The sequence below is a fragment of the Adiantum capillus-veneris genome, chromosome 25 (genome assembly GCF_014529385.1).
Source record: "Adiantum capillus-veneris isolate H3 chromosome 25, ASM1452938v2, whole genome shotgun sequence".
Classification (NCBI taxonomy): Eukaryota; Viridiplantae; Streptophyta; class Polypodiopsida; order Polypodiales; family Pteridaceae; genus Adiantum; species Adiantum capillus-veneris.
Window position 1 is genome coordinate 130,100,259 of NC_140955.1, and position 514,213 is coordinate 130,614,471.

A 514,213-nucleotide genomic window follows, 5' to 3' on the forward strand; every position below is an offset into this window, starting at 1 on the left:
ATCATATTTTGCAATTAAAATCAAGTGGGGATACATACTCGCATGAATCCCCCATAGGAATTTATTATCTTATTTAACACTTATTTGTGTGACCACTTTTGAGACCAATGCTCCAAAAAAACCATTTTCTTAACCTTGTTTTTGAAGTTCACACTAATGGGAAGACTAGTATTTATCCCAATATCTAAGGTATTATCGAGGTTTGTAGCTAAAATGCCCAATTTTTAACCTTGGAAATTGAGGTCCTTTGAAATTACAACCAAATTTTTTTCATTTTCAACTAAGAGATTTACACTACAAGTCGAGATATGTGAGAACTACTTGAGATCATCAACGATATTTTTTCTTCATTAGGCTTTTTTCCCTCGTGCAGCTATCATTATAGAGAAAATTTGTCTTTGTGCTAACACACTCAATAATAAAGCTTCTATTGTTTGAGACATCAACCTAAACACATGGTTTGCTTGGATGACATCTCAACTGAATTTATCACTTGTGCAAGATAGCAAACACATGGATTATCCCTATTGATACGACAACTAGATGTCGTCGGCATGGTTACTTATTGAGAATGATGGCAAACTTATCTTGCTAGCTCACTCACTAGTAGTTTTACATTGACCATTGTACGTAGCTTTTGGTTGAAGATGTGGTTGTTGTGTGACAAACTCTATTTGCAAAGGAAAGTAAAAGTGAATTTTTTGCCCAAAAAAATCACTATATTATATCTACAGAGGGAATGCAAATGATGGAGCCTAAGAAAGTTGAAACTATTCTTAGGTGACCAACACCAAAATATCTCAAGCAATTGCTTTTTTTTTTGGCATGTTGAGGTTTGATGGACAATGTGTAAAGGTTTATATGAAGATCACAAGCTTGTTGATTGATCAATTAAGGTCAAAGTCAAAGAATATTAGTTGGGGAGGTCCCAACAACAATGGTTTCAAAAACTAAATCTGGAAATTGCTTCGATAACAGTTTGGATTATCATAGAACCAATGAGCCATTCCTCTTACAAACGGATGCTAAATGTATTAGGTTTTGTGGGCTATGTCTTTAGTCTTGTACCCACCTTGTACCCTCTTAGTGTGTACCACATCTGGTCTACTTAGATCGCAAGCAATATGGAGTCATGTGCTAGTTGTGTGCCTAGTCCTAGGTATCCTAGAGGACATGTGATGTGTATATGAGTCCAATTTAAAAAGAACAATTGTGCAGAAATGGGGGGAGAGAGAGAGAGAGAGACAAAGAAGAAGAAGAAGAATAACAGTACACAAAGATCTAGTGGAGCACAAGCACATCAACCATCCATGTCCTTATTCTCTATGATCAGCAGATTATAGGATAATGTGTCAGTATAAGTGTTAGTAAGGAGATGAGCGGTTGTCCATGTCCAAACACCCAACCATAGTGACCTTTATCTTGACAACCTCCCACTTAAAGGCCAATGTGGCCCTAAGTATTCAAAAACATGTAATATGTACAAAACCTATACGAGTATTAGGGGAAGTTTAAGATCTCTTTTTTGCCTTTAATGTTTAGAGAGAGAGTGCTCTAAACCATTGAGGGGAGGACTTTTGTTACAAAATCTCGTTTTTGGAAATTGCATTTGATTTTTTACAATGAATTTTCTTTGAGCCACAATCTGAGGTAACTTTCAAGTACATGTTACTTTTACCTCAAAAAGGTCTCTTTCACCGACCCAAAAGATTTTTTGAATCTTCTCACGGTCTTTTTTCCCTCCTTTTTCCACCCCTCTTCATCGCCCCTCCCCTTCCCTCCTCTTCCTGTTGTCCTCTCTTCACCCTCATCTTCTCTGCATCCTATTCTCCTTAAGCAATGGAGTCCACCCAATCCAAACGTCCACCAATATCTATAGCCAAGGCTAGTTGGATTATAATGCAACACAGCAGGAGAAGAAAAGCCTCATCCAAGAACCCATTCTTGTCATGCTGGAAAGAGAGAGTAAAAGACTTTTGACTTGTTGGAGCGAAGAAGACAGTGAAAGAGTTTTTGGTGCAGCATGTTTACATGTATAAGGAGCTTCACCTACAACCCAAAAGCTCAAATCTTCCTCTGCACAAAGCTAACTATAAGTGTTTTACACTTTTCTTCTTGTTTGTTGTTTAGATGTACACAGTAGATTATCTATTGTACTTGATTGTTAAAATTTTGGCTTGGGGTTCTCTACTATGTTTGGGGTTCTCTACATGATTGTTATACTTTTGGTTTGTGGTTCTCTACTATGCTTGTAACATTTAATGGCCTAAAAACTTGTGTGTAGCGGAAATTAGCATGAACATAGTGGGCATTTCATTAGAATAGGTTCCTAATGAGAATTACAAGAGCGCTTGGGTGGAGAGAGCAACAAAAAGCATAACACCTAGTTAGATAGCATGAACAATACTTTCAAAAGAGAGAGAAATTAAGCTATTGACAACATTTGGGGACCGGATTTTCATGGAGCCGGTCCCCCCTCCAAAAGGCTTTGTATTATGGTTTCTCCCATCAAGAGAGAGATTGTACAATACAATTCTTTGTATTCCTTCAAGACTAGCTAGTGCAATGAAGATGAAAGCTTCATGCACTAAGCAAAACACTTATCAAACCACAACATCAATTATCCCCGGTCTCAGACCCAAGACCTCACACACCTTCAAAGATGGTGAGAGCTAGCAGGGTATGAGAGTAGATTGAGAAGAAGAAGGAGTAGTCTTACGAGAAAGATGTACATCTCCTCACATAATCACTCATATTAGCATAGCTTAGCTTGGTAATTAGCATGGTAGAGGAGATGAGCATGCATTGAAGCTTGGCTCTTGGTTGGATTTGCATCACAAAGCCAAGAGTTGTTGGTGTAGGCCTCCCTTCTCACAAGCTTGGAGTAGGTGGTAAGCTTTCCATTAAAGCTTGAGAAGAAGAGAGAGTCTTCTTTCCTTCACACATGAGATTGTGTGAGTGTGTGTGTGATAATGCCTTGCAAAAACCAGCCCCCTCTCTCTCTTGGTCGACCCCTCTTGCTATTTGCTCATGCTCTCCTCTCATTGGACCTCCCCAGGCCTAGCCAATGGTAATTAAGCAGTATAAGTGATAGCCTTCTGACATGTGTCCCCCTTTCCCCTTTTGTGAGAGCTTTAGGTAATTTAATAATTCAACGAAACTCTCAGTGTACCCCTTCGCCTCCAGGCCAATAGGAATCAAGCAAGCCATTGGGCTGTTGAATGCTCATTGGACCCCTTGGGAGACTGTCCAATAGTCTTTTAGAGGACTTAATTCTCATTGGTTCTTTTATTAAGTGTTTTTTAATTAGTTAAACTAGATTTTCTCTAGCCTAATTCTCATTGGTCCACCTCCAAGGCCATCCAATAGGAATTGGGTATACCTTGTGGGCATCTGGGCTAGGGAGCTGACATGTGCCCCTCATTCCCTTTGTGTAAAGGGAGCTTGTGTGTGTGTGTGTGACTTTCTCTCTCATCCCCTACAAGCTAGGCTCGCCCCCTCCTATGTAGGGATTTGAAAAGACTTTTGGGACACACACAAAGCATCCAATTCCCCCCATGGTTGACCTTTGGACACAACCTTTGAATTTTGGAACCTTAGCATTATGGAAGTCTTAATGGGCTGAACCTTAGGGTCTTTTTGGCCCATTGTTGCACATGGCTCTTTTGCAGATGGCCCCCCCTTTGGATCCCTATTTTCCCTCCTTTGGATCCCTATTGTGGCCGGTCTGCTAGCTTAACCAATATTCTAGCTTTTTCTCCCCTGGCACTTCCCCATATTAAATGATCAGTTTAACATGAGAAAATCATTTAGGAGAATTAGATATTGATTATTATGAAATTACCTCTCTCTTGAAATCATAGTCGTCCTCGACTATGGTGTAGAGAAGATAAAGCATATTCATGAGTCCTTTTCTTAGCGGGTAGAGGATCCCTATGTTACCCTACGACATCATTCCACAATGGATGACTAGTCCATTTGGCGCTTGAGAGCCTGAGGCTGCCACAAGCATGTCTGCACATTAGTCCTATCAATCTTCCATAGTAGAGTGACAAGCTCTACTTGGTGTTTGGGAGACGTCGTCTACGTAAACTTGATATAAGCATGCATACTACTTCATTTTTGTGCACAATAAAGAAAAAGAGAGTCTTATAAGACAAAAACTTTGTTCATTTTTAACATTTTGTACATTTGCTTCTTGGGAAGCATTGTAAGCATTGACAAGGTTTAGGTTATCCTTTAATTGTATGCCTTGCATCCATCTAGCATCTTCAAAAGGATAATTCTTAAACTTAATAAGATATCGTCGGATAGTCTTACCGCCTCTTAGTACCTTGTCTTCATGTCGGAGAATGGACTCAGGCTGCAGCACCTCCTCTTGGTCCTCGATCTCCGGTGGGTCTTCAGTAGTTGGTTCTTGAGGTGGCTCTCCTTTGTAAGGCTTTAATAGGCTCACATGGAAAGCATTGTGTATGAGCCAATGATTGGGCAACTTGAGTTGATAGGCCATCTCATTGATTGGCCTAAGAATCTGGAAGGGACCATAGTACCTTTTTGCTAGTTTAGCATAGTACTTTTGGTGTCCTGTAGGATTCTTGCCCGTAGTGTGCCTTAATCGAGCCTTGGGGAATTTTAATAACACCCAATCATTTTCTTTAAAGGCTTGGGCTCTTCTGTGCTTGTCAGCCAGCAACCTTTTGCCTTTGTTGTGAGACAGAGATAGGATCCTTAATCTTTTGAAAAGATTCTTGTAGGTCTCGGCTATACTCATCTACAGCGAAGATCTTCCCATGTACCTTAAGTAGCAGGGGACTTTTTGATCTTCCCTCAATTACCTCGAAAAGTGCTTTTCCCGTGGAAGTATGTACAGTGTTATTGTAAGCATACTCCACTAAGGGTAAGTACTTCTCCCATTGGGATCTTTAATCTACTTCCGTTACATAGGCTTTTAGTAGATCGAGAATTGTTAGGTTAGCTATTTCACTTTGGCCATCCATTTGTGGATGATAGGCCGAAGAGAAGTTTAGCCTTGTCCCTAAATTCTCTAAGAGACCCTTGCAGAAATTACTGGTCATTCTAGGATCTCTATCCGACACTATGGACATTGGAAAGCCATGGTACTTGAAAATTTGTGAAATGAAGAGGGTTGCCATTTGATGGGCTTTGATAGTCTTTTTGATAGGTATAAAATGAGCTTGTTTACTGAACCTGTCTACTATCGTCCATATTCCCGTATTCCCATGGGTAGACTTAGGCAATCCAAAGTTAAAATCCATGGATATTCTCTCCCAGGGTGAAGTAGGGATTGGCAAGGGTTGAAGCAATCCAAGTTGCTTCCCTCTATCAAATTTTGTCTTTTGGCATACCACATATTTAGAAACATACTCTTGTATGTTCACTTTCATGGTAGGCCAATAGAAATATGTTTCAATTCCCTTTAAGATAGACTGAATCCCTCTATGTCCCGCATAAGGTGGAGCATGAGATTCATACATTACTTTCTCACGTAGTGAGTTATTAACACATAGTCTATTGTCGTAGAGAAGATAACCATCTTGTAAATTAAATGGTTCTTCTTTATTCCCTAATGCAAGGGCTGAAATCACATCTCTAAAATCGGGATCAATAGCATACTCATCTATCATTGAAGATAGATCATTGTGAGTTGCTATGGAAACCGCATTCACTCTCGGCCGTCTTGAGAGTGCATCACTTATGCTTGCCAGCAATGTGAGCAATATGAAAATGAAATTGCGAAAGGAAATTTGCCCACCTCATTTGTTGTCGGAGATCTTGGTCTGCGTCATGAAGTACTTAAGACTTTGGTGATCCATTCGTAGAATGAAAGGAGTCCCCAATAAATAGTGCTTCCGGAGTCTAAGGCATGTAGAACTGCAAGGAGTTCCTTTTCATATATGCCTAGTGTTAGGAATTTGGATCGTGCTAGCTATGGTGGATGAAAGAGAAACATGGTGCAAGTGTGTGAGTGTGTGTAAGCAAGGTTATCACTCAAGTGAATTAGGTTCCAAGATAGATTATCTTGGACTCATAAACACAATCTTGAGTATTGACTTAGCTTAGCACAAGCTCACCATAGACAAGCATGTAGTGCAAAATGAGTTGTTGTTTATTGATTCAAGAAATGAGCTTTAAGTAGCTCTACAGCCTTGCTCCACAGTATGTGGGATAAATCCACTCTCCTCTCCTTGACTCACACCTTAGGACAAAGCTCACACTTTACAATCCTCCCCTTGAGGTTTGGACTAAGACAAGATATTGAAGATGCACGATCCACACAGGCTAACAAAATCCACACAGGATGGTGATATCCACACAGGAAAGTAAAGTCCACAAAGGATGGTTATATCCACACAGGATGGTAAAAATCCACACAAGAACAATCCACAAAGGATGGTGATGTCCACACAGGATGATAATCTGGTATCCACACAGGAAAAAGTCCTCCCCTACAAGTAGAGAGTCTGCATCTTCAGGGTCTTCCCAAACGCTACCTTCATCTTCGTCCTTTTTGTCTTCTACTATGCGAGCTGATCCTCTGTCAGGTCTCTTGCCTTCGTTGCTTCTGTTGTTGCTTCTATTGCTGCTACTTTCTCCACTGCTACTGCCTACACTTGAGTAGCACCGAGAAGGAGGGTGTCCCTTCCTACCACATTTGTTGCAAGGTTTGTTTGTGTAGCAATCTTTCGCTGCGTGTCCCATTCTTCCACATTCATAACACTTTCGTCCGTTTATCGATGTTGATGGTGAATATCTTCCCCTTGAAGATGTTGGGAAAACTCCTCCTGATGGGGTAAGTGAACCTCTTTGCTTTCTTTCTTCTGCTTGGACTGAGTTGATGACATCTTGGAATGGTGGTGCTGGTTCTTTTTCTTCAAGAATTGTGACTAAGTGGTTATAAGAAGGTGGAAGTGCACTTAAAAGTATAGCCACTTTGTCATCTTCAGGTACTGCAACTTGGATGTAAGAGAGTTGCGTGACAATGCTCTTAAGCCTGTTCACTAGGCTAGCAATGTCCTCCCCTTGAAGCATAGTAACTTTGTAAAGCTGTCTTTTAAGACTAACTTTGCTTCTTTTGGCTCGAGCTCCAAAGTTACTTTCTAGGACATGCCAGGCTTCATGTGCATGCTTACATTCATCTATGAAATGCACATAGTTATCATGCAAAGAAGTGATGATAATTCCCAATGCTTGATCGTCTTTGGTCAAATTTTGTGCACTTGCTATGAGTGTAGATGCCCTAGTGTGCACTCCATAGGGTTCGGCGGCAGTGCTAATGACAGACCACAAACATTTTTTCATAAGGTAGCCTCTTAATTTTGTTTTCCAAGTGTGAAATCCTTCCCCATTGAATTACTCTATTCCCTTGTCCCCCATTTGTGCCAATAGAGGGGTCTTAGCTTAGGAGACTCTCCTAGCCAATGTCTGCCTCTTTACTCGGTGCACAATTGATGATAGAAAAATTTAATTTGCAAAATTGTGGTTGGTTGCAATAATTTAAGGGTTCATTGTAAGAGAGAGAGAGAGAGAGAGAGAGAGAGAGAGAGAGAGAGAGAGAGAGAGAGAGAGAGAGAGAGAGAGAGAGAGAAATCCCCCTTTTAGTGAAGCTCCTCTTCACCATCGGTGAAGCCCCTCTTCATAGATAGGGAAGATAACCTTTGTTTTTTTGCTTTTGATGCTTGAAAGAACTTCCTGTTTGAAGCTGTTGAATTGGGTGTTCAAGCTCTTTTGAGCACCTTGGAGAATCTTGATGAAGCCTTAATAGTTTGAATTCTTCGACTTTATGCCTGGACGAGCATTCGGTGCTGCAGTGAGAACAGACTCTAGTGGCCTTGGAGGCTTTTGAGGCCGGATGCCAGGCAGTGGGACCCGGTGCTTAGGATGGGGAGCACCCCTTTGTGGGAAGATGGGAGCCCTTGAGGCTTTGAGGCAAGACTACCCACTTGGAAGGTTAATGGGCTTGAAGCCTTTGAAGCAGCACCGTGCGAAGGGGGGCCCCGTAGGGGCGGACCCGAAACTTCTTCTAAGTGCGGTTGAGCGCGCGGGCAATTGCCTTTTTGTGGTCCGGGCAGCTCGGGCAATCGGGCAGCGACATCGGGCAGGCGGGGGCAGGCCGGGCTGCGGGCAGCGCTCTCGGGCAAGCGTGGGCAGCCGGGCAGGGGCGCCGGGCAACGGGCAGAACCAAAAAGGAGCGCGCTGCCATGGCCGTGGGAGTCCTCCCTAGCAGACCCGCCCGCTTAAAAAATTGGATTTGAAGCCTTTACAGATCCGCCCGCTCTCCCCAATTTGACCAAGGGCATTGACCCCACGACCTCAAGCCAATTTTAGCCTCCCCAAATTGGGCTAGCCAACAAGCCAAGGTGCTTCCTTGTGAAGGTCTCCAAAAGTTTAATAATTAAGCAAAGCTCAGCAGGCTTTCCACACACACACACCTAAATATAGGCAATCTTGAAGATGGAGTTTGAGATGATTTTGAGCTCGGATTGCATGGCTTGAAGGCTCTACGGAGAGCTTGCGTCGAGCACTTCAAAATGAGGTCAATGTTGTTAGGCGATTGCAAAGGTGGAGAGATTAATTGGAGGTGCAAATTACTAGAAAATTAACACAAGAATGACTTACAAATGCAAAAATTGAATGCTAATCTTCTCCCTAATCAAGCCTATTTAGCCATGGATGGTAGTGGCCTCTTGGGTGTGCCAAGGACATGCCCACACACAACAAGATTAAGGCCTAATTAGTGAGATGCAACTAGTCATGAAGAATGTTAATGGGCTGTGATAATGAAATGCTAATCCATCTAATGGAGATGCTAATGATTAACACACACTAATGCATAATGAAAATCCTAGCTAGCACACCATAGCTCTGATACCAAATGTTAGGAATTTGGATCGTGCTAGCTATGGTGGATGAAAGAGAAACATGGTGCAAGTGTGTGTAAGCAAAGTTATCACTCAAGTGAATTAGGTTCCAAGATAGATTAGCTTGGACTCATAAACACAATCTTGAGTATTGACTTAGCTTAGCGCAAGCTCACCATAGACAAGCATGTAGTGCAAAATGAGTTGTTGTTTATTGATTCAAGAAATGAGCTTTAAGTAGCTCTACAGCCTTGCTCCACAGTATGTGGGATAAATTCACTCTCCTCTCCTTGACTCACACCTTAGGACAAGCTCACACTTTACACCTAGAGCTTGCTCAACAGGGTCGAGCCTTCGACTTTCATAGCCTATGGCGTGCCCTTCTTGGAGCAAAACAGCTCCAAGGCAATCACCACAAGCATCACATTGGACCTCAAATGGTTTTGAGAGATCCGGTAGTGTAAGCACAGGTTGAGAGATAAGCTTTTCTTTAAGCTTTTCGAAAGCATTGTTCTCCTTAGCAGACCATGTATACCTAACGCTTTTCTTTGTTAGGTCATGTAATGGTCCCGCAATTTGTGAAAACTTTTCTATGAAGCGTCTATAGTATGCACACATACCTATAAAGCTTCTTAGTTCATGAAGATTCTTTGGTTTAGGCCATCCTTTTATTACCTCTAACTTTGATGGATCCATTTGGATGCCATATTGAGAGATAATGTGACCTAAATACTGAATCTCTTGCAAGAAAAATTCACTTTTCTTTCGATTAACATAAAATTTATTCTCTCTTAAAACTTGAAATATTACCTGGAGGTGTTGCTTGTGTTCGTCTAATGAATTAGAGTAGATGATAATATCATCAAAGAACACTCCAGTGAAGGTTCGATGAGGCTTGAACAACTTCTCCATCAAGCGGTTGAATGTGGCTGGTGCATTGGTCAAGCCAAAAGGCATGACAATATATTCGTAAAGACCAAATGTGGTACGAAATGCGGTCTTTACAATATCTTGATCAACTATCCTTATTTGGTGATAGCCACTTTTTAGGTCAATCCTACTAAAGTAGGTCGATCCTTGTAGCTTATCAAATAGGTCTTCTACCCGTGGAACGGGAAACCTATTCTTAATAGTGATCCTATTTAGTGCTCTATAGTCGACACACATACGATATGTGCCGTCTTTCTTTTGCACTAATAGCACCGGTGAGCAAAATGGAGATAAGCTAGGCCTAACCATGCCCTTCTCAACTAACTCATGCACTTGCCGCATAATCTCCTCTTGTTGAGCTTGAGAAACTCTATAAGGAGGTTTGTTAGGCAGTGAACTTCCTGGAAGAAGTTCAATTGCATGGTCATCATTACCTCGTTTAGGAGGTAACTCACAAGGGATGTTGTCAATAAAAACATCTTGAAACCCCTTGAGAAAATTGGATAACTCTAATTCCTTTTGGTTGCTTTTATTTTCTATTGCTAAAGCATTAGGTTCATTTTGAGAATCTTTAACAAAAATCATGTACACGGAAATAGAGCTCTTTATTGACTTGTTGAAAGCTGGTGTATGTACAATGGGGATAGTGTTACCCATTTCCTTAGCATCTATATACATGTCTTTTTCCCTAAACTTAAAGGAGATTCTCCTTTAAGGGAATTTAACATTGGCAGCCAGGCGATCAAACCATGGTGCCCCTAGGATTACATCCTCATGCTTGAGAGGAGAGATAAAGAAGTCCTCTTTGTCCACATAGCTTTGGACATGAAGCCTCAATTTCCCGATTAAGGGAGTGACTGAAGCTTCTTGCCCCTTGAAAGCATTGTCTGCGGGTAGGACATCTCCCATCTCGTAGGCTTGTATGCCTAGCTTGGTGGCCAACTCTATAGATATAAAATTGTGAGTAGAACTAGGGTCAAAGAGAATAAAAGCATCATGTTCTCTTACCTTTCCCCAAGCATGGCATAGAGGAGATCCTTTGTGGTGAGTTTGGTGAGTCTCCTCCTCTTGGATTTCAACCAAGGTAGCTCTAGGAGGATCTTGGTGGTTGTTCTTTTGGGGACAAGCGTGGTACGCATGCCCTTGTTTGCCTCACTTGAAACATCGGTTATCTTTGCGATAACGCTCAAGCTCTTCAGGAGAGAGTTTGTTTTTACCTTTGTAAACTCCCTTCTCTTTAGCTTTGTTGGAGTTGCCCTTATGAGACTTTTGGACATTGTCCTTTCCCTTAGGCTCGTTGGAACCCTTGTTTTCCATGGGCTTATTATTTCTTTTAGCCCCCGTTTGGAAATTGATTCGAGAGGCCACCATAGAGAGTTTGTTTTTACCTTTGTAAACTCCCTTCTCTTTAGCTTTGTTGGAGTTGCCCTTATGAGACTTTTGGACATTGTCCTTCCCCTTAGGCTCGTTGGAACCCTTGTTTTCCATGGGCTTATTATTTCTTTTAGCCCCCGTTTGGAAATTGATTCGAGAGGCCACCATAGTATGGTGTATTACCGCCGATATGGTAGATGGCCTTTGGGAGTTGACATACTCCGCCATTTCTTCGATTAAGCCCGCACAAAATTGTTGCTTTTGCTCTCCAAAATCCAACTTTTTGAAGATAGTGTCTTTGAGTTGTACGTCCCAAAACTTGTCTACATATTTGTGGATGGATTCATAGGGAGAGAGCTTTAAGCTTCGCCATTCGGTGAGTACTTTGTCTTTTGGCATCGGTGGCCAAAAACTGCTTCATAATGGAAGCTCTTAAAGCTTTTCATGTTCGCGGAGCTTTACCGTTGGCTCGTAGGCTAGACCACCATTGCTTGGCGGACTTTTGAAAGTGCATAGCTACATGGCGTAGCTTAGAGGACTCCGTGAAGCCCTCATCTCCAAATGCCGCATCAAATTGTTGGATAAAGGCCAAGACTTTGTCCGTAGCACCAAAGGTGCCATCATAGGTAAGGAAAGAGATGCTCTTCCCTCCCTCTTTGAACTTCTTCAGCTTGGACGACCTCTTCCATGTGGCATAGGATTTCCTATGGCCTCTTCTTTTTGATGGTTCAAAGGTTGCACCATCACTTTCTTCAGAAGGTGAAGAATTTGAAGAAGGTGGAGAAGAGGGTGACCTCTTTCTCGCCTTTTTCTTCTCTTGATCTTCGTCGTCTTCACCATCACTTTCATAAGAGGAAGAGGATGAAGAAGATGGAGAATAGGGTGTCCTCTTTCTCGCCTTTTTCTTCTCTTGCTTTTTATCATCCCTCTTTGAATTATGGTGTGGAGAAGGGTGCGATGGTCTTCTCCGCTTTGGTGGTGATGGAGAGCGTTTAGCCCGCCATCTTCATGGAGCCATCTCTGCCGTGGTGGCGGGAGACTCACTTCTTTCTCGTTCCTTCGATGGAGGCTCTTGAGTTCTCCTTTGGGAAGGAGATGCATCATCAAGAAGTAAATTCTTGAGCCCTTCGTATGGATTCTCTTCTTCTTCCCGAATCGGAGAGATACCTCTTCGGAAGTCTCACAAGGAGGCTTCCTAGGTGTTCTCTCGTCATGGTGGTGAGCTTGGAGAATCCCATGAGCACAGAGCTGCCGTTGCACTTCACTTTGGAGAGATGGATTGGCCATGGCTTGTTGAAGCCTAGAAACAAGATAGTTAACAAGCATCGGAGCATCATTACTAGCTTGCTCATTAGCAAAATCAAAGTTATCAACATTAATTTCACTCTCTTTACTATTGTCATCCATTATAACAACTTTAATGTATAAAATTTCTAGGTGTACTTTGGCACTTCAAGCCCTAGTTGCTACTCCTCTTTACCCCTTTAGAAAAAGCACTCAAGCTACTGTACCTGTGGCTCGAATACCATTAATTGCAAGGAATAGAAGAGAGGGTCGTTCAACACCAAAACAGCACCGGCTCCTATCAAGCTTCTAATAGCTCAATAGGTTAAGCCGTACGCAAGCCCCGTAGGACTCCACTATTAAGACCATAGCTCTCGACGGTGATGCCCCGTTAACTGCACAAAGGCAGGCGCACTGCAAGGCTGAAAAATCCCTATTCTACTTACTCACAGGCAATTAATAATACCAACCATTTATAGCTAGCTTGAGGACCTCCCTTCTTGAGCAAGAAAAGAGAAACCTTGTGCTCTGATACCAATGTAACATTTAATGGCCTAAAAACTTGTGTGTAGCGGAAATTAGCATGAACATAGTGGGCATTTCATTAGAATAGATTCCTAATGAGAATTACAAGAGTGCTTGGGTGGAGAGAGCAACAAAAATCATAACACCTAGTTAGATAGCATGAACAATACTTTCAAAAGAGAGAGAAATTAAGCTATTGACAACATTTGAGGACCGGATTTTCATGGAGCCGGTCCCGCCTCCAAAAGGCTTTGTATTATGGTTTCTCCCATCAAGAGAGAGATTGTACAATACAATTCTTTGTGTTCCTTCAAGACTAGCTAGTGCAATGAAGATGAAAGCTTCATGCACTAAGCAAAACACTTATCAACCACAACATCAATTATCCCCGGTCTCAGACCCAAGACTTCACACACCTTCGAAGATGGTGAGAGCTAGCATGGTATGAGAGTAGATTGGGAGGAAGAAGGAGTAGTCTTACGAGAAAGATGTACATCTCCTCACATAATCACTCATATTAGCATAGCTTAGCTTGGTAATTAGCATGGTAGAGGAGATGAGCATGCATTGAAGCTTGGCTCTTGGTTGGATTTGCATCACAAAGCCAAGAGTTGTTGGTGTAGGCCTCCCTTTTCAAAAGCTTGGAGTAGGTGGTAAGCTTTCCATTAAAGCTTGAGAAGGAGAGAGAGTCTTCTTTACTTCACACATGAGATTGTGTGAGTGTGTGTGTGATAATGCCTTGCAAAAATCAGCCCCCTCTCTCTCTCTTGGTCGACCCCTCTTGCTATTTGCTCATGCTCTCCTCTCATTGGACCTCCCCAGGCCTAGCCAATGGTAATTAACACTAGGTTGGTAACCTAATAGGACATAAAAGTGTCCTTTCAGGGTTTTGAAAAAACCTCCAAAACCATAGTAGATCCACTCATTTTGTAAAATCCTTTCATGAGGTTATAGTTCAAGGCCTACTACACATGGAAAAAATAAGAAACTTGTAAAATTTCTCATCTTTTGGTCACACCAAGCCTCCAAAGTTGATGGACCAGTACATTTTCATCAAAACAGTCATTTCTTACGTTTTGTTGCATAAAAATAAGATTAGGTATTTTTGTAGGACTTGAGATAAATTCCCTAGTTAACTTCAATGGGTTGGTGATCAGAACATATGATTGCTTCTCACTCACTATTTTCTGTTTTGCTAAAAGAAATAGGTACAAAAAAGTTGAATTTTTACCATTCTGCAAACCTATCACCAAAGTTTCTATAGCCACGCTCAATACAAAAAAAATATGCATGTTTTCTTAGTTCCCTCTTGTCCTTTAGGTTCATAAGGATCCATGGAGCATGTTAAAAGAATAATACATCTCTTACCAAGGGGAATCTTGGGGACAAAGATGAAGTGCTAAATACAGCAAACATGAAAAAACTGGGTTCAACATTATGAGTTGTAGAATCCCATAGAAATTATTCAATATCTAGCCAAATTTGATCCTTAAGACTAGATATGGTTACTACCTACAAAATGCATGTAGTTGTCACAAGAAACTAACAATATTGAAAAAGCTATACTTGATATACTAGAATGTTTCGTTTTCTTCTGTAATTGAAAAAATCAACCATCGTTGTCTACTATGCAAAATAGGGTATTAGGTGCCCCAAAACTCAAGGAATATTAGCTTTATGTTACAATATGCGACATAGAAAATCAAAACTGCATTTGGATATCTTGAAAGCCACCAAAAAAATCATAGAAGAGCTAAAATTGGCTAAAAAACAGGATTTGACAATTTTTGTAATTTGGTCATAACTTACAACTTTAACATTTATTTCTCCCTAGAAGCATCAGGACATGTTGAGGACTACTAAAGATAGTTCTCTAGCATTATAGACTTCACAAACATGAATTCTAGAGTGGTATAGTTGCAAAAAGTTGAAAAAAGCCAAAAACAGGACCCGTTTTTTCACACAGTTTAGGTTGTGAAATGTTGTGCAACGACAAGGTTAAAGATGGAATTGATATTCCAAAAAAATGTCGAGTTTTTTTCAGCTCATGAGACAACTTTCTAGACAGATAGCACCTCAAAATCCATTTTGCAACTCTTGACGTAATTCAAGGAAAATGGTCACTTAGCAGGACATAAAAGTGTCCCAGGACATAAAAGTGTCCCATTACCAACCTAGTGTTAAGCAGTATAAGTGATAGCCTTCTGACATGTGTCCCCCTTTCCCCTTTTGTGAGAGATTTAGGTAATTTAATAATTCAACTAAACTCTCATTGGACCCCTTTGCCTCCTGGCCAATAGGAATCAGGCAAGCCATTGGGCTGCTGAATGCTCATTGGACCCCTTCGGAGACTGTCCAATATTCTTTTAGAGGACTTAATTCTCATTGGTTCTTTTATTAAGTGTTCTTAATTAATTAAACTAGATTTACTCTAGCCTAATTATCATTGGTCCACCTCCAAGGCCATCCAATAGGAATTGGGTACACCTTGTGGGCATCTAGGCTAGGGAGCTGACATGTGTCCCTCATTCCCTTTGTGTAAAGGGTGCTTGTGTGTGTGTGTGTGTGACTTTCTCTCTCATCCCCTACAAGCTAGGCTCGCCCCCTCCTATGTAGGGATTTGAAAAGAGTTTTGGGACACACACAAAGCATCCAATTCCCCCCATGGTTGACCTTTGGACACAACCTTTGAATTTTGGAACCTTAGCATTTTGGAAGTCTTAATGGGCTGAACCTTAGGGTCTTTTTATCCCATTGTTGCACATGGATCTTTTGCAGATGGCCCCCCCTTTGGATCCCTATTTTCCCTCCTTTGGATCCCTACTGTGGCCGGTCTGCTAGCTTAACCAATATTCTAGCTTTTTCTCCTCTGGCACTTCCCCATATTAAATGATCAGTTTAACATGAGAAAATCATTTAGGAGAATTAGATATTGATTATTATGACGATGCTCATTACATACATGTAATCCTCAAGCATAGAGGAATGGCAACCAGTGGAGTGTGTCATAGATATTTTAGATGTCTGGCATGGATCCATTGGTGAAGAGCTTTACAAAAGGAGAACACATAGTTCTCTGGCAAAAAAGGGGATATTATTTTATGATTATTTTTATGTCCCACCAAAATCTATGAAGAATTGGGCAATGTCACCAAGGTTGCACTGCCTAGTTTCAGAAGTGGAGAGTGGCCATTGCCACGCTCAGTAACAAAAGTGAAAGCTATAGGTGCAAGATCTTTAAATTGATCTAGAAATGTCTAAAGGCCAACATTGCAAGCAAGCTAAGCAGAGTTTCAATGTTTATGTTCATCATTGTCTTTGTGGATTTATTTGCAAAGGTTGATGTGAAAGTCTCTATGATGGCGGTTAAGTGCTTAGATAGTGAAGATGTGTTAAATTTTGTGGATGAGGGTTGGAGTCAAAAAATAGTGAATGAGGTCCTTTGCAAAGTGCAATCTGGCTCCACTACTTGTAAATACATGATCCATATCCAAAACATCATCCTTTCATTTTCTTAATAGTCGATGGCATCATGGGGGGGGGACTTGGTTCCTTTAGATTTAAAAAATGGATGATTTCAATGAGAGCCATTCAAGAGATGGATGTATGGATGCACAGTGAACACTTGGAAACATTGAATATTAGAACCAAGTGCTCATTGTATCAAGTGAGGTAGGACTTACACAATGAAGAGATAGATTTACCTTCAACTTTTGCTTTTCAGATAGCTGGAAAGAAGGTATGTAGATAATAGTTTCCTTTTTTATGGATTAATTTTTCTGTAACGAATTCTTACTTTTTCTAGTTTTTAATATGGATTGCAGGTCTTGAGGAGAATCGAGAAAAAAAAATTATGCCAAGAAGTGTTAGAAGGGATAGTACATCTTCTTCCAGCTAAAGCCTATGCAAAATTTATCAAACTGGCATTTTGTACAAATACTGGTTTTCTCTTCTTGTAGCAGACTGACATTTTGTACATTTTCATATCAATGACAAATGACATTTTGGTTCAGATGTCTCCATTTTTATTTGATTTATTGTTCAAATGTCTTTTTGATGTCTTATTTGTTTTTTATTGTTTAGATGTCTTATCTTGTTTGATGTCAATGTCATCAATATTTTATGCCTTCGCAACACTATAAATAGACCTTTAGATTTGTTACCCTTTCTCCTCTTCCTGTTCCTGTGAACAATAGGTCAAGACATATGGGTAAGGATTCTGGCTCCTCTTCCTCATTTCTTGTGAGCAAGAAGGAGAAGAGAAACGGGAGAAAAGCCCATGAGCAGGAGAAGGAAGAGAAGGAAGAGGTGGAAGACCCTAAGCCCGTTTTCATTATCTCCACTTACCTGAAAGAACTTCCATCATGGTTAGTAGATTTCTTAGGCCCTTTGGCGGTAGGGTTAGAGGATGGCATGGATTATGGATTGGGCCTTGACATGTTGTTGTCAACACAATTGGACTATGAAAAATATGCAACAACAAATGCACAGATTACCACAATTACAGCAGGCATGGAAAGACTATATTGGGAGCTACACAAGAGATGGAGCCAGTGAAAGTTGGAAAATTTATATCTTACTCTCAAGGAGAAAATTTGTAATGTTTTCTCTTTACAAAATGCTCTCAAGTAGAGTATGTAATGTTCTCAAGTAGATAGTATGTAATGTTCTCAAGTAGAGAGTATGCCAAGTAGAATATGTGTTGCTTTTTTATTTACAAAATTCTGCTTCACAAAACACTCTTGGGGGTTCTTGGAGTCCAAGGACTCTTTCTTGTGCTAGCTTCCTCTGTTTTCCTTGGTGTTTTGGGCTCTTCTTCTTTCTTCTTGCCCTCCTTAGGCTTTGTCTCCTTGACTGTCTTTCTCTGTTTCTCTTCCTCCTTGGGCTTTGGTTCTTCAGATGTCTGCTTATTCTGCTCCTCTTTGGCATGCATTTGTGTTTTTTTAGGGCTCTTTTTATGGACAACAGGTTTCTTTGTCTTCTTTGAAACCTCCTTGGGCTTCTCTTCCTTCTTTGGCTTCTCTTCCTTTGGAAACTCCTTGGGCTTCTCTTCATCTACCTTTGCTCTTTTGTGTGGATCCTCCTTGACCTCTGTGGTGCATGGCCTCTTCCTTTGGCTTATTTGGCCCCTTGGCTGCTGTTGTGACTAGTGGTATCTAGACACTAGTGGTATCAACTTTTCCCTTACCCACCAAACATGGTTGTCGGTTTAGCAATTCTTATTGATCTAGCAAAGAAAGATTAGTGTGTTAGCTTACCCTAATAGAAATAGATTACCCTCTTTATATGGTCAACTGCTTACCATAATAGTCTTTTTTGGGTTGCAATATCAAATTGTTGAGTATCATGTTGCAATGTTTTCGTGCGAGCATTCATATCCCCAAATACAATGACATCACCTTCGCCTTTGAAATAAGCAGTGACCTCTTCTACATCAAAAAAATGTATGATCTCTATCCATGCAAGCATAAAAGGGGGAATCATGATAAGGAATGTAGCAACCTGCTACAAAAATGGGTGCTCTTTTGGTGTCATAATTTTCAGCCATACATAACGTTTGTACTTGTCATCTTTCACAATTGATACAAAATCTTACAATCCTATCTTAAGCATACATGCTATCCCTCCTTGCCCTCTTCATTACTTGAGATTCTTTGACCACATCAATGAATGTATGTTGTAATCCTCCAAGCCATTAATCCTTTGTGTATCATGCTCCCAAGTTTCAACAAGAAGTACAACATTGGCTCTACTTGTCAGTTTATCAATGGCAACCTCCACATTCCATGGGTATCCAGTGCAATTCCAAAAGCATATTTTCAATTGGAACTTGGCCTCATAGGTCGTGCATCCCTATTTTCTTGAGGGACTTGCCTCCTCCTTGGACACATTTTCTTTGTAGGAGATCTCCTTATTTTTCTTATTCTTTTCCTCATATGCCTTGCGACCCATATTTTGTTGCTTAATAGTGTGATCTTCACATACAAAACATTTTGTATCCCTCAAATAGATCCAACTATTATCAAGGATAATCTTTCATTTTGTCTCATCCAGCATGGTGCATACAATTGGCCGCTCTTTCGAGCGAGGAGCTTCTTGATTACTCACTCTATGTGCTCCATAGACCATAAGTCCGGACATGCCAAAGTGGGTTTTGAAGAATTCTTTGATAAAAATGGCAAGAGAAGGAGGCATCTCTAACTTCTCCTTGGGAATTTCATGAATAACAATGTTTTTGGAACGTCGCTCCCGTTCCTTCAACTCTTCCACATCCACATTTTCAAAATTCTTTGTTTGAGCCATAGCTTGCATGAGGGAGGAATTAGGAACCACATCTACCACATACATCAGCCCAAGACTTGTTTGTGCTGACATGCACAAGCGCAAAACGGACCCTAGCGGCCTCTATGCCAGGCTCGTACACGAAGAACTCATCACGGGGAGTGAACAAGGGGCACAACCTAGCTTTGAATGGCTAGGACACGGACAACAACAATTCAAATAACACTAACACAGCACACCGCGGAGGGGGGGAGAGAGAGAGAGAGAGAGAGAGAGAGAGAGAGAGAGAGAGAGAGAGAGAGAGAGAGAGAGAGAGAGAGAGAGATGGAGACGTAGACAGAGGAGATGAAAACCCTTCGGAATGTGAGGGAAAACTTGATTCAAGATGGTATTTACAAAACCCTTCGTTTCGGTAAGATGGAAACCGTGGAGAGAGAGAGAGAGATAGATAGATAGACTGTATTATCATCCACAGAGGTCAAATATAATGCATGGGACCGGGTGCAAAACATTACATCGGCATGCTTGAACGTAAAGACATGAGATACATATCAGTTAAGGATTGAGGGTCCATCAGAAGGGTAAAAAGAAAGGGAACAAAAAGAAAACCTAAAGGGGGGTAGTTGAGGGGAGAGTCCCTTTTGAAGTCCGAAACTCATGAATGATAGTTTTACCGTCTCGGTAGACTGCCCATTTACCTTGTTTGCGAGCTTCATACATCTTCTTGAGCTCGTCCTTCTTACTTTTGAGTTGATTTGTTGTCAACTCCTCATTAATCCAAAGCTTTGTTCTTTTGAGAAGATGGGATTGGCGTAGAAACTTCTACTGCTCGTCTTTGTCCTTGAAAGTAAGGACACAATGCTTGGGACGCACATGTCGATGTGTGTCATTGATCCAAGCGACGACCTTTGGCTTGATGTTGATTGGCTGAAGAATGTCGTTGAGCTTGGTAATTGCTTCTTCAAGGGTGTCCTCAATGGTGCACCACGGCAAGGGAAACCCACCGATGTGGACTTTGAGGGCATTCTCTTCTTCAAGTCTTCATTTGCAGAGCTCCTTTGTTAGACAAGTCTTCATTTGGGTGATGGTTTCTGAGTGAGCTTGGCTAACCTTTGCCTCTACCTCCTTTACCTTGTCGGTGGCGAGGTCAACCATGGAATTGAGGCGTTCTTCTAACTTGTTGAGGCAATTTTTGAGCTCAAAATTCTCTTCCGTGACTCAATCAAGTGCTGCTTGAAGCTGGGTAATGCAATCAAGTTTGTTAAGGGCTACTAGCACCGCTGCAAAACTTGGTTGTGTTCTTGCAAGTGTCTTTGGGGTATTCACCCCAATGCTTAGGATGGTATATAGATCCAAGAAGAGCTTAAGGGAAACCTTATGGGAACCATAGCCAGTTCTTCGTGAATCAAAGAAAAACAACAAAGCAAAACTTTCACATGCCTGTGTCAAGCAAGTCGTGCCAAGAAGAGTCGAGCCTACTAGACCACCTATGGAGCGACAGAAGCCCTAAACGCAGGCGCACACACACACACACACACACACACACACACACACACACACACACACACACACACACACACACACACAGAGAGAGAGAGAGAGAGAGAGAGAGAGAGAGAGAGAGAGAGAGAGAGAGAGTAGGTTACTAGGAATTTACAAAATGAAGAACCCACTTTTACCATTAAAACATAGTAGTAAGGAATGCTTAAAAATACTCTTATTGGAAGCCATTATAATGAAAAAATGCTTGTTTAAAAACAATGGAGAGAGAGAGAAAAGCTTAAACTTTGGTAGCTTGAGCTAGATTGCAACGTTTTAGCCAAAGGAAGACCCTGTTACCTGTCACCATCACCATCAAAACAAACATAAAAAATTTAGTAAAAAATGGTGGAAGGTAGGTGTCATAGGATAATCCTACATGTCTTAGATATCCAGCTAAAAAGGAACAATCAAAAGCAAGGGTAAGCTACAAACCTGAGAGGAAGATTCCATTTGAGCAGAGTGGTGAGAGGATGTGGTGAGATTTCTCTTTTTTGACACTTGTTTGTGAAAAAAATGTCACCTTAAAATGGACAACCAAACCTCTATATTTATAGGCTAGAGAGAAAGAAGGGTGCAACCTCAAAAACAAAGAGAGGGAAGCCCAAAGGGTGCACGGTTAGGGAGGGGTGTAGTGGGGGTAGTGGAGTCTTTTTTTATTAAAAAATTGGGGGGTGAGGTTGAAGTAAGAGATACTTCCATCCAAAATCTTGTAACCTTATAAGCCTCTTGGTCTAGGCTCTAAGGTGTGCACTATATTAGCCTTTAGAGGTGGTTTTGGTGCTAGTGAGAGAGACCCTCCTCCGCCCGCACTAGGAAGGATGAGGATTTGTCCCAAAGGGGGCACTAGGCCCCCCAAGGGGTCCTAGTGCCCTCCAAAATGTAGCAAGTCCAAGAGTATAGTTGGGTGGTATGAGAATTTTGAAGCTGAAAACTCTGAAAGGAATCTTCTCACAAGTCTCCAAAGTTTAGCTCTCTCAAAACCATTTTTACAAAAGAGTCCACAAGCATTTTAATGTCTTTAGAGGCTTCCGTAGCATTGGAGTTACAATAGAGTATTGGTTTGAGCTGTGAGATAATGACCTTATGTGCCCATTCAGATGGCCGGTTGTTGGATCTGGGTTTCTAGATCTTTTGAGGTATCTTATGGGTGTGCACAGGAGTTTATCTTCTTTTGGCGTAAGGCTTTTTGTGATATAGCCAAATTAGGTACACAGATGGAGGTTTAGAAATTTGGTAGAGTTACCAGAGGTGGTTTCAATGGGTAAGCAATTGGGTAGATTTTGTGTTGCTCTATGAAGAATGATGGGTTTGTAGAGTTTATGAGTAAGATATCATCGTAATATCTAAAGGGATGACCTAAAGTTGAGAAAATTTCTTTATCATTATGTGTGTTGAGAGTGTTAGAGAGAAACTCAAACTCTAGGGAGTGGAGGTAGAGATTGCACCATAGGGGGGAGCATGCTAGTCCCATTGGGATTCCGTTGGTTTGCCTATAAATTTTCCCTTGACATTGTAAAAACATGTTATTAATGAGAAAATCGTTTAGTTGGAGTACTTCCTTGAGATTAAATGAAAGGCTTGGTTTATATCTATAGGAAGACCAAGTGCCCTCTATGCAATTGGATGGATCATGGGAATCTTTTGAAAGAGATGAATGTTTTTAGAGATGCGGAGAAGGCATGGGTAATTAACAAGGTAAGATGATGGATTAGGCCTTGTACCCCTGCGTGTGGGATGTTCTCGAAGCATCTTTTTACATCCGCTGAGTAGAATTGTGTTGCATGAGAGGGGAGGTTGAGGATGCAATCACAAATCGAATCTACAATCCACCAAGATTGTAGATGAAGATGGTGACATAAAAGTGCTTTGTTGTTAAGTTTTTTGGCTCGTTCCTTGAGTAGTGGTATACAAGTTTTTAGCAAGCAAGCCATAAGTGTAGAGATTTCTGAGTAGCAACAAGTAGCCTCGCATGTAATCCATCTAAAAGAGGCCTTATGCAGTTTGTATATGCCGGTGAGATAGGGGAGGGAGTGGTGTTCTGGAAAGGTGTATTGAGAGAGAAAAGTTAGCACAAGGGAGGTAACTCCCTCAATCCCTAGAGGAGATGGTGTAAAATCATTGCCTTGTAAGCGTTTTTGGGCTTCAAAAAGAACAAAGGCTTTACAAATGATAATCATATTGTTCGGAGCCGATGCAAGTAAGAAAGAATTTGTCGATGCAAGTAAGAAAGAATTTGTTCCTTAGTTCTTTAATTTCTCTTGTGAGATCATTATGGATGTGGTGTTGGATTTTAGAAGGGAGGAATTTTCCACAATAAGCTGAGAACGCATTAGTTAATTCTCCGTGTGTTAGGTCAGAAGGTAGAGTGATGCAACCAAATTTTATGAGATATAAGAGTGCTTGATTTAGCTCCTCAAAAGCTTCTATGAAGTTAGGTGGCTTAGTTGGTATGTGACCAAGACCGTGGCCACAAAGGTGAGCGAGAGAGGTACTCATAAAATAACAAAAATTTGTGGAAATTACGTGTTGTGCGGTGATTTCCAAGTTACAAAACCACTCATAGGGTGTGAGAGAGGTGAAAACTTCCTTCGCATTAAAGAGTGTTACTTTTAAAGGGGGATCAAAAGCCCAACTGAAAATGCATTCATCCCATAGGGGAGTGGTGGAAATGCCAAGCCCGAAGAAAAACAAGCTAAAGAAAGAGGTGAGATTTTTGATATCAAGCAAGGGGTTGACAAAATGAAGGGGTACAAAGGTTCCCTTCGCCTTGCTCTTGGGGATAAACCGAAAGCGTCCATGCACATCTTTGGAAACCTGCATCAATCATAAAGGAGGGATTTAGCACTAGTTACGCATGCCTCGTGAAGGCGGTTTTGGTTTTTGGAGTTGGGATGGGGGGAGGGGCAGAAGCTTGTGCAAAGAATGGTGGGAAAGTGGGGGTGGGGTTTTAAGTGGTGCGGCTACTAGCGGTGGAGTTGGCCGGTGAGGCTGTCTTCCATCTTGGAGGTGTAGTAGAGGTATTTGAGCGTTGAGAGGGGAAGTTTCTTTCTCTTCCGAGTGCGGTTTGATTCCCTTCTCCGCACGCTTTTTTGGCCGAACAAGTATCATGGGATGCCTTCAAAATTGGAGCAACTGCCGCATTCACAAAACTATCCACTTCGGAGGATGAACTGCAAGAAGGTGCTTTGTGGCTAAACAAAATAAAATGAGTGATAGCATCTTTTAGCTTTTGCCTGTGCAAAACATGGAGGAGGAGAGCTTTAATCACTTTTTGGGCTTCTTCAGCGACCCAACTCATAAAGGCAATAGTAGACCGTTTAAGGTTTGAGCTTGGGAAGAAGCGAGGTAGTTGATTGAGAACCAACCATAAAGCATGATCGAACCACAAAACATTGTTGTCCCGGCAATGATCCCCTTGTCCAATATGCTCGCAACCGCACTTAAGAAAAGGTCGGTGCACATTCCATACTTGTGTAGTATAATTAGTATCTCGGTTTGTGGTAGAGATGACACCCTTAACCCCGACCACACAACCAAAAGTTGCATTACAACGGCGTGGTTCGAAACTGACATAGAGAAGGGGGTGGCAATTAGAGTGTTTTCAAAGAGGTTGGAGTTATTGCCCTCAAGAATCTGCATAAGACCTTGCTTGACCGCAGTCTTATCGTAATCATTAAGTAGAGTAAGGAGAAGATTCTCGGGGAGGGGAGCAAGTAAAGTAAAATTACCGAAGGACCAAGCTTCGTGGTGAGATTTACCCAAAAACATTTCCAAAAGCCGGCTCGGGATGAAGGGATCGGTGTAGGTTTCAAAGGGCTTTGTGGTGAGGCTTCGACTCGGTGTGGCAATGGTAAAGTCTTTGTTTGCAAGCATCTGATCCTCTTCGTCAAGATCCATAAGTAAGAGTGAGCTTCCGGTAGCGGTTGGAGGCGTTGTGATGGTCTCTGAAAAACCATTAAGTAAATGTCTCTTTCGCTGTCGGGTTAGTGGGTCGTTTTGCAACCGCTTTCCATTACTCTCCATGAATCGTCGCATTAAATTTGGTGCATGCTCGAGCTACTCTTTCCGCTCACGCTCATCTGCGTCAATAATTGCGGGTAGATTTGCCGTCAAATCACGTAGGCGGGTAATCGCACAGCAGGTGGGTTTTCCCGTGCCATGGCATACAAGCGAAACCATGCAGGAAGGTAGAGAGAGAGAGAGAGAGAGAGAGAGAGAGAGAGAGAGAGAGAGAGAGAGAGAGAGAGAGAGAGAGAGAGAGAGAGAGAGAGAGAGAGAGAGAGAGAGAGAGAGAGAGAGAGAGAGAGAGAGAGAGAGAGATTGGTGGCCAATAATGCATGAGGGAGAGGGTGGGGAAGAGAGGCAAGGGGCTGAGTGGTGGGAGTGTGAGCTTGCTCTGGCTATCGAACTCGTCCAAGGGAGGGAGAGAGAGAGAGAGAGAGAGAGAGAGAGGGTTGTGACCTTGTTGGACTGCCGAGAGAGAGAGAGAGAGAGAGAGAGAGAGAGAGAGAGAGAGAGAGAGAGAGAGAGAGAGAGAGAGAGAGAGAGAGAGAGAGAGAGAGAGAGAGAGAGAGAGAGAGAGAGAGAGAGGCCTAGGGTGGTGGCCCTTTTGCAAGCGCAATGAGGGGAAGGTGGTGGCCCTGCTTGTTGTTGTGGAAAAAAAAACATTTTTTTTTAAAATTTATCTTATAAAGCCTCCCCTTTGGGGCTAGTACCCATGGTCGAAGGTCGTGCAACCCTCCTCATCCATGGACAACTTCCCAATGTCGGGTGACCTTCAAACCGGGAACACGATTGAGCTCCTTGTGGTGGGTGCACGGTACTAGTATCCATGTATTGCCCCAAGGTGTGGCGATGGGATCAAAGGGGTAAACAAAGGTGTCTACTAGCCTAGCTATGTACAAGGGGCGGTTCCTTGGGGGTTGGATGAAAGCACGCATCATATAGCCCTCCCCCTCTGGCTAGAGGCATTCATACCTCGAACTCTGCTTCTGATTCTCTAGCAGCGGAGTTGGAGGGTTCTCCCTCCTCTGAAATATCTACCATGAACTCTGGATCAAACCTTAAGATGTACCTTTTGAGCCTCCATCCATTGACTCTGGTCTTGTGAATTCGACCATCTGCTTCCATCAATTTGTAGCTACATTGGCGTATCGCCTTTTGATAATGAATGACCCTTCCAATCAGGGCTGAAACTTCTTATCTTTCCTAATGTCGAATCTGATGTCGTATCTCAATACTAAGATATCTCTCTTCAAACCCTTTTCCTTAAGCCCTTGATTGAATGTGAGTCGGCGTCGTTCTACTTGCGTCGCACAATAGTTGATCGCATCGTCCCTATCTAGTTGAAGCCTTTCTAGATCCAAGGTATGGTTGCGAAGCTCGGCAATTGGGTGTTGTAATTGGTTAGCCATGACTCGCAAGCTGGCTATCTGCACCTGGATGGGTAGAATGGCCTCTTTTCCATATAGTAGATGGAAAGGTGTGAAACCTAGTGATGTTTCGAATGTCATGCGGTAGGCCCAAAGAGCGGCCATGAGATGCTTATCCCAATCACTTGTGTGGTTATTCACCTGCTTTGTGATGATTTTACAGATCATGCCGTTTACCTTTTCCACTAGACCATTGCAACGTGAATAGTACGGAGTTGAGTGTCGGCGTGTGATGCTTAGATTTTTCATTAGTTCTCCCACCAACTCGCCTCTGAAACTTGGTCCTCTATTAGATATTATCTCTAGAGGTGTGCCAAAGCGGCAACATATGTGCTCAAATATGAGCTTCGCCACTTCGTGTGGTGGCTGCTGCTTCCGCCCATCGGGGCATGTAGTCTACACCAACTAGAATGTATAGTTTACCCGACTGGGCCCTTGGTAAAGGACCAATTGTATCTATTCCCCACTTTTCAAATGGGCTGTTACCATATACATGTGGTAGTGATGTGCGTGAACACACTAGGACCGTCGGGGCATTTTTTCCCTCTTTAAAAGGTTTTTTCCCTCGTGCATTGTATATACGCCCATCACTCTAGGGCTATCTATATTTCCATTGCAGACTAAGTAATACACTTTCAATTGTGTGCCTTGAGTTTCCTTTGTCTTCTCCAAGCTATGTGCGTTTCTCTGCAACCCTAATTCCAACAACTGGTATCAGGGCAGACTGCATCCTCGTGAGCTTAGTTGCCAGCAGCTCTAGCACACGCCTGCTCACTTTCTCCAATTTTTGTGAGCTTTGGCGAGCGTTCGCAGGTCGACAAAAATTTTGGGCAAGCTCGTAGAGCTTAGTCTGCTCAGATTTCTGATTCGGGCTCATTTCGGCCTCTGTTTCCCCTACAGCCAGGTCTGTGCATGCAATTTTATCATTTTGTGCAAAATTTTTGTCAGTGCCAAATACTGCATAACAGGTCCCATACAATCTACTACGGGTTGTGCTATATAGCACGTGCTGGTCTCACTCAGTTTCTCCTCATTTTGGGCAGTTTTCACATCAAGTGCAGGCATATTCCATGTCTAACAACAACACATATGTGTTCAAGATGTTTTATTGGATGGGGATAATTACCCTATGTGGGGTCACATGATGCAACATGTTCTTGTGTCAAAGGGCATCTAGAATATTGTGCAGGGCATTGATGTATGTCCTCGTTCTGAGGATGTAGGCGATGTTGAGAATATTGCAGGTCTTGCTGCAAGGATTGCTGCTATTAGAGTTGTTTTGCCTATGGAAGAACAAGCTCGTTGGGATGTAAAGGATGCGTAGGCTCATGCATTGATTGCGTTGTCTGTGAAGTGCACCCTTACTCTCACATTCGTTCAGTGAAATCTGCAAAACAGGCTTGGGATATTCTAATAGGTCTTTATGCAAGCCGTAATGAGGCTAAAATTGCTTTGTTCCATAAAGAGCTGGAATCGAAGATTATGCATGAGGAAGATGATATGGACACTTTCCTTGCTGGTGTCAAGGATATCAATGAGAAACTTATTTTTGCAGGTGAAGTCATTTCAGACAGTTCCCTTGTGCAGACTGTTCTTGATGCCTCACCATATTCTTACCAGACTTTTGCTAGTACTTGGAGACTTATGACCCAAGGAAATCCTGAAGTTGTCAAGTTTGATGCATTATGCACATTGCTGTTACAAGAGTCACTTTCCAAAAAAAAAAGGACTAGGCAGCGTGCAGTTGAACATGCTTTTATTGCTTCTCAAAGAAAAGGTGGTAATAGCAATGCAGCCACTTCTTATGGTTGTGCTGCGAGTGGCAAAACTTATGTTCCTAATGCTTCTGCTGGCAACAATTTGTCTGGAATTCTGGTGATAAGGGCAAAAAGAAGAAGCGTTGCCATTATTGTAAAGCTAATGATCACTTGATCAAGCAGTGTCCTAAGTTGAAGGCCAAAGAGGCTAAGAAGAAAGAGGGTGGTTCCACTGCAAATACTGGTTCCACTACAAATGCAGCCATTGTTGAGTCTTCTGTGAAAGGAGATTGTGATGCTGATGTTGATGCAAAATGGGCTTTTAGTGCAGAGTGCACTTACAATCCTGTTGTCCATGATGCATGCATGTTAGTTGCTGCAGATTCACATGTGTGGTATTTTGACAGTGGTGCTACAAAGCACATTACCTCACATTGTGAATTGTTCACCTCTCACGAGTCTATCCTCATGGGAATTCAGTCACTTGTGCCAAAAATCCCTCTTAACCGGTTCAGGGAGTTGGAAAGATTGTGCTTACTGTTGTAAATGGCAGTTCTTTCACAGTTGTTGTTGCACTTTATATACCTGGGATCAAGAAGAATCTTTTGTCTATATCTACACTTTCTACACTTGGACTTGTAGTCAAATTTGTGAATGACAGATGTACAGTTCATGATCTCAGTTTTGGTGATAAAATTGTTGCATCTGGCCTTTTGTGCCGTGGGCTGTATAAGCTCACTTTGTATGACAAGTGTGGACAAAATTTTGCAAATGCAGTTGCTGATTCAAGGGCTCTTTCAGATGCAAAACTCTGGCATGCACATTTTGGGCATCTAAATTTTGCCAATTTGCTGCGTTTGCAAAAATCTGGTATGGTTGCTTCTTTGCCGCCTCTTGAAGCACCTATCAAACATGTTTGTGAAGGCTGTATCTTGGGTAAAATGCAGCGTTCTAAGTTTCCGAAGGATGGTTCAGTTAGAGCCACATGCAGGTTGCAGCTTGTGCATAGTGATGTTAGTGGGACCCATGCAAACTCCGTCCTTGGGCAATTACCTGTACTTCGTGACTTTCATTGATGATTACTCCACACATGCATGGGTATTTTCGCTTAAAGCCCAGTTTGAAGTTTTTATGTGCTTCAAACAATTTCTGGCTATGGATGAAAATGTATCGAAATGTACTATGGGCACCTTTCGTTCCGATCGAGGGGGGGAGTATATGTCTCATGAATTTAATGCACTTCTGTCTAGTCGTGGGATAAAACACCAATGTACAGCGCCTTATACACCTGAGCAAAATGGTATTGTTGAGAGGAAAACAGGTCACTTATGGAGATGGCACGATGTATGGTCAAAAGTCAAGCTTTGCCGCATTCTTTTTGGCTTGAGGCCATCATGTGTGCCACTTATGTACTTAACAAGTGTCCTACAAAAGCTTTGTAGTCTATTACTCCATATGAAGGATGGCATGAGCCTCCTATTGAGCACATGCGTGTTTTTGGTTGTTTGGCATATGCTTTGGTGTCACAAACACAACGCAAAAAATTGGATGATAAGGCTGTCAAATGTGTTTTTGTTGGTTATAGTGCTGAAAGCAAAGGTTACACGTTGTATCATCCGCAAACAAAGTGTATTTTGGTTTCATGGGATGTAGTGTTTATGGAAGATTCTGTTCAGCCCTTGCTGGCATGTACTAGAGACAGTAATGTAAGCTCACATGACATTTATGACACTTTGTTGCCTCTTTTTACTGGTGGAAGTTCGAATGTAAATTCCCATGAGGCAAATGTACAGCCTATGGGAGTTTTTCAAAAATGTTACAGATCATCCTATTATTGATGCAGATATACATGATGTACTTGATGAGGAAAGGGTTGAAAATGAGCAGGCTAGAGGTATGCCAAAATGGCTGGTGCATACATTGCGTGAAAATAAATTGGATGTACCTTTGTCTAGTCATACTCGTTCAGGCTCTGGCCATGCATCTTATGCATCAGATTGTTATGCTTTGGCTATGTCTAGCTTACATGATGTTGAGGAACCTCTGTCTTTTGATGAAGCACAAAATTGGATGGCTTCCATGCAATCACAATATGATGCACTTATAGAAAATGACACATGGACTTTATGTGATTTGCCTCCTGGCAAAAAGGCCATTGGTACGAAGTGGGTTTACAAGTTGAAACACAAGCTGGATGGTGAGATCGATCGCCATAAGGCTCGACTTTTTTGCAAAGGGTTATGCACAGCAAAAAGGCATAGATTATGAAGAGACTTTTGCTCCCACTTGTCGTATGACTACTGTGCGCTTTCTATGTGCATTGGTAGCTCATTTTTGTTGGGATGTACATCAATCAGACATTGTTACTACTTTCTTGAATGGTGACATATTTGAGGAAGTTTAGGTAACACAGCCTCATGGTTTTGTCATGAAAGGACAAGAGGACAAAGTGTGTAGATGTAAGAAGGCTTTGTATAGGTTGAAGCAATCTCCTTATGCTTGGTATGAGAAAGCTGACACTCATGTGTTCAAATGAGGCTTTCGTAAACAGTGCAACAAAAATCACATTGTATGTAAAGCGTGAGGGTGATGTACTTCTCATTGTTGTTCCTTATGTGGATGATTTTCTGATCATTGGTCCCAATGAGGCATGGCACTTCCCTTTACTCATGTGCCAGCTCTCGTTTACCGCATCACTCTAGGGGGGATTTGTTACCATATACATGTGGTAGTGATGTGTGTGAACACACTAGGAACGCTGGGGCATTTTTTCCCTCTTAGGAGGTTTTTCCCCCATGCATTGTATATACGCCCATCACTCTAGGGCTATCTATCTTTCCATTGCACACCAAGTAATACACTCTCAATTGTGTGCCTTGAGTTTCCTTCGTCTTCTCCAAGCTGTGTGCGTTTCTCTGCAACCCTAATCCCAACACAGGCCTTGTGAGATGATAGGAGTTTGTGGCTCATAGGTTAGTGTTTGATCACTGGATACTTGACAAACTCTACATGTATTACACTGATGATGCACGTCCCTGGTCAGACTATGCCAAGAGAATCCTGCCTGTAGAATCTTCCTACTAGTAATTTCTAAAGCAAAGTGGCCACCGCAAACACCATCATGGCAACTTGAGATTACCTTCATGATTTCACTGGAGATTGGCACTCGCCTAAGAATATGGTCTTTGCCCTTGCAGTACAAGGTGTTTTTTATAAGGCGGTATCTTGTTGCCTTTCGGAGAGGCCATTGTTTTTTGCCCTTGGTATACCCTTCAAGACATTCTCTTGCATCTAAGAAGCTGATGATATCAGGCATAGCATCGCTACCCTGAAAGAGGGGCAGCTTCAGTTTGATTGCTCCTATGGAAACATCTTGTATTCTTTCCTTGGCTAGAGCATATGTTTCTTGATTTTCTGCCCTAGGGACATGAAATAACTGCATCGCTTCAAACCTTCATTGGCCAAGAAAACATGTTTTTACAAACCCAAGTGCCATTTATTTGCTTTATTAAGAGCATGGCATTGCCAAACACATTTAGGCGCTAAACCCCTTCCCAAACACCTTGTTCTAATCCAAGAATTAGGGCCGCATACTCTGCTTCATTGTTGGAGTGAGAGTGTAGTAGCTGCCAATAGAGAAGACCTTTTCCCTTTGCTCGTTGGAAATGACAATGGCAGCTGTAGCCTGGTCCACTGTTCTTTTGTGCGCTCCATCAAAGAAAAGAGAGTGAGCTCCCGCTAGCTTAGGAAATTCCACCATTGGTGTCACTCCTTTGCCTTCTATGTTGACCTTTAGCTTCTTCTCATAGTGACGATGAGTAAGAATACCTGCTAGACTAGCTCTAGTAGAGCTCTCCACTTGCATAGTGTAATCAAAATCTTGTAATCTAGATGAGACATCCATGTGTAGCATTACATACGGAAAGCCTTCTTCCATTGTTAGAATTACAAAGGTTCTAGGCAATAGATAAGAGCGAAACTTTGTAGTGGCAAACATCAATGCAAGCACCATGTGCTCTACCGTGGTGAATCTTTTTTGTGATGGGGTCATGACATGACTAGAGAAGTAGATAGGATGCATGAAAGAGGTTTGGGGGTCCTTTTGTATTAGTACGGCCCCAAGTGTATCACTTCCTACACTAGGGTTAACATAACATGGTTCGTCTCATCTAGGGGGTGCAATGGTGGGAAGTGAAGCCAGGATCTGTTTCACTTCGCTAAACTGGTAGTCATTTTCTTCACTCCATAGGAATACATCTCTATGGGTGACTTGTTGTAAAGGGAGAACCACTAGAGAGAGCAAGTGAATGAACCTGCTCAAATACCTTACCTTCTGAAGGAAAGAGACCAATTGCTTAGCTATTGTGGGCGATGACAAAGATACTAAAGCTTGAACCTTTCTTGGGTCAGTCTCAATCCCTTTGGCTGAAATTACATGGCCGATAAGAGTGACCTTGCTTTCACCAATGTGACACTTATCTACGTTAAGCTGGCTACCCAAAGTTTGTAGCCTAGCCAAGCCATCATAGAACTTTTTCAAATGGAGGCAGCAAGAGCTGTACATGCATAAATCATCTATGAAAACCCATATTGACTTACCAAAGTATAGCTGGAAGACAAAAGTTACATAGCATTGAAATGTGGCCAGAGCGTTGGTGAGGCCAAAAGGCATCACTCTGTAAGCAAAACATCCCCATGGTGTTATGAAAGTTGTCTTTTTCTACAGTGCTAATCTAGAAGCAGCCTGAGTATCCATCACATACTGTGCTACCTCGTTGAGAATCTTGTCTTAGAATGGGAGGGAAAAATGATCCCTCTTTGTTGCTGCATTCAGAGGTTTGTAGTCTACACAAACCCTCCACTTACCGTTCTTCTTTGGCGTGACCACCACTGGAGAGACCCACTCTGAGTCTTCGACAGGGTAAATGAAACCTACCTGTAGCAAATTCCTTACCTCTTTAAGCAATGCCTCTTTTTGAATTACCCCAAGCCTTCTGAGATTTTCACTATAGGCTAACTTCGTTCCTTGAGTCTTATGTGGTGCTGCACCACTGTGATGCCTGTGATCTTGTGATAGCCATCAATGAAAAGTGTGGTGAAGTTACACAGCATAGAGATGTACTCTTCTCTCTCTTCACTAGCTAACTCGCTGGAGAGCATCCGATGTAACTTACTTGTATCCACCAACAAGTAACAGAGAGTGAAATATGGAGAGAGGGGAAGAATATAAAAAAGGAAAATTCTTAGAGAGAGAGAGGGGGGGTAAGGGAGAGATAAATAGAGGGAGAGAGAGATTGAGAGATAAGGAGAGATAAACGGGGGAGGGAGGAAAGGAAGAGATAAATAGAGGGAGGGTTTAGGGTATGTGTGTGTGTGGAGGAGAGGGAGAGAGAGAGAGAGAGAGAGAGTTTAGAGTAAGAGAGAGATATGGAGGGAGAAAAGGGGGAGAGAGAGAGAGAGAGAGAGAGAGAGAGAGAGAGAGAGAGAGAGTTCTATTATTGTCCTCGGAGGTCAAATATGACCTATGGGACCAAATGAACATGTCACGTGGTGTGAGTGGAGGTCATAAGTGACTCTCGATGCAGAGAGTCCACATCGTGGTTGGGAGAGGAAGGTATGTAGGAAGAGCTCATGGTTGAATATACGGGGAAGAGAGGACCTAATGTGGTCAAAAGCTGAGTACTCAAGTAGTGTGTGGTACTCACTCTCTCGCACTTGACGAGGGCATAAGGTGCAAAGTCGACTAGACTCCTCGCCAGTGCCCCAATGTCCTATCTCGCAGTGTAGAGAATGGGAGCTAAGACGAATGGAGGCAATGGTGCGGATCGCACTCAACGGGATGGACTCAAGGATGTAGGGATGGATTCGGTTACCTCGCTCGGAGAAGAAGAGAGATTTTTAGTTTGGGGCAATGTGTGTGGTGTAATGGCTGAAGCGAGAACCTCCGGATTTCTCCCAAGCCGTGATACATTGGCATTGTAAGAAGGCCTCATTAACTTGGGAGTTGATCGATGCATCCTTGACCAAGTGACATGCATCCCATCTTCCAAACCATTTCTTGATGTCAAGCATCCACCCCCAAACTTAGTATTTTTCTCTTGCATGTCTTTTGGACCTTTTGACTTGCTTCATATGCAATTCTAGGAAGTCGAAACAAAGGGCTATGTTGTGTCTTAAGCATGTTCTCCACAACCCTCTGCATGCCCAATACCTCAATAGGAAGCGATCCGGACTCAAGAAGTAAGAGCATGTAGGGTGTTTGTGTCTTGACTTGGAGAAAGTTGGTAAGAAAACGCTTTTGGACATTCTCAAACTCTTTCCAAGTAGACTTCCAAATGCTCTCACCCCACACCTCCACTCCATAAAGAAGCACCGGTGTCACCAATGTGTCAAAGAGGCACTTTTTGAGAGCCTAATACTTGATCCCTCCAGCATTGCACATGTTCTCAGATGCATAATAAGCCCTCTTTTCGGCTTCTAAGCGACGCATTGCGCAATCCTTCCATTTATGATTGGATGGAACCTCAAGGCCAAGGTACTTGAAGCTATCTACCACTTCAAGTTTCTCATTGTTGTATACAATGCATGGATGTTTGTCATTGAGGGTTTCTACGCCTAAGTCTCTTCTCACGCATAGAGTGCTGGGTGTTGTGTGTGTGTGTGTGTGTGTGTGTGTGTGTGTGTGTGTGTGTGTGAGAGAGAGAGAGAGAGAGAGAGAGAGAGAGAGAGAGAGAAAGTAAAAAGTTTAAGCTTTGTTTTTTTCAGTGTCTTTGTGTACCTATTTGTTTAGAGACTTAAGATCACCCCTGTTAAGAAATTTGATGTTGGAGCTTGAATTCATTTACAACGAAGAGACAACTGGTCGAGGGAAGATCGATAAACCTAGCACGCCTTCATGGCAACAGATTGCGATATGGTTGCTATTCCATAGCTGTGATAGAGGTGTATGATGGAAAGGATGCTCCACTCCCTCATGTCCCTTCGATGTCCCTGTGACAAACGAGGAAATCACTACCTTGAAAAAGGCAGTGAAAAATCTTATTGCATGGCCTAAATGTGATATGGTATTGTTTTCTGATGTCTCTAATGTTTTTAGATTAACTCGCCCTTGCGTATAAACTAATTAAGGTCCAATATTGTCTTGTTTGTTTATCAATGAGTTTCAAAGACAGCAAGGAAAGAAGCATAAGAAATGTCTCCATCTGCGAGTGTTTCCGTATCCAATAAACAAAGATGTCACAGTTCACCAAGATATGTTGTCAAAACATCTTAAAAACTTGAAGGTAAAAGAGAACGTTCTAGTGCAAAGGACCAATATTTGTTGCAAAGTATGGATTTTAACATGTTTTTCACCTTGGAGGAGGAGCACAAGACTCCATTACCTTGGGTTCCGATTTGTCAAATGACTAAGTTGGAGAAAGCAAGACAGGTTAGTTGGGACCCTAAACGATTGGAACCATTAGCCGACACATTCTTGCTAGAGGGGTATTATGAGCGAAAGGGTTGATTTATATGCTCACTAGCTGCACTGGGCCATCCTCTTGTTGATTTATATGCTCACTAGCTGCACTGGGCCATCCTCTTGTTGACGAGGATGATGACATCATGCAGACATGGGATCCCTTGTGGCAAGAAGTAAATTATGAGTTCAAGGCCGAAATCAGAGACACCTGCTGAGCTGACTTGTTGGAAATTGTTGTACACTTGGGATGGAAATCATAGGCTGGCTGCATGGATGGGAGTTCTAAAAGAGAGTAAATTTTTTTGTTAATAGAATAATCCCGAATACATATTTGATGCGCTTATGATGTGTTTGTCTCTTTGATTTTAGGTGCTACTTACAAGAGGGACATCAATCTGCACCCAAGAGTATGAGTTGAACTAGTGACAGTAGACTCTTTGAGCAAGGTAGATATGTTGAACATAGTCATGCACATAACTAAGTAAGCTCCTTTGGTAGTTGGTGCTTAAGCAGGTTTGAAAGCAAGTGGTCTCAATGTTTTTTTTCTTTGGATCCTGTGTAGATTAAATGACATAGGCTATGTGGTTACCTCTTATACAGAAATGTTCTAATGGCGCGTGCTATGGGACTTGCTTCAAAGGAGGCTGTCATGGCAAAGGTTTTGTGTGTTGTCTACAACTGGATGCAGACAGAGATTGACAATGTTCCTGTCACTCTAATGTTGTAGCTTTTTCATTTAGTAAGTTGCATCAATGTGTTACAATTTTATTCCGATCGATTATTTGAAATTGCATTGATAACTTGTGTGTAGGACAAGTATGTTGTTGCCCTTAAAGAGATTATGGTAGAGAAGGATAAAATGTTGCCCTTAGAGTTTTAGGCCCAATACAAACAAGCATTCTTTGAAATGGATGGGCCTTCTAGAAGAATGACAAAAGATGCATTGGCCATTGTCGATCTAGACTTGGAGATGATTGGTGGAGGTTAAGTAGCAGCTACTGAGTCCCTAGTATATGAGAACATGCATGGAGTATAGATATCGATACATATGGACATGCATGACATTGCACACAATTGAATGGACCATCCGTCCAAAGTGGATGCAAGAAGAACGATTGTACGGGTTGGCTTGTGCAGACCTCCCAACAAGGAAAAATATCCACTTCCTCTGGGCAATGGCTTCAAGTGATCCTGCTGATGTAAAGATTTTGACATTCCTCAGACTGATAACTTGACTATCTCATTGTCTTCCAGTTATTTAATTGGAATATGAACTTATTTGAAATAAATGATGAATAATTTGAGTAGGCGAATCGTCTATCTTTCGAGAGCGGTTGTTTCGGATTGAGGTATTGTGGTTGTCTATTGAAAGAGAGGCTGAAAATTTCCATAGCTCTGTCACGATTCTACATTTGAAAAAGATATCTGGTTTAGACCTTGCTTGTTCTTTGAGGAAGTCAAAGAGCAACATAGAGGTAAGATCTTTTCATATGAGGTAGGTCTAATGAAGAAAGGACCACAATCTGAGCTGAACAAGGCCTTGGAAAACGCTTGGAAAAGATGCATGTGCAAGTACGTACATTATATAGTTAGAGAATGAATGAATAATTTATTTTTAGTGCTCATAATGTACTCCATTGTGTTAGATGGTTACAAAAGTGCAACTTCAACGTTAAAAGTATCAGAAGTTTGCACAAATTGTGTCATAATAATCAATATCTAATTCTCCTAAATGATTTTCTCATGTTAAACTGATCATTTAATATGGGGAAGTGCCAGGGGAGAAAAAGCTAGAATATTGGTTAAGCTAGTAGACCGGCCACAGTAGGGATCCAAAGGGGGGACCATCTGCAAAAGAGCCATGTGCAACAATGGGCTGAAAAGACCCTAAGGTTCAGCCCATTAAGACTTCCAAAATGCTAAGGTTCCAAAATTCAAAGGTTGTGTCCAAAGGTCAACCATGGGGGAATTGGATGCTTTGTGTGTGTCAAAAAAGCATTTCAAATCCCTACATAGGAGGGGGCGAGCCTAGCTTGTAGGGGATGAGCGAGAAAGTCACACACACACACACACACACACAAGCTCCCTTTACACAAAGGGAATGAGGGACACATGTCAGCTCCCTAGGTCAGATGCCCACAAGGTGTACCCAATTCCTATTGGATCGCCTTGGAGGTGGACCAATGAGAATTAGGCTAGAGTAAATCTAGTTTAATTAATTTAAAAAACACTTAATAAAAGAACCAATGAGAATTAAGTCCTCGAGAAGACTATTGGACAGTCTCCCAAGGGGTCCAATGAGCATTCAACAGCCCAATGGCTTGCTTGATTCCTATTGGCTAGGAGGCAAAGGGGTACAATGAGAGTTTAGTTGAATTATTAAATTACCTAAAGCTCTCACAAAAGGGGAAAGGGGGACACATGTCAGAAGGCTATCACTTATGCTGCTTAATTGTCATTGGCTAGCCCTAGGGAGGTCCAATGAGAGGATAGCAAGAGCAAATAGCAAGAGGGGTTGCCCAAGAGAGAGAGGGGGCTGATTTTTGTAAGGAATTATCACACACACACTCACACAATCTCATGTGTGAAGTAAAGAAGACTTTCTCTCCTTCTCAAGCTTTAATGGAAAGCTTACCACCTACTCCAAGCTTGTGAGAAGGGAGGCCTACACCAACAACTCTTGGCTTTGTGATGCAAATCCAACCAAGAGCCAAGCTTCAATGCATGCTCATCTCCTCTACCATGCTAATTACTAAGCTAAGCTATGCTAATATGAGTGATTATGTGAGGAGATGTACATCTTTCTCGTAAGAATACTCCTTCTTCCTCTCAATCTACTCTCATATCCTGCTAGCTCTCACCATCTTTGAAGGTGTGTGAGGTCTTGGGTCTGAGACCGGGGATAATTGATGTTGTGTTTGCTAAGTGTTTTGCTTAGTGCATGAAGCTTTCATCTTCATAGCACTAGCTAGTCTTGAAGGAACACAAAGAATTGTATTGTACAATGTCTCTCTTGATGGGAGAAACCATAATACAAAGCCTTTTGGAGGGGGGACCGGCTCCATGCAAATCCGGTCCTCAAATGTTGTCAATAGCTTAATTTCTCTCTCTTTTGAAAGTATTGTTCATGCTATCTAACTAGGTGTTATGTTTTTGTTGCTCTCTCCACCCAAGCACTTTTGTAATTCTCATTAGGAATCTATTCTAATGAAATGCCCACTATGTTCATGCTAATTTCCGCTACACACAAGTTTTTAGGCCATTAAATGTTACAAATTGCTTGATGAGATAAGAGCAAACTACATTCTCAACCTAGTGCAGCTACAACGTAATTTCCAAAGCGCTATTTATAGGGATATGCCATAGTTTTTGGAGTATGGTGAGGGATACTTCCCTCCCAATGAAGAAAAGGCACACAATGATGTTATGAAGGATAGGGACGAAGGAGCGGGTAGAGGTGCACAGAGTGCATATCAGAAGACCCCCCAAAAGCCCATGGCCACGAAATCTAGCATGTAGGTGTCTCAAAGAGAAGAGGTTGCTAGTACATCTCAAGTCTATGATTGGAGGTTTCAAAAGAAAGTTTTTTCTCTATTTCATTGTACATATAATTTTTGATAGCGATTTTGATTCTATTACACAGATGGAGCATTCTGGGGAAGTTGCAGGCTCGTAAAGACCTATTCGTAACAAGGGAAAACATAAGTTGTGCTACCGTTCATAGAATAGCAAAGGAGAGTTCACTTTGTAATTGCCAACTTTAGGATGTTTAGGAAAAAGGATTGGAATGTTTGAGAAGGAAGTAATTGACTTGCAACAATTCTGGAAGCAGAACTAGTGTACATGTTGGACTTGCCATTAGTTACGTATTCATCATCTAGTACATGTCGTTCATGAAATGTGATTATTTAATTTTGTGTGGATTAGGATCTATCTTGATCTGTTGACATGGTGTGGTCTTGTTTGAGGATTGTTGCCGATAGTAATGGCGGTCGTATTTTGTGCATTTCGGTTTAGAGAAGACAAAGGAGGACATAAAAGAAGCTTTGCTTAGCATTGTGAAGCCACGCATTGTGGAGAAATGCCTTTGTCCTTTCTGTGAGGGGTCGGCCATTGAGTCTACAGCGAACTTCTATTTTATTTCTGTTATCCAATACTCCTGTGTATGGGCTTTCTCATACTGAGGTGCCTGATTGGAACAAAATGGAAGTATGCCAGTTTGGACAACTTGCTCGATTGACGTTTGCACAAGCAAAGATAGAGGAGTGTTTGTAGTTGTTTGTCTGTCTGATAAATATGGCATGGTTTGCAACATAGTGCTACTGCTGGATGGCGTGAAGACCACCCGAACATAGTTGTTTGCAAGACACGAATCTGCAAGAAAGAAAGAAGGATGTGTGCACATTGTTAGTGTCGATAATGAGGAGAGAGGACACTCCGCCAATGAAATCCATAAAGATGCCTGAGGAAAACACCTAGTTCGATACATTAGAGAAGGAGGATTGAGCAAAACAAGAATATGGCACACCATTACGAGGTACACTTTGGCATCTTTTATCTAGAGGTTTCACTACTTTAGTTGAATTACTTTGTTTTGCAGGAGGTATGGAATCTGGGTATTGCTTTGTTTGGAAATTTCTCTCACAATATACAAAGGAGCACAACGTTGTTATCCAATATGGAGGAGCTTGTGGGGCGTTGCCTTTGTTGGGGAACCAAATGGGTCGAATGGTGACATTATTTGAGAGCAACGAGCAATTCGCCACTAAACTGCGCCACATTTTGGATATGCAAGCCCTTCATCTTAGAGAGATGTAGGAATGTGGAAAGAGGGATGTTGAAGAGGTGGATTGAGCGATAGGGAAAGCATCTTTGGTGGGGTTGATGACAAAAATTGTGGAGTTAGATCCATTAGGCGCCCAATTCTTAGAGTAGACATTACAGGCTATACCTCATATTTTCCGCACTATGAACTACCATTAAACGGTCACTTGTTACATGCAATTCAATAGATATATGATTATTGTCAAGTGGTATGCTCTTGTAATTACATGGATTTATCCTTTTATTGTGACCCTTTTTTGTGACATTTGTTATAGAGACATAATGAGATTTGATGTGTGGCATCTATGGAGAGTTGCTTGCTATTACATTTAAACGGATTTTTTGTGGACTTTCGCACGTATCGAAGCAAGGGACTTGCCTAACACTGTGTGCGAGCCACAGATGGCTCCAAGCACGCAACTAGCCTAAACTAGTAAGCTCAAGATGACAATGGTGTGTCACTCACCGCTCTACGCTTGCTATCGTGGAGGATTCCTCGCCACAAAGAAGAGGGAGAAACCATTGCGCCGCGCTCAACCGCCTCGCCGCCGTTGTGCCACCGCAATGCTCTCTCTCTCTCTCTCTCTCTCTCTCTCTCTCTCTCTCTCTCTCTCTCTCTCTCTCTCTCTCTCTCTCTCAAAACGCAGCCGTTTTTTGACCTAGTAGACAGCAGTCCACTCTTTTGATCATAACTTCTTCATCGGAACTCCGATTTGGGTGATCTATAGCCTCAATCGAAGAGCACGAAGTCCTCTACGCATTGATGTAAAGACAGAAATTTTTAGAGTTATGGAAGGCGTTTCTGTAGCAACATTTCCGAAGTGAACAGGTTCAACAAAATTGATTCTCATCTTCTATTTTACATACAATGTCTTCCGGCAATCGCAAGGGTCCTTCTTCTTCAACAAGGTCCACAACCATTGTGGAAAATTTTCCAAATTCTCCTAAGTGTGGAGATAACAACACAACCACCCAACCAACGACATCGAAAACCATGATCATGACGTACTTGGTATCATTGCAAGAGACCGTAAACAAACAAGGCGAAGACTTACGAGCACTTGCAATGGAGAATGGCACACTAAGGGTACTTGTGGTTGAGAATGAGAATCTCAAGAGGACACTTGAGATGCAAACAACACGTTTGATGTAACTTGAAGAGGAAGTCAAGGAATGTAAACGCTCTCTTGTGGACTTGAATGCTTTGAAGGAGCGGATGAGCAAAGTAGAGCATGACCATGTATTGAAAGAGGAGAAATTTGACACTATGAGCCGGGATGTATGCGACATGAAAAATGTATGCACAAACAAGTCTTGGGCTGATGTATGTGGTAGCAATGTGGTTTCTAATTCCTCACTCATGCAAGCTATGGTTCAAACAAAGAATGTTGAGAATGTGGATGTGGAGGAGTTGAAGGAACGGGAGCGACGTTCCAAGAACATTGTTATTCGTGGAATTCTCGAAGAGAAGTTAGAGACACCTCCTTCTCTTGCCATTGTTATTGAAGATTTCTTCAAAACCCACTTTGGCATGTCCGGAGTTATGGTCTATGGAGCACATAGAGTGGGGAAGCAAGGAGCTTCTCGCTCGGGAGAACGGCCAATTGTATGCACCATGCCGGATGAGACCAAGCGAAAGATTATCCTTGATAATAGTTGGATCTATTTGAGGGATACAAAATGTTTTGTATGTGAAGATCGCACTATTAAGCAACAAAATATGCGTCGCAAGGCATATGAGGAAAAGAATAATAAAAACAAGGAGATCTCTCATGAAGAAAATGTGCCCAAGGAGGAGGCAAGTCTCTCAAGCAAATAGGGATGCGTGACCTATAAGACCGAGTTACAATTGAAAATATGCTTTTGGAATTGTAATGGATACCCATGGAATGCGGGGGTTGGCATTGATGAACTAACAAGCAAAGCCGATGTTGTACTCCTTGTTGAAACTTGGGAGCATGATACACAAAGGATTAACGGCTTGGAGGATTACAATGTACATTCATTGATGTGGTCAAAGAATCTCAAGAAACGAAGAGGACAAGGAGGGTTAGCATGTATGGTTAAGAAAGGATTGGAAGATTTTGTATCAATTGTGAAAGATGACAAGTACAAACGTTATGTATGACTGAAAATTATGACACCAAAAAGAGCACCCATTTTTGTAGCCGGTTGCTACATTCCTCATCATGATTCTCCCTTTTATGTTTGCATGGATAGAGATCAACCATTTTCTGATTTGGAAGAGGACATTGTTTATTTCAAAGGTAAAGGTGATGTTATTGTATTTGGGGATATGAATGCTCGCACAAAAACATTGCAACATGATACTCAACAATTTGATATGCCATACATTTCAAGGGAGTTGGAGGAAGTTCACTTGTATGATCGTACTTCAATGGATGAGAAAGAGCCGGATCACTATGGAAAGTTACTTTTACACATGTGTAATAGCACGGGTATGCTCATTGCCAATGGTGTATCTTTGTGGAGTGGAACCAATGGATTTACATGTAGGAGACATAATGGGGTTAGTGTGATTGACTATATGCTACTCTCTGAAGCCATTATGTATCGCATAAAAAGTTTTATGTTTGGTCAATGGACCCCGGAATCCGACCATCGCACCTTATGTATTGACCTTTCATGTGGAGAAGCAACTAAGCATGATAATCTCAGCCAAAGGAAAGAAAAGTTATCACTATGTATGGATTTCAAACGGGCACCAATGTACATTGAAATGGTTGAGCAAAAATTATGGATGACAAAGCTTCAATGTGATGCACCATTGGAAACTAAATGGGAAGATTTCAAGAAAGCTATTTGTTCATGTGCGGAAGAATGCTTTGCCATAAAGCATCTCCATGGTATCAACAAAGATAAATCACGCAAAAGGTGGTTTGATAAAGAATGTCAAGATGCTCGAAAGTCCTTGATAAAGCTTGATGCAACTATGGACAAAGACAACTATCAAAGTCATTTGCATACATACAAGGCATTGATTCAAAAGAAGAGAAGAAGATGGGAAGTAAAGCAACAAGAATTTCAAGTCCAAGAAAAGGCACATGCATGTGGAAGATTTTGGAGAAACTTGAGAGGCAAGCGGGTTGAGAATTTTGGTAACTTGAGTCTAGTGGATATGTACACACATTGTAGGCAATTATATGAGCAAGCAAATACTGAAAAAATGCCATTTTATGGTTCACTCCCATGTATGCCGTCTTTTTTTACTATTGAAGATGTATGCGGTGGGCTTGAAAAGTTGGCCACTCGCAAAGCGGGAGATCTTCAAGGTATCAAGCCGGAGATGATCAAATGGACGGGAGATTTTACCCATGAGTGGATGTGTGATATGTTCAACCTTGCACTTCAACATGGTATGACTTATGATTGGAGTACTAATTGGGTTAAGCCTTTGCATAAAGGAGGGGATGTAAAGAATGTAAGCAACTACCGGACTATAATGATTGGGTCTCTTATGGCAAAGTTGTTTGGGTGCATAATGGAGATGAAATTGAGTGATTGGGCTGAAGAGAATGACAAGCGTGCAAACGGACAAGCGGGTTTTCGTCGATGCCATAGCACCATGGATCATCTTGTCACTCTTCGTGTTCTCATGGAGGAAAGTCGGTTGAAAGGCAAGCGATTGTATTGTTGTTTTGTGGACTTTAAGAAAGCGTTTGATATGATTCCACGTAACAATTTGTGGAGAAGGATGGAAGAACTCCAAGTGCCAAGTGAGTTTATGCTTGCGGTTTCTCGAATCTATGAGAAGGTGATTTGTCAATTGCGCATGGGAAGAGAAATTTCAGAAATTTTTGTAAGCACTATTGGGGTTAAACAAGGATGTCCATTGTCACCAACTCTCTTTGGTCTATGCATCGATCAATTGGAACAAATGTTACTTGAATTTATGCAAGAAGAAGGCATTGAAGAGGTCACTATTTGCAATGCGGTAATCATGCTTTTGTTGTATGCGGATGATGTAGTGCTTCTAGCACACACTTTAGAAGATGCACAAAAGCTTATGGTTGTCCTTGAGAACTTTTGCTTGCATAGTGGGCTGATTGTAAATGAATCCAAAACAAAGGTTATGCTTGTGAAAACCAACCATAAGGAGAAGCCATGCATTGTGTACAACAACGAGACACTTGAAGTTGTTGAGAGCTCTAAGTACCTTGGCCTTGAGGTTCCATCCAATCACAAGTGGCATGAATGTGCTATGAGTCGTTTGGAAGCGGGAAAGAGAGCATATTATGCATTTGAGAACATGTGTAATGCGGGAAACATCAAGTGTTGGGTTCTCAAGAAGTATCTTTTTGATGCATTGGTGACACCGGTTCTTCTTTATGGAGTTGAAGTGTGGGGCGGGAGCATCTCAAAGTCTACTTGGAAAGAGTTTGAGAATGTCCAAAAGCGTTTTCTTACAAACTTTCTCCAAGTTAAGACACAAACACCATATATGCTCCTACTTCTTGAGTCGGGATCTCTTCCAATTGAGGTTATGGGCATGGAAAGGGTTGTGGAGTACATGATAAAGATGCGTCAAAACCCCTCACATCGACTTCCTACAATTGCATGGGAAGCAAGCAAAAAAGTTCAAAAGACGCATAAAAGCAAGATCTTGAGCACGGGATGGATGCAAGACATAAAGAAGTGGTTTGGGAGATGGGATGCATTACACTTGCTACATGATGCTTCAATTGACTCTCAAGTGAATGAAGCTTTTCTACAACGCCAATGTATTACGGCTTGGGAGAAATCCGATGGGTCACGCTTCATACATTACACCACCTATATTGCCCCCAACTACAAAACCATGTTCTTCGCTGAGAGAGGAAACCGTACTTACACTTACATGCTTGAGCCTATTCCCTTGTCCGCGATACGCACTATCGCAGCAATTCGGCTTAGCTCCCATTTCGTTCGATGCGAGATAGGGCGTTTGGGCAATGGAGAAGAGTCAAATGGATTGTGCACATTATGCTCACTACAAGTTCGAGAGTCTGAGTACAACATACTACTAGAGTGCTCAGCTTTTGATCACATCCGAACTTGCTTCTCTCACATTTTCAGCCATAACTTAGACCTACACACTTTCCTCTCCCAGCCAAAGTGTGGGCTCTCCATTGCGACTCTCATCACTACAATTTTGGAGCATCGAGAGTCACTCATCAGCCATACACATACTACATCACATGTAACTTTGGTCCCATAGGTCATATTTGACCTCCGAGGACGATAATAAAATCTATCTATCTATCTCTCTCTCTCTCTCAAGCACACACACACACACACACACACTAGTACACAAAGCAGACGGAAAAGAACATGGAGCAAGAGCACTCTTCTTGCATTGCACAAATGAGAGAATGACCTATTTTAAGTTTAGATTGCCCGTTTACATTTGAGCGCCCACACTTAGCCAATCTTACCCAAACATTATAAGTTCCAGGTTTAGAGTGCGCCTCTCATTGGCGATCACTCTTAACCATTCCTACCTGAGACCGACAAGCCCGGCCAATAACATAATATACTACCAGCAGGTTCGAGAAGCCCGGCCCATGGCTACATAAAAGGTGGTAGCTTGGTGGTAACATGCCCCCCTTCCTGATGTAGATTCCGTCCTCGAAAGCTAGTGAGAGAAAGGGACTTGCCTAACACTGTGTGTGAGCCATAGATAGCTCCAAGCACGCAACTAGCCTAAACCAGTAAGCTCAAAGATGACAATGGTGTGTCACTCACCGCTCTACGCTTGCTGTCGTGGAGGATTTCTCGCCACGAAGAAGAGGGAGCTGCCACTGCGTCGCGCTCAACCGCCTCGCCACCGTCGTGCCATCGCAATGCTCAATCACTCTCTCTCTCTCTCTCTCTCTCTCTCTCTCTCTCTCTCTCTCTCTCTTTCTCTCTCTCTCTCTCTCTCTCTCTCTCTCTCTCAAGCGCGCGCGCACACACACACACACTAGTACACAAAGGAGACGGAGAAGGAGGTGGAGCAAGAGCACTCTTCTTGCATTGCACAAATGAGAGAATGACTTATTTTAGGTTTAGATTGACTTTTATATGGGCTTGCCCGTTCACATTTGAGCGCCCACACTTAGCCAATCTTACCCAAACATTATAGGTTCGAGTTTTAGAGTGCGCCTCTCATTGGCGATCACTCTTAACCATTCCTACTTGACCAACAAGCCCAACCAATAACATAATACACTACTAGGGGGTTCGACAAGCCCAACCCATGGCTACATAAAAGGTGGTTGCTTGGTGGTAACATGCCTCCCTTCCTGATGTAGATTCCACCCTCGGAAGCTAGTGAGAGAAAGCTAATTTTTTCCATGTTGTAGAGCATCTGGATTTGAATCTGCAAGGCAAAGTCACTGTTTTATGCAAGCAAAATTATAGGGCAATAAATCATGAGAGGAATGTAAAGTACATGTGGAAATGAGTAAATGCAAGATTTATGAAATGCTAGACTGCCATTAAGGACAAATAAATTGCATTTTCATGAAATTAATTAATTAAGAGTTTGTTGGGGTATAAAGCCCAATGTGGTCGCCCAGGTAAGTGGGCGGGCCGCCAGGTATGTACACATATTCTTCTGTAAAAACCTAATAAGAACTCACTATGCTCTACTCATTACAGTAGAGCGAGTTCACCATATCTTCGTGCTCTTCTTCTCGCACTCTCTCTCGCGTCGCACTTCCGCTCGTACTCCTTCAACTGGTATCAGAGCTCAGATCGAGGCTCGGGGCAGCAGTGCAGGAGGCTAGAGTCACCAGCTCAGATTGGAGTGAAATTCGATAGGCAAAGACACGGCCCCAAATCTCGTGGGAGAGCTCGAAGGACTTGGTGTGCTCAGAATTTCATTTTGAGCTCATCTCGGTTACCGTTCGGCTCCGACAAAGGTCTGCGCAGGCCATTTTCGACTACGTGGTTTCAGCGGGTGCAGATCCGACTCTGCAAATTTGGGGTTTTCGGCCTACGACTGCAGGTGCTGAGGATATCGACACTCCCAGAGTGTTGATTTGTGGCTGTCTACACATCGAAGGACGGCTCACAGTTCTTGGAGGCGTGTCACATACGACACGGGCGCATCTACACACAGACTGTAGGCGACATCCACTAGTTCATCAGGTAGCTTGTGTTTGCTGCTTGATATTCCAGATTTCATCTTGACATTGCAGGTACTTCCACATGGGATGTATTGTCAGAGATGATGTATGTATGTTGAGGGTTTACTGACTGTGAGTCACGCAGCAAACAACCGCCGCAGCGATTACAGCATACAGTGGGAAATTTGTGGATGTATGACTTTGTGGGAAGTCTATGTACTGTCAGATTTACTGCAGCCTTTGTTGAGGGTTGAGTGAGGTTTTATTGAGCTGGGGGATTCTCGAATGTTGAGATCCTTTCAGTGATACAGGTCTTGGAGCGATCCCTCGAGCACCCTTAGATAGGCAGCTAGGATGTATTGACTGTGAGTTAGACACTTGGGATTGCATCTTTGCTTTACTGCCGTTGAGGCATTGTCGCAGTCTATGCTTACAGGACAGTGACAGGATAGTCAGAGACAGTACAGGTGCAGGACATGTTTACCCACAGCTTACAGTGTCAGAGAGACAGTGTTTTTGAGTTGTTTTTGGTCTGTTTTTTGAGTACACCAGAGCCATTTTACAAAGGAGACTCTGCCAAAATTTATGCAGAATCTAAAGCTTTCTTGGTTCATTTGACAGGTTGATATTGGTTCAGAGGTCAATTTACAGGGGAAACTCTGCCGAATTTTTCCCAGGAAAGTAAACTACTCTGAAGCGTAGCTATGGCTGGATCACAGGACACTGCTCTTTACAATATCAAGAAGCTGGATGGAACCAATTTCCCATTGTGGAAGAAGCAGATTTGGCACGTTTTGGTACAAAAGAAGCAGATAAAACCTATAAAGCTCAAGGGGATAAAACCAGAAGATATGGACGAAGATGAATGGAGCGAAATGGATGAATTGGCACTTTCTATCATTATGCTGACTTTGGCAGAAAGCGTTTACTTCAATGTAGCAGACGAGATGTCGGCTTATCAAGCATGGTTAAAGCTGAGTGATCTTTATGAGAAGCAGAGTGCAGCTTCACAGGTATACTGGCTTAAGAAGCTTGTTGACTTGAAGATGAAAGAAGGGACACCTATGTCCAATCATCTGAATGAATTCAACACAATCTATAGTCAGTTGTCAGCTCAAGGTGTCAAGTTTGATGAACCTGTTAGAGCTATGTTCCTGTTGATCACATTGCCGGAAAGTTGGGACACTTTTCGCACAGCTTTGAGTAATTCTGCACCTCCAGATGGTTTGAACATAGCAGGTGTAGAAGGAAGTCTGCTTACTGAAGAAACCAATAGAAAGACAATGGACAAAGGCAAAGGAACAGCCTTAGTTGTCAGGGGAAGGACCAAAGAAAAGTACAAAGGTGGAAAGAGGAATCAGTCTCGTAGCAAGTCCCGCAGTGCTAAAGGCAAGAGTGACATAGAACGCTACCATTGTGGCAAGAAGGGTCACATGAAAAGAGACTGCAGAGAATGGAAAGCAGAAAAAGGCAAAGAGAAAGCTGAAGACCATGGTGAGAAGAACAAGTCCTCATTGAAGATTCAAGAAATAAATGTGACAAACACTGTTGCAGAGGATGACAGTCTAGTGTCAGGAGACATCTACTTCTTGAAGAATACAATGGACTCAACTCTTCTTACATCATCTGATGGAAATGCACTGAGTGACTAGATTATAGACTCAGGGGCATCACTTCATGTGTCTCCAAACAAGGAGTGGTTTACCTCTTATGTGACCACTAAAGATCATGTTCGGCTAGGCAATGGGCAGACATGTGAGATCTTAGGTGTTGGAGATGTTCAATTGAAGTTTCAGAATGGCTCTTCTTTCACGTTGAAGAATGTGAGACATGTTCCCGCAATTACAAAGAGCTTGATCAGCACAGGTTTACGTGATGATGCTTGCTATGTCACCATTTTTGGACAGAACATGTGGAAGATATCCAAGGGTTCTATGACAGTAGCACATGGAGTAAAGTCTAAAGGACTTTACATGATTTATGTATCAAATGTCTCTAAAAATGTAATCAATGTAACCGAGCAGCCGAACATTTCTTTGTGGCATAGCCGGTTAGGACATATGTCCAAGAAGGGAATGGAAATCTTGTCTCGTTCTGGTTATTTGCCTGGCTTTTCATTTAATGATTTGAATTCTGTGAACATTGTCTGTATGGTAAGCAAACACAGCAGCCACATAAGCATAGAAGCAGTAGAAGAGATACACAGTTGGCACTTGTTCATAGTGATTTGTGTGGACCTATGCCTAACCTATCTCTAGGGGGAGCTTCTTACTTTATGACATTTATAGATGATTACTCGAGGAAAGTATGGGTTTACTTTCTCAAGCACAAGGATGAAGCGTTTAGTGTTTTCAAAACGTTTGTGACACTTGTGGAGAATCAGAGTGGCAAGAAGCTTAAATGCTTACGCACTGACAATGGTGGAGAGTATGTTTCAAAGGCCTTTAAGGACTTTTGTGAGTCAAAAGGTATAAAACGTGAACTTACTGCTCCTTACAATCCTCCTCAAAATGGTGTTGCTGAGAGGATGAATAGGACCATACAAGAGAAGGTCATAAGTATGTTGTCTAATGCACAGCTGCCAAATGGGTTTTGGGCTGAAGCTGTATCAACAGCTGTTCATCTTGTAAATAGATCTCCTAACAAGGTTTTGCAGAAGGATTCAGTGCCAGAGATGGTATGGTCAGGCAAGGTGCCCTCATACAAGCATCTCAGAGTCTTTGGCTGTGAGGCATATACTCACGTTCCAAAGGAATTTAGGAACAAACTTGAGCCAAAGAGTAGAAAGTGCATCTTTCTAGGCTATGGTAATTCTGGTGAGATGGGGTACAGACTTTGGGATCCCGAATCCAGAAAGGTTGTCCGCAGCAATGATGTTCACTTTAATGAATCCAAATATCATTCTAAACCAGAGAGGGTTGAGGAGATTAGAAGAGTTGTCTTCCAGGAAGATGGACCTGCACGTGCAAGACAAAATGTCAGGGCTCAAGAGGAGCAAGGACAAGATAGAGTGGAACCACAGGTTGTGGCTGAGCCTGAGCCACCTATTTTGCGTAGATCTGGACGTGTCAGGCGACCTCCTGATAGGTTTATTCCATCTATGAACTATGTCATGTTGACTGATTGTAATGAGCCTTCATGTTACAAGGAAGCAGTGCAAATGAAGGACTCCGGGAATTGGCAATTGGCCATGCAGTCAGAGATGACAGCTCTGCATAAAAGCAGGACATGGAAGCTAGTTAAATTACCACAGGGCAAAAAGGCTCTACCTTGTAAATGGGTTTACAGGTATAAGATCACCGCTCATGATAGTCAGCCAAAGTACAAAGCAAGGCTTGTTGCCAAGGGCTTTAAGCAAGAACAAGGCATTGACTTTGATGAAGTCTTCTCTCTAGTGGTCAAGATGACTACATTGAGATGCTTTCTTGCATTGGTTGCCATATTAGATTTGGTGTTGCACCAAATGGATGTCAAGACAGCGTTCTTGCATGGTTTAGATGTGGAAATTTACATGCAGTAGCCAGAAGGGTTTGTTGAGAAAGGCAAGGAAGATTGGGTATGACAGTTGTTAAAGAGTCTTTATGGCTTAAAACAATCACCGAGGGCATGGTACCATAAATTCCACAAGTTTATGCTTTCTCAAGGCTACAAACGTAGTGAGTTCGATCACTGTCTATATACAAAGAAGGGTAAGGATGGTAGTTGGCTGATCCTTATTTTGTATGTGGATGACATGTTGATTGCTGACAAGCACTTGGAAGAAATTTCAGCTTTGAAGTCAAAGATGGCAAAATCGTTTGACATGCAAGACATGGGTGAGGCAAGTCATATACTTGGTATTCACATTGAGAGAGACAGATCAAAGAAGTTGATTTGGTTATCTCAAACAGAGTATATTGACAAGGTTTTGCAATGTTTCAATATGGAGAAGGGAAAGGCACTGAGTGTTCCATTGCCACCATATGTGAAACTTAGCAAACAAGATTGTCTTGTGTCTGAGGAAGAACATGCTGAAATGGATAAGATTCCATATGCGTCTGCAGTGGGTAGTTTGATGTATGCAATGATTGCTACTCGCCCAGACATTGCATTTGCAGTGGGAGTAGTAAGTCGATACATGTCAAACCCAGGCAAGAAACATTGGGAGGCAGTGAAAGGAATATTGAGATACCTGAAAGCTACAAAGAGTATGCGTATATGCTATGGGAGTCAGGAGCTAAGTGTAAAGGGTTTTACAGACTCAGATTATGCAGGTGACTTAGACAACCGAAGATCTACGTCAGGGTATGTCTTTACATTGGCTGGTGGAGCAGTATCATGGCGTTCAAAATTACAAGATTGTGTTACTCAGTCTACTACAGAGGCTGAATATGTTGCAGCATCAGAGGCATGCAAAGAATCAATTTGGCTTAATCGACTAGTAACAGATTTGGGAATCAAAGAAGAGATTCTTGTGTTATATTGTGATAGTCAAAGTGCTATACAATTGGCTCGCAATCCAGTTTATCACTCAAAGACAAAGCATGTGGATGTGAAGTATCATTTCATCAGGGAAATGCTCGAGGATAAGCAACTTCAGCTTGTCAAAGTTCACACCACAGAAAATCCTGCTGATCTACTTACAAAAGGACTTCCCTCAGAGAGCTTTGCGCATTTTCGCAAGCAGTTAGGTGTAGGGTAGTACGTCACTTCTCTACATCTCTTGTATATTAGCTTGTATAGTAGCTTCTCTCACACTTAAAGTACCACATTGGACTTTAAGTGGGAGGTTGTTGGGGTATAAAGCCCAATGTGGTCGCCCAGGTAAGTGGGCGGGCCGCCAGGTATGTACACATATTCTTTTGTAAAAACCTAATAAGAACTCACTATGCTCTACACATTACAGTAGAGCGAGTTCACCATATCGTTGTGCTCTTCTTCTCGCACTCTCTCTCGCGTCGCACTTCCGCTCATACTCCTTCAGAGTTTTGGGCTTATGGGTGAGTTTATCAATTAGTTAGCTGTGACTAAGGTTAAAACAACTACTCTAGTACTAGCTAAGCTAAGAAGATTATCCTAAATGCAAGATTCCCTAATTGTGCTTTTCAGCTTTGATTAGCCAACTAGCTCTCACAACTCCAAACAAAAGCTTGAAATTTTAACTGGAAGATCGATGGAAGTCTTTTAAATGTCATTTTTTTCTTTTTTCTTTTACTTTGGTTCACAATCATTTGACATGTGTGTTTTTCTTGTATGTTCGAGGCTTTTTGCTTCTCAAGGAAAAGCGTCCACGCTAGGAACCTCTAGGGCTCTAGTACTATAGACAATACACGTGAGTGAAGTACCAAATCAAGCCAGGATTTCTCTTCCAACGTAAGATTTTCATTTGTGGCACATGTTTTTTGCTTCCATTTCCTTGGTATTCTCACTAGTGTCTTTTGTTGTTTAAGTGAGCAAGCTTCTCTATGCCTAAAACATTCCTAAGGTCTCAAACACTCAGATAATTTTATCAACTAGGACTAGTGGTCAAGTAAATGAGTTAACCTAAAGTCACAGTCTCCTAATGTCAAGGCTCATCTATAAGATTAAACTCTAGTTCAATCAACTTAAGCAAAGACAAATTTATACATCTATAATGGCAGATAACAAACATAACAATTGCACTCAAACAAACCACGAAAAACCACAATTAGCAATTGTACATATCCACCAGCATGAATCATGGAAAGTAGTACACCTGGAGGTATGGAGTTGCTCATTTCATCGAAGCAGATGTCCTCAACCATGTGGATGGAAATCCATATAAGTCCTACATAACGTATATCAAACAACAAGGCACTATACCTCTAGGAGGTATGTTAGTGTGAAAAAATTAAAACAAACTCAAAACACAATCCAGACCCCTAACCTACCTATCTGTCGTCCCTTTTAGAACCAAGGAAAGAGGATATTTTATAAACCGGGTGGCATCCCTAAGGCTAGGCCTCTATCCTCATCATTTAGATAAACGAAATCATTTTTTGTGAGGCCATAGTCTTCCTCAATCTCTATTATTTCTTCTTCGTCATCCTCTTGCGCAAGAGTATTAATCAAGAACCTCACTATGCGTGGATACTCATCTTGTGCAAAAGAATAAGCATGTGCCACTGGAGAAACATTCGGTAATGGGTAGGGATCACTAGTTATCCATAGACGTATCAACCATTCTAACTCCTCAAAATTTCTCTCACGCGCAAGTCTCTCCACTAAATCCCATTCGCAACAAGAAAGTACAGGGTAGCAGATGTGAAACGCTTGAGAAAAATAAAAAGGGTACCTTTCATTGAAAATAGAAGCGCATGCCTCCGGTGAACTAGCCATATGTGAGAATATAGATAAATCTGGTTAGGTCTTTAAAAAAATGGAGTTGTTTTTGTGTGCTGCTTGATGTGACATGGTGACTTTGGACTTATGTGTAGGATCTGATAGGGTGCTCTCTCATTGCTAATTGCTCTTGCTCTTTTACTATTTGTTTTTTTTTTGCTAGAACTAGTATAAGGCTATGTATATACAGTCCCTCAATTGCAGAGTTCAAATGTCAAGGAAGATGATTAAGAGGACGGGGATCCGAAACATTGATGTGAGTGAGGACTCCCACCTTCCTTGGGTATGTCATATTGTTTGAAATGTGCTCGTGACCCTTTGAAACCAATTGTTCCAGTTGGTAATAGGTGAGGATTTTTGCCAATAGTTTTCTATTACCTTAGGTGCCTCCACGAGTTTCAAGGGTGGTAAGGTACTCTCCCAGGATCGAACTTGAAGTGGTTCATCAGGTGATTGTTGAACACTGGGAGGTGTGGATTCCTTTGTAGCTTCATGGAGGTCCACTATTGTAGGTGGAGGCTCTATGGTTGCATTACATGAGGAGCTAGAAGCTTCATGGGACTCCCCCCTTCTTGAGCTAGGTGGAATAATTTGGTTTTGCCTTGGAACCCAAACTATCTCTAGAATAGGTGTGTAGCATTCGGTGATCTTTCCCTTTCCACGGTCTGCCGTTGGCTTTGGATTTACACTGATTGACTCACATGGTTTTGTACGTGATAAGGTAAGACACATTTTACGTTTAGGTACCCAAATTTGATCATTTCCATCATAGTAGCCTTGGGCTTCTAATAGTCATTTTGGAATCCATCGTGATTTGTTCTTGACTCGCCTAGAGCGCGCTCTTGGTTTTCCATGAGAAGTTTTTCTTGAAATGGATGGAAGGGTTGAGGCATCTGGAAGTAAGGCCTTGGGGACCCGTTGATATATACTCTTAGGTCGTGCATGCGCTATTTAGCTCAATAGGGTATAGTAGAGGTGTGTCAGAGTCCAATCAATCCTCGTCGATTTCAACGTGGAATGCATGTGTAACTCCAAGGTTAGCCTCTCGTTGGCGTCGTATGCGTTGTTGTCGCTCCGTAGCCTCAGCTTGAGCTTGTATCTTCTTCAATTCTGTTTGTGCCTTGGCTGTCTTTTTTTGATGGATGGCACGTAGTTCCTCTTGGCTTAAAGAATCATAGTATCTTTTAAATTTGCTCCCATTGAGGAATCCAATGGTTTTAACTCCATCAAGAGTCTCCACACGAATGGTCCCTTGTGGGGTGATTTCACATACTCTATATGGTCTTTTCCCCGCATATTTCAACTTTTTCTTTTTGTTATGCACTCCATACATAAGGACTTTATTACCAACATTGATATCCTTGTTCTTTAGATGACGGTCAAACCATTTCATCCTCCTATCTTTCTCCACAAGTGTGTTTTGCACAGTCAATTGCCTTTCTTCATCTAACCTTTCAAGGACATATAAGCGCTCAACTAAAGGGTTACCATCCCAACCTTCTTGTGAAGCTACACACGTAGACTAAGAATTACAAACTCCCATGGCATAACTTCTTCTTGACCATCTACCATTTTGAATGGTGTACAATTAATAGCCACTCTATAAGAAGTACGATAAGCCCATAGGGATGAAGTCAGCTTCAAATCCCAATTTGTGCGATGAGCTTCCATCGTTTTGGTCAAGATAGAGATTAAGGTCTTATTGGTGCTCTTAGCTTGGCCATTTGCTTGTGGATAATAAGATGTGGACTTATGGTGAGCTATCATGAAGTTGGTAGTGAGTTCTTTTATCACTCTATTTATAAAATGAGTACCATTGTCACTCACAATCTCAAAGGGACAACCAAATCTTGTAATAATATTCTCAAAGAGAAACTTGGCAGTTGACCTTGCATCAGCCTTACGTGTCGCCCTGGCTTCCGCCCACTTTGTCACATAGTCAGTGGCAACCATACTATTGAGTGCTACGAGCTACCGGACTAATTGGGCCTACAAAGTCCAACCCACATTTTTCAAATGGTTGAGTCACTTTAACAGAATGTAAGGGCATCTTATCCTTTCGTTGTGTGATCTTGTAACGTTCATTCATCACATCCTTTTGCAAAAAGTGATGCATCTCTGAATAAGATAGGCCACCAATAGCCTGATTGCAACACCTTTCTAGTTGTTAGTTCCCCTTAGAAATGTCCTCCGGCTATACCCATGTGGGCTTCTTGTAGTATGTATAAATACTCATCCTCAAGGGCACAACGTCTAAGAGTATCATCCTTCCCTATCCTGTAGAGAGTTCTTGCAATCAGAGAATAAGGTTCACATTATTTTAACAATTTTCGAGCTATGTTCTTACGAAACTCTTTGGGTGGAGAACCATTAACTAGAAAGTTCACAATCTTCTCACTCCATTCAGGTATGGTTTCGACCAGGAATAGAGAAGTATCGAGAAATTCATCATCGACTTGAGTAGGGGCTTCACCATTGGGTATGTGAGACAAATGATCCGCCATGACATGCCTTTTACCAGGTCTCACCACAACGGTAAAATCAAACTCAAGGAGAATTAACAACCATCGTGTAATTCTTACAAGGCTTGATGATCCACATAGAAAATAAACTTGTTGGCAAGAAGGTAGTAGTGAAATTTATTCACTGCATAAATCATAGCTAAACCTTCTTGCTCCGTAGTGGTGTACTTTCTCTCGGCATCATTCAATTGGGGTAGTCCAATTTATGTTCTCTTGGTTCAGCTAGAACACACCCAATAGCAAAGTTTGATGAATCAATATGCACATGGAAAATTATATTCCAATCGGGCACTCGTAAAATGGGAGCGCTTGTGAAGGTCTTTTTCAATGACTCATAAGCATGGTCACACTCCGTGGTCCAGTGGAACTCAATAAGAAGCTTGTACAAAGGACGAGCTATCTCGGTAAAGTTTAAAATAAACCGTCGGTAATAACCAACACGGCCCATGAACCTTTGAAGTCCTTTGTAGTTTGTAGGTGGTGGCAATTCAGCAATGGCTTTAATTTTGCTCTCATCTATGGAAATCCCATTTTTGGACTCTATATGCCCTAAAATGACTCCATGTTTATCCCAAAATTGGCATTTGAAAGGGTTTAAAGAGATACGATACAATCTACACTTCTCAAACACTTTTCATAAGCATGATAAATGTTCTTACCAAGAGGAATAAACACAAAGGTCATCTAAGGAAGCTTCGTGAAACTCCCTCAACTATTCTCTAAAGCAGTGTTTATTAATCTTTGAAAGGTAGCATGGGGCATTGGTTAAGCCAAAAGCCGTAACACAAAATGTGAACACACCAAATTCGGTTATAAAGGTTGTTTTAGCTTGGTCTTTCAACGCAATTGTGATTTAATTGTATCCAGAGTACCCATCTAAAAATTTATAAGCTTCCTTTCCTGCAACTCTTTCAAGCACATGTTCTGAATATGGAAAAGGGTAATGGTCCCTGCTAGTGGCGGCATTGACCTTCTTGAGATCCACGCACACTCTGAGTTTCCCATTCTTTTTCGGTACAATCACTATTGGAGACACCCATTCTGAGTGCTCAATAGGGTATATGAATCCGCATTTCACAAGCTTTTCAATCTCTTCTTGACGATCTTTGCATCTTTAGGATTCATTAGGTAGGGTTATTGCTGAACTGGTTTAGCCATGCTATTCATGGGAATTGTGTGCTGCACCATGGAAGGTGGAACACCTTTCATATCATGATATGTCCAAGCAAATATATCCCTAAATTCCCTGAGAAGTTCTTTAAGTACACACTCCTCAGTCTTTGTCAGATCTTGGGCAATGAAGACATGTTTGGACTCTTCTCCTGGGTCTGCTAACTCTATTTCCTTAACTATCGCGGGACTGTCATAAACTCCATTTTTTTCATCAATAGGTTTTCTTTGAGCCTTTGTATACACAACTTTATGTTCCTTTGTAGTGTAGGATTTGAAATGTTCAGGAGCAGGGTGTAAGTCTGTGGGGTTCTGTTGTTCTGTGGACTGTGATTTCACTTCCAATTCCTTTTTTTGTTGAGCTAACTCTCGATTTTGTCGTCTCCTTACAGTGCGGCTCAACTTTGGCTTCTCTATAGCCTCTACTTGTGCGATGTCAATGGGTTGTGGACTACACTACATAACGCTTTGAAGGTATTCACCCCAGTTATCTACCAACTTCCGATGAGCATCACATGCCCCCATATAATTAAGCCATTGTGCGGTATATTTCTTTTCCTTTATTCTAGCACACGCACATTTGATCGATATCATCACCTCTTATATTTCTTACTCTTCTTGTCTAATTTTTTATTACGGTCGATCTCTAGTGAAGAGTCATTAGATGAATCGCTACTTGTGTCTTCTGCTCCCTTGGATAGATTGTCATCTAGGGTACCACTGGGCCTTGAATGGATTGTCCCCTCATTTGCACTAAGATTTAACTCAGATTCTTTGTTCTCAGAGTCAATTTCAATTGATGATTCTGGCCCCAAATTGTGTGGGCTATAGTCTTTTGCTACTAGTTCTAATGCCAGTCAGCACACCTTCATCTTGTAGGTCGTCAGAAGCTATATTCATTGCTTCTAGCATATTTAAGGGTACAAGTGGTGGCATTTCATCCCCCTCAGGTATTACCCAGGTCATCCCCCTATTTTCCCAAGTGTCTATGGTTGCTGCTATGTGGACCCAATCCACATTGTCCGACTCAGTCATCCCAGGTAGTACAACCATATAAGGAGAATCTTCCCCAACATTAGTGTCCGCTTTACACGTGTAACAATATTGCAATGGGACCGAGTGAATTGTGGTGTCTTATCTATGATCAATTATAAACTTGTTTCCTAGAGGATGTGCTTAACTAGTTACCAGATCCACTCGAATGACAGAATCTTGGAACTGCAAGTAGACATAGGTTTTAGACCAGTCATGTACCATTTTTGCTTCCCTCATGAAAGGATGTCCTAAGATCATCTCAGATGCCATAGTCTTCTTGGATAAATCCATAACAATGAAGGTAATTCTTATTTTATGTTCAAAGACGTTGATCTTGAGATCTTCTAGCATCCCAAAAAGTTTAACAATAGACCATTGGCCATCTTTACTAGTATGGTTGTGGTTCCAAGGTGAGGTCTTCCCATAGTTTCCCAACAATTTTTAGTCACAATGCTAACCCCAATGCCACCATCAAGGATTCCCTTCACAGTTAATCCCTTGGTAGTGATTGGTATTGTTGCATTGGATTCATCTCCCTCAAAGTATCGTCCCAAATTTTTAACAGGTATTTCTACAATAGGGTTCTCATCTAGGTTGGGTTGTGGATCTAAGTGTTCCTCCTCTATTGGAATCTCCCTAACTCCACCCATCTGTGCAAATTGTGGTAGCCTGACCTTCAGTTCTCCATTGAGGAAAGCTCAAAGAGCTAAGAATAGCTCAGGGTCTCCATATAGTTTGAACATGATGGTGGTTCTCACCCTTGAAGCCATGAAATCCATCAATTTGGCAATATTTAACGGCACCTTTTGGGCTTCAATTCCTTGACATGGGAAAGATGAGATATTCGTTTCTTCAATAGGGTCAGGTAGTCCCTGTGTAAACATTCTTTCCAACAAGAAGTGAGTACACCCACTTTCCCATGACTTTAAGTCACTTTCTTCTTGGATGACACTAGGTATGGCTAAGGGTCTATGGACTTTCTGAGGTTGTTGTTGTGTAGGGAACATTGTGGCTGTAATCTAGATCTGCCTAGGTGATGGCTCTAGATCCCTTTGGGTATCCTCTACGAAACTCCTTAATTGCTTGACCCGCTCGATCTCCTCTGTAGGGTTTGGATAAGTTCTTATCTTCTTCTTGGATCCTGGCCATTGTGGCTCATGACGATCTTCCTTGCTGGTTTCTTTCTTAGTGGTTGTTTTGGTCTCCACAGTTTCACCTGAATCAGAATCCTCTTCAGCGTTGTTCATATATACGAGGTCATCACCAGTCCCTATGTTGGTCTTTGAAATTGCGTCTGACTTCGCTGCTTTTTGCGATCTCTTCCTTCGTGTTTTCTTCTTCTTCTGAGATTGGGTAATTGATGCCGTGTCTCTTTCCTCAAGAATATAGTTTTGTTTTTGGAGCATTGATAGTGTGAGTACGTTTACTAGTACCACATGCGTACTTTGTGCCCGGGGGATTCACCATGGAAAACTTATCGCACCACGTAAGTGCAAGAGAGGGGTGTTTTTTTACATGTTACATAAGCGTATAAGTTAGGGACAGACCCCCAATAACTTATCTCCCAAGCTTATAAATAAGGGAGGGGGTATCATATTTAGGGGGGAGTGGGGGATGCAAAAGTGAGAAAAGGAAAAAATGAGAGGAATTTTTGTGTTTCAAAATCATGGATTCCCAAACACGTCTGCCCTTGAACTTGTGAGTGAATAGCTACAAAGATACTTGCAAGAACTAACACTGCTTTGTATCAATTGGTTTTTCTATGATTATAGTTCATTTGTTGAGGGATGAAAGCTATAAAGAGTTTGTATAGATGAAAATTTACACGGAGAACCTAGCATTGCTTTATAACCATGTTTTATTAGTAATTTAGATGGTTCAAAATTGGAGGAGTAGCTAGAGTGCAGGTTAAACGAGCACATAGTTTGAAATTCAAACTAAGACACATTGAGGGTACATATAGTTATCAACATAAGTGGTTCCTTAGTACGTTGCCATCCACTATGCTTTACACGGTTTGACTAGTTTTACTCAGCTAGATCACGTGAGACCTAAATTTTATATGTAAGATAGGGGTATGATAGTTTTCTGCATTGATTGTTGTATAAGCGTAGAAAAGAGGGTCATATTCCCTAATATGAGTTTTATATAGGGGTACTATCAAAGTTGTCCGCTCACAGGTGGCGTCTCGTTTATAGAGTGAATCCCCCGGGACTTTGTGATGGCTCCTCGATAACTTCAATCAAGTTTAATGGCGCGATCTTCGATGCATTTGGATTATTTGGACATTGGGCAATCAAATGATCTATGCCACATCGATTATACATGAGTATCGGCATTGTCGATGTGCTCGCTTGATTGCTTTGCATTAGTGTGGCGTTATTTTGTAGCCTAATAGGACACTCGGCCACACGATGTGGACCTCTACACTCATAGCATTGAAGAGGTGGTTTCTTAGCAGTGTAATTGGTATTTTGGCCTCTTGCAGCAAGAGCAGCTACTTGATAGACAAGTTTGACTTGTCCCCAATAGTCCTCCATGTAGTATTGTGGACTTTCTTCAAGCGCATCCATCCCATAGGCAATATTAGGGTCTATATCTTCCTCACAGCCTTCCAAACAAGCAATAGATGACTCACATTCCACTTGATTCATAGAAGTGATTCTCGAGATGTGGTGGTTGTGGTCCTAGCACTGGAGGTGTTAAGGGTGTTGTTTGAACAAAATTTTGGGCTCTAGGGACCATGTGTTGTGATGTTTGTTCAAGAGGTGGAGCCAACATCAATGCAGGCACTCGAGGTGTGTCTGTCCATGCTAAGGTTGGTCTATTGGCCATTGCGTGCTTAAATACTATGCAATCCTTAGCTTGATGACCATACCTCCCGCATGCATTGCAATTCCCATTTAATTTTACTTTAAAAGTAGGGCATTCATTGATACTATGTGGACCATAGCATACTTAGCACCATTGTGGTTCCCTTCTTGGATACATATGATTTTTTTTGTGGAGCACAATTGTCTCGAAGACTCTCGTGAATGGCCTTGGTGAGATCTGTTAAAGTCATCTCAAATATCTTTGGCTCCTTAGAAATAGGCTTTCAGGTCATTGGTTGATGCCCCAATGCTTGCGAGCTAGTAGACGTAGGCTCACTAGACACTCTTTCTCCTTGAATCATTAAATTATCCTCCAATTGGATCGCATTGGTGGTGACTACTTCTCAAGTGGTGATACCTCTAATGACTAGGACATTGTAGATATCCTCATGTCATAATCCCCTAATGAATCTATCAAGCAATTGATTATTATTAAAGCCCTCATGTCCTCATGTCATACAACCCAACATTATGCCAGAGGATGAGATATATATGTGCTTTATGTAAGGGCTCAACAAAAAGAGGTAAGGAGAATTCAGATGCTTTAAGCGACTAATAAAGTCTCTCACCGACTCTCCTTCCTCTCGTTGGGGTTTTTGGAGCTGAGAGGCTACACCCCAAAGCATTCCTCTTGTATGTATTCTTTCAAGAACAGTCTTCTAAGAGTAGGGTAAATTGTTTTTTCTTCCACCCTTAGGGTTCTATACCAATCCCCTGCCTTCCCACTTAAGGTTAGGCTTAAAGCATTACTCTTATGCAGGTCATTGTGTTCTCCTAGAGAATCGTATATTTGTTCAAACACTTCAATATGCTTTCTCACATCCCCATCTCCACTAACTTTTTATGTGAGCTTGGCTATTTGTACTGCCTTACTTCTAGGTTCTCTATCAGGCATGTTACGCATATTCTCACAGCAATAGATCGACCGATAGCTTGAGCGAATGTTGCCAGGTCACCTAAGTGAGCAGGCACCGTGGGTGAAGGCGCTCCAGAGACTACATGTGGAGTAGGTATTGGCATTGGGCTTGGCACATAGGAAGTCCTTGGGTTCCACGTTTGGTACAATGTTGTGCCATGTGGTGGCACAAAGGAAGTCTTTGGGTTCCACGTTTGGTACAGTGTTGTGCCATGTGGTGGCCGAAAGTTCAAGTGTGTGGGCCTAAGCATAGCATGCGTCGAAAGTGACATGCTAATGCTAGCCGGTTTGGTCCCATAAAAATAAGAGCTTGGATGTTGTGGTTGTGGAGCATAAGTTGTTGAAACAATGGGAGGGGTAGGAGGTACATGAGCATGAGGACCCATAGATGCATACGATTGATGCACACTTGTAGGGTCTATTGTCGGCATTGAGCTACCATGTAGCTATGCTTTACTAACAAATGAGGTCCATGACATGTTTCTTGGCATGCCCATCATTGGGGTAGGCATGGTAGCCGTGGTGTCATCAAGGGAAAGATGAGCTAGACTTGGAAAAGTAAAGCTATCACTTGTGGGCTCAGATTGCACTGAGACCCCTGGGGAAACAACATATGGAGGATCCATCGGACTTACCGAGGGAGTCTCCATTTGCGATAAGGTTGGTTGTTTAGCCTTCTCTGTATCCAAGAATTTCATGAGACCCGTTGAAGACATGTGGATCCCCTTGTTCTGTCTCTCTAGCTCAATAACCCTATGGATGACTTCACAAACTCTTTGTGTTGATCCTCCACACTAGTAGCACCCGTTGGATTGTAGGATATCTGACCAACCCACGTGATAGGTGTGACCTATGTATAGGTCGGTTAGAGTTCCCGTTCGTAGTTCGTACTCCCAGTTCTCATTTAGGAACGCTCCATCTAGGATTGAGGTGCTAGGGGTGTCCTTTGAACTAGATGCAATGTGGCTGTCTATGGGTTGACCCTTAGTGGTCGCTAATTGAGGAGCACTCGATTGCTCTCCTAGCAATAATATTGACATAGGGGCTTTTGCTTTTAACTCTCTTCGTTGCTCCGCCTTGCGTAAGCTCTCGATTTCCTTTTCCCTAGCCGCAATGATATACCGCTCAACTTCTTGTACTTCAGCAAGGCTTCTATCATCAGGTAATATAACCTCAGAGGAAAATACCTCGAAAGAGTCAGGGGGTGTAGTAAATGGAGTATTCATGTGCCCACTCTCCAAGAGCATGGGATTTACGTTGGTTATGAATGGAGAATTTACTTTCCCACCCCCTCTTTTACATCATTAGCCCCATGTTCGAAGCGAGTGGCTCTACTAAAGGTTTCCTTTAAGAGGCTAAGCATGCTTGGCCCAGACGTGGACCTATGGCATGCATCCTTGGCTTGAGCTATCGAGATTAGGCATTAGGTAACCCTCCATGATGTCGTAGTTAGAGGAAGAATCACTAAACGCAATATGTGGGTCCTGAGTGGTACTACCTTGGGTTCCTGTTGAGGGCCTAGAGCCTAAGGTAGAGGAATAATGAGTGTCCATGTAAACAGAGGCACTCTAGATGTGCTCATCCTCTAGCACACGACCAGAGCGTAGGTGCATGTGACCTCGACACTATAAGGGTGTTGGTGACTGCCCGCGAAGGCCGCTCACCCAACCCAATTTTTTGTATTTCTGGTCCCTTTTTTGATCGAGCCACAGAATATGGTGTGCAATAGCTCAAAACAAGCATCTTGGCTAGAGGGAGATGCCGTGCTTTACAGCCCCCGATTCGGTTACGTACAGCCCTCGGAATCCTAAAACTAGTCTTTTCCTAGGTGGGGAGAGGATTAGAATTAGTAAGTCCAAAGGGTGAGTATGAAGGGGATGGTGGAGGACTTGAGGAACTTGTCCCACATGCCCTCCCTTCACTTAAGATCCTAGTCTTTATATATAAGGTAGCGTAGTATATCATAAGACTGAGAACTGAGGCATGGGCTTGAGCTTGGGCTTGAGGAATGATCCCGATCCCTTCCTTTTAGGATAATAATTTTTTTATTTTAATTCTCGAATTTATTTTTGGTCCCAAATATCCCGAGCGTTTTTAATTTATTTCTCTATTATAATTACTAATTTTAAAACAATATCGCGAGATGATTGCGTGCAGTTTCAGTGGCCTTTTTGGGCCACACATACACTAAACCTTTACCTACTCTCCTAACTAACCTAACCTTATCTCCTCTACAACTAACTACTATGCTAACTAAGCTTAACTACTCTGCTAACTACTTTGCTCACTACTCTGCTAACTGCTTACTCATTCACTAGCTAACACACAAACTGACTAACTGTGCAAATAAGTTTTTTTTGTGTAAAAGTAGACATTGGCAGAAAACAAGCTAATTGTTTTATCTACTTACTCATTCACTACTAATACACTAACTACTAACTGTGCAAAAGATTATGTGCAATCAGACATTGGTAGAAAACAGAGATTATGCACGAAATAAAAACTTGCAGAAAATAACTTCTTGTTCTTCCTCTTCCTTCCTAACACAAACACTCACAGAAGAAGCACAGAGTGCCTCTTGAGATTAGTGCAGGGTGATTCCCTGGCATCGGCGCCAAAATGTGGGCTTCTACCGCACGTATCGAAGCAAGGGACTTGCCTAACACAGTGTGCGAGCCACAGATGGCTCCAAGCACGCAACTAGCCTAAACTAGTAAGCTCAAAGATGAAAATGGTGTGTCACTCACCGCTCTACGCTTGTTTTCGTCGAGGATTCCTCGCCGCAAAGAAGAGGGAGCCGCCGTGCTCAACCGCCTCGCCGCCGTCGTGTCGCCGCAATGGGTGCCAAAATGTGGGCTTCTACCGCACGTATCGAAGCAAGGGACTTGCCTAACACTGTGTGCGAGCCACAGATGGCTCCAAGCACGCAACTAGCCTAAACTAGTAAGCTCAAAGATGAAAATAATGTGTCACTCACCGCTCTACGCTTGCTATCGTGGAGGATTCCTTGCCGCAAAGAAGAGGGAGCCGCTGTGCTCAACCGCCTCGCCGCCGCAATGCTCTCTCTCTCTCTCTCTCTCTCTCTCTCTCTCTCTCTCTCTCTCTCTCTCTCTCTCTCTCTCTCTCTCTCTCTCAAGCACACACACACACCAGTACACAAAGGAGACGAAGAAGGATATGGAGCAAGAGCACTCTTCTTGCATTGCACAAATGAGACAATGACCTATTTTAGGTTTATATTGACTTTTATATGGGCTTGCCTGTTCACATTTGGGCATCCACACTTAGACAATCTTACCCAAACATTATAGGTTCGAGTTTTAGAGTGCGCTGCTCATTGGTGATCACTCTTAACCATTCCTACCTGACTGACAAGCCCAACCAATAACATAATATACTACTAGCGGGTCCAACAAGCCCCGCCCATGGCTACATAAAAGGTGGTCGCTTGGTGGTAACAGTAAGCGTGCGAAAGGGAGAGGGAGAGAGGGGGGGGGGGGGGGGGGGGATGAAGAAATGGTACAGGGTGAGAAGGAGATAGAGATGCTTTCAAAGGGAGGGGGATAGAGAGAGAAAATCTAATAAGACAGAGATAGAGAGAATTTTGGATAGAGGAGTGAGATAGAGAGAATGATGCATGGAAACTCTTGATTGTAAGTAATGAGCTTTTTTAAGACGACTGAGGATCATAGGGCAGGCTAGAGCAAGATTTCTCAACGTATTCACCATCAGGTTCAATTTTTAGAAAAAAGCTCGCTCCATACCCCATCTCTGTCATCACCATCATCATGTACAGAGAGAAGTGACTTGTCAACCAAAAAAGAAAAAAGGAGCTATAAACAAAGAAGTTATGCGGCATGTAAGAGGTCACACAAGTGTAAACGGTTTAAAGAGGGAGGAAAGAACATCACTTTCCTTCCCTACAATGGAACCTTTGGAGCAATTGATAAAGTGATGGCTTTTGGCATCCTCAAAGCTACATAATGTCTCCATGTGCTTCTAGAATTAGCCTGTCAATGGTGGGCAAGCCTTTATTGTCAAGGTGAAGACATGGAAGGGTTTGAGGATTGCTATCATGAAGTAGCTCCTCTCAAGCAACGCCAAAGACAAAATCCTTATGGAATGGCAAAGCTTGAAGATGGCACACCATGAGTCTATTCAAAAGTATGTGGATAGTTTTGGGAGTTACATCTCAAAGCCACTATCTATAAGAAAATAGACTTTCTAGAACAAAAGCAACAATTTTCTACAAGCGTGTCAGAGGATATGAGTATGTCAACTCACAAAGGCCCAAAACTATCTCAGTAGTCATACATCACATGATGGTCATCTCAAGGATTCACTTCTAGCAAGGGAATAAGGAGGGCTCCAAGATTATGGAATCCAAGGAACAAATTGAGTAAAAGGGAATGAACAACACAATGCAAAATTCCTCTTAAGGATAATGGAAACAAAAACAAAGTAAATGTGAGGGGAAAAAGGCTAAAAATGCAAAAATAAATTCACATGAAGAGGTATAGTGCTATTGTAAAGATAACAAGTGATTCAAGTGTGGGGAGCAAGGACATGTTTCACATGTATGTCGTAAGAGAAATCAAGGTAATGACCCTCCTAGAGCTACCATGGTGGAAGCTCTAAAGGAGGAAGGCCATTGCAAAGGATCACCAATCTCTTACACTTGGGGAAAAGTAAGATATCATGATTCTTTCATACTTTTTAATCCTATCTCCACCCACAAATTTCATCTCTATCAAGCTAGCCACTAAGCTAGAAATTCATGAATTTGAGATGGGGATGTTGTGAAAGTAGATGGATGAAAGAGGCCTCACTCACTTCATTTATTGGGAAGCTAAGGCCCCGTGTGAAAAGCTATGTATATTACGAAGATTTCTTTATCTCCTTACTCAAACATGAAGATGTTATTCTAGGGGCACCATGGTTTGATCACATGGGTGTTGGGGGGGGGGTACACTTGATAATTGTGTGACTATCTTTATGCACCAAGCACCAAAGTCTTACATACTTTTTGAATCAAAATAAATTGAATGACAAGAAAATGAGGTAGAAAAACACTCTTTTATAGTTTAATTTTCATGTTGTTCACATAGTTGGGAAGCACAACCAAGTGATTGATGCTATTTCACATAGCCCAAAGGTGAATGTTGTGTATATAGCTACTCACAATGATCTATCTTCTATGATAGTTGAGTATGCTATGGATCCAAACTTCAAAGATGCAATGTCAACTATTATACTGCGAAAGAAAGAGGAACCATACAATGTGCAAGATGGTTATCTTGTCTATGGAAATAGGTTATGCATCACATAGTTTGCATGAAAACATAATGTATGAATAGCATGATTCCGTTTATGTGGGGCATAAAGGGATTCAAAATAATTTCGTTTATGTGGGGCATAAAGGGATTCAAGATACTCTCAAGGGAGTAAAAATGTACTTTTATTGGCCAATAGTGTTCAAGCAAACATACAAGACTATGCTGCCAAACGCATTATATGTCAAAAAATAGAGTATGATAGACAAAAGCAGGCTATCTTGCATCAACCATTACCTATAGAAAATTCCTTATGGGATAGTATATCCATGGATTTCATCTTTGGATTGCCAAGTTCTATTCGTGGGAATACAAGAATATCAATGATAGTAGACTAGTTTAGTAAACAAGCACATTTTACACCCATCAAAAAGTCCCTTAAAGCACACCATATGGAAACTCTCTTCATAATATCATAGATCTTTAAGTATCATGGCTTACTAGCATCTAAGTATCCAAGAATGATCAATAATTTTGGAACGGTCTCTTTGAGAATTTGGGTACTAAGTTGAATTTCTCTTTGAACTATCACTCATAAACTGATGGCCAAAGTCAAATAGAAAATTTGACCATTATTGATCTACTCAAAGCCTATGTTATAAGGGTTGATCAAATATATCAATGGAAAGATTATTTGCCCTTAGTGGAGTATGCATACGATAACATTGCTTGTACTTCGACAAGAAAAACATCCTTCAAAGCTATTAATGGAAGACCCAAGCTCCCATTAAAATCCAAGACACTTTGGAAGAACTTCTTTGGTCCATGAGTTTAGTAGAGACCCTAAAGAATCTTTTAACAAGATTAAGAAAACTATATCCATCACACATAAGAAACAAAGGCTATTGTTGATAAGCATAGAAGATCCTTGACCTTCAAAGAGAATGATTGGGTATTGTTTAAGTTTTCCAAACCATGTGTAAGTCATACAATAGAAAAAGCAAAACAAGGATGTCCAACGGATCATAAAAGTGCAGCTAAGGTTTTGGAATGGGGAGAAGCAACCAGATACTTTAAGAACTCCATTTTGCATTGGTCCCCTTGGCTCTCTAGAATATTGGGGCCACCGCAAAGCCCCTATTGGATAGAAATGGCCAGGAATGTTAATAATAAGGGGCTCGTTTGACTTGAGCAATTCTGGGATGGCAACAACAAGTGCTAGAAAACTACTGACTCTCTAGCCACCCAATTTCAGTTGAATGGCTTTGAGATCTTACTAGTCTTCAGGGTGATGAAAGAGCTTGATAAGGTGGTGATGCCAATTTGTGAATCCAACTTTGAATGGAACGCTTGGAGATGGCCCGGGAGTAGCCTCTTTTGGAAACCACATTCTAAAGGCATTTACCAGGCATTAATGCACGAGGCTAATTGGTGTATCCCCCTCAACAAACTAGTATTGTGGCCCATTTCAAATCCTTAATGTCAGGCCAAGGGCCAAACCAAGGGGTCAAGGACTCGGCCAAGGGCCGGCTGCCAGTGGGAAGGGGTCTGAAAGGGGCTAGGTGCCTATTAAAGGGAGGTTGGGCAGATGGACCAGGCATGGCAGTCCCTTGGTGTTTACACTGGTATCAGAGCTAAACATAGAACTGAGGCACGTTTTTGCTTTTGGGGCTGCATGTTGCATGCATAACCAATAGAGGGAGGAAGAGAGGAGGCCGAAGCCCGCGTGTGCAGCAACCCTTTGTCGGGGCCGAGGCTGTCTGACGACCTGCACCGAATCGGGTGTGGCTGGGCTCAGTAGGAGCGCAAGGTGAAGGGCTGCAAGTTTCGTCACTGGCCTGGCCTCAGCAGACCTCGCCATCACGAGGTATAGCTTCAAGAAGCATGGCGCAGGCGGCCATCGTCTGCAGCAGAGGTTCTTGACGTTTTTTTTTTACCAAACCCCTTAAGGGTAGGCCGTTCACACCCGGCAAACCCTAGTGGGTTTTGAACAAGGGGCATACCTCGACAATTCCATTGCTCCAAGGGTCTTGTCTCTGCATCGGTGGGCACACACAGCACACAAAGGCTATGGTACTGCATATTTTACAGCCCGCATCTGCTGCAACTCGGCTTTTCAAATTTCGACACGCCAAAGCTTGGTTGCACATTTCCCGGTTTTGTTTTTTTTTGCATACAATGCACGTCAACTTGGTGGTGAAGGTACCTTGCTTCGTGTTCTCGAGCTTATCATCGGCTGCACCAGTTGTCGAAAAATTTCAAGTTCCTCTAGCGTAGTGCATACGATGCAACCACGCTCGTTGGCAACTCCAACTTGATCAAGGCTTTCAAGAGCATCATCGGCTGTAGACTTGATCATTATTTTCAAGCTACTCTTCGTTTTGGATTGCTGTTCGCTTTCGAATTCAGTGTTTTTTCTCATCCAAGGCATAATTATACGGTTACTTATAGCAACCTGCTACGAGCTCGTTGGAATTCAAGGATTCTTTCTTTCTTTTCTCGCACAGTACGTCCACAGCATGGATTCGGATATAGATATGCATCATGCATTTGATTTCGAGCAGTCCGCACCCGTTTTGTCTGCCGATGCCACGCGGACGGTTCCTCTCACGGAGAGTAATCGTGTCCCAACGGCAACAGACGATGCGTATGAGTTGCTGGACATGCAAGATTTCCGTGCATTGCAAACACGCATGACTGTACTTGAAACGAATTTTGCACAATTAAATCAGAATGTCACAGCATTATCCGATTTGATTAAGTTGCATATGTGGCAGCAGGCCACGGGCCCTGCTAGTCAGCCAATTCAGGAGCACGGCTCCACACCAGGCCAAGGGCCGGCTGCTGGGCAAGGCCCTCCTTCGGGTCCGCTGCACTCTCTGACCCAAAAAGAGGTGGACGATTTGTTGAAAAATACAAAGCCACCAATTTTTCAGGGAGAAGAGCGTGAGCGAAACAAGGACACCGTGAATATTTTTCTCAGTAAGTGGGATGGTATTCATGACCTTAGACGTACCCTGGATGCAGCCAAGGCGCTGCAGACAAATCTGACTTTGGACGGCAAGGCCTACAAATGGTGGATGTCTCTCAAGGAGAAGGGCATGCTACCACAGACTTGGGCAGCTTTTGAGACTGTCTTTAGGAAGGAATTTCTACCTACCAATGAGAAGGATAGAAATTGGACCGCCTAGGACGAATGTTCTATGCACCAGCATAAAACATTATTGGAATATATTTCCCATTATCGGGATGTGATCCTCAAGCTGGAAGGGATGGATACCTTTTAGCAGGTGCGTGGGTTCATCCGTGGGTTAACTCCCGAGCTTAAAAAGCACGTTAAAACCCAGGATCCACAAACACTTGAGGATGCAATAGTGCAAGCTCACATCCATGATGATCCCAATGATCGGGCATTGCATAGTTCGCATGTGCATGGCACTACACCTGTTTTAACACGTCCACAGCATGTGCATCATAAAAGAAAAAATGTCTCTACTGCATCAGAGACCTCCAAAAAGCCCAAGGGGTCTAGAGGTCCTCTCTCAACAGAAGAGTTTGAGAAAGCCAAAAAAGAAAAGTTGTGCTTTAAATGTTTGGGAACTAGACATAGCAAAAAGGATTGTCCCAAGGGGAAATCTGCTGCTCAAGACAAGGGGAAGGAAAAAGCAGTACACATGGTGCAACTTTTACCTCTTGAGTCCTCTTCCCAGTTTGCTAATGTGGAAGTAACACACACCGAGGCGGTGCATGCGTGCTGTATCACGGCCTCCATGTGGCAGTAGACTTTCAGACCACATGAGTTGGTGCGTATGCATGGCTCTATCCAAGGGCACAGGGTGCGGATCTTGGTAGACGATGGTGCATCGCACATTTTCATCAATTATAAATTGGTGAAACAACTCAAATTGCCCCAAACCCCGAGTTCCCATCGCTACAAGGTAGCAATGATTAATGGCCATGATGCTGAGATATGGGAGACTCAAGTTAAAGATGTACCTCTGGAAATTCAAGGATACCGTACCTCTTTGGATTTCCAAGTCATGAATATGGAGCGGACGGATGTGGTTCTTAGTCGTGAATGGTTGCATAGTTTAGGATCATCCCTTAGACGTAGCTATGAGCATAATAGTCTAATGTTCGAATCCAATGGTGTGCACGTGCTGCTGTTGGGGGAGAAGGATGTACCTTCCTCACCACTTATTTGTATAGCTGAGCTTATGAAGCTCGCTTCTGATGATGCAATAGAAGAACTCTTTTTGTGTTACTCACTGTGCCATTTTATTTCCAATGTGGATTATGTTTTTAATGATGCTAAAGTTTTGAATAAAACTTCCTCAACGCCGCATTCTTCTCTCTCTCCTCTTCCAGCTATGTCTACTAATTCAAAACAAGCAAATGTTGCTAATGAATTGAAGGAACTTTTAAGGGAATTCAAGGATGTGTTCCCAGATGATTTGCCACCAGGGCTACCGCTGACACGTTCTGTGCAACATGGTATAGACGTGGTTGTAGGCAGTAAGCCAGTGAGTAAACCGCCTTACCGAATGAGTCATTCGGAGGCTGCTGAGGTGGAACGTCAGCTTGCTGACTATCTCAGTAGAGGGTTTATTCAACCAAGTTCTTCACCATGGGCCTCTCCCATTCTCTTGGTGAAGAAAAAGGACGGTAGTATGCGCACGTGCGTAGATTACCGTGGATTAAATGCGGTTACTGTTAAGAACAAGTACCCATTGCCACGAGTAGATGAGCTGTTTGATAAGCTCACTCACGCTCGTATATTTTCAAAGATTGATTTAAGATCTGGGTATCATCAAGTACGCATCATGCTTGCGGATATACCCAAAACAGCGTTCCGAACAAGGTTTGGACATTATGAGTTTTTGGTAATGCCCTTTGGGTTAACCAATGCTCCAGCTACGTTCATGACACTCATGGATAGTGTCTTGAGACCATACTTGGAAAAGTTTGTTATCGTTTTCCTCGATGACATTCTTGTATATAGTGCATCTGAGGAAGAGCACTTAGTACATTTGAAACAAGTGTTTCATTTGTTACGCCAAAATCAGTTATATGCCAAGGAATCCAAATGTGATTTCCTCAAGGAGGAAATTCATTACTTGGGGCATGTTATTTCGGCTGTAGGGTTACACATGGATAAATCCAAGGTGGATGCCATTCGGAGGTGGCCCTCTCCCAAAAATTTGGAAGAGCTCCAGATTTTTTTAGGCTTTGCAAGTTTTTATCGGCGATTCATTAAAAACTATGCCCATATTGTTGTTCCCATGACAGATCAGCTGAAAGCCAAGGGCAAGACTTTTCAGTGGGGATTAGAACAACAGCAAAGTTTTGACAAACTTAAGGACACATTAGCCACAGCTCCTGTTTTGGCTATTGTGGATCCCTTAAAGCCATTCGTTTTGGAAACGGATGCTAGTAATCGTGCGATTGGAGCAGCCCTTCTGCAGGAGGGAAGGCCAATTGCATTTGAAAGCAAGAAGCTGGATTCAGCACAACAGAATTACTCTGCTTACGAACGAGAGCTCTATGCACTAGTGTGTGCTTTAAAGACATGGCGACATTATTTGTATGGTGCACAGTTCGAGATTGTGTTTGACCATGAAAGCATCAAGTGGTTTACACAACAAAGTGATTTGAAGGGTCGCAAGGCGAGGTGGGCTGAGATTCTTCAGGAGTATGACGCCAAGCTATGCTATCGTAAAGGGCGGTACAATGTAGTGGTTGATGCTCTCAGCCGAATGCCAGAGATCAACTCTCTCCTTTTCACGGAATTACGGAGTGAGTTTTTGGAATCTCTCAAAGGTAAGTGCGAGCATGATACTGCATACTCCAAAGTGTGGAGCTATGTTAGAAAGAGAGATCCTTCTCACTCCAATGATGGTAGTGGTTTTGTTTCCTCCACACCCAGTTCTCCTCTTTCGAGTGATGAACTGCAGAGATGGAAGAATTTTTCCATAGATGATGGATACCTACTCCACAAGGGGAGAGTGTGTGTACCGACGGACGCGGACATTCGGCGCCAAATTCTTTATGAATGTCACGATAGTCCAAGTGCAGGGCACCCGGGAATTAAGAAAACTTATGCACTCGTAAGATGACAGTTTTACTGGCCAAGTTTGCATGGGTATGTTCAAGACTATGTCTTGCATTGCCAAAAATGTCAAGTTAATAAAGGAGAGTGCCTAAAAGCAGGAGGACTCTTACATCCTTTAGAGATTCCCAATGGTAAATGGGAAAGTATCTCCATGGATTTTATTGTGGGTTTACCAACCACTATTCGAGGACATGACTCGGTATGGGTGGTCGTAGACCGGTTGACTAAACTTTGTCGGTTTATTCCAACCAAGTCAACCATTAAGACTCCAGAATTAGCTAAGTTATTTGTGGACAATCTTTACCGGTTGTATGGATTGCCAAGTAACATTGTGAGTGATCGTGATCCCAAGTTTAACAGTCACTTTTGGAGGGCTGTTTTTAAACGATTGGGTACACAACTTAATTTAAGTACGGCTGATCACCCTGAAACAGATGGTCAGACGGAACGAGTCAACCAAGTGCTAGAGGATATGCTACGAGCATACGTTAGCAAGAAGCAATCAGATTGGGAAGATTATCTTCCTATTCTTGAGTTTGCATATAATAGTGCTAAGCATGTTACAACTGGTTTTAGTCCATTCATGCTTATGTATGGTTTTCAACCTCGATCACCAGTGACGGTGGGGTTGGCAACTGAGAAGCTCCAACAGGTCAAGGAGTTTCTCCAAGATCATATGAAAATGCTGAGACTTGCTCGTCAAAATGTTCGACAAGCACAGGATCGGTATAAGAAGTATGCTGATGAGAAACGTCAGCAAGTTACCTTCACGGAAGGTGAAGAGGTATTTTTGCGTGTGCCAGAGCATTCAGAAAGTCTGAAGACTAGACCTACACCCAAATTATCTCCACGTTATTGTGGGCCATTCAAAATACTCAAGCGAGTTGGTGATAGGGCCTACAAACTTGAGTTACCTGCGCCCTCGCGTGTCCATCCGGTATTCCATGTAAGTCGTTTACGTAAACGCTTGCATGGGGACGACAATGTTATCGGCCAGCAGATATTGGTTGATTTCACTGAACCTCCCACTCAACCGCATGAACCTGAACGCATTTTAGATTTTCATGAACTCCGTACTCGTCATCATGTACGTAGTCAAGCTTTAGTCAAGTGGAAAGATCGCCCTGAAGAGGGTGCCACTTGGGAAAACATTAGTGTTCTTAAGAATAAATTCCCCACTTTTGTTTTCGAGGACAAAAACGCTTCTCCAAGGGAGGAGTAATGTCAGGCCAAGGGCCAAACCAAGGGGTCAAGGACTCGGCCAAGGGCCGGCTGCCAGTGGGAAGGGGTCCGAAAGGGGCTAGGTGCCTATTAAAGGGAGGTTGGGCGGATGGACCAGGCATGGCAGTCCCTTGGTGTTTACACTTAAGCCAATTAATAAATCAGCTTATATTATATGTTGAAGTTACCTAGCACTTGGCTCATTCATAACTCCTTTCATGTGAGCCTTTTCAAACCTTATAAAGTCAATCCACCCAAAGACCCAATAATTAAAGATCCACCCAAATTTGAAGGTCAAGAAGAGACTCTGCCGCCTAAAAGTATTGCAAAACATGAAGACAAGTGGCAAGGCTATCCAATGATATCCGATTAAATTAAAGAATTATCCTTTTGAAGATGCAAGAAATCCAATTAAAGGATGATTAAAACATTGTAAATGTTTACAATGATGCACTTCAAAGGTAAGAACCACATATAGACAAACATGTTTCGTAAAAAAATTTGTCCTACTTGGATCTAGATTTCTTTTTAATTTTCATAAGTTTTTAAGTGATGACATGCTTATGATAGGTAAGTCTTCCAAGAACCAAGTGGAATTAGTCACCACTACGGAAGAATGTTGATGGGTAAAAAGGGATCCTCTACCCAAAGTAAAAAGGACTGACTATGATTTTATTCCCTCTCTCTCTCTCTCTCTCTCTCTCTCTCTCTCAAAGGAAAGCCCTCTTCTTTCAGAGTTAAATTTCGTTAAATCTAAAAGTAACTATTAGATTCTTTGACATTTAGGGAGGCAAAAAACCCTTGGAGCTACTCACATCATCATTCTAACACACTCACATTAAATGCCATGAGCTAAAAACAATAGTCTTTCAAACAGACAAACACTTCATAGAGATTCTCAATCAAATGTGCCTTGGCCCATATTAACAACAATCGCACAAGCAAGTCTCTAGATATGTTTACCAGATCCCATCTATTCTTCACAAACAACTTAAAGAAAAATCAAAATCGTCTTGTTTTCGAGGGGCTTGCTTGTCAAGCATACATCATGCATGCTTGAGATACCATCCACAAGACATGCTCCAAGAACCTTAGAATCCCAAAAAACCCCTAGACAACTGGATTTTTGGCATCTCAAGGGCATCTCTCCTTGAACTAAAGACGGGCATGACATTTGAGGTTTTTACAAGTAACATTGAAATTTTGGATGGGCTTGTGAATGTTGTGGATGGAATTCTGAGACATAAAGAAACAAAATCACATGCATGGGTTGATTTTTTTCACACTAAAATACATTAAAAACAATGAGCGATAAATGCAAGACTGTGCAAGGACGATATTGGTAAATCATGGACTCCAATCTTCCATACAATGAAATACTTCCAAGTTGGTATAAATATAGTGAGAACCATTTTAAGGACCCCCCAAGGATGCAACTACCAATTCAAGTTGCAAGTTGCGTGCACAATGACAGGTCAGAAGGCCTGACCATGGAGATAATAGCTTTTAAACCAAGTCGAGTTCTTTGTCACGTGTTATACTCCTTGTCTTGAGATACTGCAAGGCTTCTTTGCCTTCGATGAGTATTTGCATCTGGATTTTAATAATCAGATAAAGTCACCCAAGGCCCCTACGCTTTCTTTGATAGTGCACTTGGATATATTGACAGGAGCTACAAAATTACAACTTTGAGATTAGAGTAACATAATGAGCATCATCATTGACTTCAAGATTGACATTGACTAAACAATTGCAAACAACCATTATTGAACATTGCGCGCTATGTTGCACTGAAGACACTATAATCAAACTGTCCACAAAATGACAATAGTCTACAATTCAAAGCTACACCACATTTGGCTCAAGAACACCCAAGTAACTCCAAATGTGAAACAAGTTTTGGACTAATTACACTTCAACACGTGTATTCCTTTCAAATGATTTGATTACACTTCAACACATGTATTCCTTCCAAAAACAATGTCATAGCCTCCTCTTTGAAACCCATAACATCCCCCACCCCCACAATGCACTTTATTTTGCTTAGCTATCACATGTGAATTATGTATCACATCCCTTCAAGCACACTCCTTGTGCTGCCCATTGCATTGCATATTTCTTTGATATTGCACATTTCTTTCATATTTCAAATTAATCCAGTAAATATTCAAAACTTTGTATTCGTCCCTTCCAATTGTGCACTTGGACTTGTGGAAAGCGTCATGATTTTATTTCTTGTTTTTTGGTGCACTTTAGACACTTTAGGTTTATCCAATAAATTTGTGGAAAAAAATGCATTATATGCTTACACATTGTTTCCTAATATCTAGGATGAGATTAGTTCCTTTTCCTCTCGCTCACAAACATCATTGGTTAGCTTATAAACATCATCTATACTCTATAAGGGCAAAGGGATCCCCCCCCGCCCCCCCCTCTCTCCAAAACCTCCTTAGTCCGACACCTTCATGCAAGTGTTCAGTGTGTGTGTGTGTGTGTGTGTGTGTGTGTGTGTGTGTGTGTGTGTGTGTGTGTGTGTGTGTGTGTGTGTGTGTGTGTGTGTGTGTGTGTGAGAGAGAGAGAGAGAGAGGCGGTGCCTTCAGACTAGTAATTGTAAGATGAGACATACTTTTTCTAAACACTTGCTCCACCTGCTCTTTTCTGTAAGGAAGCCTATAAAGAAGAAACTTCAAAAGAACATTAATAAGAGAAATTTTAAGGCTGTAATAACAATCTCAAGAGACCCTCTTCTATATATTGGTCACGAGAAGGAGAGTACAAGGGATTCGAGGTGAAGAGATGCAAACAGAAATCTCAAGCTAGAAAAGGTGGGATAAAGATAAAACATTTAACCACAAACATTTAACCCCCTTGTACTCTCCTTCTCATGACCAATATATAGAAGAGGGTCTCTTGAGATTGTTATTACAGCCTTAAAATTTCCAAGCCACCTCAAAGTCTATCGACGAGTTTTGGTGGAGTAACACCAGGTTGTGGGACAATGGGCGAGACAGGGGGGACTGAAAAGGCCAAAAGGAGAGGAGTTGGCAATCGGGAGGTGTATGGAAGGCGCGGGTGGGCCGGAGGGCAGAGGGTGGCACGCACGCGCCGCCACCCGCTCACTTCCGACTCTCTTGCCAAGCGGCCACGCAGGCAAAAGAAGCTCCCTCGCTAGCCTATATTATCGATGCGCGGCTCCCATATCGGAAGGGCCGGTTTCGAGACCCGCACACATACCTCTCTCTCTCTCTCTCACACACACACACACACACACAGTCGCTTTCGCCCTTCATTCTCGCCTGCAATTCTGTAGCTGCTTGTATATGTCTTTTCACCGAGGTATCATGAAGCCGCCGACGTATACCCACTTACAGCAGCAGCGTGATGAGCGCTGCCTCTCCGTTGGCGGGGTGACGATTGCCCTAGGACGCACGCCCTTCGATGGCGACGATGATGATGACTCCCCGGATCTGGCCCCGGCTGCCTGCTTAGCGCTCTACTCTTCTGTAGCTCAAGCTTCGGCTCCTGCTGGAGCCCATCTAAAGCTCGCTTCGAGTCCGAGCTTCAGGTACTGCAGCGCCATTGTAGTTTGAGAGAGAGAGAGAGAGAGAGAGATAGTGTATAATGGCATCTCATTTGTGCAGGGGAGAAGAGTTGTAGCAGGTGATTGGCTAACTAGGTTTAGCGGAGCCTAACCCTATCCTTGAAATTTTTGGAGCCATTTTATGCAGTGGAGGTCAGCAGCCTGTGCTACACATGAATATTGGCAGCTGCCCCATTGAGACCATAACCCGTAACAGCGCTAACCAACAATATAGTTAACGTCCCTCTCCGGCCACATTTTGCAGAGCACATTTGCCCTCCCGCCAAGGCTCTGGAATGCGACATTATTATAAGCTCTCCATAATTGTTCCTTGCAGTTGCATCCAAAGCCCCACCTCATAAATATCATCCTCCCTTGACAACATCTCGCGGTCTTTGCTACCCCCAGTTTTGCACTTGCCTTAATGAGATTCTCCAATTCTAGCCTCTTGTTATCCCTCCCTATCTAGTTTTTAGTGCAACCATTGCTTCCTCTAGATGGAAGCCCGCATTTTTGAATTGAATATATATGATGCTTCTGTTCTCGTGATGCCTTCCTTCAAGTTTCCACAAACTCGTGCTCTCTGTATTAGGCTTCAGTGACATATCTCTCAATCAATCTTTCAATGCACAATCAGTGCTTTCGCAAGGTTGACAAACTTATAAACCATGTCAATAGTCATTCTGATGCTTTAAGTTTAATCAGTATCTCAACTGTAAGCACATTCTCAAGCACAAACAATTGTTGCATGAAGAACATTTTGGGAGTGTGTTGTGATTTAGACCAAAGGTTGTCGGACCTTTCGGCCAAAGTACAGTCCTTTTTGGGACGTTTACCTTTCCATCTACTACTGGTCGCTTAACGACGATGCTCACCCATTTCAAGGACTGACGAAGCTCATCCATTCCGAGGACTCATGAATTGAACACAACACCTTTGGGAGTGTTTGATTTAGATCAATCGCACTAAACCAAAGGGGTGAGCCCAGCGACGGAAGTTTAGTCCTTTTTGGAACACTTACCCTCTTGTCTAAGTACATTTGGCCGTTTTTACGACCCACCCATTTCAAGAATTCAATACGAATTGGACCTAGACCCTTGGGAGAGTGGTTGATTTAGTTTAATCCATAGACCTAAGGGTGTTCAATGCTCCAGCGTTGGGAGAATGTTTGATTTAATTCAATCCATAGACCTAAGGGTGTTGCATGCTCCAAAGAAAGGGCAATCGTTTTTGGGACATTTAACCTTACGTGTTAAGTACATTGGTCGCTTGTTTCATCCCTCACCCATATCGAGGATCAAATACGAATTGAACCCAATACCTTTGGGAGGGAGTGCGATTTAGTTCAATCGCCCTAGACCAAAGGATGTTGGATTTGCAGCAACGGAGGGGATTTTGATAATCCATCCAGCTTTTCCTGTTTCTTAAGGATTCAAAATTTGTTATGAGTTTCGGGATTTTGATAATCCATCCAGCTTTTCTGTTTCTTAAGGATTCAAAATTTGTTATGAGTTTCAAAATCCCATTCCTAAACTGATTAGCGTATTTGGTTAAGCATACCTAGTCAAAAACTTAGATTTTGCCATGTTTTTACAATGAATTGTTTCATTAATTCATTGCGTAGAATGTGAAAAAGCTATTCCATCTCCAATGGGAATATTGGCATATTCCCCATGCCTTTTTACTAATTTAATTTGTCCATTCGAATCATTCACTTGTATCATGTGCATTTGAAGAGTATTAATAAAAGGTATATTGAATGCTTTTTTTTTTCTTCAAAAATTTCACCACCCATAAAGTGTTCTTAAGAACACTCTAAAAGATAAGAAAATTCTACAAGGAAAAAGAAGTAAAAGAAACACATTAAACATGTATGAATGTGCATTGGACCATCTCTTCTTTACATGGACACTTGGAGTCTTGACTTTCCACTTTCATGGTCTTTTCATTTCTTAAACTCTCCTTTCACTTATGCACTTAAGATGTTTTGTACGATATGTGGAGAAAATCTCCTAGAAAGGACAATAACAAAGGCATTCGATGTTCGGATCAACTGTGGGATTATGGCAGTAATTGGTGGAAAAGCACATGACAAATAGTTCTCCAATACAATATGGATAGGATTGATAAGGTGTTGATCAACACAGCTCTAGAAGGGATGGACAGATGGTGCCTACCTAGTTGCGAATCTAAGTTGGAGTGGAAAGCATGGCAATGGCTTATAGATAGATACTTATGTAAGCCTCAAACCAAAGATATTTACCTCACGCTTATGGCTTCGATGGATTGGTTCTCTCCACTGAACAAATAGTGGGGCAAGAAGTAATCAGATGCAAGATGGGAGAAAGTTACCAAGAACATTTGGTTCCCATAGTGACCCCTAAATATGAAAGTATTTCTCTAGAAGGTATTGTGGGGAGCATTGCCGCCTGGGGAAAAGGCTTTGTCTAGGAAAATTGGCTCGGATAGATGCTCTCAATGCAGAATGGCTAGCGAAGAACTCTCAAGGAATGCCCTGTGATCAATGGCCTTGCCGGTAAGATATGAAAATGGGTGCAAAGGACATGGAAGATAGGCTTCTATAAGAACGATCTATTCTTGAGAGGGAAGGTTTTGAAAAGCCAAGAGCTGCTTATTGCAACACAAATTGTTAGATTATGCCACTTTAAATAGATTTGGAAGGCTAGGAATGATCACTTATTCGACAAAACCATGATAATAGCCAATTTCATAGAGATAATACAAGAAAGCAAAGGGACGGTCTTTGGAAAACGCGAGAACTGTGATGAATGGAGCAAGTTAATTGTCACCACTTTAACTGACTCTCATAGATAAGGACCTTACGTGTTCACGAGGTGGCTCCCTAATTAGCCGATGTATCAGTGACATCTAAGAGTTGTCATGGCTCGGCATGAGCATGGCACGAATGTAATTTTTTGTGGTTATCAATATAATTCACTCACCATTATGAGTTTTGCCACAAAAAAAAAGATGTTTTGTAAGGTTATTTATTTTTACTGGATTTGGGAGAGCTAATTGAGTTGACTTTTTTAAATTTTGTCCAAAAAAGACCCCTTACGTTGAGCTTACATGCTATATTTACATTTTGTGGTGATCCCCCAAGTGAAGAACCCATGATTATAAGGTTGGAAATCTTTTCTACGATGCTTATTATCAATCGAGTGCATGATATGGTTTAAAGAATTAATGGCATTCATTTTAGTGACATATATACAAGGTCCTTTATTTGAAGGAGACTAACACACGGATGGTCAAACTATCCACATTAATACATGAGACAAATTCCATATGTGGAGAGTGTGAGTTCTCGGGAGCATTCATATATCTGGTCATTCCTAAGGTGTTCAGAAGGCTAGAGCATCCACAAATGTATTTGAACTTAGCTCTTTCTGTGTTATATCAATCTTCATTGATGGAGGTTCATTCATATGTTTGGTTATAGACTCCTTTGTTATATGAAATCAAGGAGTCAAGTTTATTTGGTCCCTTAAATGTGAGGATGCATTTTAGCCTTTGAACTCAGCTATTAGCACTAAACCAATACTTTGCCAGTCAAATTGGCACATTATTTTATGTGGATGCTTCCAACATGTCAATGGATGCTATTTTAGCTCAACCAACATGGGAAAACTAATTTCCCTCTATACTTGCCAATCATAGGTTCAATAAGGTTGAGCAAGGCTATTCAACTACTGAAAGGGGGGCATTGGGCAAGGTGTTCAACGCCTCAAAGTTAAAACATTATTTGCTAGGAAATCTATTTCATTTTTACGTGGATCATCAAACTCTACTATATTCAATAAATAAGGTCGTTATCTAAAGTTCAGGTGGATGATGTTTCTCATAGAGTTCCACTTTGAGATTTTTCATAAGCCTAGTAAGACACATTGTGGTGCAATTTTTCTTTCAAGAAGCACCAAAGGCATTTTATCCACATTGGAAGGGGGAAAAGGGAAAACACACTCGACAATATACACATGCATCTCTATAGCCTAGATGGAATCATGACACCCCAATCCTCTCAAAAAAACACATTGAATACAAAAAATTCAATGTAAACACACACTCTAGCACACAATCACGCACAAAAGCACATCTTACTACATTCCAATTGGCTTTATTGCTTTCTAATTCTCAATCACACACATAGCACCTATCTCTCTCCTCTTTGCACACACACCAATTGGCTTGAGGGACTCACACATGCCTATACACACCGACATCGTTGCACAAGAGAAGAGAAAAGAAGAAGGGACGGGGGGTGATGACACCAAAGATGATGCAATCAAAGCTTGCTTCTTTTCCAAGTTATGGGCTATGGTGGGGCATACAAAAGCAAATACTCTCTTAGAGCTCTCTCTTAGTCTCTTTTCTACTCGTAGCCTCGAAAAAACAACATACCACTATGTCAAGTTAAATATCTCTCAACTGGTGTGGAATTAGCCTATGCGCATGAGACACAAAAACGTTCAAAACAACCTTTTTCTCATCTTCACGAACAGGCAGTTTCACTAGAAAACATGTTTTACAAAAAATTTATTGAATGGTGCTTTGTGGCCTTCTTCATGCAGTAGACTCAACTCTCTCATCCACTTTCCTTTCTATCATTAATCACAAGGCATCGACTACCCAACTTGCCTTGCATGTTCTAAGAGGCTTTTCACATGAAAACCTTTTTTTTCAAGCTTTGAATCCCTACCTTGGCCTACATAACTACATAAATTATACACATCTAAATACCTTTGCCTACATTAGGTCTTCATACCTGCTCTAACACTTTGAGATACACTTGTAAGCACCCTTGACCATGCTTTCCATGTTTTTTGGTATCGGTTCTTAGGGTATAATGAAACAATAAGGAGTGGTGAGTAATTCTCACTGACAGCTCTGCTATATTGTGTCTCTGTTGCACTATATTGCATTGTGCACTCACATATGCGTGCTCTCATAGGGCCTCACAAGTGGTATAAGAGCTATCGTGTCTTCTCGGTCCACTCTCACATGTCTGCACAGGCTTTGAGGTGAGCTAAGGTGCAAGCCTCATCATAGATTTTTCTTTTGAGAATTGTTTATAGCATACATAGCATTGGCAAGGCAAGACAATGAAAGAAACCAATGTTAGTGTGTGTGAGGCTTGAGAAGTCGTTGGAGTGCTATAGTAACACTACTAAGAACAGTAACGCTAAGTAAACAGATATAGTAGCATTGAAGAAAAGATTACAGTAGCGCTACAGACTAAGTATACATTAGCGTTAAATTTTTTCAAAGAAGTAGCGCTGGTGATTCCAGTCACAGTGCTAGCACTGGTGATTTTGGTTGCAATGTTGGCCAAACTTGGAACTATGTAGTGCTACAGAGAGCAATTGGAAGCATCAAAGGAGCGTGAGAGTGTATGTGAGCACACATACGCACACGCACATTCGACAAAGCTACAGAGAGAGAGAGAGAGAGAGAGAGAGAGAGAGAGAGAGAGAGAGAGAGAGAGAGTGAGCAAGGAGACTAGAGAGCAGGAGCTCTTGGGTGTATGCAATTGGCACAAGCAAGTGTGTGTGCAACGATACACATAATCTTGACAAGGAAGGAGAAGCAAGAGAAGAGAGAAGCAAGCTCTCAGCAAGCCTCTCTCTCGACATCAGCACCGTGCATAAGTGGGTGTGTGGATCAAGGTTCTACACGCGCATGCCTACACACACACACACACACACACACCAATTTTCAACCCTTCGATGCTTTTGGCATCGATTTTCATGGCATTGGATCTCTTTTTTTAGCACTCTCAATATCAGCATCACCATCGCCATCGCCATTGATATCAACGTCGGCATTGGCAAGCAGTGTTTTTTGACACACATAGTCGTGAGTGTTTCTTGATGTATGCTTATTGTGGTTCAGATATTGATATTTTTTTAGTTTTAGCATAGCTATATCGACTCACAGATATAGGTGGAGGTAGGTTCACAGGTGTTTATTTATAGGGGTATTGCACTATTCTCTGTGGTTTTCAAAGAGCTTGTTACTGCCATACTTTTTTTGGTGTATGTATGGCGTATGTGGTTACATGCATACCCTTGTTGGCTACGATTGACAAATACTTACTCTAGTTGGAGTTTTATGCATTGTTTCAAGTGTGATTAGCACGTTTGGTGATGTTGTGCTCTCTTGAGAGCGGTTTTCACTCCCACAAGGGAGAGGCATTAGTTAGACTGTTTGCACCATTTTGGTGCATGTTTGTGCACATATCTACACTAGTAGTGACTACCATTGCATGTACGTTGAGTTGCAGATACGGCCGATGTAGGACATTGTGGATGCATTTTTTGTCTTGTTCTTAGGAGTCTCATCCATTTGTGAGACTTAATCCAAAAGAGCCCTTTCTGAGACAATGGCTAGTCTTTGAGTCTACATAGCCTTTTGTGAGGGTCGTTATGTGAGGTTTTTTGAAGCCGAGCACTAGGGGCCAGGTTACCTAGTGTGTGGTGTATTAGGTTGCTAGAGATCCCTTTCGTGGCCTCGCCATAGTTTGTGTATAAACGAGTAAAGGTGCCTTTCTACTCCAAGTTGGCAGTTGACGGTTTATAAGAGCAATATATGCCAGTCTATGCCCAATGATTACTCTTTGTTGGTTTATGCGATATTTTTTGGCCCAGTTTCTCTTTATTTTGATCTTCAAAGAGAGGTGACTGTCAATTTTTTTTCATAAGACGTCCATACGCATTCTTGGCACACTTGATTGTTCACAGAATGGTTTTGTTGCATATTGTTTTGAGGTTTTTCTCCTATTATAGAGGAAACTGTGTAGAAATACTCCTAGAAATTTTGCCATAAGTTTATCTTGAACTATGGCTACTAGTAGTGCTTCGGAGAAGGATGAGTACTACATTAAGAAGTTTGATGGCACAAACTTTGCAATCGAGAAACATTGTATGTATGATGTGCTGATCAATAAGGGCTTGATAGCACTATTACGTGAACGAAAAGAGAATGCATACATTAATGATCAATGGGAAGATTTGAATGAGCGTGCTATGACGACCATTCACTTGCACCTTGGTGAATCCATTTACTTCACAATAATGGATAAGACCAATTCCAAAGATTTATGGGATGCCTTATGTGCAGCATGGGATGGTAAAAGTGCCTCAAACAAGGCTTTTCTCATGAAGAAAATTATGGGCATGAACATGAAAGAAGGCAGGAGCGTTAGCTCTCATTTGAATGATTTCAACAATGTTTTTTTGTAGCTTAACTCCAAAGGTCTTAACTTTGATGATGAGATGAGGGCCATCTTCTTGCTATGTTCACTACCATCATTTTGGGACACGTCAATACAGCAATAAGTAACTGAATACCTGGCGCCGACAAGCTAGAGTTTAGTGATGTTACTAGCACATTGCTCATTGAGGAGATAAAGATCAATCTCTAGATGTGAGTGGGCATGGTGATGTGTATATGGCTAGTGTCAACCATGACAAGACAACGTAGTGTGGTCATAGTCATCGATCGTTTTCAAGATCGCAAGAACATTCATAGCAAGAGTCATGGAAAAGACACAAAGAACGTTGAATGTTATCACTGCCATAAAAAGGGATACGCAAAGAAGGATTTTTGTGTATTACATTGTGAAAAATACAAAGAAAAAGTGAAGTCACCTAAGAGCACCATGAAGATAAATAAACTTATGTTGTTGAGTCTCCAAATGTTGAGACTATTCTTGATGTGACTAAGCCATTAGATGTGTTGATCTTCAACTCAAATTTGAGTCACGATGCATTGTTTTGATGAGTGTTATGCTGAGAATTGGATAGTGGACTCAGGTGCTAGCTTTCATGTGACTCCTCATAAGGAGTGGTTCTCCACATATACTGCTACACATGGTACGGTGAAACTCGGTAATTTTAATAAGCTCAAATATGTGATATTGCAGCCATAAGACTTTCTATGTGTAATGGCATCGAGTTTATGCTACATAATGTCAGAAATGTACCCAAATTGGCCAAGAGTTTGATGTATGTCGGGTAATTAGTCAATTTGGGCTACACTACTATTTTTGCACATGGTTCTTAGATAATCAAGAAAGGAAACTGGTCATTGCTTATAGGTCAGAAGTCTGGCTCATTGTATTCGCTCTATGTCTCTTCAATAAAAGAGAATTCTATTTGTGTTGCCGAGGGATGTATGCACGATAAGATGTATCCACTTTTATCATAATTACCAAAAAACAGTTTGTTTTTTCACACTATTATGTATATTTGAATTTCTTGCACATACTTTTTAGAGGCAAGATTTGGTGGCCACACAAAACACATAATATTAAACACCATGGAAAGTTTTTATTTTCAATTTTCCAAACCAAAATGGAAATTTTAGTGTGCAAGAACTACTCTGGTCTAGCTTGTCACGCCATGTCATAACAATGTGACCTTGATGAACAATTGTCTATCTCTTTGTATGGATTTCTTTGCTTAACTTGCTCTTTTGCACATAAATTATTCACTTGATAAACAATTTAACTTGATTTTTTGATACTTTTTTGGGTCTCTATGTAATTATTATTTATTTTTCTTCATCTCTACTTGGACACATATGTGTCAACAGGAGCATCTGTTAGCTATGAGCACCAGCACTCCATGATTACTAATGTGAAGCAAGGCTTTCCTTTTGACATTTGGCATAGTGGTTTCCAAAGTTTGGATCTTGCGAATAGCATACAAACTTAGAGAAACTTGCCGAGATGTCTGCAGGTTTTTAAATCACACAAGGGCATATACGATACATATGCTACCTCACTCGAGCATCAAATATGACTATGAGCCAGATTTAAGCGAGTTTTTATTTTGAAAACTCAAGACAACTCGCCACAGCACGAAAACCAGGCTAGACAATTTCAAGTTTTCTTGTCTTTCTACATTTTAACTTTTAAGTTGGCGATTCCCTATTGTACAAAGCAAAGTGCTTTGACAACATTTATGTGGCACATAATTCTAGGCATTCAGCAACGTGTGAATATAAGTTCACAATTTACATAAGACAACGGAAAATTGTGATGTATCCATGCCTGATTGTGAAGGCATTTTTGGTATCGGCTCAATCTGTAGAGGCCGTCAATGTCGCCATGGGATTACACCTCTGTGTGCATGGCATGCCATTGAGATTGACATAATTTCATCTAATTACTATTTGCGCTTCCTGTATAACACTAACTACTCTGTCAAGGACAAGGTAAGTGACTGATGTTTTGAAACATTTTTTTAATGTTTATTCACAGACAAAGTGCCATAACTAAGTCACTCTGGTATAGTCATGACCACATATACGCTACATGGGTCCAAATGTGAATAATAGTACATCTCTCTACAAGAGCGTTGTACAAGCACATTGTTGTACGCTTATAGGATAAGCTATGACATAGACATAATCTGCATTGGAGCATATGATAGGGGCACACAACACACTAGAATAATGGGTTTCCTCAGCCCAACATTCTCTCTTTCTCTCTCTCTTTCCAACTTATTTGCAGAAAGGTGAAACTAGACATGATTTCATAAAAATCTTTCTATGCCAATACAGTAAACAGGAAGGGCTAAGAGCCATCTATGGCCACCTATTTTGGAATGGCTAAGAGCCATATATTTTTAATCCATTAGTGATTTCTTTCAAGATCGAACAATTCTATACGGTGGAGTACCAATTTATTCTAACGGACAACCAAGCGTCCTACCATTAGCGATTTTTTGTGCATTATTGTAGCGCTACACGCCTTAAGTGTGAAGATCAAATGGAGTTTTTGAATGTTTTAAACTCGTAACTTATCTTTACCAAGGTGTATAGATGCAACCATCATTTTAGACACCACGATTGTTCACAAAAACCCAAGATTATTGATTTTTGGGTTTGGAAAAGACCCAATTGTGAATACAATTCCACCTTCAATGGATCTCCTATTTTATATATAGCACTAAGAGTGTCTATATGTGTGCAATTTTGGGGTAAGACCCGGCTCATGATTTCTAAATTGCTTATTAAGTATGCTGGTCAATTCTTGGAATCTTCACACTTGCACTTTCAAGGAAAGAAGTCCATAAGCTTCCAAGGGGTAGTGGATAATTTTAACTTCCAAAGTTGAATTCAGATACTGTTGGCTGCTAGTTGAGCAGTTTCCCTACAAAAGTCTAACCAAGGGGTTTGACAATGTTGATTTTAACGTACCGAGGGGTTTGGATTGCAAAGGCAACACCCAAGGTTACATGTGTAATACTACTTGCATTTCATTAAATTTCAATTAGTGCTCCCAAGCCTTCGCAGGCGGGAAATTTGGGCAAGTACCTTTCACTACGGATAAGTGAACACTATGTTCAACCTCCAGGTATGCATCTATATTTTGGTTTTGTTTTTTACTTTTTCATGTATGATGCATAAACTTCCACTTTTTCTCTTAAGCGAGATGACAAGGTCATGTAAGAGCCAAGAAATTTGGACTGTAGAGTTCAAAATAAGCTTCTCCATTACGCAGTTATAGACCCACTTGTAGGGTTTGATTTGGCACACGTCACATGGGATACAACATGGTCTAAGAACTCAAGGAGTTCAGTTTAGCCAGTGTGGAGTAAGGATAATGAGGGTCCCTCTCACTCCATGTTGCGGAGTGTTTGCAGTTACCTCCACACACAAGTACATCTCATACTTGAAGGATGTTCTTTTAACAGCCATCCTTACATTAGACATATTCCACATGTGGAGAATATAAGTCTCTAGGACTGACACTGGCGCCCATTATTTCAAATATGTGTCGCGACAAAGTCCCTAGGTGCTGGTTGAATTTGTTTTCTAGACCATTTTAAGCACAACGTATCAGGAACAATTAGACACACTAGGCACACTTGGTGCTAAGGGTCCTAGTGTTTAGTAAAGGCTAATTTGAACCGGCATGCATATTCATCACGTTAGTTGCTTATGAAGCATTTTGCACTCTATGTGCAGTATGTCTATGAGATTATTTTGGATCTACCAATCACCAATAGAGGTGATGGCTTGGTTTGGGAGCTTGTGGATATTTTAAGCTAACCAAGATTGTTATGCATGTCATTGTTGATTCCTCAGCAATATTGTACTACATTGTGATCCCCGTTTTCAGTCATTTAGAAGACTGTCTGTAGACCGTGGGGAATCCCACACACCTCACTACTGTTAGTATACAAGGGGATAGGCTACTGTCAGTATCCAAGGGGATAGGCAGATTAGGTAGATTACAAAGTGTAATCTTGTGCTAAAGGGTACGTGAAGTGTGTACGTTAGCACCAAGTAATCCAATAAGTAAGCATTTATTGCTCTAGGTTGAGTTTGCTTACTGTAAGTTAAAGCAAGTTTGCGATTAGATTTAGTTTCTTCATGTATAATTCAGGTTCTAAACCTTGAATACTATTTATGGTGGGTTTGTTGACTGATACGATAAGATAACAAGTCAAGGACTTAAACTCAGTTGATGAGTTACGTCAGCAAGTTACTTTCATGGAAAGTGAAAAGAGGTACTGTTTCGGGTACATCTTAGTTGTGATAACTCGTTTAGCATTCTCAAGTGAGTACTAAATGGAGTTTACATGGAGTTTAGCATTCTCAAGTGAGTACTAAATGGAGTTTACATGCTATGTTTTATATGAGACAGTTACACCAGGACGGTTGCAAAGGGACAACAATGTGAAAAATCGGGATGTTATTCATGATTTCATTGAACCGCCCGCAAAACCATGTTCCAGTCAAATTAATAGTTGGATCCATGAAGGATGCCACTGTTGAACACATTAGTGTATTACCGCTCTTATTTTCGAGGACAAAAATGCTTCTCCAAGGTGGGGGTAATGTCATGCCAAGGACATAAACCCCGGTGGTCAAGGAACAGGCCAAAGGGATCGGGTGCTATTGTGGATAGGGAATGAGGCCCAGGGGGCTATATAAAGGGAGGTTGGGAGGATCATTCCAAGGCAGTCCCACCAGGGGGCTTCACAATGTGCCACTTGTCCATGGTGCTTGCATGGCTTTCCGTGCCACTCGTCACTTCACAAGCCACTAAGCATGTCACATCACCAACTCTCCAACTGACCTACCTTTTTGCCAACTAAACATTCCATGTCACCATTTTGCCATGTCATATAATGACATGGCAGATGAGGAGGATCCCGTCCGCCATGTCACCTTGCCAGCTTTGCAATCCATGTCATCAATCATCCACATCACCTCACCACATAGACGACCATGTCATACATGCACGACCACCTCAACAATCCCGTCATTTATTTCTAGCTTTAATAAATTATTACAAATGACTAAAATATATAGATAATATAGCATAATTATTAAAGTGTCACTCAAAATAAATAATTTATTATTTATTATTTTATAGTATTATGATTATTATTATTAAATTTCTATTTATTTGAATTATTATTGGATGAGAATTTAGGCATTATGATTTTTTTCCAAAAAAAAATTCACTTAACATAAGTCATCTAACTCAAGAGATAAATAAAATTTTATATAATTAATGTTCTATAATTTGATTGGAGATTACATTAGGGAGAAAATGTATATAAGGCCTTTTTTTTTAGTTCACTTTATTTGAGACTTTGAGTGTCAGTGAGTTTTGGAGCCTTTATGCCTCTTTGATTCAATCACTAACTATTCTAACACTCAGTTTCCAAACTAAGCATGGGTTCACAATCATGAAGGTCTCAAAGCACAATACACATCACAAAGACCCCATCCAAGAAAGTTGAGATGCGGAGGTGATTTCTCTCGAGAAAGAAAATCAACAAAAAGCTTGAGATCGCAAGCAACACTCTAGAGAAAGATGACGTGCGGATGTGCACAAGAGCCCACTACTCTCCCTATGATCAAGGATTATCGGGATTCTCACATGCATGTATCACCATATGAGGGTGACGCTTCTTCTCTCCCTCTATCGCCTAGCTATTCGCCTTCTTCCCCTTCCTCAATCCCTGTACCATTTTCTTCAGCATCTACAATCCCACTAGGCGAGGTGTCACCTGCTTGCGAGCTCACACCCCCCACAGTGGGTCCTTTGGTGAGTCTCACATGGTATCGCCAGTTGTGGAGCATTTCAGTAGTCCATCGATGCAATGCAGTCAGCTCATTTCCTCAAGTGGATTTCCCTCCCTTGCTCTTGGATCACTCTTTGGAGTTGGCATGGAGGCATGTGTGAACCCTACGTTAGCTTCAACTACCGGTCCTTTGGCAATGGGATGCTCCATTAGCATATCTGGAGCCAGATATTGTGCAAGCATCATTGCGGAGATGTACTTCAGTGACATCAATCTTCCCTAATGTACTCAGGTACTTGAGCATTTATTGCGACACCCTTGTGTCATTGAGGCCCACACATCTATCGATATTTGTAATTTGAGGACCCATCAGGCTACGATGGCAATTTTAGATAGTGTCATATGCTCTTACGTTGCACGATCTTGACGAGGCTCTATGGATGCACTTGCAACTCATCGCACACTTATAGCAGCGATGGTAGCTACATCTGTCACAACTATTTCTCAGGCCACTGCTCTTGTGTTGTGTATTCATCGGCCCACCTTGCGTACCAGATGCCTCACAAGACAGCGACTTGATAGTGGACATAGTGAGGAGATTTGGGCAAGCAGAGCATGCTCCACTATGCTCACGCATTCTAGATGCATGCATGAGGAAGCTCATATGACAGTTTTGGAAGGAGAATTACCGCTCTTTGCCAGACTTCAAAAAGGCAATTTGACGTAGGATTGGGTGCAAGCAATACATAGAGCATGGTGCTATGATTCTAGAGATTACACAGAGTTAGCTCTTTCATGCATTCCACGATGCCCAACCCAAGAATAGCATTGGTCAGTACTTCTTTGAGCCCTGCAAGCCTTCGTATGTGTGATTCATGCGCGATAGAGACACATGTTGTTGGAGATACCATGTGCCATTTTAGATCATGTATGATCTGTTTTGCACTCTTTTGGGGCATGTTGGAGAGGTCCCAATGGGACCACATGAATTTATCCACTCTTTGTTGTGTGAGCATGTAGATGAGGCCTCCTGCCATCAAATGTTGTGTGGGGAGTGTGCCCAATGTGGCAATTTTGACGACTTACACGTGTCCCGGACGATGGTGATGTGGGTGCGACAGTTACATGGTAGATGTATGACTACCAGACATACACACGACTTCAAGGTGGCACATCTCGTAGGTTGCAGCTTACATCTCATAGTGCGCAACATCCCTTCTTCATGCAAGCCCTTAGATCCGTTGTGTATCCATATGTTTAGCATGCACATAGCGCAAAGTGGCAAGAATATCAATTTTGTGCTTACCTTGTTGCCTTTCCCATTGGCACTATGTTCTTTGTCGTGGATTTTGTAGAGAACTTTGCCCCACAGTAGTAGATCCAGTCTGAATATTACTTCTCTAAGCAGGTACAAATGTACATTCACTTTGCATTTTTAGCCACATGATGTAAATGCATTGTTTCATTTACTCTAACCTTTTTAAATTCTCTTAAAGGTGACGATCCTTGTTCATATATCTTATCGTCATGCAGAGGTGGCAGTTGATGGAGTAGAGAGCTCTGAGGACTCACGAGTGATCATATGAGAGTACCATTTCTACATTAGTGACGATCTCTCCCACAGTGCATAGTTTGTGCAACATTGTTTCAAGGAGTGTGATCTTTTACTTTTTGAGTGCCACAACTCATACTCATGTCGCTATATTTGGTCGGATGATTATGGTGTGCAATTCAAAAGCACATGTCGGTTCTTTTGGTTGTACAGATTGCACAATAGCAGTGACATACCTTGCATTTGGAGCTTCTTTGAGTCGGGGCAATGGGAAGGGAGTGCAAGACAGTGCAGGCGCTTGTGTAAAGCATGCTCTTCATCATAGATATCAGCTTTGGTGCGACAGTGATTGATTTAAAGATGCTAGATAGTTTGTGGAGTGGTTTTCATAGCACATGGCATGTGATTCATTTTCAGGTAGTGTATGCTCAGTAAGGAGGTTCTTTTGGTGTGTAGATAGTCAGGTTATTGATCTCACCAGTTAGGACTGTGACATTGTAGCAAGTACACAAAAGTTGCACAGCATGCACAGCATCGCAACCAGGAATCCCACCATCTTTACTAGGTGCCACTCATGCTTCTATGATGCTTGCGTACATGGTGAGAGGGTAGATTGCACCATGAGAGAGTGGGATAATATGTGGACACTACAACCTCTTTCACCATCACAAGGTATGATCACATCGAGTAGCTCCATTGAGAGAGATACCACATAATTCTCAAATGATGTTGATACTCTCACAGATTACTTGGCAGAGGGAGATGAGTTTGCAATTATTTCTGAGGAGGGAAATGTAGATGGAGTTGACTACTATATTCTTAGATGCACCAAGGCAAAGTTTTTACTTCAGGAATCCACTGTGGATGATTATGGTGAGGCATAAGATGCTTAGAGTATGGTTGTTTCAGGGCACTATTTCTAGCAAGCATATGGATGTGGACATTACATCCATTTTGTACAGTATGAGTGGTTGAAGGTGGCCATACACTACTCCCATCTTGTCCTTGTTGTGAAGCTAATGGTAGAGAGGATTGTCATCGAGAAGAAAGGGAGCACCCCTCGCTTGCGTTTGGGTCCAGATGAGCACTAGAGCATCATGGAGACAGTCCACAATAGAGAAAGATCTATAGACCTTGTGGATGACACTGGTGTTGTTTCAAGAGATAATAATTGTGATGATGACTGCTAGCAATGACCCCTTCATTCGTGCTATGTATCATTCCATCTTTTTTTTAATCTTTTGGTCATTTCTATTCTTGTATACTTTGGTTCATGGATCTTCTATATTATGGTGCTGTACTTTCTCTTGTTCATTTGTGGTTCATTTCTAAATTTACCATTCATATGTTGATATTTAGATTTAGCATTGATCTACTTTTATTGAAGGTTCATGGTCTTCCATTGCCATATTGACTGTCATTAGCGGGACGAACACTAATTTATTGTTGTTGAGCCTCCATGGACCATCGAGACGGATTGCGATGCCCATGAAACTTTTAAGGGGTTGAGATCAATGTGCTTCCACTACCCTTGCAAAGTTTCATGGCCATCCATTCCATTTCGTCGATCCAGGGTGGCATAATCGCCAATTTTTTGGCTTTAGGCCAACTGTCAAAATTTGGTGATTGTATCGCCTTGCATCTTCGAGACAAAATGCGATGCCCATGAAACTTTTCAAAGGCAAACATCAGTGTGCTTTCATCACCCTCACAAAGTTTCATGGCCATCCATTTCCATCTCTTCGGTCCAAGGTGGCACAATCACCAACTTCTTGGCCAAAATTTGGCGAGTGCCGCCTTCGACCATTGAGATGGATTGCAATGTCCATGAAAATTTGCAAGGGTGGGGATTACTATGCTTTTCCTACCCTTGTAAAGTTTCATGGCCATCCATTCTTGTCTCGTTGATCCAGGGCGACACAATTGCCAATTTTTTGGCTTCAAACTCACCAAGTACCCAACGACCAAAATTTGGTGATTGTGCCGCCTTGGACCGTCGAGACGGAATGTGATTCCCATGAAACATTGTAGGGGTAGGGATTAGTGTTCTTTGCTCACCTTGGTAAAGTTTCATGGCCATCCATTCCCGTACTGTAGGTCTAGGGCAGGACAATGGCCAACTTTTGGCTTTGGGCTCGCCAAGGGCCCAACGGCCAAAATTTGGCGATTATGCCATCTTGGACTATCGAGACGGATTGCGATGGCCATGAAATTATGCATGCATGGGATTATTGTGCTTCCCCCACCTCCAAAAACTTTCATGGCCATCTATTCCCGTCTTATTGGTCCAGGGTGGTACAATCATCAATTTTTTGGTTTTGGACTCGCTAAGGCCAAAATTTGGTGATTGTGCTGCCTTAGATCGTCGAGATAGATTGCGATGCCCATGAAACTTTGCGAGGGTAGGGTATCCATGTATCATCCCTAGAATATAAAGTTACCATAACTTTGTTGTTGAAGCTCTAAGCCTGAAAAACAACCCAACTTATGTATCTAAGAAACTATTTAGCATGTTACTTGACACAGCTATGGGTAGCAAGTGTCCCACTAGCCAAAGCACAACTTTGTATAAACAGTGCAGTGGCTTAGACAGCCAAGTTGAAGACCTAGCATCTTGTTAAAGCCTTGTATATCTGGAAATTTTCTACTGGATGACTTGCAACCAAATCATCCCACAATTTTGGCATTGAAGCCCAAGAAAATAAAAGACCGGACACTAGCTTTCATAGGACCACAAAGGAAATCAGAATAGCAAATTCTAGGCACAAAGAAACACATCCTAGGAACTCACAACACAAAGGTATCTAAAAATCCTACCAAGAAATAGAAACTACGAAAAGAGTATCCGGACCAGTTGAACACGAAGGCCAAGAAACCAAGTGGGCATATCTTTAGAGAAGAAGGAAAACAAGACAACTAAACTGGTAGGTAGAACATCATAGGGCAAAAGCTATAGTATAACTATTGGGTACTACTCTAGAAACCACTATCAATTTATAGAGAATTGCAATCCAAATAAGCCAAAGGCCAGAGACATCTAGATAGACAACAATCTAACACAACACAAGCAACTACAATTTCTACAACACTGGTTTATAATCAGGCTCCATGCTTTATAGAACAATGATTGGTGGGTGATCTACTCATCAATAGCATACATTCAATGCCCTTTACATACCTTGTATTGGTGCTCAGTGCTTAGATGTGAAACAAAGAGAACACACATGGACACTATTACAGATGGCTACATAGTAGACACAATCCAAATGGGGTGGATTACCTTTGTGAATGTCATTGCTCAGATGACCAAATCTCATGCTAGCAAGGATAGTTTTGAAATTGACCAACTAAAGCAATAAGTTGAACAACAAAAAATGGATGTAGACAAGTGGCAGTATTAAGTGTTGAAGCTCAAGAACAATCTGACCCCCAGGAACAAGAAGAAAATGAACACTATAGGAAAGCCATCAAATAAATGGAGCAGGTGGCCAAAAAATTGAAACTATTTAATTATAATTTGAATGTTGAAAAGTGGAATCTAGCTAAGGAGCTAAAGAAGAGCACAACCAAGTACCAGTCCACACTTTGTATAAAAAACAAGCTGTCATCGACAGTCTAAAGGTGACACATAATATAGTCAAGCAATCCAATATGGATAAGTATATATTTTTAATCACTGGTTGACATCATTGACTCAAAAGGAAACATATCTCTAAATCTAGAGGAGCTACAAGTGTTGGTCAAAAATATGAAAAGTGACCTGGAGGACAAGGCCACCCGATACACTAGTGCTTTGGCTAACCATGCACTCCTAAAGCACCTCTAGGCCAGTCAAGATGAAGAAGACGATGATGATGAAGGCAAGAATGAAGATGAGGATGAGGAAGATGACACAATAGAGGTCAATCCAAATTACACTTCAAAAAATGGATGATGATGGTGATGATGATGAGAATCCACATGCTCCAAATCAAATCAAAGTCTTTGGTCAAGCTTACTAGACACCTGATGCATCCCAACAAGTGCTTGACTAGACACCAAAGAATCAGCTAGACCAAACACCTGGCAACCAACCAAACTAGATCCATGACCAATAAACTGATCGTACTCAACTATTGAAAGGTGTTCACACCTATAAATTAGGGAAGAATTATTCACCTAGAGATTGATTAAGACACTAACTCCACATTTTCAAATCATGTCTAATTTTAAACAAAAAGCTAAGGAAAGAAAAAAAAGTTCCAGATTCAAAGGTATCTTGATGATGAAGACACCAATTTAAACCTCGGTCACCTTGAAACGTTGCTTCGCTGCAACAAAAAGCTAAGGAAAGAAAAAAAAAGTTCCAGATTCAAAGGTATTTTGATGATGAAGACACCAATTTAAACCTCGGGCACCTTGAAATGGTCACCAAGTGGAAGGCCCAAAAATATCATGATGGTGACAAATGTCAGCTCCATGCTCACCTAAATGCTATTAAAGTACTAGAACTGATTCCAATGTGTGCTTCCATAGGCAAATTCCAATGGTAGTCCCCTATTGAGGAAAACAACCATTATGAATGTCGAAAGTCTAAGAATCCAGTTGGAGATACAAGCAACATACCAGCTTATAAGTGTATGAAGGATGTCAAAACTGAGATCAAGGCGACACTGCAAAATATGAAAATTGGTCAAAATACTTGATCATAGGGTCCTAGCAAATATTGCATCAAGCAACAAAGGCAGTCCAAGAAACAAGAACAATCTCTAAAACACTTATTCCATCTTATTAGGATTGTTTAAAAATTGATGCATGCTAAAAATGAAATAGTCATGCATTATATTGAGGTTGTACAAGATTTCCTACATTGGATGTATGCATTACCCATGAAGGAAGATGAATTATCGAAGCTCTACACGGCAATGTATCCAATACATAATGAACGTGTAGGTAGAATAAAGTATGTTCAAATAGTCGAGCAGTTCCGTGTCTAGAGTGATCATTCAAATGCTCTATGGGTCACCTGGAAGTATGTACTTAATGATATTGAAAATAAAGATACATTGTGTGAACTAAAAGATGATCTTATTAACTTTAGAGTGCTGATGACACAATGCAAAGATCAAGTCAAGTAGCTAATCAAATTCATGAATGACTTATTCTAGCTATTTGTGGAGGCTTCCAAGATTCCATAGAAAGAACTCGCCAACAAAGCCAATTATAAACCACAATTAGGGAGATGTCTAAAATACTAATGAAGTGTTGGTCTCTGAGATTTTGTACATGATAAAATACAGGAAAGGTGAGAAGGATGTGGATGGTGGGACTAGTCTTTTGTAGGTTGAGGCTTTTCGCAATCGTAGCCACTTGCTAGATGACACGTGAAGGTGGTAGTTCCAAAAAGTTGAACTATGCCAACCAATCAAAAGCCAATACCGACACCTATAAATAGGACCTATTAATCTTATTTTAGGATCTTCTTGACTCGTGATGCTTAGCTCATGATACTCTTGTAACTTTTATATTTGGAAGCCTAGGAGCGGTTAGGAGCATTAAGTGTTGGTCTTTGTATGAATTGTGCTTTCCAGTTATTCATTTGAGAGTTCTGGATCTAAAGCAATTGTAATCTTAACTCTATTTTGAATACGAATGCATTCTCAATTGTCTAGTAATCCAAAGTCTATTTCATTTTAGGTCAATTGTTTATCTAAAGTTTGATGTCAAGGCATCTAAAGTTTAAATTAGTCATCTAGTCATTTGAAATTAAAATCTGCATCTACTCATCTAAAGTCTGGATTTGCCATGTGATCATCTGAATTCTGAAGTTCTCATCTGGACATCTGATCATCTAAACTTATTCAATTACTCTGAGTCTAGCTTTGAATTTTGAAGTTCTCATCTGGCCATCTGATCATCTAAACCTATTCAGTTACTCTGAGTCTAGAATGGCTATCAAGCTATCCAACTCATTTTAGTTGTGCATGGAAAAGAGACAAGAAAAGTCTCAAGACAACAAGAAGGTTAACAATGATGAAAAGGGCAAAGCTAGGATTGATGCTTGAGGATCACAATATGTTAGAGTCTCTAAAGACTCCAGATCTGTCTGAGGTCCTACCTTCCTTAGATAATCTAATCTTTACAATAGATCTTAGTCCAAGTGCTCTTGTTTGCTGAAGATGATAGCTTTGATACAAATTGGGACAAATTCTTGAGCCAATTTTCATGTGACACGTCATTGAGAATGGTTCTCTAATTATGCACATACACGTGGCATAGTGAAGCTCAATGATGCTTATGAGCTTCACATACATGGCATTGGAGACATCAAGCTAGTTCTACAAAATGGTACATACTTCATAATCAAGAATTTCAGACATGTCCCAAAGCTAGCAAAGAGCTTGATATCTATTGTCTCTACTGAGTTTTGGCATATCCGGCTAGGCCATATGAGCCAAAAGGGAATGAAAACATTTGCACAATTTGGTTACTTACCTGTGTTAATTTTTCCCAACTTGTCTATGTGTGAGCATTGCATTATGGCAAACAAACTAGCAATGCTTCATTGCCATTGAATAAGAAGTGTTTGTAGCCACTAGAACTTGTTCACAACGAGTTTTGTGCCCTATGAAGATCAAGTCTCCAGGGGGAGCTAGCTATTTTGTGACCTTTATAAATGATTCTACTCAGAAGGTGCGGGTTCATCCTTTGCATTATAAGGATCAAGTCTTCCCTATTTCTAAAAATTATTAACATTTGTAGAGAATTAGCATGGCAAGAAGCTCAAAAGCTTGGGAATGGCCAAGAATGCATCCCTAGGGAATTTGAGCATTTTTGTAGCAAGAGAGATATTAAAATGCAGCTTACTGCTCCTTACACACTTAATCAAAACTTTGGAGTTGCAAAATGGATGAATCAAACTACTTAGGAGCAAGGCACATCTATGTTTTTATGGCAAATCTGACTCAATTATTTTTTGGTAGAGGCATTATGAACAATAGTATATATCATTAATAGGTCACTTGTTACCATATATATATGGTAGTGATGTGTGTGAACACACTTAGGACCATCAGGGGCATTTCTCCCTCAATAGGAGTTTTTTTCCCGTGCATTGTATATACATCCATCACTCTAGGGATAAATTATCCTTTTGTTGTGCACTAAGCAATATACTCTCTGTTGTGTGTCTTGATCTTCTTCATCTTCTCCAAGTTGTGTGTGTTTTTGTGCGACCCTATTTCCAACAATTGGTATTAGAGCATGTTGCATTCTCCCGGGCATAGTCATCAACATTGCCAACACCCGACTGCTCATTTTCTCCAATTTGGGTGAGCTTTTGTGAGTGTCAACAGATAGACAAATACTTTGGGATAGCTCATAGAGATAGGTTTGCTCATCATTTTCATTCAGGCTAATTTTGGCATCCGTTTTCACTATAGGCAGTACTGCGCAAGAATTTTATCCTTTTATGTAGGATTTTTATCAGTGCAATTTCCTACATAACAGGTCCTTACAGTCTTCTTTGGGTTGTGCTACATAACATGTGTTGGTCCTACTTTGTTTTTCCTCTTTTTAGGTAGTTTTCACATTAGGTGCGATCACTCACCATGGCTGAGAACAACAGAGATGTTTTCAAGGGATTAGTTGTTGCTGAGGAGAAAATGGATGAGGATAATTACCCAATGTGGGCTTACATGATGCAACATGTTCTTGTGTCAAAGGGCATTTGGAATGTTGTGCAAGGCATTGATGTACATCCACCTTCTATGGATATAGGCTTTGTTGGGGATGTTGTAGGTTTTACTGGAAGGACTGTTGTTGTTAGAGCATTTTTGCCTACGGTTCGAGATGTGCATGCTCATGCATTAATTGCATTATCTATGAAGAGCACTATTACTCCTCACATTTGCTCGGCTAAATCAACAAAATAGGCTTGGGATATTATGGCTGATCTTTATGCAAGTCACAATGAGGCAAAAATTGCATTGCTGTGTAAAGAGCTAGAATCAATGATCATGCAAGAGGAAGATGACATGGACACTTTTCTTACTAGCATCAAGGATATTAATGAGAAACTCATTTCTGTAGGCGAAATCATTTTTTGACAGTTCACTTGTGCAAACTGTTCTTGATGCATTGCCTGATTTTACTAGACTTTTGCTAGAACTTGGAGACTTATGACCCAACGAAATCCTTATGTTTTTGAGTTTGATGCATTATGCACATTTCTATCGCAAGAGTCACTTTCAAGAAAGAATAGTGCTAAACAACATGCAACTAAATAGGCTTTTCTTGTTGCTTAAAGAAAAGGTGGTAACAACAAGTTAGGATATGGAGCGAGCTTGTTGGAGTACTCTTTTTTTGGGCGAGAAAAGGCCGCCAGTGCACCACCATTGTCGCCCTCCTTGGCCACCAAAGCCACCCACGCTTCTTCTCCACCCCCTCCTCCTCTTCTTCTCCTCTCCCACCCTCTCCTTCTCTACCACTTCTACCTATACCCTCTCATCCTCTGTATCCTTTGTCCTTCACTCTCCTACTCTATCTTCCTCTCTCCTCCTCCACCACCTCCACCTATCCCCTCTCAATCTCCCTATCCTCTGTCCTTCACTCTCCTACTCTCTCTTCCTCTCCTTGCCTCCACATCTCTCTCTCTCTCTCTCTCTCTCTCTCTCTCTCTCTCTCTCTCTCTCTCTCTCTCCATCCATCCATCCATCCATCCATACACTTGATCTCACTCACTCCCTCAATCTCAACGTAGTGCCTTTGCCCGTTTTGTACCTCCCCTGGCCTCCATGTGTCTTTTTAACTTACTTATTTCCTCTCTCAACCATTCTCTCTCTTCCCCTCCATCCCTCCCTCCCTTGCATAATCCTCAATTTATCTCTTCCTCTATGCGTGCGTGTGTGTGTGTGTGTGTGTGTGTGTGTGTGTGTGATCACATTTCCTAGCTGCATCCCTCTCCGACACCCTTCCTCATTGTTTCTCTCTCAATCCCTTTCTCTAAAAAGAGAGAGTATAGTAGAGGCAATTAGGTCGAACAAAACATTGTGCTTTTGTAAAACTAAATTTTGCAAAAGTATTTGACACAATAGAGTGGGACTTTATATCCAAAGTATTAGCTAAGATAGTCTTTGACTCTAAGATGAGCACATGTATCTTTATGTTGGGTCATGAAGATGCTTTAAAATCTATCAATGAAAAGCTTTCCAAGTGTATTCACATTGCTAGATGAGCTAGGTAAGAATGCCCATTGACCCCTCTCCCCCTCTACCGTGTTTGCTATAACTATACATCCGTTGTTCACATATCTACATAAATATGTGTGTGTGAGAGAGAGACAGAGAGTGTGTACATGCACATGTAGACACACACACATATTTGTACATGTATGTATATACATACACACACACAAACACACATATACATATACAAAGAGAATAAGGGTAGTGGGCAAGAGAGAGAGAGAGTAGTGGTCAAGGAGAGGGTAAATGTGTGTGTGTGTGTGTGTGTGTGTGTGTGTGTTAGAGAGAGAGAGAGAGAGAAGCTATTGAATGTGTGTATGCAAATTTTGACCAAAAATAAATAAAAATGAAGAAAAGTAAGGGTACGCATAAAATTCTCAAGCATTTGTAGATAATTACATACTAAAACTTGTGAAATTTTACCATTTTTCTACTAGGAAAGCTTGAAATCTACTTAAGATTTTGTAATTTTAACCGATTGAAAATATACCAAACCTTGGTTTTTTACATTGTCAGAGAAAGAGAGAGAGAGAGAGAGAGAGAGAGGTTTTAATAGCAAAGCCCACTTTCCTTTCAATATTAAAGAGGCCGAGGCTAAGCCAATTGGTTGTGATAGTGAGTATAGCTGACAAGGGGATATATTCAAGTAAATAAGGGTGAGTATGATTTTCTTTTCTAGCAAAGCTGGGGGGTAATATGGATGGTGTAATGTATGAAGCACGACCTATTAGATTCCTCCAAATCCAAAATTCTATGGTGTGTGTGTGTGTGTGTGTGTGTGTGTGAGAGGGAGAGAGAGAGAGTTTAAAAGCAAAGCCCACTTTCGACATTAAGGAGAGTTGTTCTATGGTGTGTGTGTGTGTGTGTGTGTGTGTGAGAGAGAGAGAGAGAGAGAGAGAGTTTGAAAGCAAAGCCCACTTTCCTTTCGACATTAAGGAGAGTCGTTCTAAGCCGATTGGTTGTGAGAATGGGTATAGTTGACAAGGTGATATGTTCAAGCAAATAACGGTGAGTACGATTTTCTTTTCTAGCAAGGCCGGTGGTAATATGTGTGGTGCAATGTATGAAGCACAACCTATAAAATTCTTCCAAAACCAAAATTTTATGATGTGTGTATGCGCGCACACATGTGTGTGTGTATGAGAGAGAGAGAGAGAGAGAGAGAGAGAGAGAGAGAGAGAGAATTCTATGGTATGTGTATGTGTGCACCTGTGTGTGTGTGTGTGTGAGTGAGAGAGAGAGAGAGATTTTAAAAGGAAATCTATTCAAGATAGTGTCTTACTTTTTAAACTAAGGGGAAACAAAAAATAAAATAAAGCAAATCTATGAGATAGCAAAAAAATTAAGCATTGAGATAGCACTAGCTAAAGCTAGTGCTATTCTCAAAACTTTACCTTTTTGTTCCCCCTTAGTTTCAAAAGTTTTAATTATTTTGACTAGCCCACTTTCCTTTAATGTTTAAAAGAAAGTGGGTTTTCTTTTTAAACTCTCATGCTGCCCCCCCCCCCCCCCCCCCTCTCTCTCTCTCTCTCAAGGAGACGAGCTGGGAGCATAGCAAAAGAGGAAGATGAATACGCGCACACACCACCATAGCCACACACAGGTTGGAGGGGGAGAGCCGACACACACTGTGTGTCCCCTTTCTTTCGTCTCTATCTTATGCACTTAGACACAATACACATTCTACTTTGTATTAGTGGCTCACACAAGTGTATAGTTGTACACTTAGGGTTAGTAGCAATTAGTGATGGACGGTCGGCCACATGGCCATTAAACTTAACATTCTTCCAGTTGATGGCCATTGTGGGAGACCATAAGAATGGAACAGAACATCGACTCACGACAATCCTAAAACTGATGGCTGGAGAGACTTTTAGTGAGTGCATCCTTTGTGTTCTCTGATGTAGGAATCTTCACTAAATCAAGGCTCTTGTATGCCAGGCATTCACGACCGAAGTGATAACACACATCAATGTGTTTCGTTCTGGAATGAAACACTGGATTGTTAGCCAAGGCAATAGCACTCTGACTGTCACAATGAAGAACTGGTCTGCACTGCTCCAATCCAAGATCTTTCACTAGGCGAGAAAGCCAAATAGCTTCTTTGCATGCCTCACTCAATGCAACATACTCCGTCTCTATGGTAGAAATGGATGTACAGTCTTGAAGGACGGATCTCCAAGAAATAGCAGAACCAGCAAATGTGTAAATCCAACTTGTTTTTTATTTATGACTATCAACACAGCCTGCATAATCACTATCTACAAATCCCTGAATGGATGACTCTCCACGACCATAGCATTGATGGGGGCTTTTCACAAGCCAAGCTCCCATACCCCTCTTCTCTCGTCCCCACCCCATGAAAACCCCCTCTTAGGCAGGGAGTGATAAAAGACATTGGAAAAAGTAAGAAAAAAATAAAGTATGATTATGTAAATATATGAGAAAGGTAAAATAGGCCACCTCATGCCTGCGGGGCAGCCCATCCCCACCTTGCCTCCTTTTTCTTCACTGTTGCCCCGCCGTGTGTCCCTTTTCCTCTCCTCCACTCAAAAGGTCAACCCCCTCTCTCTTCCCCTTGTCCTTTCTCCTTTCTCTCTCCCCTCAAGCTACCCCACCTCTCACCAATAATGCATTCTAACTCACCAATAATGCACCCTAACTCACATGCAACTTACCCTATCTTCCAAAATAGTATACCCCACCCCCCCTTTCTCTCTCCTATCATATCCCATGACCCAAATACCCCCCCCCCCTCTCTCTAAACGGCGCCATGTCTCTTGTCTTGTAGCTAAATAACCTCCCCCACACTCACACACACTCAGTTTCACTAAAAAGGTGCCCACAGACCCATCCCCACCCGGTGGTTACCTGATTTTTCTTGTGTTCACACACATCTGCACACAGATTCACCTCTGAACACACTCCCCTCTTGTAATTACTTTATTCTCCATGTCACCTCTCACTTTTTTCATCAACCCATCTCTCTCTCTTAGTCTCTCTCTCATGAGACTGCTGTTCTGGCACATATACACACAGCCAGACAAGTGGGGCCCACAGTCACATGGCCTATGTAGATAATGATTTCTTCATTTCTAAATTCTAGAATTTCTCCCCCCTCCTCCCCTATATAAAGAGGGGTCACCATCACACTAAGGACACAACATCACCAAAGAACACACTATGCACTGTGTGTGCCTAGTGCACACACACACACCCACACCATCACCATCACCATCACCGCAATCACCATGCTTGTTTTGAGCATGACCTCTACACCCTTGGCTATGGAAGATGAAGGGCAACTAAATGAAGGATGATGGCCATAATCCTCGTGCGATTCTTCGCCATCAACTCCCACCTATCCGCCATGTGCTCTACCACTCTCTCCCTTCTCATTCCCCTACCCTATGCTCCCCATTTCATCGCCTAATTCTCTAAATAAAGCTTGAGGTTTTGTGAGTATGTTTTCTTGCAATGTTTTGCCCATGTGAGGTGTGCGGAATCGCCACCTAGTTTTGTGTTTTGGAGTGAGCTTGTGTATGTGTGAAGGGTGTGCGGATTCGCCATCCTTTTGTGGTGCCTAAGTACTAAGCCGCTATACCCCCTCCCTCACTCTCTCTCACTCTCTCTCTCTCTCTCTCTCTCTCTCTCACTTGATCTCATTCCCTTTCCTCTTCATCATTACTCCCAAGCATCCATCTCTCTTGGATGAAAAATTTGTTATGGTGGTGTGTTGTTTGCGTCCTAGCCGTTGAAGCTAGGTGGTGCCCCCTGTTTGCTTTACCATAACAGACTCGAGGCGCGCCATTCGGTCCCCGGTGTTTTAGAGGCCGTCAGGGTTCGGGGTTCGCTTTGCTCCCGTCATTTGGTGCCCCCATTGAGGATCTTTTCATGAAACCCTTCAGTTTACAAGACTGAAACCCCTAAACTATTGTGAATGGATGAATGGCTAGCAGGATTTGCTAATTGGACGACAGAAGAAGAAGAGCTCCAAGCCAACTAGACGAACTCCGCATCTCCATCGAAGCTCGAGTGCCAGGCGTAACGGTAATCGATTTGCAGTGGGAGAGTCAACCAACACGCCAAACCCAGTGGATATACATAGGCCAAGTGCCAAGAAGAAGAAGGAGAAGGTCGAAACCATGTCCGCAACCTACAACCAACCCACAACAACAAAATGGAAGGAGCTCTACACAATAGAGGATCAACACTATTCTACTTTGAGAATCGGGTAACTCAAGTCACCGAGGTAATTATCACAGTCAGTTTTCAAGTCGCACTTGATACTGCAGCACAGATAACGGAATCATTGGCTCACACTCTCACTAGAGAAACTAGGGATCTACTGAGTTTGTTTCAGGAAAGAACACCACCCTCTCCCACAAGCTTGGACAGTGACTAAGGACCTCTAAGCTTCACATGAATCAGTACAACCTACCTCAAGACAGATCACACATACCAACACGTGTACGCTCAATCAAGGTAATACTGGATTTGAAGGCTCACTACCAGCACGTCATTGACACCATGCTGGGTGGGGAGCGATTTTTTGAGGTTCTGGCATCAGATCAACCATTTGTCTTACCTTTGGTACAAGGAAATGTACCGTTTGAAGTTTTAATCTATGTCCTAGTATAAAAGGGTATACACGCCTCCTTGTAAAGAAGAAATTTTTTTTTGCAAGTTAAGCAGTGTGTCTTTCTAGCTCTCTCTCAGTAATCATGGCAAGTGTAGCATTTCCAACATTTAAAGGAAAGAAGGAGGAGGATTTGGTAACAGACTTCCTAGATGACTTTGAAGTAGCATGTGTAGTGAGCAACAAAGATACGGATGAATCCCGGGTTAGAATCTTTAAGCATCTCATGAAGCTAGAAGCTAGATCATGGTACAATGCACTTCCACAAGCAACCAAGGATGACTGGGAACCCTTAAAAACCGCTTTTAAGAGGCGCTTTGGGGGAGGTACCACTTCAGAAAAGTTGTGGGACAAGTTGAGAGACTTGAAGCAGGAGGGTCTTTTAGAATATGCCACCTATGAGTCCAAATTTGTGGATTTGTGGGAACGGTGGGTTGAGTCACTAGCTAGGGGGGAAGCTGCACCCGATTTCCTAAAAAAAGATCGGTTCACGCATGGCTTATGGCCGCTTCTCAAGGAGAAGGTGAAAGGTAGATTCCCGGCTACGTACGAGTTAGCCGTTGAGATTGCTCGCCTTAAAGACAAGAAGCTGCGAATGAAAGCCAAAGAAACCGAGTCAACAGAATCAGGAACATCGCGTCGACCAGCAACTACGACAACCACCATTCCACCACCACCATCGGCTCTTGGGGTAAGAGATGACCAACAAGATATGTTGGCCCATATTGCTGACCAACTGCAGAATTTGTCTGACCACTTAATACAACAAGGGAGGAGTCAAGAAAGAGATCAAGACCCTGGAAGAGCACGACGACAAAATAGGGAGTATCATTGCTACAACTGCGGAGAAGACGGTCACGGTATGTACTACTGTCCCAAACCACGACAAAACTATAATAGAGGAGGTAGGAGGAACCAATTGTCACCCCCTAGAGAAAGAACACCCCCACCCCGAGCACCACCCCCACCAACACAAATTCTACGTCCACCCCAAACACCACTACAAGCATCCATCCCACCTCTTCCACCAGCCCCACCACCTGATCGCCCTGTAAACATCATAAGGCTAGAAGAGAAAGGAAAAGCCATAGTAGTGGATCCACCCAGAGCAAAGGAGAGGGACAAGGGTAAGGAGAAGGTAACCTTTTTAGAACCACTTGAAGCCATGACTGTGAAAAGAGCTAGGAGGGAGAAAGCTACACAATCAGATGATGAGAGAAGCATGAGAGGAGAAACTAGCAAGAGGCCATCCAGGCCACGACGGAAATTGGGCATCACCGACTTCCAGCTAGGGAAAAGTTCTAAGCCCTATGATCTAACATTGGATGTGGCAGAGCAAGGACCGAAGATTACATGGCCACAGCTGCTACATCTTGCACCAAAAGTAAGGCGACAATGGTCTAAAATGGTAAGTACAAGACGCTCCAAAACAAAGGTAGCCGGAGCAATTTCGGGATGCAACATGGATGACATCCTTCCAATTGTCGACGTAAACATAAAAGGAAAGAGGGTTAGAAACACCTACATTGATGGAGGTGCACAAATCTGTGTAATGAGCGAAGCTATGATGCTTCGATTAGGGCTCGAGGTTGACAGGCCTTCTCCATGCAAGGCAAAGATGGCAAACAACGCAAAAGTAAAGTGTGTGGGTGTGGTAAGTGCCGTGAAAATCAAAGCTTTCAACACTGAGATAGAGGTAGATGTTTTTGTAATGCCTACTAAGGGGGAGGGCTATCCACTAATTTTGGGAAGGCCATGGTTGATGGCCATGAAGGCAAAACAGGACTGGGGTACTGGCCTTCTACGCATGACCGGTAAGAAAGGGGAGACAATCTACTACGACATGAGGATTGGCAAGCAGAAGCAAATGAATCTGGAAACATCGGTAGATGAAACCACTAGCAAATCTTCCAGTTCTGAGGAGGAGACCGCATCCACCGACGAAAGTGACAGTTCCATTGAGGTGATGGGTATCATTATGAAGGATCCACAAAGGGTAAGCACAACTGGTGATCCATCACCAAAAGGGAAACCCAATGAAGAGGAGAGAAAATCACCTGGCCTAGGAGGAAGTAGGTTGAAGGGTATGTTGTCTATGGAATTAACACTTGAGGAGAAAGATAGTTTTTTGCAAATGTTGATGGGATTTCCTAACCTGTTCATTGACAACTATGAAAGAATCACAGGCATTATAGTGTGGAACATCATATTAAGCTGAAGGAAGGGGTAAAACCAGTTGTGCAAAAGCTACGACGATTGGGGGTCATACAAGAAAAGGCACTCTTGGCCGAGGTAAGGAAACTGTTGGAGGCGGGATTCATCTATCCTGTAGAAAACTCAGAATGGGTGTCACCCGTAGTGGTGACGCCTAAAAAGAATGGTAAGTGGAGGGTCTGTGTTGACTACAAACCACTAAATGCAACTACAAAGAGAGACCACTTTCCTCTCCCTTTCTTGGATGAAATTCTGAATGAAGTAGCGGGTTTTGAATGCTATACCGTCTGTGATGGTTATTCTGGATACTTTCAAATATGCATAGCCTTGGAAGATCAGCTAAAAACCACTTTTATCACGCCATGGGGTTGTTTTGCATACAGGGTTATGCCATTTGGTCTCACAAATGCACCTGCCACATTCCAAAGATATGTCACATATGTTTTTCAACCGTTCTTTGGAACATCCATAAGAGTGTTCATTGATGATTTTTGTATATATAGCTCCCGTATTTCACATTTAGAAAAGGTAACTGAAGGTTTGGCCAGGTTGCAGAGCCTAGGTGGGCAATTAAATGTGGATAAATGCCACATTGGGGAGAGTAAAGTCATTCTACTAGGCCATGAAATTTCAGCAAAAGGTATTAACGCCGACCCAGGTAAGGTGTCCGCACTCATAGCCCTACCTTCACCAACGACCACACGTCAATTGGTCTCTTTTCTACAGAAGGTGAGGTACTTAAGTGGATTCATACATCTACTATCACAACTTGTTCTACCACTGCAACAACTCACTCAAAGATCAACTTTCACTTGGGACGAGGAAAGCGAACATCACTACAACAAGGTAAAGGAGGTCTTAGCCACTCTGCCAACTATCTCACCACCTAAGTGGGATGAAAAATTCTATGTCACCTCAAGTGTTGGTGATGACTCATTGGGGGCTGTGCTACTCCAAAAGGATACGACGACATCTTTCATGAGGCCAATCTACTTCTCTAGTCGAATGATGACAGAAGGAGAGAAAGGTTTCACCCATGTGGAACACTTAGTCCTAGCTCTTAGATTTGCAACTACAAAGTTTAGGTCATATTTGCTGCCTAAGCAATTTGTGATTCTAACCACGGATGAAATATTTCCCTATGTTGTACAACACATGGATGTGTCTGCTAGAATTACTAAATGGCTAGTTCGTCTGCAAGAGTTTGACTACACGGTACAGGTAGAAAGCACGACAAGGGCAAGTTTGGGGGGACTCATGACCTACCAAGTCTTTGAAAGGAAAGAGAAGCAATCTAAGGAAGGAGAAGTCCGATTACCTCCAGTACCACCGATGGTAGAAGGAGCATACTCTCTCTACTTTGATGGAGCCTACAAGCGAGCGTCCGACAAAGCAGCTGCAGGCATAGTGGTCTTTGATGACAAAGGGACAAAGGTATTTTCGTTGGGCCAATTGTTAGATTCACATTCTAACAATGAAGCTGAGTATGTAGCACTAACCAAGGGTCTACAATGGTGCGTCTCGCAAGGTGTACAACGCCTTAATGTATTTGGGGATGCTCTACTTCTGGTAAGGCAAGTAAATGGAGCATGGACATGCAAGAATCCTAGTTTAAGGACTCACTTAAGTGGTGTAAAAACCTTGTTGGGTAAGTTTGAAGAAGTTCAAATACACCATATCCCAAGGGCTCAAAACCAAGAAGCAGATGCCCTAGCAAGTGAAAGACTACAGGAAGTGGTGGTTGGAGCAATAAAACTAAAGCTCCCTCTATTTCAAGGAAGTGATGCCTTGCCTGACATCATGCATTTTTTGGAAACAGGGGAATGCCCATCAGATTTAACAAAGGGACAGAAGCAATGGCTGACGCGGAAGGCCACAAGGTATCGACTCATCAATGACGGTTTGTACTGTAAGGGTAAGGACCAAATACTCAGGAAGGTCCTTCTCTCTCTGGAAATCACGGGAGTAATTGCTAGCTGTCACGACGGGGTTTGTGGTGGTCACTTTGCCCTAGACATAACAAGTAGGAAAATCTTGCAGGCAGGCTTCATATGGCCTAGCCTCAACCGTGATGTACACCACTGGTGCAAAACATGTAAGTTGTGTCAAAAGGCCGGCACTAGGTCACTTATGCCTGAACCACAGACACCTATTCTCTCATATGGCCCATTTGAAAAATGGGGTATCGATGCCATTGGGCCATTACCTAGGGCCAACTCAGGAAAATTCTACATTATCATGGGGGTCGACTACATGACTAGATGGGCAGAGGCTACAGCCACCACTAGAATCACAGCGGTAGAGGTAGCTAAATTTATCTACGAGCACATATGCTGTAGGTTTGGCACACCTTTAGAGATCATCTCTGATAGAGGGCCAGGTTTCAGAGCAGACTTGGTAGGAGAATTAATGCAGAAACTGGGCATTACAAGGAGGCACTCTTCACCATATTACCCTCAATGTAATGGCCTAGTTGAAAAGGTAAATGGAATGGTTTCTAAAATTATTACCAAGCAGGTAAACAATCATCCCGGAGACTAGGATAAGTATCTACTACCAGCTTTATGGGCCTACAGAACTTCATTTCGTACATCCTTGGGATTCACACCGTATCATCTAGTATTTGGTAAGGAAGAAATCTTGCCCATTGAAGTGCAACTACAAAGTCTCAGAGTAATGGCAAGCCAGCTTCAACAGCTCAAAATGCATTTGAGAGATCACATCATCAACTTGGAAAGACTGCAGCTGGACAGAGAAGAAGCAATAAATTATTATGCAGCACAAGCAGAGCATAGACGACTTAGCTTTAACGAGCATCTCCGGAAAAAAGAATTGAAGAAAGGAATGTTGGTGCTCCGCTACGACAATCGCTTCCCCACCCGGTGGTTACCTGATTTTTCTTGTGTTCACACACATCTGCACACAGATTCACCTCTGAACACACTCCCCTCTCTCCCCTCTTGTAATTACTTTATTCTCCATGTCACCTCTCACTTTTTTCATCAACCCATCTCTCTCTCTTAGTCTCTCTCTCATGAGACTGCTGTTCTGGCACATATACACACAGCCAGACAAGTGGGGCCCACAGTCACATGGCCTATGTAGATAATGATTTCTTCATTTCTAAATTCTAGAATTTCTCCCCCCTCCTCCCCTATATAAAGAGGGGTCACCATCACACAAAGGACACAACATCACCAAAGAACACACTATGCACTGTGTGTGCCTAGTGCACACACACACACCCACACCATCACCATCACCATCACCGCAATCACCATGCTTGTTTTGAGCATGACCTCTACACCCTTGGCTATGGAAGATGAAGGGCAACTAAATGAAGGATGATGGCCATAATCCTCGTGCGAGTCTTCGCCATCAACTCCCACCTATCCGCCATGTGCTCTACCACTCTCTCCCTTCTCATTCCCCTACCCTATGCTCCCCATTTCATCGCCTAATTCTCTAAATAAAGCTTGAGGTTTTGTGAGTATGTTTTCTTGCAATGTTTTGCCCATGTGAGGTGTGCGGAATCACCACCTAGTCTTGTGTTTTGGAGTGAGCTTGTGTATGTGTGAAGGGTGTGCGGATTCGCCATCCTTTTGTGGTGCCTAAGTACTAAGCCGCTATACCCCCTCCCTCACTCTCTCTCTCTCTCTCTCTCTCTCTCTCTCTCTCTCTCTCTCATTCCCTTTCCTCTTCATCATTACTCCCAAGCATCCATCTCTCTTGGATGAAAAATTTGTTATGGTGGTGTGTTGTTTGCGTCCTAGCCGTTGAAGCTAGGTGGTGCCCCCTGTTTGCTTTACCATGACAGGCTCAAGGCGCGCCATTCGGTCCCCGGTGTTTTAGAGGCCGTCGGGGTTCGGGGTTCGCTTTGCTCCCGTCAGCATAACTGTCTATCTGTAATGCCACTCAAGTATCTGAGAATCAACTGGACAACATCCCAATGCTTTTTACCAGGGTTAGACATAAATTTGCTGACAACTCCCACTGCATGTGCAATGCAAGGTCTTGTAGCCACCATGGCATACATGAGACTACCACAAGCTAAAGCATAAGGAACCTTAGCCATCGCAGCTTTTTCCTCCACAGATTTGGGACAGTCGTTCTTGCTAAGCTTCAAATATGACGGCAATGGAGTACTCAAAGCCTTCCCCTTCTGCATGTTGAAACGATCAAGAACCTTGTGCACATACTCTTTTTGAGAAAGGTACAACAACCTCTTCTTACGGTCACGAGTAATGTGCATACCCAAAATGTGATTGGCTTCACCCAGATCTTTAATGTCAAATTGACTTTTCAGCTTGGTTTTCAAGTCAGCAATGTCCTTCTTGGAATGAACAGCAATAAGCATGTCATCTACATAAAGGATAAGCATAATAAGTTGTCCATTGGGTTGTCTTCTCACGTAAAGACATGGATCCTTATCATTGCACTTATAGCCTAGGGAACACATAAATGCATCAAACTTTTAATACCATTGTCTGGATGATTGCTTCAAGCCATAGAGACTTTTCAGAAGCTTATAGGCCAAACGTTCCTAGCCCTTTAGCACAAGCCCTTCAGGTTGCTACATATAAATCTCTTCCTCGAGATCACCATGTAAGAAAGTTGTAACGACATCCATTTGATCAAGCTCCATATCTTCAGTGGCAACCAAAGCAAGCATCATTTTCAGTGTGGTCATCTTGACCATTGGAGAAAAGATTTCCTGGAAATCAACACCATATTCTTGCTTGAAACCTTTAGCTACTAAATGAGCTTTGTAATTGTCAACCTCCTTCTTGTAAACCCATTTACAAGGCAATGATTTCCTACCTTTTGGCAATGAAACAAGTTCCCATGTTTTGTTCTTTGCAATACTGGACAGCTCCCTTTTCATAGCATGTTCCTACTAAACCTTATCATTGGCTAGCATAACCTCTTTGTAACAAGACGGCTCACATAACTTCTTGAAGCAAGAAAAGGTCTCATCTTTAGACTTCATGGCGTAGACCCAAACATGCCGTGTTGCATTGTCAATGAATGTAATATAATAGGACGCACCACCATGGAATTTAGAAGGCATAGGCCCACATAAATCACCTTGCACAAAATCTAAGGGTTTTCTTTCTTTGTCAAAAGAATGTGTACGATGTGTTCGTGTTTGCTTTCCATATTGACAGTGCTCAAAATAAAAAAATGACGGTAAGTAGCCCAAACGAGAGAGTGTCTCCATTCCCTTCTTTCACATATGTCCTAACCGGCTATGCCACAAAGCAACGATTGCCAGCTCGGTTACAGACAGAACAATGCTTTTATCAGATACATAAAGAGGATAAAGTGAACCAACTTTAGAATCATGTGCTATAATAAGATGACCCTTCGCAACACGCCAAGACTGCTGATGAAAAGCGACTTTGTAACCCAAGTCATCAAGACGTCCAACCGAAATCAGATTACATGTCAAGGTTGGAACATGACGTACATTATGGATGATAAACTTCACCCCATTTGCCATAACCATGGCAATATCACCTACGCCAACAATGTCACAAGAGTAACTGTCACCAAGTGTAACAAAGCCAATGGTTTTGTTGTATGTAGTAAACCAATTCCTATGAGGTGTGACATGCAACGAAGCACCCGAATCAAGAATCCATGTATGGGATACTTCACCACTAACAAGGAGTACACACTCCCACTCTATGTGTGTATATGAGGCCACTCCAAAAGAGGCTACTCACTCCCAAATGAGCCGTGGGCTGTTGTACATGGAAGAGACTGCAAAAGTAGTACCTGTGATGGCTATGGAAGCTATGCACCAAAAACTACCAAAAGAGGAAGATGAAGATGAATACGCACACACACTCACACACACCACCATAGCCACACACACAGATTGGAGGGGGGGAGCTGACACACATTGTGTGTCCCCTTTCTTTCTTCTCTATCTTATGCACTTAGGCACAATACACACTTTACTTTGTGTTAGTGGCTCACACAAGTGTATAGTTGTACACTTAGGGTTAATAGCAGTTAGTGATGGGCGGTTGGCCACATGGCCATTTAACCTAACTCTCTCTCTCTCTCTCTCTCTCTCTCTCTCTCACACACACACACACACACACGCACACACACACATACACGTACGTAGACACAAACCTTTGGTCCCCTTTCACACACAAACACACACCTTTGACCCCCTCTCTCCCATATTCCTCTATCCTCTCCTCCCTTCCCCTCTCTCTCTCTCTCTCTCTCTCTCTCTCTCTCTCACACACACACACACACACACACACACACACACACACAATGTATTTTGGCTTTAGCTGAATCTAGTGGCTTGTGCTTAATACATTACACCATCCATATTAATCCAGACTACAAAACCACATTCGTTGCTAGAAAAGGAAATTGTACACAATATCTCAATACTTTGGCTTAGCTCCCACTCCCCTCCATGCGAGATGGGACAATAGGGCAATGTAAAAGAGTCACATCAACTATGCACATTATGCTCACTACAAGATTGAGAGTATAAGTACCACAAACTACTAGAGTGCTTAATGTTTTCTCATGTCTGAACTTACTTCCCTCACACTCTCATTCATGATTTAGAGCTACACACTTTCCTCTACCAGCCACAATGTGGGCTCTACATGGGAGCCTTGAGGATTGATTATCAACCCCATACAAAGTACATCATATGTATCTCTGGTTCCATATGCCATGTTTGACCTTCAAGGATGGTAGTAAAATCTATCTGTCTATCTTTTGCTCGAGCGTGCTCTCTCTCTCTCTCTCTCTCTCTCTCTCTCTCTCTCTCTCTCTCTCTCTCTCTCTCTCTCTCTCTCTCTCTCTCTCTCTCTCTCTCTCTCTCTCTCTCTCTCTCTCTCTCGCGCGCGCGCGCGCCTAGCTTCGCTTCGTTTTTGCATGTCCCCCCTGGGCGAGGGCAGCCCTGTGGGGGGCGTTAACACACAAGCTATGCCCCCTTGCCCAGCTTGACTATGTTGTAACCTTCGAGTGCTACTATGACTTTGTTGCGCACTCTGTTACATTTTTGCTACGACCTCCTGCTGCATTTTTTGATGCGACCTCTTGCTGCTTGGTCGTCAGCTCACCAAGGGCTGGGGTTCAAGGTTGCCAAAGCGCACGTGGTGCAAGCAGACGGATGAGAAATGCAACTGAAGCCCACCAATGTTGTCTGGTTTTGCTGAGACTACAGAAGCATCTTCTACGAGTAGACTCTCTCTCTCTCTCCCCATCTCTCTCAGCTCATCGACAAGATTCCTTCTCTGTTATCCCGCTTACAGAGAGCTTGGATTAAGCCTTCTATTTCAAAAATTAAACCCAAGTAAGCCCTCGATCTCACATAGTTTCAATAGAAATTAGGAAGCACGAATCACAGCCCTTGAGACTCATATTCAAGAACTCATCGAGGAGAATGAGAGACTCAAAGAACATTTACGGAAGCTTGAAGATGCGAAGGTAGTAGAGAGCCAAGCTCTTCTTGAAAAAACACACGCATTCGAAGCATCACTCACTGAAACTTTCATGGCAGTGCAGAAAGAATCACATGAAGCAACACATAAGAAGATTGACACCAAGATACAGGCAGCCCTACAAGAATCTCTTGGCCTCAAGGTCAAGATTGGGGGGCTACACTCACCGTGGTGTACCACAGAGGACACCCTTAAGGAAGCAATCACCAAGCTCACATTCTTCAACCTGTCTACACCAAGCCCGAAACTGCTGCTTGGATTAACAATACACGTAGACATGTGCCACCCAAGCATTGCATACTCACTTTCAAGGACAAAGATGAGTGTATGAAGCTGCTATGTCAATCTCGACTTCTCAAGGGAAAAAAGCTTTGGATTGCTGAAGAATTGACCATGAATCAACTCAAGAGTAAAGCGAGCGAGCTCAAGAAGATGCATGAAGCACATAAGCAAGGCAAATGGGCAGTCTACCGAGGTGGCAAAGCGATCATCCAGGAGTTTTGAAATCCCAAACCGGCTCTCCCCTCAGCATAACCTTCTTAGGTTTTTGTTCTCCATTTTCCCCTACTCTACCCACTTGATCGACCCTCGGTCCCTAACTGATATGTATCATCCCGGCTGGGAAGGAATTGTTGTAATGTTGTGCTTTTTGGTCCCATGGGTCATATATGACCTCCGTGGACGATAATTCAATCTCTCTCTCTCTCTCTCTCTCTCTCTCTCTCTCTCTCTCTCTCTCTCTCTCTCTCTCTCTCTGTGTGTGTGTGGACCAAACGGGATACTTCTTAGTTAATTATTACATTGAGATCGTACAAAAATATATCAAACATAATGCCATGTGTGATTCTTTAAGAAGAATGCCAAAGATAATTGCTATTAGTTTAGTTTAGAAAGCTATGAAAATTGATACATTGTGTCATGTGCTCATGTTCGTTCCATAGCCACCCCTCTTTAATGCACAAAGATGAGAGAGATAGTGTACATGAGAGAGAGACGTGTCATGCGCAAAGGTGTGTGTGTGTGTGTGTGTGTGTGTGTGTGAGAGAGAGAGAGAGAGAGAGAGAGAGAGAGAGAGAGAGAGAGAGAGAGAGAGAGAGAGAGAGAGAGAGAGGTGTAATGCACAAAGGTGTGTGTGTGTGTGTGTGTGTGTGTGTGTGTGTGTGTGTGAGAGAGAGAGAGAGAGATGTAATGTACAAAGGTGTGTGAGAGAGAGGGGGGTAGAGAGAGAGATGTTACTTAATAAAATTAGGGAGAGAGATGGAGATGGATAAATAGAGAGGACGCTATCTAAGATAAATATATTTAATGATAGAGAGGATGCAATCTAAGATAAATACATTTAAAGATAGACAGAGAGAGAGGGAGAGGGGGGGGGGGGGGGGGGGGGGGTGTTTGGGGGAAGGGGAGGCATAAGAAAAGGGGGTGAAAGAAGAGAAAAAGAGAAAGGAGAGAGAGTAAAGAGAAATCAAGAGAGATAGTGCGCACGAGAGAGAGAGAGAGAGAGAGAGAGAGAGAGAGAGAGGGAAAATAGGGAGGAAGGGACAGAGGGGGAGAGAGAGAGATTGACAGGGAGTGTATGGAGAGAGAGAGAGAGAGAGAGAGAGAGAGAGAGAGAGAGAGAGAGAGAGAGAGAGAGAGAGATTGAGGATTATGCAAGGGAGGGAGGGATGGAGGGGGAAGGGAGAGAATGGGTAAGAGAGGAAATAAGTAAGTTAAAAAGACACGTGGAGGCCAGGGGAGGGAGAGAGCAGGAGAGGTGCAGAACGAGCAAAGGACACTGCGCGATGACATCGAGAAGGTGCAATATGGAGGAACAAGAGAGGTTGTGGTGGAGGAGGCAATGGGTGGCATCTGATGGTAATGAGCGGCACGGGTGGAGGGAAAAAAAGCTCGCTTATTATCCTCCCCTGGCAACAACAATGTAGCCACTTATCACGGTTCTTCAATGACTAGCAAATCACTTGTTCCTAATGCTTCTTCTGGCAACACCTCGTCTAGGAATTCTGGTGAAAAGGGCAAAAAGGAGATGCATTTCCATTAATACAAATCTAATGATCACTTAATTAAGCAATGTCCTAAATTAAAGGCACAGGAGGCCAAGAAGAAAGAGGCTAGTTTCACTACAAATGCAACTATTGTAGAATCTTTTGTGAAAGGAGACCGTGATGCTGATGTAAATGCAAATTGGGAATTTAGTGGAGAGTGCACTTATAAGACATATTTAGGAATTTTGGGAAAAATGCATAATTTTGGGACAAATTTTCGTGAACCAAGTTCTTGAGTGGTGGTGGTTGCATTGTGCTAGGTTGCATTGTTGTCAACCATTGGTGTCAAGCTCTAGAGCAGAGTTTGCATTGTTAGTATGTTGCATTATTTTCAACCATTGGTGTCAACTTTGCTAGGTTGCATTGTTGTCAAGAGTTGGGTGTCAAGTTCTAGAGTAGAGTTTGCATTGTTAATAGGTTGCATTATTGTCAACTATTGGTGTCAACTTTGCTAGGTTGCATTGTTGTCAAGAGTTGGGTGTAGGTGTCTAATTCTACTAACTTGCAGAAAGTGCATTGTGCTAGGAATCTTGAATATACAGAGAACTTGGAAATTGTTGATGTTTAGATTGGGATCAAGAGTATACAAAGGAATGGGAAACATCGATTTTTGAATTGTATAGTGAACAACTTTGCCTTATTCTAGAAGCAAAAATAGAATTTGAAGAACCTTGGAGGGCCTTAGATGGTTAAAAGTGGGGGCTTGAGTTTTAGTAAAGCTGAAACGTTGAAATGTGAGTTAGCTAGAACAGTCATTACAAGAGCAAACAACCCAAAACCCAAAAGAAAGTTTCAAGCAAAAACTGACAAGTGGCAGCATATACTTGTATGTAGAAAGCTGTGTACTTTATCTCACATTTTCCCATATAATGATCAACATTAGGAGCTTCTAGGGAGAAGCCATATACTAGCAATGTGCATTGGAGATCAAGGGGACACTCGTCTTCCATCTGCTTCGAGTTTAGTTGTCCCAATAAAACCAAGTTAGGTATGTGGTTCCTCCGACACAAAAACTCATGGTATTGTGGTATGCCACAATATGGGAAATAATACGAGAATTTGTTAAGCTAAAAGGACTTTCCTAGCACTTTTTATGAAGATTATGCCAACAAGTGTCAATTGCATCTAGCTAGGTATAGGATGCCCCCACACAAAAGCTCATGATGTTGAGATAATATGCCACAAAATAGGAAGTAATATAAAACTTTGCTAAAATTTTCTTGTGAACATCAAGAGAAACTTACAAATTCTATCGCATCTTAAAATTGAACTAATCAAATGAAAGTTGATGTTCTGAAAACCTTTCCCAAGTAATTTTTGTGAAGATTATAGAAGCATGTCATGTTCAATCTAGTTTTATATCGAGGAGCCACCCATCACAAAACTTCCATTACAATTTGGTTTTAGAGTATGTGATCAAACAACCCAAAATTCCAAGATGGAGCTTCATGCACAAAGTTACAAGACATGTAGAAACGCAGTGAATTTTATCTCATCGTTTTTTGTATAGAGCATAACATCGGGAGATTTTTCTTGGGAAGCATATACCTAGCCATGTACAATTGGACGGAAAGGGTCAATAGTACAAAGCAAGACAAGTGATGCATCCATTGCAAAACACTGTGATGTTGTGGTAGTTCACACTGGGACGTATTTTGGGAATTTGCAAAACATCTTGTGAAAGTTTACTAGGAACTTGTAAATTCTCTCATACTAGAAACAAGAAGGATTAAGATGAATGTTTTGATCTGAAAACTTTTGTAGCATTTCTCTTGTACACTCTTCCAGCAAGGCTCAAACTAGAGTTTGAGGCTTCAAGAGTGACCTGCCATTCAAAGATTCCACGTGATACGTGATTTTTAGCTTAAAAATCCAAAATAGCACACAAGATTAAAGAAATCAAAACTAATAACAAGAAGAAATTTGCAAGAGATGTTATACGTTCTTGATGTAAGAAACTCATACTCATGAGCGTCTGCTTGGACCACGTGCCCCCCATCAACATGGTGATTCTTTGCCCCAACAACACCAAGCTAGGTATGTGGTGCCATGTTCACAAAATCTTATGAGATTGTTTTAGGTCATAGGCTAGGATCAATGATGAGAAATTGTATAAACAGGCTTATGATACATAACCAGGACTTGATATTTCTTTTACACAACCACATGCAGCATGTTTTTAAAGACAAAAAGGCTCAAGCTATAGTTCGAGGTAAAGACAACATGTTTTGAAGGCAACAAGGCTCGAGCTATAGTTTGAGCAAGCATGAGGAACCACGGAGAAACTGTGTACACTAACTAAGGGTGGCTTCACAAACGAGCACAAATATTCTCAAATGCATCCGTCTAATAGAAGGGCACAACTTCATCGGACATTCCTCAAATAGCTTCACAACCCAAGCGGATGGTCATTAGCTGGTAGCTGACTCTGCGAACACATTGTGGCAATGCTCGAATGACATCTCCCCCATCACCCATCCTGTGCAGCCTGTGGACATCCAAAAAGCATGCCAAGTGGAAGGCGTGGAGGACGTTTACGAAGCGACCCTAACTTCGTCAAAGTTGACATCAAGGTTAGATACAAATGTTAGTTTCAAAATTTGAAACTGACAATGGAGAAGTAGTGACGTGTTAGCCATGCCCTGTCGTGTAGCAGTGTCGTGAGCCCGCCATGAGCTCGCCATGCCCTGTCGCATAGCAGTGTCGTGAGCCTGCCATGAGCTCGCCATGCCCTGTCGCATTGCTATGTCATGAGCACGCCATGAACTGTGGCACTATATTCTATGCCTTGAGCCCTCCAAGCTCCATGTGGATTGTGTGTGTGTGTGTGTGTGTGTGTGTGTGTGTGTGTGTGTGTGTGTGAGAGAGAGAGAGAGAGAGAGAGAGAGAGAGAGAGAGAGAGAGAGTGAGAGAGAGAGAGAGAGAGAGAGAGACACAGCGAGAGAGAGAGAGAGAGAGAGAGAGAGAGAGAGAGAGAGAACCATCGCATCTCTCACAAACTCCTTCACTCTCTGTTCAGGCATGCTACTATCTAAAGTTGCATTTTCTGCACCTCACTACTGTTGTTGTGTCAAGATGAATGCCTCTGATCACTTCATGAGATTTGCTAATTTGTCTACCTCGAATCAATTCATGGGACGTGTGCAGATCATGGCATGCACTACATTTTCTACCTCTGATCACTTTACGGGACTTGTTGAATCTCCATGAGTTGCGTCATGATCTGAACATTGCCTTGAGGAGCCTCTTTCACAGACTTAACTTCATATGTGTAGATGTGTGTAGCATGAGTTAAATCGTCTACCTCTGATCATCACTTCACAACATCCGTTGAATCTTCTACCTCTCGCATGTTCACTTCACTTCTTTGCCTCTTTTATGCACTTCACATCCAAAAACCTCGCATGTTGATACCTGCACCGAAGTATCCTTGCTATTCTGTAGTTGTTGTGAACCTTGCCTTTGCATAGAGCCTTCTAGTGCCTCTTTTGTGAGCCTCTCCATAGTCGATGTCAGTTGCACCCCCATGTGTTGCTCAATGCAACTAGCAGCAGCAGAGAAAATGGAAACCATATGCGGTCGACCGCCTCTGATCTTTGAACCTAGCTTATCTTGTGTACACGTACGTAACCTAAAACAATGTGTGAAGATCGTGCAGCTGTCCAAAATTGATAAGTATGTGGTGTGCAAGAACAACACCTCTCTTGTAGATATCATCCGAGCTCACCGCATCCTACAAAGGCACGTGATACATCCACTTGCGCTCTCTTTGCCCAAGTGCTAGACACACTCTCTTTTGCTGTCCTTTTGTTACACCTACTCAAAGAGCCTAGCAAAGCTTAGCCAAGTGCCCTAAATGCTTTTCTACCTCTACAACAAATAGGCTTAACCCCATGAAAAACAAAGCCACTAGTACTAACTACCAATGCACTGTCACTCGATGGTTCTAGAGTCTCTAGCTCATGAGCCTCGAACTTAAGTTCGAGCCAGCTCGTGACCTAGAGACTCAATTTTCAAGCCTCCTAAGCTAAAGATTTTAGCAAGATTCTTTCTAGCGAGAAACCATTTGCAAAAGTCTCTAGCTCATGAGGCTTAAGCTTACGTTCACGAGCTTCTTGAGACAAAGACTCTTGCCAAAATTCTATCTAGTTGAGCATTCGCTCTATAGTTTGTGAGCTCAAGCTTGAGCGAGAGCCTCATGACTTGGATGCTCAATTTTCAAGCCTTATTTGATAACTCCAATATGACTCATTTTAGTGGAGCATTCAATCTCTAGCTCTAGGGCTCGAACTTAAGTTCGAGCCTCGTGACTAAGACACTCAATTTTTAAGCCTCATGAGCACTCTAGTGTAGCTCTTCTACCTAGAAACTTTTTAAAAGAGTTTGTATCTCACAAGGCTTGAATTGAGTCTTTACCTCATGTGATGTGAGCTTATGTTTGAGTCTCATGACCTAAAGGCTCAATTTTTTAAGCATCACAAACACGACTCTTCCAATCTAGAAGAAATCGACAAGAGTCATATCTCATGAGGCTCAAACTTAAGTTTGAGCCTTATGGATCAGAGAGTCTTCCACAACTCTTCCTAGTTGATCATCTTTCTCAATCTCTAGCTCATGAGGCTCGAACTTAAGTTTGAGCCTCATGACTTGGAGACTCACTTTTCAAGCCTTGTGAGCACTCTAGTGGGATTCTTGTGAGCCATGAATCATCTTCAAAGAGTGAGCCTCATGACCTAGGGACTCAATATTCAAGCTTCCTAAGGTACAGATTTTAACAAGATTCTTTCTAGCTAGAAACCACTTACAAAAGTCTCTAGCTCATGAGGCTCAAGTTTACGTTCACGAGCTTCTTGAGACAAAGACTCTTGTCAAAATTCTATCTAGTTGAGCATTCACTCTATAGTTCATGGGCTCAAACTTAAGTTGGAGCCTCATGACTTGGATGCTCAATTTTCAAGCCTCATGTGAGCACTCTAGTATGACTTGTTTTAGTGGAGCATTCAATCTTTAGCTCTGGGGCTCGAACTTAAGACATGAACACTCAATTTTCAAGCCTCATGAGCACTCTAGTAAAGCTCTTTCTACCTATAAAATTTTTAAAAGAGTGTAGCTCACAAGGCTTCAATTGTCGTATGGCCTAAACCTTTGTTTGAGTCTCATGTGGCCTAAACTTGTGTTTGAATCTCATGATCAAAAGGCTCAATTTGTTAGCATCACGAACACTCTAGTAGGACTCTTCCAAGCTAGAAGCAATCTACAAGAGTCCTACCTCATGAGGCTCAAACTTAAGTTTGAGCCTCATGCACTAGAGACTCTTCCACAACTCTTTCTTTGTGATCATCTTCCCGAGACTCTAGCTCATGAGGCTTGAATCTAAGTTTGAGCCTCATGACTTGGAGACTCACTTTTGAAGCCTGTGAGCACTCTAGTGGGACTATTTTGAGGTAGGAATCATCTTCAAGAGTGTCAATCATGCCCCAATCATGCTAATCTTGAGAGACTCATGACCTGTAGACTTCTATAAAGCTCTTTCAAGTTGAAATAAATTTTTAAAAGTCTCTAGCTCATGAGGTTCTTGACCCTCATGACCTAAAGACTCAATTATTAATCCTCATGAGAACTCTTGGAGGAATATTTCTTTCTAGAAACTGTCTACAAGACTATATGTTGCACTATCTCTAGCTCATGAGAACCTCATGATCTATACTCTTTAAGAAGTCTTTTTAATTGAAATCCATCTTTCAAAGTCTCTACCTTATGAGTCTCTTGAGCCTCATGACCTAGAGACTTAATATTCAAGCCTCATGAGCACTCTAGTAGGATTATTTCTAGCTAGAAACCTTTTGCCTAGTTATTCTTTAAACATTTGGATAGCTTAACTCAATATTTTGTATCTATTGAACACATTAAAGCCGATTGTGGGGGATTATCCCTTGCTCATCCTTAAAAAAACTTATGAGGTATAATGTTATTTGCATAAGAAGGATATGGATATGTGAAAACTCGTAGCTTCTATTATCCTAGTTCAATAATAAGACTAGAATATGTAGAATTGGTGTTTTATTTTGAGGCTATAGAGAGGGACTTCAATAATTCTAGTTGGTAAAATTTTATGAAAATGGATTTGAATGCTACTAGATCATGATGCTTTGGATTGTTCAATTACTAATGAAGTAGTGAATACAAACAAATAGTGACTGCCCCATGGAACTATCTCATGGAATTAGATCCCATAGTAGATACTACTCTCTCCCAAAATAAATCATGCTTGTGCTCATTATTAAGAGACAATTGATAATGATGCTTTTGTATTTTCTAGCTACTATTAAATTTATTGAAGATAAACAAAGGATGCCACCCCCATCAAATTATCTCATGGATACATCCTTCATATATGTGCTATTGAGTTGCAAAATGAGGGATGCTTGTGCCCTTCATGAGAGATAATTCCTACCTTTGGTCTCAAAGAGATGCCCTCCACAATCTAGCAGTTATATATGCATGTCTAGTGCTTGTGCGTGCTCTACACACTCTTGAGGCTCTACATCTGGTGTATCACTTCCCTCTCCTCTCTATTTTTGTCTTGTCTATGTTAGCCTTAGTGCTATATCTTCCTTAGGTACAATATGGTATCATAGTTTCTATGATGATCACTTCATCTACAAGGTTTCTCACGTGGATATGGAGTTCCCAACTCTTGTATGATAAGTTTACATTCATATTTTTACATTCCATTATTTGTTATGTCTCATCATTGTAGGCTTAGTCTCTTCATCAATCTATTTCTTAAATCAATTTCCATGGGGTGACTAAAAACTAAAGTAGAAAGATGCCTTTTGTAAGATTGAAAGAGAGTAAGGGAAGATCCCACGCTGCCCATATGTGCCTCTGTGTTTAGTGAAAGCATCATTAGCTACTTCTTTGTTCACAAGAGGGGCAAAGAAAGCTACAATTAGTGTGTCATGTTGCATTGTGTGTTCATATCAAGTTCATTGTGTGTTCATGGTGACAAGCCTCTCATCTGAATGCTAAAAACAAGTAAAAGCATGATTAACAACATATAGGAGGGGGTTTGAACTCTTGACACTGGTAGGCGAGTTTTGATATCCATGGGTTGCAATTGACTTACCATGTCTGAGGACTTGAATTGATGCATAATTTCTTGCATTGCTTCATACTATTGTCTAATGCAACATTTATTTACGATGTTTCATGTATCATGATGTGGCTTTATTTTCTCCAATTAGTTACGATGCATGATACCATGGTGGGGTTGTGTGTGTCATTAGTGATTACAAATCTTTATTCGTCATGCTCATATTGTAGCATCTCTAATGACATGATGAGCTCCATGATTTCATGGTATGTGAGACCATAGCATGCCGGTGTGTTACTACATATTATGTTAGAAGATCGCCAGGCAAGCTACCATAAGATGATTTCAAAAATACATCTATTTTCATAAGTGATGTACTGATTATCTTGATGATGCAGGGTGAGGTTACATGATACGTCTTCATTCTCCTCATCCATGGCCATCATTCCTAATAGTGCAAGTATTCATGTTTATTCTCTCCATCCATGGTTTTGGTTCTTGAAGCCATGAGTTTTATCACAGCCACTTTGGTACTCGTCACAAAAAAATTGTCTTCTATATCAGCATCTTATTTTGTATTTGACCTATGATGATCATCATCGATATTGTTGTCAATTTTAGCATCTCATTTTTGAATTTGAAACTTGACGATCAGATAAGATTTAAAGATAACATCTTTGATGCCATGGTACATGACAACATGACGATTATATGATTTGAATTTTTTTGGGCCTCATCATGTCTATTTTGTGCCGGCATTGTATACATGTGCACATGTGACTACATCAATATCATGTTTGTTTCTCTGCTGTCTCTAGAGCAGCATTGCAACTCTAAGACAATGTGACATTTTTATTTATAGCCTTCACATCTTCATCTGTTTCTTGAGTTACTATTGTTTACAGGAAAAAAATCACGTCAAGTAGCATGTATGGGGGCTCAAAGATATTGAGACTACTCTACAACTCAATTGTATATTTAGGATTATTGAATTTCCAGTAGCATATGTATATAGTATAGCTATGGATTTTTCCATTGACCCTCCAAACGTTTTTACATCTAGAGTCAGGGACCTTTGTTTGAGTGGGAATGTTGGAGCTATATATAATGTGTGCTATATATAGCTCCCTAACCCTAGGTCCTAAAGTGATATATACATGTCTAGTGTGTCTATTATACACACTCTTGGGTTCTACATCTAGTGTATTGTCTCCCTCTCCTCTTTACTTCTCTCTCATCTATGTTCGTCTCTTTGCTGTATATTCCTAAAGGTTCAGCCATACCCCAATCCTCTTTGATTTGCTAGATAGTAATGCATTTATATTTTTTTCTTAATATTTAAGATATACAATGCAATCAAAGGGTACTAGACCCATGAAAATAATTTCATGGAAATACCGTACATTTACATAATATTCAATTTAAATAGCAAGCATGATCATTCCCTCCATAAGAAAGAGTCCCCACATTTGTGATTTAAAAGATGCCATCCACCCCCACATGAGTGGAATATGCAATGAACATCCTTCATATTCTCAAAACTGTAGAAATGATCAGGTGAAGACCTCAAATTTTTTTTGAGGAGAACAATATTTGCATAGCTACTTAGGCTGATATAACACTCTAATAGATGGATCCATTGCGATAGAGAAACAAAATATGTACAAGAGGAAACACAAATTTAAAGGACACATATGTGTTTGGTTAGCCTCTTGATATTCCTACCAAGCTCATATTTATCTTGTTATAAATATTATTTTTTTACATAGCTACTTAGGTTGATATATGCAAATACGAGCGGGGTTATACTTCAACACTCTAGTAAATGAATCCATTGCAATAGAGAAAAAAATATGTACAAAAGGAAACACAATGTTAAAGGACACATATGTATTTGGTTAACCCTTTGATATTGCTACCAAGCTCACATTTATCTTGTTGTAAATATGAATTTCCTACATAACTAAGAGCACTTGTTAATATGTTCTTATTCTTCATTTGTTATCTTGGTGTTTCAAAATACCATCCTCATTTGAGATCCCCTTGGCATAAGAATTGCTTTAGTAAGGGCTTGTAAATAAGTCCATTTTTGTTGCTCATTTGTTATCCAAGTTACTAACATTGTACTCTTGGAAGATGATGCTTTTGACTCCATTGGCCTCTATTTAAAATGTCTTGAATTTGCAAAATATATTGTTTTGTGGTGCACTATTTGATGGAAGTGCTATTTATTAACAATTGCTCTTCCATATCAGCAATGTTAAAGTCATGTTTCCAATTTTGTCATTGTATATACACAAAAAAATATAGCTATGTGTTGAGGCTATGGTAATGTGTTAAGGCTAAATTTATGATACTAACCTCTAGTTACATAGAGTTTCCTTGAACTCCATTTGCGTCTCATGCCCGCTTTCTAGTTTAGGTGAGGCATATTAGGCTTGAACTTAGGTTGTAGCCCCTTGCCCATGCTCGAGCAGGGAATGAAGTTCTACTAGCTAAGCACCGTCGAACCAATAAGCTACATGCACGAGTCAATTGTGCATTCCCTTTTTTAAAACGAGCTCACGCGACCCGCCTTCGGTGCGTCTGGTTCGCTCTTACCAAGGGGTCATTTCTATACATTTTGTCAAGCTCACTCATATGATATGTGTGTACATACCCACATCTCCAATGTATTTTTCTTGCTTTTACCAGTAGGCCAATCCAATATAGTTTCTCAAGTCAGACATGTTAGTATGTGAGTACGTACCTACGTGTGTATATAAATATATTCGTGTGTGTGTGTGTGTGTGTGTGTATGTGTGTATCTATCACATTCTCCCTTGTTGGCATCCCTCACCACACCACCTACCTACCTCTGTGTGTGTGTGTGTGTGTGTGTGTGTGTGTGAGAGAGACACAGACACACACACATACACGTGCGCGCACACACACACACACACACAGACCATGGAAGACCAAAGTAATGAAAGCTCTTTGCTATCGTTTAGAGCGGTGGTGTGTATGAGTTACATTTGAGCCACCCCACAATCCTTCTCTCTCTCTCTCTCTCTCTCTCTCTCTCTCTCTCTCTCTCTCTCTCTCTCTCTCTCTCTCTCTATCTATCTATAACATGGACAGGGTAAAACAAGAGTATACCAAAGTTCACTTGCAAAAAATAGAACTCAACGAAGTCAAACTCTACAACATCTTGCACTATAATATCATCATCTATGTAACTGAACCATAATTAATATTTTTTTCTCAAACCATAACCAAAATCAAGGAAGGAGTAATTGAATCATAATTACTAGTTTTTCCTCAAACCATAATCAAAATCAAGCAAAAAGTAGTTGAACCATAATTAATATTTTTTCTCAAACCATAATCACAATCAAGCAAGGAGTTTGCCTATAGAGAGGTAAAGGGAGAGAGGAGTACATTCTAAGATGTGTGTCAAGCTACATAAATTCCAACGCTCAATGTATGCCAAGCTACACAAATGGCCATCACCATCAATAAAATAAGATGCTGGAAGCATCACTTGGTATGCACAGTATCCAAGGTCCATTGCAATTTACAGTTCGCCCAAGGCATTGAGGATGGCGACCCAACACATACATCTCTATCCTCCACCAAGAAAACTGTCACCATATGAATAACATATATTATGTGGGAGTTGGTCCCCAACCTCTTGTGTCATCGTCAATATTAACTTTAATGTGATAATATGCCTGCAAGCCATCAATATAATGGTAAACACCCAACAAAATATACCATTGATAATAATGGTTTCTGTTTACAAAACATATTCAATGTTAAATCATTAACAACATAACAATAAAAATTAAACCATTTTCAAATAGTTTCATTTTACTGTATCAAGAAACTTCATAGTATTCAATAATGCGAACAACATCATCAGCATGTAAAGGCCCCCTCCAAAACCGTGGATCTATAACACAAATGTGTAACTCGTGTGAATTTTTTTGTGAAATAGTTGATTATCATAGATAAAATAGTTAATTACCATAAAGAAACATGTCGATTGGAGTTACATTGACGTACCTCAACAGTTTCTAACTCCTTATTCTCCTTATCTCAACTATTGCAATTGAAGTTTTTTAACTTGCATGCATATGAGACATAGAGAATCTATACGGCCCTCTCTAGCAATCACTCTAAGGCACTCACCAATCTCTTCAATTGGGACACAAAGATTGCCAACAAAGGGCTCTCTATTTAAAAGGGGGCTCATATCTATCACTACTATTCATTCTCTATATATGGAGTCTACTCTCTCCCTCTCCCTCTCCCCACATAGAAAAAAATCACAATGAGAGAGAGAGTGAGAGAGAGAGAAAGAGACTTAAAATTGTGATTTTATTTATTTTAAGTACCTAGAGTTTACTTGGGCTTTGCTGGGGGAGGGAGAGGGAGAGAGAGAGAGAGAGAGAGAGAGAGAGAGAGAGAGAGAGAGAGAGAGAAAGATACAAATGAACTATTAACTATTTACTTTACCTACAATAATCTTTAATTCCATTAGAGATTTAGAGATACGAGCAAGACTAACTCTGCCTCCAGCGGAGTGGCCGCCGCAGAAAGAAATAATAGATAGGCTACACCTCAGAATACACATAGACTAATACAAAATGAAGCGTCTACATTGAGGTCCAACACTGCCATTGGTTCAAACAGGTTGAGTGTGAGCGTTAAGGGGGGGATGGATCAAGTGTCCTCTTCATTAATGACGACCCTCACATAACCAGCTTATTACAGCTGGATAACCTCTCTCCAATGCAACACACCACTGTTTGGGAGAGGCACTCGTGATGGACAAACGTCATGGCTCTCAATCTGCAATGTACAATCATGAGCAAAATGTGCCTCTCAATCTGAGAAAACCTCAATCACCAACATGTCATCTGTTGTCACCTTAGGTGGCTTGCCTATATGTTGCTCTGCCAATACACCGTGTGAACACAAGAATCAATTGCCATTGCTATTGCTGCTACGAATGATGCCCACCTTGAAGACTCAATTAGGACCCCCACTTACTAATTAGAAGTACATGTTTTTTATCTCATGCACCCTGAGAGACGATTGAGGCGAGCCACTTCGTGCAGCCGTGTTGGGGGTTACTTGTCCACGAGAGAGAGAGAGAGAGAGAGAGAGAGAGAGAGAGAGAGAGAGAGAGAGAGAGAGAGAGAGAGAGAGAGAGAGAGAGAGAGAGAGAGAGAGATTTCCTTGGGAATAGCTGGGGGATTTCCTTAGCAATAGCTAGTCAACATTGTCATCCGCAATTGCTCAGGCTGCTCACAAATGCTGAGGTCTCTCTCACTCAACTGCATTATGCCATAGCTTCAAAACCTTAGCACGCGCGCGCGCGCGTGTGTGTGTGTGTGTGTGTGTGTGTGTGTGTGTGAGAGAGAGAGAGAGAGAGAGAGAGAGAGAGAGAGAGAGAGAGAGAGAGAGAGAGAGAGAGAGAGAGAGAGAGATTTTATTATCGTCCTCGGAGGTCAAATATGACCTATGGGACCAAAGTTACATGTGATGTAGTATGTGTATGGCTGATGAGTGACTCTCGATGCTCCAAAAATTGTGGTGATGAGAGTCGCAATGGACAACCCACACTTTGGCTGGGAGAGCAAAGTGTGTAGGTCTAAGTTATGGCTGAAAATGTGAGAGAAGCAAGTTCGGATGTGCTAAGCACTCTAGTAGTGTGTGGTACTCAGACTCTCGAACTTGTAGTGAGCATAATATGCAGAGTGGATTTGACTCTTCTCCATTGCCCCAATGCCCTATCTGGCATCGAAGGAATTGGGAGCTAAGCCGAATGGCTGCGATAGTACGTATCGCCGACAAGGGGATAGGCTCAAGCATGTAAGTGTGAGTACGGTTTCCTCTTTCAGCAAAGAACATGGTTTTGTAGTCGGGGGCAATATGGGTGGTGTAATGTATGAAGCGTGACCCACCGGATTTCTCCCAAGCCGTAATACATTGCCGTTGTAGAAAAGCTTCATTCACTTGGGAGTCAATTGAAGCATCATGTAGCAAGTGTAATGCATCCCATCTCCCAAACCACTTCTTTATGTCTTGCATCCATCACGTGCTCAAGATCTTGCTTTTATGCGTCTTTTGAACTTTTTTGCTTGCCTCCCATGCAATTGTAGGAAGTCGGTGTGAGGGGTTTTGACGTATCTTTATCATGTACTCCACAACCCTTTCCATGCCCATAACCTCAATTGGAAGACATCCCGACTAAAGAAGTAGGAGCATATATGGTGTTTGTGTCTTCACTTAGAGAAAGTTTGTAAGAAAACAATTTTGGACATTCTCAAACTCTTTCCAAGTAGACTTTGAGATGCTCCCGCCCCACACTTCAACTCCATAAAGAAGAACCGGTGTCACCAATGCATCAAAAAGATACTTCTTGAGAACCCAACACTTGATGTTTCCCGCATTACACATGTTCACAAATTCATAATATGCTCTCTTTCTCGCTTCCAAACGACGCATAGCACATTCATGCCACTTGTGATTGGACGGAACCTCAAGGCCAAGGTATTTAAAGCTCTCAACAACTTCAAGTGTCTCCTTGTTGTACACAATGCATGGCTTCTCCTTATGGTTGGTTTTCACAAGCATAACCTTTGTTTTGGATTCATTCACAATCAGCCCACTATGCAAGCAGAAGTTCTCAAGGACAACCATAAGGTTTTGTGCATCTTCTAAAGTGTGTGCTAGAAGCACTACATCATCCGCATACAACAAAAGCATGCTTACCGCATTGCAAATAGTGACCTCTTCAAGGCCTTCTTCTTGCATAAAGTCAAGTACCATTTGTTCCAATTGATCGATGCATAGACCAAAGAGAGTTGGTGACAACGGACATCCTTGTTTAACCCCAATAGTGCTTACAATTTTTTTTGAAATTTCTCTTCCCATACGCAATTGACAAATCACCTTCTCATAGATTCGAGAAACCGCAAGCATAAACTCACTTGGCACTTGGAGTTCTTCCATCCTTCTCCACAAATTGGAATCATATCAAAGGCTTTTTTAAAGTCCACAAAACAACAATACAATTGCTTGTCTTTCAATCGAATTTCTTCCATGAGAACACGAAGAGTGACAAGATGATCAATGGTGCTATGGCATTGCCAAAAACCCACTTATCCCTTTGCACGCTTGTCATTATCTTCAGTCCAATCACTTAATTTCATCTCCATTATGCACCCAAACAACTTTGCCAGAAGAGACCCAATCATTATAGTCCGGTAGTTGTTTACATTCTTTACATCCCCTCCTTTATGCAAAGGCTTAACCCAATTAGTACTCCAATCATAAGGCATACCATGTTGAAGTGCAATCACACATCAACTCATGCATAAAATCTCCCGTCTATTTGATCATCTCCGGCTTGATACCTTGAAGATCTCCCGCTTTGCGAGTGGCCAACTTTTCAAGCCCACCGCATACATCCTCGATAGTAAAAAAAAGAGGGCATACATGGGAGTGAACCATAAAATGGCACTTTTTCAGCATTTGCTTGCTCATATAATTGCCTACAATGTGTGTACATATCCACAAGACTCAAGTTACCAAAATTCTCAACCGGCTTATCCCTCAAGTTTCTCCAAAATCTTCCACATGCATGTGCCTTTTCTTGGACTTGAAAAAGTTGTTGCTTTACTTCCCATCTTCTTCTCTTCTTTTGAATCAATTCCTATGTATGCAAATGACTTTGATAGTTGTCTTTGTCCATAGTTGGATCAAGCTTTATTAAGGACTTTTGAGCATCTTGACATTCTTTATCAAACCACCTTTTGCGTGATCTATCTCTTGTTGATACCATGGAGATGCTTTATAGCAAAGCTTTCTTCGGCACAAGAACAAATAACTTTCTTGAAAGCTTCCCATTTAGTTTCCAATGGTGCATCATATTGAAGCTTCTTCATCCATAATTTTTGCTCAACCATTTCAATGTACATTGGTGCCCGTTTGAAATCCATACATAGTGATAATTTCTCTTTCCTTTGGCTGAGATTATGATGCTTAGTTGCTTCCCCACATGAAAGGTCAATACATAACGTGCGATGGTCGGATTCCGGGGTCCATTGGCCAAACATAAAACTCTTTATATGATACATGATGGCTTCGGAGAGTAGTATATAGTCAATCACACTGTCCCCATTATGTCTCCTACATGTAAATCATTGGTTCCACTCCACAAAGAAACACCATTGGCAATGAGCATACCCATGCTATTACACATGTGTAAAATTAATTTTCCATAGTGATCCGGCTCTTTCTCATCCATTGAAGAATGATCATACAAGTGAACTTCCTCTAATTCCCTTGAAATGTGACATATTAAATTGATGAGTATCATGTTGCAATGTTTTTGTGCAAGCATTCATATCCCCAAATACAATAACATCACCTTTACCTTTGAAATAAGCAATGTCCTCTTCTAAATCAAAAAATGGCTAATCTCTATCCATACAAGCATAAAAGGGGGAGTCATGATGAGGAATGTAGCAATCGGCTACAAAAATGGGTGCTCTTTTTGGTGTCATGATTTTCAGCCATACATAACGTTTGTACCTGTCATCTTTCACAATTGATACAAAATCTTCCAATCCTTTCTTAACCATACATGCTACCCCTCCTTGTCCTCTTCGTTGCTTAAGATTCTTTGACCACATCAATGAATGTACATTGTAATTCTCCAAGCCATTAATACTTTATGTATCATGCTCCCAAGTTTCAACAAGAAGTACAACATAGGCTTTGCTTGTTAGTTCATCAATGCCAACCCCCACATTCCATGGGTATCCATTACAATTCCAAAACAATATTTTCAATTGTAACTCGGTCTCATAGGTCACACATCCCTATTTGCTCGATGGACTTGCCTCCTCCTTGGACACATTTTCTTCTTGAGAGATCTCCTTGTTTTGAGAGAGAGAGAGAGAGAGAGAGAGAGAGAGAGAGAGAGAGAGAGAGAGAGAGAGAGATAGTGGCAAGTGAATCCAAGGTAACCATGTAGGTGACTTGCAAGGTGAGGGAGACTCGGAGAAAGGGGCCCACCATCATCACTATGAAGCCAGATGACATGCCCAAAAGGCTGTGCAAACCTTCAAGAAGAAAAGGTGTGCATGTGGCCATGGGTTATATGGTTGGTAGCAGTCAGCAACCTACAACGCTAAGTATTCAGCTAGAATATTGTCGTCATTGCCGACGTATCCATTGTATCTACCTGTGTCATCATCATGCTCTCTATAAGTTCTTCAAGCACCATCCTTGTTGCTACAATTCCTTCTCTATTCATCCTCTTTGTCATTGTCTATTCGTGCAGCTAAGGGTGGAGCAGAGCTTGGCAATGGGAGAGATAAGGTGCACCTTCTGATACTTGTACGCTGACCGACCACCACACACACACACACACACACACACACACACACACAAAGGCAGATTATCTAGCAACTCTCGTCACAACTTGTTGACATCGCACCTGTAGTGCAAATGCAACTCATCCTAGATCACATGTAGAGATGTCTCGATTATTCTCTACATCTTGATTGTTGTTGCTTGGGCAAGGAGATCTCTCTCTCTCTCTCTCTCTCTCTCTCTCTCTCTCTCTCTCTCTCTCTCTCTCTCTCTCTCGCCGTTCGCATAACATTCCCATCTTTTTTGCCTCCCATGCCTTCCAAGATCCTAATAGAGTAGAATCCCAGGTTGCAATCCTTAGACTGCTTCCCGGTGAAAGGCGACTCTCACCACCCCGCTACCCGCTTGTAGCCATGTAGAGTGTCAGCGTTCAGCCTTCCAATACATATGCATTGCTTGTTCCAAGAACATTCCTTGCTCACTTGTCAAGCATTTATGAAGAAAAGAAACACCGTATACATGCAAAAGATGTGTGTTCGTCTATGTGCGTGCTCAACTATTAAATGTGCATGGATGCAGTTATGCTTACACATGCACACAATTGTTTGGAAACCTTACATGGGCCATTAGAAACATAATGAGGTATGCACCTCAATTTTTTGAGGGAGGAAGCAAGAAGCTCATTTGCATGGGTTAGAAGACAACCTTAACCTCTCCACAAAACAAAATAGTTGTTATTTGTGACTTGAGTGGTCAAAATGCATGCTTACAAAAACATTGGATCTAATGATATACACATGAGCTCCACTTGCATGTCACTTACAAAGACCCACAACACACAAATCAATGATTAAAATTTGCAACACAACGATAGGTCAATACAGAAAAGGAATTATTTTGTGTCATCTTTTGGGCATGATTTCACTTCCATATTCTTTGTATGTGCTTGTATCAAAGAAATCAACTCTTCCTTAACAATGTGTGAACCTCCCAATAGCTTACGTACCTGTCGCCAACACGACAAACCTCTCACACTTTAAATCCTTTAGACCATCTCCCTTTTTTTGAAGAATTTATAATGGTCAGGAGACTCCATCCTAAATTTTCAAAGTTGGAAGAGTGAGAGAGACTTAAGACTTAAATAGAATTGGAGGATAAGGAAAAGATTCAGGTCCACATAAACTATTGCAATTTTCCCCTTCAAAAAAATATACCTGAGTTTACCTACAGTATCTACAAAACTTGTGTGCTTAACAAAGTACCACTTTATTGCTTCTAAAAATTAACAGATGTTTGCAAAAGAGAGAGTAGAACTACCATGTGCCCATCATGAGCTTCTACTTCGCACAATAGTAATGCAGCAACCAAGTTTGACATGCCTTGGTGTCAACTCGATAGATTTCAAAACGTGGAAGAGAGAGGAGAGAGGGTCAATGGCAGCTTGTTGCTTTTTGCTCCCGTGCAATGACTCAGCTCAGCTCCTGTCAGTTAACACTCACTACCGCAACATTTGCAAGTGGTTCTCCTCGCTTCTTGGCAGCAACTGCTTTGCAAGCTCGTCAAAAAATCGAGAAGCGGTGGCTTTGTAACTAATTCATGCTGGTCCCCTTTACGTTGCTAAGGGGTAGTGCATTTTTTCCTCCCACTCGGATCAGGATCTTTAATGCACTCGTCCAAGATAGTGTCATCCTCTCTTTGGACCATGTGGCCTACTTGAATCCGTATCTACTCAATATAGTAGTATAGATTCTATGAAATGAGCGAGCTTGCTTGGCTGTAGATACTTTGTTGGCCTTCACATAAGCTACAATTGCATTTCTAAAGAGGGCAAGGTCAGCTGCTCCAGAAATAAGATGGTAACCACGCTTGCACATCTCTTGAGGAGGATCGTGCGGCATAGCAAAGCCCCCAAGGTAGGTGGTGACTGGAGCGAACAACACTACCTTTTTTGCCCTATGTATAACTTCAATGGCATTCTCATGCCTAGGATCGTGTAAATATCCAACTGTGAAAATCAAATTTGTGGGTCCCACCATGAGACAATCCACTCCATTAACTGCAGCAATATCAGAAATGTGGTCAACTGCCTCTGTGGATTCAATCTGAAAATTGTCAGAACCTCTTCATTGTCGCACATCTGGAGCTGATGTTAATGCCATACATGGATGTATGCACAACAGGATGTGAGGCCCCACGATTACCATGCGGAGGGTACAAACAAGAAGCAATTGCCTTCTCTGCATCTGAGGGTGTCTCAATCATGGGCACCATGAAACCCTATGGGCCGAAGTCCATGGCCTTCTTCATAAGTACATGATCGTTGGCTGCAATATGCAAAATGGCAAGAACACTTGCAGAGGCGAGAGCCTGCATGCATGGCAATGCTAGAAAAAGTGTTGCTCGGGCCGTGCTCCATGTCAATAACAACATAATCGTAACCTGCCAAGAATTTTTGCTAGAGTGGGAGAGAAGCTACAAAGGAAGGCACCGTAGAGGTGCTTGCCTGACACCAGCCGAGCTTTGAGAGGGTGTGGGTGTGCTGTCGCTTGCCAGAACAAGCCGAGCTTTGAGAGGGTGTGGGCATGCTACTACTATGAACGGGGTCACCATAGCTATGAAATGAGCCAGCTTACTTGGCTGCAGATATTTTGTTGGCCTTCACATCAACTACAACTGCATTTCTAAAGAGGGCAAGCTCCAAAAATGGGATGGTAACCATGCTTGCGCATCTCCTGATTAGGAGGATCGTGCGCCATAGAAAACAACCCAAGGTAGGTGGTAACTGGAGCCGGCAACGCTACCTTTTCTGTCATGTGCATCAACTTCATGACCTTCTCATGCCCAGGATCGTGTAATAGCCAACTGTGAAACTCAAATTTGTGGGTCTCACCATGAGACAATCCACTCCATCAACTGTAGCAACATCAAAGATGAGGCCAACTGTCTCTGTGGATTCAATTTGCAAAATTCTCAAAACCTCTTCCTTGTCATACATCTAGAGGTAGCTGGTATTAAAGCCATACATGGATTCATGCACAAAAGGATGTGCGGCCCCATGGTTACCAAGCGGCGGGTACCGGCAAGAAGCAATAGCCTTCTCTACATCTGAGGGTCTCTCAATCATGGGCTCCATGACACCCTACGGGCCCAAGCCCATGACCTTCTTCATAAGTACATGATCGTTGGCTGCAATGTGCAAAATGGCAAGAACACTTGCAGATGCGAGAGCTTGCATGCACAAGAATGCTAGAAAAGTGTCGCTCGGGCCATGCTCCATGTCAATAGCAACATAATGGTAACCTGCCCAGGGTTTGGGCATGTTGCTACTATGAATGGGGTTGCCATACCTCGAAAAGGTCGTGCTTTTGCCAATGTAACCTGCCCAGGTTTTGGGCATGTTGCTACTATGAATGGGGTTGCCATACCTCGAAAAGGTCGTGCTTTTGCCACGCGTGGGCAAGCAATATGAAAGGGGTTTGCAAGCTGGTTGCGAGCATAGATCTGTGTGTGTGTGTGGTGGGCGAGCAATAGGAAAGGGGTTTGCAAGCTGGTTGCGAGTGCAACTCTGTGTGTGTGCACGTGCTGCCTCTTTGATTGCTCGTTTAACTATAGTCCCTGCATGTTTGCCTTCCATCCCCTCTCGGCCATACGTCCAAGGCCCCTAACGCTGTCCTCGTTGAGCCAACTCTCTCTCTCTCTCTCTCTCTCTCTCTCTCTCTCTCTCTCTCTCTCTCTCTCTCTCTCTCTCTCTCTCTCTCTCTCTCTGAGTCAAGCTTTTCTCCCCCGGGCCCACCTTACTCCCCCCTCGTCATTTCCTCCCCACCCATGAGCGCTACCTCTGCCTCATGAATACAGACAACTAGGCCGCTCGACGAGAGGTAATATGCACTTGAATGGTAGATGATGCCAGATGTCATTGAGTGAGTTTATAAAGGCACGCCCCAAGGTCGTATGCAAAAAAGATGGTCCACACCTCATGTTTCCATAAAGTGGAGGGGCATACATTTGTTGCTTTGCCAATTATTCTACAAAATTTCCTCTTTGAATCTATCTTAAAGGGAACTTTGAATGTTTGTGAATTTTATTGACACTGCAACGAGATGTCATCGAGTGAGGCATACCCCAAGCATTACCCCTTTTTTATTTTATTTTCACTTGTATATTTTGTTAAGAATGAAGAACCTAACACGTGGAGAGAAGCTAAGTAAAAAGGTTGGATAAATAAGAATGAAGAACCCAACACGTGGAGAGAAGGTAAGGGAAAATTTTGGATTAGTAAAGTAAGTAAATGGCATATTTAGAATTTGTATATATGAGAGGACTAAAGATTCAGAAGATACTTTATATTATCACTATTTTCCCTCCCTGTGGCTGCACGCTCACCTACATCTTTGCATTCAACCCACTGCATTGTGCCTTGCATGCCCGAAGAGCACTGCATGCCATGGAGTATACTTCGTAGGGAGAGGAACAATAGCATCCTCAGCAGGGGAAGACATAAACATACATGCATTTCTTGTTGAGCAAGAGTGCTCTCTCTCTCTCTCTCTCTCTCTCTCTCTCTCTCTCTCTCTCTCTGTGGCATTTCAAGTAGTGATCAACGACAGGCGGACCTACTATTTGAATAGAGGGAATCCGAGTATTGAGTGTCCGTAGAGTGTACCTGACGTGTGTAATGCGGCTTCATGCGTCCGATGTGTTCCATCGTGAGCTTGCCATTTGAGAGAGGAGTGGATAGGGCAAAGCGTAAAAGTGACAGTCAGGGGAGTAAGAGATGAGAGTACCAGTCAATGGCATCTTGTTGCACTCTCGTTCTGTCGGCAGATGTGAATTGGATTTTTCCCTACTCATCATTTTCTATCATAAAATAACTTCTTGATACCTAGTTATTTTCAACTTCAACTCCTCAATATCTGCTGCCAATTGCTTCCTGCTTGACTTGAAGAGAAGGTACTGATAAACAAACCAACCGCTGTAATAGAGTTCCACAAAGTCCATCACTTTTGGCAGTAAAGGAATATTGTTGGCCGCCCCAATGATAATCAATGAGAACCATAGAGCTACCAAAGCTCCCTCTCCATAGATCCAGACTTGGGATTTGTTCTCCAATGCATCATATTTCATCTTCAGGTCATCGAATATCTCTTGAATCTGTCGAGAGGCATAAAAAATGCCGCTATCTTTTGAGGAGGCCGTTGCCCTCACACAAACCCTTGCACACCTAGCCTAGTTCTTATAGCTGAGAAGGAAGAGATATACATGTGAGGCAAGATGCGAAGGCATCATTTCAATGGAAGGAGAGAAGGTAGCGATGGTGATTATCGTTCAACAACAAGAGGAAGCAGGAAACACCCTCTCCATGGAAGTGACAGGAACGACAACGCAAATGATGGCCATGGCTACTTACCCGTGTCCCTCTCTCTCTCTCTCTCTCTCTCTCTCTCTCTCTCTCTCTCTCTCTCTCTCTCTCTCTCTCTCTCTCTCTCTCTTTCTCTCTCCCCGGATTCAATGTGGCCAGTTGGAAGACCAGTTGTTCAACTCCTGCATTGCCTAGCTGTTAATCATAGCCTATGCCACCTTGTCCATTGATCCCACATCCCTAAGATGCCGATGGTTGCTCACAAACAATGCAACCACCCTATTGCTCGCCACAACTTCAGCTCTATGCATTGCTTCGTGTTCCAGCCCTGTCTCGTCGGCAGCTATTACACACCATCATCCTTGACCCTCAACAACCTCTACACTTGTTGATGGCACCCTGCAAGTGCCTACTCCCCTGCCTGCAGACTGAGCGTCTTCAACCATGGCGGCCCTTTTTGTTGCTAGCAGCACGCCTTGCCAACCACAATTCTCTCTGTCTCTCTCTCTCTCTCTCTCTCTAGCGCGCTCTTGTCCCCACTGTCCTACTCAACTGGCTGTCCACCTTCCTCTCAACCTTTGCCCGGCACCCTTCGGACGTCCTGCAGGCTGCTCACCACCTCTCTCCCTAGCTACTGCCACGTGGAATGTCTGAAAAGGCTTCTCCATAATATGGTAACTAGTATAGCCGACGGCTTTGCCGCCTCTCTCTCTCTCTCTGCGTCACTGTGCTCCCGGATGCTGCAGGCCACACCTACCGGTTGAAGGAGGATCTGACGCATGGCAGAGGAGGGGAACCGGAATTCTCTCCCCCTTTATCTATTAGTATTAGTATAGATATAATAATATAGTATAGATATAATAATATAGATAGATATGACTTGTTTAGTGTGTGACACATGCCCGCCCGTCCCCAAAGGTGACGGACAGGCATAGCCTAGAGGCGGTGTGTATCCAGCCTTAACCCCGCGGAGTGGGAGTCCCGCAGTGGAAGACTGCCTCCATGGCTGCGTTTGCAGTGCCAGCTCACTGAAGCGCCCGAGGCGTGACTAAAGGCCCTTGATATCTATGATCTCTCCGCATGATTGCACGGTGTCCCTGAGCATCTCTCCATGGCTAGCAATGAGCAAGGTATGCTCTCTCTCTCTCTCTCTCTCTCTCTCTCACACACACACACACACACACACACACACACACACACACACACACACACACACACACACACACACATCTTTTGTCTCGTGCTTCAGCAGGAAGGCTTTCGAGAGAGGCCACTACTGTGGGCTTCAACCCTCCCATTCCCATCCTCCGTGTACCATTGCCTGCAAGCCAAGAGGACGATCCTTCCAAAGGACCATTTGTGCTTGCTTTTCAGGACGAACATTCTTGGCTCACTGCTTGGAACGAATGCGAGGTCAAAATTGCAGAACGATGCGTGGTAAATACCTCCAACTCTGCTATGGATGTAGAATGGTTTTTAAAAACCCATGTTTGGCCCGCCTAATAATAAAAAGGACTACCAGAGAACGTGAGTGATTCCACCTGAGTTCACTAAGATCCCTAGATATGTACATATCCACGCCACTTTTTTAGTCTGTCGAGCACCTTCAAAAAAGGACTACAAAGCTTGTAATGAGTGATACCTTTTTCCCAGTAAACCCCCTAAGAAACAAATGGCATGAGCTTGAAGAAACAGTGACACTCGGACTCTTTTTAAAAAACTAGAATACTCAGATTCATTCTAGAAAGATCGAGTAAGCAAAAGGACTTGATTTCTTTATTTTAGAAATGGCTTAAGCCAATACAAGAGGGGCTAAATCACCCTTTAACTTTACATCAATAACCACATCTTTTACCTTTTCTAGTCTTCAATTGAAGCTTCCTAGCCTTTGATACTAAGGCATCCCTAAAAACACATGACCCCCCTCAAGTGGCATGATATGTGTCCTATGTAACCTTGACAATGCAATCGAAGCTTGCCAATGAGAGGCGATGAATCGACTTCATGCCCTTGTGCCAGTAGCACTGCATTCATCTGTGGTGCCATGTCCCAGAGCTCGACTCCAAGATGAGCTGCTGGCTCGGTGGAGATATCTCATGACTCTAGCCAACGGTTCAAAGCCCTCTCTAAATAGGCAATGAAAGCAGCCTAGTATCTCATAGTGTACTGGACAATGAAAAATGTGATGTAACTCTTCGCTGGCTCTATATGAGATAATTAGCATATCCTGGCTTCTGCTGCTACTCTCCTAAGTCTGCCAACTGATGCGATGATGTGCGCATCTGACCAATAGCACATCGTATCCCATAGGATAAATGAGTGTCCATATAGGCCGGTTTGATCACATACCCATCCTCTGTTAGTTGGAGGGGATGCTCTCTATAGATGTACCTGCTGTATCCATGTGCTTCTGGTATCTAATTGAATCAAATTCCGACGTATAAGTCTAGTGGTCTCTGTCCATGTGAGAGAAAGGGAGGGTGCATCCAAGGAGTACTAGAATGGAGGTAGTCTATTAATGTTGAAGCCATTGTGACTGAAACCATGATGTCATCTGCCCATACCAACATGCTGTGTCTCCTTGTATCGCTAGCTTTTGGGATGACTCAAGTGCTAGGCCGAGCATATCTGTCTCTGGGAATGTCCCATAAATTATGCATGAAGGAAAATGATTTAGTAAGGGCCTCAGTACCAAAGGAGGGGCAGGTAGCTCTGCCCAAATAATCTCTTGTGGCACTGAGGCCTTAGCCCGAATCATCCGAGAGATCATAGAGACTAGAGGCCTCTCCTTGCATCTCCATCCATCAGTGCTACTAGATCTGCCCTGGTGGTCCACTGAGGGCCCCCAAATCTGAACCCCATAGAGCAGAGCTGAAGCCACTAGAGTGTAAAAACGCCACAGCTTTGTTCGAGGTTCCTGAATCTGAACCTGCGAACATATCTTCTCCAAACCTCCCAAGGTTGCATAAGCTCTCGTCAATCTAGTCTGTGCTGCTCTCCTCAATGAAAATGCCGGTCCACTAAAGACTACCCCAAGATAGGTGTATGCATGTTTATACTCCACTGTCTTTTGGCCATATGTAAAAGTAGGTGGTGACCTCCTGACCCACTGTGGAGTGGTGTTAAACACCATAACCTTGGTTTTCCCCAGGTTAACAGACAATCCATTGTCATGGGCAAATGTGTACAAAGCATCTAAATGACGCTGCATCCCCTTAGGGGAGTCAGAAATCAGCACAATATCATCAACATATAACAATAGTAGGATCCATGTCCTTGCCAACTGTGCTCCTCTTTCACCATCCTTCTCAATGTAGTCAACAACCTCATTTACATACATGCCAAACAGTGTAGGAGATAGCGGGCAACCCTGTTTCACCCAATAGTGGAGTGAACCAAATCAGAAATCCCCTCTGGAGTGCGTATATGCCCCATTACTGACTTGTATAGAGCCATGATCCCCCAATCAACTCTTTTGGAACCCCCATCTCTTGCAGTCCGCATCAATCTAGCTCTGGACACTGCATCGAAGGCTTTGAGGAAGTCCACAAAGCAACAATAGAGCCGTCTCGCACGTGCTCTCCTCTCCTCAATAATGGCTCTGTGTCAGGTGCAGCGAAAGAGAATAGGGATTTTGCTCGGGTCAAGTACTCTGCACACAAACACAAGGGACACTTTACTTCACTTCAAAGAATTGAACTGAAAGAAAGAGAGATGAGAGAGAGAGAAGTGACGAGATAGGGATGTCGGGTCTGTGAGAGTGAGCAGCGGAAAGAGTGTGAGCCACGCGTGTCGAAAACGCTGGAGGGGGAGAGAGAGAGAGAGAACGCAAGTGCTCTGCAAATGATGCACTCAATACACAATCTGTATGACTACAAGACCCTAAGCATTCTATTTATAGAATCTTAAGTTGAGGTAGGGCAAAAATGTGTAATTGGTGCAAAATACATAAAAGCCCAAAAATGGTTAAAAATATGTGCACCGAGCTAGGCTCAAAAAATGATTGGCCGGATACGTGCTAAAAATGTCCGCCCATGCAATCTACATGATGTGCGATGGGTGGCCAACCCGAGACAATCACTAGCCGTACAAAATGGCGAAGCAACGGTGGTGTAACTCTTAACACCCCCTCTAGCACCGAATGCTGAGACAACACAGAGGAGTCGAAGATGAGAAGCCAAAGTCTGTTGAGGTACAGCCTTCGTGAAGATGTCTGTTGCATTGTCCATTGTAGGAACATACTCCAAATGAAGATCTCCAGCCAATCCCGAACATAGTGGTACTGCTGCGTGCACCTCAATGTGCTTAGTTCTAGCGTGAAAGATAGGGTTCTTGGCAATAGCAATGCAACTCTGATTGTCGCACAAAAGACAAGTCGTAGCAGTTTGGGGAAAACACAACTTTTTCAGTGATCTTCGTAGCCATATGGCCTCAGAAGCAGCATAGCAAGCTGCTCTGTACTCCGCCTTTGTAGAAGATAGCGCAATGGTGGGTTGCCGCTTACTGCTCCATGAAATGGGTCCCGTCGAGTGTGAAAACTTCTCCTGTAGTAGAGTGTCGAGTATTTGGATTTCTTGCCCAATCTGAATGGCACCAATCAAGTAAGGTGCAACCCTTGGAGTGACCATAGAACACACCATGTCCAAGGTGCCGCTGATGTACTGCAAAGTACGCTGGGCACAGTGCCAATGTCGTTGACGAGGTCGGGTGTTGAAGGAATTGAGGATAGAAACTGTGTAACAGATGTCTGGTCGGGAATAAGTCAGCCATACGAGGCAACCAACAACATTCCTGTACTGCTCCAAGTCAATCCGTGGGGAAGGATCATGAAGCGATGCGTTCTCTTCGGGCTTAAGAGGAGTGCCAATCGGTTTGCAACCTGTCATTTGGAATCTCTCCAGGATAGCATTCACATACTTCCGCTGAGAAAAGAAGATGCTGTTTGGTGTCTGAAAAATATGGAATCCAAGAAAATAGTGAAGAAGCCCAAGATCAATCATCTCGAAACGCGTCTCCATAGCTTGCATGATCAACTTGATCCTGATGGTCCAAGAGCCTGCGAAAATGAGATCGTCCACTGTTAGGTGCAGCGGAATGAATGTTTGCGCTTTGCTCAAGATGAGTGCTCCGAATTGTGCTCAAGGTTCCTTTTGTTCTTATGGAAGGTAGAGCCTTCCGTTCTTAATGAGAGAATGCTATGATCACAAACAAAGTGAATGGACACTGTGCATGCAAGTGTATGAGACTGAGAGATAGAGAGAGAAGAGAGATACGACACCAGAGACGTTATAAAACCCTCCTCCGAAGGCCCCACTTTCGTCGGCGAGAGTGGTCTACTATTGATTGCACAATCTGGTACAAATGGTATGCATGAGACTGATGCAAGTCTACGCTATGTCGACGATGCCGACGGTGATGACGAAGTCGACCTAAGGGCTGAAATCTGCAATCTTTCTACTGCTGTCCAAAAACGCTATGGGCTGAAATCTGCAAATCTTCTATCTGCTGAATTCTGACTCTATGTCGATGACGATGCGACGACGACGCGTTGAAAACTGAAAACGCTAATGTTCCTTGACTTTCCGTCGCGGTAAAGGTGCAAAACGTCGGGGCTGATCTGCAACCAAAAACGCTAGCGCTGAATTTTGGTCCTTCTGTCGTCGCCGGGATTCTACAAATGCAAAAACGCTAGGCTCATCTGCTGTGTCTAACTGTTGCCGGGTTGATCTGCCATGCAAAACGCTGGGGCTGATCTGTAATGGAGAAAACGCCAGGCTGTCCTTGGCTGAAAACGCTAAGTCTCCTGCCCGGGGAGGGGGGGGTTTCTGTTGAGAAGTTGCTTGTTGAGCGTGGAGCTCCTGCTGTCTCTTCTGTCATTTAGTGCTAACTTGGGTTTGCTTATATATTTTCTTAGCAAAATTGCCCTACCTACTTTTGTTGGGAAGTCACTTAAATTAATAAGTGAAAAATGTCAAAAATAGGGAAAATAGGCTAAAATCACTGGAAAATTTCCCTGATTGATTGTGATGGATTCTGATGGGAATGCTTATGATCATGCTGTGTGCAACCAGAGGATATGCATCTATGCTAAGTGACTGGGCATGCATGGTCTACGAATAGACTCACAAAAGTGCCAGATCACTTCTAATCTAGACTTATTGGACTGACTGAACCTTGATCATGCTGTAGCTTGTCCACGGACACATAGGGTTGGATGTGTCACGTGACATCCAGATTCCACATAGACAATCACGATCGCAACCAAAGAGCCATCAGAGACAAGATAACAGCTGGAATCTGATGAGGTACACTGTAACCCAACTTCACGAGAAACTAGTCAAGTGTGAGGTACCACTATCGTCCAGCCTGCTTCAGTCCATACAATTCTTTCCACAACTGATAGACCCAATCCTCCTTGCCTGGTATACAAACCCAGGAGGTTGCTCCACATAAACTTCTTTATCCAAATCTCCATTCAGAAACGCACTTTTGACATCCATCTGGAAGATAGACCAACCAAAGTTGGCTGTGAGAGCAAACACTGTGCGTACGGTAGTCATGCGAGCGGTGGGAGCAAAGGTCTCGTCAAAGTTCACGCCTGGTCGAAGTGTGAAACCCCGAGCGACAAGTCTTGCGTTGTGTTTGTCGAGGAACCATTGGCCTTGTACTTTGTCTTGAAAATCCATTTCGTAGAAACCACCTTCCGCTTGTTGGGGAACCAGAGTCTAGGTTTTATTCCGCTCGATAGCGTCCATCTTTGTCTGCATGGCACGCTTCCAGCAATCATGCTCGAGTGCTTCCTCCATCGAGGAAGGCTCAACTGGTGAAAGCCTGAATCTGAGACATGAGTGCAAAGTTCACGAACTCTGCGCCATCATAAACTTGCCTGTCCTTGAGGCGTTGTAAGGTGTAGCGGAATGGATGTTGAACTTTGCTCAAGATGAGTGCTCCGAACTGTGCTCAAGGTTCCTTTTACTTACGGAAGGGAGAGCCTTCCGTTCCTTTAGTGAGAGAGTGCAATGGACACAAACAAGTGGTGAACACTGTGAATGAAGGTGCTAAGACTGAGAGATAGAGAGAGAAGAGAATACGACACCGGAAAGTTGTCAAACCCTCCCCCAAGGGCCCCATTCTCTATGGCGAGAGCGGTTTACTTATGATTGCACAAATCTTTACAATGCTTGGACTTGCCGACGATGTCAATGACGGTGAGGACGACGACGAGACGGGCTGAAATCTGAAATTGCTAAGGGCTGAAATCTGCAAATCTTTATCTGCTGAATTCGGACTCTATGTCGATGACGATGTCGATGGCCACGATGCGACGACGACCCGCTGAAAACACAGATGCTGAAATCTGCGTTTTCCGGGCTGAAATTGTAAACCTTGTGGAATCTGACGTGCGGCGAGGAACTGTTGCGGGAAGGTGAGATCTGCGAGGTTCGGGGGTCGTACTGCGGGTTCTAACTGCTGAAAACTGAAAACGCTGGTCCTAGGGCTGATTCTGTCACGATGATGTGCAAAAACACTGAGTTGTCCTGCAGATGCAAAAACGCTAGGGTTGTTTTCTGTCCTGCTGCAAAAACGATAGGGAATTTGCAGAGTCTAAGGTCGCCAGGTTGGTCTGCAACGCAAAACGCTGGGGCTGATCTGCAATGGAGAAAAACGCTGGCTGTTCTTGGCTAAAAACGCTAAGTCATCCGCCCGGAGGGGGGGGGGGGGGTCTTGCTGAGAAGGTGCACTGTGGATGTCAGGTCCCTTCTGCCAGCGCTAGATTTCTATTTATACAAACTTAGCAAAATTGCCCTACCTACTTTCCAACAAAAGTCACTTAAAAATAAAGCGAAAAATGTTAAAAATAGGAAAAATAGGTCTATGCACTGTAAAAATGCTACTGATGGGATTTGACTGGAATCTAATGGTCATGCTGTGTGCAACCAGAGGATATGCATCTAATCTAAATGTTTGGACATGCACGGTCTGCGAACAGACTCACAAAAGTGCCAAATCACTTCCTATTCTAGATTGACTTGACTGAACTGAACCCTGGTCATGCTGTAGCTTGTCCACGGACACATAGGGTTGGATGTGTCACGTGACAGGCGTGCAAAACGTCGAGGCTCTCCATGTCTGGCGGGTCTGGTAACTTTGTGACTCCAGTGGAAGAAACCGTAGAGTAGAGCCAACTAGGAACCAACTTCTCCTTGCGAGGTGGGACCGCCTCCACCGAAGGAGAACCATCATCCACACCAGAATCAGAAACTGACATGGCATGATCGGTCGAAAGTAAATGGCTGCGGTGTAGAGGGTACATGAACAGGAACAGGAACAAGGATAGGATCAGGTGTAGGAGGTGGACGAGGAGGAGGTAGGGAAGGTATAGGCTTGGATGCTGCCCCCTTTGCAGGTGTGCTGAAGAGCTCCATGAAAGTCACATCACGGCTAACTGTGGTGGTCTTGGCGTCAGATCATAAAGCCGGTATCCGTCAGACTCTCGTGAATAGCCCAAGAAAATGAGCCTCTTCGCCTTGAAGTCTAACTTTTGTCGCTTCTCGTGTGGCACATGGACAAAGGCCGGACACCCAAAAACTCAAAAGTGTGAGATTGAGAGCTTGCGCCCGTAGTAAGTTTGATAAGGAGTCATGTCTTGCAAAGCATGGGTAGGAGAACGATTCTGAATGTAAACCGTCGTGTTGCACGCCTCTGCCCAGTAAACCCGGGGCAAAGAAGCATGCGCAAGCATTGCACAAGCCATCTCCATGATAGTCCGATTCTTTCGGTCAACAACTCCGTTCTGGGAAGGAGTGTAAGGAGTAGTCAGTTGGTGTTGTATGCCCTCTGACTTGCACCACTGTGCAAAGTCCTTTGCGGTGAACTCACCCCCTTTGTCTGAGCGAATACATTTGACATGCAAGTCCTTCTTTTCAACCATCGTCTTCCAATTTCGAATGAAATTGAAAGCCTCCGACTTGAGCTTTAGGAACCAAGCCCAGGTGTACCTACTGAAATCATCTACAAGCACAAGCAAAAACTGTGAGCCAGAAAATGAAGGAGTGCTCATCGGGCCACATAGATCAATGTGAACCAGTGCAAGTGGTGCCGAAGCTCTGCTGGATGCCTGCTCCGGAAAGGCAACCCTGTGTTGCTCGCCTAGCTGGCAAGCCTCGCATACGCCTGATGAGGAGCGTATCGCTGGTAAACCCTCCACCATAGAGGTCCTAGCAGCCTGCTGGAGCTGTTGATAGTTTAGATGTCCAAATCGTGCATGCCATAGAGAAGAAGACTCCGTGGTCTTAGACAGAAGAGCAGTGAGGCGGTATAGGGAACCATCGCGCTCACTGCGTGCAAGGATAGTACCTGTTGTAGAATCAGAAATGGTGACTGTGCCACTCCCAAAGTGTATGTCAGCTCCTTGAGAGTCCAAACTCGACAGAGAAAGGAGGTTGAAGGCCATGTCCAGAACGTAAAGCGCCTTCACCGAACTGAACTTGGGGTTTGAGGTAGAACGAAAGAGTAATCTGGCCTGTGCCAGACATTAGAATCTCATGGTTGTCACCCATAGTGACGGTCTGCCCGTGAGTTTCCCTGAGAGAGCTAAACCATGACTGTTGAGGAGTCATGTGAGTGGTGGCTCCACTGTCAACAACCCAAGTACCTGACTGCGATGTAGCAAGAGCGTGGTCTGTCGTCGTGACAAGAGCGGTCCTTTCCGTCTCACGAGAGGCTACAAATGCAGTTGAGGCTGTCTGTTTCTCCCTGTTGGCCTCGTCTCGCTTCTTCTTTGTGCATTTTGATTCTATGTGCCCTTTCTTGTGGCAATGGTAACATTCGATGTCCTTCTTCTTCTTCTTCTTCTTACCTTTACCTTTCTTGTTACCTCCTTGAGCTATCAAAGCTCCTTCTGCATCAACAACACCTCCGGCTCTGAATGCAGAGTGCCCCTCAATTTGTTTGAGAGAAGGTATAATCTCGTCCCAAGTGGGAAAAGAGGTACGTCCAGATGTGAACAAACTTTGAAAATAGGATCAAAGCGTGGGGGAAGCTTAAATAGCAAGAGGCCAGCCATGCGTGCTGTCACAAGGCGGGCACCACATGCCAATAGAAAAGAACAGACTGAACAGACTTTTAGCACTTCAAATAACAACTGAACTGAGAGAGAGAGAGAGACGACACGCGACACGGAGTGGCGGAATTCCACCCAGAGAGTATTGGCCCCAAACCTTGGCGCCCCTTTCGGTATTTCTTTATATTGCATCATCAAAGTACAAGGCGGTACTCCAGACTCTGTACCTTCTCCAGGAAGCATGCCAGAGAATGAGCCCTAGCCTCACATTTAAAGGCCCTTGGCCTAAAAAGCAGTTTACATGAAAAGCTTTCGAACTCAAAAGCTTCTGGTCCAAAAGCAATGCCAAAAGCTGACAGCGTAAATCACGGAAATCCGTACAGCCTGCCACATCATCATCCAGCGCAATTTTTGGAAATCTGCCACGCTGTCCTTAGGGTTAGGGTTTTTGCAGTTTTAGGGTTAGGGTTTCCAAAATTAGGGTTTGTAGGTTTTAGGGTTAGGGTTTTCAGCAGTTAGGGTTTTTGGCAGTTAGTGTTTTTCTGCTCTCGGGCAACCACGTCATCACTTTGTGACACTTCTTCTGTTACTTGTTCTTCTTAGGGTTTAGGCCCCTCGACCGGCATTTGTAAGTTGGCTCCATTCTTTAGGCTTTCACACGTCAGCAGTTTGTTACATCTCCCCTTGTTGAAAGAGAGTAATCGTCTCTACAAAACAACTCAAGTTAGCTCAAAAATTTCCGAGGGTCATTACGAGGGACAATCAATTTGCTCTTTTTATTAAGGAGTTAGCTTCTCCTTTCGGCTGTTTTGATCAAGGAGTTAGCTTCTCCTTTCGGCTGTTTTGATCAAGGAGTTAGCTTCTCCTTTCTGCTCTTTTGATCAAGGAGTTAGCTTCTCCTATTAGCTGTTTTGATCAAGGAGTTAGCTTATCCTTTTGTCCAGATTGGAACTCTTGATATTCCGGCGTAGTAAAATTAGCCATCAACCCGAGATCGTACTGATTGTCCACGTGTGTCTTGTTGCACTAAAACTACATACCCAGGCAATCTCATCCAATTAGGAATATTCAGTAATTGGCACATCACAATGCAACACAAATGCTTACAGATGCATGTTACAAGACACAACAAACAGCGCCGTTGAGCACTCCCCCGAGACAAACGGTCTGCGGTATGAAGCTACTCAACGACTACCTCGTCACTCAACGACTACCTCGTCACTCCCCCCGCAAATAACCTAAAAAGGTCCGGGCCATGAGCTCAGAGGACTGTACAACCAAACGCTCCCCAGATCGCAATCTGCGTCGCTTGGAGGTTCAAGCATACAACCAAATGCTCCCCAGGCATCGGCCTGCGTCGTTCGGAGGTTTTCTAGCATACAATGTAACGCTCCCCAGGCATTTGCCTGCGTCGTTCCGAGGTTCAAACAATACCAAAACAATATTTCTCACTTCTCCACCTGGGAGTAAAATAACCAATCAATGAAACCAGTATGAAAACCAGAGTCAAACATTTCAAATCAGTACCAAAACAGATACCATCCATTTCAAACAGATTCCAAACAGGATCACCAAACAAGATCAAACAGAACTCAAACTTAAAAAGCAATCTCGACATCAGTCGAGCTTGAAAAGTCGATTGACTTTCCATCTTGAAACCTGCACCAAAAATTAGGGTTAGGTTTCTTTCCATAAGGTCATAGCCGAGCACAGCATGGTCCATCAGCTTTTGGACAAACAATGTTTCTTTGGCGGCGACGGTAGTCCCAAGAGATAGCAAACACACCGAACCTCCAAGGTTATCAACTCAAGAAGAGACATCAACTGAGAGATGTCGAGAAATTTCAAGAAATAATCTGCTAGGTTTCCATGGCAAGCATTCCAGGATACCCCACTCTGCCAGAAGTTGCACTCCGAAGGAAGATGCCAGAAACCATATAACTTCGGGCAAAATTTTTCTTGAAAGCTTGCCAAGTCCTTGGAAGTGTGCGGCTTGGTAGCTATAGACATCAATATCTGCATGGCACTGCCTCTGAGAAAAACAACAACTTGAAACAAATCTTGGATCCTTCTCTTGCATGCGATCTCTTATGGCTTATGCCGTTTAAGACATGAGCAGTAAAGACGGGAGCGCGCCCGATGTGCGATGAGGTAAGGGTGGGAGTGGCTAACAAGTCCGGGTTGGAGGGCGAACATACCTCGAATAAAATCTGTCTCCTCTTTTGTAGGACCGGTATGCTGGGCGAAGATACCTCAAATAAAATCTGTCTGCTCTTTTGTAGGACCGATATGCTTTTAGAAAAGCACACGCCTGATGCTCTGATACCACTGTCACAAGGCGGGCACCACGTGCGAATAGAAAAGAACAGACTGAACAGACTTTTAGCACTTCAAATAACAACTGAGAGAGAGAGAGAGAGAGAGAGAGAGAGAGAGAGAGAGAGAGAGAGAGAGAGAGAGAGAGAGAGAGAGAGAGAGAGAGAGACGACAAGCGACACGGAGTGGCGGAATTCCACCCCAGAGAGTATTGGCCTCAAACCTTGGTGCCCCTTTCGGTATTTCTTTATATTGCATCATCAAAGTACAAGCTGGTACTCCAGATTCTGCACCTTCTCCAGGAAGCATGCCAAAGAATGAGCCCTAGCCTCATATTTAAAGGCCCTTGGCCTAAAAAGCAGTTTACATGAAAAGCTTTCAAACTCAAAAGCTTCTGGTCCAAAAAGCAATGCCAAAAGTTGCCAGCGTAAATCACAGAAATCCGTACATCCTGCCACGTCATCAACTAGCGCAATTTTCGAAAATCTGCCACGTTGCCCTTAGGGTTGGGGTTTCTGCAGGTTTTAGGGTTAGGGTTTCTAGAATTAGGGTTTGCAGGTTTTAGGGTTAGGGTTTTAGAATTAGGGTTTTCAACAATTAGGTTTTTTGGCAGAAATTAGGGTTAGGGTTTCTCTGCACTCGGGCAACCACGTCATCACTGTGTGACACTTCTTCTGTTACTTGTTCTTCTTAGGGTTTAGGCCCCTCGACCGACATCTGTAAGTTGGCTCCATTCTTTAGGCTTTGACACGTCTGCAGTTTGTTACACGTGCCGAGGTGATGTCGCCTCCGGCAGAGACAAGGTCGTCCTAGAGTTTCCGCATGCGGCGGGTCAACCCATCAAGTGAGTTGAAACCCTTGAACTGGATGTTGTACAACTCCCGTTCTAGTGTGATTTGTCTGGCAAACGAGGTCTCCTCAAACTGGTCAAGAATCCGTCTCCACAATGGATGTGCATGCTCCTCTTTGGAAACTTCCTTCGTGATGCGGTCCGAGAGGTTCATCATAAGAAAGGTGAAGACTCGTATGTCTCAATCCACCCACTTGTCGATCTGGGCCTGAGTGGCGGTGGGAAGGGAAGGCTGAGTAGCCGAATGGGTGAAATCATTCAACCATTCCCAGAGTCGATGGTAGGCAATAATTGTGTGGACTCGTGTCCTCCACACATAATAGTTGTGTAATTCCAACTTCTCCTCCTCAGCAAACTGGGTGAGGGCATAATTGTTGGATGTAGCGTTGGCAGATGCCGACGTAGTCGCAAAAGGGAAGTGGCCGCAGTCGCAAAAGACGTAGTGGCCCCCTTCTGGGACTGTTGTTGTTGTCCCTTCTACTTCGAGTAGACATGTCGCGTGCTCATAGAGAAGTCCCAAAGGTAGATCGATAAGATCGTAAGTCGTCGACGAAGGTACCGTTCCCAAGGCTGTAGCAGTCCAAGATAACTGCACAGACAACCACCGGATGGTGTCCTGATGAGCAAGGGATGGTTCAAACGCACAAGAGGTAAAAATTCAGCGTGCTGTCCGTCCAAAAATGAAAATGCTGCTGTAATAGAGATTTTCAGCGTGCTTGTACGCCACTGGTCGGTGCGGGAGCATTGCAAAGTGTCAGAGGAGAGGGTTCTCGCACTTTCCAGCCTTCAAGGGACTGAAAACAAAGAAAAAAACATCAAGTAATAAGTATCGAAAATGGTGCCGATTGGGTGTAGATACCTGTCCAAGGTGTAGATCTGCAAGTTCCAGGCAGTGTAGAAGACTCCTGGGTGTTCCTTGGCCGCTCTAGTAGGTGCACAAGATCAGCGCTTTGTGAAAAACGCCACAAATCACCAATAACGCCAACAAAACATAGAAAAACGCAGCAAGATCTACAAAACGTAGATTTGTCAAAAACGCTAGGGTTTGCAAAAACGTCAGCAGATGTTGGTGTCGGTTTTAGTGCGGTTCTGCTGCAGGAGGGAAGCGCTACGGAGAAGGATGAAGATCAAGGCTACAGATGCAAAAATGTTGCTATTCTTGCAGAAAACGATAGGGCTAAAAAACGCTAGTCCGCGTTTTGGAGTTCCGTTGCGTTGGAAACCAGCAGAAGTGCTAGCGCTAGCCTTAAGAGGAGAGATCGATCAAGATTCTCCGTTGTTGGCGACTGATACCATGTGAGAGTAAGCAGGGGAAAGAGTGTGAGCCACGCGCGTCGAAAACGTTGGAGAGAGAGAGAGAGAGAGAGAGAGAGAGAGAGAGAGAGAGAGAGAGAGAGAGAGAGAGAGAGAGAGAGAGAACGCAAGTGCTTTGCAAATTGCTCTCAATACACAATCTGTATGACTACAAGACCCTAAGCATTCTATTTATGAATCTTAGGTTGAGGTAGGGCAAAAATGTGTAACTGGTGCAAAAAACATAAAAGCCCAAAAATGGCTAAAAATGACCGGCCGGACACGTGCTAAAAATGTCCACCCATGCAATCTACATGATGTGCGATGGGTGGCCAACCCGAGACAATCACTAGCCTGTCACTGCACATCTAACCCTATGTGCATATGGACAAGCTACTTTATGACTAGGGTTCAAGTCAGCTTAGGAAGTGTTCTGGCACCTTTGTGAGCCTGTGCTGTTAGGTGCAACGGAATGAATGTTGTATTTTCTCAAGATTAGTGATCTTTATTGCTCAAGGTTCCTTTTAGTTCTTTAGGGAAAGAGAGAGCTTTCCGTCTTATGGAGAGTGTGGTGATCACGAACAAAGTGAGTGGATCTTGTGCTCACAAGTGAATGAGACTGAGAGAAGGAGAGAGAAGAGATAGGACACCGAGAGGTTTGTAAAACCCTCCTCCGAAGGCCCCACTCTCGTTGGCGAGAGTGGTCTACTTTGATTGCACAAAGGTGTACAATGCGTATGCAATGGACTAATGCAACTTGGACTATGCCGATGACGACGTTGATGACGACGACGACTTGGTGGCTGAAATCTGTGGTCTTCTAATTGCTGATTTTCGGGACTGTTTCGGTGGCTGAAAATGACTGTTTTGGCTGCATTTTTTTATGGCTGAAAATGGGGGATCAATCTGCAACCTTCTTGGGGTGGTTCTGGTACTGTGTCCTAGCTGAAACTGTGTGGATCTGCTGTAGATAAAGGCTGAAAGCAAAAACGCTGGCTGGATGTGTCTTCTTACAAAAACGCTAGGCTGATTTATATCTGCTGCGAATCTGCCCCAAAACCGCTGAGGTATGCTGGTGATATAGCGTTAGTAAAGCGCTAATGCTGGGCTGTTTTGTCGTGAGGAAACCGCCAGGGAAGAGGTTCTCGGTGATGGTCTGCTGTGGGGGAGAAACGCCAAGGGAGGTTTGTGTCGATGGGGATGCTGATGCTTGGAAACGCCAAGGGATGGGGAAGTATGGCGCTAGGGGGTCATAGGGGGGGGTACTACTGAGAAGTTGCCTGTTGAGCGGGAAGCTCCTGCTGCCTCTTCTGCTGTGGAGTGCTAATTTGGGTTTGCTTATATATTAACTTACCCAATTTTCCCTACTGACTACCCAACAAAAGTCACTTAATAAATAAGTGAAAAATGTCAAAAATAGGGAAAATGGGATAAAGTCACTTGAAAAATTCCCAAACTGACTCTGATGGAATCTGATGGAAATGCTTATGCTTCTGCGGTGTGCAACCGGAGGATATGCATTTATGCTAAGTGACTGGGCATGCACGGTCTACGAATAGACTCACAAAAGTGCCAGATCACTGCTAATCTAACTTGACTGAACCCTGCTGTGGTGTAGCTTGTCCACGGACACATAGGGTTGGGATGTGTCACGTGACATCCCCTCCTTTTCAAAGTGAGGTACTGGTACCGAACTGTATGGCGTCGAGGGAGATCGCCAATAGCATCCGGAATCCTGAAAGGGACTCTTCGCCGGCCCACTCTGATGTGTGGGTCGTGCGGTACTTGAACTTCATAAAGGTCTGCAACGCTTGCTTCTTTGGGCCGCGCCGAAAGCGACACAAAGTCTTTTGAATCTCCTTCCTTGCTTCAACTTCATCTAGAGATCTGCTTCTTTCGTCTTCAAGAATCTCCATGGCTGAAAATTCCTGAAACAATCTCCAACACAAAACCATGAACATACCCATTCCATGTAAAGTGAAGGGAAAAAACCTTGTCTTCTCTGAAGACTGTGTATGCAATGTAGATGAACATATAGACGGAGTGACAACCCGTTCATCAAACACATGCAAACAATGCGGTCAAATCTTTTCTGTTTGATCGAAATCAATCAACTTTGGCAAATCACAATGGAAATGCCCATGCTTGGTGCTCATACAATCATGTGCTCTTTCGGAAACTGTGTCATGCCACGGAAGAAACATGGAATGTGACTTCCTGACATACAAACTTTTCAGCTTTTCATGAACAATCTGCATACATTCGTGCTCATCCATGAGAGAAACGTGCTCAACATACAATATGTCATGCCTAGGAAAAGGGAACACATAACGATGTTGACTAAAATACAGGAAACCTTCACGAATGAGACACTCGAACAATGCGTGCGTATCAATCATGCGAACACATAATACTTCATGTGATGGTTCTTGAGACCTAGGCACAAGAGCAAAGATCTGTGCTTCCTGAAGGGGTTCTTCTTGAGTTGGTTCTTTCTGAGGGGGTTTTGTTGACCTAGGCTCGAGAGCCAAGATCAATCCTTCGTGATCTATTGAATCTACAACGAGGTTAGCTTCGCTAGAAAAAGCATCCACTAACACATCATCCTTGTGAACAATCACATCATCTTCATGCAACTCATCATGCTCGTGAGAAATCACATCTTGATCATGCAAATCATCATGCTTGTCATTGGCATCCAAATCATCATGGTTATCATTGTCAATCAAATGATCATCATGCTTCACACAATCATGCAAATCCTGTGTGTCATGCTTGGGAGAAGAAGAGACTGAGAGAGTCTCCTTTTCCCTATCCTGTTGAATCTGTGCCTGTATTCGAGAAAAGAGTCGCAACATCTCTTGCCTTATTGCTTTGTTCTCGCGATCAAACTTGGCTTGCATTTCTCTGTTCTCTCGATCAAATTGTGCTTCTCTTGCTTTGGCTTCCAAGCGTGCTTGCTCGCTCTCAGGCGCTATGGCTGCCATTCTTTCTTGGTACTTACGCTCTATGGCTGCCATGTCTTTTTCGTAGGCTTTTCTTTCTGCTTCTCTTTCTTGGTCCAACTTCTCCATAGGAGTTAGTGCAATCTTTGTCGTAGATGGGGAAGGGTCGGAAAAACCTCCTGGTGGGAAAATTCTTCTTCGCCTCTCTCATGCTCATCACCTCCAAGCGAAGTATCCATTCCGCTTCGAGTGATGACCATTCTGTAGTCGTGGGTTCTTGTGGGTTCTTGGGGTCTTGGGTTCTTAAGTCCACAAGGAACTTGGGTTCTTAGGGGTCTTGGGTTCTGAAGTTCACGAGGAACTTGGGTTCTTGGGGGTCTTGGGGTTCTTGAGGTCCTTGACTCGTCAGAATCTTGGGTTCTTGAGGTTTTCTTTCGCTTGCAAATCGCGTTGGAGAAGGATCTTCTCTTCACCCGAGTTCTACTCTTTTCTGCGGGCGCACCCCTTGGCGGCCTTGCGCTCACACCAAGGTTGCTTTTTCCCACCTCACGTCGATTGGCCGGCCGCTAAGTGCACGGTCCGCTCTCAATGAGTGAAAAGAGACACAAGGGGAGGCTGGACAAGCCCTTCTTTCTTGGGATTCCTGTCACTCTTCAACAAAACACGATTAGGAATCGCCACGCCCAAGTAAACTTGGGTTCGTGCGATCGCAACAAGCAAAAAGAATTCTTGTGGTTCTTGTGGTTCTTCCCTTGAGTAATGCAGAACACTTCCAAAGCTCTGATGCCAATGTTAGGTGCAGCGGAATGAATGTTGTATTTTCTCAAGATTAGTGATCTTTATTGCTCAAGGTTCCTTTTAGTTCTTTAGGGAAAGAGAGAGCTTTCCGTCTTATGGAGAGTGTGGTGATCACGAACAAAGTGAGTGGATCTTGTGCGTGCAAGTGAATGAGACTGAGAGAAGGAGAGAGAAGAGATACGACACCGAGAGGTTTGTAAAACCCTCCTCCGAAGGCCCCACTCGTTGGCGAGAGTGGTCTACTTTGATTGCACAAAGGTGTACAATGCGTATGCAATGGACTGATGCAACTTGGACTATGCCGCCGCCGCCGACGACTTGGTGGTTGAAATCTGTGGTCTTCTAACTGCTGATTTTCGGGACTGTTTCGGTGGCTGAAAATGACTGTTTTGGCTGCGTTTTTTTATGGCTGAAAATGGGGGATCAATCTGCAACCTTCTTGGGGTGGTTCTGGTACTGTGTCCTAGCTGAAACTGTGTGGATCTGCTGTAGATAAAGGCTGAAAGCAAAAACGCTGGCTGGATGTGTCTTCTTACAAAAACGCTAGGCTGATTTATATCTGCTGCGAATCTGCCCCAAAAACGTTGAGGTATGCTGGTGGTATAGCGTTAGTAAAGCGCTAATGCTGGGCTGTTTTGTCGTGAGGAAATTGCCAGGAAAGAGGTTCTCGGCGATGGTCTGCTGTGGGGGAGAAACGCCAAGGGAGGTTTGTGTTGATGGCGATGCTGATGGTTGGAAACGCCAAGGGATGGGGAAGTATGGCGCTAGGGGGTCATAGGGGGGGGTACTGCTGAGAAGTTGCCTGTTGAGCGGGAAGCTCCTGCTGCCTCTTTTGCTGTGGAGTGCTAATTTGGGTTTGCTCATATATTAACTTACCCAATTTGCCCTACTGACTACCCAACAAAAGTCACTTAATAAATAAGTGAAAAATGTCAAAAATAGGGAAAATGGGATAAAGTCACTTGAAAAATTCCCAAACTGACTTTGATGGAATCTGATGGAAATGCTTATGCTTCTGCGGTGTGCAACCGGAGGATATGCATTTATGCTAAGTGACTGGGCATGCACGGTCTACGAATAGACTCACGAAAGTGCCATATCATTGCTAATCTAACTTGACTGAACCCTGCTGAGGTGTAGCTTGTCCACGGACACATAGGGTTGGGATGTGTCATGTGACATGTGCGCAGGCCGTGCATTTCGAGGCACTTAGAGTAGTTGCATATCCTCTGTTTGCACACACCATTATCATCAGCATTCCAGTCAGTAGCCATCATGAGCATTTTATAGTGCATAAAACCTATTTTCCCTATTTTAGCCAATTTTCACTTATTATTAATAAGTGACTTTGTTGGGAAATTGGGTAGGGCAACTTTGGCAAGTTAATATATAAGAAAGCTAGCGCTAGCACTTTCTGGCAGAAGAGGCAGCAGGAGTCCAACCACTCTCAGTGCACCTTCTCAGCAAGACCAGCGTTTTGGCTTAGGACCAGCCTAGCATTTTTCATCAGATCAGCCCTGGCGTTTTGCAGACAACAGATCAGCCCTTGCGTTTTTGCAGACCACAAATCAGCCTAGCGTCTTGCAATTGCAAACCTACATCAGCGTTTGGCCGATTCCCGGTGACAAAACCATCCCTAGCAGTAGCGTTTTCGGTTTTTAGCAGTTAGACTCCGTACTGTAGCCCCCAAACCTCGCAGATCTCACCTTCCCGCGGCAGATCCTTGCCGCACGGTCAGATCAGCCAGCGTTTGCAGATTCAGCCCGCTAATCGGATTTCAGCATCTGCGTTGTCAACGAATCGTTGTCATCGCCGTCGTCACCGACATAGAATCAAAATTCAGTAGATGAAAGATTTGCAGATTTCAGCCCCTAGCGTTTTCAGATTTCAGCCCGTCTCGTCGTCGTCATCGTCGTCGTTGACATCGTCGGCAAGTTCATTGCATTTAGACCATTGTAGGAGGATTGTGCAATCAATAGCATAGACCTCTCTCGCCATAGAGAGTGGGGCCCTTGGAGGAGGGTTTGACAGCATTTTGGTGTCGTATTCTTCTCTCTCTATCTCTCAGTCTAAGCACCTTCATTCACAGTGTCTTCCACTTTGTTTGCACTCTCTCATTAAAGAAACGGAAGGCTTTCCCTTCCATAAGTAAAAGGAACCCTTGAGCACAGTTCGGAGCATTCATCTTGAGCAAAGTTCAACATTCACTTCCGCTGCACCTTACATTGGTATCAGAGCTTTGGCAGTGTTCTGTATCACTCAAGGAAAGAACCACAATAATTTTTTTTTACTTGTTGCGGTCGCACGTAACCCAAGTCCTCTTGTGCGTGTCGATTCCTAATCGTGTTTTTGAAGAGTGACAAAAAACCCAAGAAGGGCTTGTCCGGCCTCCCCTTGTTTCTCTTTTCACTCATTGAGAGCGGACTGTGCACTTAGCGGCCGGCCAATCGACGTGAGGTGGAAAAAAGCAACCTTGGTGTGAGCGCAAGGCGCTAAGGGGTGCGCCCGCAGGGAAGAGTAGAGCTCAGGTAAACCGTAAGAGAAGATCCTTCTCTTACACATATTGCAAGCTAAAGAAGAACTCAAGAACCCAAGAACCACAAGAACCCAAGTTCCTCGTGAACTCAAGAACTCAAGACTTTAGTGTATGGTCATCACCCGAAGCGGAATGGATACTTCGCACGGAGGTGATGAGCATGGAGGTGGCAAAGAGTAGAGCTCGGGTAAGAGAAGATCCTTCTCTAACACATATTGCAAGCTAAAGAAGAACTCAAGAACCTCAAGAACCCAAGAACCACAAGAACCCAACTTTCTCGTGAACTCAAGAACTCAAGACTTCAGTGTATGGTCATCACCCGAAGCGGACTGGATACTTCGCAAGGAGGTGGTGAAGAAGAATTTTCCCCACCAGGAGGTTTTTTCGACCCCTCCCTCATCCCCATCTACGCCAAGGATTGCACCAAATCCTATGGAGGCTTTGGTCAAGACGATGATGGACATGATGATACAACAAGAAGCGTAACGGGCTGCTTTGGAGCACGAGCGTGAAGAAAGAAAGGCAAAATTGGATTGTGAACGCGAAGAAAGAACGGCAGCCTTAGAGCGTGAGTGCGAGCAAGCGCGCTTGGCGGCCGAAGAAAGAAAGACAGAATTGGATCGCGAGCGCAAAGAAAGAAAGACCGAATTGGATTGCGAGCGCGAAGAAAGACGGTTAGCCTTGGAGCGTGAGCGTGCTTGGCGGCCGAAGACATAAGGGTAGCCTTGGAGCGTGAGCGCGAGCTTGCTCGCATGCCTCTTTCCTTTAATTGGGCCGATTTCTAAGACAAGCTCAAGGCGCGGTTTATGCCACCTCAGTACCTAGTACGATTGAAGGATGATTGGCGTAGTCTCAAGCAAAATGGTTTGCATGTTATGTTTTTCTCTAATCGTGTTTTGCAGCTCGGCACCCGATTACGCAAATCGGATGATGAGCTCAAGGAGGCTTTTATTTTCGGGTTCGACGACTTATAAGGTTTGATGTCGAAGTCCTCGACCCCGTAGATCTCAACAAGGCGGTAGCGATTGCTCTCGCGTAGGAGATGAAGCACAATAAGGGAAAGGTGAAGGAGACCAAGACTTCTCAAAGTACCTCTCAAACTTCTCAGAACCCGCAGAACGGTAAGAATGGTAACTCTTCTAACCAATCTTCCTCTAGTCTCTCGGAAAAGAACTCACACAATGAATCTAAGGGTAAAGCTAACACAATTGCTAAACCTAAGCTCACTCCAGATGAAAACGCAGCAGAAGGAATTTTAGGAGGATACATCACGTCAGAAGAACAAGGCATTTATTCTAAGGAAGGTCGATGTTATCATTGTCACATCAAGGGTCACATAAAAAGAACACGTCCTAAGATTCAATATAGCGAATCTAAAGAGTCCACAAAACCCACATCCTTTGTTAATGCCATCAATGAGAACACGAGTGTGACCCAAGTTTCTCATGATCCTCTCATTGATGAGTCTCATTATAAGTGTTACTGTCTTGTGAAGGGTCAGCGTTTCGTCATATTGTTTGATCTAGGCAGTATGCATGATGTGCTAAGTGACTCTTATCGAAAGAGCCCGCTTGGAGGTTAGTAAGACATCTCCTTTTGAGGTGTCGGGCTTCGCTCCTGATATGGACTCTCTTATTACACGAGAGTGCCTTGATGTGTTATTCACAGTTCAACAAGTGTCCTTCCACAGAAAATTTGTAGTATCTCCTTTTTTAGGATATGATATGCTTTTAGGCATTCGATGGTTTCGTGAGCATAATCCTCTCATTGGTTAGGCAGCCAATACTTCCACTTTCAATGCCAAAAGTGACTCTCCCATTGTCATTCATGGGGAGGAAGTTGTTCATTCTTCATCTCTCATTTCTAATGTGCAAGCGAAGCTTGAAAAGAATCAGGAGATGGAGACTCTCTTAGTTTTGTCTTCTCCAAAGCACGACACACATGATTTGCATGATATAGATGTGATTATTGACAAGCATGATGATTTGCAGGATAAAGATGTGATTGTTCACAAGGATGATGGTTTAGTTGATGCTTTTTCTAGTGAAGCTAACCTCATTGCAGATTCGATCAATCACGAAGAACCGATCTTGGCTCTCGAATCAAGATCTAAGGAACCCCCACAAGAAGTATTGTGTATGCGCATGATTAGTGAGTATGCATTGTTTGATTGTTTCATTCTAGACGGTTTCCTGTATTTTAGTCACCGTCTTTATGTGTTCCCTTTTCATAGGCATGCCATATTATACGATGAACTCGATTCACTCATGAATGAGCACGGATGTATGCGGATTACTCATGAAAAAGATGAAATGTTTGCATTCAAAGAATTCACATTCCATGTCTCTTCCTTGGCATGACACAATATCCGAAACAGCACAAGAAGGATTGAGCATCAAGCATCGGTATTTCCATTGTGATTTGCCTCAGTTAATAGATTTAGATTAGAAAGTCAAGATTCGATCTTACGGTTTGCGTGTGTTTGATGAACGTTTTGACACTCCGTCACTTTGTTCATCTACATTGCATGCACAATTTTTTTGAAAAAATAGTCTTTTTCCAATCACTCTACATGGAATGGGTATGCTCATGTTTTTGTATTGGAAGTGGTTTCAGGAAATTTCCTCCTTGAAGATTCTTGATGAAGGTGGACTTAATGTCCATAGACGCAGTTGGACCATTGAAGCAGTCTTAGATGACTTTGTCGCTTTTGAAGCGTCCCAAAGAAGCAAGCGTTGTAGACCTTTATGAAGTTCAAGTATCGTACGACCCACGCATCAGAGTGGGTTGGCGAAGAGTCCTTCACAGGATTCCAAACACTGTTGGTGATCTCCCTCAATGCCATACAGTTCGGTACAAGTACCTCACTTTAAAAAGAAGGGGATGTCACGTGGACATCTAATCCTATGTGCATGTGGATAAGCTACTTCATGACTAGGGTTCAGGTCAGCTTAGGAAGTGTTCTGGCACCTTTGTGAGCCTGTGCGTAGGCCGTGCATGTCCAGCCACTTAGAGTAGGTGCATATCCTCTAGTTGCACATACCATGATCATCAACATTCCAGTCAGTAGCCATCATGAGCATTTTACAGTGCATAAAACCTATTTTTCCTATTTTATCCATTTTTCACTTATTATTAATAAGCGACTTTGTTGGGAAACTGGGTAGGGCAACTTTGGCAAGTTAATATATAAGAAAGCTAGCGCTAGCACTTTCTGGCAGAAGAGGCAGCAAGAGTCTAACCACTCATAGTGCACCTTCTCAGCAAGACCAGCGTTTTGGCTCAGGACCAACCTAGCGTTTTTTATCAGATCAGCCTTGGGGTTTTGCAGACAACAGATCAGCCCTTGCGTTTTTGCAGACCACAGATCAGCGTAGCGTTTTGCAATTGCAAACCCACATCAGCGTTTTGCAGATTCCCGGCGACAGAACCATCCCTAGCCATATCGTTTTTAGTTTTCAGCAATCAGTCTTCGTATTGCAGCCTCCAAACCTCGCAGATCTTACCTTCCCGCGGCAGATCCTTGCCGCACGGTCAGATCACCCAACGTTTGCAGATTCAGCCCGCTATTCACAGATTTCAGCATCTGCGTTTTCAGTGCATCGTTGTTGCGTCGTCGTCATCGACGTCGTCACCGACAGAGTCAAAATTCAGCAGATGAAAGATTTGCAGATTTCAGCCCCTAGTGTTTCCATATGTTATGTGACACATCCAACCCTATGTGTCCGTGGACAAGCTACAACATGACCAGGGTTCAATTCAGTCAAGTTAGTCTAGAATAGGAAGTGATCCGGCACTTTTGTGAGTCTGTTCGCAGACCGTGCATGACCAGTCACTTAGTTTAGATGCACATCCTCCGGTTGCACACAACATGATCATCAACAGTCCCATCAGAATCCATCAAGGGAATTTTTCAGAGCATTAAACCTATTTTCACTATTTTTTGACATTTTTCACTTATTTATTAAATGACTTTTGTTGGGAACTAGGTAGGGCAATTTTAAGATAATATATAAGCAAACAAGAGTTAGCACTCTCTGGCAGAGGAGGCAACAGGAGCATTGCTCAACAGGCCGATTCTCAAGCAAGAACAAGGACCCCCCTCAGCTTGGCGTTTTTCCACAAAGCAACCTGGCGTTTTTCCCAAGCCTACTTCAGCGTTTTCAGCCTTGCCTTTGGGCGATTTCAGCAGCATCTTCCACAAGAGAACCCCTGGACTTGGTGATTCCCACAACATTATTTGCATCGGCAATTACAGCATCAAGCTAGCGTTTTCAGTTCTTGAAGCCTGGCATTTTTCAGCCTGCTGCCACAGCGAAACCAGCCCCATGACCAGTGTTTTTGAATAATATGGACAACGTTTGAACCAGTAAAGATCAGCGTTTTGGGACAGCTTTAGGGCAGCGTTTTTGCACATGCAAGTCCAGCGTTTCCAAGCCATAAGAACAATGTTTTCAGCCATAGGAAGCAGAATGTTTTCAGCCATCAAGTTAGCAGATCATTCCCCGATTTGGTACCATAGTCATCGGTTGAAGCATTCAGTTTTTAGCGCGTCGTCGTTGCATCGTCGCCATCGACATCGTCAGAATTTAGTAGATAAAGATTTGCAGATTTCAGCCATTAGCGTTTTCAGATTTCAGCCCGCCTCGTCGTCGTCCTCATCATCGGCAAGTCCAGAGCATTGTAGAGATTTGTGCAATCAATAGTAGACCGCTCTCGCCATAAAGAGTGGGGCCTTCGGAGGAGGGTTTTGACAACATTCTGGTGTCGTATTCTTCTCTCTCTATCTTTCAGTTTCAACGCCTTCATTCACAGTGTTCACCACTTTGTTTGTCCCTTGCACTCTCTCATTAAAGGAACGGAAGGCTCTCCCTTCCGTAAGTAAAAGGAACCCTTTAGCACAGTTTGGAGCACTCATCTTGAGCAAAGTTCAACATCACTTCCGCTGCACCTAAATTGGTATCAGAGCTTTGGCGGTGTTCTGTATCACTCAAGGACCACAAGAACCACATAATTTTTTTTGCTTGTTGCGGTCGCACGTAACCCAAGACCTCTTGGGCGTGTCGATTCCTAATCGTGTTTCTGAAGAGTGACAGGAAACCCAAGAAAGGAGGGCTTGCCCAGCCTCCCCTTGTGCCTCTTTTCACTCATTGAGAGCGGACCGTGCACTTAGCGGCCGGCCAATCGACGTGAGATGGGAAAAAGCAACCTTGGTGTGAGTGCAAGGCCGCCAAGGGGTGCACCTGCGGAAAAGAGCAGAACTTGGGTGAAGAGAAGATCCTTCTCAAACACAGATTGCAAGCGAAAGAAGAACCTGAAGACCTGCAAGAACCTCAAGAACCAAGACCCCCAAGAACCCACAAGAACCCACGACATCAGTGGATGGTCATCACTCGAAGCGGAATGGATACTTCGCTTGGAGGTGATGAGCATGAGAGAGGCGAAGAATAATTTTCCCCACCAGGAGGTTTTTCTGACCGTCCCCCTTCCCCATCGACGCCAAGGATTGCACTAACTCCTATGGAGGAGTTGGAGTAGATGTTTATGGACAGCAAGTTAGAACTCGAGGAAATAATGGCAGCCATAGAGCGTAAATAAGAAGACAGAATGACAGCCATAGCACGTGAGCGCGAAGAAAGAGAAGCAAAATTTGATCGCGAAAACAAAGCAAGAATGCAAGAGATGTTGCAACTCTTTTCTCAAGTGCAGGCACAGATGCAAGAGATTCGGGAAAAGGAGACTTTCTCAGTCTCTTCTTCTCTAAAGCAAGACACACAGGAATTACATGATTTGCATAATGATTTGAATGATAATGACAAGCATGATAAATTGCATGATAATGATGAGCATGATGATTTGCCTAATCAAGATGTGATTTCTCACAAGCATGATGATTTGCATGAAGATGATGTGATTGTTCACAAGGATGATGTGTTAGTTGATACTTTCTCTAGTGAAGCTAACCTCATTGTAGATTCGATCAATCACGAAGAACCGATCTTGGCTCTCGAGTCGAGGTCCAAAGAACCCCCTTAGGAAGAACCGTCTTGGCTCTCGAGCTTAGGTCCAAAGAATCCCCTCAGGAAGAACTGACCTTGCCTCTTGAGCCTAGGTCCACAGAACCCCCACAGGAAGTAAAATATGTTCGAATGATTTGTCAGCACGCATTGTTCGAGTGCTTCATTCGTGATCGTTTCCAGTATTTTAGTCAGCGTCTTTATATGATCTTTTTTCCTAGGCATGACATATTGTACGTTGAGCACGATTCACTCATGAATGAGCACGGATGTATGCGGATTTCTCATGAAAAGCTGAAAAGTAAGCATTCAAGGAAGTCACATTCCATGTCTCTTCCTTGGCATGACACAGTATCAAAAAGAGCACAAGAAAGTTTGAGCATCAAGCATCGGCATTTTCATTGTGATTTGCCAAAATTGATTGATTTAGATAAGAAAGACAGGTTTCGACCTCATTGTTTGCGTGTGTTTGATGAACGATTTGGCACTCCGTCACTTTGTTCATTTGCATCGCATGCACAGTTTGTTTGAAGGAACAATATTTTTCGAGTCACTTTACATGGAATAGGTATGTTCATGTTTTTGTGTTGGAAGTGGTTTCAGGAATTTTCAGCCTCCGAGATTCTTGAAGAAGGTAAGACGCATGACTCTAGACGAAGTTGAAGCATCGAAGGAGCCACAAAAGACTTTGTCGCTTTCGGCGCGGCCCAAAGAAGCAAGCGTTGCAGACCTTTATGAAGTTCAAGTATCGCATGACCCACACCTCAGAGTGGGCCGACGAAGAGTCCTTTCGAGGATTCCAGACCGTGTTGGCAATCTCCCTCGACGCCATACAGTTCGGCACCAATACCTCACTTTAAAAAGGAGGGGATGTCATGTGACACATCCAACCCTATGTGTCCGTGGACAAGCTACAACATGACCAGGGTTCAGTTCAGTCAAGTCAGTCTAGAATAGGAAGTGATCTGGCACTTTTGTGAGTGTGTTCGCAGAGCGTGCATGACCAGTCACTTAGTTTAGATGCATATCCTCCGGTTGCACACAACATGATCATCAACATTCCCATCATAATCCATCAAGGGAATTTTCTAGAGCATTAAGCCTATTTTTCCTATTTTTTGACATTTTTCACGTATTTATTAAGTGACTTTTGTTGGGAACTAGGTAGGGCAATTTTGCTAAGATAATATATAAGCAAACCAAAGTTAGCACTTTCTGGCAAAGGAGGCAACAGGAGCATTGCTCAACAGGCCTATTCTCAAGCAAGAACAAGGACCCCCCTCAACCTGACGTTTTTCGACAAAGCAGCTTGGCGTTTTTCCCAAGCCTACTTCAGCGTTTTCAGCCCTGCTTTTGGGTGATTTCAGCAGCATCTTCCACAAGAGAACCCAACCCTGCACTTGGTGATTCCCACAACATTATTTGCATCGGCAATTACAGCATCAAGCTAGCGTTTTCAGTTCTGGAAGCTTGGCATTTTCAGCTTGCTGCCATAGCGAAACCAGCCACATGACCAGCGTTTTTGAACAGTATGGACAGCGTTTGAACCAGTAAAGATCAGCGTTTTGGGACAGCTTTATGGCAGCGTTTTTGCACATGCAAGTCCAGCGTTTCCAAGACATAAGAACAAAGTTTTCAGCCGTAGGAAGCAGAGTGTTTTCAGCCATCAAGTTAGCAGATCATTCCCCGATTTGGTACCACAGTTACCGGTTCGAAGCACTCAGTTTTCAGCGCGTCGTCGTTGCATCGTCGCCATCGACATCGTCATCAACATAGAGTCAGAATTCAGCAGATAAATATTTGTAGATTTCAGCCCTTGGTGTTTTCAGATTTCAGCCCGTCTCGTCGTCGTCCTCATTGTCGTCTACATTGTCGGCAAGTCCAGAGCATTGTAGAGATTTGTGCAATCAATAGTAGATCGCTCTCGCCATAGAGAGTGGGGCCTTCGGAGGAGGGATTTGACAACATTCTGGTGTCGTATTCTTCTCTCTCTATCTTTCAGTCTTAGCACCTTCATTCACAGTGTTCACCACTTTGTTTGTGTTTGTTGCACTCTCTTACTAAAGGAATGGAAGGCTCTCCCTTCTGTAAGTAAAAGGAACCCTTGAGCACAGTTCGGAGCACTCATCTTGAGCAAAGTTCAACATTCACTTCTGCTGCACCTAACACCAGATTTCAGCCCGTCTCGTCGTTGTCATCGTCGTCGTCAACATCGTCGGCAAGTCCATTGCATTTAGACCATTGTACGAGGATTGTGCAATCAATAGTATAGACCTCTCGCCATACAGAGTGGGGCCCTTGGAGGAGGGTTTGACAGCATTCTGGTGTCGTATTCTTCTCTCTCTATCTCTTAGTCTCAACACCTTCATTCATAGTGTCTTCCACTTTCTTTGTCATCATTTGCACTCTCTCATGAAAGGAATGGATGGAAGGCTCTCCCTTCCGTCAGTAAAAGGAACCCTTGAGCACAGTTCGGAGCACTCATCTTGACCAAAGTTCAACATTCACTTCCGTTGCACCTTACATAGCCGTACAAAATGGCGAAGCAATGGGTGGTGTAACTCTAACAGGGTCCCAACCCTCAAGGGCCCCCTTGCTCTGTCACCAGAGCAAGTACTTTCTTTATTCTTGCACAATGCTGATACAATGGCTAAATGCTGGGATGCTGATGCTTTGGTACTTGATAACGACTATGTCGACGACGATGATGAAGACTGCAACAACGACGACGACAATGTCGTCAAGTCCGGGATCTGCTACGATGGCGACGAAGGTGTCGTCGTCAAGATAGGGATCTGCGATGACGATGACGAAGGTGTCGTCATCAAGATAGGGACTGCGAGACAATGACCATGACGATGTAGATGATGGTGTTGACGACGACGGTGTCAATGCTGAAATGATTGTACTGTGCAAGAGAGGGTATGCAAGTGTGACCGGCCTTGGCATGCACGTCTTGCTAGAGGCTCACAAAGGTGCTAGAGTCAATCCTAAGCTAAGACTCATACTACACTATGGCAGAAGCGTGTCCATTGGCACAAGTGAAGTGCGCACGTGACATCCCCCTGTTAATTGTGAGTCACAGCTACCGAACTTCTATCTGTACTTCTGATGCTGACCGATGAATGCTTCTGATGCTGTGGATGCATCACCAATGAAAATACCTCCCAAACCAAAAACTGATGGTACTACGGGTGCTGTGGGTACTGCTAACGATGCAAACCTCATGTAAGGGTCACTGTCCAACCTTACTACGATTGCCGCATATCAGCCTCGGCTTTATACCAGATAGTGCTGCCTCTGCCTGCTGTAGCTAGAGCTGTTCCCGAACACTTATTGTGGTGAAAACATTACCGGTGCTGATGGACTGAGGTTTGGTTCCGGAGTCCTTTCCAAAGGTTCAATGACGAGGGAAATGGATGCACGCTATATGTGAATGCGAGAGGTTTGGCAATGTGGGATATGCATCATGCACTAAGGGCCTATGATGCCCCAAGGCCTCAACGTTAAAAAATTGCAGCCCGTTCGGCGCTCAAAAAGTTCAAACTTTCAAATGGTCAAAATTTTCCTGCAACGATTTTTCGAACGGGCGGGTCCCGTATCGTACGGAAGGTTCCGTACGACGCACGAAGACAACCCTGGTCAGCAGCAGTACCGTTTGCAGATGCTGGTTATGCGACTTGTGATAGAGCTCGATTTACTTTTAGCAGACAGCATTATACTTACGAACGTCTCTCGGGGGTAGCGGTTGGATGGTATACTAGCCAGGTACTATTCAACCTTAGAGTTCTGTAGCGGATATCCTCGTCCACAAAACCCTCTCTTTACAGTTGTAGATTGCTCACTCCAGCTTTTTGGACTCGTTTCCCGTTCGGGATCTAAGAGGAGGTGTTAGCGTTCATTTTCTTGACCGGTGGTCAGGAGCAAATTAGGGAGTGAGGGCTGTTTTGCGGCTGTGCCCGGCCAGCGTGAGGTAGGTCTCTCATGTTGGGTCGTGTCTCGCCATGTTTAGCTCGGATTTTGGTTCAGTTCCATGCAGGCTCCTTGTGCCCTAGGTATATACCCCCCCCCCCCCCCCCCCCCCCCCCCCCCCCCCCCCTGCCGTGCACTATGTTGCTCCCATGCCTATTTTCCCTATTTCCCATTTATGCCAGGTCTTGAGGGCTGGGATCTTGGGTCGGGCAGCCTCCTCGGAGAGCTATATAAGCAGGCAGGGGGGGTCACTTCATTCCTTTGCACATTAGCCCCAGTGGGGGGCGCGCCCTCCTTTGGGTGCCCTAGTGGGCAGTCCTCTTGTAGCCAGCAACCGTTGGACAGCAGGGTGGCAGCCCAGCGTTTTTGGGCAGCACCCTCACCAGAGTTTTTGGTGCAGCCGGCAGCCTACAAAGGAGTAGCTGCCCAGTGTTTTCCTTGGGCAGCAGGAGCGTTGCTCGGAATTAATCTCTACGGTGCAGTACCACCTTAGGGCAGCCCTTCAAAGTTCACAGGCTTTGTGCTCATGCAGTAGTCGGTTTCCTCGACCGAGATCTAGATCCACATCTAGATCTAGCCAAGAGGAGGTTCACCAGATCTATGCTCTCAGAGCATGTTGGAGGTGATGCACATGTCGAGGCCATGTCAGTGGTCTCGTGTGCAGGAGCAGTTGGCTATGTCAGTAGCACTCGCAGTTGTGTGTGCCTCGGGTCTATCCATTGGGCATGTCAGTTCTATGCCGGACCACCCTTGGTCACTTGTATGAGCAGATTGTTATCAGCATGGAGAGCCTTTCCCAGATCTCTCTCTCTCTCTCTCTCTTTCTCTCTCTCTCTCTCATTCTCAGATGTCCTGTCTCTTTCTACCTTAGTGATCTCTCTTCTCCACAGGTGTGCCTTGTTCATGTGTTTGGCATTGCAAGTGTTCTAGATCGGAGTCGAGGTACCCACCGGATCACGAGCCAGTTCTTGTCTTCATTGCATCGTCCGCTGCCACCTTTGACAAAGTAATCTTAGCTTGTCAAAGATGTACTGATAATGTATGTTATATCTTGAGGATGACAATAGAGTAAGGTGAGCCTCAGTTGTATATGGCCTTCTGATTGTATACTTTGTTAAAAATCCTTGGTTAATAGTTTTCTGGACACAAAAGCTAGACCCGAGTGCATTTTCGTTAATTGTTTGAATTATAGAAGCATGAAGGGTTTTTGTCATGTATATAAATTTTTTGTAAAATGCAGGCTGGTGCAAGAATGGGCTGCTCTATTAATGCTGCTAAGAAATGTAGGCCACCATGGTGGCACACCATTCTACCTTTCTTCAGGAATCAGGAGGAAAAGGAGGCATGTGAGGAACGGGAGATGCAGAATTGCCTGGCATCAGCCCAGAGTAAATGTGCCAGCTATGCAGAGGAAACATGCGAGGGAGGATTTACAGATCATGCAAGGATATTGGATTCTGAAACTCGGTTGGACTCACGAAAGTACAGACTTTTGAAGGGCTTCTCAAAAGCAGAGGTTGCCAGGTTGGTGCTTGATAGGGGAAAAAGTCCAATCGAGCAAAAACCATTTGATGAGCAAAGGTGACCTTCATAAGCATGTAAGATGAAAATACATTCTCTTCAGGTTAATTTGAAATCTTGATTCAGGAAAGATTATATCGACGATAATGCAGTGTTTGCTGGCAAAGAGTGATGTCTCAGGCTGGGGAAACTTGCTTTTGAACCTTCAAAAGCAAGTTTCCCTTGCTGAGTAAATTGTAAGATTGTGTTTGGTGACCCGTACGTGCCCCTTGATTGACAATTTGGTGCAAGGTAAAATTTGGATGGTTATTATAAGGCATTTAAGATGATCCTTGAATTCTTTCCTGACTCAATGGTGACAAAAGGCATTCAGGTAAACCGAAGTGCTCACATTCCCCCACCCACACACTCACACTTAGACACCCATACCCTACACCCTCTGTGCACAGGCTGCAGGCTATGGAGATGGTGCAGCCTGGAATTTCCAGTAATCGAGACAATTCCGGCTGGAAACGTGGACGATGTGCATGCAGCACAACAGATCGCAGAGCAGCAGCTTGGTCTCTGGCACCCTGCCTTCGCCAATGCGGCCACAACAGCGCAGATCATGCAGGGATAGAGAGCTCTGCCTTGCACTAGGAGGCTGCCTACATCTGCTACTTGCAAGCTTATTGCCCTCTGCCAGAACTGCCCACGCATTGTGGAAGACCATCACATGCATCCTATGCACAAGTCATGCTTTGCAGTGCCCCCCGAGCCTTCCGATCACTCCTAACACCGGCTTGTGTTTCCCACTGTCCACTTCTTTGCTGTGTTGTGCTCGGAGCTGGCAGAGAGCTGGAAACAGGTGAGTTATGGAGCTGGAAACTGCTGGGGCGGATGGCGAACAGCCTGGCTGAGCTGAGCAGAATCTGCAAATGCAGATACTCAGAGTGGCAAGGGTTGCTGAAGAATCCGATGCTGCACTTACATTGAACTGTTAGGCAGATGCATTTAACTGCTCAAGAAGACCCAGCACATCAGCAAGGAGAAAGAGCCTTAAACTCACATAAGGGAAGGAAGCTGGAGTAACTCTATTGAAAAGCCTGTCGATGATTTGATTTGCCATGTGGAACCCATTGAAGTATCAAAATTTAGTGTTATTGTTATGGTAGTAATCGTATTGATTCACTTTTTTAACATTTTTGTTGTAATAATAATAATCTTTAATGTTGTAAATTCTTCGTTCTGTTAATGTCCTCATCTCTCCCTCTCTCTCTTCTTTCTTTTTGTCAATCATTAGGCAAATTACCATCTAGAAGGAGCAAACTTAACCTTACAGCTAGTTGTAGACATCTAGAAGTGAAGGAACAAGTTATTAAGAAGCACTTCGATCTCGTGGGATTGCCCGCGTCCTGAAACCTCTTTCATTAAGCCATGAACATATGAAACTTGAGCTGATCGAGCTATCATGTGGAGAGACTGGGTTTATATTAAACACTTAGGTATCATGAGTTCTATAAAGTTTACATTGACATTAGTTCTACAAAGTTTACATTGACATTTGATCCTAGGATGGCGCTAGGAAGTTAAGTATAACTAGCATCTTGGAAATGAAAAGGCAGCTTCCATTGCATACAAGTCTTCATGCAGCAATGAGTATTTGCTTGAAGTTCAACAAATGGCAGAGCTGTCGAACACTTATGATTGATATATTGCTTTCGAGCTTCTTCTATGTTGTTAGAAACCCTTTGTGCATGGAACGGCTGAGAAAAGTGACAAGCATGGTTGGATGTGATATGCCACAAGCATTTCGGATGCTTTTGATGGAGTTGTGTAGTTGAGTCGGTGTGTAGGTTACTTGAAGTGCTCGAACATTGATTGCCCTTATTATAGTACATGACATTTGCATAATGAGACAAAATGGAAAATCAAGTTAAAGAAGCATTGTCCTATTGGTCTTGTAAGTGCATGGTATGGAAATATTGTTTGCAAGCACTACTCTCTAATGCATGAAATTGAAAGGGAACGTTTTGCAATGATTTACTACTATTTGCCACGATAGTGTATGGACACAACAAGATGTGCAATCCACTTGGGAAATCAAGAAAATTCCTATGAAGAGGGTGTAAATAGGGAGTGTGTGATAGATTGATGAGAAAATAACATCTTCAACATAATTAAATCTCTATACCACTCCTCAGCTATCGGAGACGAATGTCGCACAGGATGTCATAATGGAGATGTTCATGAGGAACAATAATCAACAAGCAAATGCAGAGATTGAAGTCCTAGGAGTTCACAAAGATGTTAGATTTTGTTACTCCCCATTTTTGATAAAAGAAGGATAAGTAGATGCTTGGACAACATAAAGAAGGATAAGAATATAACTTCAAAAGGGCCCTTGATTTGAAGAATCGTTGCAAGTATCCATACATTCATAACATCTTGTTTCCTTATCAACTAAGTAAAAAGTTTCAATTGCATGTTTTAAAATGTCAACAAAATGTTCTTACTTTGGACTTGATTTGGTTATTTGAATGTGACCACGCGGAAGCTTGCAAGACAACGATCATGCTCATTGAGTTCAAGGCTCACAACCATGCTTGCACATCTGTTCAACCAATTCATGCTTTATTTGTTGACAATCGCCACTTGTGAGTTCAATCTAGTGAATAAATTTACCCATATTGCGTTCTGGAGGTTGCTTAACTCAGTCATCCAGAACAAATGGGTATCAAAGCATGAGTTTTGAGGGTTTATGGATGATGAAGCTAATGCAAATTGGATTGTGGTTCGTATAATTTATTTTGGTGGTGTTAAAAGAAAATTGAAGATAAGGAAAGGAATTGTTCCTTCCATTGGGAGCAAAGCATGATGCGCCATACACACAAATGCATTTGTCCTTCATTTCAAGATAATCACAAGACTTTATGTAGAAAGTGGAGATATGCACTGTCGCAGTTAGTTGCAGAGAATTGCAAGAATGAGCTTAAAAAGTTTTGGTGCACGGGACATGCAATGCGAGGGGGGATTCTTGCGTTGCAAACATGGCTTTCTTGGTGGGATGTAAGGGCTTCGCATTGGGGATCTTGGTTTGTACTCAAGATGAGTTTGACTAATCTTTCAGAGACCCAGCATGCTAGTATACGAGCTAGTGAGGGTTGGAAGGCTCAAATTTCCCTCTACGAAGCTACTTGGGTAGACATGTCACTGGCCATATTTCCATGTGAGGTACAATGCATACTTTAAAGGTACGTGTGTAGGAAGTGAACCAAACATGCAAGACATGGTAGACAGATGTTGCAATCAATCAACAAGACGAGCCCTTGAGATGCAATGGTGCAAACCAAAGAGAGGAGTGCTTGAAAGAAACGTCCTTTGGATATCGATCCTAGGCAAATGCTTGAAGAGGATAGCCACATGCCGGAGTTTGTGACAATGACCATGATAAGGCAAGGTAGTGGTCGAAATGATGGAACACCTGAGAACAATAGAAAGTGTGTTGAAAGAGCGGTGAAGAACATATCCGGGTAAAAAAATGACTTTCTTTGGTCAACTACCAAGTGGATGCTGCGGTGCTCTAATAAATGAGGGGGTTGGAAATAAAAATGATGTATTATCCTTTTGGGGCCACAGAAAATACCGTAGAGGTGTTGTGAACGGGTTTCTTTGGATGTGCAATATAACACCAACGCATCCTTGGGAGGTTTATAATGATCAGGTTATTGTGTTGCAGGACCTCATTTAGTTTTTTTTTTTGGTTTTCTTGCGTTTCTTCATTTTGTATTTTTATGAGCGTTTTATCCCCTCTTATACTTCGTATGTTCGACTACTTTGACCTTATAAAGGTATATTTATTGTGGTCCAGGACCTCCTCTTGTTGTATGGCCAGTTGCTAAGGAAATCAATTTGCAAAGGCTTAAAACTAATATGCTTCAGAAGAATGAATTTGCTCTTGATTTTTTTTGTCCAAAGTTTAGAGGTAACAACATTCTCAAGTAGAGAACATGATTATCCAACAAGTGTCAAGAGAACATAGAAAAGGGTAGAGCTTTGAGTAGTGAGGTGGTTCGAAAAGCTATTATCATATGCAATGAGGCTCACACATTTTATGCCAATACAGAGGGATCTCGAGCACTCATTGTGAATTACTCTGTTTCAGTGGTTGAATTTCCTCGATGTACCTACGATGCTTTCAAAAAAGAGAGAGAAATTATTGGCGCTTGTTCCCTGCAAGCACTTATATTTTTTGTATTTGCAAGTACTTGACTTGGACTCAATAGGCATGCATTTATTTACCAAGCTACGCTAACAAAAGTTGAGTTGTTCGAAGCTCTTAGTGGTAGACGATTCCATGAAGCTACATGATGTGTCATTTTATCTATGGACATTTTGGTGATTTTCATGCTTTTGGCGGTTGTGCATCAAAACGTGTTTTGACATAGTGTTTGCGGTTTTTGCTAGCATTAGAATATGTAAAGATGTTGTTGGAAAATATGAATGTAGAAGCATCCTTTTTTGGATCACTAGAATTCCCTACTATGGCTTTTGGAAGCTAGATACTAATTTTTATGAAGCTAACATGTCAAAAGCCCGTTACTTTATCCATCGATGTTTATTAACAAAAGTTCAAATTTTTAAACTCTATGTGGTAGAGACTTTTATGCAATTATGTGATATGTCTAACTATGGAGATTTTCGTGGCTACAATTCAACAACGTGGGTTATCGCAACAATATGTGCGTTTGGTTGAATTTCTTCACTTTGACATTAAACCCTTTGTTGGCATGTGTGATTGTGAAATCAAGTTTATTTGGATTATCGAAACTCCATTGTGTACAAATTTTGGTTGTTGGGAGACTTTACTTGTTGTGGACATGCTACTTTTACACTGGTCAAAAGCATTTGTTCTCATGTAGCACATGTCCCATCAATAGTCACCACAAAACTCGTGCACCCCTCCTTTAAGGAGGGGTAGACACCAGGAAGGCTCTACCCTCACGCTTCAAGTGGCTCAGTGCACCCTCTAAGAGCTGTGTCCCGCCTAGTGCATGGGGAGGCTTGTTGCTCCAGAGCCACTCCGAAACGTGATCACGTAGTGTGGTTGTAGCACTTACAGGGGCAGAACCATTGCACTCTAAGCACTGCAAAGAGGTGTCTTTGAACGGGATTTTACAGTGCATGGAGCAAGAAACTGGCGATCGTGTGTATCCACTGTCCTAAAGATGCTGCGCATTGATTTTCATCTCTTAAAATGGCGATTTCAACTTAGAACACTACTTACTAATCGGGAAAACAGTTAAAAGCTCGAATTCATGTGACCAACACAAGGTTCTTGCAGTGCATGACAGGGAAGTCCCATCCAACCCCTGTAAGTGTTGGGCGGGACGGGGCTCTAAGCAAGAGCCATTGTCTTTGAGCATCATCAACGAGTCCTTTATAGCCTCCACCTATCCTTGCATATAAAAGCAGAGTCAACGACTGTTAGACACTACCACAATCTAATGCACTTTGCAATTACATTAAAATATTTACAAAGGGGGTAGCGTGAGATCATATACCAAAAACCATGTTCAAAAGAAGACCATATATCCATGGATGAACATAAATAGCTGGGCATTGTGACCATAACTTTCTCTCTCTTGAGTGATCTCAAATTTCTAAAGTGCTTATCGAGCACTTGAAGAACTTCAAGCTATTCTGAATAATTTAAAGCACTGCAAAGTACTGAAAAGCACTTTTATACACTTGAAAGCTTTTTTGAGGACTTTGAAAGCATTTTTCTACCCTTTGAAACAATTTTTTTTTCCGAGAAAAAGATCCTTCTATTAGTTAATGAAATTGCCCATAGGGCTACAACCACCTCTACAAGAGAGGGCTACAACAATCACGACGGGGAGACTCTCCCAATGGAAAAGACAACATATGTACAATGAGGCTAAATCAAGAGATGGGAGGAGGGAAAAGCCACACAGGTGGTTGGTAGTGCCATATGAGTACACCTTGGAACATGGTGAAGAAAGGCCCAGGGAGCAATAGTCGAAGGATAGCCTCTTTGCGCTCCCGCATACGGTCGGCGTTGCCATGGAGTCTCTCGAACTATCCTCTGAGAGTATGGATCAGCTCTAGCCAAAGATCCCAAACAGTCTCTGCTGGTGGTACATGGAGAGCCTCGAAGATGCGGAAGCAGCGGGCCCGCCAAATGAACCAGAGTGTCAGGCCGCAGATGAGCTCCCAACACTCCTCTCTCTCACAGCACCACTCCTGTGGCGTAAGCTCTGTAGAGCAGGCTGGAGTGTAGGTCGACCCCCCTGCATCACTATCATCCTGTTGGTGGAGGATAGCTCAAACTGAAGTGCTGAGCCCATGACAGTGGACCAAGCAGTTGTCCCCAAGTGTACTGCGGAGCGGTGGAAAGGGCTGGCATCAACCGAAGAACAGGAAGACAAACCTGTTGAGCCAAAGGACAGTCCCAAAGACAGTGACGTTGACTCTCCACTAGATGGTCAGAAGCTGCACATGCTGCTAAGAGACCACTATGTACAAGCCAACTCCCAACTGCTGTAGCTCGGTGTGCAACCAGCCATTGGAACAAAGTGACTCGCCTCGGCTGTTTGGAGTCCCACAATCTCTCCCAAAACGCTGCCAAGAACTCAGTTTGAGACCCTCCTCCTGCCAATGAGGTGCTGCAGCAGGACGAGCCTCTCTCTGCGCTGTCAGTATGTGTCGTCCCAGTCGAACAGTGTACTGAAAGAAAGGTACACCTGGATGGCCTACTAAGGAGAAAGGGTCCCTCCAAAACCACTCTCCAGGAGCCCACTGTACTCGTGCCAGTGGACAACTCTCCCAAGCCCACAGTCTCCAGTGGCCAGTCGCAAGAGCTGTTGGGTTAGGATCTATGACACAAGTCCTCCCGCAGATGCCCACCACTAGGATCCTCTGAAAACAGCACTCTGGCACCTATGGAGCCTCTATTGCAACTCGGTGTAAGCGTCCCCCACCCTATTGCTCGAAAAAATGGGTGGGTACAGTCTCTGAGCAAGCCCAAATTGAGATGAGAACCTCCAGTTGCGTGAAGGCACCCATCCATCTGGGTGCTCCTGATCGAGAGGTGTGAGCCACTCAGCTGGAATTGACTCCGAGATGTCCTGACACATGCTTTGCACCCCTCTCATGCCCTGCTGGATGCCCTGAAGCTCCTCTGACAAGACTGAAAACTGAAGCCAGTCACCTAGAGTGCGTGCTGGACCCTCTACCATGGAACCCCAAGAAACATGAGGCCTACTACCAACCAAGTGTCCTCTTTGAGGGCTAACCATGGGGTTCCAAACAAGGCTCTGTCTCAGGCGCTCCTCTGTGCAAGTAGGCTGACGCTGCTCCAGGCCTCTTTGCAGCAGCTGCTCCCATGATCGGAGCAAACTCATAGCGAAACGGTCCTCCAGTCTCCTGCTCAAGCCAACTTTGCGCATCTCTGTGAAAATCCATTTGGTCGAAGGTCGCTAGGGGCCTCCAGCTTGAGGCACTCTAGCACTAAGCCACTGAAGCAAGAACTCCTTCCAGGGCTCCTCTCCTGGAAGAAGTCCTTTGACGATGAACTTCCCTAGAAGGGCTCTACTCTGCTGTGCTGGGTTGATGATCCCCAAGCCTCCCTGAGAACAAGGAAGAATGATGACCTGCCATGCCACTTTGGCCCGGGCTATTTGAGTGTCACGCCTTGACCAAAGGAAGTTCCTGATCAGCCTCTCTACCTGGCTGATGCAAGAACTTGAAAAGATCCAACAAGAAGTGATGTACCACATAGTAGCCAACAACACCTGGTTGGCCACTACAACTCTGCCTACCAGAGAAAGTTGTGCGGAGCTCCAATGTAACAACTTCCTCCTGATGGATAGGAGGAGGGGAGCAATCTGCTGCTCGAGAGACAAGTCCAAGCCAACCTGACAGCCCAAGTACCGAATTGCAGTCCCTGGGGGAATCCTTCTAATCCAATCAGGCATAAGAGCACTACCAACCGAGAAATCCACTGTCTTTCTCCAGTTGATCAGTGCACCTGATGCACAACAAAAGGTCTTAAGAGCCTGCTCACACCTGTGAAGGTTGACCTCCTGGCCATCTAAGTACAAGGTTGAGTCGTCTGCAAACTCAGCATCAAGTAGCTCATCTCCCCGAATAGGGAGCGCTAAGCCACGTAAGCGAACCTACTATGAAACCAAAAAACTTGCTCATCGACTTAGCATAGAGTAGGAAGAGGAAGGGGGCAAGAGGGCAGCCCTGACCAAACGTGTAAGCATGAAACGATCACCTCTACCTCCTGACAAAAGAACCTGACCGTGTGCCCGTTTGTACAGAGCTGACACACCTCTGATCCAAGCATCTGAGAAGCCCATCCTGCGTAGAGTGCCCTCCAAAAAATCCCAGTCAACTCTATCGTAGGCCTTCTCAAAATCGAGCAGAAGTATCACCAAATCCTCACCACAGAGCCGCGCGAGGGCAGAGGCCTCCCAAAAAGTAAAGATGTTGTCAAGGATACTACGCTCCTTGACAAAACCTGTCTATGTCCAATGTATAATGCTCTCTAGAAGTGGCTAAATCCTCAAACTCAGAGCCTTGGCAATTATTTTGTAGGATGAGTTGAGGATGGTGATGGGTCGCCATTGTCGAATCTCATCCAAGGAGCCACCCTCCTTGGGAATAAGGTAAATCAGGCCCTCACTCATGCTGTCAGCTATCTCTCATGTGTTCAGGATGTACTAAAAAGTGCTGCAGAGACCTAAGCCAAGCAAGGCCCAGTACTCCAAGAAAAAGCTGGGAGTGAAACAATCCTCAGCAGGACAGCTACCATGGGGGAGTGCTCTAAGAGCAACGTGAAGCTCCTCTAGCTGAAGAGGGAGCTCAAGCCTCTAGTGCATCTCCTCAAGACAAGGCATCTGTGTCCACACTTGCTCTCTGCATGCATCCTGGCGCTCAGACCGAGGCTCTGTAGACAGTAGATCTCGGTAAAAGTCAGTAGCAGCTGCAAGCATATCCTCTGGCTCTAAAGCAACTAACCCATCAGGCCTCATCAATTGACTGACCTTGGCATGCGTATGCCAGGGTCCCACTACCTCAAAGAAAGCGCCTGTAACTCTGTCACCCACGTGGGTCCACTGAGATGCCTGTCGATGGAAAGCAAACTCATGGCACCTCTCCTCTGTGCTGACGAGCTCCTGGCGAGCCTGCTGCAACCGCTCCTCCAACCAAGGACTATCTGGATGCTGCTCCTACATCCTGTTAACCCTCACGGCTCATGGAAACCCCATCACCTACGACGGACGTGTATTATGTATTTGGTAGAGTCAGGTACCGGGCTTGTCGGACCAATAGGAAAAGGGTAAGAGTGATCGCTGATGAGAGGCGCACTCTAACTGAGACAGTCAAGGGATTAGTTGGCTAAGCATGGGCGCCCAAGTGTGAATGGGGTGAGCTCATATAAAAGCCAACTAAACCTAAAATTCACTCATTCTCTCATTTGTGCAATAGAAGAGTGCTCTTGCTCCATCTCCATCTCCATCTTCTTCTTCTTCACCTCCTTGTGTGTGTGTGTATGTGAGAGAGAAAGAGAGGGAGAGTGTGTGTGCGATCGAGCATTACGAAGGCACGACGACGGCGAAGCGGTTGAGCGCGGTACGACTGCAGCTTCTTCTTCATTGCGGCGAGGAATCCCCCACGAAGGCGAGCGTAGAGCGGTGAGTGACACACCCTTTGCTCTCTTGAGCTTGCTAGATTAGTCTTGTTGTGTGCTTGGAGCCATTTGTGGCTCGCACACGGTGTATCGGCAAGTCCCTTGCTTCGACAGTGCGGCAAGGAGCACACATTTTTGGCGCCGCTGCCGGGGAATCGCTCTGCACTAAGCCCAAGAGGCACTTTGTGCTTCTCCTATGAGTTGTTTGTAGTAGGAAAGAAGAGGAAGAGGAAGAGGAATGAGTTGTTTTTCTGTAAGTTGTTAATTTCTGTGTTGTCTGCAAGTTCTGTGATTTCTGCATAATGTTGTGTTTTCTGTTTGCACACAGTCTTTGCACAATTAGTAGTCGTTAGCTTGTTTGCAGTGAATGAATAAGTAGGTAGGCAGTTAGCAATTTCTGTTTGCACACAGTCTGTACACAGTTTTCTATCAAGGTTTGGCTGCACACAGTGTTTGCACAGCAAGGTAGTGAGAGAGGAAGTAGGTGGATAGTTAGCTCACTGTCAGTAAGCAGTTAACAGATTAGTCAGTGGTTAGCAGCACTGTTAGTAAGTAGATAAGGTAGTGAGCTGTTTGTGAGCTGTTGACTGGCAGGTTAGGTAGGTGACAGTGTGTGTGGCCAAGAAAGGGTCACCGAAACCGCGCGCGTTTATCACCTTTAAAAAAAAAAAAAAAATCCGAAAATATTTAAGCATGAGTGACTGGGGGGCTACACTAAAATTTTGATCGGGATCGGGATCATTTCCCGAAGCCCAAGTCCAAGCCCAAGCCCAGGCCTACGCCCAGGCCTCAGTCCTATGATATATACTAAACTCACTCTTATATATATACCCTACCCCCTCAAAAGGGAATGAGAGCATGTGGGGCAAGTCCTCCACTCTCCTCCCTTCTCTTCCCACTTGCACCCTTAACTTTCTAATTTGGGCCTAGTTCCCTACTAGAAATTGACAGTTTTAGGGATTCCGAGGGCATAAAGTGACCAAACGGAGGCCTGTAAAGCACGGCACGTCCCTCTGACCGAGACGCTCGTTTTGAGCTATCATACGTTCTATTCTATAGCTGGGTCAAAAAAAAAGGACCAAAAAATCAAAAAATAAATAAATAAGAAAAGACTTGGGTTGCAAAACACCCAAAATTACTAGGTGAGCAGCCTTCACGGGCCCTCACTGACACTTCTAGGGGATCCAAGTCATATGAACCTACGCTCTGGACGAGTGTTAGAGCACGAGCATATTGGTAGTGCCTCCATTTACGCGGGCACCCATTATTCCTCCACCCTAGGTTCTGGACCTTCAGCCGGGACTCAAGGTAGCGCGACCCAAGATCCTCATATCGCGTCTAGTGATTCTTCCTCTGACTACGAAGTCATGGAGGGGTATCCTACACCAAACCCTGATAGTTCAAGTCAAGACATGCATGCCATGGGCCCACGGCCCGGGTCCAGCGTGTTTAGCCGCTTAAAAGAGACCCTTAGTAGAGCTACTCGCTCCGAACATGCGGTTAATGAAATAAATGAAGGGAGTGGGGAAGTAAATTCGTCATTCATGCCTAAAATGGACCCTATGCTTCTTGAGAGTGTGCATGTGAATGTTCCATCTACTGCACCTTCTGATCCTTTAGGACTATCTCCCTCTGAGGTTTTACTACCCGATGGTAGGAGTCTTGCCGAAGTACAAGAGATCGAACGCTATATGCAAGCAACAAGGGAGAGGAAAATTGAGAACCTACGAAGGCTAGAACAAAGTCGAGCCCTGAAAGCAAAGGCTCCTATGACAACAATCATGCCAGCCGAGCAACCGAGTGCTCCCAAGGTAGCAGTCACAGAGGGGCAAGCTATGGGGAGCAATAATGCTTCCACTTCAAGGGAAACCTCCAACACGCCAGGCCTAGATGGGATATTCCTAAACGAAAATTGGGAGTATGACCTACAAGCAAAAGCTTTAACTGATCGGTACACAGGACACACCTATCATGTGGGTTGGTTAGATGTTCTACAATCCACATCGGGTGCTACTAGCATAAATGAGCAACAACAGAAAGTCTGTGATGTCCTCCATAGGATTGTCGAGTTAGAAAGACAGAACACAGGGATCAACATGCCTTCAACAGGCCTAATGAGATTCTTGGATACGGGAAAGGCCAACCAACCAACCCTGTCACAAATGGAGACTCCCTCAGTGAGCCCCATTGATCCTCCATATGTTGTTTTGCCAGAAGCCTCAGTACAATTTGAGCCCACAAGTGGCAGCTTTACCTTCCCAGATCTAGCTCATCTTTCTCTTAATGACACTATGGCTACCATACATATCCCAGTGGTGAGCATGACAAGAAGTACACCATGGAGTTCATTTGTTAACACTGCGCCGATGCCTAGTAGCACAGTGCCCCCAACTATACCTACATGTATGTATCAATCATGTGCACCTGTCGTACCTCAGCCTCATGTAGCTCCTACACCTCCGATTATTCCAAGAGCTTACAATCCACAATGGCATTATCCAAGCTCTTATACAAGTGGAGCCATGCCATTTAATAATAACATGCCATATCAGGCACCCCCTATGCCTAGGGCCACGCCTGTAAACTTTGGACCACCGTCTGGTACACCACCATACGAAATATGGGACCCAAGAGCCGCGCGTATGCCAAGGCCAAGGCCAACTCCCATCTCACATGTGGTTCCAGGAGCACATACACCCATTATACCTGCTCAAATAGGAGATTTGGCAGCATTTGCTCAAACTATCGGTCGCTCTATTGCGGAAAACATGTGTAGTGCACCTGATAGAGAGCCTAGGAGCAAGGCAGTTCAAGTAGCTAAGCTCACACAGAAATTCAGTGGAGACGGAGATGCTAGAAAGCATATGGAAGTCTTTGAACATGTGTGCGATTCATTGGAAGAGCACAATGAGCTACATAAGTGTAAGGCTTTGAGTTTGACCCTAAGCGGAAAGGCTGGAGATTGGTATAGAACCTTAAGAGTAGAAGAGAAAATGATCTACTCTACTCTTAGGAGACTGTTCTTAAAAGAATACATACGAGAGGGAGTACTTTGGGGTGTAGCCTCTCAGCTCCAGAAAGCCCAACGAGAAGAAGGTGAATCCGTGAGAGACTTCATTAGTCGCCTAAAGAATTTGAATTCTCGATGCAATCCAAACGAGCGATTCAACAACAACCAATTGCTCGATAGATTCATTAGGGGACTACGACATGAAAGTATCTATCATGGCCTAGTCATTAGAGGTATCACTACTTGGGAAGCAGTCACCATGAATGCAATCCAATTGGAGGATAATTTAATGATTGCAGGAGAAAGAGTGTCTGCCGAGCCGAAGTCTAGTAGCTCGCAAGCATCAGGGCATGAGCCAATGAAGATAAAGCCAATCGTGAAAGAGAAAACGATATCTGAGATGACTTTGGCAGATCTCACAAAGGCCATCCAAGAAAGCCTTAGGGGTAATCGTGCTCCACAAAACACTCATATGTATCCAAGAAGGGAGCAACAATGGTGCTCAATTTGCTTGGGCCCACATACTACGAGTGAATGCCCTACTTTCAGAGTAAAGTTTAACGGGACTTGTAACACGTGTGGTAGGTATGGCCATCAAGCGAAGGATTGCCTAATGCTTAAACGCATCATGGAAAATAGACCGCCTATAGCTTGGGCAGACTCACCTCGAGTTCCTGCATTGATGGCTACCCCACCCATGGAGCAACAGTTGCCATTACAACACATGGTCCCTAGAACCCAAAATGTGGTCCAAACCACACCGTTGTCACCTCCAGTGCTAGGACCGCAACCCCCTCATCCAAGAGTTACACCTATGAACCAAATAGGTTGCGAGTCATCTAGTACTTATGTAGATTGCGAAGAAGACATAGACTCTAGTATCACCTATGGAGTCGACGTGCTTGAGGAGTGTCCCATGTACTATATGGAAGACCATTGGGGACAAATCAAACCGGTATATCAAGCTACTGCGCTAGAAGAAAGAGGCCAAAACATTAATAGTTTTTCCAGGAGACCACCTCTTCAGTGCTACAAATGTGGTGGACCACATCGAGTAGCTGAGTGCCCCATTAGAATGCAAAAGAATGCTGCACTAATGCAAACGAGTCAAGGGAGTGCATTGGCAATGCCAATACTCACTTGTAATCGTTGTGGCATAGATCATTTGATCGCACAGTGTCCTAACAATCCAAACACACCGAAAATCACACCATTGAACATAATAGAGATTGTTGATGGGACACCACCAACTATAAACATAGCACCAATGAATGCACTCACACGGTCGATGCTCCAAAAGCAAAATTACATCCTCGAAGAGAGAGATGCTGCATCCATTGGCCGAGCGAGAAAGAAGAAAACACGAAGAAAGAAATCCCTTAATGCTTCTAGCTCAAAACCTAGTTCAAAGACTAACATAGGGACAGGAGAGGATCTCGTGTATATGAATGACCCTGAGGATGACTCAGATTCGATAGAGACCACGGAGACCAAAACTGTTACTACAAAGGAAAAAGCCAGTGAGGAGGATCACGAGAGGGAATTACGACGAACACCAAAAGAGTATTCAAAGTTAAACGACCCAGTTGCGAACCCCCAAGATAAGCCACGAGAGACAAAAAATGAGGATTGCAAGAGAAAGATTGGAACCTATCCAAACCCAACAGTGGAAATTGAACGAGTCCAACAACTGAGGGGTTTGGTGGAAGAAACTCAACGAACATTAGAACCTGAACCCAAACATATCCAGATGTCGGACACAGTGTTTCCTACACAAGTTCAACCTCACAAGAACTACAGGCCGTTAGCTATACCCAGTATCATTCGGGAAGAGAGTGAGGGTAGGACATCTGAAAGTGGACACACACCTTTCCTACTAGAGAGAATGTTTGGTGAGGGAATACCCGACCCCCTTGAGGAAGTAGAGATTCCATCTTCACCATTCTCTTGTCAGGGTCCTATGTCCCACAAGATGCCATTAAATGTTGCCAAATTGATGGATTTCATGTCTTCAGAAGTTAGAACCACCATCATGTCCAAACTATATAAAGACCCCGAGCTAGTCTCAGCTCTTCGAGCCTTCCTCAATGGAGAATTACAGGCCGGATTACCACAATTTGCACATATGAACAAACGAGACTCGGTAATGAATGATGAGGAACATTTAGCACCACCATCTGACCTAGCGGGACATGAATCTGTAATTGAAGTACCCGTTAACAAGTTGGGGCAATACTTTGAAGGTGATGAATCTAATGCTACTCTACCAATCACTACTAAAGGATTAACTGTAAAGGGGGTTCTTGACGGTGGTACGGGAGTCAGCATGGTGACAAAGAGTTGTTGGGAGTCTATGGGGCGACCTCACCTTGAAGCCACAAGCGTAGTGGTAAAAATGGCTAATGGATCTATTGTTACGCCTATTGGAATGCTAAAGGATCTCAGAATCAAGGTCTTGGGACACAAGGTAAGGAAAACTTTCATTGTTATGGATTTTTCCAAGCATCCTATGTCATTTGAGATGATCTTAGGGCATCCATTCATGAGGGAAGCAAAAATGGTGCATGACTGGTCCAAAAACCACGTCTACTTACAGTTCCAAGACTCTGTCATTCGAGTTGATCTTTTATGTGGTCGAACGCATCCTCTAGGAAATAAATTCATCATTGATAATCGATCAGACACAACAATTCACTCAGCTCCATTACAGTATTGTTACACGTGTAACGAAGACACGGATATTGGGGAGAACTCTCCTTATATGGATATCCTACCCGGAATGGCTGAGTCAGACCATGTCGATTGGGTACACCTAGCGGCAACTATAGATACATGGGGAGCTAGAGGAACAACCTGGGTAACACCAGATGGGGAAGAGATACCACACATTGCACCAGTAAACATGTTAGGTGTAGCGCATGTAACATCCTATGATAAGAAAGAGGCACACCTACTTGAGAGTGAAACCGATGATTCCTCAAAGGCTTCAGGCCAATACACATCAGAAACGGAATCTCAGGGAGAAATGGATTCAGAACCTAAGGAAACATCGAGTGAGCCAAGTATAGAAACTGAACACTCAAGGTCTAGTACGACCATCTATGGTAATTTATATGAGAGTGAAGAAGATACAAGCGAAGACCTATGAAGCGAGTCGAGTTCAAACATTTACCAAAATCAAAACCTTAACAAGAAACAAAGGTCATATAAGAGACGACGATATCGAGCAAATGTGAGAGCTAGGATAAACAAGGAAAGATCTACAGCAGAATGGCTTAGCTATCTAGGGGCATGTGATGCTCATCGAAAGCTAGTAGACAATTGGGGTGAACATCTCCAGAGTGTCATGTGGTGCAGCCCGCGACCCATTGACCTCGCTCAATTGGAGGTTACAGAGCCGAAATTGAGTCGAACTATAAGAAGACGTCAAAACCGAGAGTTAGCACAACAACAAAAGGAGGCATAACTAAAAGAAAGGTCTCCGTCAGGACAAGAGCCTGCTGACTTACATACGGCTCCTGAACATTTTAAATCTTATACCACGGGGGAGCAAAAGGTTGTGTATGCCAAGGCCCAACGAATACCTACCAATGAAAGCAGTGGAGTCTATGATGGTCCAGCGGTAGTTAAAGAGATAGAATTAGCAGAACCAGGTGAGGAGTCTAAACCAGTCTTTATTGCTCAAGACCTTACCGAAACTGAAGAGGCTGTACTTAAGGAGATCCTCAAGGAATACAAGGATATCTTTGCTTGGACATATCATGACATGAAGGGCGTTCCACCTTCTGTGGTGCAACATACAATTCCCATGATCAACACTGCTAAACCCGTCCAACAACGACCCTATCCAATGAATCCTAAGTACGCCAAAATTCTACAAGAGGAGATTGAAAAACTTCTCCAATGTGGATTCATATACCCTATTGAGCACTCAGAATGGGTTTCTCCAATAGTCATTGTGCCAAAAAATAATGGGAAACTAAGAGTGTGCGTGGACCTCAAGAAAGTTAATGCAGCCACTAGGAGAGATCATTATCCCTTGCCATATTCTGAACATGTGCTTGAAAGAGTTGCGAGCAAGGAAGCTTATAGCTTTTTAGATGGGTACTCTGGTTACAATCAAATCACAATTGCATTAGAGGACCAAGCTAAAACTGCTTTTATCACAGAGTTTGGAGTGTTTGCATTTCGTGTTATGGCTTTTGGCTTAACGAATGCCCGTGCTACATTCCAACGATTAATAAACACTGCGTTTAAAGAATTTCTAAGGGAGTTTTGTGAAGCTTTCCTAGACGACCTTTGTGTTTATTCTTCTTGGGAGAAGCATTTGTTATATCTACGAAAAATATTTGAAAGGTGCAGATTTTATCGCATCTCATTGAACCCTTTCAAATACCAATTTTGGGTTAAGCATGGAGTCATTCTAGGGCATATAGTATCCAAGAACGGGATATCCACAGATAAGAGTAAGATTAAAGCCATTGCCGATTTGCCACCACCTACTAACTTTAAAGGAGTTCAAAGATTTATGGGCCATGTTGGTTATTATCGAAGGTTTATTTTAAACTTTGCCGAGATAGCGCGTCCATTGTACAAGCTTCTTATCGAGTTTCACTGGACGGAAGAATGTCATCAATCTTATGAGTTATTAAAGAAGGCCCTAACAAGTGCTCCAATCCTGCGAACACCTGATTGGAATGTACCTTTTCATGTGCATATTGATGCATCAAATTTTGCTATTGGGTGTGTTCTAACTCAACCAGGAGAACATAAATTGGACTACCCTATTAGCTTTGCAAGTCTCCAATTAAATGATGCCGAGATGAACTACACTACTACAGAGCACGAAGGTCTAGCTATGATTTACGCAGTAAAGAAATTTCGCTATTACCTTCTTGCTACCAAGTTTGTGTTTTATGTTGATCATCAAGCATTGCTATATTTGGTAAATAAGCCGTGTTCCACAGGTCGAATTACACGATGGTTGTTAATTCTTCTTGAGTTTGACTTCACCGTTGTTGTGAGGCCTGGGAGGAAACATGTCATGACGGATCATTTAACTCGTATCCCTAATGGCGAAGCTCCTATGGGGGTTGATGATGAATTGCCGGATACTCCTTTGTTCATTGTTGAGACAATGCCTGAATGGAGTGAAAAGATTGTTAACTTCTTAGTTAATGGTTTTCCACCCAAAGAACTGCGAAAAGATATAGCTCGAAAATTAATCAAGGAATGCGAACCCTATTGCTTACTGGCTGGAACTCTCTATAAGAGAGGAAAAGATGATGTTCTTAGACGCTGTGCCCGCGAGGATGAGTATTTATATATTCTACAAGAGGCACACATGGGCGTAGCTGGTGGTCACTTTTCAGGAAACTTGACTGCCCGAAAGATCTTACAGTCAGGCTATTGGTGGCCCACTCTGTTTAAGGATGCATCACTTTTTGCAAAGGGATGTGATGAATGCCAACGCTTCAAGAAGCCACAAAGAAGTGATAGGATGCCTCTACATCCCATCAAGGTAACCCAACCATTTGAAAAGTGGGGCTTAGACTTTGTAGGACCGATTAGTCCGGCTGCACGTAACACGCAATCACGATATATCATTGTCGCTACCGACTATGTAACCAAATGGGCTGAAGCAAAAGCAACACGAAAGGCGGATGCAAAAACAACAGCTAAGTTCCTCTTTGAGAACATTATCACACGTTTTGGGTGCCCCTTTGAACTTGTGAGTGACAATGGAACTCATTTTATAAATGAAGTAATAAAAGAACTCATATCAAACTTCATGATATCTCACCACAAGTCTACACCCTATTATCCCCAAGAAAATGGCCAAGCTGAGAGTACCAACAAAACTCTCATCTCCATTTTGACAAAGACAGTCGAGGCTCATCGCACTGATTGGGACCTAAAGCTTACATCAACTTTATGGGCTTATCGTACTGCGTATAAAGTTGCTATTAATTGCACACCGTTTAAGATGGTGTATGGCCAAGAAGAAGGTATGTCATGGGAGTTTTTCATTCCTAGTCTTTGAGTAGCTTCTCAAGAAGGTTGGGATGGTAACCCCTTAGTGGAGCAATTATATATCCTAGAAAGGCTAGATGAAGAAAGGCAATTAGCTGTGCGAAATGCTCTAGTGGAGAAGGATAGGAGAAAGAAGTGGTTTGATAGCCATTTAAAGGATAAAGACATCAAGGTTGGTGATAAAGTTCTTATGTACGGGGTACATAATGAAAAGAAGAAATTGAAATATGCTGGTAAGGGACCATATCGAGTGTGTGAAATTACTCCGCAGGGTACCATTCGTGTGGAGACTCTAGATGGAGTTGAAACCATTGGATTTCTTAATGGGAGTAAATTCAAAAGATATTATGATCCTCTAAGCCAGGAAGAGTTGCAAGCCATCCATCAAAAGAAGGCTGCCAAGGAACAAGCAGAGCTTAAAAAAATCCAAGCAAGAGTTGAGGCTCGAGAACGACAACAACGTCTTAGATGCCAACGAGAGGCTAATCTGGGAATCACGCAAGCATTTTTCGAGGACACAGATGACGACTCATTAGAATCTGAGCCACCCCTACGATACCCAATTGAGCTAAATAGCCCCTATGGGAAAGTACTATACAATGCCTTATTAGATACGGGAGCTAAACACAATTTGTTATCCTATGGAGTTTGGTGTCAATTAGGGAAACCGACCCTATCCCCGAGTACGATGCAAGTCAAGGGCATTAATAAAAAGAAAACTGCTATTCTTGGAGTCCTTTAGACCCCTGTTGTCTATGACAATGGAAGCATAGTGCAGAGGTTTCTAGTCATGCCCGTAGGAGCTATGGAAGGCAACGTAAACCTGGGACGCACGTGGATGTTGGCCACCAAATGCACTATTGATTGGGATACTGGTAGTGTCACGACGCGACCACCGACTCTTACCCCTATCATTCAAGCAAAGTCACCTACGTTGCAAACTCTAGCAAAGTTGAAGGATAGCCAACATTCCCAAGCCAAGTTGGTTAACTCGTCTTTGTCGGCTACCCATGAATCTAGCACTTCAACACTTGTAGTTGCAGCAAGCAGTAATATTGCAAGTACTCAACCTGCACGACCTAAGAGTACATATCAATAGGTCCCCAAGGCCTTACTTCCAACTACCTCAACCCTCCCATCCATTCCAAGAAAAAATTTCCCGGGAAAACCAAGAGCGCGCCCTAGGAGAGTCAAGACCAAATCACGATGGATTCCAAAACAACTATTAGAAGCCCAAGGCTACTATGATGGAAATGAGAAAATTTGGGTACCTAAACGTAAAATGTGTCCTTCCCTATCGACAACAAACCCATATGAGTCAAACAGCGTAACGCTAAAGCCAATGGCAGACCGTGGGAAGGGAAAGATCACAGAATGCTACACACCTAGTCCAGAGCTAGTTTGGGCTCCAAGGCAAAACCAATTTATTCCACCTAGCTCAGGAAGGGGGGAGTTCCTTGAAGCTTCTAGCTCCTCATGTAATACATCCATAGAGGTAAAAGCTTCTACACAGCCTCCATCTATAGTAGTGGACCTCCATGAAGCTACAAAAGAATCCACACCTCCCAGTGTTCAAGAATCACCAGATGAACCACTTCAAGTTCGATCCTGGGAGAGTACCTTACCACCCTTGTAACTTGACGAGGCACCTAGGGTCATAGAAAACTACTGGCAAAAATCCTCACCTATTACCAACTGGAACAATTGGTTTCAAAGGGTGACGACATCATTTCAAACGGTATGATCTACCCAAGGAAGGGGGGAGTGTTTGTGGACATCCATCATTCACTTGCTTCCCTCTCAACCTTTCTCCCTGACCTCTTAATCTCCAATCTTAGGGAATGTATATATAAAGCCTTATACTCACAAAAACAAGATAAAAAAGTAAAAGAGCAAGAGCCATAACACAAATCATAAAAACAAATTATGCACAAGAACACGACCTTGTAATATTTGCACTCTAACCATCATCTATTTGCGTGTACAGATATGGCTAGTACGCTAGAGTCATCCACTCCTGCCTTGGGTGAGAGGTACCCTCGTTACTTTTCACAAATATTTCACATGGTCTTTCCAGTGCTTGCATGTGAATGGGATTTGATAGGTACGCTAGCATGTGAGAGGAATTTTGAGGAGTTAGAATGGCTGATACGTCTCTTGACCACGTCTGATCCATACTTAGTAGAGAGCGTTTCTCCCATTGCACAAGCCTACCCTTTTGACCAAGATGACTATAGGCGTCTAGTGACCTTCTTAGTAAACATGGGCACCTATGATGAAGAAGAAAATTTACACGACTACACGGATGGCACATATGGTCTCATGGATGATGACTTTGTAGAAAATTTACACGACTACACGGATGGCACATATGGTCTCATGGATGATGACTTTGTCTATCTCGACGACGAGGATAGGGGTTTAGCCTTACGGTTTCCCCCCAACCTCTACAATATCCTATTCCCTTGACTTTCTAGGGGGAGTGCAAATAATAAGGTTAGGGTTCCTTATGTTTTTTGTTGTGTTCAATAAGTGTTGGTACCTTTTTCCACTAATGTGCCTCCTGGAGGTATTCCTTTTGTTTCCTAGTGTGTACAGGAGCGTGTTGCTATTGGTAGGATTTGGACCTTCATGGAATCTTTATCTCGACTCACTCTTCAAATCAAGCGCGACCATCGACACAAACAGGTGTTTCTTGTCCATTAGCATTGCCCCTTATCTTTTTTGCATCTATGATTGTCAGCTTTAATTGTGATTGGTAGCCTAATATTCACCGCATTTGCTTAGTATCAAACATTTAATTCAATGTAATTTTTTGTCATAATCACTTGTCTAGGTTTAAAAATCAAGCAGTCCGACAAACTAGTTTGACCAAGTTAGGTGTTAGAAATCTTCTCTTAATACCATGGGGAATGCCTTCCTAATAATTAATGGTTACTTAGGTTCTTAATCCGATTTAGGCAGCATTGTGTGAAATGTACTAGGGCTTTCTAGTGGGCTTGACCCTATTGACCTTTAGCTTAAGTATTATAAAGGGAGTTTACTAGTGTGATGAGCCTGGGGAGGTGTATCAGTGTTATATGACCCCCCAAAGTTACAAAATTAAAATGCTGAAAATGAACAAACAAAAAATCAAAGTGCCACACTGTAAAATCTTAAGCTGGAAGAGAAATCTCAGCTTGATTTGGTACTTCACTCACATGTATTGCCTATGGTACTAGAGCCCTAGAGGTTCCCATATTGGGCGCTTTTACTTGAAAAGAAAAAAACCCAAGGCATACAAAATAAGCACACACATCAAAATTGAATCACTGTGAAAAGACTTTGGGGGGTCAAAGAAAAAGTAATCAGTCAGGCGATGATTTCATGAGAAATTCCTTTTATGGTAGCTTAACTACAAGGTCTTCTAGATATAGCCTCTAGTCAGCCCTCGAACATGAATACTTGGCTCTCGCGATTAAACAACTTAATTGACCACAGAAAATTAAGAAGCTTACCCATGGTATTAATATTCGATCTCTAGTGCCTTTCGACCGTCAAATTAGCGACCCCAGACTTGTTTAATTTTTTACCTTTACATATGTTTATGCATTTGATTACATTGCAATTTAATGTTCATTGCTGACAAATTGTTTGAAATTCTTTTACCAATCAATTTGTCTACCTAAAATTGCATATGCTTTTTAATCACTTATGAAAATGCAATTACTGTGCCAATGTTGTTTGATTTTGCAGTGACTGAAGAAGGCTAAGGACATTCATCTCAAATGCTCTTCCACCTCGACGAACGAGCTTCAAATCAATAGCTTCTGAGGACGGAATCTACATCAGGAAGGGGGGCATGTTAACCCTCACGGCTCACGGACACCCCATCACCTACGATGGACGTGTATTATGTATTTGGTAGAGTCAGGTACCGGGCTTGTCGGACCAATAGGAAAAGGGTAAGAGTGATCGCCGATGAGAGGCGCACTCTAACTGGGACATTCAAGGGATCAGTTGGCTAAGCATGGGCGCCCAAGTGTGAATGGGGTGAGCTGATATAAAAGCCAACTAAACCTAAAATTCACTCATTCTGTCATTTGTGCAATAGACGAGTGCTCTTGCTCCATCTCCATCTCCATCTTATTCTTCTTCACCTCCTTGTGTGTGTGTGTATGTGAGAGAGAAAGAGAGGGAGAGTGTGTGTGTGCGATCGAGCATTATGAAGGCACGACGGCGGCGAAGTGGTTGAGCGCGGCACGACTGCAGCTTCTTCTTCATCGCGGCGAGGAATCCCCCACGAAGGCGAGCGTAGAGCGGTGAGTGACACACCCTTTGCTCTCTTGAGCTTGCTAGATTAGTCTTGTTGTGTGCTTGGAGCCATTTGTGGCTCGCACACGGTGTATCGGCAAGTCCCTTGCTTCGACAGTGCGGCAAGGAGCGCACACATCCTTTGTTGGGAAGCAACGCCTCGTCGAAGATGCTGCTCCTCCTCTCTCGCTGCGGTCAGGCGAGCCAAAGACTCCTAAAGAAAGAGTCGACTAAGTTGAGCAAGTCCTGAGGCCACTCTGTCAGTAGGAGAATCCTGCATGTCTAAGCTCTTTGTCCAAAGAGCCTGCACTAGCTCTCTGAGCACAGAGTCCAACAAGACCCTCTCAAGTATGCACAGCATCGTGCTCCCCCTCCTCTGCCTATCAGTCACTGTGAGGATCACTAGCGCATGGTCCGAAAAGGAAGTCCCATCCAAAATGTCAACAGTCCCACGCAAGTCATAGAAGTGATCACTAGTGTAGAAGCGATCTATTCAAGATATATTCACTCCTCCCACTCTACAATCCGAATGAGAGAAGGCCAGGCTATCAGGAGGCCTCATAAAGCTAGAATGATGCCACACATATGAAACCCGCAGAGTCATACATAACCTCTCCCAATATGCCAACTCATCTCCATGCACAGTAGTATGGCTACCTCCAATCCTGTCAGTTGGGTCCTCCAACATGTTGAAGTCTCCCCCAATGCACCATTGCTCTGCCTACGGGAGAGACTCTACAATGTGAGCCCAAAACTCTGCACGTGCACTCGCCACATTGGGCGCGTAGATGTTCAAGAAGCCCATGAGGCAGCCCTGAACCTACATAGTAATCCATTGAGCTTTGCCTGGCACATTAATCCCCTGCCCACAATGGCATGCTGCAAAGAGTCTGCAATAGTCCGACATACCCCACCCTGGATGCCTCCAGGTCCAAAAGCAGTTGACCAAAACGTCTCATAGCAACCACGTAAAATTTGACCACATCGCCGAATGTGGCTCTCACAAAGATGATGCTCCTGTAGCATAAGAATGTCAATCTCACCATCCACAAGGCATCTTTGCATCTCCTGACGTAGTCAACCCCTCTAACACTGAAACTGGGGCCCTCCTAATTCCTGCACATTCCATGAGATGATCCTCATGGAGTCAGTGAGAGAAAACAGATGCTACCGTAGCAGCCAACCTCGCTATCTTTGAGGCCGGTTTGGATGCGGAGTAATCCGCATCCGAACGACCTCTAGACCAGTGTGCAAGAAGTGGCTGTCCCGCCCAGCAGGCCCAATCCGAGCGTGCCCGAAGGGCTATATCCTTTGTCCAAGAATCCTTATGCACAAATACATAACAAGGAGGGCACTGAGTGTCAGCAAACAAATGCACCACAATGTGCCTGCAACCCGCTACATCTGGAGGCGTCATGCTAAACTTGGCAAGATGCCAAAGTGTCTGCACCAGATGTGTCACCACTAGGTTCCCTGTGTGGTGTGAGAACTCAGTAGCTTGAATCTGGAGTTAGTCAAGGATTGTGCTAGGTCCACTCTGTGTGATCCCTACCACACAACGGAAAGGAGAAACCCACCCCTGTGTCCAGGGCCTCAATGCCTCTAGCTGCAAGAAAAAGAGGACGTGGACTCGAAAGCTGGCCTCCTCCAAGTCAGAAGAGTCACCCAAAAACCGAGTGAGGCTGTAGTCGAAGAAGTCCCAGCATCTACGAATGTCGAAGCTAGTCAGACCTCTAGGCATTGCTGCAAGGGAGAAGTGTGCACCAAAAAAGGCGGCGTCAGGTGGAGCTATCCCTCTCGAGCCATATGGCTCATAGTGAAAGCACTACCAAGAGAACGCCTTGCAGCAAAAGAGTGTCCAGTACCTTGCGTCTGAGAAGGAGTGGAAGAAGGCTCTGGAGATGAGACTGTGGGCCCCATCGGGGAGAGAGGAGGGGCGGGAGGCGAAGGTGGAGGGGGGAGGGAGGGGAGGAGGTAGGAGAGGTGGAGCGGCAACGTCCTGTTGTGAAGGAGTCTAGGGAGCCATGGTGGTGCAGAGCGTGTAGAGAAGGACGAGAGAGAGAGAGAGAGAGAGAGAGAGAGAGAGAGAGAGAGAGAGAGAGAGAGAGAGAGAGAGAGAGAGAGAGAGAGAGAGAAGAAGAAGAAGAAGAAGAAGAAGAAGAAGAAGAAGAAGAAGTCGACACAAGCCAAAGCAAAAATAACACGCTACTCCCTCTAATTTCATTAAAAAGAAGTCCTTACATAGTTTTTTGAAAGGTGATATCAACCACACCTTTTGCTCATGCAAACGCCACTAACTGATAGTCTATAGCTGCATGCCTTGAACCCAACAATCCCCCCCTCAAGCTCGAACTAGACAAGCAACTCATGATACCTCGAGTTTTTGTTGTACTCGTCAACCGTGAGTTTTAGGTTTTCTCACAACCAAGGATTTCTGGTGTATCCATAACCTGGTGCTAGATCAGTAACCCCCCCTTGAAGAGACAGGGTGTAGGTCAAAAAAAGTTAGCTACCAAAAATGGAGTTTTTGGTTCACTTCCAAACCTTGGGTTTAAGGTGTACCCAGTAACCTCATGAGAAGTAGGACAAAAGTAGGACTTGAGAACAAAAACTGATAAATTGGGAGGTCTTACCACTCATGGATGGCAGTGTCTATAGCCCGTACAATTTATTTTGACTAAACAACATGAAAAGAGTTGATCTAAAAAATTTCCTCGTTTCAATAGAATATATTGGAGATTCAATGTCTCCCTCAACCACATGAATTTGAGTTTTACCCTTTTGAAAGCACCTATTTGACGAATGATTTGTTTTACCATAGTGAACACAAAGATTCTTCTTGAAACAGTCTTTCGTCTGATGATTGTTGCACCCACAAATGGAACAAGATCTGGTTCCATTGAATGGTCGAGATGAAGCTGCTGTAGCAGCACATTTAGTGACTGCATATGCACTTGAAGTATCAGAAGAACTGGTGGGGGATACGGCATTCGAGACTGTATATGCAATGGGAAAAATAGTAGAATTGGTACTAGGTACCCTGCGTTCTTCTTCCTGCAATGAATTGATGATACCATCCAAGGAGGGTAGCGGATCTTTCTCTTTTAAAACAGTAACAATCTAATGAAAATTTTCAGTCAAACTTTTTAACAAAATGGCTATGAGATCTTCTTCTGGTACTAGAGCTTCGACATAAACAAGTTGAGTTTTAATACTCTTCAGTCTATTAGCTAAAGCTGCAATGTTTTCATCTTCACGCATGCGAATGGAATATAATTCCATTTTTAAACTCATTTTTGAATACTTAGCTTTGGCACCGAAAAGCTTCTCTAACTCTATCCAGGCAGCACTTGAAGAATCAACATCGTCCAAATAATGAATAAAATCGTCTTCTAAGGAGGTTAGAATGATACCAAAAGCTTGTTCGTCTTTCCTTTGTAGCTCAACAGATAATGCCCTTGTAACTGCAGCGGATGTGCCAGATTCGTCGGCTGCGAGAGGCTTGACCACGTTCCATAAGTTTTTGCGCATCAAATAGCCTTTAAATTTTATCTGCCAAGTGTGGAAGCCAGATCCATTAAACTTGTTGACTTTTGATGCCATATTCAATATGCAAAGGATAGCAGCGTTTTGATATGTCACAAACACGCCTTGCCAATTCACCACCTGCAATCTGGAAATTCATAAATGCTTGATCTGCTAATCGACTGTTCGATTATTGTGCTTGATTTGCTAATCGATTGTTCGATTATTAGCGTTGACGAGCACCGTGCTGCAGGGTCGAGGGTACCCAAGTGTGGGAATAGTGCCTTGCTTAAAATATTAATTGGGTGGCCACTTGAAATAAGTGTGAAAATCAACACACAAAATAAACCTTCTGTAACACAGCAATGGTGCAGGCAACAATCGAGCAACAGACGCGTTGTACAGGCCGAACTGGGAGCCGCCGATCAAGTAACGGATTTTGCTGCTTAGGCCAGGGCGACGCTGTTGATGCCATTTGTGTGCAATTTGATGCAAGTCGACATGTTGCTCATCCTTCCCTAAGCGATTGTACCCGCGTGTTGCTTGTCGAGCGCCGAGGCCCAGTAGGGCTCTGATACCAGATGTTGTGAAGGAGGCTAGGGAGCCATGGTGGTGCAGAGCATGCAGAGAAGGACGAGAGAGAGAGAGAGAGAGAGAGAGAGAGAGAGAGAGAGAGAGAGAGAGAGAGAGAGAGAGAGAGAGAGAGAGAGAGAGAGAGAGAGAGAGAGAGAGAGAGAGAGAGAGAGAGAGAGAGAGAGAAGAAGTCGACACAAGCCAAAGAAAAAATAACACGCTACTCCCTATAATTCCATTAAAAAGAAGTCCTTGCATAGTTTTTTGAAAGGTGATATCAACCACGCCTTTTGCTCATGTAAACTCCACTAACTGATGGTCTATAGCTGCATGCCTTGAGACTTGTTCTCACAGGCTGACCGGCAAGGGCTTGAACCCAACACGTCCGAGGGAGGAGGAGGTGGTGGTGGAGGAACTGAAGTAAACGGGGTTAGGAAGGTCTAGCTTAAGGGGGTCAAAACGGTTCCCATTCAGAACCCAGTGTTGCTGAGCTGCAGAAGGTTGGCCACCAGGGGGAGCAGTGGGGTGAGCCCTTCCCTGTCGGTGGCGGCCAGGCACCTGCTGCATCTGATCACTCGTCTCTGTCATAGTACAAACCTCTGCGTCCTACATATCTGGCTGCTTGGCTTGCTCAGCCTCTTGGGGCTGCGCAGGTGCTGTGGTTCGAGGTCTCCTGCGAGGATAGGTCTTTGCCAAATGGACTATCTGGACATCAGTGATCTTGCCCACATCGGAGAGAAGACGGGCCTGTAATCACGAACCTCGCCTCGACTAGGTTGAGTGCCAATGATCTTACTATTAACCGAAGTGGCTTGCAACCGCTCCACTTCGGCCATAAAGCTCACTTGCTCTTATGGCGAAAGAGAAAATCGAAGGTTCGGCTTTGCGGTGTCGGGCGAGGGGGCTTCAATGGGGTCCCTCTGAGGTGGAGCAGAAGCCGCCATTCTGTGTCTGTTGCTGAATCAACGAGGACGAAAGTGATGTGAAGCTCTCAGAAGGCTGCAAGGACATAATCTTGCGAGCTAAGAAAAAAAGGGGGGGGGGGGGGGGTAGGCTATTAGAAACCAAATTAACCAATTGGAAGAGGCAATGAAGGAAAAAAGAGCATTGGAACATCCAAATCTTACCCTTCAAATAATATTTTCTTTTTCTTTAGCAAAACTCACAATTGTGAGTGAATTATATTAATCAACCCAAATAATTACAAGGTCTTGTCATGCTCGTGTTGAGCCATGACATCATCCAGGGACCATAGTTACATCGGCTATCAGGGCAGCCATCCCAACCAACTCGCCCCCTTATCCTTGGTACATACAATCCATTATCATGTTCTTTTGAGATCTTTTAATTACCGATAGCCAAGATTTTCCCCCATCCTAGGCATAACCTCTGTTGACAACAAGGCACAAGTAGTCCTAGACGAATCCTCCGAGTGTTGCTTGCGCCCGAGCGTCCAAATTAGCACTTTGCTTTCTTGTATAATTTCTGCGAAGCTTGCCACCTCAAGACCTCCTTCAAACACACGGCGGTTCCTTGTCTGCCATACATTATGTAAGAAGAAGTACCCGACGATTAGAGTGCTGATGAGGATGGCAGGACCACCTGAATTCTTCCCTCCAAGGAATAGATCAGTCTTTTAAAAACCAATTTTCCATGTTCTTTGGACCCACTTGCATATTTTCCCTGCGAGGCCTTTGATAGTTGGGCAATCCATGAAGAGGTGGGCCACATCTTCACTAGAAAACCTGCACCCCAAGCATCGATCTGACTCAATCCCTCTTTCTTGAATCTTCACCCTCGTCGGTAGAGCACCCCAAATTACCTTCCATAAAAATACCTTCACGTGCTACAGAACCTTTGGCTTCCAGATGTTCTCCATTGCTTGATCCCACCTTTTCTCCGGCCATTGGTTTTTCCATATCTTGTTAAGGGGGCTAGACCAATTCTTCTTATGCATCATTGTATGGTAAATGTCTTTAGGATGGGGTTTCCATAAGAGACTGCTTTCGGGCCATTTCCAGGCGTTCCAGTCAAACTCCGAATCACAGATAGGCATCACTATATTGTCAAGCTCTTTCCTCACTTTGTGGACCAGGAAGAACTCCAAGCTATTGAGTTGGTACTGGGTAACCATAAGGTCAATGGTTTTCCAACTCTTGTTGTCACTGTCCTAGAAGTGCCCCTCGATTCAGACTCTTATTATTCAGCTTCCTGGCTGTCTATCCAATAGGGAATTTGTGGCGGATCTACAACTTTGGAAAGCCAGGGGGACCAATGCAAAATGGAGTTCTTGAAGTATCTGGGTTTTTCCCCCCACTTTAAGACTCCTCATGCTCTATTGCATTTTCTTACCAATTCTCCTGAGCTGCCCCCCAGTCTTACAGTAGTCCACGTCGGGGCTAATAGCTTGTCATGAACCTCCACCCCTCTTGACTTTCCACCTTTTGAGCCAAGTTTAGCTGCTTCTATCATATCTTTGATCATGACAGCCCAAACTTGATCCTGGTTAGCCAAGGAAACAACAAATTTGGCGCAGCAAGCTTCTGCATGGGCCACAAGGTTCAAAATTCCGAGGCCTCCGGACGAGCAACCGATTCCCAACGGGCCCTTTGACATGGCCTAGAGGATTTTGTGTTGTTTTTCCATAAAAACCTTTTCATTGGTTTTAAGAACTCTTTTTAGTGACACTTAGCCATCTTGAGAAGCGGGCTAGTGAAGGCAGTATAAGGAATCATAAAGGCATTTATCACTTTTATCCGACTTGGGAATGGGAGAAGAGCATACTCCCACCTACTCATTTTTGTTTTGATTTTTTCAAGCACCCACTCGAATCTTTGCTTGTGAGTTATGTCCACCCCCAAGGGGGCTCCCAGATGTCTGAAGATATTCCCTTTTGCGACAATCTCCCCCGACCAGTCAGAAGGGTCAAATGAGTCTTTTTCCGATGGGGAGATCAGCCTTGACTTCTTTATATTACTTTGGGACCCCGAAGCTATTGAGAATATTTGTACAATCTCCAAAGATTTCCTGATGACCTGGGGGCACACCTTCAAGAAGAGGAGAGAATCGTACACAAAAAGGTTTGCTAGGAGTTGGCTATTTCTTGGCAAAGCCAGGCCTTGCAACTCCCCTCGTTCTGCACTAGCTTTGAGCGTCGTGATTAAAGGATGAGATCCTATGGCAAAAAGCAGGGGGGACTAGAGGGCACCCCTGCTTAATAGACCATTTGACCTCAAAAGAGCCCACAATTCTATCATTGAATAGGAGCTCTCCAGTACACTTACCGGACGACATAGGTGCGGCCCAAAGCCCAAAGCTTCCATGACGACTTCTATATATGTCGATGTTATTCTGAGCCTTATCCAGGTCCAACTGTAACAATACACACTCTTGCTTTGTGACAGTTGCGTACTCGATGCCCACCATTGCTGCCAAGATGTTATCGTAAATAGACCTTCCTTTGATGAACCCATGCTGAGATAATCTTGGTTAGCCTTATCGTAAATGGACCTTCCTTTGATGAACCCATACTAGGATGATGCTAAGACTAACCCTTCAAATAATCTTATCACCTCTTTGAGGTTTGGAGGGACTTATAGGTGAGAAGCATTATCCTAGTCCAAGAAGGATAAACAAAAATATAGTAGAATTCAAAACGACTCCTTAAACATCATCTATGCAAACTGAAGTATACCTCTTTAGTGCAACTAGTGGAAGCAATGCAATACACTATGTCGTTGGCATTAAAAGAAAATTGGTGAGTCATTTGAAGCCATCTAATTGAGACCATGGACAATAGGAGAAATCACCATCTAGTGAAAAATATGAAAAACCAAAAAAGATGATTCATTTAAGGCTATGAATTAAACATCTAATAATGATTGATTGTAATATAACACAATCCAAAAAAGGGAAGCCACAATGTATACTTGTCGTCAAATATAGAGATGCCTACAATGTGCATCATTCTTCCATAAAGTGCCGCTTAGAAACTGTAAAATTCATCTCTTTTGGCCCCTCCAACACGATAGTAAGGTATTGGTGAATACTATGCCCCTGTCCTCCATAGGTGGAACTATGTTGTCTTGGCATCATCTTATCAACCTCTAACATGAGCATATCAAAGAACTCCATATCGATCATCTCTATTTGTGTCTCTAAGGAGCAGACCCATTGTACCTCTATTTGCACAAACTCTGGTGACACGTTCTATATCCCATTAGAGCAATTTCGCTCTTTCTTTGTCTCTACAGAGTCCACTAACATGTCGTGCATAGCTAAATTCTCTGTCCTCCTAAGCATAGTGAAGCTCAATTGCAAATGAGACATGTCTCATCTCTCAATCGTCACATGTCAATGTTGTAATCAAATGTCGTCTTGAATCTCATATACAAACATAGGATAGACCAAGCCACTCCTAGCTTCTCTCCTTATATATTTGGGAAAACCGCTCTCAAAGAGATACATGACAACCACTATCTGCTAGTTGTCGCACTTAGATCAAAATTTGTCTCAACTATGGAACATAATGCACATGTCATAGCATATATGATGCACCATTGGGCAATGACAAGCAAACATCTCCTACTCTTGCAATGAAAAACGCCGAACCATCACCCCAGCGTACTCAACCGAGATTCCCACTATAAAAAGTGTGAAACAACTCACAACATGGTGTGAGGTGGAAGAAGACCACATACTCATCTAGCAACCAATGGGAAGATATGTCACATGTGCAAGACATATAATTAAGAGGTACGCTAAAGGTAAATGTGATATGACTCACTGCCACACTCACCCACCTCTCTAGCATGTGTCAAAACCTTCTCTACATCTCACACACATTCTTGCCATTGCTCATATGTCGGAAGTAACGATGCCTAATTTTCCCTTTGTGACCACAATGCCAACATCACATATATCAGAAACTGAAAGACTATGGTCTCTCATGTGTAGACTCGGAAGTACCATCACACATAATGTCAAATGATGTCAAATCAAAAGAGCAAACTATGGTAAGAAATCATGGGAGAAATTCGATAGAGTCTCGCCTGTAAACTGAGAAAAATCTCAATCAAAATCACGACCATATATCGCATCAAAGATACCAAAGTGGGAGATCACCTTGACTACTACTACTGCACAATCATAACCATGATCAAAGTATCGATCCGATGCTTGTCTATGCAAAAGTTGTAGATCAATGTAGGTTTACCAAGAGATAATAGAAAACAGTGTCCAAACTCTTCCAAAGCTGGCAGAGAATGCAAGCACAAGCTACGATTGATAGAAAAAGCGATGCTCACTACGCATCGCAACAAAAATTCTTACAAATTGTACCTGTAAAACTGTAAAACTTGTACCTGTGACTACATGTAACCACCACGAGCATACACGAGCAACTTGAAAGCACTGATCAATGCTATGTGACTCACCTCCTCAATCATTACAAAATCAATGCAAATTGAAATCACTCGTTGCTCAATGCTATGTGACTCACTTCTTGATGAGGTCTTTTAAACCTTATGAATGGTAATTTATGAACTTGATTAAGCAACGTCCAGGGTCCAAGATAGCAACGAGGCTAGCCGGCATAGTGCAATGTTTAGCCAGGTGTTGGTGGGTTGTTTTACAAGAATCGAGACACTATGTGATGATCTATGCTTTCTCGTGGTCTCAACCCAGCCGTCACATGATGGCACGGTGAGCGTTGTTGCACAATGGCCCACCCTGCCGATGCCCTCACACAGTGGCAAGGTGCGTGCTATTGCACAACGGCCCACCCTGTTGATGCCTAGCCGCTCTGCACTTTAGCGAGTGTGCGTGTGGTTGTGTGCGATTGAGATGGCCCCTCAAGGGACATAATGATCTCATCTCTATGGTACATGCACATGCTACAAATTCAAACTTTATTGATATCATATCAACTTTACAAACTCAGCAGGGAGAAGCTTGGTCACCAAACGTACTTTGCTAAGGTTGCACATTGTTCTATGGACTTTTTAGATAGTACATAAGATAAGAAGGCTTACCATGTCGTCTGGTAAGTGTATTGCGAGTTGGAAGCCAGTTAGAGCTCCTATTCAACGATAGAATTGTGGGCTCTTTTGAGGTCAAAAGGTCTATCAAGCAGGGATGCCCTCTGGCCCCCCTGCTTTTTGCCATAGGATCACATCCTTTAATCACGAAGCTTGAAGCTAGTGCAGAACGAGGGGAGCTGCACAGCCTGGTTTTGCCAGGAAACAACCAACTCCTAACAAAACTTTTTGCAGACGATTCTCTCCTCTTTTTGAAGGAGTGCCCCCAGGTCATCAGGAAAGCTCTGGAGATTGTACAAATATTCTCAGTAGCTTCGGGGTCCCATTGTAATATAGAGAAGTCAAGGCTGATCTCCCTATCAGAAAATGATTCATTTGACCCTTTCTCCCATTCCCAAGTCGGGTAAAAGTGATAAACGCTTTTATGCTTCCTTATATTGCCTTCACTCGCCCGCTTCTCAAGATGGCTAAGTGTCACTGGAAAGAGTTCTTAAAACCAGGGAAAAGGTTTTTATGGAAAAACAACATGACATCCTCGAGGCCATGGCAATGGGCCCGTTGGGAATCTGTTGCTCAGTCGAGAAATCAAGGAGGCCTCGGAATCCTGAATCCTGTGGCCCATGCAGAAGCTTGCTGCACCAAATTTGTTGTGTCCTTGGCTAAACATGATTAAGTTTGGGTTGTCATGATCAAAGATATGATAGAAGCAGCTCAACTTGGCTCGAAGGGTGGAAAGTGGAGAGGGGTGGAGGTTCATGACAAGCTGTCAGCCCCGACGTGGACCACCCTAAGACTGGGGGTAGCTCAGGAGAATTGGTAAGAAAATGCAACATAGTAGCAGGAGTCTTAAAGTGGGGAGAAAAACCAGGTACTTTAAGAACTCCATTTTGCATTGGTCCCCTTGGCTCTCCAAAGTTGCAGATCCGCCACGAATTCCCTATTGGATAGAGACAGCCAGGAAGTTGAATAATAAGGGTCTGAATCGACTAGGGCACTTCTGGGACAGTGACAACAAGAGTTGGAAAACCATTGATCTTCTGTTTACCCAGTTCCAACTGAATAGCTTGGAGGTCTTGCTGGTCCACAAAGTGAGGAAAGAGCTTGACAATTTAGTGATGCCTATCTGTAAGTCGGAGTTCACTGGAACACCTGGAAATGGCCCGGAAGCAGTCTCTTAGGGACATCTACCATACGATGATGCAAAAGAAGAATTGGTCTAGCCCCCTTAACAAGACATGGAAAAAACAATTGCCGGAGGAAAGGTGGGAGCAAGTAACGGAGAACATCTGGATACCAAAGGTTCCGCAGTACGTGAAGGTATTTTTATGGAAGGTAATTTGGGGTGCTCTACCTACGGGGGTGAAGATTCAGGAAAGAGGGATTGGGTCAGATCGATGCTTAGGGCGCAGGTTGGCTAGTGAAGATCTGTCCCACCTCTTCATGGATTGCCCAACTATCAAAGGCCTCGCAGGGAAAATATGCAAGTGAATCCAAAGAGCATGGAGAATCGGTTTTTACAGGACTGACTTATTCCTTGGAGGGAAGAAGTTAGGGTCTCCTGCCATCCTCATCAGCACTCAATTTGTCAGGTACTTATTCTTGTATAATGTATGGCAGACAAGGAACCACCGTGTGTTTGAAGGAGGTCTTGAGGTGGCAAGCTTCGCAAAAATTATACAAGAAAGAAAAGTGCTAATTTGGACGCTCGGGCGCAAGCAACACTCAGAGGATTGGTCTAGGACTACTTGTGCCTTGTTGTGAGCAGAGGGCATGCCTAAGATGGGGGAAAATCTTGGCTATCGGTAATTAAAAGTTCAAGAACATGATAATGGACCTTATGTATCAAGGATAAGGAGGCGAGTTGGTTGGGATAGCTGCTTGATAGCCGATGTAATTATGGTCCCTAGATGATGTCATGGCTCAACACGAGCATGACAAGACATTGTAATTCTATGGGCTGCTTAATATAATTCACTCACAATTGTGAGTTTTGCAAAAAAAAAAAGAAAAAGAAAAAGATAAGAAGGCTTACAAGCTCAAGTTGCCTATTATACTAGCCCCTACTACTTGGTCCAAGTTTATTAACACGAATCTACTGAAGATTCGGTGCTACATTTTTGCGAAAGCAAAACTGGGCCTCCTGTGCGCCCTACACTTCGTATTTCGCCCTCCCCCCTTTGCAAAGCAAACTCCCTGCCCCTCCGCCCACTCGCCTTCGTCTGCTACTGCCAATGGTCGCACTCAGTCATGGTACCCTTACTAATAGCAAGGATCCATTAGCAACACAAAATGATGCCATCGTATGCACAGAGGAAAGGTCGCCATGGACGGTGACAGGCAATGAGCAGACTTGCAGAAGATGCAGAGCCTCACCATAGCGGGTAGGATCTGCACACTACCCTGAGGCACTCCAATGCCATGCTGCCCTCCCCTCGGTCATGCGCCGTGCCCTGAGGCCTGCATCATTTTCTCGTCTTCTTGTCTCCCCTGCTCCCATGCTCCTGTGTTATATGTATTCTAACAAGGAAGCCAGTCTACCAAGAAAAGAGAGGCTCTGCACTGCATAACACAAAGCCCGCCTCTACCTTGCGTCATTCTGCATGCGAGGCTCTTGTCGCCACTCCACACACACACACGCACGCACACACACACACACACACACACACACACACACACACACACACACACACACACACACACACACACACACACACACACACACACACACAGAGAGAGAGAGAGAGAGAGAGAGAGAGAGAGAGAGAGAGAGAGAGAGAGAGAGAGAGAGAGAGAGAGAGAGAGAGAGAAGTCCATGGTCTGCTCTGTGGCACTGCGCAAAGCACGCAAATAAAATAAAATCTCAGGGCCTCGATTTGCATCATATATTCTCTCTCTCTATCGTCCCTCCACGTGCCATCTGCATACAACGCTCCCTCTTTTGCCTTTCGTTTCCAAACTAGCTTTACTTTTTCCCAAAGTTGTAGTGGTATCTTGCTAGATTCTAGGTAACAAAAACGCGGTACCACCCTACTCGGTCTGCGTGCGCATTACTCGAAATCTATCCGATGCTCCTCCTAAAGTCCACCTATGCTGTCCAGCTCAGCACAGCGCCATGGATGCCTGCTCGTCCTACTCCGCGGCCCATCGGCTCCACCCCTCTGTACCCAACGTCCCCCCCCCCCCCCCCCCCCCCCCCCCGCACCCAACTTGCCCCCGCCTGCATTGGCTCTGCACGCATGGCGTCTCTTCCATCAACCTGCCCCGGCCTGCATTCGCTCTGCTCGCATGGCGTCTCTTCCATCGCCTCCGCACCCGACCTGCCCCCGCCTGCATCTCTTCGTTTTGCTCTAGCATCCCATGTCAACCTCTGTAGCTAACCTCCCCGCGCCTGCATCCGCTGTACCGACAGACAAAGACACGAAAGAGAGAAACGATATATGTGCTTATCCGCTTTTTCTCGCGCCTCCACGTATCTCCTGACCGCTTTTTCACCAAAAGGTTTTCGAAAAAATCTCCCAAGATTCCCCTTGATCGACGTGCTTTCAGAATGGGGCACGCCTACTAAGTAGAAAATCACAATGCTTTTCATGTAAGCAAGTGCTTTTCATGTAAGCTTGCTAAGAGTATTCCTCCTATGAACGGCCATTGAGAAGACCCTTGTGAGTTTAATGAACTTGAAGAAATCTTGCGCCTCAGTCCATCATCGAAACACAAGGATGAGTTCTTGTCCTTTTTCTTTCCTTTCAAAACTCACAATTGTGAGTGGTTGTTGTATTATAATGCCCCATTAAAATTACAAAGCAGCGTGAAACTCATGCCCAGCCTTGAGGGACAAAAGGTCACATCAGAACTTCATCAAAAATACCCGATAGATCACTATTACCAAACCTCGATCAGATGGTGAGAGTCGTCCTAATCCAACATCTGAGTTATACATTTTACTTACCACACATAGGGACGTAGAAGTAAAAGTACAGGGCCCTTTTTAAGACCTGGACCCCAAAAAATATCACCAAAATGCACCAGATTAGAGACAAGAGAGATTGAATCCTTTTGTGGTTAGCATAGCTTTTCAGAATCTTGGCCGATGGATCATGTGTTCAAGCCTTATTGGCAACTTTGTACCTAATTACCCCTTTGATGGGTTTGCAACTCACCCCCATTTTTGTTACACAAGAAATCGTATTTTGCATCGCGTTTGAGATAGCGAGGACCATTCGAGCTGCTGATTTTTGCTGCAGATGCGTGCGCTCATGGTGCATCTTTTACACCCTTCTTCGCTCAAAACGGCTAACCGAAGCTCTTGCTAGATGCATCGAAATTTCGGCATGTCAAAATCGGCTCCTCTACCCTATCTCCTTACTTTCTTGCACAATCTCTCATAACCTAGCCACTTTTATAGAGGATAAGCTCTTGTCTAATGATAAGAAAATTGTAAGTATTTAATTAAGCCAAATTATTATGCTTTTGATGATGCTAAATGGATGATTTCAGGTGAAATTAAAAGATTCCGTGCCTCTAGTTAGTGCTTGTAGTGTATGGCTTTTAAGATTGGATAATGACATTGATGTACGTATTTTGTCTAATGGGAGTTTCTCTTTTCATTTTTGTTTTAATATTTGATGGTTTATGTTTAAGTTCTTGCATGCATACATTGTACATGCTTGCGGCTCTTAAGCATTGCCTAGATTCGTAATGTGTGGTGGAATGGTTAGTGAATGATCTTACAGTGACCATTCTCTGTTTTAATCAAGGCGATTGGCGGAGGTCGAGAGCTTTGATTTAAACAGGGAATGGTCATTGTAAGACCATTCTCAGCCGTCAAATGTCCAAGGAGAGGGGGGTTAGCGACGTGCCATGGAATCTGTGCATCGAAAGCGATGTCTTGACGATTATACACAAAGACAGGGACATGTCCTTATTAGGTGTGTTGATGAGCTTGCGAATGGTTGGCTTGAGAGCTAATTATTATGCATGCTGGTCTATCGCTTATCGAACGATTGTAGTGTTGAATTTCGTAGCAGAATGCAGAGCAGATGAGCAACCCAGATTGGCCGCCTCTCTCCCTTAGACTTTGATGGTATAAGCTACATGATAATGACATGCTTATGGTAGATGGCCTCTCTCAAGCACCAGGTAGACTAGCCATTCACTATAAAACCAAAAGAAAAATGTTATCACCTTCTCTTAATTGCATAGTGGGGGGTGATTATGATTTAAGGGGTAGGGAATGGTCCGTCAGTGGCCATTCCTCGTAATCACTGCGATCGCATGGCGATCGACGGGGAGCTAGGAGCCATGGCGGGAGCAGTGATTACGAGGGAATGGTCACTGACGGACCATTCCCGGCCGTCAAGTGATGGGGGGAAGGGGGCCAAGAGTATAGAAGGGCCTTGCGTTGACAGTGATACACAGGCTAGACATGCAGTGGGACTGATTAGCGAAACTGGCGAGAGAGATGTGGGTGTCGAAGCCACCTGTCTGACGGTGGAAAACTGCGATGCCGTTGACGTTAGTGGCCTGTCTCGCTATGAAAAACTGGGATGGTGGTGATGTTAGCATGCTAATGTTGACATCGTTGCTATCGGGGGTGTCATCGAGTGTGAGGAAGATTGGGGAATGGGATGAGGTGTAATTGGGGAGACAGTAAGAGAAGCTAGTTAATCCTGGAACTCGGAGCAAAGACGCCCGCGGCCACACCAGAGAGAGTGCTGGACTATGAGGAGTGGTTACGGCCTACTAGCACAGACAGTGCCGTCGGCGTCATCTGACCCACGTTATAGTAGCAAGTGTCGTCTGACCAATATAATTGCTGTTGTACTGACTGTCCAAAGCTCAGCAACTGTCCTGTGCAGCAAATTCCGCATGCTGAGTTGTCGAGCTCTGTGCTCGTTTTGCCTGCTGAGACGTTTGACTCTGATTCGATGCAGGCCAACCATCTCCCGCCTGCTGATATGTCGCTCATCTAACGACTGTATGGCTTGATTCTGCTTAAGAATGGTGACTGCATAGAGGGCCCAGATTGCGAGCCCCCATGACCCCCGACCTTGACGGGGCGGGTAATGCCATCAACATAGATTTTATGATGATAAGAAAAGTCCTAAGACCTTTAGTAACCTTTTGTTTTTTTTTGCAAAACTCACAATTGTGAGTGAATTATATCTACCATCTCAAAAAATTACAAGGTCTTGCCATGCTCGTGTCGAGAGATGACATCATCCAGGGACCATAGTTATAACGGCAATATGGGCAGCCACCCTTAACGAACCGCCCCCCTATTCTTCTTAGATCTTCTATTTACCAATGGCCTAGGTTTTCCCACTTCATAGGCATTCCATTTGTTTCAACAAGGCACCAGTAATCCTAGACCAATCCTCCGAGTTTTGCTTGCACCCGAACGTCCATATTAGCACTTTGCTTTCATGTATAATTTCTGCGAAGCTTGCCACCTTAGAACCACCTTCAAACACACGGCAGTTCCTTGTCTGCCATACATTAGCACTTTGCTTTCATGTATAATTTTTGCGAAGCTTGCCACCTTAGAACCACCTTCAAACACACGGCGGTTCCTTGTCTGCCATACATTATGTAAGACAAGTACCTGATGACTTGAGTGCTGATGAGGAGGGCAGGACTACCTGAATTCTTGCCTCCAAGAATAGACTAGTCTTGGAAAAACCAATTCTCCATGTTCTTTGGACCCACTTGCATATTTTCTCTGCGAAGCCTTTGATAGTTGAGCATTCCATGAATAGGTGGGTCAGATCTTCACTAGCCAACCTGCATCCCAAGCATCAATCTGATCCAATCCCTCTCTCTTGAATCTTCACCCCCGTCGGTAGAGCCCCCCAAATTACCTTTCATAAGAAAACCTTCATGTGCTGTGGAACCTTTGGCTTCCAGATGTTCTCCATTGCTTGCTCCCACCTTTCCTCCGGCCATTGTTTTTTCCATATCTTGTTAAGGGGGCTAGACCAATTCTTCTTATGCATTAATGTATGATAAATGCCTTTAGAATGTGGATTCCATAAGAGACTGCTTCCGAGCCATTTCCAAGCATTCCAATCAAACTCCGAATCACAGATTGACATCACTATATTGTCAAGCTCTTTCATCACTTTGTTGACAAGCAAGACCTCCAGGCTATTGAGTTGGTACTGGGTAACCAGAAGGTCAATGGTTTTCCAACTCTTGTAGTCACTATCCCAAAAGTGCCCAAGTCGATTCAGACCCTTATTGTTTAGCTTCCTGGCTGTTTCTATCCAATAGGGATTTTGTGGCGGATCTATAACTTTGGAGAGCCAGGGAGACCAATGTAAAATCGAGTTCTTGAAGTATCTGGTTTCTTCCCCCCACTTAAAGACTCCTGTTGCTCTATTGCATTTTCTTACCACTTCTCTTGAGGTGCCCCCCAGTCTTAGAGTAGACCACGTCGTGGCTAATAGCTTGTCATGAACCTCTACCCCTCTCCACTTTCCACCTTTCGAGCCAAGTTTTAACTGCTTCTATCATATCTCTGATCATGATAGCCCAATCTTGATCCTGTTTAGCCAGGGAGACAACAAATTTGGCACAACAAGCTTCTGCATGGGCCACAGGGTTGAGAATTCCGAGGCCTCCTTGATTCATTAGCTGAGCATCTGATTCCCAACAGGCCCAGTGCCATGGCCTGGAGGATTTCGTGTTGTTTTTCCACAGAAACCTTTTTACTGGTTTTAAGAACTCTTTCCAGTGACACTTAGCCATCTTGAGAATCGGGTTAGTGAAGGCAATATAAGGGATAATAAAGGCATTAATCACTTTTATTCGACTTGGGAATGGGAGAAGAGCATACTCCCACCTACTCATTTTTGTTTTGATTTTCTCCAACATCCACTCAAATCTTTGCTTGTGAGTTAGGTCCACCCCCAAGGGGGATCCCAGATGTTTGAAGATATTCCCTTTTGTGACAATCCTTCCCGACCAGTCAGAAGGGTCAAATGAGTCATTTTCCGACAGGGAGATTAGCCTTGAATTCTCTATATTACATTGGGACCCCGAAGCTACTGAGAATATTTGTACAATCTCCAGAGCTTTCTTGATGACTTGGGGGCACGCCTTCAGAAAGAGGAGAGGATCGTTTGCAAATAGCTTTGCTAGTAGTTGGCTATTTCCTGGTAAAGCCAGGCCTTGCAACTCCCCTAGTTCCGCACTAGTTTTGAGCGTCGTGATTAAAGGATGTGATCCTATGGCGAAAAGCAGGGGGGCCAGAGGGCATCCTTGCTTAATAGACCTTTGACCTCAAAAGAGTCCACAATTCTATCGTTAAATAGGAGCTCTGACTGGCTTCCAACCCCCAGTACTCGTACCATACGACATAGGCAAGGCCAAAAGCCCAGAGCTTTCATGACGGCTTCTATATATGTCCATGTTATTCTGTCATAAGCCTTATCAAGGTCCAACTGTAGCAGAATGCACTCTTGCTTTGTGAAAGCTAGTTGCGTATTCGATGCCCACCATTGCTGCCAAGATGTTATCGTAAATGGACCTTCCTTTGATGAACCCATATTGATGGGGAGAGATGATCTTGGCTAGTAGGGGGGCTAGTCTGAGGGCTACTGCTTTAGCAATAATTTTGTAGGCCACCGACATCATTGTTATAGGGCGCCAATGTTTCAGTTGAGAACAAAAAATCTGTTTAGGGATGGGTTTAATAAGCCCTCTCTTAACACTTATCTCCAACGACCCTTCGACAATGAATTTAATGGCCAACCTTGTGATTGGGACCTTGAGATCATCCCAAAATTCTCTAAAGTATTCCACAGTCATTCCATCCCAACCAGGGGACTTTTCCTTGCCAAGGGCTTGCAATGCTAGTGAACATTCGTCTTCAGAAAATGCCCCTTCCAAGCTATTAGCTTTTGAGTGGGGAATCTTCTTCTTGACACTCTGAAGTAAGGTCCCTCTGGCTTCTTCCACTTCTTGGGACTAAATCTCTGGCCGTCCAATGATTTGACTAAGATAGCTCAACATTAGACCAGCTATCTCATCTTGATTATGAACTTCTATCCCTTTCTCATCATAGAGCGAGTGGACGTGGCCCCCGCTCTTCTTGATTTTTAAGGCCCTAAGTAACTGAGCTTGATTAGAGGCTTCAAGTTGTAGGAAATTCTCCCTGGAGAGAAGCCTTGCCTTTCTGATATCTTCTAGCTACTCATTTGCAAGGTTAGATTTGGCGTCGAGACATCATTTGTGCTCCTCCTCAGTAGCAAGCCCCTTGGCTTTTACGGAGGTAAGCAATTGTACCTCTGCTGTAAGATGCAAAAGGTGCATCTCCCTAGCTTTTTTGAGTCAGGGGCTCGAGGTTTTGATTGCTTTCTGGATGCTTCGAGCAAATAGGTCCCACGCATTGTGTTTGTTGAGGTCGACATCTTTTTTTTGAGCTTACCCAGTGCCTTCTTGGTTAGATTCCTGAAAAGAGGGTATTTGAATAGGTGTGCCCCTGTTACTAATAGTTTTTTTCCACCTCTTGGGGTCTGATCCTCCCCTTTATTCTTCTTAAAATGTACGTGCATATGTATGTGATCCAAAAGGCTTTTTGTTGGGACTACCTTCATCTCCATCAGCATCGGTATCAAGTCAGCTTGGTGTGAGCAATAACATCTGTTAGCTTGGAGGCACTACGGGCATACTGGAGACTTGTATAGGTGAAACCAGGCGTGCTGTTCCACGGGCCGACTTCCCATAAGTCGATCATTGCCCACTTTTCGCACAAACTTTTCCACTTAGACATTTTCGAGGTAGCCAACATACTGGAGGATCCTGTTTTATCCCTGCTCTTTTCTACCATATTGAAGTCACCAACCAACAACCACTCACCTTCAATAGGAGGGTGGTGTTTTAGACACATCCCAGCCTATACAAACCCTGTTTGAGGTTCTCCCAAACCCACTCTAGCTAATTATAAATAAGGGAGTGCCCGGTTGACTAGCAAGCATTTTGAGATTTTTCCACATCCAGCTAGGCAGTCCCACAGACTCAACCCAGACCGGATGAAACCCCTGTAGAGATTCAGCTGAGTCGAATACTGGCTCCCAAGGCACCACACAAATCGTAGTCCTATTAAAAACAAGGGGCCCTTTGTCAAGGATCTTTTCCACATCGGAGGCCTCTTTGAATCTCACTGAATAGACACCTTTAGCTAGGTAAAAAGTACTTTCAACTGCTCCTCCATGACCAAGAATTTGTGGGCCTTGAAGCCATTGAATCATCTCAAACATGTTTGGGATTCTTCCACTGAACCCAAATATAAGCGTTAGCTTAGCTTGCCTGGCTAACTGTTTTTTGATAAGTGTTGGTGGAATTGCTACAGTAATAGCCTCGACAACCTCCACCTGCTGTGGCAAAGACTTTTTTAAAGCGGCTCGACATTTCCGCATCATGCAACGGTCGCAAGACCGAGCCATCTCCTTCATCCATCAGCACGATGAACTCGTTTTGGGTATGTTTCGAGCCGCTAACATATCTGAGAATTTAATGATATCTTCACTTACGACCAGAGCGTCGAGTTCCATTACCCAATAACACAGACTTATAAAAGGGTCAAAAGGCTTCAAGAGATAATAATCGCAAGAAGATAACCCCTCTAGATAATAATTGCAAGCCAACACCAAACACGGAGATACTGCTGCAAGCAAGTGTGGAATTCAACACAAAATATAGCTCCTAATTGCAAACCTACCCTCCCTACCTACGTAGGCAACCACCTAAATAGGTGTAGTGAAGGCTAGCACTAATAACACAAACTATTATTTACTGGATACTAATCACGATTGCAACAAAGACAATAATTGCTTTCTGAAAACTGTAGTACGCGCAAGCAAGGGCTCTGCCGATGGTAGAGAGCGCACCTGATGAGGACTGGATGCGAAAGAAAAACAGGAGTGCAAAGGGGCCTACTTGCAATGGAGATCTGCTTAAAGGAGATATGCACAACAAAACTGAGCACATAACAAACACACAGATAGCTGAGCTGAGATTGTCCCGCCTTGTTGAGTTGAATTGAGGCCAAACCGCAAGAAGGCTAGAAGAACACCCACCCGCACACGAGCTGTCTCAGCAAGCTACCAAACCATCTTACCCTTGCTCGACATTGCTGATCACCATTCAACATTCAAACACAACTTTATCATAGCAAGATCTTTTTGGTTGAAAAGTCTCACGTTTAGTAACCATTTTAATCTCATTCCATGACAAACACGAGGTCAAAATTATGAAATAATAATTTCTCTATTGATTAGAGAGAGAAAATGCTAAAACTACCTCTGACTGATCTAGAAATAGTAATTATGGCCAAGCCATGACTTAGAAATGATAAAAAAAATTTGCAACGTCCAAAAGTTTCTTGATAGCTTTTTGGGTGTTTTGACAAGTTATTATCAAACGAAAATGACCTAGAAAAGGCCTTACAACGCAGCTTTGTAGTGGTGATTGATGGGCCAGAGGGTGAAGTAAAACCCAAAACGTTAGGAGAATCCATGGAGGATTAGGAAATTTCATCTAGCTTCCGACAAGAATTTTTGGGACCAAAACTATTAAAAATGACCCAAAACCTCTCTTTTCTCTCTCTAACCACACCCAAGAACATGGAAACAAGGGCCATGCACATTCTCTCTCTCTCTCTCTCTCTCTCTCTCTCTCTCTCTCTCCCCCCGCGTGCATTACAATTTACACCTAGGAAAGCATTCTCTCTCTCTCTCTCTCATGTACTCTCACTACACGTGGAAGTGTTGGAGGCCCATTAAATAGCCCATTTATTGGCACTACTTTATGATATAGGCTGGGGTGGCCTTCTAAACAGGGCATCTCTCTCTCTCTCTCTCTCTCTCTCTCTCTCTCTCTCTCTCTCTCTCGTTTTGTTTTAGGAGTCAGGTAGGGCACTCCTGGCCGCTCTCCTCATACACCAGAAAAGTGCACAAGAAGGACGAAGACTATGTACCCAGAATACTAAGGCAGACGCTTTTGTCACTAGTTTCCTCTAGACTACGAGAGGCCAGGATTATCTACACTCTTAGGGCCATGCCTATTCCCTTGAGGGACCCATTTTGCTAACTTGATATGGGCGTGACAGTGACCAAGTACCTCTCTCTCTCTCTCTCTCTCTCACACACACACACACACACACACACACACACACACACACACACACACACACACACACACACACACACACACACACACACTCAAAGGTGTTTTATGCTCTTGGCGATTGGTTGCCTAAGACCAAGTATGTTTGCTTTGATTTCTAAGCGTATCAAAAAGGGAATTGTATAATTAAGCTCACAATTGATTGCCTTGGCCAGTTCCACCACCTTCGCCTTTGCAACATCTAAGCACACGTACCTTAAAACCTTATTGTGCTTTATAACAATAGCCTGCAAAGGAGCAATTTTTAGCCTACATTTGTGCAATTGTTTGCACCTGGGCCTCAAGCTCTGAGACCCTGGCAATCAAAACTAGACAGCCCATGCATTCACTATTGGCAGCAAAAGGTGCATGACATGGTCTAGCAGCAGGTGGTGTGACAACGGATGATCGTGTCACTATCTCCTTCTCAACTTCGAGGAGTCCATCAAAAGATGTCTTCCAATTTTTCTCCTCTATGAGGTTATCGTCCCATAGCAAACCACAACACTTTATGTTGGGATCAAATCTGCATAACAAGTAGTATCCCGCTTCACACCATTCTCTTAGGGACATCCTCCCCACAGGCCCTGATGGCATCAATTGGAGCATTGCTTGAGAAACAGGAGTTGAAGGCCTTCTCAAGCAATGCTCCAATTGATGTCATTAGGGAAAGTGGGGAGGATGTCCCTAAGAGAATGCTGTGAAGTGAGATACTACTTGTTATGCAGATTTGATCCCAACATAAAGGGTTGTGGCTTGCTATGGAAAAAGAACCTCGCGGAGGAGAAAAATTGGAAGACATCTTTTGATGGACTCCTCAAAGCTGAGAAGGAGAGAGTGACACCATCATTAGCTGTCGCACCACCTGCTGCTACACCATGTCAGACACCTTCTGTTGTCGACGGTGAATGTAAGGATTGTCTAGTTTTGACTACCAGGGTCTCAGAGCTTGAGGCCCAGGTGCAAACAATTGCACAAATGCAAGCTCAGATTGCACCTTTGCAGGATGTTGTTATGAAGCATAATAAGGTTCTAAAGCGCATGTGCTTAGATGCTGCGAAGGCGAAGGTGGTGGAATTGGTGGATGTACAACAAGGTTATCAGCCACGGTGCTCATATCTTAAGAATCAGCCTCAAGAGTCCATATCTTTGATTGAGTCCTCACTTTCAAAAAAAGTGGGAGCACTTCCTTTCAATAGGGTAGCACATAATGCACCCTTGCACGAGATAGCTTCAAATCTTGGATGCTTCGGAGTGCAAGGCTGGTTGGCACGAGCTATTTGAGTTGAGATTCGACAAAACAGCTTGGGATGCCCTTGCATGGTAAGAAACTCATGATATCTAAATGCCCTTCATAGTTTACTAAGGTTTTATCAAACTTTACCATTTGATAGTGGCATACCAAATTTTAGTAAAACAAGAAGGATGTCTTTTGCTGAGTAGACAAGTTTTTATTTCCAATCAATCTGCAAACTTAGATTGCCATGTGATATCATCATGTTATTATGAATGGTTTGCTTACATGAAGTGATGCAAAAGGAAAGGTTATGTGCTTAAGACTTCTAGCAAATGTAAAGGTGTATGTTTTTGTGATAGTAGCAACTGGAGTATTCCCTTTACTCTGCTTTTGTGTCATGGATGACGTTTTTAGCTTGGAAGCATTTCTGTAAGAGGCATTCCTAAGATTTAGTGCAAAAGTTGAATTTCAATGTTGGTGTTGCAATATGTTTACAATGAATGTGATGTCTTCTTAAAAGAGTATGCAAGAACACCAATGTGTTCTGTGGATCTGGCATTGGCTATAGTTGAATGCTACCATATGTCTCCTCTAGCAGGTTAGTAGGCTATGGTAACCCTGCTTTCTTTCCTTTTGTGACATCGGGATGCCACTTGCTCAAGCTTGGAAAAAAACATCTCTTTAATAGAGTCGAGACCTTTTATAGTTTCATATTAATTCTTCAGAGTTGTTTGGTCGAAGATGATAAGTGCTTTCAAGCATTTAGACAAGCTTCCCTTTTATAAGCTTGTGGTTGACTTGTTTGGAAATGTAAAGACCCTTGCATTGTTCAAGGTAATCCAATAGTGGATTCGTCACACTAATCCTCCAAGGTTGGATTTTTAAAGAGAGAAACTAGAAGATACACATCCTTCAATCACTAACTTATTGTTGACCGGGGTAATTTGAAGATGGTATCCGTAGATGGCTTCTACCAAAACCATCTCCCACTCAGCAATAAGTTGCACTTTATAGAGAGAGATAAGTGAGAGCAAAAATATTCTTGAAAGCTTGCCAAGCATGAGGTCTTGCGGACAAAGAACTCCCCCGTCGCATAGCCTTATCTTTGAGGAAAGTGGTTCCACAAAAAATCTTGGATTTCTTTGAAGACGTTTTCAAACAGTTGTATCGGTTGAAGTGCTTTCTTTTTATTTTTACATGGATAATAGGGCACTGATTCGATGCTATCTGTCTCCACATTAATCCATGTTGCGGGCTTTTTTATTATTATTTATTCAATCTCTCTCTCTCTCTCTCTCTCCCTCTCTCTCTCTCTCTCTCGTTGCACCCTCGTGCTCTCTCTCTCTCTCTCTCTCTCTCTGTCTCTCTCTCTCTCTCTCTCTCTCTCTCTCTCTCTCTCTCTCTCTCTCTCTCTCTCTCTCTCTCTCTCTCTCTCTCTCTCTCTCTCTCTCTCTCTGATCTTGTGTCGGCTTGTAGGGCTGCTTTTTCAGTTGGTCCTTTGTTTCTTGGCACTGCCTTTCGGCAAAAGGGAGTGTAAATACTAGGGAACTTCAGCCCGTGTACAACGGAGCACGCTTCGAATTTTTGCAAGGTATATTCTATTTTTTTTCTTTAATCTACAATCTCTCTCCTTCTTCACTTCCTTCTCTCTAGCGTGTATCTGTGTGTGTGTGTGTGTGAAAGGTAGTGCCAACGTATGTCTCTAGATGCGTTGTTCATATAATCTCTGGTGCCGAGCACGGTAGGTGCTCATCTCTTGCTTTCTTGGAGTCCCTGAAGAGTGAAGACTTTTGGCAATTATGGCAGACTCCATCATTGTTGGTAGGGTATCATGGGGGTATAATTTCATGCTTTTGTGTAGGTTCGGCAACAAACAACATTCAAACTTCCTTTTCTTCTCATCGTCTCTGATCCGCATGAAGGGTATAACTTTGAGGAGAGTCGCCCAATATTTGCCGACATAAGTGGTCACTTTCTCATTCTCTTTCTAACATAGCCAATCCCACTCTTAATTGCCATCATCTTTGAAATTTGGTGGAAGAAATTGGCGCTAGAATATCTTCTTGAAGTGCTCCCAATTATAGGGTTTGCTCCTCACCTCTTATCAATACCTGGGTTTCTTCCTGAGCATAGTCATCCAAAACCTGTACTGATATTCTATCCCTCAGCCATTCCACTTGCACTACTGCACCAAGTGACTGTTGATAAATCTGGCATCATAGCATTTTAGGGTGCCATCTCTCTCTATGGGTGCATTCACAGCATGCCCGAGCTCACATATCATGCTTGGGCTCATCAAAAACCTCTCTTTGAGATCAATTTCTCTCTTAAATCTGTTGATACAGTACTTAGCAAGATAGTCTATTCTGACATGACTAAGAAGAGGGATTTATTAATTCCAAAAGCTTCTTCTTTGAATCACATAAGCATGATTCTATAATTATCTTCAAAATATGAGCTCTCTCCCTCTCCATAGGGCTACTTGATTTGTGTAGTTGGATGCGTTTGAGAGGAAGGCCAGTAGTACAAGTGCAAAACGGGCAAAACACAGCTACTATTTACCCAGTTTGTGAAGCTCTATGCCTTCAAAAAAAAATGGTGATTAACAAATACTTGTATTTTCTCCTTATAATGGAAAAGTCCTTTCGAGGGGGGTGGGCTTCAAAAAATCTAGACATACATTGTGATAATGTTTAATTTTCCTTCTATTGAATGTCTTTGTCATCAATTATCATGAATAGTTAATGCAATTGTTATAATATTTATCATTAGAAAATTACAATTTAGCTACATTGTAGCATTTAAAAGTTACAATCTAGTGACATTGGTTGCTTGTGTGTGTTTGTATCATTAGACTATGTATTCTGAGTAGAGAAGACTTGGAGTGCCAAGTGTAACATCCACTTACATTTTGGCTATGGAATTCCACACTCTGACAATGCCAAAGAGTTCACTTTTGCACCTTGCTGAGTTGTGCTTCTTGAAGAAAAATCTTTTTGCAAAATAAACCTTGAAGAATTTGATATTTTAGCTTTATTTATTTTGTGGTAACAAGTTGGCTAGCACCATGCTTTATGTTGATATCATGGACTTTATTTTCTATACGGATGGAGTTGGCTATGTTTTCAACCTTCTCCTTTGTATAGAAATACCGCTTAGGTACCCGTTGTTGGTTGGGTTTCGTATCTCGCAAGTGACATGTTGTGCTCATTGTTGTTAAAGAGGATTTTGGTCTACATACCATCTTTGTCCTTCTAGGTGCTTTGGCTTAGAGATCTCCTTGCATTTTCAAATGGGAGGGCTTTGGCTTGGAGTTTGGTGATAGAAAACGTTGCCCATTTCCTTGGTGGTATCACTGAACTTGAATCACTTTCTTTGTCATCCATCTTCAATGAGCCTTATGGTGTCTTGTGCTAGCTCTTTAAGGCTTTGAACTTGAATCACTTTCTTTGGCATCCATCTTCAATGAGCCTTATGGTGTCTTGTGCTAGCTCTTTAAGGCTTGGACCTTTCTATCAGGTTTAGTGCTATGCTTTGTAGTTTTTTATTTTGAAAATTGTTTTCCTAGGTTCTCTTTGTCATGATGAATTGCATTATTATTCTTTCCTTTGGTCCTAAATTTACAATGTTAAATGTAAGTAAGATGCTTCTATATTGAGGAATAGAATGACACCTTTACGGGTTGATTTGGAGCTACCCTCCTACAATCATTACCTTCTTGCACCTTACTCCTCAAGTGCATTCAAATGTTTAAAATACCATCAAAACTCTTTAAGACCATAAAACAAGAATACATTTTGCAGTAATGTTTCTATGTGAATTTGATCATTCTAGGGAGTTGTGAGTGCCTCCATTCATGTAGTAGAACTTTTTGAGCAAGCTAAAATCCGAACAAACCATGGCATTCTAATGTCCTTCCAGTTGAGTGTTCAATCGAGAACAAATCAAGTGTAGTTAGGAATTTTGGCCTAATAGTTGAATCTAGCCAATATCAAGCCATGAAAATTTCAAGCAAGAGCGAGCTAAAATCCAAACAAGCCACGTCATTATAATGTGAAAAAGCAACCCTAGAAGCGGACAAAAGATGAGAGAGAGAGAGAGAGAGAGAGAGAGAGAGAGAGAGAGAGAATGAATTATGGTACATATATATGAAGCCGATTATCGAATAAATAATATAAAAAAAACCCAAGGACGTGGATTAACGTGGAGACAAATAGCACCAAATCGATGCCTTGTTGTCCGTATAAAAATCAAAGGAAAGCACTTCAACCAGTACAACAGTTTGAAAACGTCTTTAAAGAAATACAAATTTTTTTGCGGAACCACCTTCCTCAAAGATAATGCTATGCAGTGGGGGAGTTCTTTGTTCGTGAAACCTCATGCTTGGCAAGCTTTCAAGAATATTTTTGCTTGGACTTATCTCTCTCTATAAAGTGCAACTTATTGCTGAGTGGGAGATGGTTTTGGTAGAAACCATCTACCGATGCCATCTTCAAATTACCCCACTCAAAAATAAGTTAGTGAGTGAAGGATGTGTATCTTCTAGTTTCTCTCTTTAAAAATCTAACCCTGGATTACCTTGAACAATGCAAGAGTCTTTACATTTCCAAACAAGTTACCATGCGGCAGTCAACTACAAGCTTATAAAAGGGAAGCTTGTCTAAATGCTTGAAAGCACTTATCATCTATAGTGAAGAATCAATATGAAACTATAAAAGGTATCTACTCTATTAAAGAGATGTTTTCTTCCAAGCTTGAGCATAAACCTCTCAAAGCCTTTAACTTGCAAGTGGCATCCGGATATCACAAAAGGAAAGAAAGGAGGGTTACCATAGCCTGCCAACCTGCCAGAGGAAACATATGGTAGCATTCAACTATAGTCCATAGAACATACTGGTGTTCTTGCATACACTTTTAAGAAAATATCACATTCATTGTTAACCTATTGCAACAACAACATCGAAATTCAACTCGATAAGATGGACAATTTTTGACTGAGGATAGTGCACAGAAGAACTTTTGTCCACTAAATCTTAGGAATGCCTTTGACAAAAATGCTTGCAAGATAAAAACGTGATCCGTGACACAAAAGCAAAGTAAAGGGAATAATCCAGTAGCACTATCACAAAAATATACACCTTTACACAATAAATCACAGACCGAGCAGTTGCTAGAAGTCTTAAGCACATACCTTTCCTTTTGCATCACTTTTGAACCACCATGTAAGCAAACTTTCCTCATGACACAAACCAGATATGAAGTGATAACATAACAGAGAATGTTGTGACATTGTATCAACTCGTAACATAACAGAGAATGTTGTGACATTGTATCAACTCGTAACATAGAAGAGAATATTGACATTTCCAATGTCACAACCCCTTAAAGCCCCCCTTACACTTGTAGTGTTTGCTATAAATCTCTCTTACAGATCAGTGCTTTAAAGACGTGCAGACATAAGAAATGCTAGTAAGCATGTGGAAACCTTACTATTCTTTACCTACACAATCTTGAGCATCCATAAAAGTGCAAGCAGGCTCAATTGAGCTCACTGTTCAACAAACAAGAAACCACAAAATCCAAATGCTTATAATGCACACTGCCATATTGACAACACCTCTGCAATTTTGTCAATTTAGTTGTAACATTGGAAAAACCATTTAGAATGACATGATGATATCACATGTCAATCTAAGTTTGCAGATTGATTGGAAATAAAAACTTGTTTACTCACCAAAAAACATCCTTCTTGTTTTACGAAAATTTGGTATGCCACTATCAAATGGTAAAGTTTGATAAAACCTTAGTAAACTATGAAGGGCATTTATATATCATGAGTTTCTTCCCATGCAAGGGAATCCCAAGCTATTTTGTCAAATACCATCTTAAATAGCTTGTGCCAACTAGCCTTGCACTCCGAAGCATCCAAGATTGTTGAAGCTATCTTGTGCAAGGGTGCATTATGTGCTACCCACTTGAGAGGTGGTGCTCACAAATCTAAGATATGCCACGCTTCTTTGAAAGTGAGGGCTGAATCAAAGATATGGACTCTTGTGGCGGATACTTAAGATATGAGCACCATGGCTGATAACCTGGTTGTACATCCACCAATTCCACCACCTTCGCCTTCGCAGCATCTAAGCACATGCGGTTTAGAGCCTTATTGTGCTTCATAACAACAGCTTGCAAAGGTGCAATCCGAGCTTGCATTTGTGCAATTGTTTGCACTTGGGCCTCAAGCTCTGAGACCCTGGTAGTCAAAACTAGATAGTCCTTGCACTCATTGTCGACAACAAAAGGTGCCTGACATGGTGTAGCAGCAGGTGGTGTGACAACTAATGATGGTGTCACTCTCTCCTTCTCAGCTTTGAGGAGTCCATCAAAAGATGTCTTCCAATTTTTCTCCTCTGCGAGGTTCTTTTCCCATAGAAAGCCACAACCCTTTATGTTGGGATCAAATCTGCATAACAAGTAGTATCCTGCTTCACACCATTCTCTTAGGGACATCCTCCCCACACGCCCTGATGGCATCAATTGGAGCATTGCAGGAAAGAAGAGAGGCAAAGGGAAAGCAGGGCGCCATAGCTCACAAGCTGACAATAGCACAACAAACTCTAGCACCACTGCAGTAGACAGTGGCACATGAGCAGACAATAGCACAACAAAGGCCAATAGCACAGTAGCAATCAATGACTCGCCTGTGATGCTATCTTCATCAGCCGAAGATTTTCTTATGTGCGGGTCAAGATATTTTATGTCGAGGAATCCTTGAAGCTCACAATCGATTGCCTTGGCCAGTTCCACCACCTTCGCCTTCGCAGCTTCTACGCACATGCGCCTTAAAACCTTAAAGGGCTTCATAACAACAGTTTGCAAAGGTGCAATCTGAGCTTGCATTTGTGCAATTGTTTGCACCTGGGCCTCAAGCTCTAAGACCTTGTTGGGGTATAAAGCCCAATGTGGTCACCCAGGTAAGTGGGCGGGTCGCCAGGTCTGTACACATATTCTTTTGTAAAAACCTAATAAGAACTCACTATGCTCTACACATTACAGTAGAGCGAGTTCACCATATCGTCGTGCTCTTCTTCTCGCACTCTCTCTCGCGTCGCAGTTCCACTTGTACTCCTTCAACTGGTATCAGAGCTCAGATCGAGGCTCGGGGCAGCACTGCAGGAGGCTAGAGTCACCAGCTCAGATTGGAGTGAAATTCGACAGGCGAAGACACGGCCCCAAATCCTGTGGGAGGGCTCGAAGGGCAAGGTGTTCTCAGAATTTCATTCTGAGGTCATCTCGGCCACCGTTCGGCTTCGACAAAGGTCTGCGCAGGCCATTTTCGACTACGTGGTCTTGGCGGGTGCAAATCCGACTCTGCAAATTTGGGGTTTTCGGCCTACAACTGTAGGTGTTGAGGATATCGACACTCCCAGAGTGTTGATTTGTGGCTGTCTACACATCGAAGGACGGCTCACAGTTCTTGGAGGCGTGTCACATACGACACGGGCGCATCTACACACAGACTGTAGGCGACATCCACTAGTTCATCAGGTAGCTTATGCTTGCTGCTTGATATTCCAAATTTCATCCTGACATTGCAGGTACTTCCACATGGGATGTATTGTTAGAGATGATGTATGTCTGTTGAGGGTTTGTTGGCTGTGAGTCACGCAGCAAACAACCGCCGCAGCGGTTACAACATACAGTGGGAAATTTGTGGATGTATGACTTTGTGGGAAGTCTATGTACTGTCAGATTTACTGCAGCCTTTGTTGAGGGTCGAGTGAGGTTTTATTGAGCTGGGGGATTCTCGAATGTTGAGATCCTTTCGGTGATACAGGTCTTGGAGCGATCCCTCGAGCACCCTTAGATAGGTAGCTAGGATGTATTGACTGTGAGTTAGACAGTTGGGATTGCATCTTTGCTTTACTGCCGTTGAGGCATTGTCGCAGTCTATGCTTATAGGACAGTGACAGGACAGTGAGAGACAGTACAGGTGCAGGACAGGTTTACCCGCTGCTTACAGTGTCAGAGACAGTGTTCTTTGAGCTATTTTTGGTCTGTTTTTTGAGTACACCAGAGCCATTTTACAAAGGAGACTCTGCCAAAATTTATGCAGAATCTGAAGCTTTCTTGGTTCATTTGACAGGTTGATATTGGTTCAGAGGTCAGTTTACAGGGGAAACTCTGCCGAATTTTTCCCAGGAAAGTAAACCACTGTGAAGCGTAGCTATGGCTGGATCACAGGACACTGCTCTTTACAATATCAAGAAGCTGGATGGAACCAATTTCCCATTGTGGAAGAAGCAGATTTGGCACGTGTTGGTACAAAAGAAGCAAATAAAACCTATAAAGCTCAAGGGGATAAAACCAGAAGATATGGACGAAGATGAATGGAGCGAAATGGATGAATTAGCACTTTCTACCATTATGCTGACTTTGGCCGAAAGCGTTTACTTCAATGTAGCAGACGAGATGTCGGCTTATCAAGCATGGTTAAAGCTGAGTGATCTTTATGAGAAGCAGAGTGCAGCTTCACAGGTATACTGGCTTAAGAAGCTTGTTGACTTGAAGATGAAAGAAGGGACACCTATGTCCAATCATCTGAATGAATTCAACACAATCTATAGTCAGTTGTCAGCTCAAGGTGTCAAGTTTGATGAACTTGTTAGAGCTATGTTCCTGTTGATTACATTGCCGGAAAGTTGGGACACTTTTCGCACAGCTTTGAGTAATTCTGCACCTCCAGATGGTTTGAACATAGCAGGTGTAGAAGGAAGTCTGCTTACTGAAGAAACCAATAGAAAGACAATGGACAAAGGCAAAGGAACAGCCTTAGTTGTCAGGGGAAGGACCAAAGAAAAGTACAAAGGTGGAAAGAGGAATCAGTCTCGTAGCAAGTCCCGCAGTGCTAAAGGCAAGAGTGACATAGAATGCTACCATTGTGGCAAGAAGGGTCACATGAAAAGAGACTGCAGAGAATGGAAAGCAGAAAAAGGCAAAGAGAAAGCTGAAGACCATGGTGAGAAGAACAAGTCCTCAGTGAAGATTTAAGAAATAAATGTGACAAACACTGTTGCAGAGGATGACAGTCTAGTGTCAGGAGACATCTACTTCTTGAAGAATACAATGGACTCAGCTCTTCTTACAACATCTGATGGAAATGCACTGAGTGACTGGATTATAGACTCAGGGGCATCACTTCATGTGTCTCCAAACAAGGAGTGGTTTACCTCTTATGTGACCACTAAAGATCATGTTCGGCCAGGCAATGGGCAGACATGTGAGATCTTAGGTGTTGGAGATGTTCAATTGAAGTTTCAGAATGGCTCTTCTTTCACGCTGAAGAATGTGAGACATGTTCCCGCAATTACAAAGAGCTTGATCAGCACAGGTTTACTTGATGATGCTGGCTACGTCACCACTTTTGGACAGAACATGTGGAAGATATCCAAGGGTTCTATGACAGTAGCACATGGAGTAAATTCTGGAGGACTTTACATGATTTATGTATCAAATGTCTCTAAAAATGTAATCAATGTAACCGAGCAGCCGAACGTTTCTTTGTGGCATAGCCGGTTAGGACATATGTCCAAGAAGGGAATGGAAATCTTCTCTCGTTCTGGTTATTTGCCTAGCTTTTCATTTAATGATTTTGAATTCTGTGAACATTGTCTGTATGGTAAGCAAACACAGCAGCCACATAAGCATAGAAGCAGTAGAAGAGATACACAGTTGGCACTTGTTCATAGTGATTTGTGTGGACCTATGCCTAACCTATCTCTAGGGGGAGCTTCTTACTTTATGACATTTATAGATGATTACTCGAGGAAAGTATGGGTTTACTTTCTCAAGCACAACGATGAAGCGTTTAGTGCTTTCAAAACGTTTGTGACACTTGTGGAGAATCAAAGTGGCAAGAAGCCTAAATGCTTACGCACTGACAATGGTGGAGAGTATGTTTCAAAGGCCTTTCAGGACTTTTGTGAGTCAAAAGGTATAAAACGTGAACTTACTGCTCCTTACAATCCTCCTCAAAATGGTGTTGCTGAGAGGATGAATAGGACCATACAAGAGAAGGTCAGAAGTATGTTGTCTAATGCACAGCTGCCAAATGGGTTTCGGGTTGAAGCTGTATCAACAACTGTTCATCTTGTAAATAGATCTCCTAGCAAGGTTTTGCAGAAGGATTCAGTGCCAGAGATGGTATGGTCAGGCAAAATGCCCTCATACAAGCATCTCAGAGTCTTTGGTTGTGAGGCATATACTCACGTTCCAAAGGAATTTAGGAACAAACTTGAGCCAAAGAGTAGAAAGTGCATCTTTCTAGGCTATGGTAATTCTGGTGAGATGGGGTACAGACTTTGGGATCCCGAATCCAGAAAGGTTGTCCGCAGCAATGATGTTCACTTATATGAATCCAAATATCATTCTAAACCAGAGAGGGTTGAGGAGATTAGAAGAGTTGTCTTCCAAGAAGATGGACCTGCACGTGCAAGACAAAATGTCAGAGCTCACAAGGAGCAAGGACAAGATAGAGTGGAACCATAGGTTGTGGCTGAGCCTGAGCCACCTATTGTGCGTAGATATGGACGTGTCACGCGACCTCCTGATAGGTTTGTTCCATCTATGAATTATGTCATGTTGACTGATTGCAATGAGCCTTCATGTTACAAGGAAGCAGTGCAAATGAAGGACTCCGGGAATTGGCAATTGGCCATGCAGTCAGAGAGGACAACTCTGCATAAAAACCAGACATGGAAGCTAGTTAAATTACCACGGGGCAAAAAGGCTCTACCCTGTAAATGGGTTTACAGGTATAAGATCACCGCTCATGATAGTCAACCAAAGTACAAAGCAAGGCTTGTTGCCAAGGGCTTTAAGCAAGAACAAGGCATTGACTTTGATGAAGTCTTCTCTCCGGTGGTCAAGATGACTACGTTGAGATGCTTTCTTGCATTGGTTGCCATATTAGATTTGGTGTTGCACCAAATGGATGTAAAGACAGCGTTCTTGCATGGTGTATTAGATGTGGAAATTTACATGCAGCAGCCAGAAGGGTTTGTTGAGAAAGGCAAGGAAGATTGGGTATGCCAGTTGTTAAAGAGTCTTTATGGCTTAAAACAATCACCGAGGGCATGGTACCATAAATTCCACAAGTTTATGCTTTCTCAAGGCTACAAACGTAGTGAGTTCGATCACTGTCTATATACAAAGAAGGCTAAGGATGGTAGTTGGATGATCCTTATTTTGTATGTGGATGACATGTTGATTGCTGGCAAGCACTTGGAAGAAATTTCAGCTTTGAAGTCAAAGATGGCAAAATCGTTTGACATGAAAGACATGGGTGAGGCAAGTCATATACTTGGTATGCGCATTGAGAGAGACAGATCAAAGAAGTTGATTTGGTTATCTCAAACAGAGTATATTGACAAGGTTTTACGACGTTTCAATATGGAGAAGGGAAAGGCACTGAGTGTTCCATTGCCACCATATGTGAAACTTAGCAAACAAGATTGTCCTGTGTCTGAGGAAGAACAGGCTGAAATGGATAAGATTCCATATGCGTCTGCAGTGGGTAGTTTGATGTATGCAATGATTGCTACTCGCCTAGACATTGCATTTGCAGTGGGAGTAGTAAGTCGATACATGTCAAACCCAGGCAAGAAACATTGGGAGGCAGTGAAAGGAATATTGAGATACCTGAAAGCTACAAAGAGTATGCGTATATGCTATGGGAGTCAGGAGCTAAGTGTAAAGGGTTTTACAGACTCAGATTATGCAGGTGACTTAGACAACCAAAGGTCTACGTCAGGGTATGTCTTTACATTGGCTGGTGGAGCAGTATCATGGCGTTCTAGATTACAAGATTGTGTCACTCAGTCTACTACAGAGGCTGAATATGTTGCAGCATCATAGGCATGCAAAGAATCAATTTGGCTTAATCGACTAGTAACAGATTTGGGAATCAAAGAAGAGATGCCTGTGTTATATTGTGATAGTCAAAGTGCTATACAATTGGCTCGCAATCCAGTTTATCACTCAAAGACAAAGCATGTGGATGTGAAGTATCATTTCATCAGGGAAATGCTCGAGGATAAGCAACTTCAGCTTGTCAAAGTTCACACCACAGAAAATCTTGCTGATCTACTTACAAAAGGACTTCCCTCAGAGAGCTTTGCGCATTTTCGCAAGCAGTTAGGTGTAGGGTAGTACATCACTTCTCTACATCTCTTGTATATTAGCTTCTCTCACACTTAAAGTACCACATTGGACTTTAAGTGGGAGGTTGTTGGGGTATAAAGCCCAATGTGGTCGCCCAGGTAAGTGGGCGGGCCGCCAGGTATGTACACATATTCTTTTGTAAAAACCTAATAAGAACTCACTATGCTCTACACATTACAGTAGAGCGAGTTCACCATATCGTCGTGCTCTTCTTCTCGCACTATCTCTCGCGTCGCACTTCCGCTCGTACTCCTTCAGACCCTGGCAATCAAAACGAGACAATCCCTCCATTTACTGTTGGCAGGAGAAGGTGCATGACATTGTCTGGCAGCACGTGGTGTGATAGCGAATGATGGTGTCACTATCTCCTTCTCAGCTTTGAGGAGTCCATCAAATGATGTCTTCCAATTTTTCTCCTCTACGAGGTTCTTTTCCCATAGCAAGCCACAACTCCTTATGTTGGGATCAAATTTGCATAACAAGTAGTATCCCGCTTCACACCATTCTCTTAAGGATATCCTCCCCACAGGTCCTAATGGCATCAATTGGAGCATTGCTTTTGAGAAATAGGAAATGAAGGCCTTCTCAAGCAATGCTCACTTCGATGCCATCAGGGCCTGTGAAGAGGATGTCCCTAAGAAAATGGTGTGAAGCGGGATACTACTTGTTATGTATATTTGATCCCAACATAAAGGGTTGTGGATTGCTGTGGAAAAAGAACCTCGTGGAGGAGAAAAATTGGAGGACATCTTTTGATGGACTCCTCAAAGCTGAGAAGGAGATAGTGACACCATCATTAGTTGTCGCACCACCTGCTGCTACACCATGTCATGCACCTTTTGTTGTTGACAATGAATGTAGGGACTATCTAGTTTTGACTGCCTGGGTCTCAAAGCTTGAGGCCCAAGTGCAAACAATTGCACAAATGTAGGCTCAAATTGCACCTTTGCAGGCTATTGTTATGAAGCACAAGGTTTTAAGGTGCACGTGCTTAGATGCTGCAAAGGCGAAGGTGGTGGAATTGGCCAAGGAAATCAATTGTGAGCTTCAAGGATTCCTCAACATAAAATATCTTGACCCGTACATAAGGAAAATCTTTGGCTGCGGAAGATAGCATCGCAGACGAGTCATTGGCTGCTACTATGCTGTTGGCCTTTCTTGTGCTACTGTCTGCTCCTGTGCCACTGTCTACTGCAATGCTGCTAGTTTTTGTTGTGCTATTTCCTGCTTGTGAGCTATGGCATCCTGGTTTCCCTTTGCCTCTCTTCTTTCACGCAATATCCCGTGACGTTTGATGTAGAAGATCTTGTGAGAGTGACGAACCCATTATAACGTATTAGACAAAGCTTTGACCCCAAGAAAATGGTTAAACCATTGTATACATAACATTGAAATTAAAAAAATTAATGTAAAATTTTAATACATAGATGTTTTGAATATGTTGCAAGAAAACTTGAGTGGTCAAGATTTTTCTACTTCTTGAAACGCCAATGCGAAGTCCCCTCCTCTGCTCTGCTTGGGCAGTACGAAGGATAGCTGCAACACTTGCATGCTGATTGAGAGGCCCTTAAGTGCATTGTCTGGAGGCTCTTTGGCCGTTTCATGTAGAGATCTATACGAGCTGTAGGTATAGAGGTCCCCAAGTAGGGGTTGTCTCGGTCTCGGGTTAGGGGAGATTTTGGAGTGGATCTTTTGACTGACCTGCCCGACTTGGTGGCGTGGGATGGGGCAGCTTGCGACTCTTTTTTGGCTATTAGACTTGACGGTTGCCCGCCCTCACTTCAAGGGCAAACCGCTCGCCTGGACTTGGTTCGATGGCTTTGCGATGTGCACGGTTGCGCTCGGATGTGGTTTGTTACAGGGTTGTGTGTTACTTTTGAAGGCATTTAGCTCCTGTTTCTCAAGCAATGCTCCAATTGATGCCATCACGGCCTATGGAGAGGATGTCCCTAAGAGAATGGTGTGAAGCGGGATACTACTTGTTATGCAGATTTGATCCCAACATAAAGGGTTGTGGCTTGCTATGGGAAAAGAACCTCATAGACGAGAAAAATTGGAAGACATCTTTTGATGGACTCCTCAAAGCTGAGAAGGAGATAGTGACACGATCATCCGCTGTCGCACCGCCTGCTGCTAGACCTGTCATGCACCTTTTGCTGCCAATAGTGAATGCATGGACTGTCTAGTTTTGATTGCCAGGGTCTCAGAGCTTGAGGCCCAGGTGCAAACAATTGCACAAATATAGGCTCAAATTGCACCTTTACAGGATGTTGTTATGAAGCACAATAAGGTTTTAAGGTGCATGTGCTTAGATGTTGCGAAGGCGAAGGTGGTGGAACTGGCCAAGGCAATCAATTGTGAGCTTCAAGGATTCCTTGACATAAAATATATTGACCTGCACATAAGGAAAATCTTCGGCTACTGAAGATAGCACCACACAAGAGTCGTTGGCTGCTATTGTGCTATTGGCTTTTGCTATGCTACTGTCTGCTCCTGTGCCATTGTCTGTTGCGGTGCTGCTAGCCTTTGTTGTGATATATTGTCTGCTTGGGAGCTTCGGCATCGTGCTTTCTCTTTGCCTCTCTTTTTTCCCCCCATATCCCGCGACGTTTGATGCAGAATATGTTGTGAGATGTAGAACCCGTTATAATGTATTAGACAAAGCTTTTCCCCCAAGAAAATGGTTAAACCATACACATAACATAACATGGAAAAGTAAAAAATTAATGTAAAATTTTATTACATAGGTGTTTTGAATATCCCTCCGGTGCAAGAAAACTTGAGGGGTCAAGATTTTTCTACTTCTCGAAACATCACTGCGAAGTCCCTTGCTCTGCTCTGCTCTGCTCTGCTCGGGTAGTACGAAGGATAGCTGCAACACTTCTATGTACATCGTCTGGAGGGTCTTTGGTCCTCTCATGTAGAGATCTATACGAGTTGTAGGTACAAAAGTCCCCAAGAAGGGGTTGTCTCGATCTCGGGTCAGGGGAGATTCTGCAGTAGATCTTCTGACTGACCTGCCCGACTTAGTGGCATGGGATGGGGCAGCTTGTGACTCTTTTTTGGCTATTGCCGTCACTTTGAGGGAAAACTGCTCGGGTCGTGCTCGGATTTGGTTTGTTACAAGGGTTGTGGGTGGGAGGGTCGTGTGTTACTTCTGATGGGCGGATTCAGACGCATGTGGTGGTACAAAGGGATGGAGCTTGTGGGGCTTGGTTCGAAGATGTCCTTTGCTACATGGTGGTCCGAGCCTTCCGATCTGGGAGTGCTGAGGAGCATCCTTGAGGTGGTTGTGTAGGGCATCTCTGTTGTGTTGGTGCTTGGCACGCCATAATTGCCTGCATGTTGGGTCTGATGGTTTGGGGTCGGTTCGTGGTTGACAGTGGTTGGATCTTTGGATGTGGTGTCTTTCTCCAACGTTGGTTCAGGTCTTTTGGAGTCCTGGCACGGGTCGTGGAGGTAGTTGGTGGTAGAGGCATCTTCGTGGTGGCAACCTGTTCAAGCTCTATTGGTGATGGGGACTTGGGCCCCACCCTTTTTGCTACCCGTGTATCCTTTTCCTCGGTGATGGATTCTTGCAAGGGCGAAGGTGTGATATGTGGCAATCATCACATTTTCGGTGGCACCCTTGAGGTCATCATGACATGTATTGTTCTAGACCAGTCCTCTGAGGCTTGTTTGCCTACGATCTTGTGGATCGTCACTCTACTCTCTTGTATGATTTCACAAAAGCTCAAATGTATGATTTCACAAAAGCTTGCCACAGCCAGATCCCCCTCAAACACGTGACGGTTCCTTGCTTGCCAAATATGGTGAAAGAAGTAGTACATGATTATTTGAGTGTTCTATGAGTGGGTTGTGATTTTTTTTTCGGGTTCGGATCTTGATGGTCTCTTCGGCACTCTGGCTGGGATTATGAGCAAAACATGTACTGTATTTTTTTGGTGGTTCTAATATAATTCGCAAAAAAAAGCCTTGAGCGGTCAAACACCCCTCCATCTACCTTATCCGGATTGTACGCCTCCATCAATCCCCCTTGGAGGAGACGTGGTGTGCATGAGCAGAGTGTGTGTCAAATAAATAACAAAAACATCCCAAAAAACATGCCTTTTTGATACGCTTAGAAATCAAAGCAAACATACTTGGTCTTAGGCAACCGATCGCCAAGAGCATAAAACACCTTTGAGTGTGTGTGTGTGTGTGTGTGTGTGTGTGAGAGAGAGAGAGAGAGAGAGAGAGAGAGAGAGAGACCCTGTTTAGAAGGCCACCTCAGCCTATATCATAAGGTAGTGCCAATAAATGGGCTATTAATGGGCCTCCAACACTTCCACGTGTAGTGAGAGTACATATGAGAGAGAGAGAGAGAGAATATATGTGCATGGCCGTTATTTCCCTTGAACCCACAACCTCCCTCTCACGAGCCCGGAGCTCTATCCACTTGCGCTGTTGCGTGATGATGCAAAGCATGCGCATTCGTGCAATCAAATACTACCCCCCCTGTTGCGTCGATTCGACGGTCCAGATCACACGCATTGTCGTTCGCTTGTCCCTACCGTCGATCCCTCGAGTTGGACCCCGTGTTATTTATAAACGAGGATGTTCTTGGGTGCGGTTAGAGAGATAAAAGAGACGTTTTGGGTCATTTTTAATAGTTTTGGTCCCAAAAATTCTTGTCGGAAGCTAGATGAAATTTCCTAGTCCTCCCTTGGATTCTCCAAGGGTTTTGGGTTTTTACTTCACCCTCTGGCCCATCAACCACCACTTCTAGCAGAGACAAAGTTGCGTTGTAAGGCCTTTTCTAAGTCATTTTGGTTTGATAATAACTTGTCAAAACACCCAAAAAACTATCAAGAAACCTTTGGACGTTGCAAAATCTTGTTATCATTTCGAAGTCATGGCTTGGCCATAATTACTACTAGTACGACTGGCCGCCCTCTCCCCCCCCCCCCCCCCCCCCCCCCCCCCCTCTCTCTTTATCGCCTGCAATTGGGCTTTTTTTTTTTTGGACTTTAGCCTTCCGGTCGCAGATTGTAACACGTGTAAAGCGGAGCCCTTCCGCCATATTATGTTAGTAGATGTCTAGATCAGTCAAAGGTAGTTTTAGCATTTTCTCTCTCTAATCAAGAGAGAATTATTATTTCATAATTTTGACCTCGTGTTTGAAATGGTTACTAAAGGTCTTAGGACTTTTTCTTATCATCATAAAATCTATGTTGATGGCATTACCCGCCCCTCTTCCCCTCGAAACTTGACGGCCGGGAATGGTCCGTCAGTGACCATTCCTTCGTAATCATTGCTCTCGCCATGGCTCCCAGCTCCCCGTCGATTGCCATGCGGTCGCAGTGATTACGGGGAATGGTCATTGACGGACCATTCCCTACCCCTTAATTCATAATCACCCCCCAGTATTGATGTATTAAGAGAAGGTGATAACATTTTGCTTTTGGTTTTATAGTGGATGGCTAGTCTACCTGGTGCTTGAGGGAGGCCATCTACCATAAGCATGCCATTATCATGTAGCTTATATCGTCAAAGTCCAAGGGAGCGGGGCAACCAATCTGGGCCGCTCATCTGCTTTGCATTTTGCTACAAAATTCAGCACTACAGCCGCTCGATAAGCGACAGATCAGCATGCATAATAATTAGCTCTCTAGACAACCATTCGCAAGCACATCAACGCGCGTAAGTAAGGACATGTCTCTGTCTTTGTGTATAATCGTCAAGACATCACTTTCAAATGAGCCCCTTATTATTCACATTCCTGGCCATTTCTATCCAATAGGGGCTTTGCAGAGGATCCAATATTTTAGAGAGCCAAGGGGACCAGTGTAATATGGAGTTCTTAAAGTATCCGGTTGCTTCCCCCCATTCCAAAACCTCAGCTGCTCTTTCGCACTTCCTCATCAGTTCCCCTGAGAGTCCACCAGATCTAAGATAAGACCACTTCGGGGCGAGAAGTTTGTCGTGCATCACAACCCCCTTCCACTTTCCCCCTTTCGATCCCAGTTTTACTGCGTCAATCATTTCCTTGGTCATGATAGCCCAAGCTTGGTCCTGTGTAGCCAATGAGACCATAAATTTGGCACAAATGGCCTCAGCATGGGATACAGGGTTAACAATGCCGAGCCCTCCTTGGTTTACCGGGCGAGCAACTATCTTCCATCTAACCCATTGCCATGGCCGGGAGGTTTTTGTGTTCTTCTTCCAAAGAAACCTTTTCACTGGCTTTAAGAATTCTTTCCAGTAATACTTAGCATCTTGAGCACGAGGCTGAGGAAAGCAATATACGGGATCATAAAAGCATTAATTACTCTAATCTGGCTTTGGAAGGGGAGGAGAACAAAATCCCACCTTCTCATTTTTGAGCTTATTTTTTCAAGGACCCATTGAAACCTTTGCCTGTGGGTTAAGTCCACCCTTACGGGGGCTCCCAGGTGTCTGAATACACTCCCTTTTGAGATAATCTCTCCTGTCCGTACTGCAGGGTCAAAAGAGTCGTTCTCCGACAGGGAGATAAGTCTTGACTTCTCTATATTGCACTTAGATCCCGAGGCCGTCTCCTGACAACTTGAGGGCACGCCTTCAAGAATAGGAGCGAATCATCTACGAACATTTTGGCCAATTGCTGGTCATTGCCCGGTAATGCTAGACCCTGAATGTCTCCCCGCGCAGCACTGGCTTCGAGCATCGTAATGAGAGGATGCGACCTGATGATGAAAAGCAAGGGGGCCAAGGAACATCCTTGCTTAATAGACCTTTTAACCTCAAAAGAGCCCACAATTCTGCCATTAAATAGGAGCTCTGATTGGCTGCCAACGCCTAGTGTGCGTATGAGGCGACAAAGGCGAGGCCCAAAGCCTAGAGCTCCCATGAATTCTTCTATATAGGACCATTCTATTCTATCATAGGCTTTGTCAAGGTCCAGCTGCAGGCAATATGCACTCTTGCTTGGAGAAGGATGCATACTCTATTCCTACCATTGCTGCCAAGGTACTGTCATATATAGATCTCCCTTTAATGAACCTGTGTTGATGGGGAGAAATGATCCGACTCAGAAGGGGGGCAAGTCTGAGAGTTATCGCCTTGGCAATAATTTTGTATGCTACTGACATCATCGTAATGGGACGCCAATGTTTTAAGTTGAGAGCAGCAGATTTGTTTGGGGATGGACTTGATAAGCCCTCTCTTAACACTTGCACTCAACGACTCTTCGGAAACAACTTGATTGGCCATCCATGTGACTGGACCCTTGAGATCATCCCAAAATTCCCTGAAGAATTCAGCCATTACTCCATCCCAACCGGGGGACTTTTCATTGCCAAGATCTTTTAATGCCGTTGAGCATTCCTCCTCAGAGAAGGCCATTTCCATGCAGTTGGCTTCCTCTTGGGGAGCCTTCTTTTCAAGACGCCCAAGTAAAGACGCTCAGGCTTCTTCCAATTCCTGAGATTGGGTCTCTAGCTGGCCGATAATCTGACTGAGATAATTGAGCATAAGTCCAACCATCTCATCTTGGTTTTGAATTGTATTCCCTTTCTCATCATCGAGCACTTGCACGCGGCCTCGACTCTTCCTCACTTTCAGAGCCCTAAAAAAATGTACTTGGTTTAAAGGCTCTGGTTGAAGGAAAGTTTCCCTAGAGAGCAATCTCGCCTTCTTGATTTCCTCCAGCTGTTTGTTGGCCAAGTGAGATTTAGCTTCAAGCCATCACTTGTGCTCATCCTCGGTAGCCAGTCCGGCAGCCTTCCCAGAGGCTAATTGCACTACCTCCTCTGTGAGATGTTTGATATGTGCCTCATTGGCTTTTTTAACCCAAGGACCCGAAGTTTTGATAGCTTTTTGTACACTCTGAAAAAATAGATTCCAAGCACTAGGTTTATTCATCCCCACATCTTTCTTGAGCTTTCCCAATGCTTTCTTGGTGATGCTTCTGAAAAGAGGGTCTTTGAATAGGTGTGTCCCTATAACCAGAAGCTTTTTCTCCCCTCTCGGGGATTGCCCCCCGCCCCCTTTTATCTTTCTTGAGTTGTGAGTGTAATGGCATGTGATCGGAGAGGCTTTTGAGATTACCTTCATTACTAATGTCGATGAGATCCAGTCAGCTTGATGAGAGCAGTAGCATTTGTCCAACCAGGAGGTAGTGTGGGCATACTGAAGGCTTGTGTAGGTGAATCCAGGTATGCTGTTCCATGGGCCCACTTCCCACAAGTCAATCATAGCCCACTTCTCACATAAGCTCAACCATTTAGACTTTTCTAAGCCATCCAGTATACTGGCGGAGCCTGTTTTGTCCTTGTTTTTCTCAACCATATTGAAATCTCCAACCATCGGCCACTCCCCTTCGATCGAAGTATCCCTGAGATGCATCCATAGTTTAGCTCTATCCTTTGCGTTGCAAGGGCTGTAAACATTTACTATGGTGATAGGTTGATCATCCCATCTGCTTCTAACACCAAGGACTCTTCCGAGGGGTGGTTTAGAACCATCTTTGGCTCCAAATCTCTGTCACAGAGATGAACAAGACACCGCTGAAATCGTCACTTCCTTCCCCATAAAAGATAAGTTTTTTCCTACAGCCTGTTTTTTCTTGCTACAAGCATCCAAATGGTGCTCTTGGATGGCCCAGGAATTGACAGTCTTCTCTTTCTTCACTTCTTCCCAGAAGAGGGTGCCCTTCTTTTGGGTTTTTAATCCCTTCACGTTCCAAGATTGAATAGAGAGAGTATCCATCATTGGGAAAGGGGGACAAATTCTTTTGCCTCTAGGAACTCTTCACCAGAGTTCCCATTTAGGTTTTCCTCTTCCATTGGCTCCTTTTCTGCTGGAACCTGCATGGTATCCAGCTTGGGAGTGAAGAGGTCCTCTTGATTCTTCTTTCCCAAAACTTCGAATAAGTTGTCATATAGGAAAGGAGGCTTTGGGAAATCCACTAGGAGACCTTTGAATTTTTGTCCCAAGGCCCTAGCCTGCGCTTTGAACCATTTACATGAAATATGAGATATTTGTTGCCAGCCCTCATCTTTTGACCTGAGAGTTGGAGACATCACGATCTTCTGCATTACTGCGGTGGCCGTTATTTGCAGAGCGATGGATGAAAAGCGGTAGCTTTGGGTGGACTTGCCCTTACCCCAGTTGTGTTGCCATGATCTTGTTTCTTCACATCTTTATCCGAGTTGACTTTATTTTGACCACCCTATGCCTTGCTTAGATTTTTAGTAGGCTTCTTTTTTGGATCTACTGCATTTGTGCCACCCTATGGGGTAGCCTGTACTTCTCTCCATCATCTGTTATGTAGGCTTTAGCACCTCAGCGGGACACGCCCTCGCATAATGCCCAAATATGTTGCATTTGAAGCAGGCCCCAAAGAAGGTGTTAAAGTTCAGAGGAATGATCTTTAGTCCTGTCCCAACATTCACCACCAAGTTCTTTGGCTGTGGCTTCCGCAGATCCCACCAGATACAGACTTTGTTTGCTTCTGCACCCGAGGCTCTGGCAGATGGGACAAAAAGTGGATCACCAAGCGAAGCTGCGAGGTCCTTCAAGTTCTTCCTAAGCCATACGGGGAGGTTGACAAACTCCACCCATACTGGTCAAAGATCCTCGAATGCCTCGTTAGATTCAAACAGAGGGTGCCAAGGGAGCACGCACATCAACACACGATTGAAGAATAGCGGCCTTTTTGCCAAAATCCTCTCAACCATTGCACTGGACTGAATTGACACGAATCCTTTTTGCTATATATTGGGTGAACATTACCGAGCCGTGCTGATTCTTCAGAGCTCAATTCTATTGAGAACTTTCTCCATAAACCCGAAGACCATAGTGGAATTTACAACCTCCGCAAGTATCGTTTTCAAAAAAAGCGAGTATTATCTCCGTTATAGCCACACCTTAAGTGGGTAATGAAGACTAACTCTAGAAAGCGAGCTTAAGGAAAAAAGGCTTTAAAGAGATAATAATCGCTCTCTCAAGCAAGTAATACAAGCTTTTCCTTCCTAGACAATAATCGCAAGTCCTCCTTAAACAATAATCGCGCTTAACATTAGACAATAATCGCAAGTCCTCCTTAGACAATAATCGTGCTTAAGCCTTGGAGCTTCACACAAAAAAAATAAAATTCAGCGCGCTTAAGATGGCTCAACGCGAGCATGACAAGACCTTGTAATTATTTTGGTTGATTAATATAATTCACGCACAATTGTGAGTTTTGCTTTTTTTAAAAAAAAAGATGACCTTGGAGCAAATACAATAAAATTCAGCGCGCCTAAGATGGGACGCAGGCCTCGCGCAAACCTCAGATAGAGCGAGCAAAGTTCCAAGCTAGGTCTCAGACCCAGGCGAGGAAGCCTCCAACTCCCACTGCACACGATGCAAGCCCTCCTCCCACACACCGGGCTTGCAAGTCTCGTATAGGAGCTCACAAATACCTACCCACCGTGCGGCCACGCCCTTCGTTGCTATTCTCAAAGAACCATTGCAGAAAGATCCTCAAGACAAACCCATAGCTCAGAGCAGGGCTCACCTTAGGAACCCATAGCTCAGAACTTGCGTGGTTCACCTGTCTAGACTCTAGAGAGAGTGCATCAGAGGGGCAACGCCTCATAAGCCTTCTTATCTTATGTACTATCTAAAAAGTCCATAGAACAATGTACAAGCTTAGCATAGTACGTTTGGTGACCAATCTTGTCCCTTTTGAGTTTGTAAAGTTGATATGATATCAATAAAGTTTGAATTTGTAGCATATGCATGTACCATAGAGATGAGATCATTATGTCCCTTGAGGGCCCATCTCAATCGCACACGCCCACTCGCTAAAGTGCAGAGCGGCTAGGCATCAACAGGGTGGGCCGTTGTGCAATAGCACACACCTTGCCACTGTGTGAGGGCATCAACAGGGTGGGCCATTGTGCAACAATGCTCACCGTGCCGTCATGTGACGGTTGGGTTGAGGCCACGACAAAGCATAGATCATCACATAGAGTCCCAATTCTTGTAAAACAACCCACCAACACTTGGCTAAACATTGCACTATGCCGGCTAGCCTCATTGCTATCTTGGACCATGGTAGTTGTCTAATCAAGTTCATAAATTACCGTTCATAAAGGTTTAAAAGACCTCATCAAGAGGTGAGTCACATAGCATGGAGCAACGAGTGTTTTCAATTTGCATTGATTTTGTAATGATTGAGGAGGTGAGTCACATAGCATTGAGCAGTGTTTTCAAGTTGCTCGTGTATGCTCGTGGTGGTTACATGTAGTCACAGGTACAAGTTTTACAATTTTACAGGTACAATTTGTAAGATTTGTTGTTGGGATGCGTAGTGAGCATTGTTTTTCTATCAATCGTAGCTTGTGCTTGCATTCTCTGCTGGCTTTGGAAGAGTTTGGACATTGTTTTCTATTATCTCTTGGTAAACCTACATTGATCTACAACTTTTACATATACGAGCATTGGATCGATACTTTGATCATGGTTATGATTGTGTAGTAGTAGTGAAGGTGATCTCCCACTTGGTGTCTTTGATGCGGTATATGGTCGTGATTTTGATTGAGATTTTACTCAGTTTACATGCGAGACTCTATCGAATTTCTCCCAGGATTTCTTGCCATAGTTTGATCTTGATTTGACATCATTTTACATTATGTGTGATGGTACTGCCGAGTCTACAACATGAGAGACCATAGTCTTTCAGTTTCTGATATATGTGATGTTGGCATTGTGGTCACAAAGGGAAAATTAGGCATCGTTGCTTCCGACATATGAGCAATGGAAAGAACGTGTGTGAGATGTAGAGAAGGTTTTGACACGTGCTAGAGAGGTGGGTGAGTGTGGCAGTGAGATATCACATTTGCCTTTAGCGCACCTCTTACTTATATGTCTTGTACATGTGACATATCTTCCCATTGGTTGCTAGATGAGGATGTAATTTTCTTCCACCTCACACCATGTTGTGAGTTGTTTCACACTTTTTATAGTGGGAATCTTGGTTGAGTACGCTTGAGTGATGGTTCGACGTTTTTCATTGCAGGAGTAGGAGATGTTTGCTTATCATTGCCCAATGGTGCATCATATATGCTATGAAATGTGCATTATGTTCCACAGTTGAGGCGAATTTTGATCTAAGTGCGACAACTAGCAGATAGTGGTTGTCATGTAACTCTTTGAGAGCGGTTTTTCCAAATGTATATGGAGAGAAGCCATGAGTGGCTTGGTCTATCCTATGTTTGTATATGAGATTCAAGACGACATTAGAGTACGACATTGACATGTGACGATTGAGAGATGAGACACGCCTCATTTGCAGTTGAGCTTCACTATGCTCAGGAGGACAGAGCATTTAGCTATGCAGGACATGTTAGTGGACTCTGTAGAGACAAAGAAAGAGCAGAAGTGCTCTAATGAGATATAGAAGGTGTCACCAGAGTTTGTGCAAATAGAGATAGAGTGGATCTGCTCCCTAGAGACACAGATAGAGATGAACGATATGGAGTTCTTTGATATGCTCATATTAGAGGTTGATGAGATGATGCCAAGACAACATAGTTCCACCTATGGAGGACATGGACATATTATTCACCAATAGCTTACTATCATTTAGAGGGGCTGAAAGAGATGGATTTTACAATTTCTAAGCGGCACTTTATGGAAGAATGATGCACGTTATAGGCATCTCTATATTTGATGACAAGTATACATTGTGGCTACCCTTTTTTGGATTGTGTTATATTACAATCAATCACTATTAGGTGTTTAATTCATAGCCTTAAATGAATCACTTTTTTTGGTTTTTCATACCTGCTAGATGGTGATTTCTCCTATTGTCCATGATCTCAATTAAATGGCTTCAAATGACTCACCAATTTTCTTTTAATGCCAACGACATAGTGTATTGCATTGCTTCCACTAGTTGCACTAAAGATGTATACGTCAATTTACATAGATGATGTTTAAGGAGTTGGTTTGAATTCTACTCAATTTTTGTTTATCCTTCTTATGGGACTAGGATAATGCTTCTCACCTATAAGTCCCTCCAAACCTCAAAGAGGTGATAAGATTATTTGAAGGGTAAGATGTTCCAATGCTCTTTTTTCCTTCATTGCTCTTCTAATTGGTTGATTTGGTTTCTAATAGCCTACCATTAGAGCTTGGCATGGGAGAACACTCCTTACCACCTAGAAGCTATGACCACCTACAAGCCCAAAGTAGGTGATTTAGATGTATCAATGCTCTTTTTTATTTCATTGTTTTTCCTAATTGGCTGTTTTGATTTCTTCTCGCTTTTTATCAGTGCTTGGCATGCTCGACTGGCGGAGGGGTCAGGGTCGGGGTCGGTCACTATATATAAAACATGTATATGTGTGCGTTCAAGGACTATTTATAAAACCCTGTAATTGTGAATTTTTCATCAATAAAAAATACCCTTTTTTTATTCCATCTGTAAATTTTTTCTTGAGATCATTATTTCAACCCCTTTCTGTATGTGAAAATGTGAAAAAATAAAAAATAAAAAAATCCATACTATTGAATTCATGTGATTGACATTTATTTATTGTAGTGATCCCCCATGTTGGCATGGGAGGACACTCCTCACCACCTACAAGTCAAAAGAGGTGATTTAGATGTCTCAATACTCTTTTTTTCTTCATTGTTTCTTCTAATTGCTTGTTGTAGTTTCTAATCACTTTGTAATAGTGCTTTTCATGGGAGGACACTCTTTACTACCTACAAGATCAGAAGAGGTGACCACCTAAAAGCTCAAAAGAGGTGATTTAGATGTTTTAATGCTCATTTTTCTTCTTTCTTTGATAGATAATTGGTTGTTTTCGTTTCTTGTCACTTTCTATCAGTGCTTTGTATAAGAGGAGCCCCTTACCACCTACAAGCTCAAAAGAGGTGATTTAGATGTTTCGATGCTCTTTTTTCTTCCATGTTTCTTCTAATTGGTTATTTTGGTTTCTTCTTGCTTGGCATGGGAGGACACTTCTTACCACCTACAAGCTCAAAAGAGGTGATTTAAATATGTCAATTTCTTTTTTTTTCATGGTTTTCTCTAATTGTGTGTTGTAATTTCTTATTACTTTGTATTAGTGCTTGGTATGGGAGGACAATCCATACCACCTACAAGCTTGAAAGAGGTGATAGCCTTTATGTTTAGGTAAGGACCATTTTGTAAAACCATGGATAATACTATAAAGCATTTAATGGTCATGTGGTTTTTTGCATGGATAATGATAAAGAAGGTTGTTTTGGTTTCTAATCTACTTTTATTAATGTGTCTCGTGGGAGGACAATCATTTCCAGTTACAAATGTTTTCAAAGCTCAAAAGTGATAATAGCTTTATTTGGTAAGTAAGATTTGGGTTTTCAATGCTCTTTATTTTCTAATTATCGTATATCTTTTTGCAATAACTCAAGGATTATGAGTCTTTTTACATAGATCAAAAGAGGTGATAGCATTCTTTGTTGGGTAAGATTTGGGGTTTTCAATGTTTTTTATGTTCTAATTATATTCCATCTTTTTGCAAAACCATGGATACTTACAGGAAGCTTTTTTCTTGGATATGCTCATTTCTAAAAGATCTCAAATAGGTGATTATATTTTATAATTGTTCTTTGCTTCGGATGCCAATGAACATTGCATTTGATGACTAATATTTCTCTTTTTGATAGAAGAACCATGATTTAATTATGAAGCTACATGCCACAATCCAAAAACTCTAACCTGTCAAGATCCTTTTGGACAGGGAGGTTTATTAGGCGGTGAGCTTCAGGGTAGAAGCTCTATCATATGCTCATCATCCCCTCCTTTTGGAGATAACAACACAGGGATGTCATCAATAAATACGTCTTGGAATTGATTTAGAAATTTAGACAAGTCTAATTCTTCTTGATGCCTACCACTTTGTTTTGTTAAAACATTAGCATCATTTAGAGACTCTTTGACAAAAATCATGTATGAGGAAACTGAGCTTTTTATTGACTTATCAAAAGCAAGTGAATTTACAAGTGGTATAGTACGATCGGGCTCATTAGCATCTACATACTTGCTCTTTTCCCTGCAGGTGAAGTAGATTCTCCTTTTAGGGAATTTCATGTTGGCAGCCATGTGGTTGAACCATGGTGCCCCTAGGATAACATCCTCATGTTGGAGAGGAGAGATGAAAAAGTCTTTTTTGTCGACATCTCCTTGGATATGAAGCCTCAACTTCCCAATCAAGGGAGTAACAGAGGCTTGTTGTCCCTTGAAATATCCATCGGTAGTTACAATATCTTCCATCTCAAAACCTTGAATGCCCAACTTAGTGGCCAACTCCATTGATATGAAGTTGTGAGTAGAGCCATGATCAAATAGGATGAGGGCATCATGCTCTCTCACCTTTCCCCAAGCATATGAAAGAGATGATCCTTTGCAATGAGCATCCTCTTTTTGAGCTTCAACCGTGGAAGCTCTAGGAGTCTCATTGTGGGCATTTCTTTTGGGGCAAGAACGATAGCTATGTCCTTGCTCCCCACAGTTAAAGCATTTGTGATCCTTGCAAAAAGCCTCTAGCTCTTCATGAGAGAGTTTTTTTTAACCTTTGTAAACTCGTTTCTCCTTGGTCTTGCTGTTGTTGGAATTGCTTGGGAAGAAATTTGAGCATTGTTCTTCCCCTTTCCATCATTTTGATCTTTGTTTTACATGGGCTTGGCCCCTTGTTAGAAATTGATACGAGATGCAACCATAGTGTGGTGGATGAATTCGGTGATAGAAACAAGCCATTGGGAGTTGACATACTCGGTCATTTCTTCAAGTAATCCCACACAAAATTGTTGTTTTTGCTCGGCAAAGTCTATTTTTTGAAAGACTGTAGCTTTGAGATGTAAATCCCAAAACTTGTCTACATATTTGTGGATAGACTCATTAGAGAGCAGCTTTAAACTCCTCCATTTGATGAGCACTTTATCCTTGACATCGCTCATTAGGAATTGAAACTTCATGATGGAAACTCGTAGAGTCTTCCATGTCTTTGGGACCTCGTCATTGCCACGAAGGCTAGCCCACCATTGACGAGCAAATTTTTGGAAGTGTATAGCTACATGGTGTAGCTTGGAGGACTCTGTGAGGCCCTCCTCTCCAAAGGCCGCATCAAATTTTTGGATAAAGTTTGTCAATAGCACAAAAGGTTCCATCATAGGTGAGAAAAGAGATACTCTTTACTCCCTCTTTGAACTTATATATTCTTTGGGATCTTTTCCAATCAGGGTAGGATTTGCAATGTCCTCTCCTCTTGTATTCTCTAGGAGAGTAACCGTTGCTTTCATTGGAAGAGGAGGAAGGTGAAGAAGAGGGAGAGGAGGGTGAACTCTTTCTTGCCTTTTGATTCCTATGTTTTCTCTCTTCCCTTTCAGAGTGACGAGGAGAAGGACTATAGGATGATCTCTTCCTCTTGGGAGGAGTTGGGGATTGTTGAGACCGCCGTCTTTGTAGAGCCACATCAAAATTCATCTAGAAGTTAGAGGTGTCTAAAACTGACAATTTGAGAGAATTGTGAGAAAACGATCACAGTTTTGGACATAGTTCTTGGGAGGAGTTGGGGATTGTCGAGACCACTGTCTTTGCAGAGCCACATAAAAATTCATCCAGAAGTTAGAGGTGTCTAAAACTGACAATTTGAGAGAATTGTGAGAAAACGATCACGGTTTTGGACATAGTTTTGACTTTTCCCTAACCAAAGCACTTGAACACATTGTAATAAGCCTTTTTACATCAAGCTAGATCTATTAAGTCCAGAGATCATGTTTTCTTTAGAGTCAAACTTAGCTTATACAAGCTTTAAAATCCCAGCGGGCGATAGAGGAGAATTCGTCCATAATGGATCTTCCAAACTTGCAGTTGTTGATAAAGACCAAGCTTGTTGAAAGAGTCCGGATAAAAGATCGTAAGAGTGAAGGACTATTTTGATATATTGATGACAATGAGGTCAACCTTTATAGGTGCTCAGAGCCATATCCAGGAGAGTTGTCAAATTACAAGCTCTCATATGTCTATGCATACGGAGTTGACCATCAATGAAAGTCTATAGTTCTTGACAAGTATGGACGAGAATACAAAGTTGTAGAAATCAAAAATCCATGGACTGCATTAGACATAGGTGGATATTTGGTCAATGAAGGACCACAGATACCTCCACCAAACACAAGAATTCTTACGAGAATTCCAAAGAGAGAGACACCTGGATTCCCTTCTAGAGCGATAACGAGAGATGGAGAGATCATAGAGATGGAAGACGTGCCTTCTCATGAACCAATCTCCAAGAGAACGACGAATCCCTTTAAAGAAGAACCTAGCCATAGTAGAAGGCCTAAAGCAAGAGCAATATTGGGAGTGTCTATGGTTAGACTTGTAGACATCGATGAGCTAGATCATCCCAGTTCCAAAAATGGGTAAACAAGAGATACGTTGGAGATAAAGATCTGAGAGATCACATAGCAGCTTTCAAAAGAGTAATTAGAGTAGAGGAAGTTTTTGATTTTGCAACACAGTTTGTGGGATTTGTACTAACTCCAGAAGATGACGCAGCTACATGATTTGACTCAGTGGAAAGATGTGATTTTGAGACTCTAGACAAGCTGTTTGAAGAATTCATTGAAGAATTCTCGCAGAAAGGCATATCTCACAATACGGTCTCGCAAATTCACAAATTCAAAAAAAAAGCGGGCGAATTAGTACGTAGAGCGGTATTACGGCTCAAGAGATATATCAAGTTCTGTCCAGGAGCAGAACTTCCTATGCAAGCACGGTTAATGTTAATCTTTATCCAAGGAATGAGACATGTGGGTCTTCAAAAGGATGTGCATATGATAAGGAGCATGACACTAAACGAATTGATCAAAGAATCTCTTTATCTGGTGGATAACTGTGAGGAATATAAAGAAAACGATTGTAAGAGTCAAGAGGATGACACATCCTCTCAGCACAGTGATTTCCAGATGAGTGAATCTATCAAAACACCAGTGGCACTTGTTGATCAAGATAATTTTATCACCAAAATGGTCAAGAGGTTAGCTCCTCTTGTAAATACTGATCGAATGGAGCCTAAGTGGTGCAAAATTGAGAGAAAATGGACAAACCATACGAGGGAAGAGTGTTACTATGGCATGGAACATGCATGCTAGGGACAAGTATGTACAACCTGTTCGAGTAGCACCTACTCCTCCTAGAAACTCTACGCATTAGGAAGAGGATGGGATGTAGGAGTGCCTCTTTATTTTCTATGAGCTTATGGAGGTGATTAACATTTTGATGAATAGGTGTACACCATGTGTGCAAGAATGGTGGGTGTGTAAGAGATGTGTAAGAGTGGTCAAAGGATGCACTTTCCCCCCCAAAAAGGAGGTGAAATTTTTTATGATTTTTGGCCTTCCATAATCCCCATATATGATCTCCGATTTGAGAGGAGATCATAGATCTACAATCTATGCATCAAGCTCTTTCCATAGATATGCTACATGATATGGTTTTACTCGCTTGATTTTAAATCCCATTTTGGGGGGAAACTTTGAATTCAAATAAACTTTTTATTGCCTGTTTGAATTCAAAAACTATCCTTTGATTACTTTCTTAATACTAAAGGTTTGAATTCCTTAAACTACCAAATAAAGAGGCCCGCCTAGACCCCATTCTCTTCTTAATGTGGGAATGCACTAGGTCCAATAGGAGTTGCAAGGCCACAGCCTGTCTTAGGGCATTAGCCTCTACTGCCAGGTGCTAGAATGCCTGTAGACATGAGATACATGCAGATGATGGAATAATTTAACAAACAAGCACTAATACCAGCTACAATGTATTGTAACAACCAAAGCGGGTACTGCCCTTCGAAGCGGCAGAAGATGAGAGAAACACATGGAATGGTGAGGCCGGTACAACCTCCACCTCCTATGTTCTCAAGAAAAAAGGTATGAGATGGACAAAAGGACATTGCAATTCATTGTTAGTAGAGGCTTAGCTAGGTCAGAACGTGTTTATAGCCAAGAGGAAATGCAAGAAGAAGCTCCTCAACCAGAGATAGATTGTCACAAAAGCTGTGGCAACCACTTGGTCAAACAATATCCTCAGATAGAATCACTCAAGTGAATGCCTATTGTCTTGATTGTGGTGTCATTATTCACTTGATCCACAACTATCCAAAAAACCCAAACCGAGTCAAAATGATCACAATGAATGTTTCAAGAATTGTTTAGCTACCCAGTAGCCTGGAAAATGAAAACGTCATACCAGTTTGGAATTGGAGCTGATCTCTTTAGATAGATGATTCCAGTGTTAGAAGTTTACAACTACTGGTGATGTGTTAGTTCAAATAGTAGGCTGGACAAGGAAATAGAAACTGAACTAGAATACATCTACTGGAATGAGAAACAGACTGAAGTACTTAGAATGATGTTCAGATTCAGATTCATATTAAGATTCAGACTCAGAGAGAATGAGTACAAAGTATGTATGACTGGAGTATACTGTATTGCTATATTTAGGATTACAGATGAAAGATTACAAATAAAGATGATGTAGCTCAAGAACATCTTAGGAGTTAAGGATTATGAATCAAAAGCTAAGCAGATGTACAGCGGAAAAATGTCACCCGATTAATGCCAACCCAATTACAATGTAATGGGTCCTATTTATATGCCTTGGGAATTACCGTGGTAACTATCGTGGTAATTACTGTCCACTGTTCGTCTCACAGGAGCCGGTTCCCACCCAGTGAGACTGACTTAGCCATCTGCATCCTTCCCTCCTTTCTTGAATTTTGGCAAGATTCCAAAATTTCTGAGAAACAATCCACCGTCTGATTCTGCTGGAATGTTGCTCGTCTAGTGCTTGACACCCTTGTAGTTGTAATTCCATGGGCATCTAGCCAAGTTGTACTGAAAACATCCACCGTCTGATTCTTCTGGAATTTTACTCAGACACCCCTATAGTTGTGATTCCATGGGCATCCAGCCAAGTCGGACTGAAAAAATCCACCGTCTGATTCTTCTGGAATTTTGCCCATTGAGTGCTTGACGCCCTTATAATTGTAATTCCAAGGGATGTCAGCCAAATGACACCAACCCCTGAGTGGAAAAATCTAGCGTCTGCTGCAAAAACTAGTGGAAAAATTCACTGTTTGATTCGAAGACCGGCGAAAAAATCCTTGACCGACTTCTGAGATGGAACTACCCAGTATCCTTCCACTGAACCTGCTTCCGTTTACCCTTTGATCTGAATGGCGTCTGAGAAGTCCCAGTGCCATCATTCTCCTTCTGAATGAGCCTGTAAATGGCCTCTTGCTCAAGCTGATCCTGCCTTTCTGTGGTCATCTCAATTCCATAAGGCGTGAGAGGATGATAAGTTTTGGTGTCGGGATCATAGAGCGTGCGTCTGCCTTTGGTGATCCGAGTTCTAGCCAATTTGTGACAATGCGAGGCTGTATGGATCCATCCTTCTAGGAGAGGCTGATTGGTTTTGATCCGAGCTTCAAAAAGAATCTCAGCCATCTCTCTGTACTGTGGTCCTAGGCCTGGTTTAGCCGTAATATCCTTTTCAGGCAGTTTAGAGGACTCAACAGTGAGTTGCATCAATTGGTTGGTAATCTTAGTGAGGCCTTTGATATGAATTTTCCATTGGCCCATACACAATTTGATCCTCTAAACCTCATCTTTCAGCTCCTGGAGATCATTCAGTTGGAGAGCGTCGTTGAACAGTGTTTGCCAAGTTTTTCATTCCACAGTCGATCGCTCATACCAATCCTGAAGATCATCAACAATCTTGAAATATGTGAGCCGATCGACTGGTTCTAGATGTTGAGGATAAAGTGCTGAAAAGAATCTTGGCAACTCTGCCTCTCTTGCTGGTAAAGCATACAAGAGAACTGTGGAATCATGCACAAATTCCAAGAAGTTAAGAACAGCTTGGTTCTCTTGATGCATCATTTTTCTGGTTACTCTAACCAGCTGAAACAGTCGTCGGAGAGCAGTTGCCTGTCCTCCCACTGACATTTGAGTTTGAGTTCCCTTGCTGGTGACAGTCTGGTCTTCAAGAATGGTCCACACCCTTTGATCCAGAACTCCCCTAGCAATTTGCATTTGCACTAAGACCTCTTTCAGTTGATTCCTCACATCCTTCATGCATTTATATGTCGGCTTGTTCCCCAGTAGAAGCTCTAATTCCATGGCCTGAGAGCGACAATCTGCAATAGACTGTCTCTGCCAATGGGGATTGGTTACTCTCTCTTCAGCAGTGAGTATCCATTTAGGCACCCTTTCTAACAGCTTTATTGTACTGGGATGTGCACGTAATTGGCAGGCCTCTTGATCATGGAAAGCAGCTGATTTCCAATGCTCAACCATTTCCCTGGCGCCGACATACAGTCGCTGAAAACGCTCCAAATCAGAGATAAGATCATCATCCTCCAGATACTGCCTAGTTATAGGAGCCTGCTGATGTCTCAGTCTCTTGTTCAGCGTGATGAGCTATAATGAATGTTGCTCATCACCTGCTGGTTCCTCAATCACAACTTTTCCTTTCCCTTTAGCATCCCTGCTGTGTTGTGACTGGTGTGCCGGTGGATCCCCAATGTTGCTGGGTTGTTGCTCTCCTAGCTGCTGATTACTAGATCACTGCCCTTCATGCTGGTCTGGCTGGTTTGCCTGTGAGACTGATTTCGTCCAGTTGGCCGTGTACCACTAGTACCAGGTCCTGTAGGTGGAGATGGAGGAGAGGCATCATCATTATGCCCTTTGTTTGGTTCATCTTCCTCCTTCTCTGCTTCTTCTTCCTCCTTATCCTCATCTTCGTCAATGGTAGTCTGTTGTTCAATGTAATCAAGGATAGCTTGATTTGTCAGAGCATTGTTATATTCAGTAACTTTATCCTGTAAATCACTCTGCATTGTCTCCTTGAGAGACTTCAAGTTATCCATGTTGAAAACAACATTGCCCGCTAGATTCAAGATCTCAGCCAGATTATTATAGATATACCTTTCTGTTAATGTGGCCTTCAGGGTATTGTGGTGGATCAGTAAAGAGTTGAACTCAACTCACTTCATTCTTAGCATGGTTTCGAACCTATCAGTAGCTCGTTGACCTTCAGCCTTTTCTTCCCGCATGGTCTGCATCTCAGACTCTACGTTGGCAAGCTTACTTTGTAACTGCTGAAGAGTCCTATCTGAGTGAGCCTCAAGGATAGTGTGGCGTAGTTTTTGGGCTGCTCTCCCTTGCTCCAGCTTTTCAATCTGCTCCTCAGCCTCCCTTAATTCAATCTTTACCTTAATTAGTTCATCTTCTGACCTTGCAACATCCAACATTTGTCCCATACAATTGACAATAGTATTCCATGATGACTGTATGAGTACTGAACAACCATCATTAACTATTGCTGGGGCAAAATCCGTTGGCTTGTAGACTATGACTGGAGCCATATGAGGTAATGCAGCATAATCAGGTTTCTGCAATAGGAGACGTCCCTTGAGTGGATGAGTCTGCAACTGTTGTAACCTATCTTTCTTTGTCAAGTGCATGGCTTCTTCACTGTATGGGATGGAGACTCGGCCAAGTGGATTTGGAGAAGCTGGGCCTTTGCCCTTATCAATCTGATCTGCTGACTGCTCAGGACTGGCCCTTTCTGACTGATCTTGTCCAGTACTGGTGGTTACTGGAATCTGGCCTGCTGAGTGGTTGATTCCACCAATGGTCTCGTCAGTCTGTTATTCAGTCTGGATAACTTGAATCCTTTCAGTAGTGTTGACACTATTTTGACTTGACTTTCCAGCTGCTTTAGGAGAGTAGTGCTCTTAGTCAGTGTCGTCCTTGGCTTCTTTGAACTGCCAGTTTCATCTTGTTTAGCCTTTCTTTTTAGTCCAGTGGAGATTGACTGAATTTCTGGCTCTTCTTCATCCGATGACAAGTCTATATTTTTGGATAGTGGAAACGGCTTCTGACTCCAAGCCATTCTCACATGATCATGGGTGTCTGGAGCAGCTGCCCAGTACAGAAACTGCCAAACATACCAAGCCTTAAATACACTTTGAGATTCCAGTCTTTTTGCTAAAAGCATGGCAAAAATTTTCTCTGGCACATATGTCAGGTTATTCTTCAGGCTCACATCTTTAGCTACAAATCGGTAGGTAGCGGGAGCTTCCAGTCCTACGATTGGAATCCCTTGCGCACTGACTTTCCTTTTCCGCTTAGCAGCATCATCCTCCTTCAAAGATGCACTGATCTGCTCTGTAGTTGCCACAGATGTCTTGGGCCCGTTTGGCATACGGAATGCAAAAGCAATACTTTCTGGTGTGACAGACACCTTCTGGCCATAAATCACAGCACTACCATCTTCAACATTGAAAGATTCCAGGACTTGCCTTATAATGGCTGTGTCAAACTCAATCCTCGTGGCTTGTAAAACCACATGCAAGTCCCACAGTTGGAGTAGAGCCTTAGCTTGCTCAGTAAGCACATAGCGCTGAATTTTGCAATAATAAGGGCTTTGGTTTCATCGATAGTGTCCTGCATATTTTTTGACAGTTTCCTCCTACCCATGCACCGTGAAGAGCAGGTGAAGAAGAAGATGACTTAATTGATTCTTCAAAACCGTATCTTGGTGTGGCTGGCAAAGTCAGACGACAATCCACGGTCTCCTCAGAGGATGAGGTTTGCGGCTCTGAAGAAACTTCAGAGCTCGGCGATGGCAAGTGGACAATAGGAGGTTTGTGTCGCGCAGGGAATTTGCAAGAAAAAACACCTACTCGCCTTATTGTTATACACGCTCGCACCATAAAAACTCCACCACTTACCGTTCCTAGACTTCTGTGCACCGCATCTGACGTGGCAGACATGCATTGGACAAGAATTTTGCCCGTCATTGAAATGATTAGCACTGATATTCCATTTGACCGTTGGTCCCCTAAAAACTCATAAATTTGTCCCCACTGTTCTGGTCCTGGTATAAGCCTGGCTTGGTCGTGCTGGTACTGGTCTGAAACTGGTTCTGGAACTGGAACTGGCTGCACATGAAAAAGTCCCAAGATAGTTGATTCTAGAATTTCTTGGTCTTCAACGCCCAGATCCTTAGTACCCTGTTCTTGGCAAGGCTCTCTAGCTTCTGAATAGTAGAGCTTGATTTTAGCTCCATTATACACCCCTGGAAGCAGTAATCGAGATGGGCCTTTCAATCTTACCGTACTGTTGGAGAAAACCCTGTCCACTTCGAATGGTTCTGCCCAAACTATATTTAGATTTGGCTTCTTAGGACCCAATCTGGACTGATATAGGAGTACCACATCCCCTTTCTGAAACTCCCGGACCTTAATCCTTCAGTCATGCCAGTGTTTCCTTCTTTGCTGAACAATCTCCCGTTCCAGCATAGCTAGTTGTCTCAGTTCATCTAACTGGGTAAGCTCCTCCAGTCGCTTCTTAAGATTGTGATTAAAATCTAACCCATATTCTACAACCATTCTGAGACTTGGAATAACAAACTCCATAGGGACAACAACTTCAGTGCCATATACCATTTTGAATGGTATTAATCACGTAGTGACCTTATAAGCTGTCTTGTATGCCCATAAAGCAATCTAAAGCTTCAAATCCCACTGGTCTGGATTTTTTTGCACAATCTTAGTGAGAATAGTCTTAATGGTCTTGTTACTGCTTTCGGCCTGTCCATTGCTTCTAGGATAATAAGGTGTGAATTTCTGATGCTTGACTGAAAGCATATCCATAAGGTTCTCCATAGTGTCATTGATGAAGTGTGTCCCTTGGTCCGACACAATCTTCACAAGACATCCATAGTGACATACAATATTCTCAAATAAAAATCTTGCAGTGGATTTGGCTGTGTTGTCAGGAAGAGCCTTAGCTTCTACCCACTTGGTTACATAGCAGGTAGCCATCACTATATACCTATTCTTCCTGGGAGTAACCTTCTTGAAAGGTCCCATAAAATCCAAACCCCATTTCATGAAAACACCCAGTGGTTGTACTGGTGTTAAGGGAGTCATGTCTACAGTTGTGGGTCTACCCATTCTTTGACATATGTCACAAGTTTTGCAAAAACTTATGACGTCGGATATCAATGTTTGCCACCATAAACCAACTTCCAGAATCTTCTTGTCAGTTACATCAGTAGAAAAGTGTCCACTAGATTCTCCATTATGCGCCTCTGAGATGACTTGCATTCTCCCCTCCATAGGCACACGTCGATGAAGAATACCATCGACACCCAATCTATAGAGTGAGCCCCCAATGATGGTAAAATTTAAGCTTTTGATAACTAGAGACTTGTTCTGGTTTTTCTTCCAGTCATCTGGAAAACTTCCCTGAGAAAGAAACTGATATACTTCGTATAATTTAGGATCGGCTGATTCTGTTGCTTCCAGATGAAATAATTCAGCATCCGCTAGTTCGTCTCTTAAAGATACATCATCCATCGTATTAGCTTGCCTTGAATAATGACTTTATTAATCAAGAATAATAGGGCCTGATGATCCACATAGAAATGAAACAATTTGCCTAGCAAATAATGCCTAAATTTTGTAGCACTGAAAACCATCCCTAGAGCTTCTCATTTAGTGGTTGTATAACCTTATTCAACCTGGCTGAATCTGCGAGCGACTGGCAAAGTAGACAGGATAGTCAGTCCTTCCATCTGGTTGGGCTAGTATTTCCTACATCGCCAGCCCCAAAGCATCCACATGTACATGGAAGATAACATCCCAATTTGGTTGCCGAAGGACTGGTTTACTGATAATGGCATTTTTTAAGTTCTGGAAACTTTCCTCACACTCAGTAGTCCAATTGAATGTGCTGATTTTCTTTGTGAGCTCATACAGTCGTAAAGCTTGGGAGGAAAATTTATACACAAATCTTCTGTAAAAGTTAATATATCCCAAGAAAGAACTTAACTCAGATGCATTCCTGGGCGCCTTGGCCTGCTAAACGCACTGGATCTTGTCATTGGCCATTTCTATTCCATTGAGGAATACTACATGTCCCAGTAGAGCTGGCCTTTCCAGACTAGGAAAACAGATTTGAATGGATTCAGACAAATCCGCTTCTCTTGACAACGCTTAAAAACCATTTCCAAGAATAGTAAATGCCGTTCCTCAGCTGAATATATGGTGAAATCATCCATGAATATGGCAAGGAAATGATGAAGAAACTCATTGAAGATCTCCATCATACACAGCTAAAAAGTGGCTGTTGCATTGCATAGTCCAAATGGCATTACCGGATACATAAATGCTCCCCACTTTGTAATGAAAGTGGTCTTCCCTTGATCCTCATGAGCAATTTGTAATTGGTTGTAGCCACTATATCCATCCATAAAACTGTACATCTCATACCCTGTAATCTCATCAAGCAACATATCTGTGAAGGGTAATGGAAATGGATCCTTGATGGTTTGCGCATTGAGTTTCCTATAATCCACACATACTCTCAACTTCCCATTCTTCTTGGGAACAACTACAATAGGAAACAACCAATCGCTACTGGCTACTTCAGTGATGAACCCAGCTTTGAGAAGGTTGTCAATCTCTTCCTTGACCTTCTTAGCATAATTGGGATTCATTCGGTACCACTGTAGTCTTACTGGCCTGGCATCTAGATTCAGTGGTATCCTGTGTTGGCAAACCTCTCGATCCACCCCTTTCAGATCAGTGTGTTACCAGGCAAAAACATCTTTGTAATGCCGGAACATTCTGCATGCTTTCTCCTTCATTGTAAGGTTGAGGTGTTTGTTAACTTTGATCATTCTAGGGTTGTCTTCAGAGCCTAGATTCCATTCCTCGATCTCTTGGTCATCTGGGAGTAACCAATTAAGCCTGCCGCCTTTTCTCTTGGTTGACTCTTTGGCATAATCCCAAGACGGCCCTTTGATTTCCAAATCACTGTTCTAATTTGTCGTGTCCTCCCCAGAATGTGCTGGCTCATCTGGAGTGCTGGATTCAATGGATCCTTTCGGCTTTCCAGTTAACTGAACTGAACGTTCTCCTGAATTGAGTTCAGTAAACTGGTATGGGAACTGCTTCTTCTGTTTGTCAGCCTGCTCCTTGTTCAGTAGAACTGCATTAAGATTAATTTCTATTAAGGGAAAAATATTTAGAGCTGCTAACATCCTTTCAATCTTCTTGATCTTATACTTATGGCATAGTTATTTAGGTCTCAACTCCTTTTTCCAGCTTCTAGTGTTGTTTGTTTGAATCTGGATTCTACCACTGGCCCCTTGTAGAGGCAGAGTTTGATTAGCATAGTCATGAACAACCCGTGCCGTTCGCAACCATGGGTGCCCGAGTAGCATTCCATATGATCCTTGCAGATTGAGAACTAGAAAATTGGTCTTGAACTTCTCCTTGCCCACTCGTATCAGCATACTTTTGATCATACCAGTAGCTTGCACTACTCTATGATCTACCATCCGCACTTTGAAAGGTGCTGGCTTCAAGTTTGTGATGCACTGTTGAAGATGTACACCCATGATGTTTACTCCTACTCCTCCATCCAAAATGACACTCAAAAGTGGTTCCCATTGTTTCGAAACTTTGTAATCTACTTGAATTAGCGGCACTTCATCATCTCTGACAACCATCAAGTCAACTGTCCTGGCCTCCGTCTTAGCCTTCCTTCGCTGTCTGATGAATTTCGCTGCTTCAGGCAAAGTTCTTCTAATGTCTTCCAACTCCACAATGAGTTTCTGGATTTTGTCATAGATTTTTACATGAATTTCGTCTTTCTCATGATCAGAGTTGTTGTCGGAGCTTGAAGAACTGGTAATATCTTCACAATGCCATTCCTTCATTTTAGTGCTGTCAGCTCCTCTATCAACTCCCAACTCTTCAATCATCCCTTGTTCTGTAGCCAACATGGTCTCAGGTATGCCGGGCTTTGACCGATCTGTCTCAGTAGATTGGGCTAGTATCTTTTGAATGACCCATGCTTCAGAAATCTCTGACTGCTCTGGCAGCTTCTTGGCTAAATCCTCTGTGATTTTTGCCGCTAGTTCTCTCTGCTCCTGCCATTCATCAACCACCTTTTATTTACCCTTCCATACCTCTCTCTGTTGAGCCCATTTGCTGCTTTCAGTAGTGGTTGGTTTTTCTAGAATCTCTGGGATTTCCTCAATCACTACTCCTTTGCTTCGTGTAATTGCTCGTACTGGAACTGGCTCTGGTACCTTCACCTTAGTAGCCGCAGTCCCAGGTGTGTCTGGACATTGAGCTGCGAAATGCCCATACTTTCCACAAGTATAGCAATTTAGACTTCGACTTTGGAAGTTACCACGCCCCCGGCCCTGGCCAATACCCTCTTGGTATCTGCCGGGCCATGGACCAGTACCACTGGTACTTGGTTTCTCCTCCTGAGAAGCATTGGCAGTTTCCACTCTTACTGGTTTGGCATTGGTAAATGCCACCACTGACAAGTCTTTGCCCTTTTTGAAATGATGAATCCTAATGCCACAGTTATTCCATAAATGGCCATAGGCTTTACAATAAGTACACTGTGGGCACTCATTGGAAACATGGTCCTTAGATTTACATTTTGAACACCAAGTCTCCATTCTTCTCACCAGTTGTTTGGTGTGGCTAATCTCAGCAATTTGCCGAGCCATCTCTTCAATCTTCCTAGCCCAAGACCCCTTTTTAGGCTTATCCTTGGTCTTCTCATCGGAGCTACTCTCAAAACTATTGGAAACTCTGCTTGAATCAGAGTCATCAATAGAAGAACTGCTACTACTGGACCTCCTCTTCTTATGACCTTTTTCCTTCTTAGCTTGTTGCTCCAGTTTCAGGGATCGCTGCACCAAATCATTGAATTTCTTCGTCGGTTCTGGCACCTCCTGCTCCCTAAGCTTCTTGCTACGAAAGCCATTCAAGAACCATGCTCGCAATTTCTTTTCTGATGGTGGCTCCTACAGCTGCCTTGTCGGCTCCTTGATTTTCTCAACATAGCTTCCGACTGACAATTTCCTCTACTTAATCTTATCCAGTTCACAAAGAATATCCTCATCACCTCTGTTGTCAGAATATTCCACTCAGAAGGCTTTAAGTAGTTTATTATAGGATTTGAGCTGGCAAGCCAAGTAATGGTAGTACCACTTCCTCGCTGCCTCCTTCAACGTGTGCCGAAAGTATTCACACTAGTCATCCTCATCAATAATTTTCAGCTCTGCATACTGCACAAAAGCTTGGATGTGAACATCTGGATCATCCTTTTAGCCCCCTTTGAACATAGGAAAAGAGATTTACAACGAGGATGTGTAATCATGTCGATCATTGTTGGTCCTTCCTCTTCTCATCTTGGAGTCTGGACACCTCTTTGGGGTTTTCTTACAATTGTCTATATTTGCATCCCAATTAATATCGGCCTCTGTCTCAGTTTTGTGTCCTCCCTGGCCTGCCTACTAGAAGTATGGTGACTTCCTTTACTGCCTTTGGCGCCCTCATCCCCCTGCATGGACCGATAACTTTTAGCCTTTTGTGCTTCCCTTTCTGCCCTTCTGCGTCTGGACTGACTAGAATGCTGTGAGTCCTGCGCCGCATCAGCCTAACTGTGCTCCTCCTGAGCCTCAGTGTCAGTCACCAGCTCATGCTTGGGGTCAGAGTCTCTTTCTGACTCCTCAGGAATAGGGTCAACACGGTAGGATGGTTTCCATCCACGACTGGTTTTGGGTGCCATTACTGCAGCTGAAAAACTTCAATCTGGGAGAGGAGTTTTCTAGTCAAGAGCAATAGCTCTAGCCATCATGATCACCAAAATGGAATTGGAGCTGATCTCTTTAGATAGCTGATTCCAGTGTTAGAAGTTTACAGCTCTACTGGTGATGTGATAGTTCAAACAGTAGACTGGACAAGGAAATAGAAACTGAACTGGAATACATCTACTGGAATGAAAAACAGACTGAAGTACTGAGAATGATGTTCAGATTCAGATTCAGATTCAGACTCAGAGAGAATGAGTACAAAGTATGTATGACTGGAGTATACTGAACTGCTGTATTTAGGATTACAAATGAAAGATTACAAATAAATATGATGTAGCTCAAGAACAGCTAAGGAGTTAAGGATTATGAATCAAAAGCTAAGCAGATGTACAACCGACAAATGCCACCCGATTAATGCCAACCCGATTACAATGTGATGGGTGCTATTTATATGCCTTGGGAATTACTGTGGTAATTATCGTGGTAATTACTGATTGATCCACTGTTCGTCTCACAGGAGCTGGTTCCCTCCCAGTGAGACTGTCTCAGCCATTTACACAGTTCAAGTAGTTACGCGAGTGCAAGCTCAAAAGGAAGCTGATGAGAATATAGTGACATAGAAAATAGAAATTGACGTGAGTGCAGTGACGGGTGAGCCAAAGACCGACGCACCTAGTTAGAAAACCAAGAGCAAACATAATAGTTGGAAATCTAGAAAGGCTAGAATGAAAGCACGTAGGAAACGAGAGCAGAAATCCCTAGCGGAGGAGCTTACCCAAGCAAAAGAGAAGATAAGACAACATGAGGACAATGTTTAACTTTCTCTTACAAAGGCGACTCAGCCTCTTAGAACCATCCACATATGAGAAATTGAGAAGTGCTAGTTCAAGAGGATCAGTTTGGTAGAAAAGTTTAATGAGCCATTAGATGCCCTCCTAAAAGCCTATGAAACACTACTAAAAAACAACCAAACACAAGAACAGAGATGGATGACATATCCGTATGCAAAACTAGAAAAGGACAGATTTAAAATGTTCTAGAAAATGATTCAAACAGCCCAAGCTTTACTAGAACCACCACTTGGAAAACCTGAGGGTGTGATCCTTGTCCCACCTACACCAGTAATCCCACCAAATCTAGGAACAAAAGGATCTAGATTTCAGACACGAGCACAAACAAAATCTCAAGAACCCCGCATCAGAAGCAAGGATAGTGTTGAATACCATGAATAACTTGAGGGATTTCACATAGCTATACCTGATAGCTGTAAAGAAATACATGGTCTTGATGAATTGTGGAAAAAAGTTAGAGAGGCCAATGCAGACGAGTAAACCAAACGAGTGATGGAAGAGGAGTATCTCTTCCACCAATTGAGGAATTTGAGGCTGGATCTCAAATGAATCTAGAAGTGGAATCATATTGGGGAGACTAAGGATCTCTACAGTCTATGGACAATCAAACCCATTCACTAAGAACACTACCATCCTATGCGGGAGAGTACGAGGCCAATTCTAATGTTAGTGCAGTGCCATCACAGAGACTGTCTCCCAACAAGGTCATCGATTCAAAAGGGCTGATAGACATTTTGTCGATCCAGTCACCTGTATGATAATGTTAGTCAAGTTGCTCAAAATACGACGAAACATGTGGGCTACTGTGGAAAAATGCCAAGAGAAATTTGGTGTTAAAAAACAATGACTCAAATTGAGAAAGGGATCAAAGAGCTGGAAATGCCTCAACTAAACACTAGGCTAGTGCCATTAAACAAGGTAGTTGAGTACTATGAGGGATAATATGGGAACACCACTCTTCCTGTGGAATTTCAAGGTGTAAAAACCATGGCAAACCTTGACATTGGAGCTGGCATTTCCGTCGAAACAAAAGAGGTCTGGAAAAAATGGGAAAAACTAGCAGTGAGGGCTACCAGGATGAAATTGCAACTTGCAAATGGACACATGGAAAGGCCCATAAGATTGCTAGAAAAAGAAGTTGTTACTTCTTGTGGAATTGAATATGAGCAAACCTTTGCTATTGTTGACTTTGGAAATAAGAACAACTGTGATATTGTTCTAGGAAGACCATTCATGCGACAAATGAAAATGGTCATATCTACCTGAGACATATGGAAACCACGACAAGGATAAACTTGAAAGACCATAGTTATAGGGATGTGACGAGAACACCTGTGGAGGAGTTTGATTTCACTATTGTAGCATGATAAGAACTTCCAACATGGTTGGGTAAGCCTAAAGAGCTATGGATGTGTGGAGCTTCGCAATGCCTAAGTTTAAAGCGAGAGGAGTATATTTTAGAAAGGGAAATTGAAGATAAGTATTATATCCCGGAACCCTTTCCTGAGGAAGCTTTAGATCCACTTGAATGGGAACACATCGTGGCTACGTCCGATGTGTGTGCTATTCAAGACGATCCAACAATGAAGTTTTGTGATGAAGATGACTATGATGTCGTTCCTTACTTTGCAATGAGTGTAATCCAAGAAAACAAAGATGAAGAACAAGATGATTTCTATAACTCCGCAGAACACTTGGAGCTTTAAGAAGATGCAAACAACGGAAATCTGGACGACCCAATAGGTGACAAGAACAAAATTCCAACAAATGCACGATTTTATGATTGTCCAGGAAACAATGTCATTGCTCCAAGAATAAAGTGCATCAAAAGTGGATTCCAAAATACTCGGTGGAAATGCAACTGCAACAAGCATCTTCATACGTGGCTCCTTTACATGAAGAAAAGACTCAACCAAGAAGAGCATAGCCATGTCAATGAGCTACCAACACTTTAATCAAGTGGATACCAAAGTCATCCCAGAAACAACAATCCAAGAGCAAACAAACAGTAACTTTCCATAACAAGTCAAACCACAAAGGGAAAGTGCTAGAATGCAACCTTGCTAAGGATAGTAGCGACAATGATGATTCTTTTGACATACCTTACCAAAAACTTAGGTCGTCACCCCATCACTAGAAACTTCCATAACAACTATAGAAGGTTGAAAGAAAAGAGCAAGTCAAAACCAAAAACTTCGACAAATCTGGATACCAAAGAGCCAGATTGGCCAAAAGAGGTAAGGAGTTCATGTGGATTCCAAAACGTTTAAATTGTCAACTCCCAAAGTATCAACTCCCAAAGTTTGAATCTCGTCCTCAACCAAGAGTACAAGAGCTGAAGCAAATACCACTAAATACTCACACAAAGACAAGGTGGATCCCAAAAAAGTCTCTTCAAACACAAACGAAGCCAGGGACAAGTATGGGTTCCCAAACAATTAGCATCAACAAAACAACCAGTAATTACAAAGAAGTGGGTTCCAAGGAAACCAATAAAACTACTGTTATTGCACTGCCACTTGAATTCTTCCAATTCCTTCTACAACTACAGTATAGTTAGAAGAGAACCCACATTGAGGAACAATGCAATTACAACAACCAACCACAAGGCTAAACTGGATTCCAGAGAACCCACATTGAGGAACAATGCAATTACAACAACCAACCACAAGGCTAAACTGGATTCCAGAGAAACATCAAATAGAAAAGTAAGCCTTCAAGAAAGCTCTACAACCTTCAATCAAGAAAAGGACATAGGAGCTTCAGAAAGCATCACATTGCTTAGAATAGGAAGCCTCGCTAGCAATAATCAATAAGCAAATTTGTTATACCCACATCTTACATAGCATAAATGTTTCCATGCATTGATTGTGTATGCATAATAGGGCTACATTACAAGGCCTACATAGGCACAATTTTGATTGCGCAAGCACAACACATACTCTTGGTGATACCCAAATTGCTAAGGAAAAATCTAAATAGAAGGGGGGAGGAATTCTAAATGTGGACCTAATATTATGAATATTAGACGGCAATATTTTGTGAGTTGTATTGAATTTGTGCGTTTGACTGTGATAATTTTTTGACAAAATTCAAAGTATATCATAATAGCATTACAAGAGGAGTACGGAGACAAAATCCATATATGAGCCCCTAGGGACTTGTGTACAATGTACATAGCGTTTAGAATTCTATTAGAATGATTTTGCTTTTTTGGTTGAGTTGATTTTTTGTTTTATTTTGTTATTTTTGCAATTTTCCAAAAAAAAAGACAAAAAGAAGAAAGAAAAAAAAAATCCATAATCCAGGTGACAAACAGATTGAAGAGATGCCGAGCAATACAAAGAGAAGAAGGTATAGAAAAATGACAACATTTCACGAGATATGCTTCAAAAGCCATATGCACAATGGATAATGTTAATGGTTTGAAAAGAATGCTGATCATTCTTCAACAACAACATGAGTGACTGAGAATGGTCATAAAAATCCAAGAGGGACTACAAGGACAAAGGAAGTTGGTAATGAAACTATACTAAAGCACTTGTCAAGTGTAGTTGTCATATACAGGAAGTAGATCTTTATATTGTAATCTTCTATCTTGTATGTGACTTAATGAAGCCTAACAAACAAAAGGGACTAACAATACTGACAAGAACAAAAGGGGCAAAAATGACAGTTTACTCATCTATCATGATAGATGCTTGCAATAGCAACCAGGGATCAAGCCCAATTTTGATAATCATTGGTTCTATATGTGTTTAGCAGCCAAAAGCCAGAGATGCCCATCAATCATTTTCCGTACTTAAATCCAAAAAAGTGCCAAATACAAGTTCAAATCAAGCCAAACTTTTTCAGGAGGCTATGAATAGAGAATACAAGCTAAGAGTTTACATTAAAAGAAAAGAAAAGATCAAGCCCTAGCCACAGATGCAATTTTTTCAATTTCAAAGCTATGATAGCCACCTACATACCTTGTACATCATGTATATGAATTTTGGGGACAAATGGACCATGTTATCTCATAAATAGTCATCTATTGCAAATGATGTCGGATAAAGCCCTTTTGAAGCAAGCTACTAACTTGGGGAATTAATTGGGCTTTGCCAGGCTTTAATTAAGTCACGTACCAAGTAGAAGCAGTATAATGATTTACACATCACACAAAAACTAATAGTGGCAAATGCGACTTTGATCACCTTGATGCAGGAAAAAAGGAGTCACCAACGAAGAAGAGCAGACACAAATGATAGACAAACCCACCTTTGCAGGGTTACATGTCTTGTCTTGATGAGGTGGATCAAATTATGGACATGGGTTTTGAACCTCTAATTTAAAAACTTATCTCCGAGATTCATCTTGATGGACAAAATTTGTATTGGAGTGCACCTTGGCCTAAAGAAGTTGAAGGTTTAGCCAAAAAAATTCTACAAAATCCTTACAAAATTCTTATTGGCTCACAAGATATGAAAGCCAATCACTCAATTCTACAGATTGTAGAAGTTGTTTTTGAAAATGAGAAATACACAAAATTGGCAGATGTTCATCATCAATTATGATTTTCCTGAATCATGTGAAGACTATTTAAATTGGAATTGACAAACAGGACAAGCTCATGCAAAGGCTACAGCCTGCACTTTCTTTATATCAACAAAATGACAACAAAGACCGGACCGACATTGACAACTAGGTGGTCGTAAGTATATCAAATAATGTTTGTTTTCTACTTGCAACTAGTCATTAGAATCGTGGTGACATAAGCTACGCATAGGTAATCATAGACTTTAGTTTTGAGCACTTCTAAAATCTGACTCTGTCTTTATATGCATTTCCCGAGATGGGTTTAGAGTGAGGATTTTGAGTGTAGAGGCTTAGGGACAGGTGTATCCTAGTGAGGGGATGGTGTTCCTTAAGTTTCGTATGATTTGGCATGGTTTAGTGAGTTTCTTTCCGTTTGTGTGTATGTGGGTTCGTGGTGTAGTTGAGAGCAGTGAGACCCTTGATTGTGGTTTAGTTAGCCTTCGAGAGTGTTGTATGCGTGGGATGGTCTCAGCCTCACAAGCTAAAGAGATTGCCTCCGTGCGCCTATTGTGTCATCTGTGTCCTTGATTGACATTATGTTGATCTAGGCTGTGTTCCATGCACTTTATGGGTGGTGTGATTCGCTCCTGCAACAAGTAGTTTGACACTAGTCCTATAAAAAAATGGCCACTTTTGTGGTTTTTAGAGACTTTCATAAGAACATCTTCAACACTATATAAGTTATCTCTCTCAGGGAACTATACCCAACACTCATTACGAGTTGATAAAATAATAGTAAAAAGCTAATGAAAGTCTGAAATTGTCTTTCCATGGCCATCTTCAACACCTAATTTGTGGAAATGGACAATAAATCAAATCATTGTAAAGTATGCCCAAAATTCTTCGGAAAATCCCTCAAAAGGTATGTGATAGATGTACCAAGTTTTTTTCCCTATAATCAAAGACTATTGGCATTTTCTACTCCTCCAAATTATGTAGTTGGTGCAATTTCACATATTATTTACTAATTTTAAATTTAAAGAAAAGATTTTTACTTTTTATCTTTCGTGTAGATTGTGTGTTTAAAAACTCACTTCATATCTTAACCCATACCTAAGCAGTTTCATGAGATTTTGATATCATATACAAAAGTTATGTTTCAATTACTAGAATCGTGATCTCATCAATTTTTATGGCTTCAACTACTTTTGTGGCTCATTACAAGTCTAGTGTTAACAAACACATTACATTAAGATTCATTAAAAAACATGATTAGACCAAACTAAGGCTTTTTGTGGAGAGGACCTCATGAATTTCAATTTCTTACACAAACACTCCCTTGCAAAGCAAAACACATTACATTCAAGAAATAATGTCTTGCTGAATCATGATTAAGCAGTCTGACTTTTGGAAAAACCATGATTAGGAAGCCGTCAATGTGACAATGTATGAGCATGCAAACACCAAATTTAGCATGCAATAAGGTAGGTAAAACTTAATTGACTACCGATGCATGCCAATAATTACTACCCATTTAAGGATGAAAATGATTAAGTAATAAAATTCCTTATTATCACTCTTTCTCTCTCTCTCTCTCTCTCTCTCTCTCTCTCTCTCTCTCTCTCTCTCTCTCTCTCTCTCTCTCTCTCTCTCTCTCTGTGCTACCATAACACGAAACCTTGAAGGATCTCTTGGTAAGACACAACTATTTTTTTTTACCTCCTAATAATTTTAGTGTATTGCAAAATTGGTGCACAACTTGAAAGATCTTTGTTTTATAAAGTTGGAGACCACAATAATTTTGGTAGGGCCCCTAGGAATTTGATACCAATTTAAGAACTTGGGTGCTCGTTAATGATTTCCTCTCATCCAACCCTCTTAAGTAGAGCCCCTTGGATCGCCTACTAGGACCCATTACCATTTTTGACGTACATGTGGCTCCTAGCCACCCACCCCTACCTGGCCTTGCCCTTATAGGAGCCCTGTTGTATACATGGACCTACAAATATGAGTCTGGTTAATTAGTGTAATGTAAATGGCCTAAGAACTTTGAGAATAGTGATTAAGAGAATTAGAGTGAGCATTTTCATGAGACTACATTGAGAACATAGAGGTGAACTTAATTAGTGGCGGCAACATAACCATATATTTAATTAACTTGGGATGAAAAGGACTTTTGCAAGAGAGAGAGTTAGAGAACTTGACAACAGTTGAGGACAGTATTTATGTGGAGCCGGTCCCGCCTCCAATAGGCTTTTGTATTATAGATTCTCCCATCAAGAGAGACTTGGTACAATACAATCTTTGTGTTCCTTGTGACCTAGGTGACGCAATGAATATGGAAAGCTTCATGCATCATGAGAATAACATAATCTTGTTAAAGCATTGACCATCCCTTGCCTCAGTCCCAAGGCCTCAAACACCTTCGAAGGTGGAGAGAGCTAGCGGGGAATGAGGAATAAGAAGTAACATATGAGAAAGAGGCAGTTCCTCACTTATCATCACTTCTCTTGCATACATAGCATCATGTCATAATAATGATGATGAAGAAGATGGCAAGATTAAGCATTGAAGCATGGATATTGGTTGGATTTTCATTCCATAGCCAAGAGTGTTGGTATAGGCTCTCAACTTCTCAACAAGCTTGGAGAAGGAGATGGAGCTCTTGCACTTTGCACCTCACACAATGAGAGAGAGAGAGAGAGAGAGAGAGAGAGAGAGGACAGTCTTTTTGGCTTTATTGAGAGATGGATATAGACTCCTTAATCTTTTGGAAAGATTCTTGTAGGTCACATCTATACTCATCGGCAGCGAAGATCTTCCCATGTACTTTAAGTAGCAAGGGACTTTTAGGTCTTCCCTCTATGATCTCCAAAGGTGCCTTTCCTGGGATAGTATGGCCAGTATTATTGTACGCATACTCTATAAGGGGTAAGTACCTTTTCCATTGTGAGCATTGATCTACTTCTGTAACATAAGTCTTTAGTAGATCGAGAATCATAAGGTTGGCTATCTTAGTTTGGCCATCCGTATGTGACTGATAGGCCAAAGAGAAATTCAATCTTGTACCTAGATTTTCAGAGAGACTTTTTCAAAAATTAATGGTCATTTTAGAATCTAAATTTGATACTATGGATGTTGGCAATCCATGGTGTTTGAAAATCTGAGATATGAAGAGGGTTGCCATTTGGTGTGCCTTTATAGTCTTTTTGATAGGAATAAAGTGTCTAAACCTATCAACTGTTGTCTATATTCTCATATTCCCATGAATAGACTTGGGTAATGCAAAGATAAAATCCATGGATATACTCTCCCATGGTGAATTAGGGAGTGGAAATGGCTGGAGTAATCCGGGCTGCTTCCCTCTATCATACTTGGTCTTTTGGCATACCACACATTTTGAAACATACTCTTGTATGTCTACTTTCATGGTAGGCCAATAGAAGTATATGTCTACTCCTCAAAGAGTAGGTTGAATGCCTCTATGGCCCGCATAGGGAGGAGCATGGGATTCATACATGACTTTCTCACGAAGAGACTGGGTAACACATAGCCTATTTCCATGAAGAATATAACCATCCTGCAAGGTGAATGGTTCTTCTTTCTTCCCCAATGCAAGGGCTAACATTATGTCTCTAAAGTCGGGGTTAGTATCATACTCACCTATCATAAAAGATAGATAATTGTGAGTTGCTATAGACACCGCGTTAACTCTTGGTCGTTGTGAAAGTTCATCGACCACTTGATTATGCCTATGAAAATAAAATTGCAAAAGAAAATCTACCCACCTCATTTGTTTGTCGGAAATCTTGCTTTGTGTCATGAAGTACTTGAGACTTTGGTGATCCGTTTGCAAAATAAATGGAGTCCTCAATAGATAGTGCTTCCATGTGTCTAGGGCATGTAGAACAACTAAAAGCCCTTTTTCGTATATGCCCAAGACTCGTTCATCTTCATTGAGCCTTTGGCTCTCATATGCTATGGCACGCCCTTCTTGAAGCAAAACTGCTCTAAGGCAATCACCACAAGCAGCACATTGGACCTCAAATGGCTTTGAGAGATCCGAAAGCATAAGAACTAGTTGGGAGTTAAGCTTCTCTTTAAGCTTGTCAAAAGCATTTTGCTCTTTAGTAGTCCACGAGTACTTAATGTTCTTCTTTGGTAAGTCGTGCAAAGGTCCCGCTATTTGAGAGAATTTGGCTACGAAGAGTCTATAGTATGCATACATACTAATAAGGCTTCTTAGCTCATGTAGATTCCTTGGATTAGGCCATGCTTTTATTACCTCCAACTTTGATGGATCCATACGGATACCATCTTGAGAGATATTTTGACCTAAGTATTGAATCTTTTGAAGGAAAATTCACTCTTCTTTTGATTGATAAAAAGCTTGTTCTCCCTCAAAGCTTGAAAAATCACATGGAGATATTGCTTGTGCCCCTCCAAAGACTTGGAGTAGATGATGATATTAGCAAAGAACACTCCAGTGAATTTGCGGTAGGGTCTAAATACTTTTTCCATTAAATGATTGAATGTGGCTGGTGCATTAGTCAAGCCAAAAGGCATGACTATATATATATTCATAAAGACCAAACATTGTACAAAACACGGTCTTTACAATATCTTCATTTACTATCCTTATTTGATGGTAGCCACTTTTAAGGTCAATCCTACCGAAGTAGGTCAAACCTTGTAGCTTATCAAACATATCTTCCAACCACAGTACATGAAATCTGTTTTTGATAGTGATATGGTTTAGCGCTTGATAGTCCACACACATGTGGTGTACCATGTTTTTTTTGCACAAAAAGGAATGGAGAACAAAAGGGAGAGGAGCTAGGCCTCACAATCCCTTTGTCTACCAATTCTTGTACTTGCCTCATGATCTCCTCGTGTTGAGCTTGGAAAACTAGATAAGGAGGCTTGCTAGGCGGTGAGATTCCTGGAAGGAGATCAATTTGATGGTCATCATCCCCTGATTTTGGAGGTAAGCTCAAAGGAATATCATCGATAAAAGAATCTTGGAATCCATTTAGAAAATTAGACAATTCTAACTCTTCTTGATTCCTACCATCTTCATTTGATAAAACATTAGGACTTTTTATAGATTGTTTGAAAAAAATCATGTATGCAGAAATTGAGCTTTTTATTGATTTGTCAAAAGCAGGATAATTTACAAGGGGTATGGTACGACTAGGATCTTTAGCATCTATGTACATGTTCTTTTCCCTATACTTGAAGTACAACCTTCTTTCAAGAACTTTACATTAATAGCCATACGGTCAAACCATGGTGCCCCTAAGATGACATCTTCATGCTTGAGAAGAGAGATGAAGAAATCTTCTTTGTCAACATAGTCTTGGACATGAAGCCTCAATTTCCCAATCAAGGGAGTAACTGCAGCTTCTTACCCCTTGAAGGCTCCATCGTCTACAACAATATCTCCCATCTCATGAGCTTGAATGCCTAATTTGGTGGCCAACTCCGTAGAATGAAATTGTGAGTAGAGCCATGGTCAAACAAGATAAAGGCATCATGCTCTCTTACCTTTCCCCAAGAATAGGAGAGAGGTGATCCTTTGCAATGAGCATCCTCTTTTGGAGCTTCGATCGTTGAAGCTCTAGGAGTCTCATTGCAGGCATTTCTTTGGGGGCAAGAACGGTAGCCATGTCCTCGCTCCCCACACTTGAAGCATTTGTGGTCCTTATAAAAAGCTTCCAGCTCTTCAAGGGAAAGTTTATGAAAAACATTGTTTTGGGAAAAAACACAACAATGCTATGGACATTATAAGTTTACTATTATGCATTTCAAACTCACAAATGCTTTAGCAACGTTTAATGGACTTGTGATTGACATATTCCACAAACACTTGGATTACTTTATTCTCGTATTCTTTAATGAAATCTTAGTGTACTCCAAGAATGAAGCAAAACATGAGGAGCATGTATGACTATTATTGCGTGAGCATAAAGTTTATGCTAAGAAGTCTAAATCCACCTTCTTTATCAATCGCATGGAATCTTTTCAAGATGCTTCAGCATCTCCAATTAGAATCTCCAATCAACTCATGATTTAAAACCATTACACACACCTTCCTTCTCTACCTTTCCTACATTTGAAATTGCACCAGAAAGCAGCATAGAGTGCTACTTGAGCTTAGTGTAAAGAATTTCCACGGCAACGATTCCAAAAATGTGCGCGTCTGTCGCACGTGTCAATGCAAGGGACTTGTCGTACACTGTGTGCAAGACACAAATGGCTGCGAGCACACAACCAGACTAATCTAGCAAGCTCAAGAGAGCAAGGGTGTGTCACTCACCGCCCTACGCTCGCCTTCGTGGAGGATTTTTCGTCGCGAAGAAGAAGGAGCTACCACCGTGCTGTGCTCAACCGCCTTGCCATCGTCGTGCCATCGTCACAATGCTTGATCTCTCTCTCTTTCTCTCTCTCTCTTTCACGCATACACACACACAAGCATCAGAAGAAAGTTGGACTCACTTTTGGGCCCTGTAAGAAGTGCCACGTCGGCTTAGAGAGAGAAAATGAAAATGTTAACTTGTGCATTTTATGTGATACTTTCTGCGCAACAAAAAGCCAAAATGACATTCTTTGGTAGGTAGCCGCCGTCTTATCATTCTTATCCTTCGTTCTCTTGTCAGGAATCCAACTAACCGTATGACTAATGATTTGAAATGCCAACTTACAAGCATTCCCTCCAGAAACATAAGCCACACGAACTCTATCAACTCTAAACTTGAGAATATGGCTTTCCCTCCGAAAACCTGAGATATTTCTCCGTCTTCTTCTTATCAACTCTAGGAATGGAGAACGCATCTTTTCCTGATGAAAACACTAATTTGAACTTACAATCCTCGGCCCCTTCATCTTTAACACTTACCCAAAGAAAGAACACACATCATCTTCATGTTGATGTATTGCAAGAGTACGCACCGTTGCAGAAACATAGGAGGGAGTTTTTCTTATCTCAACGGGACAAAGAACTTAGAAGGACAAACAAGGAACATCATTTGGATTTGTGGACCGATGGGTCTATTTATCCAAAGGATCCTATGAAAAATGCGCCACCTCCCTTTGCTAATATCACTAACCTCTTACATTTCACAGGCGATGGCAAGGATGGGCTATTGGGATACACCGAACATTTGAAAATGAGAGGATTGAATGCGGAAAGGCAAAGAAACTTCCTGGCAATGGAGAACAAGCAGTTGAAGAAACTTAATGAAGCATGCTGTCAAAAGATTTCATCAAACAAAGAGACAATCCAAGGCCTTGAGAAGAAGATCACAAGTTTGTGAGAGAAAGACACCGTGCTTGGTAGTCAGAAAAGAAAACGAGATCTGTGCAACCTTGAGAACATGAAGGTTGGTAGTGGTGGCCTGAAAAAACGAATACGAGCTTTAAGGTAACTCGAAGTTTGTTTCTTCAATGTGCTTCATTAAGAAGTGGATACACTTACTTTCCTATACATGATCATAACGCATTGTGCTTTTTTGGCAGGTCTTTACTGCATCCAAACTCGAACGGTGCAGGCTTCAATGCCGGAGTGCATTACAGCCGTCTAGTTCCAAAAGAAGTAGTTGAAGAGATGATAACTCAGAAAAAATTTCGTAAGTTGAAAGGGAGGCTACTTACCTCCTTCATGAACGAGAATGAGGTAGAACCAATGGAAGTGCAAGCAATACTTGATGAGAGTGGTATCTCGCAGATGGGATACATGGCACTCTTCAAAGCATTAGCTAAAAAATCTCAAAATAAACTACAGAGAGGATCATTGTTGCCAAAGCCATCACATGTAAAGGCTGTTCGCCGGCACGTAAACGATGAGGTGTTTGAGAAACTTGGGTCACCATCCCATATTGAAGCAACGTTCTTAGGCAAGGGCGGTAGAAAGGTACAATTTAACGAGCACAACAACCTCTTCGTTGATCTTGAAGCATTGCAAAGGTATGCAATTCAGTTCTTTGACATCAATCGAGATGAGTGCGGTGGGGTTCTCAAGTTTTTTTTGAAGCTCGACGAGTGCGAGGTCCTGAAGAACAAGAAGTTGGAGAGAGTCACCATTACCCTCATGAACAGAGCTCTGGATCCATCAATCACGAAAGAGGATCCACGATACTTCAGCGTGCAATCAGAAAACAACATTCTATCTCTAGGATCATTTCAGGTATACTTCGGTCTCTCTGATAACAAAAATATTGATTATTTGGTTGTTGATTTTGTGTTTTCATTTTTCATTGCAGGTTGATAAGGAAAATTTTGAAATCCTCGATTGGGTTTTTAGTCAAACCCAAATTCCTTCTATCATCAGTGAACAAAGAAACGGAGCCGTTCTTTCAGTGGAAGGATTTGGCGACTACACAGTGGAATGGCACATGGCAGGTGACTTAAAGACTCTTAAGTGTATGTACAACATAACACACGGAGCAGCTGTGGAAAATCCATGCTTATATTGCATGGCTGATGCACAATCACTTGAGAGTGTGCAATGGATTAGAGCTCCCAACAGACATCTTCAATATAAAACTTTTAAACCAGTGCTTGATATTCCTCTGAGTAGAGTTCACGTATGTACACTTCATGCACTCTGTCGAATAATTGAAAAGGTGGTTCATTTGTATATATGTTTTGCATGGACATTAAAGCCAGAGAGTGAGTCGAAAAGAGTGATCAAAGCATTAGAGGGAGTGCTCTTAGACATTGGTTTGCATGGAGGCAATGTAAAAATCGAAGAGGACCCTAAGATGTCTCAAAGTCGGTACAAGGTACCAAGGAAAGCATCGATAGGCGGAGTGAAGGCAAGAAGGTTTCTTGGGTTTAGCCTAAAAGATTCAGATAGAGAAGAAAGGAGAATCCTGTTCAACAAATGGAAACAGTTACATAAAGTGGTTAAAGACAATGCTGGTGGTGGGGCAATCCAGAATCACAAAGCGAACGTGTGGAAATCACTAGATAAAATTTTCCACTACCTTGAGAAACTTTCTTGGGACCAAAGTAAGCTCACATCATTTCAAGCAGCCTTGCTAGATTGGAAAAAGGCTTACCTTACAGGGTGGGGTGGGCAACATATCACACATTACATGGTAGGTTGGCATTCTACGTATACAAAACAAAATTTTAAATTGTACTCAACTGACCATTTTGTTTTATTTCAATGCAGCACATACTGTTCAACCATGGTCCATATTTTGCCAAGACATACGGCTCACTATCAATATGGTCCACACAAGGCATGGAAAAAACCCACTATATGTCAAGAACATGTTATTTTAAGCACACTCGGCATGGGGGAGGAAAAGAAAAGGCCAATAGCCTATTACAGTTATACCAATGGACTTATAGACGACTAATTCATAGAGCAAGGCAGAAGGAACTTCTTAAGAGTTCAGAAATTACACGGTCTTTACAACACATCTGCAAAGAGAAGAAACAGATGGCTTGGGGAGCTTCAAATGCGGCCGAGCGCCATGTGAGGTGGCGCCGGTCACGAGTCAGGAGCGGGAGAAGATGGACCTGAGGCCGTCGTTTTTATCCTCTTCGATGCACCTCCTTCCTCCTCACTTTGTACCTCTTTGATGTGCAAGCTCTGTAGACGAGCTCGTTCCTCTGTTGATGGCAGCATCCCCACGGGCATCATGCGTCTTCTTTCCCTCAGAAACAGCCGCTTATTGTATGGATCTAAGCTTTCCGGGTCTTCAACCCCTGCAGCCAGAGCCTGAGCTGTGTAGGACATGAAATATGGGGCTCTAAGTGCCTGGCACCCATACCTAATGCCAAATACACGTAGAGCAAACTGTTTTTCAATCAGAATTACTCTTTCTGCGTTTAGTGGGAGGGGGTGCCCACCACACAATCTTGTAATAGCTTTCATTGCAAACAGAGGGAACTTTACATTGTCATCGGAATATTCCTTGTGGTATATTATGATCTACATAATAATTGCAATCAATTTATTAGCCGTAAGTGAGATGAGTACAATTGTCAAGTACTTGAATTGTTTCTACAAACCTTTTTGTGGTTGAAACGCCCGATGTAGTGAGACAACGCTGCATCCTTGCCTTGGACTCTAGTGACAAGCCCTTGGCGTGAGCCTCCCGCTCTTCAAAGGAAACTATCGTCATACACTAGCACCTGGCAGCAAAAAAAATGTTCATGATATTTTATCACTCAGCCATCTCTAATACTATATGAATGCTCGACAAAAGTTACCATCTGATTCTCGTCCATTTCCAGCATCGACCTCCCTAATAAGTGAATAGACTGACTATTCATTACATGATCTTCTGGTGCCACGTGTCTATCCATGTTTTCCAAGCTGAGTTGTTTTGTTGTCAATTCAAACTGCTCATCTGTTGGCAAATCGGCCTCTCCGGACTTCGCCTCATTGAACGTATCTTTAATCAGTTGCGACCCTGAAGTGAACTGTGAGTCACGGACAGCTATGTCAGCAATAAGATAACTGTCCACTGCATCATCGTCCACAAACCCCATGTCTGTCTCACAAAAACTTGCAATTGCCGCTAGGCAGTAGTCCTCCCGTATATTGAGCTCATGCATGATATCTGTGAGCATAATATAGTGGGTGTCGCCCGCCATAGCAAAGCTGGGAGCACAATTGAGAGGCAAAGTCACTTCCATACTTGGGCTTTCTTGCCTGCACCCTATTGCTGCATCCGCAAGAGAAACAAGAGTTAAGCCCGCATCAAAGGTTTCCTTTAGTACCTCTTCCCGCTCTTCTTCTGGATTGAATTGCACCTCAACATCCTCTACCTCTTCCTCCGGCGCCAATGGACAACTACCGAAAGTTGTTGGCTGCGAAGTCTCTGACTGGCCATCCGTCTGCAAGTATAAGTAACAGACAAACCCATGGTAGAATTCCAATAAGCGACATTTTTTAAAGTGCTTCATACACCTGTCTTGTACAAGCAGCGCATTGGAGGGACACTTTTAAAGACAGCGATTTAGTCTCCTTGAAGCACTCTTGTCAGGGTCAAGGTCGGCAGGGTGCACATATCTCATGCCATCAACTATCATGGAATTGTCACAAGTGACTGCCTCATACTGTTGCAAATGGTTTTGTAGGTACTCAAAGGAGCAATCTATAATCCTCTGTATAGAAAACTCTGCATTGAACATTCCAGATAGTTCTGGTGCACGGTGATGAGCTCGGGCGTTATATAAGAATGTGAATAGTTTTTCTTCACATGTATCCTCGCTCACGTCTGTCTCCAGGACTATTTTCCCCATGACTGAAAGAAAAAGCAAGACAAAACTATTTGGTGTCATAACAAAGCGAATGTTGGGCCTCGAGTACCCCTCAATGTCCTATTTTGCTTGGTTCGACCCCGTGCGCTCATGTCATAAGAGGTGACATTAGTTGAGTCAGAACCAAGAGAGTAGGGTCCCCAAGAATTTCCGAAGGACCCTCTTCGCTTGGTTCTATCCCGTGTTCTAAAGTCATAAGAGTTGACGTTAGTTGAATCAGAACCAAGCGAGTAAGGCTCCCAAGAATTTCCGAAGAACTCTATTCGCTTGGTTATGTCCCGTGCGCTAATGTTATATCGACGGGTTATGTCCCGTGCGTTAATGTCATAAGTGGTGACGTTAGTTGAGTCAGAACCAAGCGATTAGGGATCCCAAGAATTTCCGAAGAGCTCTATTCGCTTGGTTATGTCCCGTGTGCTAATGTCATATCGACGGGTTATGTCCCGTGCGTTAATGTCATAAGTGGTGACGTTAGTTGAGTCAGTACCAAGCGAGTAGGGACCCCAAGAATCTCCGAAGGGTCCTATTCGCTTGGTTCTGTCCTGTGGCATCCGGAACAGGTGGATAAGAATAGAGCATATTATGTTTTTTTTTTACCATAAGCGCGAGTGAATAAATTAGAAGAGAAAAAAATAATTTACAAGAGGGGCAACTACACACGACTGCTGCATGACAATGATAGATTTATAGTTCACATAAGGAGTAATTATTCCAACCATGAATGCGATACGGTCACCACATAAGGAGTAATTATTCCAACCATGCATGCATTTTTACCCTAACACAGTGGCTTCGGTGCGCACACAGTTAACAACACATAGGAAGGGGAGAGGCAGGGAGAAAGAACCTGTCTCTATATCCAATGGCGCCGAGTTGGATGGTGATGTCGCATGCCACCGACAGGAAGAACCAGTAGGGGGGCGATGGCCATGGTGACGCGGCAGCAAAGGACTCGACCCAGTGGAGGTCACTCAACGCAGGATCAGGAGAGCTGGGCAAGGGGAAAGACGCAGAAAAGGCAAAGGCGATGGCGAATGCAAGGGCGATCGGCGTCTGACTCTAAATGCAGGATCACGAGAGCTGGCCAAGGGGAAGGGCGCAGAAAAGACAAAGGCCATGGCGAATGCAAGGGCGATCGGCGTCTGACTCTAAACGCAGGATAAAGGCAAAGGCACGAGAGCTGGCCAGGTAGAAGGTGCGAGATATTGGAGATGGAGATGGCGACTGCAAGGGCGATTGGCGTCTGTCTGACCCTTAACAGTCACTCAAAAAGGCACGTGGGCTGCGCTCTCAAGGACAACCAATATTAAATGGTCTCAGATTCCTATGCAGTACGATTTACCAACCGCAATCTCGCGCATAAGTGAAGTTGTCACCCTCCCCGAGGGAAGCATTCTAAGTTGAGGCATTACCCCGGCCAAACATCTCAAGTTTCAACTATTTTGCCTCTTTTCGCGTCCTCTACTGCGCATCATTCTAATTAACTCTACCCCCATCGACGCTACGCGGTAAGCAAACTCCATCACCTCTTACTCTCGCGCATCCTCTTTCTCTTACTCTTGTTCTGCAGTGCTTCAACGACGCGGAACTCTACACACAGTGAAGAGGTATGCCACTTACTACCCTTCTGCGCACTTTTATTTTGTGTAGTTGGTCAGTACCAAGCGAATAAGGTAAGGTCACTTAGTCCGAAGAGCCCTATTTGCTTGGTACTGACCAAAAGAAAAGTTAAGTGATGTCTGCTAGTACAGAGGTCAATACTAAGCAAATAAGGGGAAGGTAACCACTGCTTGTTCTGGATTTAGGGTTTTCCTTGCCAAATACGCCTTTTGATTTCGGTCCCGTGCGCTTTAATTTGCTGTAGTTGGTCAGTACCAAGCGAATAAGGTAAGGTCACTTAGTCCGAAGTGCCCTATTCGCTTGGTCCTGACCAAAAGAAAAGTTAAGTGATGTCTGCTAGTACAGAGGTCAATACTAAGCAAATAAGGAGAAGGTAACCCCTACTTGTTGCGGATTTAGGGTTTTCCTTGCCAAATACGTCTTTTGATTTAGGTCCCGTGGCCTTTAATTTGCTGTAGTTGGTCAGTACCAAGAGAATAAGGTAAGGTCACCTGGTCCGAAGTGCCCTATTCGCTTGGTACTGACCAAAAGAAAAGTTAAGTGATGTCTGCTAGTACAGAGGTCAATACTAAGCAAATAAGGGGAAGGTAACCCCTGCTTGTTGCGGATTTAGGGTTTTCCTTGGCAAATACGCCTTTTGATTTTATAAGAAAGAAACAAAATTACAACTGAACATCGGGTTTGAGTTAGAAAACACTTCAGACTTTACAAAGAGTGGCCTATTAATTTCCGGGGGGTTTAGGGGTTTAGGGTTCACAGCCAACTTATCTCTTCGCAAAGCATGTTTGCAAAGTTAATGGCCTCCTCATATTTACTGGCTAGCTCAAGCACTTCATCCTTCATTTCGTGAAGCCAATTAATGATTGCCTCCATAGAGCCATTCTCGGCGAGCAATCGCTACATGTCTTCAGGCCTTCTTGCTTCCAGAGAGTTTTTAAGGATTGAGACCCTTTGCCTGACGATCAGCATTTGCTGTAGCTTTAGGCTAGCATCCTGCACAGAGCATTTAGCAAGTAAGCTCTTCAAACTAGGAGCTTGGAAATTGGGAGCAGAAAGCAAAGAATTACCAGCAACTTACCTCGAGAATAGACTCCCGTGTTGACAACAACCACTCCCGAGCTGTGTCGGTCGAGAACACTAAAGGTAACATCAGGGGAGGGCCAAGGGGGGACCTCATGAGGAGGGACCAGATGCGGTGTTGCTGGCACTGCGGGAGTATACCTTGGAAAGGCATCGCCACTATCCTAAGCTTCTTTTAGTTGTTCTGCGAAACCCTGAGGGAGGTTTTGAAACAACTGCTTCTTAAATAGACTTTCAGACAAGCCTAAAAAGCAGAGCCTGGGCATGAGGTTTTATGAGAGGGTGGTACTGCCATGAGGTTTCATGAGAGGCGGACGTGGGAGAGAGAATCAATGGTATCATCCCCCCGATATTAGGGGAGGTGATTAGAGGGAACGACATGACAGTTAGAACCGCATCGATTTAAGATCTCCTTCACATTGCTATTTTGTATAAGCGGATGCAAACCTGTTCGCTTGCTTGTACACTTTTCTGAGGTCACCACCCAACGAATAAGGTATTTTTTTGCAGGGGCTGCAAACCTATTCGCTTGGTAGTGATCTCAAAAAATGTAAGTGATATCTGCTATTACTATTTTGAAGTCACTACCGAGCGAATAAGGCAAGGCAAACTCTTTCCTATGCACCTATTCGCTCGGTAGTGACCTCAGAACATATAAGTCATGTCTACCATTACTATTTTCTGAGGTCACTACAGAGCGAATAAGGCAAGGCAACTCTTTCCTATCCATCTTTTCACTTGGTAGTGACCTTTCCTTAAATCTGAAGTCCCTTGTGCCGACAAATGAATTGTCTTTTGGTGTTATTGTATTTGTAGAGATGCCTCGTGTTAAGGCCTGCGCTAGGAGGGCAACAGGTGAATCTTTGAATGCTCAAGCAAGAAGACGCCGATATGAGGCGCACAGAGGTGTACTGCAAGAGCTGCGCATGATAGAATGATACGTTCAACCTGCTATTCCACGTCTCCATTTCCAGCGAGTAGTGCGGGAGATTTGCGAGCAGTGGAGAGTCGGCATGCGATGGACCAACAGTGCACTCCTCTTCCTTCAAGAAATTGCTGAGGACTACCTTGTGGAATTCTTCAGCGATGGATATATCCTGGCTGCCAATGCACACCGGGTCACTATCATGCCGCAGGATTTTGATACTCTTCGTAGGCTTCGTTTCCGCTACGATGGGCCGCTTCAGCCAGTACCAATCCGGGATAGTAGAACCATGGATATTCTCAACATCCCCCCTCTCCATCCTCGTGCACGACAAAAAAAGCCGTGTAGTGCTGAAACAAACAGTAGAAGGACCTGATCACGGGTCGGGAGAAACGACACAGATGGGCAGGCTGAGATAGCCGCAGAGGGCCAAGAGCAAGCCAGAGTGGACCCCGAGGCAGTCATGGAAGAAACAGAGACAGTTATCGAGGATCCGCAGCCCACCGTGGATGATGAGGGACAAGAGCAGGTTAGGGTGGAGCCTGAGGCATCTATGGAGCAACCAATATTGAAGGAAAATGATCCGGAGCCTGAGGCAGGCCAGGGAGCCAGCTCAAGAAAGGGAAGCGCAAGGCTCTGCATCAGAAGGTCCATCCAACGTATCAGATGAGTCAATTATTTTAGAGAAAATCAACGAGGAGAATGAAGACGAGTTGAGAATTTTGTTGAGCTCAGCGCCTCTGCATGCGCACATACAGCTGCCTGCAAGGTCAGAGAAGGCCTGCATTACCAACCTCGATAGAGTAGACTTCATATGCATGCGCAATTTCATCGACTCGCTCGCAACAAATGAGGTCGTCAATGTTGCTTTGTGGTAATTCTGATTCTCTTTAATTCTTATGCTCATTAAATGGGTCTCTACCGAGACATGGGTCAATACCAAGCGGGACAATGGGTAATGAAATTGAATTTTGGTACTACTCGCTTGGTATTGACCCATGTCTCTGTGGCCGGTGCCAAGTTTTTCTTTATAATGGTTCATTACCTTAAAGACATGGGTCAATACCAAGCGGGTCAGTTGTTTATGGAATTGGAATTCGCCGCTGACTCGCTCGGTATTGAACCATGTCTTTAAGGTTGTCGTCAAGTTCTTCATTTCAGCCAAGACAATGGTCAATACCAAGCGAATCAGTGGTGTATGGAATTCGATAGCTGCCCCACTCACTCGGTATTGACTCACTTGGTGTTCAAGTCTAATTTTTGCCTTTTGTTCATGTTAGCCACGCTGTCTCGCTTCTGCCCCCTGAGGTTCAAGAGAAAGTATACGCAATAGATCCGCTGATATCGCCTTATCTGCAGAACAACTCAGTTTCCTTTTTGAGTCCGATGAACTCGTTTAGCAGAGTCAACTTTGATCTAGCGCGCTTTCTGGTCATTGCCTACAATCAATCGTGAGTATTTTCTTGCCTTGTAAAAAACATCTTGCATTGCGAATCTCTCCTCATCTTTGATGGTGTCTTTGTAGTGATCATTGGAGTCTGATGTTATTTGACATGGAAGCTAAGATTGTTTACTACGCAAACTCCGGGCAAAGCAGGGCGTTTCACGGTCGTGTAAAAACGTAAGGTCCATTTGGGTACATTTGGAAAGCAGTGTAGTGTCTCTTTGGAATGTGTTGCTGACTCAAGTGGTTATGTATGTAGTCCCGCGAAAAAACTTGTATGTTGTGTAGAGCATCTTTTGTTAGAACATGATCTAGGAAATGTAGTCAAGCACGAACGGGTAACCGTGCCCACGCAGACTGATGACTATATCTGTGGCTGGCGAACCTGTTTAAATGCCGTGTTGCTCATCAGTCAAATTATGGATATACCGAACGTAAGTAATCTGCTGTTTATTGTTTGCTGCAACGTATGTATGAAGCAACAAATGTTTGTATCACGCTTCTACAGGAACTTCGATTACATAACTACACCAACAACGATGTGCGACATTTTTCTGTAATGGCTATCCAGTATATTATAATCTCGATAAACAGACGCACAAGAGAGGAAGCGGCGAGAGTTGACGAGTTCGAAGAGGCTCACATTAACGAAATGACCCAACGCCACAATCAGACTCAAGGAGAAGTTCGAAATATGCAAGAAGCAATACACCAATATTATGCGGACGCCGCAGAAGTAGAGGAATGGGCTGCACATCGACGGCAAGAGTAAGAACAGCGGGAAGCTTCACAGGTGCAAGAAGCATGGGAAGCCATGGAAGAGACCCATGATTTCTAGCGATGCGAAAGGATGCCCGAGACCAGCGTCCCCAAAGGCAGAGGTAGCAGCAACCGGAGCAGAGGGCAAGAAACGAGTGGCACAAACCGGGGGAGAGGACAGTAGCTGGGAAAGGGAGCAAATTACTCTTGACAGATACAACACAATATGTAAAGTTTTGAAACATTGAAAATGTACATTTTTGAAACATTGTTTGACCGCCAAAAAATATCTCTGCATTAGGCATTTTGAAGAGTACATCATGGTTTGCATGGCATCAAAGCTCTTTGTGTGCACAAGGTATGTGACCTAGCTTCCGATGGAAGCAATTAAGTGAAGTGTATTTGTTATGGACTCCTTGCACAATGTTGTTTTCTCCTTGCGCCTTGGAATCTGAAAAGAAGAAAAAGTTAGATTCAGTCATAGTGTATTAAAGACAATCAAAATTTATCGATTTAGTAAGCACCTTTCTATTGTTGAGACTGAATGCATACAATTCCAGCAAAAGTGAAAGTTCTTCACATGTAAGATCTATCCTGAGCTGTGCCAGAGTTGTGCTTGACATTGTTTCCATCACAGTAAGTAGGCTGTCTCGAAAGTAGAGCTCCATTGATAAAGGTTTGTTCTCGAGGCTGTTCTCTGTATCTTGGTCGAGTGGAATAAGCTGCCCACTAAGAAGATGATATCTAATATAGTAAAACGATACTAAGAAATTTTGAGAGCTTATAATGAACTTGCAAATTACGGACTTCTTTTACAAAATACAGATTTTGTTCTGTGATTGTTTCCTATCCCATTTATCATCTAAAAAGTCCAAACAACTCTCAGATTTGCAAATGAACATTGTTGCGGTAGTTCTTATTTGCTCATCGAAGAAAAAATTTGCAAACACTTCAAGAGGCATAAATAGTGCGAGCCGAACTATTTTTGTGGCAATTGAATACTTGAGGGACTTTTGTATATCCTGAAACAACTTATTCCTGAAGCTTTCACTAGTTTGCGAAGTAGGCAGGGACCAATCCTTGCTGTCAAAGGATGGAAGTGACAAAGGAGCTACATGACCCCAACCAATGGAAGTTCTCGGTTCCACATATAATATATCATAAAAGAAAATTCCATTATTTGCAAGTTCCTTGTGTTGTCTTCCTCGATACATTGGCTCAGCAATAAATGCATGGAAAGCATCAAAAATCCCAACTATACTCTCAACTGGTTTCCAATCTGTCCTATTTGATGGATAAATATCTGAAACATACCAAAGATGATATCCACCACTTAATATTCGAATATAATCATGTACTAAGCGAGATGCTGAAATAACTTACAGTTGGGTCGATGCCTTGGAAAACTTGGAGGAGATGTTTGCAACCTTAAGTCTGCATGCAGGAAAGCATGTTGTATGAGGACCTCTTTCACCCGCTTGCTTTGTGCACACACTTTAAACTTTTTAACTTGATCCTTGAAAGCCTCCACGAAATCATTGCATTGCCTCCTCTTTCTCCTCCTAGTTTGCAGTAGAACCCAACTTTCGATAGTTACACGAGATGGAATTCATGCTTGATCGTCTGTAGTATAATTGTTAGAAATGCTAACAGAGTCAATGGTAGTGCTAGGCCTTCGAGAAGTAGACATGGTTTGCAGTAGAATGAATACACAGAAAGGTTAGAGCAAATATAAAAAAGGGAAGAAGTTTTGAGAGGGAAGTAGAGCTACTCAAAGTCATATTTGGGCAGGAACAAAGTACTAGATAGAGTCTTCAATGAAAGTTCTGAAATTCCTCGGTACATAGTTAGTACGACTTACGGCATTTATGCCTTGAAAGCGTGAAATTATGCAATTTGATGAACCAAAATAAAATTTTCTCTTTTTTTTTAAAAAGAGCTTGACTTCAAAATGTCGATTTTCAACGTAACGTTAGCCTGTTCCTCATTGGTCGAGCGCCACTCTCTCTATAGAACTGAAAGGCCCAAAAGTGAGTCCAACTTTCTCCTAATGGAGATGAAGAAGAAGAAGATGAAAATGGAGCAAGAGTACTCTTCAATTGCACAAATGAGAAAATGAGTGATTTTTAGGTTTACGTGACTTTTATATTAGCTCGTCCATTTACACTTGGGCGCCCATGCTTAGCCAACTAAGCTTTGAAGGTTCCAGTTAGAGTGCGCCTCTCGTCGACGATCACTCTTACCCTTGTCCTATTGGACCGACAAACCCGGTCCCTGACTCTACCAAATAAATAATACGGCTTCTGTCGTAGGTGATAGGGTGTCCGTGAGCCACAAGGGTTAACAACCCCCTCGAGGTTTGTTGTGCACAGAGGGATTGAGACAAGTTGTGTGTGTGGTGAAGGCAGTGAATCAGGTTGTACGAAATGGTTGGTCGTGTTTGTGATGTCGCAACGTGTACGTGCGTATATAGTTGTGTGCAAATGGCGGTTTGCCTATGAGATTGTCGCGTTTTGAAAGTGAACTCTGGTGGATTAGGGTGCATTGAATATCATGGGCTATAGAGAGGCATGTTGTGTGTGTACCAGTGGTGTTTCCCTTTTTCCCTTTCCAATGCGCATAAAGCACATGGAAGTTTAGAGCTACTCATAACCACGGAACCAATACATCAAGAGCTCTCACATCTTGTCTAGCACAAAGACATCTCAAGGAACCCTTCAAGTAAAGATTCCATGCCTTAACCAATCCAAAGACCTCTACGATGACCAAAAAACAAAAAAAATTAAATTCAATGCTCTCATAGAGCCAATCACATTAGCAAAGTGTGGGTCCATGAAATTATGATCATAGAAGAACAAGGCTATGTTGATGGAATTTCACAACTATGGATTCCCAAGGTAGAGAAGCATTGATAATCTACACCAACCAATGAGCCCGCTTATAGATGATCTTCCAAATCTAAGTATCGTTTTTAGCTAAAGCTTAAGGACATTAAATTAAATAAGAAAAGGAAAGCTCGAAGTTACCTCCTCCTATTAGTTAAGTGTACATTATCAATGCTGCTCTACCTTGGAAGTCCATAGTTCTGAGAAGCTTTCTTTCTAATAACCTTATGGACCCCTTAATTAGAAGGGATTTTGAAGAGAACGACAGTGTGCGGGCTTGAAAGAGATTGTGTTAGTTTCGAGGTCATAGAGAACATGATAGTTTTGTTGTTGAACATTGCCGAGGATGGCGAGGTCATCGGGAGACTCCATGAAAGCCAAGCAGAAGACCCCCTCGATAGAGATAATGTAGTTGGCGATGGGCAGGTGCATGGAGGCTCCGCCATAAAAGTGGAAGGATAGCGAGGGCACAGCAACAGGATAGGATTGGTAGCAAAGGCTGAGGTTGCGGGGATGCGCTGAGGCGAGGGGGGCGGAAAGCGCGTTGCTGAAAGCGCTGTAGAGCGCACTGAAAGCAGGGGTGGGCAAGTGGGTAAACGTTGTTCCGGAATCGAAAACGATGCCAGCTGTCGCATAATGACTCGCGCTCAAGCCAGTCAGATTCAGCCCAAGTGATGAGCTTGTGACATCGAGTTGCCTGTCGCCCACGCTGATGGCTTGAATTTCCACCACGTAGGCGTAATCGATGGCGTCGATGAATTGGATTGACTGAGTGCCAGCGGCCGCTGACCATCCCAGCCTGCGGGCTGCCGCGCCAAGGACCAGCGGGGTGCGCGACCTTGTATCGTGGATGCTGCCCAGGCAGTAAGCGAATGAGGTGACATTCAACTGCGAGGGCAGAGAGAGAGGGCCCCGCCCCAAACCCACAATGCCGCCTGCGCCCACAAAGTTGTAAGGCGCCTTGCTGGAGTGACTACACCCGAAGGCGAACTGAGGGATAGAGACAAGCTGCTTGTGCAGGGGATGAGAGAGACAGAAGAGAGAAAGCGTATCGTAGGACAAAACGCCTCGGGTGTATGCCAAGGGGGCAATGTAAACAATGTCGTAAGTGCAGCTGCCGTTGTCGGAGCTACACGAGCCAGGGTAGGACACGCAGGCGGGGTCAGAGCAGCTGGCTGTGGAATAGGAGCAAGACTGCGAGGGGTCGAATATGACTATAATCTCTGAGTTGTTGCAGTGCGTCGTCAGCTTATGCTGATGCGACCTCAGCTTCTTATTGTCATATTGCAGGGCGCACTGGTAGGGCGTGGGAAGAGGGGATTGGGGATAGCAGAGTTGGCAGGGGAGGCACTGACGCCACAGCAGGGTGCTGCCGGTGTCCAAAATGGCTGTGAAGGGAGAGGGAGGGGTGCCCAGTGCAAGAGTGGCCAGAAACTGGCCATCGCCAGCCACCACGTAGGCAAGGTAGCTGCGGTCTTCGCTTGCCGGGTGCTCGGTCTCGCCAGCCAAGTTACTGGCCGAGGCTGACCTGGCAATGGTGACTACTGCTAGCCAAAACAAGCGGGTTAACATGTTGAGCTTGGCTCTCTCTCTCTCTCTCTCTCGTATGCTCCTATATACTGAACACGGAGCATTATATTATGAAGCACGTCCCCTTGCACGCAGCAGTTCTCACGCACATTATTTGCGGCTGATAGTTTCTAGGCAACAGAACAAGGAAGGAGAGAGAAGGAAGGACGGGCGGGGGGGGGGGAGAGAGAGAGAGAGAGAGCGTTATGCAGACACGCACAAACATGCAAACTCTTATACGGCTACGCTTTCAATTTCGTAGCGCAGACGCTACCAATACCCAGTCTTTACAAAGCCCAGTAGAATTTCTCCTTGTCCAAATAGCGTCTTGTCAATCCAGTCCAGTATGAATAAAGCGACCTTTCTAAGGCAACCGATTAAAAATGAGAGCAGTGGAGCACTCAGCACTCTTCAATATTTGTTTATTGCACTACAAGTCCAATATCAAATTTCTCTCCTTCCTAATTCCTAAATTCTAATGCCTGTGTCATCTCCTTCAATTATGACCCCCAATCCTTGAGCGATCTCGTTGCATTTTTATATACTCCTAAAACTAAGCTTTTTGAGGCAATCATAGGATTATCATCATTGCCAAAACCACTTGTTACACTTCCCAATGCATAATATAACACTTCCAATGCATACTATATTATGCAACTGCCAGCAAGTACAAGCATAACCACCATGCTTTTAGGGTAGAGGAGCCAATAAGTGGCCGGCCCCCAATAAGAAGACACGCTACCCCCCAATAAGCACACAAACGTGAACGAGCTGTTCGTCTACGAGAGGTGGCGTGCTGCCTATTGATTCGTCAAATCGAGTGTTCAACCTTGGAGCACGTCCGACTCTATTTTGGTGATGTTGCGTCTCTAACCCTTAAGCGTCCTCAATTTGCCTCGAAAATTGTGCTAATCCGTCGTGCAAAGTGTGTGCAGGTCCGCTCGAGGAGTTTCCATTTTCGCAAAAAACCTCTTCTTGTCGGGCATCTTTTGTGCCCCTCAGAGCCCAAATCCATGCATAAACGGATGCACAGTGGCCTCCTCAATCTCATCGTCTCTATATGGGCTCCTCTACCCAAAATTCTAATTGATTATTTGATTGGTGCATTGGAAAGGTATTTACCAGTGTTAGAAACGAACCGGGGTGTAGTGTATTTCAACCGGATGAAATCTTAAAATCCCGGTTAGATTTTAAGCTTGCCTTGAAGAAAACCGGAATATTTTTGGCAAAACCTTCAAATTTTGACCTAAAAATCGGGAGAATTTCAAGTTTGCCCTTATTTTCTTTGATTAGGAAAAAAAGTACTTTTCTAACCGTGTACTATGTACTCTATTCCACGGAAGGCGGGAGGAGCGGGACAAACCGGCCGGTAGGTTTAAAACATCAATGACTAGTAAAAGAAGCAATGTGAAAACCATCTAATTATTTATATTCAAAAAATCTATTCAAACTTTAAAGGTTAGATGACATCTTCAACACTAGCTTGTAATTTCATAAAAGTCCTTTCAAGCCGGTTGGAAAAGTCCATAAGAGTCACTTTCTTCCTGCATCCATGTTGAGAAAAAAATTACAACAATATTGACTTCTTGTGGTGGCACCATTTCGCCCTAATTTTCTAGCTAGAACTTAGAAGCTCAAGAGTCAAAGACCCAAAGTAAAAGTCCTTTTTCAAGGGTATGGAACAAGTTATACTACATAGGATTACAATGGGACTCATTATTTTCTTATATATTTCTTTGATTTACTCGAACCTTATTCGATGACTTTAGTAATTGATGTAAATACATCATCCGTTGATGTAAACTTGATAGCTCAATTTAAAATGCATGTTTATGTGTGATTATATATAAGAACAATAATGACTTACATATATATAGAAAACAAGACATCCAGCTCGATTCTCTACTTACGAGACAAGACAAGAGATAGCCTCGATCAGGGACATACTAGAAGCATTAAACATACATGTTTTGGACATTGAATCTACAACTTCAGAATGTTTAGTATCATACTAGTGACCGATAGCCTAGCTACTCTATCCCACTCTACCACCTATGGCAACGGTTTGTAGACAGGAAGAGCAAGGCAAGGAGAGATGGAAAAAAAAGATGTTTGTGACCTTTGGGTATGCATGTAAGCGATCGCCTGAGCACACTCAAGTAGCATACATCCTCCTCTACAATATCACAGCATGCGCGCACACACACACATTGAAAGAGACAACAAGATTTCCAAATTTAGAAATATTAAGAAAATGGAGAGAGGGAGGGAGGGATTGTTGGGAATCTTGGTCAACCTAATCCATAAACCACACTCCCACCATGACATGATGTCAAATTCCCCTCAATGATGTCCTCACTCTTTGTGTGTGTGTGTGTGTGTGGTCACACACACACACACACACACACACACACACACACACACACACACACAGTGAGGAAACCATTGAGGGGATTTTGGCATCATGTCATGGAGAGAGTGTCACTTGTGTGTGTGTGTGTGTGTGTGTGTGTGTGTGGGGTCACACACACATATACACACACACAAAGAACTAATCTGTCATACATATAGGCTCTACATGTCAATAAGAGGTCTTATGTGAAATCATAAACCCACAAAATCGTCTAGTGTTGGCTATTTCTCCAAGTTTCGCTCCTAACTATAATACTAACAAAACTAATTGTCATAAATCTCATATCTAACCAACCCAAATGATTTTCTCATATTAAACTGATCGTTTAATGTGGGAAAATAAAGAGGAACAAGGGTTAGAATATAGACATGTGCTTATGGATCTATCTCAACACGGGGCCAAGGTTAAAGGGGTCCAAATGACAGATGGTATGGCAAAGAGCAAGGCTAGCTAATGGAGCTTAAAGACCTTAGGGTTAGCTTCATTAAATACCTCCAAAGGTTACTGTTAAAATTCCTTTGACCTTAGGCAAGCTAGGATTGTGCTTGAGGTGGGAACCCAGCCCAAGCTTGAGGTGCTTGTCGTGCTTGCTGACTAAGGTGCTTGAGTTGCTTGAGGTGCTTTAATGACTAAGGTGCTTGAGGGGCTCAAATTGTTTCAAAAGTCAACAAGTATCCCTACTCATGGGGGGGCGAGCCCTCATTGTAGGAGCCTAAGAGAGAACACACACACCCTAACACAAGTCAAGCCTTGCCTAAAGAAGAAACAGGGACACATGTCAAGTTCCTGTTCATGTTGCCCTCATAAGGTGCCTAAAGCCTATTACTTGGTCTCTCAAGGGGTCCAATGATAATTTAGCTAATTTAATTAATTTTATGCAGTTATCAAGTCCTCTCTCTCAAAGGGAAAAGGGGGACACTTGTCCCAAGGCTAGCATGGTTGCTTGATATGCACTCTAGGATTCTAGGGGTCCAATCAGCTTCCAGCATGAGCTACAAGGGGGTTCGACCAAGGAAGCTAGGGAGGTATACTCTCCCCCACACAAACACATACACACACACACACACTCTCATTGTGTGAGGTGAAAAGTACAAGATAGACTTTTTTGAGAAAAAACAACAATTTTTGTGCGAGATTACTTGAAGAAATTTCCAAATATGTCAACTCTTAATGGCCTGGTTCAATCACCGATGTAATTCACCACACAATGGTTGCTTCACGTGTCAATTTACAAGGGAGGCCAAGCCCATGCAAAGCAAAGACAAAAATGATGCAAAGGGGAAAAACAATGCCCAAAATTCTTCCCAAGGTAATTCCAACAACAACAACAATCGGTCCAAGGAGTGTCTAACAGTAGCTCTATTAGTTGTAAGTAGGTAGGTTAGATGTGTGTGTGTGCTCGTGCGCAGTGCGGCCGCGACGACCATATCCCAATTTTTTTTAAAAAAAAAAATAAAGATAGGACCGGGATTGAGAATATTCCCTAGGTCCAAGCCCAAGCACACGCTCAGGCTCAGGCCTCAGTCGCCCTTTAGAATTACTTATTTTAACCTCACGAATAAGTAAAAATTGACCTTTTTGAGAACCATCGAAGCTTCGGGTACACCACGACCCCTTGAGTGATACGCTCGTTTCGAGCTATCACATGCTGTAATCCAAAAACCGATCGTTAAAAAATATTAAAAAACATCAAAAACGAGTGAAAACGAGGTGCAAAACGCCCGAAAAATCAGGTGGTTAACACTAGTTTGGTACCAAAAAGGACACTTTAGTGTCTTTTTTTCGCGTATTTAAATAAAATGGTACATGAAATGTAGAACACATCTCAAGAAGTGCTTTTGCAAACTTATAAAATGTTATTCATAGTACTCATAGAAATTATAATCCTCACTTTTGATCATAATCTCAGTAGTAACTACACTCATAAAAAGAACCTATGCAAATCGACATTCAATGTTTCACTGAAACTCATACTCTAGCCTAATAAAATAATGAATAGAGTGCATGCAATAATCCGTGGTAACTACTTATATATGTATTTGATATTTTTGCAATTGTCATGTGAGAAAAAAATCCTTTGTGACTAGAATTAAATATAGAAAGTCCTATGGGTTAAATATGCAACATTCACAAATTCAATTAACGATCACAAAAAACATTTAGTTCATCTAAATTTACAATGTCTTATGATGCATACATACTAGATCTATGACTCCATTCAGGGATTTCATTAACGTAATCACGATCGAAAGATTACGTAAATAACTCTAGTATTTACACAAAAAATCACGTGATCACGTTAGTTGTTAACGTGACTTTGATGATGATCTGCAAAAACCTATAGAGCCGGTTAGCCCTCCGGGATTTAAAAATTTCCCTACGGGTCCCGTCGGGCATCTGCGTTACCCCGACGGGCCCGTCGGGAAAACTAAAAATCCCGGCGGGCTTAATTATATATAGTAAATAGTGTGCTAACCCCTGTCTTTTAGCTAGGCAAATCCTTGGGGAGTGTATCCGAGTGCCAGGTATTGTCATCTCCTTGTGATTTGACCTAAGGTTGCAGAGTCACAGGTCCTTTTTTGGGCCGGACGTGATTCTTAATTCGGTAACCACTTCTAAAAAATTTTAGTTCATTTATCGACATAAAGGTACGAAACCAAAACAACTGAGAACTTGGGGAATCATGCTCATTCTGAAGAAGCCATTGGTCCAAATGAGGGCTGTAATTGGTTTTGAAAGATGAGCATATGTAAATGTCTAGTCGATAGTCAAGGGTCGGATGTCCTCTACTAGTGTACCGGGCATATAAAGATCCTTGAAGTCTTATATTTGAGCTGATTTACAATATAAGCTATAATCCTTGATTGGGTTAAAATAGCTTTTATATATTGAATTGGTTGCATGGGTGGGCTACAATCCTTCACTGGGTACAAGTAGTCCCCAATTGGGTGAATATATTGAATATTTATTTGCGTTAGTTCATGCATTGGTTTATACAGAGATTGCATTATTTATATGATAGATTATTAGTGCATGAAATGACCAATTATATATTTTATTGCTTTTGTTTGTTTTTGTAGCAAATGAAATTAGATGTGTCTTATTGTTTGCAAATCAAAGTGGACATATAAATAATCATTATAATAATAATTGCATAGAGAGATTCATAGCATTGTTATGGTTCTTACGCCATGTATAGATTACATTGCAATGTGTATGGTTGCTCACAATATAGGTGATCTATATGTGGATTGACTAGCGTGCATTGAAAATATCATATTGTGCATCATGGTTACTTTCATATTGAATGGTTTTTAAATTATAATATATATTGAAAATAAAAAAATTGTTTTTAGTTTGTAACATCTTGTTCTTTTCTCTTCAGTTTTAATTTAAAAGCAATGGAGCAAAATGTGGGCACAAGTGGTACAAAGAAGCCAAAGAATAATAAAGCTCCTGGCAAAGAGTGGGATTATGCTCACAACATATGCGGCCGATATATGGAGTGGCAATGTAAATTTTGTCACACAACAAAATCTGGCGGTGCACCATATATTAGGGATCATTTTCTAGGTAGCGCTAAAAACAATTGTAGAAAATGTGCACATTCTCAGGCACCTGCAGTTGCAAAGCGTTTGAGAGAAGAGCTCGCCAAAAAGGGTGGCAAGAAATGACAGATATATAGCTCTGTGCCTTCGAATCAAGAGTTCCCAGAGCCAAATATTAACTCCGCAGATCCTGTAGTGACGCCAACTAACCTTGGAGAGCAGCCTGCGCAAGGAGAGGAAATTCCAGGCAGTATTCCTTTTAAACGTCACAATGAAGGTGGACTTTGTCAAATGCGTCAAAAATCATTACATCAAAGCTTTCGAGTGCAGTCTCTAGAAGAAGCACAAACAACACTTTCCAAGCAATATTCTTTACTGGAAGTGCTTTGGTCATGGTAGACAGCAATCATTGGAAGGCTGCTTGGAAGAAAACGGTGAGTTTGGTCCAGGATTTTCATCTCCTTCTTATCACACGATAAGAAATGTTTTCTTGGACAAATGTTACATCGAAGTCAAAGAGCGTATTGGCAAAATAATACTTGGGAATATTTCACTTTCAGGGTGTACGATTGTGAGTGATGGCTGGTCAAATGTTCAGAGAAGACCATTGATTAATGTAAAGCTAGTTTGTCCAAGGGGAGAAACGTTTATAAAGCCGATTGATAGTTCTGGTGTAATTAAAAGTGGCAAATACATTTTTGAGATCTTGATTGATGTAATTAAAAAAATTGGTGCTGAACATGTCGTTCAGGTTGTGATGGACAATGCAAAGAATTGTAAAAACGCCAATAAATTAATAAAGAAGTGCTTTCCACACATTTTTGCCAATGATTGTAATACGCACAGCTTGAACTTGGTGCTGAAAGATTGGTACACTAGCGAAGAAACCACATGGTTTGCCAAAATAATTGATACAGCACGTCAGGTTGTGAAATTTATCTTGAAACGACAGAGAGTGCTCGATTTGTATAGGATGTGCATGTCAGTGATGCTGAAACTTCCTGCTGAAACTCGGTTCTGCACACACTTTTATACCTTGGAATCACTTCTCCGTAATAATGTGCTGTGATTGACACATTCAGTTGCGCGTCCTTTGATGAATGGCAGCTTGAGCAGAAATAAACAGTGAAGGATAAAATTACATGTCTACGTGGCAATGTAAACAAGGTTGCTTGGTGGAGGAGTGTAATGGATGTATACCATGTAATGATGCCCGTTATGTTCGCGATCCGTAATCTTGATCAAAGGGCGCCAAACCTGGGCAAAGTGTGGATGACATGGTGGTCAGTCCAACAAAGTCTTGAAAATCCTGAAGAGCTGAAAGAGTCTGTAGTAGATAAGGAGTGGCGATTACCATTCTCTGGCAAACAGCGGAAAATTTTGGCTAACTATTTTCATGCAAGGTGGAAGAGCGCTCATAGTCCACTCCATAGCGTGGCTTACATGCTCGATCCAGAGTATTGGAATTTAGATCTGATGTCCAATACAGAGGTGGTAGGCGATTTCTATCACGTGGTCAACACGTTCTACTCCAACGTTCAGGACCGAATTGATTGCATCAAAGAAATGAGTGCATTTAGATTAAAAGAAGGTCCTTTTGCGAATGATTTTGTATAGGTAATGGAAAAATAGCAACCTGCATGGAAGTGGTGGATGATGAATGGTGGAGAGCATTACTCTACCTTACGTCCTCTTGCAATGAAAGTACTCGCAAAATGTGCAGCAAATTCAAGTTCAGAGAGAAACTGGAGTATGTACAAGTATGTTCACAACACTATTCGCAACAGACTATTAGCAGACAGAGCAGAGAAATTAGTGTATATGTATTGCAACAAAAAGATACTGAATCACATTGAAAGTGATGGCTACGAGGAGGAAATGCCAACCTAGTTGTATGATTGTCAAAACAAAAATGAAGAAGATTTCAATGTTGGTGTATCTCAATGCACTGCAGACGAAATAGAAGAGACTTTGATAATAGATGTGGAGGTTGAATTACAAGGAGAACCACAACACTCAGCCTTAGAACCAGATAACAACTCAACTGATTCAATATAGCTTAAGGGTAGAATGAGAAAATGTCAAAAACCATTGTAAAAGACCTTGTATTCAAATGTGTTTTGAGTAATTACAATGCTTCATATTCTCGATAGTACATAGTTTGTCGCGATATTACATAGTTTGTGGATCTCAATTGTGTTGCCCTGAAGCAGCATCTTGCTCATCAAACAGATTTCTAATTGTGCTAGGGGTATCTGGGCGTGCTTGCTTGAATTTATATTCGTTTGCCATGCCAAACATAATATACATTCCTTGTGGAATATCTTGTGAACACATTGCGCATTGACTATTGTTTTGCATCAAATGAATAAGACAAACTAAATGATAATAGTGACCACATGTCAATGTATAGTACGCACTCCATCCATCAAAATTCTTGTAGCAAACTAGACATTGGGAAGATGAGGATGCATCTGAAGTAGACAAGGGGACCAACTCCGGATGCAAGACAAGGTGGTTGAGGTGTGTACCTTGTACAGGTGTTGCATTCACTTGCTGTGTTAGGGTTTGAACGTCCTGACTTAAGTGGTGAATGCTTTTCTCCATCCGGACTTATGAGGGTTGTAGTGTCTGGGTGGCTATAGAAAGACGTGTTATTTCTGCATCTTTCTCTGTCAATTGAGTCGTGTAAATATCCTTCTCTTTCTTTAACTGTAGGTCGGCGCCTTCCACTATCAATGCTAGCTCATCTCGGGTGAAAGTGACACAAATCTCTCTTAAATCATGAGTGGCAACAATTGTCTCCTTTGACGAGAAGTCTACTGGTCGCTGTTGCACAAAGTGAACATATAACATTTTGGAAAAATATAGCGCACAATCTGTATTGTGCAGGGGATGGCCATAAACCTTCAAATAAATCCTCTCAGCGTTATCTTTGATACCATCATGCGTGTACTTTGAAACCTTCCACCTTCCTTTCTTGATCTCTGTATCCTCACATGGCCATATTGTCTTGATCATGTCCTTTGTCACTTCTTTATTGATCTCTTTCCATTGAATATGGTTTGGATTTGCCCACTTTGAGAGTCGGCGAGCAGTACGCGTCGCTTGTTGTGCTGACATGCCGTGTGCTAGAGACTTCATGCGCTGGAATGCATTAACAACCGCTTGTTGTTGATCATCAAGCAGTGATTGGGTGCCAATATATTGTTCTTGATCGGCCATTTTCTCTTAGAGCTACAGTCAACAGAGTGGAAAATATTCAATATCATTGGCAAATATATATTCTCACTCATTGGAACACTGCACGGAATCCACTAAAAACCACCACTTCAAATGCGACTATTTGAACCACAAGGCAAATTTGAAATATTGACACTTAAATGACAAATTTGAAATGATTAAAGATAATTGATTTAATTAGGTGAACCACTTCAAACCAGATAATACACTTCAATAAAATTTGAATACACTTGACAAGACATGTATATCATAAAAATGTTTAAATCGGATAAAATGATGGTGCAAGTTGAACAAGTGGACGTTGCACAGGATTAGGGTCTATCTTTAAATGTTGTTTGAAAAACATCAACACGTCAGAAGCATTTCTTGTTTGGTCCTGATCTTTTAACTTCATCCAACAATCTACTTTAATTCGAATAGCCCTCATAACATCTTTGTCCGGGTGGTGAAAAACATCATTTGGAAAATAAAATTTTCTGGCTGCACTCCAAAAATCTGCCAGCATGTCGAACAGGTAGCCCAATGCATAAATATCGCTGGCTTTTGAGTATGCCTCTGCGCACCGTGGATCGTATAGTTCGGGAGCAATCCACGGTCGCTTAGCCATCTCGGCGTTCTCTGCTCTTTGTGCATTCAAAACTGCTTCGTCCGACTGTGTGGTATGAGACAAATAATTATTTTCCATGCGCTTAGCAGGTGTTCTCAGCATCATACCCCAATCAATGATACCGATGTGGGAGTAAAGTCCAACATTACGTTGAACGGGTGCAGGTCACTATGCACTATACCGTCTTGGTGGGCAGCCACAACGCCGTCGATTAAGGCATGACAAATTGCCGGTATCTGCTTGACCACTGCTTTGATCTGCATCGTGTCTATCTCACTTGCAGGGTTGTTTGCTACAGGCAATGACCTCCAGCCGTGTTGTAGCCTGTGCATGTGTCGTCTGAACAATCCGTGAGCGAACGGTAAGCGGCACATCATGTCGCCCACGGTACCCCCATTGTAGTATGGGAATATCGTGATCCAAGGAGACTCTGTAGTAAACCCAATGCACCTTACAATGGAGGGGTGAAGCGTTTGCATTCCCTGCTCTGTTTGAAAGCTGTCAAATTTTGCCTCACTACCTCCCTTGTAACATTTTCCCACATATGTAATGTGGTATGGAAAAAATTAGATGCCTTTGACAGTGTACAATGTGCACACACTGAAGGAGCCAGCTCCAATCCTCATACCTTCTACCAAGGCTTCGTGAGGGATGCCGACAAGATGAGCGCACTTTGCATTCAAAGCAGTGCGCATGATTATGCCGGTGCCGCCGGCATCGGATCGACCTCCCAAAGCTGCTTGTGCATCTTGTGCCATCTTCAATCTCTTGGGTAAAGCTGCTTGGTCCTGCGCTTTCACACGCTTCATCTTCACCTTCTGTTCTTCACAGAATTTATTCCAGAGCTCTAACTTTGACATGTCGCAAGGAGGTGGGATATCTTCCTTTAAGTCTCTGCAACATACTTTCATATTGCCCAACACTGTCCTGACTTTATGGTGGGGGTCAAATTCTCGTATCCCAGCTGGACTCAACAACTCGTATTGGCCTTCAAGTCGCAACCTGCGCTCTGTGTTCACCCATATAGCGCTAGTGATGTCTTTGATGTAGACATTGCTTTCACTAATCTGCTGTATGCGGTCAGCTACACATGATGAGATTTCCAAAATACATTCTTTACAAATGACACGCATAATACATTTCTTCTGATCTGGCATCATATTTGCACTGAACAATACAAAAACAGGATATCAAATACAAATTCATGGTTGCGAATGACACTACCACTCTCACACTATCTCAGGTAAACTCTTAACCACCACTTGAAGACTTTAACAAATGTTATGGAAATATTGATAAAAATTGAATATAATCTTTACATAAAATTGCAATCTGTTACACGTGTAAAAAGCAGTTCAAACAAATGGTTTATAAGAATATAATTCAGATCAAACAATACATGTTAATGGTCTTTAACATTTCAACATATATTGAATTTTGTAACTTATATTTTTCTCCTTGCGCACATACTAATTCAAACAAAGCACACACTGACTTAAAATCTTCAAAACATTTAAAACATTGGAAGTATACAAATTGGACTAGCAAATTGTGTTCACACACTTTTTTACATAGCATTTATGTAAATGTAGCAATCAAAAAGCGATGATAATTGATGCTCTTTTAAAAGATATAAAAGAATATTTAACATGCAAATTGTATGTATTTAGATTTTTGCAAAGAATTTATGTAAATGAAGCATTAAAACTAGCGATAATGCTTGAGAGTCCTTTAAAAAGATTAAAAACGAATATTAAAAATGCAATTTGTGTGCAAATATTTTTTTACATGTAATTTATATAAATGGAACATTTAAAATAGCGATGATTGATAAATAAAGTATTCTATATATATGACACATTTAAAATAGCTATGATTGATGAATAAAGTATTCTATATAAATGGAGCATTTAAAATAGTGATGATTGATGAATAAAGTATTCTATATAAAAAGAACATTTAAAATAATGATGATTGATGAATAAAGTATTCTTTTGAATATGATTAGCTAGTATATAATTTCAAATGGACAGTTAAAAAAAACAAAATCAAACAATTCATACATTTTGTATATGAAATACTCTTCACAGCCGCGTTACCGACCAAGTATTTCATATACTTAATACTTAAAAAATTAACTGCACATGCACATACAAATTATATGACGTTCGTACGGCCGGGTTAATGACCTGAACGCCACATTTATGCAAAAACATATGCTTCTAACAAATGACACTCTATTAGCCGCGTTACCGACCGAGTGCCGCTTGAATCTAAGGAAAAACAAAGGCCTACATACGAACATCTCTTAGCCGCGTTACTGACCGATGTCCATATGCTTTTTGGGAAAGGGGGAGGGAAGCTGACTTACCATAAGGATACTAGATTCACCGCGTTATTGACGTGGTACCCAGATAGTAAGCCAATACTTACCACAAGGACACCATCTTTACCGCGTCACTGAAGTGATTCCCCCGTGATAAGCACTGTTCCGGAGAACAGCTTACACACACACACACACACTCCCATTGTGTGGTGAGGTACCTTATTACTGCCGCGCACTATGACAAAAGGCACGCTACCACACAACATGTATACACACACACAACACATACCCGGATCCTGTGGTCAGGTACTCTACTGCTGTCGTGCACTGCGATGCAGAGCACTCTCCCACATGACCCCCTCTCTCCCTCTCTCCTCTCTCCTCTTGACGTACCTGCAAAGGTGGAGCAAGCTCTCTCTCTCTCTCTCTCTCTCTCTCTCTCTCTCTCTCTCTCTCTCTCTCTCTCTCTCACAGAAGGAGAAAGCGATAATACACCCAGCGGGCCCGATCGGGCCCGCATATATATAACGCAAACAACCCGCCGGGCTTTTCTGATTCCCCGACGGGCCCGCAGGGAAATAAATAAAACCCGATGGGCCCGCCGGGGAAACATGAAAGGCCGGTGAGAGTTTTGTGGGTTTGCAAGTCACCCTAAACTGGTTTTTGTGTGATCATGTTTACTGTGATCATGTAAATGTGTCAATAAGACCTTGTGATCACACAAAATTTGATGTAATTACTTAAATATTAAATCCCTGACTCCATTACATAAGGTGATGATTTTCAACGGTTATGCAAGCCACATTTGGTGTTTTATGGCATATCCAAAAAACTACGCATGTTGTAATTATGATTTTTTATTTAATAAAGATAAGCCTTAAAATAAAGTTCAGTTTTGGATTGTTCCGTTCATCTCACTTATTTGTATGCAAATACCTCATATGGACACAATTGGGAGATTTATATACACACTTTCATTAGTTTTCATAGTAATGTTTTTTTTGCAAGAAATTATGCACTTTAATTTTTTTTAAATGAGCTTAAATTACAAGATGCCTATGAGTTTGAACCCTTGAAAAATGCTTAGTTGATGGGTGTTGACCTATAGATACATTATACACCTAAGCTTTTGTCCCATAACCTCATCATGTTAATGAAAGAGGCCTTGAAAGACCAAAATTTTCCTCTTTGTCAGCATTTTCAAGATTTGGGTCTTTTGATTATAGCAAAAATCTAGTCGTATAACTAAGTTATGAAGCTCAATTTCTTGCTATAATAAAATTTTTCCTATCCATACACTTTGAAATCTATGCAAAATCTTATTTTGATGAGAAGTTATATTCAATTTATGAAAGGTTTGTTAAAACTGTACTTAATTTCTATGATTTTTTCATCTTAAAACTTGTCATAACAATCTTAATTTGGTATTAATTTTGGCAAAAGTAAAATCTGGCTATGCTCTTCACCTCATAGTTGACATAAGATATGAACGTGACCTATGCAATTTTTTTTCTAGATTTACCAAATAATTATGATAAGTTGCTAGAAAAACAGGACACTTTAGTGTCTCAGGACATTTGAGTGTCTGATTACAGAACTAGTGTTAATTAACCTTCGAGGGTATTCGTCGATGCTTGTAGGGTGTCAAAGGCACATGCATCTGCGCTTTGGTTGTGTGATAGAGACCGAGCAACTAGCAAGCACTTCGACTTATGCGAGTTCTCAATACCCATCTACTTTAGGTTACGGGCCCTCGACGGGAACCCAAGGTAGTACCACTCATGACCCGTATATAGCGTCTAGTGAATCTTCCTCTAACTACGACATCATGGAGGGTTACCCAATGCCTAAGCCTGATAGCTCAAGCCAAGACATGCATGGGCCCACGGTCGGGATCGAGCGTGCTTAGCCGCTTGAAGGAAAACTTTAGTAGAGCCACTCGCTCCGAACATGGAGCTAACGATGTAAATGAGGGGGGTGCGGAAGTAAATTCGCCATTCATGACCAACGTAGACCTTATGCCCTTAGAGAGTGTGCACGTGAATACTCCATTCACTGCACCCCCTAACTCTTCAGAGCTATTCCCCTCCGAGGTTATATTACCTAATGGTAGAAGCCTTGCCGAAGTACAAGAAGTTGAGCGGTATATCATCGCCGCTAGAGAAAAGGAAATGGAGAGCTTACGCAAGGCGGAGCAACGAAGAGAGTTAAAAGCAAAATCTCTTATGTAAATATTCTTTCTAGGAGACCAATTGAGTGCTCCTAAATTAGCGATCACTAAGTGTCAGCCCATAGAGAGCCACATTGCATCTAGTTAAAAAGACACCCCTAGCACCTCAATCCTAGATGGAGTGTTCTGAAATGAGAACTGGGAGTACGAACTACAAACGGAAACTCTAACCGACCTATACACATGTCACACCTATCACGTGGGTTGGTTAGATGTCCTACAATCCACAATGGGTGCTACTAGTGTGGAGGATCAACAACAAAGAGTTGGTGAGGTCATTCATAAGGTCATTGAGCTAGAGAGACAGAACAAGGGGATCCACATGCCTTCAACAAGTCGCATTATATTCTTGGATACAGGGAAGGCTAAACAACCAACCTTATTGCAAATGGAGACTCCCTCGGTAAGTCTGATGTATCCTCCATATGTTGTTTCGCTAGGGGTCTCAGTGCAATCTGAGTCCACAAATGATAGCTTTATCTTTCCAAGTCAGCTCATCTTTCCCTTGATGACACCACGACTACCATGCCTACCCCAATGATGGGCATGCCAAGAAACATGCCATGACCTCATTTGTTAGTAAAGCACCGCTACATGGTAGCTCAATACCTGCAATAGTACCTACAAGTACTCATGTAGCCCCTCCCCCTCCCATTGTTCAACAACCTATGCTCCACAACCACAACACCCAAGTTCTTATTTCCATGACGAATTTATAGACCTTAATATTGCCTATGGGATTGATGCGCTTGAAGAAAGTCCACAATACTACATGGAGGACCATTGGGGACAAGCCAAACCCTGTCTATCAAGTAGCTACTCTTGCTGCAAGAGGCCAAAATATCAATTACACTTCCAAGAGACCACCTCTTCAATGCTATGAGTGTGGAGGTCCACATCGTGTGGCCGAGTGTCCTATTAAGCTACAAAAGAACGCCACACTAATGCAAACCAATTAAGCGAGCACGTCTACAATGCCGATACTCATGTGTAATCACTGTGGCATACATCATTTGATTGCCCAATGTCCGAATAATCCAAATGCACCAAAGATCACGCCATTAAACTTGATTGAGGTTATCGAGGAGCCATCACAAAGTACACATGTGGTACCAGTAAACGTACTCACACAATCGATGCTCCACAAACAAAATTATATTCTTGAGGAAAGAGACACGACACCAATTTCCCAATCTAAAAAAAAAGAAGAAAACACGAAGGAAGAGATCGCAAAAAGCAGCAAAGTCAGACCCCAGTTCAAAGACCAACATAGGGACTGGTGACGGCCCCGTATATATGAACGACACTGAAGAGGATTCTGATTCAGGTGAAACCATGGAGACTAAAACGACTACTAAGATAGAAACCAACAAGGAAGATCTTCATGAGACACAATGGCCAGTATTCAAGAAGAAGATAGGAACTTATCCAAACCCTATAGAGGAGATCGAGCGAGTCAAGCAATTAAGGACTTTGGTAGAAGATACCCAAAGGGATCTAGAACCAGCACCTAGGTAGATCCAAATTACACACACTGCTCCCTACGCAACAACAACCTCACGAAGTCCATAGACCCTATAGAGGAGATCGAGCGAGTCAAGCAATTAAGGACTTTGGTAGAAGAAGATAGGAACTTATCCAAACCCTATAGAGGAGATCGAGCGAGTCAAGTAATTAAGGACTTTGGTAGAAGATACCCAAAGGGATCTAGAACCAGCACCTAGGTAGATCCAAATTACACACACTGTTCCCTACGCAACAACAACCTCACGAAGTCCATAGACCCTTAGCCATACCTAGTGTCATCCAAGAAGAAAGTGACTTAAAGTCCCGGAGAGGTCACCTTATAAAAATGTAACCTATCACGTGAGTTCAATAGAAGGGTATCTAAAGTTCCTGAAACTTACAGAAATATATATATAGAAGGGCATTTTTTTTTCAAATTTGAAAAAAACTTACAGATTTTAAAATAAAAGGGTATATTATATTCCTAAAAAAATTCACAGACATGCCTTGAACGCACGTGATATGGTAGTTTTACACATACTGAACCCCCCGAGCTTCATGGGAAAGTGGACGTACTCACTTCTTGATGGAAAGAATGCTTATAGAGGGACTACCTGACCCTATCAAAGAAATGGAGATCCCATCTTCCCCAGGTCAAGAGACTGAAGCCCAAAAGGTGCCGTTAAACATTGCCAAATTGATGGATTTCATGTCTTCAAAAGTTAGAACCACCATAGTGTCCAAACTATATAAAGACCCCGAGCTAGTCTCAGCTCTTCGAGCTTTCCTCAATGGAGAACTGAAGGTTGGGATACCACAATTTTCACAGATGGATGGGGCTGGGGAGATGCCAATAGAGGAGGAACAGTTAGATCCACAACCCAACCTAGATCAGAACCTTGTTGTAGAAATACCTGTCAACAAGTTGGGACAATACTTTGAGGGCAATGAATCCAATGCAGCCATACCAATCAGTACCAAGGGATTAAGTGTGAAGGGAATCCTTGATGGTGGCGCTGGGGTTAGCATTGTGACTAAAAATTGATGGGAAACTATGGGAAGACCTCACATGGGAACCACAACCATAGTAGTAAAGATGGCCAATGGGTTTATTGTTAAACCTATTGGGATGCTAGAAGATCTCAAGATCAGAGTCTTTGGACATAAATAAGAATTACCTTCATTGTTATGGATTTCTCCAAGCACACTATGGCATCTAAGATGATCTTAGGACGTCCTTTCATGAGGGAAGCAAAAATGGTGCATGACTGGTCTAAAAACCATGTCTACTTGCAATTCCAAGATTCCATCATTCAAGTGGATCTTGTAACTGGTCAAGCACATCCTCTAGGAAACAAGTTTATAATTGATCATAGATCTAACACCATAGTTCACTCGGCCCCATTGCAGTATTGTTACACGTGTAAAGCAGACACTAATGTTGGGGAAGATTCTCCTTATATGGATGTACTACCTGGGATGACTGAGTCGGACAATGTGGATTGGGTCCACCTAGCAACAACCATAGACACTTGGCGAAATAGGGGGACAACCTGGGTAACACCTTAGGGGGATAAAAAGCCATCACTCTTACCCTTAAATATGTTACAAGCAATGCATATATCTTCTAACAAGACTCATCCTAATATAACAAAGAAAACATACAAGTGGGTCCCTAAATCTTCTTTAGCAACCATGGCTGATGCTAAAGAGAGAAGCCTTGTAAGAAACGTCCCACTCGCTCCAAGAAAAGTAAGGAAATATTACGATGGATTCCTAAAAAACTATTGGAAGCCCAAGGCTACTATGAAAGAAATGATCAAATCTGGGTGCCAAAACGTAAATTGTGTTCTTATCTCTCACCTGACCCATGTGAGCCCAATCCTGTAGCTTCAAAACAAATTGACGATTGCAGAAAAAAAAAAATCATAGAATGCTACACATCCGCTCCAGAGCTAGTTTGGGTACCGAAGAAAGAACGATTTGTTCCACCTACTCAGCAACAACAGGGAAGTCAAATGAAGCTTCTTGCTCTTCATATAGTTCCTATATGAAAATAGAAGCTTGGACACAACCACCACCTACCATTGTACATATCCATACAAACAAGCAATAATTTGCACCTCCCGTTCTAAGTTCACCACCTACAACAACGTTGCAAATAAAATCATGGGAGAGTACCTTACCACCCTTGCAACTAGATGAAATGCCTAGGGCAGACAAAAACTATTGGTCAAAGTCTTCACCCATAACAACTTGGAACAATTGGTTTCAAAAGGTGACGACATCATTCCAAAAGGTATGATCTACCCAAGGAAGGGGGGAGTGTTTGCTGAAATCCATCATTCACTTGCTTTCCTCTCAACCTTTCTCCTTGACCTCTCAATCTCCCAATCTTAGGGAATGTATATATAAAGCCTTATACTCACAAAAAACAAAAATAGTGAAGAGCAAGAGCAATTAGCAAACGAGTATGCACAATAAAAGTCAAAACATTGACCCAGACCTACACATTCACATCCGGTACACTGAAACAGAAACCTATGTCATCAAACATCTTTGATCCTCATCACTCGAGTGATGGAGGGTAGGTAGCATTAGTATGATAGGAGTGTTTCTGTTTTAGAGTTTAGTGGTTAGCAAAGTTTTTTCTTCCCACTAATGTGCCTCCTAGAGGTATTCTTTGTGTTTCCTAGTGTGTACAGGAATGTGTTGCTGTTGTTAGGATTGGGACCTTCATGGAATCTTTCTCTCGTCCACTTTTCAAATCAAGCGGATAATCAACATAAACAGGTGTTTCTTATCCATTAGCATTACCCTTTATCTTTTTTACATCCATGTTTGCCTGGTTTAATTGTAATTGGTAGTATGATATTCAATGCATTTGCTTAGTATCAAACATTAAATTCAATGTAATTTTTTGTCATAATCACTTGTCTAGGTTTAAAAATCAAGTAGTCCCGACTAAGCTAGTTTGACCAAGTTAGGCATTAGAGATCTTCTCTTAATACCATGGGAAATGCCTTCCTAATAATCAATGGTTACTTAGGTTCTTAATCCGATTTAGGCATCATTGCGTGCAATGTACTAGGGCTTTCTAGTGGGCTTAGTCCCTATTGACATAGTGATATTTGTGGGCCTATGCAAACTCCGTCCTTGGGAAATTACCTTTACTTCGTGACTTTTATTGATGATTACTCTAGGCATTCATGGGTATATCCGCTTAAAGCGAAGTCCAAAGTATTTTATGTGCTTCAAACAAATTTTGGCTATGGCTGAAAATGTGTCAAGATGTACTATGGGCACCCTTCATTCTGATTGAGGGGGGGAGTACACGTCTCATGAATTTAATGCATTTTTGGCTAGTTGTGGGATAAAACACCAATGCACAGTGTCTTATATGCCTTAGAAAAATGGTGTTGCTGAGAGGAAACATAGGTCACTTACAAAAATTGCACGATGTATGGTCAAAAGCAAGCTTAGCCGTATTCGTTTTTGGCTTGAGGCCATCATGTGTGCCACTTATGTACTTAACAGGTGTCCTATGAAAGCTTTGAAGTATATGACTCCATATGAAGCATGGCATGATAGAAAGACATCTATTGAGAACATGCCTATTTTTGTCTGTTTGGCATATTCTTTGGTGCCACAAACACAACACAAAAAATACGATGATAAGGCTGTCAAATGTATGTTGTTGGTTATAGTGCTGAAATCAAAGGCTACAGGTTGTATCATCCACAAAAAAAGCATATTTTGATTTCACGGGATGTTGTGTTTGTTGAAGATTATGTTAAGCCCTTGCTGTCATGTACTAGAGACAATAATGTAAGCTCACATGACATTTATGACGCTTTGTTGCCTCTTTTCAGTGGTGGAAGTTCGAATGTAAATTCCAATGAGGCAAATTCACAGCATATGGGGGTTTCTGAAAATGTTATAGATGAGCCTATTACTGATGCAGATGTACATGATGTACTTGATGAGGTAAGGGCTGAAAATGATCAGGCTAGAGGTATGCCAAAATGGATGGTGCATACATTGTGTGATAATAAATTGGATGCACCTTTGTCAAGTCGCACTCGTTCAGAATCTCACCATGCATCTATGCATCAGATTGTTATGCTTTGGCTGTGTCTAATCTACATGATGTTGAGGAACCTCTACCTTTTGATGAAGCATAGAATTCAAAAAATTGGATGGTTGCCATGCAATCATATTATGATGCACATATAGAAAATGACATATGGAATTTATGTGACTTTCCTCTTGGAAGAAAGGCCATTGGCTCCAAGTGATTTACAAGTTGAAATGCAAGCCGGATGGTGAGATTAATCGCTGGAAGGCTTGACTTTCTGTAAAGGGTTATGCACAACAAAAAGGCATAGATTATGAAGAAACTTTTGTTCACACTTGTGTATGACTACTGTGCATTTTCTATGTGCATTGGCAGCTCATTTTGGTTGGGATGTACATCAATCAGACATTGTAACTGCTTTCTTGAATGGTAACATATTTGAGGAAATTTATGTAACAATGCCTGACGGTTTTGTCAAGAAAGGACAAGAGGATAAGGTGTGCAAATGTAAAAAAGATTTGTATGGGTTAAAGAAATCTTCATGTGCTTGGTATGAGAAGGCTGTCACTCATTTGGTCAAATGAGGCTTTTGTAACAGTCCAACAAAAAGCACATTGTATGTAAAGTGTGAGGGTGATGTACTTCTCGTTGTGGTTCTTTATGTAGATGATTTGCTAATCACTGGACCAAATGAGAGATATATTGTTGAATATAAGGCTGATTTGAATGCTACTTTCAAGATGAAATATTTGGGGCTGTTGCATCATTATTTGAGCATATAGTTTAAGTAGTGTGATGGTGGTATTGCCTTGTGTCAAAAAAGTTACATAGAAACATTGCTATGGAAGTTTGGACTTGAGGATTGCAAACATATTGCCATTCCCATGGAAACAGGCTTGAAACTGAGTCTTCATGATGCTGTTGACCCTACAGATGTCACTCTTTACCAAACTAATGCCTCATTTATGTATGGACCATGAGGCCGGGTATTCAATTTGTAGTCTCACAGGTCAACAGATTTATGCATATCCTATGGTCTAAGCATTGATAGGATCTCAAGAGGATTTTTTGCTACTTGAGTGGCACTTTACATCTTGGATTGTTTTATCCCAAGGGGGGATCATTGCCTTCAGATTTACATGCTTTTTCGGACTCAGATTGGGGCTAGTTGTTTTGAAACATGAGTAGCCACAAGTGTCTTTTGTTTCATGCTTGGCAGCTCATGCATATCATGTTTGAGCAAGAAGTAGTCTATTGTGACCACTTCCAGTTGCGAGGCTTAGTACAGGGTAGTCTTCACAGCTATGGTTGAGTGTGTATGGCTCAAATGCCTTATGGATGATTTGGGTGTTGGACAGGACACTACCAGCACTATCTACACTGACAGTCAGAGCGCATTGGCAACTGCAAGGAACCCAATTTTTCATGCTCACACAAATCCCATTGAGGTGCACTACCACTATGTCAAGGAGAGGCTCTCAACAGGAGAGATCAAATTGGCTTATGTGCAAACATAGGACAATCTTGCCGATATTTTCACAAAGGCATTGTCATAGGAGAAGTTCAAAGCTTTCCGCAAAGCTTTGGGTTTACTCCCCTTTGTGGATTGATCATGTCCTTAGGGCATGGAACTTCCCTTTACTCTATGTGTCAGCTCTCATTCACCGCATCACTTCAGGGGGCATTTGTTACCATATACATGTGGTGGTGATGTGTGTAAACACAATCAGGACCTCCGGGGCATTTTTTCCCTCACTAGGAGGTTTTTCCCTTGTGGATTGTATATATGCCCATCACTCTAGGGCTAACTTATCTTTCCATTGCACACTAAGTAATACACTCTCTGTTGTGTGCCTTGAGCTTCCTTCATCTTCTCCAAGCTGTGTGTGTTTTCCTACACCTAATTTCAACAGCATTTTGAAGAGTATTTGTAAGTACAAATTTTGAAACAGTCATGGGATGAAATAAATTTTTTGAAGATAAGGGATCAAAATTTCCTCTAGATAAAAGTCATGCTCATGACCTTCAAATGAGGGTGGGGAAAGAGTGGTGCCGGTGGATTTAGCAAGCCCTTATGGGGTGTGTCATCTATCAACAAAGTGTTGTTATCATCATATGGGACATGGATTTGATAAAAAGGTTTATAGCATAGGAATACATTTGATTTGGCAGGGTGGTAGTGGCTGTCAAAATGACAGCATACTCCTTCTAGGAATATAAAAAATCAAATTACAAACGTTCGATTCCCGCTACATTGCAAACCATGGTTACAAGGGGATTGAGGTTTCTCTGCTACACAGAGAACCAAATCGCAACTTGAAACCTTGGAAGTAGAACCTGTATAAATTCCTAGATTCTTGGATGCACAATGGCTCTACGAGTGCCTATCTTTAAGCTGTGCAGGTTGAAAAGTTCTACGTTGGGATCATACGACTCCCAAAACAACAACAATCCATTGAAGTCCAAATTAGTTAGTCTTTGCAAACATTCTGTAAAAAAAATAAGTAGTTAGACAGTAGGTTGGCTTTCATATTCTTTTACATTGGTTATTATCAAAACAATCATATCAATGTCTATCAAATGTCTATACTGTGTTAACCTGCCGTGGAGGTTGTCTTGTCTAGTGTTGACATCCTAGAGCTTGTTCTCACCAGTCCCTTATTCTTCTCCTGTTTTAGACTCTTGTGTCTCCAGTGTTGAGAGCTCCATTGCACCTGGAATAGCTTCTTAATGTGCTATGATCTATTTGTGTGTTAGGAATAAATGACTCCTGACTTTCAAGCTCAATAGGTGGAATTGTGGGAGAGGTGTGCTCTACTTGAGGATTAGGGTGTTCTTTCTCAGCCCCTCCCGAGCTGCATAATCTTCTTCCTTTTGAAACCCTCCAAGCGCAAAGGGAGTTTCAACCTTAATTTCTTCCTGAACCTCTTCCTCAATATGTATGGTCTTGCTCCTTTGTGTCTTTCCCCTTATCCAAAATTTTCTCCTTGTCAAACTCTCCCTTTGCAACATTTCTCTTCTCAGAAGTTCCTCCCTCCTCTTGCTCATGTCCTTTATCAATTGGCCTTATGTCCCTCATCAGTCATCGTTCTCTACAATGTGGTCATCCAATAGGTTTTGTTCTGCATCCATGCTCACGGGATGTGAAATTGAGAGTAGATGCTTGATTAGGGTGGCATGATATCGATGCAAATACTGTAGTGTGTACTTCTCTAATGCACTTTGCAAAAGACAAAACAAAAACAAAAAGGAACTGAGCTACATTTTTGTCCAAACAATCACCATATTATAGTAATGTGGTGCAAAATGCCCACCTTTGACATGAATGGCTTTAGTGCAAAGAAGCTTTGCAGTATATACTTGGAATGAAGGAGGCACCTCCATCCACACGAGTTGGTATCCATCTGTCTAGGCACGGTGAATTCCTTAATTTTTTAGTTATACACTTGGGGGGGTCACTATGTATAAATTGTGTATATTGCATGCATTCAATTTGACTATTTACAAAACTCCTTATCTATGAATTTTTGAAAAATAAAATACACTCTTTTCCTATTCAATCTGTAATTTTTCTTCTAATTCCGATTTATGGTACCCTTCTCTAAGTGAAAATGTGATAAGAAATGAAATGTAATAATCCCTTCTACTACACTCACGTAATAGTCACATACTTATTAAGTGACCTCCCCGAGCTTGTGTAGCTCTAGATTTTTGCATAGCCTTCTATTGAGCCGAAGGACAACACAGCCACACTTTTGCAACTATTCATTGTAATAAATGTCTTGCCGACATTATTTTTCATTGAGCCAATCATTTGTAATTAGCGAGACTCGATTGAGTTTCCAGATTGTATTCCATTAAAGTAGGCAAGAAATTTGTGCCTGCATTTGTAAGTAGAGATGATTTCACACCTCCAAGGCCGAGGTATAAAAGCCAACTTTTGTAAACCTAAAGAAGACTTATCATTAATCAAAAGTTGAGTTTTTGAGCGCCGTGACTGTGTCTGAGAGAGAGTGAGAGAGAGAGAGTCTTATCCTCTTGCTACGCGAGCTACGGAGCCGCCATTGGAGAAGCAACACCGCCATTGTGTTAGCGACGGCGAGGGCTACGCACCAATACCAAGCGTGCGTGCATTCGGATTCTACGCGAGGTGAGCTCCCACGAGCTTCTTTGTGAGTTTTCTCTCGATCTGTGTGTCGGAATTCAGTGTGCTATATATCGATAGAACCACAACGAGTAGAACTACACATTAGAACCATTGAAGTTGAGATTCGGTGACCTGTAATTTTTGGCCTGTCTTCATACGCGATTACTGCACGGAGTGTTTGTAGGTTGAGATTAGAGTGTAAATTCATAGGGTACTGTCCTGACGTGGTGTATAGACTCCCCTTTGAGTTTGAGGCTGATTCAACAACTTTTGATCATGTTTCGGATAGCATTTGCTCGTAGGACGGATTTCAGTCATTTGCGTTTTTAGAACTTAGATTTGATTTCCTTGGTAGTGATTGTCTCTAGAAGGTCAAGTAGGTGATTGACACCCATCTATTTGTTTCCATGCGCCTGCGGGTCAAGCTTCGTCCTCGTCTGACATTCTTGTTTGTTGGTTGAGTTCTCGCTATTATAGCATCCGCTAGCGGCGTACCGCCCAACATTTGGCGTCGTTGCCGGGGAAGAGAGCCCTAAGTAGGTGACCTTAGACTAATCCTACGAGGTGATTTGTTTTGTTACTTTGTATATTTTAGTTAGAAAGGTCTAGGAGTGGTGGACTCCGAGGATCTTTGAGAGGTACTAGGAAACTCGTGGTATTCCTGGGTCTTTCGTGTTTGAAAGTTTTTTAGTTTAGATTAGATTGATTTTTGTTGGTGTTGAGTGGTTGTTGAGATTGAGGTATTTACTAGTCCATGCATGGCAGTGAATCTCTTTATACTCACAATTGAAAAAACCAATTTTATGATTAGAAGTAGCTTAGTTAGGACTTGATTTGATCTTGATCTAGAGCTATTAATCAGTGATTTATTTGCTTGATGTGTTTGTTTGCATGTTGGATCACTAAACCGTTGATTTGGTAGTGAAACTTGCATAAACAAAGTTTAGGGAAATTTTCTGTGAAACTGAGTGTTGTTGAGCACTTAGGAGAGCTCTTGGAAGAGTTCTGTGTTGAAAAACTAGAATTCTGCAACTTTAGACATCATACGCGTATGATGTCTTAGGGGCTAAACAGAGACCAAAACAAAAAATTTAACACTACAAGAGTGTTCGGAAGGGGGGTTTTACCCTAAGATCAACATAAAACAAGGGCTTTAACACTTCTAGAAACTCAAAATACCAAGTCAGAGTGCAAAAAACGCAAAGAATAGGGATGGTTCAGAGCTCATTATTGCATTCAGACTTGATAAAAACACTTGAAACTCAAGGTAAACACTGGAATAAGCTTAAAATTGAAAATTGGGCAAATCTGTGAGAAAAGACATCATACGGGTATAATGTCTTTTGGCACTTGCTGAAGTGATTTTTCAACTTTAACTTGACAAGGTTGTTACAAATACTGTGTAAAGCTCAAATATAAATTTTGGACTGAAATTGGGCAAAAAGACATCATACGGGTATGATGTCTTTAACCTAATTCTGGGCATATTTTGATATTTTGCTAACACAGATCCTTTGTACTAGTTGTCTAGAGCTTGTATTTCAAGTTTCATGTCATTTGGATCACATCTGACCTCAAGTAAGTAAAAAATCGGGAAATTGCCAAGAAAAGCCTAATTTGGCCATAACTTGCACAAACAGAGTTCAAATTGAGTTTTGTGAGTGGACAGAGTATAAGGGTGATACTGAGAGTAAGCAAAGCAAAAAGATCCAATTTCTGTGAAAAAAGACATCATACGCGTATGTTGTCTTGAGGGCTAAACAGAGACCCAAACTGAAAATTTGACATTACCAGAGTGTTCGGAAGGGGGGTTTTACCCTAAGTATGACTTGAGATAAGGGCTATAACACACCTTGAAACCTAAAAGACCAAGTCAGAGAGGAGAAAAAACGCTAAGAATATGCGTATGATGACCACTTGAGTATTTGTGAGCAAAATTTGACTTTTGACTTGCAAGCTGATACAACATACTGTTTCAATCACCCATAGCAAGATTGGAAGAGTTTGGACAATTAACTTGAGAAAAAACGAGTGATTTGAACCTAGGAGACTGAAAACCAAAAACCTGAGTTTTAAAGCAAAACAGAGTTTCAAATTTTGTTTTAACCACATATATTTGATACTCTAGACACTGTGAACACTTGACAGAAACAGATCTGAAATCTAGACCTGTAGACATCATACGCATACGATGTCTTTTTGCACTTCTGGAGGTGATTTTTAGTTTCTAAATTGACCAGTAGCTTGTAAACATAGTCCACATCTCAAATATCAAGTTTGGATCAAAATTGAGCACTAAGACATCATACGCATATGATGTCTTTTTGCAACTCTGGGGGTGATTTTCAAATTTTGACTTGACAAGTTTCTTGCAAACATAGTGCATAGCTTACATATCAACTTTTGACCAAAATTCGGCAAAGTGACATCATACGCGTATGCTATCTCAACCCTAAATTTGGGGTAAATTTTGAATTTTTTTCTAACACAGATCCTTTTGACTTGTTGTTTAGAGCCTGTGTTTCAAATTTCATATCAATTGGAGCACATTTGACCCCAAAAAAAGTCAAAAGTCGAAAATTGACAAGAAAAGCCTAATCTGACCGTAACTTGCACAAACAGTGGTCAAATTGATTTTTGTGAGTTGGTAGAGGGTTAGGGTGACACAGAGAATCAACAAAACAAAAATCTCCAAAATCTGTGAAAAAAGACATTATATGCATATATAGTCTTTTTCGGCAAATCTGGAACAGATTTCTCAGTGAAGTTGACAGAAGTCTTCCATCTGATCAAACAATCCCATTAATCAAGTGTCATTCAGTTTGGATCACGTTTGACCACAGAGAATTGGGATAAACAAACTGCCGAGACTGAAAAGTTAGACTCCTCGAGAAGGAGTAATGTATTCGAGATCTGGCAAATATCTCCAGAACAACCAACAAAGATTAAGGGAACACGTCTCGTTAGGAGATCGTATGGAGATAAATCCATTAACAACTCTTAGACAAGAAGCTACAAAAGGTCTTGGAGAAAAAATGCTACGCTTAGGAGACCACATACATGAGGTCGACTCTTTCTCTTAGTACAGTGACTCATCACAGACAACAGAGTCCATGACTAAGCCAACTACAGGATTTGATCTAGATAAAGAAAAGCTAATAGAGGAGTTGGTTCAAAGACTTGCTCCTATTGTTAAGCCAGAATTTAGGGAACCCATGTGGTATGAGAAAGATCAGAATTGGATCAATCACACAAGAGAGGAGTGCTACTACACACGGTCCGTGCGAGATAGACCCTATGAACGACCACTAGCACCAATACAAGCACCAAGGTATGCACACGGGAAATTGCCAGTACCCCCAGGTTTTGAGAGAGTAACACCAGTCGTCCGGGGACAACCACAACTTATGTCAGAGGTCAAACCTATAGGACTGAGAAACACAACAATGGTGGGCCAACCGAGGATGCAACCGCTAGTAATGACCCAATGTATTACAATGAGCCTAGGAGATACTGTCCTTTAGGAGCAGAAATGGGATATGGAGCACAGGGAATGGTAAGGCTAAAACAACCATTACCGCCTACGGCCCAACCAACAGAGGAAAGGTATAACATGGATGAAAAAACGTTGAGATTCATTGCAGAGAGAGGTATAGCATGGTGGCAACCTGCTTACAGCCACCAAGAAAAGCCACAAGCCCTACAAACAAGGTTAGGCTGTAATAAATGTGGTGGTAACCATTTGATAAACGATTGTCCACACACAGAAGTTGTGCCAATCAATGTTTATTGCCTCAGTTGTGCCACAGATCATTTCATTTGTGATTGTCCACAGAACCCAAATAGGGTAGCCAAGGATGCAAAAAATACTGAGCCTATCGTACAGTTACCAAGCAGCTCCGAACACGATAATGTTGTGCCTGTTAAAGCCATGACGAGATTAAAAACGCAAAAAGCTGCTGACACCCCGTCAAGTGAAGAGCCTAAAACGGATATTCCAAGCGCGACACAAAGACAACGTAATACATGGAAATCTAGGAAGGCAAGGATGAAAGTGAGAAAAGAACGTGAGGAAGCAATCCTAGAAGAAGAGTTAAGACAAACGAGAGAAAGACTAGAGAAATTAGAGAGTCAAAACAGAATTCAAGAAGATGACTCTGAAAAGGAGAAGACAAAAAACGGCAAGGAAACAACAAGTGTGAGCTCGGAAGGGTGGAGGTTAGTTGAAAAGGTACATGAACCATTGGACTCACTGATGAGAGCTTACGAAGCAAGAGTAAAGAACACTCAAACCCAGGAACAACGTTGGTTGACATATCCGAACGCAGAACTGGAAAAGCAGAGACTAGAGATGTGTTAGAAAATGATCGAGACGGCACAAGCTCTATTAGAACTGCCGAGAGAAAAACTAGAGCATGAGACCGGAAACCCAACTCAAACAAATGCTATCCCTTCACCACATGAACAGATAGCTGAAACCGCTAAAAGTGCACAAAAAACTGAGAAAATGAATAGGGATGAACACGTAGTGATGAACACAACTGATGAGGAGATGGAAAGTTTTCATCCTGTGATACAGAGGTCTTATAAAAAGATGAGGATTACAATGAGTTTTGGAAACAAGTGAGAGAGGCAAAATTTGCAAACGAGCTGAGTTGTCAAGCTAATCAGAGTAAGGACATCAGGAATCCTCCCATAAAGGAAATTGAGGCAGGATCTCAAGTGGACTTAGATCTGGATTCTTACTGGGGAGATGGAGGCTCTGTTAGAACAGTAGAGAGTAAACCTCATTTGCTGAAGACCTTACCTTCATACTTAGGAGAATACGAAGACAAATCTGAGATTAGAGCGCTTCCCTCACGAGGAATCTCTTCAGAAAAAGTTATGGACTCGCAAGGATTGATAGAGATTTTGTCAACACCAGTGACATGCACTATCACCCTAGCTGAGCTTCTAAGACTACGACCAAATATGTGGGCAACGGTAGGAAAATGCTTAGAAAAATTTGGTGTAAAAGACCCAACTTCAAAGCTGCAAGAAGGGATATGAGAGTTGAATAATTCACAAAAGAACGCAAAACTGGTACCTTTGAACAAGGTCGGAGAGTATTGTGAAAGAGAGGATGGGAATACAACTTTACCAGTTGAATTCCAGGGAGTAAAAACGATGGCAATACTTGACAGCGGAGCAGGGGTGGCCATTGCCACAAAAGAAATATGGAAGAAATGGGAAAAACTGGCAATCAGGAAAACAAGGTTGAAACTCCAACTAGCTGATGGACATATGGAGAAACCTTTGGGACTCTTAGAGAAATTCATAGTGACTTCTTGCGGGATTGAGTATGAGCATACATTTGCTATTGTTGATTTTGGCAAGGAGAGCAACTATGATCTCATACTGGGAAGACCACTCATGAGACAGTTGAAAATTGTCCAGGATTGGGGTTACGACCACATATACCTGAGACACAAGGAAACCATGACACGAGTAAACTTGAAAGACCATAGTTACAAGGACGTGAATCGAACACCTGTCGAGGATTTTGATTTAGCTACATTAGCAGGAACATAACTTCCAGCTTGGCTAGGTAAACCCAAAGAGCTATGGATGTGTGGAGCTTCAAATTGTGGAAGCCTGAAACGCGAGGAATGTGTCTTAGAAAGGGCGATTGAGGATGAAACTTACATTGGTGAACCCTTTCCAGAGGAAGTTTTTGAACCATTAGAATGGAAACACATTCTCGCTACACTAGATGTCTGTGCGATTCCAGATGGTCTCACAACAAGTTTTGTGACAAAGACGGATACGATGTAGTTCCGTATTTCATGATGGGAGTAGGGATTGATAAAGAATCAGATCAGAGTGATACACGAGCGAAAAAGGATGAACGAGAAAAGATAAATGAAGAGGATATGTCTCACAACATTTCGGATCGTCTAGATTGGGGAAATAACGCAGACAAGGAGTCTTCAGACAACTCTAGTGCACAAGAGGAAACAATCAAGGTGTCAGTGAACCGGAGCTATCGACAAAGTCAAGGACCAGCAAGAAGTTCAAGAAGTGATGCTTACACAAAGCTTTAGCAAGTGCGCAAAATTTGTTAAACCCAGTGAAATGGCAGAGAAGCTTAATTTACAAGAAGCTGACACAATATTCAAGGCACAAGAATCAAAGATTACTAAAGCATGCAAGGAGGACATGAAAGACCTGGTAGTGAACAAGAAGATCAAATTCTTGATAAGTACGCATAAAGGAGTCAAGCTAAATTTCAGAGCAGAGATTGATCACATTGCCATGACGAATGTTATGTCATACGGCATGTGGTTACTTTTAGGTAAACCAGAGCTTTATGAGATTCAAGTAAAGGTTTTTATCTCACCGGGAATAGAAGTCATAAATTTGGGGATTGCAGAGGCGACCCTTAACTATAGTCCAAAGAAGTAAAAGACAAATTCTTAGTGGTGGACTCTAAAAAAATGAGTACACACTTGATTTTGTTCAAGCAATGGGCGAAGATGTGTGAAGAAGCACCTGAATCTTCAACAGTGGTTAAGCCTACGACAACTCAAAGATCTTCGGCCACTATCAACAAAGGAAAAGCTAAAGCAAGTGAAACAGTGTTCTGCAACCAAAATCCTTCACTTCAGTCAAAGTATTTAGCCCAGCCAATTCACATACATGAAGAAGCATCTACATCAAAATCCAAACCCTCGACAACACAATGGAAACCAAAGTGCAAAGTCTATCAACCAAAGTTTCCATCGCAAAAAAGCCTCCACAAAAGAAAGAAACATGTCAACCAAGTGTTAGTATCCAAGGAGTACATCAAGGACAAAGATCCAATTTGGGTATCAGCATCAAAAGAACCACGACAAGCAAAAGTCACAGGTTGGATAGCATCAAACAGTTCAATCACTGCTCAAGGCTACTATGACGAGAACATCAAAGTATGGGTCAAAAAACCAAAGGTAACAGCTTGGACATACCCAGCATGTGGTATCTCTTCACAACAAGATCAGCAGGGCATCAAGCGCAGGTCTAACTGTTCATACAGGAGTAACAACAGGTACAGGAAGAAGAAGCAAAGACCTTCCAAGCAACAAACATTGAAGTAGTTGTGGGTACGAAAGTCAGAGCTCTGCAGTGAAAATACCCCACAAAGTCAAGCTAAGGTCACACAGCAAGCAGTGCAACAAATGATCCCAGTCAAGCTATTGGAAGCACAAGGATACTATACAGGTAACACTCAAATTTGGTTGCCAAAGATTAAAGCTTCCCCTGAGATCATGAAGAAAACTCATGTAGCACAATGTGCCCAACAACGACAACCCAACTATGCAACCATGAGTGCTACAACCCAACTACGCAACCATGAGTGCTACAACTCCAAGGTGGATCCCTCATCATTTACTATAGGAGCAAGTCTTTTACAAAGGTAATAAAAATATTTGGACACTGAAGCCAAAGGACCATCAAGTCTAACAAGCAACAAGGAAAGTGGAAAAACAGGTCACACAAGGACCAAGGACAACTTGGATTCCAAAACCTATAGATGGAACTCAACAACAGAGGCCCACAACTAGTCTACAGCCTCTTATCAACAAAGGTAAAGCAAGGATACAAGAAGAAGTCATAGTTTTAAAGAACACTGTTTGGAAGAAGACTTCATCAACCATTGCTTCAACCTCAAAACCTGTCTCACCAATCAACATCAGTGTGCTACCAAAGCATGAAGAGCAGGTATTTGTCAATGTATTTGACAAAATGGCATCACAAAACCAAACGAAAGAGAATGGCCTAAACCTCAATAACATATGGAATTGGATTTCAAGACGTGATCAGGTATGTCCAAGTCGCCATTAAAATTACATGGCATAAGAGTCTAGAGTCGGGCAGCTGAGCCACTAAATGAGAAAAGTGTCAGACCCAAGCTTCAAGTCTAATATTTTCTCTATGGTCTATGAGTCTAGCTAATAGATATAAGCTCAAGCTGGAGAGTTGAGCATACATAAAGTCATGTCGCTCATGCTGGAAGAGGTGAGCATAAGAGTCGAAGTCTATTATTTTGTACGGTTGAGAAAACGGAGTAGTCCAAAAACACTCACGCACTTGATGCAGTGAGGAAGAGTGGAGAAACCTCATCAACAAAAACCCCTCTTGTGCGGAGTGATAGGTTTTTCTACACTTGCTCTAAGAAGAACCCCTCAATACTCTTCTCTAGCACTGCATCTTGTTTAACATGCATAACTCTGTGCAAGCAGATAGATGTCCTCACATTGGACATATGCATCAGACACTCTTTGGTGTTCCACCCATGCACTTACACAAAAACAGGATGATGACTCGAAATGCAACGGAACTTCACAAGAAGTTTAACCTTATAGAGATCAAAGCAACCATGAAGTATCTCCGGGTTTGGACAACCAAAAGTGGGTCTAAACATCCGATTCGGCGGCAGACACACAAAGCGTCATTTTGGCATAACGGCCAAATTTGGCAACCATTCGCCACAAAACTTCGTGAAAAGCTTCGAATGACCATCAACGATAAATGTCTACAACCAAAATCCAAGGAGAATCCATTTCACTTACCAATGTGGAAAAAGACGCTTTCGGGCAACTAAATGGCAAAAACTGTCCGATTTTGACTCCCGGACAGGTCTATTTTCAGCTAGTAAAAGGTGGCGATTCAGGGCAATTCCCTCTAAACTTGACCGTTCTTGCGAGATCTACAACTTTGCTGAAGAAACTTTTTGCAAATTACTCACTGATTTTCTGATATTCAGCTCAGAAAATTTCAGGTTTTCCGCTTTGGCGCAGTATGCGAGTTTGATGCACTTTTGGAAGAAGAGAGGTGCTCAAAATTAAGTGCATAAATTATGAGCTGAAAATGTAATTTCAGCTTCTGCAGAGCTTGTGGTAGATTTGGACAAAGAATCACGGCGACATATACACACCAACAGTGGTCTCTTGAGAGACGTGGTTTTTCGAAACACACAGATACAACTTCTTTCAGAGGTTTCACAGACACTTTGGAAAAACGTGGTGTAAAAACAATCAAGGTCAACCTGAACCATATAGACGACTTCCCAACAACTCACACAAGCTCGGGATACAACTCTCGAGGACTAAGATCAAGAAAAGTCTACTTCGAAACCAAAAGACGGACTCGAAGATTGAAATGCCTACAAAGGGGGATTTTAGCTAAACTTGTGATTTTTAAAGTTGAAAACTAGCTACAAGGGCTTAGGGCACAAGCATAGCACAAGCCTTGCATGAAAAAAGCATTTTTGATAAATCAGACATCATATCCATATGATGTCTCACAACATTATGCACATAACACTCCACTTCTGAGTTCATATTCACTATATACATGCTAAGAGCATCCAAAATACAAAGTTACAGGAGATTTGGAGCTAGTTAATCGATTGCAAACCCAAAAAACGCAAAGAAGGTCATAAAATCGACATATGACCCTAGACTTGCAAAAATAGCTCCAAATCAAGTGAAACTTTGTAGGAGTGGTGTAAATAACATGCACATTTCATCTGGATATCAAAAGTACAATTTGGCCAAAAAAGACATGATACCCATATGATGTCTTTTCACTCATTTTGGGCCAGAAGTTAATGTTTTTCATCATATTCTCATTATACACATAGAATATAAGCCACACAACAAGTTTGGTACCATTTGGACAAGTATATGGCCACATTAGTCCACTTAGCGGAAAAATCCTGACCTAAAGCCTATTTTTATCCAAATTCAGCCATATTCAACTTCAAATGATGATTTGAGTACAAACAGTACTTTACCACCATGTAAGGAGCTCACAGAACCAAAATCATGCAAAAAATCCACAAAAGACATTATACCCATATGATGTCTCATGGAGCAATTTTGACCCAAATTCTTTTCAAATTCCATAAGATCATTGTAGAAGCCATTATAAAGCCAAATCCAAGCCAAAAAACCAAAATGAGCCAAATTAGACCATATGGACATCATATGGGTATGATGTCTCCAAGGCACTTTAGCACATTTCAGAGCTATTTTGACCATACAGAATTGTTCAACATGTGGTATGAGAGCCATCTACAAAGTTTTATCCCATTTGGATCCCAAAATCCAATCCTCACTCAATATCTCAACAAAAGCCTGATTAGGATTAAAGTGGCCATAACTTGACCAAATGAGATCCAATTGCCAAATCAGGCATATATCTATGATGTACATGCTATCAACTATATGCATATCAAATATCTAATGATTTTGAGCACCTCGACATCATACCCATATGATGTCTCTAGCATGAAAATGCACCCAAAATTCATATTTTTCCATACGCATTGCATCCTTAGGCCCTGAATAGCTTATGTTTCAATTTTGAAGTCATTTGGATAGTTAAAAGCTTAGTTTCAGCAATCAGTACGAAAAAGACGCTAACTTTTGAAATTGGAGTTACAGAAGCTATGGATACAGGAAAGTCGCCTACAAAGCGGGAAAGAACCACACTCAAGGAAAAAATAGCAGAAGCAGAACCCAACACTGAAGCCTACGAAGACATCGATGGAAGAGGCAATCCTTGAAGAGCAAGGAATCAAGGTTTATCAAGGGACATTCAGAGATCCTAACCATCGGCAACCAAAGAGCCATCGGGATTCCACTGAAGCAAAGCTCAAAGACGTCATGTCAGGGACAACATGAATGCGGAGGGGGGGAGTGTTGAGCTGAAGGACAACACAACCACACTTTTGCAACTATTCATTGTAATAAATGTCTTGCCGACATTATTTTTCATTGATCCAATCATTTGTAATTAGTGGGACTCGATTGAGTTTCCAGATTGTATTCCATTCAAGTAGGCAAGATAGTTGTGCCCGCATTTGTAAGTAGAGATGATTTCACACCTCCAAGGCTGAGGTATAAAAGCCAGCTTTTGTAAACCTAAAGAAGACTTATCATTAATCAAAAGTTGAGTTTTTGAGCACCGTGACTGTGTCTGAGAGAGAGTAAGAGAGAGAGAGAGTCTTATCCTCTTGCTATGCGAGCTACGGAGCCGCCATTGGAGAAGCGACACCGCCATTGTGTTAGCAACGGCGAGAGCTACGCACCAATACCAAGCGTGGGTGCATTCGGCTTCTACGCGAGGTGAGCTCCCACGAGCTTCTTTGTGAGTTTTCTCTCGATCTATGTGTCGGAATTCAGCGTGCTATATATCGATAGAACCGCAGCGAGTAGAACTACACATTAGAACCATCTAAGTCGAGATTCGGTGACCTGTAATTTTCGGCCTTTCTTCATACGCGATTATCGCACGGAGTGTTTGCAGGTTGAGATTAGAGTGTAAATTCATAGGGTACTGTCATTACGTGGTGTATAGACTCCCCTTTGAGTTTGAGGCTGATTCGATGACTTTTGATCATGTTTCGGATAGCGTTTGCTCATAGGACGGATTTCAGTCATTTGTGTTTTTAGAACTTAGATTTGATTTCCTTGGTAGTGATTGTTTCTAGAAGATTGAGTAGGTGATTGACACCGATCTATTTGTTTCCATGCGCTTGCGGGTCAAGCTCCATCCTCGTCTGACATTCTTGTTTGTTGGTTGAGTTCTTGCTATTACAGCATCCGCTAGCGGCGTAACTGCCCAACACCTTCCATATGTGTGCAACAGTCTTTTTAGAATAAACCCAGCACAATGACAGTCTCCATACCTTATTCAAAATAAAACCAATTTTTAATTCTCAATACTCACAGTCTTAATTATGGATGTGTTCCTCAAATTGAGTTGAGAGTCCAGACAGTTGACTGGTTGTTACTTGTAGCATTGGACAATGGGAAATCCACTTCTCAAATGTGCCGATAAGGGTGTTTTTAATTCTAAGAAAGACAAAAATCTAGGGATCCAAGATCTATATTTTTGCATGACTTTGTGCAGGTAGCTGGATCTTGATCAAACTACAAGACAATTACTAGTTGTTAGTCTCTAGCCTCAAGGCTGAATCAAAATATGATGAAGTTGGTGAAAGCATCTTACGTCAAGGAGATGTAGAAAATTGAATCTGTGATTTGAGCATGTGGATCTTGCAATATATTGATATCCATAGAATCTGTTATACCATCTTCTAGCTGTATATCTACTATTAATACTTCCTCCGTAGATGATAAAATTTTGTTATTGCTGACATTGATTTTGTGTGTAACAATGTGGTAGCTTTTAATCTCTTTTTCTATAGCATTTGCTACTTTTTCCTTCTCTTTCAGTTTATTCATCTCCTGTGCACGCCAGTTTTCTTGCTCAGCTCTGGCCCTGGTATTCACATCATGGGTGACTTCTACAATTTTCACCTCTACCTATGGGCTTGATGGAGGAATAAGCAAAATTTCCTTCATTTTATTGTCTATAAATTCATTGGGTTGGAGCAGTTTATCATATCTCCACCTTACTCTTTTCAAGGTTTCACTGCTCTTGTCTATAATCGGTATCCTATGTGTGCATGTGCTGCAATAATTGTTATATCATACAAATATTCTAGCAAAAAACCTTATGCTGCCTCTTGAAGTGCAAAAATCACAACAAGTTTCCACCTTTGGTGCCAAAGCATGCCTCCTCACATATTGACCTGACTAGTCTTTGGAATGAAAGCTTTGATACAAGAAGGTCAATACATTTCTTAAAGGGGATCGGGGAGCACCACATACGGAGAGTGAGAGAGAGAAGGAGACACACAACACAGATATGGGTGGGGAGACTGTGAAGTGGCAGCTCCCCCTATATAGTATACTCACTATAAGTATAGGGTAACAGTGGGCGGGCGCCCATGACCTGGGCGACCGATCAAGGCACATAGGCCTTAACCCCAACAACCTCCCACTTAAATGCCAATGTGCCTTTAAGCAAGATCTACTAGTGTACAACTAATAGAAGGTGAGAGATTCTCTCAACCTATGCCCACTGACTCTCGATGAGATAGTGCATCCGGCTCTACTGATAGACAAACATCTCGCTGCGGAAGCCACACAGAGCTAGCTCCAAGCTTTGCAAAGAGTCTACAAGAGCTCATGCACTCCTGCAAGTATCGGTCCAATACCTGCAAACCTCCCTATGCTCTATGCCAAGATCAGTCATCGAACAACTAATCAACCCTGCTGCAAATGCTCCCACTGCAGCTGCTATGTCTAGCCTCGAGATCAGCATCTCGTACATGAGGACACCGAACGTTGATGCAACCCTGGCAACCTCTGCCACCTCCAACTCATAACTCAACTCATGGTAATCCTGTCCCCTATCGTAGAGACCATGGCACTCTGACTCCGAGCTCTGGAGTGACTCCTCGTGCCCACCACATATCACATGTGTACCAAGAGTATCCATCTGTCCTGAATCTGCATCAAGCTCTAGCATAAGCATATCAAGAAATGACTCCACAATAGCCGACATCTCAGCATCCTTGTGAGTCATCTCTGTCATCACCTCTGATGACTCATCCTGCTCTGACTCACTAGAGCTATCCTGCTCCACCTGTGCATCCGTAGACGCAACCTGCACAACAAGGTCACTGCTCTGCACTCCATGCAAAGCATCCTGCAACCCACAAGCAAAAGAGAATCGCCTGCTCTCTCGCTCTCTACCTGGCTGCATGATCACAGAGAGAGCACCGTCTCTCGCGTGATCCACATGCAATGGGTAACATGTACCACTCCTGGCACCTCTCGCAATCACTAGCGAACACAAATGCATCACAAAATCTCGCTCTCGTAGCGAAATCTGACATCCACAATCTCTAAGCTGACCAATCGAGATCAAACTCACTGTCAAATCCGGTACATAGCGCACATGTCGTAACAAGTAAGATGCACCACTTGGTAATGACAGTCTCACATCTCCTGCACCTGCTATCGCATGCGCCGATCCATCGGTCAAACGTACACTGCCAAGCATCCCGCTAGAATAGCTACAAAACCATGCACGATGCGGCGTGACATGAAACATAGCATCTGCGTCTAGCAACCACTGCGAAGGGAGTGCACTATCCACATGTATAGCATCTCGTGCATAGATCGAGGTAAAAGTGACATCCCCGTCACTAGTATACTCCGACACTACATGTGCCTCAACTGTCAAAGCAACTGAGTCCATGGCATCACTACATACATCTCTGAGACTGCCATGTCTCCTACGATGTCGCATACAACGAAAACAACGCCGTCTAACGTGTCCAGAATGACCACAATACCAACATGTCACCTGTCGGCGTGCTCGTGAATGTACATGTCTCACACGAGTCCGTGATGACTCAGATCTATCATACATATCATGTAATCTGTGCCAAAGTGCTCTCGAAGTAGTCTCATACATAACAAGAGCATATACAGATTCCGCAAGGTGCAAAGAGAGCATAGATAGTGCCATCTCCTCTAGCTCCTGCCACTGATTGTCAGACATGTTTGAAGGTCTACCTGCATCACCACTCAATGGTCGATGCAACCCTCGTTGTGTCAATGCATCAAGCATACACTCTCTCCATGCGGCAAAGTCTGACCCATCAAACACGCGCATCTGTGAGAGGTCACAATCTGATCAATCACCTGTCTCTGCCATGAGCACAATGTAGCAAACTAGAAAGCAAAACCACCTCACCAACAACACCTGGAAACTGTCTACCAATATGGCCAGAAACACAATGTAAAACCTGTGAGACACACTCCAGAATAGAGCTCCCGCAATGTCAATACAAGCCTCGCATGCTCTAGTATCACACTGCAATCTGTGAGCTAATCATCAAGCCCACACTATGCGGTATCGATGCATACACATGCACAAATCTCCCACCTGCAGAGAACACCGCACACAAATGCTGAGTGCAACCCGCAATCTCTACCTAGATCGCATAAATGATACGCATAAAACTCCTGGGAAAATTTCGCCAGAGTTTCGACGCACAATGGCTATCAACACAAAATAACCATTGTCCTGTAAGCTCAATACAATGAGAAATCAATGCGCATCAAACTACACTCAACATACATGCATAAGCTCTGCAAAACTATGGCAAACAATGCTCGAGATCACAAGACTCTCCCACCCGAGAGCAAACCACTGTCTCAGGCAAAGAAAGATACACAACTCCTCACTCTTGTGAGAGTGGATACAAAAAACACAAAACTGTGTCCAAACTGACAAAACCTGTCAAAGTGAGAGTAAACACTCGATCACAAACTATGGCGAGAATCTGGGAAAAATCCGACAGAATTTTCCCTGAAAACTGAGCAAAAAACTCAAGTACAATCTCTACCATAAACCATAACACTACTCAATGCCAATGAGTAGAAATGCCAAAATGGCTCCACATTTTCACATACAATGGCAATCCGCACTCAACGTACATCAACGGAGTGACTGCGCATAAGAAAACGCCAAAATATTTGCAATCTGGAAACTTGATCAATGCGAAAACAATGCTCTCAAGAGAGCTTACCGGCACTTGAAAGTGCTCGCCAAAATGCATATATAATGGGCATCAACCATGTGCCATAACCATATGCAAACCATCCGCAAAGACCATGAATCCAAGCACAAAATCACTGCCAAAGTATCCTGTGAAAACCAGTGAAAGAAGCTCCACGTGTGTGCTCGAAAAAACTGCGTCTCTCAAGAGACCGCCTCGATGGTGTGTAAACGCCTCCGTACTTTGTTGCCCAAGTCTACCAAAAAACCCTCAAACCACAAGCTTAACACAAGCTGCAATTGCATCTTCAGCTCAGAATTTATGCACTCAACATCAAGCATCTCCCGTGCTTCCAAAAGTGCATCAAACTCGCACACAATGCGACAACAGAAAATCTGGAATTTCTGTATGTAGTCAGTCTGAGCTGAATATCAGCAAAACGGTGAGGAATTTGCAAAAAGTTTCTTCTGCAAAGTTGTAGACCACGTCGAAACGGATGGCCTTCCAGGATAAAATTCTCAGATCTGCATTCTACAAGGAGAAAAACGAATCTGAAAACTGTGCTGCTGCACACACAGTTTTAGGGCAGCACCTTCACTTACACACAATCTTCCACTAGAAAACGTGCTAAACCACTCACGATGCGACGTGACATGGAAAGTAGCATCTGAATCTAGTAACCAATGTGAAGACAATGTGCAATCCGATATGCAATCCATAGACATAAGATCGTCTGAAGACAAGCTAGATGTAAATGTGACATCACCGTCACAAGCATACTCAGTAACCAACGTACTGATCTCACTAGCATCTGTCATGCCCAAATCTGCATCACACATCTGTCGCCTCCGTTGTCTCAAACGCCTGAAACATCGACGCCTAATGTGCCCTCTATGTCCACAATGCCAACATGTCAAGTCTCTATGCCGTCGAGACTTGCGTGTGGGACCAATCTCTCCCATGGACATAGAAGTGGGACTATACTCCCCTGTAGACATGGATGTCGCATACATAGTATGTAAACTCTGCCATAAAGCATGAGTTGTAGTCTCCCTCGAGACTTGCCAGTAAACAGACTCAACCAGATGCAAACAAATCGTAGACATGGCTAACTCATCAAGATCCTGCCAATCATCATCACGCATAGAATTGGGCTTTGCCGATAAACCATGCAAGGGTTTATCCTGCCCCAAATCCGCCAATGCAACAAGCATATGTTCCTTCCAAGCAACAAAATCTACACCATCAAACTGTGTCAGACTATAACGTTGGAAGTCAAATGAAAAATCAGCCATAATGCTCGCAAAAGAGCAACCAACAATGAGTAGCAAATGTCAACCAAATCAACCCTAAACTGGCTCGAATCACATCAACAAAAGTCTGCAAATATGGTTGTAAAATATGGCTGCAAATCAGCCCCAAAACAGTCCCAAAATTCAGCTCTTAAACAGCTGCATAAACAAGTCACAAATGTGTCCCAAATCAGCCTACAACTGAGGCATACATAGACACCTGCAAAGAGGAAACAATGGCTGAAAATTCAGTGCCCAAATAAGCCCTCAAACCTGCCTATAAACTTGTAAACCTGTAGCTGAAACCTATTGAAAAACCTCAAGCCATTAGTGCTTGAATCCGGCTACCTAGCTCGTAGCCACACAAGCATACATCACAATACTCACTCCTGTGAGTGTGCCAAGATAACTGTACGCCTGTCAAACCCGTGAGCTAATCACCAAGCCCACACTGTGCGGTATCGATGCATACACACGCACAAATCCCCCACCTGTGAGGAAACTTGCAGCAAATATCACTCTCACATCTGAGAGCAAACCATGTGTGGAATCCTCGACACACAATAAACAACTGCTGCAGCAGAAAATTCAGCGTTCAGAATTTTAAAATTCTGATATGACGAGCGCGTCCGGAGCGTGCCAAAACCCCAAGGTAGACTCCTGGATCGCATGTATTCGAGTCAGGGTGTGAAAGCTATGCCAAAAACCTCCGTTTCGGCCCAAAAACGTAGCATAAACTGCCAAAAGAGGGCTGAAAAATGCAGCTCCTCAACCGTAGCTTGAATGAGGTTTCTGATGGCTCGAATGGCTTTGAAAGGGGGGTAAAACGTCGGGATACCTGGTGAAAACTCTCTCGGAAAGCTGAATTTGCCGATGCCGAAGTCGAAACCCTGTTTGCACTCTTCAAAGTGCGCGCGCGCACGAACGCGATTTTGGGAATGAAACTGGCTCTTCGCTGTCGTCGTGATTGTGCACACATGCGCTCCCTCCGCACCTATGCTCTGATACCAATTGAAGGGGATTGGGGAGCACCACAGACGGAGAGTGAGAGAGAGAAGGAGACACACAACACAGATATGGGTGGGGAGACTGTGAAGTGGCAGCTCCCCCTATACAGTATACTCACTATAAGTATAGGGTAACAGTGGGCGGGTGTGTAAAGAATGAGGATGCAAGAGAGCTACACAAGACAAGCACAAAGCACACAGAGATGGAAAGCTTCTTCTTCTTCTTCACAGAAAAGAGAGTACAAATGACGAAGTGCTAAAGCTGAAAAGTAGCACATATGTACATGCGGTCACTAAGTGTGAACTCGCTAGAAGCGTACTAGGCTGGCACTATAAGTGTAGTCCAGCTGTAGAATCACTGGCAGAGATCCTCCGTGTCGGTCACCTAACGCGCCAGTGAGTAAATGCCGTAAGCGGCCAAGACCCGTAGTGGATGCCAGCTCAAGGTGTAGAGCTCGACATCTCAACACTCCCCCTCGAGCTCTGCATGTCGTAGAGTCCAAGCATAGTCCGGAAACGTGGAAGCTTCTCAGCTCCGAGGGCCTTGGTAAAGATATCCACTATCTGCTCCTCTGTGCTGACGTAGACCAAGTCGATGTCGCCCGCCAACACTCGCTCTCGAACGTAGTGGTAATGGACCTCTATGTGTTTGGTCCTGACATGGAACACTGGGTTCCTAGCCAACTGCATGCTGCTGAGGTTGTCACAATGGATGAAAATCTGCTGGTCCACCTGCACTCCCAAGTCCTCAAGTAATGTGCGTAGCCAAGTTACCTCGCACGCCGCAGCTGCTGCACCTCTGTACTCGGCCTCTGTGCTCCATAAAGCAATCGTAGGCTGCTTTTTGCTGCTCCAAGTAACAGCAGCACTCCCAAAAGAGAACATGAAGCCACTCGTAGATCTCCTATCAACAATGCTACCTGCCCAATCTGCATCTGTATACCCATACAATGCTAATGGTGCATCTGCTGCATAGAACAATGCGTAGTCAAGAGTCCCTTGCACATACCTAAGTGTGCGTCGTACTCCATCCAAATGTGGCTTCCTCGGAAGATGCATGAACTGACTCTCCAAGCCTACTGTGTAGCTCAAGTCTGGCCTCGTGATAGTCAAGTAGATTAGACTACCCACAATCTTCCTGTACATGTTGACATCCTCAACAACATCACCCTTCTCTGCACTCAGCTTTGCATTCACATCCAAGGGAATAGAAATTGGCTTACAATCAGCCATACCATACTTTGACAACATGTCCAAAGCATACTGTCTCTATGATAGCCATACACCCTCTGGAGTCCTGATCACCTCAATGCCAAGAAAGTAGCGCAACTCGCCCAAATCTTTCATTTCAAACTCCTATTTGAGAAGACCCTTCACATGGTCAATCTCTATAGCATTGTCACCCACAATAATAAGGTCATCTACATATATGGTAATGAACACAATCCCAACATCACTCTCACATACATAGAGTGAATGATCTGCATGAGCTCTCCTAAACCCAATACTGACAAGATACTTGGCAATCCTGTCATACCATGCTCTAGAGCCCTGTTTCAAACCATACAAAGCTTTGAGAAGCCTGCATACATAATCTGGGTAACCTGGATCAACATAATCGGTGGCTGATCCATAGACACTTCCTCTTGCAACTCACCATTCAAGAAGGAATTCTTTACATCCATTTGATGCATAATCCATCCTCTAGATGCAGCCACTACTATGACAGCTCTCACAGTCGTCATCTTTGCCACTGGAGCAAAGGTCTCCTCATAGTCTATGCCATACGTTTGTGCATAACCCTTTGCGACCAGCCTTGCCTTGTGATGCTCAATGTTACCATCATCCTTATGCTTGGTTTTATACACCCATTTACAGCCAATAGCTTTCTTGCCACTTGGCAATGGCACCAACTCCCATGTGTCGTTTGCTTCCAATGCAGCCATCTCTTCATTCATTGCATCATCCCAATGCACATTTCCAACTGCATCCTCAAAACATGTGGGCTCCACATCCTGTATCGCCTTAGCCATGTAGGCTTGGTGATGCACTAGATACCCATCATAAGTCAATTTCTGAACTGGATTTTTGACTCTATTAGATCTACGCGGTCCTGGGTCACTCCTTTGCCCTCTAGCATCTTCTTGTACTTTCCTTACACCAGGTGTCCTGACAGCCGGAATTCCAAATTCCTCATCAAGACTTTGTTCAGAACCATCTGAATCCATGTTTACATGTGAAAAACCTGATGATGCATCAGCCATAAAGGGAGGTTCATCAACCTTTTCCTTTCCTTTTCGTGATACATTCCCTGTACCTGTTGGTGGATTAACCTGCGTACGTAGTCTACCGTTCCATGGTTTCTCAACAGAGCCACGAGAAGAGGACTCTTGTGGTCCACTCAAAACCTGTGACTGTGGCCTCACATTTTGTACAACCACATCATCTTTTACATCAGCCCCAATAGTGCCATGTGCATTACTGTACCAACTGCTCATCTCATCAAAGACTACATCTCTGCTCACTCGTAATTCTCGTGTAGTAGGATTGTAGCACCTGTACCCCTTTTGTTCAAGGGAATATCCCACAAAAATACATTTCTCTGCTTTAGGATCCAATTTTCTACGCAACTCATCTGGTACATGCACGCAAGCTATGCAGCCAAACACTTTCAAGTGTGCCAAATCAGGCTTTGTACCTGTAAACTTTTCCTCAGGTGTTATATCATGCACCGCAGCTGTAGGTGTCCTGTTCATAATGTACACAGCTGTATTTACGACTTCAGCCCAGAAATGATGAGGCATGTTCTTCTCATTCATCAATGCATATGCAACCTCTACAATGTGCCCGTTTTTCCTTTCTGCGACCCCATTCTGTTGTGGAGTATATCTGCATGTAAACTGCCTGCGTATACCATGCATTCACAGATAATCTGAAAAATCATTGGAGAAGTACTCTCCCCCTCCATCTGACCTCAATGTCTTGATTTGCATATCTGTCTCCTTCTCAATCATGACTTTGAAGTCTTGAAAGTGACAAAACACTTCACTTTTGTTACGCATGAAGTAGACCCATACTTTCCTTGTATGGTCATCAATGAAAGAGACATAATACCTGCAACCATGTATACTTGCAGTATCGGTTGGACCCCAAACATCTGTGTGCACCACCTCAAGTGGCTTTTTACATACATTGCGCTCATGTGAAAATGAGCCCTTTGACTGTTTTCCAAACTGGCATGCTGCACACACTTTATGCATACCATCCACCTTGAATTTGGGCAAACCTTTTACAATCTGTTTTGATTGCATGTTGCGCAATCTCTGCTCATTGACATGGCCAATGCGTTTGTGCCAAATGTCAACATCAGCCACAACACCTGTGCCCTGTGCAAATAATGCAGCTTTTACCTCAGGCATGTCTACATTCAGTGTAAACATTCTGCCCACACATTTGCCCTCTGTGATCAGCTTACAGCCATTCTGGAAATCTTCTACATAACAACCATTTGGATGGAAGCGAACCTGCAAACCCTGCTTAACCATTTGTCCAACACAAGCAAGATTCTTTGTAATGTTTGGGACATGAAGTACATCTGCTAAGTACTTTGATTTCCCACTCTTCGTATTTAGAGGTATGTCCCCTACATGAGCAATGGGGTGAGCTGTGTCATCTCCTGTCTGCACATAGCCTGACACATTTGGTTTGCGCATATCTCTAAACCACTCTCCACGAGACGTCATGTGATTAGAGGCACCTGAATCCACATACCAAACATCATCTTGGGTGGAATTCTCTGTAGTCATTGTATTCATTACATGCTGCATAACAAACATGCGCTCATTTTTGCTGTCATCTGCATCTCTGCTAGTAGATGCATAGTTGCCCTGTTCTCTCTTTCCACTTGCTTTTCCCTTTGGACAGTCACGTGACATGTGACCTCTTTCACCACAAGTCCAACATTCTCTGCTATCTGGAGTATGTTGCTGCCTGCTTGATCCTGCACCACGACCTCTTTGACTCCCCCTGCCTTGAGACTGGTTTCCCCTGCCACGTGTATTGTTTTGATTTGATTGACCTTCCAGAAATTGGCCCCTGCAACCCCTTGGGCCTCGACCACGACCTCTACCTCTACCTCTGTTGGAGTTAGAATAGAAGGCCTATTCAGAATTATTTCTGCCATGAGAAGAAGATGTGTCAAGGTTCTTCTCCTCAAGAATAAGCATAGAAATCAAATCTTGGAACACGGGGATGTCGTCTCTTGTATTCATGGACCTAAAATGTACATACTCATCTCCTAGACCATCCAAGCATGCACGGACAATGTCATCGTCTTCCACTGAGACTTTAATAGATCTAATAGCCTCAATGATACTCTTGATCTTCAAGGCATAATCATTGATTCAGAGGTTGTTCCTCTTAACCTGATTTAGCTCCGACTTTAGTTGAAGCTTCCTAGCCTTGGTGTTCACCTCGAACACTCTGCCTAAGTTTCTCCATGCAATGGCGGGGGTTTCAGCATCCTGTAGATAGCCCATCATGCCATCTGTGATGCTCATAGAAAGCCAATACATCACTTTTCTCTGGCCTTGTTGCCAGTCCCTCAAGGCTTTCCTTTGTTCTGTTGTAGCATTTGCCTCGGGAATCTCTGGTTCCTTTTCATTGTCTCCTTCTACATAGTCCCAATAACCTTTTCCTTTTAAGAAATTTGTTATTCTGAACTTCCATGCAGGGTAGTTATTTTTATCAAGCTTCTCAGTAACAATCTGACTGAAACCGTCAGACATCTTGAAGCACTAAGACAAAATAGCTGCAATCTGCAAAAACCTGCAAATCTGCTGAACCTGCTATCGTGGTACCTGTAACGCTTCCTACACTCAACGAGTGTCCACAATCAAGTGTACATACAACCACTGTACTTGTACAGTAAATCTCTGTGTACTGCACTTTGGAGACCTGTTCAAAAACTTGGACGAAAAACCCCTAAAATTTTTTCGCTACGCGAAGCGCCTTCGGCATCTGGTCGTGGATTGCGAACGAAGGGATTCTGATGCTCTTGCTCTCTTAGCCTCTCTTGCTTGCACCAGGCTCTGATACCATGTAAAGAATGAGGATGCAAGACAGCTACACAAGACAAGCACAAAGCACAAAGCACACAAAGATGGAAAGCTTCTTCTTCTTCTTCACAGAAAAGAGAGTACAAAATGACTAAGTGCTAAAGCTGAAAAGTAGCACATATGTACATGCGGTCACTAAGTGTGAACTCGCTAGAAGCGTACTAGGCTGGCACTATAAGTGTATTCCAGCTGTAGAATCATTGGAAGAGATCCTCCGTGTCGGTCACCTAACGTGCCAGTGAGTAAATGCCGTAAGCGGCCAAGACCCGTAGTGGATGCCAGCTCAAGGTGTAGAGCTCGGCATCTCAACAGGGCGCCCATGACCTAGGCGACCGGTCAAGGCACATAGGCCTTAACCCCAACATTTCTGAGACTTCCTGACTTCCTTGAATAGCTTGATGTGTGTTTGTAGCCTCTTTATCCTTGGAGGTTTCAAGATTTTCATGGGCTTTCCTAGTCTCTTCTTTTTACCACCAGATGCTTTAGCACCCAAGCCTAGACCTTTACCTACCTTTCTTGCAGTCACTTTTGTTCTTTCCATTTACCTGTAAGGCAATAGACACTTTTTGTGTTTCTCTCTCTCTCTCTCTCTCTCTCTCTCTCTCTCTCTCTGTCTCTGTGAAAAAGTGACATTATGGTGCACAGGTACCATTTTGCAATAAATAGATTGATATCCATGCGCCATTGTGTACACTGGTCCAAGTCATGGTCATATATCATTTTGGACACTTTAATATAACATTTCATTTCATTTTTATTACACACAATCACTCTTTCTCTCTCTCTCTCTCTTTATTGCTTTCCCTGCCTTGACTGTAGTTTTTTTCCCTTAGATCATTCCCATATCTCTCTGTCTCTCTGTGAGAAAGTGGTAATATGGCAAACAGATGCCATTTTGCTAAAAATAGTATCATATAGGTGTGACATTGTGCAAAGTGGTCAAAATCTTGGGCAGCGACCATTTTGGGCTTATAAAGTGGTCCAAATAACATACCATTTCATCTTTAGAACACACACAACCCCCCCCCTCTCTCTCTGTCTGTCTCTCTCTCTCTCTCTCTCTTCCCTTTCCTTGTCCTTAATCTACTTCCCTCTCTATGTCTCTCTCTCATACCTGCAAGTATATGTAGAATCTGGTTTTCTCTAAAGGACAACAAGACCTTCACCGTGGTCACCTTGTGTGATGCTCTTCTGAGCTGTGGTTTTTGTCTATCTCACTTTCCCTTACCCCCCCCCCCCCCCCCCCCCCCCCCCTCTCTCTCTCTCTCTCTCTCTCTCTCTCTCTCTCTCTCTCTCTCTCTCCATTAGGAGAAAGTTGGACTCACTTTTGGGCCTTTCAGTTCTAGAGAGAGAGTGGCATTCGACCAATGAGGAAGAGGCTAACGTTACGTTGAAAATCGACATTTTGGAGTCAAGCTCTTTAAAAAAGGGAGAAAATATCATTTTTGTTCATCAAATTGCACAATTTCACGCTTTCAAGGCATAAATATCGTAAGTCGTACTAACTCTGTATTGAGGAATTTCAGAACTTTCATTGAAGACTCTATCTAGTATCTTTGTTCCCACCCAAATATGACTTTGAATAGCTCTACTTCCCTCTCAAAACTTCTTCCCTTTTTCATATTTGCGCTAACCTTTCTGTGTATTCTACTGCACACCATGTCTACTTCTCGAAGGCCTAGCACTACCATTGACTCTGTTAGCATTTTTAACAGTTATACTACAGACGATCAAGCATGGATACCATCTCGAGTAACTATCGAAAGTTGGGTTCTACTACAAACTAGGAGGAGGAAGAGGAGGCAACGCAATGATTTTGTGGAGGCTTTCAAGGGACAAGTTAAAGAGTTTAAAGTGTGTGCACAAAGCAAGCGGGTGAAAGAGGTCCTCATACAACATGCTTTCCAGCATGCAGACTTAAGGTTGCAAACATCTCCTCCAAGTTTTCCAAGGCATAGACCCAACTGTAAGTTATTTTGAGCATCTCACTTAGTGCATGATTATATTCGAAGGTTAAGTGGTGGATATCATATTTGGTATGTTTCAGATATTTATCCATCAAATAGGACAGATTGGCAACCAGTTGAGAGCATAGTTGTGTTGAAGATGATGAAACAGGAAATAGAAGGAAGAAAGCAACTCAGAGTAGGAAGAAGATGGAGAAGGAGAAGACACAGAGCTTGTGTACGGGATCTCTGTAGTCTCTCTCTCTGTATTGGAATAATAGTGTATATACAAACTCAGAGATACAAAGCTTATATGAAACCCTAAGAGATAAGGTGTCCTTTCACACCAGATGTCCAGGGGGAAAAACCCAATGGAAGAATAGTGCCCCTGGTGAAGCGCGTATACAGACTAACACTACTACATGTCTACAAATCCCCCCTATAGTGATAGTGTGAATCCATACAAGGTAGCAGATCATCATGTGTATGAGAGTAAGCCCAAAGCTTTTCAGAAAGCTTCAAACTTTTCTCGTGATAACGCCTTCGTAAATAGATCTGCAATGTTATCCTGTGTAGGAAAGTAAGTTAGTATGATCTCCTCTGCATGTAGCCTTTCCTTGACATAGTGGCAGTGAACCTCTATGTGATTTGTTCTTGCATGAAATACTGGTTCCTTGCAACTGCCATAGAACTCTGATTGTCAGTGAAAATGGTAGTGGGTGCATGTTGACACTCACAAAGATCTGCCAATAACCTGCGTATCCATACACAATCAACTGTTAAGCAAAAGTTCTAGATGAAGCCTCAACAACAACTCATTCTGATTGCTCAACTTGTATTTGACACTGGATGATGATGTCAATGTTGTCCTTAAATGTAAGCAAGTAACCTATTTTCTTTTGTGCATGGATTGCTCTTTCAATCACAAAAAACACAAAGCACGATCAACACCCAAATAGGCATATGCACAATAAAGTCTTCTCTTAGCATTCAATTGAGGGGGGATGTTGGAATAAATAAATAATTTAGTCCATCCTCACACCGCTGTTGGAATAAATAAATAAATTAGTACATCCTTATGCCTTGAGAATCCAAAAGGCACAAATACCTCTTCGTATCCACACACACCATCCAATATATGTGTACAAGTGCCAAACATGAATCAACACAACTTGCCTATTCCCCTATCTCTCTGTGTATCTCTTCTTCTTGCTGTCTCCTTGTCTATGTGTATGCTGACATAATGCTTCTACATTGTGCCTTTGATAGTGGGAGTCCTTGTTGCCTCTCTTGCCCACACTATGGGCCTTCTAGTGTCAATACAATAAGCACACTTACTCCCAATGCCGATGCTTATACATCCTTTGTAAGTAGTGACTTAGGCCCAATGGATTCATTGTTATTTGCGCCCCATTAACCCTAGATTTTCACCATGACATGCCAACTCCTCATTAATTTTCTCTCATTCATTTGTCATGTAAATATATGGTGTGAAAATTTTCCTCTTCAAATAACCAGTGGGACACTAGGATTTAAACTCGGGCACCATCTCATACCTATCATCTCATTTTATTAACTCTCCTATGCACATGCAATTACCACCCATAATATATCGGTTTTCATAGGCTAAATTTTTTAATAAGTGATCTTGTATAGGTACTCCTAATGATTGGTCTTAGCATGGTTTGTAAATTTGTAGCTTTCTCTGAAAATGCGCCATCTTATTCATCCATGTAAAACACAACTAAGACACAAGCTTCTTAGATCCCTTGGAGACATGATATGGATAATTTTTTGAGAGGAATTTGTTTACCACAAAAGAACTCCCTTGGAAACCCTCAAGGGCTACCTTGCCTTCCACATTAGTTGTTGTATCCCCCCTTCCCTTTGTCCTCACTCACTTAATTACTACTATAAGCAAAAGTTTGCCAAATTCATAGTGACAAGTACATCATACAAACAAGGAACGGGAATAATTTTACTCAAGTAATCTACACATGAATGGCCCCTAGTCTAGCAAATCACGACCACACCTTACCTAGAGTGTTCCTACTGATCTCTTGAAATCATAAGTAAACAACTCTTCTTTGGAAAAACCTTGATAGAACTTAGGAATGCCCATTCTATGACAATCACATGCCCTCACTCCCTCTAAAAATCTAGTTTCTATGAATCTAGATATCCATAACCTTTAAAAATATTGCTTAGAAGATTCTCCTTCTTGGGCTATTAGCTAAGGGTTACCGTATGGTATCACATGAGTATACAATAGGAGGGTTTTATAAGGCAAAAACGATAGATTTTACAATTTGTCAATAACACCATATTAGAGAGTTTGAGACTTTAGAACTAGTTTGAGAATTACCAATTTCTTGAAGATTTGGCCATATGGACAAATCTCAAACTGTTTTTTAAAACCAAAGACTTCCACAGGGTATTACTTGAAAAGCTCTTTCGAGCCATGCTCTCAAAACTTTGGCTAAGATTTGGTTGTGTGATAAAATCTTAAGTTCATTTTGAAATTGGGAATTGGGAAATTCCCAAATTCACTAATATGGTGTCCAAAGGAGGTTCTTGTATATAGGGGTCAAAAAGACAATTTTGGTTGCACGCACAAAGGTGACATCTCCCTATTCTTGCTAGGAAATCCCCCATGCTCTCCTTTTGGAGTGATGTCAATTAATAGATAGGCCACATAAAAAGATTGTGAAACCTCTCTAACAAAGGGGAATGATAAAGAAGCAAAGAGGTCGCAAATAAAAGAGATTGTTTTGTTTTTGTGTTTCATATGAAGTAAATTCCATACAAGTAAAATCCTGGAGGACCTTTCAGCTTAAAAGCTTACCAAAAAACCTTTTGAGTATTCTTAAGAATGAGATTTCCATTAGACAAAAGAAAAAACTTAGATATTTCATTAATTGCTTTTCAAGAAGTAACCATGTTTTAGAAAAAAATGGAGAAAGGAAAGTCCAAACTAGCTCCGAAGTAGGAAAGCTCTAAATTTCATACCAAAAGCTCTAAGTTTGAAACAAAAAGCTCTAAATTGAAAGCTCACAAAAAAAACACACTCTTCATCAATGTACCCCTTCTCCACCTTCTCCTTTTCTGCAACACACTTGACCAGATAGAAATCCACATCTTCGGCGTTGGTTAAAGCATCTTGATTTACAGCAAATGTGTCTCCAGAACATAGAGTGCTACTCAACACATGATGACCTTCGTATGTGAAGTCATCATAGCCAACGACTTCCTCTGTCAAAACTTCATCTGTTTTCTCAAGTAATGGCTATAGAATCTGATAATCCCAAGCCTCCACGTGAGCTTTATTGATGCAGCGATTCCACCTTCCGTTCATGCATGCATCATAGAAGCATGCCAACTTTCTTGTTGCAAGGGCAGTTGGATCCTGTGAGTTGTGACCACGAATAGCATGCAAAGAGCGAGTTTTTGCCACATTGGCACAATTCCACTTAACTTCCCCATTAACATCTCCCTCTTTAACCTCCCAGAACACACAAGCACATTCCCTTTCTTTTGAAGGATATGATGTAGGTGCTCCCTGCGATAGGTTGGCCTGGCAATTAGATACCACATCTGCTACACACTGCAATATAGCTCCATTAAGTTTTAGTTGTTCATGGGTCAAGGTTATTTTCACAACTGCTCCTGCACCATCATGCTTGCCCTTGCCATGCCTTGATCTAAAGAAGAACCAGCTCATCCCAATCCCTGTGAGTCCACCATATCTTGCAACAAAATAGAAAGACGTGGCTCCTGTGAATTGCGAGGCCGCACCATCTGACCACACCCAATGTTGTTTACAAGTGACACCCTCTTGTTGTAAACAGTCACGGTGTAGCATGAAGCAATGTTGCACAAACAGTGTGTCATGCACCCTATCATTTGATATGAAGAAGTGGATTGTTTTGACTACCTCCCCTGCCTTGCGGTAGTACGTTATGTGTACAAAAATAGTTACTTAACTAGAGTGCCAATGCATTGACTGAATCTCATTTTGTTCCTTGAAGGCCTAATTTTCAGCAAAGTCAACAGTTGAGACAATGACATCATCCGGAAAGCGAAGTATACAATCCTTAAATTGTTATCCTTACCATCGTGCCACATAGTTATGAGTGATGAAGAGCTTCAACTTGGTCTGCAAACAGTCGAAGAAACTCCCAGCACTACATTTATTTATGCAAAAGATCTTTTCTTTTCTTACTGTTTCCATGCCTGTCTTTTGCTTCTACATACGCAAATACTTTCACATTAATACTCTTACCTGGCTTTGCTGTTTCTAAGCAACATAATTCTAACTTCTTTACTCCACATATCTTACAGTCTCCCATCAGGCATTCCCTTCTATGGAAAGCTGCATCTGCTGGCTTTGGACAAAGAACGGACTCCCACATCTGTGTGACACCTTTTGAACGTGTGATGTGAAGCCAGGCAGCCGCGCTGCTAATGTTCTTTCCTGTAGCACAGATATTGCATACACAGTTGCAACATGTATCATGCAGCCCAAAAGCACGAGAGCGCATGTGGTTCAGTGCGTCTTTCAAAAAGGTCATCTGCACATGGTATTCGCAACAGCATGTGTATCTATCCTTAAGCCTCCTGCAAAAGAATGGCTTTAACATCTCAAACATCCTCATGCCAATCGTGCAATCTGGATGTTTTTGTTTGAATCTTTGAAAGAGCTCAACCTGCAATATCCATATTTGATCAGTATGTTTACTAGGAGAAATAATCCAAACAGGACTATACACATTGCTACTTAATACATCCACCATAGAAAAAAATTGGTGTGTTAAACAACACATTGTATGGTCCTAACATGCATGTAACTGGGTATGGTCCTAACATGCATGTAACTGGGTATAACATTGTATACTAAGCATGCTAGTTAGCATGCTGAGTATGCTAACTAGCATAGCTGAGTGTGCTAACTAGAATACTAGCTGTGCTAACAAGCACAATCAGTGTGTAGTGTATCATACGAGGCATACTCATCAGCATGCTAGTTAGCATGCTAAGTATGCTAACTAGCATGCTGAGTTAGCATACTAGCTGTGCTAACTAGCATACTCATCAGCATACTAGTTAGCATACTCATCAGCATGCTAGTTAGCATGCTGAGTATGCTAACTAGCATACTAGCTGTTCTAACAAGCACAATCAGTGTGTAGTTTAGCATACGAGGCATACTCATCAGCATGCTAGTTAGCATGCTGAGTATACTCATCAGCATGCTAGTTAGCATAGTTGAATATGCCAACTAGCATACTAGCTGTGCTAACAAGCATAATCAGTGTGTAATTTAGCATATGAGTCATTGTTAACCACATGAATGTGTGCTAAGAAGAATAGAAGGTATGCTAAATAGCATACATATTGTGTTAACTAGCACACTTATTATGTTGAACAGCATAGCCATCACACTACGATGGCTAACTAGCATAAATCAGCTTACCCGTTATGCTACTTAGCATTCTCAGTTGTGCTAACTAGCATGCTCATAAGCATGCTAGTTAGCATGCTGAGTATGCTAACTAGCATGCTGAGTATGCTAGTTAGTATAGCTGAATATGCTAACTAGCATACTAGCATAAACCAGCTTACCCGTTATGCTACTTAGCATTCTTAGCTGTGCTAACTAGCATACTCAGCATGCTAGTTAGCTAGCTAAGTATGCTTACTAACATGCTATATTGCTAGTTAGCACAGTTGAGTATGCTAACCAGCATACTAGCTGTGCTAACAAGCAAAATCAATGTGTAGTTTAACATATGAGTCATGGTTAACCACACAAAGTGTGCTAAGAAGAATAGAAGGTATGCTAACTAGCATACATATTGTGTTAACCAGCACACTTGTTATGTTGAATAGCATAGCCAACACACTAGCATAAAAGGTGTTAAAGTAGCATACATATTGTGCTAACCAGCGTAGTCCTCAAGATCACTAGGCATGCTAACTAGCAGAAGATTTATGCTGAACACCATACCCACCATACAGGAATGCTAACTAGCATATACCATAAACCAGCTTACCCATTATGCTAGTTAGCATACTACGAAAGGTAGCTAGCATACTCATTGTGTCAAAGAACATTCTAAGCATGCTAGTTAGCATAATAGGTATGCTAACTAGCATAAAGGGTGTTATAGTATCTTACATATTGTGCTAGGCAGCATACTTATCATGCTAAACTACATACTCAGCATACTAGGAGTGAGACTATGCTAACTAGCACACATGCTAGGTGGCATACATAGCATAACATATTGTGATAACTAGCATGCTCTGTATGCTAGGTAGATTACTAGCATGCTAGAATGCATAAGTTATGGCGCAAGTATGTCATTGATCACCTGAGACTCATCCAGGAGTTGCACAGGGTGTTTTATGTAGCTTTTCCTTCCCACTCTCTTTCGACAAACATCCTTCTTGTTGGGTGAAACACGAGTCTCCTCTGTCCAAAATTTGTAGACCAATTCCTTAATTTCATCTGTGATAGGGTTATGACGGTGTTTTTTGTGACATCCAGCCAATGAAAACAGTCGAGCATTGACACCAGACTTCACTTGCCGTGATTTTTCTTTGAACAAGCTCCGACGATCGATTTTTAGGACCCTGGAGAATTTGGCAATAGGCATGTTTTCCTTTGAATTTATCATCATTTGCAATGCTGCATTCTTCAAAAACAGCTCCTCGTTAGAAGCTGGCTGCTTGATGATGGGTGCTTGATGATAGCTAGTGTGTTGCGGACATTGGAGACAATTGCACTCTGCACAACAGCCTCCTCCTCTAAAGAGTGATCACGGATTGCCCGAACAAGCAGATGTTGAGCAACAAGATTCCAGATTTCACACTTTGCTTCTTTGTTGAGACCTTCAGTCCTGCTCTTGAAAGCTTTCACAATCTCGAAGGAGATTTTCCTTTTCTCCTCATCATCGATGGCATGATGTCCTCGTTTAGTTGTCATCTGTTGATGCTCCCGCTGTTTACGCTTTCTTTCTGTCTCATATTTCCTGATAATAGAAAGAGCTCGATGATGGTAGTTGTGATTCATTTCCTGTAATGGCTCCCTTCTGTAATGGTTCCCTTCTACCTCCATTTCTAGTGGCAATAATGTTGTCTGTTGGTTTTCCATATATGCAAGTCTGCTAAGATTTGACAACTCAACTTCGAGGCAAGAAGCAATGCGAGAAAAAGAGAGAGAGAGAGAGAGAGAGAGAGAGAGAGAGAGAGAGAGAGAGAGAGAGAGAGAGAGAGAGAGAGGGAAGGAGGGAGAGGGAGGGAGTAGGAACAGGGAAAATTGTAAACTAGTCTGAGAGTGAGATAGAGAGGGAGTCTGCGCCGCAAAGAGAGAGAGAGAGAGAGAGAGAGAGAGAGAGAGAGAGAGAGAGAGAGAGAGAGAGAGAGAGAGAGAGAGAGAGAGAGAGAGAGAGAGAGAGAGAGAGAGAGAGAGAGAGAGAGAGAGAGAGAGAGAGAGAGAGAGAGAGAGAACAGAGGCCACACCCCACGTCGTCGTTGTAACTGAAAACAGAGGCCACACCCCATATGGGAGGGAACAAATAATATATGTTATGGTTATTAAAATTTCAAACTTCACTTGCTCTTTGGTTTTGAATAGATGCTAACAAGCACCTCTTACTAGCATTGTCCGGGACACCAAAAAGCATGACAAGTTAACATGCTTATAACCTATTCTATTTAAAGGAGGACTTTGCACTTGCTAATATCTCCAAATTTCAAGAGTGGAGGAGTGGATTTGTATCTTATAACAACACTCATGATGACGAGGCGATGGAAACCTCTAATAACCCATTGGAGTTCCTCATACTCTGTGTTGACAAGGTAGAAAAGTAAAGAGAGACACTCCCAGATGAGGCTACCTTCCAAGCTATTAGAAACAACCTCAGGCCATAAATCACTAATCAAGAAGTAGAGGACTGGTTCGTCCCGCACAAGGGTCCATGAGATCAGTGGACCTATGGAAGGATGACTTATATATGCAAGATGAGAGATTTGTGGTAGGCCCCCCCTCCCCCCCCCCAAATCTCACTATCATTGTCTTTCTCTAACTCATCCTTTTTTCTGCAGTCATGGATTACTGAAAAGGATGACTTCCTTTGTCGTTGGATAAGAGAGTATCATGGAAGGGATGCAGCACTAAGAAAATACCTTGCCAGACTTTGTGAGGCACCCATACTAGTCTTTCACAATGGAATGTCCCAAGAAGGAAGTACTACAATGTTCGCCCTCAAGATGCTCTCACGCTTTCTAGGTGGACCAATGATACCACAAAATGCTGACAAAGTTATCCTCGTCGGTAGAGTTTTTGCAACAGAATGTTTTGGATACTGTCCCAGGTACACTGGTGGTTGTGCAACTTATTATTACACATTTTTTCACACCAATGGAACTCACCTTAGGGAAACAAAACCCAAATGAACTCCTGGATTATGACAAACATTTAATGATATGATACAAAGGTACTGTGCCAAAAGATATCACTATCTGTCATCAAGTTGAGAGACTTGTGACTTATACATGATCTATTAAGTTATTAGGCATCTCTTGTACATGTTGTGATCTAAAATCAAATTCTCTTGATCCACCTATGGTTAACATATTGGATTGTCTCTCTCCACTTTCTCTAGCCACCTAATTTCTTGTGCTGTTGTCGAACAGTTTAATACATGTTTTTGCTGTAGCCGGTGAAGGATTCTGCAATAAAACCACCGAGACAACTCTTTCAAACTAATTGCCTTATCCCAAGATCCACCATGCTTTGTGTCTGAAATATGCATTCCTGGCCATGTAATGAGACTTTTCCAAGCCTTGGGTGTTCCATATGCTTGGGTTTCCATACTTTTGAATGAAGTATGGTAAGTGATTGAAAATGATGTGCTACAAATAAAACAAGTTGCTAGGAATTTTAAACATCCTTTTAGTTCTTTTCATTTAAAAGGGTGCTTTAACAATACCATGTAATGAGTAATCTGAGTTTCAGTGCATGCTGACCTAAATTCTTTCTTTAGTAGCTAAAGGTACTCCTTAAACATGTTTAGACATTTTTGTGTCCACTTATCTTTGTTACACATCTAAAATAGCACATTGATGGAACACCACACTTCACCCTTGGCATTGCGATAATAAACCACTTTTTGTTTGTACATAGTCATGGGTATATACATGGAAACATGTATACAAAAAGGTTTTTACATGCATTTGGAAGGATTTCTAATGTGATATTTGGTTTCAAGTATGGAAAACGATGTATATATGTCAAAAAGTCATGATGCATGCCGACGGTCAGGCACATGCACGTGTCTGGACAAGGTATCAAAGACTTGGATGTGGTCTTGAGTGGCTTCTTTTAGATCTAGGGAATTGTTTTGATCCTCTTAGCATGTAAATAATGCAAGTGCAAAGTATGGTCACTCTCATCCCACTTGGGAAGTCTGGCACATGTAGTAACTGTCTATCTGCAGTGCCTGATCTGCAGTGATGTGTGCACCACCCTAGAAGTGTTCAATAGTGGTATGTGAGTATGTGGAATTTTTTTTTGGGTTTCAAGGACCAAGAATACAAAATTTGGTGGATTTTGGAGTCCGTTTGGAAATTTTTCCGCAAAAAATGCCCGTTGAGGGTCAAAACTGGCAAAAAATGGGGCTAAAAATGTCAAAAAATGACCCAAAATGGTGTGAAAAGGCTTCAAGTTGACGCATCACTCAGAGTGCCATGATGTTTTGGACTGAGAGGGAACTTTTGAAGACAATTCTTGTCACTTTCACCTCTTTTTGTATGGAAGGAACTAGGGTTTCTACAGGTGGTCTAGTGTAGTCCCGGCGCATTCGCGTCCTACTTTCGAGTGTATGGAGGAGTGAATGAGAGCTTTCTCTCTTCAATTTTTCACTTGGGAGAGTCTATGGAAGTTTTAAGGTTTCATGGATGTTTGTGTGCGACAGATTGAGGGAGGAAGGTGCGGCTTTCTACAAGACTATGTGACGCTGTATCGGTGCCAATATGGTTGAGGCTACTTCAAAGAGTCCAACATAGTGGAGTTTGGTGAAGCCTTTGTAACGGTTTGAGAGATGCATTTTGTGGCTGGAGTTTTTGAGTCTTTTATGGTTTTTCTTGTATATTTTTGTCACAATTAAGTGTGATTACAAGTGTTGATCAACTCGACTCACCTTGTAGTGTCTGCGGGGCAAGCAAGGGCTTGTAGGTCGAGGTGTTTGGAGTTTGAATCGTGATTGTGGGTAAAATTTCAGGGAGTTCTTGAGTGGTGGTGTGTGTGGGGTGGAATTTGAGTAAATACCTTGTGTGGTGTTGAGTTATCTAGGTGTGTGAGTGTGTGCACAAAGTCTTTTGCTCCATCCTCCTTTGGCGATCCTGTTGGGGAGCGAGAATTGTCGGTTGTGAACCCAAAATTTGGATTTTGAGCAGTGATGTATGCACATTTTGGATGTTGAAGTGTTTCATGATGGTGGTGTCATTCCAACCATTAGTTTTCACAATTTGTGAGGACGCAGACAATTGTCTTGCATCGTATGAGTTTGATTTGACATGTTTACACTGTGCAGTTCCAAGAGAGGCGCAAAATCTTGCAGTATAAATCTGATGGTCAAGGGAATGCAAGAGATTGGTATGAGGGCTTGTCACAAGATGAGAAGGGCAACTCGGACATGCTTAAGAGGTTCTTTTTGAAGTGATTCCTAACCAAGATGCATGGAAACATGTCACTAGTTTGTTTATGCAAGAGCATGAGTCTGTTGCAGATTTTTGGTCAAGATTTGATGATTCTTGGAGAGTTTGGAAAGATGCTCTATTGCATGTGGAATCCATGTCTAAAGATGAATTCTATTCTGCATTTACAAATGGAAAAAAATACATGTATGCACGAGTCTATTGCGGCCAGTCCTTCAGATGAAAGTGCCAGAGAAAGAGCCCAAATCTTTGTGTGTGTGTGTGTGTGTGTGTGTGTGAAGCATTAAGATAGTGTAAGGTTTCCAGTTTCCAAAACCTTCAAAACTGTACTAAGCTTGAAAAACTTAATGGAAAACACTATTGCACGACTCCAAACACTATTAATTTTGGTATTTTTGGAATCATAAGCAGAGCTTTACTATGTTTAGAAATTTTCAGAATCTGATTCCGATAAAAATGGAAATAGTTACGGGTATTACCATAGAAATTCAATTAATAACAAAAATTGGATGGTTTCATTATTAATTATTAGCAAAGACTTCTTTACACTAAGGTTCTAGAGTTAGATAGAAAATTCCAAATTTCATCATTAAAGATCTGCAAAAATCAACCAGGCAAATTCTGGAAGGTATGGGGTGAGATTCATATCATGCTTGGGATCCAGGTGGGTGGCGGCAATTTGACACGAAAATGTATGCTTTTTTCTGGTGTTATGAAAGTGGATGAGTTTCCGTATGATCCACGAAGAAGTTTGGGATTGTGTTTGTGGTTTTATGTCACTGTTTGATGCACGTGTTGAGCATAAATGCTCAACTTGGGGTTGGGCAACAATGATGATAAACCACTTTTTGCTTGTACCTAATCGTGGGTATATGCATGGAAATGTGCATACAAAGAGTTTTTTACATGTGTTTAGAAGGTTTTCTAATGTGATATTTGGTTTCAAGTATGGCAAACAATGTATATATGTCAAATACTCGTGTCGCGTGCTGACGGTCAGGCACATGCATGTGTTTGGACAAGGTATCAAAGCCTTGGATGTGGTCTTGAGTGGATTATTTTGGATCTAGGTAATGTGTTTGATCCTCTTAGAATGTAAAAATTTCAAGTGAAAAGTGTGGGCACTCTCATCCCAGTCGAGAAGTTTGGCACATGTAGTAATTGTCTATTTATAGTGCCTGATCTGTGGTGATGCGTGCACCACCCTAGAAGTGTTTAAAGATGGTATGTGAGCATGTTGAAATGATGTTTGGGTATGAAGGACCAAGACTACAAAATTGGGTGGATATTGGAATCCGTTAGGTATTTTTTTTGTGAAAATTGCCCACCAGCGGTTAAAACTGGCCAAAAATGGGGCTAAAATTGTCAAAAAATTACTCAAAATGGTGTGAAAAGGCTTCAAATTGATGCATAACTTAGAGTGCCATGATGTTTTTGGTTGAGAGGGAAATTTTGAAGTCAATTCTTGGCACTTTCACCTCTTTGTGTATGGAAGGAAGCATGGTTCCTACAAGTGGTCTAGTGTAGTCCCGACGTATTCACGTCCTGTTTTCGAGTGTGCGAAGGAGTGAATGAGAGCTTTCTCTCTTCAATTTTTCAATTGGGAGATTCTATGGAAGTTTTAAGGTTTCATGGATGTGTGTGTGCGACAGATTGAGGGAGGAAGATGTAGCTTTCTGCAAGACTATGTGACCCTATATCGGTGCCATTATAGTTGAGGCTACTCCAAAGAGTCCAACAAAGTGGAGTTTGGTGAAGCCTTTGCAATTATTTGAGAGATGCCTTTTGTGGCTGGAGTCTTTTATGGTTTTTCTTGTATATTTTTTTCACCATCAAGTGTGATTTCAAGTGTTGATCAACTCGACTCACCTTGTAGTGTCTGCGGGCAGGCAAGGGTTTGTAGGTTGAGGTGTTTGGAGTTTGAATTGTGATTGTGGGTAGAATTTTTAGGGAGATCTTGAGTTGTGATGTGTGTGGGTGTTGACCGCCGGGTCAAAACACAACATAACTCAAGTTTCGTACCAAAGTCTTATCTTTTGCGAGTTATGAAATGTTGCGGATTATGGCTATAAACGTCATTTGTAATGAGTAGTTATTCTAGTTTCAGAAGCCGGGGTGCAATGGCACTTCCAGATTGTAAATACAAAGCCATTTGACCCTTTCAACCCCATTTTTGGTTAAACCTAAGGTAGCCTTAGTATATAAGGTACCTAGGTCATTTTGTAGAGGACTTTTTTCATAATCAAAACTTTAGCGCTGCCGTCTGCTGTGTGTGAGAGAGAAAGAGAGTGAGCGTGAGCTTTATCCTCTCGCTACGCCCGGCTCGCTCAACACATTGGAGATCCGACTGCACCATTGCTGTAGGCTCAAGGAGAGCTATGCGACAATGCCAAGCATTCCACGTGAGACGAAGCGCACACGCTGTCGTGCTGTGACACGTACGTAGTGGGAACGCATGCTACAAGATCTATCTTGTATTTTTTTAGATACATAATTATATTTCCTATAGTGTACATATGCATATTTAAGTATAATAATAAGCCTTCTATCTCATCCTATTATTTTTCTCAAGGGTAACATATCCTTACTTTACCATCAGAAAATACTATGGGAAAAGCATCAAAAGCTCCGCCTCTTTAACTTGGGGTAAAAAGCATTGATTCTTTATTTCTACTATTTCATTATCATCTCACACCCTAGCTAGATCCTATATCTACGGTAAACTCCAATATATATATATATTCTATGTATTTTTTATACTTTTCTTATATTTCTTTTTAAATAGCTACTAGGAGAGAATCAAATCCTAGTGGGACACTAGGTGGCATGATTTCAAAGATACACTTATTTTAATGCATTATTGCAAGCATGATTACAAAACTTTGTCAAGGAGCAATGTCATGCTTTCATAAGGCATGAGGTGTCCTTTGGAATTAAATGAAAGTTTAGGCTAAGGAGACCACATGAAGACTTTTGCTGCCATAAATGGACCCTATTTTGATGAATTTTTTACACAAGGTTCCAATCCGAATTGGAAAACGATTTTAAAATAAAAATCGTAGCTAATGAGCTGAAGTTTTTGCCCATATTTTTACTTTATTATTTGGAGCCACGGTTGAGGAGATATGATCAAAATACTGGACCCCAGTCTGCCCACATCATGCAGGGACAGCTCATTTCCAACTTTTCCAATTCCTGTTCACACTGGCTCCTCTCTTCTTGTGTAAACCCTTGGGGGTTCCCTTCACCTATAAAAGAGGACCTCTTCTTCCTTGGAAGGAACTCAAGCATTCAAGCCATTGATGAGAGGAATTCTCGAGGGAGTGAGTAGTAATGCCTAATTGTACTTAGCCATTAACATAAGCCCAAGCCTACACTTTCTCCTAGAGGGAGACTATCCATTCTTGCAACAAGCTAACCTTGGAAGATCAACTCTAATCAAAGAAGGTCTTGCACTTGGTGTATCAATCAAAGTGGAATTATCCACTCTTCTTCTCTCTCCCATCAATAATGGTGCCGAAGGGTTTCAAGTAAGATGTGTTCTACATTGATGTTTTCTTGATTTCTTGTTGTTTTCATTTTCATCTCTAATCCAACATATATATATATATATATATATATATATATATGTATCTAATCTCATCTCCTTAACCAAACCTATCTCTCTCATTCTTAGTAATTCATCCTCTCTAGGTTCTCTTGCTACAGGTACATCTCTCCCCGCAGTATCCTTATTGCCTACGGGCAAGAATAGGGCTTGGGAGGGAAACTTCTCATCTCTTCACTTCTCTCATATCTACATTTCTCACATACTATCCTAGATGAATAACCCACATGATGATCATTTCTATCGCTTTCACTCTGTACGATCTATTAGAATTAACGTATGGATTAGCCGTAAAATACACTTTCAACAACGTATAGTGTTTCTCTTCGGCCCTGAAAGGCTCAATGAAATACTTCTATCACCGGATCCCATCATACTACCTCTCATAGACTATAATTTTTCTTTTGATGTAAGCATAGTTATCTTGCTATGAACCAAGAGGATTTGTACACACAATTAATCCCAATCACTAGACAAAATATATATATTATGGTAAGCACAAAACTACAATTCTAAAGAACAATTCGGAGCCTATTTGGTCAGCCAAGATTGAATGCCATTAACTCATCCATTAACCCTTTCATATTACCAATGATACAATATGACCATAGCCTTGATGTTTTCATCTTCGTATTGTTTTGACATTCTCTTTTGCGTTCTTTCTTTGTGTGTGTGAGTGCAAGAGAGAAAGAGTGAGTCTTCTTTGATTGCACTTCTTTCCAAACCCTATTCTTCATGGCATCTATGGTTTAACTCCTTCATATAGTTTTGGTTGAGTTCTCTCACAAACTCTCACAGCCATAAGCCCGGTGCTTTCTTGGCAAGACCGCAAATTTCTCGACAACGCCAACGCATCTACGAGCTATTTGTGGCCGTAAGTGTATCAAACGATGTCTGTTTTCTGCGTTCTAGTAGTCTATAGAATCGTGGCGACGTAAGCTACGCATAGGTACTCATAAATTTCAGTTTTGGACACTTTCAAAATTATGTTCTATCATCCTACGCGTTTTCCGTAGATGGGTTTAGAGTGGGGCTTTTTGAGTGTAGAAGCTTAAGGACAGGTGTATCCTAGTGAGGGGAGGGTGTTCCTTAAGTTTCGTACGAATCTAGCATGATTAGGTGAGCTACCTTCCGTATGTGTGTATGTGGCTAGGTGGTGTATTTGAGGGCAGTGAGGTTCTTGATTGTGGTTTAGTTGGCCTTCCAGAGTGTTGTATGTGTAGGATGGTCTCATCCTGACAAGCTCAAGAGATTTCCTCCGTGTGCCTATCGTGTCATCTGTGTCCTCGATTGACATTATGTTGATCTAGGTAGTGTTTGCATGCACTTCATGGGTGTTGTGCGCACCTTGCCGCACTGTCGAAGCAAGAGACTTGCCGATACACCGTGTGTGAGCCGCAGACGGCTCCAAGCACACAACTAGTTTAACTAGTAAGCTCAAAGAGGGCAATGGTGTGTCACTCACCGCCTTATGCTCCTACCGTAGAGGATTCCTCGCCGCAAAGAAGAGGGAGACGCCGCTACGCCGCGCTCAACCGCCTCGCCGCCGTCGTGCCGCCGCAATGCTCGATCGCACACTCTCTCTCTCTCTCTCTCTCTCTCTCTCTCTCTCTCTCTCTCTCTCTCTCTCTCACGCACACACACAAGGAGATGGTGAAGGAGAAGGTGGAGATGGAGCAAGATCAGCTTCTATTGCACAATGAGAGAATGACTCAATTTTAGGTTTAATTGGCTTTTATGTGAGCTCACCCCATTCACACTTGGGCGCCCATGCTTAGCCAACTAACCCTAGCATGTTCGTGTTAGAGTGCGCCTCTCATCGGCGATCACTCTACCTTTCCCTATTGGACCGACAAGCCCGGTGCTTGACTCTACTTAAAAAAATAATACGGTTGCGGTGTCCGTCGTAGGCGATAGGGTGTCCGTGAGCCACGAGGGTTAACATTGCCCCCCTTCCTGATGTAGATTCCGTCCTCGGAAGCTATTGAGTTGAAGCGTGGTATGTACATGTTGTAGAGCATCTAGATTTGAATCTGCAAGGCAAAGTCACTGTTTTAGCAAGCGGAATTATATTGCCGTAAATCATGAGGGGAATGTAAAGTACATGTGGAAATGAGTAAATGCAAGATTTATGAAATGTTAGACTGCCATTAAGGACAAATAAATTGCACTTTGAGTAAATTAATTAATCAAGAGTTTTGAGCTTATGGGTGAGTCTATCAATTAGTTAGCTATGACTAAGGTTAAAACAACTACTCTAGTACTAGCGAAGCTAAGAAGATTATCTAAATGCAAGATTCCCTAATTATGCTTTTCAGCTTTGATTAGCCAACTTGCTCTCACAACTGCAAACAAAAGCTTGAAATGTTAACTGTAAGCTCAATGGAAGTATTTTTTTTTTCTTTTTTTTACTACTTTTTTACTTTGGGTCACAATCATGTGACGTGTGTGCTTATTTTGTATGTCCGGGGTTTTTTGCTTCTCAAGGAAAAGCGCCCACACTGGGAACCTCTAGGGCTCTAGTACCATAGACAATACATGTGAGTGAAGTACCAATTCGAGCTAGGATTTCTCTTCCAGCGTAAGATTTTTCATTTGTGGCACTTATGTTGTTTTTTTTTTTTTTTTGCTTCCATTTCCTTGCTATTCGCACTAGTGTTTTTTGTTGTTTAAGTGAGCAAGCCTTTCTCTGCCTAAAACATTCCTAAGGTCTCAAATACTCGGATAATTTTAATAGCTAGTCCTAGTGGTCAAGTAAATGAGTTAACCTAAAGTCACGGTCTCCTAATCTCCAGGCTCATCCATAAGATTAAACTGGAGTTCAATCAACTTAAGCAAAGACAAATTTATACATCTATAGTGGCAGATAACAATCATAACTATTGCACTCAAACAAGGAATGAAAAATCATTATTAGCAATTACACATATCCACCAACATGAATCATGGAAAGTAGTACACCTGGAGGTATGGAGTAACTCATTTTGTTGAAGCAGATGTCCTCAGCCATGTGGATGGAGATCCATATAAGTCCTACCTAACACATCCAAAAACAGGCACTATACCTCTAGGAGGCATGTCAGTGTGAAAAATTAAAACTCCTAAAAAACAAACTCAAAACACAATCCAGACCCCTAACCTACCTATCTGTCACCCCTTTTAGAATCAAGGAAAGAGGATATTATATAAACCGGGTGGCCACCCTAAGGCTAGGCCTCTATCCTCATCATCTAGATAAATAAAATTGTTGTCCGTGAGGCCATAGTCTTCCTCGGTCTCTATTAGTTCCTCTTCATCATCCTCTTGTGCAAGCATGCTAATCAAGAACCTCGCGATGTGTGGATACTCATCTTGTGCAAAAGAATAAGCATGTGCCATTGGAGACACATTCGCTACTGGGTAGGGATCACTAGTTAGCCATAGACGTATCAGCCATTCCAGCTCCTCAAAATTTCTCTCACATGCAAGGCTCTCTATCAAATCCCATTCGCAAGAAAGTATAGGGTAGCATACGTAGAACACTTGAGGAAAAGACAAAGGGTACCTTTCATCAAAAATAGAAGTGCATGCCTCTGGTGAAGTAGCCATTTCTGACAAGACAGATAGATTTGGTTAGGCCTTTAAAACATAAGAGTTGTTTTTGTGTGTTGCTTGAATTGACACAATGAATTTGGACTTATATGAGATCTGATAGGGTGCTCTCTCGTTGCTAGTCGCTCTTGCTCTTTACTATTTTTGTTTTTTGTGAGTATAAGGCTATATATATACATTCCCTAAGATTGGAATTGAGAGGTCAGAGAGGAAGGTTGAGAGGGGAGCGAGTGAATGATTGATGTTAGCAAACACTCCCCCCTTCCTTGGGTAGATCATACCTTTTGGAATGAGGTCGTCACCTTTTGAAACCAATTGTTCCAAGTTGTTATGGGTGAAGGTTTTAACCAATAGTTTTCGACCGCCCTATGCGTTTCATCTAGTTGCAAGGGTGGTAAGGTACTCTCCCATGATTTTATTTGCAACGTTGTTGTAGGTGGTGAACTTACCCCGGGAGGTGCAAACTCTTTCGTGCTTGTATGGATATGTACAGTGGTAGGTGGAGGTTGTGTCGAAGCTTCTATTTGCATATAGGAACTACATGAAGAGCAAGAAGCTTCATTTGATTTCCCTGTTCCTGAGCTAGGTGGAACAAATCGTTCTTTCTTTGGTACCCAAACTAGCTCTAGACTGGGTGTGTAACATTCCATGATTTTTTCCTTTCCGCGATTTTCAATTTGTTTTGGAGCCACAGGATTGGGTTTACATGGGCCAGGTGACAGGTAAGAGTACACTTTACATTTGGGCACCCATATTTGATCATTTCCTTCATAGTATCCTTGGGCTTCCAATAGTCGTTTAGAAATCCAACGCAATGTTTCTTTACATTTCTTGGAGTGAGTGGGACGGTTCTTACGAGGTTTCCGTTTTTTTGCATCAACCATGCTCACTACAGAGGCTTTAGGGACCCACTTGTATGTTTTCTCTGTTATATGTGGATGGTTCTTGTGTGTCTCAAGCTTTCTTTCAACTACATCAGTTGAAGCTCTAGAGAGTTGGGCTATGGGGACGTATGGTTCAACCTCCTGGACATGCAATGTCTTGGGTTTTATTTCCTTAGGCAATATACCAGGAACTATGGCTTGAGTGGTAGGGCTAAGAGTTGGTTTTTGCGTTGTAACACCCCCAGTCCCCCAATCAATAGTGCATTTGGTGGCTATCATCCACGTGCGGCTTAGGTTTATATTACCCTCCATAGTTCCAGTAGGCATGACCAAAAAGTCTTGAGCTACAATTCCATTGTCATAATTGACAGAAGTGTGCCAGATTCCAAAAACCGTAGTTTTTTTCTTGTTGACACCCTTGACTTGGATAATACTCTCAGATAGAGGTGGCTTCCCTAACTGACACCACACCCCATAGGATAGCAGATTATATTTAGCACCCATGTCCAATAAGGCGTTATATAGCACTTTTCCATAGGCACTATTTAACTCAATAGGGTATCGTAGAGGTGTGTCAGAGTCCAACCCATCCTCTTCGATTTCCATGTGGAATGCATTTGTGACTCCAAGGTTAGCCTCTCGTTTTTGTCTTATACGTTGTTGTTGCTCCTTAGCCTCAGCTTAAGCTTGTATCTTGTTTAACTTGGTTTGTGCTTTGGAGGCCTTCTTTTGATGAATGGCCCGTAGTTCTTCTTGGCTTAAAGGATCATAATATCTTTTGAATTTACTCCCATTGAGGAATCCAATGGTTTCAACTCCATCAAGAGTTTCCACACGAAGGGTACCTTGTGGGGTAATTTCACATACTCTATATGGTCCTTTACCAGCATATTTCAACTTTTTCTTCTCTTTACGTACTCCATACATAAGGACTTTATCACCAACTTTGATGTCCTTGTCCTTCACATGGCGATCAAACCACTTCTTTCTCCTATCCTTTTCCACAAGAGCATTTTGCACAGCCAACTGTCTCTCTTCGTCTAATTTTTCTAAGATATACAAACGCTTGGTTAAGGGGTTACCATTCCATCCTTCTTGTGAAGCTACCCTAAGACTAGGAATGACAAACTCCCAAGGCATAACCGCTTCTTGGCCGTATACCATTTTGAATGGCGTACAATTAATAGCCACTTTATAAGTAGTACGATAAGCCCATAGAGCAGATGTCAACTTCAAATCCCAATCAGTGCGATGAGCTTCTACCGTCTTGGTTAAAATAGATATTAGAGTCTTGTTGGTGCTCTCGGCTTGTCCATTAGCTTACGGGTAATAAGGTGTAGACTTATGGTGGGATATCATAAAGGTCGTGGTAAGCTCTCTTATTACCTCATTTATAAAATGGGTACCATTATCACTAACAATTTCAAAAGGGCAACTGAATCTTGTGATAATGTTCTCAAAAAGAAACTTAGCTGTTGTCCTCGCGTCAGCTTTTTGTGAAGCCTTAGCTTCAACCCACTTTGTTACATAGTCCGTAGCAACTAGAATATATCGAGATTGAGTGTTGCGAGCTGCGGGACTAATTGGACCTACAAAGTCTAAGCCCCATTTTTCAAATGGTTGGGTTACTTTAATAGGATGTAAGGGCATTCTGTCTTTGCGCTGTGTGGTCTTGTAACGTTGGCACTCATCACACCCTTTTGTAAAAAGTGATGCATCCTTAAATAAAGTTGGCCACCAATAGCCTGATTGCAGCCCCTTTCTAGCAGTCAGGTCTCCTGAAAAATGTCCTCCTGCTATGCCCATATGTGCTTCTTGCAAGATATACAAATATTCATCCTCGCGGGCACAACGCCTAAGAATATCGTCCTTGCCTAATCTATACAGAGTTCCGGCAATCAAACAATAGGGTTCACATTCTTTTACTAGCCTTCGAGCGATATCCTTACGAAGTTCCTTGGGTGGAAAACCATTAACTAAAAAGTTAACAATGTTCTCACTCCATTCAGGCATAGTCTCGACTATGAATAGGGAAGTATCGGGTAATTCATCATCAACTCCTGTAGGGGCTTCACCATTGGGTATGCGAGACAAATGATCAGCCATGACGTGCCTTTTACCGGGTTTCACTACAATCGTGAAATCAAACTCCAGAAGAATTAACAACCATCGTGTGATTCTTCCTGTGGAGCATGGCTTGTTTACTAGATACAGCAACGCTTGATGATCCACATAAAATACAAACTTGTTTGCCAGAAGGTAGTAGCAAAATTTCTTTACTGCATAAACCATTGCCAAACCTTCTCGCTCTGTAGTGGTGTAGTTCCTTTCAGCATCGTTCAATTGACGGCTTGCAAAGCTAATGGGATAGTCCAATTTATGTTCTCCTGGTTGAGTGAGAACACACCCAATAGCAAAGTTTGATGCATCAATATGCACATGGAAAATGACATCCCAGTTAGGTGTCCTTAAAATCGGAGCACTTGCTAGTGTTTTCTTCAATTGTTCATAGGCCTGGTCACACTCTTCAGTCCATTTAAATTCAATGAGAAGATTGTACAAAGGACATGCTATCTGAGCGAAAAATAAAATAAACCGTCGATAATAACCCACGTGTCCCATGAACCTTTGAACTCCCTTGTAATTGGTTGGTGGTGGTAACTCTAGAATCACTTTAATTTTGCTCTCATCGGTTGAGATACCATTCTTAGATACTATATGCCCTAAAATAACTCCATGCTTGACCCAAAATTGGCATTTGAATGGGTTCAATGAGATACGATATAACCTACACTTTTCAAACACCTTCCGCAAACATGATAGATGTTCTTTCCAAGAAGAGTAAACACAAAGGTCGTCTAAGAAAGCTTCACAAAACTCTCTCAAATATTCTTTAAAAGCAGTGTTTATTAATCGTTGGAATGTAGCAGGGGCATTTGTTAAGCCAAAAGCCATCACACGAAATGCAAACACGCCAAATTCTGTGATGAAGGCAGTTTTAGCTTGGTCCTCTAGCGCTATCGTGATTTGGTTGTAGCCTGAGTACCCATCTAGAAAGCTATAAGCTTCCTTGCCTGCAACTCTTTGGAGTACATGTTCGGAATATGGTAGGGGGTAATGGTCTCTTCTAGTAGCTGCATTAACTTTTTTGAGGTCCACGCACACCCTGAGTTTCCCATTCTTTTTTGGCACGATAACTATTGGAGACACCCATTCAGAGTGTTCAATAGGATATATGAACCCACATTTGATAAGCTTTTCTAGTTCTTCTTGAATGATCTTTGCGTACTTAGGATTCATCGGGTAGGGTCTTTGTTGTACGGGCTTCGCAGTGCTAATCATAGGGATTGTATGTTGGACCACAGAAGGTGGAACACCTTTCATATCATGGTATGTCCAAGCGAATATGTCCTTGAATTCCTTGAGAAGCTCTTTGAGGACCGCCTCTTCAACTTCTATGAGGTCTTGGGCAATAAAAAAAGGTTTTGATTCTTCACCGGGGTCGGCTAATTCTATTTCTTTAACTATTGCCGGACCATCATAGATTCCATTATTCCCATCGATAGGTATTCTTTGGGCTTTTGTGTACACAACCTTTGCTTCCCCTGTGGTGTAAGATTTGAAATGTTCTGGTGCAGGATGCAAGTCTGTGGATTCTGGTTGTGCTTTGGTTTGTGCTTCCATTTCTGCTTTCTTGTGTTGTCGAGCTAACTCTTGGTTTTGACGCCTCCTTGCAGTGCGGCTCAACTTTGGCTTGTCTATGATCTCTAATTGGGCTATGTCATGGGGTTGTGGTCTACACCACATAACATTTTGGAGATATTCACCCCAATTGTCTACCAATTTTCGATGAGCATCACATGCTCCTATATAACTGAGCCATTCTGCTGAGGATCTCTTCTTTTTTATCCTAGCACGTACATTGGCTCGATATCGACGCCTCTTAAGGTTTTTCTTTTTCTTATTTGAGACTTGCTTTTGATTTGCATTTAGATCTGGCTCACTAAAGGAGTCCTCGTTGGTGTCCTCTTCACTCTCGGCGGAGCTATCATGGGTTGATGTGCTCGCTCCTTCCGAATGTTTTGACTCTGAACTTGCTCCACTCTTTAATTCATGAGATTCCGAATCCGTTTCACTTTGGAAGTCAGTGTCTGAGTCGTGTTGGTTAAAGTATTCTATTGAGCTATCGGTGTCACTGTCAGATTGGTCCACAATTGCCTTGCCCTTAGAAGATGCATGTATGGCACTTATCATGTTCAGAGGTGCAATTTGTGGTACCTCTTCCCCCTCTGGTGTGACCCAAGTGGTTCCTCTATTTCCCCAGGTATCTATGGTTGCAGCTAGGTGTACCCAGTCTACGTTGTCTGATTCCGTCATACCCGGTAACACATCCATGTAAGGAGAATCTTGGCCAATGTCTGTATCCTTCTTACAAGTGTAACAATATTGTAGTGGGGCCGAGTGAACTGTGGTGTCAGAGCGATGATCAATAATGGTTTTACTCCCTAAGGGGTGTACCTTACCAGTCACCAAATCCACTCTGAGGACAGAGTCTTGGAATTGCAAATAGACATGATTTTTAGACCAATCGTGAACCATTTGTGCTTCCCTCATGAATGGTCGTCCTAAAATCATTTCATATGACATAAGGTGTTTAGAGAAATCCATTACAATGAACGTATATCGTACCTTGTGTCCTAGAACTTTGATCCTAAGATCCTTGAGCATCCCCATAGGTTTGGCTATGGTACCATTTGCCATCTTTACCACAATGTTAGTAACACTAAGGCAGGGTTTTCCCATGGATTCCCAACAATCTTTTGTAACGATGCTAACTCCCGCACCACCATCAAGAATTCCCTTTATAGTTAATCCCTTGGTAGTGATGGGTAGGGTCGCATTAGACTCGTCGCCTTCAAAATACTGCCCTAATTCGTTAATGGGTACCTCGATCACAGACTCGTGTCCATCTAAGTCAAGTGATTGCACATGATTTTCCTCATCAATCATAATCGAGTCAGGCATATTTGGTTGCGCAAACTATAGTAATCCCGTTCGTAGCTCTCCGTTAAGGAATGCTCGAAGTGCAAGGAATAACTCAGGATCTCCATACAGCTTTGCTATGATCGTGGTTCGGACCTCAGAAGACATGAAGTCCACTAGTTTGGAACCATTCATTGGCATTTTGCAGGGTGTAGGTCCTTGACTAGGAACTGGTGACGATGGAATCTCATATTCCTCAATGGGATCAGGTATTCCTTCGTTAAACATCCTTTCCAACAAGAAGGGTGTATGCTCACTTTCTGATGTCCCGTCCTCACTCCCTTCTTGGATGATACTAGATATGGCTAACGGTCTATGGTTCATGTGGGGTGGATGAACTTGCGTGGGAAACACTGTGTCATGAATTTTGACATGCATGGGTTCTGGTTCTAGTTTCCTTTGAGTCTCCTCCACTAAACCTCTTAGATGTTTCACCTGCTCAATCTCGTCTACTGGGTTTGGGTACGTCCCAATATTCTTTTTACGATTCTTCCCTTTTTGCCCCTGCGGTTTATCTTGGGGGTCTTGGATTGGATTTGGAAACACTTGTGGTGTTTTCAGAGGCTCTTTATGGTTTTCTCTTATTCGGTTTTCATTTGGTTCCATGTTACGGTTTTCTTTGCCGGTCTTTCCCTTTGTGGTATTGGTTCTAGTCTCCGTTGTCTCGATTGAATCTGAATCATCCTCGAGGTCATTCATATACACGGGGTCATCTCCTGTTCCTATGTTTGTTTTGGAACTTGGCTTTGAATTTCCCGTATTCTGCGACCTCTTCCTTCGTGTCTTCTTTTTCTTTGCTTGGATAACTGATGCGTTATCTCTCTCTTCGAGGATATGGCCTGGCCCTTGAAGCATGGACCGTGTAATCGCATAAGCGGGTGCGACGGGTGGTATTGGCGATGTCACACTAGCAATTTCGACCAAATTTAGGGGTGTGATTTTAGGCGCATTTGGGTTATAGGGGCATTGGGCAATCAAGTGATCTATGCCACAACGATTACATGTGAGTATTGGCATTGTAGACGTGCTCCCTTGATTCATTTGCATCTGTGCGGCATTCTTTTGCAGCCTAATAGGGCACTCCGCCGCCCGATGTGGTCCACCACACTCGTAGCATTGAAGAGGTGGCCTCCTAGCTTGGGTGTTGATATTTTGACCTCTGGATGCGAGAGCAGCAACTTGATAAACCGGCTTGACTTGCCCCCAACAATCTTCCATGTAGTATATAGGACACTCTTCCAATGTATCAAGTCCATAGGCAATACTAGTGTCTATTTGCTCCTCACAGCCATCTGCATAAGCATTAGATGGCTCGCAACCCACTTGGTTCATAGGGGCGACTCTTGGATGCGGGGGCTGCGGTCCCAGCACAGGAGGTGGTAGCGGTGTAGCTTGTACAACATTTTGAGATCTAAGGACCATGTGTTGCGGTAGTTGCTCAACAGGTGGAGCAGGCATCAATACAGGAGCTCGAGGCACATCGGTCCAGGCTACAGGTGGTCTATTTGCCATCATACGTTTGATCATTAAACAATCCTTAGCTTGGTGACCATACCTACCACATGCGTTGCAAGTCCCATTAAATTTTACTCTAAACGTAGGGCACTCACTAGTGCTACGTGGACCCAAGAAAATGGAACACCATTGTTGCTCCCTTCTTGGATACATGTGACTATTTTGAGGGGGTCGATTATCCTTAAGAGACTCTTGGATTGCCTTGGTGAGGTCTGTCAAGAATGTCTCAAATACCTTTGGCTCATTGGCAATGGGCTTTGCAGTCATGGGTTCATACCCAATGGCTTGTGAGCTAGTGGATCTCGTGTCAGTAGACACCCTCATGCCTTCTATCATCAAGTTGTCCTCTAATTGGATTGCATTGGCAGTGACATCTTCCCAGGTTGTGATACCTCTAATCACTAGTCCATTATAGATTCCTTCATTCCTCAACCCTCGAATGAATCGATCAAGCAGTTGGTTATTGTTGAAGCGCTCATTTACAGGGCAGCGAGAGTTTAAGTGCTTTAGACGACTAATGAAGTCCCTTATTGACTCTCCTTCCTTACGTTCGGCCTTCTGTAGCTGAGATGCTACACCCCAAAGCACACCTTCTCGTATGTACTCCTTTAGAAACAACCTTCGAAGGGTAGGGTAGATTGTTTTCTCGTCCACCCTTAGGGTTCTATACCAATCTCCAGCCTTCCCACTTAATGTCAAGCTTAAGGCATTGCACTTATGTAGTTCGTTGCGTTTCCCTAAGGAATCACATACTTGTTCAAACACTTCAATGTGTTTTCTAGCATCTTCGTCCCCATTGAATTTTTGCGTGAGTTTGGCAATTTGTACTGCCTTACTTCTAGGCTCTCTATCAGATGCATGACGCATATTTTCCGTGATAGATCGACCTATGGTTTGAGCAAACGCTGCCAAGTCACCTATGTGAGGAGGCAGGGCCGGTGGAGGTACTCTTGGAATCATATGTGGAAGAGGGACGGGTACCAGTCTTGGCATATGTGTGGATGATGCAGGATATGGAACATAACCGGGCATAGGTCCACTCGGATAAGGGCTAGGGAGCGAGGGCTAGGGAGCGGCACTCTAGGAGCATAAACAAATGGTACAATTGGAGGTGTGGGGGCCATGTGTGCATAAGGGGCTAGAGGCACATACGGTCGAGGCCCCATATTAGGTACTACGACACTAGGTAGTGGCACTGCGCTAACCGTAGATGTCATCGGTACATTCTCTGTCAGGCTTATCCCTGGAGTGAGCACTGTGTTTTCCTTAATAGAGGGTTGAGCCAAGTTAGGGAAGCTAAAGTTGTCGCTCGGAGGCTCAGATTGAATAGAGACCCCAGGTGAAATGACGTAAGATGGGTCCATGGGGCTCATTAGAGGAGTCTCCATTTGTGATAGAGTAGGCTGTTGAGCCTTGCTCGTATCCAGAAATCTCATGGGGCCAGTTGAGATTATATTTACCCCTCGGTTTTGCCTTTCCGATTGAATAATGCCATGGATAACATTAGAGATCATTTTCTGTTGATCTTCGATGCTCGTGGCACTAGAGGTGGATTGTACAATCTCTATCCATCCTACATGGTAGGCGTGGCCAGAGTGTAGATCCGTCAACACCTCAGTGTGGAGGTCGTATGTCCAATGATCATTAATGAACAATCCTTCTAGAGTCGACGTGTTAACGGTTTCTTGTGAGGTAGAAGCAATGTTGCTCCCCGTGGTTTTACTTGTCAGCAACGGTACTCTAGAGGAAACTTCTGAAGGAGGTAGCTCAACAGGGCCTTCTTGGTAAGAAGTTGGCAGGATATCCACATGGACACTCTTTGGGGGTGTGGGGTCCACGTGCGATGTGAAAGGAGATTCCACTTCCCCACCCCCTTCGTGTGCTTCATTTGCATCAGGTTCCGAGCGAGTAGCTCTACCTAATGTTTCCATGAAACGGCTAAACATACTAGTACTAGGCTGTGGAGCTTCGACAGGTGCATGGACTTCTCTCTCAGTGTTTTGGGTAGGGTATGCTTCCATGATTTCTGAGTCGGAGGAGGAATCACTAGCGGCTATTTTAGGGTCTTGGGTGGTGCTACCTTGTGTCCCCGCTGAGGGTCTAGAGCCTATCGTGGATGGGTAATGGGTGTCCGTATGAACAGAGGCACCCTCAATATGCTCGTGTTCTAGCACCCGCCCAGAGCGTAAGTGCATGTGCTTTTGATACCCTAAGCTGTCAAAAAGCTGCTCTAGGAGGCCTTGTGACTAGTTTTTTGCGTGTTTTTTGTTTGTTTTTTTGCTAGATTTTTTAGAGCGTGTCGTGGAATGGGCCGTGTAATAGCTCGAAACGAGCGTATCGCTAGGAGGGACGCGCTGTGCTTTACAGCCCACCGTTTGGTTCTATTTTGCTCCAGAAAAGCCCAAAACAGTCTTTTCCTAGCTAGGGAACTAGGCTCCAAATAGCAAGTCTAAGGGTGCAAGTGGGAAGAGAAGGGAGGAGAGTGGAGGACTTGTCCCATATGCTCTCATTCCCTCTTGAGGAGGTAGGGTATATATATAAGAGTGAGTCTAGTATATATCATAAGATTGAAGATTGAGGCCTGGGCCTGGGCTTGGGCTTGGGCTTGGGCTTGGGCAAATGATCCCGATCTAACTTTTATACAAACCAACCCGTCCGTTTTTATAACTCACGTTTTTTATTTCCGAAAATCTAACCTCCCCCTCACTCACGTTTTTATTTTTCGATTTTTTTATTTTATTTTTTTTTCGAAAAAGTTTTTTTTTTAATTTTTTTTTTTTTTTTTGGGAATATTATTTGGTACGCGTTTTGGTGCGCGTTGACCTCACCTAACTATTTACTGTCACACCTACCTACTGACCTGCTAATCAGTGGTTCACCTAATTACTAACCTGCTTAATTAACTAATTGTGCGCCTAACTGTGCACAAACCAGAAAATGCAGAAAATCGAAACTTGACAGAACTGTGCAGTGCAAACCAGAAAATGCAAAAAATGCAAAACTGTGCGCAAACAGAAAAACAGAATTTTGCTAACTGTCTAACTAATACTAAATGTACGCAACAGAAAAACAGAAAATGCAAACTGTGCGCAACAGAAAAACAGAATTAACAACTTGCAGAAAAAATACGCCTTCCTCTCCCTCTTCTTTCCTACTGCAAACCACTCATACAAGAAGCACAAAGTGCCTCTTGGGCTTAGTGCAGGGCTATTCCCCGGCAGCAGCGCCAAAAATGTGCGCTCGTTGCCGCACTGTCGAAGCAAGGGACTTGCCGATACACCGTGTGCGAGCCGCAGACGGCTCCAAGCACACAACTAGTTTAACTAGTAAGCTCAAAGAGGGCAATGGTGTGTCACTCACCGCCTTATGCTCCTGCCGTAGAGGATTCCTCGCCGCGAAGAAGAGGGAGACGCCGCTACGCCGCGCTCAATCGCCTCGCCGCCGTCGTGTCGCCGCAACGCTCGATCGCACACACTCTCTCTCTCTCTCTCTCTCTCTCTCTCTCTCTCTCTCTCTCTCTCTCTCTCTCTCTCTCTCACACACACACACACACACACACACACACAAGGAGATGGTGAAGGAGAAGGTGGAGATGGAGCAAGAGCAGCTTCTATTGCACAATGAGACAATGACTCAATTTTAGGTTTAATTGGCTTTTATGTGAGCTCACCCCATTCACACTTGGGCGCCCATGCTTAGCCAACTAACCCTAGCATGTTCGTGTTAGAGTGCGCCTCTCATCGGCGATCACTCTACCTTTCCCTATTGGACGGACAAGCCCGGTGCCTGACTCTACTTAAATAAATAATACGGTTACGGTGTCCGTCGTAGGCAATAGGGTGTCCGTGAGCCACGAGGGTTAACAGGTGTGTGAGTCGCTCCCCTCCAACATTGGCGCCGTTGCCGGGGACACAAGGACCTAAGTAGGTTTCCTACTAACACTCTTGTGATGGTTGCTTGATTTAGTTTTGGCTAAAGTAAGCATTTTTCTTAAGTAGATCCGGAAGAGGATATTCCGTGATCAAGTGGATAGCCAGGAAGCGTGTGTCTTGCCGAGGGTCTGCGACTAGACAGGTTTAGTTAGGATCTGTGGATTAGAGTAGTTGTTGGTGGTCGAGTGATTTGTGAGGTGATAAAAGCGTTTACTAGTCCGTGTGTGGCAGTGAAGCGTTTTTCTACTCATAGATGCAAAACCCCATATGATTTGTAGGAGTAGCTTTAGGTAAGTGATCCGATTCTGATCTAGAGCTATTCAGCATTGAATTATTTGCTAAAGTGCTTGATTGCATTTGAAATCACGGAAAAGTGTGCTTTTGAGGATAAAAACGCATTAAACAAGCTTTTGTGGATATTTTTGTATGAATGATTGATGATGTGCATATAAAAGAGCATTTGCAAGGGTTCTGTGAAGAAAACCTGCAATTCTGTAAACATAGACATCCTACACGTAGGATGTCTTGAGGGGGTTCTGGAGACCAAATTTGAAAATTCTGACTGCACCAGTGGGTTCAGAGGGTAGGTTTTACCCTAGTAACATATTGACTTGGGTGTTTTTCCCTATTTTTGTTGACCAAAAGCCAAAAGGCGGAGTCAGAAAACGTAAAATTTTAGAAAAGGCTTAAATTGAGTGATTTTTGCATGTTTTTGCAATTGTGAAGCATACTTGCACTTGCTGAGAGCATAAGGAAGCATCAGGAACACTTCAGTCTCAAAAAATCAGCAGTAGACATCTTATGCGTAGGATGTCTACAGGGTGATCTAGTGAAAATTTTGAAAATCTGAGGTTATCAGTGTGTTTAGAAGGTAGGTTTTACCCTATTTTCACCTGGAAAGGGGAACTTGACCATATCTTGACAGGATAAGGCCAGATAGACTAAAATTGCCAGACATCCTACCCAATTTGTGCCAAAATATTATTTTGAGACCAAAACCATAAGATGGCTGCATGAACATGTCTGAATGATATATTGAGTGACTCAAAGGGGTTTCACCTCATTTGGGTGAGAATTGGGTTCAAAGCGGACTTTAGCACTTTTGACTGAAAAAGGCAAGAATAGCTAGTTTTGGGGTCTTTTGACATCCAAACTCAAATCTAAGCATAGCATTGGGTTGTTGAAATCAAGGGGAAGCTGTGGCTCAAGTTTGGGGCAATTCTAAGCACTTAGACATCCTACGCGTAGGATGTCTTCACCATGATTTAGCACTCCAAATCAACCTCTCAGCATACCACAGTGATCAGCACCTTAAGGAGAGTCTGTGGTTCAAATTTGGGGCAATTCTGGGCAGTTAGACATCCTACGCGTAGGATGTCTAAGGCATGATTTAGAGGCCAAATTCAAACCGTGGACATAGCAGGGTGTTATATAGCCTTAGGCAGCCTCCTAGTCAATTTTGGTCCAATTTGGAGTTGATTTGACTTAGGAATTCATCAGAACAGACATCAGGCTTTTGGAACAGATTCTTGATCATTTGACCAACCTATAGGTGTCAGAATCAAAAAGTAAAAATAGCTGTGAGTTTAGCACAACAAGGGGAAGCTACAGTGCAAGTTTGAGCTGAAACAGAGCAAAAAGACATCCTACGGGTAGGATGTCTCCAGGGTCATAAAGTGGTCAAAATTCTACTTTGGCCATATAGGGAGGTTCTAAGTGTCTCAAGGATTCTAGAACTTTTTTCAAAAGAGAATTTGGACCTTGTTTGACCTATTTACCAAGCAAAGACAAGAATTGTCAGACATTCTACTCTTGGAGTGCACTAGAAGCTCTTACAGCCTAAATCTTGACCTATTGACATCCAAATTCAAATCTAAGCATACCATTGGGTTGTTGAGCACTAGGAGAATCTTGGGATCAAGTTTGGACAAAATCTGAGCATTTAGACATCCTACGCATAGGATGTCTCCAGCTTGATTTAGGACTCCAAACCAACTTATGAGCACACCACTGTGATCAGCACATCAAGGAGAAGCTGGGGTGAAAATTTCAAGTCGTTCTGAGCAAAAAGACATCCTACGCGTAGGATGTCTCAAGGCCATTTTTAGATCCAAATGAAATTCTGAGCATACCATTGTGTTGCTAGACTTAAGGGGAGTCTTTGGAGCAAATTTTGTTAAATTCTGAACATATAGACATCCTACGCGTAGGATATCTCTAGGCTATTTTTAGGGTCCAACTATACTTTTGACCATAACAGGAGTGTTCACAGTGTCACAGAGATCCCAAATCTTCTTTTAAAATAAAATTTGGACTCATTTTGACCAGTCTAAATTGCATTTCGCTGTTTTGGCCATAACTTTCACAAACGGTATCAGATCGGAAAAGTTTTTATATCAAAACGTAGCCTGAGAGCGGCTCTATAGATCTTAGAGCAACACTTGAACTAAATGCATGCCGTCAGCAACCATTTAGTTCAACTTTGAAAAAAACGTTGTTTAAGGCCTCAAAATTCATCCGCAAGTTAGGGGTGTCTGAAAGCGACAATTTGCGAGAATTGTGACCAAACAGTTGCGGTTTTGGACATAGTTTCAACTTTTCCCTAACCAAAGCACTTGAACACAGTGGACTAAGTCTACTTGAACCAAGAAAAAGCTCTTAAGCCTAGAAATCATGTCTACCCTAGATTCAAATGCAGCTTACACAAGCTTGGAGATCCCGACGATAGAGGAATATCCTCCCACAATGGATCTTCTTAAACTTGCAATTGATAAAGATCCATCTTGTTGAGAGAGTTTGGATGATTGGTCATGAGAGTGAAGGAATATATAGATACATTGACGACAACGAGATCAATCTTTATAGGTGCTCAGATCCATACCTAGAAGAGATAACGGATTACAAGCTCTTATATGTCTACACATACGGAGTCGACTGTCAATGGAGATCTATAGTTGTCGACAAGTGTGGACGAGAATACAGAGTTGTAGAAAGAAAAAATCCACAGACTGTACTAGAAAGAGGTGGATATTTGGTCAATGAAGGATCACAAATGCCTCCGCCAAACACGAGAATTCCTATAGGAATTCCAAGAAGAGAGCCACCAGGATTCCCTTCAAGAGCGATAACGAGAGAAGGATTGGGAGAGTCTCTGGTTAGACTTGTAGACAATCGACGAGTTAGACCATCCCAAGTCCAGAAATGGGTAAACAGAAAATACTCCGGAGATAAAGATCCGAGAGATTATGTAGCGGCTTTTAGAAGAGTGATTAGAGCAGAGGAAGTTTCAGATTTTGCGACACAGTTTGCGGGATTTGGATTGACACTAGAAGATGATGCAGCTACGTGGTTCGACTCGGTTAAAAAATGGGATTTTGAGACCCTAGATGAGTTGTTTGAGGAATTTATTGAAGAATTCTCTCCAAAAGGCATTGCTCACAACACGGTCTCGCAAATCCATAGATTCAAACAGAAAGAGAATGAATCAGTACGCAAAGCATCATTACGGCTCAAGAGATATGTTAAGATCTATCCGAGAGCGGAATTACCTACGTAAGCACGACTGATGCTGATCTTTATCCAGGGAATGAGACATGCGGGCCTTCAGAAGGATCTGCATATGATAAGGAGGATGACGCTAAACGAGTTGATCAAAGAAGCTCTTTATCTAGTGGATAACTGTGAGGCATACAAAGAAAAGGACTTAAAGAGTCAAGGAGATGACACATCCTCTCAGCACAGTGTTTCACAGATAAGTGAGTCCATTGCCAAGCCAATGGCACCTATTGATCAAGAAAAGCTTGTCGATGACTTGGTCAAGAGGTTGACTCCTCTTGTAAGGTCTGATTCAGGAGAGCCGAAGTGGTGTGAAATTGAAAGAAAATGGACGAACCATACGGGGGAAGAGTGCTATTATAGCATGGAAAATGCTAGGGAGAGGTATGTACAACCTGTTCCTGAAGCACCTACTCCACCTAGATACATTACGGGGAATGCGCCGGGACCAGTAGGAGTTTTAAGGCCACATCTTGTCTTAGGACAACAACCTTCGCTGCCAGGCGCTAGAATGCCGGTGGACATGAGATACATGCCAATGATGGAAGCATCAAAGAAACCAACACCAGTACCAGCTACAATGTGGTATAGCAACCAAAGTGGATACTACCCTTCGGAGCAACAAAATGTGAGAGAAACACATGGAGTGGTGAGGCTGGTACAACCTCCACCTCCTAGGTTTCAGTTGAAAGAAAGAAGGTAAGAAATGGACGAAAGGACATTGCGATTCATTGCAAATAGCGACTTATTTAGGTCAAACAATGTCCTCATACGGAGATCACTGAAGTAAATGCCTATTTTCTTGAGTGTGGCATCACTCACTTGATCCCCGATTGCCCAAAAAAACCAAACCAAATCAGGAAAATCACGACAAATGTATCAGGGATTGTTGAGCTCCTTAGTAGCTCAGAAAATGAAAATGTTGTACCAGTTCAAGTAGTTACGAGAGCACAAGCTCAAAAGAAAGCTGATGAGAATCCAGAGACAAAGAACACGGAAAGTGACACGAGTCCAAAGAGAGATGATGGACCAAAGACAAACGCAGCTAGTCAGAAAACCAAGAGAAAACGAAATAGTTGGAAAGCTAGAAAGACTAGGAGGAAAGCACGCAGGGAACGAGAGCAAAAATCCCTAGCTGAGAAGCTTACCGAAGCTGAGGAGAAGATAAAACAACATGAGGAAAAGGAGGCACCTTCTCTTACACAGATGGTTAAACCTCTAGAAGAACCATCCACGGATGAGAAACCGAGAAGTGATAGTTCAGGAGGATCTGTGTTGGCAGAGAAGGCTAATGAGACATTAGATGCCCTCTTGAAGCCTATGATGTGAGGCTCAAAAACAACCAAACCCAAGAACACAGGTGGATGACATATCCCTATGCAGAACTAGAAAAACAAAAATTTGAAATGTGCCAGAAAATGATTCAAACAGCCCAAGCTTTACTAGAACCACCAGTTGCAAAACCTGAGGATGTGATCCGTGTCATGCCTACACAAGTAATCCCACCAAACCAGGAACTAAAAGAGCCAGATTCTAGTCATGAGCATAGATCAAACCTCAAAGACCCAACATTAGAACCAAGGATAGTACTGAATACCACGGATAACTCTTTCGAGGGATTTCACCAAGCTATACCTGAGGATTGTAAAGAGATAGATGGTCTTGACGAATTGTGGAAACAAGTCAGAGAGGCCAATGAAGCCGATGACCTAAGAAGACAAGTAGACAAGACTGGTGATGAACGAGGAGTGTTTCTACCACCAATAGAGGAATTTGAGACTGGATCTCAAATGAATCTAGACGTGCGATCGTATTGGGGCGACAAAGGATCTGTACAATCTATGGATAGTCAACCCCATTCACTAAGAACACTACCGTCTTACATGGGAGAGTACGAGACCAAGTCAGATGTGGTTGCAGTCTCATCACAGAGACTGTCTCCCAACAAGGCCATCGATTCAAAGGGGCTAGTAGATATTCTATCTACCCCAGTCACCTGTACAATAATATTAGCCGAGTTGCTCAGAATAAGAACAAACATGTGGGCTAATGTGGGTAAATGTCTAGAAAAATTTGGTGTAAAAACCCCAATGACTCAAATCGAGGAAGGCATCAAAGAGCTTGAAATGCCTCAACTAAATACTAGGCCAGTGCCATTAAACAAGGTAGGCGAGTATTACGAGGGAGAAGAGGGAAACACCACCCTTCCTATGGAATTCAATGGTGTAAAAACCATGGCAATCCTTGACAGTGGAGCTGGTGTGGCCATTGCAACCAACGACGTTTGGAAAAAATGGGGAAAACCTGGCTTGATATCCACACGAATGACCCTGCAGCTTGCAGACGGACACAAGGAAAAGCCCCTAGGACTGCTAGAAAAAGTACTTTTTACTTCTTGTGGCATTGAATATGAACACACTTTTGCTGTTGTTGACTTTGGCAAGAAGAACAACTATGACATCATTCTGGGAAGACCATTCATGCGACAATTGAAAATGGTCCAAGATTGGGGTTATGACCATATATACCTGAGACATATGGAAACCATAACAAAGATAAACTCTAGGTACCATAGCTATAGGGATGTGACGAGAACACCGGTTGAGGAGTTTGATTCCGCCACAATAGCAAGATCAGAACTTCCAGCTTGGTTAGGTAAGCCTAAAGAACTGTGGATGTGTGGAGCTTCACAATGTGGTAGCTTGAAACGTGAGGAATTTATCCTAGAGCGGGTTATAGAGGATATGGACTATATCCCATAACCATTTCCTGAAGAAAAGTTAGAGCTTTTTGGATGGGAACACATCTTGGCTACTCTGGATGTGTGCGCCGTGGAGGATGCTCCCACAACAAAGTTTTGTGATGAAAATGGCTATGATGTCGTTCCTTATTTTGCAGTGAGTGTAATCCAGGAAAACGAAGAGAACTAGACATCAAAAAGCTCTTGAAATAAGGAGCAAACAAAGAAATGTGGAGAATCAAAAGATGAAGAAGACGACGAGTATGATGACTCTGTAGAACACTTTGAGCTTCAAGAAGATCAAAGACCCAGGAATCAATGTCATCGTTACACGAATAACATGCATCAAAAGTGGATTCCAAAGTCCTCGGTGAAGACACAGCCACCACAAGCATCCTCATACATGGCTCCTAATAAGGATGCAAAGACTCACCTAGGAGGAATACGACCAGAGCAACGAGCTAACAATGCTCTAATCAATGGGCTAGAGAAGTCCTCCAAGAAACTGTCACCCACGAGCAAACAGACAGTAACTTTCCACTACCAGCCAAAAAAACAAGGGAAAGTACAAGAAGTCAACCTTGCTGAGGATAGTAGTGATAGTGATGAATCTTACGACATCCCCTATCATCAACTCAGGCCATCACTATCACCAAACCCTTTAGCAACAACCATGACATGTCAAAAGAACAGGACAACAAGACAAAGCCAAAAAGCTCGACAAATCTGGATACCAAAAAGCCAGATCGGCCAAAAATAGATATGGATCAAGAAGACAAAGATCTCTAATGACAAATCACAAGATCCAACACCAAAAAAAAAACAAAGAAAGCGCGCACGAACGGGTAAGAATATCACAAAGTTGCAAGATTTCACAACTCAGGTTTGGGATCCAAAGAAGTTGATTCAAGCACAAAAAAGTCAGGAATTCATTTGGATTCCAAAACAACCACAGTATCAACTTTCAAAGCCTAGATCCCATCCCCAACCAAGCGTACAAGGGCTGAAGCAAAGACCACTATTGACTCACACAACAAAAAGGTGGATCCCAAAGAAGTCTCTTCAAACACAAACGAAGCACGGGCAAGTATGGGTTCCCAAACGAGAGCCAGCAACAAAAGAGCCAATAATCACCAAGAAATGGGTCCCAAAGAAGAACAACAAAACTGCTGTCAGTGCATCGCCACTTGAATTCCTACAATTCTTCCTACGATTATAGTATAGTTAGAAGAGAGCAAGTCGCTTCAATCAAGAAACGATACAGGAGCTTCAAAGACCCTTACATTGCTTAGAATAGGAAGCCTCGCCAACAAATGCCAATAAGCAAATTGCTTATACCCACATCTTGCACAACATAAATCTTTTCCATGCATTGACTGTGTACGCATAATAGGGCTACATTACAAGGCCTGCATAGGCACAACTTTTAATTTCCCAAGCACAACACATACCCTTTGCGATACCCTGTCGTAAAGGATGACTCCAAATAGGAAGGGGGGAGGCATTCTGAATGCGGACCTAACATTATGACTATTAGAGGGCAATGTTTTGTGAGATGCATTGAAATTTTGCGTTTTATTATGATAATTTTTTGATGAAATTTAGAGTATATGCCCTCATAGTAGTGTTACAGAGGAGTATGGGGACAAAATCCATATATGAGCCCCTAGGGACATGTGTATAATGTACATAGCATTTAGATTTCTATTTGAATGATTTTTCTTTTGTTGAGTTGTTTTAAGATTTTCTTTGTTTTTTATTAAGAAAAAAATAAAAAAATCCATAATCATCATGAAGAAAAGACTGACGAGAGGCCTGAGCACTACAAGGAGAAGAAGGTACAGGAAAACGATGAAACTTCACGAAGTATGTCTCAGCAGCCACTACAACAGCCGAAGAACTTGTCACGAAGCAGTGTCAACATGCAACCGACAAGTCATACAAGTCAGAGTCGAGCTAAGCCACAAAATGAGTGAGGTGCTAGTCCCAAAGCTTCAAGTAATATTCTCTATGGTCTAAGCGTCTTAGATATTCTAGGTACTGCTCAAGTTGGAAGAGTTGAGCATATTTACGTTGTGTCGCTCATGCTAGTATAGGTGAGCAAAAGAGTCGAAGTCTAAGTACTTAAGTCTGGTGAAGTGAAGGAGAAGGTCCAAAAGACACTCACGTACTGAGCACAGTGAGATACGAGTGGAGAAACTTCTACATCGAAGACCCTTCTTGGAAAGGTGGAAGCTATTGAGACATCTTTTGATGTCACATGTGCTACATTTATTCCTCGAAACACCCATCATCTCCTTCTTTCAAATTTCATGCTTTTGTTGACAAATTTCTCATATGCATATAGAGTGTCCCATAATTGGCACTTGCATTAGGCACTCTTTCCGTGTTTCACCCAAGCACTCACCTTTCATGAACATTTACTTCACGTTCAACTGCTCAACTCCAATAAGAGCGTATACCAAAGGCATTTTTTTCCCACTGGGTTTTTTCCCTTTGGTCATCCAGGTTCTAGACCCTAATCTAAAGACACTTATCACCATCCTCTTGTACATATTCCTTCTACATCAACAATAAGGAAATTCTACTCAAATCAATTGAAAAATGAATTGGAGCACCAATTTCTGATCATAGCATACTTCTCCCCCATGGCAAGTGGAAGAATGGCCTACAATGACAAAGCTGCAGACAACATTAACAACATGATTGCACAAGAACAAAGAAGTCCCCAATGAAGAAGAGAAGACATAAACGTAATCAGAGGATCTCAAAAGATGAATGGTTACGATGATACACGTCTTCTCTAATGGATCATAGTTCTTGTTGTGGTTCGACAAAGTTACAAGCAGTGCAGCAGATGAAGCCAAAACAACAGCAAAGTGTTGACCGTTGGGTCAACAACACAACATAACTCAAGAACAAAGAAGTCCTCAATGACAAAGAGCAGACATAAGGGTAATCAGAGTATCTCAAAAGCTTGTCCTTCATAATGTGCATCGAATGCTCGACAGGGTTTTGAACCTCAAATTAGACTAATTAAGTCCTGGATTCGGCCTGACAGACAGACTTTGCATTGGAGTGCAACTTGGCCTAAATAAGTTAAGGGTTTAGCCATACAATTTCTACGAAATCCTTACAAAGTTGTCATTGGCTCACAAGATCAGAAAGCCAATCACTCAATTCTACAGATTGTAGAAGTTGTTTCTGAGAATCACAAATACTCCGAATTCACAGATTTGCTGGAGCAAATGATGGATGAAGCTTTCTCTATCCATGATGATAAGAGTCAAGATTAAACGAAATTGGGTTCTTTTTGAATTTAGATCTGGTAGTAGACCTATAATGACACAAACAGATGCTGTAGCTCAGAGCGTGGATGTGAAAGACATAAAGTTCATCATCAATTATGATTTTCCTGAATCATGTGAAGACTATGTACATCGGATTGGACGAACAAGACAAGCTACTGCAAAGGCTATAGTCTATACTTTCTTTTCAGCAACAAAACGACAACAAAGAACACATCGCCATCAACAATCAGGTCATGTCGGGGACGACATGAATGCAGAAGGGGGGGGTGTTGACCGCCGGGTCAACAACACAACATAACTCAAGTTTCATACCAAAGTCTTATCTTTTGCGAGTTATGAAATGCTACGGATATGGCTATAAACGTCATTTGTAATGAGTAGTTATTCTAGTTTCAGAAGCTGGGGTGCAATGGCACTTCCAGATTGTAAATACAAAGCCATTTGACCCTTTCAACCCCATTTTTGGTTAAACCTAAGGCAGCCTTAGTATATAAGGTACCTAGGTCATTTTGTAGAGGACTTTTTTCATAATCAAAACTTTAGCGCTGCCGTCTACTGTGTGTGAGAGAGAAAGAGAGTGAGCGTGAGCTTTATCCTCTCGCTACGCCCGGCTTGCTCAACACATTGGAGATCTGACTGCACCATTGCTGTAGGCTCGAGGAGAGCTACGCGGCAACGCCAAGCATTCCACGCGAGACGAAGCGCACATGCCGACGCATCTACGAGCTATTTGTGGCCGTAAGTGTATCAAACGATGTCTGTTTTCTGCGTGCTAGTAGTCTATAGAATCGTGGCGACATAAGCTACGCATAGGTACTCATAAATTTCCTTTTCGAGCACTTTTAAAATTCTATTCTGTCATCCTACACGTTTTCCGTAGATGGGTTTAGAGTGGGGGGTTTTTGAGTGTAGAAGCTTAAGGACAGGTGTATCCTAGTGAGGGGAGGGTGTTCCTTAAGTTTCGTATGAATCTGGCATGATTAGGTGAGTTACCTTCCGTATGTGTGTATGTGGCTAGGTGGTGTAGTTGAGGGCAATGAGGTTCTTGATTGTGGTTTAGTTGGCCTTCCAAAGTGTCGTATGTGTAGGATGGTCTCATCCTGACAAGCTCAAGAGATTTCCTCCGTGTGCCTATCGTGTCATCTGTGTCCTCGATTGACATTATGTTGATCTAGGTAGTGTTTGCATGCACTTCATGGGTGTGAGTCGCTCCCCTCCAACAGTGGGGTGGAATTTGAGTAAATACCTTGTGTTTTGTTGAGTTATCTAGGTGTGTGAGTGTGCGCACGAAGTCTTTTGCTCCATCGACGAGTTGTGGGTTCCTGGTCCTTCACTGACATATGTAGATTTTTCCATTGCTGAAATTCAATTTTGCTGACATAGGTGGACTGACGTATCCTTACATGCTTGGTTAGCTTCTTATCTTTCATTTCTGTTGGTTTAGATTAAAAAACGGCATGCCTTACCCCACCAATAGATGGTTTGCAAGGTACATCTTTATCATTGGTTGATCTTTTCTCGTCCTGCTGGATTTTGACATTGCCCCCATGCAAACCCATCTTTGACAAAACCAGTTGAAGCGCCTCTACCAAGACCTTCTGTTCTTTTGAGTTATTGATTTTCCAAGCAAAAACCAATGTACATATACACCAACTTCTCCACAATTCTGTGAAGAGCATGCATTGTACAACTGTGAAAATTGACATGTGGAATATCCAAAACTGGGTGGACATTAGGATCCTCATTGTGGCAAGTAGGGATACTTTCTCCATCATTTTGGGTCCATCATCTTTGCAGGTTCCATGCAATATAAGCATGGAGAATTTACCATAGCACCCATTTCGCAATTATACATACACTTCAGTGTTTTAAGGTCACCTACAAGATGCTATTGGACTTGAAAGTCTCCCATCCCATTTACAACCAACACCTTTTCTTGATTCATTTGTTTATCAATGATATCACGGATAGGGTTTTGATGGAGCACCCAATATAAAATATCGTGGTCTTCTTTCTTTACCTTCAAGATTAAATCCTTATGAGACGTTGTCGTGCTATGACACACACATAATGGGAACGAATGCTACAAGATCTATCTTGTGCCTTTTTGTTAAAGAATATGATGTTAAAGAATATCCGTTGTGCTATGGGCGGCCGAACACTGACTATACTATGTTGTAAATATACTTTGGATAATAGTTCAAGAAGAAGAAGAGTGAGAGCACTGTAGGGTAACAATTGTGTGTGTGTGTGTGTGTGTGTGTGTGTGTGTCGATGTGTGTTAGTGTGTGTGCATAGTCTTCTTTCCTACCTTCTCCATCATGTGCGCACTCTACAAAGTGGTATAAGAGCTCAATTTAAGGAGCTACAATCAATACACAGATTTCTGCAGCTCTGGAAAACAGCCTAAAAGAGAGGTTTTTTGGTCATAACTCCCTCACCCAAACTCGGAATACAGTGATCTAGGAGTCTATCTTTATGTTTTTGGGCATTTTGGATGCATTGGCATACTTAGATGTTCCAAAATCTACAACAAAAAGTTTCTACAGCAAACAGCCTGCTCACATAGGCATAGAAGATTTCCAATTTTTCACTCGATAGTAGATTACAGGTTACAGGGGTGAAGAATTCAACATTTATACAGGTTTTGGAGAGAGACATAAAGCTTTTGCATCATGATATTGTGTTATCGAAGATTATGTTTGGATGTTGTGGGTCCGTTATGGACAACCGTCTATGTAAGAAAGGTTGTGGAAAGAAGTTGAGGCGGTTATATTGTCAGATTGAGTACTTTGTGGTTATGTATGGATATGTGGTTAATGTATTTGGAAAACTACAGCCTTTAGTCCCAAACAGAGAGAACGTTGAAGCATATAAAACATGGCAAGCAGAAGTAGAAGCTTACAAGAAGTGGATCGAGAATTCAAGGAAAGTGATGCATTGGATTTCACTATGCATTAGTGACTTCTTTATACCACATGTGAAGAAGGCTCAATCTCCAAAGGAAGCATGGGAGATACTAGCAAGAATGAACAGCTCCAATACATAACCACAAAAAGTTCACTTGAAGCAAAGGTTACATTGTGTATGGCGAGGAAATAGATCCATATCAGATTATGTGACAGAGATAAAGCAAATACAGGTACATCTTGCGAGCATTAATGTTGAAGTTCCAGATGATGACTTAGTTTCAGTGACATTGAATGGTTTGGGACCGGAATACAGGTCATTGGATACATCTATATCTGTTCGAGGACACATGCCTGATTTTGAAGAGTTAGTAAACCTTTGTTTGCAAGAAGAGGTGAAGTTAGGCAAGTCAGGTCCTTCTACATCAAATAATAATTCCAGAGATCAGGTTTTTTACTCTAGAGGTCATGGAAACAATAGAGGTGGAAGAGAAAACTATGGTCGTGGAAACAATGCTGGAAGAGGTCAATGGCAAAACCAACAAAGTCAAAGCTACAATGATTACAGCCAAAGAGGCAGGGGGATAGAGCGACCTCGTGGACGTGGAGGTGTATGATTTGTACATCCTCAAAGAGATGGATATTGTAATAGATGTGGCATTTACGATCACTTTGAAAGAGAATGTTACACAAGGCTAAATCAAAATCGTGATCGTGGTGGAAGAGGCCGAGGTTATGGCAGACATGGAGGAAACTTTGTTGGATACAATCCTCATGATCAAAATATATATGACAATAGATCGCATGGACATTTATTTCCTATGGAGCATGTTGTTGGAATCATGGTGGAGCCACATCATACAGATGATTGGTATTTAGATAGTGGTGCCACAAATCATATGACATATCCTGGTGAATGGTTTGACAGAAATGAGAAGTTAGAAGAGGATGAGTTTGTCGCTACAGGTGATGATACTATGCATCAGATTATGCATGTTGGTTTAGTTCCACTGCTAGAAAAATACGGGACATACAACACATTGGGAGATGTTCTATATGTGCCTTCAATCACAAAGAATTTGGCATCAGTTGGACAAATGACAGATCAAGGGTTACAAGTCCCATTTAATCTTTATGGCTGCTTCATAGAGGATTTTTACAAAGGCAAACCAGGCAAGATATTGGCACGTGGAAGAAAGAAACGTTGCTTGTTCTCATTGGAAGCTCGAGATCCATGTTTACACAGCGGTATGTATGCAAACAAATTAGCCACTCAAGATGATTGGGCAAAGTTATGGCATAAAAGCATTGGTCATGTCAATCTTAAAAGGCTAAATCATATGCAATCAAATCAAATTGTACGTGGATTACCAAAGTTTGGCATATTAAATTTTGATCATGTTTGTGAAGCTTGTCAATTTGGAAAGCAATCTCGTTTACCATTTCCAAAGAGGGGGAGAATTATCCAAAGTCTTTTGGAAATTGTTCATTCAGATATTTGGGGACCTTGTGATCATGCTACGCTGAATGGTTGTCGATATTTTATCACATTCACAGATGATTACAACAGAATGACATGTGTTTACTTTCTAAAGGCAAAGTCAGAGGCATTCGAGATATTCTTGGAGTTCAAAGTTATGGTTGAGAAAGAGAATGATTGTCAAATTAAATGCCTACATATAGATGGAGGGGGAGAGTACATGTCACACAGTTTTGATGATTACTTATGTGAACAAGGCATAAGAAGACATATTACTTGCAAATACACACCACAAAAAAATGGAGTTGCTGAGAGAAAGAATAGAGTCATAGCAAATATTGCAAGAGCCATGATGAATGAGATGAATATGCCAATAACATATTGGGCTGAAGCAGTTCATACAGCAGTACACATTATGAATTGAACACCAACAGCTGCCATTCATGAAATTTCACCTTATGAGAGATTTTATGGGATCAAGCCAACAGTTTCCTACATGAAAGTTTTTGGATGTGTTTGCTATGTTCATGTGCCAAATGAAGCAAGAAAGAAGATGGAGCCAAAGGCACTGAAGTGTATATTCTTGGGCTATCCAGTTGAAAAGAAAAGTTACAAGTGCTATGATCCTACGACAAGACAAGTTTATGTCAGTAGGGATGTCAGATTTTGTGAGCATGAACCATGGTATAAACCAAAGCCAGTGAGGATAGAAGATGAGTATGAAGAGCAAGAGAATGTGCGTCATGTTGTTGATAAGCCAGGACCATCAACAAGAACTATTTCAGGACGACATCTAGCAGAGGAGAGTACAGGAAGTGTCAACCCATGAAGCGGTCGTTTGCAAGATAAGAAGCAAGACGAGAAAGGAAAGAATAAAGTGGTTGAGGAGGGTTCTGGAGATGAAAGCTTCGATGAAGAGCATGGTTTACCACATTTGAGGACACCTGGAAGTAAGCATGCTGAAAAACATGTACCCCCATATGCAAGAGTTGAAGAGAACAGTGCACCACAGTTGAGAAGATAAGAGAGGGTGCGTTATCCAGTTGATAGATTGACATACAACAGTTACATGTGTACACATTATGCATACATGGTTTCACGTGTGCAACATAAAGAGCCTACATGTTTTCAAGAGGCAATTGGAAAATTAGAATTGTCGACACTTTATCAAGAATTTGGATGATACAAAGACAATACGCGTTGGATATGCTTGAGAAGTATGGAATGACAGCGTGCAAACCGGTTGATACACCTCTTGATCAAAATGTGAAGTTGATTGATGATGGACATTACATTGAGGATGTCACTATGTATCGCAAGATGGTTGGAAGTCTTATTTACTTGACAATAACAAGGCCAGATTTGAGTTATGTAGTGGGTGTTGTGAGTCAATTCATGCAAAATCCATGTAAAAGTCATCTTGATGCAGTGAGACAGATTATGAGATATGTGAAAGCCACTGTTAGTTATGGAATGTTTTATGAAAAGAATGGGAAGCTTTGTCTTTATGGTGAGAGAGATGCAGATTGGGCAGGAGATTTTATGGATAGAAGATCCACAAGTGGTTATGCATTTTCCATTGGCAATGGTATGATAAGTTGGAGTAGCATGAAGCAATGAACTGTAGCATTATCAAGTACAAAAGTTGAATATCACGGAGCAGCTTTGGCAGCATGTGAAGAGTCATGGTTGAGAGTACTTATGGTAGAATTTGGTTTTGACTATCTTGACGGTGTCATTATATATTGTGACAATATTAGCAACATCATGTTGGCAAAGAACCCAATTTACCATACTCGCACTAAACACATTGAAGTACATTATCACTTCATTAGAGAAAAAGTTTTGGCAGGTGAGATTGATTTGGTGTATGTGAAGACAAATGATCAAGTTACGGTTATGTTTACAAAAGCTCTTGGAAAGGAGAAGTTTTGCTACTTTTGTGAAGCATTGGGAATCCATCATATGTGAGCTCATTCTGAGCTTGAGAGGGAGTGTTAAAGAATATGATGTTAAAGAATATGTCCGTTGTGCTATGGGCGGCCGGACACTGACTATACTATGTTGTAAATATACTTTGGATAATAGTTCAAGAAGAAGAAGAGTGAGAGCAGCACGTTGAATGGCTACTGTAGGGTAACGATTGTGTGTGTGTGTGTGTGTCTCGATGTGTGTTAGTGTGTGTGCATAGTCTTCTTTCCTACCTTCTCCATCACCTGCGCACTCTACACTTTTTACATACATAAGTATATTTTCCATAATGTACATATGCATATCTAATTATAATAATAAGACTTTTATTTCATCCTATTATTTATCTCAAGGGTAACATATTCTTACTTTACCATTAGAAAGTACTATGGGAAAGAGCGTCAATAGCTCCGCCTCTTTAATTTGGGGCAAAATGCATTGGTTCTTTCTTTCTACTATCTCATTATCATCTCACACCCTAGTTAGATCCTATATCTAGGGTAACTTTCAATATATATATATATTCTATATATTTTTCATATTTTTCTTATATTTCTTTTCAATAACTACTAGGAAGGAATCAAATCCTAGTGGGACACTAGCTTGCATGATTTTCAAAGATACACCTATTTTAATGCATTGTTGCAAGGATTATTATAGAACTTTTTCAAGGAGCAATGTCACGATTTCATATTCCATGAGGTGTCCATTGGGATCAAATGGAAGTCTAGGCTAAGGGGACTAGAAGAAGACTTTTGCTGCCAGAAATGTATCCTATATTGATGATTTTTTTACACAAGGTTCCAATACGAATTGGAAAAATTATATAAAATGGGAGTTGTATCTTATGAACTGAAGTTTTTGCCCCTATTTTTACTTTTTTATTTTGATCTATGGTTGAGAAGATATGATCAAAATGGTGGACCCCACTCTTCCCACATCATGCAAGGACAATTCATTCAAACTTTGCCATTTCCTGTTCACACTGGCTCTTCTCTTTCTTGTGTAACCCTTGGGGGTTCCCTTCACCTATAAAATAGGACCTCTTCTTCCTTGAAAAACATTCATGAGGGAGTGAGAGGATTGATACCTAATGGTAATTAGCCATAAACATAAGCCTAAGCCTACACTTGCTCCTTAGGAAGACTAGCTAATCTTGTAAGCTATCCTTGCTCCTTAGGAAGACTAGCCAATCTTGTAAGCTATCCTTAGAAGATCAACTCTAATCAAAGAAGTTCTTGAACTTGGTGCATCAATCAAGAATAAAGTCTTCTCTCTTCTTCTCTCTCCATCATAATGGTGCATAAATCTCGAAGAGTTTGTCAAGTAAGATGTGTTTTACTTTGATATTTTGCTGGTTTCTTATTTTTTTTCATCTCTAATCCAGTATATATCTCTAATTTCATCTCCCTCCCTAACCAAACTTATCTCTCTCACTCTTCCCCCTACAAAATCTAGGATCTCCTTGCTATAGGTACATCTCTCCCTGCAGTATCCTTATTGCCTACGAGCAATAAGGATACTGCCTAGGTACATCTCTCCCTGGAGTATCCTTATTCTTGCCTACGAGCAAGAATAGGGCATGGGAGGGAAAAATCTCTTGTGTTCACTTCTCTTACATCTACATTTTGCACATGTTAGAAATATCCTAAATGAATAATCCACACAATGTAAATTTCTATCGCTTCCACTCTGTATGATCTATTATAATTAACGTATGGATTAACTGTAAAATAAACTTTCAATAACATATAGTGTTTCTCTTTGGCCCAGAAAGGCTCAATGCAATACTTCTTTCACCGGATCCCATCATATTACCTCTTATAGACTTTTTTTTTTTTTTTTTGACATAAATATAGTTATCTTGTTATGAACCAAGAGGATTTGTACACACAATTAATCCCAATAACTAGACAAAACATATATATGATGGTAAGCACAACATTACAATGGTAACCAAGAGGATTTGTACACACAATTAATCCCAATAACTAGACAAAACATATATATTATGGTAAGCACAACATTACAATTCCAAAGAACAATTCGTAGCTTGTTTGGTTGGCAAAGATTGAATGCCATTAATTCATCTATTAACCCTTTCATATTACCCATGATACGATACAACCATAGCCTTGATGTTTTCATCTTTGTGTTGTTTTGTTATTCTCTTTTGTGTTCTTTTTGTGTGTGTGTGAGTGTAAGAGAGAAAAAGTGGGGCTTCCTTTATTGCACTTCCTTCCCAACCCTAGAATTCATGGCATCTATGGTATAACTCCTTCTTATAGTTTTTTGGAGTTTTCTAACAAACTTCGCACCAAAAGCCCAGTGCTTTCTTGGCAAGACCGCAAACTTCTTGACAATGTGAAACTAAATCTAAAATTAAATCACAAGAGGGCTCACCAGAGCTGAAGAGAAGATGTAAATGGATTACCTAAAAAGCACCAAGCCACCATATATTTGTTTTTGATTGAACACTAAAGTATGCATGATCATCAGTGGGGAGTTTTGAAAGAGCCCTATTCATCAATGTTATTGTGACTCGTTCTAGATTCTTGTCTTTGAGAATCTTGCACTCATCTAGCTTCAAAACAAAATGCAAAATTCCACCTGTATCTTCAAATGTTACATTATAGAACTCAACCATTCTAGTTTGCAACAAAGGGAGGTCCATAAAGATATTTTTGTACTCATCGTAGGTTATAGTTGTTCCTTGAGATCTATAAATACCATCAATATGAAATAGACATCCAATGAAGTCTGTCTGTGCATGGTTGAGTTAAAGTCTCTCTTTCCAAACACTTGTTGCTGCTGGTAGAAGTTTAGAATTTATTTCATTCTTAACAAAAATGGAGGAGATAGATTGTTGAATAGATGAGTACCCTCTCTTACTCACACCAAGGGAGTCAAGTGTGCCTTGTATTTCACTGGCAAGCACTGCACTCTTTGTAATAAAACGGTCAACAACATCCCGCTACAAAACTTTACACTTTTTGTCATGGATTATATCCTTTGCAAGACCACTTGTTATCAAAGGCTTCAACTGCTTTCCTACATTGGCCTTTGGATCTATGTTTTCTTTGTCTGGATATATAGCATGTCTACAAATAAAACATAGGAAACATAAGGAAAAACTATGTATAGGTGAAATAAACTATAAGGTTCATGTATAGGAAAAATAAACTAGGTAAGGTTCATAATCCTGACCTCAATGCTTGGATTCTTTTCTTGAGACCGCCAAAGCCAACCTTCAAGGTTTCAAGATTTTGTAGTCTCTTCTTTTGCACACGAGCACCTAATCTTGTATCTTTCCTTTGTAAATTCCACACTTTTTCTTGCAAGACCTGTATTTATTGTGTGCATTGTAAAAGGGTTGTTTGGTCCTCAAAATGAAAATTAGAACGTCGTAGAATCTCATTTTCTTGATGGTGAACCATGCTTTTTGAAATTTTTGATTTCCTAGTTAATGCTTTGCAATAGCCAAGTAAACCATTCTGTCCCACCACCTGCAAAGGTCAATAAATTAGTGGGATTTGCAAATGCAAAGGAGGCATTGATCATAGGATTCAAAGGATAGAGTGAGCCATTTGTCCATAATCTATGTGTTTTTCTCCCTCTACTCTGAGTCTTTTTTTCTCGGTGGGTGTTACTATTGTATTTGTTTTACTTAGTTTGCATAAAGGTTCATATTCAGGATTCAAATCAACACGAACATGATATTTTATGTTGTTTAGTGAGGAGGTTTGAGGGGGTGGATGAAGAAGCCATGGATACACAGTTCAAGAAGATCAAGAAACATAAGAGTAGAATGCCATTAGTCCCTACTGCATACATTGTATGGAGAAGAACTTTCCTCCTATATGACGAGGTGCATCCAATATAACTGAAAAGGGACATTCCATCAATCATTATGTCTGTTATGAATCTGGCAAAAAGAATCCACTTTGAAGTACACTTTTTGAACGATTGATGACGACACCTTTTATTTTACCAGACCAATAGAGAAAGAAGGGAAAAAAATGTATTTTCTTAGAAGGCCCCCCAAATGACCTCCGTAATTCCCTAATGGCAGTGTTTTTTTGGTAAGGCCTTGGCTTCAAACCACTTGTTGCTGACATAACACATGTCCATAACAATATATATCAGTTCTTTCTGGGAGTGTATTCTTAAATGGTCCCATGAGGTCTAAACCCATTTCATAAAGATTCCAGGTGGTTGAACTGGAGTTAATATTTTCATATTCAGCTGATGTTGGCCTTACCATCCTCTGGCAAATACCACAAGTCTTACAGAAAGCTCTAACATCAGCTATCATTGTTTGTCATCATAACCCTACCTAAAGGATCTCTATGAGTTCTTTTACCTCGGAAGTTCTCCACAAGACCGGACTCAAAATAATAAGAAGTCACTGATTATCAAAAGTTTAAGGTTTACCATCTTGCCACTCTGGGTCTGGCTCATCCCTTAGTGATGTTTATGAACATCCCTCTGTGCTTTTGGAAAGAAAGTCTTCTCCACAATCTGCTTTCGCTGGATTATGGAAAATCTTAAATTCAAACTCCATTAAGAACATCATCCATATGATCAACCTTCCTTGAATAACGTCTTAATTGATCAGAAACAATAGAGCTTGGTGATCTACATAAAAGTGAAATAATTTGCCCAATAAGTAGTGTCTGAATTTCGTCGTGCTAAATACCATTCCCAATATTTCTCTCTCGATAGTAGAGTAGCCCTGTTCAGTTGAACTAGACCTAGATTGGCAAAGTAGACTGGGTAGTCCATCTTCCCATCAGGATTGGCTAGTATAGCTCCCATTGCCATGTAGAAGCATCTTCATGTACATGGAAAATCACAACCTAGTTAGGCTAGAAAAGCACTGGCTTCTGTTGATCACATCCTTTAAGCACTATAAAAATTTCTCACATTCTTCAGTCCAAATAAATTTTTTTCCTCTCTTAGTCAATTCATATAGAGGAAGTGCCTTGGCTGCAAACATGTGCACAAACCTCCTGTAAAATTAATATACCCCAAAAAGGAGCTCAACTTTGTTACTATTGTGGGTGCTCTAGCGTGCTGAATGGACTTGATTTTATCATTGGCCATTTAAATTCCATTTTTGGAAACCACATGTCCTAGAAGTTTTTCCTTCCACACCATGAATACTGAATTGAAGGGGTTTAGACAAACCCTCTTCTCTTTGAGCCTCTCAAAAACCATCTCCAAAAATAATAAATGCATTTATTTAGAGAAAAATATAGCAAAATCATCAACAAAGATAGCCAACAACTTATGCATAAACTCGCTAAAAATTTCCATCATACATCATTGAAAAGTTACCAGAGCATTACAAGATCCAATTGCCATTACCAGATAGATAAAGGCTCCCTATTCAGTGATGAATGTGGTCTTGGATCTATCTTCAGGTTTTATCTCACTGAATTGATCTGAGTATTTTCTGTTTTGTCTCTCAGCTTGATATTCTTCGTGAGAACAACACTCATATCTACCTCTGTGGGTGGAAAGATATTCATTGATGCAAGCATCTTTTCTATTTTCCTGGTCCCATACTTCTTACATAACTCCTCATGCCTCAAATCTTGCTTCCAAATCCTAATGTTTCCAGTTTTGATTTGCATCCTTCTACTGGCACCCCTCGATAACTAATGCCCAATTTTCATAATCATGTATGGAACTAGCAGTTTTGAGCCACATTCGGCCTAGAAGCAATCCATACACTCCTTTCACAACCACCACTGGAAAACTGGTTTTAAATTTCTCCTTTCACACTCTAGTTTGCATATTCTCAACTAGCCTAGTGACTTGAACTACCATTTGATTGGCCATTCTGACTCTGAATGGTGTTGGTTTCATTTTAGTAATCCCATTAGGCAAAATTTGGACTCACAAAGGGGCCCTTTAAGGAGTTTGACTTTACCTCTCTCTACCAAAACGGGCGCATGGATAAATTTTTGCAAACAAACTCCAAATTTGGCGGAGGTTTGACAGTTAGAATGTCCTCTTCAAGCTCTATCTACTAATATATAGCACACCATGAAATTCCTCATATTTTAGAAGATTCTTTGTTTGATTCACCTATGATGTGACAACTCTGTCGGAATCTAAGTGAATTAAAAAAACAATCTTCTAAAATATGAGGAATCTCATGGCGTGCTATATATTAGTAGTAGATAGAGCTTGAAGAGGACATTCTAACTGTCAAATCTCCGCCAACTTTGGAGTTTGTTTGCAAAAATTAATCCATGCGTCCGTTTTGGTAGAGAGAGGTAAAGTCAAACTCCTTAAAGGGTCCCTTTGTGAGTCCAAGTTTTTCCTAATAGGCTAGTTTTTGTCTTAGATTTTCACCAAGGATATTGACTCTAGCATCTCCAACCAGATTCACTCCAGACAATGGCTCCCATTATTTTTTGATCTTGTAATCAAATTGAATCACTAGAACCTCATCATGTCAAATGGCCACAAGGTCCACTACTCTAGCCTTAGCCTTATATTTTCTCTTCGATCTAATGCACTTTGTAGATGTTGGTAAGGTTTTATTTCTATCATCAAGTTCAGTTTTTCAACTTTTGTATCCTATCATAGACCTTGACATATGTCTCATCTTGCTCAATAACAAAGTTGTTATCTAAACTAGAAGACTTTTCCTCCTAACCATCTTCATAGTTCCATTCTATTGGCTCCTCTTATCTGGCTACATGTTGGATCTAAAATGGATCCTCTGGTTGGTCCTCCGATCTAGAGGCTCCAGCCTTGTTGAATTTTGATTTGACTTGTAATATCTCATTTGCCAGAATTGGCACTACAGCAATCATAGAATCTAGTCCTAATGTTGCCTTCCCATTCTGATGCTCTTGCACCCATAAATACTTTGCTGGTAGCTTCTCGATAGCTTTTGAATAGTTTGAGATTTAAAACACTCTAGTTGTTCTGGTAGTTTCTAAGCTAGATTTTTAATAATCTTTGCTGCCATTTCACATTATTTTTGTCATTTGTCTACTACCTTCTCCTTGCCCTTGGCCTTCCGAACTGCTTTTTGCTATTCTCACTTTCTAGTCTCAAAATTTTACTTACCCTCATTATAGTCAAGGATATCTTCAATGATTACAACCTTACTTTTGGTAGCCACCCAGTTTGGTACTAGCTTTGGTGCCTTTTGGTTTAATCATTCTAGTTTTGGTGCATCTAGACATTGGGATGCAAAGTATCCATATTTTCCAAATGTGTAGCAATTTCTACTCTGTTTGGCAAAGTCTCCTCTGTCTCTTTGCCTACCAACACCTCCCTGGTATCTACCCTGCCAACACCAGTTCCTACAATATTGCTTGCGACAGATTCATTTTCCTTAGTCCCAATAGCCCCATCTTCCTTAACAGCCTCAAAGTTTGTCAATGCAATCATTGATACATCCTTACCTTTTTCAGTATGATGGATTTTGATGGCAAAGTTATTCTAGACTTCACCATAGGCTTTACAATAGGTGCACTAAGAACATTCATCAAACCTATGATCTTTTGATCTACACTTTGAGCACCAAATTTCCATCTTCTTTACTAATGGGACCTCAATAGTTTGTTTTGACATCTCTTCTACTTTCATTGTCCAAGATCCTTGCTTCTTCCCCTTGCCCTTATCATCTGACTCACTTTTAGATGAACTCAATCTGGAACTAGAGTTGGAACTCTCTTTAGTAGTAGACCCACTATCACTAGATTGTCTTTTCTTGTGCCCATTTTTTTTCTTAGCTTGTTGTTCCAGTTCCAAAGCTCTTTATACCAAGTCATTGAATTGATTCACATTGGCGATGGTACTTCTTGTTCCATTAATTTCTTGCTTCTGAAACCATTCAAAAACCAAGCTCTCATCCTTTTCTCAAAAGGAAGTTCTTGTAAGTCTGATCAATTCTTTGATCTTTTCAAAATAACTTTTGACTGATAGCTTTCCTTGCTTCATCTTGTCAAGCTCCCATAGGATATCTTCATCTCCTCTATTATTTGAATACTCCAGTCTAAAGTATTTGACCAATTTGTTGTATGATCAGATTTGGAAGTCTGGGTAATGGTAGTACCATTTCCAAGCTACCTCTTTTAGTGTCTATGGAAAATACTCCCCCCGTTCCCATTTTGAGGTAAATAGATGCTAGATGAATCTAGTGAACTAGCCATATTTGTGAACATAGATGGATTTTGGCTAGGTTGCAAATAGCATGAAGGTTCCTTTGCATGATGTGATATTGTGAGTTTTGATCTATGGGTCAAACCTTGTATACTTCAATCTTGTTACCAGATGACTCCTCCTCGTTTAAATTTTGTTTTTTTTTTTAAATTTAAGTATGAGGTTATATAGATAAATTCCCTAAGATTGGAAGTTAAGAGGTCATGGAAGGAAGACTGAGAGGGTATTCACAGGAATATAAATGGTAAGTTGCATTCCCCCCTTCCTTGGGTAGATCATGCTTTTTAAGGAGATATCATCATCATTTGAAACCAATTATTCTAGTTGGTAATAGGAGAGGACTTTAGCCAATTATTTTCCACCACCTTAGGTGCCTCATCCAGTTGCAAGGGCGGTAATATACTCTCCTATGAACGCACTCAAAATGTTTCTTTAGGTGATAAATTTACAATGGAAGGCATAGATTTATTTGTGTTTTCATGGAGATTGACATGGTAGGTGGAGATTGTGTAGAAGCTTTTATATCTATGGATGCATTACATGAGGAGCTAGAAGCTTCATGTGACTGCCCCATTCCTGAGCTAGGTGGAATAGATTGATCTTGCTTTGGAACCCAAACTAGCTCCAAAACATGTATAGAGTACTCCATGATCTTTCCCTTCCCACAATATTCAATCGGCTTTGGAGTTACAAGATTTTGCTTAGAGTTTTGTAGGTGATAAGAAAGAACACAATCTATATTTAGGTATCCAAATTTTATCATTGCCATCATAGTAGCCTTGGGGTTCCAATAGTCATTTAGGAATCCAATTAACCTAACCTTGTATTCCTTAGATAAGGTAAACACATTCCTACAAGGTTTCTTTTTTGAATGAGATTGAAGAGTAGGATGGGCTATCAGCAAGGCCTTTGGGACCCAGTGATATGTACTTTTAGTGAATTAGACTGAGTTTTTGGTGTAACGCTACTTGTCTTGGCTATGGATTTGAAGATTTAGTGGGATGAGTAATAGGCAAGGATTTTTTAACCACTTGGATATGTGATGATTTGTTATCTTGCATTTCCTCATCAGGAGTTGGTGCCATTTCTTGAGTGGTAGGATTGAGAGATTTTTTTTGTGTTGTGATATTCATGATCCCCCAATCAATAGTGCCTTAGATTAGGTTGCCCTCCATAGAACTATGACTAAAAAGTTTTGAACCATGGTACCAATATCATAGATGACAGGAGTGTGGAGGATTCCAAAGACAACGGTTTTCTTTTTATTGATACCATTGACTTGGATGGTACTCTTGGATAAAGGCTGTTTTCCTAACACCACACTCCATATAATAACAAATTATTTTGATCTCTCATAATATCCAATAATTCATTATATATTACTTTCCCATAGGAGCTATTTAACTGAATCACATATCATAGAGGCAAGTCAAAGTCTATAGAATCATCATCTCATTCAACTTGGTACATATATAGCTCCATGATTAGCCTCGTGTTGGCACCAAATACACTACTGTCATTTTGGAGCCTCAATTTGGGCTTGTATTCTTTTTCAAATCTTCTTGGGCTGTGGTTGCCTCCTTTTCATAGATGGCATGTAATTTCTCTTAGCTTAGGGAATCATAGTATCTTTTGAATTTCCTGGCAATGAGGAATTGAATGGTTTCAACTCTGTCTAGAATCTCCACATGAATGGTACCTTGTGGGGTGATTTCACATACTCTATATATGATCCTGCTAAGAACTGCTACTATTGCCATGGATTAACAAAGAAAAACAGAAAGGAAAAAATTGTGTGAACAACAGTAGTAGCGGTAAAGGACAGGTAGTGGTCCAACGACAATATATGCGATAATAGATGTGGTCGTTGGTATTATTGCATATGTTACTGCAACATTATCCTGTATAATGCCTCTACATGACTTTTCAAAAATAAAGATGCTCATTTGGGCCATTCAATTTTGAATGGCCCAAATGAGTAGCTTTATTTTTGAGCTGCATAAAACATATCAAATATCAATTGCATTTTGAAAAGTGTACAAAATAATAATAGTAAACTTTGAAATTAACAACATAATTTAAGTTGTATGTCATACCTTGTCTGCATAATTTGAAGCACAAAAGATTGTTACTAGAATTTAATTAGAAATAAAGCAATAATTTCAAATGATCTCTTTGTACAAATGAGGTTTGTTGTGCCATATTTGCAAGAGTAAAAGAGGGCCACAAAAAAATTATCAATTTAAGTCCTTGTCTTTCTTGTCCTCCTCCTCCTCCTCCAAAGGTACATAAATTGATCACTCTGACTCTACAAAAATCAAAACCAAATCAGATAAATAAATAACTAAAAAAACAATATTTATTAGCTATACTTACATCTTGTAGAGCTGAATTACTCATCAGAGATATGATTGTTTTTCAACAACCATTGCCAAGTATCAAACTTTGTTTGTGTCTCTCAATACTTGACAATGTCTCTAGAAGGATGGGTCAGAGTGATGTTTTCCAAAGCTAGAAATAACCAAAAAGTTTTATAAGATAAAGTATCTCCTATACAAAACTTACACGATTAAAAATTACTTACATATTTATTTTTCTAGGTTGCTTTTCCTCTTGAACCATATTGCATGAGAGTTTTCATGGCCCGAGCCTCATGTTATTGTCTTTGGGATGAGCTCATTTCCACTTCTTTGCTCTTTTCTTTCATGGCCTAGTCCCACTCTGCATTAGCCATTGCAAATGCATTGGCTAAGTCACATCGTATACTAGATTTCTTGCTTTTTAGAAATTTCTTGGTATACCCCTCCAACCATTACATAAAGAAATTCTCATTGGAAGAGTTTGGAAAGCGAGCATGCAACACTTCCTTGACATAGCATGCATGATCAAGATATTGGGCTTTAAACCTGACAAAAAAATGTTTATACATCGAGTGTATAAGAATATACAAGTGGCACCAAAATGTCATGCCCTATGTAGTGTCAAAATTGACCTTGCCACTATACTTGACTCTAAAATAGCTCCCGTACGTTTGGCACATGCACATTATAGTCCTCATCCTTTAAAATTGGAGTACAATACTTCAAGATAGGAAACCCCATCCCCTATGATCTCTATACGGAGATGTAGGGTCTATCGCATCTAAAGAGAGCAAACAACACTCTCTACAAACTTTGCTATCCTTCATAGGCGAATACAAAACAAAATATGAGGTTAGAGTGGTACTTTCTCAGTGGGAAAGCCACACCAAAAATGGTTGATACCAAAATCGATGTCTTCTCCTATACAATGCACACTTTCTCTCTCAAAGTTACTGAAAATTAGACCGCAACTTGGGGCCAAATTGGCAAACATCAGGAAAATATGGGTTTGAACCCCAATAGCAATTGGCAAACATCTGGAAAATATAAATTGAACCCCAATAGAAGATTTTGGTGTACCTATGGAATCCAGAACATAATTACCTACTTGGCTGATGAAGGGAGTGCATGCTTGGATGTGTAGAGCATCTGAATGCGGAAGCTTGAGAAATGGATATTGTATCCTAGAGAGATCAGTAGAAAATTAGGCTTACATTAAAGAGACATTTCTTGAAGTGTTTTTTGAGCCTTTTGGATGGGAGAAAATATTGGCTACTCTAGATGTGTGCGTAGACAAAGTAATGACTACGAAGTTTTGCAATATGAATGGCTATGACATAACTCCCTGGTTTATGATAAATGTATTCAAAGAGGCTAATGATGATTCCGAGTATGAGAGAAGAGAAGGTGAGACAGATATCTACATCATGGAGCGTGATGCAAAAGTGCAAACAAAGGAGGAAGAGCAACAAAAAGACTATGTCATCATTGACATACCTGAAGAATCGACAAAGTTGTTCCAGACTCGAACAAGGATAAGGAGGAAGATCAATTGTCTCCTATAATGATCAAATTAGTGTATGCAAACAGACAAGACTCAAAATCACATGTTCAACTATGATATATCCTTATACAACAAGGAATCTAATGACTTATGGCATGTGGATAATGATGGAAAATCTGCCAATAATCGAGCTAGAGAAGATAATGTATGCAAGTTCTAGAACGCCAATTCCTAGATTTGGAGTGGAAAAAGCAGTACTATAGTAAAGTACTAGGGAGTACAAGTACACTTCTCACATAATCAACTCCCATCACATCAAGGAGAGTCTAGTCCTAACAAGAAGGTTGGATGAACATCTTCTTTCATCAACAACCAAAAGCTTTGAAAACAACAAAAAAGTCCCTGAAGCTTCTCAAGTCCGTGCAAAAACAACGTAGCCAACCATACTTTGAAAAAAAAATCTAAGGCAAACATTGAAGAAGATCAACCCCGCAAGAAGACATACCTCTGACAATCCTCCATCCAACTTCCAATATAGCCTCTACATCAAGAGCCACACCATCATCAATGCAATGGAAACTAAAGCAAAAAGTTTATCAACCAAAGTTTCCATCACAAAAAGGCCTCTAGAAGAAGTCAAAGAGAGAGTCAACCTAGTGTTGGTATCTAAAGAGCACATCCAAGTCAAAGACCCAATTTGGATACATGAAGCACAAGTTGACCCTCAACAACAAAAGGTGACAAGGTAGGTAGTATCAAATGAGTCACTCATTGCTCAGGGCTACTTTCACGAGAACAAGAATGTTTGGGCCAAAACGCCTACGTAATAGCTTGGACCTACTCACCTCAACCAAAGAGCTTTACAAAGAGCAAACCGAGCTATCAACAACAAAAGACAATCACCTAAATCAAGAGAAAGAACAATTGCAAAGAATGGAAAAAGAGAAGACCTTCAAAGAAGTAAGTAATGTGGCAAGTATGTGTACTGAAGTCAGACTTCAACAAAGATAGGTGCAACATGTTAAGTATGGATCTTGATTTATCCTTTGTAGTTTTCTGTATTATTTGTAAGGACCCCATTATGAGGAGAAGCCATTTTGAATGAAGAAAAATCAACATTTTCATGGCCAGTACGGTGGCTGAAAAGTGGTCGAAAAACAACCGGTCTTTTGGCAGATTGGCCGGTGGTTGATTTCAAAGGCGGACTTGTCTTCTCCCAGGCGGCCACACATGGGCAGATTGGAGGGTCCAATTTAAACTTTTCAATACAAGGGTGGCTACACACAGCTCCCTCTCATGAGAGATGACAGCCCTTTTGGCCTATAGATGGAGGCCTCCTCTACACATAGAAATGTATGGTGAAGCATTGTGGTGCATTGTGAAGTTGATGTGATGTGGTGAGATTGAAGCAAGGTGGGAGATCCAAAAGGGTATAATCCCTTTGTAATCTACTTCTTGTTTTGAAGCACTAAAGCCATTGAGTGACTGCTTTTCGGTGGAAGTAGTCCACGTTGGGTGAACCATGTATATCATGTGTGCTCTCTCTCTGTCTCTACTCTATACTCTCTCATGTCTAAAAATTATCTCTCGCCATTAAGTAAACTACTCATTATCTACTTAGCTACGTCCTGTTTCCTAACAACTGGTATTAGAGCAAGGTTTGATTGTAGCTAAAGTATCTCAAGGAAACGATTCCTTGAATTGAGTGGGGATAATGGCAAAGGAAGAGAAGCTCAAGATCAAGAAGTTCAACGGCAAGAACTACCAACACTGGAAGATGCAGATTGAAGACTATCTCTACCAGAAGGACCTTTATTTGCCACTAGATAGTCTTGCAAAGAATCTCGCAATGATGGTAGATGAAGCATGGATTGTCCTTGACCGAAAGGAACTAGGAACAATCTGGTTAAGCTTGGCATCAACCGTGGCATTCAATGCTTCAGGGATGAAGACCATGGAGGACTTGATGAAGTCATTTGAAAGTCTCTAAAAGAAACCATCGACATCCAATAGGGTATTTTGGATGAAGCGCCTGCTCAATCTAAAGATGACAAAGAATGGTTCAGTTGCAGAACACCTAAATGACTTTAACACCAACATAAGGCAACTTCGATCGGTGAAAATCCATTTTGATGATGAAGTGCGAGCTCTCCTAATACTATCATCTCTACCGGATAGTTGGGATAGCCTTGTGATGGCTAGTAAGTAATTCTATCTCCGGTACAATGACTCTTAAGTTTAATGATGTTGTGGGTGTTCTCCTAAGCAATGAAATGAAAAGGAGAATCACAGGTGAATCATCAAGTGCTGCATTGTTAGTGGAAACAAGAGGAAGGTATAAGGAGAGGTTCGAAGAGTAAAAGGTTCATGATCGCTCAAGGCGGAGCAAGTCATGCACAAATTCAATTCTTGAATGTTGGAATTGCGGCAAGAAGGGCCACGTGAAGAAGGATTGCTGGTCCAAGAAGAAGAAGGAGTCGGAGTCTCATGACAATAAGACAACATCGGAGACCAATGTGGTAGGTAAGTTAGAGCAAGATGCTCTAATTCTCTCATTAGATAATGTATCTTATTTTTCGATCGTAGATTATGGGGCTTCATTTCATGCAACACAACACAAGCAACATTTCCTAGATTACACCAAAGGTAATTTTGGGTATGTATACTTAAGAGATGATGAAGCTTGTGAAATTTTTGGCAAAGGTACAGTTTGTGTCCAAACTGCTAAAGACGAAAATGAGTGGAAGCTTAAGATGTTAGGGATGTTCCTTCTCTTCGCAAGAATTTGATATCTACAAGACAACTAGATGATGAATATCACTGTTAAGTATGGAGCCTGATTTACCTTGTAATCTTCTGTGGTAAAAGCGCACATTTGTAAGGCCCCCATTATGAGGAGAAGCCATCGTGCGTGAAGGAAAATCACTCACCGGAAACCAAAATTTTCACGGACAAGAATCAGGGGCCTCCGGGGCAGAGGCCCCCGAGAATTTTTTTCCCCTCGCCGGAATATTATGGTCAGACGGCCGCCGGAAAGTGGTCGGAAAACAACCGGTCGGTTGGCCGGTGGCCGGTGGTCGGAAGTCAATGACTGGTGGTGGCCGGTGGCCGAATTCAAAAGCGGACTTGTCTTATCAAGGGCGGCCACACATGGGCGGATTGGAGGGTCCGATTTGAACTTATTCGCAGAAGGACGGCTACACATGGATGCCTCTCATAAGAGAGGGCAGCCCTTTTGGCCTATAAAAGGAGGCCATTTCTATACACATTTCATAGTGTGAAGTTGATGCAACAAGGTGAGTGTGAGGTGGTGAGAGTGAAGCAAGGCGGGAGCTCTATTAAGGGTTTAATCCCTTTGTAAACTACTTCTTCTTTTGAAGTGCTAAAGCCATTGAGTGGATGCTTTCCCGTGGATGTAGCCCACATTGGGTGAACCACATATATCGTGTGTACGCTCTCTCTCTCTCTCTCTCTACTCTATAATCTCTTGTGTGTGAAATCTATCTCTCTCCATTAAGTAATCTATTCAAAAATCTATTTAGCTACGTCTTATTTCCTAACAACTGGTATCAGAGGAAGGTTTGCTCGTAGCTAAATTATCTCAAGGAAAGGATTCCTTGAATTGAGTGGGAGTTATGGCGGAGGAAGGGAAGCTCAAGATTGAGCAGTTCAACGGCAAAAACTACCAACATTGGAAGATGCAGATTGAAAACTATCTCTACCAGAAGGACCTCTATTTGCCACTAGGCGGTCTTGCGAAGAAGCCCGCAACAATGGCAGATGAAGCATGGATTGTCCTTGATCGAAAGGCACTGGGAACAATCCGGTTAAGCTTGGCGTCAACGGTGGCCTTCAATGTTTCGGAGATGAAGACCACGGAGGACTTGATGAAGTCACTTGACGACTTCTAAGAGAAACCATCAGCATCCAATAAGGTATTTCTTATGAAGCGCTTGTTCAATCTAAAGATGGAAGAGAATGGTTCAGTTGCAGAATACCTAAATTACTTTAACACAAACATAAGTCAACTTCGATCGGTGAAAATCAATTTCGATGACGAAGTGCGAGCTCTCCTTATACTATCATCTCTACCGGATAGTTGGGATAGCCTTGTGATGGCTGTAAGTAATTCTATCTGTGGTACAAATACTCTTAAGTTTGATGATGTTGTGGGTGTTCTCCTAAGCGAGGAAATACGAAGGAGAAGCACAGGAGAATCATCAAGTGTTGCATTGTCAGTGGAAACAAGAGGAAGGCCTAAGGAGAGGTTCAAAAGCCAAAAGGGTCGTGATCGCTCAAGACGGAGCAAGTCACGCACAAAGTCAGTTCTTGAATGTTGGAACTGCGGCAAGAAGGGCCACGTCAAGAAGGATTGCTGGTCCAAGAAGAAGAAGGAGATTGAGTCTCAAGACAACAAGCCAACATCGGAGGCCAATGTGGCAGGTAAAGTAGAGCAAGATGCTCTAATTCTCTCATTAGACAATGTGTCTAATTCTTGGATAGTAGATTCGGGGGCTTCATTCCATGCGACACCACACAAGCAACATTTCCAAGATTACACCAAAGGTAATTTTGGGTATGTATACTTGGGAGATGATGAAGCTTGTGAGATTGTCGGCAAAGGTACAATTTCTGTCAAAACTGCTAACGGAAATGAATGGAAGCTTAAAGATGTTAGGCATGTTCCTTCTCTTCGCAAAAATTTGATCTCTACAGGACAATTGGACGATGAAGGTCACAACATTGCATTCGGAAACAAACGGTGGAAGATCTCAAAGGGATCTTTGGTGGTTGCCAAGGAAGAAAAGGTCGGTACACTTTACTTGTGTACTGCTAGCATGCAACCTTCAGCTTGTGCAGCAACTACAGAAGTTGATAGTGCGGTGTGGCACTATCGACTTGGGCATATGAGTGCCAAAGGAATGCAAATCCTTCAAACAAAGAAGCTTCTACTAGGTTTGAAAGAATTGGACTTAGAGTTTTGTGAAGATTTTGTTTATGGTAAACAAAAGAGGGTAAAATTTCAAAAATCAGGAAATGAAAGAAAAAATAAAAAACTTGAGTTGGTTCATTCTGATGTTTGGGGTCCTGCAAGTACACCATCACTTGGTGGCTTATTGTACTATGTAACATTCATAGACGATGCGACTAGAAAAACATGGGTTTATGTCATGAAGAATAAATCCGATGTATTTTCCATATTTCAAAGGTGGAAAGCCTTTGTGGAGAATGAAACAGGTGCCAAGGTTAAATGCCTCAAATCCGACAATGGAGGTGAATATTGCAGCCAAGCTTTTGAAAGCTTTTGTGCTAGCAATGGCATTCGGAGGCAAAGGACAACCCCAAGGACACCTCAACAAAATGGTATTTTGGAAAGAATGAAGAGGACAATCATGGAGCGAGCACGAAGCATGCGGCTACATGCAGGCCTACCGCTTGAGCTTTGGGCGGAAGCTAAAAGTACGTCTGTGTACTTAATCAACCGGTCACCCTCAACGGCATTGGATGGGGGAGTTCCAGAAGAGGCATGGACAGGTAAACCGGTGAATTATGCATTTCTCAAAGTGTTTGGGTGTGAGGCTTTCATGCACATAGATAGAAGCCTAAGATCAAAGCTAGATGCAAAGTCCAAAAAGTGTTTCTTCATTGGCTATGGAGAAGGTGACTTTGGGTATTGCCTATGGAATCCTGAAGATGGTAAAATCTTAAGGAGTAGGAATGTAATTTTTAACGAACAAAATATGTACAAAGATTACTTGGAAGGAAAACAAACAAAAGAAACAGGTGATGAGTACATGGAGCTTGAGGACGGTGAAGACTCAAGGGCTGAAAACGATGACAATGTGCAACAACGTCAACCAAATGAGGAGCCTCAACCTATTCCCCGAAGATCTACAAGAGCAAGTAGACCTCCAGAAAGGTTTGTTCCTTCCTTCAACCATCTCTTGATCTCAGATTCTGGAGAGCCGGAATCATACGAAGAAGCTATGCAACATGAATCCAAAGAAGAATGGACGAAGAGCATGCAAGTGGAGATGGACTCACTACATCGCAACCAAACATGGGAGTTGGTTGAGTTGCCTAAAGGTAAGCGGGCACTTCAAAACAAATGGGTGTACAAGCTGAAGGAAGAAGAAGGTGAGAAGAAAAGGTACAAGTCTAGGCTTGTGGTAAAAGGGTTTTCTCAAAAGAAAGGTATTGACTTCAATGAAATATTTTTTCCTGTTGTAAAAATGAACTCAATTAGGCTTGTCTTAAGCCTTGTGGCTGCTCATGATTTAAATCTCGAGCAAATGGATGTAAATACGGCATTCCCTCACGGTGACTTAGAGGAGGAAATCTACATGCTTCAACCAAAGGGGTATGAAGTAAAAGGTAAGGAGAAAATGGTTTGCAGATTAAAGAAGAGCTTGTATGGTTTAAAGCAAGCATCAAGACAATGGTACTTGAATTTTGATCGATGGATGTTGGATCATGGATTCACAAGATGCAACTCGGATCACCGCGTCTACACGAAGAATTTGGGAGATGGAAAGTTCATCATCCTAATGTTGTATGTTGATGACATGCTGATTGCAAGTGCTAACATGCAGGACATCAAAGACCTAAAATAGGAGCTGTCTAAATCTTTTTCAATGAAGGATTTAGGTGTTGCAAAGAGGATACTTGGTATGAAAATATCAAGGGACAGGACGAAGAAGACAATAAAGCTATCTCAAGAAGATTACATCAAGAAGGTACTAGAGAGGTTTGCAATGCAAAATGCAAAACCAGTTTCTACACCTTTGGCTGGTCATTTTAAACTAACGAAGGATATGTGTCCAAAGACACAAGAGGAGATAGCCTATATGTCTAAAGTTCCATATGCTGCAGCGGTAGGTTCTCTAATATATGCTATGGTCTGTGGAGAAGGCCAGACATTGCACATGCAGTGGGAGTTGTGAGTAGGTTCATGGACAACCCAGGTAAAGAGCATTGGCAAGTTGTGAAGTGGATACTTAGGTATCTAAAAGGGACAAAAGCAAATGCTTTGTATTTTGGAAGAACTGATATTTTTCTAGAAGGGTATGCTGATGCAGATATGGCAGGTGATAAAGATACTCGAAGGAGCACTACTGGCTATGTGTTCACGGTTGGAGGCACAACAGTAAGCTGGGCTTCAAAGCTGCAAAAAGTTGTTTCACTTTCTGTCACGGAAGCAGTGTATGTAGCAATGACGGAGGCAAGCAAAGAAATTCTATGGCTTCACAGATTCTTAGAAGATCTTGGATTCAAACAAGACAATTGTGTCTTGTATAGTGATAGCCAAAGCGCTATCCATCTTACAAAGAACTCAGCCTTTCATTCAAGGACAAAGCACATTGAGGTGAGATATCACTTCATACGCACTCTTTTGGAAGAGGGACAGCTAAAGCTAGGAAAGCATACAAGTGAAAATCCTGCAGACATGTTTACAAAGGTGGTCAACAAGGAGAAGTTGAGCTTTTGCTCATCTTCAATCGGCATTCAAAGATAAGAAGCCAGGATGGAAAGCAGTCACAGGTTTGGTTTTGAGATCAGTTTCCAAGTGGGAGATTGTTAAGTATGGAGCCTGATTTACCTTGTAATCTTTTGTGGTAAAAGCGCACATTTGTAAGGCTCCCATTATGAGGAGAAGCCATCGTGCGTGAAGGAAAATCACTCATCGGAAACCAAAATTTTCATGGACAAGAATCAGGGGAAACTTTAGGGGCCTTGGGGGCGGAGGCCCCCGAGACTTTTTTTCCCCCTCGCCGGAATATTATGGCCGGACGGCGGCCGGAAAGTGGTCGGAAAACAACCGGTCGGTTGGCCGGTGGCCGGTGGTCGGAAGTCAATGACCGGTGGTGGCCGGTGGCCGAATTCAAAAGTGGACTTGTCTTATCAAGGGCGGCCACACATGGGCGGATTGGAGGGTCCGATTTGGACTTATTCGCACAAGGGCGACTACACATGGATGCCTCTCATAAGAGAGGGCAGCCCTTTTGGCCTATAAAAGGAGGCCATTTCTACACACATTTCATAGTGTGAAGTTGATGCAACAAGGTGAGTGTGAGGTGGTGAGAGTGAAGCAAGGTGGGAGCTCTATTAAGGGTTTAATCCCTTTGTAAACTACTTCTTCTTTTGAAGTGCTAAAGCCATTGAGTGGCTGCTTTCCCGTGGACGTAGCCCACATTGGGTGAACCACATATATCGTGTGTACTCTCTCTCTCTCTCTCTCTCTCTCTCTCTCTCTCTCTCTCTCTCTCTCTACTCTATAATCTCTTGTGTGTGAAATCTATCTCTCTCCATTAAGTAATCTACTCAAAAATCTATTTAGCTACGTGTTATTTTCTAACAATCACAACATTGCACTTGGAAACAAACGGTGGAAGTTCTCAAAGGGATCTTTGGTGGTTTCCAAAGGAGAAAAGGTTGGTACACTTTACTTGTGTACTGTCAGCTTGCAATCTTCAGCTTGTGCAACAACTACAGAGGTTGATAGTGTGGTGTGGCACTACCGGCTTGGGCATATGAGTGCCAAAAGAATACAAATCCTTTAAACAAAGAAGCTTCTACCAGGTTTGAAATAAGTGGACCCAAGAGTTCTGTGAAGATTTGTTTATGGTACACAAAAGAGGGTAAAATATCAAAAATCGAGAAATAAAAGAAAAAAGAAAAAAATTGAGTTGGTTCATCTAATGTTTGGGGTCCTACAAGTACACCATCACTTGGTGGCTCATTGTACTATATGACATTCATAGACAATGCGACTAGGAAAACATGGGTTTATGTAATGAAGAATAAATCCAATGTGTTTTCCATATTTCAAAGGTGGAAAGCCTTTGTGGAGAATGAATCCTCAAATCCGACAATGGAGGTGAGTATTGCAACCAAACTTTTGAAAGCTTTTGTGCTAGCAATGACATTCAGAGGCAAAGGACAACTCCAAGGACACCTCAAGAAAATGGCATTTCCAAAAGGATGAACATAACCATCATGGAGCGAGAACGAAGCATGCGGCTACATGCTTCGTGCTACATGCAGGCCTACTGCTTGAGCTTTGGGTAGAAGCAGTAAGTACGTCTATGTATTTGATCAAATGGTCACCCTCAACGTCATTGGATGGGAGAGTTCCAGAAGAGGCATGGACAAGTAAACCGGTGAATTATTCATTTCTCAAAGTGTTTGGGTGTGACTCTTTCATGTAGATAGAAGCCTAAGAGCAAACTTGGATGCAAAGTCCAAAAAGTGCTTCTTCATTGTCTACGGAGAAGGTGACTTTGGGTATCACCTATGGAGTCCTGAAGATGGTAATTTAGAAGTAGGGATGTAATTTTCAATGAACAATATATGTACAAAGATTACTTCAAAAGAAAACAAACAAAAGAAAAAAGTGATGGGTACATGGAGATTGAGGATGGTGAAGACTCAAGGAGTGCAAGTGACAACATACAACAACGTCAACCAAATGAGGAGCCTCAACCTATTCCCCAAAGATATACAAGACCAAGTAGAACTCTAGAAAGGTTTATTCCTTCCTTCAACCATCTCTTGATCTCAGATTCTAGAGAGCCAAAATCATACGAGGAATCTATGCAACACAAATCCAAAAAAGAATAGATAAAGAGCATACAAGTGGAGATGGACTCATTACATCGCAACCAAACATGGGAGTTGGTTGATTTTCCTAAAGGTAAGCGGGAACTTCAGAAAAAAATTGTGTACAAGCTAAAGGAAGAAGAAGGTGGGAAGAAAAGGTACAAGTCTAGGCTTGTGGTAAAAGGATTTTCTCAAAAGAAAGGTATTGAATTCGATGAAATATTTTATCCTATTGTAAAAATGAACTCAATTAGGCTTGTCTTAAGCCTTGTGGCTGCTCATGATTTAAATTTTGAGCAAATAGATGTAAATCGGCATTCCCTCACGGTGACTTAAAGGAGGAAATTTACATGCTTCAACCGAAGGGGTGTGAAGTAAAAGATAAGGAGAAAATGATTTGTAGATTAAGGGAAAATTTGTATGGTTTAAAGCAAGCATCAAGATAGTGGTACTTGAAGCTCGATCAATGTATGTTGGATCATGGATTCACAAGATGCAACTCAGATCACTGCGTCTACACAAAGAATTTGGGAGATGGGAAGTTCATCATCCTAATGTTGTATATTGATGACATGCTGATTGAAAGTGCTAACATGCAGGACATCAAAGACCTAAAAGAGGAGATGTCTAAAGCTTTTCAATGAAAGATTTAAGTCCTGCAAAGACTTTACTTGGTATGAAGTTATCAAGGGACAGGACAAAGAACACAATGAATCTATCTCAAGAGGATTACATCAAGAAGGTACTAGAAAGGTTTGCAATGCAAAATGCAAAAACAATTTCTACACCTTCGGCTAGTCACTTTAAACTAACCAAGGATATGTGTGCAAAGACACAAGAGGAGATAGCCTATATGTCTAAAGTTCCATATGCTGCAGTGGTAGGTTCTTTTATGTATGCTATGGTCTGGACAAGTCCATACATTGCACATGCAGTGGGAGTTGTAAGTAGGTTCATAGACAACCCAAGTAAATAGCACTGGAAAGCTATGAAGTGGATACTTAGGTATCTGAAAGGGACAAAAACATATCCTTTGTATTTTGGAGGAACTGATATTTTTCTTCAAGGGTATACTGATGTAGATATTGCAAGTGACAAAGATACTCTAAGGAGCACTATTGGCTATGTCTTCATGGTTGGAGGCACAACAGTAAGCTGGGCTTCAAAGCTACAAAAAGTGGTCTCACTTTCTACCAAGTAGAGTATGTAGATGAATCTGGCATGATTAGGTGAGTTACGTTCCGTATGTGTGTATGTGGCTAGGTGGTGTAGTTGAGGGCAGTGAGGTTCTTGATTGTGGTTTAGTTGGCCTTCCTGAGTGTTGTATGTGTAGGATGGTCTTAGCCTGACAAGCTTAAGAGATTTCCTCCATGTGCCTATCGTGTCATCTGTGTCCTCGATTGACATTATGTTGATCTAGGTAGTGTTTGCATGCACTTCATGGGTGTGTGAGTCGCTCCCCGTCCAACAGAGTCTTAGCTATTCTAGCTACTGCTCAAGCTAGTAGAGTTGAGCATATTTAGGTTGTGTTGCTCATGCTAGTATAGGTGAGTCTAAGGGTCAAATTTTATGTATATTAATTCTGGTGAAGTGAAGGAGGAAGTCCAAAAGACACTCGCACACTAAGCACAATGAGGTATGAGTAAAGAAGCTTCTACATCAAATACCATTCTTAGAAACGTGAAAGCTATTGCGGAATCCATTAATGTTACATATGCTACATTTGCTCGTTGAAGCACCCATCAAATCCCTCTTTCACATTGCATGTGTTTGTTTGACAAATATCTCATATGCATATAGAGTGTCCCATGATTGGGACTTACATTAGACACTCTTACTTTGTTTCTCACAAGCACTCAACTTGCATGACAAGTACTTGAAGTCCAGCTGCTTAACTCTAATAAGAGCGTATACCAAAGGCATTTTTTTTCCACCGGGTTTTTTACATTCATTATCCAAGTTTTAGACCCTAATCTAAAAATTCTCATTATCATCTTCTTGTATATATTCCTTCTACATTAGCAATAAGGAAATGGCTACTCAAATCAATCTACAATGACTTGGAGCTATAGTTGCATATCCAAACATGCTATTCAAGAGAAAACTTACATTCAAGAACAATAACCAAGCTTCATAACACGGGAAAAACAAAGAATAGCATACAAAGACAATGACAATGGACAAACTGCAATGACAATTTTAGCCAGAAATCTCTCAACAACAAACATAAGAAGCTCAACATACAAAAACAAAGAATAGCATACAAAGACAATGGACAAACTGCAATGACAATTTTAGCCAGAAAGCTCTCAACAACAAACATAAGAAGCTCAACAATACTGAAGTTAGTGAAGTATTATAGAATATACCAAGAGCTGGTCCAACATCAAGTCAACAACAAAGAGAAGCACATCAAAAGACATCTTCATGGCCAAAAGTGGCAACAAAGAGCAGAATGAGCAACAAGATGCAAAATTGCTTCGACAATTGCAGTCTAACACATGCGTCACTTAGAGCACAAGAGATATGAACCACTCAAGAAAGGGGGGAGCATCATCAATGACAAAGCACTTCCCAAGCTAAAGACCAACCTTGAACACAAAGCTGAAGACAACCCTCACAACAAGATTGCATGAAGTGGTGCCAAGGGACAACACGAGGTAAGAAGGGGGGATTATTTGCAAATTGACAAAACAAGCACCCACCTACCTGGACACTTAGCCGGACATCACATTTGTATTCTATTATTTTTTTAAGCTACAATAGCTACATTGTGTGTAAATCCTGATTTCAGAGTAGCAGGTCAATTCCCTAAGTTGTAATTCTGTAACAATATTTGTAAAGGTCCATGTGAGCCAGCCACTATCCATTTAGAAATCCCTAGGTATAAAGGTCAATATCCTTAATGTAAAAGTAGGCTTATCTTTGGAGAATAAAGAGCTCTACTATACGTACGCTCAAGCAACTACGAAGCTCCAACTTGTAATCATCACAACTAATGATTGGATAATCCATTTTCAATTTTGAAACTTGCATTATGTTCCTCTTTCAATGCTATTTCATTCAAGTGTAAGAATTGTCAGTTTTGTTGAGGTTCACGACTATGCATTAGTGAGCCTAATCTTCATATTTGAGTTCTTAAATCATGATGTTTTGACATTTAGACCATAGAGGAACCTTTCCTAGACCATAGGGCGACCTTTTTGGATAGTTCTATTGCAGTTTTTAGGATATTTTTCATGATGGATTGTGATTTTGATACCTTGTTGGATTTTAACCATAGTTGGTAGGACAGTGCCCCTAGGTGTCTTAGACCTCATCCTAAAGTTACGTTGCATTTTGACTTCGTTTGAGTACCAAAATGGTGTGATGAGTAGAGGAGTGAGAAAGGACATAGGCAAATTTCTTGATCATTGAGTGGTGGTTTTCTTGTTGACTTGTTGCATTAGCTTGATACGTTCACTTCTTGAGGACTGACAACCTCAAAGAGTCTCCATGCCCCATCTGATTCACTCTCCTGAGTATTGCCATATTATGTTAGTGCTAGATAGCTATGCTACAGACATCCATCACCTTGACCCGCTAACAATGTGTATGTGTATATATACATGTATGTGAGCACTAAGAATGCTTGTATATACATAAGTGTATGTAGATTATGTAGCGTTAAGCTATGGACGTATAGATTAGGAAAAGCTGAGGTGGTGAGAGAGAGAAAGTGCTACAGACAAAATGTGCAGTAGCTGTGTAAAGTACCCAAAAATAACACGTTGCAATCCATAAAATAGACTAATGGACATACCTGGCAATCCCATAAGCTCATAATCGCATGATACACAAACAAAGAGAGAGATAGAGAGTGAAAGCGCACGTGCAAACACACCTCCTAGAGCGGAGTGATACGCGAGCACGAAGCGAAAGAAAAGAGGAGAGGAGAGAAGAGCAATGCAAACACTGGGTGCAATCTCCCCCCGTGCAAGAGTGACCATTTTCCTCTTGCACATATTTGATTTATAGATTTCTTAAATGGTCAAAGTGAGTACAAACTGGCCGTCCAGTCATAAATGACCAAAGCTCATAAAAGAGCACTTGAATAATAAAATGTACAATATATATAGATATATTTCCATTCGCATAGGTCTAGCTTGGTCTAGTCTTTTCCACGTGTAAGCTGTAATAAATAATAATATATCAATCCTATAACATACTTCTTTGTTGGAAAAGCAATTGTCCTCAGTTGCAAAGATAAAAATCTGCAAATAATACTTGTCAAAAACAATAAGTAGAAATTTGTATCAAATAGTAAAAGAAAAAAAATCCATAAAATTAGAGAACATTGCTTATGGCTGTCGTCATCCACATACTACCTATTCTAGTGTCCTATACCACTAGAATAAGCAGTATATGTCATACCCTGATGAATCAAGATATCATTGGTCACACTTATCATTCAATAATCCATTCTCATCATTCTCAAGTTCAATACTATCGCGATAGAAAATCAACATATTTCCAAATCCAAATCCAAACATCTGTCAACATGTACCCATTTCAAATCCAAATCCAAATATCCTTCAATTTGTGTACCCGGGTAACAGAATCATACCAGTCATAGTGGTGTCTAGCCACTACAACATGATTTTGTGAGCATTGTTGCTTCAACCAGCGAGTCTACACCAATAAGACGTGCTGCCTAAATCAGCGAATCTGCATTAATGCTACCTAAATCGGTGAATCAGCATTTGATATTGTTTTAAAATTAGGAATTTGCAATTTATCAATGTGCTGCGTAAATTGGTGGATCTGCACCAAGATGAGTATCTACACACTACCTAAGTCGGAGAATCTCTGTGTCTACGACCAATGGACTAGGCTAGGCATAAAAATATAACAATTATTACAAGTGTAAGACTAATTTGGAGCATGTTAGAGTCGGATGATACTTACGAACTGTTGTTTACTATCCCAAAGCACCTTAGCTCATATGAGTTTCTACATAACTAAACTATCTCAATGAAAGTCCCTTTTAATACAGTCAAAAGCCATGAGCAGGAGGGTATACTATTTTTGAAAATATATATACCAGTATGTGCATGGAGAGAGATACAAGTAGGGGAGGGCTGCCACTATGACTCTTGCATGAAAGTATAGTTAACAATTGTAAAATGTGTTAATTTTGTGTTGAAAATAGGGTATGTAATAAAATAGAATTGTAGCCTGTTTAAGATAATTCAATGTATGTCAAAAGAAGAGCAGTACTACTTGGCCGCTCTAGGGATACCATTCTATAAAAGACTACACATTGAGCTCGATTGCACATAGAGGATGTTTATGACTATTTATACCAAAATTAGAAAAACAAATACTTACAAAAACTTGCAAGCATATTTAGGGAAGTTAGGAATGACAAGTAAAATCACTAGTATACCTGGAGGTTTGTTGACATGAAATGAGTACTAAGTATACCTGGAGGTTTGTTGACATGAAATGAGTACTCATAGCTTTATCTGCATTAGTAATCCTCAAAGACAAAGGAGTAAAAATGACGTCTGATCAATTGTAAAACTAATTGAAGCACACACTGATTGTTTGAACAGGTGAAAAGTTTGTAATAAGAGTTGTGAGCAAGGTAGAGATGGGTGGCAGTACAAAGGAGGGTCGTGTGATAAGAAGACGAAGGTCAAAAGGTCGGTCCAAACAAGAAGCTAATCAAGGGGATAAAATTTCATTCTAAGTATATGACCTTATGTTAGCATTGAAGCTGTAAAATGAGTGGACAAAATAAAGTGATGAGATGTGCGCATTATGGTTGCATAAATATTTGTGAATCAGTAAATGAGTTAGAGAAATGTAACAAAAAACAGATGAGGATCATGATAAAAGAAAACATTGGATTATGACAATCAAGACAGAGACATAGACAATTGAATCAACTCAAAGTGCGAATAGTAATGACACTTTCTCTTTTGCGGCTGGACACACATTGCATGGAAAAAAAAGAAGCAAGCAAAAGAGATGATTATTTGCCGTGAGCGGGCGATGTTGAGATGAGAATTGAAGTTTTATGTCGGGTATAGTGTAGGCATAGACAAAAAATCTAGAAAAATGACAATTGAGAAAAAAAATAAATTAGATGGGCATTTTGTCACCACAGATACGGTGAACCTCTGCCTCCCAGTTGTAACCTGCAGCCATTGGGGTCATTTCTTTCCAGTCAGAGCGGTTGTGTTGTGGTTCTTGAGACTGCCATGGGCCATATTCGAGGTGAGAAAATTAAGGTTTATGGTCGTCGTACCAATCATTGGGTAGGGTAAGATTGGTAGCGGGGATGTATTCACGTGAGTGGATTTTGTCTATGTATTCCAATAGATTGTCATAGAGATAGGGTGAATGATCATCCCATCGATTTCCAATGCAGACATCACAAAAGTTTGCAGAGATACGTTGTCAAGAAGTAAGCGGTCTTGCCAGGAAGGCATCGAGCCTCTTGCTGTGAGAGTTTGTGAGGAAGCTCAAGGGTTATGAGAAAGAGCTAAGATGTAGATAACATAGCTTCTAGAGCTAAAGAAGAAATGTAGCCAAATAAGCTGCTCACTTTTCCTTACAAACACACAGGTGATGGAGAGAACTCATGAAAGATAGTCAGAACAAAACAAAAATGAAAACATCGAGATTACGATCATATCGTATCATGGGTAGGATAAAAGGGTTAATGGATGAGTTAATGATATTTAATCTTTGTTGTCCAAATAAGCTACGGATTGCTCTTTGGAACTGTAGCTTTGTGCTCACTATAATGTATATGTTTTGTCTAGCGATGGGGATTAGTTGTGAGTACAAATCCTCTTGATTCATAATAAAATAACCACACTCACATCAAAAGAGAAGTTATAGTCAATAATAGGTAGTATGATGGGATCTGGTGAGAGAAGTATTTCATTCAGCCTTTCAGGACCAAATAGAAACACTATGCATTGCTAAAAGTGAATCTTTCGACTAATCCAAATGTTGACCCTAATAGATTGCACAGAATGGAAATGAAAGAAATTGCCTCTATGTGGATTATGGTTATTCATCGATGATATACTTAGTATGTTCAAAGATAAAGGTGTGAAAGAAGTGAAAGGAGAAGAAGAAGAGAGTTTCTCTCCCAAGCCCTATTGTTGCCCTTAGGCAATAAGGATACTGCGGGGAGAGAAGTACCTGTAGCAAGGAGATTCTAGAGTTTGTGGAAGAGAATGAGAATCTTAAGAGAGAGAGGTGCTTGTGAAAGATGAAGATATGGTTACTAACCTTGTGCACATAATTGTTTCCCGCAAGAAGGTTGTGCCCGTTACATTGACAAGATTGCTGCTTGAATACCTTCCAATGAAACAATTAGGACACAACAAGAGAGATGAAAGGAGGAGTAAAGAAAGAATTAGAGATAGATCTAAGTGTGGTGGTGGTATTAAAGATAAATAATGAGAGATAGAGAAGGAGTTAAAGACAAGTATTGGACTAGATATGCAAATGAAATAAAAACTGCAACATATATCTTACATGAGAGCAATCGCCACCACCTTAATGGAGAGAGAAGATGAGGCAAGACTTCAGCCTTTCTTCAAGAGAAAGTGTGGCACTAAGATGAGTGTGTCACTATGGAATTGAGCTATTCTCACTCACTCATAACTTGCCCCAATGAAGAGAAGGTTGCCCTTTTTATAGGTGAGGGAGCCATGTTATACATAATCACTTGATTAGGCTAAAGAGTTAGCCCAAATCAAATGTTCTTTGGATATTTCTTAAAATGGGAAATATTATGACTCAAAATATCATGAAATTCAGAATTTTTGGTCGTTGAGGCTCCATGTGGGTGCATGATGTATGTGGGCCCCACCTAGGCATCTTATGTGTGGCTCCAGCAGGGGGTCCCAACTTGTGTGTCTTGTCCTTCAAGGCATCTTTGAGGTGTCACATTCACATGCTTGTGTCTTTTACCCTCCAAATATCTTATTTTATGGAAAAAGACCAAGATTACCTCTTTTCACTTGATTCACCTGTTTACCATCTCTTCTTGCAGTGTAGTTGTGAGAGGATTTTTCACTCTTTTCCTTGTAACTTTTGACTTGTAACTCGGATTGACATGCTTCAAAAGGCAAAATTGGCCTACTAAAAGAGCTTGACTTGGTTTTGTACTTTTCTCCATGCCCTTAGGTCGGGATTTTCAAATCAGGATGGTCCAAGAAGCTTTGGATCTTCCTTTTCATAAAGTCTTGTAGTAGGCCCTTCCCTCTTGTATGTATCCAAGAAGGTATGCATTATTGAAGGGTTATATTATTAAATAAATGTGAAAAGAAGAAAATAATTTATATATGGTAGGGTATAGCTGAGATATTAGAAGAAATATACAAATGCTTTTCCCCCAGACAAAAAGAGGCACAATCATTGATACTTCTCTTGCAGTACTTTCTAATAGTAATGTACATTTATATTACTTCAAAGGTAATACTAAGGTATAGTAGAAAGATTTTATTTATGCATATGAGTATTATATGAAGTATACTTATGCATCAAAAAGTCACAAGATAAATCGTTTAATGCCCATTCCCACAATATATGTGCCACAGCACGACAACGTGGCTTGTAATACGTATCATACATGATGAGGGTATTGTGAGGGTTATTGCATAGAATTTTACCAAAGACATTGTAGAAGTGGTCAGGTGGTACACAATGAAAAGACTGATAGACATTATGCTTGACATACCTATCCCAAACTTTAAACATAACAATAGGAAAGCACCCCCACTGTTGGTTGAGAATGAGTGCTTTACGAGCCCAAGTGGTTTCCACCATCGGTAAGTGCAGTAAGTTGAAGGCATTAATGTAAAGAATTTTATTGGTGATGTGTATTTCCCCTATGCGAAGTTTTGCTTTAGCCCACTCGATGTTTCCAGGGTGGGGTGTGCCGAGGTCCGAAAGGCCACAAAATTCTGGTTGCCCTTCAACATATTCATGCCAAGCATGGAGGGTGTTGGGTACCAAATAATCTGTAACTAAGTGACCAATGGGAAAGTAGTGACAGACTTCGATACCCCAGCAGATGTCATTGCCATGGAGAGCCATGAAAAAGGTGATTCGACACACTTAACCGAAGCACTTGCAAAGAAGCCGTCATGTTGAGTACCAACAACAACACCATGTGATGATCGAAAAGGCGGGCACGTAAAGATCTCCATCAATGTCCGTCTATTGTTGGGTAGTGAGTCAAGACCCACCACAAAAGCTTCCACAAGATGTACCGTGCACTGAAGAGCTTGCTCAATCAACAAGGCCATTGCTACAGAGCGGCACACCTTCCCAATAGAAACAAGTATGTGAATTTCTTGTGTGCATGTTGTGCATTACGAAGTCGAATACAAGTGGTTTCCTCAAACTTAACGTGCTCAAATAGTGCCTTGTCTCCACAAGCTATAGCAAACACTAGAACAAGAAGACCACCAGCGTTTGCAAAGAGAGAGAGAGAGAGAGAGAGAGAGAGAGAGAGAGAGAGAGAGAGGGTGGTGGTGGTGGTGGGTGGTGGTGGAGCTGTGGTCAACCAACAGTGGGCAATAGGGAAAGAGAGAGAGCAAGAGAGCGGTTGTCAAGGGTGTGTGGGCGATCATCAAATGGGATAGAAAGAGGGACAGATTGTCGCCCTCTGCATGGTGTGGGCAAGAGAGAGAGGAAAAGAGATGGAGATGATGCTGTGGTAGGTTGCAATAAGGAACTGCTTATCTGGTTGGTAGTTGGTTAAAAGAAAAAACAATTCTAGCTGCCCCTTTTTCCTTTTTCTATGGTGGTGTGCATCGCGCCATGCGAGGGGTTTGAGGGTGTGTGTTGTAGTCATGCAACAAAGTGCCAGTGGTGGATGTTGAATGAGGGATGGTAGACAGAGGGTGTGCACGCAAAGGAGACCGATTTGTAATTGTCGAGGTTCTCTTGGTGGGTGATGCCATGCAGGCAATACTGCATGTAATATGTTTATGCCAGGTTGCATGGCGGCTGCGGAGGGGTGCTGAGAAAAGGTGAAGATGGTTGGAAGCGCCGTGTGTGTGTAAGAGAGAGGGACAGTTAAACTATGGGTGGCATGGGGGAGAGAGAGAGAGATAGCTCTAGAGAGCATCACACTCTACTCCATGGTGAGGAAACTTCCACTGCATCGCAAAAAGCGGCAACTACCTAGCCTGATGCATGCTCCTACGTCGAGTAGTAGTTGGCGGACTCGGGAGGTCAAGTCGCCATGAACATAGGGTTTTGGAAGATGCTCTTTGCATGGTGGCCCGTGAGTTGTGGGGATGAGAGCGTTATCCACGTGTGGTCCAGTTTGCGGCTACCTTGGAAGTGTTGGGGTATAAAGCCCAATGTGGTCGCCCAGGTAAGTGGGCGGGCCGCCAAGTATGTACACATATTCTTTTGTAAAAACCTAATAAGAACTCACTATGCTCTACACATTACAGTAGAGCGAGTTCACCATATCGTCGTGCTCTTCTTCTCGCACTCTCTCTCGCGTCGCACTTCCGCTCGTACTCCTTCAACTGGTATCTGATCTCAGATCGAGGCTCGGGGCAGCATTTGTAGGTATCCAGAGTCACTTGCTCAGATTGGAGTGAGATTCGACAGGCGAAGACACGGCTCAGTGTTCTCAGAATTTCATTATGAGGTCATCTCGGCCACCGTTCGGCTTCGACAAAGTTCTGCGCAGGCCATTTTCGACTACGTGGTCTCGGCGGGTGCAGATCCGACTCTGCAAATTTGGGGTTTCGGCCTACGGACTGCAAGTGTTGAGGATATCTACACTTCCAGAGTGCTGATTTGTGGCTGTCTACACAACAAAGGACGGCTCACAGTTCTTGGAGGCGTGTCACATACGACACGGGCACACCTACACAAGGACTGTAGGCGACATCCATTAGTTCATCAGGTAGCTTGTGTTTGCTGCTTGATATTCCAAATTTCATCGTGACATTGTAGGTACTTCCACATGGGATGTATTGTTAGAGATGATGTATGTCTGTTGAGGGTTTGCTGGCTGTGAGTCACGCAGCAAACAACCGCCGCAGCGGTTACAACATACAGTGGGAAATTTGTGGATGTATGACTTTGTGGGAAGTCTATGTATTGTCAGATTTACTGCAGCCTTTGTTGAGGGTCGAGTGAGGTTTTATTGAGCTGGGGGATTCTTGAATGTTGAGATCCTTTCGGTGATACAGGTCTTGGAGCGATCCCTCGAGCACCCTTAGATAGACAGCTAGGATGTATTGACTGTGAGTTAGACAGTTGGGATTGCATCTTTGCTTTACTTCCGTTGAGGCATTGTCGCAGTCTATGCTTATAGGACAGTGACAGGACAGTGAGAGACAGTACAGGTGCAGGACAGGTTTACCCACAGCTTACAGTGTTAGAGAGATAGTGGTTTTTTGAGCTGTTTTTGGTCTGTTTTTTGAGTACACCATAGCCATTTTACAAAGGAGACTCTGCCAAAATTTCTGCAAAATCTGAAGCTTTCTTGGTTCATTTGACACGTTGATATTGGTTCAGAGGTCAGTTTACAGGGGAAACTCTGCCGAATTTTTCCCAGGAAAGTAAACTACTGTGAAGCGTAGCTATGGCTGGATCACAGGACACTGCTCTTTACACTATCAAGAAACTGGATGGAACCAATTTCCCATTGTAGAAGAAGTAGATTTGGCACGTGTTGGTACAAAAGAAGCAGATAAAACCTATAAAGCTCAAGGGGATAAAACCAGAAGATATGGATGAAGATGAATGGAGCGAAATGGATGAATTGGCACTTTCTACCATTATGCTAACTTTGGCAGAAAGTGTTTACTTCAATGTAGCAGACGAGATGTCGGCTTTTGAAGCATGGACAAAGCTGAGTGATCTTTATGAGAAGCAGAGTGCATCTTCACAGGTATACTGGCTTAAGAAGCTTGTTGACTTGAAGATGAAATAAGAGACACCTATGTCCAATCATCTGAATGAATTCAACACCATCTACAGTCAGTTGTCAGCTCAAGGTGTCAAGTTTGATGAACCTGTTAGAGCTATGTTCCTGTTGATCACATTGCCGAAAAGTTGGGACACTTTTGGCACAACTTTGAGTAATTCTGCACCTCCAGATGGTTTGACCATAGCAGGTGTAGAAGGCAGTCTGCTTACTGAAGAAACCAACAGAAAGACAATGGACAAAGGCAAAGGAACAGCCTTAGTTGTCAGGGGAAGGACCAAAGAAAAGTACAAAGGTGGAAAGAGGGATCAGTCTCGAAGCAAGTCCCGCAGTGCTAAAGGCAAGAGTGACATAGAATGCTACCACTGTGGCAAGAAGGGTCACATGAAAAGAGACTGCAGAGAATGGAAAGCAGAAAAAGGCAAAGAGAAAGCAGAAGACCATGGTGAGAAGAACAAGTCCTTAGTGAAGATTCAAGAAATAAATGTGACAAACACTGTTGCAGAGGATGACAGTCTAGTGTCAGGAGATATCTACTTCTTGAAAAATACAATGGACTCAGCTCTTCTTACAGCATCTGATGGAAATGCACTGAGTGACTGGATTATAGACTCAGGGGCATCACTTCATGTGTCTCCAAACAAGGAGTGGTTTACCTCTTATGTGACCACTAAAGATCATGTTTGTCTAGGCAATGGGCAGACATGTGAGATCTTAAGTGTTGGATATGTTCAATTGAAGTTTCAGAATGGCTCTTCTTTCACACTGAAGAATGTGAGACATGTTCCCGCAATTACAAAGAGCTTGATCAACACATGTTTACTTGATGATGCTGGCTACGTCACCACTTTTGGACAGAACATGTGGAAGATATCCAAGGGTTCTATGACAGTAGAACATGGAGTAAAGTCTGGAGGACTTTACATGATTTATGTATCAAATGTCTCTAAAAATGTAATCAATGTAACCGAGCAGCCGAACGTTTCTTTGTGGCATAGCCGGTTAGGACATATGTCCAAGAAGGGAATGGAAATCTTGTCTCGTTCTGGTTATTTGCCTGGCTTGTCATTTAATGATTTTGAATTCTGTGAACATTGTTTGTATGGTAAGCAAACATAGAAACCACATAAGCATAGAAGCAGTAGAAGAGATACACAGTTGGCACTTGTTCATAGTGATTTGTGTGGACCTATGCCTAACCTATCTCTAGGGGGAGCTTCTTACTTTATGACATTTATAGATGATTACTCGAGGAAAGTATGGGTTTACTTTCTCAATCACAAGGATGAAGCGTTTAGTGTTTTCAAAACGTTTGTGACACTTGTGGAGAATCAGAGTGGCAAGAAGCTTAAATGATTACGCACTGACAATGGTGGAGAGTATGTTTCAAAGGCCTTTCAGGACTTTTGTGAGTCAAAAGGTATAAAACGTGAACTTACTGCTCCTTACAATCCTCCTCAAAATGGTGTTGCTGAGAGGATGAATAGGACCATACAAGAGAAGGTCAGAAGTATGTTGTCTAATGCACAACTTCCAAATGGGTTTTGGGCTGAAGCTATATCAACAGCTGTTCATCTTATAAATAGATCTCCTAGCAAGGTTTTGCAGAAGGATTCAGTGGCAGAGATGGTATGGTCAGGCAAAATGCCCTCATACAAGCATCTCAGAGTCTTTGGCTGTGAGGCATATACTCATGTTCCAAAGGAATTTAGGAACAAACTTGAGCCAAAGAGTAGAAAGTGCATCTTTCTAGGCTATGGTAATTTTGGTGAGATGGGGTACAGACTTTGGGATCCCAAATCCAGAAAGGTTATCCGCAGCAATGATGTTCACTTTAATGAAGCCAAATATCATTCTAAACCAGAGAGGGTTGAGGAGATTATAAGAGTTTTCTTCCAAGAAGATGGACCTGCACGTGCAGCACAAAATGTCAGGGATCAAGAGGAGCAAGGATAGGATAGAGTGGAACCACAGGTTGTGGCTGAGCCTGAGCCACCTATTGTGCGTAGATCTGGACGTATCACGTGACCTCCTGATAGGTTTGTTCCATCTATGAACTATGTCATGTTGACTGATTGCAATGAGCCTTCATGTTACAAGGAAGCAGTGCAAATGAAGGACTCCGGGAATTGGCAATTGTCCATGCAGTCAGAGATGACAACTCTGCATAAAAACCAGACATGGAAGCTAGTTAAATTACCATAGGGCAAAAAGGCTCTACCTTGTAAATGGATTTACAGGTATAAGATCACCGCTCATGATAGTCAGCCAAAATACAAAGCAAGGCTTGTTGCAAAGGGCTTTAAGCAAGAACAAGGCATTTAATTTGATGAAGTCTTCTCTCCGGTGGTCAAGATGACTACATTGAGATGCTTTCTTGCATTGGTTTCCATATTAGATTTGGTGTTGCACCAAATGCATGTCAAGACAGCGTTCTTGCATGGTGATTTAGATGTGGAAATTTACATGCAGCAGCCAGAAGGGTTTGTTGAGAAAGGCAAGGAAGATTTGGTATGCCAGTTGTTAAAGAGTCTTTATGGCTTAAAACAATCACCGAGGGCATGGTACCATAAGTTCCACAAGTTTATGCTTTCTCAAGGCTACAAACGTAGTGAGTTCGATCACTGTCTATATACAAAGAAGGCTAAGGATGGCAGTTGGCTGATCCTTATTTTGTATGTGGATGACATGTTGATTGCTGGCAAGCACTTGGAAGAAATTTCAGCTTTGAAGTCAAAGATGGCAAAATCGTTTGACATGAAAGACATGGGTAAGGCAAGTCATATACTTGGTATGCGCATTGAGAGAGACAGATCAAAGAAGTTGATTTGGTTATCTCAAACAGAGTATATTGACAAGATTTGCAACGTTTCAATATGGAGAAGGGAAAGGCATTGAGTGTTCCATTGCCACCATATGTGAAACTTAGCAAACAAGATTGTCCTATGTCTGAGGAAGAATAGGCTGAAATGGATAAGATTCCATATGCGTCTGCAGTGGGTAGTTTAATGTATGCAATGATTTCTACTCACCCAAGCATTGCATTTGTAGTGGGAGTAGTAAGTCTATACATGTCAAACCTAGGCAAGAAACATTGGGAGGCAGTGAAAGGAATATTGAGATACCTGAAAGCTACAAAGAGTATGCACATATGCTATGGGAGTTAGGAGCTAAGTGTAAAGGGTTTTATAGACTCAGATTATGCAGGTGACTTAGACAATCGAAGGTCTACGTCAAGGTATGTCTTTACATTGGCTGGTGGAGCAGTATCATGGCGTTCTAGATTACAAGATTGTGTTACTCAGTCTACTACAGAGGCTGAATATGTTGCAGCATCAGAGGCATGCAAAGAATCGATTTGGCTTAATCGACTAGTAACAGATTTGGGAATCAAAGAAGAGATGCCTGTGTTATATTGTGATAGTTAGAGTGCTATACAATTGGCTCGCAATCCAGTTTATCACTCAAAGACAAAGCATGTGGATGTGAAGTATCATTTCATCAAGGAAATGCTCGAGGATAAGCAAATTCAGCTTGTCAAAGTTCACACCACAGAAAATCCTACTGATCTACTTACAAAAGGACTTCCCTCAGAGAGCTTTGCGCATTTTCGCAAGCAGTTAGGTGTAGGGTAGTACATCACTTATCTATATCTCTTGTATATTAGCTTGTATAGTAGCTTGTATAGTAGCTTCTCTCACACTTAAAGTACCACATTGGACTTTAAGTGGGAGGTTGTTGGGGTATAAATCCCAATGTGGTCGCCCAGGTAAGTGGGCGGGCCGCCAGGTATGTACACATATTCTTTTGTAAAAATCTAATAAGAACTCACTATGCTCTACACATTACAGTAGAGCGAGTTCACCATATCGTCGTGCTCTTCTTCTCGCACTCTCTCTCGTGTCTCACTTCCGCTCGTACTCCTTCAAGAAGTTGGGTGGATGGCATCGCAAAGCCTTGGTGGCTTCACACCATCTGGTTCTGTGAGACACAACCTATCAAGGGAAGAAATGGTTACCTTGGCTTGCATGCCATGATCTTGTCTACACGCATCATATGCTCATGGTTTGTCGGGACGATAATCAACAACATCTATTGTTCCATTATATCGGATGATGATAGCTCTATTGACGTGGCTTTGCTAGGGATGGTAGATGCAAGACTGTATTGCATCCTTGTTAATCAAACCAAAGTTTTTTTGGTGTTGATTCTGATGAGACAGAAGAATTCCCGCATGGAGTCCCACCTTCTTTGATTCTTACTCTTCTTCTCAACTCTTCTCTTTAGATCAATGCTAGTTTCTATATCTCCTTCTTCTTCTACTATCATCAAACCCTGACAAAACTCGATTGGGGTTATTCATATGTCAAAGAATCTATCCTAATTCTGCTTCTTCTCCTTATTAAGTTATTAAACTTCCCTAAAGCTTCTACTTCTAATGTTCTGTGAGGATGGTCTCTCTCGGTGAATTCAACCATAGAGATATGTTAAGCTTTCTTCTTTTACTTTACATGCCCTCAATCGATTTAAGTATTCTTCATTGTATGCAATCTCATGTGCTTGCTACTACTATATTAACAAGTTATATCTTGATTTTTTGAGTGCTAATTGAGATTCGTAATATTTGAGCTTTGCTCAATATATAAAATATCATGATTTTTACATCCTATTCAAATCTTTTTCACTAATTACAAATTTATAAAGGATTATCGCTAAGATATGTAAAGATTTCCAATAAAGAAATAACATCGAGGAATAAAAATAAACATTTTTAAATAAACCAAAAAAAGAATTGTGTAAGTGTACTTAGCTCTGGTGCATAATCGCATAGATTCCTTGCTCAAATTTTGATTTTTGTAGCTCTTTTATTGATTATCATCAAAACCGTAGCTTTGTGCTATAATACCACTGCTACAGACGAAATGCGCGGTTGCCCTGCAAAGTACCAAAAAATAACACGTTGCAATCCATAAAATAGAGTGATGGACATACCTGGCAATCCGATAAGTGCATAATCGTGTGATACACGATCAAAGAGAGAGATAGAGAATGAAAGCGCACGTGCAGATGCACCTCCTAGAGCGGAGTGCTACGCCAGCATGGCGTGAAAGAAGAGAGGAGAGGAGAGATAAGCAACGCAAACACTGGATGCAAGAGTAAACACAATGTCATTACATGAGGAGTACCTTTGTTTGATGTAGAAATTGTTTGGACACTACATTGCATAGCAGCTTGCGGTCTGTGGTTTTTCACAATAGACCACACCATGGGGGATCCATGGAGGGACTCCATACATCCAGAGCTTTGCAGGGATGGCACCGGCTTCTACCGTCCTTTATTATCAACCCACCCCCTTCCATCGTAGAGACCCACCCCCTGCATCGCAAGACCCCACACCATTCCATTTAACTCTTGCTTCACTTGAGCCTTGTTGACAATCCACAAGTGGTCGATGAGTGTGTCTAGCAACACACGATGGCATTCGTCTTAGGGTAGCAAGCACTATGAGAGGAGGAGTAGCAAGGGTTCCTGTTGGGATGCTTGTTTTCATGGTGGAGAGAAGACTGACTCACCTATTATTGAGCATGCCGCTCTAACCACAGAGGATGCAGACATTGACGTGTTCGTACTACCAAACATTGACGTATTCATACCAAACACACACGGGTACTACTATAGAGTCAGGTACAATGGTGAGGTTGACTTTGGTGCTACATAAGGTAGGGCGTTTTGGCCCCATCTACAAATTCTTATACATGCAACCTATAAGAGTTGTTTTATAAAATTCAAAGACCAAGTTCCTGATCATGCATGCTATATCACGAAAGTGTCACATGCTTGATTTTTGAATGGCCCCCAATGAGAATTTCTCAGCCCAATGGTTGGAGGGTTATATCAAACACCTCTAAAAAATAAGCGATCAAGCATTAGGAAAAACATGAACCCTCTAGGGGCCCTTTGGGATTAAGGTTAATTAGAGGCTAGCCAATAGGAAGAGGGTAGTGGACACACTCTATTGGCTAGCCAATAGAGGCTAGCCAATAGGAAGAGGGTAGTGGACACGCTCTATACCCTCAAAAAAGTAGGGGGACAAGGTAGCCTTACACCTCTTAGTGGCCTCTTACCTAGTGAGAAGGTAAGGGAGGTGACTAGGGGAAAGTGAGGGGGGGGGGGGGGGGATCACTTTGACCTATTTTTCCCCACTTTTTGGCCCAGATTTAAAAATACACTGAAAATTTCAAATTTCAAGTTTTCTCTCCTTAAGAGGTCCTCTAACCTATTTTATGGTCAAAAAAGTATTTTTGACCTCCAAAAGTAAAAAACGTGCACTAAAAAATTCCAAAAAAATAAATTTTTTCAAAAAAATTCAAAACATCATTTTCCACCCTCCAAAGTCTTTCCAAACCTATTCTATAGCTAAAAAGTGATTTTCTCTCACTACAAACTCTTTGCCAAGCTCTCCATGGCTGCAACAACCACATGCACCCCCTATAGTCTAGCATTATCTCTCTGCTAGCTTTCTCCCATCTCCATTGTAGCACCAAGCAAGCTTCTCCCCGTCTTTCCCCTTGCCCACCACGTAGTTTCACACGAAGCTAGCTCCTCTCCCTTCTCTCACCTCCATTACAACATGAAACAAGATTCTACTCCTTCTACTTTCATTCACTCGCACTACATGGAAACCTCTACTCCCGACGCTGGAAAAAGCATGAGCTCACATGAATTGCATACCACAAAAACAGGAGGTGTGAATAGTGTGTGGGCATTGCAAGGGTTCATCTGCAACATAAAGATAAAATGGTGAGAAAGCTAGCCTTGTAGCTTACATTTAGAGCTTAACATCATCTACATCTTTAAGTTTATCATGCTGGAGAGAATTAACCTCTTTATGGCTTTCAATTTTTAGGCTTCACATCTCATAACACTGGGTGGTGCTATTTTGTTGATGGCTTTGGTACATCATCTATAGTTGTGTAGCATCTGATTGAGTCTCATAATGCAAGTAACTTGTGTTATCTATGGAGAGTCATCAAAGATTTTTCTTATAATTTTTTCTTTGTATAGTTGTCATTAGATTATTAGAATCATATCATTTTGTACTTTATGACTTTGTGCTCACATAATCTGTTGTTTACTTATAGAGTCAACTTGTTTTGAGAGGACATGAGCAAGCAACCATGTGTAGAGATGGAAATCACCCTATTTTTGTTCCGTGAGAAACCTTTCACTACCATGTTAAAAGATTTTGATAAGAATAGTAGGATTTTTGTAGAATCTTGAACCAATAGGTACTCTCTCTAGGAGCTCTTAGAAAATCCATCCATATAGTACTACTATCTTCCCTAGTGTTATAGACACACAAATACTCAAGTATATATGAATCTCTAGATGAGGAAGACAAATACTTGTTAGAGAAGCCTAACAGCAATAACATTGTCTCCGTTTGTAATTATTTTTATGAGGCTGGATTCCTCTATAAATGCAATATAAATATGTCTTTTTGTTAAATGGTGCCGCATTGAGTGAGAGTATTTAATTTAGATTACTGGAGTTTCATATAGATTTGAGAAATATTGTTGATATTTATAGATATTTTGATTTGCCTATAAGATGTTTCAAGTCTCAAGTCTTAATCATTCCACCATGAGAAATTCATGCAATATTTTGGTTTCAGTTTAATCATTAATGATTATTCTTAATAAAGTGGATCATAACCTTTGTTAAGATGTCCTCATTTGGGGATGTTGAATATATATCATTAGCAACATTTCACAAGTTGAGAAAGATAAATTCTTGCTTTCCAACATGCTATGGTTTCCATACTATGCCTATGCCAAGCTTGACTTAGAGAAATGACAACTTGAGATGGAGGTGTTGATGTATAGGGGTGACTTATTATTGATTCGTGTTTCATTATACATATATTGTAAAGCCTTTGAGTTTCCACCTTTTTGAATAGTGTTGACAAGTTTTTGGTATCAAATCTTCTTTAATATCCCTATTCATTTGATATTGGTAGCTATTTCTTTGGTATTGCTAAAGATGATACCAATATCTATCCCCTTGTGAACTTAATTGTTAAATTGCGGATTTGATTCTTAATATGTAGATCATTTGAATAGAGAAAGTGTAAACATAAATTATAGATACATGCATTGTTAACATAGAAGATATGTATCACTCGAGCCTATGTAAACTGCTAATCAAGAAACCTTTGGTTGTATACTATAATAGTAAGGGTCACATGTGGTTTCAAAAGATTCCCAAGAACACGAGGTGAACACAAGGAAGTAAAAATTGGGTCCTTGTTTGGTTGATTTCTAGTGCTAAATGTTTAGTGCACAGAATTTGTGAGACCTTTGACCTGGGGAGTTCACTAAAGTATATGTAACATAGCACATGTATTCAACAAAAGGGAATTTATATTGTTGTAAAGTTACAGAAACATGTGTAGGTTAGGCCTATAAGGGGTACTTTTAATCCATTGTGGTGAATGCACATGATATAGGAAAATTTTACATAGTGAATACTCCGGACATCAAACACTGTACCTCTATCTCAAGGCCATGCATTAAAACAAAGCCCCTATTTGTCATTTTAGAGCCCCATGGACCCTCAACAAGAGGGACCACAAGGGCGCGCAAAATGGCCATCCAGGGACAAATAGGGACCAAGTTCCAAGTACAAGGGATGGACACAAGCAAGTAGAAAATGGTTGATAAGCATGATACAAGGTTTAGGTATTTTCCATTGGGGGGGGGGGGGGGGGGGGGAGGGCGCGGGAGAGAGTTTGCTATGGATACATTAAACTGCTCAGTTCTGTCTAATGGCCATGCATTAAAAAATCCTATACTTGCCATTTTAAGGCCTTAGGGACCCTCAACAAGAGGGGCCACAAGGGGGCGCAAAATGGCCATCCAAATTTTTGATGCATGGCCATGATTCAAGCGATAAGTTTTATGTTTTTTTCAAGAGCTTTTAGCTTACAATTGGCTCTGAATTTGTATGGGCTTTTCTCACATAAATTTGTTCATCTCTGCGCGCTCATTGACCATCGTGTGATGCGAAAAAATCATATCTTGCTCGGATTCTCCAAAATTCAACGTGCAAGTTGGCAATTTCTAAAAAAATGATATAAAAGAGACATTTATTACTTTTTTCTTAATCTACGGGATCGAACAAGCATTAAAACCATGGAATCTGAAAATACTCAAAGAACCAATGTTTTTTATTGTGTTAAGGACTATATTTGTACATACAAACTTTCTCAAAATCTTGCCCTAACACCTTTAAAAGTGGCTTCCAAGGAGTGCCCTCGGTCAAAAATTAAAATTGAAGGAAAACAATCAGAATGAACTCCTAAATTGTGTACAAACTTTAAAATAACAAAAATTTTCTTTTAAAAAAATTTATTGCTAAAAATTTGAAAATAGACCACCCTTGAACTTCCCGCAGCGATAGAAATCAAAGGGTTCAAGAAGAGGTCTGGTGTCACAAGTGCATGGTAGGAATCTGATTGAGGTTTATTCGTCAAGATATCTTGTACTTTATCATGTCTTCTCATGTACAATCTTACCAAACAAAAACAAATTTACACTTTAAATGACTACAAATCTTATTTTAACTTATCAAACAATCTAAAAAATGGTAGACCTAGAGTGCTTTTACGCATCAACAAAAAAAAAAGTCCAAATTTCTTCTCATTATCTTTGATAAACATACATTCGAGGACAACTTCCAAGGAGTAGTGCGGTCATAGTTTTTACATCCATTCCATGACATGGTATGCTCATGGGGTGACCGATCACATAAAAATATCTTTGGTAGGAGTGTCCTCATGTTAGGAAAGGGTGTGTTGCTGCTGATGAAAAGTTGTTGCATTGTCCTACTAGGGATCTCTCCATGTTAGCATAATGATTTCTGGTGTATTGGGAGCCACATTGCCACTAAGAAGAGCTTTGTGCCATCGTAAAAGCTTCATGTTATGCCAGTTCCTTGAGCCATTCTTGCAAACAACACCACTCAACTAGTATAGTAAAAGGTCACCTTGTAACAAAAACATGTATGAATTCAAAAGTTGCAAACTGTATAATAAAGACACTTGCTAAGTATATGTTGTACAAATTTGTAAGTATTTCCATCCAACTGGGCATAAACAATCCTAAAATATACATTAGGATGAGATTACCCGCCTCTAATAAGCATGGATTGGAAGCACCTACTGGCAAGATGTAACAAAGAAGACTATTTTAGAGGAAAAGTGGCGACACTTGGCCTCTCTAACCTGCAGCCTTTCACTATTTGTGCACAAAAGCAACCTTTGTGCCAAGCACTACAAAACTAGTAGAGGTGGCACCTTAGACTTCAGAGTCTATGATAAGAAGAACACAACCAAAAGTAAGAAGTATATTGTTACCTTGCACAAAGGGATGTTTTATTCAAATATGTGATGGTATTGTCAAGCTTCATAATTCCCTTTTCCTGCAATTGTTGTTGGAGATTTTCAACCTCCCTCTTCAAAGAGGCAATACTTTCTTGTAATGCCACTATTTTGAGCTCAAGAGCTTGACATTTGTACATCCATGAATGGAAAGAAGTACCTGTACCTATACACAACCAATTGCAATAGCATAACAAGCCTACTTCTCCCCTCCCAAGATATTGAAGAACCATCAACATTCGTCTCACCGATGGTACGACGTTCCTGGTATGACCTCTGCTCACCCTCGCGTGCGACCTTCGGTGCAAACGGCACGAGCAAGCAAATATATATGCATACAATTTGTGATGTTTGTGAGTACCAAAGCAGCTGTTGCGTGAGGAAGCAAAGGAGGAAAAGAGAGAGGGGGGAGGGAGAGGGAGGAAAGAAGGGGACAGTGGGAGAGAGGGAGAGAGAGAGGGAAGGAGGATGAGAGAAGGGGCAAGGAGGGAGAGGAGAGGAAGAAAGGAGGGAGGAGAAAGAGAGAACAAAGTTTTTTTTTTTTTTGGAGGGGGGGGGGGGAGATTGTTTTTAAAAAATTAGACTTTTAGTGCTTGTAGGTTTTAAAAAAGGTCAAAAAATTATTTTTTAATATGTGTATATGTTGAGGGGGAGTTTTAAGTAAAAAAGAAGTAAAAATAACTTGTTTGATAAAAAGTCAAATTTTGGCTCTTAGTGAACCACGTTTTTGCTGATATGGCAACACCTCTTTACTCCTTTCACTTTCAAAAAGCTAGAGAGAAAAGGTGACCTCCTAGGTCCACATGCTACATGTGTCTAAAACAAAGGCTAGAAAAGCCGACTCAGAACTATCTTCTTGAATGCCCTTGTCCCCTTAACCCTACACAACATTAGCCTTAATCCCTAAAAATTAGGATTCCTTATTAGGCCCATGCAAGGTCCATATTTCTCCTAATGGTGTAAGGTGCACAGCATCCAATCAAATTGAACATCTAAACATGAGATATTGTGGTGGCAATATGAAAAATGCAGAGTGGGAGCGAGAAATGCAAGAAAGAGCAGGAAAGTTGCAATGGACTCATCCCACAATCAACAATGCAAAGCTTGCACCAGGAAAACTTCCATGCATTATGGTTTGGGAGGCAAAGTGGTCGAAAAGATAAATATGTAAGTTATTATTAATTATGCACGTTCATATTATAAGGTGTTTATTAGCTTATGAAACTATTTTGGTTATTGCTAAATTAGGAGAATATCACTCTAAGCCATCCTATTAGAGATATGGTCAAGTATCAAGATAGACATACACATTTTGATACTTGGTGATGGTTATTTGAAAGCCATCATGTCTCTAGCAGTATTTTGACTTAATCGTCAGATCTCTACAAGCGCCAAATGTAGACAATGAATATTGTATTGATCATTGATTTGGGTTATTGATTTATCTAATTTTATTTTGATTGGTGTAGAGATAGAGCGATCAAACGTATGTATGTGAGGAAAGGACAACAAAGTGGACTAGGATAGATAGATATTTTTATGTACTCCTCTTCTACAAGTGCAAATGTGGCACATAAAACACTCATGTTTTGTATATAAAATTCATTTGAAAATCTGGCTTTATTTGTACTTTTTTTTAAGTATATTTATTTTTTTCTTCAATTTATAAAGGTAAGGTGTGAGTTCTACTAAAAAAATTACATACTGGTAGGTTTTTTTTAAAAATCATTAGTAAGAAGATTCTCCCTGCTACCACTCCACGCCCTTCACCATCTGCGCCACGCTTGCACCTTGCCTACCCTCCCTCTCTCTCTCTCTCTCTCTCTCTCTCCCCATCTCCTTTGATCTGCGTGCCTCCTCCCCTGCACCTCGCCCACCTTCTCCATGCACATGCCTCTATGTGTAAAGACCTCCCCTTTGCCCCTCCAGTATCGATTAGATGGCCTTTCAAAATTCATGGCTCCTTCCCAATATCATCGTTAGCATCATTATCTTCGTCTTCTAGCGCTTACTCGCTTTAGCCCGCACACACACACACACACACACACAGAGCGTCGCCATTTGCATGCGAACAAAAAATTTGCTGCTTCTGACACTTTACCGTCATGCAAAGTACAGTCTTAAATTCGTACCTTTACTTTCACTCGAGGCTTGTGTTGGCATCTTGCTTCATTCTCTTTAATGAGCTATTTTCCAACATGTGTAGCACATACTCCTTTCAATGTTTATTGCTATTTTTTTGTACATTTTTCAAAATACAAGTGAGTTTTGATATGTTTTATGCACGTCAAAACTAAAGATGCTCATTTAGGCCTCCCAAAATTGGGTGGCCCAAATAAGCATCTTTATTCTCTAAAAGTTGTGTAGTGGTAACACACACGATAATAATAATAGTGGAAATAGGCACGATAATAGTTGCAAAAATATATCCACAGCTATTATCCTACCTATTATTGATAAACCATTATAGTATGCGTTCTTGTTGCTAGTACGCTTATACAAAATTTTCTCTTTCTGTTTTCCTTTGCTACCATGACAATGTGCTAGCGGTTCCGGCCTTAAGATCTTATAGTGAGTGTTTTTGCTACTGAAGATGACACTCAAACCCTAAAGCACTCTAATCCTAGCATGGTAACTTAAAGTACTCTAGCCCTAGAACTCTAGAGCAACATGACACACTAACTAGATCACTCTAGTCCTAAATCCTAAAATATGAGAGTGCTTTTGCTAACTTAGAGTAATCTAACCCTAAAATAGAACACTCTAGCACTCTCATATAGAACACTTTTACCTAAAGCACTATAATGATTACACACTCTAAATTATTATTAATCCCTAGTCCTCTAGCCTAACACTTTAACCCTACAACATTCTAACCTTAACACGGTAACTTATAGTACTCAAATTTGAATACTTTGGCTCCAAAGCATTGTGTGATATCTTTTGTTGTTGTTTGAAGAGCTATGGATGCAAGTGGATCCAAAGTTTTTTGTTGTGCGCAATGTGAGAGTGCTTCCACTAACATAGAGTACTCTAATCCCAAAACATATTGTACTCTCATATAGAAACCTAAGGAACTTTAACAATCACAAACTCTAAATCACTACTAACATCCATCACTCTAATTCTATAGCACTCTAGACTTAACACACTAACCTAGAGTACTCAAATTTGAATATTTTGGCTCCAGATCATTGGGTGATATCTTATGTTGTTATTCTAAAAAGTTATAGGTGTTAGTGGAGCCAACATTTTTTTTTGTGTGTAATGCAAGAGTGTATTTTAACCCTAAAACTTTAGAGCAATATGGCACGCTAACTTATATCAATATAATCCAAAAGCTTAAAATAAAAAACTCTAACTTAGAGCACTCTAATTTATAATACTTTAACTCTAACTTAGAGCACTCTAATTTATAATACTTTAACTCTAACTTAGAGCACTCTAATTTATAATACTTTAACCTAAAGCACTCTAACGCAAAACAGTCCAACCTTAACACTTTACTATGAACACTCTAAATTACAACACTCCCATTTAGAGCATTCTAGCCTATAGTACTATAATCTAAAACATTCTAACATAAAGCACTATAACCCTAATATTCTAACGTAAATCACTATAATCCTAAAACTGCAAAGCGACATGACACTCTAACTTAATTCACTCTAACCCTAATTTCTAGAACACGATAACCCTAACACTATAACCTTAAGCACTCTAATACTAATATTAACATTAAGTTAACATATGGTGTACATAAATCTTTGACATAAACCTTCAGCTAACATAGCTTTTGATTTCTCTACCAAAACTTAAATTGAAAATGGAATAACATAAATATAAACATTAGGAAGAGGATGGGGTGTAGGAGGGTCTCTTCATTTGCAATGAGCTTATGGAGGTGATTAACATTTTGACGAATAGATGTACACCATGTGTGCAAGAATGGTGGGTATGTAACAGATGTGTAAGAGTACTCAAAGGATGTACTTTATGATTTTGGACTTCCATAGCTCACACATATGATCTCCGATTTGAGCAGAGATCACAGGTCTGCAATCTATGCATCAAGCTCTTTCCATAGATATGCTACATGATATGGTTTTACCCGCTGGATTTTAAAATCTATTTTGGGAGGAAACTTTGAATTCAAATAAACTAGCCGTTTTTCCTGTTTAAATTCAAAAGCCATCCTTTGACTACTTTCTTAATACTAAAGGTTTGACTTCCTTAAACTGTCAAATAAAGAGGCCTTCATAGACCCCATTCTCTTCCTAATGACTAATTAAGTTAAAAAAAGTCTAAACTTTAAAAATTTATTGATTTTTCTTTGTTTAACTTTCATGTTAAACAAGTTTGAATTACTTTGTTTAAGTAAACATTTACATTGAAAGGGGAAAAGGAAAACACACATGCCTCTCTCTAATTCAAGTGGAATCATAACACCCCGATCCTCTCAAAAAACGACATCAAACAACCAAAACTCACTACAATCACTTGTTTATACACACTTAATCACACAATAATACAAAAAAGCACAACGTATTGCATTCTAATGGGCTTCATAGCTTCACAATTCTCAAACACACACATAACACCTATCTCTCCCTCTCTCTTTGCACACACACCAATTGTCTTGGGGGGCTCACAGACAGTCTACACACATTGACACCCTTGCACAAGAGGAGAAGAGAAGAAGGGATGGGAGAGAAAACACCTGAGATGATGCAATCAAAGCTTTCTTTTTATCCAAGTGATTGGCTACAGTGGAGCATACACAAAAAGGCTCTCTTAGAGCTCTCTCTCCTTCTTTGTTCTGCCTACAACTTGGAAAAATAAAAAATTATGAAAACTGAAATATCTCTCAAACCGTGTAGAATTAACCTACGTGCTTGAGATGCAAAAATGTCCAAAATGGCATTTTCCAAAAGACAAGTTTTACAAAAAATTTACAGAATAGGATTTTTGGGACCTCCTTATGTTGTCAAGTTAACTCATTCACCCACTTTCTTTTCCACCACTCACCACATGGATTTCACCTACCAACTTGCCTTGCAAGGCCTAAGAGACTTTTCATATGAAAAAGCGTCTTTAAAGCATTGAATCTCTACCTTGGTCCACATAGCCACATAAGTCAAACACATTATGAACTCTTTTTCCTGCATTGGGTCTTCACACATGCTCTGACATTTTGGAACACATTTGTAAGCACCCTTGGCACAACTTTTTATGCTTTCTAGCATTGACACTTTTTGGTTGTACCATCATTGCCACCCCCCCTTGTTGAGCATTCATGCTTGACCACAAGCATGTTTATTGAACTTGGAAATTGCAAAACTAAGCAAACATTGTGAGAAACTATAAAACCCACTATCATATGTACACAATCTTATTTTGGCTTCATGCATCATCTTCTCAAGTGGATTTCCCAAACCTATACTTAGCTAAACTACCTCAATCAACAAACACCTGGCATTGAGTGCACCCATCCATCTGCAAAAAATTCCCGCATTGTTGCACCTAAGCACATAGCCAGCCATGTATACAAAATTTCCATAGCATATCTTCACTACTCCAATCACCACCTTGCATCCAACCTGCTTCAAACAGAGCACCATAGTTCCATTGTCTTTCTCCATATACATACCCGACACTCCCTTCCCAACTATGTAAAGTAGATTCCTCAAGAGAACCCTATAGATGATGAAGAATCCCAATCCATTGCACAAATGCACTCACAAGCATACATTTCAACCAAGAAGCATATACCTCTTTTGAAAGATTAGATGAGGCCACAACGTGGGACTTGTCTTCATGCACCATAGAACACACTTACTATGTTGGAAGCTCCTTCATCATCACCAACTCTAGGCTTGCTTCTATATCTATAACACCCTCAATCCCAACATCATCACCATGATCTTCCATAAAAAGTGGGTCAGTTGGCTTAATCATCACCCCTTGCATGTTGACTTCACCTTTTGTTCTTGAAGCACCTGCTCTACTACCGCATGCTTAGATAAAGATGAAAGAAGATCATTTTATACATCATTATCTTGGATCATACCATCAACATAATCTCCCTCTTCATACAAGTATGTATACCCATTGGGACCAGCTCATCACCATCTGTCTCCACCAAGCTCACCATATAGCCACAAGGTACCATATTTACTTGCATGCCTTTGCTCATAGACTTGGATACTTCCACTTGGTTTTCATCCAGCATAACCGCTTGCACACGTTCTTGCTCTTCATATATATCACTGCACCCTTACCAACAAGCAAGAGATTAAACTGCTCATACCCTGAGTGGAAAGAATCCATCTCTTAGGTTGTATCTGCATCTAGAGAATTGCTACAACTTATCTTCATCTCCTCTTTTGTCTCAAGGTTTGGAATTTTGTATATTACCACCGCCTCAACCTCATCTGCAAATTGCACCTTTTGATCTCTATCACAACCCAATGGAACTTGACTAACCACATCTGAGCTCAACAACATATCCTTTGTCTTGTTTGGGGACACTTAGATATCTTTAACAACTAGAATCTCTCTAGCTGGAAGTATAGGCATAGGTATAGCTTTATCTTTTTATAACCAAAAAACCCTTGGCTCTTCTTGCACAAGCAAACTCTTCTTCACCAACTTAGTCTTTCTCTATGCAATACAAGTGGCATATGCCCATCGTATATGGTAATACTTGCTTCATCCGATGCTTCTTCAAAATCTTCTTGGTCTTGCCTCTTGAAAAAATCACTATTTTTGCATATTTTAGAGGTCCATCTTCTTCAACCTTGTCATGAACATCCTCATGGAGGCAATCCATAAACTTACTTAGCTTCAAAAAATCTGCATTTTTTGCACCAATTACCTTGATAAGATGTTTCCAAGGGCTTTCAATTCCCTCTCAAATTCTCAAAATTTTCCGTCTAAGCTTTTCTTTAGACTTCTTAGCTTTCTTTTTATCTCTTCCAACTACATATTTGACACATTTTTACGCTAAAAATCTACTTCCTACAAATTCTCCCAATTTGCCTCCTCTTCATCACAATCCATCCTACCATACCTTTGCTTTACCACGAACCAAGATCGGGAAAACTTGAATCGTATCTTCTTCTCTTGATAGTCCACTCTCTAACAAAAATATACTCTTGTAGCCATGTTTTTGCATCTCACACACCAGTGAGAACTAGAAAACTCAACAATACTTGCTCTTCAAATCTATGTTTCCAACATCTTCAAAACCTACCTTTTCTTCAACCAAGGAGCAATCAGTGTGCTCCTTAGAGGAAGCACCAAAAGATGGAAGGGGGGAAAGGACAAACACACCCAACAACACATGCACACCTCTATATAGCTCAACTGGAGTCAAAACACCTCGATCCTCTAGAAAAACCATATCGAACAACCAAAATTTCATAGAAATCACTCATTTACACACACGCACCACACAATCACAAACAAAGCACCACTTATTGCAATCCAATTGGCTTCATAGCTTTGCAATTCTCAACCACACACATAACATATCTCTCTTTCGTTCTCTTTGCACACATGCCAGTTGGCTTGGGGGGCTCACACATAGCCTACACATGTCAACATCCTTGCACAAGAGAAGACAAAAGAAAAAGGGATGGGGGAGACAACACCAGAGATGATGTAATCAAAGCTTGCTTCTTTTATAAGTGATTAGATATGATGAAGCATACACAAAAAGTCTCTCTCAGATCTCTCTTCTTCTCTGTTTTTTCCACAACCTGAAAAAATAGCAGGTTAAGAAAACTGAAATATCTCTCAAATGGTGCAAAAATAGCCTACATGCCTCATACACAAAAGTGTTCATAATGGCCTTTTCCTCCTCCATTACGGTTTTTCTATCTTTTTGTTTAACAAAGAATGACTTGTACAAAAAAAAAAAGAATAGGACTTTTCAGCCCTCCTCATGTAGTCAAGTTTACTCACTCACCACTTTTCTTTCCACCACTCCAATAGGAGTCACTCCAATCAAAATTTGTGAGCTTGTCTAGTAAGCATTTCCATTGGGCAATCTTTGCACACTCCTATCCTATAAAGATTAGTATAGTTTTGGGCCAAGTGGGAGGTCAAGGGGATCAAAAGTATTAGGTGTTTGCCTAAAACTCGAGGTGAATTAAAGCTAGTCAAAAGGTGACGGAAGAGATCAACACGTCCTCTACGGCTTTGAAACCATGACCTTGCACTTTCTCTCAAATCCCTTGCGTGCAAAACTAGCAAGGGGAAGCTTGTTGGATCCTTGTGAATTATTTTTTGGCTTTTCTAAGATATAAATCACAAACCTACAACAATGGCCTCCTTAATCTAGCCATATTGGAAAAGAGCATGGTCATTGCTGCCAAAACACACTCTTGGGTACAAAATTTCCCTCTTGCATAAACCCTCAAGCATGAAAGAGACTCTTGAGAGCATGATAGAGTAGATAGATACAAAAGAGATACTCCATAACTTAAAACAAGAAACCTTAGAAAATATCACAAAAAAATGGTCTTAAATCAGATGCCCCAAAGGGGCATGGCACACTTGTTCCCCTTGAGTATTTGATGGTTTAGTGATAAGTATTTTGTGGCAAAATAATCTTTTACAAAAACATTGCATGTAAATCCATAACCACACACTCCAAGAGGTGCTTCACACGTGTATCCCTCTAGGCTTGGTATATTGCCTAAACTAAGGTATTCACAAAGAAATCATTGCAAAGACATTTAGGCATAAATGGAAATGAACACTGAAACAAGATTGCACCACAATCCTTCACACATTAGTCTCATAGCTAGTTAAACCATTGACATGGGACAACAATCAAGTAAAAATACTTTACAAGTTTAGTTATTTTGTTCTCATATGCCTGGCTGTTAAGCCACACAACCCAAAAACATAGTGACCATCTAAAAGCATGAGCTATATTCATGAAGATTTCTGCTACCTAGGTTAGAAACTATCATTGATTATGCATAAGATATCAAGTGTCTAGCGAGTAATGAGGAGTGTATTACAAATGAGTGCATCTCAAGCATCCAACGGGAACTATGTAAATGATGTCCCAAAATTAAGGATCTGGAAACTCAAGCAAGAGATTACTACCATATGGCTGATAAGTCATTTTTTTAGTAAGCATGAATTTTGGTAAGCTATCATGGAAGTGAATGAATCGGTTTATGAAGAAAATTGTGATGCCTTAGCAAAATGAGTAGAAAACATTATCTTTACCTCACATCTCACAAGCATGCAGAAACACGACTAGCATGCCCTATGACCATAATCTTTCTCATTTGGGGACTACCCTTTTGATAGCCTTCCAAATATGTATTAAGAGATATATACTAGCTTCCATGCCATGTATATATGGTTGGACTTGTAAGCATCAAGAATTTCACAAGTGACAGTAAATAACAAATGAAATAATAAGATGGAACTTAGTCGATGTACAAATATCTTTCTATACTCAAATTGAGTTAGCTCATAAGTAGTAGATGAATTAATAATTCAAGCTTACTAGCAACTCAATCATTTGGCACTTGGATTTCACACAAACCCTATCAACCAACATATCATTGGGAAGATCTTAGAAAGTAGGTTCTAGATCCCCAAACTCTGACAATTTGGTGCTGATTTTGAATTTATTGAATTTGAAGCTCAAAATCTTTGAGATGATCTCTGTTGAAGAGATATTGTCTCCAAGATCTGTCAATGTTAGGATGAAAAGAGGTTTTTGTGCCTTGGTTAGAAGTTACTAATCTACAGTTGAAATTGATGAAAAATAAATAAAATGTAGAAAATAAAAACTATGGACTTTATAATAGGGATAGAAAAGACTTATCATTTATATGTCAACTTCCTAGGTAGCGTTGAACTTTGGTGCGATTATGTTCAAACTGGATACATAAAGTTGCTCAAAGTTTGCTACGATTGTTAGAGTGAAAATTATATGTCAAAAAACACCTAGAAGACCCTTTTGTCTTGATTAGAAACTATGTGAATTTCATTAAAAGATCAACATGAACAATATTAAGTAAAGGGAAAATCTACATACTTCATTTGGAAGACAAATAAATGCTTCATCATCATGGTTTGTCAGATAGATTATGGGGAAAATTCCTTTATGTAGTATATAAGCAACTCAAATGAATCCATTGTATACTAACTAATCCATTTTCCCAATTGTTTGCTTCAGCAAGATCTCCTCTCTCTCTCTCTCTCTCTCTCTCTCTCTCTCTCTCTCTCTCTCTCTCTCTCTCTCTCTCTCTCTCTAAGATCTATTCTTTTGCATCATCAACTGTCACATGGTATCAGTGTCAGCAAGGGCCAACCTAGGGGATCATGGACCTAGGCTAAGGGCTTGAACTACCAATGTGGATTGGGAATCCTAAAATTGGCTAGGTCTAGGAGCCAAAAGGCCTAGATATAAAGGGTGGCAGGGAGGTGGATCACTCATGTCAGTCTCCTAGGTCTCATGCTGGTATCATAGCATAATGGCAGTAGGCAAAGGGCCAACCTAGGGGGTCATGGACCTAGGCCAAGGGCATGGACTACCAATGTGGATTGGGGATCCTAGAATGGGCTAGTTGTAGGATACAAAGGGCATATATAGAAGGTGCAAGGGAAGTGGATCACTCATGTCATTCCCCTAGGTCTCATAGTGATATTAAAGGCTTAGGCTATTCTTGGAAAAGGAGGGCATGGTCCTATGTTTGGGAGCTTTCAGATGATCTTGCATGCCGTGGAGTACAGAAGAAGAGGAGATGAGGAGAGTTGGTTGAGCACGGTGTGGGAGAGAGGGATAACACACACAGAGGGAGGCACACCAACCCCCACCAAACCAAGTGCAAAAGCCCTCTACAGGGTCTTGCTGCTGTTGGTGAACACTTCTCAACTATGTGGCGTGGCCAATACAGTTTCACCCTGTGATTTCTCTCTCTCTCTCTCTCTCTCTCTCTCTCTCTCTCTCTCTCTCTCCTGCATTACCTACATGCTACTTTGGGAAGCTTCTTAATAAAAAAAGGCTCCCAATTCCGGGTACCTGGCCACCCTAAAGATCAATTAAGGTTGCATGCCGATCCTGGAAACACAACCCATAAAGAGTTAACAAATCTTGGCAAAGCGCATAGCTTTCAATGACAAAACTTGACAAAATACCAATGGCTTCGAACGTCACGAATCTGCAAATTGACGTGTGTTCAGGGTAGTTTTTGAAAGTCAAAATCTTCCTAGTAACACACACGGATTTGAAAACATAGAGGATCTGATCACTTTTCAAAGCAAGCTGGCAAAGGATTAAGGTGTTTTTGATGAAGATTACGATCTTGTTTTCGGCATAGCATCAAGGTGTTTTTGACAAAGGCTATGGCCTTGTTTTGTGGCATCAAAACCATCTTCTGGCAGTTTCAATTTAGCACGGCCAAGCAACCTAGTGATAGTGGTTGTTCTTTTACTTTCATTTGGCATTTTCTGAGATAAGGTGGCTTCAATTTGGAATGGCCAAGCAATGTCTTGATGTGATTGTTCTTCTGCTATTTCTAGGTAGTTTTTTAAAAAGGTATTCTCTTTTCTCTTGCTAGCATAACATAGCATTGACATGGGTCTTGAACATTGATATGCATCATACGTTTGATTTTGAAAAGCTTGCACCAGTTTCACTTGCAAATGCCTCGCAGTTGGCGACTCTTACCGAGAGTAGCCGTGGATGTCAAGATCAGATGATAGCTATGAGTTGCTTGACATCCAAGAGTTTAGAGCATTGCAAACATGCATGACTGATTAAGAGTATAATTTTGCAAAGCTAAATGTGAATGTCATGAAAATGTCTAATATGCTTGCTCAATTCAGGCAATAGTCGGCCAATGGCCCAATAAATAAGTAGAATCAAGTTTTTGCATCTCCTAGTTCGACAGAGAGCACACCTATTCTGCATGAGCAAGGCTTCAATTTGGAGGGGTCTCACTCTCTCTCTCAAAAAGAGGTGGATGACTTGTTGAAGAACACCAAGGCACCGATTTTTAGGGGAAACGAGAGGGAATACAACAAAGAATCGGTGAATATATACCTAGGAAAATGGGATGGTATTCACAAGGCTTCTTCTTCAAAAAAGGAGGAGTATTTCATTTGCAAGTTCAATGGCAACAACTTCACCATGTGGAAAGAGTGTATGAAAGATGTTTTGATAAACAAAGGCCTCTCAGAACCGTTGAAAGAGCGTGCAAAGGATGATGACTATATGCAAGCTCAGTGGGAGCTTTTGGATGCAAAAGCCATGGCTACGATACATTTACATCTAGCCAAGTCAATGTTCTTCACTATCATAGCGAAGACAACAACCAAGGAACTTTGGGATAGCTTATTTTCAGCATGGGAGAGCAAAAGTGCATCCAACAAAGTTTTTCTCATGAAAAAGCTTATGAAGCTCAAAATGAAAGAAGGTAGCACAGTTTCTGGTCACTTAAATGAGTTCAAATCCTTGTTCAGTCAACTGACATCTCAGGGCTTTAAGGAGTTTGACGAAAAACTCAAGCCTATATTCTTGTTATGCTCTCTACGCAATTCATGGGATATCTTTTGCACAGCCATTAGCAATTTGGTTCCGAATGGCAAGTTAGAGTTCAATGCTGTCACAGATGCGTTGCTCACTGAAGAGATTCGACGTAAATCTCTTGATGGTGCTAGTTATGGAGATGCATATATGGCTGGAAAATCAACGAAAGCAAGAGTCCATGACAAGAACAATATAGAAGCAAAAGTAGAGAGCAAAATCCTTGTAGTCCTAGCAGACACAAGAACCAAAGTAGAGATCGTAATGCCAAAAATGTCGAGTGTTACTATTGCCATAAGAAGGGCCATTACAGAAAGGATTGTTTCAGTTTCCTAAGAGATCAAAAAAACATGCAAAAGGATAATTCTAGCAAAGGCAAAAGTACTTTCAAGATTGAGGAGCTCAATGTTGTTGAGTCTCCCATACCTACCACCACAGTAGAGGATGCTCCTCCTCTAGTGATGATCAGTATGTCCACAGTGATTCATGCCGAGGGGACAGCAGATCCCTCAGATGTTCTCATTTTCACTTCAGATCTCACTGGAGATGCTTTAGTTGCATAGGATGAGGGTTATGCACAGAATTGGATTCTTGATTCCGGATCAAGTTTTCATGTCACACAACATAGAGAGTGGTTTTCTCTTGTGCATCCATGCATGGCATAGTCAATATTGGTGATTCCTATGAGCTTGACATTATTGTCATTGGTGATGTGAAACTTCATATGCATAATGGCACTACTTTTGTGTTGCAGAATGTCAGACATGTGCCCAAGCTTACAAAGAGCTTGCTTTCTATAGGGCAATTGGATGATCTTGGCTACACTACAGTTTTTGGTAATCGTTCTTGGATGGTCTGCAAGAACAACCTTATCATGATGAAAGATATTAAAAACGGATCCATGTACTCTTTGTTTGTTTCAAGTGTCGACGAACACTCTATCTATGTTGCCAAGCTGTCGTCTACTGAGTTGTAGCATAGACGACTAGGGAATATTAGCCAAAAGGGAATGAAAACACTTCAGTGTTTTGGCTACTTACTTGTGTTAGATTACACGGACTTTCCATTGTGTGAGCATTGTCTATACGGCAAATAGACTAGGTTGACATCTTCGCCATTGAACAAGAAACTAGACAAACCCCTAGACTTGGTGCACAGCGGCTTGTGTGGTCCAATGCCACATAAAACTCTATGGGGGGCAAACTACTTTCTAACATTTATAGATGATTCCACCATAAAAGTGTGGGTGTATCTCCTTAAGCGTAAGGAAGAGGTCTTTTCAACATTCCAAAAATTCCTCGCCAATGGTTGAGAACCAATCAGGGAAAAAGCTGAAGGCTTTCCGCACGAACAATGGTGGAGAATACATCTCCACAGAGTTCAAGGATTTTTGCAATAGAAAAGGCATTTTTGGCAGTTTACTGCTCCATACACACCTGCATAAAATGGGATAGCTGAAAGAATGAATCGTACAATTCAAGAGCGAGTTGCCTCTATGATGTCTATGGCGAAGCTTACTCCAGATTTTTGGGGGGAAGATGTTTTGACAGCAGTGCACATCATCAACAGGTCACCTGGTTCTCCTTTGAATTTCAAAATTCCAAAGTTATGGACTGGAAAAAGACCAAGCTATGAGCATTTACGTGTATTTGGATGCAAGGCATATGCACATGTGCCCAAGCAACTTCGTCGAAAGCTAGATCCCAGATCACACAAATGCATTTTTATTGGCTATGGTGCAAATGGAGAGATGAGATATTGTGTCTGGCACCCAGAATCAAACAAAGTCATTCGTAGCTCACATGTGATTTTCAATGAATCAAAAACGCACAAGAATCCCATCAAAGAAGTTGAGTACCGACGTGTTCGTTTTGAGGATGTGGCCTCCGAACCAACTCAGTTCAGTAGTGTTGCACCTACTCCTCAAGTGCAAGATACTACTATTGCTCCAGAGAGAGCAGAGTCCAGCAGTCAGGTACTGAGACGCTCTGAGAGAGTATCATGTGCACCCGAGCGGTTTGAACTGGGTATACACCACATTTTGGTCATTGACAGTGGATAGCCAACCTGCTATAAAGAATCTATACAAATGGATGATAGCGTTAAGTGGGAGTAGGCTATGCAATCAAAATACAATTTGAGTGTGGCTAATGAGACATGGGATTTGGTTCAATTACCAAAAGGCAAAAATGTTTTACCTTGCAAGTGGGTATACAAGAAGAAGTATACAGCGGAAGATCGCGAGCATAGATACAAGGCTCATCTAGTTGCCAAGGGTTTCAAGAAGCAAAAGGGTGTGGATTTCGATGAGATTTTCTCTCCAGTAGTCAACATGACTACACTTCGCACTGTGCTTGGCTTGGTTGCTATCCAGGACATGGAACTTGTCCAAATGGATGTGAACACATCATTTCTTCACAGAGATCAAGATGAAGATGTTTACATGAAACAACCAGAGGGCTTCGTATGTGAAACCCAAAAGCCAACAAGAGTAGAATTGGTTTGTAGACTTAAAAAGGCACTCTATGGACTCAAGCAAGGTTCAAGGCAGTTACCTTGCTAGCTCTCACCATCTTCCAAGGTGTGTGAGGTCTTGGGTCTGAGAACGGAGATAATTAAAGTTGTGTTTACTAAGTGTTTTGCTTAGTGCATGAAGCTTTCATCTTCATTGCACTAGCTAGTCTTGAAGGAACACAAAGAATTGTATTGTACAATGTCTCTCTTGATGGGAGAAACCATAATACAAAGCCTTTTGGAGGGGGGACCGGCTCCATGCAAATCCGGTCCTCAACTGTTGTCAATAGCTTAATTTCTCTCTCTTTTGAAAGTATGGTTGATGCTATCTAACTAGGTGTTATGCTTTTTGTTGCTCTCTCCACCCAACCACTCTTGTAATTCTCCTTAGGAATCTATTCTAATGAAATGCCCACTATGTTCATGCTAATTTCCGCTACACATAAGTTTTTAGATCATTAAATGTTACACATCTAAGGGAGGAGGAGGTGGAGGTGGAGGAACTAAAGCGGACGGGGCCTCCTCAGGTGGGTCCTACTAAAGGGGGTCAAAATGGTTCCCTATCAGAACCTAGTGCTGCTGAGCTGTAGAGAGTTGGGCACCAGGGGGGAGCAGTGGGGCGTGCCCTCCCCTATCAGTGGTGGTCAGGCACCTGCTGCCAACCGTCATCTGTCTCATCGTTGGTCTCAATTGAGGCACCAGCCTATGCATCCTGTGTGTCTGGCTGCTGGGTATACTCTGCCTTGGGAGGTTGTGTATGTGTTGTGGGTCAAGGTCTCCTGCAAGGAGAGGCCTTTTCCAAATGGCCAATCTCTCTACAAATGAAACACTGATTTGGGAGGCCTGAATACTCCACGCTCTGACGGAACCAACCCCCACTCACCCTAGGTAGTAGAATGACCTTCAGGAGAGTGTGGGTGTTCCGAACCAGAGTAGATATTGTGGGGATGCCAGTTGCCTTGGCAGGTACAGAGGCTGTTGTGTGAGGTGTCTCCATGACAGTCCCAATATATGAGCCTATCCTAGACAAGAGTGGCAGGTACTCCCTCTTCAAACTGGGAAAGCAGACGGAGATGGGAAGTCTACCTCCTCTACCAAAACATCTGTAGCTGGATTGAAACCATGCCTCCACTGTTGAAAGTGGGCTCGAACTGCTCTGATGGCCAAGGGACTCATCGCAATGACCTTGGATGCCAACTCGGAGGTCTCGAACTCTATCTCATAGTAGTCGTGTTCGAGGAATTGAACATCCAAGATTTTGCCCAGCTTGGCTAGAAGGCAGGCCTGGAGAAGATCCCTCACCTCTCCTCTGCTGGGTCTAGTGCCGAGAATCTTGTAGATGACGGAAGTCGCCTGCAGGCGTTCCATGTCTGCTATGAGGCTCGCTTGCTCTGTCGAGGAAAAAGCAAGTTAGATGGTGGGCTCTACGGGGTCGGGCAAGGGGACTTCCTGAGAGTCCCGCCGAGGTGGAGCATGAGCCTCCATCAATGTCTACTGCCGTGGAGAAAGGACAAAATGACAATGACGAGAGGTGGCCCTCTGCTAGTCGAGCATATCGTAAGTGCTGACAGATTCAGCTGAGCAAGACGAGGGAAGAGGGGGGGGGGGGGGGTTGGGTGGGTGGGTGGGGAGGGGCGAAAAGAGCGGGAGTGCAAGGCTGGGACAGGCGAGCTGAGGCGCAGTGGGAGGGGAGCCAAGACGTGGCAGGCTGGGACGGATACACTGAGGACTGGCTGCACGTTGTGGCTAATGCATGCTGGTGCTGATTGCAATTAGCGGACAGGGCAAGGCAGTGCGAGGGAGGTTGGCTGCGTGCTGGTTGCTTTGCGCTGGTGCGCATTGCAAGCAACGGGAGGGCAGAGCAGGGCAGCGTGAGGGAGGTTTGTGGGGGGGGAGGGGCAGGGGGGGTGATGGCGAGAGAGGGGGGGTGCAGAGAATGCACAGGGGAGATGGGTGAGGGCAACAACGAGCATGAAGTTTTTTGGCATAGAAAACCAATCATACCCCTTCATAGTTTACTAAGGTTTTATCAAACTTTACCATTTGATAGTGGCATGTGAAGTTTTTTTGCATGGAAAACCAGTCATACCCCTTCATAGTTTACTAAGGTTTTATCAAACTTTACCATTTGATAGTGGCATAGTAATTTTTTGTAAAACAAGAGGGAATTCATTTGGTGAGTAAACAAGTTTTGGACAGCCAAGGAGAACAATGCAAAATGGATACTAGAAGTATATGATCAATTCACCCAAACCAATACCCCTATTGCTCTATTGCACTTTCACGAATCGCAACAACTGACCCGTGATACTGATAGCCGTTTTTCGGCTCTCCATAATTGCCATAGTAAGTTACTCCACACTACCAAATTCACCCAAATGCTATGGCTATCCCTACCATTTCACTGTACATAGGCGTGTGTGAGTTAGGGGGCTTTTCCCATATCTTCTTAAAAACCCTCAGCTAGCTAGTCACTGGGCTAGTTGAGCCAAAAAAATAAAAAAATAAAAGTATATTATGGCCTCTTTGTGTGTAAATATTTCATTGTATATATGGCCTAAATATAGGGATTTTTTATAATTATTTTAATATTTTATTTAAATATTTCTACTTAGGTGTGTGTTTTATTAAACCTATGTACACCTTCTTTCATCCTCTTACACCATAATTATATTTTTTGCCAATATGTACATACTCTAACCTCATATTTTTCCTTTATACAAATCACTCCCACATTTTCACCCTCACCCTCGTGAAAACAAAAAATTGATTTCTACTCATTGGTTACGTTTATTATATTATTTACTTGCATACCTTTTCCTCTTTCACCCAAAATAATTCAAGGAGGGACCATATCATATGATTCCAATATCTTTCCATATCCATAACTCCTCCATATTTTTATTATTATTTTTACTCATTATTCTAACACCATGTGCTCATTGAGCTAAAGTCCATGAATAGTCCATACACTAGTCCCACCATGTATATATTTCTTTATTCACCAATAATCCTCCTCCATGCATGGGTCAAGGGCAACTTGGATGCTTTGTATTATAATATGACAAAGGAGGGGCTCACTCTTGGATGCATTGTACAAATTCAACAAAGGAGGGGGCCACTAAAAGACTTTTGCAGGCATAAAAACAGGCTTTTTGGTAAGAATTTTCGCACCTATCTCCACTCCGAATTTGGAGCGGTGGTCAAAAGAGAAAATGTAGCCCACGCTCTGAATAATCACCTCAATTTTTTTCATCATTTTTGAAGCTACCAGAAGTGAGCTATGAGTTTTTGAGTGGACCCCAGTCTGCCCACTTTTCTCACAAGTAGACCTTAGTCTTCTCTCACCCTTCCACACACCTACTCACTCTTACACATCCCTCCCTCTCCTTCCCTCACTCAAACCTGCAATTTCCATGTCTTCTCCCACCCTCTTCACCATTACCCTTCTCTCTCATCCCTATAGTTCTTTTATGAACCTCTACATACATACACCCTCTCCATGTCTCTCTCTATTGCTTCCATGTTACAATTTCATTTACCTCTCCTAAAAATATCTAAAATTCAGCATCTTAACCATGATAACTTCTGAAAATTGAGGATTTTTCATCAACAAATCCTCTTTTCATCGTGGTGGTCAACCGTGGCGGTGGCGTAAAGAAGCGAAGAAGAAGAGAAGACCAGCGGTCATTTTTTCCACAATCTACACAAGGGTGAGTTCAAGCTTCTTCAAAGCTTCACCATCTCAATGATTCTCTTTTAATTCACCCCTCTTCCTTCATCAAATCAACTCATCCTACCCATTGTAAATGTATCACTAACAATTCTAGTGATTATTACCACTAACAACTAACTTCTCTTGTAAAAATGCACCCACACTATCAACATATGGAGTAGGCAACCGCACAAGTAAACCAAATTCACTCACTCCCATGGAAGTTTCTCTCCTTTCACCACATCAATAATTCTCTTACTTGAGCCCACATCCATGTGACTCAAGAGAAAAGAGAGACCCCATTCTCATTTGAAATTCATAAAAATTCATAATCCTTGATCTTTCCTAATAAAATTGATTAGACTTAATCATAATCAAGGCTTCTAAAACCTATAAATAGAACCCATTCCTCCTTGTAAAAGACATCACTATACCATTGCACACTAGATTGAGCGTACCACACGCCAGTTCTATCTTGGTTGTAAAGAGAGAGTAAGCTTTCTATACACCATCACCTTGGTGCATAGAAAAGCTTGCGCTAGTTTGAGTGAGTGCGACTAGAAGATATTCTTTGTACCATTGTTGTATCTACCCCAATATCAATGAATTGGTAGTTTTGGGTGCAATTCATGTCCAAAGGCTCACGCTTCTCCTCCAATTTGGCTTGGCAAACTCATTCAGCTTCATAAGGTGACTTGTTGCATTGAAGGTTGTTGTTTTGTTGCTTGTGATTCATTGGCTATTGTTTGGCTACCATTGTAAGAGGGTGGATGGTGAGAGGGCTCCCATAACCCTAAGACAATGTGCTAGTGATGCTATAAACAAATCTTGTCACTTGATTCCGCAAGCTCTAAGTTCCTTTTTTGTGCAAAATATAAAGTTGAAGCTAAGTTGTACATCAGCTCTCTCTCTCTCTCTCTCTCACTCGTGTTTTAGTGTGTGAGAGTGTTCCATTGGTGTTAGGGTTAGTGTAAACTCCATGCTTGTTTGTGGGTTGCTCTAACGATTCTCCTCTTTTGCGTCCTAGTTCGCTCTTAAACTAGGTGGTGCCCCTTGTGTAGTTGGGATTTGGCTGTGGGTTTGTTGTTTTGGTTTGTGTTGTGTTGTGCCCCAGCCCCATTGAGCAGCACGGGAGCCTTGAAGGGTGTCTAGAGGTTGCTCTTCTTGGTACCCGCCCCGGACCGCCTCAATTTTGGTGCCCCCACTGAGGACAAGCTTGTGTATGTTTTGTGAAGGCTCAACCTTTAGCATAATCAAGTAGCTTGCATGAATCACGAGAATTTGTATGATCCCTTCATTCCCATTCCAAGGCAAATGGTACACATAATTTTTAGTACTAAGTTGCAATTTCAACGAGTAATTCGTAGAATTTTAGGTCCTCTTAGGTTGGTAGAGATAAACGCATCAGTAAATTCTTTTATTTTGCCTCTCATTAGGTACGACCTTAGTTTGGACGTCTATATTTTTGTTTTGTTTTAAGAATTAGGTCATGCATAGACCATGGATAATGGCCCAGGAATACAGGTTTTTCCCTTTCATTTCACTCCACACATTAGAGTAAACATTGCAATTAGTAGAAAAATCCATTTTCAACAACGTATGGTATTCATGTTTGGTGCCCAAAGAGTAGGAGAAATTCTCGCGTCACCAAACCCTGTAATTCTACCTCTTATTGATTATCATAGGTCATTTGATGTGAATATTTTTATTTTGTTGTAGAATAGATTGCAATTTAGAAAATATTATTGTGTAAATCTTTAAAAGAAAGAAAAAACAAAAACACGTCACTTTGAAATCAATTCAATGGAGAGCCAACGCCAAATGTCTAGATATCCTCTTTTCTTTGGAGAGCCTGGAGAGGATGCAGAATTATTTCTAGCGAATTTCAAGATGTCGTGCCGTATCAAGAGGATAGCAACTGATCAAGAACGTGTAGAAATGTTTGAGGTGGTCCTTAGGAAAGATGCTAGCACTTGGTTTGACTCTTTGCCTGAGGAAGTTAAAGGGAATTACACGGAAGTTTTGAATCGTTTCAAGAAATACTTCTTTGATCCCCAAAACACTCAGAAATTATGGCAAGACATTGTTTCTCATAAGCAAGAGTTCCTACGTCTTTGGGCTCTATGGATACGAAATGTTGCTAACCCTGGTGATGGTGCAGAATTTCTAAAGAAGGAGAGGTTCATAGCCGGACTCTTTCCTGACCTTAAGGTAAAAGTTGAGGCAGGTGCACCTGCTACCTTTGATGCAGCTGAAACTAGGGCTGCTGAGAAATATAGGAAACTCAAGTGCTTAAGGGGGGAGGTTCCAATAGAAGGTCTTAGACCCAAAGGTAAGTCACAAGCATCAACATCTAAGGAGATTCCTGAGGTAACGGCGGAAGTGATTGAGAAGTTAAATGAATCTTTAAGCAGCTTGTCAATTCACCTTGCACAAGCTGTAGGTCCAAAGGGACAAGCAAAGAAGTCTGAAGAGCGAGACCCACGACCTAGGAGAGTCTTGCAATGTTGGAATTGCGGTGAGTCTGGACATGGGATGTATAATTGTCCTTGGCCCCGTGGGGAGCCAGGGAGACCTAACTTGAATTACCCAGTGATGAATGCAGGTGAAGGAACTAGTCAGCAACCACGGCTTATACAAAGGCCAAATGGAGCAAGACCACCTCCACAAGGAGTGGAAGGAGTTCCACCTTTGCCAGACCCAAACATGCATGTGGTAGAGGTGACAAATTCAAGAGAGGTTGACATGGAAGCAAATGCCATTAAGCGTGGCCGAGGGAAAGGTAAGGAGAAAGAAGGAGTTACATCACAAAGTGACCATGGATGAGAAAAGAAGGCAAAGGAGACCAAGGAAGCTAAGAGGACTCGACGTCGTATCAACCTCCAAGACTTTCCTCTTGGACATGGAATGGCTCCATACAACCTGTTGGAAGACATGAGAGGTAAGGGTCCTGATATCTCATGGCCTCAATTTCTTGCATTATGTCCACAAGTTAGGAGAGATTTAACAAGGGCAGTTAGCACTAGGAGAAAGGTAAAAGAGAGTGTGCCTGTTGTAAAAATTTCACAAGCTGAAATGAATGAGGACATTACACCTGTGCTAGATTGTTACATAAAAGGGAGATTGGTTAGGAAAGGTCTAGTGGATGGGGGTGCACAAATTTGCATCATGACAAAGGGACTCATGCAAAAACTAGGCATGCACATCCATGAGACACCTGAAATTAAGGTCAAGATGGCAAACAATAGCAAGGTTAGGTGCGTAGGCATTTGTAAAAATGTTTTTGTGGAGGCCTTTGGCATTAAGAAGGCAGTGGATTTCTATGTCATGTCTACCAAAGGAAATGGTTACCCATTTATCCTAGGGAGACCATGGCTAATGGAAATGCGAGCTTTGCAGGATTGGGAGAGGGGAAAGCTAATTTGCAGGAACGACAATCATAAGAAGGTTGTATTTGACATGAAGGAGCAACGCCAAGAGGAGCTCCATGAAGAATCATCTCAAAGTGAGACGGAAGAAGGTTGGACCGATAACACTTCAGAAGAAGAAAGTAGCGGCACCATTACTGAAGAGGAGTCTTCCATCGAAGTCATGGGGGTAAGGTTTAAGCCAACCAACCAAGAGACCTCTTGTCAAGGGTTGGAGGAGGTAGGTTCCCAAGAGAACCAAAATGTGGAAGATGAAGGAATGTTAGAAGGTATGTTGTCTACAACACTTACAAAGGATGAAAGAGAGGAGTTCAAAGGTGTGTAAAGGAAATTTCCTAAGCTTTTTGCTAAAGACTACACCGACGTGCGTGGAGTATATGATGTTCAACACAAGATTGAGCTAAAGCGAGTGGCCAAACCTAAAGCTCAAAAGCTACGAAGGCTAGGAGTCATCAAGGAGCAGGCTTTACTCAAGGAGGTAAGAAAGCTTTTAGCAGTAGGTTTCATTTATCCAGTGGAGAATTCAGAGTGGGTCTCTCCCGTTGTTGTCACTCCTAAGAAAAACAGAAAGTGGAGGGTGTGTGTGGATTACCGTCCACTCAATGAGACAACAAAAAGAGATCACTTTCCCCTCCCATTTCAGGATGAGATACTAAATGAGGTAGCTGGTCATGAGAAGTACACTGTGTGTGATGGCTACTCAGGCTACTTTCAAATAGGTATCGCATTGGAAGATCAATTGAAAACAACCTTTATCACTCCTTGGGGTTGTTATGCTTTTAGAGTCATGCCATTTGGTCTGACAAATGCTCCTGCAACATTCCAACTTTTTATGAACATGGTGTTTCAAGCATTCTTTGGAAAGTCAATTAGGGTGTTCATTGATGATTTCTGCATTTATAGCTCAAAATCATTGCATCTACAAAGGGTAGAAGAAGGATTAAAGAAGCTCTACGACATGGGAGGTCAACTCAACCCCGACAAGTGCCACATAGGTGAGGATGAAGTGATCTTGCTCGGTCACAAGGTTTCCTATAAAGGTATTGAGGTGGATCCTTCAAAGGCAAAGGCTCTTATTGAGCTCCCATCACCGAAGAGTCTTAAGGAGGTCATCTCTTTCATTCAGAAGGTGAAGTATATGTCACGCTTCATTCACTTAGCCTCGGAGTTGCTTCATCCTTTGCAAAAGTTGACACAACAAGTAGAATTTGCATGGTATGATGAGCTTGAAGAGTATTTTTGTAACATTAAAGTCATTTTGTCAGAGCTACCAACACTCATGCCTCCTTGTTGGGAGTACACATTCTTTGTTAGCTCTAGTGTTGGAAGGGAAAGAATTGGTGCTGTGTTGCTACAACAAGATCCCCACAGTACAAGGATGCGACCCATCTACTTTGCTAGTAGGGTCATGAATGCTTTGGAGAGAGACTACACAGAAGCAGAACTAATGATGCTTTCTCTCATGTTTGCGGTGAGAAAGTTTAGATCCTACCTGCTACCAAAACCTTTTGTAATTCTCACTGCAGAAAATTTGTTCCCTTGGGTGTCATCTCAAAGGGATCTCAAAGTGGATTATGGAGTTGCAAGAGTTCCAATACTCTTTCAAGGTAGAAGATAGTGTGCGTGCACAATTGGCAGGGATTCTCACTTATAGGGTACATGAGAAGGAAATTAAGGTGCCTCAAGTAAAGACCCTACCATTGCCACCACCAAAAAGTATTCCCAATGCTTTTACCTTGTTCTTTGATGGAGCTTTTCGACGAGCCACAGGGAAAGCAGGGGGAGGGCTAGTGTTGCTCAACCCAAGTGGAGAGGTGGTCATGAAAGAGAAGGTCAATCTACCAGGTTCAACTAGCAACAATGAAGCAGAATACGACACACTACTTCATGGTTTGAAGATGTGCATTGGCCAAGGGATAAAACGTCTCATGGTAAAGGGAGATGCACTTCTCATTGTTAAACAGATTTTAGGCATTTGGGCATGCAAGAATGAAAGCTTAAGGACAAAAGTTCATGCCATTCGTAGGATGTTTAATCAGTTTGAAGAAGTGCAACTATATCATATTCCGAGGAAACAAAATGAAGATGCCGCTTTACTTGCACAACAAGCAGTTACATGTGTTGGGAGAGAAGTGCAGGTCATCATGGTGGCAGCAGCTGTCAAGCAACCGAGATACCAGGGATTGGAGTCATTGGCTCCCATTATTGGCTACATTTTGGAGGGTGAGTTTTCACAAGACTTCACGACGGTTCAGAAGAGGAGACTCATGAAGAAGGCAAGTTTCTATCTCTTCCTAGAAGGCTCCCTCTATCAAAGAGGGAAGGATCAAGTGTGCAGAAGAGTACCAATTATCGAGGAAATTCCAGCCATTCTAAAAGGTTTGCATGAAGAGGCATGTGGTGGTCATTTTGCCCAAGAATCAACTGTGAAGAAGATTTTTCTTGCGGGGTATGTTTGGCCAAGCTTGCATGTGGATGTTCAACATTGGTGTAAAAGCTGTCACAATTGTCAGATAAATGGAAATAGAAGGTTGGTGCATGGCCCGAGGCAAATAGTGCTTGCAAATGGACCCTTTGAAAAGTGGGGCATTGATGCTATGGGTCCTCTGCCTAGGACAAAAAATGGTAAACTCTACATTCTAGTGGCTATAGACTATATGACTAGGTGGGTGGAAGCTCAAAGTGTGGCAAGAGTGAATGAGAGGACAGTTAGCAAGTTTGTGTACACTCACATTTGTTGCAGATTTGGCACACCTTTGGAGATCGTTTCTGATAATGGTCCAGGGTTTAGGAAGGGCTTGCTCACAGAAGTTTGTGAAGAGATTCACATTCTACATCGTCATAGCACACCATACTACCCACAGTCAAATGGTTTGGTGGAGAAGGCTAATGGTGTCATTGCACGAATCATTAGAAAGATGGTGCAAAACAAGACAAAATTATGGGATGACTTCTTGGATGGTGCCTTGTGGGCATATCGAACCACATATAGGGAAGCCACGGAGTTCACACCATTTCACTTGGTCTATGGTCAAGAGGCTTTGCATCCTATCGAGCTCAGCATTCCAACAATGCGACTTCATGGCAAAGGAGCACAAGATGATCAAGAGGTATGGATGGATCGACTTCTTACGTTAGTGGAGCTTGAGTGGAAAAGAGAAGCAGCATATGAGTGCTACAAGAGGAAAGCCACACAAGCAAAAGAAACGCACGACAAGAAACTGAAGGACAAAGGCATCAAGGAAGGAGAGCTTGTGCTAAGGTATGACAATCGTTTTGATGCCAAGTTTGAAACTAGATGGCAAGGGCCATACATAGTCAAGAAGGCTTTCAATTCAAGTTACTATCAGCTTATGGACTTGAATGGTAAAGAACACTCCAGGAAGGTAAACGGGTATCGCTTGAAGCCCTATTTGAGTCGCCTTCTACCAAAGGACCTACCAAAGATCTGTCCAAAGGCCGCTGTCTCATGTAAGTATTGTTACATGAAGCACCAATGTAACTCCAGTCAAAATTCCGAGGGGCCAAACAATGAAGATCTTGTCAAGGACGCTAAAGTACTCTCTTTGGAAAAGATGCTTTATGATGGTACATGAATATACCATCATCCTGGGGGAGGGCTAATGATAGCCAGTTTTTGGCTCTCCATAATTACCATAGTAAGTTACTCCACCCTACCAAATTCACCCAAACGCTATGGCTATCCCTACCATTTCATTGTACATAGGCGTGTGTGAGTTAGATGGCTTTTCCCATATCTTCTTAAAAACCCTCAGCTAGCTAGTCACTGGGCTAGTTGAGCCAAAAAAATAAAAAAATAAAAGTATATTATGGCCTCTTTGTGTGTAAATATTTCATTGTATATATGGCCTAAATATAGGGATTTTTTATAATTATTTTGATATTTTATTTAAATATTTCTACTTAGGTGTGTGTTTTATTAAACCTATGTACACCTTCTTTCATCCTCTTACACCATAATTATATTTTTTGCCAATATATACATACTCTAACCTCATATTTTTCCTTTATACAAATCACTCCCACATTTTCACCCTCACCCTCGTGAAAACAAAAAATTGATTTCTACTCATTGGTTACGTTTATTATATTATTTACTTGCATACCTTTTCCTCTTTCACCCAAAATAATTCAAGGAGGGACCATATCATATGATTCCAATATCTTTCCATATCCATAACTCCTCCATATTTTTATTATTATTTTTACTCATTATTCTAACACCATGTGCTCATTGAGCTAAAGTCCATGAATAGTCCATACACTAGTCCCACCATGTATATATTTCTTTATTCACCAATAATCCTCCTCCATGCATGGGTCAAGGGAAACTTGGATGCTTTGTATTATAATATGACAAAGGAGGGGCTCACTCTTGGATGCATTGTACAAATTCAACAAAGGAGGGGGCCACTAAAAGACTTTTGCAGGCATAAAAACAGGCTTTTTGGTAAGAATTTTCGCACCTATCTTCACTCCGAATTTGGAGCGGTGGTCAAAAGAGAAAATGTAGCCCACGCTCTGAATAATCACCTCAATTTTTTTCATCATTTTTGAAGCTACCAGAAGTGAGCTATGAGTTTTTGAGTGGACCCCAGTCTGCCCACTTTTCTCACAAGTAGACCTTAGTCTTCTCTCACCCTTCCACACACCTACTCACTCTTACACATCCCTCCCTCTCCTTCCCTCACTCAAACCTGCAATTTCCATGTCTTCTCCCACCCTCTTCACCATTACCCTTCTCTCTCATCCCTATAGTTCTTTTATGAACCTCTACATACATACACCCTCTCCATGTCTCTCTCTATTGCTTCCATGTTACAATTTCATTTACCTCTCCTAAAAATATCTAAAATTCAGCATCTTAACCATGATAACTTCTGAAAATTGAGGATTTTTCATCAACAAATCCTCTTTTCATCGTGGTGGTCAACCGTGGCGGTGGCGTAAAGAAACGAAGAAAAAGAAGAAGACCAGCGGTCATTTTTTCCACAATCTACACAAGGGTGAGTTCAAGCTTCTTCAAAGCTTCACCATCTCAATGATTCTCTTTTAATTCACCCCTCTTACTTCATCAAATCAACTCATCCTACCCATTGTAAATGTATCACTAACAATTCTAGTGATTATTACCACTAACAACTAACTTCTCTTGTAAAAATGCACCCACACTATCAACATATGGAGTAGGCAACCGCACAAGTAAACCAAATTCACTCACTCCCATGGAAGTTTCTCTCCTTTCACCACATCAATAATTCTCTTACTTGAGCCCACATCCATGTGACTCAAGAGAAAAGAGAGACCCCATTCTCATTTGAAATTCATAAAAATTCATAATCCTTGATCTTTCCTAATAAAATTGATTAGGCTTAATCCTAATCAAGGCTTCTAAAACCTATAAATAGAACCCATTCCTCCTTGTAAAAGACATCACTATACCATTGCACACTAGATTGAGCGTACCACACGCCAGTTCTATCTTGGTTGTAAAGAGAGAGTAAGCTTTCTATACACCATCACCTTGGTGCATAGAAAAGATTGAGCTAGTTTGAGTGAGTGCGAGTAGAAGATATTCTTCCTACCATTGTTGTATCTACCCCAACATCAATGAATTGGTAGTTTTGGGTGCAATTCATGTCCAAAGGCTCACGCTTCTCCTCCAATTTGGCTTGGCAAACTCATTCAGCTTCATAAGGTGACTTGTTGCATTGAGGGTTGTTGTTTTGTTGCTTGTGATCCATTGGCTATTGTTTGGCTACCATTGTAAGAGGGTGGATGGTGAGAGGGCTCCCATAACCCTAAGACAATGTGCTAGTGATGCTATAAACAAATCTTGTCACTTGATTCCGCAAGCTCTAAGTTCCTTTTTTGTGCAAAATATAAAGTTGAAGCTAAGTTGTACACCAGCTCTCTCTCTCTCTCACTCGTGTTTTAGTGTGTGAGAGTGTTCCATTGGTGTTAGGGTTAGTGTAAATTCCATGCTTGTTTGTGGGTTGCTCTAACGATTCTCCTCTTTTGCGTCCTAGTTCGCTCTTAAACTAGGTGGTGCCCCTTGTGTAGTTGGGATTTGGCTGTGGGTTTGTTGTTTTGGTTTGTGTTGTGTTGTGCCCCAGCCCCATTGAACAGCACGGGAGCCTTGAAGGGTGTCTAGAGGTTGCTCTTCTTGGTACCCGCCCCGGACCGCCTCAATTTTGGTGCCCCCACTGAGGACAAGCTTGTGTATGTTTTGTGAAGGCTCAACCTTTAGCATAATCAAGTAGCTTGCATGAATCACGAGAATTTGTATGATCCCTTCATTCCCATTCCAAGGCCGCGCCGGACCGCCTCAATACCACCCAACCTCAAGCTAGACCACCTCGGGGTAGTAACTTGTCGTGCACCTCTATCTCTTACCACAGAAGCTAGCTACTTTTATAGAGGATAAGCTCTTGTCTAATGATAAGAAATTTTGTAAGTACTTAATTGAGTTAAAGAATTATCTTTTGCTGATGCTAAATGGATAATGAAGGTGAAATTAAAAGAGTCCATGCGTCTAGTTAATGCATGTAGTGTATGGCTTTTAAGATTGGATAATGACATTGATGTACGTATTAATGGGAGTTTCTCTTTTCATTTTTGTTTTAAAATTTGATAGTTTATGTTTACGTTCTTCCATGCATGCATTGTACATGATTGCGGCTCTTAAGCATTGCATCTATACTACTTATGATGGGGGGATGGATTCCGCCCCCACCCCCTCTCCCTACCACATGGTAGCAGCAACTTCATCCGGCGTGTGCACCTTGCAAATCCAGCTTTGAAGTGCGCCTATCTTTGTGCAGTTAACGGGGCATCACCGTCGAGAGCTATGATCTTAATAGTCGACACACATACGATATGGGCCTTGGGAAACTTTAACAAGACCCAATCGTTTTCTTTAAAGGCTTGGGCTCTTCTGTGCTTGTCAGCAACAGCCTTTTGCCTTTGCTGTGAGATAGAGATAGCATCCTTAATCTTTTGAAAATATTCTTGTAGGTCTCGGCTATACTCATCTGCAGCGAAGATCTTCCCATGTACCTTAAGTAGCAAGGGACTTTTTGATCTTCCCTCAATTACCTCGAAAGGTGCTTTTCCCGTGGAAGTATGTACAGTGTTATTGTAAGCATACTCCACTAAGGGTAAGTACTTCTCCCATTGGGATCTTTGATCTACTTCCGTTACATAGGCTTTTAGTAGATCGAGAATTGTTAGGTTAGCTATTTCACTTTGGCCATCAGTTTGTGGATGATAGGCCGAAGAGAAGTTTAGCCTTGTTCCTAAATTCTCAAAGAGACCCTTCCAGAAATTACTGGTCATTCTAGGATCTCTATTCGACACTATAGACATTGGCAAGCCATGGTACTCGAAAATTTGTGAAATGAAGAGTGTTGCCATTTGATGGGCTTTGATAGTCTTTTTGACAAGTATAAAATGAGCTTTCCATGTGAGCCTATTAAAGCCTTACAAAGGAGAGCCACCTCAAGAGCCAACTATTGAAGACCCACCGGAGATCGAGGACCAAGAGGATGTGCTGCAGCTCGAGTCCATTCTCCGACATGAAGGCAAGGTATTAAGAGGCGGTAAGACTATCCGATGATATCTTATTAAGTTTAAGAATTATCCTTTTGAAGATGCTAGATGGATGCAAGGCATACAATTAAAGGATATCCTAAACCTTGTCAATGCTTACAATGCTTCCCAAGAGTAAGCAAATGTACAAAATGTTAAAAATGAACAAAGTTTTTTTTGTCTTATAAGACTCTCTTTTTCTTTATTGTGCACAAAAATGAAGTAGTATGCATGCTTAGATCAAGTTTGCGGAGACGACGTCTCCCAAACACCAAGTAGAGCTCGTCACTCTACTATGGAAGACTGATAGGACTAATGTGCAGACATGCTTGCGGTAGCCTCAGGCTCTCAAGCGCCAAATGGACTAGCCATACATTGTGGAATGATGTTGTAGGGTAACATAGGGATCCTCTACCCGCTAAGAAAAGGACTCATGAATATGCTTTATCTTCTCTACACCATAGTCGAGGACGACTATGATTTCAAGAGAGAGGTAATGTCATTATAATCAATATCTAATTCTCCTAAATGATTTTCTCATATTAAACTGATCATTTAATGTGGGGAAGTGCCAGGGGAGAAAAAGCTAGAATATTGGTTAAGCTAGCAGACCGGCCACAGTAGGGATCCAAAGGAGGGAAAATAGGGATCCAAAGGGGGGGCCATCTACAAAAGAGCCATGTGCAACAATGGGCTAAAAAGACCCTAAGGTTCAGCCCATTAAGACTTCCAAAATGCTAAGGTTCCAAAATACAAAGGTTGTGTCCAAAGGTCAAACCTAGGGGAAATTGGATGCTCTGTGTGTAACTAAAAAGTCTTTGCATATCCCTACATGGGAGGGGGCGAGCCCTTCTTCTAGGGGATGAGAGAGAAAGTCACACACACACACACACACAGGCTCCCTTTAAACAAAGGGAATTAGGGACACATGTCAGCTCTCTAGCCCAGATGCCCACAAGGTGTGCCCAATTCCTATTGGATGGCCTTGGAGGTGGACCAATGAGAATTAGGCTAGAGTAAATCTAGTTTAATTAATTTAAAAACACTTAATAAAAGAACCAATGAGAATTAATTCTCCTAGAAGACTATTGGACAGTCTCCCAAGGGGTCCAATGAGGATTCAGGAGCCCAATGGCTTGTCTGATTCCTATTGGCCAGGAGGCAAAGGGGTCCAATGAGAGTTTAGTTTAATTATTAAATTAACTAAATCTCTCACAAAAGGGAAAAGGGGGACACATGTGAGAAGGCTATCACTTATGCTACTTAATATCCATTGGCTTGACTTGGGGAGGTCCAATGGGGAGCCTGCAAGAGCAAATAGCAAGAGGGCTCGCCCAAGAGAGAGAGGGGGCTGATTTTTGCAAGGCATTATCACACACACACACACACACACACAATCTCATGTGTGAAGAAAGAGAAGACTATTTCTTCCCAAGCTTTAATGGAGAGCTCATCACCTACTCTCCAAGCTTGTGAGATAGAAGCCTACATCGACACACTCTTGGCTTGTGGATGCAAATCCAACCAAGAGCCAAGCTTCAATGCATGCTCATCTCCGCTACCAAGCTAATTACTAAGCTAAAGCTATGCTAATATGAGTGATTATGTGAGGAGATGTACATCTTTCTCGTAAGATACTCCTTCTTCCTCTCAACCTACTCTCATACCCTGCTAGCTCTCACCATCTTCGAAGGTGTGTGAGGTCTTGGGTCTGAGAACGGGGATAATTAAAGTTGTGTTTACTAAGTGTTTTGCTTAGTGCATGAAGCTTTCATCTTCATTGCACTAGCTAGTCTTGAAGGAACACAAAGAATTGTATTGTACAATGTCTCTCTTGATGGGAGAAACCATAATACAAAGCCTTTTGGAGGGGGGACCGGCTCCATGCAAATCCGGTCCTCAACTGTTGTCAATAGCTTAATTTTTCTCTCTTTTGAAAGTATCGTTGATGCTATCTAACCAGGTGTTATGCTTTTTGTTGCTCTCTCCACCCAACCACTCTTGTAATTCTCATTAGGAATCTATTCTAATGAAATGCCCACTATGTTCATGCTAATTTCCGCTACACATAAGTTTTTAGACCATTAAATGTTACACATCTAAGGGAGAAGGAGGTGGAGGTGAAGGAACTAAAGCGGACGGGGCCTCCTCAGGTGGGTCCTACTAAAGGGGGTCAAAATGGTTCCCTATCAGAACCTAGTGTTGTTGAGCTGTATAGAGTCGGGCACCAGGGGGGAGCAGTGGGGCGTGCCCTCCCCTATCGGTGGCGGTCAGGCACCTGCTGCCAACCGTCATCTGTCTCATCGCTGGTCTCAATTGAGGCACCAGCCTATGCATCCTGTGTGTCTAGCTGCTAGGTATACTCAGCCTTGGGAGGTTGTGCATGCGCTGTGGGTCAAGGTCTCCTGCAAGGACAGGCCTTTGCCAAATGGCCCATTCGTCTACAAATGAAACACTGATTTGGGAGTCCCGAATACTCCACGATCTGACGGAACCAACCCCCACTCACCCTAGGTAGTAGAATGACCTTCAGGAGAGTGTGGGTGTTCCGAACCAGAGTAGATATTGTGGGGATGCTAGTCGCCTTGGCAGGTACAGAGGCTGATGTGCGAGGTGTCTCCACGACAGTCCCAATCTCTGAGCCTATCCTAGACAAGAGTGGCAGGTACTCCCTCCTCAAACTGGGAAAGCAGACGGAGATGGGAAGGTCTACCTCCTCTACCAGAACATCTATAGCTGGATTGAAACCATGCCTCCAAAGTCGAAAGTGGGCTCGATTTGCTCTGATGGCCAAGGGACTCATCGCAATGACCTTGGATGCCAACTCGGAGGTCTCGAACTCTATCTCATAGTAGCCGCGTTCGAGGAATTGAACATCCAAGATCTTGCCCAGCTTGGCGAGAAGGCGGACCTGGAGAAGATCGCTGACCTCTCCTCTACTGGGTCTAGTGCCGAGAATCTTATAGATGACGGAAGTCGCCTGCAGGCGTTGCATGTCTACTATGAGGCTCGCTTGCTCTGTCGACGAAAAAGAAAGTTAGATGGTGGGCTCTGCGAGGTCGGTCAAGGGGGCTTCGTGAGAGTCCCATCGAGGTGCAGCATGAGCCTCCATCAATGTCTGCTGCCGTTGAGAAAGGACAAAATGACGATGACGAGAAGTGGCCCTCTGCTGGCAGAGCATATCGTAAGTGTTGACAGATTCAGCTGAGCAAGACGAGGGAAGCGGGGGGGGGGGGCGAAAAGAGCGTGAGTGCGAGGCTGGGACAGGCGGGTTAAGGCGCACTGAGAGGGGAGCTAAGACATGGCGAGCTGCGACGGATACACTGAGGACTGGCTGCACGTTGTGGCTGATGCATGCTGGTGCTTATTGCAGTTAGCGGACAGGGCAAGGCAGTGCGAGGGAGGTTGGCTGCGTGCTGGTTGCTTTGCGTTGGTGCTGATTGCAGGCAGCGGGAGGGTAGGGCAAAGCAGCGTGAGGGAGGTTGGGGGGGGGGCGATGGAGAGAGGGGGGGGTGCAGAGAATGCACATGGGAGATGGGTGAGGGAAACAACGAGCATGAAGTTTTTTTGCATAGAAAACCAGTCATACCCCTTCATAGTTTACTAAGGTTTTATCAAACTTTACCATTTGATAGTGGCATGTGAAGTTTTTTTGCATGGAAAACCAGTCATACCCCTTCATAGTTTACTAAGGTTTTATCAAACTTTACCATTTGATAGTGGCATACTAATTTTTTGTAAAACAAGAAGGAATTCAATTTGGTGAGTAAACAAGTTTTGGACAGCCAAGGAGAACAATGCGAAATGGATTCTGGAAGTATATGGTCAATTCACCCAAACCAATACCCCTATTGCTCTATTGCACTTTCACGAATCGCAACAACTGACCTGTGATACCACCCAGCCTCAAGCTAGACCACCTCGGGGGTAGTAACTTGTCGTGCACCTCTATCTCTTACCACAGAAGCTAGCTACTTTTATAGAGGATAAGCTCTTGTCTACTGATAAGAAATTTTGTAAGTACTTAATTAAGTTAAAGAATTATCTTTTGCTGATGCTAAATGGATAATGAAGGTGAAATTAAAAGAGTCCATGCGTCTAGTTAATGCATGTAGTGTATGGCTTTTAAGATTGGATAATGACATTGATGCGTATTAATGGGAGTTTCTCTTTTCATTTTTGTTTTAAAATTTGATAGTTTATGTTTAAGTTCTTGCATGCATGCATTGTACATGCTTGCGGCTCTTAAGCATTGCATCTATACTACTTATGATGGGGGGAGGGATTCTGCCCCCACCCCCTCTCCCTACCACATGGTAGCAGCAACTTCATTCGGTGTGTGCACCTTGCAAACCCACCAACGCTCAACGTACACAAAGAGAGAAACGAACAACGCGAAGAACGAGAGAGGCGACTGAAGGCCACCGGCTATACTAGTAGATTAGTAATGTGTGGTGGAATGGTATAGGCTACATGATAATGACATGCTTATGGAAGATTTCCTCTCTCAAGAACCAGGTAGACTAGCCATCCATTATAAAACCAATAAGGTACAAGTTTGACCAAAAGCAAAATGTTATCACCTTCTCGTAATACATGCGTAGTCGGGGGTGATTATGAATTAACGGGAGGGTAATGCGTAGTGGGGAGTGATTATGAATTATGAAATAATAATTTCTCTCTTGATCAGAGAGAGAAAATGCTAAAACTCCCTCTGACTGATCTAGAAATAGCAATTATGGCCAAGCCATGATTTAGAAGTGATAAAAAGATTTTGCAACGTCCAAAAGTTTCTTGATAGTGTTTTGGGTGTCAAACAAACATGACCTAGAAAAGGCTTTACAATGCAACTTTATCTCTGCTAGGAATGGTGGTTGATGGGCCAGAGTTGTAATATAAAGGGTTAGGAAATTTGATCTGGCTTCCTACATGAATTTTTGGGACCAAAACTATTTAAAATGACCCAAAAAAGTCTATTCTCTCTCTAACTGCACCCAAGAACATGGAAACAAGGGCCATGCACATGCTCTCTCTCTCTCTCTCTCTCTCTCTCTCTCTCACATATGTACTCTCACTACACGTGGAAGTCTTGGAGGCCCATTAAATAGCCCATTTATTGGCACTACCTTATCATATAGGCTGGGGTGGCCTTAATTTTCTCTCTCTCTCTCTCTCTCTCTCTCTCTCTCACACACACACACACACACACTCTGTCACACTCAAAGGTGTGTGTGTGTGTGTGTGTGGGTGGGTGGGTGCATAGTCCTGGTCATTCTTCTTGTATATTTTTTTGGTGTATGAGGGGAGCGGCCGGACGTGCCCTACCCGACTCCGAAAACAAGAAACTCAAAGGTGTGTGATGCTCTTGGCGATTATGGTTTGCTTTGATTTCCAAGCGTATCAAAAAGGTAATTGTATAATTAGAAGATAGATTGAAAAAGTAGCCTAGAAGATGGTTACAATGCTGAAGATAGAATAATTTTTTCAATGGGATGTTTCTTTTATTTTTTAGACACACACTCTGCTCATGCACACCACGTCTCCTCCAAGGGGGATCGGTGGAGGCGTACAATCCGGATAGGCTAGATGGAGGGGTGTTTGATCCCTCAAGTTTTTTTTTGTTTTTGCAAAACTCCCACTTACGTGAGTGGAATTATATTAGAACCACCAAAAAAATACATTACATGCTCTACTCATAATCCGAGCGAGAGTAGCCAAGAGACCATCAAGATGCGAACTCAAAAAAAAATCACAACCCTGCTCACAGAACACCCACTGAACAAAAAACATTATAGACAACCCAAATAGGGGAGGCTAGCCCTGATCCCACAGCATCCATTCATACTAGATGAGAAATCAACAACAGAACCTCAAGGGTGCCACCTAAAAGCTGATGATTGTCACACATCACACCTTTGCCCTTGCAAGAATCCATCACCAAGAAAAAGGAAACACAGAAAGCAAAAAGGGTGGGGCCCAATTCCCCATCACCAATAGAGCTTGGACAGGTTGCCACCACGAAGATGCCTCTACCACTAACTACCTCCATGACCCGTGCCAGGACTTCAAAAGACCTGAACCAATGATGGAGAAAGACACCACATCCAAAGATCTAGCCACTGCCAACCACGAACCAACCCCAAACCATCAGACCCAACATGCATGCAATTATGGTGTGCCAAGCACCTACACAACAAAGATGCCCTCCATAGCCACCTCAAGGTTTCTCCTCCTCAAGCATTAGCACTCCCAGATCCAAAGGCTCGGACCACCATGTAGCAAAGGACCTTTCGAACCAGGTCCCATTGCCCACCCACAAGCTCCATTCCTTTGTACCACCAGATTCGTCCAAATCCGCCCATCAGAAGTAACACACGACCCTCCCACCCATAGCCCTGTAACAAACCACGACGCCATAGCTCACAAGCACAACAAACGCTTGCAACACTACAGTAGATAGTGGCACAGGAGCAGACAATAGCACAACAAAGGCAATAGCACAGTAGCAGCCAACGACTCGTCTGTGATGCTATCTTCAGCAGAGCAGGCGAAGATTTTCCTTATGTGCGGGTCAAGATATTTTATGTTGAGGAATCCTTGAAGCTCACAATCGATTGCCTTGGCTAGTTCCATCACCTTCGCCTTCGCAGCATCTAAGCACATGCGCCTTAAAACCTTATTGTGCTTCATAACAACAGCCTGCAAAGGTGCAATCTGAGCTTGCATTTGTGCAAGTGTTTTCACCTGGGACTCAAGCTCTAAGACCCTGGCAATCAAAACTAGACAATCCCTGCATTTATTGTTGGCAAGAGAAGGTGCATTACATGGTCTGGCAGTAGGTGGTGCTATAGCGGATGATGGTGTCACTATCTCCTTCTCAGCTTTGAGGAGTCCATCAAAAGATGTCTTCCAATTTTTCTCCTCTATGAGGTTCTTTTCCCATAATAGAAAGCCACAACCCTTTATGTTGGGATCAAATCTGTATACCAAGTAGTGTCCCGCTTCACACCATTCTCTTAGCGACATCCTCCCCACATGCCCTCATGGCATCAAAATGAGCATTGCTTGAGAAGGCCTTCATTTCCTATTTCTCAAAAGAAATGCTCCAATTGATGCCATTAGGACCTGTGGGGAGGATGGCCCTAAGAGAATGGTGTGAAGCAGGACACTACTTGTTATGCAGATTTGATCCCAACATAAAGAGTTGTGGCTTGCTATTATGGGAAAAGAACCTCATAGAGGAGAAAAATTGGAAGACATCTTTTGATGGACTCCTCAAAGCTGAGAAGGAGATAGTGACACCATCATCCGCTATAGCACCACCTACTGCCAGACCATGTCATGCACCTTCTCCTACCAACAGTAAATGCAGGGATCGTCTAGTTTTGATTGCCAGAGTCTTAGAGCTTGAGGCCCAGGTGCAAACAATTGCACAAATGCAAGCTCAGATTGCACCTTTGCAGGCTGTTGTTATGAAGCACAATAAGGTTTTAAGGTGCATGTGCTTAGATGCTGTGAAGGCGAAGGTGATGGAACAAGCCAAGGCAATCAATTGTGAGATTCAAGGATTCCTCGACATAAAATATCTTGACCCGCACATAAGGAAATTCTTTGCCTGCTGCTGTTGAAGATAGCATCACAGATGAGTCGTTGGGGCTGCTACTGTGCTATTGGCCTTTGTTGTGCTATTGTCTGCTCCTGTGCCACTGTCTACAACAGTGGTGCTAGAGTTTGTTGTGCTATTGTCTGCTTGTGAGCTATGGCGTCCTGCTTTCCATTTGCCTCTCTTCTTTCTCGCAATGCTCCAATTGATGCCATCAGGGCTTGTGGGGAGGATGTCCCTAAGAGAATGGTGTGAAGCGGGATACTACTTGTTATGTAGATTTGATCCCAACATAAAGGGTTGCGGCTTGCTATGGGAAAAGAAATTTGTGGAGGAGAAAAATTGGAAGACATCTTTTGATGGACTCCTCAAAGAAACTGAGAAGGAGAGAGTGACACCATCATCAGTTGTCGCACCACCTTCTGCTACACCATGTTATGCACCTTCTACTGTCGACAATGAATGTAGGGACTGTCTAGTTTTGACTGCCTGGGTCTCAGAGGTTGAGGCCTAGGTGCAAACAATTGCACAAATGCAAGCTTAAATTGCACCTTTGCATGCTGTTGTTATGAAGCACAATAAGGTTTTAAGGTGCATGTGCTTAGATGCTGCAAAGGCGAAGGTGGTGGAATTGGTGGATGTACAACCAGGTTATCAGCCATGGTGCTCATATCTTAAGTATCCGCCACAAGAGTCCATATCTTTGGTTCAGTCTGCGTGGCATATCTTAGATTTGTGAGCACCGCCTCTCAAGAGGGTAGCACATAATGCACCCTTGCACGGGATAGCTTCAACAATCTTGGATGCTTCGGAGTGCAAGGCTGGTTGGCACGAGCTATTTAAGATGGGATTCGACAAAATAGCTTGGGATGCCGTTGCATGGGAAGAAACTCATGATATCTAAATGCCCTTTATAGTTTACTAAGGTTTTATCAAACTTTGCCATTTGATAGTGGCAGACCAAATTTTCGTAAAACAAGAAGGATGTCTTTTGATAAGTAAACAAGTTTTTATTTCCAATCAATCTGCAAACTTAGATTGACGTGTGATATCATCATGTTATTCGAAATGGTTTTTCCAATGTTACAACTAAATTGACAAAATTGCAGAGGTGTTGTCAATACAACAGTGTGCATTATAAGCATTTGGATTTTGTGGTTTCTTGTTTGTTGAACAGTGAGCTCAATTGATCCTACTTGCACTTTTGTGGATGCTCAAGATTGTGTAGGTAAAGAATAGTAAGGTTTCCACATGCTTACTAGCATTTCTTATGTCTGCACATCTTTAGAGAGATTTATAGCAAACACTGCAAGTGTGTTGTTGTTGGGTGGGGGGGGGGGTTAATATCTTCAAGGGGTTGCGACATTGGAAATGTCAACATTCTCTGCTATGTTACGAGTTGATACAATGGAAAGTTTGCTTATATGGTGGTTCAAAAGTGATGCACAAGGAAAGGTTATGTGCTTAAGACTTCTAGCAATTGCTCGGTCTGTGATTTATTGTGTAAAGGTGTATATTTTTGTGATAGTGCTATTGGAGTATTCCCTTTGCTTTGCTTTTGTGTCATGGATCACGTTTTTAGCTTGCAAGCATTTCTGTCAGAGGCATTCCAAAGATTTAGTGAACAAAAGTTCTTTTGTGCACTATCCTCGATCAAAAATTGTCCATCGTATCGAGTTGAATTTCAATGTTGTTGCTACATATGGGAAGTAACCTCAATAGGTTAACAATAATGTGTATGCAAGAACACTAGTGTGTTATGTGGATCTGGCACTGGCTATAGTTGAATGCTACCATATGTTTCCTAGAAGGTTAGTAGGCTATGGTAACCCTGCTTTCTTTCCTTTTGTGACATCGGGATGCCACTTGCAAGTTAAAGGCTTGGACAAGTTTATGCTCAAGCTTGGAAGAAAACATCTCTTTAATAGAGTAAAGACCTGTTATACTTTCATATTGGTTCTTCGAAGATGATAAGTGCTTTCAAGCATTTAGCATTTAGACAAGCTTCCCTTTTATAATCTTTTAGTTGACTGCCGCATGGTCCATGATAATGGTCACTTGTTTGGACGCATTGTTCAAGGCAATCCAATAGTGGATTCGTCACACTAATCCTCCAAGCTTAGACTTTTAAAGAGAGAAACTAGACGATACACATCCTTCAATCACTAACTTATTGTTGAGTGGGGCAATTTGAAGATGGTGGTATCGATAGATGGTTTCTACCAAAACCATCTTCCACTCAGCAAAAAGTTGCACTTTACAGAGAGAGATAAGTGCGAGCAAAAATTTTCTTGAAAGATTGCCAAGCATAAGTTTTTGTAGACCCACTACATAGCATTGTCTTTGAGGAAGGTAGAATCGCAAAAAATCTTGGATTTTGAAGATGTTTTCGAATTGTTGTACCGATTGAAGTGCTTTTTTTAATTTTTGCATGGACAATAGGACACCGATTTGGTGCTATTTGTCTCCATGTTAGTCCACGTGGCGGGCTGTTTTTTATATTAGTTATTCAATAATCGGCTTCATATATATGTACTATAATCCCCCCCCCCCCCCCCCCCCCCCCTCTCTCTCTCTCTCTCTCTCTCTCTCTCTCTCTCTCTCTCTCTCTCTCTCTCATCTTGCGTCGGCTTATAGGGTTGCTTTTTTAGTTGGTCCTTTGTTTGTTGGCACTGCCTTTTGGTAAAAAGGGAGTGTAAATACTAGGGAATTTCAGCCCGTGTACAATGGAGCACCCTTCGAATTTTTGGAAGGTATATTCTACTTTTCTTCTCTTTAATCTACAGTCTCTCTTCTTCTTCACTCTCTTCTCTCTCTCTCTCTCTCTCTCTCTCTCTCTCTCTCTCTCTCTCTCTCTTCAGTCGGAGTGAAAGGCAGTGCCAACGTTTGTCTCCAGACGCCTTGTTCGTATAATCTTTGGTGCCACGCATGGTAGGTGCTTATCTCTTTCTTTCTTGGAGCCCCTGGAGAGTGAAGACTTTTGGCAATTATGGCAGACTCCATCATGTTGGTAGGGTTCATGTCTTTATGTGCAAAATCCCTCGCAAGAAATCTCCATTCATTTCCCCAAAAGTAGACACTACAAACACTTCTGCAAAGGCACCAAGTCCTAAAACCAGCCCACAAAAGCCTGCCCCAAAAAGATAATTCTCAGTGAAGGAGTACTCGCGTTTACTCGAAGACATACCTAAGTAGTGCGCTCAGCTTTCCCAGGTATTTGAACCATTTGCAAATATTTGTCAAGTATTTTTCAAACCACTTCATATTGTGAGTTGTTTCATTTCTCAAGCATCATATCACATGATATTAACAAAAGAGTGTAATTCAACAAAATAGATGTTTATTGGTTGCATCATTTTCATCTTATCTAGAGATTATTTCCATCTGATCGAGTTATAATATCAATCAGCTCAGCTCATGTATGCTAATCAGCAAACCCATCCTAAAAATTATATCTTGTCATGACTTACATGCTTATTGCCGAAGCCTTGTTCTAATTCAGACCTGCTATTGTATACAGCAAGATGGAAAAGAGGAAACAAACCATCTTGTCACCTAGAGGCACAAGAACAAGCAGGCGTCGCAGACTTGGTATGCAAACACCAACAAAGTTGTTCTCGAGGGAGTCACAATGCAATAATGATACTTCATCAAAGACATCTTCGAAGGCCAGATTAGAAAGTTGCAAGCAAATCAAGCAACCTCCACTAGCTCTCTTGGCCAAGCCTACGTTTCCAAAGCCAAGGATTGCAACAATCAGAACCCCTGCACTAGAAAGTACTCCTCCAGATAAAGCACAAAAACCACCATCGAAGCAGCCTACAAAGCGCACACAACTCACATGGACGGAGGAAGACATGGCAAAATCTCTCAAGGCACGGGATAATGGTCTCTCCCTAAACAAATGTTCCCTTCAATTTGGCATGAGTTGAACAGCCATTTCCAATTGGGAAGAGGGGAGAACTCAAACCAAGAAGAAGGGCCCCCCAACTCAATTGACAACAGAAGAGGAGGATGCATTACTCAAGTGGATATTCTTGAAGTGTGAGTCGGGGCATGGTGTATCCATTTTAGATGTGAAACTCAAAGTGGCAGAAATATGTCAAACCAGGCACACACTATTTTCAAACGGAATTCCAGGTAAAAGCTGGTGGGATAGCTTTCTAAAACGCCATCCAAAATTGGTTTTTCGTGTTTCAGAGGGGCTCGATCAATCAAGAGCAACACGCTTTAGACCAGAGATAGTTAAGTCACTTCATGACAATCTTCAAAAATTGTACAACGAGCATAACTATCCACCAACCAATATTTGGAATGCAGACGAGACAGGTTTTCAAGGGTCTAGGGACAAGGGGATGAAAGTTCTTGCAAGAAAGGGTTTAAAAGCTGTCTACGGAATTACATGCAACTCTAGAGAGTGGATGACTGTGTTATGTTGTGTTAATGCTGCAGGTCAAGCTATTCCATCATTCTACATCTTTAAGGGAAGCAGAGCGACTGGCAACTATATAGAGGATTGTGAAGAAGGGGCTGTAATGGCTATGCAGAAGAAAGCGTGGATGACATGTGAGTTATTTCAAGCATGGCTCAAGCACTTTGAGAAAGCAATTACTGAAAGCATAGGGAAAAGTAGAAGACATCTTCTAGTTTTAGATGGTCATGGGAGTCATGTGTCATTGGAAGTTGTTACCAAAGCTTACGAATCTGGGATAGACATACTTACATTACCTGCACACACATCACATAAACTACAACCTTTGGACGTCTCTATTTTCAAGTCTTTGAAGACTCACTTTCGCAAGGAAAGAGACATATGGCAACAAAGGACATGTTCAAGACATGCAACAAAATCAGTGTTGGCTTCAATAGTGGCAAAGGCCATTTCCTCTTCCTTTACTGAGTCCAACATTAGAGCGGGCTTTCGAGCGACAGGGATTTGGCCTCTAAATCCTTCTGCTGTGGTATTTGAAGGCATGCCTTGCAATCATACCAATTTGACTGATGATCCTAGTTCAGCTATCGAAGAAGACATCTCGCAAGTGCAGTCAACCCCAGTACACGGAAATATTGAGGATGAAGCTATCTTAGCATTGAATGATTTGGCAATTCAATTTGACCAGAACTTATTTGCAACAGATCATGTTACGACACTTGAAGACATGCCTGATCCTAAACGGCATGAAACAACTAATTTAGTGAGTTATACACTACTCTTGGAGGAAGATGAGGAATTGTGTGGAAATCAATCAACAGGTTTTGGAAGCCAGCCAACAGATTTAGGGGGAAATCAACAACCAGATGGACCAGAAAATTCTCACATACATCGCTCTCAGCATTTCAAATCAGCTTCACTGGGGATCAACTATGAATGTCAAGCACGCCAGTTTGCAAGTGAAAACACTCCACCTCCATTGAACACTGAGGAAAGGGTGCGGTCAACAGGTTTTGGAAGCCAGCCAGCAGATTTAGCGGGAAATCAACAACCAGATGGACCAAACAATTCTCACATGCATCGCTCTCAGCATTTCAGATCAGCTTCACTGGGGATCAAGTATGAACGTCAAGCAAGCCATTTTGCAAGTGAAAACACTCCACCTCCATTGAACACTGAGGAAAGGGTGCATTCAACAGGTTTTGGAAGCCAGCCAGCAGATTTAGGGGGAAATCAACAACCAGATGGACCAGACAATTCGCACATACATCGCTCTCAGCATTTCAGATCAACTTCACTGGGGATCAACTATGAACAACACGCAAGGCAGTTTGCAAGTGAAAACACTCCATCTCCATCGCACACTGAGGAAAGGGAACGCGTGATTGAACTTCTACGTATTCCCTCGACTGAAGTTTGCATCAGGCAAGTGAATAGAGAACCATTCGTTGAATTTACAAATAGCTTGATACTTACTTCAACACAATACATCAAGAGCATGAAGGCCAAGAACAAAAAGAAAGAGGAAGTAGCAAAGGCAAAGGAGGAAAAGAGACTAGAAAAAGAGGCAAAGAAGAAACAAGCACTTGCAGAGAAGGAGACATCACGTCAGAGGCGAGAAGACGCTCAACAAGCAAAACAAGCAAGGCGGAATTGGGAAATCCAACAACAACAATTTGAAAATCGCTTGCGTTCAGTATTATGGGAAGGGGGTTCTTTGAGAGGCCTTGTCTACAAGCCACTTCACATGGATCAACCATTCCATGCTACTGTTCGTAGAAGACGGTTGGAAAAGATGCGTCATGCATGCTTGCAACATCATCAATTTTGAGCAAACTCTTTTGAGTCTTGATCTGTTTTCTTATCTATCCTAGCCAGGCTTTCACATTTGGTATTTTGTATTTTGATGTCCTTACCAAATAACAATCGGCTGTACTTCGGAATTTATTTTTCTATCGACACTATTCACTATGTTTAAGCCAACCAGAAGGGCACTTACTTTGTCCCTATTATGAGGAACTTACACTTCTATCTTTGACATATGGCATTGTCGTCTTGTACAAACAAGCAGGAAATTGTGGCTTTGTAGTCCAGACCCCTCTGCAATAGAGCCCGAAAGGTTATTGTGAGCGAGGTCCAACACCTCCATATACCAAGCATTTTGGCATATATCAATGGGCATCTCCCCTGTTAGAGAATTTTGCATTGCCCAAAACCTAAACAGTGGCTTCTCTGGAAAATTACCATCTTTTGCAAATTTGGGCTCGCATGCGAGAATCTTTTCAGTGGTACATTGTTGTTAAGATGATCTCTATCGCTCACTACAAGCATAAATGCATAATGTTAAAGTTAAGACTTCATAGATTATGCTATAAGCATTGTGAAAGACTTCCACCTAGTACTTACATCTCAAAGTAGTTAACAAGAACAAGCTTCAACTTCATTATAGCTGAGTGAGAAATTCTCACCTCCATTCAGCCCTTGCGTCTTTGTCTAATCTGCGTTGTTGTTTTCTCTCTTGGGCATAAAAGACCAGACAACTCCATGCTAAAAGTAGAGGTTAGTTTTAGCATTTTCTATGCATTAAAAGCTCAGTAGTAGCAGATCTTGAGAAAAAAATTAAACTACACAAATAAGCACCTTTCCCTGTGGGCCCTCTCGTGTGTCCCGGGGGGGGGGGGGGGGGGGGGATTCACACTTATAAAAACAAGTGTCAATTATAGCTACAATGGCCTCAATAGGAGCTCCTCTTAAAGTCAAAGGAAGAAAAGGCAACCTTTGTGACACTAATAATGTAACTTCATCCAATCGGTCTTAGGTAGGCCTAAACACTTACGAGGAACAATCCTATTAGAAACCTCTTTTAGATATATCCAATTTCAAAAGAAAACATTAGAATAGAGCCTCACACATAACCATGGCAAGCCGAATTACTTCTGTTTAACATTTAGAAGGTTTGTATAGTACTCAATTTATTACGGATACGCCGAACATGGTCGAGCAAGAAATGAGAGTGTTTAAACATTTTAGATAAGCTGGACCACCACAAAACACATCAAGGTTCAAAAAAAGGTTTTCAGTGATTTGCCTCCATGAGTTGCACACTAGAAGGGTGTCAAGGAGGCAAGGTTGTGAACACATTCTTGAAGGCAACATGTTGCTTTGCATCATCTATGCCATTGATGATAGGAGCCCAAGATACCAACAATGAAGCTCTCTTAGAATTTGAAAGAAAAATCGTTGTACCATGCTCTATAGATATGGCCCCTTCAAAGATGTTCATTAGAAGAAATGCAATATTTGGAGATGACGTAAAGAATGCAGGCAGGTAGGCATTGATGGCCTCAAATGTGCTATACCAACTTGTGATATTTTTTGCAATTTTTGCTTTGTTGTCTGCTTATAAAAGAAGTGTGTAAGGTAAAATGACCCACTCATCTCTCATTCCTGCATAACCAACAAAGAACACGTTGTCGTGCCTCTTTGTAAGTACGAAGTGAAAGATGAGGATATGCTTGCCTTTTCATGGTTTTGCCAAATTGATGATTTAGGCCAGATTCTGCCATGATATCAGGAGATGATTGGAATGTCTGCTTTATGTGGATTTTTGTAGACCAAAAGTACCTCAAAGTGAACCAATTGGGCTGACACGTGAAGATTGAATGAAGTGTTTTTTTTCTACTTAAAAAGGTAGAGCATAAAGTGCGGAGTAAACTGGTCCAGACGGCTCATCAAACAAAGCTACAGACTCCAAGATATTTGAGTTTGAAGGTGCAGTGCAGATCTAAGAGGAACGGGGCAGGTGGAGCCAGGTGGTCGAAGCCTGTTTGGAGTTGTTAGTGTGTAATGCTTGATTTATGGAGCTTGTTGGTCTTTTCAGATAGGCAATCTGAGTCCCAAATGTCAAGTTATTAGCAGGCAAAGTTTTGTCCAGGGCAAGGGTTGTGTCGGGTTGGTTGCATTGGTAGACGTGCCACCTGATGATTTTGGAGCTTTGCTAGGGATTGTATGCATTCTATGTGATGTATGGAGCTAAGAGACACTAATTTCTCGTCAAAAGGACTTACGGACTGCCAATTATGGCTGGTCAAAGATTGGGTGCAGTTGCTCGAGGTTGGTTGTAGATGGAATTTAGCGGTTTTCTGGCCTCAAATGGCAAGTTTGGAAATCTTGGAATGTGGCAAGCGCGAGGGGGTTTCGAGCCAATCATGTGATTTTTTTTGCGAGGCTTTACGGATCGAGGACCGGATCTTGGAGCCACAAATGGCAGGGCCTTGAAATTGAGGGGCAACACAAAAGGGTTATTTTGATGAAATTTGAAGATTTTTGAGGCATGGGGATTGGGGCGCCTAGAGGTCGCCATGTGATGAAGATTGCCCCATAAGAGAAGGAAAAACCTAGCAGTATAGCATATAAGGTCTGGCTCGTGACCCTCATTAGGGTATCAAGAGGGTGAGGGAGCTTCTCTTACTACCTACCTATGGCAGGCCCTTGGGCGGCACTGTTCGCGTGAACGGGGGCAGGTCCTTGTGACCTCTTGGTAGCACGGTGACCGATACAGGAGTTGTAGTGGAAGACTTGGCATGCTGATGACATGGCAGAAGCCCGCCGCCTAGAGGCAATTGGCACTTGAAAATGCCAAATGCTCAGTTTTTGCTTAGCCGAGGATTTTTTATGGCTATGATCTTGTAGGTTACTTGCAGTGCTATGAAGAGGAACTAGAGTTGCATGGGGTAGAAAAAGAGAACCAGATTCTAAAGTTTGAGAAGTTTGTGATTCCACATTTTATTGAGCGCGTCCAGGAGCTTCAGCAACAAAATTTGCATAGCTGGAGCAAGTTTAAAGCTGCTGCCATCCGTGAAGTATGGGATCCAAGCATGTATGAAGATGAAGGGGATTGTGGTAATGTGCCTACTTATGCAGAGGTTTGCAATGAGATTCAGGCTAAGCTTGACATTGCTATCGATGAGTGTTTTCTTGAGGATGGAAGGCTATTACAAGATAAAGATGATGAAGAAGTTGTTCAGGCAGTCTATGCGAAGCTAGGGATTGCAGATTTCATGATGAAGGTTGAAGCTGAAGACTTACACGGTCAAGAAAGGCATGATGATGCATAGGGTTTGTCCACACATGAGGTTTCACAAGAGGTATATGTGCATGAGCATCTACAGGGTTTCGATACACTAGATTTCAAGGGCTCGAATGTACAAGAGAATGTGCTTGAAGATCCGCAACGTGATGATTTAGAGGGGGTGCAGAATCCTTCTTTATCAAGCTTTGGTGTTGCAGAGGTCACAATGTGGCAGATTGATCCTCAATTTGATGGTGCTTATTCAGAGGGGGTGCATGATCAAGTGAAATCTCTTGGTGTTGCCTATGATTGGGCTCATTGTGCTAACCATCTGGATAGGGCGGTGGATGCTATTTTCCATAAGCATGCTAAGCTTTGTGCTACAAAAGTTTAAAAATATTTGGATGAGGAAGAGAATATTCAAGATCAGTCTATAGCAGGTATGGCCAATATTGTGCATACCATATGTGAAAAGCCTAGTTTGTTGCCTGAGATGTGCATGATAGAGAATTCTTATGAAGCGGTGGACCTAGAGCCTATGTGTTTATTGGACAAAGCTTTGAAAGGATTCTCAGTTATGGATGCTAAGGGTACTAAGAAATTTGATTTGGAGCATAAGCAAGTTTACCCAGATGCAGCTGAAGAGGACCTTATGCAATTGCTTGATGAGGTTCTACTAGAATTTTGGTATGTACCAAAAATGGAATCTTTTCTTGATGATTCTCGGGAGCCACATAAAGAGAAGTTTTACTTCTCGAGGGGATGAAGTTGCATTACCAATGCTCCTACCCGCAATTGATGATCCACAATTCGCGGAGAAGGTTGCACAAGGGATATGGCATTATCTAATGATGCCTAATGATTTATGGGATTTGGTGTTACCCTATAATCTAGGGGAATTTATGCTAGCTTTCGATCCAGGCAGGGAGGGTTATATGCATGGTCCAAGCCAATTGATGGATATGCCATTTAATCCGGGTGGAGCTGGATATATTCGTGGTCTGGAGCTATTGACTTCTATGCCATATGATCTAGGTGGTGTTCATTACGGTTTATGGGCCAATTCATACTTATGTTCTACCATAATTATGTTCTACTATTGGGAAATTCTTATATTTTTGTAGATCCTCGAGGAGAGTATATTTTGATGAAGCCACAGGTTGGAAAATTTTTCAAAGCATGCACGCAATGGGGTATTAGTTATGTGTTTATAGGTTTATGCTTCAAAGTTAAATAAAGATTGGCACATACCGAAGGATGTTCAGGTTTAGAGGGGGTGAATGTTGTGCCGATTTGCGGGCACGGAGTGAAAGATGAGGATATGCTTGGCTTTTCATGGTTTTGCTAAACTGATGGTTTAGGCAAGATTCTGCCATGATATCAGGAGATGGTTGGAATGTATGCATTATGTGGATTTTTGTAGACCAAAAGTTCCTCAAAGTGAACCAATTGGGATGACAGGTGAAGATTGAATGAAGGGTTGGTTTTTTGCTTAAAAAGGTAGAGCTTGAAGTGCTGGGTAAACTGGTCTAGACAACTCATTAAACACAGCTACAGAGCCCAAGATATTTGAGTTTGAAGGTGTAGTGCATTGTAGATCTAAGAGGAACGGAGAAGGTGGAGCTAGGTGGTCCAAGCTATTTTGGAGCTCTGGGTGTGTAGTGCTTGATTTATGGAGCTTGCTTGTCTTTTCAAATAGGCAATGTGAGTCCCGGGTGTCAAGTTATTAGCATGCAAAGTTTTGTCGTGGGCCAGGGTTGTGCCGGGTTGGTCACATCAATAGACGTGCCATCTAATGATTTTGGAGCTTTGCCAGGGATTGTATGCATTCTATGCAGTGTATGGAGATAACAAACAGTAACTTCTCGTCAAACGGAGTTACAGACTGCCAGTTATGGCCAATCAAAGATCGGGTACGGTTGATTTAGCGGTTTTGCTCGAGGTTGGTTGCAGATGAAATTTAGCTCGAGGTTTTGCTCGAGGTACGGTTGCAGATGAAAATTTAGCGGTTTTGCGGCCTCAGATGGTAAGTTTGGAAATCTTGGAATGCGGCAAAGCTAGGGGGGTTTTGGAGCCAATCATGTGAATTTTTTTTCCGGGCTTTACGGATCGGGAGCTAGATCTTGGAGCCACAAATGGCAAGGCCTTGAAATTGAGGGGCAACACAAAAGGGTTATTTTGATGAACTTTGAATATTTTTGAGGCATGGGAATTGGGGCGCCCAGAGGGCAGAAATTGCCCCATAAGTGAAGGAAAAACCTGACATTGCAGCGTATAAGGCCTCGCTTGTGACCCTCATTACGGTATCAAGAGGCTGAGGGAGCTTCTTCCACTGCCTGTCTATGGCGGGCTCCTAGGCGGTGCAGTTTGCGCAAGCCGGGGTGGGTCCTTGAGACCTTTTTGGTGGCACGCTGGCCGGTACAAGCGTTGTAGTGGCAGACTTGGCAGGTTGATGACATGGCAGAAGCTCGCCTAGAGGCGGTTCACACATGTCCTATAGGGAGCCAAACTTTTGAGAGCAAAGGGGGAGCCCTTACTAGCGATATCGGTAGTGCTAGGGGGCTGTCCTGCAACAGTTCTATGGTAAGAGAGAGAGAGAGAGAGAGAGAGAGAGAGAGAGAGAGAGAGAGAGAGAGAGAGAGAGAGAGAGAGAGAGAGAGAGAGAGAGAGTCCCAAGGGACAGTTCACTTGTCGATGAAATGGGAAAGTTTTCGATTGGTCATGCCATGAGAAGGGATAATGCCAATTGTATGCAGTAAAAAAGGAAGCTACATTATGCTGAGGTGGATGGTACGAGCAGCTAAAAACCCATTTTTTTCTTTGGCTTGGCCACTCCTATACTATAAAAGAAGAAGCACACACTTTTGGAGGGTTCTTCTTTTTGGCCCAATTTTGAGGGTTATTGGGGGTTTTTATTTTTGGGAACCGACAGCAAAAGGGAACTCTAGAGCTTGAGAGCACTTGGAGAAGACAAGGGAAGGGCAAGAAAAGCATCGAGAGAATGAAATGACTGGATGGCGGTGCAACTTGGGGGATTTTTCTAATTCCAAGGGTTGCAATTCGAAGGGCATACAGAAGCGGATGTATGCAACGGAATTATAAAAGAGCAATCAAAAATCTTACGATGTATCTATTGTCAGTTATCAGCATCTCTTGAGTCTTGAATCTTTGTTTCTTATAGTCATATCAATTACTAGCGTTCTTATTTGCAGTGTTCTCTCTCTTAAACTCTCTTTAATCACCAGTAATAAGTGTATTAAGCCATTAATTAAGTCTATTTGCACTCTTTTATCTGATTATGAGCGTGTGCTAAGCTCCTATCTACAGCCAGAAGCCCGGTGATTTCACGGTCAACCCTGGAGAACCGTGCACTCCGACAACATCTCTCAGTGTTGTTGCATGTCCATAATCGAGCCATGTTCTTAACAAAATGTCATTCGAGTCATTGAGAAATCACTGAGTGAACTCTGAGAAAACTTGTAGGAACAATGGTTTGTAGAAACTTTTGATCATCTCACAAGGGGCTTTTGTCACAGCATCTTTGAAAATCGCCTCCACTTCTTTGCATTGGAAGAATAGAATTGTCTTTGTGGAGAACTCTTTGAAGGTGTGTAACTCATTTAAGTGCTCGTCAAGCCTCACAACAAGATCCAAAGAGAGCAGCAGACCCATGCAAGAGAATGTATTTCGTACGGCCCTCTCCTCTCATTTGACCATGGTGCCGCTACTAGATACTGCATGCACACATCTACACATATCTTGAACAAGAGGTGGTCTGCACATTGCATGATTTTGGTTGCACCTAATACTTGATAAGCACCTCTGGGTGGTCCAAATCCACCAAGAACTTGAAGCAAGCCATGCAATCTTTTGGAGAGCAATTTGGGATGCATTGCATCTTCAATTCACATATCTTTTCAGGGCCTATCGGCTGCCATGGCTCCCTCAAGCTCTCTTGACAGGAAGAAATTTGTGAGAGACGGTAAAAGTAGAATACACCACAATAGACCCCAGCTGGTCTTCCCAATTGCCAAGGGCAGGTATTAACAACTTGACATTGCAATCTTTTTGAGGCTCTTGCAAACCAACTATCTTCGCCATTGAGCTCTCGATAAAACTCAGCCAATTTCAGGTGGGCTTGAATCAATAGGCCTTCGTTCGCTCGCTCGCTCGCTCTCGGGATGAGATTGCTCACATGTAGGGCCATGTCTCTACTAACACCAAAATTCCAGTAGGGCTCCACATTCAGGACCATGCCACTATAAGGCCGGTTACACACTGCTTGCCCAAAGTCGAGCGTGTTGGTACACACTCCATGCATAATAAGTTGAGCGCCATGCGGATGGACAACAAAACACCCTTGCCTATTGGTTGCATCTACCTTTTGCTATTGTTGCGATGTGAGTTCCATCCTAGCCCAACCTTGGGCAGGGGAGTTTCGTTGTCCATCTGCTTGGGCGCTCAACTTTTTGCGCATCGAGTTCGTATCAGCACGCCCGACTTTTGGCAGGAAATGTGTAACTAATCTTATGGAGGCATGGCCCTGGATGTGGAGCCCTACTAGAATTTTGGTGTCAGTTGAGGCATGGCTCTGCATTTGAGCAGTCTACCCAAGAGCGAGTGAGCGAGCGAGTTGAGGCCTGCCGATTCAAGCCTACCTAAAATTGGCTCAGATGGTCATCTGACAACGTGTTGAGCCCCAAAATACCTTTTTGGACAACAAATGAGGGGAAGTCCCGTCCGCTTGGTGATGCTTTGTGTGCCCGAGAGCACAGTGGCAAAGATAGTCTTGCAAGAGCCTCAGAAGGATTACAATGTACCTTGGCGATTGGAAAGTCCAGATGAGGTCTATTGTGGTGTACGCTACCTTTTCTTGTCTCTCAAGAATTCTTTTCTTTCAAGCAAGATTAAGGGAGCCATGGAAGCAGATAGACCCCAAAAAGTTATGTGAATTGAAGCTACAATGCAACCCAAATTGTTGTTTATATGGCTTGCTTCAAGTTCTTGGTGGATTCGGACCACCCTGAGGTGCAAATCAAGTCAATATTAGATGCAACCAAAATCATGCAATGTGCAGACCATCTCTTGTTCAAGATGTATGTGGATATGTGCATGTGGTAGTACCTGGCAGCGGTGCCATGGTCGGATGAGGAGGAGAGGGTCATATGAAATGCAATCTCTAGCATGGGCATGCCGCTCTCTTTGGATCTTGTTGTGAGGCTTGACAAGCACTTAGATGAGTTATACATCTTTAAAGAGTTCTTCACAAAGCTAACTCTATCCTTTCAATGCAAAGCAGTGGAGGCAATTGTCAAAGATGTTGTGACAAAATCCCCTTGTGAGATGATCAAAAGTTTCTACAAACCATTGTTTCTATAAGTCTTGTTAGATTTCACTCAATGATTTCTCAATGACTTGAATGACAATTTGTTAAGGACTGGGCTCGATTATGGTCATACAACAACACTGAGAGACATGTTCTTGTTTGGTTATGCAAGAATGAGTGATAAGTGGGTCTTTTTCACTTACACACTTCTTTGTATGTAGTTAACAAAGCGGTCTAGCACATTCGAGGCCATCAATGCCTACCTGCCTACATTCTTTACGGAATCTTTAGATATTGCATCTCTTCTAATTAACATCTTTGAAGGGGCCATATCTATAGAGCATGGTACGATGATTTTTCTTTCAAATTCTTGTCATTGACGGCATAGATGATGCAAAGCTACATGCTGCCTTCAAAAATGTGTTCACAACCTTTCCTCCTCGACATCCTTGTAGTGTGCAACTTGTGAAGGTCAATCACAAAAAACCCTTTTTTGAACCTTGTTGTGCCATTGGTGGTGGTCCAACTTATCTAAAATGTTTAAGCACTCTCATTTCTTGCTTGACCGTGTTCGAGTGAGTCCATAAAATATTGAGTAAAATGAACCACATGTACCGTGTGCTTCTATAATATGGAAATGCCTCCAACAATCACAAAATGTCACTCTACTTTACAAAAACCACAATAGAACTCCTTAAATACATTTGTATCTTTCGACCACACATATTTAACATTCTTCTTTTTGTTTCCTCAACCCATCCTAGTCATGTACTCATTCATAAGGGTTTACTCTTTGAGATTACTATACCATCTACATTCAAGGTCTACTTTGAAAATCTCCTCTCTCTCGATTTGTAATTAAATAAAATGTATTCTTTCCTATTCAAATTTGTAAATTTTATTCACAAATATATTTTTGTAAGCTTCAAGCATCTAAAATTTCCTTGCGGTGAACTCTCATGAATAGGCATATTCTTCGTAAAGGACATGTTTTTTCTCTTTTTTCAAATAGTCAACATGTTTGTACGTTTGTCATAGAAATGAACATTTTCCAACACAGGCAATGTGCAGGCCTTGTTAAGAGAAAGCTGCAAAGTTTTCAGGAGTCATCTCAGAGATTTCACCATTCTCCATGTGTGCATCCTTCCACCGATAAACCTCAAGGGGGATCCTAAATGATGTCTTTGCAACATCTTGTAGTTTAATCTTGACATTATGATAACCAAATCTCAAGTAAATCTTTGAAAAATACTTTGACCCAAAGAGATGATCAAGCAACTCATCGATATGTGGAATTGGGTATTTATTCTTAATCGTTATCTGATTAAGACCTCTGTAATCTATGCACATCCGCATAGATTCGTCCTTCTTCTTTACTAGAAGAATCGGTGATATCCACGGATTAGAACTAGGCTAAATTAAGACTTTGTTCAAGTATTCCGTTAACACCTCTTGTGCTTCGGAGTGGCTTAATCTATAAGTGGGCTTGCTTATAGGTTTTGACCCTGGCACAACATCGATGCCATGGTCCAATTTTCGAGATGGTAGCAAACCATCTAGCAAACCACCGAGAAATACATCTTAAAACTCATCTAATGAATTCATTAAAGCATCTATGTACTATTTTCTAAGGGTTTCGTTTACCTTGGATTTTTTTGTTTTAGAGTCCATGCGTGCCAAAGAAACAGGGTCCTTAAGGAGTGGGTCTCGACCACGACAGGTTTTCCCGTGGGTTTGTCTGTGCAAACATTACTCACACTTTCAACTACAAAACACTTTCATTACTTTTATCTAAAACAATAGAATTTAAGAGAAAGTAACAAGCAAATACCTCTGCTATCTGACCTATGCGGGCTACTTTGTGTAGCTCCATGGAAGAGATGAGAGGGGTAGAGGGGACATTACGATCACTTTGCATGGTAGTGACCCTGCCACCATGCTCAAACTATAGCATGTTGTGCAAGTAGCTCCTCACTAACTAGGGCCCAAGCTGTACATCCACTCCCTACTTAGATACACGTCTACTCTAGATAAATGCATGACCTGAAAGTCAAGCAAAACCTCATAGTCCTGCATGGCTAATGAAACCCCTAAGACAATGGTATTCCATACCATTTTATCATAACCACTGGCCAAGACAACCCTGGTGTACTCATGATTACTCACAATCTCGATCAACCTTTTCTTATGGCTAGCTCCATCATCGAGGAAAACAGTGACTCTACAACCATCTATGGTGCCATACATGTGCAACATGTCATATAGACTGCCACATAGCTGGTGTCACCGAACAAGCATGGCGCTCGTCAAAATGGTACACCATAACTTCCTTGAACTCTCCAAAATTGAGAGGAAGCATCTGCATTATGTGAAATTTCCTAGAGGATTTATCATCTCTCTTAGGCTCACTACCACTAGTGCTCGTCTTGAGCTTTGGGCATTCGGCTTTGTTGTGCCCCACTTCATTGTAGTTAAAGCAACGAATTTCTTTTTATGCTTTAATATTGTTCTCTTTCTTTTTCATTTTGGACTCTTTTTTCTTTTTAAGTGGTCGTAGTTTTTTATTCCAGCGACCACCATGACCACCTTGGTCAATCCTCTTCCCCTACTTGTCACTCTGAAACCCTTTTCTCTTAAACTTTGACCCTTTTTGTCCATTTCCCTAGCTTTCCCTGCCTCATCTCACACCCCACAATGCTTGATGTCATCGTATTCACCTCAGACAAATCCTTTGGTTGAAGGGGCTCAACATACTCAAGATATTGATTTTGTGAGGCCTCTTTTAAAGCCTTGCAAAGTCTAGAATGCATCGATTCCCTTTATCTTCAACACAATCTCCCTATAGTTAGAGATATATTGAGTCATGGACTTATGCTCCATAGATCATTTATCTCATAATTCCCAATTTATCTCTTCCTCATTGCTTGGCAAGGACTCTTTTAACATTTTGGATTTTTCCCAAGTGGTAGGACAAGTAGCCACATTCATCCACCTCTTGTATAACTTGCTAGACAATAGGAAGCTAGCCTCTACATGTTGCGCATGGCCTCGAGCACATGGCTAGGCTACTTCCACAGCTCATGGATATCAAATCACTTTGTGCAGAACATGCTCATAGAATCCTTGTTCTGCTACCTAAGTCAATCGACAATGACACAAATGGCATCATGATTGCAATTGGTATGAGGAAATCCAACTAAAAAATCCATAGAAATTCTAGTCCATTTCTCACCGAGAATTTGCAGAGGATGTAAGAGCCCAACATGCTTTTGATGGCCAGCTATGTTAAGTTGACATCGCACGCATTCCCGCACCTACTTCAGAAACAAAATCTTTCATGTGCAGCCTATAAAAATCATGGCGTACTAGGACAAAAGTGCAATGTATGCCAAGATGTCCGGTGCTTGGAGCATCATGACAGTCAAACAAATTCTTCTTGTGGATATCCTCATATATAGGCACACACTTTGCCTTGCTTAAAAAGTAATCCACCACAAATGAAATACTTTTCTTACCTTTCCCTCCGTAGCCAACCACCATTGCTTTCCGAGCTACGCATTTCGAGTGCATTCCTCTTGTACTTATCACCATATCTCACCAAAGTGAGGGTCTCTTTGGCAATGCCATTTGAGAGAAAGATAGAACTCAATCGAGATGTCTGTGAACAGAAGAACATTCACCTTTGAGATCGTACAGTAAGGGCATCCGCCACTACATTGTAGCGCCCTTACACTAGCATATTGCAAAGTCGAATGCCTGCATGAGTTGGGCCCACCTAGCCTTGTAGCCTCAAAGGTCAGGCTGATCACAGAGATATTTCAATCATTGATGGTTAGTCCATGCCACAAAGAAGGCACCATAGAGGTATTGATGCCAAATTTTTGAAGCATGGATGATTGTCAATAATTCCTTCTCCTATGTGGAATAACGGGTTTCCATGTTTGTGAGCTTGCGACTTTCAAATGCTACAGGTCGGACATTTTGGTGGAGAGTAGCACCCATGACAGAAGCATTGGCATCTATCTCCACCACAAAGGGTTTGTTCGGATCCACCATCTACAACATCGATACAAATGTAACTACGTGCTTCAATGTTTGAAAACATTGATCGAGCTCATCGGTCCATGTGATAGATAGACTCACACTATGAGGCTTGTTATTAACTCCCTTTAGCAAACATGTAAAGGGTTTAGCAATCTTGGCAATCTTTGATGAATTTTGTAATAGAGTTGGACACTCCAAGCCAAAGATCTACTACAATACACACGACAAACTGCAAATAATTTGAGGAGAGAGAGAGAGAGAGAGAGAGTCGACACGGCACGGCTTTCGCGTCCAAATGCACTTGCCCCAAAGACTCGCACCCCTCCTTGATATTTCTTTATTTTTATGTTGCACAAAGTACAATGTCTAAGGTCCTCTGTTGTGATGCTCCCGAGATAATCTGGCACGAGAAGAGGTGTTTGCACACTTATAAAGGCCCGTGGCCTAGTTAAAAGCGGTTAGATAAAAAGCACTAATGTCTAAAAGCTCCCATCTCAAAAGCATACATCCTCTTGACTCTCTCATAAAATGTGGAGGTTACCTATAACCATGTCAACAGTTAGCGCAATTTGCATGGGCTGTCGTACACCGTTGCCATGATCCGCTTTTTACGCTAATGAGTCTTGATGCTTTTATTTTTAAGGTGTTAGGCCCCACGGTTGGGTCCCATAAGTTGGGAGCGTTAGGTTTTTTAACCCTAACCCTCTATGCGCCACTCAGCTAGGTTATTTAAGTTGCTTGAAAAATACGGGGCAACTTAGAAAGATTTCACTTGCAACTTGCCATATGGTATGTAAAATGGAACATGATAGGGCCACTCATACCTTTTCAGGAACAATGGGGATGTCCCAAGATGACATGGCTGAGATACAAGAACTCGGTGTGGAAAAATAGATTGCATCGTATACAACTTCTCGCGTCGTAAAATACAAAAGACAAGACAGAAGTGTTGCAAAAGCTTGAGTGTTCGTCTATAAATAAGTATGTCATCAAGGAACACGACAACCCACTTTTTCATATGTGGACGTAAGAGATCATTCATCATATGTGGAAAAGTTGTAGAGGTGTTGGTCAATCCAGAAGGCAAGATCAAGAAGTGGCAATGTCCACACCATGTACGAAATGCGGTTTTTGGGACATCACACGAGTGTATCCATATTAGATGGTAGTCAGACCAAAGATCAATCGTGGTGAAATATCTTGCATCCGAGAGTCGATCCATGAGGTCATCCACCCAAGGCAACGAATATTGTCTTGCAAGATAAGCTTAGACTGCCCAGTGCCTAGCTATCTTGTCGTCCTCTTTTGAGCGAACCCATAAGGTTGCCGAGGATTGATATAGTTGACAGGCAAAAGCATTATTGTAGGAGCAAGAACCAATTCCACAAAACGGAGGAAACCCGCTAATGGTAACATGCCAAGTACGATAGTCACAGAGGAAAGAAATTCCTCGACTACAGAATAGTGCTACAATTGGGGTGTGAGCAGAGCATAACCTTAGTACATCAAGCTAAGTCTCAATGGTCTACCAAACGGACCACCTAAGGGGGGTCGACATAACACATGAGAAAAAATCAAATGGTGACAGAGCCACTATCAAGTAAAACCGTTACGGATTAGCTATGTGCATCAAACATCTATACTAATAGATAAAAGGGGAGGGGATCCCCCCCCCCCCCCCCCCCCCCCCACGTGTCGTGAGCAGCTTCAACCGGCCAGCTTCGGAGGTGTGCGCACTGCAACCGGGCCGTTGAGAGAGAGAGAGAGAGAGAGAGAGAGAGAGAGAGAGAGAGAGAGAATGGGCACGCCGCTTCTCTCCGACTGTTCGCCTTTGTTGGGCTCAGTCAGAAGCAGCCATAAAGTCAGCCTTTGTTGGGCTCAGTCAGGCGCAGGGTTTGCTTCAGGTGATCACAGGCGGCCATGCATGTCGCATGAGAGAGAGAGAGAGAGATGAATCATGAAATGTTATATTAACGTCGTCGAATGATGTGTGTGTGTGTGTGTGTGTGTGTGTGTGTGTGTGAGAGAGAGAGAGAGAGAGAGAGAGAGAGAGAGAGATGAAATGTTGTGTTAACGTCTTCAAAAGGCCAAACGACCTATGAGATTGAAAAAAAGCCCAAATGACCTATGAGATCAATTTAAAAAAAAGTGATAGCAAGGTCAAACACCCCCCCCCCCCCCCCCTTTTTTTCTTCTCTCTCTCTCTCTCTCTCTCTCTCTCTCTCTCTCTCACAGCTCGCTCTTGGGATAGTTTCCTACGACGTGAAAACTCTCTTCTCCTTCTTCTTTTTCTTCTCCCTGTGTGTGTGTGTGTGTGTGTGTGTGTGTGTGTGTGTGTGTGTGTGTGTGTGTAAATAGTAGGGCTGCATTGATTGGATCAAGATAGCTCCCCCACGTCGTCAAATGTTGTGTGTGTGTGTGTGTGTGTGTGTGTGTGTGTGTGTGTGTGTGAGAGAGAGAGAGAGAGAGAGAGAGAGAGATAAAAAGGGGGGTGTTTCCGACTGCCAGGTGGCGCTACCTCCTTTATTCGGCCAATCCTGATGGTGTGCACTGCAGCCGCGCGATCAGCGAGAGGACCGCACGCAGAGTTGGAGAGAGAGAGAGAGAGAGAGAGAGAGAGAGAGAGAGAGAGACGGCCTTCGCGCTACGTACGGTCCCCCCTTGACCTCCACTTATGCACGGTCCCCCATTCATGCGGCCTCTGTTCCCTGCTGTGCGCTCCTTGCCGCACTGTCAAAGCAAGGGACTTGCCTAACACTGTGTGTGAGCCACAAACGGCTCCAAGCACACAACTAGCTTAACTAGTAAGCTCAAAAGAGGGCAATGGTGTGTCACTCACCGCTCTATGCTCCTGCCGTGGAGGATTTCTCGCCGCGAAGAAGGAGACGCCGCTACGTCACGCCCAACCGTTTCACCGCTATCGTGCCGCCGCAATGCTCTATCGCACTCTCTCTCTCTCTCTCTCTCTCTCTCTCTCTCACACACACACACACACACACACACACACACAAGGAGGTGAAGAAGAAGAAGATGGAGATGGAGATGGAGCAAGAGGTCTCTTCTATTGCACAAATGAGAGAGTGAGTGAATTTTAGGTTTAGTTGGCTTTTATATGAGCTCACCCCATTCACACATGGGCGCCCATGCTTAGCCAACTAATCCCTTGAATGTCCCTGTTAGAGTGCGCCTCTCATCGACGATCACTCTTACCCTTTTCCTATTGGACCGACAAGCCCGGTACCTGACTCTACCAAATAAATAATACAATGTCCATCATAGGTTACAACGTCCGTCTCGTAGGTGATAGGGTGTCCGTGATCCGTGAGGGTTAACATGCCCCCCTTCCTGATGTAGATTCCGTCCTCGGAAGCTATTGAGTTGAAGCTCGTTGGTCGAGGTGGAAGAGCATTTGAGATGAATGTCCTTAGCCTTCTTCAGTCACTGCAAAATCAAACAACATTGCACAGTAATTGCATTCTCATAAGCGATTAAAAAGCATATGCAATTTTAAGCAGACAATTGATTGGTAACAGAATTTTAAATAATTTGTCAGCAATAAGCATTAAATTGCAATGTAATCAAATGCATAAACAGATGTGAAGGTAAAAAATTAAACAAGTCTGGGGTCGCTAATTTAACGGTCAAAAGGCACTAGAGATCGACTATTAATACCATGGGTAAGCTTCTTAATTTTCTCTGGTTAATTAAGTTGTTTAATCGCGAGAACCAAGTATTTCATGTTCGAGGGCTGACTAGAGGCTATACCTAGAGGACCTTGTAGTTAAGCTACGATAAAAGGAATTTCTCATGAAATCATCGCCTGACTGATTACCTTTGCTTTGACCCCCCAAAGTATTTTCACAGTAATTCAATTTTGATGTGTGTGCTTATTTTGTATGCCTTGGGTTTTTTGCTTTTCAAGGAAAAGCGCCCACACTGGGAACCTCTAGGGCTCTAGTTCCATAGGCGATACATGTGAGTGGAGTACCAATTTAAGCAGGGATTTCTCTTCCAGCTTAAAATTTTACATTGTGGCACTTTGATATTTTTTTGTGTTGTTTGTTTTCATCATTTTAATTTTGTAGCTTTGGGGGGTCATATAACTCTGATACACCTCCCCAGGCTCAGCACACTAGTAAACTCCCTTTATAATATTTAAGCTAAAGGTCAATAGGGTCAAGCCCACTAGAAAGCCCTAGTACATTTCACACAATGCTGCCTAAATCGGATTAAGAACCTAAGTAACCATTGCTTATTAGGAAGGCATTCCCCATGGTATTAAGAGAAGATTTCCAACACCTAGCTTGGTCAAACTAGCTTAGTCGGACTGCTTGATTTTTAAACCTAGACAAGTGATTATGACAAAAAATTACATTGAATTAAATGTTTGATACTAAGAAAATGCGGTGAACATTAGGCTACCAATCACAATTAAAGCAAACAAACATGGATGCAAAATAGATAGGGGCAATGCTAATGGACAAAAAACACCTGTTTGTGTTGATGGTCGCGCTTGATCTGAAGTGAAGGTTCCATGAAGGTCCAAATCCTATCAATAGCAACACGCTACTGTACACACTAGGAGACAAAAGGAATACCTCCAAGAGGCACATTAGTGGAAAAAGGTACCAACACTTATTGAACACAACAAAAAACATAAGGAACCCTAACCTATTATTTGCACTCCCCCTAAAGAGTCAAGGGAATAGGATATTGTAGAGGTTGGGGGGAAACCCTAAGGCTAAAACCCTATCCTCGTCGTCGAGATAAACAAAGTCATCATCCATGAGACCATATGTGCCATCCGTGTAGTCCTGTAAATTTTCTTATTCATCATAGGTGCCCATGTTTACTAAGAAGGTCACTAGACACTGTGAGCGGGATGAAAACACACACAACGCCTCTATAATGACCTGACACACACTCTTGGGAGGATAGACACACACACTATGGGGCACCACTCGGCGTAGACAACACACCTGGCCGAGACAGGGAACACACCTCTGGAGTGAGAGGAGAGAGACTATCCACTTGCCCACTCCACACAGACACACACACACACACACACACCCAAAAAACTCAGCTCAAAAGAGGAGAATTTTTTATTTTTAGATACAAATGAGCTTGGGCCAACACCAATGGGGCAAACAGCTCACACAATATGGGTAAAAGATACCAGATACAATCACAAACTAGAGCAGAAACTTCGCTCATAAGAGAAACTTACACAGAAAAACAACAGGAAAAGAGTGAGGAATTTGGCAAAATGGACAGCGCCATCGCGTCCGGAACGGCCCAAAACCCCAGTCTACAATGTCAAAGTGCTCAAATCCGACCTCGGATGAGCAGTTTACGGCCAAAATAGGCTCCAAAATGGGCAAAAACACAGTTGCGGCTGTTCCTCCTCTCTTCTCCACGTTTTTTCTGGTCTTCTCTCTGTTTTTTCAGTTCCCACACTTAGCTTTATTACTTGGGCACCCTTGGCCTTTTAGATGACCTCAAACGGACCCCGAACAGGCCAAAAATTGACCTCGCAGTGCATAGTTGTCACCTTTTTGCATCATTCGCACACCTGGCACTCAGCTTTTTTCCAATAATGCATCTCGCCACCACGTAAAGTGGCCCCAAAAAGTGGTCCTAATGATGACCTTTCTGCATAACTCTCACCAGAAAACACCCACGTTGTGTCCGTCCTCATCCGCGTGCAAATATTGACCTCGTTCGCCCTCCTGACGCCACTAGATGCCATCTGACGCACCTGCTGACCTCACGTCGTCGGCCCGCGGAGAGCTTCCTTGAGAAGTTTTACGCGCTACCAACTCCTCCTTATTGTAGAAAAAACACACTAGTATTGGTAATAGTGAAAAACGATGCAGTAGATACACCCTGTCCTACCTGTACACATGCGGGCCCCACGTAACCACCTGGCTAAGGAAAATGGGCAATCCTTTATTTGATGCACCATGCATGTGTATGTACATATGCGCAATCCCTTACTCCAAAAAACTCCTGACATAATTTGCCCATCCCCTAGCCTGCTAGATCATTCATGATCAGCAGCAGCAAGAGAGATATGAGACTCGCCGCATCACAGGTCTTCTCATCCCTCACCAACACTCCTTGATGCACAGACAGCTCATCTTGCTCCACCATCATCAATCTAGCATGATACAATTTAAGAAGCAACCCATTTACCCTTGACTTATGTAGAACACCATCCAGGTTAGCCAGCTGATATGTGCCATTTGGAAAACACTCCACTACCTTGAAAGGGCCTTCCCACTTAATTTGAAACTTCTTTTGGAAGGTGTTGTCCAGCTTACTATTGTAGCGCAAAACCAGTCATGTTTCTTGATACCCTTACTTTTAACCTTTTCATTTATCTTTGCCAAAGCCTTATCCTGCATCTGCCCATAATGCTCCAATGCGCTCATCCTATCCAACTGGACCTCTTGTAACTGCAAGAGCCTCTCTTTGAATGCATCACTAGGCGACCCAAGCAACTTCTCTAACATCTTGACCGCAGGCAACTCTACCTCCACAGGCAATAGTGCTTCCTTTCCATACACCAAATGAAATGGAGTAAACCCTGTACCTGTCTTCACCGAAGTACGGTAAGCCCATAATGCTCCAATGCGCTCATCCTATCCAACTGGACCTCTCTTTGAATGCATCACTAGGCGACCCAAGCAACTTCTCTAACATCTTGACCGCAGGCAACTCTACCTCCACAGGCAATAGTGCTTCCTTTCCATGCACCAAATGAAATGGAGTAAACCCTGTACCTCTCTTCACCGAAGTACGGTAAGCCCATAATGCACTAGGCAATTCCAAATCCCAATTCTTTCCTTGGTGCTCTGTCACTTTAGAAAGAATTTGTACCAACTCACCATTGAATCTTTCATTTAAGCCATTACACTGCGGGTAATAAGGAGTGGTATGCTGGTGCCTAATCTTCATCTTTGTGCATAAGAAGTCTAGCAGTTTAGCTCTAAATCCTGGCCCCTTATCTGAAAGTAGCTCTAATGGCACCCCAAACTTGCAACATATTTCATCATACACAAATTTTGCCACATCCTTTGCAGTGATCTGTTTTACTGCTATAGCCTCTGCCCATCTAGAGAGATAGTCCACTGCCGTCAAGATATAGCTTTTGCCCCTGCTTGTGATAGGTAACGGGCCTATTGCATCAATCCCCCACTTTTCAAACACATCAAATGCCGTAATGGTTTTTCGTAGCTCTGGCTTCAACACTCTCTTCCCAAATGCTTGACATCTATTGCAAGACCTACACCAATGGTGAACATCCTTGTGCAAACTAGGCCATACATACCCCTCTTGCAAAATCTTATGCAAGGTGATCTTTAGAGCAAAATGGCCACCACATGCGCCTTCATGATTCTCTTCCAACACTCTGTAAAGCTCCTCCCGCCAAGGTACACGTCTCAACACGAGATCAGCCCCTTTCATGTATAAGACATCGCCAATCAATTTGTACCTGTATGCTCTACGCACAAAGCCATACTTCTTAGACTTCTGAATCTCCTTTGGAATGATTCCTGTTAGCAAAAACTCCTCTTCTTGAGCCAAACTTTCCCGGCCATGATAAAGAGGTAAATTGGTCCTCAACACGAATAGCTCCCCAATCATGCCTTGAGCTGCTTCATGTGCCTCTCCATTTAGAGCACGTTCAATGTGTCTGATGATCCATGCTTCGAACTTTTTTAACAGGCCTTTAATTCTGAAGCACATTTCCTTCAATGAGGTGTTCTTGCTCTTCCACACACCCAGCACTTGCTTCACCACTAACAAGGCATCACCTTTTATGCTCAACCTTCGAACCCCATGCTTCAAACAAATGTGTAATCCGGCTTCCAATGTAGCATATCCAGCCTCATTGTTACTATGCGCATCCAATTTGAACCCTCTCTTGCATATTAGCTTCCCCTCTGGATCATAAAGTGCTATACCCCCTGAAGCTGCATCATGGCTCTTTCTGTATGAACCATGAAAGAACAACACATGTGCATTGCTGATCTGTGGCACTTCTTCAACTACCTTTCTCACCACCTCTTCCTTAACAATAAGGGGATTCTCCTTGTAGGTCAACAAATCAGCTAGGGTAGCCCTTGTACTATCTTCCACTAGAAAAGAGAACTCAAACTCTTGCAGCTCAATTACCCATTTCTTCACCACATTTGACATGTTAGTACCATTAATTAACTGTGGCAAAAAGGCGTAATGACAAAATCGTCGACAAGCAAATATTACACTGGCCATCACTAGCTCTACTTCCGATAACTTTCTCTCCGCTACCAACTTCACTCGGCTTGCACAATACACTGGCCTCATATAATGGCTGCCCTTCCCCTTTTGCAATAGCATAGCTCCAATGGCATCATCCCCTACTGATGGATTTACATAAAAAACTTTCTCGCAATCAGGAGCCTGCATGGCTGACAAACCCCCTAACACCTCTTTCACCTCTTGAAACACTTCTTCACACTTGTCATCCCATTGCAATGGATCACGCTTTGCCACTTGCTGTAATGGATAAAGAAGCTGCGAAGACAATGGAATAAACCGTGCCATGTACTTCACTTTGTGTATAAAGGTTGCCAATTGCTTCGTACTCGTAGGTGATGGAAGAAGAATAATAGACTTCACCTTATCTGGATCAGCCTCAATGCCATTTTCTGACACCATATGGCCCAATAACTTCACCCTTGGCTGTGCTAGATGACATTTCTTTGGATTTAGTTGTCCTCCACATTCATCATATCGAGCCAATACCATCTGCAGCTTCTCATGGTGTTCAACCCTACTGCTATAAACACAGAAGTCATCCATAAAAGCTTTAACACAACTACCAATGAATGGTTCCAACACCCAATTTGCTCTCTCTTGATAGAAGGAAGGTCCATTTGACAACCCAAATGGCAATACTGTGTAGCAATAGCAGCCCCCTGGCGTAATAAAAGTTGTCTTTGTGCGGTCTTTAAGAGCAATCTTCAATTGAAAATAGCCTGAAAAACCATCACACACACTGTACCTCTCATAACCTGCCACTGAATCCAAGATCTGATCAATGAATGGAAGAGGATATGGGTTCTTCTTAGTGGATGCATTTAAGGGTTTAAAATCTACACAAATCCTCCACTTCCCATCCTTCTTTGGACTGACTACTACTGGACTCACCCATTCTGTGGTCTCCACAGGGACTATGAACCCTGCCTTCAACAACTTGTCCACCTCTTCTCGCAAGGCTTCCATTTGCTCTTGACCCATCCTTCTTAGCCTTTGCCGCACTGGCTTAGGACCTTCTTTCAGCTCTATATGCATCTCTTCGCCCTTGAACCCTCTGATCTCTTCATATGAAGTAATGAACAAATCAGGAAAACTAGCCAGCATGTGCAAATATATATCCTTCTCCATAGCTGAGAGGTCTCCACTAATCATTTGTGTCATTAATTCCTGCTTGTTTGACAACTCAACCTTGGTTTGCATCAGCCCTTCAATCACTTCATAAGGCCCTTCACTTTCATCTTCAACTTCATTCGCAAATGCGACTAAACCACACTCCTGGATTTCTTTATCCATCAAAAGAAATGCAACATCAGCATCCTCATCACTGTTGGTAGTGCTATCACTGTCCTCATCTGTCACCGTGGAAGAGTCTTCATCACTAGACTCATACTCATCTTCATAAAGCTCCTCTAATCGTTTCCTTGTGTCCATATTATAAAGCTTCTTGGTACCTGTCTTTCCATAGAGGCACGTAACCATGGTCTGCCCAGTATAATAGGATATGCTCCCAACCCTGCTGGCATCACATGAAAATCAACCACTGCCTTTGCATCATATGCCTCCACTTCTAAGCTCTTCACAACACCCAAGCATTTTACTTTTTGATGGTTTGCCAATCTGATCCGAAAACCTGACACCCCAGCCACTGTGAGACCCATCTTCTCAACGCATGAGTGTGTTATGACGCATATTTGGGCTCCGCCATCCACATAACCTTGTCCCAAATTTTTCCTTTTATTCCACACATCTACTATTGGACAAATGTCTGGTAGCTCGTCCATTGCCAACACCTTCACTGAACCTCTCTCTGGCTCTTTCTCCATTGGGTTAACCATCCTCTTCCACTGTCGCTTTAGCTTAGGCACCATCTCTATAAGCTGCCCAAAAGTAACATCTGCCTTCCTGCTAGTCAGATCCTCCTTCAAGTCATAGCTTAATTGCCCATCCCCTAGTGGAAAATCTGAAACATGAAACTTTCGACGAGCTCTCCTTTTCCTCTTGGCCTTGACATCCCCGCCTTCATGGCTCTTTCCTTTCTTCTTACTAGGACCTGGGGCACTTCTTCCTTCCTTATCCTCTGTGGTCCTCTTCCCAATAGGCATCACTAATGTATCCTCTAGCTTTGATGCCTTCTCCAAGGTGACTACACTTAGCACTTTTTTCTTTCCCTTTTCCTCCTGGGTCAGTCCACTGGTTCCTTCATCTCTCTTAATTTCGATGCCATAATCATTTGACCTAGTTAGCACCTGTCTTGGCAATGGATACATGTCTCCCCCCATCCTTGGTGGCTTATCACATTGCGGGCTGATGTGACCCAACTCTCCACAATTATAACATGTGAGCGTCTGCCTCCAAAACCTACCATTGCTTTGTCCAACACCATTCCTAGGCCTTTCTTCACCTCCTGGCTGATTTGCAAACCTCCCTCGACCTCGATTATTTCCCACTTGACCTAGCATGTTTAGGCTGAGATTCTTCATCAAATCTACCATTTGCCTCATGTCTTGCCTTAGCCCATCATCTTGCACTACTGTAGTGACCACTGCTGGCATAACCTGAGTAGTAACAAGAACCACTGGTTCATGATGAACCCCGTGACATGCGCCCTTGTAAAGACTCTATAGGCTGAAATTCAGACCTCATTGGCAAAGACTCCACCCCTAACTGGCTCATTTTCCTCAGCTTCCACTCTTTGTTCCTTGCTACCTCTAGTGCATCCTCATATGTCCTAGGCTTCTTTAGCTCCACTCTCCAACGTATATTCTCCCAAAGACCAGCCAAGAACCGGTCCTTCTTCATCATGTCAGGCGGGGGTACCTGTGGTGCTAAAGCCTTGCACATCCGCTCCCATGCCAATGAAAACTTTCATATATACGCATCTACTGGCTCACCTTCCTTTTGCACTAAAGCCTGTACTTCTTGCCACACTTTGTCAGGGTCTTTTATCTTCACAAACTCCACTTCCAATCCATGCCTTAGATTGTCCCAACTCAATCTTATAGGTGGATCAGCCATACGCAACTCCTCTTCAAATGCTTTGGACCAAGCTCATGCATCACTCTTCAAACAAATTTGGAGAAGACGTAACATTTGCGCCGGTTCATGAATCTGGTTGCTAATGCAGGCAACCTCCATCTTTTCCAGAAAGTCCTCCACATCTTCATCACTTCTTCCATGAAACTCTGGATAAGAGAAAGCCATGGCTAGAGAACCCCTTCAAACACACGTGTAAGAACCCAAAACTTTTCACTACCCAATCCCCAGAAACTTCAATGGAGCTCAACTTTAGATAAGGACAAACACATGCACATCAAATGAGTTTTCATAGTTAATCATCGGAATGATAACAGGCAAAGGACATTCCAGGATCTCTCTCAATCTTCTTGGCCCAAACATAAAGACTATGCGCTGCTGGAAAATGATCTTCCTGGACACATGAACATTAATTTGAATTCTTTGAGTTAAATGGAAAGGAGTGAACTGAGGGCCATTTTGATCATCCATTAAAGCCAACCATGAAGCTCCCAAGAAGGCACACCTGACTCAACCTCTGATTTTGCCAAAATTTCAGCAGCATAACAGCATAAATGGCTCAAAATACCAAAAAACCAGCCATCATAACTTGGGAAAATTTCGACAGAGTTTCCCCAGAAGTAGAGCAGTAGGAACCCAAAATATAGACTGTCTATGTATGCATAAACTGTCAACAATAGAACCCGAGCATCAAGTAGGACTCACTAGTACATAGCCTATGGCGAGGTCACAAAAAGGGTGCTCCAGCTACCTGTATCACCGAAAGGATCTCTACATTTGAGAATCCCCCAGCTCAATAAAAACCTCACGCTATCGACCCTCACACGAAGGCTAATGCAAATCGCGCATAATCAAGTCTCAGAAATGACTATCTTCCAGACCAAGTCTCAGAAATGGCTGGGACTGCCAAATACAACCAAGTATGGCTCCACAAATGCGTACAATGGCAGTTTCCACAAGTAACGTACAATCCAGCAGACAATCCGCTCAAATAGGCGCCAAGTGATGCATTCCCACAACAACTGCAAGTGACATCACTGCTAGTATATCACTGTACTCCAGCTACATGTACCTGTGTGAATCACCTGTACCTGTACCTGTCCCTGTAACCCGTAACCTATAATATGCAACCTGTAATCCCGAAGCTCGAAGCTCAAAGCAGAAGGTACTCGAAGAAGATCCTCCGTGGGGGCACCAAAAGAATGTGAGCGGGATGAAAACACACACAGCGCCTCTATAACGACCCGACACACACTCTTGGGAGGATAGACACACACACTATGGGGCACCACTCGGCGTAGACAACACACCTGGCCGAGACAGGGAACACACCTCTGGAGTGAGAGGAGAGAGACTATCCACTTGCCCACTCCACACACACACACACACACACCCAAAAAACTCAGCTCAAAAGAGGAGAATTTCTGATTTTTAGATACAAATGAGCTTGGGCCAACACCAATGGGGCCAACAGCTCACACAATATGGGTAAAAGATACCAGATACAATCACAAACTAGAGCAGAAACTTCGCTCATAGGAGAAACTTACACAGAAAAACAACAGGAAAAGAGTGAGGAATTTGGCAAAATGGACAGCGCCATCACGTCCGGAACGGCCCAAAATCCCAGTCTACAACGTCAAAGTGCTCAAATCCGACCTCGGATGAGCAGTTTACGGCCAAAATAGGCTCCAAAATGGGCAAAAACACAGTTGCGGCTGTTCCTCCTCTCTTCTCCACGTTTTTTCTGGTCTTCTCTCTGTTTTTTCAGTTCCCACACTTAGCTTTATTACTTGGGCACCCTTGGCCTTTTAGATGACCTCAAACGGACCCCGAACAGGCCAAAAATTGACCTCGCAGTGCATAGTTGTCACCTTTTTGCATCATTCGCACACCTGGCACTCAGCTTTTTTCCAATAATGCATCTCGCCACCACGTGAAGTGGCCCCAAAAAGTGGTCCTAATGATGACCTTTCTGCATAACTCTCACCAGAAAACACCCACGTTGTGTCCGTCCTCATCCGCGTGCAAATATTGACCTCGTTCGCCCTCCTGACGCCACTAGATGCCATCTGACGCACTTGCTGACCTCACATCGTCGGCCCGCAGATAGCTTCCTCGAGAAGTTTTACGCGCTACCAACTCCTCCTTATTGTAGAAAAAACACACTAGTATTGGTAATAGTGAAAAACGATGCAGTAGATACACCCTGTCCTACCTGTACACATGCGGGCCCCACGTAACCACCTGGCTAAGGAAAATGGGCAATCCTTTATTTGATGCACCATGCATGTGTATGTACATATGCGCAATCCCTTGCTCCAAAAAACTCCTAACAACGCCTATAGTCATCTTGGTCAAAAGGGTAGGCTTGTGTAATGGGAGAAACGCTCTCTACTAAGTATGGATCAAACATGGTCAAGAGACGTATCAGCCATTCTAACTCCTCAAAATTCCTCTCACATGATAGCGTACCTATCAAATCCCACTCACATGCAAGCACTGGAAAGACCATGTGAAATATTTGTGAAAAGTAACGAGGGTACCTCTCACCCAAGGCAGGAGTGGATGACTCTAGCGTACTAGCCATATCTGTACACGCAAATAGATGATGGTTAGAGTGCAAATATTACAAGGGTCGTGTTCTTGTGCATAATTTGTTTTTATGATTTTGTGTTATGGCTCTTGCTCTTTTACTTTTTTATCTTGTTTTTGTGAGTATAAGGCTTTATATATACATTCCCTAAGATTGGAGATTAAGAGGTCAGGGAGAAAGGTTGAGAGGGAAGCAAGTGAATAATGGATGTCCACAAACACTCCCCCCTTCCTTGGGTAGATCATACATTTGAAATGATGTCGTCACCCTTTGAAACCAGTTGTTCCAAGTTGTTATAGGTGAAAAGTTTTGCCAGTAGTTTTCCATTACCTTAGGTGCCTCGTCGAGTTGCAAGGGTGGTAAGGTACTCTCCCAGGATTGAACTTGAAGTGGTTCATCAGGTGATTCTTGAACACTGGAAGGTGTGGATTCCTTTGTAGCTTCATGGAGGTCCACTATTGTAGGTGGAGGTTGTGTAAAAGATTTTACCTCTATGGATGTATTACATGAGGAGCTAGAAGCTTCATGGAACTCCCCCCTTCCTGAGCTAGGTGGAATAAATTGGTTTTGCCTTGGAGCCCAAACTAGCTCTGGACTAGGTGTGTAGCATTCTGTGATCTTTCCCTTCCCAATGTCTGCCATTGGCTTTAGCATTACACTGTTTGACTCATATGGCTTTGTTGTCGATAGGGAAGGACACATTTTACGTTTAGGTACCCAAATTGGTACCCAAATTTTCTCATTTCCATCATAGTAGCCTTGGGCTTCTAATAGTCGTTTTGGAATCCATCGTGATTTGGTCTTGACTCTCCTAGAGCGCGCTTTTGGTTTTCCAGGGAAATTTTTTCTTGGAATGGATGGAAGGGTTGAGGTAGTTGGAAGTAAGGCCTTGGGGACCCATTGATATGTACTCTTAGGTCGTGTAGGTTGAGTACTTGCAATATTACTGTTTGCTTCAACTACAAGTGTTGAAGTGCTAGGTTCATGGGTAGCTAGCAAAGAGGAGTTAACCACCTTGGCTTGTGAATGTTGGCTATCCTTCAACTTTGCTAGAGTTTGCAACGTAGGTGACTTTGCTTGAATGATAGGGGTAAGAGTCGGTGGTCGCGTCGTGACACTACCAATATCCTAATCAATAGTGCATTTGGTTGCCAACATCCACGTGCATCCCAAGTTTACGTTGCCTTCCATAGCTCCCGCGGGCATGACTAGAAACCTCTGCACTATGCTTCCATTGTCATAGACAACAGAGGTCTGAAGGACTCCAAGAATAGAAATTTTCTTTTTATTAATGCCCTTGACTTGCATCGTACTCGGGGATAGGGTCGGTTTCCCTAATTGACACCAAAATCCATAGGATAATAAATTGTGTTTAGCTCCCGTATCTAATAAGGCATTGTATAGTACTTTCCCATAGGGGCTATTCAGCTCAATTGGGTATCGTAGGGGTGGCTTAGATTCTAATGAGTCGTCATCCGTGTCCTCGAAAAATGCTTGCATGATTCCCAGATTAGCCTCTCGTTGGCATCTAAGATGTTGTTGTCGTTCTCGAGCCTCAACTCTTGCTTGGATTTTTCTAAGCTCTGCTTGTTCCTTGGCAGCTTTCTTTTGATGGATGGCTTGAAACTCTTCCTGGCTTAGAGGATCATAATATCTTTTGAATTTACTCCCATTACGGAATCCAATGGTTTCAACTCCATCTAGAGTCTCCACACGAATGGTACCTTGCGGGGTAATTTCACACACTCGATATGGTCCCTTACCAGTGTATTTCAATTTCTTCTTTTCATTACGTACCCCGTACATAAGAACTTTATCACCAACCTTGATGTCTTTATCCTTTAAATGGCTATCAAACCACTTCTTTCTCCTATCCTTCTCCACTAGAGCATTTTGCATAGCTAATTGCCTCTCTTCATCTAGCCTTTCCAGGATATATAATCGCTCAACTAAGGGGTTACCATCCCAACCTTCTTGAGAAGCTACTCAAAGACTAGGAATGACAAACTCCCATGGCATAACTGCTTCTTGGCCATACACCATCTTAAACGGTGTGCAATTAATAACAACTTTATACGCAGTACGATAAGCCCATAAAGCTGATGTAAGATTTAGGTCCCAATCAGTGCGATGAGCCTCAACTGTCTTTGTCAAAATGGAGATGAGAGTTTTGTTGGTACTCTCAGCTTGGCCATTTTCTTGGGGATAATAGGGTGTAGACTTGTGGTGAGATATCATGAAGTTTGATGTGAGTTCTTTTATTACTTCATTTATAAAATGAGTTCCATTATCACTCACAAGTTCAAAGGGGCATCCAAAACGTGTGATAATGTTCTCAAAGAGGAACTTAGCTGTTGGTTTTGCATCCGCCTTTGGTGTTGCTTTTGCTTCAGCCCATTTGGTTACATAGTCGATAGCCACAATGATATATCGTGATTGCGTGTTACGTGCAGTTGGACTAATCGGTCCTACAAAGTCTAAGCCCCACTTTTCAAATGGTTGGGTTACCTTGATGGGATGTAGAGGCATCCTATCCCTTCTTTGTGGCTTCTTGAAGCGTTGGCATTCATCACATCCATTTGCAAAAAGTGATGCATCCTTAAACAGAGTGGGCCACCAATAGCCTGATTGTAAGATCTTTCGGGCAGTCAACTTTTCTAAAAAGTGACCACCAGCTACGCCCATGTGTGCCTCTTGTAGAATATATAAATACTCATCCTCGCGGGCACAGTGTCTAAGAACATCATCTTTTTGAAGGAGTACGAGCGGAAGTGCGACGCGAGAGAGAGTGCGAGAAGAAGGGCATGACGATATGGTGAACTCACTCTACTGTAATGTGTAGAGCATAGTGAGTTCTTATTAGGTTTTTACAAAAGAATATGTGTACATACCTGGCGGCCCGCCCACTTACCTGGGCGACCACATTGGGCTTTATACCCCAACAACCTCCCACTTAAAGTCCAATGTGGTACTTTAAGTGTGAGAGAAGCTACTATACAAGCTAATATACAAGAGATGTAGAGAAGTGATGTACTACCCTACACCTAACTGCTTGCGAAAATGCGCAAAGCTCTCTGAGGGAAGTCCTTTTGTAAGTAGATCAGCAGGATTTTCTGTGGTGTGAACTTTGACAAGCTGAAGTTGCTTATCCTCGAGCATTTCCCTGATGAAATGATACTTCACATCCACATGCTTTGTCTTTGAGTGATAAACTGGATTGCGAGCCAATTGTATAGCACTTTGACTATCACAATATAACACAGGCATCTCTTCTTTGATTCCCAAATCTGTTACTAGTCGATTAAGCCAAATTGATTCTTTGCATGCCTCTGATGATGCAACATATTCAGCCTCTGTAGTAGACAGAGTAACACAATCTTGTAATCTAGAACGCCATGATACTGCTCCACCAGCCAATGTAAAGACATACCCTGACGTAGACCTTCGGTTGTCTAAGTCACCTGCATAATCTGAGTCTGTAAAACCCTTTACACTTAGCTCCTGACTCCCATAGCATATACGCATACTCTTTGTAGCTTTCAGGTATCTCAATATTCCTTTCACTGCCTCCCAATGTTTCTTGCCTGGGTTTGACATGTATCGACTTACTACTCCCACTGCAAATGCAATGTCTAGGCGAGTAGCAATCATTGCATACATCAAACTACCCACTGCAGACGCATATGGAATCTTATCCATTTCAGCGTGTTCTTCCTCAGACACGGGACAATCTTGTTTGCTAAGTTTCACATATGGTGGCAATGGAACACTCAGTGCCTTTCCCTTCTCCATATTGAAACGTTGCAAAACCTTGTCAATATACTCTGTTTGAGATAACCAAATCAACTTCTTTGATCTGTCTCTCTCAATGCGCATACCAAGGATATGACTTGCCTCACCCATGTCTTTCATGTCAAACGATTTTGCCATCTTTGACTTCAAAGCTGAAATTTCTTCCAAGTGCTTGCCAGCAATCAACATGTCATCCACATACAAAATAAGGATCAGCCAACTACCATCCTTAGCCTTCTTTGTATATAGACAATGATCGAACTCACTACGTTTGTAGCCTTGAGAAAGCATAAACTTGTGGAATTTATGGTACCATGCCCTCGGTGATTGTTTTAAGCCATAAAGACTCTTTAACAACTGGCATACCCAATCTTCCTTGCCTTTCTCAACAAATCCTTCTGGCTGCTGCATGTAAATTTCCACATCCAAATCACCATGCAAGAACGCTGTCTTGACATCCATTTGGTGCAACACCAAATCTAATATGGCAACCAATGCAAGAAAGCATCTCAATGTAGTCATCTTGACCACCGGAGAGAAGACTTTCTCAAAGTCAATGCCTTGTTCTTGCTTAAAGCCCTTGGCAACAAGCCTTGCTTTGTACTTTGGTTGACTATCATGAGCAGTGATCTTATACCTGTAAACCCATTTACAAGGTAGAGCCTTTTTGCCCTGTGGTAATTTAACTAGCTTCCATGTCTTGTTTTTATGCAGACCTGTCATCTCTGACTGCATGGACAATTGCCAATTCCCGGAGTCCTTCATTTGCACTGCTTCCTTGTAACATGAAGGCTCATTGCAATCAGTCAACATGACATACTTCATAGATGGAACAAACCTATCAGGAGGTCGCATGACATGTCCAGATCTACGCAAAATAGGTGGCTCAGGCTCAGCCACAACCTGTGGTTCCACTCTATCCTGTCCTTCCTCCTCTTGAGCCCTGACATTTTGTCTTGCACGTGCAGGTCCACCTTCTTGGAAGACAACTCTTCTAATCTCCTCAACCCTCTCTGGTTTAGAATGATATTTGGATTCATTAAAGTGAACATCATTGCTGCGGACAACCTTTCTGGATTCGGGATCCCAAAGTCTGTACCCCATCTCACCAGAATTACCATAGCCTAGAAAGATGCACTTTCTACTCTTTGGCTCAAGTTTGTTCCTAAATTCCTTTGGAACGTGAGTATATGCCTCACAACCAAAGACTCTGAGATGCTTGTATGAGGGCATTTTGCCTGACCATACCATCTCTGGCACTGAATCCTTCTGCAAAACCTTGCTAGGAGATCTATTTACAAGATGAACAGATGTTGATACAGCTTCAGCCCAAAACCCATTTGGCAGCTGTGCATTAGACAACATACTTCTGACCTTCTCTTGTATGGTCCTATTCATCCTCTCAGCAACACCATTTTGAGGAGGATTGTAAGGAGCAGTAAGTTCACGTTTTATACCTTTTGACTCACAAAAGTCCTGAAAGGCCTTTGAAACATACTCTCCACCATTGTCAGTGCGTAAGCATTTAAGCTTTTTGCCACTCTGATTCTCCACAAGTGTCACAAACGTTTTGAAAACACTCAACGCTTCATCCTTGTGCTTGAGAAAGTAAACCCATACTTTCCTCGAGTAATCATCTATAAATGTCATAAAGTAAGAAGCTCCCCCTAGAGATAGGTTAGGCATAGGTCCACACAGATCGCTATGAACAAGTGCCAACTGTGTATCTCTTTTATTGCTTCTATGCTTATGTGGCTGCTGTGTTTGCTTACCATACAGACAATGTTCACAGAATTCAAAATCATTAAATGAAAAGCCAGGCAAATAACCAGAATGAGACAAGATTTCCATTCCCTTCTTGGACATATGTCCTAACCGGCTATGCCACAAAGAAATGTTCGGCTGCTCGGTTACATTGATTACATTTTTAGAGACATTTGATACATAAATCATGTAAAGTCCTCCAGACTTTACTCCATGTGCTACTGTCATAGAACCCTTGGATATCTTCCACATGTTCTGTCCAAAAATGGTGACGTAGCCAGCATCATCAAGTAAACCTGTGCTGATCACGCTCTTTGTAATTGCGGGAACATGTCTCACATTCTTCAACGTGAAAGAAGAGCCATTCTGAAACTTCAATTGAACATCTCCAACACCTAAGATCTCACATGTCTGCCCATTGCCTAGCCGAACATGATCTTTAGTGGTCACATAAGAAGTAAACCACTCCTTGTTTGGAGACACATGAAGTGATGCCCCTGAGTCTATAATCCAGTCACTCAGTGCATTTCCATCAGATGCTGTAAGAAGAGCTGAGTCCATTGTATTCTTCAAGAAGTAGATGTCTCCTAACACTAGACTGTCATCCTTTGCAACAGTGTTTGTCACATTTATTTCTTGAATCTTCACTGAGGACTTGTTCTTCTCACCATGGTCTTCAGCTTTCTCTTTGCCTTTTTCTGCTTTCCATTCTCTGCAGTCTCTTTTCATGTGACCCTTCTTGCCACAATGGTAGCATTCTATGTCACTCTTGCCTTTAGCACTGCGGGACTTGCTACGAGACTGATTCCTCTTTCCACCTTTGTACTTTTCTTTGGTCCTTCCCTTGACAACTAAGGCTGTTCCTTTGCCTTTGTCCATTGTCTTTCTATTGGTTTCTTCAGTAAGAAGACTTCCTTTTACACCTGCTATGTTCAAACGATCTGGAGGTGTAGAATTACTCAAAGCTGTGCGAAAAGTGTCCCAACTTTCCGGCAATGTGATCAACATGAACATAGCTCTAACAGGTTCATCAAACTTGACACCTTGAGCTGACAACTGACTATAGATTGTGTTGAATTCATTCAGATGATTGGACATAGGTGTCCCTTCTTTCATCTTCAAGTCAACAAGCTTCTTAAGCCAGTATACCTGTGAAGCTGCACTCTGCTTCTCATAAAGATCACTCAGCTTTAACCATGCTTGATAAGCCGACATCTCGTCTGCTACATTGAAGTAAACGCTTTCTGCCAAAGTCAACATAATGGTAGAAAGTGCCAATTCATCCATTTCGCTCCATTCATCTTCGTCCATACCTTCTGGTTTTATCCCCTTGAGCTTTATAGGTTTTATCTGCTTCTTTTGTACCAACACGTGCCAAATCTGCTGCTTCCACAATGGGAAATTGGTTCCATCCAGCTTCTTGATATTGTAAAGAGCAGTGTCCTGTGATCCAGCCATAGCTACGCTTCACATTAGTTTACTTTCCTGGGAAAAATTCGACAGAGTTTCCCTTGTAAATTGACCTCTAAACCAATATCAACCTATCAAATGAACCAAGAAAGCTTCAGATTCTGCATAAATTTTGGCAGAGTCTCCTTTGTAAAATGGCTCTGGTGTACTCAAAAAACAGACCCAAAAAAAAACAACTCAAAAAAAACTGTCTCTCTGACACTGTAAGCTGTGGGTAAACCTGTCGTGCACCTGTACTGTCTCTAACTGTCCTGTCACTGTCTTGTAAGCATAGACTGCGACAATGCCTCAACGGCAGTAAAGCAAAGAAGCAATCCCAACTGTCTAACTCACAGTCAATACATCCTAGCTGCCTATCTAAGGGTGCTCGAGGGATCGCTCCAAGACCTGTATCACCGAAAGGATCTCAACATTCGAGAATCCCCCAGCTCAATAAAACCTCACTCGACCCTCAACAAAGGCTGCAGTAAATCTGACAGTACATAGACTTCCCACAAAGTCATACATCCACAAATTTCCCACTGTATGTTGTAACCGCTGCGGCGGTTGTTTGCTGCGTGACTCACAGCCAGCAAACCCTCAACAGACATACATCATCTCTGACAATACATCCCATGTGGAAGTACCTGCAATGTCAGGATGAAATCTCGAATATCAAGCAGCAAACACAAGCTACCTGATGAACTAGTGGATGTCGCCTACAGTCTGTGTGTAGATGCGCCCGTGTCGTATGTGACACGCCTCCAAGAACTGTGAGCCGTCCTTCGATGTGTAGACAACCACAAATCAGCACTCTGGGAGTGTCGATATCCTCAGCACCTGCAGTCGTAGGCCGAAAACCCCAAATTTGCAGAGTCGGATCTGCACCCGTCGAGACCACGTAGTCGAAAATGGCCTGCGCAGACCTTTGTCGAAGCCGAACAGTGGCCGAGATGACCTCAGAATGAAATTTCACTCCAATCTGAGCTGGTAACTCTAGCCTCTTGTAGTGCTGCCCCGAGCCTCGATCTGAGCTCTGATACCAGTTGAAGGAGTACCAGCGGAAGTGCGACGCGAGAGAGAGTGCGAGAAGAAGAGCATGACGATATGGTGAACTCGCTCTACTGTAATGTGTAGAGCATAGTGAGTTCTTATTAGGTTTTTACAAAAGAATATGTGTACATACTTGGCGGCCCGCCCACTTACCTGGGCGACCACATTGGGCTTTATACCCTAACACTTTTCCTCTCTTATAGAGAGTTCCAGCCAGTAAGCAATAGGGTTCGCATTCCTTGATTAATTTTTGAGCTATATCTTTGCGCAGCTCTTTGGGTGGAAAACCATTAACTAAGAAGTTAACAATCTTTTCACTCCATTCAGGCATTGTCTCAACAATGAACAAAGGAGTATCAGGCAATTCATCATCAACCCCCGTAGGAGCTTCGCCATTAGGGACACGAGATAAATGATCCGCCATGACATGTTTCCTCCCAGGCCTCACAACAACGGTGAAGTCAAACTCAAGAAGAATTAACAACCATCGTGTAATTCGACCTGTGGAACACGGCTTGTTTACCAAATATAGCAATGCTTGATGATCAACATAAAACACAATCTTGGTAGCAAGAAGGTAATAGGGAAATTTCTTTACTGCGTAAATCATAGCTAGACCTTCGCGCTCTGTAGTAGTGTAGTTCATCTCGGCATCATTTAATTGGCGACTTGCAAAGCTAATAGGGTAGTTCAATTTATGTTCTCCTGGTTGAGTTAGAACACACCCAATAGCAAAGTTTGATGCATCAATATGCACATGGAAAGGTACATTCCAATCAGGTGTTCGCACGATTGGAGCACTTGTTAGGGCCTTCTTTAATAACTCATAAGATTGATGACATTCTTCCGTCCAGTGAAACTCGATAAGAAGCTTGTACAATGGATGCGCTATCTCGGCAAAGTTTAAAATAAACCTTCGATAATAACCAACATGGCCCATAAATCTTTGAACTCCTTTATAGTTCGTAGGTGGTGGAAAATCGGCAATGGCTTTAATCTTACTCTCATCTGTGGATATCCCGTTCTTGGACACTATATGCCCTAGAATGACTCCATGCTTAACCCAAAATTGGCATTTGAAAGGGTTCAATGAGATGCGATAAAATCTGCACCTTTCAAATATTTTTCGTAGATATAACAAATACTTATCCCAAGAAGAATAAACACAAAGGTCGTCTAGGAAAGCTTCACAAAACTCCCTTAGAAATTCTTTAAACGCAGTGTTTATTAATCGTTGGAATGTAGCAGGGGCATTTGTTAAGCCAAAAGCCATAACACGAAATGCAAACACTCCAAACTCTGTGATAAAAGCAATTTTAGCTTGGTCCTCTAATGCAATTGTGATTTGATTGTAACCAGAGTACCCATCTAAAAATCTATAAGCTTCCTTGCCCGCAACTCTTTCAAGCACATGTTCTGAATATGGCAAGGGATAATGATCTCTCCTAGTGGCTGCATTAACTTTCTTGAGGTCCACGCAAACTCTGAGTTTCCCATTCTTTTTTGGCACAATCACTATTGGAGACACCCATTCCAAGTGCTCAATAGGGTATATGAATCCGCATTCCATGAGCTTTTCAATCTCTTCTTGAACGATCTTTGCATATTTAGGACTCATTGGGTAGGGTCGTTGCTGGACGGGTTTAGCAATATTGATAATGGGAATTGTATGTTACACCACAGAAGATGGAACGCCCTTCATGTCATGATATGTCCAAGCAAAGATATCCTTGTATTCCTTGAGGAGCTCCTTAAGTACAACCTCTTCAGTTTTGGTAAGGTTTTGAGCAATAAAGACTGGTTTAGACTCCTCACCTGGTTCTGCTAATTCTATCTCTTTAACTACCACTGGACCATCATAGACTCCACTGCTTCCATTGGTAGGTATTCGTTGGGCTTTGGCATACACAACCTTTCGCTCCCCCGTGGTATAAGATTTAAAATGTTCAAGAGCCGTATGTAAGTCAGCGGGCTCTTGTCCTGACAGAGACCTTTCTTTTAGTTCTGCCTCCTTTTGTTGTTGTGCTAACTCTCGGTTTTGACGTCTTCTTATAGTTCGACTCAATTTCGGCTCTGTAACCTCCAATTGAGCGAGGTCAATGGGTCGCGGGCTGCACCACATGACACTCTGGAGATGTTCACCCCAATTGTCTACTAGCTTTCGATGAGCATCACATGCCCCTAGATAGCTAAGCCATTCTACAGTAGATCTTTCCTTGTTTATCCTAGCTCTCACATTTGCTCGATATCGTCGTCTCTTATATGACCTTTGTTTCTTGTTAAGGTTTTGATTTTGGTAAATGTTTGAACTCGACTCGCCTTATAGGTCTTTGCTTGTATCTTCTTCAATCTCATATAAATTACCATAGACGGTCGTACTAGGCCTTGAGCGTTTAGTTTCTATACTTGGTTCACTCGATGTTTCCTCAGGTTCTAAATCCATTTCTCCTTGAGATTCCGTTTCTGATGTGTATTGGCCTGAAGCCTTTGAGGAATCATCAGTTTCACTCTCAGGTAGGTGTGCCTCTTTCTTATCATCGGATGTTACATGCGCTACACCTAACATGTTTACTGGTGCAATGTGTGGTATCTCTTCCCCATCTCGTGTTACCCAGGTTGTTCCTCTAGCTCCCCATGTATCTATAGTTGTCGCTAGGTGTACCCAATCGACATTGTCTGACTCAGCCATTCCGGGTAGGATATCCATATAAGGAGAGTTCTCCCCAATATCCGTGTCTTCGTTACACGTGTAACAATACTGTAATGGAGTTGAGTGAATTGTTGTGTCTGATCGATTATCAATGATGAATTTATTTCCTAGAGGATGCGTTCGACCACTTAAAAGATCAACTCGAATGATAAAGTCTTGGAACTATAAGTAGACGTGGTTTTTGGACCAGTCATGCACCATTTTTGCTTCCCTCATGAATGGACGCCCTAAGATCATCTCAAATGACATAGGATGCTTGGAAAAATCCATAACAATGAAAGTCTGCCTTACCTTGTGTCCCAAGACCTTGATCCTGAGATCCTTTAGCATTCCAATAGGCGTAACAATAGATCCATTAGCCATTTTTACCACTACGCTTGTGGCTTCAAGGTGAGGTCTCCCCATAGACTCCCAACAACTCTTTGTCACCATGCTGACTCCCGCACCACTGTCAAGGACCCCCTTTACAGTTAATCCTTTAGTAGTGATTGGTAGAGTAGCATTAGATTCATCACCCTCAAAGTATTGCCCCAACTTGTTAACGGGTATTTCAATTACAGATTCATGTCCCGCTAGGTCAGATGGTGGTGTTAAATGTTCCTCATCATTCATTACCGAGTCAGGTTTGTTCATATGTGCAAACTGTGGTAATCCAGCCTGTAATTCTCCATTGAGGAAGGCTCGAAGAGCTGAGACTAGCTCGGGGTCTTTATATAGTTTGGACATGATGGTGGTTCTAACTTCTGACGACATGAAATCCATCAATTTGGCAATGTTTAACGGCACCTTTTGGCCTTGAGTCCCTTGAGGTGGGGAAGATGGGATCTCCATTTCTTCGATAGGATCAGGTAGTCCCTCTGTAAACATTCTTTCCATCAAGAAGTGAGTACGCCCACTTTCCCATGACTTTAAGTCACTTTCTTCTTGGATGACACTAGGTATGTCTAAGGGTCTATGGACTTGGTGAGGTTGTTGTTGTGTAGGGAACACGGTGTCTGTAATCTGGATCTTCCTAGGTGCTAGTTCTAGATCCCTTTGGGTATCTTCTACCAAACTCCTTAAATGATTGACTCGCTCAATCTCCTCTGTAGGGTTTGCATAAGTTCCTATCTTCTTTTTGGATCCTGGCCATTGTGGCTCATGAAGATCTTCCTTGTTGGTTTCTATGTTAGTGGTTGTTTTGGTCTTCATGGTTTCACTTGAATCAGAATCTTCTTCAGCGTCGTTCATATATACAGGGTCATCACCAGTCCCTATGTTGGTCTTTGAGCTGGGGTCTGACTTCGCTGCTTTTTGCGATCTCTTTCTTCGTGTTTTCTTCCTTTTCTGAGATTGGGCAATTGATGCCGTGTCTCTTTCCTCAAGAATATAATTTTGTTTTTGGAGCACGATCGTGTGAGTGCGTTTACTGGTACTATGTTTATAATTGGTGGTGTCCCATCAACAATCTCTATTAAGTTCAATGGTGTGATTTTCGGTGCGTTTGGATTGTTAGGACACTGTGCGATCAAATGATCTATGCCACAACAATTACAAGTGAGTATTGGAATTGCCAATGCACTCCCTTGACTTGTTTGCATTAGTGAAGCATTCTTTTGCATTCTAATGGGGCACTCAGCTACTCGATGTGGTCCACCACATTCGTAGCACTGAAGAGGTGGTCTCTTAGCAGTGTAGTTGATATTTTGGCCTCTTGCCACAAGAGCAGCTACTTGATGTACAGGTTTTACTTGTCCCCAGTGGTCTTCCATATAGTACATGGGACACTCCTCAAGCATGTCGACTCCATAGGTGATACTAGAGTCTATGTCCTCTTCGCAATCTACATAAGTACTAGATGACTCGCAACCTATTTGGTTCATAGGTGTAACTCTTGGATGAGGGGGTTGCGGTCCTAGCACTGGAGGTGGCAACGGTGTGTTTTGGACCACATTTTGGGTTCTAGGGACCATGTGCTGTAATGGAAACTGTTGCTCCATGGGTGGGGTAGGCATCAATGCAGGAACTCGAGGTGAGTCTGCCCAAGCTATAGGCGGTCTATTTTACATGATGCGTTTAAGCATTAGGCAATCCTTCGCTTGATGGCCATACCTACCACACGCGTTACAAGTCCCGTTAAACTTTACTCTGAAAGTAGGGCATTCACTCGTAGTATGTGGGCCCAAGCAAATTGAGCACCATTGTTGCTCCCTTCTTGGATACATATGAGTGTTTTGTGGAGCACGATTACCCCTAAGGCTTTCTTGGATGGCCTTGGTGAGATCTGCCAAAGTCATCTCAAATATCGTTTGCTCTTTCACGATTGGATTTATCTTCATTGGCTCATGCCCTGACGCTTGCGAGATACTAGACTTCGGCTCGGCAGACACTCTTTCTCCTGCAATCATTAAATTATCCTCCAATTGGATTGCATTCATGGTGACTGCTTCCCAAGTAGTGATACCTCTAATGACTAGGCCATTATAGATACTTTCATGTCGTAGTCCCCTAATGAATCTATCGAGCAATTGGTTGTTGTTGAATCGCTCGTTTGGATTGCATCGAGAATTCAAATTCTTTAGGCGACTAATGAAGTCTCTCACGGATTAACCTTCTTCTCGTTGGGCTTTCTGGAGCTGAGAGGCTACACCCCAAAGTACTCCCTCTCGTATGTGCTCTTTCAAGAACAATCTCCTAAGAGTAGAGTAGATCGTTTTCTCTTCTACTCTTAAGGTTCTATACCAATCTCCAGCCTTTCCGCTTAGGGTCAAAGTCAAGCCTTACACTTATGTAGCTCATTGTGCTCTTCCAAGGAATCGCACACATGTTCAAAGACTTCCATATGCTTTCTAGCATCTCCGTCTCCACTAAATTTCTGTGTGAGCTTAGCTACTTGAACTGCCTTGCTCCTAGGCTCTCTATCGGGTGCACTACGCATGTTTTCCGCAATAGAGCGACTGATAGTTTGAGCAAATGCTGCCAAATCTCCTATTTGAGCAGGTATAATGGGTGTATGTGCTCCTGGAACCACATGTGAGATGGGAGTTGGCCTTGGCCTTGGCATATGCGCGGCTCTTGGGTCCCATATTTCGTATGGTGGTGTACTAGAAGGTGGTCCAAAGTTTACAGGCGTGGCCCTAGGCATAGGGGGTGCCTGATATGGCATGTTATTATTAAATGGCATGGCTCCACTTGTATAAGATCTTGGATAATGCCATTGTGGATTGTAAGCTCTTGGAATAACCGGAGGTGTAGGAGCTACATGAGGCAGAAGTACGACAGGTGCACATGATTGATACATACATGTAGGTATAGTTGGGGGCATTGTGCTACTAGGCATCGGCGCAGTATTAACAAATGAACTCCATGGTGTACTTCTTGTCATGCTCACCACTGGGATATGCATGGTAGCCGTAGTGTCATTAAGAGAAAGATGAGCTAGATATGGGAAGGTAAAGCTGCCACTTGTGGGCTCAGATTGTATTGAGGCTCCTGGCGAAACAACATATGGCGGATCAATGGGGCTCACTGAGGGAGTCTCCATTTGTGATAGGGTTGGTTGGTTGGCCTTTCCCGTATCCAAGAATCTCATTAGGCCTGTTGAAGGCATGTTGATCCCTGTGTTCTGTCTTTCTAACTCGACAATCCTATGGAGGACATCACAGACTTTCTGTTGTTGCTCATCTATGCTAGTAGCACCCGATGTGGATTGTAGAACATCTAACCAACCCACATGATAGGTGTGTCCTGTTTACCGATTAGTTAAAGCTTCTGCTTGTAGGTCATACTCCCAATTTTTGTTTAGGAATATCCCATCTAGGCCTGGCGTGCTGGAGGTTTCCCTCCAAGTGGAAGCATTATTGCTCCCCATCGCTTGCCCCTCCGTGACTGCTACCTTGGGAGCACTCGGTTGCTCGGGTGGCATGATTGTTGTCATAGGAGTCCTTGCTTTCAGGGCTCGACTTTGTTCTAGCCTTCGTAGGTTCTCAATTTCCCTCTCCCTTGTTGCTTGCATATAGCGTTCGATCTCTTGTACTTCGGCAAGACTCCTACCATCGGGTAGTACAACCTCAGAGGGAGATAGTCCTAAAGGATTAGGAGGTGCAGTGGATGGAACATTCACATGCACACTCTCAAGAAGCATAGGGTCTATTTTAAGCATGAATGACGAATTTACTTCCCCACTCCCTTCATTTATTTCATTAACCGCATCTTCGGAGCGAGTAGCTCTACTAAGGGTCTCTTTTAAGCGGCTAAACACGCTGGACCCGGGCCGTGGGCCCATGGCATGCATGTCTTGACTTGAACTATCAGGGTTTGGTGTAGGATACCCCTCCATAACCTCGTAGTTAGAGGAAGAATCACTAGACGCGATATGAGGATCTTGGGTCGCACTACCTTGAGTCCCAGCCGAAGGTCCAGAACCTAGGGTGGAGGAATAATGGGTGCCCGCGTAAATGGAGGCACTACCAATATGCTCATGCTCTAACACTCGTCCAGAGCGTAGGTTCATATGACTTGGATCCCCTAGAAGTGTCAGTGAGTGCCCGTGAAGGCTGCTCACCTAGTATTTTTGGGTGTTTTGCAACCCAAGTCTTTTCTTATTTATTTATTTTTGGTTTTTTGGTCCTTTTTTTCTGACCCAGCTATAGAATAGAACATATGATAGCTCAAAACGAGCGTCTCGGTCAGAGGGACGTGCCATGCTTTATAGCCCTCCGTTTGGTCACTTTATGTCCTTGGAATCCCTAAAATCGTCAATTTCTAGTAGGGAACTACGCCCAAATTAGAAAGTCTAAGGGTGCCAGTGGGAAGAGAAAGGAGGAGAGTGGAGGACTTGCCCCACATGCTGTCATTCGCTCTTGAGGGAGTAGGGTATATATATAAGAGTGAGTCTAGTATATATCGTAGGATTGAGGACTGAGGCCTGGGCCTGGGCTTGGGCTTGGGAAAATGATCTCGATCCCGATCAAAATTTTAGTGTAGCCCTCCAGTCACTTACGCTTAAATATTTTCATGTTTTTTTCCGATCCCGATCAAAATTTTAGTGTAGCCCCCAGTCACTCACGCTTAAATATTTTCGTGTTTTTTTTTTCTTCTCTTTTTTTTTCTTTTTTTTTTAATATAAGGCGACGATCGCGCACGGTTTAGGTGACCCTTTCTTGGCCACACACACTGTCAACACCTACCTAACCTCTCTGTCGACAACTCACAGCTCACTACCTTATCTACTTACTAACAGTGATGCTAACAGTGCTGCTAACCACTAACTAATCTGTTAACCACTCTGCTAACTGCTTACTGACAGTGAGCTAACTGTCCACCTGCTTCCTCTCTCACTACCTTACTGTGAAAAGACTGTGTGCAAGCAAACCTTAACAAAAAACTGTGTTCAGACTGTGCGCAAACAGAAATTGCTAAATGTCTACCTTCTTATTCATTCACTGCGAACAAGCTAACGACTACTAATTGTGCAAAGACTGTGTGCAAACAGAAAACACAAGATTATGCAGAAATCACAGAACTTGTAGACAATACAGAAATTAACAACTTGCAGAAAAATAACTCATTCCTCTTCCTCTTCCTCTTCTTTCCTACTACAAACAACTCATAGAAGAAGCACAAAGTGCCTCTTGGGTTTAGTGCAGGGCGATTCCCTGGTAGCAGCGCCAAAAATGTGCGCTCCTTGCCGCACTGTCGAAGCAAGGGACTTGCCTAACACTGTGTGCGAGCCACAGACGGCTCCAAGCACACAACTAGCTTAACTAGTAAGCTCAAAAGAGGGCAATGGTGTGTCACTCACCGATCTATGATCCTGCCGTGGAGGATTCCTCGCCGCGAAGAAGAAGGAGACGCCGCTACGTCGCACTCAACCGCTTCACCACCATCATGCCGCCCCAATGCTCGATCGCACTCTCTCTCTCTCTCTCTCTCTCTCTCTCTCTCTCTCTCTCTCTCGCTCGCTCTCGCTCTCGCATACACACACACACACAAGGAGGTGAAGAACAAGAAGATGGAGGTGGAGATGGAGCAAGAGCACTCTTCTATTGCACAAATAAGAGAATGAGTGAATTTTAGGTTTAGTTGGCTTTTATATGAGCTCACCCCATTCACACTTGGGCGCCCATGCTTAGCCAACTAATCCCTTGAATGTCCCAGTTAGAGTGCGCCTCTCATCAGCGATCACTCTTACCCTTTTTCTATTGGACCGACAATCCCGGTACCTGACTCTACCAAATAAATAATACAATGTCCACCGTAGGTTACAACATCCGTCTCGTAGGTGATAGGGTGTACGTGAGCCGTGAGGGTTAACACCTACGCTTCGGCTGCATGGTGAAAGAGAGAGAGAGAGAGAAGTGGCCTTGGCAGCAAGAGAGAGAGAGAGAGAGAGAGAGAGAGAGAGAGAGAGAGAGAGAGAGAGAAAACCGCATGTCCGCCTCTGTTCCCAGAGAGGGAGAGAGAGAACCAAGGGAGAGGGAAAAATGAAATGATATGTTATATTGAAAACTGCTTGGCTGCCTGTTCCCAGAGAGAGAGAGAGAGAGAGACAGAGAGAGAAAGAGAGAGAAAATGAAATGAAATGTTATATTAAATAAATGATGAGAGAGTAAGGTTTGGAGATGAATTGCTTCATTAGTTTTAGACATACTTGCCATTTTTTGTGATGTGTCTCAGTTTAATATCTTGCCGTTCTGAATTTTTAAAATGCCGGT

General features: G+C 42.3%; 5 protein-coding genes and 9 pseudogenes across 7 annotated transcripts; 7 read left to right on the top strand and 7 right to left on the bottom strand.

The window, feature by feature from the left end:
* Positions 1-19,883: 19,883 nt before the first annotated feature.
* LOC147425649 (uncharacterized) lies at positions 19,884-21,266 on the bottom strand (annotated as a pseudogene).
* A 2,217-nt stretch (positions 21,267-23,483) lies between these two features.
* Positions 23,484-24,976, bottom strand: LOC147425650 (uncharacterized; annotated as a pseudogene).
* Positions 24,977-139,995: 115,019 nt separating this feature from the next.
* On the bottom strand, positions 139,996-140,549 carry LOC147425651 (protein CURVATURE THYLAKOID 1A, chloroplastic pseudogene; annotated as a pseudogene).
* Positions 140,550-141,433: 884 nt separating this feature from the next.
* On the top strand, positions 141,434-174,056 carry LOC147425652 (uncharacterized). 3 transcript variants are annotated; one of them, XM_086500832.1, is made up of 3 exons: positions 141,437-141,641; positions 141,761-141,948; positions 172,542-174,056. In XM_086500832.1, the coding sequence occupies exons 1-3, from the start codon at positions 141,623-141,625 to the stop codon at positions 172,884-172,886; spliced, it is 552 nt and encodes a 183-aa protein (XP_086356958.1). In that variant the 5' UTR covers positions 141,437-141,622; the 3' UTR covers positions 172,887-174,056. The 3 variants fall into 3 exon arrangements, with proteins under 3 accessions (XP_086356960.1, XP_086356958.1, XP_086356959.1); XM_086500833.1 differs by having other exon boundaries at positions 141,438-141,641; positions 141,764-141,948; XM_086500834.1 differs by lacking the exon at positions 141,761-141,948 and having other exon boundaries at positions 141,434-141,641.
* A 44,751-nt stretch (positions 174,057-218,807) lies between these two features.
* LOC147425653 (uncharacterized) lies at positions 218,808-219,446 on the top strand. The gene has a single exon (XM_086500094.1). It carries the CDS (start codon positions 218,808-218,810, stop codon positions 219,444-219,446), a length of 639 nt encoding a protein of 212 aa, XP_086356220.1.
* A 5,950-nt stretch (positions 219,447-225,396) lies between these two features.
* Positions 225,397-463,064, bottom strand: LOC147425654 (uncharacterized). Its single transcript, XM_086500712.1, has 7 exons — positions 462,763-463,064; positions 385,362-385,375; positions 319,890-319,906; positions 258,642-258,652; positions 258,297-258,309; positions 231,879-232,174; positions 225,397-226,335 (listed from the first exon to the last, which is right to left on the bottom strand). The coding sequence occupies exons 5-7, from the start codon at positions 258,307-258,309 to the stop codon at positions 225,397-225,399; spliced, it is 1,248 nt and encodes a 415-aa protein (XP_086356838.1). The 5' UTR covers positions 258,642-258,652; positions 319,890-319,906; positions 385,362-385,375; positions 462,763-463,064.
* Positions 232,247-232,913, top strand: LOC147425655 (uncharacterized; annotated as a pseudogene).
* LOC147425656 (uncharacterized) lies at positions 232,989-235,043 on the top strand (annotated as a pseudogene).
* On the bottom strand, positions 284,361-288,422 carry LOC147425657 (aspartic proteinase nepenthesin-1-like). The gene has a single exon (XM_086500123.1). The coding sequence runs from the start codon at positions 288,263-288,265 to the stop codon at positions 286,934-286,936; it is 1,332 nt and encodes a 443-aa protein (XP_086356249.1). The 5' UTR covers positions 288,266-288,422; the 3' UTR covers positions 284,361-286,933.
* Positions 462,572-463,400, bottom strand: LOC147425658 (uncharacterized). Its single transcript, XM_086500713.1, has 2 exons — positions 462,840-463,400; positions 462,572-462,733 (listed from the first exon to the last, which is right to left on the bottom strand). The coding sequence occupies exons 1-2, from the start codon at positions 463,362-463,364 to the stop codon at positions 462,572-462,574; spliced, it is 687 nt and encodes a 228-aa protein (XP_086356839.1). The 5' UTR covers positions 463,365-463,400.
* A 38-nt stretch (positions 463,401-463,438) lies between these two features.
* Positions 463,439-464,455, top strand: LOC147425659 (uncharacterized; annotated as a pseudogene).
* A 3,010-nt stretch (positions 464,456-467,465) lies between these two features.
* Positions 467,466-469,599, top strand: LOC147425660 (uncharacterized; annotated as a pseudogene).
* A 1,704-nt stretch (positions 469,600-471,303) lies between these two features.
* Positions 471,304-477,545, bottom strand: LOC147425661 (uncharacterized; annotated as a pseudogene).
* Positions 477,546-478,167: 622 nt separating this feature from the next.
* On the top strand, positions 478,168-489,390 carry LOC147425662 (uncharacterized; annotated as a pseudogene).
* Positions 489,391-514,213: the final 24,823 nt, after the last annotated feature.

What these genes read in the sequence shown, in the direction of transcription:
- LOC147425652 (XM_086500832.1), top strand. An exon ending in AAATTGCAGAACGATGCGTG is followed by an intron (nt 141,949 to 172,541) that starts GTAAATACCTCC and finishes TGTAAAATGCAG; the next exon opens with GCTGGTGCAAGAATGGGCTG.
- LOC147425653 (XM_086500094.1), top strand. Translation starts at nt 218,808, where the DNA reads ATGCTCCAATTGATGTCATTAGGGAAAGTGGGGAGGATGTCCCTAAGA.
- LOC147425654 (XM_086500712.1), bottom strand. An exon ending in GTCTCGTTTTGATTGCCAGG is followed by an intron (nt 226,336 to 231,878) that starts GTCTGAAGGAGT and finishes TACCCCAACAAG; the next exon opens with GTCTTAGAGCTTGAGGCCCA.
- LOC147425657 (XM_086500123.1), bottom strand. Translation starts at nt 288,265, where the DNA reads ATGTTAACCCGCTTGTTTTGGCTAGCAGTAGTCACCATTGCCAGGTCA.
- LOC147425658 (XM_086500713.1), bottom strand. Translation starts at nt 463,364, where the DNA reads ATGTCGCTAAGAGAATGGTGTGAAGCGGGACACTACTTGGTATACAGA. An exon ending in ACGAGTCGTTGGCTGCTACT is followed by an intron (nt 462,734 to 462,839) that starts GTGCTATTGCCT and finishes GGTTTGTTACAG; the next exon opens with GGCTATGGGTGGGAGGGTCG.